Genomic DNA, 564,297 nt, shown 5'->3' on the forward strand with positions numbered 1-564,297 from the left:
TCAACCATCCAACCGTTGTACATCTGGCACACGCTAACACACCGAGATTTCGAGATTTTCCGGTGCCGTTTGCCAATGGTTGCCCGGCGCTTGGTGAGTTTTCCGGAGTGCAATGATATTTTCACACCTGCCAGGTGTCAGAGTACGGCCCCTTTGCTAGGTTTTGCTGGAGTGTGTATTAAAATTTCATCGCCTCGCCGTCAGACCACGAGGGAAGGTAACGTACTTGAAAGCGACGGAATGTGCATCCGAAGCAAGGCCGCATCGGTGCGGGTAGCAATTTCCACCAGTGGAGTAAAACTCCTACATTACAACCAATTTTGATGTGACCCAGTTCCTTCTTTTTTTTTCGTTTTAAGTTTAGTTCTTTTTGCAACGATTTGCGAGTGAATAGCAAACCCTGCAGAAAAGAACCGAATGTGCTTCTGCATTCCCGCTTGGTTCCGGGAGGTACCAAAGAAGGCAAGAGGTGTGCAAAAACTAAATCCACTCGACACAAATCAGGTGAAAAGGTTTTTCAACGACTCCCCGGGAACGTCATTTCGCTACTGAAGAAGGGGTTGTGAAAATGTTCCATAAAATGGGAAATTTATATTCATTATCATTCGTTTTTGGGTGCCGAAAGGGATAGAGGGGGACAAATGCCTTGCCCTTTTCCTGCCCAATGGGGTCGGCAACCCAAGGACTACCAATCGCTTTTCGACGTGCTTATTTCGTTTCCGGTTCACAAATTTTCGTACATTTCGCTTTCGTCGTCCGAGTTGATAATTTCGACATTCAACTGGTACGAGGTAGCGTTAAACACGAATGTTCCGATTTTCTTTCCATCCCATATTATTTTCACTCCCCTAATCTTCGACCCGGAACAGCCAAATCCTTTCCAGCCTTTTCCATGGGCCGAACAGTAGCGCCTACAATTAAATGGCCGTATTATTTCAGCAGAACGATTCGCCAACAATCGCTTTTCGTGCGCTTTTGTACTTTAATCACCTTTACTTTGCAGTTGAAAATCCATGGTAAAATGTACAAATCCAAGGAAAACTCAGTGTTACTATAAAGAGTGTGTAGATCAATACTGCTTTAGTGTTTTCATTAAACACAGCAATTCCAGGTGAAAGCAACGTGCATAGGGAAATGGATCCACTTCATCCGATACACGGCAAGTACCATTTCGAGTGCATTCGGAAATTGATCCGCCAACTTGAAACCACTGCCAGATGGCATCCGCACGTTGGTACGGAGCCCTTGTAGATCAATCTCATCGACTCCCTCCGGTGACTCGTATTCACACCAGATGGCCAAAGGGAGTTTCAGAATAGACCTGAGCTCTACCCTGTAGCTTACCGGGCCACTGTTTTGAAGTTCCGTCAACCTTTCCTCTCTTTTCATGTGCACTTAAGAGAACACCGCCTGTCCCTCGAGAGCAACTCAACGGAAAATACGACCTCATAGCCGCGACTTTTTTTCTTTTTAGCCCTGATTCTAACGGAATCGACCTAGTTTTGGAAACCATTTCGCGTCCAGATCGAATTTATGCGTAAGGAAACCCCGTATAGAAGATGTGTTCGTTGTAGTTGGCCCTGGGACCACTATTTAGTCTTCCTCCAATTAACAATCTTTCCACACAACCTACAAAGTCTTGCTAGTGAGCCGTGAGTTGAAAAGATTAGCCCATCGGATCCGCTCCAGTCCATCATCATCATCGTTATCATCGCATTCTTCATCGTCCATGCCAGGAGGAACAACTTTAATCAGACACTCGTTTGTAGAGCAATCATAAGAGCACGTCGTGAAGGAACCAGTCTCTATGGGAAACGTTTATGACCAGTTTTTGTTTTGCGTAACATGATTTTCGTTTAGAATGGTCGGAAATTGCGGAAGAATCTTTATGCGATTCCATCAAATCTATGCGCGTATCTACAAAACTATGTTTAGCCTGTTTAAATGAAACCGAGCTATATTTTTCAAGAACGTTTCCAATGTTTCATCCTGAGAGCATGCAGGCCTTGCATCAATCTGTTTTATTGGCCTGTTAGAGCCAACTCCGGTAGATTTCCACCACGCAACCGTGTCAAGGTTGTATCGGTATCGCTTCCAACCTTTCTCGCTCGAGTTCGGGAAGGACGCAACGCCTAATGAGCGGAAATAAACGGTTCCCGGTAAAAGGTTCAAGCACTTACCAACGGGTGTCCGCCCCTTGAAAGTTGCCCTTCCTCGGTGTGTTTGTGTTACAGGATTTCCGTGGTGTTGCTCTCCGGGCGCTCGTCTGGATTTCGTTACCAAGAAGACGACCACTTAAAGGTAATCCCTTCCGAAGCGCACCGAGACATCATTAATGTGACATTATCTTCGAAGAGCGGTACTTCGTATGATTCTAATCCTCCAAAGTCTTTCGAGGGTTCAACCATTCACGAAGGGAACGATGGAACGAGTGTTTAATGGTAAAACGTCTTCGAAAGAGTTGTGGCTACGAACGTCTCAGTCGTTCTTGGATGTGGTTTGATGAATGTCATTGCAAATAATACATCACAGGTATATGAGACTTGTTCCAACCTCTTCCGAGGAAGTGTCCTGTGAAGCCAATAGACAAACAAACGCCTCCGCATGCAAATCTTGTGGGAAAATACATTCCAGCACGAGTATCGAGCGGGGAGCTGTTTCTTCGTATCGAATCAATTTATGTCGCTTTCGATGGAACCTAGACGATGGGAAATAATATCAACCAGCTGAATAGACAACACTGTACGGTTGCAATCACATTGTACGCCTTGACATGTGCGACAGCGTCAATCTCCACCCATTCCTTGACGTCAAATTACACCAATCAACATGCCATTCAGTCGATTGGAACGCGCTGTTGTGTGTCCTTCGGTATCTTCTCTACTGAAAATACCTGGAACAGAGCTGGTTACGGTTTCTTAAAATCGGAAAATCTTTGTACACAAATAGAGCTCACGAGAAAGGAGGAGAACTCGAAAGCTGTGTCGGTTATCGGGGTCACATGGAATGTACTGACACCGTGCGGCTGCATCTCATATGCACTGCATGCATGAACGGATCTCAATTGGAAGGAAATTTGCAATCTTTCGAAACATCAACCAACCAGCCCTAACAAACTGCCCGACAGGTTTGGATAAATAGGCGAAAAGCGACCTGAGAGACACGAGCCCAATTCCCAACGGAGCGACAGATTTGTAGACCTCCGGAACTCCGGATTGTACCGAGCGGACCGGGTGGGTTGGCGAAGGTTGCACGTTTTGCATAATTCATTTTTCCCGCCATTAGGTACTGTACATGCCGTTCGAGTCGTTCATGGAATTTCGCTTCCTACATCCGCTCCCAAGGAGGTGATGCAACGGCGCACAGAGAAGAATCGGTGCACCAAGAAACTTTAAATTCCTGATGCACGAACATCTTGCTCAGCAGAAGTTGTATTTAATTTTCCCGAAAAATTTCACCCCCCGAGGGTCGCGGGGAAAGGTGGAACATGCTACAACACGCCAAACTTTGGATAAGTTCCCATTCCATGGGGGGAAAGTTTTCGCCGAGGAGAGGAGCACCTTTTCCACCTGAGAGTTGCTTTGGTTTGCCTGTCAATATTTATTATTCATGCGACACGCGAACAATGTGGATGCAAAGCAAAAGTCTTACATTCCTACCATAGTAGGCATGGCTTTATATTACTTACGAGAACTTTTCATTTAAGCCAGTATAAAAGCAGAGTTGAAAAAAAGTGTTGCAACATTGTTGAATAAAATTTAATACATTTTTTAAAGCAAATAATCAATTCGAATGGATTAAAATATTAAATTGTATGAATAATTTATTCTGCATCCTTTACTACCGATCCCGAATATTCGAGAGCTGCTCCCATTCAGCAACACCGATGCAGGCAAGCGGGAAATTCGCTCTTCCGTTTGCTCTCGAACACGCTTATTATCGGCCTCATCATCTAGCGTCATCAGCGTAACGGGTTTTCCGATGCAGTTTTCCCGTAGCCACAAGGCATCATCGCAAAATGTTCTAATCTCCCGCGCGAAAGTGAACGAGCGAGCCGAACCGAAAGTATTCTAAGCGTCCTGCGAAATGGATGCCATTTATGCTTTAACTTGGGAGAGTAAGTTTAGGCGGGGGTTGGAAGAAAAGTACATTTCCCAAAGCAAATACTTGCTCGAACGTATGCACCAGTTTATCCGCTCGAATTTTCCCCCTTATTAGCTCCGTTCACCCTCCTGTCGAACGTCAAAGCAAAGGGAAGTACCTTATTCGACCTGGAGGAGAGCCACTGAGGAATGCCAATATTTTCCACCCACGCCATCGCGAAAGGACACCAGCCGGGAGTTGGGGTAGAAATTATGTTGCGTCCTCAAAGTGCCACGCCGTTTTACCTTCGGAGTGGTATGGGGACAAAATAATATGATTTACGACGGGGAGGGACGAAAAAAAACGAGCCACCTTCGCGACGCTCGTTATGGAGCACTTGATCTTGGGCTGCTTTTCCGACCAACCCCGCCATGCATCACCGACCGTTGGGATAAATCATTTTTCACATTGCTGAGCTATCGTTGCTTATTTTCAACCCCACGCTAGTTTCATCTTTCGCGCCATAAGAAATCGTACCGATCCAGACGCTGGGGAGTATGATTTAGGAGGTATAAACCCTCCCCCCGCGTTCCAGCATCAACGTCTGGATTATTCATTAGCCCACCGTGGACTAAGTGGTGGCAATTTAGTAGCCAATTTGCGCCAACCAGGACGGCGCGCTTCGAAGGTGGTGGATAATAAACTCCGACGTCGATTACCTGCAGAAATCCTTGCAGCTGATCGATAAACAATAGCAAGATTGATGGCATATTTTCGCGAGAACGGATGATGGAAGAGGACTTACTGAGAGGCACCAGCAAGCATGCGAGACATGTTTCAAATTGATGAAGATAATTATAAACCGTTTTCGAAAAAAATCAATTCGATTTAATCAATTCGTCTTTAAAATTTCCCTTCACAAGATTGAACTTTTTAATACTTTAAAGCTTTACTCTTTTGTAGAACTTTTCGTACATAAATACGCATGTAAATGATCTCATAAAGACCGTTTCAACATTAAATAAGCGAACTTCTATTCCACCGCTCGCGCTTGCATCAAGCGAAATTAAATTGACTTTACCGCTGCCAATTTCCACTTATCGACCAATAAATGTCAACTTCATTGCCAGCTCACGGAACCTCATCGTGTTCGATCGTAAAAAGGCGCACCCTAAAATAACAACAAAGAAAAAACCCAACTTTCACCTGCAACACGTCTAGCGCTGTTCCCGGTTCGCACGACAATTTTACACATCCACACACACACAGACACCTAAACTTTTCACCGATTTTATCAGGGACGCCGAATCTCAACGTGAGGCCATTGCCACAAATCAATGAACGGCAAATCTTATTCAAAGTAGCAACAGATAAAATTCTCCACAGGCACACTCAGGATGGACCGAAAGAAGGGGGGAAAAAGGGAGCTGAGGTGTGGAAGGCGGTCGGAAATGGCTACCGTCGATCCCGGGCGTTCGGTCCCGTTCCCGCAAATAGGCGCACCGGCTTTCCACAATGGAGCTATCGGGAAACCCATCATCGTAACGCCATTAACGTAACGGTTTACCTTTCACGTTTATGCGCTTTCCCGCTTCGGAGGCTGAGCTAGGCGGTGGGCCGGGGCCTTTTTCCCCCCTTTCGAAAGCACCATCACTATGGGATCGAACATGGTACCGAAGTCTATCCATTAGGGCGACAACAAACGACAGGACGTAGTAGTGTTCGGTTCCTTCCCCCATGCGGAGGGGTTTTTCTGCTTTAAACGATGACGTCACCGACCGGTATTATGCCGGCAATACCGACGCCATCTACCCTCCGCCCTTTTTGGCCTACATTTGGCCTGCCTTCGGGCCGTCACAACAAGCGTCCGTCGCTGCACACGAACACGAGTGTGGAAAATCCTGCAAAGCACTTTGAAAACATTGCCCCACACTTTCGTATTGCATAACATTCACACGGGGAAAATCTGCTACAAGTTTGAAGCACATGCGCAGATGCTTCGGTTAGTCGAGTTTTCCGAGGACATGCTCCCGTTCGTAGCAGCTCTCCTTCCGAGCTACAGCGCCACTCGTCGAGAGGACGGAAAATTCCGACAGTTGCGAAGGAAACGATTTTTTTTTCTCGTTGGAATGAATTGAGCCAATCTGTTCCCCTCCTCGCCTTCGGAGGGGTTACTGATAAGAGCCGGATGAATTCCGTTAGCGCAGGACGAGCGTGAAAATCGGTTCACGCGGTTCGGGTCGCGCTCGGGCGCTCGGGTTTTGTGTCGGGACGAGGACACCAACAACCGTGGCGCAGTTTAGGGCCACTTTGGCCACGTTCGCGAACACTCCGGGCGGACCCTCAGTTTGCTGGTGGCCCGCGATGAAGTTGCACGTACTGCTTCTGCCGAGTGCGCGTCCCGTGGCCGTCGTTACCGCCGCCGTTGCCGTCGTTCGCCGTCGCCGTCGTAGTGATTGTCGCGCCGCGTTTTCCGCCCTAGCGGCAACAGCAGCAACAGCAGAAACCCGCCCGTTGCTCGCTCGCTACCGTTCGATCGATTTCGGGTCGGTGTCGTGAATTTCGGGAAGGTTCTCCACTGCAGCAGCATCTCTGCAGCACACATATCACACAGCAGCCGCACGGAAGCATATCAAAAGCGAGCGGAAACATATCGCAGCAGGCGCTGAGGAAGTGAGTGCTTGACGGACCGCAAAGCGAACGCCGAAGAATTTTAAACCAGATCCTCCCTATCGCTCCTTTCGGGGGGTCTATTTTCGTTCGCAAGGCCGTATGCTTTCGTGTTTCGTTACTCCAAACTTACGAAAGTCAATCATATCTGATCCACTTGACAACGCGTCTTCCAGCCTCCTTCGGTCGAGGTGGAAAACCAGCGCATCAAAGTGCTCTGGTGGTGCGAGTCAGTCTAGTTCGTTCGTGCACGTGCACTCCACCGGACGCGCGGACACATTTTCCCGGTGCCGGTTTCGTGAATCGATCCGTTTCGTTCAGGTGTTACTACATATTCGTGAACCTAAGTGCAAACATCAAAGCAAAGGTAAAACGGAAAGATACCTTTCTTTTCCCAAGGTGGAATGCCTTGTTGATCCTTGCTCGAGCAGGGAAATTTGTTCAAACACCCCGCGTGGTGTTGGGTGGAAAATAAAAACGACCAATGCAAGAAGGAAAAGCGCCCGCAGCACCTTGCCGCACCTGTCTGCCTTCGCGGTGGGACGAAAATAAACGAGGATTATATAATTACCATAATTGAATACAACACCACGCTCGTACCCTCAAGGCGTGTGTGTGTGTTTTGTGCGTGGGCGTGCGAAGAAAAGCAACATCCTCCCCTCGGAAGGGAGCCGCTTTTCCACGTGCCCGAGGGCGACCTACATGTGTACACGTGTCCCGCGAAAGTGATCGGACGTGTGAATGTGTGGTTTTGCAATTTCCTTTTTTACGAGCTGTGAAGGAATTTTTCGGTTCCGTCTGACCGGAAACGTGCCAGCTGACGCGGGCGCGTGTGTGTGTGAGTGTATTAGGTAGCTTGTCTCGTGGCGTATCGTGTCACCTTCACGCGCCAAAACGCCAACGTACACGTGTGTCTCTGACCGTGGGCCGATTTGGGAAAGCTGGCCTAGTGGAAAAACGAAACCACACGCGGGTCATTGCGGGTGCGGTTTGACGACCTCATTGTGGCCGCAGGCAAATCGCAAACGGAGCTCGGGAAACGGGAAACGACACGGCACCGAGGCGAACAAGAAAACCGAGAACCAAACGGGAAAACATAAAGAACAGGTCCTTCCCGCGAGCGAAGCACGACATTCCAAGCCGGTTTAGGGGCAAGTCGTTCGGCGGGAAAATACTGCCGCTAAGAGAGAAAAGCGACCGCCAGACGTCGCGAAGTGCGAAACGATGCTCGGTGATTTATGACTCGCCCGCTCGGTGTACGATTACGCCATTCCGAGTTTGCTGGGGAGTTTCCACGGGTTTCCTCTTTGCCTGCGTTTGAGCTTCGTCGACGCCCTTCGGAAAAGCAACTACCCTAAAAGGAAACCGGGTAGCTTACCGCCGTGCGTACGTCGGGATCGGGTTGCCTGCAGCAAATGTGTGATAAAACTTTGCCACGGTGAAGCACCGGGAAAACTTCAAACCGGAGCGGTTTTGAAATCGAAAACCGTGTCACAACCGTTTCGGGCGCTTTTCATCGGTTTTTCCTTCCTTCCAACGACCAGTCGCCACCAAAAATTAACGATCGATCGCTCGGCCGTATTTGCAAAAGACGCTCGTAATTTCGAAAAAGGGATCGCGAGAAACTTTTTTCCGAGTAGCTACCGGAAAAGCTACACATAACGTCGCGTCGTTCGGGTTTGTCGTGTTTGTGTGTGCGAGCGTGTGTTTTTTTTTGTATTTCGCGTGTGGCATAAATAAAATTACTGCAACCGTTTCGTTTAACGACTCACGAGCTTCTTTTTCTCTGACCTTTCCGTTTTTCGTAAAGAAACAACAGAAAATACGCAAACACGGGCATGCTCAAAGCAGGCCGGCAAAAAATCAATACGTTCTGTGATAGAAAACAAATTAGATGGAACGCTTTCGTGAAACGGAGCGATCGTTAGAAAGGAAAAGGAAAGGATCGAAGGATAAGCGTTACTTTTAATTGTTCTGCCCCGGGGCAGTGTCGTTGGTTATTGTTCGTTTGTTGGTCGTCACGGCGTCGCCGGGCGAGATAAAGAGTGTTTAGTGCGTGTTGTTTTTGGGAGGGAAAAACCGCGGAAAGAATACGCGCCCATCGTGTGACTAGCATTGCCTTTATTTCCTGCCACCCGGTTCGTTCTACAAAATATAGCCAGGGCTGCAAGAGTGTGTTATCTTAAGAGACCACTTTCGAGTTCTGGTGGAAAGATTGTGGCTCCTTGTGGAAAACACAACAAGGCACACGCCCTGCCGGCAAAACTGTCGTGTTTGGGTCGGTTCCATTTTTCTTTTCGGTGAAATAATAATTAAGTTATCAGAGCGGTTATACTCTCTTATCTCCCGTGCTTCCCCTTACCGAACGGGTCACGGAACACGCCAACAACACGGGAGCTGGTCGCGGGCAGGAAAGGGAGATAATTTATACCAATCCCTTCGCTCCGCGTGGCGGAAAACCCACCCCGCGTGGTGGAACCAACCATTAATTATATCGCTACCGGACGGACGGACGTAGAGTGTGAGTGTTCCGGAGGATAGTCGCGTGGAACATTTTCAAACCGCCAGCGAGGGGCCACCGGGGAAACTAGCGCTTCCCTTGTACGCCGGAAAACCGGCCACCCCAACCCAGGACGCCCCTCAGGTGGGAAATAGGGAAGCAGCTTTAACTTTATTGCCGCGCAGCATGAAAGCTCATCAAGTGACGATTGTTTACCGCTGATTTCCGGGCGAAAGTGCGAGTGTAATTCGGCTGGAAGGGAAAGGAAACTATCCTCGCCCCGATAGTTGTGAGTTTCCCACGGCCGGGTACGGCAACGTTCTGGTGTTTTGGCGCAATTGCGCTTCCGTGCCGAGTATCATTTTGCCCGGAGCTGAATGGTGTCCGCCGTAACACCAAACAAATAAACAAAGCTTTGGCACACGAGCAGTTTGGGGTTTGGTGAGAGGAAAAACTATCCGAATAAACTGAAAACTGAGGTAGGAAGAACAACAACCGTACCGCCCATCGGAAACGGTTCTTCTGCGGGAAAACACACATCAACACAGAGTATTTTCCGAGAGATTCTCGTAAACACGGCGTGTACGCACTATCGATTGAACACACAGAAGCACGTTCTGTGGGCTTTTCCCATCCCTGCACCGGTGCAACGGTATCCAAATAGGATAAATGGGTCAAAGAAAGGTGTATTAACGTGTTAATCAATTAATGCATTAATCACGGATTGAGTTTCCAGTCCGTGAGGAAAAAAGGATAGCATCAGGCGTTGTGTTTGCGAATCGTCATGAATGTGCCGGGTTTATGCGTGTGTCACTGAAGTGAAAAACAGCACATATGTTCCTCGTCGTGGAAGGAATCTAGCATGAAAAACCGGGGAGAATAAAGGAGCGCACTTTACGTGTTTCGCGTGTCCGGTTTTCCACGTGGCAAACCGTGTTTTTCGCGTCTCGTATGAAGCGGTGAAGTGACCCCATCTGTGGTGTAGCAGCTGATCGGAAGCATATCAAGAGAAAATATCACAATTTTCCTATCCATATCGGGCTCGGTGATTTTGTGCCACGGAGAAGAGCAAAGGAAAGCATATCCTGGAAAACATCCTATCCGGTCGGTGTAATTTTTGGTGTACGCACTTTTGTGTGTGTGTGTGTGTGTGTGGGCGACCTTTAGTAAGATTCCCCGAAACGTTCTTTGTCCGCAACAACTCCACCACCATCATCATCATCATTATCCTCATCAACGCCAGCATAATCTCGGATGGTCACCCCGGGTCGGCTTGAAAAGCGACTCCAAAAAGCAGCAGTTTTAAATCAACCGCACCGCAATCAGGAACGCCACGCGCCCCCGCCACCCACCCCTCCGCCATGGCGATGGTAGTTTCTGGGCGGGCGAAAGCCGTCATTGTGGCGTTCGTGTGCTTCTTCCTGCTCGGCATCGTCCTCGTGACCGGCTCGACCAAGGGCTGGTTCGTGCCGATGCGCTACAGCGAACGGGTGGCCGCCCGGGTTCAGGTAAGGCTCGGAAAAACCGCGCACCTTCACACAAACACACACACACACAGGCTCCAGCAGCAGCAGGTTTTGCCGGACGTCCGGATCGTCTCGTACAAACCGGGTCGGTGAGGAAGACCCAAATTAAAGCCCATCATGGGTGGGATGGATTTAATTAAAGTTCTTTTGATGTGGGCCCCCTTTCGCTCCGTTCGACTGGATGCGGTGGAAGCATTCCGTGCGCTCGGAGGCTCCCGTACAGCCCGTCGGTTAGCTTGGGACTTTCCCACTCGGGTGGAAAATGTCTCCGGGAAACCGGAATCCCGCTGGGAGGATGGGCTTCATCGACATCGTGTGTGCCTTTTGATTCCCGTTGAAGGTGTGTTCGAGTCAATGGTCGCTTTTCATTGTAGTCTTATGTAGGCAAATAAAATGCAATGCAAAGACATTCCAAACTACTCTTTTTCTGTTCGCTTTGATTTCGAAGATGCAAAAGAAAATGCATTCTTCAGGTAAAAGCTCAAAAACGTACGAATACCGGGGAACTATTTTTAAAAAGAAAACCCTTACTCTAGAGATCCAATAAACGGAAACATCAACACAATTTCCCTTTATTGTGAAATACATCCTTATGAAGAAATTTCCCAACGTGAAGGCGATGGGAATAAACTTCAATCAAATCTACCAGTGGTTTCGCTTACTTTCGCTGCACAAACGATCAACAAAGAGTCACCAGCGTCCTCAAAGTCCTTTTTCTCCATTTCCCTATGAGCAGGTCAAACGAGCGATTTTCCCCTCCCGGACCTAAGTTCTCAGAAATATCGGTATCATTAAATTGTTTCCGGTTAAACGTCCACCCATTGCCAACGTCGGCTCTCGCAACGACTATTATTCTTTCCCGGAAAACCGCAGTCAACCTCGGGGTTGATTTTCTACCTTTCCCCCCCCCCACTGATAATGGTTTTTCGCTTTGGTGGAATAATTTTACTACTTAGTTTAAAATCATTTTGTTCCAGAGAAAGGGGCTCGGCATTGGCGCAGAGTCTCTTTTGTTTTCACGAATATTTTGATCCCTCACTCGATACAAATTTGAAAGCACCATTTTTCCGTACCAAGCTTTCTGCTAAGTTCGTCAACATGGGGAAAATCCATGATAGGATTAATATCCCCAATAACTTAGTGAAGGAAACTAGGCAAAGTGAATTGAAAGCTTCCGGATCTAGGATTATATTATGGAAGTTATCTCGTTCGCACTATCGCCAACGTTGATGCGTTTTGCTGAGTTGACGAGGTCCTTCGAACGATCGTTAAATTCGATAAATCTCCAACGCAATAATTTACGATCAAACGCTTACCCTTTCGCAAAACCATCGACCGCGCGGACCGAGCTCTCGACGGCTAATCATTGCTAATTAACCCACTTCCGTCGGAGCCTCCCGAGTGGCTCCCGTAGGAAAGGGATATTTTTCTCGCCCTTGACGGAGCAGAGACTTATCATTCATCTCCTTTCCCCTTCCGAACCTCGTTCCGGGCTATAGAAGAAATGATGATTCATCGCTTGGGTCCCGGGTTTGCCGGTTATAAAGCAAACCCCGGCTCCGTTTGGGGTAGATGTAATTTAATTTATACCATAACAAAATTATCCTCTTATCTTTAATTCAAACACAAAAATCACCATCAAGGGCCAGCTGCTCCTGTGCGATGGCGGAAAGTCCCTAGCACCCGACCACCCCCAGGACGTTAACGAACGATTCCGGGATCTAGGCGGCAACGAACGTCAGCACAAAACTCGGTTCGCTTCGAAGCGCATGGTTAAACGATCCCGAGCCACAAGCACGACGAAGATACGGGTCCTGGTCAGCATCGGTCCGATCGGGCTGGAGCTCGAGATGAAGAAAAAGATGAAAGCCAACGCCAGGAACGCGCTGTAATTGAAGGGATTCTAATTTCAAAGAAATTCCTTCATCTTCTCGTCATTGCGTGGTGTTTTATTATATTTCTTTCTCTTCTCTGGAATGTCCCGCATCATAAGAGGATCAGCGGAATTCCTTGAGCGGGGAGTCATCGGGGAAAAGCGCATGATTAAACTACACTGGAAGTAACGGTACGAATCGTTCGCGTCATAAATTGCGCAGAAGTACTCGCGATGTACGTCGGGAAAACGATCACGTTTCCCAAAGAAAAATAAAAATGTTTCAAGTATACATTTACTTTCAAACATGGCACGGGTTGAAGGATTTCATTGGAGCACAAGAACGCTTCGAAACATGCCAGCATGGTTTAATATGAATGGATCCAGTTTCTGCAATCGGCAGTTTTCCACTGAAATGAGAAACAGGTTATTATGTTGGAATGCTTTTATGTTATAAAAAGTTGCTTGATTTTTTAAAAGTAAGTTTATCTGGAACAATATACTTCTAAAACAATATCCTAAAAGTGATCGAGAAGAGACAAAACATAAAATCCTTCCTAGGATTTTCAAACCCAGCTATAAAGTTCATTCACCCTGTACTGAGAACAATCTATCTTAGCGCACCGCATGAATCATCCGAGCGAACTCGAACATAAAAGATGAAATAAAACACATTTAAACACATGTTTTGCTGCCCAACCATCCGAATCGTTCAATTTGTCGATTAGCAATCGGGAAAGAGCACCGAGAAAATATCGATTAATTTTCCAACTCCAGCACTACGCTACTACGCTGGCCCTTCCGGCAATCGGGCAAGCTTTTACGCCGAGTGGAGTTGGAAATTGCTGTTGAATTCTTCATAACATGATGCTCGAGTTTTCCGGCACCGACGTCGGAGGAAGGAGGGGGAGTGAACCACAGACAGTCCAAAAAAAAGGCCCGGCACGTCGGACAATATAACAAACAAAAACCCCGAGAGCCAGTCAAGTGCACACACGCACGTTGTCAGTGGAAAAGCGCGGTCCGAACTGTACTCCGCGTGGAAATTGATTCGATGCGCACACACACGCAACACCCGAAACCGAGCACAGTGCATCTAAAAGTGTTCCCAAACTTGTTCGCTTTTCCGGCGTATCGGTTCTCTGAACCGGTGGTCGGCGAGTGCAGGGCGAGGTTCAATGCACCACCACTGACTTCCTGGGAAAGCGGTAGTTTATCGCCAAAAACCCAGAGACACAACCCACCGGAGCATCCTTTTGTGCCGGGCGCGGGATACTATTTTCGGCGTACTCGGACGGAAGGACAAACAACCCGATGCCGGTGCAAAAAGCCGTTTGCTGAATTACTCATCGGCCGGGGGAAAACTGTCCGGCCAGCCTTTTTGACTAAATGAAAGCACTTTTCGAAACGGACGGGACTCGTTGGCAAACTGTGTGGCCAACTGGTTCCGATGCGATCGAACCCGGGCTCGGCGGTGAAGTGGTTCTAATCTACTTAAATGGCCGCGTTTGGACTAAATGTCGAAGTCGGACTGAACGGTTTTCCGATTCGAATTGTGGAACTGTTTTCAATATGGTGGAGGATTAGCAAATAATCGCAATACTCTCCCGGAAAAGTAACAGTAAACTAACAGAAAAATGGCAGGGAAAACTGTGCTGCGTCACAAAATCCATCTTCTAGTTGCAACAGATTATTATCGCATTATTTTCAGGGATCAGGCCATCCTTTTGGGTTAGCGTTATTAATACCGTAAACGATTTTATGGATGAGGTTTCCCTTTTCCCGGAAAGGCCTTCTAACAACGGTTCTACCCAACCACAGCAGCGCATAATCAAATCCAGCAACACCGGACCGATATCTGCTGGCCTGAAGTAAATAAACGAAACGTCGGTAAGCCCACTCGTGGAAACTTTAAAGCAACCCAGCTTCCAGCGGGAAAAATGGCCTGCGGTCGAGTTCGTGCCAAGCCTACCCTTATGGCAGTGTTTTTGTGTGGAAAAGTTTTCTCTGCCTCTCTCTCTTTCTTTCGGTTCTTGGATTACCCTCCAGGGACCTCCTAACAGTGTTTCGTTTCGATCTTGAGGAATCTACCCCCCCTGGTGAAAGTATTCACCCAAAGTCGACACGAAAACTGAGAGACACCAGAGCAAAACCGCAGGAAAAGCGAGCCCTTTTTCTGCTCGATGGCCCAGTGTGGCTTCCACGTCCTCCGCGGATGAGTGTGGTGTCTCTTCGTGTGTGTGTGTGTGTAGTGGTTTTCCTCGGGTGACACAGAGGGTGCAAAACTTCCACAAAACGCCCGGATGGGGAAACAAAAATTCCTAAACATACCACCACACGCGTCTCGCTTTTTCGAGGAATTTGCTATCTTCCTGCGGGTTGGAAACTCCCCCCCCCCCCTTTTTCCACCGCAAACAGCACACCGTGACCTTGGGTCAGTTTCTGTTCCACTTCGTTCTTCATCACTTTAGCACGGTGAAGGTTAGCAGCGCTGACCGCTATTAGATTGCGGTTGCCAAACACCCGAACACCGGAGATCCACTCATTCCGAGAGGAAGATGAAAGACGAAGCATTTGAAATTGATTGTGCGAAGGACCACTACTCGGTGAAAGATGTTCACAGCTCGTCCGCTCGGGCAGCAGAAAACAGATGCTTGTACGAGGAGATCGAAGAAGGAAAAAAGGACCCGATCCGGAAGCGTAAACCGTGTTGATTGATGCGGAAAACGAGCGAAGGAAAGAATGGAAGGGAGATCGGTTTTAAAGCTGTTCCACTTGCTTTCAGTAACGGAAAAGCCATTCAAGTTCGTCGAAGCGAAAGATGCCGAATGGTTCATCAGTTCGTAAATTGGCAATGTGTGAGCATTAAGTGAACCGATCCATCTCTACACGCTAGAGCAGGCTAGAGCATCAATTTACAAATATTGGTGGTACCGATTCTTCCCGCGCAAAACAGGATACCGCTTTTTCCGAACAAAACATCTTGCACAGTATTGGTAATTTGCCACCAGTAAGCCCTCATCAGTCGGTTTATCAAGGGTGGAAAGTGAAAATCTAAATGTTTTCCTTTCGCCTGCGCGGTGCCACACACCGGAAATTGATTTACCTCCCGGACCTGCAAACCCAACGTTTACCCTCCGGCGTTGTCGAAGCCATTTCAGCCTGTTTTTACTACACGTTCAGCTTCGACCTGTCCTGGGAGGCGGTTGGCGATAACACCAACCAAAAAATGTGAGGAAACCACTTCGTTCACCGGGACGCAAACGTCTTCCATAAACTTGTGCTTCCTTCGGTCCGCTAGATTGCCCCCGAAAATCAAGTCGCTCTTGTCGAAACGCTGCTGGAGGAAAGCATAATGTAATCTCCACCAAATATTGACTTTCACCGCAAACGTATCCGGGCGCGCTCGATAATGGAGACCTGCCCGTGCTTTCCCGTGCCGAAAAGCTGATAAGATTGTGGAAATCATGTTTTCCTGTCCCCCCCTCCCAACTATGGAATCGCCGCTAAGCCGTTAGAGAATTTGTGTGCGTGGGTGGTTTGTTCCCCTCCTCCCACTCATCACGTCTGCCGTGAAAATAAGGTTGTTTTGATCATTTCCGTTTGTTCACGCTACGGTTGGCAGCGGAGATCACAGTAGGCGACAAAGTTTTGCATAAGTAGGGATTAGGACGAGGTTTTTGCTCCACGAAAATTTGATTTTTTATGGGATCGTAGGAAATTTTCGAACAATGAATAATGTAACATCTTTTTTGCAAAAATGTTCCCATTTACTAGGCGATCTAATATTTTCTTTTCCCATTTTGTTTACAATGTCATACTGAAACAGTTTGCAAAACGACCTTACAAACAGTCCTATGAAATCTTCTTGATCCTTGTTTTTTTTTATTAAAATGGGTTTATATTTTTTCTCGTCCATAATATACATCTCCATCACGGAGGAGAACAAAGAGTAATATTTTTGGTTGTCAATTTATATACGGTGGTCCATTCGGAAATCCATCACGAATCGATCGATCCCGAGCATCGGGGCAGAGTGCAGTTCAAACAACTCGATGTTTTCGGTGCAAAAGTTTAGAAAAAGGAAAACCATTTTCGCTCCACAACAGCAACTCGGGTTCGGCTGTGTGTACATTTATTACTCTCAAGCTCTTCAGCGCTTCGTTTTACCCTGTTTCGGTAGAGCCAGTTCCGTGTTGACCGACAAATTTGGCTTTCGCCTCGTGTTTACTACATTTTTCCTACCGCACATTTTTTTCGAACCCCCAACAGAAAGGAGTGAAATATTTGAGATCATATGAAAGAGAAAACCTATCTCATTATTCATTCGATGATGGCGATGATGCTGACGATGCTACCGGACTTTTTTTCCTTTCGGCCCGGGATTTGCTATCGGTTTGTTTTCGTCCTATTAGTTGCGCAAGCTGACTGAATTATTCAGCCGTTATTTGGCTGTGAATTTCACGTGAAAAATGGATTTCCAGCTGATAAATCTGATTGAGTGACGCTTTCTTGTCCGGGTTTTTGTTTGTTCGAATCGCGTTCAGCGAGCGGCGAGCAAAACCATTGCATTTTGCTACCAGCGTAAGCGTAAACCGTAGAAGGAAAGGCACGGGAAGTAAATAAAAATATAAACCGGGAACAAATGCTGTACTAAACGATTCACTTTCTGCTCCCGAAAGCGCGATTTCGGTCTTGGCCAGCTGATGGCAAACAGCACAAAAACCATGTTCGCAAAAAAACCTTCGACGAGTGGAACTGGCATTCATCTACTGTCCGAGGGCGTAAAAGTTTGTAAAAAAAAACAGTTAAATGGCCTTACTTTTGCTTGTCATTTTTAACTTTACTTGAATCTTAACATGAACCAATTATGATATCAATTCGATTACACCGGACCAATCTTCACACTTGCATGTTTTAATTTCATTTTTCACTTTACTAATAATAAATATTTGTTTAAAGCCACTTCTCCGCTGATTTTCCGAATAAAAACTATTTAAAACAGCACAGGCAACGAGCGGTGGTTTCATATGATTTATTAATGTTCATGACGCTTGTAAACTATTTATGGCGTCATAAACCTAAACAACGATCGACTAACGTTTTTTTATGTGCAAGGATTCCGCGAATTTTTAATGCGAACCCCGTGATGCATGCAAACTTTGTGACGCATTAATGCGCTTGACGTTTTACAGCACTTTCTAGTCCGTTTGTTTTTTTTCTGCTAAATTCCCATTGAACAATTTATTCACTTTACCCGGACGACGTAGGGCGGTGACGTTCATTAATTGAAAACGATTCTAAAACTAATTTTAACCAAAGCACGCCAAACGCGACGCACGTGAAGCGTTTGCAACAACCACCGCTAACCAAACGTAAATTTTCCGGAGCGCACACACGTTGTAGCAGCGTATAAAAAATGGAACCCAATTATTTATTCCCACCCATTTCCGGCACCGCAGGACACCCTTACCTTAGTGGGACCTTTTTTTCCTTTCCCCCCGCGCGCAAGTAAAATAGAGTTCGTGGAAAAAAAACATTACGTGCCCCATTCGACGAGTGACAAATAACGAAGTGTTTAATGGAATTCTTTACTCGAACATTAGTTGAAAAAATGGAGTTTTTCATTTGTTCCCCGCCTTCCTAACCCCCCACCAAAAAGGGAAATGAAAAACGGGCGTATGCTAATGCTTACCCGCTTGCGTGCTCGAGAAAACTGCATATCAAGCTGTTACGGCACAAGCCTTTTTCCCCCCCGGGGGTTTGCACGGATTTGGAAAGGAAGAAAGTCCCACGGGAGTACTAGTCACAGAAATAAAAGCCTTCTCACAACCAAAGGTTGTGCGTGGGAATGCCGACCGAGGGAAAAAGGTTACTTTCAATGCACGCCCCGCTAATGAGCTTGTGGATGTTACGATTGTTTTCTTACTTTCTTGGCCCCAGGGTTGTTGTTCTACCTTTAATTTGTGCCGCCGTCCGCTAATTGGCTGGTAAGGACGCCATTACAATGCGTAATCTGTGTGTAACTGGGTGTTAACTTCCCTGGTGGGACAATGCGCGTGTTTACTTTTACTTTCGTGTGATTTTTCTGTACGAATTCATGCGGATTTTCAAGCGTTTTCTTTTGCTGCTTGTGTTGCTTGGTTTCCGCATCCTTATCAACCTCTTCAAGCATAAAAGGAAAAGGATTCCATAATGGCTTGTTTTGGTCATCTGGTTGAGAAACAAAGCCGTCGGAATATTACAACCGAACTTGTAGTCGTATCGATCTTAGAATGGAAAACTGTAAAATAAACAAACAAACAAAATTGGAAAAAGAAATCTCACCCAACAAAGGTGTCCCATCAAATACTCCCTCGCAGGTAGATTGTGTTTTTGTCAACGGTCCGACCAAGGAAACGGCCATAAAAGACTCCTTCATTGGCTACCGATCGTACACCGACAACGATGACCGAGTGGCCTTTTCCTTTTTCAGCTTGGTAACAATTTACGATAATAAATAATTTTCCCCGACGCTGGTGCTTTTCCAGCGACTTACGCCATCTCACCAGTTGACACCACCCAATCCCCCGGGGTGTGAGATGGGGTGGGTAGCGTGGAGAGGGTGGCGAAAAAGGTAGTAAAAACACACCCATCATCAACACAGTTCCCATTTTTGCCAGTGCTCAAGTACTTTCGGGTGAATGTAAGAACTTTATGCCGAGAAACGACGACTTTCCCGTGTCGCGTCGTTTGGTCCCTGCCGGGAAAATCACAATCCCCCAGTCCAGCGGGCAAACGCTAACGAAGGGAAAAAAGCGGAGAGAAAGTAGACCGACGGTCGTAGTTACCCGCAATCGATGTCGTTTCACTCCTAATACTGCTGAAAATGATGCCATTTAAGCTGCTTTGGCGCAACCGACCAATCCCTGCCGAGCGCACCCGCTGTTGTAAGTGAAAATTATTATTTTAAAGCTTTGGTGATAAATTACGCCCGGGCCGTTTCTCGCACCCCCACACGCCCAGCGCGTGACGTCAACCACTGTGTTTGCTCTGTGCCGCCTTTTATGCTCCCGGTCTATTAGAGTGTTATCAATTCCGTGTCGTCATAAAGATCCCAGACGTTGAACAAACCACTCAAAACGCCGCCCAAATGGGAACGTCGAACCGAAATAAACTCCTCGCCAGCGATCGGGTTCGTCCCGATTCGGTTTTCGAGGATCTTGGATCCGCTCGCGCAACTTTGGGCATGAAAAATTGATGACGCCGGACAATGATTAAACGGTGAATTTTGAAGGAGCAACACATAATCACAAAACCGAAAAAGCCCCCAAGACGTTGGGCAGAATGACTGTCTTTGCGGGCCCTTGTTTCCTTTTCGTCTTTATTTAATCCCGCAGTCGAGGAGTTTGTGAGTGGAAGGAGGATTTCTTAAGGCTAAAAATGGCACCACGGTCAACGAGCGTATTTTCTTTGGCGAAAAACCACTCTCACGCTCCAGCCGCGATATCTTAGCTGTCGAATTTTCCTCATTACAATCTCATTCAGGAAACGATCGTTGACATTTTCCTCGTTCGTACCAACAAACCGTTTCGAAAACTGCCTCCATTTCCGGAGAACGGCCGTAATATTGGCTCCAACAATAGAACTTTGAACGGATGAAGAGGATTTTGACAAATGCTTCAGTCGCTTTGAATGAAAGTTATTGTCGTTGTTCGAGAGGAACACCCATTCTAGGAACTTCTTTTCGTCGATTACATTGGCGAACAGAGTGTCCACCGGGAAATTGCAAAGAAATTCTGGAGCTCTAAGCATTATTGAAGAAATAAATTCTGTACGCAGAGTGTTATTTAACCAGTTTTCCGTAACAGAAATCATGCAAAAGTATTGATATTTACGATTGATGCTAATAAAAATAAGCTAATGCTAATAAAATATAAGTAATCAGCCTTTCAATCCTAATTGAGAACCAATTTAATACTTACTCAATCATCTGAAGTATTTATAAACGGCCTCACATAATAAATGATTACTTGTGAAAGTGGTTATAACCACAGATTTCAAGCATAGATACTTTTGAAAATTTCACCTCATGACACGAAATGGTTTAAAAGACCTTGTTTTGTGCGAGTGCCACAATAATTTGTTTTCCTTTCGATTAACTTCGACTTTTCCTTTGATGTGTGTTGTTGTGTGAGCTCTAATCATTCTCTGATAGCAGGAAAAATGCTGTGACGAGCGGAAACGCTCATGGGTAAAGATTTGAGCGCCTCGCGAGACCCGGTCGTTGACAGACCGAGAACTTATACCCTGCGGGGTGGCATTATTATCTTCTGTGTAGTGCGCTTCCTTTTATCATCCGACGGCAACCGCTCCTCTTGCTTGCTTTCCTTTTCGAAAACTGAACCGTTTTCCAGTTGCGGCTCCATGAGATGCTTTTCACTGCCGGAGGAAAGCCATTCGGATGGTTTAGAAATACCCACCCTAGAGTGTTTTGTGACATCATCGTGCAGAACGACGGACGAACATTCAAATAACACACACACACAAAAAAACCCTGCTTGAATATGTCAGACAGAAAAGGGAAACATAACGGATGGCACCGTGTTGTGAAAGTCCCGGAAAAAGACTAGAAAGGGAAAGGAAGTTGAACGATCGCCTCCGAAAGCCCGGAAACAGGAAGGTGCAACTCAACAGACACACTCAAACAAAACTGTCACTTCAGAAGAGCCCGTACACGCGCAGGGTGATCGTTTTTCCTTTCCTGCCGTTCGCTCCCGGTCGACTTGACAGTTTCCATTCCATTTTCCAGCACCCTCCTCCGCCGAGGACATCCGTTTTCCTCTCAAAGGCCTTCAGTGTCCCTAACCGATGATTTTGACCCGAATTTTCTTTCATCTGTGCATCTTCAATTTGGGCCCCCGAAGCGAAGGCTCGTTTGCGTGTCTTCGAATGTACCTAGTAAGCTTTCGTTAAATATTTTACTTTGCTGGGGGGGGGAACGATGCAATCGCGACTACAAAGAAACGACTGAGAGAAGCATCCGCACCAGTTGCTTCACGGTTAGGGGGACGCGCACGAAGCAATCTGTTTCCCGACAGTGAACAAATAACGGTGTTTTCCGGTTCCGGAATGTTGCCTCCGCCATTTCCCGTACCAGCGGCACATCAAAATGCCTAGTGGTGGTGGTGGAACTGCTTCGAAGGTGTTTCGTGAAAGCTTTCCCGCGGTGCACTTGTTCAAAAAGCTTATTTGTAGCACGACCTGTTTCTTCATTTTGAACACTTATGCTCATGATGGTTGGGAAGGGGCACCGGAGTGGTCTAGGGTGCTAAACAACCGATGTACTTTTCATCGGAGGGTCTTAGACTTCCACTTATACTACTGACGTATGGCCAGAAGGAAGCACATTGGCATCGGAACCCTTCAATGCACAATCGTGATGACATGAAACCCGACAGAATGCAGAAAAAATAGGAAGGAAAATACATGTGTACAGATAAATTTACAGAGTTGTGTTTTTCTTTAAGCCTTTTTCGAAAGACAAACATAAACGAAGTATGGACGAATGGACACATATCACTATCGAGTGAATGATGAACATGTCATTGAAAGCGATAAAGTAAGAAAATAGCTTGATTGTGGTAAATTTTGAAAAATTATCATCACAGTCGCCTTTGCTAAATCGTTCGAGTGTGTGTATTTAATCCTCCTAATAAACTGCCATCCGTAAAGAAGGCCTAGGACAACGAATCGACCCGGGAAACATTGTTGCTACTTCATCCATCACACTTACCCTGTGACCCCTTCTGGCTTGCGTTGGAGGAAAATCGATCAACGTGAGAGAGAGAGAACACTAACCGCATCACACATGAAGAGTTTTGCATCCCTCACGGGGACGACTAATGCCAACCGCACGAACACCACTAATGCCTACTTTATCAGGAAAATCAGCCCGGTCCACCAACCCACGAGAGGGCGCCCTCTCGCGATGCTAAATCCTTTAAGAAAACTTCCTCCATCATCGGCCTGATCCGCTGTAGGCCACCAACGCCCCTCCGCGCCACACAGCCACATCATGCAAATTGCACATCATTTATTCAAACTTCGTGCCTACTACGACCCATGCTGGAAAGCTGGCGAGCAAACACGCAGCAAGTGAGTGTGAGTGAAATGGCGCAATGGAAAAGGCGAGCCTAGACTTGATCGTCTTATTTTGCATTCAATTTCACCCGGTGCAAATTATAAACGAAAGTTAAATTCCTCGCATTTCCATCCAGCCACTTGCGCGCACACACACACTCCCACACACACATAGCTCGTGCCAATCGTTGGTGGCCCATTTTTTTTTACGCCTGCCTTCCCATTGTGCAGAGCCCCGAAGAAAAGGAAATCCACCTCCTTATCCATTCACATCAATTTTCCATCACAGTTACGTTTCCTTTCTATTGTCATCCGTCCGCCCGTTTACCTTTTCGCATCTTCTCGCTCCCCAAAACTATCCAACTTCGCCGTCGGTTTCCACTTGATCCGGGAAGTGCTACGGATGGAGCCATTTTCCTTTTTTCATCTGATCCACGCGTGTTGCCAAAATCGAATGTTGATCCTACTTTTTCGATTTCTTTTTTCCCTTCTCTCTCTTTCTCTCTCCCTCTCTTCCAGCCAACCTTTATTTCCATGCCTATTCATGAACGTTCATTTCCCACCGGTGCGAATTTGAACGGATTTTTCTTTCTCCCCCCACCCATCGGCAAACGAATGTAGTGGTGTGGTAGCTGTGAGAAACCACAAATCTTTATCCATATTTTATCGATATTATGCGATACCTGCGAGCGTTGGGGCGGCTTACCTACGCCCACCACGCGGGGTTGGATCTTCTTTGCTCCATCGACAAAACTCACGCAAGACGTTGATGGCGTTCGAGGGCGGGCGCATTCGATGGGCGCCCTCCGGCAGCTTCCGGTCGTAATGTACCGCCCGAATGTTTCCGACAGGTGAGGTGACACAAATTGTTGTCCCGGTGGCGAAAATTCTGCCGCGTCAGCGTCAGCAAGCATCTTGTGCCGGGTGAACAGCCTGCTCCGGCCGGTGGCTCCTCGTTGCGTTTGGTGTAAGTTTTCCACGTTTATCTTCGCACGTCTTCCATCGATGGTTGGCCCGAAGCATTGCGAACCAAATGGCACATCCTTCGGAGCCATAAGAGTGCCGCAGTGAAAATGAGTTTTCCCGGCATCCCATCATTGCTTCTGAATATCGATCAAAACCGAGGATTTCCTTCAGGCCATGCAGTAAACGAGGGAAAGATGTCTGTAGGTGTTCGTATTGTTTTGTTTAACCTGCGCACCTCAACAGGAAGTGTGCCATTGTACCCTTTCTTATTTGTCTTGTTTGGTATTAACTTTTCCAACAATATTTTTTCTTCTTTTATTCAACAAATTTCAACTTTTGGGCTGACTTGTATATCGTTCATCTCTCCTGATACCCAAAAGAAATAAAAACATGCGTTTCAAAGAAGAAGCCCGGATGCTTTATTGCTCTTTCCTGCTTCAGCGTACTTTTCGCTAAACTTTTCTTCACTCAGTGAAGCTTCAGAAACTTTTCGGAAAATCTGCAAAGAAGATTAGACACAGCTCCGTCATTGCAAGCCGATTTTCCGTTGTGAATGCCGCCATTCGTGGGGGCTTTGATTCGCCGACATTTTGGGTTTTTTTAAATGTTACTTACATATCGTTTGTTATCGTTAGAAAAATAACTCGATCTTTTTGAAATTTAAGGATGCCATTTCTGATCTAAAAGAAAATATTTATTCTTTTTGAAAACAAGAGAAAATCTTGGGAGTAGACGATCGTTGTATCGCTCTTGCTTAACTAGGAACAGTTAATCTCTAAAGTAAGTTATTAGGTCAAGCCTCTTCCAACGGGAATTTTTAAAGCAGTCTGTACTCTATTGCCATATTTAAATGGTTTAATGTTTGCCTAGTAGTAGCCAAGTTGAGAGTTACTTGTTGCATGTTAAAAGTTCTAATGAATAACCTTACTGCCTAAAACTTCTTACATTTGCTAGCTCTGTTGATTCACAGTACACTTTTTTCAAGGGTCTATTTAAAATGGTTGAAATAAACAACTAGCCTTCAATTAAATCCATACAATTAGAACACAAGTATAAAGCTTGCAGCACAAAAAAATTCCCGCTTTGAATAGCAGCACTTGTCTAAAAATCCAACATTTTTTAAAGTTAGCTGAAAGTCAGAGATCTGACTAGTGGTCTCTCAAGTCAGCTAGATTCTCGAAAAGACCACGCCACGTCAGGAAGCTGCAAACCGCAGCATGTAGGTTCTAGCAATTTCACAGGACGACACGAATAATCACCATCAGCCGTGGGAAGCGAAAGAAAAGTGATTAAATTTAAAGCTTGTTCTCGCAAACTTCCACCTTAAGCTGGCGGCACCGAAAGGCTGTCCGGGAGGTGGTGATACAACATAACAACGAACAAAGCGGCAAAACTGATGGAAACTTTCCACGATGCGCAAAATTACTTCACGACGAAGGTACATTCAAGTGCGGCTGGAATTTTTGTTTCCTCCGTTCATCCCTGTACATCGCGCGGCACGATACAATGGAGAAGCTTCCGGAAAACACAACGCCTTTTCAGATCCACCCCAACACCGAACGGCGGATGTTGTTCTAGAGAAAAGATTTCCCGAAGTGTGGGTAAAAGCTTCTGCAGGTTGTGTGTCGTTGATTGTTGGCGTACGAAGAGCTGATAAATGTTGATAAACCCTTCGGAACCGTTGGGTTAGTAATCGTAACTCACGCGTTTCCGATGGGCAAGTACGTGTAAAGGTAGGAAAAAGATTCATCTACACCCTGAACCGATGTGTTCGTGTCGTTAGTTGTTTTCGCTAAACAAAGAAAACACTTGGTTGCCAAGATCAACATGTTGATACTTCACTTCGCTTATCCGCATCGTCGACGAGTCCACAACGCCCCGTTTAGCGGTCGTTTCCTGCGAACGACGGATATGGAAGCTTGGGGGGGGCAGTTTTCCATCCATTAAAGAAAGCTCAAAGTGGGTGTCAACAAGGCTTTTCTCCTGCAGTCCGTTTTCTTCGGCCCATCGTAAATGACTTTCTACACTATGTTGCAAAAGAGAGCAAAAACATTGTGAACAAAACATAAGCACGAAACGAAGAAGAGTATAGTATACTTTATTCAAGTTACCCACCAGGTTTACTTGCTTATTAGGTATACTTCAACTTTTCGATGAATTCTTTGAATCAACTGATACACTTCTGTTTAGAAGAACACGATCGTTCGTATCAGGCGTTTACCTCGTTAAACATACCTCAAAGGCACATGAGTTCAATTTACAAAGTACTTAATCATTGGAAGCCTTCAGGAAACTTTAAGAAAAAGATCCTACACAATGAATACACCCAGTAGCGGTATAATAATAGAGAAAAAAATAAACCACGATAGAACCATATGTACTGTGCTTATGCTATCGATATACCACCCTGCTAATGTTGGTGTTTCGCGGCCCCAAATGGGATTCTCATCCTTCTAAGCATCGATCGTCCCGCCCGCTTGCTGGGAAATTCAATAAAGAAAATATTTTGAAGAAAACGAACCCTTACCCCACGATCGTTTTTCTCGATTCTAGCAGTACAAACAAAGGCCGCCTCGTCAGCACATGGGGGTTTTTCCGTTCGAAAATATCTAACCCACACAACAACGCACATGTTGCCGCTGTGCAAAGGTGTGACGGCTACGAAGCAAACGGCCTTAACGAGCCCAAGCACCGGATGATGAGATAGCTTATCCTACTTTTTAGCTGATATTTTCTTACCACACGCTCAAAAGCACCAGGAGGTAAGTTTCGGCTGCAGGGGAAAAGCGGAAGCCAAGTGACGACTGGGGAAGTAAACTATTTATCAACTTTGTTCGTTGTTAGCTACGTTCGCAACAAGGAATCTATTATCCATTGGGGCCCTTGATAAACCTCTTGAAATGAGAGGAAACTCGTTCTAAATTGTTCTTCGTGTGGTTTTCATCCGATCCATATAATCCACTGCAAGGAAGCAGAATAATGAAGAAAGGTTTCATGAATTTCATTTTTCTATTTCAACCTACTTGTATCGTCAATAATCAGATGGTTGGATGGCTGGAGAATGTGTTAAGGAGTGTGTTTCATTTCTGATATGTTAATCGATCCTATTAAAACGTTCTCTGGAAGTTGTGTAGAAACCAATTTCCTTCGAATGAACATCCAACGAAAACATGACCTCACACGAGCATTAGAGTGAACTCCGAAGCCCTACAAACCCACTTTCCACCGCGGAGAAGCACAAACGTTTACTCCCACAAAAGTTCCACGTAATTTAGAAAATGGAAAGTGCATCGCATGTCCATCCTGACCCGTTCCAACACCCGTAAACTCCCGTTTGCGCTTCGTTCTAATCAGCGCGCCTTCGGGGCGGAAATTTAAAAAAGCACAATCATCCCCCTTCCAGCGAGGCGAACGTGTGGAAAATCCGCCGGCTAAGCAAATAGAACACTATCTATCAGGTAGCAATTTGCTACAAATTGTCTCACCACCCCCCATCGTCCCTTCGGTCCCCTCACACCGATGTTGGACCGTTGCCTCCTTGGGAGGCTAAAGGGAATTGGGCCAAGCAAATGGCAAGCAAACGTCGGTCAGGCGAACCCACCCCGATGGCAAACTTTGCTCACCTTGTTTAAATATTTGGCAGTGGCACGAACTCCGGATCGACGCCTTTCAGCTAGCCCCCCCTATTTTGAGGCCATTTTCTGGCCATAAAGAAATGGTTCGCCGGATTGTGGCATGCAAGTTCTCCCTCAGTTTCACGTCGAAACTGTACGACTAAGAAAAGTGAAGCAACAAAATTGACGGCCAGCATGAACCTCCACGCAAACTAATGCCCCTAAGTCTGATTTAAATTCACCTCTCTTAACCTTCCACCCTGCCGCCCCCCTACCCCGAGAAGGCTCCACCGAAGGATAATAGTTTATGAAACCGCATTTGCATCCTCGCCGGATCCGTCGGTTTTCCGTGGCGTCGTGCTCGAGCAGCTCGTTATCACTTTACCACGCGCGGCTGCGGGAACCACGACGGGAATCCGGGAGCGGTCGGTATCCGCTTGGAACCACCAATTACGCCTGCACCGTCTGCAAACCACCCAGCACCGCCGCCGCCTGATTGTTATGTGATCTGCATAATCTATTTTTAATATCTTCCGATGTTGTGCGCCTTTTTTGTTGCTGATGTCCGTTGAGCTTGAGTTTGAGTTGCTGGCGCGCCTTTGGGAGACCGTTCCGCGAAAAGTGGGGCGTTATTTCTCACTGAAAATAGAAGTGAGCGTTAAGGTCCGGCAAGATGGCCATCAAATTTCATCCTGCTGGTCTCCGGTTTTCAACTCTTAGTTGATGCACGTAGTGCACGAAAAATTAAGATACAAACGCTGAGCGAGTGAAACAAATCTTGTGAAGCAACTCGCACACAAACACATCACCCAAAAGACAACGCTGCACCATGGAGCTGGAGGTTGCAAATTTACATCTTGCCTGGTTGACTCTTCCGGCGAGCGAAAGAAAATTTCCCAACAGCTGCAGCCCGCGCGAAGAAGTAGCAAAAACGGAATCAACTTTTTGCCACTTGGAACCATCTGGAGAGCGTTCAAGTTTGTCTTTCCGTCGTGACAACCGGCGGACGCGTCCCGATTCAACAGCCGTGCTCGCTTGTGTACTACAGGCCAACGCGAAACGGTAACATTTTCGCGGGGTGAAATTTCGTGTCGGAAAATCCATTCGCAAACGATTAGCGCCAAGGCGTCGCCGGCCCCTCCCAGTGAGGAAAAGTAAACGCAATTAAAAACTGTAATAACGTTGTCTAGTTGACTTGCTCATTATGATTCCGTGGCTCCCCCAAAGACGTCGGCACTTTCGCTACTGAAATTGTCGTGCAAATTCTCAAATCTTTGCAATGTGCGGCAGCCTACTTGATGTGAATATTCAACTGAACCTTGCAAATTCGGGATCCAAGTCAGCTATGAGGGTGAGTCAATGTTTGAACACGCGACGGATAGTTTGAAGTGTAAAATAAATGAAAATTTAATTGCCACAGGAAATCCAATTTCATTACAAGATAGACAATTACCGATCGGGAACAATTTTAACGAAAGTGGAAATCTCTCAAGCATGGCTGACGATTAAATTTTCTATTACGATATAAAATACCTTTGCATCCTACATTTTGACGCAATCTGTGTTCACTTTCAACAAACATTCGCAATGGTTTATAGAGCAAAATCTTGTTCACAAAATCGTTCTTCAGACCATTCAGTTAACAGCTTTTACCTTATTGCAGCTAAAGTGCATAAAACCAATTATCTCATTCGCGTGAACCCGTTGTGAAAAGGAGTCCAGAAGGCATTTAAAAAAACCCTCCTTTCCATTGCTTCGACCAGGTCAAGCGAGTTAGCTTTCCTCAAAGCGAAAACATTAACTAGCCATCATCGGTACTGACACTGGTGAACGTTGGCACACTTCAGCCGGGCTGCTTTTGTGCTGCCTCGTTGGTTGTCTCTATCGGATGATTTTCACCCTGCGAGCCTCGGTTCAACCGCCAGAACGAGGCGGTTACCGAGCGAACTAACCATAAAAATGGATGCAACTGCAATGTAATCATGTTCGTCCCATCTTTCGCCGCTTTGTGTGAACCTTTTCCCCCATTGGCTTTGGGTGTTGCGCTTTTCCCACCCCCGGGGTGGCGTGGTGCACGCGGAAAACGGCCGGAACAGCCCTAATTGGTTTAGTTGTGCACACAATCTCTCCGGGGGAAAATGGTTGCAATGGTTCGCAACAAACATACAAAATGGTGCAGGCATAGCAAGATCATTTCTAAATAAATAGTACATTTGTAAAAAAAAAAAAAAAACGAAGGAAAGCATGTCGGGTTTTCCATCGACCGGAACTTTACTACCGCAGCTGATGGTGCTGTGTCGTGTGTTGGGATTTTTTGTTACCCTCCTTAAACACATAGTTCTATGAGGCAAAAGTAACGCATTCTGGCAAGCGTTACCGTAAAGCTTCCACGAAAGCTGTACCTTGCAAGAAGTGTCTTGCACCTTACGCAACAATCCTCTTCCCGTTTCGGCAGAAACTGCACCGAAGCAAAACAGTTGATCCTTCGAGTGGATCGGATCGGAAAATTGGACGTAAAAACTGTGTGCCTCCCAACCAGAAACAAATCTCGGCCATTCCAACAACACCCAGGGCAAGGGCACGTTGTGGTAGAAACGGCCAGATAAACCTCTGCGTCCACCCGTTTCTTCGTTACATGCCATAATTTATGACCACATCGTTGGGATAGTTGGGTTAGCTGTGTTTTTTTTTTAGCTCTACCTCGATCCTGTGCAGCTCGTAAACGTTTGGCAAGGATTGTGAAACGTAGGTTTTGGGCCCTAAACCCGGGGCCCGACCGGCAGCGCTGTAATAGAGAAACCAAATGCCACAACTAGCTGCTGTCCATTGGCTTTCCCCACGAAGATTTGGACCAAAAAAGGGGGAAAAGACAAACGCTGGCGTGTGAAAGAGGAAGCCGGATGAAATCGAGTGCCTGGCCGCAAATAAAAGTGCAATCGTCAGCCACAATTGGCGTTGGAAAAGCGCAGTTTCCCTCAAGCAACCGTACAGCGGGATGAATATTCTTTTTTTTTGGCCAATGTCCAGTGGTCATTTTTCTATTCCCCCATTCGATTCGCAGTCATCTTCAATATCCCGTCGCGCTTTCACGGTTTGCCGATATGGATGAAACCGACGCAAAATTGGTGCACACAAAATGGGAAACTGTTCTTTTGCCGCATCCCCGAACGGTTCGAGAGTGGAAAAGGTTTGCTTCTGCACGGAAACGGATTGACGATTGGCTCGTCTTTGCTAAGAAATAATGGAAAGGACTGGGCAAATGAAAAAAAAGGACAGCGAAGTAGTCTTTTCACCCAAAAAAAAGCATCACCATGTGTGAGATACGACGTTCATTTTTTACTTTCCTCATCCAGGGTAAAGCTGACGTCCTTTTTTTAAGGTCTTTCCCACAGCCTAGAACGGACTGTGGAAAATGTCACACACAAAAAAAATGAAACTCACGACCGTAGAATACCCAGCTGCCAATTTTCGCTCGGTTGCATTTTTGTTTCCTTGTCACCCCGCAGGGAAATGGTTGTTTGGAAGCCAATGAAAATTGACACGCCTGCCGGGAATATCCAGGGATCCTTTTTACCCATCCCTGGGTTGCTCTTTTCCGATCACGTCTGAAAGAACCGAACTAATACTGGGGTAAAAAAAAGGTCGTAGGAATGCTGAAGAAGTAAGTCTTTCACCCGGGCGATCCCGGGGATAACTGAATCGATCGGAAAGGTTTTCCTAAGCTTATGGTAAATGTCCAGTGGAAAAAAGGGAATGTATTTCATGCGATGGTTCTTTATTGAAATAATAAAGCACGTCAAGGGGTGGCATCTGCTTGATTTCATGCTACACGCTACTCTATAAAACAAAGAGAAGAGAACAGAAGACGAAGATCGTAAGTTGACCTTCTGTCTATAACTGGTTGAAATGATGAGAACGTTGTGATAATAAAAACACTGCGATACCAAACGGGTTTCAAAGTTCTAATAAACCACTACACTACATCCAGTACACAACGTACAATCATTGTAAATTACCTTTAATTTTCCAATGCCAATTACTCACTCACTTCCGCTCTCTTTAGAGCAACAGAAACCGAAAGCGAGAAACATTTGTTTTACTTTCACCCGATTGCTAAACGACCATCATTACCATACAAATGACAGCCGTTGTCTCGGAGCTCGAGCCCATCTGTTCTGGGAGCTGGTGGCCATTTAAATATTCATCCCTCGCCGCCACAAATGACAAAGCCGCCCGATGGCGAAGGCTAGCATTACAGGCGCTTCGGAAGGCCATTACCTGCGCATCTTACACCCATCGGAGCCATTTCCTTTTTTTTCCCCCCGCCACCTAAGGTTGATCGAAAACAGAGCGACACATTCGTCCACACAGACAACCGGCTCGAGAGCTGGTGACAAATGTGACGCCCCGGATACACGACCCGGTTCTGCCTTGAAAAATCGGAACCACGTTGACAAATGGCCGAGCATCCATTTCGGTGCCGTTTGTTGTCCGCCCGCCCGAAGGAAAAAGGGCTGGGGGGAAATCGGTTCCAACTAACCACGTTATCTTTCGTGACGGGCTCGGCTGCGATGGGCCAAACGGTTTGGTAAAAGCTCTTCCCCCCGTTACGGAAAAGGTCAAATAAATCGTGCACACCCTGCTGCGTGTCGGCGATACGTTTCGAGCGTTATCTCGAAATGATATTCGCTTTGCTTTCCATACATCACAATTAATTATGCTGCCACTCAAGTGGTTACAACGATGAACCGTGTGGTCAAAGAGCGAAAGGATTGCCTTTGATGGGGTCCTCGTTGGGGCCGTGCCTTTCGGAGCAAACCGTATAACGTCCACCACCACCGGTGTTCATTTCGCCGAAAGATGATTCCGATAAGCAGAAGTTCGAGCGGGTGCTTCCTCCAGTTTGTTCTATCATTTCGAATTTCCCATCCAAGCTCCCGACGGGGTTGTGGTTGATTTTCTAACGTGTTAGGCTTTCCTAGAACCCTTCTGTTTGTCGTTATGCCACAGGCTTTGATCAGAAATTGGTTCAAATTACATTTCCCCAAATCCAATTTCCTATTTCCGTGCGTTCATGGTATTTGGAACAGCGGTTCACTTTTATCGGAATCAAAAACAGTTTGAATGATCTGCGAATTTTGTTTATTGCTTTTCATTGATCAAGTGGGAAAGTAAACAATTCCTCATTTCGAAGAAATATAAAAGCTAATGATGTTTTTATGGACAGTTAGTAAAGGTGGCCGAACTCACCATTTCAACCGAAATAAAATGATATTCAATTAATAACGATGTAATGAGCAGAATAAACATTGATGTTTACCAACACTCCATTTTCAATCACATAGAATGCGCAATCTCTCGCTTAATTCGTACTTGTAAAGAATTCCTAAAGACAGACCACTTTGATCAACCGGATTTTCATTTCCTTCTCATTTCTTAATAGTTCCAAATGTTAGTTTTTCATTACCAAAGGAGCCTTGGAATGGGCGAACTTTGACCCTTCGTTTCGTTGTTGTTTATCCCCATTCCGTTCCATTCGTCTAGTTTCGATCCTGGCAACGATATCACTAAGTTCCTTCAACAATGCAATTTCTTTCAAGGATTATCTTGCATCCACCACCCACCCCCTGCGGGGAATGTTTTGAGGACAACCCCAAACTGGGGCGCTCGTAACTCCTCCACCCAACGCGGGATGCGCAGGAAGCAAAATAAAACACGATACAGACAAAAATAAAGAAACACATTGAAAGCTGTAGCTCAACACTCAGCGAAAAGCGGAATCTTTCCGCAGAAGGAGCACAGAAATTTCGGTTTTCCACCTACCAACGCCCCCTCGTGCCTCGTTTCCCTGCCTTCCGCGGCAAAGTGAAGCGATTTACAGTTGCCCATTAGTCTTCAACTTTATCTCGCACCCATTTCCGGTCGCTTTCCCGGTCCGCCCCACTCCCCCTTCGGTGCGCGATGCGCCGCATTCGAAATTGTACAATCAAAACACGAGAACCACTCATGAAACTTTGCCCGCTCGGTGTGGCTTCGGTGGCCTGTAAATGGTCCACGGATTGCCCTTTCGCCGGGCGACGGTCCCGCAAGGATCGGACGTGGATCGTAAGACTACTTTCTTAGCGCTGCCAGAGTAGGTCCCGTTCCTCCCTTCCCGGGGACGGTAACCGCAGCCCCGGAGCCGTAAACCTTCCCAGCTAGCTTCCGGTAAGCGAAACATCCCATTTGTGATATCTTGGAGCATCTTCGGAAGCATATATCTTTCCCACAGAGGGAGGGAATCGGGTGGGAAACCGGACCTGCCCAAGCCCTGACCTCATCCTCATGGTGGCGGTCGTCGACACACAACATTCCGATTATTGAAACAATTGGAAAGCGGTGTGCTCGGGCACCGGAAAAATGGGTGGCCAAGGGGGCTGCTGGCAAAGCTCAAATAACGATAAAACAACACTCAACAGTTTCTCGTGCCGAATGGCAGACGCACTCGGGTGTTCCCCGTGTCCCCGTCCAATTTTCGGAGCGACACTGAGCCGGGCGAACCCGAGGGAGTCTTTAAATATTCATTTTTTGATAGCTCCTTGTGCAACAAGGAAAAGGAAGAAACACAATGGAACTGAAGGAAAAGAAAATGTTCCACCCGCAGGGCGAAGACTTTTTGCATTCGTTTATGTTTTCCCTCGACCTAGTGCGTGTGTGTGTGTATTCTGTTTGCCTTCATGGAAGCCGTAGCCGTCTGTGTCTGTTGCCGTAGGCAATTCACGTCACCTTTTATTTCCTTAGGAGAGGAAATATTTACATGCTAGGGCATCCCCCCCGGATTCTCGTGATTCCCCTCGGTTTGTGTGACTCTGAGCTGATCAAGCGACGGGATGGAGACCACGAGAGGGAAAAATATTGTCAGACCATGTGTAAATATCAACAGTCGCCGCCAACCATACCTCGTTCGCTCGGCTAGAAAGTGAAGTTTTATTTCAATTTGCAACATCATGGCAGTTTGTTTATCTTCGCAAAAAGGAAGTTGGTATTTTGGAGGCATGAAAAGGATTCTTTTGAACACGGGGAAGGATGTGAACTGTCAGTTCTAACGTAAAACATATAACGATTTGGTTTACATGAAATAAAATTATTCAAAAGCAAGACCATAAAGACGTTTTACATGAAGAATGTTTAAATGTTTAAATGTGGTCTTTCAAAACCAAAAAGAAATCGAATGTTATTACATAAAAGTAGTTCTACTCCAACGCTTTCCCTGGAAAAAAGCTCCTCTGTAATGGACGCTCCATTGTTATTGCTCATGTTCCGGCAGCATAATGATATTTTATTAGTAAAACTACACCGTCCAGATTTACACGCTCGAGGAAACTTTTTCCGATCGAATCGCCCACCGTTAGTGACTTCTATCACCGACCACAACTACACCTATCACAGCCGTTAGTATGAATATTATCGTTATTACCATTGTCGGAACAAGGCGTCGGGAAGCGATATGATGTGGAATAATTTAATAAACTGTGCTCGATAGCATCCCTCCCATCGGGCCGGAAACCCGGAGCAACGGAACAACTGCTATCAGATGCTATCAGGCAGCGCTTGCTTCACTTCGTCCTTCCTTCACTTCGATGGCATCGAATGGCTTCACTCTGCCGACGGCGACGAGGGAAACCGTTCCGAGCACCGAAGGCGACGTTTTGCCGCACTATGTATAATATCCGGAACCACTGCGACATGCCACCGCGGGACGCCGATACCACATTTCATTCATCCTTGCCCGATTAAGCCCTCACCCCTCCCCCCTTTTGTACCGACGAATGGAAGAGTAGATCGCTTTTAGCCGCCGGTGCGAAAGGCACTTTCCTTGGGCCATCATTTGCATTGAATATATCAACGAATCCAGCTTCAGTGTTTGAAGAGCTTCGTCTCGTGCCAACCGGTGACACTGGTTGCAAAGGAAAGGTGCTCTCCTGAGCAGACGGTGAACCGAGGAGTAGGTGCGGTGCATTCAATTTACAACCATGAAAAACGACCGGCATCAGCCACACTAACGCGCACTACCGGCACTACGATGGCGCGACTATAGTCGATTAAGCGTTCTGCCGAAAATGATCTGCAAATGACTTTCCATTGCCCCCCACTTTTGCAGCTTAGTGCTGGGTAAATTATTCAAATAGTGCTCTAGGTGTTTCGGCATCATTTTTCTATTCCCTCCCCATTGGGGTTCGGTAAACGGCTTTAAGGTTTTCTGATAGCTGATCATTTCGAAATCCAATTCGATTACCCCGGAGGCTCATCAAACAGCCCATTAACGAGAAAGATAAATATCTGTCGTCGATATCAGAAGCTGTCGAGGAATAGAAAGGATTATCCGATAAGCGGAAGAGCTAATCTGTGCTAGTTTTGCCACATACTTTTTTGACGGTTTAATATTTTTCTAGTGTTTCAAATATGAATTTAAAGCAATATTTACGAAAAGAGCAACATTTCTCATCATTTCATGATCTTCCATTGGGTTGTTGAAAGAGAAACAGATATTTCGAACACATTTGGAAACATGAAATTAATTAAATGGAGGCGCCTGGTGGTTCACAAATTCAGCATTTGGAACTTTAAACTAACTACAGACCAGTCAGTTCAGAACTTTTGATTCCTTTGTTTTGAGCCGAATTTTACCACCCGAAACTTGTTACTCATGTTTCTCACAATTGAATGATTAATAATCACTCCAACAGCACTATTCTTCGTCGACTCCCTTTCAATCAATTATACTTTCCCCTAGAAAATCATGTCACCTCACTTACAAAACCGGGCAGCCTGTTTTGCCGAATGTTCGCATAAGTTTTTACCGTTCAAACCGATCGATGGACACATTCACATTTACATGAGACGCCTCAATCCGACGACCGAAGCCATGCGAAGCGATGATAAATGACGTGACGTGATTGGCGAACGGAAACGGATTTGGTTACAAAATTGACGGCACACGTAACGGAATCGAACGAGCAGGGACAGAATACGCTCGTGCTGGAAGCGGAGTGCCTTGTCGTGTTTTATAGCCTGTTAGTGCGATTGAAGTTTGATTTTGATTGGCATGCGCTCGTCGATGGACGGTGCGGATATATGGTTCGCGCGAAAACTATTGCAGCGCGCGGGAGGAATCGGGTTGTCTGCGAAAACTAATTTCCATTTGATGAAGAAAGATAAATGTTGACAATTGGAAAATGGGGAAAAAAATGTATCGAACATGGATTATGCATCAACTCGCCGGAAGATGATTTGTCTGCACTCCATCTATCTCCATCGAATTTTAGCTTGCTACCGAAAAAGTTCCAGTATTTTTAAAAAATAATTTGACCAAATCCCCTTTTGAAAGCATTTCACAATCCCTTATACTAAATGACCCACACAAAACTAGTTCGATTTTCAGCATTGTTTGTTTCTATTATGTCCGAAATGCACACACATTTTGGTGATTTCCTTCCGAACAATAAGCCCTTCCATAACAGTCGGAAAAGAGCAGAACAGTTTACGCCAGGTGATCCACAGATTAAGCCCATCGAAACTTCAAACGGCTTAGCTAACGAGTCACGTTCGAACACCCGACGACCATTTCCTCCAAAAGAGCTGCCACGCCAAACGGCCAGCGCGTTCAAAAGGAAGCGAACTCGGTACCGTTTGTTGATTACAAAAACCCAAGCTCGGTCCCCGGCACGCAGCACTATTTGCAGGCATTATCGTCGTCATTAACCTAATCCGAGGCCAGCAACAAGCCGACCACCGGGGGGGAGGGGCGGTTCCCGATCGTATCGGCAATTACCACACGGAGCACGAAAGAGAATTCGGTTCGGAACCCGGATACCGGAAGCCCGGAATCCCGGCCATACGTCGGACGCCGTTTTTGCCGGTTGGCGCCGTGGCGGGTCGCGGGTGGGCGGAAAACAAAATCTGGCCTACATCCGGGCGTACGGTACGGTAGAGGCCATTGTTTTGCACCTAAAATGGGCTTCATTGTACACTTCATCCCGCTTCCTTACCGGTTTAGGGAACCGGTTTTAGTCCAATTACATCACTTCGATGGCACGGGAGACAAGGCCCTACCGTCCTTCACAGGAGAGAGACACGACCCCACCTGGGCACACACTCACAAGCACACACTCAAACCAACCGGAACACCAATACCAATTGATAATGAACCAGAGGGTACAGTAATGCGAAGTGAACATTTCCCTTCGCTCGCATCCGGTCAGGATGCGGGACGATTGGGTGGAGCTAAATTAACCGAACGTATAATCCCATTTCCGGTGGCCCCTTTTAGCAGCTGCTGATTGTTTTCTATTCTTTTAGCTCGGGCGGCTGGGACAATAGGTGGAAACTACCGTCCAACGAGGGGGAGGGGGGTAGGTTTTTGATTACTAATTATTATTCATCGAGGCAGAACGATGCCAGCGTCGGACGCATGGACGTCGGAGGAAAAGATTCGGCGAGTCGTTCGAACGACTTCTCGAGCTAACTACCGAGCCCGGTTCCCGCACAATCAATGCCGCCCGAAAAAGGGTGGTTTCGGTGATTTCCGGTTCTACCTTTGTGGCCTAGAGCGTTTTACTTTTGTCTCTGAGCACTGTGGGAGTGTGAATGAGATTTTCAAAAAACGATTGGATGGCGTACGAGTTGGGCTCAATGATTCGAATGGGATTTCATCGATTTTTGTTTATCCCAGATTTTCCACTCATTATAACACGAGGTGGATGCAAGCATGATTGTCAAATATGTAATATTGCGGGGTTGTTGTAAATTAGCTATTCTTCATAATTCTGGAACAAAAACTTAACTAAGAATTACAAGTGAATATTTTGATCGATTGATTGATTGAAATTTTTTAACTAAAAAGTAGTGATGAGCGGGTCGAGCCGAACCTATCGGGTCGGAGCGATCCGTAAGCCCCCCGGAGCGGATCGGGTCGTATTCCCGATACCAACGACTCCGGGTCGACCTGTGGGTGCTGTCGCGATCTCCACGAAACATTTCTCTTTATATATATTTTAAATTACAAATTCGACTATTTTTCCTCTCTTAGCTTATTTTCTTTATACAATCTCCATTCACTCTCGTCAAAATCAATCACAAGACTGATGCTTCAATCCATTTCGTTTTCCAATGTTTACTTTGTCCCATCTTTTTCAATATGCAGATCAAAGACAATTAACAGACAGGTCGGGTCAAAGCTGTTTTTTGCTCCGCCATTGTTGTGACAGTTGGTTAAAAAAGTGTTTACAAAAAATTCCAGCTTACTTGTGGGAGATCTCCGCCAAAATCTTCGCGAAATAGGTAGTTGGTAATTCTAGATCACAGTATCCATGGTCTTGCGGATAGAAACTGCTCTTCTGTGTGAAATCATGGGATATAGATCCTTTTGCTCGCTGTGATTGCCGAAATTAAGTGTGTTGGTCTGCCTTATACCCAGTCTTCCTCCAGAACAAATTTCGAACGCCTCAACTCTTTTTTCTTTTGATGAAACATACCAAATTTGCTGTTTTACCCCACTTTCATCGCTGTTCGTGAGAAGTAAACAAAATTTTAACCAACTGTCAAAAATTTTCCCACGGTTTTCGGCTCGTTACATGGTATGCTGCGACCTGTCTGTTGATTGACTTTGATGCAGATCCTTCTCGGTTCAGTAGTAGGCCATCGCTCTTCCAATTTTCATTGCCAACTATCCAACGAATAATTTCATTTTTAATTTTTCGTTGCCTCGCATTCAAAAATCATTCGTTTATAATTTCGATTAATTCGTTCATTATTATTATTATTCTTTATATTCATCTAGCTCTGCTCAATCCCTACAGGTGCAGCTGTCCATGTGCGAGTTCGACCGGTTGGTTCGGGTCGAGCCGAACTCGTTGCACCTACGGGTCAGAATCGATTCTTCTAGGGACGGACTCGATTCCGGGTCGATCCGTTAAAAGAATCGTACGACTCATCACTACTAAAAAGCAATTCGAATTCATTTGATTCGATCAAAATAATTTTATGTGATCATGGTTACCAATTCAAAAGTCAAAAAACATATTCTGCGATCAAACGTAACGAACACAATGTTTTATCGAAGGCACATTTGTCCAAATCTCTCACGGCCGTCTTCGAGCAATATGCAAATAACGTTGTCCATACCTTCAGAGCGTGCATTCGCATTTCATATTCACCGCATGTCGGCTCTTGCCGAATGTTAAATTTTGGAAACTTTTATCATATTTGATTAGAAAGGCACGATTAAATCGATATTGGCTCCGCCATGGCCGTGGCCAGACAGCCAAAAGTTCGGCTCGGGCGTGACACTTGCCCGTTCGAGTTCGAATTTCCCGCTTCGATAGCCGGCGCAAACTATTGCATTCAAATTGTGTCCTTATCTCTATCAATTTTCCTATCAACGAAACATTTTTCGTGCCCCCTACGGGGCCACCGGCGGACAGCTGGAAAGAAGCAGACCGGAAAAGAAAACACCATCACCAAACGTTTTCCCCCCGAAATAATCTTCACAGCCTGGGCGAATAAAACATCGTTTTGCATAATAACGAGAGCTCATCAAATTCCTTCTGCACCCGAAGGTCAGCCTCCAAGGGAAGGAGGAGGAAGAGGAGGGGTAGTGGGGGGGGAAATAGGAGGAAAAGCGAGCATTCCGTCGGCGACAAAATATGCCCGGATCCCGTAAGCTGGTCGTTACCGCCGGCGGAAGTCGATTGGATACAAATTCCGGAACGTACGAGACCCGACCGAGGCCCGGGCCAGGTTAAAAAAAAGTTAACTTTCCAATGATTTTTCTTTGTCTCGGCTTTTTGCGACAAAAGGTTATCCTTCGGTGTTTTTTGTTTGTTCAACACGAGTGAGAAAATCGATGGCGAGGTGGAAGCGGAAAACAACCGACTCGCAGTCACAACTTATCGTGAACTTTTTCTCACTTTTTCTGCGCTTCGGAGAAAAGTGTCCCCTTTTTTCCCGCCCGACCTGAGACGCCCTACTTTCCTGCGCTGGCGCTGGAAGTTGAGTCGGCTTCGATTTTCGTTTTCCGCTCCGCTGGAAACCGGTAACCGTTCCGGTAACGTGCCTCGAAAGCTCATCGAAATGCGACACTTTTCCTTCGTGACAGTTTTGTCCCGGACGAAGGGCACACCAACGTTCGGGTGTGTTTGTGGCTTCGAAGAAGCGACTAGGTGAAGCAAGAAACGATCGAGAAAACTTACCCTAATGGCCCTCCGGCTCCAACGCCTCCATATGATCGCCATCAGCAGAGGATGTACCGAACGGGCGAAAGAAGAACCCTCCCAGAAATGGGTTAAAAATGTAATACCAACCAGCTTCACAAAGGAAGGCGGCACGGTACTCGATAGTCTTCATATGCTGTAATGTATCCGGTGACAGAAGCGTTTTCATGAACTGAAAGTCCTTACACACTCCCTTCCGCTGATGCCGTTGTCCTTCGACAACATTATGCTCGCAAGCTTGCCAAGAGAAAGCGGTTGGGTTTTTTGGAAGAAGTACTCCTTCTTCGTCACCGGCGGAAGACGTAAGGGCTCGAAATCGCATCGCATCAAAATGCATAACCGTACTCCGGGCGGGCCCCGGCTACTAACACAGATATACTTCTTCGAAAAGATTCTTTTTTCACTCTCGGAAGCGCATCTGCAGCTTTCTTCCGAAGTTTCTAATCCTCCAGGACAAACGACCGGGCAGAAGCAGGAGATATCAAGAGAGTGGCCAAGCGGAAAAAGAAAATACAACCGGAGCACTGAGTTTCCACTTGAAACTGGCGAAGAAGATAGTCATAAAAAATAAAAGAAAAATTTCAACGCCAAGAGCCTTTGAAAGAAGTACACGGGAAAGAAAAGAGACGACGACAGTAAAAAGTTTTTTCCAACAGACAGCGAAACTTTTGCGATCGAACACCAGCTGCAATCACCAGACACGGCCGGAGGGTGTCCGTGGGTGGAAAAGGACCGTCTGGAAAATAAATATTATCAGCCGATTGTTATTACTAGCATGATTGTGCCGTATTGCGCGCGGAACATAAAGCCTATTACTTTTTTCTTGCTTTACCGGTATTGATGGAAAAGTTTTTAAATTATCGATATTATTAAATGCTACCACGTACGCTTTGAATTTAAATTGCCACGAAATTGCCTTTCATTTTTAAAGGCAAAGGAATGAAGAAAGAGAACAATATTAATCAGGGTTTTGTGCCAAAAATACATTCCACATGTTGGAAAAAAATTGTAGAGTAGATTATAATTCGAAAAAAAAACATTGTATTTTTCTTTATAAGTACTTTTCATGTAAGCCAAGTAAAACATTATTTTCTAACTGCTGAATCATTTAGATTACCTTTAAGCCCAGCAAACAGCTAGGGTTTCCAACACTCGAAATGACACAACGTGGCCGTCGGTGGATTAAGAGAAACATTTTGCCAAGTCACAGTGTGCAGTCTTTCCCAGATGCGTTCCGAGTTCCCGAACCCGACGGGTTCATAATTCCACCATTCCGGTTGTTTACAAAGCACTCGAGCTGATGCCCGGATAGATGGACCATCCGCGCCGAGGGTCCATCCAACTCGTTGACCACCAGTCTGTTTCGGCCCGGCCCGGCTGAAGTGCGGCCCGGCTCCGGTAAATAAGTACGGTCGCGTCGACCGCCGGAGGCTTAAGATAAACTTTTCCGTCCCCTGGCGGTTGAAGTTCGTGCTATTTTCCTCCCCCATTTCCCAGCCCCACCCTTCGGGATGGGTTGGCAGGCGACCAAGGACGGCGTCCGAAAACTGTTCATGCGTACGTGACACGTGCCAGCCGATGACAAACAACCAGCTGTCCAACTTTGGAAGTCCTTTTTTGGATTTGGGGGGGCCATATGTGCGTACTCAGAGAGACGTTGGAGGGAGCGGGGGGAAGAGCGCTACCTGGGGTCGAAACTTTTTCAACCACTAATGGAGCGATGGTAGTGAAAGCTTGTTGAAAATATTGTCTCAGTGCTTTTCCAACTAAATTTGAGGACATGTTTTATCATATGGTTACTCAGAAGCCCTCATTCTAGCCATTTGAGAGTTAATTTAAAGAGCTCATCTGTTGCAGGTTTACTGCATTCGTGGAGAAAGTTAATTGTTCTTGATTCAATTCAACAAAATACCAAATTAATTTAGCAAACAAGCTGTCTTGAGTATCATCTTAAGCTTTAAAATTTAAACAAATTCTTAAAAACGGAAATAGTTTCCACCAAGACACAATACGTGTGTGTGTGAGTTTTTTTAGCACAAAAACGATGCCAGCCATAGTTTATCTTTCAATTTCCCCCCCCTGGAGACGATCGATTATTTTCAATTATCCGACAAACAGCGTCTCCGCCCGACCGGAAAGAAACGGAACAGACCCGTTTCAACAGCGCAAACCGCCACTTCAAGCGACGCACAACAACGCCGTCGGCTGTTTCGCTTTGCTGAAGAGAGTTTTCCTTTGGCCCTGTTTTTGTTTTTTTTTGCCAATCTCGTACACGCATTCAGTCACGATCGATTCACGTTGCGGCGCGCTAAGAAAAAGGCTTTCACTTCAACAACTATACACCTCCGGGGTCCCGTGCTCCCGAGACCGGGCATGGGAAACCAAGTGGAAAGTTCCCTCTCGCGCCGCCACCCCCCGTCCCTTGCCGAGGGGGAAAAGAGATTTATTGATTTCGCCGAGAAGCACGCGTTTGCTTTTCGCCCGGATTTACCAGGCCCCACCAAGGAAAAACGCCGGGTGCCGCCGGATCGGGCGTTCGGTATTCGCTTCCGCCGTCGGTTAAGAAATCAACGGCCTAGAATAAATCAATTCGCAGCCTACCCTTGCTGCGTATTAGACCGTCAACGGGTTTGGCCTCCGTGGAGCCCTCGGTGCGAACAGCAGTGGTCGGCAATCTGTTGCACAAAAAGCACAGTGTTGTTAACCTAACCAATAATATTTCTTTTCAAACACTAATCTATAACAACTAACTATTCAAACAGAGTAATCAGTGCTAATGGTCGGTTTCATACACGAAACCTTTATAGCCCGCTAGGTTGGCGACCACTGTCTTTCAGTGTGGGAAGGCTTCGGTCGGGATAGCCCTCATGCTTTAAAAGGAGTATCAAAGAATGGCCCAAGACCAAACCATCCTGCGTGAAACGGCGCCATGACCACGGACGTCTCTACCATGCCAATGCTCGTGCGTAATCTGATTTGGTAAATTGAAATGTACAAACATCCCAACCCGGGAGGGTCCGACAGCCATCGGACGTCGCTTGGCTTCTCTAATGGTCCACCGAGCAAGGCACCGAGCACCCGAGCGTATTTCTGCCGGACATTCCACGCGGAATGACTGAGTTTCGAAAGGCTGTGTCTCCTGACTCAGCCAGCTTCCAGCCCGTTTTCTTTCGCCTCTGGGCTCCTCCCGGACACGTCTCACCACACTCAATTGATGCCAACAGACCGTGGCGAAGTTGCAACTGCATCACCGCACCCCGCGTCGACTCCTCCCCCCTTCGATCAGCTGACAAACGTTCCATTACGGACGGTTCAGTGATGATAGTAAATTAATGCTAACGAGTACACACTCCCGAGGACGACCGATGGCGGTTGCATACATGTACCGACCATTTTCTCCGCGACGGTTCAGGCTCGGTTACGAAGTTGTATATTTACTTTCACCCACTTCCAGGGTGGACCGTGCCGCGAGAGGGATTTGTGTGCTGTACAAGGAATTACACAACCGACGGACGACGTCCACAAACAGTCTTGCTACTTGGCTTTACAGTTCCTCCCGACGTTCGTATGACTTATGGAAGACGATCGCAGAGGGGTTCGGTCACCGGGGGGGACGGGTTGGGAATGTGGAATGACTCTCGATCATAATCGCCCCACTCCGTGCCACGAAGGGGCAGCTACCCCTTGCCGAGATGGTTGATTATTTCGATTGAATATACCGGCTTATGTTTATAGAACTGCGTTTCCGAGAATTACCTCGAAGAAATGGGAGAAAGCCGGCCAGCACGAATGTTTCATTTGCCGGCGAGCAACGTTTTGAGAGGGCTCATATCAATCAGATAAAGTTGTTTGTTCGAGCAGGAAAGGAATGCGTCCAGCTGGTCGTTTTAATTGACATAAGGATCTGCATCGGAAGATGCGTACCGGCGTTGATTCAGGGGCGAGTTCAATTAAATTTATTTGAATTCAACAAGACTGTGGTGGATTCCATTTCGCACAGAATAATGACGCAATATAGGGTTATTGTACAATATTTGAAAAATATTGCCAGATGTCTGACCTAACTTACATCAACGCACCAACGGGAATTTTCAATTCCGAACCATGTTAAAATTGCTTTCAGTCAATTTTGTATGGCAAATGACCCACTTAGCATTTTCCAGGAAGTAAAAATGGATGGCACAAAGTTTATTTTGGATCACCATTTTACATACGATTCATCCATCAAACATATCGTGAAATATTGTTTATGCGGATATAACAACAAATCCAACCAGTAATCTGGACTTGTGTGCGCTAAGTGAATGCTGCAAATATAAGAGCAAAATTTCTCCAAATTTACACAATCTTTACGGTTTCGGAAAGTTATTACCCATTTCGACGCGAAATGCATTCATAAATCGACCGCTTCGTTCCTCCGATCGCAATGTCGTAAAACATTGATAGTTTTCGAAGACGTTGGCAAAGAAGAAAATATGAGTGCTCACAAAGAAGCGGTCCGCGAACCGGCCAACCGGATGGTTGTTGGTGATGGGCCGAGCAATGGTTTCTATTTATACACACGCACAGTTCACTTACATCTAACCCCTTGACGTCCTTCACACCCGACCCGATGCAAACAGAAAAAAAAAACCGGCCAGCGGACGTGGTCGCCGCGATGTCGAATGCAATCGAATTGATTATCCAAACGAACGTTTGTTTGCGGTCTTTTTCCCGTCCACATACACACACAAGCACCAACGCGGGAGTCATGGACAAGTCTTGAAGACGCAATGCCGGGAGCCAAACTCTCGGAGTGAGTCTTCGCCGACATGCCGCACCCTTGTTTGCCGAACGGGGGCAGCAAACGTTGGCAGCACTCTAATCAAAGCATAAACATATCTCCAGTGGAGCCACGCACTGTGACATGTGCCGTATGTTCGCAGCATCCCCCCCCCAGCCCACCTCCACCCGAGAGCATTCCCATCGGGTTCCCCGTCGTCAGGCGGACGCCATGTCGTGGGGTTAGACGGAACACGCTCGGATGCGGTCGGTCCGGAGTCTCGGGATCGGGCGTACACCTCAATGACCTCACTAAACCGGAGCACCCTCCTCCCCGGGGGGGCGGGTGGTGCCGGAATGCTAATGTCTTTCGGGCGGCTTTTCAATTGTTTTGAAAACTTGAAGTGGCCCCCCGATGGATTCGTTGGGGGAGAGGGGGGAGGGATGTTGAAAAGGGCGAGTGGTCATGACGTCGACGACGACATCAGGAAGCGTCCGATCGTTGCGAGCCGCGTACCGATCAGTTCGTGGCGGTCAACCAGTGCGGAAACACCCATCGGACTGCTCTCGTACCCGAGTTCGGGCGCTATTCTCCGTGGTCGTGAGGTCAGTCGATACGGTGTCCGGAGAAACAACAACAACGACGGCAACGACAACAGCAATTATTCTGCATCCCGAGCCTCCGAGTCTCGTGGTTTCCGTGGTTGGATTGAAAATTAATTTTCCGGCTTTTGTCCGGCCGGCCTGGCTGGCTGGCCACAACCGAACTGTCACAACTTCACTTTCCACGGTGGTTCATGTTGACTCGTGCGCGTGTGTGTGTGCGACTTCCGAAAAGTGCAGTGAGCGCAGCCCCGGTCGAATGATTTACTCGTCACATTAAGCAAATGTTTATCCACCCATTAAACGGACACAATTTCGCCGCCAGATTGTGACTCCCTCGTGACTCCCCCCCGTCCCGCCGCCGATTCGGCACCGTTGTGTGGCGAAATTAGTGTGACATTGTTTTCCAAGCGGCAAACCCGGCCGGAGCCGTTCGAAAATGCCTATCGCCAATTTGTGATCAAAATATGTGCCCGCGCGTTATCGCGTGTCCACATCCACTGGTTGCGCCATCAATCGATCACTTTTCGGACCGGTCATGAAGTGGGAAAAACCACCACCACCGTTGGGGATCGGAAGAAGATTATGAATGTTTTATTGTGTTCCCAAAAAAAAAAAAAACCGACGATGAGTGTTTGCGTGCCAAATGATATTCGTGGGCCACGTCCGTGAGGATTTCGGTGCCGGTTTGTGTGCGCTTGAAGGAAGGCTGTGTGGGATCAATTTGTCAAGCATGTGCGAAATCTGACAAATTACCCAAAGAACAAACTGAACGGTGAAACATGACCTAACATTTGCATACGGCGATGGAATGTGTTAATTTTCATCACGCAATAGTGTGATTTTGGGGCATAACAGAAAAATCATCGTTTACCTTGGTTTTTCTAGATTTCAGTTAAAACTTATCAACTGTAGATATAAATAAATGACAAAAGTTGCAAATTATGTCACAAAACAACAACCAACTGTAATCTAACAATAATTTCGTAGTGGTGAAAAAACTACACCAACTCGCCACGTCGATAGCAAGCGGAAAATCAACAAAGACATTGGCGTTGAATCATTTGACTATCACCATCATCGCGTTTCCCGTTGTCCTTGCTGAACCCATTGACTGTGAAAAGCAATTTATGTAGCTCCATTGGGGAGAGGAAAAACCCCTCGACCGCACACGAGGTCCGTGGAAAATATGTTCGAACACCAGCTATTCCGACGGGGTGCAACTGTTGTTATACGGCTGTCATTGGACGCCCCAAACGATTATGGGATAGGTAGTTTGCATTATTTTACACTTTTATCGTCGCTCGCTTCGGTGCAGTTGACATTTTGTGTCCGGTTCTCTCTCTCTTTTTTATTTTGTGTGCACCCGTTCCTTTTCGTTTCCTGACGAACACTCACCATGCGCTTTTATTATTTGGCTTTTGTGCACGTGTTTTCCCGCCTCATAATGTTTCCTACCGACGGCATCCTCCGTCCGGTTTGAACCACGGGAGGACACGACAGTCGGTGGTGATCTATCGAAAACTCCTCCCCGATATTGCAATCTAGCACCGGAGTCCCGGTCCCGGTTGTCGCAGTGCCATTGATGATGCGTTTTTCTATCTCTATCAGGGAATTTTTGTCCCCCCCTTTTTTTTTGTTGGATGGCGATGCTGGCTTCTAATTTAGCACACTACATCCGTTTCCGTTGTTCGCAGTAGGCTTTGCACAACCGAACAAAGGATGCAGCGCGAAGATAAAAACCAAACGAGCAAAACTAAAGAACGGTTCGCGCGCGATGATGAGTTTTTCTCCATTCACCGGAACCGGGTGTTGTGGCGTTAAAAGGGATTTCTGCATGCACGAGTTTTTCCATAGGCCGAGGTGCGAGAGAATAATATTAAAAGCAAGTGCCGACTATTATTCCGAGGCATCTATGGGTTTATAATGGTTTATGTTTGCGGGGTTTTTATTATCTTCCATGTGGATTTCATTTGTGTTGAATTTGAACGAAACTTTCGTGGTTGTGGGACAGGAAATATTTGCTTTCATTATTGGTTGCTGTTTTTACTTTTCGTTTCTTTTTCCACGCATTGGTAGATCTATCCAACGATTAAAATATTTACCAGTGATATTTTCATTCACAATAAACTGATCAACGTTTCAAATAGATCAATTTAAATTCAACAACACCTTCGCCTCATTATAATCCTGATTGATTGAAATGATAACCAAACATAATGTGGAAGTGATATTTATCAGGCGTAATGTCACCGCAAATGACAGACGTCATAAGGGAGTTAATGTTCTCGACATCCGTCGAACGGTGCGGTCAACCAGTGGAATTTACCCATTAGCCTAACCACCAGCACTAGCCCCGGTGCCGTACTTTGTACCAAAATTTAATTACCATCATCACTCCCGTCTGCATGGACTGTATTAATTAATCGAGTTCCGCTCACTCCGTTATCTTGCTCCCAACGGAGCAGCACTCAGCAGACTGGCTGGTCTGTCATGGATTATGTGCGTTGAATGTGGGCTACTGGTTCACTGGGGAACCGGATGACCTTCCGTCTAACAGGCACCTACTCGTCGGGTCCAAGTGGCCAACTGGCATTTCGTCCACGAACCTTGCCAATAAAGGTCGTTCAGGGAACGGAGTTCGTTAACTATCTTCTCCACATTCCAACTAGCTTCAGTAGCTGTGCAGATCTACAAAGGACTAGAAAAAGTGTCCAACGTGTGGAATAAAGTGAACAAAATATAAGAAAAATCAGCGAAGCAGAACGAGCCGCAACGGGAGCGGGTATCATCAGCAAAGCGTGGAATGACCAGACATATAGTTCCTCGACGTAGCGCCATATAGACGCCGTGTAATAAATGTCAAAATTAATTTTCATTTCCTTCATCATCCAGGGAACGTTTCTGTTCCTGAAGATCTACGGCTATCCGGAAATCGTGAAAACGCACTGTAACCGAACGTCGCAGTTAGTAAGTAATCATAATGAATAGCACGCAGAGAAAATGATGACGGAGGGAGGGAGGGCGTACGGGATCAGTATATTACCAAGAAATGTACCAGACTACGGCCAATGGAAGCCAATGAAATTCGGTCGACTTTGGCCGTAACTGGTGGAATGAAAGTAAGAATGGATTGAATGAATGAATGAGTGAGCGTACGACAATGATTGTAACAAGAGAAAGATTCACAATGCATCGGTTTTCACTTCGTTTCAAAGCATATTATCTGTACATTATTAGTGAAATAGTTATATTAGCAATACACAATTTTCTCACATCAAATTTTTATCATGCACCTCAACAATTCGAGCAAATTACCACTTACATTCCTGTTATAATTCATTACAGTAAAATGAAGTTCGTTCAAATCCACCGAAACCGCAACAATTAAAAGTATTGTTCATTAATGTTTTTGATATTTCCACTCCAACGTTCTCTCTAACTCGAATCAAGAGTTTTGCTAACATGACCTGTTTGTGATGAGGCAACATTTTCATTCTATTATCCGAAGATATCCTCTTCTTGCTTCATTTTTACCTCATTGTTGCCTTGAGGTGGATTACTTTAAGAAAAACTACACCACCTGTGAAAAAAAAGCAGCAGTTTAGACGAGATGAGTAGATAGAAGAGAGAAAAATGATCACAAACAAACACACAGACACAAACACAAATTCACATAGCTGTTGGATTACACTTCTCAGCAGGAAACCATTAGTCAACCTTATACCATGTTCACACCGAACCCTAATGTTTCTACTGACCGGAAGTGAATATGAGTTTTTAATTAAACTTTTAATTACTTTCGCAGCACCACAATATGCTGCACAGACGCAATATGCACTGAACAATATCAATTATGTCTTGGTTTAAAAATTGAGCACATGTATGCACATGTTTGCTTATTTTTTCCTGAAATTTCCCATAAAATTTAAAAAGGCGCTTTTGAAAACTAAATAAAATAATTTTGTGTTAAAGGTGTAGAAGCAAATGACCATGCTGTACCCTTCTTGCGAATAGAAACATTAAAGCTTTTTGATACGTTTTATTTCTTTCCATCTGTGTTCATACGAATATGGGTTCGGTGCTAATGTAAGAAGCACATAAAATGTAATAATAAATGATTGTCCTTTGCAACCGGTTAGCCAGTCCGGAAACGTTCGGCACTGTGTGGAAAAGCTGCTCACAAATTTTCGAATTTATGCTCCAGCCTTAGGGCATGTCTAAGAAATTGATTGGTACTCTTGAATATCTTCTACGCCTGCAGCAAGACATTTTTTCCACCATCTTTACAAAAACCATCAACCTGGAAGAGCCAATATAATATAGGAAAAATTTGTAGATTTAAATGTCGTTAGTTTCTCTTAGCTTCCATTATTCCAATGATCGGTAAAATAAATGTGAATTTAAGTTTTTATTTCGAAAACAAAGCCCTTTACATGAATATTGAACACAAAATGTGTAAAAAAAATCTAATTTTAAAGTCTAAATTGTAAGCTCATCTTAAGTACTTTGTCCAATTATGCATCAAATCTACATGTAGGTTTATCGTTTTTTCATTTCATATAGCTTTAGGGTTTGAGAGTGTTCGTTTCAATGATCTAAATGAACTGGAGACGTGGGCCGAGCAATGTGCCAAGTCTTTCTTGGTTTTAAAAAAATCCCATCAATCCTTGAATCCTTTTTGCCGCCTTTCGTGTCAGTGTGTTCCCACCTTGACTTGCTCATCAACTTCCATCTCCTGACAGCGGTGATGCGGAAAAATAATGAATTTATAATATGAACTCTACTTCCATTTCTCTTCGTATGCTGATCATGTTTTGCTTCGGCATCACAATGGAAATACCTGGAAAAGCGACGGAAAGGAAAAGGATCTTTTGGTTAGATAGAAAAAAATATTGCATACCCATACTGCTTGAAAACGTCACAAACGGTTCCGTCCCGCACCGGAAGGCGATAAGAGACCCGGGCACGAATGGGTAACAACTTTTTCCCCAATCCTTCACGAGCAATATCCGTGAGCGAGAAATAAAGTAAAAACCATTCCAAAGGCCCGTCGAAAAAAGAAAATTGTAGGCAAGTAAACAGAAGGGAAAAAGTAGAAAAATCTCTGCCACTCACCGACGCTTTTCAAACCGGTGTACAATTGAAACGAAGAACGTCTCTCCTGGCAACGGCGTAGAAGGCGAGGAAGCTCAGTTTCTATCGAGGGAAAATGCCGTCGTAGGCATCGAGCGGAGCGTTGTTTGAATAAAATATTTGTGCTCGTGTCACACCGACAAATATACACGTCCTATATTATTTAATTCTCCCCTGTCGCAGACTGATACCGGCCAGTGAGCCATGCCGAGGGCTGAGTGCCGTCTTGCATACGGAACGGCAATCTAATTTTGATCAAAATAATTCCACACTCAGCGGGTGAGGAAGAGTATTAGCAATGAATGCCAACACGAGGCGTCGTCGTGGACCTCGACGCCAAAGACGATGATGAATCAAAGACGGTCCTAACGGTCTTTATGAGTTCTGCCTTGCTACCATGGCCAGGAAGAAGACTACGAAACGGTGACGAATTGCACCAACTCCGTTCTGGCGTCATCGCACTTTTTTTCTTCTCTTATTTTTTCTCATGGAGACTCAATACTTCAACTTTCTTTACCAACGTCTCCGTCGTTTCCATCACACTTTTCGATTCAAATTCGTGAAGTGGTTTTTCCTGTACCGGTATAATTCTGCCACCAACCAACTACTACACCTCACTTTGCTACATCCTCCCCCTCTTCATTCCCACGAGCACGCAACGTTGAAATTGAAAATCGTGACGCAAGTGGATAAGACCGGGTACAAGCAACCTGCCTGTCGAACTGCTGGGTAGTATTTCAATAACTTGCGTCTACTTGTCAGATTAAGAGGCTGGAAGAAACGTGAAGGCTATTTGAAATATTTGTCCCACAAACGTCATTTGACTTCAAACATTCTCGAGTGGTTTCTCGACGAAGAGCATCATGCTTACAAAATGATTCTCAATTGAATCGTTTGTGGTTGAAATAAAACTGTCCTTCTTTATCTTCGCGATACCAAGGTTCACAATCTATGTTCACATGCTTTGTAACCTTAAAGAACAGGTCCGCATTGTGTTGAGCAGAAAGCATATAAGCGTTGGAAGTTATTTATATAATACACCTGACGACGAAAGCAAGATCTAAGCTCTAGCTGCTCGCAAAGGAGTATCGTATTGTTTTTCATGTAGAAAGTAGCAACGAAGGAAAACACCGCAAAGCGAATGTGGCAAATTAAAATATCTTTCACTTAGTTGTGCCCGATTCATTTTTAACTCAATATTTCATCTCGAAATTCCACCTCAAGCGGCAAATCACTGCCGGCAAAAGGAAGGCAGAAAGGACTTTCAACCAAAAATACATCGGCAAAAAAAAAGCTCTCTCACACACACATACGATCGAAAAGGCTCCCGCGAGACAGAGTGAAATTTATTGCCAATGATTTGTAATTCTCCGCCGTGCCTCTCTGTTTCGGTTGGTTCCGTTTTTGTTTTGTTTTTGTGCATTCCACCACCTCCAAGTCTTGTGCTCGAGAGTAGGCGGCTGGATTTTATATTTCCTCGTCCTTCCAAAGAAGTCTTTGCACTTTTTTTTTTGTATCTGGTTAACCTTTTCCTCGCCGTGGGAAAGCGCGGGGGAAAGGTGGTGCGTTCGGAGTGTGCGGGGAACTTTTATTCATGAGCTGAAACTTTCCACATGCGCTCATTTGTACGAAAATGATATATTCTCTCGGCGAGGGAAAACCGGTGGTGGTGGGGGGAAACCAGGTGAAGTCAAAATCATTCATCCATCCCCATCATCATTTGTATCCGTTTCCGGGCGCCGGATGTTGGTGCGGCAGCTGTCTACCGGTGCATGCATGTGTGTGTGTGTGCTCGTGCAAAAAGTGTCAGAAGCAAATCTCGACTGGTGCTTTTTCCTGCCCCCGGGAGTGATGAATCGGAAATGTTGTTGGAAATGAATTTTCTCTACCACCGCCAACCAACTCCCCCTTCGGCGCACACTCCCCTCTGGTGCGCCCGACCCTTTCAAAGCTTTCAGTGAGTTTGAAAGAGTGTGTATGTGTGTTGCCTTTACCGTATAATCATTTAGGCAACACATATTTAACTGCACCAAATCAGTCAGTGGCAGAGATTTTTCCGAACTCCAAACCATGCGGACTAACTTTTCTGGTCGACTGCAGGCACGGAGGGCAGTGGAAGGCAACCCGACAGCCTCCCCCCGGAAAGGTTACTATTTTTCATTTGCGATTTGATTTGCGATTGGCTGTTTTCCGTACAATCGCACTGGTCACGAAAAGTTGAACCATACCATCACCTTTCGGGACCGTCGAGCGAAAAGGAAAGCAAAGTTTTCTCCAACGAAAAGTTTGTCTTTCCTTCCATTCCGGCGTTTCGGCTCAACTCCCCCACTGGAAGCTGTCTTTGTGTGAGTGCGAGTGTGTTTTTCTTTTAATTTCCCGTATTTGTATTCCGCCTCCCCCGGCCAGTGTATTATTTAGTCAGGTCGTTTAGGGTTTATTCAAGCGATTTTATCAAAACATCATTATTCAATAGAAACTTTTCACCGGCTCGGCTCGACCTAACAGTTCTGTTGGGAAGCCGACTCTAACCGGGTGAACTTTTCCCACCGGGAGGAACTTTCGGTTCGCTAGCCGGAAATCTCTTTTTTTTTTTGCTGTCAAATCCTAATCGTCCCTCGTGCCTTCGAACATAGTTCATCTTGTGCAAGTGTGATAAACTTCTTTCCGATGACCTAGAGCCCATTAACCTTCTCCGGTGGCTCGGGTACTCCGCCCGAACTAGGCCACAAATTGATCCTGGCCATCGGGTTCTGGGGGGGGAGTCTATGGAGCGTATCGAAAATCCATCGGTTAAGGAAAATTGGCCCCTTCACCTGTCCCCCATCGGTATCGCTCCTCCCATGCTACTACGTCGAAAGGATAGGGAATATGTTATACCATTTTCATGTGCTTCACCTCGACACACCCCGGCGAAAGTCCATTACCATCCAACAGTAACTCAACGGACAACTTCAGTGCTCTTTGCAACTTGCACCTTTCGGCTACGATTATTCATCTGCCGTCCAATCTTTCATCCTTTCTGCCAGCGTGAGCACCTCATACGGCATAACGTACCACCCGCGCGTACGGCCATCTTGACGGTGTCTGGGAAATTTCGCTCCGGAAATAATCCTCCACGGTCGATCCGGAGCTCCAACCTTTTCACTACCCGCTGAAATATATCAAAAACCTCAATTTGATACCTTAAGTGAGTGCGGGGAAAGTGGAGTCCTAGAGGAAAGGGGGGACGAAGCATATCCGTAGAAACATCCGTAGTAGCAGTGGAGCGGCAGTTCTAATCTACTTGCACGTGCCATTTTTCCTGGCTGAGCTCACACACACACACTCGTTCAATATTTCCAATCCATTGAACGTAAGAGGTTTTTGCGAACATCGAGACAGTAAGATAAGCGAAAGGCGTATGCTGGCCACATTGCCAAACTGAACCTTTCTCGCCGGACGTTGCGTCGACGCACCTTCTTCCGAAAAGGTGCTCTGTCCTTTTGGAAGGAATCTTGTGCTCTTCTTCGTTTGCATTTATCATATCGCACATGCGTTTCTCGGATTTTGAACCCTTGTTGGGGATGCCGATGACCTACTAAGACCAGAAGACTGCAACCGAGAGTGCATTCCGCTTAATTGGCACATGCTGTGTCTGGCAATCTATGTAATTAATTAGAATCAAAGGGATAAAACCCTGTAAGCTCTTCATCAGGCAAAATGCAGAAGGCAGTATGCAGTTATGCGTTTTGTAAAAATAATCTCTTACCAAAAGGGATCATTGTAATGCTTTGGTATAAATTTCTCAATACAGCACAATGGTAGAGATTGTTTCCTTAAAAAAAACCGATGTCATAAAGTAGATCAGAATGTTTATTTCAATTGATTTACATATTGATTTCCGAAAAATGTGAGTGTTTTCATTTTCTAAATTGATTATATTTCCCATCTTCCATTGGCTTTAAATGTTGGTAGTCGATAGGCAAAATTGGTGTGAATGTGTTTCCGTGTGCATTGTTGATTTATTGTTTTTGTTACGTACTCCTTGTTTGATCCATCTACCACGTTTATTATTATTTTTTTTATTTCATTTAGGCGTCTTTTATTTCATCATATGCCTTTTATTTTATTTTTTATATTGCACTTTTTTCTTTTCTTTTTCGTTTATATTTTTGTTTTCTTTGTTGTTCGTCCCCCGTTTTAAATCTGAAGACTGAGGCCGAAACAGAACCAAGCTGGGCTGACGAAGAATTAAGCCTGGAGTATGTAAGTAGATCAAACGCAAGATCAACGTTACTTGAGCGTACCCCTCGCATGCATCCGTGCACCCTGGTCTATAATTCCTTCATTTTATCTTCCGTTCACTTCATGAACCTTCCTCCCCGTATGCATTTTGTAAATTCTGAAGAATGATCCAGACAATATGCCATTTGGAAAAAACTCAGCCGACTTTGGCTCCGGAATGCAGTTTGATGTAAGTAGAATAATAAGCAAGGAATGTGCAGTTCGTCCATCGATGTTAGGGGCTTTTTTAAGAATTCTCGTGCCACTGTTTTGTCTGCTTCTCATTGGAATCGTTCATTAAACTCATCTATGAAACTAATTTCAATTCATAAAAAAAAAACTTTTAATCGCTGAAGAATTAATTTCGATTTGGTGTAACATCAATCATTCATTCGAAATGGTGTAACATTATAATCGTATGGAAATCAATTGACATGTTTACCGTTCCCCATCACAAGCAAAGTTAATAAAGTATCATCCATAACTGTTCCTATACCAGCTAATTGAAATTAAACACCATTGCCTCCACTCGACGCGCCTAATTGCATCCGATTGTTCGCTGCATAAAAACGCATCGATACACTTGCACTCACACCCATCATGCATACGTGTCCACATCAAATAGAGCTGCAAGCACGAGTCATTATTATACAAACGTATCGTATCAAATTGGTCGACAAACACTCAATGTAAATCGACTCGTTGAAATGATTGACTCTAAACGGAACCGCTTTGCCAGCCTCAATGCTTGCGTAGCAAACAAAGCCCGGTTGGATATCTTTTCCCGCCATCCCATTCGGGGTCGCCTCTGTTTGAGGGTGCCAGAGCATCCATCTAACTCTCTACTATCATGCGAACTTTGCCACCTTTCTCTAACGCGCATTGTTGATGGTTTATTTAACACGTGGAATCGGCCGTGACATTTCATGATGATGTATATTCACTGTATTATCGTTTGCATAAAGCGAAGGTGGAAATCAGTGCGTCAGGTCGGAAATCAGTTTTTTACAATCATTAGCTGCTTAATTGGACTAGGAAAACAATGAAAGCAAAATCGGAATAGATTTTCCACGAATATGCTTATTGCCCTACATATTGATTTACGATCGTTTTGGCAAACAACACCATTCCTAACATTGAAAAGTGTTTATATTTTAAACCTTCTCTTGAATAACATTAGCGATTTCTGACCACCATGTTGCGATACGGGTGTACAAACTGTTCTTTCTAAGCAAATATTCCCAAATTGCTAGTTTTTTTTCCCCATTCAACAAACCATCCCTTCCCGAAAGCTCTCTCCGCTCACTTCCGAAATGAATTTTGATTGCGTTCCAGTAAAAGGCAAGTGTTTCTTTTGTCAAAACAGTGGGAGGCTTCGGTTTGATTGGTCTTTTCTGTCCCTTTTACTTCCTTATTTATGCTCCGTCCAGTTTCGCTTCTCGCCCCTCGAGCGTCATAGTTTGTTTTATTTGGACTGCCCTTTATTTAGGGCCGAGAAATGCCCATCCCTTTCCATCTCGGAAAGGGCCTCTGCCTGTGACCAGCGTGCACCGTGTACGGAAGCGTCCGTTAAACAGAGTGACCGCCACACACTCACAAGCATGGCCCCACTCGAAAGCATAGCAAAAGCCCGCGCCAGTTATGTTTGATCGCCGTGCCCGCGTCGATGGGTGAAGTTAATTAAATTTGTTTAGGACAGGAACGCCACCCTCCGGGGCGCTGGCCCAGTGTCGGGCCTCTTTTCTTTCGCCGAGCCGTACCTTTGCCGTACCTTGGCCCTCGGTCAGTCTTACGGTGTCTTGTTGCACAACTCCATGCGCCCCGGGTTTTATTGGGGCTCGTTTCGTTCGAGTTGTTTATTCCCCAAACCCCTGCACCGCGTGCCTATGCTGAGAAGGGTCCTTACACCGCAACCCCGGGGCCCATTGGTCATTGTTCGGAAAATGGGTAGTATAACGCCCGGGCTGCTCAGTTACGCCCGAAATAAACCTTGGCAAAGAGTGTGCGAGGAAAGCGAGCCCACGAGACAAAACAAGCAAGACGGAAACCCGCAACGTTTCGACCCGCATTGGAACGTAAATAAGGCCGAAAAATTAATAAAAGTAACTCCCTGTCGCCTTCGTAGCTCAACCAAAGTGTCCCTTTATCGTACGGGGGTGACCGGTCCTTCGGTTGAATTTGGCGTGAATTTCCCACCAAATTCTTGCTCACATTTTTTTTTTCCATATTCAATTTGATCTCAAAACAAAAACTATCCACGCCCAACCTGACCCACTATGCATAATATTCATCCTCAAGCCCTCGCCCCAAACCGGACGTTCTTCACCGTGTAAACAAACCGAAAGGAAAACCCAAAACAGAAAAATAAAAAAGGCCAACAACGCAAAAAACAGCTTAAGCACCTGTTTACGCACCAACTCCGGCTCGTCTTCTCGGCGGCGGAAGGCACGAAAGGAAAGCCATAAGAAATGCCGACTGCCGAAAGCATTCGGAATCCCACTCTCTTCACCTGCCCCCGCCATTCCACACAAAGGACGAACGGTGAAGAGGGCGATTTACGCCAACTGTCGCACGTCATCGACTTCTTTGGGGGCGAGCCCTGAAAATTGGCTTCCTCGGGGAATTCGGTGATAATTTGAATACAGAAATCGACCGAATGGAAATGCTTCCATCCACACAACGAGGCACCTTTAACGGTAGCTTCTTGTTCGCTCTGTACTATGTTTTCTTTCACTTATTTTATAGGTTTCTTGGAACGATATCCTTGTAGAGTCTGGAAGTAACGATGCGCAGTCATGCACACTTTTGGAGTTCATTACGGAAGAGACGATGGATTATTGCTGGTGAATTCCATCCATTCTATCGCTTGAAGTTATTTCCTGTTCCACCGTGCCGTTATAACGTTCCTTTGTCATCCGTCGGGTTAAATTCATCCCAAAAGGGATCCTTATGCCCTTAGAAACTCAAGTTTTAGATAAGCCAAAGTGAGGTAAAAGAAATATTTAAAACCCTTTCTAATTATTCCACAATATTAAAAAAAAACTATGTTCAATATTTAATTGAAACGAGAATGTTCAGCACTTGCCAAAGTTTTCCGATGGTGGAAAGCTTCAAAAGCCTCAAACCCCATTCTGAGCAAAACATGTTCAATTTAAAGATATTATAAAAAGCTTTTCAACCAGTTTGTAACAGTAAAAGTAAAGTAAAATAAAAATATGAACACTCGTACACAGACATCACACCACGGTACAAGACCCCAAAAATCCTTCAAATTAAGGGATGACATTTTTTCCGCGCCCCAAATCCCTCGTCATACCCAATTAGACGGTGGGTCCCATTAATCACGGGTGTCGGACGAACGAAATTCCTATAGATTTTCCGGTAAAGAGAAAGAAAAAAACATCGTAAAAACATTAACACAGGCGCCCAACGTCATGTAATGGGTAAAGCTGCGAAAAAAAAGGAAAATTAAACATAGCAAGAGTCGCTGGTAATAAAAAAAAAAAAACAATGAAAAACTCACTTCGCCGCACAGTGGGTCATAAAAGAGGGGAAAAAATTATCTCCAATTAAACAACCAGAAAAGGCTCATCGTCGGAAAGGCGACCGGATGGGCGACCACGAGTGCGCTTGGACCTGTTCGTCACGTCAGTAGTCGCCATACCGAAGTCCAGTTTCGTTGACGGCTTCCGGTTGCCGTGACCACACGGGAAAGTCATTAACTTTAACCCGTCTTCAAACCGTGGTTCGAATGAATAAACCCACTTAACTCATCAAACCCACCGTGCTTCCGTGACGAGGCCAAGAACCCATAGTGCACGGAAGACCCGTTCATTAAAGCCCCGTCTCCGTTTCGGTGCAATTTACCTAAAGATCGAGCGCTACCATGCAACGAACGAATTCCATAGCAGTTCTCCAAGGGGATCTCTACAACCTCCTTGCGGCGGTGCGCGCTCATGAAATGTTATGTAAACTGTAATTAATCCAGCAATGCCCTGATTCCGCCGCACCGGGGCCACACCACATTCCCGTTGATGGGATATTCCCAAAAAACCGCATACCTTGCGGAATACTTAACGGTGGCTTTAGCGTCCCGAAGAACAACAATGTCGGTGTACACTGCAACGCGATTGGCGCTAGCATTACGTTCCGGAACTTTCCAAGCCAGTCGGTATCGAGTGGAGCGTACATGTGAAAGCAAGGAACTTTTCTTCAAAATTGTCTTACCTTCATTAGCCTTCAGGTTAAGTGGAACTTCCCGTGTCCTCTTCCGCTTTTTGCTGGTTCCCATGTGTAGTCGGCCAGTTTACGAGCAACCTCCGGAAACGTGTTTGCTGCCGACGACTCCGTACGACTGCTGCTGCCGGTTGTGCCTTTTGCCCGGCGTAACGATGGCATGACGCAAAGAAGCTCAGACAGCGCCCATTTAAAGGATCCAATTTCCTCCCGTGATACGAAAACTCAAAAATTACCATCATTCGCACCACGCTCTCGCACAACACTCGGCTCGGCTGTTCGAGAACCTGCGACGTCCCAAATGATGCACGATATACGGCGAGGCCTGCCATTGCCAGCCGAACAACGGTTTCACTGCACGCAACTGCTCGATTTACGACTTGGGCAATAAAATTTATACCGTGAGCCAAGGTATTCATCCCGAGAGCGCCGGCATACGAGGGTAGACCCGGGTAGACAATTTCAGGACGACACGAGTCTTGTGTATGTGTGACCCTACACACCGGGGCCTACCAACCGAAGCGGCACGTTTACTAAACGAACCGACCGCGTACAACTTCCGGACACTTTTCTCGCACGTGATCGCACCAACCAGTACACTCCGGAGCGTCGCGGAACTCATCGCCCACGGAGCGGGACTTCTTTTATTGCGACGCACACCAGGGCGACATCCAGATATCAGCGCACAAACGAATCGTGTTACGCACGACGGCCCTCGATTTCCACCCTTTCAACGAACTGACGACTTGCGTATCATTGTCACGGCAACGGGCGTGGGTTTATCATTTTGCCTGCAAATGTGTGCAGATAGGCATGAAAAGAGTGTACTCGAATTAAATTTCTTACCGAACGCACCGTACGGCGGGGTTGCGTAAAAGCGTTTCACGGGAGTTTGTCAACGAAGAACGGCAAGAAGTTAGACGAGCCTCTCCCACGGTTCATCTCTACCTCCCGGATGAAGGCAGCAGGACTCGGTTGCCGCCGACCGCAGGCGGGTAAACACTAAGCTGACAGGTGCTGTCATGGGCACAACCCGGTGACACGTTGACACGTTTTCGGAAACCGTGACGCAACCGATACGCATTCCAGTGAAAAGTACCAACCAACCCGCGCGGGTCGGGTCGGTGCTATCGGCCTTCCGACATTTGAGGTTACGAATTTTGATTGCCATCACTCCCTCTCCGTCCGAGGTGGGAAGGTCCTGAGGGGTACATACACCATAATTCCATCAAAACAAACACACAAAACCTTCTTTGATCGAACCTATGCCTATGGGGGAGGCCAACACTCAAAGGAAGTAGGTTTTTCGACCGAAATTTCATTACCATCCAAAGGTTGCACGTGGGTTGGAAGGAACTGAATGAATACAGCGTTCATTAGCGCCTGTTTTAAAATAGACAGCTAGAGCGATGGCATTATTCGACTTTACAGGACTCACGATGGAAGATTTCAGCTGCAAAGCCTACTTGCTAATCTTATTAACGAGAAAACGCATCCTTCGGTTGGCACGATTACCCTCTTAAGGGAGACCCGGGGTTTTGTACACGATACATAATGGTGATGCTGTCATAAGGAAGCTGAAGTGTGGGAAAACCCATATTTCACAGGTTGAGCCGGTTTTAATGAACGAAAAACACCCGGATAAAAGACTCCATTCGTTTTTTAATCACGTTCTCATACGCGCTCGGGTGGGCTGGAACTTTTTAATTGCCAGTTTCAAGGATGCGTTGCCATTTACTACAGAAACGTATCACGACAAGATGTTTGACCTACAAACATTTCCACGGCTTACTGAGAGTAATTATGTCATCTTTTCAAATAACACCGTCGGTCAGGCCATTGGAAAGCAACACAGTTAACATGATATCAGAAACAGTGACTGTGGAATTAACAAATCTTAGAACAAACTAGATTCATATAACAAACTTTACGGGCACTTGGAATGCGAACTTAAGAATGCTACAGAACCCGCTACATCGCCCGCTTTGTCAAGTGGAATAGAGGACACCAAAATATACGACACCTTTTCGCCGTAGAGTAGAGTCCTTCTCATCCTTCAGTGTCCCACAAACGTTCCCCAAGAGCTGCCACCCATCGTTCTTTAGGAGTTTGTTAGCGACCGCTCCGCAAAATCTTAACCTCCATTCGCCAACGAGACGTAGACACATGTGCACGCGAGTAAGACAGCTAAATGATGCTGGTTAGAAGTGTTCTGCTTCGCGAATTAAGAAAATTTTTTTTAAACGCCCAACCATCGCGTGGAATGAAGCGTAAAAAAATAATGATGTCGACTGCAAGGAATGGTGAGCAGAAATATGCAGTGGTTTGGTGACACTTTACTTAGCCATTCAGGAAAGTCCTGGCGAGTCTTGGAAAATAAAAGACCCCCGGCTCCACTGTACCAGACACATACTCGCACCAACCACCACCACTGTGAGATGCGGTAGCACTCGGGTGGAATTAAATTAATAAGTTTATAGTCCCATGTGGCAGGCGAGTTTAATTAAGTTATTTCAACACACTTACGCCGCGCGTCGGCACCATCGGAGGATGGCATTAGGAGGCGTTAGCACAAGTGTTGACAACTTGCTCGGTAGCGACCTAGGCAGTGCGAGATCCTCGTAGTTTACCGACAATCGGGTCGGGGTCCGCCAAACCCTCGCGGGGAACATTTCCAAGAAAACTGGTGAGAAGGGTTATCTTCGGGACTGCGACCCAATGCGCAAGATGTTCACGTCCGTCCCCGGGTCCTTGGAATGAACGGTAGCGGTACCTCGATTTAATGTCCGAGTACCTAATCCCACCGGTTTGTGGTGTCCGGTTCGGGGATTGTCGAGTTCCGTCTGTGATTTGAGGTTCCCGGTATCTCGATCAAGGATAATTATATTTCGTCCAGCGACGTTTTAATCGCACGATGTCGCTTTCCCGTTGGTACCTCGAGAACCTTACCAGACCCCCAGACACCAAGCATCTTCAAGACTAAGAATAATTTCTGTTTCAACCGAAAGGATTTCCCCCGTGGAAGAACAAACCCTTTCCTTTTTACTTGCGTTTGGAAAACTGAGAAGCATAGTCCGTCCATTCCCAAACCTGGATGGTCGAAAGGCGATCAAACCCGCGAGTATCGCCCCGTCCTCCCGCACAACCTCGTCCCAGAAGATGCTTCTCCACGGCCACTCGCGTCGTCAATTTGCCGTCGAACTTTTAATTATTCTTTCGCAAATATTTGAACGACCATTTGCGAACGAACGGCGATGAGATTAAAAGCGATGACAATGGTTGACTTTTGCTTTCATCTTCGGTCGGCGTACATCGTTACGATTCTCCCGGGGCAACCAGCGAATGACTGCCGTTCCGGTTCCGGGAAGCCAAACTCGATGGTGGTCACCTTCCGCCTAACCGTGGAAACTCGTTCAAACACATTTCTTCCTTCATCGCGCTCCACGACCACTCGGTCATGACGGTTGGTGACGGTGGATGAAGATATTTTCAACTTTCCTCCCCCCGCCCTGTCCTGGCCATGGCCAATGATATTCCGCGCACGAAAGCACAATCCCGGCATCAGCAGTCTCGAGGCACACTGGTGGGGGTTTTAATTGCCAATTCTTCTTCCCAACGCTCGTCACCAATCCCCGACCCGAACTGAAGTATTATCCTCCGAACAACTCGCCAACGAACGACGGGATTTTAATTTGTTTCGGGAAATTTTTCGCCATCGCCAGGGCAGTTCTTATTGGTCTCGGATGGCTTTACTTTTCCTTCCCAAAAATTCATATATATTTGTTCTGGAGCTTAGCACTCATTTCTCTGTTTGGCTTATTTTTGTTTTCGTTCATCACTTCTCGTGCTTCGGCGGCGGCATTAAACGTATAATCCAATGGATTTGACCGTTGCGCAACGACTCAACGACACACACACCCGCACCCCGTAGGCCATCGTCGTTCGAATTCCAAGCCGATAAAAGCTAAACACGAAACGCCTGCAAAAATTGTCACGCGATGTCCCTGGTCACGAGAAAAACGCCGTGGCGATAGAATGTGACCAACTTGTACCGTTTCTCTTCGGTTTCGTTCGCTACTGTCGCACTTTTTTTTTCTTTTCAAGTTCAAAAAACTCGAACGAAAGGAATGCCGAAGCACACGCCACGGAGGACATCTTTGGGAAGCAGTTGGGGGAAAAAAATATCGAAAGAAGGAAAAGGCGGGCCAGCTTTTTCCGAAGCTATTTAAATTTATTGAAGCGTTAATGTTTCGCTTTTCATGTTCCATGTTGCGACACCGTTACAACCGGACCAGCCCGAGTTTCAGACTAACGGAACCGGGTGGATTGTATTATCTCCTGCTTCTTCCCTCCTGCCCGCCCTCTCCCGAAGACCCCACGGTTCGGCTTTAGGAGGTCTACGTAAATAGGCGAAAATAAACGCTGGCCTTCAAGCGAGGGCGCTTTCTGGCGACGAGAGGTTTAACATTCTTAAGACGCATTTCGCCTTTTTTACGTTATTTTGCTTGTTTTTGTCTTCTTCGCCGGCATCCTCTACACTGAACGTTAAATCATCCCTCATAGAAAGGGATTAGTATGCAATACCGGCCCTTCCGGGAAGGATAATTGGACAGCAGCAAACAAAAATAGAATGTTAGCGTTTTTCCCATCATTCGAATATTCGAAACGTGGAGAACAATTTATCGTTAGAATTTTATTACGTTCCTTAACGTTGTAAGAAATAGGAATTGAACATTTTTATTCACACCAAATTTTTCAGGCTAAGCTGAAAGGTCAAACGGCTGCTAAATTACTGAAAATTTGCATTTTAAATCTTCTACTGCACAAAAATGTTGATTAAGATGAATTTCTACGGTTTACAAGCTACTTTGTACCTCCCCGCGTATTAGGAAAAAAAACTCCTTTCCCAGAAAATGGCAATCAACTTCAAGCCAGTTCCGAGAAGTAAACTTTTGCTCTAATTTTCTTCTCTGAACGGTAATGATCGGAAAATCGCACGTGGAACTCCGGTCCAAACACTGCCAAAGCCAGAGTTGCGCGTCCCCGGGAATCAAACAGCAACAACCAATCAGCCAAAAATGGACTAATCAGCATAAATTAAGCGGAACGTGTGCCTCCCGTCCATCCGCACTTCAAATTGTTTATTCCCCAAACTCAAACCGTCTTTGATTTCTTCAACTCAAACACACACACACACACACAGCGAAAGCGTCGCACCACAAACAGCACAACTTTTTCGATTGAATGATTTCTCTGAAGAGTGTTCGCCGTACTAATCGCTTCTCCGTTTGAGAAATTCGCCCTCCTAACCGTCCCTTCCTTCACTTAACGCTCATCGGAACCATCATCATTATTGGACTAAAACCAATTAACTAACTTTTTGATGAAATAGGAAAAAAAATCCGCGCTCCTTTCGCTTCCATCAAAACGGATCACGGTTCGGTGGGTTTTTACGATGAAGTTTGTGGCGGAAGTGGATCGGGCTCGCTTTCGAACCGTGAACAATTAATATCATCGACTAATAACACTAATGCCAACCAATCAGCGCGCAAAAGGTAAACGGACAAAGGATTTTGTTTCAAATCAAACCTTGGGATTCGCTGTGAAGAACGTCGATCGACGCAAAAGCCTTTACCTGGTCCGCAAGAAAGGACAATCGTTTGCGGAAATGTAACACCCGAATAACACTCACAACCTTCACTCGGAGCCTTCTGAAAGGGCACGAGAGAAATTATCTGACACACAATCTTTACGATACAATTTTCAATGCTCTGTTTTGGTAACAATCTTCTTTCTTACTTTTCATTCTTTCAGGCAAGCGGAGAAGATCCCTTCGAGGAGCCACCTCCAATTTCGCCACCGCCACCAGAATATACAGGCTACAGGATAAAGGGTGACAAGGGTGAACGGGGAACGAAGGGTGAAAGTATACGGGGCCCACCGGGACCACCCGGTCCCCAAGGACCTCCGGGGCCACCCGGACCACCGGGTTCACCCGGTCCGAAGGGTGGCGGATACTTCGATGGCGATGGATCCGGCGATGAGCTGGTAAGTTTGCAGCGACGTGACTGACTTCAATGTTTCGGAATCGGAACTAATCGCGCGTCCAATCCTTCTCTTTACAATGGTGGTGGTGATCTTCTCTAACGCTTTTCACTCACGCTAACATGACAACAATCCGTCATCGTTCGTCATCGAACAGAAACGATTGTCTCAGGTAAGGGCTCTCACTAGCTTTTTCTGGAAAACGTTGCGTTAGGAAAACATGCACGAAATGGAGAGCAATCCTATTAACGTGAAATTTTCCCCCCTCTGTAGCTCTACGACACACTGCCAAACCGGAAACACGCGGGACAGTGCAGTTGCAACGCGACGCTCATCATCGAGGAGCTCAAAATGGACAGCACACTGCGGGAGTACCTCCGCGGCCCTCAGGGCATGCCCGGCAAGGAGGGAAAGACTGGCTCGCCCGGTCTGACGGTACGTTGACAAGCCTTCCGAATGAACATCTCCCTCCGGGCAGTAGCCTAATGGACAATTCTTTCGTTTTCCCTTCGCTTGCAGGGTGTCACTGGTCCGCAAGGCGAACGTGGTCCTTCCGGTCCCAAGGGGGACAAGGGAGACCGCGGTGACCAGGGCGCCGCCGGACCGGAGGGTCTCCAGGGAAGCAAGGGGGAACCGGGACTGGACGGTACCGCCGGTGTACCGGGCCCGCCAGGCCCTCCGGGACCCCCGGGCCTTCCCGAGAACTACGATGTAAGTATTCCATCGGCGAATGGCACAATTAACTAACCCATCGACTCAAATCTACTAATCCACCGATGGCTGGGTGAATACGCGACTCGCTCGCTCTAATCAGCCTCCCCTTTGCTAACCGACTTACCTTCATTTACAGCGAATCACTAACGCATGAGTTGTTTCTATCTTTTCTCTGTCTGTTTTTCTATCTACCAACTGTTTTCTTTCTGTTTCCGTTCGTTTTGTACCACCATAACCACTCTTTAACTTAACTATTTCTAGACTAATTGGAATCCGTCGCGGATGTTCAAGGTATAACCAGTGTGGGGTGTGTGGGTGTTCGTATGTTTACATGTTTGATTTTGTTTTGTTTCCCCCCAATTGCGTTGAAAAACCTCGCAAGTCACAGTTTGTGACAACCAACTCGCCCATAATTAAATATATTTCCCGATAGTTTCGCAAACGAAAGCTTTTCAGTAATCTATTAAACATCGCCTCTTTCAACACCTCCCAGGGGTAAGTGGGAGACCGTTTCCATCCCACCAGCAAAACCCTGCTGGTCCCAACACCGATATTGCCACCACGTCGACGGGTGGATCCCAACGGTGGCGCAAACTAACCCGTCGGAGAAGTTTTGCCGTAAACACCGGTAAAACCGGTCCCAAACTTTCCTCATCCTTCCCGCAGGGTGGTTGAGAACGCTGGCAAATGGAAAAATCTTGTGACTGGCAAATGCAAGCAGCTGCAGGGTTTTGCGTTGTTTCGCACAAAACGATAAAATTTAATTTGCGGTTCACGAAACAAACTAAAGAGCGCCCTGTTTTGTTCTGTGCTCGGTGAAACGTTCCCATACAGACAGACAAAAAGTGGCAAAACTGGAACGATTATTGTCTTTCAAGTCTACAAAAAAAGAGAAAGAAACAACACCACCTCAACTCTTTTGAAAAAGAACACGCCCGTTGTATGATGGAGAATGAAGCAAAACTATCACTCACCAACAAGCAGCACCAAAGTACGGGTTGAAACTGTTATCGTTTAAAAGCACTGAGTGCACAAAAAGTGTTCCACACATTGTACCTGCTCCTAAGGTTCACTCGACGTCAAAAAACGTATGCGGCAAACCAAGTGGAAAAGTTAAAATGGATCACGGAAAGCAGACAAAACCGACCGGAACTGAAGTATGACAAATCTAATTCCATTCAATTGCTACCATTTTATTTATTCAACACAACGCCGGTGAACCACGGAACTCCCAAGCCAAGGAGAGGGAATGGGGGCGGAAATGAAGCCACCTTGTATCACCTCAGGTAGTGGATAATGTTGGGTGAAGTATTCCAGGTGCTCGTGTGCACTATTGTCGACGAAATAGCGAGGAGCAGGAATGGCGGGAGGACGCACGGAATGGCCGGAGGAACGCCATTGTAATCTAAAGTTACAGAAATGACAACAGACACCCGGAGGGAGGTGATGCCCGGGTAGCAGAATAGTGGCAGAAGGCAATCAAAGCAACCCTGCCGGCAGCAGCATCCCGCCTGCTACAATAAAACATTATTTATGAGCGTGTGTGTGTAAGACGCCGTACATGCCGGAAGAGGTGACAAACAAACGGGGTACATGCCGACTTTGCCAGCGCGAAAAAGTCGCAAACGGCACCACGGCAACACTCACCTTGGAGCGCGCGTCGGTAAGCGTGTGTGTATTTGCGAAGGAAATACGGTACAATCAACAGAACAACGCTGTCGGCAATATCCTGCCGTATTGTTCTACACCGTCTGGGAAAATTGCGCGTCACCGCGTAACGCTTCACAGAAACAAGCTGGTGGAAAATCTCCTACAAATGGAATAGAGCGTCGAAACACACACAACGGACATTTTGATTTTTTTTTCCAATGGCTGTGATCTATTGCAAATGAAAACATGTTTGAAAAGAAAAGGAGACAACTTCTTCTCTAAGTTCTTGGACAAAATATGTTGTTTTTTGTACGATAATTTAAACTACCTACACTGTTCCTTTTTTCTTTTAATCAAACCAAAGTTCACTGTATTTCTGTGAAGGGTCAAAAGCTTTTCTTTTTCTCATCTACTCCACCATTCTCGGTAGGCAGAATAATTGCAGGAACATTAAAGAAATGAGGTTGAACTGATGCAAAGTTAAAACAACGTTTTTGACCTTTCCATCCCTTTGAACTATGTGGTATTCAGTTTATACTTCTCCTCAAACACATTCCATTTCTACGAAGCCTGAAAACCTTCTCTTTTGTTTGGCAGCTAGAATTTGTGTTTTAAGAGTTTAAAAGCGACTTTTCAAACCCCTGATGTGCCGGCGGAAGGGATGCGGCACAAACGGGAAACGGATCGTTCCTTTATTTCCTCCTTTTTGTTTTGGTTTCCTTTGGCGGTTTCTTGATCCGACTGCCATTTCTTTTAAAATTTCAATCAATAGTTTGCCCAGCATCTTACCGGAACGAACGCTTTTTTCTCCCTTTCTCTTTCTCTCGGTTCTTTCTTCTGCGCGTTGCAAAATCACACACAAACAAATTCCGCTGCAGGAGTCGATGCTTGGCTCGCCGATCCAGGGAATGCGCGGCGGATCGCCGGGACTGAAGGGCGAACCGGGCGACAAGGGCGAAATCGGATTCCCGGGCGAAAAGGGCGAGCACGGCACCAAAGGTGACCGCGGTGATCCGGGTCTGACAGGTGCCAAAGGCGAAAGGGTACGAAACGGAGCCAAGCGCGTCGCCGGCCGATAAGGCGACATGCAAATATCTGTTGTGTACTTGTTTTTTCTTTTCTCTGTTGCCTGGGGAGTGGTTTCTCGCTCCACCGCATTATCTTTTCAATGTTCCTTATTTTTGTTATCAATTTGTCCGTAGTGCCGGTGAAGCAAAGAGCACGCTAGTTTGTAGGAGTAGATGCTACGATAATTGATGGTTCTGTTGCTTTTCTGTTCTTCCCCAAAAAAAGAGCATCCTTACAACCACCGATCCCCCGGTTGGCAAAAGGGAACTCCCCAAAAAACCATTTCCATGTCCTCGGGGAAATATTACTGCTGTTTTGTGATGTTTCTTTCGGCGTTCCGTAGGGACTTCTCCCATTACATCTTTATTAGCTTACCGCTAGAAGTTGCAATAGCTATAGAAAAAGATCGAATGTTCTTTTTTCCAAACCTAAACTTTGCAGACGATGAGCCTTGTTCCAATTTCGCTCTCCATTTCTTCAATGTCATCCGATATCCCTTCGGTGGGACACGAACCATTGAGCGACAAGATAGAACGAATGGGAGAAAAAAAAACCCGGATGGCTAAAATATATGCGGAAAGAACATGGCGTACGATGTGACGCGAAAAAGTTTTGCTGCCAGTGCTTGTTTTGTTATTTTTAACGACGTTGTTTGCGTCAAGCTTTTTCACAAGAATAACCCATCGGGAACGTAAACTACGTGAAGGCATTTAGAAACGATGTGGCGCCTCTGTAGGATTTTTCGTCGTCGTCGAGCATCGTACGTTTCCCTCTGGACACTGTAAAGAGTTGAATATTAATGTGCAAAGTTATCTTATTACAAGTTATACAAAGCGTCTTTACTCTTTCGCTTTCTTTCTATTAGCTTGACTTTTTTCATGCAGTTATTTTTGAACAAAACTTTCAACTCCCTGCTTTAAACTGAATCAAAATGCAATGCAAAAAGAACCGGCCAATAACGATTTGTACTGTTTTACATTATTTTTATAATTTTTATAAGTTTTCGCATGTAATAAATGTAATGTAGGTAGCTTAATTTTAATAACATTTTCTAATACTACTCCAATGCATGCATTCTAAAAATAACTTCTATGCAAAAACTAACCGATTCTTGTTAATTCAGGGCCATCAAGGAACGCACGGGCAGCCAGGCCCGAAAGGACCGCCCGGCACACCGGGCATTCCGGGACTGCCCGGCCAAACGGGAGCTTCCGGCCCAAAGGGCGACAAGGGTAACACGGGAGACAGTGGCCCCCCGGGACCGCCCGGTCCACCCGGCATGGTGGTGCACTCGGAGGGCAAAAATGGAACGCAAGACTGCCAATGCCAGGCCGGTCCACCGGGGCCGCCCGGTGTCCGTGGTCCACCCGGCATCGACGGGGCACCAGGCTTGACGGGCGAAACGGGCCTTCCAGGACATCCGGGCCTGCCGGGCGACAAGGGTGAGCGGGGTGTGCCCGGTTCGAAGGGCGACAAGGGAGCGGAGTTCATCATCAACGAAAACGTGGCGTTCAACTCCTCGCGGGTAAGTTCCGAGAGCAAGTGGGTAAGTTTTTTTTTTTAACGGCCCATGTGTGAGTTCCGAAAATGGAGCCCAGCTGCATCTGCTTTTTTTTCCGGGTCCGGAGGAAAACTCGTGCGCTGTAAATCTGCACCAAACGATTCACCAAACTTCCGGTACAATGTTATTGGACAATTTATGTGACATCGTTCACATTCCCGAGGGTTTGGACAAAAGGGACGCTTTTGCGAGCAGCGACAGATATTCGTTTTCCCCCCCCCCTTCCAGCAACCGTACGTGAACACCGGAGTGGAAATGGAAAGGCGAAAGAAAAAAAAGCCCTAACCTGAAATAAACGTTCCAAGAACGTAGAAAACGCAGATGAAACAGAAACCGGCAGCGTTTCATGGTAGCGAAGAAGAAGGAAAAACTATCACAGCCAACCGTCTTTGGCCAGGCGATCCTTCCGGCCGAACCGCACAGCTGCACAAAACTCCAAATGATGTTGCACTTTCCGGCACACTGTCTAACATCCCGGTCTGACCCGGACCCCGAGCTGAAGGCCCTCTTTTCTGGGGAAAAACTAAAAGCAGGTTGCGTTTGCACTTTATTAGCTTCCTAACATTGTTTCCCTTCCGGGGGTAATGCCGGGCGTATGCTGCTCGGATGCACGATGCAAACCCGGTGCTCTCGTCCTGTGTGCTGTTGAAAGGGCTCCGAACAAGCCGGGAGCAGACAAAAAAAATTCTACGTGCCAGTCCGAAGAGATTGCAATACAGCTGCATGGGGTATGCATTCCAGCTGTACACATTTCCCCCCGTCGCTTTCCATTTTAAGCTTCACTTTTCCCAGAAGCAGATACTCTGCTCTGTAGGGGATGGGAATGAAATCTGTACGAGTTGTAAAAATATTTGCTAAACGAAGGATTACAACAAACTGTACACACTGCCCAGCGGAAGCGCAACATCGGCATGTAAGGTTGCTGCGAAAGGGATGTAAAATTATATGGCATCACAACATCAGGAATTATCCATGTAGAAGTAATGTGATCATAACATTTCCCTTTGCATTCTCGATTGATCCATGGCCTTTAAGCCATTAATTTAAACAAATTAATCCATTATGATGCATTGACTTTTCATTCCCTTCTTCTACGCCCACCTTCACAGGCCAACAAAGGAGACAAAGGAGATCGAGGACAGCGGGGGCGGCGTGGTAAAACAGGTCCACCCGGACCGATTGGGCCGCCGGGTAAATCGAACATGGGTGAAACGTGGCCGGTAAGTTTGGACAATCGTTGTCAAATCCCTTTCAGATCTCTTTCACCAAAACACAAAACGTAACTTGCATTGCAAGTCGGTAATGTAACTGTCCAAAAAGGGTAAAGTGCAAAGACCATACAGCAAAGTTCCCGACTTGCAAGAATTTATGAAAGTTTGCAATGTCCACGTTCGCTCATCCATGTCAATTTCTGCTCTTTACAGGGACGACCAGGCCCAAAAGGTGACCAAGGGCCGAAGGGAGAGAAAGGCGACAGTGCACCAATGCGTGGGGTAGGTACTGAAATGGGAAAGAGCGCGGTTGAAAAGATAATCCGTTATCCGAGAGATTAGCCTACGTATATTTCTGATAGACCGTTGAACGCAATGTTGGTTATTGTATGTTTGGCTAATCGTTCTAAGAACTACCTTCGTTTATGATGCGTTCTTTTCTTCAGTTCAGCTTTTGAGAAACCTAAATCACAATTGAATCTCATCAACATACAACCGAAAGTAATATATGCTTCTTTTAAAGTACTTAAAGTGCATAAAGCATCGGATGTCACTTCCGATAGAACTGGGAAATCAAGGTTCTTCTAGCTTCAAACCCACTTTTTAATTCTTTCCGTCCATCTAACTATGGCTCATAAAATAATCATCTGTCAGCAGCGGGTTATGCACTGCGTCCACTTGCACTCGCAATCAAACTGTAGCACGACCACTTTTGCCAGGACGCTGGCCACATAATAAAAGGCAATAGCACTGGCTTCTTAATTAATCATGACTTTCTAAATCCGACTGACCGCCTGAACGGGCGATGAAATTTTCAAGTGAAAGTTTATCGTCGAAAAGTAACTTTCGAGATGATCTTGGGCTTTTTGGTTTTTGGTTTGCCCTGTTCTACCGACGTACAGTGTGGCGTAAAGGATTGGCTTAGGAACAATTGAATTCGATTAAGATTTATTGGTGAATTTGCATAAATTAGTTAAGGAATAAATGAAAATATATCCAAAGTAAATGAATAATAGATTTTAAGCAAGTAATACTACGAGTTAAAAACATTTCATCAGTAATTTTCAAGTACTATTGTAAGATGAAATGGTAAGGCTGCTTCAAGTCATTGTCCACAAATCAACCAATCTTTTTTTTTGTGAAGTATCTTGAGAACATTTTTCCTTTGCCACTCTCCATGAACTGATTTTCCAAAACCCTTCAGTTGCTTCAAGTATCTTACATCAACACTTCCCTTAAGGCGCGATGGAGCAAGTGCTAAATCACAGGAAAACTTCTCGCTAACCCCCTTTCTCCCCCTGCCCCAGCGCTGCTTTGGATGGCGATAATTTTTCTTACCATTGGACGGTTTCCTACGGATTTGAAATGCTGTGCAGACTACGTTCTGCCCAAGGAATGGAACGCATTTTCTCCCCCGGCAACACCAGCACCATGCATTCATTCCATTCGAAAGCCAAACACCACCAACAAGCTGTGTCCCACTCCACTGTGTCTGCAGAAGAACGACACTATTGCGCTCGATAGCAAGCACGAAGAAGTTGTGGGGCGTTTTGGGAGAAAAAGAAAACTAAAATCCCTTGCCCAAATTTCTAGTGCACTCCCTCGCAGCGAACGGTTTAAAGCAAAGCGATGAACATTCCTGAAATCGCTCCCGTTTCTAGGTCATAAATTTCCCCGTCCTAAATGCCGGACTCGGCGGAGTCCTTCGGTTTGCTGCAAGGTTTCCACGATGCATTACCCTTGGCCGTCGCGTAACACCACGACCACGACGGCGGCGGCGACGAAGGGAATGATTATTTGAATTCGCTACTGGTTTCTCTTTGCACACTTCAGGACCTTTGCGTGTTTCGCTTTCGCCCCGCGTTTGTCCCACTCGCTGGCAATCCCTTTTTTGCCGCTAATTTCACCCTTTAAGAGCTCGAAACAAACCCTCGGTAAAATGTACAAAAGGCATCCATCTCACCCTCCACCGTCAGGGAAACTGGCCCAACCCAACAAATTTTGCAACATTTTCGCCAGACGAAGCTGAAACTGACGCTTGGCGTGGCTTTTTCGGTCGGGTTTCGTAAGTTTTGACACGGACGGGGAAGAAACTAGTCAGTTTGGCGTGCGGGCCTGCTGTGAACGGCCTCCCGCCGGTACCGCCACGTAGGTGTGTATGTGTGTATCTTTAGGTTGCATAATTCATGTTCTATTTAGCATTAAATTATCCCCCTGGCAATGGGGTAGGGCAGGCCGGGGCGGTAAGATTGGATAAATCTGTTCCACACCCGAGCACTTCATCGTCCGTAAATTTCACTTTCCAACTAGGCAGCGTTAGGTTATACTTTGGAAAATTCTGCAGGCAAAAAAGTACATTCATGAGATTGGTTCGTGGGGGCTCATTAAAATTGGATATCCAAGGTTCGATGTAAGGTACGCTGGGCAAAGTTATGAGAGTATACCTTAGGATACTTTGCATGAAATAAATCCCACTTTTTTATAAAGTTAGTAAAAGTAAAATCATAAAGAAGGTTTCGAGAGCCTTCAAAAAGACACTCGCCTGCCGACATTGTTTGCCATCCCGACTTTAATCTGAGGTTAAACAATTTTTCCAAGCTCCAAATGAACATCTTTCATCCATTTGTAATAAACTTAATTCCATAAAACACCAGGCGCCTCCACCAGCCACGTGAAACACCAGGCGCCTCCATCAGTCACGTGAAACACCAGGCGCCTCCATTATGTCTTGGCCTACTTTTCAAGTGAGCTTGTGTCAATTGATAAAAACCAGGGCATAAGAAAACCTCAGCAACCAACGAGTAGTGTTGTAGATTCTTTAAAATCCCTGCTGCAACTCACAGACACTGCAGTTCACGATTTCACGGTGTCCCTCAAACCTTAAGGGGAAGCTTTTCATTGGTACAATTTTACGTCCAGGTTCTTCGCCACTCGCTGGAGAAACCCCGCATTCAGGGTTCTTGTAGCGACTCGTCGTCAACAAACCCTTTTCCCACGCGTGAGCTGACGGAGAAGTTAATGCACTTGATAAATAATGTATCACATGAAATTGCGATCAACAAATTTTCGGTGGAAAGAAAACGCCTCCGTCCGCATGCAGTACACCCATTCGCCATCAAATGAGAAGTAGGTAAATGGTGCACCCCTTAAGAAGTACCCACCGAAGGCGGGACGGGCTTGAACTTCGTACTTCATCGACTCGAGTGGGCCACAAGCGTTGACGCAAGCGAAAGCCCTCGCTTGTAAACGCCCTTCGTTCGCCCGCACTTAGGGCTAGATTAACGCAGCAAATCTCATTCCACCTTGTTATCCCTATGTAGCGAGCAGATCCGAGTCGGGCCACAGTTTAGTGTTCAGGATTCGCTTTGATACACTCTCGCTTAAAAGGGAGACTTCCTTTAGCATGGATTACGGTTGCACCATGCCCTTTGAGATACGCTTACCCCGGAAGCAAACGGCGCCCGTGTCGTGTTGCCAGGAACTCCTGCAGGCAATGCCCGAGTGTCACTTCATTCGTAGTTGCCACTCTCAAGCACGCGACCCGGGAACTTCGTCTTCCGACACGAGCCAAGGCCAAAGGGCGTCAGTTCGGCATGTTTGGGGGAAGCAGGCCGGAGGGGGGTTGCGTATGGGTACAAGGGCACCCAACGTACGCCACGGCCACGCTATGAATAAACGAAGACTAACTTTTCCTCAGAAATGCACCGGGTAGCGGCGTACGACTGCCGACATGTGCCTTAGCGGATGATGATGTTTGTGTGATGAATGTGTGACACCTTCCCATCCAGTCCCACTCGGACGGTCGCATGTTGGGGGGGTTCTGTTAGGAGGGATTATAAACTTTCTTCACTCATGGCTGTATTGTCTTGTTTTACCACTTCCATGACCTCGCGCGCAACAGCTCAAGGGCGACAAAGGAGAGCGAGGCATCGACGGGCGCGACGGCCTTCCGGGACCGCCAGGGCTACCGGCTGCTTCGGGCGACGGTGGCGTACAGTACATCCCGGTGGTGGGTCCGCCGGGTCCGCCGGGACCTCCCGGACCGCCCGGACTGTCCATCGTCGGCGAGAAAGGTGAACCGGGATTAGATTCCCGCAGCCCATTCTACAGCGACTCGCAGCACGGATACTACGGACGGCCAGGTATGCAAAGAACCCGCTTTTCCAACCCGCCCACACATGTGTAAATGTACTCACAATAAAGCACCTGCAAATCCCACACTAACGAATTCTCTTTTTCTCTTCCCTGTCCCTTTTTCCATCGTCTTTTTCAAATGCACTGAACGAATATACAACGACGAAATTAACACCATCTCGTTAATGCCCGATGTTACTTAAACACACACACACATACTAATTGCCTCCTGCGCTTCACCCACGGACGTCATCACCTGCACCACAAAACGAACATCGTCCAAATGTAAATGAAAATAAAATACACTTGGAAAAAAAAATGCACACCCCCTTTTCATCGGACTATAAACGAACAACGTTTGAAATTATCGTTCCGGCAAAGGAGGTCGGTCCAGTTTGGACGAGCTGAAGGCACTGCGCGAGCTGAAACACCACAAGGACTACGAAGACAGTACACTCGGTAAATGAATCAATTCGATCTGGTATCGGGGGATTGGTTGAAGTCTTTTTTTCACCCCTGTCGTCACCCTGCTTGGCGTGAAATTGATTCACGTTTCAAAAGATATCCCATTTGAACAAATGTTTGGTTTTCATTTTCATTCCACAAGTGCGTTTCTGCCTTCTTCATATAGGTTGTTGAATAATAGCATACAGACAGGTCAACCAGTTTATTTTTGTTTGCCTTAAATATGTACAAATTTGAAATTTGATCCTTTTCGATGAACGAATTTTTCACAAAAAAGCAACTTTTTTACAATTTTCTAATACATTGCATTTCTTTCGCTACAAGAAGGGACCACATTTCCATCACATTTCAACCGAAACACGCATGACATGATCACGATTTTATGTTTCCCTCGAGCTACTTACTACAATCATCGTTCACCTCACGGGAATGCTCCGGGTGGCACTTAGCGGAAGAATTATCTCTACCACTTACCCGAAATCAATCTCTAAATGCGAACTGTTTATTCCCTGATCGCCCCCGAAGCGCCCCTCCATGTTTCATTGAACGATTTTGCGCGTTTCTTTTCTCCATTTCCCTCTCTCTGCAGGACCACCCGGACCACCCGGACCTCCAGGGCCGGCGGGGCGACCATTACACGATAGTGACGAAATTCCGAACAGCTTCGGGGCCAACGTTCGCATCGTACCCGGGGCCGTCACGTTCCAGAACTCGGAAACGATGAAGAAGGTAAGCAGAGAGCGCGTGGTGAAATGCTGGCAGCGATGCAGCTGGGCGAAAGATAATGCAAAAGGGGGTACGGCACAAGATACACGCAACGACGGACGGCTTCCGGATCAATTATTTATGGCGGTAGCTATTTTGCGATCTACATCCCTTCCCTTCCCGGGAGAGGCGACATTATCATTGAACCGGTTGAGTGCGGAGTTCAAGCGCATTTCGATGTCCCTTTTCTCGTGGCTCTTAGGGGTGGGGGGAGAAATGTGCCCGACAGGGTTCGACGTACTATGGCGCAGCTAGTAGTATTGCTTCCCTCGAGCATACGCAAATAGAGCTGATGAGTTTCCACCGTATCATCATCATCATCATCATCATCAACACAGGAGCTTTGTTGTCAATTCCATTTGAGAATGAGTTCTCATTCGAAGGCTAGCATTTCTTCGGTCGGCACACACACACTCCCGTTAGCTCCGTCGGTGATATACCATAAAAGAAGGATGGGCATCAAATTGTGCTATCACGTAAAGGCACGAGCTGTAAACGACTTGCTCGTCCCGTCCTCGGCATCGCGCCCCGTTATCGCTTCATTCTTGAGGATGTTAATCTCGCTGAGAGCCCCGTTTGGACTCGCCAACAAATCCTGGGCAAGTTCTTCCGTTGGCTAACTCGTGGTGGTTGTTTAACCAGCACAATATTGGAGTGCTGCACGCGGCGGCTTCTCGGACGAATTGAAGCATTTTAAAAGAGATGAGTGAAGCTTAGGTACGATTGAGATGGATTGGCCCGGTCGTTAGGGCTTCAGACGGAATAGATTCGTTTTGAACTTGACCAAGTGGGAACATCGTTTTGTTCGTCAAAACTCCAAGACAAAACCAAGACAAATGACAAGTTAATGGAGCAGATAACAGTTAGCTTGGAAGTGCTTTTTGTGATATGGCCCGAATTCACTGAACTGAGACCCGTCAAGCTTGTCTAGACGAACCCAATTTTTCGAGCTCCTGGATGTAAGTGTCATAAAAATGTATGAAATGTTAGCCTTAACCTCCGTTTTTTCCCTTGAACCGTTCGCCGTCAGTGCACCATCCACTTACCATTGAGACATTTCATTCCATCCTCAGTCCTTGGACTTACGGGTTTGACCTAAACTCGGTTCTCGTTACGTATGCACCAAAACGAACAAAACCCCACCAACGGCAGAAGAAACTTGTGCGCTCTTGAATCGTGGGAAACTGAGCAACGAGTCTTATACGATTTACTCTACTCGCTAAAGTAGCACACAGTTTTCTTTTTTTGGTAGATGTACTTACCTTATCATTTCGACATAAATAAACCTTGGCATGAATAATAAATTCTGCCACCGCCCACATGTTCGATTCTTTTCAATCATCGGAGGATAAAGGAGACATCGTGCAAGCCTTGGAGGAGGTTCCTTTTATCTCCATCGAGAGTAGATATGGTACAAAAATGGTTTGTACTTCTTATTTAACGCTCCAGTCGGACAAGATTATCTCAACCATTCAAGAGCTAGAAGTGTTCATCCGCAGGAAATATTCGTACATCATTGTTGTTCCCTTCTTGCCCAAGCAACTTCTTTTTTCGAGAACCTTCTTAGCGACGATCCCACTACCTTCCACTTTGTTTCACTCATTTCGCCCCTCGAAACGTACATCCCACACTCATTTGGCTTCGCATTTATTTCCTACAGATGACTGCTACCATTCCCGTCGGAACGCTCGCTTACATAATTGACGAGGAGGCACTCCTCGTACGAGTCAACAAGGGCTGGCAGTACATCGCGGTGAGTATTACGCGCTTCCATCGTCCCACACCACCTGTCCCGTATCCTTTTCCTCACCCTCGTCCTCGCGACTGTGACAATGTCTCGGCAAAGATCCGTCCGGCAGGATCTGTTCTCTTCCATCGACCTTGCCAAAATAAAGTGTACTCTTCTTGTTTGCTCCTCACTCACGTTGCTCACAAAAATCAATTGTCCTGTAGCTTGTGTCTTCAGCCCCGGCTTACTGTACCGTGTTGCCCCAATGGCCGTTGCCGTAATTCCACGCATTACGAGTCCGGTTACGAGCACCCGTAATGGTCGCCCTCTATTCGTGTGTCGCCCTCTCAAAGTGCCGAAAAGAAAGGGCCCATCCTCAGTCGTTCGGAGCTCATCTATTACGGTACGGTCAGCATCTTAAAAGCTTCGTACGGTAGTGAAATGTGGTACACATTACACCGGTTATTTGCTTGGATGTCCAAGATCGTCTCCATCGTACAAACCTCTTGACAATAGCTAGACAATCGGACGCATGTTTTCACGTGAATTGATTACCATAATCTACTAGTAGCAATGTAAAATACCAAAACCTCTCCGCTTACCAACATAACGCAGCGAATACTAGTTTGATACTTTGTTTACAACTATTTTCACATTAAAATTATGTGCATAAAGGCTTATCCTACCGACTTTACGTTAGAATAACTCGTGACTCCATCAACTCGTTTCATTTCATCACCACTAGCGGAGTCATTGTAGTGAAATGATGCAGCAAGTTTAGTAGTGTTCGAATAAATTTAAACCAGTCATATGTGAGTAACCGGTACAAAAAAATTATACTTTGTTCATCACATCCCAACGGATGCCACTTAGTGCAGAAATGTTAAAATAACAACAAGAAAAAAAAAACAGAGTAAACTGCAACGATATACATCATCGTCCTTCGAGGGCTATCGCGAGAGCGTGATTAAATTATTTTTTGCTCGCTTACCACCGCACACCGATGCTGCTACAAGCGTTGAGGTTTCCATGCGGTGCATGTTTTCATTTTATTAAAACTATTACTTTTTATACACGCCCGCCTGCCCGCCTACTTTGCTGTGTTTTTCACAAACCACCTTCCGGTGATTGGTTGTGGTGGTAAGCCCGAAGCGGGAGGGGTAGGGAATTCAATATTGACATAAACGAAAATGGGCAGTGCGAACGCAACAAAGTTTTCGCTGCAAAACCACAAACTGAATAATACCCCAACGAAACCATTTCATTTCGAACAAACGCACGGAACATCCCACCGAGTCAATTAAAAAACACTGCTCTGTAGTTTTAATAAATAACCAACCGACAACAATGCGTGTTTACCAAATGCACGCAAAATTATGACGAATATTGTAATGTTTTTCGTTTAACATATACTATCGATTGAGCAAAAGTTTACAATTCATTTTTCACGATCAGAATTTTAGTACAAACCCTTAATTTATTCTACTTTTGAAGCGACATTAACTTTCCCGTTCTGGTTATTAACGTCACTCGTTAGTCTTCAACGAATAGAGTATTTATCTGCCTTAGGACTAATTTTAGATGCATAAGCTCAAATGCCTGACGGTGTTGAATATCGGGGAACTTTATTGGCTGTCTTATTAAAACGGCGTCACCCAGCAAACACCATCAACTCTTCCTGTATAAAAGCCTCCGGTTGCCATGGCAGTCTGGCCCGGTGTTTGACGAGCGTGGATGAAAGGCACATTCGTTCGCTTCAGCATCCGTGCATAATGCCCGCGGGTGGGCTAATCTTTGCTGCACTACGCCGGAGACACTAATTAATAGTCTTCCCCGTGTCATCCATGGCACATTTGGCTGGCCGGCGCCCGACGCCCGCGCGTCCCACGGTAAGATTAATGGCCAGGCCTCGGATGAAGGATCACGCCGCCGGGCGGGTTCACCCGTTTCTCGCCGTAATGCACTTTCCCCATGGCGAGCGGAAAAGGCTACAGCTGGCTGTGCAGCGTTCCGTGTGGCAGCGAGAAAAACCGGCTTTGAATAAGCGGACCGATTGCGCACGATTTGGTGCTGTGAAAAGGAATTAGCTGCCAGCTTACAAGCATGTCCTAATTCTGCTGACTTCGTCGGTCAACGGACAACGACCGAGCGGCCGGGACATAAAGTTCCAATTTGTGCTCGTATGAATGTTTTCGTTGTGAAAAGCACCGACAAAACTCCGGAACGGCTTCAAACGGAGCTGTTTGCGTTCCGATTGCGAATGAACGAGCATGAAAATCCCATGCAAAATAAAACCGGTTTTTGTCTCCCTCTGAATGGTTGGCGATGAAAGCTTACATTAGAAAGGGGATAAAAAAAAAGGTTCGCCCACCATTGCAACGAGTAACAATGGGAAAGAGAAATATCTATTTGACCATCGTTCTGCTGTTACTTGAAAACGCTAAAACGAAAAGCGAACACCTGAACTGCTTTGTATTGTTTTTCTTTGAGGCGCACAAGGCTGGAAGATTGGAGAAAATAAACAGGAAATGTAGTTTCTTTTTCCTTGACAAAAGAAAGGCAACGCATAGGAAACTTCCAAAATTCCTTCAAACGCTTTTATTCGGCAGGTTTTTAATGCAATCCCCCTATGGAAAAATGCTTTTGATTCTTCAACTTCTCCTAAAGACCACCTTAGAGTACAACTGATACTTCTTTTCCCAATTAAAAGTAACGGGTTTTCTTACAAATTGACCGAATTTGTAATTCTGCCGTGAAAGAAACCAAATTTCAAGCTTATGCTAAACATTCGGTGATAGTAACTTCTTTTCAACAACAAAAAAATACCACTTTTGCAAAGCAAAAGGATAGAAACGAAACCCTCTGTTTACCGTAACCTAAGGTCGAGCAGCCGGCTCATTAAATGGCTCTCAAAAGCCAATTTCTTACTGCTTGCCATCGTTCTCACATGACCGTGGAGAAGGAGAAGGAAAAAACAACACGAGGCAACTGAACGAGCTCGTGCTGGAAAATCGGGAACAGTAAGGGAAACGGAAAAATTAAGGTCAATGCTAATACTTGGCAGGTCAAACAATTTGTTGCTCGTTTCAAGCGCGGTCGTTTCTTCTAGCATTGTGTGCGCAACGGAAACGTTAGCTTTCCTTTTCATTGCACTCCACTCGGGTGGGAAATTCGAATGAAATTGAATTCTTTGCTAGTGGAAGCGGACATAGAGAATTTGATGTGAAATAGGCAAATAAAAGAGGTTTTTTAAATAAATTTAATTGTTCTAGTAACTAAACAAATGCTGCTCATGAGGCCCTACGTACAATTAGTGTACAAATATTTGCTCTTTGGGATAATAATACATTTTATGTGTCAATTGCGAGCTGATTAACAGTCGATGATATCGATGGTAAACAATTCATGTATTTTTGAACAACACCTAGACCGTATAAGCTCACAAACAGTAATTCCGCCCAGCTCTCCCATCACTCGCTTATCGCTATTTCCGCCTCTAATCAACTCAATCAACTATTTGACCATTGACCAATCGGTATATCGACAAATATTTTACATAAATAAATAAACTGATTTGATTTGATTTCTGTCGATAGCTACCTCCAATATTTTCCTACAAGTTCCCACCTCTCCTTTTTTACCACCACTTGCATAGCCATGCCCGTTATTAATAAACAATTTCCACTCCATGTTGCAGCTGGGTACGTTGATGGAAATTTCGACGGCACCACCACCCACCACCACCAACCTGCCACCGCAGCGCTCCAATCTACAGTCGTCGAATCTCGTCAACAATCTACCCCAGCCAGTCGACGGTTCCGTGGTAAGTTTCGTCCTCTACATTTTCCGTGCTTTGTTTTCCGGCCAACAAATTCATAGTTTAGCAATCAACAAACAAACTACCATCCAGTTGAGCCAACATCAACTTGTCACAAACCATTCTTATGACTGACCAAATATGACTAATGTTGCTCCATCGACAAAACTACTAAAAACTACACTCTTCAGGCCAAAAGCGACACAAAAAACCGGCATGTGACAATAATATCCATCTGAAATGTGTTCTCCAACGGACATAAACAAACATTGAGACGGGGAAAATCTGGAGGAAAAAAAAAGATGAGCTACAATGCGACCGGAAAGCGAGATTCGAATTTCATTTCCGCTCCATCAGCGAACGTTCTACCGAACCAGATCGGAACGGACAGAGCTGTCCCGAGAGAGAGAGAGTGGATATCCCGTGCCCCGATGAGGACAGCCGGTTCTTTTTATCGTTCATTTTATATATATATGATTTTTTCTGATCCCTTTTTTCTGCATCCCTGCACGCAAGCTGGGAAATGTGCGAATGGGGAAAAAAAAGAGATTATACAGAAAAGAAAATCCAACCCTCATGCAAACAAAACAAATTTATGAAAACAAAACGTACCGGCACGGAACAAACTCCTGTTCAGCACATCCCGGAAGCGACCGGTTTCGTTCCGGCCGCTCAGTGAAGCGTTCGTCGGGAAATTTATTGTGCAATCGCTGTCATTGGGATTTATGTTCCATTTTTCTGGAATAATAATCCAATATTTATAATTTAAAGCAACTCTTCATTACCCCGGTTCGGGTGACTCTTGTACTGTGTTCTCTTTTATTTTCCAGCGGTCCCTTTGGCAAAAAACCTATGAGACACTCATTTGACCCCTGCAGTGTGTCACTTTGTTTGTTTTCATAAAAAAAACAACACAGCTCAAGAACAATTCGCCGAAAGTTGTTTTACGCAGACATTAATGGCACCAGTGTCCACAGGCGGTGGAAACAAGCAGTGGAGCACTAAAACTGAACCAGTGCGGACCAGTGCTTGGGTCACAAATGTATTCCTAGAAGTACACCCGGTCTCCCGATCCCGAGACTTAAGCTTCCCCATTTGTACTGTTTGTAAATAAAAATCTCATTCTTTTAGCTGAAACCCACCCTTCCGCAAAGTGAATGGTGCAGCTTTATGTTCCTGCTTTCCTCGAGCTTGGTTTGTCCGCGTTGAAACTGTATAGTTTATCTTTTCCTGCATCGGACCAGGGATGCTTGTGCGAATAATGTCACTTAGAAAAAGTACAATATCCTTGTACCAACGCGAAACAAACACAAAGACAAAAGACAATAACCCCGATGGGCTTTCCTTGCCGTGTTCCGAAACGAAAGCTACCGCCAGGGATAAGCTAGGATAAAATTTTCATATTTTCTTCCCTACCCAATTGCAACCGAATGCGGTGGTACTGGTCCGCATCTGACCGTTTCTTTTTCCGGAAAGATCGTCAATCCGGCGAACGGAGGATAAGGAACTCACTAGATGATCCTGCTTCTAAGACTCTGTTTAGTGTTTGTTTCCATTAGGTTAGAATGTTAAGTTGTGGAAAGCATTACCACTGAAACAGATAGAAAACAGACCCATTTCTTGGACCGACTTGTAAAATGAATCAAAATCCCTAGCGACTACCTAGTGACCATGAAATAGAAACTGTACTTGACCACTTGACGAACACAGAATTCTCTTCTATTGAGCCACTAATTTTCTCACTAATGTATCTTTCTTTCACACTTCCTGCCATCGATCGCTGCGCCTGGACAACAACTAACAAAACCCATCATATGCGCTAACATCGATCGCACCGGGAAATCGCATGTAACATAACGCCATGAAAAACACACAAATGGCTGCTGCTGTACAAAATCATAAAATAACACCCAACCCAACACGAACCCGCGCCAAACTTCTTCACGCAACGCAATACGATAACAATAAACTAACTGCATAAATGTGTACCGTGAAAAATAACAACGTCCCGCACACCATGGAACCATTTTGTTCGTTTGGCCCGTTCGCTCAGTTCACCGCGACGCCGGAGTATGAGTCGGTAAATATTTTGCTCCGATGATTCGTCCTTCCAGGGTTCCTGGCGCATTGCGCTGGGACGCTCCGTAGTATGCAACATTTTTATCCACCCCCCAGCTCCCCCTTTCTTTCTTTTGTTTTTCCCTTATTTCCCATTGTTTATTCGCTTCGATTGCCTTTTCCCTGCCACCCACCCAAAAGCTCCTCCCTGCTGAGTGTTATCCTCCCGGGGAACTTTTTTCTCAATTTCTTCGTCGATTTGTTCCCAATATTCTGCCGTGCGAAAGGCACCGCGCGAACTTTCCCTGCACCGTGTTTCGGCAGGATTTGCCAACTTCTTCGCTCGGTCCCGTCCCCCCGCTTCTCCTTGGTGGCTTTATTTATTTAAGTCACCGTTCCCGGCTGTATTGAACGCTTTACATGTACCGTGGCAGCGTCTGGGGAGGGCATGGCAATAATGGCATGCCCTCCGGTGGTCCCGATTATTGCTGCTCGCTTTTCGTTTGATTAGTTTGCACGGTTTTCGCTGTGATGTATGTTTTGTCTATCGATCGATTTGTATTTTGCCATTCAAGCAACGAGAAGATGTTCCAGATGCCAGTGAGAATGGAACTTTAGTTTTTTTTTCTTCTTCAAAAATGTACATTTAAAAATATTAAATTAAACTCTTATTAATGGAGGCGCATGGTACCTTGTACGCAAATTTATTCTTATTTATGTGTTATACATAACTTATGGGAAGTACGTTCGTTAAGAATTTTTACATTTTCCCACAATTTATATGGTCAAGAAATTTCATTTCCAGACCAGTTTTTCCTTCCTCTATCGTGAGGGAAATCGACCTCCGACGAGGGTTTTACATTATCCTCATCGGAATCGCTTTACCCGGAAGCTGCCACGCTGATGGTCTTTCTTCATACCGACTCTCCCTCATGTCGGTCGGTGCACTGTTGATTGCAAACAATGAACCTCGAAGCGGAGAGCTGCCTGGCGACGTTTAATGCGCCAACGTTCCATCCCCTCGAGCCAAACACTCGAAAGACAATCAGCGAGGGGGCAAAGATCAGGCCGGCACGGAGCTGAATATAAATCTTGCTTCCTGTTACGGGCAGGAAATGGTATCAGCTTGAGCGCGGCGTATAAGGGCCGGTTCGAGTGGAGAGAAACATTTATTACGATCGTAATTTATGATAATAATCGTAATTTTATAACCGAATTCGTGTACCATTTCGTATTTCTATGAGGCCTTGCACTTGCCGCGTAATGGCCTTCGTACCGTTTGGGGCACGTTTTTCTCGCTGAATAGAGAAACACACCCACAAGGGAGAGTGCAAAAAAATCCATTTGCCTTGAATAAAAAAATGTATATAATTTCAAGCAAGGCCAGACCAAACGCTGTCCGCTGACGGTGATGATGGGGCCGATTAAGCGATGATTTATTCTCTCCACCAGCGGCGGCGAGCGAGAGAACAAGTGAAGATGATTACTAGCCGCAGCGTTTAAGCACGCATCTGATTTCCAACATTACATTGTACGTGAGTAATGCGTTTATCGATTACTGTAATTATGCTACGCATTTCGTTTCCACCAAGTGCAGCGCCCTACGCTCTTGAGCGGAGCGTCCCATGTTGTTCATGATTCAACGATTACGGGATGAAATTGAAAACGAACAATGGAGAGATTCAATTTCACCATTCAACTTTCAAAAAACAACCCGGTGAAAGCACTTGTATCTCGATTGGTAACGTTCAATGAGCAGGGTAACACAAACTTGCCCCTTGAGCAAATACATTCGAGAACCGACGGGAACGGGATAATGCAAGGACATGTAGTTTTCATCAGTACTCAATTAAAATCGAAACCTCTTCTATCCATCAATCGCGATCGAGGGTGCTCGGTTTTCATTTCAGTTTAAACACACTGTTCAGCTTTCGATTAAAATTCAACCTTGCGAGACGTCACGCCCGACATTAAAGAAACTTATATAAAATGGGTTTTAAAAATTTACTTTTTAACTACAAAAAACTTCAGAGCTAGAAGCACGGCTTTGCTGAAATTGAATCTGGCCAATTACGGTTTCAAATGACTGCCCTTTCAATTTTAGCACCATCAAACCAACGTCCTTTCTTAAGTCGTTCTTAATGTTTTCTGGTCGTTACTTTAGCATGATGCGGAATGAAGATTGCGACGAACCCATTTTAATTTTCTTAAACAACCGAGCCTATTTTGTTTGCTTTAATAATAACATTCTTGAATAAGAAATGGAACGAATGTTAGGCAACACAGCTCTTTCGATGAGAATGAAACTAGTTTAGTCTACTGGTGTTTCTCGGTTCATATTCGTCTCTAGGACAAGTTTAATATCAAATAAGTTTCACAATTTGTAAAAGTATTTTGTATTTTTACTATTATCAACCATTACGCTTCAATTTATACTTCACTGACCTTTTTTGTGGCGAAGAGATGATCCTTCTACCATCTATGCGGAGCGCAGTAAAAAGGAGAAGATCGCTTAAACAATCGCCGAATCGATTGATTCGAAAAATGCTGATTGCTCCAATCCACCCGTGACGAGTCTGCCTATTTGACTACGTTCAAGAATCCGGCCTTTAAATGAAAAGCGTTGAGGGCCCGGGAGCTGTGACGGGAGGAAATGGCACTTTTTTTATATTTGAAAACCCATCTCACGCAGCGTTATTTTATCATCCAGCTCGAGAACTGAAGTGATGACAATTTTCTTGACGCTTCTTTTAAAGTCTTTATTTTTATGATAATTTGATTATTTCCTCCGCGTCCAGCGTCCGGCCGTCCTCGGGAAAATCTCAGACGTTTTTGTGGGGCTGCTTCCTGCAAACCAAACATTCGATGAAGAAAAGAAACCACCGTCTAAGGGCACTTTTCCTCCCCTAGGAAGTGGAGGAATGTGATTTCCTCATCAACAGCGGTACCATTTTCCATTCCAAGAGGGAATTTTATTCTCTTTTCCTATCGCTCTAAGCAACGAATGTCCAGCCACGGCATTTCTCATCGCGTTTTTTTTTCGTTCTTTCTTTCACTCTTCAATTTTCTTATTCGTCACGTGGCGAAGAAAGTTTCCTCATCCCTGCGCCTGCTTTAGTTCATAGCCTGCTTTATTTGTGTACCAGCTACTATGCAGCAATTCCTACGACTCATCGCTTTTCTGACTTAATTTTCTGGTCTTTCTAACGTTTTTTTCTATCTACTCTCTGTTTCTTCATTCTTGGAACGATTTTCAGCTGCGGATGGCCGCACTTAACGAACCGTACACGGGAGACATGCAGGGAATCCGCGGCGCTGACTTCGCGTGCTATCGCCAGGCCCGCCGTGCCGGTCTCCTGGGAACGTTTAGGGCTTTCCTATCGTCGAGGTAAGTACTTTTGTAGTTGTGTGTATGTATGTGTGTGTGTCCAGGTTTTTTTATCCCCCCACCGATCGGAGGTCACTCTGCGGAAGTGTTGCTCGACGCGCTCTCGGCAAATGTTTGGGTTTTTCATCGTCACAATTCGACCGTCAATCTGCTGGTTCTGCGTTGAGCCGGGTTTGGTCCCCGCAGAACCTTTAACTCAATCAACCAACAACGTTCCCGAGACCACCACCCCCCAGCCTACCTCGTAATCAACTTCCGGTGGCCGTTGGTTTTGCTTTCTGCCTTTTTTTCTTCCTCCGTCTTATTACCTTCCATCTTAAACATTAAATCACGTAAATCAAATAAAATTCGTACACCACCAAAATCGCGTGGGACGTGCGCAATTCTCGGAAAACGGCACCGTTTCGAGTGTTGGCTGTGGGTCGGCCCCCCCTGGTCATCCGGCGTCACCGTCTCCATACTATTTTTGGAGCTTTTTATAACCCTCAATCTTTTTTTTTGTTAAAATTATAGTGAAATGAAAAAGCCGATTCAAAGATAGGACTAAATTTATGCTTCAGGCAGAATCAAAATCCAGCCATCAAAAGTAACAAATATTTTCGACATTTTTCCAAATATGTAGCATACTTTTGAGTGGAAGTTAAACTATAAATAACGCATTCTTGAACCATCCTAGACATTTTTCATTCATAAAAGAATGTTCAAATTGGCGGAAAATAAAAATTATCTCTGATAGAAAGCCCACAGTAACTAAATTATTCTCAACTAGTACTGATTCGTTCATGGGAATCAACATTAAATTCTTCTAATTGCTATAAGTTGTAAGACATCACTCCGGGCACCTTACCAAGAGTATCATTTGGCTTTCGCTGGCCTCAAAATAGTTCGAAACATCATGAGAAGGAGAATATCTATGAACAGCTTCCGTCACTCTATAAACCGGGCTAATGGTGTAGTCTGCAGTAATTCGTAATCCTTCTCAAATTTACAACATGTTTGCCCGGGGGTTTGCCTTGTGCCCTCTCCTCTCGACCCCGGGTCGAGGAAGTGCTCAGACTCATTTTTCTAATTAAACAGCAAGCTTGTGTCGGGCGGGCGGATACTGGCTTAATGCGGCCAGAAGCACTCGGCAAGTGGATTAGCTGTCCAGTAAACTTTGCTCCTCCCCGCAGCCCAAATTACTCGCGTGGATGCAAACCACGGAAGACCCTGTTTCTCGATTTCCTTTTTTTATTTTTTGTTTTATCTGAACTCCAAGCCACAAGTGTGAGAATGGGGTTGCTTTCCGAGCAGAAGCTAATTAATCACTCGCCCGTGGTGAAAAGACAGCCGGGACAGCAACACAGTGGAAAAAAAACCCCCAGCTCGTCCGAAATGTCGGCTCCATCGCCCCCATATAATGTTCCATTTAATATTCAGCTCCCTTCAATTCAATTCCAGTGGGCAGCAAAAAAAAACGTTACGGAATCTGTGAAATTTAAATTAGATTTATTTCGAACGCATTTCACTGACGGTCGAAAACTTTCAAATGCCATTCATTCACACCAACTTCCCTCACCCTGGTTTTGCCACGTCCAACTTTCAGTGCAACAAAATGTTAATCACGAATTTGTGGCGATCCCTCGGATCGGTCCACAATCCATGGCCTCTCCTCGCCGCCAAGTTCCGCCGGAATATTGGCGATTGTAACGTGAAAATCCGCGCGAAAACGAATGTAAGGAAAGTTGGTATTCCGGCGTCGGTACGAAGCCGCGTAAAATGAGTTAAATTCCCATTTCAGCGCACGGTTCCGACCGAGTCGGTTCCGCACCGAAACACGAACACCCCACTCGGCGTACATGGAAAAGCGCTGGAAAACCCCAGACTGGTGAAAAAACAGATTTAAATACCGTACCACGCAAACGGTTCCCTCGTTCGGTTTCGCCCAAAAGTTGTTATTTCTGTGCGCGCAGCATACGTTTTACCAACGGATCAGCTTTTCTCACAACATTTTCCAACCGCGACCGGGGCGCAACACAACCGGGGTGGTAGTGGGAGATAATCCTCCCAAGTGAACGTCGCCGTGAACAGCTTCCCCGAGTTACCGAGCCGATGCTGTTTTTTCCCCGTGTGACAACATTTTGAATTTATAGACAAAACCACACCAAACTACCGAACCGAAGCTGCGTTTTCCTTGGAACATCGAGGCGTTTTTCAAACGGTGCTTCGGTGCCGGAGCCGGAAACGGTACATTCCGAATACGAACACGTCAAATGGGAACCCTTTTTTCACCGGAACCACCGGCAGTGCTTCTACCGGGAAACACACTTTTCCACATGCACACACACACGCAGCCGCTTTCCAGAAAATATGAACACAACGGGCGCGTAAAATCTGCCTAAAACGGTTAAGAAGTGAACGCACACCTTCCAAATGTCACAGCGGCGCGTTTCGAGTGCGTACGAAAATGGCTTCATTAACATTCGAGCAAGTCCCTTTGAGTTTCTGCCGGGTTTGGTGTCGTTTTTAGCCAGCACTGAATCATGAACACCACATCAAACAAAATATCAATGCGATCTCGATGCTGCCGGCGGAGGAAAATTGTTTAACGCCCGCACTGGCACACTCATTCATGGTATCGTATTCTTGGCCTGTTCGTTCACGTGTCGTTGCTTAAAAGCGTTTGCCGCAACATGCCTCAGCAATTACGGAATCTCTGTGGTAGAACGAATTTCACCAGAAGTCTTACCACTATAAAGAAAGTTTTGACAGTGTTTTTTTTTTGTAAATCGAAGAGATTGAATATGTATTGTAAATCTCACGGTTTCTATTTAATTAGGTTGTTTGTTTATTTTAAAAGGTTTAGTCACGTGAGAAAAACGAAAAACAAACGAAGAAAAATTATTGAGAACATTTTAATATTTTTCTGGTTTGTAATTTTTTTACACAAAAATTTGAGTTTTATTATAAAACCACATCAACTAGAGCTCATGTAAAAATTGAATGAACGTTAGATTTAATTTATTTTTAAAATGTCTCAAACTCAGCAAACCATGGCCTCCCAAAAACAATTCGGTAACATACTGCAAAAGGTTCCATCATGTCTTCATTGGGAGTTTTCCCCTCAAGGAGCAAGCCATTTTAAAGTGCTGTTCAAACTTACGGTGACACGTTTTTCTATTTCAAACTGCAAACATCCTGTTAGCACTCGATATACCTAAACCATCGTATCGCAATAAAGTAATCGACAAGTTTGTGGTCATTCCAAGAGAGTAATGATTATAAACCCAGCTTATACCATTAAAACCAATCGCCTATTCAGTCCATGTGTGGGGGAGAGGGAGTAGTCCGGAGCACTTCAATCTTAAACAGGCTGCCCAAAATGTAAAGGGTATGATTTCTCGATCCCGGAAAATGAAAGTGTTTGCGTACCGATGGGAAAACTTTACCCAAAAAAAAAAACAAAACCGAACACACGAGCCATTGTAAAATTACCACCGACCACTAACGCTGTGGGCTGCTAACGTGCCTCCCAATTCCGGTACGCATAGACAGCGTGATCAGCCAAAAATCGGCACCAACCCCCCAAAACCATCCACACTCGACACTCGACGTCAATCCAATTAGGATGCAGTTCCGGGGATCGAACATCGAAGCACTTAGTAGTGTCGGCTTTCGGGTTCGCCGCGATGACGTGGGAAAGAACGCCGCCCGGGAAAATGCGGCGAGTCACGGCTGGCTCGAAGACACCGCAGAGAAATCGATCGGTGGCCACGATCGTGTGACAGCACGTAAAAGAAAACTACGAAGAGAGTGGAACAAAATTAAACTAAACACCGTATCGCTACCGACCGGGCTGGACTTGCAATGGAGGTCGTTCTCGGTTGCATCCGATGGTGCACCGGTGCACTGTGTGTGCATTGTGGTCGTTTGGTGATGGGAGCACCAAGATGAAAATGCAAATGAGTTACCCCAAAGCGGTCGGCTGGTCAGGAAGGTTTGCCGAAGCCGATTTCCCCTGCTACGTTCGACGTTGGTTAGGATTGAAAAGTTTCCGCTAGAACGTGAACATTGCCTTCAATAATTTCATTTTTCTATTTTTTGTAAACAGATAATGTATAATATAATTGATAATTGTTTGAGCTACAATTACATTATAGCTTTTTTCAATCTTTCTGTTAGTTGTTTCAATTTAAAAAAATCTTTATAACATTCCATGACGTGCTAGTTTGAAATTATCAAGTTTTAAATTGCATCCAGATTTCCATATGAATTGTTTATACTTATCAATGGAGTTTCACTCGAGCATTTACCATCTCTCGCCTCCCACCAGATAGGCCATTCGATGTCCTTTGCTCTGACACTAAAAAGCACACTCCTTTTCCACCATCCACTCCCCATGGCGCAGGACACAAGTTTAGCGCGGGAAGCAAAAATTAAACTTGTGCATCACTCAGCCCCGGCCTACATGCATTTACCCATGTGAATGTACCGTTTCGCCAAGTCACCGGGCACCAGATTCGTCCCCGGGTCGGCCACCAGGTGTGCGGATTGCATGAAGTTACGACCGTAGCGTTTCGTCCCTCCCGATCGAAGGAAGGCGCGGAATAAAAATAGAACATTTCACTGTCGCTCCATCGCCACCGAATATAGGGCAGCCCTGGACGCGTTCCTTTTGCCGAAAGACCATGCTAACCATCCACTGTACCACGCCACGTATTCGTCCGTGAGGTATTCGGTTGCGCGGCAAAGAGGGTTCGATAAGGCCAGGAACACACACAGCTATTTCGAATGGCGAGCAGCAAAGTGAAGTTTCCCTTTTTTTTAGATATGTATGTTTTTCCTCCTCCGTTTTCCTCGACTCGTTTCGCTTCTAACTAAGTGGCAACTTTTCCGATAGAAAGCCCGGAGCTTACGCCAAATTCGGGAAGGTACCATGATAAGGCACCGGTACCGACAAAACTAGTCCGATTTTAATATTTCAGCAATGCATTTGAATCATTTCATTATTCATAGGAAAATGCAGGATAGGAAGGGAGGATCGGAAAGAATAAAAACAACCTAAGTAGAAGCGACGATCATGGTGTTAGTGATGGAAATTTTATTACTCAATTCTCACATTTGTCCTGACTGTATGTCTAACCACGTTCGCTCAAGTCGTTATTCGATCCTTGCCCCGAATGGAGGAAGGATTATATTTATGTTTCCTAATCCAAACAGCACACGACTGGCTGGCTCCGAAAACTTCATGCATCTTCCCGGCGAAAGGGGGAGACACATTCTGCTGCTAATTGGGAAACGTTGATGCGGCGTTAATCCTTCCGGTCCGGTGGAAATACCACGTAGAGCCTTTTCAAACCCGTTTCGCGCCAAATGGCATCATTTAAAACTGTGCAAAATTACTCATTCCGTTTCCAAACAACACCCGCAACGCATGAAAACTGAGATCGACAAGGCTAATTAAAATGATCGTAAAAATTGTACGCTTCCTAACTTTGGGGTTATTTTCTCGGAAAATCCCGGTGCCCGAAAGTTTCCCCTAGAAACAAGATCGGTGTGTTCCTCGTAGGTTAATGAAATGGTATACTGTATGGGCCTAATGAAGCAACTGTGTACCGTTTTATGACCTGCGAAAATCCCCCCGAGACCCGGCAAAAAGTTTCACCAAACCGTCGGAACCACTATCCATCACACGACATATCAAACATCAAAGTATATGAAGGCTCCCACTCGGTCGCTGCTGATGCTAATGCTATTATCAGTACCGAACATTTCATTACACACACACAAAACCATACAATATGAACTACAAACTTTGTTGTTTGCGGGACCTTTTCATTAATTCGAATTAATTTTCCTTTCCGCAGAATTCAAAACCTGGACTCGATCGTACGGTTAGCGGACCGCGAGCTGCCGGTCGTGAACACGCGGGGCGACGTCCTGTTCAACTCCTGGAGCAGCATCTTCGGCGGTCAGGGTGGTTTCTTCTCGCAAGCACCACGGATATACAGCTTCAGTGGGAAGAATGTGCTCACCGACATGGCCTGGTAAGTAGTCGGTAGTTTGATTTTACAAGCCACCTTTGATGTAACATATCAGAGTTAAGAGGTGACTTTGTTGTCATTAAATGAAATAATGAAAAACCATTAATATTTGTTTCGGAAACCTTGCACAGTTTTTTTATTTCTGCTACCATTATTTAGAAACATGAAATATTTTTTTCTGATAGGAGAAAAATAAAAAAAGATATTTTTCTAACCTACACTATAATATGGTAAAATAATAAAGATCAGTATAATAAACTAGTCCTCATCCAAAGGATCGGCAACAAACCCGGCTGTGAGTGTGGTCACATATTTTCGGGATTATTTTCCATGCTTTCGAGGACGGAGCCGAACACACTAATGTAGTTTGTTTGGCCCGGGCCCTGACCTGTTGGTGTAGGATACATTTTCCCCCCCGGTAATGTGACGCCAATGAACGAACGAACGAGCGAACGAACGGTCAACCACAAACATGTCACTTTGTCATCGGCTTAAGTCGAAGGCTGTTGGGCGTAATGGTCCCTCGGGAAGAAAATTAATGCTTACCTATTTTTTCTCCTTTCCGGGTCGGGTCTAACCATTGAAACTGGAACCTCTCTCGGAGAGATCTATATGTTTTTTTTTTTCGTACAAAAATCCCCCGACTCCTTCGGCCAATTCAGAAGCATTAGTAGCTGAGCATATTATAAGCGAACATGGATTAGTTTTTAACGTTCGGGTGAGGTTAAGAGTGAATATACGATTACGGTATAACGAGGCGTCCAACGCAATCAGAACCAGAGCGAGACGCTCATAGGGATCGAAAATATGTCCTACTGTCTGATTATCCTTTTACAGTTAATTAAATATCCTTAACCGGGTTTGCGCCATGTATTAGAAATTTATTGATTTGATAATGTTTCTTGTGCTACCCGCTAGCAGCAAAGACATTTATAGCCCAGCTAAATATCGGTTGAAAGGTGTGTATAAATCAGGAATCGGTTTCAGGTTTTGCCTACACCCAAACGACCTTTCGAACCCGAACAAATGCCAAGAACTCTTCACCTCTCTCGTGGGAGTTCGGGGGAAAGAAATGCGCCTCACGCAAACAGAATTCATGCTCATCAACGAGGAATAAATTCTGCCTTTTCTGTCGAACCTGCCGTGCGGAGGCATTATTCTTTTGTCTCCCCAGTGAATGCCTCCGGTTAAGCCGGCCTCCGGTTCGGTTCAATCAATTTCTAATTCCTGATTGGACTGCCGACGGTTGCTGTCGATTTCGCAACATTTACCTATCGGACACTCCAACACGCCAAAGCCCACCGGGAGGCTGCTACCCTCCTGCTGGACTTTTGGGCGATTTATAAATCAATATGATACCCTCGGGAACACCACCTCGGGTTCGGTGTGCATTATCGTTTGCGACCGTAAATGACTCTCATGATAATTCGCAATTTATCACATCAAAGCACATAATTTATTCGACTTGGCCCGATGTTTGCGATTCGGATGCAGATTGTGTATGCAAGAGAGATGTTTTGTATTTGGGAATGCGACAGGGGAAAGTGAAAAATAAATCCTTAAACACAGAAAACAACCCCCCTCTCTAGAACGTGCCAAAAACGACGGTTTCCTTTCGAGACGAATATGGCGTACTGTGGGAAAAGTATGTTGGAGCTGAAAGTCCTCGCACTTTCCACTCCGCCGTACTCAATCTCTGTCTGCTCGAGCACTCCAGACATCCTCCCAAGACCGGCGGCAGACGACGTACAATGACGCCGAAGGAAGCGGCACTTTAAACAAGCATAACCGGAAGCTTCTTGCAAAAATCCAATTAAACGTCTCCTCGAGAACGCTTTGGGCAATCGGATTCGGCAAACATTTCCATCCGTCCAATTTCAAACCAGATTGTATCAATCATAAGCCAAACGCTAGGCAGATGGAATGTCCTTTGAACGACGGGCCGAGCTCTACAAGACCTTTTTCCGGCGAAAAATAATGTACACAACAAAAAAAAACAACAGAGAGAGAGAAATATGTCAAATCAAATTTATCAATCAAACCACGGACTGACACGTAAATCCGCACAATGTCACCGGAGCGATCGCAGGGAAAGGGCGGAAAAGGCCCGTTCCCGGGGAAACTCGGTGACTTGTTGTGTTGTGGCAGGTTTATTTTCCCGCACAATATATCCCGTCAATCACGACGTCCATGGCGGTCGCAGCCGATGGATGGAGCGTTTTAGTCAATTTGCCTAGCACTCACTTGCCTTTCCACTTCTTGTGCTTCCTCGGTACTTTGTTTTTTTTTCATCTTGTGACCCTTTCGAGAATCCGTCACGGATTCTGAACCGTCGTTTCCAATGGATTAGCATCTACGCCAGGGTAAACGGTTTCGGGGGGGGGCCAGGGTTCGAATAATTCAAGAAAGTGATAGACCAATGCAACGTGACAGTTGTGGTCGATGTGATAAAGCTTATCGGTTGGGTACTTTAAAAGAAAAACTGAAACAAAGCTATCGTTAGCGATATTCCATGGGCTTTAATTTTGCACCACACGTCACTTTGTCATCCGTTTGGACGGCCGGGGGGCCCGTTGCGCTATTCCGAGCGGAAGGAAAACGGAAGGAAGCAGCAAATGTAACACCACCATGTGAGCGTCGTCGGTGCCCATAAATAAAGGATCAATATTTCGCTCCACTCAATTGGGGGGGGAGAGGAACCGGAAAGCTTGTTAAGAGCTTTAGCAGACAATATAATGAAAATGCAATAACCTCTCGCCACCCGCCAGCAGCCCCACCCTTGTGGGGGAAAGTTTCGCTTGCAAGAGCGCAAACATTTGCATTTCGGCCCGCTCGTTGTTATGTTTTCCACAGTTAAATCTCTGCCCCGCTTTGCGCGCTGAGTGAATTTCATCCCTCGTTACGGGACGGGAGGATCGTGGGAAGAAATTAATTTTCCATTAATAAACTTCCATCCCGGGTACATCGATCAAAAATTCGGTAATGGATTACTTTTCGTACCGGCGAACCGTTTTCACCGAATCAAAGTAGGCAAATCCCAACAGGCTCTTGTTGTTTCGCTCGCCTTGCGCTTGTGTCCACTTTAGCTTGGACTGTGGGGGGATCCTAATTGGCGATTGATTGTTCCACGAACGGGAAGGCCTGATTGGCCATGGTAGGGCCTACTTTATTGGTGATCCATATTTTTCAAGCATGTGTTACATGTAGATGCGGATATTTCGAAATTTATTGGTACTATAATTGGCGTTTTGGGGAAAAATTTACAACAAATTTGCTCACACTTTAATCTTTTAAAGTTAGCTATAAGTATCGAGCAGAAATTAGAAATTGGTTTTAATGAAAACAGAAAAGCAAACAAGTTCTCAATTTTTTAAATAAAATACCAAATGAATAACCCCGAAAGGGCAGCTACAGCTAATGGCGACCGCTGGCCTAATTACTTTTCCTGGAAGAATAACAGCTATGTTTACCATTCACATACACTTCAGCGTACATGAGTTACCGTGCGGTTTGCAAGGGCGCATAGAAGATACGCTTTTCCCATTCACAAAACCCCTTACAACCAGGAACCCCGCCTGAGTGAAACAACGCAGGTGACACACCAATAACCGACCACCACCATGAACCTACCAAGGAGCAAGCAACAGATACATGGGTGCTATTTTGGTCGAGTGTCCCCTCAGCGCGGGGACATAAATATTTACCAGCTCCTTTGCCGGAGATGACAAGATAGAAAAGTGGGGCCACTTCTTTCCCGGCCACTTTGCGCGCAAGTGACTCCCGGGGATGGTACTTCCACAAGAGAGTCGCCGGTGAACATGAAGATGAAACATGTTTTCATAGGTCGCGAAACCAGTGGCCAACCCCGGGGGAACCTGGCTGCGCGTGTCACGTTCGCGTGAGATTTTCTTGTTCCGGGAAATAACTTAATTAGGATTTGTGTGATGCGTTTCCCTTTCGCGGCATCTTGATTTGTTGCAATGGTGGAGGTTTTCGAAACTGTACTATCACTACAATATATTTTATTCATGCCCTACCTTACGTACGCTCTGCTCTCTCGTCCCGACAGGCCCCAGAAGCTGGTGTGGCACGGTTCCAGTGCGCTCGGTGAGCGTGCCATCGACACGTACTGCGACGCCTGGCATTCGCCGTCGCCGGACAAGGTCGGGCTGGCCAGTAGTTTACTCGGCAATAAACTACTCGACCAGGAACGGTACTCCTGTGATAATCGGTTCGTGGTACTCTGCGTCGAGGCGGTACCGCAGGACCGGAGGCGAAAGCGAAGGGACACCCGAAGGTAAGAACGCAGGGCCCAGTTGTCCACCGTTGGAATTAAAAATGGGTTCATCGCTGATAGCGTAGTGCGCTGGAAATGTGCTGAGCATTTTTAATTTTCCAACCTTGAACCACTTCTCATACATTCCCCACGAATATTTTTTCCCATCTCCCCCCCAGTAGCCAACAACAGTTTGCCAACGAGGAGCAGTACGCCCGGTATCTGCACAGTATCGACGCATTGTAAAGCACCAGGGTACGGTGAAGAAGGGCTAGGAATTAGACGTTTTCGAAATACTCAACCATGCAGTCACCATTGGTTACCGCGCCAAACGGAATGCCAGCAAAAATGATATACACTCACAGTGCACTAGATCATCATCTTCATCACCGTCGTCTTGAAGGGTGTACTAGATTTTAATGCCATTTGCGCGAACGCCATTTCGGGTGTTTGTGTGTGTGTATATGTGTGTGCACTCGGACATGTGTTCACTCGGTATTTACAATGCAAACAATACATAAGGAAATAAAAAAATAAAAGAAAGTCCCTAAAAAAGATAAGGAAAAAGCAAAAGAACAGAAAGGAAAATAAACCGCTAAAGGATTGTAATGCTGAAGAAAGTAAAAATGTATGTAGGTCGACTTAAAGGAGTTTGGACGAAGCGCGTCTTTGACACTGCAACTGATTTAAGAAATAATGATAATAAGTAATTTTACAAACAAACACATAGGATCCGACAGTTTGATTTATGTTATTTGAATATTGTGTTTACTTTCCTAATCTTCATTGCCATCGGTAACACTTGTATAATAGAACATGGTTTTGTGTGGTGGAGCAGTGTGAACATGCAGAAAAAAAGAGTAAAACATAAACACAAAAACACAAAAAGGTAGTTTTAAAACATATAAGTCAAGTACAACCAGGAGGACAGCAGAGCAGATGATTATAGCATGTAAGTGAGCAGCTAAAACGGGCTAGCAAAACACAAAGAAAAGGGGTAATGAGATTCAATTAATGCTTGCTACACAGTTGCCCAACCGTGTCAGCCTAAGCAAACGGCAATTTAAACGAGTACATATCCCGTACTACCAAAATCTCGTCATGTTGATAGTCAAATTATTGCAGCGATATTTGTTTCGTAGTCTTCACTATTTACCACGCACACCGAACGAGGAGAAGAAACAAATTTGGTGGCTGTCAGTTGTAATCCAGCGCTTCAAACCGAAGTGGCGAAACGTAGTCAATTTTAAGAAAACAAAACCCATTCGTTTCTTCCGCCATAGTTTATTTATTAGCTACTCTACTCTTCCACCGTTTGCAACATGTGTAACAGCCAAAACGAAAAACCGAAGAAAACTGCAATAGAAAGTTTATGAAAAGTCATGCAAAGTTGCGAACGCAACGAACAATAATAAAGTAAAACTGAACGGAGCAACTAGTTAAACGTGAAATGAAATGAAAAAAAAGCAAACCCGTGTTGTGAATAGTTTATGGCGCAAATCATGTAGAAAAGGTACATGTAAAATCTTTCGACAACAGCCCACTCCTGATGAGTGTCGAGCGGAAAACAAATAACTAAGAGTGTTTTAGATATGAATCAAACGTTTCATTGGCTAGCGTACACTTTGGTAACACAAAGTGGAGAAAAATAAACGTCTTACCTTCATTCAACAATTTTTACACTCCCACCAACTAAACTGATACCAACCATATCCTTCCTTCCTGGTAGAATGCCCCTGGTAGAATCTTGACAGTTTTCCATGTTCATTTGTTGTTTTCAATCCGGTCATTGTCTCGTTGAGCGTCCGTTTTGCAGAATTAAGCGTAAATAAATGCATTCAATGCGAGAATTAAAATACAACAATCTGTGTAATGTACATGCCGCGACGAATGGTGTTCTAGGTGGTAAGAAATGACCTAGCTACGTAAGACAAGGCCGATGCGTGGGGCGTTTCGAGGATAAGAAACCATTCAAAAATCCTTAGATGGTAAGCTATTTAACTTTTAAACGATAAACAAATTACAACAGAGATCGATTTTGTGCAAATTATCTAGCTAATGAGTTTAGTTATTGTTTTTCGTTTTTGTCTATATCGAGGTTAGCGTGTAAGACCTTTGAGCCACAAAATGGAACGACAAACAGATATTCAAGTGTAAGAAGCTGTTACAGTGCGCAAGAACGGAGAACTGACAATTGACTTGCTGTAATAAAAATAAAATCCAATTTAAAATGATGCTGCGTTTGTTTTCCTTGAAATTGTTGAGAACTGCATTGATCTGAAATGCTACACAACAAGGTGGTACGGTAAGAAGTTTACATTTTCTTTAAAACACATGTTTTAGCAGATTGAATCACTTCGATTAAACATCATTTGATAAGGATCAAACCGTTTCCCCGTAGAGTCTCTTTTCCACTTCTATCAACATCATTTTATTCGAGGGGTCACGGAACAAGAAGCACAAATTAACCTTTGTTGGAAAAAAGTTTGACTTACAAAAACATATCATTTGAGGAGGTTTATTTTCAAATCGGCCTGCGAACATTATCAACGAATTAGTTACTTCCGCCATGATTTCAAATTGTGACCAAGGTGGTTCTTCTTCTTCTTCTTTCGCTATGCGAGTCGGGGTATATCCTCCTACGCTAAGTCGAACGTTTGTTCCCTTACTCGTAATCAGAGGCGTACCGACTCTGTCCGAACTCCTATGAAGGGGCTCGTCCTTTAGGACCGGCTAATAATAGCCATATGTCCACCCGCCGGCCACGGGAGGGATAATTCCTTCCGTTGTCAGGACACAAGAACTCGTGGTCCGCTTGATTGACTCAAACAGAACGAGATGTGCGGCAGCTAGGATTTTTCTGACCTGAGCTCCAGCTCGGCGTGACCACGCGGTCGTGCCGTAACCTTACTTTTCCGCTAACCCTTTCAGGAACTGCACTGCTAACCTCCGCTCTGATTCACTGCCGAACTGAAACTGACCAAGGTGGTTGATGATTGTTTAACTAACCTTGGCCACAAGGAGCATTGTTTTGGTCTTTCTGGCAGCCCTGCTGTCAGTTTCGTTCTGTCACTTTTCTTGTCATTTGTCACTTTCACACTCATCCGAGTAACTTTTCCAAAATTTGTACATTTATTGATATTAATAGTATTTTCAGTAGTTATCAGTGAACAACACATCCGCACAATAGAAGACGCCTGTCCGGGTTACCCCGGTATGTTGTGCAGTAGTCGTCCAAACAGCTAGTGGCTAAGTTGGTGATTTTCGGCACCTGCTACTCGGAGTTGACTGTGTGTCTATCAGAGGAAAATACACCCCCTACGTGCCGTGGCGGATTAACTGGGGAGGCAACAAAATGTCTCTCGATGCCAGTGTGCTACCGTCGGAACTGCTGACCACGGCTGCCCCGCTGGTGGGACTATCCGGACTGGATGTGCAACGAAGCCCCATCCACAAGACGGTGTGGGATGCATTCAACAACGCCAAAAAACCGGACAGTGAATCCATCCAGTACAAGCTGCTTCCGGCGAACTACGAGTTTCCCGTTTCGAAACCGAAACACCAGTCCTACGAATGGTACTCGCCGAAGGGCATCCTTAAGCGCAACTGGATGCTGAAGCATCTGCACGTACTGCCAGCGGTTGTCGTCCTATTTCAGGATCTCGAATGGAATGACCCCAAGTGGACGGAAAAGCAACTGCAATGTGCTGCCACTATACAGGTGCTGAAAAACTCCCTCCAAGGACGCAACACCCGGATCGCCATCGCACTGCTGCAGCGAGGCAACCATCTGCTGCAGGGCGAGGACATGCTGGCCTCGGAGCGGGCGGCCCAACTGACCAGCAACTGTGACATCAACGCGAAAATGCTCTTCGTGCTTCCACACAACGACCACCTGATGGGACACATCTTCCGGCTGCAGTCGGCCTTTCTCGAGCTGGCCCAGTCCTACTACACGCAGATGATGAAACAGATCCGACTGCACCGGGATCAGCTGACTGATGCGCATACGATGCTTAAAATCCGCCACCAGTTTAAGCTGGGCTTCATCTCCGAGCTGAAGCTCGACCAGTCGAACGCCCTGCGTCACTATCGGCAAACGTACACCTTCCTGGACGACCTGCGGATCGTCGATACGAACTGCCTCGAGATAAAGACGATCGCCGGCTTCGTCAACTACAAGATGTGCAAGCTGTTCTTCCGCCTGAACGCACCGAAAGATTCGATCTCTCAGTTTAAGAACCACATCAACAAATACCGCACGCGAACCGGCTTCAAGGAGCTCCTGTTCGAGCACTACGCCTGGCTGAGCGTGCAGTACAGTGCCTTTGCGGAGCTTTTCTGTGACGCGGTCAAAAATGGGCTCGCCCCCCTGCAGACGCAACACCCGGGAATCTACTTCCACAAGGCGGCCGAATACATTGGGATGCGCAAGGAAGCCTTCCTGCAGTGCACCGCCCTCGGGGCGCCGGCTTCGGCCGAGCTGGGCGCGATCAGCAACTCCGCCCTGTACAGCGACTTTTTCGGCATCCGAGGTAGCGTGAAGACGGGCGAACCGGTGTCCGAACAGCAGGTCATCTGTCTGGTGCAGGAAAACGAAAAGTCCTACAACCACTCGGGGGAAATTATCGCACTCCTCGGGAAGGCGATGGCTCAGTTCAAGGTGTACCGGTGCCTCCGGTTTCGCAAGAAACTGGCAATCGACATGGCCGAAGAGTATCTGAAGAGCGGGGACCACTCGAAGGCCCTCACGCTCTACTCGCTCATGCTTACCGACTACCGGGTCGACAAGTGGTACACCCTGTTCACCCAGGTGCTACTGAAAACGCTCCACTCGGCGTACCTATCCGCATCGGTGCCGGATTTTGTAGCCTGCAGCGTCGAGGCGCTTTCACCCCGGATCGCCATGGAGAAGCAAGAGCGTATTTTAATTTTGGAAAACCTCTGGAAGGTGTTTCACGTAAGGCCGGCGTCGAACCGTGCGACGGTTTGCTCTTTTTTAATCTCCCCTTGTTCTGCTTCCCTCTCCAACCAGAATGTATCACCCGTCTCAAGCAGTCAAATTGCACCGGAACTGACCAACAACTGGCAAACGGCGCTCGCCTCTTTTAGCAACCCCGTCATCAAGCTGGACCTGGACCGGCTGAATGATCTTCTCGAGTGTCGTCTTACCTTCGAAAAGCGTCAGATTCGGAACGACGAAAAACTTCAACTCCAGCTGTACGTGCGCTCGCTAACCGAGGTGCCGCTAAAGTTGAAAAACTTCTCCATCCTTCTAACGGACCTAAAGTCGAGCAGCGTGCGCATTGCCGCCTCGCAGTACGGAGAATACGCGTCCGAGACGTCGGCGGGCGAGCTGAAACCGATCGAAGAGTTTATTCTCGAACCGGAAAAGTGCTACCGAATACTGTTCGTCGGTGATCGGTACCTGTTTACGGAAAGTGTGGACGTGCATATCTTCCGGCTGGAGCTGCAGATGGGCTCCGAGCGAACGTACGCAGTGCTGTCGGTGCGCGAAAAGTTGAATCCAAGCAAACCGTTCAAAACGTACAATCCTCATCGGGACTGCATGGAAAGCATTGCCATCATCAGCTCCTGCTATATCATTCCAACGTAGGTGTGGTGTTGTATAGCCTACTTATCCGATTTTTCATACCTCCTGTTTCGGTTTTCAACACACACAGATTCCATCTAGGGTCGCAAACGAAACCAACCAATCAACCGATGCTGACGAACGAGTTCTACCAGGTGACGACCAAAATATCCAACCACTCGGATCTCTGTCTGCAGAATGTTGGCGTGAACATAAGCGTCCCTCAGACGCTTCGAAACAATGGTAAGTGGGACATGTATAAAAGAAGACTAGCAAAAAAAAACCTTCATTTAAACCCCATTCAATCATTTTGCAGTTTTCGTGACGACCGATTTGAATGCGCCGTTGCAAAAAATTCATTCGCACGTCCAAATCGACATTGGCGAGCTACAGATGCAATCGTCCACCATGGTCTCGTACTATCTGACCAGCCTAGTGGCCGGTAATGTCGAGCTGCGGCAGAAAATGTACTATCAAATGGAAAACCTACACCAAAGCAAAACCGCACCGGGCGGTGGACCGGCTGTTGCCAACGGTGGTGGTGGTGCCGTTACCGTTGATTCACCCTCGACGCCAAACAGCGAAAAGGAAGACTTAGCGAGGCTGCTCGCGAACGAAAAGAACCTGCAGAAGTACGTGAATAACCACAACGTCAAGATAGAGTACCTACCCGACGGGCAGGTGCGGAAGATCAAGGAGGACACGGTGGTGGTACCGTGCGTAGAGGAGATTAAACTGACCGGACGGTTCTACACGCTCAGCCGGGACGCACTCGGGCAGGCGTACCGCAACGAGGACTTTTTGCTGCGGGTCAACGTGGAGGTAAAGTCGCCCGATCCGATCGATATACTCGAAACGCAGTTCATTAGTGTAAGTTGGAAACTTTCGCGTTACCTTGTGTTCGGTTTAACGCCATTAGAGATTTTTCCACAGGATCATAATATTATCGAAAAGCCGTACCAAGGGATTGGCGCAGCACGTGGAACTGGTATGCGTCCAGCAAGCCGCTTCGAAGAGTTGAAGCTACTGAGCGCCATCAACTGCACCCGGGACTGGGTGTCGCAGGCTGACTATCGTTCTGGCGACACGCGTCTCGTATTCAACCGCTCGCGTACTCCGGACCACGGCACGACAACGCTACCACCGCCGTCGCAATCATCGCCGGTCGATGAGCAGTACAACAAAAATCTACTCTCGAAACTCCCGACCAACGCGACGATAATCGGTAGCACTAGCGCACAACTAACCAACCAGATGAACGTAACTCACTCTACCCATAATCCTTCTCCATCTCCACCTCTCCCTCTCCAACCCTCCGCACATGCTGCCCTGGCTGACACGACGCTGGTCTCCTCCACGGACAACGACAACGACTCCGCAGGAAAGGGAAACAACGGCCCCAACATCATGACCACGTCGACGGGAAGCGTAGAAGAGTTTAAGGTAAAACCGCTACCCCTTGGTGACCACGGATCGCTGGCTGGAACGTCTACGAAAGCAGGTGCTGGTGGGCTTGGTGGGGCTGACCCTGCCGAGCTCGGGAAGACGGTCACGAAGAGTGTGTACACTCGGGCGATCGATTGCGTGCAACTCACCAACAACGAACGGAACGGGTTCATCAATGCGGGATACAATCGGGTCGATGCAGGTGCACCGCCGGGCCAAATGGCGTGGCCAATTTTTGGCCTCTACTGCGTTCGATGGTGCCGGTCTAGCACTCCACATGTGATCAACGAGTCAAAGTATATCATAAACGGTATTGGTAAGTTCTATTGTATTGTAAGGTGTTTCTACGATCATTCAACCTTTCGTTCACTTTCAGAGGTCATCGATCCACCGCTGAACCTTTACTGCTACCTGGACCAGCGTCTGTACGTCCGGCTTCCGATGACCCTGCGTATAACGCTGCGGAATCCAACGCGCCGAATTCTTCACCTGCAGGCAATATTGAACAGTTCGGAAAGTTTCATGTTTGCCGGCCATCGGCAGGTACGTACGCCGAGCGAAAGAAGAGTTCCAACGAGAAATGAGCAACAACCCACTTTCCCCTTTCTTCCCCTGTCCACATTGCAGTTGAATGTGACGATATTTTCATACTCCTCGTACGACATGCTGTTCAACCTGTGCCCACTGAAGGCAGGCTGGCAGATGCTGCCGGAGCTACAGCTAGAGTATCAAAACTTCCAGCCACCCGTCGTCCTACCTGCGTCGTCCTCGTCAACGCCGGCGGGTGCGACCACCACAACCTCCACAGCAAAAGTCTCGTCTAGTGAGGCACCGACGATCATCGTCGGTACCGGAGGCGATGTGATAGCGGACGGTATTGAAGGTCAACGGAAGGCGGAGCTGGCCTCGCTCGTTCAGCGGTGGATGCCGAAGATGGTATTTATTCATGTAAGTAATGCACGAAGACAACACGCCTCATGTCCGAACATGAACCCCGAATGTTTCCCCCCATTTCAGCCACCGACGAGGACACTGTGATCATCAATCGGGAAGAAACAGAAGGCAATCGACGCAGGCGTAGCGAAGAAAGAGAGCGATTCGATCACACCGTTGACACAATATTTACTTTCGGCGTGTTTCCATTCTTCTCGCAAAGGATGGACGTAGGGAGCGACACGTTCCGTTGTTTAGTGAATTCAATTTTATTAATTTCTCTTCAAGATACAAATAGTGAAAGTTCGAAAGTGCGGAAAAACAGTAAGGGAGCACACAAACTGCTCGACAATATCGGTGCAAGAAAGATTATTAGTAAATGGTTAATGGCCGAGGTAAGAAAGGATATGAAAATGGTTGGAGTATAGGCAAAAGAAATTAGTTTCGGAATGTATGCCTTTGGCCGCCGATTGATTAAAAGATATCCGGGTATAGCAATATTGCGTTCTGGGAGAAGCAAAAAAATGCAGTTTCGTTCTTCTATCATGTTTGACTCGAACGAATAAAGAATAATTAAATCAAAAACTAATCCATGTCAGCTGTAGACGCACGCCCAATGTCTTCTGTCCGTTTACAGCCGAGGGCTCATGAAATAATCGAGATTAGCGTAGTACGGATCATTCTCGGTGAACACTTGCGATAAATTGCGAGGCTGCCAAAGCATCCGCGTATCGGAAGCGCGTATCATTTGCCGTATTTTAGTGTAAAGGCTGTTCGGGTTGATACCAACTAGGCGCGCAAGCATCATAATATTGTAGTTCGTCATGTCGAACGAACCCACGGGACAGTGCTGAACACCGACGTTACAGAAAAAATGCCCTCGCTGTGTTTGAGAGGCGCTATCGACGGTGTTCGGAGCCTGCTTATTTGTCTTATGCGGAGCTATCTTCTGTTGCGTCCTTGGCTTCATTTCATTATGTTGCAAAACATATTCCTCTGTTCTCATTCTTTTTTCTTCGGCCAGAGTACGATGGGGATTGTGAAGTTGTAAAATTTCACCGTCATTCTCGGTAAACTCCACTTCGTTCAAATGATTGTTCGAAACGTTTTGCCTTTTCCTATTTGTCTCTTTCCTTACTTGGTAGCTGTTCGATCTATCGCGCTTAGTAGATAAATCCAAGCATCCGTCTAACAACATAGTTGGCATCGCTCTTTCAACATTCCGAACTTTTGGTTGTCCAGAAAGTTGCATAAAAGGTTCACAAAGTTTCTCAATTTCTATCGTGCCGACGGTGGGTTCCATAGCAGGCGCCGGTGGTTCAACATTACGTTTTTTTGGTAGTGCAGCAAAATGCAAAATAGGTTCGCAAAGTTTCTCAATTTCTATCGTGCTAACAGTGGGTTCTTCAGCAGGCACCGGTGGTTTATGTCTTTCAACCTTACGTTCCTTTGGTAATGCAGTAAGATGCATAACAGGTTCCATTTCTATAATGTTGATGATGGGTTCCAGTTGAGCAGATTCTGGTGGTACATGTCTTTCGACAATTGCTTTACTAGGTAATTGACTAAATAGAGCAGGAGGTTCACTACAAATCTCCATATCTATCGGGAGTGTATTGGGTTCCAAGCGATGACCATCTTCAACCACCTTAGGTGACATATTTATCATCGCAGTCGGTACCGGTGAACTATCCACGATCCTTGCCGTCGCTTGCTCGTAACTTGTGCGAAATCCTTCCAATACTTGCTCCAACATTTCCTCTTGTTGCGCTTCGATTGTCTCGCTAAACATGTAACGTTGGACAATATCCTTTTGTTTTTCGAACAAACTCACCGAAGGACAGTAGCCGATGGATTGTCCCTCGTCCTGCTGGGTAGTGAATTTGATAAACTCCTCCGCGCCTTCGGCAGGTTTAATCTGATCGGGACGCTTGCTACCACGTGGACTTTTCCACTCCCGCTGCATACACTGTGAAACGGTCGCATTGTTTTGCTGCCTCTTTTTGTTAATTTTTTTGCGCTTCGTACAGGCTATTTTCTCAGCCTTAGGTGGTTGCCCGTAAAATATTCTCCGTTTACGCACATTTTCACGCAGGTTGGGAATTTGCGATGATTCAATAATATCACCTTCGTCAGCCTCTAAAATAGTTATAACTATAATAGTTGCAATGTAATTCTATGTAAGAATTTTAACCGTACCTTCAATATCCATCGCTATTGTGCTCTCACGACGTGATCAATGGTAACTGATCGGCTTTGCAAGTGGAGTATAAAACCAATTCTTCAATCAATCATTCTTTTACTGTTTCCGAGGCAACGTGTGCTTTCTAGATTTCACTTGATCTCGTCCACAAATTGGGTTCAACAAAGGATGGATAATACTGATTTGAACTTTTAAAATCTTTTTACCGTAATTGGGTACTGAATTATCTATTATGTAAATGTATTATGTTCTCGTTGAAACAATTGTTCACGTTAACGTATCCAGAGTTACTCTACACGTGCATTGGAATTTTGATTACGACTTGACAGTTACAAATGCCATAGTGGCATATGTGGCAAAACAGACTAAACGAGGTTGCCCATGCAGGCTCGCGTGTTCATCTGTCAGAACTGACAAAACAAACGCAATGTTTGTATCCGCAACACTCGATTGAAAACATTAAAAATTGGAAGTGACTCATCCCTATCCTAGTGGTCAGAACATTTTATTTAATCATAAATTGGGACGTGCTAGTGTTTCCTCACTTTTCATACAGTCCATTTGATAGTTTAACAGTGAAACGAAGTTGTAACCTCGAAGCACCTTCAAAATAGGGAACGAAATGTCTTCGTCAGCGATGGAAAGCATCCTTTTCAAAGAAATATTGTTTATTCCAAATTGCTACTCCCAAACCAATTCAACTTAACATTTCGATTCTATTCTTCAGAGCTACTCACATGCATTACCAACCGTTATTTACCTTAACCTGGATGTTTCGCAGAGCATTTGTTTAACCTTAAATTTGCAGTGAAGGATCTTGAACGGAACGCGAAGAAATGCGAGAAGGAAGAGAAAGCTGAAATACTGAAGACGAAGAAGGCGATCCAGAAAGGCAACACGGAGGTCGCACGTATCCACGCAGAAAATGCAATCCGACAGAAGAGCCAATCGCTAAACTACCTCCGAATGAGCGCCCGTGTGGATGCGGTTGCGAGCCGGGTTCAGACCGCACTGACCACACGGAACGTGACCAACTCTATGGCGGGAGTGGTGAAAGCGATGGATGCCGCTATGAAGGGGATGAACCTGGAAAAGATCTCCGGTTTGATGGATAAGTTCGAGTCCCAGTTTGAGGATCTGGATGTGCAAAGCTCGTACATGGAGAATACCATGTCACAAACAACTACCACGGCGGTGCCTCAGAACGACGTAGAATTGCTCATGCAAAGAGTAGCGGATGAAGCTGGGTAAGGCCCTTATCAAACGAATACAGTATGGCAGTAATCACAACGATATAACTGTTTGTCTACAGACTCGAGTTAAACATGGAACTCCCATCCGGACCATCTACGATATCGGTCGGTGCATCGACGCAAGTCTCTACGGAACAGGATGAACTAACGGCACGCCTAGCTCGTCTTCGACAGGCAGAATAGGTCAACACCATTTGCCTCTTGTCAATATTCAATCAGTCCTTACTGTTATCGAGGCGAATCCGGATTATGCAGCTGTGGTGATCTGATTATTTCATCTCGAGATGTGCATTACCCTGCGTTTTTGCCCTCAAACGTGAATACCGAATTCTCCTAATTTGGCTTTCGTAAAATAATATATATTCCCAGTTCAACGCGATGAAATAGGGGTTTTTTTTATGATTTACGCCAGGTATGACCAACGCTTCGAGGAATAATAAAGTTGCTCGTTAATTTAAAGGACACCGTAGCTATTGACCTACACTTAAGACAAAAAGTTGAGAACTTCACCGATACCTATGGACTTGGTCATACTGAATCACGTTGAACGAAATATTACAAAATTACTTATTGCTGTTAATCACTCTTGAAGAGTCTTACGGGTTTGCAGTTACAGTCGGTTCAGTGAAAAAATAGATTACCTAAACAAAGACAACTCTTTGGACTGGAAACTGTACACACTGATGCTCCTAAACAAAGACAACGTTTCACAATTAAACGAACGATTTTGAACCGTCCCCAAAAACATTACCACGTGACTGAAGGAACGTGCAAATGTTGTATCAGACTTGCCTTTTCGGCAATATTGACGTCAAACTCAAAGTGTAAAAATCAAGCGCAAAATGTTCAACCTATCTATCGATCGACGAAAACTCCTCGCCACACAAAAACAAGTCCGCAATCTTTGCCAATTGTCTGTGCTTGAGGAAGTACTTCAGGTACTGCCTTTTTTCGGTTGAAGCAATAAGCTAAAGGAACGCGTTTCGTCCGCTTGCGATCGTCATGACGTCAAAGTAAGAGGTTTTTTACGAACGCATGCCGTGCTACACGCGCACTCGATCGTGTAATGATGAGCATATTTCAGAATCGATAGTTTAACATCCATTCAAGTCGGATGTTTTCTCCGTTTGATACTCGACACCGTGAAGGTTAAACGTAATTACCCGCGGGTGCCTGCTTCGCGGGTCAGCCTCGCGCTCGGACAGAGGATAATTGAACAACCGAGTGTAAAAAAAACCACCCAAACGAAACGTACTCTTTTTTCATGCAGACGATCACTGTTTATCTTTCCGATCGGTTGGGTCGTTGTATCGAATTTTTAAGGCTTATTTAGGTTATATAGTTAAAGGACACGTGTATTTCTTTCATTGCGTGCCACACAGACACATCTTCGCAGCGTGCATCGGTGATGTTTAATTTGAATCAGTTTATTTTGATACAAAATGAACAACTTTTCATGTAATGTATTTTCCTTTGTCTTGCACATCGTCATTCGGGTTAGAGTTGGTAGGGATTGTTTTGTTTGTTCTTGGTTTCTGCTATTTGCGTCTGATTGATTTAAAAGATATTGGTTTGATACGGTGTTCCTTTTCAAACTTCTTATTTATTCTTTTACTGAGCATAGAACGGATTAAGAATCAAAACTAAATGCATACCTCTCAAATGCTATTGGTTGCGTGTGTCTGTTGATCAACAAGGGTTCTTTATCATTCACTCTATTCCACCCTTAACTCTACATGGTATTTACTTATCATATATTTCTGTTGCGATTTGTTTGCTGGTTGGTTTTTTTTCTTGTATTTCTCATCCCTTTTTTTATTGAAAGATGAGCTGTTAACATTCATGTTGGTTTTGTGTTGTTTCATTTCTTCTTTTCCCAAATTTCATAAGTAAACTTTTACTTCAATTGAGTCCTAGTTTGTCTCTCGCACAACATATCGTTGTTGCATGTATCTGTGTTTTCGGATTGGTTTCCCCGTGTGGTTCAATGCAATATTAAACGCTTCTCGTTTTTCTCTACCAATCGGAGAAATATGAAAACGTGAATATTATGAAGAAAATAAAAATTTACTACCCATTATTACTTCCAGCAACCGATAAGATGGCGAACAAAAATGTATTTGATCACGAACTAAAGATCTATTACCCAACTCTTTCGAGAACTACATGGAGTAAAGTTTTGTCTGCGATTTTCAACATTCGTTTGCGCGAGTTATTAAGCGAGTCACAAGTTGAACACATTGCACATGCACTTCAAAGCCCATGATGGGAAGCATCTAAATATACAAGCATGTTTTTTGACGATGATGAAACACGTCTCTTTCTCGGTCCGTCGATACCTAACACTAAAGCATGGGGGGGGTTAGAGATTTTACAAGTCTGTACATTTCTTTTAGAGGATGCAAACTATCTAGAGTGGTTGTTGGAGCCGCAAAACCATATCCCAGGCTTTGGTAACATCTTAACGACTTTGGTAGCCCAAAGCAGCCAAATAAAAGTGATCACTTAGTCTTCACAATATTTTGTTGCTCGGAATGGTTACATTCGGAAGATCAAATTCAAATTCAAAGAATCAATATTCACACCATTTATAAAGCATAAAGAAAACTGCTTTTTTACGTTACGCCGAAGCAAAGCAATGGCCTGTGGTTTGTTTTCCAAATCATTTTTCAAATAATTTAATTTATCATTTAGCTTTTTCAACCATCTTTTCCTTTCTTCATGACCTCAATCCACCAGCATTCAATGGCATTCAAATGTGTTTTCAGTTGCACCCTCATACTGACACTGATCTTTCCATATCTCTCGTCAGTGAACGGTTGATTTTAGCAAGGGGGTTTGTTTTCGACTTTTATCTTTGTTATCTCGCACTATTGACTCGAACATTATGTACAATGGCTCACCGTAGCGGCAACAAATTAATGCAAGTTGAGCGAATGCACGGGGCATCCACACCCTCGCGACAGATAGAGCTGCATTAAATGCGATAGAACGGTCGGGAAACGGGAAATTATTATCGCAAGCCTATTTTACTGGGAAGGACCCTACACAGTTGCTTAATCCCTACAATGAACCAATATTCCCCTTGAGCAGCTGCAAATTTCCTTACTATTGCTGGATCGTTTGTTCTCCTTTCGATCATTTAGATTCACCACCGCAGACTATCAAACAAATGCAAAATATGATGTGGGTTTTCCCCTTGTTTTGACTTTTTGCACATTTTTATTTATACGGATATTTTGGAATCATTAAAAGTATCTAAGCACAGTACCATCGATAGGGGCCAAGCCCGGGAAATAAATAAGTTCAAATGCTTTACGCTCTTCACTTCAAGCACACGTAAGTTTTCTTGCAACCTAGAGAAAAAGTTATTTCGAAATTTGTTTTAAAAATCTGTTTTTGTCTTTTATGGTAAATCTCGATCATATCCCGTTGCGTTCTCAAACAAACAAAAACCGAATAAGAGTAGGAAGAATAACACAGTTTTGCGTCCCTTCCGAACACGAGAAACGAGAAATGTCAGGTGGTTTCACTCAGCGAATGCATCAACAAGTTTATTTATGCTCTCGTTGCGTTTATTTATTATAAATAAGTCGAAAACAGTCTTTGCGCAGATGTTCCGGTTATGTCTTAGCACCTTCACGCACTTCTAATCGTAGTTCTTTCATTAAATCTCTCTCTCCTTCCTTACTCTGCCTATTCCTCTTTGCATTCGGCCAAATCTCTTCCTAGTACCCACTACTAGGCGGTAATGGACAACACAAACCCTTGAAGAATCTGCCGCCCGCGTAAATCTTTCATAAAGCTCCTATACACAGAACAGGGCATTAACGGCGCAAAATCTCGTTTTCCTAGACATCGCATGAAGGAGTTACAACGTCACTTCACTATCGGTAAATTGCTTTCCTACCTCCTCCTCCTCCTCCTCCTTCCTGCCGATGCTTTCCCCGGCAGACCCGTTTTTATTACCTCCTTTCCTTTTCAACTGTGTTCGATGGAAATCTCGCCTCCTCCTTCCCTACTTAAAGATAGTTTATTTTCCGGACGAAAATCAAAAACCTTACAAATTCTTCATAGTTCAGCTTCGCTTTCACACCTCTGTACAAGTATTATTACTTTCACTATATATATATCTAACTCCCAGAAATGATACAACACAGAGAGAAGAAAAATGGAACAAAAGAAAAATATAAACAAATAAAAAGAAACAAAAAGAGTAGCAACTACCATAAGATGTACACTAACTTAAACAGTCCTTCCTTCCCCGATAGGTTGCCTTTCCCATTCCCACCCCATTCAAGTAACGTTTCACCACGGATGGGATGTTTTTTGTTTGCTTTTTAAGCCGAAGTAGTTGTCACTTAACTTTGCTGATGTCCAATAACATATCCCGTCCAGGATATTTTTGTTGCGTAAATGTGTCTATATGTGTGTCTGTGGGCCGTTGAATCCTTTGGCGGCCAAATATAGTAGCTGTCATTTTCTCCCTGGTACCCTCCGCAAGCCATTTTAATTTCCAAGAGAAACAAGCTGCACCAAAACTAAGCTTATATATAGCCACAATTACGGCACCCGAAGTGGCGATATTGCTTTTTTGCAGGTTTCCTTTGCCAAAAGGGGAGGATGGTTTTCTTTTTGGAATTAGCATCATTTTTGTTTATGTGCGATCTCAAATGACGGAGTCGTGCGCAGATGGTGGTGGTGGTAGTGGTGGTTGTACATTGTCGTGTTGGTGGACGTTCGTCATAGTTGGTGAAAGTTTAACCTGGATAACACCCGGCGGAATGGGGGGAGGGGTGGTGTCCCGGTGTCTTAATTATTAACCCTAGTATCCCGACCTTACGTTGAGCGAATTTATCATCTATGGAATTGTGCTCTAAGCGGTCATCGCCAACCGGGAGGATTTGAGGAAATGGTTGTAGTGGCCACGTAGATCCTCCCATCCCATAGCGGCCTCAACAACGCTACTTGAGTAGCAGTGGCAGAGATGAAAGGAATGGGGGAGACGACGCCACTAATTTGTCGCCCACACAAGCACCAGAGAATATGGTTGATCAGAGCTGCAGCGCGTGTGGCCAAACTTGGTTGATAAATATAAGATGAAGCAGAAGAGGCAGGGAGAAAAGGACGTCAAGCGCTGAATTGCCGCCGCTGATGGACCGCAGGGTGGTGCAGAAGATCGGGCCAAAACAGACCTCGGTGCGGCCGTTTACTGTGCCTTGATCTTGCTGGTCGCCTGGCCGGCCAGCAGCGCCTGCACGTCCGACTTGCCGTTGCTCGCGGAGGAGCTGATGTACTGGCCGCTGGTGGCGGTCGAGGACGCCGTCACCTGGATCGGTCGCTTGCCCTTGCGCGCGTTAGTCGAGAGGTAGGTTTTGTAGAAGAAGCGCGCGAACAGCACGAAGTAGCTGAAGTACATCGCGATCGAGAGCTTGATGTTCATCTCGGAGATGTTGCACGAGTTTTTGCCGGCCGTCTGCAGGAATCCGTGGGCCCAGATGTTGATCGCACAGCCGACCACCATCTGCGTCAGCTGCAGCGTCGTGATCAGCATGGCGATCGAGCGGGGCGGCTTGAAGTTGAGGGCGCGCAGCGCGTAGTACGAGTACATCACCGAGTGGACGCAGTAGTTCATCACGATGAACCACCGGGCCGAGGCGGTGTACTCCGTGTACGAGAACCACGAGTACATCAGCACCGTGATGTGGTGGTACCAGTGCAGGAAGATGAGCGGCTGTTTCCGCAGGACGATGAACACCGTGTCGCCCAGTTCCGGCAGCTTCGACAGGACGAACAACCATGTCCAGAAACCACTGACACGGTCGTGCTCGATGAAGCTGCAAGGCAAAAGCAAACAATTTTGGGGGAAAACGTTTTAGTCTATGTATCGTCTGTATAAATTGAAGCGAGGAAAAACCAACCAACGCAACTCTACGGGCCCCGTGTACAAACTATTGAAGTAAGGCGTCATAGGACTAACTAAAATACCGGCCCCGCTCAACACGGTGGCCATAAACATCACGCTGTGTTTTTCCAGCTGACCACGGCACCCAACGTTGTAATTAATTAACACATTCAGTAGCAGTTACTCTTATCCTTCACCCGGCGATTCTGGCACCGTATGGACAAAATTACTTTCCTTCGAACCAAAGTCATCTACATACGAATGACCCTACAACAGCTCCACGCACCAGTCCCTGTGTCTGGGGAGGACATACTACCCTACCAGACAGGATTAGTTGGTTAAACACAGCGACACTATCGCAAGACAGCGATATAAAAGGTTTACATAGAACTTGATTAATGCGAACGGAAAGCTTCGTTTGCCAACGGAATGACGTAGGATGCAACAAATGGCATGAGGATGCGAATGGTTTGTCTATGATGACTAGATTTGTCTTCCATTGCGTCACTGTCATGTACGAGTGGAAGAGGAGTTTACGTTTTTCTAACGTCATTTGATTGTGTTTGATTCTATTTCAAACTGCATGAAATCATCCTTTATTTCAAACCAAATCGCTGTACTAGCATCAAATTTGCAACAGTGCGAGTTCGTCAGGAAGTGCGCCAATAATCACGGCCACGTGCCACACCTTGTTCGGCAAAAGTGCACGCGAATGGAACATCAACATGCTGATAGAAAATTCCCTCCATTCACTGCACTTGCACTGGCAGAACACACAAGGTGGTTCCTCCTTATACCGCTGCTCCAGTACTAGTCGGACGGATCTTTCCAGCTCTGATCCATATTTGATGTTCACTCTGCCCGCCCAAACTAAACCGGCCACAGGAAGAAGGAAGTACACCAACAACAATGTCTGGCCACGAAAGGGAACGATGGGCGGGCAAGGCCGCACCTAACGATGGGCTAATTTATTCAACAGTTCATTAGGTTCAATAGACGCTTGATAGCTAATGGGTGGCCGATATTAGATCTGATGTAAAATGCAGCGACGGGATTTTCCGATCGGCCGACCATTACACGATGGCCAATGGTCCACCACCAACGCGCTCCCTGGGGCAGGGTGGTGTTCTGGTATCCGATTTTGCTGAGCTCATCCCGCGTCGCGTAAACGCTGATGTCAAGTTAACATCGCACATTGGATTCGACGCGTTACGTTTTTAATGTCATTCCGATTGCTCTCGTATCTATCGTGCAAAATAAATTCCAAAACACGATCCGGCATCATACACTGGCACGCATTGACGTCAGTTACGTGGCAAAGATGACGCGGTCAGTTGATGTTGTGGTGTCCAGGAGCGGCGAAAATGCAAACAAACGAGACGAACATCCCCGACACACTCTGTGCTTCCGAGAACGACATCCGAGTGGAGCGACGAAATGGTGTTATTTTTACATAAACTTGAACAAATATTGAAAACACTTCCACTAACGTTTGCCGAGTTACGGTTGAATGAGAGTCATAAATTGTTTGTCTTTTTCTTTTACAATAAAAAAATTGCCACTGTTAATCAAAGTTCAACAATGATGTAAACGGGCATTTCGCTAAGCGGGCGTAAGTAAAAGTACTTTAAGACGAAGATTATTTTGTGGCCAATGGTAATTATGGTTCCAAAAAGGTACAACTTTGCCAAGCTTTGTTGGGAGCGAACAAACCGCAACTAGAAGCTCAAAGCGTCCCCGAAAAATTGCAATCCCTTCTCGGCGAAAGCATCTCGGTTGAACCGGTGGCCACCCCCCCGGGACAACTGTTACATCAATGGAAGAGGGAAGAAAAAGGGCAGCGAAGAGAGTGAAAAAAAATCAATACCGCAAAGCTAAAATTAGTTCACCTTCCCGAACAATGTCCCGAGACCGGTTGTGGGGACACATTTTGAGAAACAAAAAACCAACAAAACGTAGGAGATATTAATGTTGCAAATGATAAATATTTGACTGCGGAATTGTTTCCACCCTATATCGTATGGGGTTTTCCTCCGCAAGTTCTACGTCTTCGTTTCATACCTTTTCGATCTTTTAGCAGATGAAATAAAGTTCTCACTCCACAGCTGAGCGACTGAAAACCGGTGACTTTCATCGTATCATTCCATGAATCTTTAACAATCCTACTTCAAAAAACCAGTTCTCTTAGTGCTTTTCCTTCCTGAATGTATGAAACACACGTCGCTAGATGAATCATTAGCTATCCTTTCTCTTTGCTTAAGACGATCGTGCGCAGGCAACTTTTCCCATTCCCTCCGGCAGGCAACTGACGTCCTTGAGAAGGGCGAAGACATCGGTGAGGGGGACAAAAAGTGAACTACAACCTCACGTTCGAGTTGCATTTTACACCACACAGTCGAGTGGCAGGTGAGCTGCTATTTCGACATGAACCGGGGAGAGCAAGCAGATCAATCCGAACCTTTATGGTCGTTGACCGGCGGCCGGCATGACACGACCTTCGAGAAAAAGGAAAACCCACCAACCAGCTGATCAAGAAGTTTGCCGGAGACGTTCCAAGAAAAGCGAACATAAATCATACACCGCAACCTATCTCAACTTTTCGACAACCGTCCGTAGGTCCGCAAGACCCTTCTTGAGACATTCTAAAAACCGGTTGCAGAAATGGTTCCGTCTAACCAAGCAAGCTGCACCAACTTAGCACCAGAAGCAAGCATGCCTACTAAGATCAGCTGGTGATGGTCACCCAAGACGAGGGCTCGCGCATTGCAACAGCTTCCTTCTTCCAGTCAGCATACGCTCTAATGTCGTTCGACGAATGTAGACCAAAAACAGTTGTGCCACACCGTGGTGGACCTTTCAAAGTTGCCAGAGTGTTGTAAAGCAACATGGCACCATACACCGTGTCGTCGTGGTGGTTAACGGGAGTTTGTTTTGCAAGAAGTTACCGATTGACTTAATTACCTTTGATTGAACATGCCTGAACACACACATGGTACACTGAAAAGGCAAATCTCTGAAAGAACGTGTGTAAGGTACATTACAATTGCCAGGAAAATGAAATTCGATTGAAAATTCAACTCCACACCTTCGATGCAATCCATTTTCTACAGCGAACAATAGGACGTTCCAGAAGAATCTCTAGACATTAACCCCACACTAGCGGAAGGAAACGTCGAGATTCGCTCGTAAACACGTCACAATAGCTAGCGAATCTTACATCTCGTGCTGGGAATGCGGGTTTTTCCATTCTTCTGCAAAAAACAAGTCGTTGAGAAGAGAGAGAGAGAGGGGGAGGAACTTCAAAGAAAGTGAGCGACTGTGCAAACACAATCTCGCGCCACGGCCTACTTAATGCAGTCTGCAGTCATGATTAATTTATATATCGATAATTAAATGCTAGTAACTCATTCCCGTGCGGATTGCTACGATGTTGGGTAGTGGATTGAGATCCCCATCCGGACGTTCACCGATCACTCGATGCGAACGTGGTGGAGGTTTATTTGCTTGATTCGCTGTTTCGAATTACATTTCGCTTTACAATGAAAGGCAAGTATATCGATCCCCGAAAATGGAATGAGAAAACTTGGACACAAAGAAATTTCAGCCGTTTGGTGTGCATCCGCATCAAAAATCAGGGGAAACACTCGTGAAACTCAGGTTGGTCAACTACTTATTACCCCCGGTGGGCACGGTTCGTGAGCAACGGGCACAAACGTTTGTCAAACGAGGATGTCAAACTAGCGGTACCAGAGAGCTCACTGGAGTGCGGATCGAAGGTCCTTTGCTGAATTTTTTTCCCTCCGTTGGCACGCGAATGGGGTCGCCAGACGCGGAAATTTAATTAGTGCACCTGGTGCACTGACCGGCCTTTGACCGACTAAGCGCATACAAGCGCCAGTCGACTGCCAGGCTGGGGCCACCACCTCTTTTTGCCTACCCTCCTCTTTAGGAAAGGCATCCACCGGAAAGGAGTATGTTAAACACCGACAATAAATGGAAAAGGGGATCGCATGACTCGCAACTTGGAGCACGCGAACCACTGTGAGATGCAGTTGTGATCGTGCAATGGGGGGATTGATCAAATTCCACCGTCCATATTTTGCATCATCCGTGTAACATTATGTGCAGTAGAACGAAGCGACTTCCCATCTTTAGATACTGAATCATGCCTAACGCCAACCTTACCTACTTGCTATGCGCAATAATATCTGATCGCCTTCAAATTTATGTTTATAACAATTGCGATATCAGTGTTCCCACGAAACCATTCGCACAACATTCCCGGTGGAGGTTTTAAAATTCACGATAACAAACACACGTGAACGGAAGCGAGGGTAAATAACAAAAGTAGCACGATTGAAAAAGAGGCATTACCCAAAAGTTGTCTCGTCTTTCGAAGATTCGAAGCCGAAAGATGAGAAAGCGTGAAATGGCAAGCCTTAGTGTATGTAACATACATTATGCAACGCATTTTTGGTCACGATCGGTCGCACTATGACACCAATACAATGATCGCCACGCGGTGATGATCGATCGAGGTGAAGTTCAGTAGAGATTGGACGCACAAAGAAAAACACCTTCTCCTGGGAACTCTGAAGTACGTGAACGTACACCACACCACCTTTAGTTAACCTTTGGAAATAGAGAAATTGTTTTAAAAACTTTACGTAGTAATAATTCCATTCTTCAGGAGTATCAACAACCCGTTTCCCGCCGCAGAATATTTGCGGAATGCAGTGCTTGTCGACCGTTCAATTTTGCAAAAACCACACACGGATGTATGCGAGTCACGCGCCCTGGTTCAAAGCATGCCAAAACGTTCCGGGATGGTTCGTTCAAGTTCAAGAAGTGCTTTCCCTTTCAGCCCTGATGAGGTAATCACGACGATCGATGCACGCACGATCGGCGGGACGCGAGAGGGAGAGAGCTCCGCTAGCATAAACAGGTTGTTCCCTGGGCCTTTGTTCGTGCGTATGTGTATTTCTGCAGGGAAACCGCCGTTGTTGTCGTTGAAAAAGGGGTTTTCGGGTGGCCCACAGGAAAACCAGGTCTCAGGCATAACGTAACATTGAGGATCGTCGCCGTGTTTGGCGTTGTTGTGGTGCTTGTTGTGTTTCTCTGTATTCATATCTCCTTGCTTTTGAGGTCACTGCGTAGTATTTAGTTTTCTTCACTTCACGAACATTCCACGCATTCGGAAGGCTTTCCCCCAAAAAGCGAGAAAGGTGGGACGGAATGCGTGCACTATTGACATTTGATCGCTCCCTCTTTGCTCGCGGAGGAGACGTTTCGCAAGTGCCGAAGAAGGAATTTCGACGTGGGCATTTGTGGGTTGAAAGTTTGACAACGATAGGGGTCGCGGTTGGTCAGGTTCCGGTTATGAGTTCCCGTTTGGTCCGCTTTTGCTGTGACATAACGCCGTAACGAATTAAGATGCGTTTCAGCCGAAAGAAGATCATCCACGAACCGAGTGATTACAACACACCAGTGAACCTGTTATCAAATCCGCCGTCGCTGTTGGTCTGTAATAACGACAAATTGTGACTAAAAACGATCGTAAAATGGTTCACCTCTTGGACCACAACGCCATTTTCTGTGGATTTCCCAAACACAGCAGACGTAACACGTTTGTTCGATATTGTTGTCTTTTAATCCTTCGGTTGCATTACACCATTCTGGGGCTGTAAAAGATGAGTCAATCGTTTGCAAACTGCAGCACACAAAAAAGGTGAACGGTTTTTCATCTGCTCTTCTCAACACTCACGCGATTCGTCGAAGATGATCATCTGGCCAAGTTTGGTAACATAACAACGCCATTTTTTGGCCGCCTGTTTTCATCGAAACGAACAATCAAACCGAAACCATCGGTGAACGGGTATATGTGAGGACATTTCGATGCTATTCTCAATTTGTGACTAATTCTCACTAATGTTTCCAACGGAGGGATCATTGGCATTAGTCATCGATCATGAGCAGAAAATAGTTTCACTTGCTGTAAAAAAAAGAAACCATGTATTATCACGCACCGAAGTCGTCATCTCAACAACGATTGAAAACGTGTCGTAAATAGTATTCCAATCTTCGCGATAAATTGAAAGGACTTCAAGTGTGACAAACAAACAAGACCATAAAATGATGCCATTACATTTTACCTGAAATCGCCATTCGTTACGCAACGTTATTAGCGAGTGTTGCATGATGCCACTATTATTTCACCCAGACATCACCCTCACAACAGGCGACCGTGAAACCACGGTGGAAAAGCGTCACAAAATGGCCTATTATTCATCGTTAGCTTGCAGTTAATTGATCGACGTATCCGATAATGGGCATTGGGAGAGACCGTTTTGCATACGGTTCCACCGCAAACGCTTTCCTCCCGCCAGAAACAATGAGACCGGCAGCTTCGATGTAGATGACATCATCATAATTAAATTCTCTGACCTAAGCTGGAAAGTATTCTATATTTGAGTTTCATTAAAATGCAGTTCAGATCCAAAATATAATCTTTCTGTGTCGGATGATCCATGGGTTATCGAAAATAGAAAAAAAAACAGTGCGACCATCTTCCGATGCTATGATTCGTCCCACAGTGATTGAAATGAAGAAGCTAGAAAACGCAATTTGCCAGAAAAGAAACCCACCAACAGCTAGTAACACGTTGATTCCTTATCGTGGATCTTCCCGAGGGTCAGAGTTGATTGTTCAGGGGAGCGAGAGAAATCCGGTTCTAGTCGGGTTCGCTTGCCACAATAACTGGCGAATCGGAGAAGCCTTCTTATCATTTTCCCGTGGTCCGGATTCACGGAACTCCGGCCTAGACGGTCAAGCATGAAATACATCATCCGACGCTTTCACTCACGGGGGGTATGAACCGGAGGTGTATCGTATGTTTTGACGATGTCTCGCCGGATAGGTCCTGACACCCCACCACACGACTCTCTGAGCGAGACCTTTCTTTTTTCCCTGCCTCTGATAACGGTACCAAAACTTCGACCGCCGGCCAGGGTCATCCGGCCAAGGTCAGACCGGCAATTTTTCTTCCCCAACAAAAGCCCTGTCTCGTCCCAAGGTTCTTCTCATCAGCTTCCGGTCTTCAAGTTCTAGCTCGGTTGGTGTTGCTTCCTTCCGTTGATACTTTTGCGACAAAACTCACCTAGGAATGCAGACGGAGTGGAAAAGCCCGTAGTGTCGCAGGACGTGGACCAGCTCGGGCGCTGTCCGGCAGGCACCCATTATGCTGAACATGGCTAGCAGTGTGTTCCATATCGCTAGCAGCCCTCGCAGTTCAAATCTGTGGATAGAGAAGTGTGGAAGAAAAAAGTATTAATACACTGAACATATTTCTTATAGGTAACTTCTTTGAAATATTCAAATTCTAGCACGGGCTAAAATAATTTCCCATTACAATTCCCCACTGTTGTTACTATGCGGCTCAAATGTTGTTTACCACAGAGTACTTATTTTTTTACCGGTTAGAGCAGTGACTAACAACCGATAACATAATCGGCAGGTGTTCCTTCCAACTTTGCAGTGGTGTTATCGATCCGACATTCAGACCGATTCGGAAATTATCAAGACCAAAAAGACTGTCTGCGGCCAAACCCGCCGAATCAACCCAGCATGAGATTACCACGAGCCTCACGCAGGAACCGGTTTCGGCTGATTTTAACGCTTCCCTTTCGAAAAGGAACTTCCCCCCCGGGACAATATCGATAAGCCGCAGACGAGGTGTTATTACAATTTTTCCCATCATATCATCTTATCTTCGAGCACACCTGAGGCGTGTGAATCAATCATTATTCGCGGGCCAGAAATCCCTTTCTCCCGGTTTTTCGGTTACCTTATCAGGCAGACGGAACCAAGGTTTCGTTATCGATGGCGATGGCGTGCACGGTGCACGAGTCCACGGTATTACAACCCCGAGAGCGTGATTCGATCGTGCCCGATAAATCCATCCGAATTCGCGGTGAAAGAACCAAGAGAAAGAGAGAGAGAGAGAGGGAGAGAGTTCCCCGGCAACACCCGGAATATTGGTAACAATAAAAAAAAAACAAGCTAGCGAAAAGAATATTGTCAGCGCGACGTATTATATCGTGACAACCGTCAAGGTCATAGAAATTAGTTAGCGCGTGCTAAAAGCGCATCGAAACGGGGACACTTTCCGCCGGGAACTTGGGATGATGGGAGAACAGGAAATGGAGAGTTAACAAGTATGGCACTAGTTTCATTCATATCAACGCTGCTGCTGCCATCAACATCATCATCATCATCGCCACCACCGTCGTCTATTTGATGACCTTCTTTCCCTTGCCAGCACCGGCGCCACCCGCCTCCAAGCTGGATTCCATTCATAAAATGCATGTCAAGTAAATACGCGGGAGGATCCTCCCGCTAGCCAACGTGGAGTCATATAACCGAGCTCCTCTTCTTCTGGAGGACTAGAGAAGAAAATCGTTCGAGTGTCGTTGAATGGTGTCCCAGGAGCAATGGAAGCAATAGAACCCACAAGAGCCACCTACTCGACCACGATCCTATTGGATCCAGACATACCGAACTACCGGCTCGAACGAAACCCGGTTGAAGCCAGATACAAGAACCGGTCTCGACTTCCTCGAAGGAGAACGTGGAACTTTCTTCTCGTGGCGGGGCGATAATTTTATTCTTTCTTCACCTTGATGGTTCCACGAAGATCCGGAAGGGTGGTGCTGGACGCGCACACACCCAGACACACCCACCACAGCCGGTTAATGCCAGTCAAAGGCGCGAGAGTATAGGTGTGTAACAAGAAGAAACGAAAAGACAACACTTGACCTTGGGGAGCTTGTTTGAATGGACCTCTATACTTTCTCCTGCCGCGGTCCGGCCTCTTTTCACCTCTCTCCCCGTTCACAAGCTATACAATACAATCTAGCGATAGCAGAGAAACGATACGACGTAAAGGTCACCACCAGCGAGTTCTTCTCTGCAGTTCCTTTCCCCAATAGTTTGCTTCGGCTGAACGACAAAATAACTAACCAATGTGTTTCATATCATTCATATTTACATGTCAAGATACAAGTTCACACAAAAGGGCATTAATAAAAGTATTTAATGGTGATTAGGTTTTTTTAATGTCCTATTTCAATACCGAACGTCAAGGACAGCCAGAAGGAGTAAACGCCTTGTTACATACGTTTAACCGTACTTAATGTGCCGCTTAACTATAAGGAAACCTTTTTCAAACTATTGTTAAACATGGCCATTACAATCCATGGATATACGTGATACAAACAAAACAATGGAGGACGACCTTAAGACTTACGATAGGACTAGATTCAAGCAGTTTCAACTAATATTTCTTCCTCCGTTGCACGAAGGTACACTTCAACCTCAAATCCGGCAGACGCTCGGCGTGTGCTTGAAAGGAAAAGACATTGCAACACTCCCCATGGTGTGGGTGTGACCTTCAAGACAAAATTCGCCTCCCAAGAAGCGGTTCATATCAGTCGCGGGGCCATCAGCAGACAGGCTTTACGGATATGGTTGGACGAGTCTCAGTGGATGTATCCGGTTTGGTATTTGTGGCAGATATTCTGCTGGATGTCCCGCGATGGTCGCCGCGTCCTAGCCCGCACCTATACTAAAATCGAATCGGGGAAATCGAACGGTTTCGCTTTGATCCTACGTAACTTCCAACGCGGAGGAGTTTATCTTTCCCAATTCGACAAAAAAAGTTATGGAAGAGGCTATCCCCCGAAAGGAGGACACACACCCTGACGACAATTTTCAGACGTGCAGCGTTATATAAAACCGACATTCCGGTGGGATCGCCCGAACCGATCCACGTTGAACATCGATGAATAAATAAATAAAAATACAAATCTCTACCAACATGACGGCGTTCACCAAAAAACCGGATATCGGGGCTAGTGTGTGGTGGTCGAACGTCCAGCTGAAGTTATCGGACCATCGGACTTCTCCCTCCCCGTCCCATGACCATTTCTTCCCTGGTCCGTTCCTCCCAGATAGGTTGGCTGGCTCGGGGAGAGATTGAAACACGTGTCTGCGCACGCCGCCATCGCCTCCAGCGTGAACTCACTCGAATTCCAAACCGCTCCTCGTCCTCGTGGCTGAGAAAAACTTTGGCCCACGGGGGGAAAACTGTCACGAATTTAAAGGGTGTTTTGGGAGAGAACGTTTGGCATTAGATTCCGAGGACAACACCACACGGTTTGGAGAGCCAAGAGAGTGCCAACCGAAATCGAGAAAATGTGGGAAGTGAAAAGCGCCAATCTCCTGCCCTCTTGGAACGAATCGATAGGAATGGAAAAGTGCGCGCGCACAACCCGGCATGCCATCGTACGACCGACGACGGCGAGACCGGCAGTCCATGACCTCTTATCCTCTCCTCTCTCCTGGAGGCTCTCCCCTCGCGTCACTCCATTTTCCGAGCCGTGTGTGTCTCGACCGTCTCCGGGTGTCGTTCTCCCTTTTTGCCACCGGCCAACGTTCTCGGAACACCTCGAAGTTCGCCTACCGGTACCTCTACACCGGGACCGATGACCATGAGAAAAGTATCCTGGACGCCGTATCAGACGTTTCCAATCTTGCCTCCGTTCTTCCGCAGGATACACGCGCGACTCCGGTACGCCCACAACAACGCCGTCGTCGGCCAGCGGAGAAAAACTAAACCGACAAGCTCCGGCGGGCGGATATTGGTGTTTGACATGAAGCCTCGGGGAGTTGTGTAACTTTCACGTAAAACTTTCCGCCGGCCCGGCGTTCTTGGGCGCGATGATGGGAGCAATGGTTGGAGGTGCTTACCGGGTTCCCGAGTTCATGGAAGGCCGGCTTGGGCGACATTACATTCAGAGAACATCATTTACATTCCAAGCGTTGGCGGCGGATGAACCAAGAAACGATGCCAAGTTGCTAGGGTCGTTTTAATTGAATTTTCAAAGTAATCCCTCTCTCGGTCTCGCGGTTTGGGAGGGGGGTCGGTCGGCCAACAACAAAATTGCCCAAAGACTGCGATTTGTGTTGGTGACATTTTTGTTTTGCCTTCCATCATGAATGTGTTGTAATCAAGAGAAATTAGATGGGGCTAATCGAATGACATAATTTCATTTAAGTTTGGAAATTGTTTACACTATACAAAGTTATTGTATTAACGTCTGAAATAAAAGCCTAACGATCATTTGATGAAAAATTTAATTTGCATACCCAGAAAAACAATACTATGCTGTATGAGATTATGTACATTCAACCTCATTTCTAGTTTCTTTGCCTTTACAATGTCTGTCTTTTGGTTCTCTGACGTTTCAGGTTATCTAGATTGTTATCAAGTATCACGCAAACCACTCCGTTTTATTTATTTACCCTCCTTGTGCTGTCTGAATTTCGACAAATCACCCATGACGAACATTTTTCGGCACATTCTCCTCCTCCTGTAATGGTCGAGAAAACGTTAATTGCTGCTTGCTTTTTTTTGTTCCTTTTTCCGAGCTTTTCGAGTAAACACGAAATTACCATATTCCATCATTTCCATACGCAAGTGACCAATTGACGGTAAAGGTCAGCGCGCGGCGATTTCTTCATCCAACGAACGTCACAGGGTGGGCACGCACTGGTTTGGATCGACGTCAACCATCGAACTCCAAGTCGAAACAAACGACGTTTGATAAAACCGGAGCGACGGTTGTACAAATGATTAATTAGCTAATGATCAACGATTTGCAAATTGATTCGAATCGAGTGGATGAGTTCGCGTACTTGTTGCAATGCACTCCGGATATGCAAAGGCTACCGTACACCTTCTTAAAGAAGGCCTTAAAAAAATGCAAACAAAAAACAGTAGAACCCATTAAAAAACGGTTGACCCCGAACCGGCACGACACCGCCAGCTAGGTTAACCGGCCCTTTGTATTCCTTCGTTCGTCGTGCCTAATCTTATTACCTCGACCGAACCATCTTGATTGGTATTGGCACGAAAGGTCGGCAGGCCGTGGTGGCGATGGACGCCCTCCTCCTCCGTGCGCCCCTGGCCGGACTAAGCAGGATCGAACTGATGCTTCCTTATCAGTTTCTTGCGTGCGCCTCCTCTCCCGAGGAACATCATTAGCATCCGGAAAGGAGACAACACAGCAACAGGTCGGGTCGGCGCACGGCCTGGAGGTGTAATCAGATTAGATGCGCTAATGAAAGCGAAACGACAACAAACCATCAACATCGTCCTAATCGAATCATCGAAGCGATGGCCGGGGAAAGGTGTGTTGTGAAACTCCCGATACGTCCCATCCCCCATCAGGAAGCATATTTCATTTCTTATCACCCGATCAGTAATGGAGGTGGTATCAACAACAAACGAAGGTCAGGGCAACATTTCTAAACACCAGCATCGAGCAAATCAATCCGCCGTTTTAATTGGATCGCCTTAGGATTGCACCGTTTGTCAAATGGTGGATGTTTTTAACTGGATCTCTTCCATTTTTCCTTATCATACCCTCGTTCTAATCGCTTCGATCATCGCCGACATCGCGGACACGACTCCGGAGATAATGAGTCGCGACGATCCACAGGTGTTGACCACAGTTTAATCGTTATCACCATCGAGGGTTTCATTACCACCCGGTTTGACGGTCGCGGGCCGTTTTTTGCCCTTTAAACGGTTCCGGTAATGGCAAAACCGATAAGCACATCATTTTCACATCCCAACGCCACGTGATAGCCGTCTGAGGGCGGGCTGATTGTCGAGACGGATCGTCGCATCTTTCGGGAAAAGTTTGGTCTCGTGGTATATACTTCTTTTCTCTCGGATGTAAACGGAATCCTCTGACGTGCGTTCACAAGGTACAGGAATCGTTGAGCAACTAAAATAACAAAGAAAACATCAGTAACATTTAAATGGTTCAGAAAACTGAAAAAGACCATTAGCGATCGAAGTTGGGGATGATCTTTCACCCGCTTTTCGCTGTCTGAGAGTGAATTATTTCCCCACCAAAGAGTGTGTTCTACGCTCCAAAACACGCTCCCAATCTATTGGCAAGCGTGTGTGTGACTTTTCCGATGTGGCAAGAAAACTTACGCCACACGCCGAATGGGATCGGCTACCGAGATGCAACGCGCGATGCGGCGACCCGGTCGGTCCGGTTGTTCCTTTTTCTTCTTTGGCCATGGCCACCGTTATTATCATCGACGACGCCAGAGGCAGCCTCTCTCGGACAACGACCCGGTCCGTATGCCCGCGTAACACCAGGGGGGTGGAGGGGGTGTGTTTCTGAGGCGTTCTTCTTCCTTGCACCCCCCCACGTCTTTCGGTGAACGTAATCCAAAGTGCGCTTGGTCAGGTCACAGAGTGCGCGCCTTGGCTTCCCCCTTACATTCGGAGCCGCAGCCGGAGCGCCGCTGTTGCGCCGCTTTTCTTGGCACTGCTGCGAAATTTGCAACCAAATTTGCAACCACCTTTCCATCAGGGTTTTCGCGCCCACGGGCGCCTTAGAGGAGCACCTGAAGAGCGGGGAGAGTGTGCGCGAGTTTGACGGTTTGCTTACGAAATGTTTGACACCGATCCGTTGGCGTCGCGGTTTAGAGCGGGGGGCCGGGGCGAGGGAAAGAGCGAGAGGGAAAGAGCAAAAGGGACACCAGCGAAAGCACGTTGTTGTGGTCGTTGTGCGGGGCTTTTGTAGTTCCCCATATGTTTCTTCGATTGCTTCGTGGTTTCGAACCGGCCGAACGGAGGAGGAGCGCAACAGTTTGAGCTTTCGTTGCACGAGACGATACAGTGTTGTTGACAAGAAAACGCGAAACTAACTCTCAGGGAAGTGTACTTACAACTTCCAAAACCAATTCGTAAACGACTTTTTCAAAGAACAAAAAAAGCATAATGCTTCCAAGGAGCGAAAACTGAAGTCATTCGAAAGCAAAGCAAAAACTCTTAAAAACTAGAGTTGTGTAATTCAGATTTAGATTCATGAGTCTGAATGATTCTTTGCGGTTTGGAGATTTATGAATCTTTCGATGAGAGATTCATGAATCATGGGATTCAGAAACATGTAACAGACGAAAAGTGATGAATCAGAAATGGGTTGAGGATCCCTTTTTTATCAACGCCAATGGAATAATCGTGGAGAATCGTGACACATCAATGAAAGATTCATGAAGATTCATTAAGATTTCGAAAGACTCGTTAAGGTTTGAAGGTTCGAATCCTTGAAGATTCATGAAGATTCATTAAGGTTTCGAAAGACTCATTAAGGTTTGAAGGTTCGAATCCTTAAAGATTCATGAATCCATCTGAATGAACCTTAGGTGAAAGATTCATATGAATGAATCTCGCCAAAAGATACATAAGGCACAACACTATTAACACGTTGACTGCCATGGCTATCATTTTTGATAGCCAGTGATGTTTCCTGGGGGGCCATGGCTATCATTTTTGATAGCCACCTACCATGATTTTTGAAGTACTATATCTTCTAAATGACAACTCTTACCTACAAATCCTTTGGTAGTTACATAGTTTCATCTCCTGTCTAGCTTAATTTGTGGTTGGTTTTACAATAACTGTGGTATGAAAAAAGTTACAAGCTGTTTTAGTGGAAGGTTTTTGTTTATTGAATCACATGTGAATCGCTTTGTCTCTTTCGCTAAATGTCGTTGCGTGTCTATTGGGTGAACGAGACGGATGCAGTCACGCTGCTAATACGTAAGCCGTTTATTGGAGAAATCTTGAGGCGCTATATATTTAATAATAACGCCAATAGAAATAAACAATAAGGTGTTAAAGGCAAAAAACCAGAAAAATATCAATTGCCGAGCTGTGTGTGTGCGCTTCGAGCACCTGTGCACTTCCCAGCAGGCCATGGCTATCAAAAATGATAGCCAGCGATATTGTATGAAGAAAAAGTTTGGCCTGCAGGGAAACATGACCAAAATAAGCGTGGCAGTCAACGTGTTAAAAAATGAATACCCACGGAAAATGATGTTAATCAAACAGATTACGCACGATCATCGACGTCGTCGGAAAGCAAAACAAGAAAAGGACACCGAAAAGCATAAGGAAACTCACACAAACAACCAACCGACCAGCCAGTTGGCCGATTCAGCCTCCCACCTTCGTCGTTTCACAGTCGCGCCATTGATTGGCCTGGATTGACATTTTTCCAGTTATGTCATCAGCGTCAACGCACGACGTACCGAACCCACTGTGCGTTCGGTTACATGTTCGCGATCGCGGCGCACATTCCCGCCCGGAGGGTGTGGATTCCCACAGCCATAGCTATTAAACTGGGCTTTCTGGTGAGGGAATCTACGATAACTCTCCCACTTGACCTACCTAACCGAATATTTTGGTGATAAGCATGTTTCCACATGGCTTTAATAGATTTTCGATATATCTGCAACTTTAAGCATTCAACCATTTTTTTTTTTTCTTTTATATCGCTCCTAGCGTTTTAGTATTTGCACGTTTATTAGGTAATATTAAAGGTGCTTTTCGTTTCTGAAAATATAGCTTTTACACATTTTCATTTGACTCCATTTGACCATTTTCAAATGGCGATGAAAATGAAAAGCTTTTCCTTCTTTCGGTTTTGGGTGTTTGAAATTAAATGAATGCGAATATTGCGCTCCAGTGCGTCGTGGCTTCCTCCCAACTCCCAAAGGCCGGCGGCGCCGGAGTGAGAAAACATATTCGATTACCTAACGATCGCAAACGATGGCGAAAACCGAAAGTAAGAAGCGAGGAGGGACGGGCGAGGGTTGTTGGCAGCTTGATCTACATTTTTTGGCCGATTGATCCGACGAAGACGCAGCTGCGGGAGCGTGATCCGAGCGGTTCACGCGAGCACAGACATTGGAGTGAAAGTTGTCTTTCGGAAAAAGGGGGGGGGGGATAAAAATCTTCGAGACACGAAAATCATCATCTCGGCTAGAGAAAGAGGGACAACAGAGGGGGTGCATTACTTTTCTGCCAAATTGACCCGCGGGCCCGAAGTGGAGTTACAATTTTATTAATTTATTAATGCTGCGCGCCTCCATTGGCTTTTTCTTAATGAAATGGCTTTATTTGTGGTCGTGGAAGTGTATGTGTTCACCTTCTTTTTTTTCCCCGTTCGAACACTCTCTTCCAAACTTGACTTTAACATTGTGTTTGTGATAAGCAAACGGGTGGTTCGCTTAACCGGCCACGAGAGACACGCTCCCGCACCCGAAAAGTTTTACATTGATTGATGCACATGGACTGGGGTTGTTACGTGCGCCCTCCCTCCCTCGCTCCCTCCACACCCCACCCCATTCTGACCACATTCCGTTGAAAGTTGAAATTGGAAAAACTTTCTGTTTGATAAACCAACCAACGTAACTGTGTCAAAACCATCGACCATTTGCGTTCGCTTGACCATGGGACCGATGGCGTTCGGGATGATGATGTTGATGAGCATACGTCGGGCGGTGGAGGGTGGTGGGTGGCACGGAATGCGTTTTCCTTTACACGTCCTTGACTTCGACACCGTGGAGGTGTGTCGACGGCCAGGCGCGCGCTTCCCAAAATGTGCTTTGCCAAAAATAAAACATGCAGTGCAGAAGAAGGGAGAAGAACAACATCGGGGTGGATCGCTGAAAGTGAATGGCCATTAACGGGATTCGCGCGCGAGCGAGAGTCTTTTTTGGCAGCGGGCGGTCGCGGCAGATGATGATGAGGCGGTTGGGTAATTATGTGTTCCCTTCGGCGTACGTGCAGCAACAAACAACAACGAAGCCCTGGACGACGACGACGAGGACGACAACAACATACACATACTAAAGACCCCCGGGTGGTTTATCACGTTTCCACCGATTCCACGGCTTCGATAGCACACGGCAAAGCATCAGCAAAGCTCCAATCTGAGTGAATATTTTATTCCCATCACCCAATTGACGGAATTAATTGGCTTTCGATAGCTAATACGATGGAAAAAAAATCGATAAGGTTTCCCCCCACCGAACGCTTTCGGTATGATACAGATTTGAATGTTAATTTTCGTGTCCCAATAGGAGAAGGAAACACAAAAAACGACTATTATACCGCATATTTTATACGACTTCGTTGGATGTTTACTAAATGTTTCGCAACATTATTTTAGTGAACAGCCTGATATACGGACGATTTGTTTTAGTGTTGAAGTGTTTGGTAAGAATAAAAACAAAAGCAAATTGGAGTCTCGATTTAGAGATCGTTAAAATGAAACTTTGCACCAGCGGACGCAAAGGCAAACATGGCCCTATCCTGCGGCACGGCCAAGCCTTCCTAATGGACCCCCCTCCTCCCCTCCGATCAGCAAACATCATTACGAAAAGCGTGGGTGAGTAAAAACCAACAGAAAATACCGCCCAAAATCCATCGATGGCGTCGGACGAGCGAGCGTAAATCAAACAAACCCAGCATTCGCACGGACGCGCTTTATATGCACGCTTGACATGGACTCCGTGTTCCCTCTTTCGGAATGTTTGTGTGTGTGTGGCAGGGCATGGCCGCGGCGTAGCGATGGAAGTGCGTTCCGCGGAATCGCGAAAGCTCATCATTATATTCTCTCGAAACCAGCGATGACGTATCCGGCTGTCGGCCACCATATTCAGTTAGTTGGACAGGGCAAACCGACTCCCAACCAGCAATCGAGCACTCGTTACATGATCAAACGTTCTACCCCAAACCTACGATCTTTTCACAGTTCTTTTCAGTTGTTTTTGGACTCCTTGAAGTGTTGTTTTAACAAACTAAAGGGTACGTTAAATTTGCGGATGAAAATTCAAAAGAAACACGGTAACGAGGTTTATTATAGTAGGAAAAGTGGTGAGACATCAAGGAACAGCTTTGATTCACTAAACTACAGCAAGTTTACAAGCTTCCAAGGAAGCTTAAAACTTATGTTGACCTTCACTGTTTTCAAGTTTTCCCTTTTCTATTTCATTCCATAATCACACCCAAACATTTTTAAGGACAAATTTTCAAACCATCGAAAGCGCTTGGTAATAATTAACTATTTTTACGACCACGACGACGACGATGACGACGAATCCGACTATGACACAACCGCAGTGGACCCGCCGAATGTCAATAGAAACAAAGTAAATAGATGCCGAAAAACCAATACTACCAAGCTTAAACCCCGGCCAAAAAGTCTGGAGGGAGGGTTGTACCTGTAAAACAGGAGGATGGGTATTATGTTTTATGTTGATACTCTATCGTGGATTTGTGCTTTTTTATAGAAAAAAAAATTAAGTCTTTTAATGCGGTACCGAAAAGCGAGCGAAGGCAGTAGAAAACCCTGCCAGCCCCATTGTGAGGCAGGAGAATGTTTAAACAGAGTTTGCACAAACCTCGACGAGAAAAAGGAGGGCCACTTTTGGTGCAATATACTTCGCAACTATGGCAACTTTGGCCCATACCGAGAGGCGGGCGCGAGAGGAGGGTGTTTCGAATTGGTTGAAATTTGTAAATTTAGTTTTTTTCTCTTTCACTTCAAAACTAACGAAATGTGGAAACATTTCGGCCTTTTCATTGAGTGCCGACGAAATCATCATGCTGGTCAGCGGCATATCACAATACCCTCGGCTCGCTATGCTATTGGTCAACGCTTTTTTCATATTGGTTAACTCAACGATTCGTATGTAGACGATTGATTTTTTTTTGTACGTAAAGAAGCATTTTGAAAGGGGTTTTTATTTCCACGCTGATTGAAAACCTAACCGAAAATTGATTATGCTGTCATAATGCAAGAAGAATCTGGTACTCAATGAAAAGTAATTCAACTTGGTGTATTTTTAACAATTTGCAACGCTTTGGTCTACAACGAACTGGTGCGACTGGTTTAACTTGATCGTCTCCCTGGCAACAGGAATTAGATCGATTGTACCGGTTTTATGATGTCATCGCCAGCGGAGACTCCCTCCCATCCCACCCTCCCGGAAAGAAACATGCATGAATCCCAAAGCGACGAACACGAACGTAGAGAGGAACAGAGGAAGGCATTTTACACCAAGTTCATCGTCCTGAATGTCCTCAACAGGTTTCAGATGTTTCGAATTAGCACTATTAGAACCTTCCGCCGGCAGCGGCCAGATCACAGGAGGTTCCTCACGGTCTAGACCTTCGGTTTCGCTCGAAAACCTACACCCAAGAACACCCATTTTTATTCGGAATTTATGATATAACCCTTCCACAACCGGACTCTCCTCACTAAACGGGGAAGAAGACAGGTTCAACGGTTTACAGCTGACCCTAAATCATCGCAAATTATCCCTACTTCAGACGTTGGTCCATTGGTGGATCGTCTATACTAACATCTTGAAGCGGAGGGTAGGATGTGTGAGGGATTTTAACAATATTAAAAAAAAAAGACGTAAACTTGAAAAATGTTTTGGAATTAGAATTTTCAATTCTCAAGCTTTGAACTCCAGCAGAAAATTGTTATTTCTGTTCGGAATAAATTAAAAACTCTCAAACTTCCAACCAACTGCAGGATCGACATGAAAAGACACATTCGCCAATGCTGGCGTCTCGTCGTGGTCGTTGTTGTAACCATTCTGTTCGTCATCGTCAATATTTGCCAGCCTCTAATCAAGCTGTTATTTGCCTAATCACACACTCATACGTTCGTGGCACACAAGACACTTCACCTCAAGCGCAACGCACCATATTGTCCTCTTCTCCCAATCACATCGACACAACCTTCCTTCCCGCATCGTTCTCCCGGCAGCATTTCGCGGAATTGTATTGCAAAAACGTTCCTGCGGCACTAGCTTTCCCTCCCCACGTCGACGACCCACATCGGGGCGAGCCTCTATGTCTTGACCTTCGCGGCATACGAAACCTTCTCCGTACTTCCATCTACCTTCCCGGGACGGGCTTCTCCCATTAAGGGCAATCATCTGTCATCATCGTAATCGACGGATTTGACGACTTGCCGGGTGAGCATTGGGTTTCGGTTTCGGCGGACGAGGCGAGAGGGCAAACATCCCCTTACTTAAAACAACCAACAAAGGGAGTCTCGTGTTAACCCTTCCTTCTTCCCGCGAGTCGTCTTCATTTAAGTTTCCATAAAACGTCGTAACGCAACCACGCGACAAATAATGTGCTTTCGGCGTTCGCGTGATCTTGTCGTCGTCGCACGGCGGAAGAAGACCTCCTCGTGACACGGACAGGGGGGGAAGAGATAAACAAACCGACGGTGGAGGTGTGCACAATATTATGCCAATATCTGTCATCGATTTCACCTCACTTTGCACGGCACGCCCTCAACGCCAGGTGGAGAAGATTATGTGACTACGGAAACAAACGCCCTCAGGCCAAAGTGTTTGACACAAGGCGCCCGTTTTGTTGCGTTTCTGGTTGGCAAACCTGCCACGACATTCCCGTTGATGTTGATGCCTTCCCTCGGACGATCTTAACATAAGAAAAACATAAATGTACACTTGGAATGGCAATAAACAGAGTGATGGAGAGCAGTGTAAAAATGGCATTTCCTACGGGACACAATACATTTACGTAACCACGCAGCTCGCATAACTACTCGGACCAAACACGACGAAGGCCAGGTGTTCCTCTTGTCCAAAAGTCCCTCAGGCTTCAACTAAAATATTTCCCCCCAAACTGGAAACCCCTCTCGCTGGAGTATGAGGACCCGACGCTGGAAACGGTATAAAGTCACGCAACGCACAACTCCCCCGCTCGGACCTCCCACACACACGTACCTCGGCCTTGGAGGAAGTACCACAACACAACCGATACAGCCCGGCGGAAATCAACAGCGTTTTCCGGCCGACGTCGCCATGTCGCCAACCTGGTTCACTTTTGACTACAGGACTCCGCTTCCTCGGACACTCAAATTAGAGGACCCAACCGGGAACCTAATGCATCAGGTGCAAGCAAAGTGTCGCGTGTGCTCGAGGGTTGCAGTTTTGCGTGCATCCAATTAACCAATCAATGCTGGAGGTTGGTTTATGAATAATCACAAGCTAGTGAGCCATCGTAAACGATGACGTTAATGCATGGGACGAATGGGAATTTGTGTGATTCATGCTGCCAACGCTCGATTTGATCACGTTTTAGTAACTACCTCGTTTTATATTTAATGGCATCAGAAAATTATGTTGCTAAACAGAATAATGGGAGGCAACAATTGAAAAGACAGGTGTGTGCGTATAAGTAAAATAAGCAAAGCAGAATCACGTATACCAGGTCTCGGAGGGTGTAAAACAGCTAGAACTAGAATTCAAGAAGTACCTCAATTTTTCATCAACTTGATTTTTAGGTATTATGTTAGAAATTTTTCTATCAAAATATTTTTTCCCCAATAAACTGTCCAAACATTTCCGTCTCTCTCTCTCTCACCCAATCACAAGGGAAAGAACGTCGGGCTATCAACGGATTGTTTATGGCGCCATCGGGACCACCGTTTCGTCTCGTGACAGTTCCGCATCAGGTCAGAAGGACCACGAGAACATGGCTAGCCAATTCCCGTGCGCTTAGTCACCGGCAACCCTAATGATATACACCGTAGAACGACACGTGCCCGACCGGCGACGACCCCCGAGGTGGCACCACCAGTTGACCGGCCAGGATCGCTCACCAACACACACACACACACACACCATCGGCGCCGTTTGGTTGCTCAACCTGTAGCTGGGCCGTTGTTCCTCGTCCTGGAAGGTGGCGGCGAACCGTTGGAACCGAAGGGTGAAATATACATAACATACACCGGAAGGAAAGGGCTATCGATTAATGCAGCGCCGACGAAAGCTCGGTGATGGGCTTGCGGCAGCAGACAGTAAGGAGGGAAGGAAGCAGTAGGCGTTGATTTAAAGCCGTCATCGCTTGGAGTTGTTCAGGAAAAAAGAATATTCCTGTATGAGGTTCATCGAAGGCGGTAAATTTCATCTAACCATCCTTCATTGATGGTGAAAGGAAAGTGTTCAACAATAGTACATTTTTTTTCAGATCTACACGAACATTCTCTACGAATTCAAAACAGTTCAAAATGAATGTAGAAATAAGAATTGAACGCAGTGTCTACTCAACTAGCGCATAATTACATAACTCGTTAAACACAAGCGCGCGCGCCACCCGAAGGCTTCTCAAAAGCTTCCGGAAATGGTCATGAGCATGACCGACCAATTTGGGTTAGACAGAAGCAATCTGTCACATCTCGGCGCTCTAATGAGATGGAAGCCAGCAAAAATGGCGCGCGCGCGCGCGAACCTTCCTCTGGTCCCTCTGGTTGCTCTGGTCGTGTAGTCGCCCGCAAATGAAATCATGCACAACACACAAATTATCATCTTGGACATCAAACGGAACGATGTTCCACCTTCCTTTTTTTTCAACAACAACAACACAGTCGGCGCATAAAACCCCCCGTTGCGTTCCGGTTCCACGCGGTGTGGAAAGCCAGAATGAAGGTATGTTAATAATCCCGCATTCTACAGCCCGACGTCATCGGAATGAAGGAGGGCGGACATGAATGGGAGGAGTGCCGTTGTCCACCGTCCGTTTCGACGATTTGGCCCCAACCGGTCCGCTTCCAGCAATCATCTCATCCAACAATTGCGAATCATCCGCATGGAGACAAACACACACACACTAAGCCATTGCTGCCGTGCGCTCATCCGGACCAGGACATCCCTCCCCCAAGGGACGGAGTCGACGGGAGGGGGTAGAGAGAGTGAAAGACTGGCACGGATGCGTTCGCATACGGATCGCTTTATTAGCACTATCTCTGGGATGTCCATCGGCCTGACAACCGGACCCCGGCATTCCGGGGCAGCAGCCGAATGGACGAAATGATTCAATTATGCTAACGCAACCATCCACCGCCATACCATCTCCTCAATCCTTATCGGGGTCGTGTTCGTAGGTATGAAATCTAATGTCACTGTTTGTAGCCAACGTTCTTCGGTTCATCCTTGCTGAACGAATCACCAATTAGAACTTCACCTAGAAAGTGGTGTCTTTTAATAACAGGCTAATGAACAAAAATGAATAACCTTTGTAATGACTAGTCTCGGGAAAACCCGTTCGTTCATCTAATCATGTTCGTTGATCGGATATTTAACGTCAGTTCAATTCGCATGGTTTGTTCTTACACAAAATTTATGTTCAGAACGGAACGGCTGGTATGAATTGTGTAACATGTGACGAGTAGGTTCCGAGTAGGCTGTGCGTTTCTTGACTGCGTTTCAAGGGGTTCAATTTTTGACCAACGCAGCAGGCTAGGTTTCGTTTTTCCGGTATCGTAGCTCTCTTGCGTTTGGATGGTGGCACGTCAAGCACGCGTTTTCCATTTTGATCTAAAATATATAAAACACAACGTAGCGATTAAAGGAAATAGGAGCGATAGTTTTGGGGCCGTTTCGAACAAAACAATTTATATGGGTTTTTTCAAACAACATACATATCGCCATATTGAAGTCCCGATCGTCAAAGAAGCATAAGGGATAACTTATTTTACTTGGCGAACAATATACATTGCTGGGAAAAAATAAAAACAAAAAGCGATAAGCTGATGACGACAGAGGTGATACCTTCTCTCGGCCGTGTGATATCTCTTTGCAACCACGCTACGCTTATCAGACATCTATAAACCTCCTCCAAACCTACAGAGAATTGACATTGAATCATCACAATCGGTTTAGACGGAGACGAAGAGCCCGTCCCCGAAAAAAATGGCGCCCTGATAAGCGTCCAGCTAAATTATTTCCGGGGAACGCGAGTGAAACATTCTCGGCCAACTCTTGCAGAATGCTCCAACCCAATGTTCCCGCCCCTGGCATCGTTTTGGGAAATCACGACCCGAATCCGTCGCATCGGAGACCGCATCATGTGCGCACCGGGGTAACAACACACACACACACACACACGGAGGAGGGTCGAACAAAGTGAAAAAGACTGTCAACACCGAACAACACGCTGTCATCGCGGTGTGTAATGCATAAATCGTGATTAGTGGCTTCCTTCGTGCCCCTTCCCTTCCCGTCTCCTTACTACTAAGTCCCGCAATGTTCGCCGGTACGAATCTGAGAGCCAGGGTTGGACCGGCAAATAATGCACACGAGATTACGACGGACTTTGTCGGAATGGGGATGGAAAGGGTGGGTAGCTCCACGCCCGGTTACAGGGATGAAGGGGGATAGCTACCACCCCACCCGTGGGTTGCCTTCGCTGTGGGCGTTTGCCGTGTCCCGTTGGTGTTGGTGAGGAACTTTTGCATAAACGTGGTGGATGAGTCAAGCTCGTGGCTTAAGTAAAACGTTCTGCTACTATCAATCGTAGCAATACTACTCCGTCATACAATTTCATCGAACTGAACTGGAAGAATCAGATAAATCAAGTGAAGAATTAGCACGTAATTAGTAACAATGTAGGTAATAGGTGCAGAATATTTTTCTAAATCATCTCAACAGCTGAGTACATAAACCAACGTACAAGTGAATGGAAAAGAACAGCACAAAACAAACATAATGAAATCACGCGGAATCGATCTCCGCCGAGCGTGACGCCATACTGCGAAGAAAATCTCAGACAAACCCAAAAGCGAGTGGACACTTGTGCAAAGATGATGTGCAGCACCTGTTTCAATAGACTTCCTTCTCCTCTACGTCACGATCGGGTGAGGATTGTGTCAATAAATCAAGCACAGCACACACGGGACGGTAGGACGCAAATTCGCGAACGCGACCTTAACACGGTAGGGTAAAGTCCGCAGAATCTTAAAATTTCCCAAGATGGGTAGCACAATGGAAAATCAAACATTTACCCAACGCATTTGGAGTGGAGAAAAAGTGGCGATCATGGCCATATAATGGCCAGGGGGAATTATTTACGAAAAAATGTTGCCCATGTCGATGTTGATTCTAGTGATTACCGATTTGAAAGGATTTTTCCCATCCGGTGTAAATTTGCATTACGCAAAGCAGGTGCGTACTCGGAAGTTCCCGGAGCGCGATCTTCGAGCTTTCTTCTCATCAAGTTTTCTTCGACTTGCACCTCCGCAAAAGACGTGCCTCGTACTGACGTCAGCAGAACACGCTTCGCTTCGTTCCGGTGAAGTGATCATGAACGCCAAAAACCGATCGACGTCGAAGTTCGTCAATGCGAAAGCATCGTTGAAGCACACCCAAGAGAGGTTGGAAGCTGTGTTTTCAAGACAAACTAAGCACCACACCCCGATGCCACCCCATGGTGCATTGATTTGCTGAAACTGAACACTTCTTTTTAGAGTGTTTGTTTTAATGACAGCAAATGAAGTTCACGGAAAGTCACGCCACTGATTTGTGCACGAAAAAAACGAGCAAACAAACCCCCAGATCAGGTTTAAGAGTTGCTGCCTGCTGAAAGTCGAACAACTAATGCCAAACAACAATGGCCGTCCTAATGAAATTACCGTCACCGTTCGATCGCGACACCGATCAATGCCAGTCTAACGGTGCTGCAAGACGTCTAAGATCATAAACACGCCGCAATAGGTAAGGATATGCAAGGACAGTGCGTTCTGGTCGAAGTGTTGTGGCGAAGCTTTTTTGCATCAATCTCCACAACCAAAATTTGGGCCCGGTTTCCACCTTTCCTCATCCCTCCACAGAACCGGACCCACGGGGTGGTGCGTTCGAGAATGGTCCACAATTAGTGTGGCGTCCTTTTCTTCCGCCGTTTCTCGACGCTCTTGAAATGCTCTCGGACGGCGTCACAACACGGCAAGTTCAAGATCGTTCGGTTCGATTTGCTACTCGACGCCAGGCGGCGGTTGGAGTGGAGAAGCGCTTAATGTTTTCTTTTTCATCGGTTGTTCCGCGTTCGGAGTAGAACAGAAGTGGATAAAAGCATTAAAAAAAACCCCAGACACAATAGGTAAACACGGTCATGATTTGACGTAAGTGTTTTTGCCAAAAAAAACACCTTCTCAAGAGCCAGTTTTTGTGTCGTGTGTCTAGCGAACACAAGGCGTTATTTCCGCTAAATTATAGACGCATCAAAAACCCACCCATTGGGCGCAGAAACCATCCCCCGGAACGGATGTGATGTGGGACAATTTTACGATCATTCTAACTTAGTTGTGTTCTCCACACACACACCCTTCTTAACGGGAACGTCCAGCACGAAAGGTGTGGAGTGTTTTCCGGGATGATAAATCCTCCCATCATTCGGTGGACGAAAGCTACGAAAACACATCCATCTCTCGTTGATGGATGCATAGGAAGCACCGTCAAGAAAAATAGTATATTTATCCATCGGCGACAGTCGTGTGCGACAAGAGGACGTGTTTTTTTCCACTACGAGAATGACTACGAATGCTTGGAACGTGCTTCGTGTTGCAAAGTATGCCTACAGCCAAACTGATGGTCAACATAACTGGGGGTTTTTCATCAAGAGTGGTAAAAACCAACAAACGACGTAAGTCAGTAGCCGGTAAATAGTTGAAGAGATTTTATAAACGTCAAAATTAAAGCATTTTTTCAAATATAGCTTAGATTCGTAAACAATTAAGTTGCGTTCGATGCTATTTTCCTGACATTATTGCCAAAATCACCACCGAGCATCAAATATCGTAAATCGGATAAATTGTGCGCCGAATAAGATCCCCTTGATCTTGTGATCATATTTCTTGAAATTTTTGCTCATTTTTTTCACATTCCTTCAAGTCTGGGATGCTGTTATAAGATATCGCCTTTGGCAAACAGAACACATGCGTCGTACGTCTCTGGTGCTGTCTCGATGCCAAAAGATCTCACACTTACCTTGGCCTATTTTGCATATAGTACTGGCCACCGAAGATCACCGCCATGTAGATGCCGCAGTAGTAGAACACGTAGGTCCAGTTCTTCACCATCCACACGCGCGTGTCCTGGTGGATGAACTCATTCTCGAAGTCGAAGATGTACGAGTAGTTGGGCGTGATTTCGACGTTCATCGTGAGGCCGGCGGTTTCTTCCGTACTTTGGGAGAATCGTCGACGTGCTGGGCTGGAGGTAGTGACGCGAAAACTGGGTAGTGGTCGCAGGTGGTCGGCTTGTGACCGGGGGCAAGGATGCTACCAGCAGCTGCAATCAAGGCTGATCACAGAGGGTTGGATTTCACTCCGAAGCACGATTTCACACTTGTTTCGTTTTAACAAATCTTCTTCCGCTACTCTCAAAGCACCATTTGCTGGAGGGATTGCAGCACACCAGACTATTTGCTTTTCTCCCGCACTGCCACGGCAAGAAACCCGTTCGCTTCCTGTGACACAAACCATTTAGGGGGGAAGAGGGGTTGTAAACTTATTAAAAATATACCGAACACTTTCAGCAGGTCCTTATCTTTTTTCTCCCCCGCGTGGAACATTCCCGTTTCCCTCTCCTTTTCTCCAAAGCTTACTTCGACCGCAAACCAAATAGCTAACTCATTTGGTTTCAAACAAGCATTTCACCGGTTTTCCCGTCTCCTTGGCCTACTAAGAAATCTCCAAAAGGACCAACAAGCAACGAAATTACCATCCTCAAAGCTAAACGCCATCCCATGGACCATAGTCATTAGAAAATCATTTTCACCTTTCTTCCGTTTGCCGTTCCGCAAGACGTATTTTCAAAATCACTTTTCAGCAATCACCGTTCTCCGAGAAAAAAAAACGGAAGGGATGGTTTATCGATCCAATCTCCTGCATTAAAAATAGTGCCTCGGTTGCCAAATAGGAAGGAATACAACACGGCCTAAAAAATTTCGACAAGATACCATTTATGAATGAAAAAAGAGGCGAAAGGACACGGAACCCGGAACGATTTGCGAGAAAAGAAGAGGGAATTGGTACACTTTCGAGGGACGACGAAAAAATTGCCTCCTCGTCTGCATGAATCCGGGACACAGAGTTTCGGGACGTTGCGCGAAAGGATACTATTTATCCTGTTTTTCCTCGGAGTGTCGGTGCAATGCAATGAGGAAAATCGAAATGTATTAGACCACAATTATCCAGTTATGTCACTAGTAAAACACAGTCACGAGCCTCACAACACACACTTAAAGCGAGGTACACATGTCCTGGCGAGGAACTGCCGTACAGACGAACTTCCGGTAAGTGGCAAAATGAGATGAGCCGGGGATGAGAAGATGAATCTACGAACGTTGAGGTGAGAGCAGCTGCATGTTTTATCCTCGGCGTTACGGAAAAGAAAAGTCAGAATTGACCGAAGGATAATGCAACACACAATTTAGTACACCGTCGTCGATTTTACATGGATGAACGGATGATGATACCTTTCCAACTCGCGCTGTTATCACTTTCCGTTCTCGAACAGCAAACCTCGGAGCACGGGAGAGCGAGAGCTCGAAAGGATGGTGGGAGGCGTTACACGACGTTGCGCGAAACGTGGTCCGATGCAGACTGATTGTTGTCCCGTCGTTTTATACATTCGCCTTTTGATATTTGTCTGCCTTAGGGTGGGTCGAGAGATCCGAACCTACCAAGTTCAAAGCAAGTAGGTTCACTGTGCGAAACCAGTCTACCTCGCATTTACCTGCACAATTTCTGCATTTGAAAAGATGATTTTCAATAAGGTTAACATTTGTAAGTTTTTCATTTTACTGTAAATTTATCACATAAAAACCAAACCAGCTTTTCTAAAGGAACTGGAACTATTCCTCCGGAACGGATAGTGTGCCGGTTAGCGGACCTACCGAGGTCCTCGAAACTGTTTCGTTTTTCTGCACCGATAATGGGGTGTAGCAAACGTAATCATAAACCAATATCTTTTCCCAGCAACCTTCGGCTTATCATTGCACAAACTGGTACATATAGAATCTCTGATAAATGTTCGTTCTATGGTCGACAAATGATAGTGCACTTGCCGCAGAGATATTGCAATCCAAAACACCCACTTCAACTTCCTAGTCTACCGGCGAAGTGGGCTTGTATAGACTTCAAGTGTGAAAAGATAAAATTATCGTTCCAAATGTCTTGAAGGAACCGCAATTATTGCACGAGTTCACACAGCCCGAATGTATAATGCACGTAATCAACCCAATTTTGTTGCAAGCTGAAGGTAGAAGATATAAACGGTAGAAACGCACTGCTTTTATGCTGGAAACGAATATGAAACTGAAATCGTTTCTGCAATCTTTCCCCGCTTGGAAACTAGCGGTTCTCAAAACGGTTTTCGGCTGCTCGGAATATGATATCACGCCGCGATGACGCTGGTTTTTCCCGTCTTTCCATGCTTCTTGGCTTCCCGCATTCCGTTCGTTTTCCTGCTAACTGCTCTCGTCTTCTATCTCTTCCCATTCCAGACACCACGCGCTCGATCCGTCACTCTTCCGCATTGGCCAGAGAATGCCGCCTGCACCAGCCGGCTCGCACTACTCACGTGCTAGGCGATTGTACGCGAGCGAGTGCGCGGATTCGAGTTTTAGTATGCGAAAACTGTGACTTCATTAGACATGAGCAAACATAACCGTCGCGGTTCCGTAAGATTTTCTCTTTGGAGAAAGCACACATACGGGCGCACGGCACGTACACCGTGCACTCACTTTCTAAGGTGTTTTTGTCATTTTTCCCGAGGCACCACGAGCACCATGTGCCGCACACCACACCCCCCTTCCGAACACACTACCTTTGAAATAACAGATTATAACTAACTGTTAGCACCTGTAAAACTACACACGCGAGTTGCGAAAAGTAACTGCAAAGATGACTTTGAACGGAGGATGCAATCGGCGCACAATTGACAACCAGATATAAAACCCGTTCAAAGCGGTAACTTCGGCTGCAGACCGGGACACAGGATTAAAATGCAATCGCGATTAAAACCGACCACCGAGAAGAGCAGGACGCGATACACTTTTTGCTGACCTACACACTGCTGGTGCGTAGAGTTGGAAGATTTCTGCTGGACCCAGTTCACAGCTGTCTAGTTCCTATTACAGGAATGATGTTCCCATCCGGAAAACCACATGAGTCCGACCCCGGAGCAAATTTAAAATCATTGGGAAACTCTTATTTCATGTAAATTTTGAGGAAAAATCAGACTTCTGCAACATGACAAAAGTAAGAAAATGAAATAGTTCGACTTGCTTGCAATTAGTATAATTTTATTAAAAACATATGTGATTATTTATTATTTAAAACATATTCTAACGATAGAGGTAAGATATTTTAACAACATTCAATAAATACACGCAGTATACTATTTAGATAGTCTTTGCAGATCTTGGCATTACAACACATCAACTTTGGACAGGTTTCTCGTCAGGATGATACTGTGCACGTCGCTAAAAACGGTTCGCACGTTTTGGGTGTCGGTGGCAACCGTATAGTGAAAGTAACAGGTACGCTTTCGTCCGATAAGGTGTGAGGTTCTTCTTGGTGGTTCGTTGGTAATATCCTGAGGGTAGGTAGGGGAAAAAATGATACCATTATAGCGAAAATTAAACAACCAATACAAAAATAATGGCACATTAATCGGTGTGATGCGATAATCGATGACAGTTAACAACACTATATTGCGTTATCAAACGGCGATGATGCGATGTGCGCCAAGTAGCAGATGTTATGGGCTAATCGTTCTGATAATAATGACGAAAAACAATTCCCATCCCCCTCATCATCACCAACATGAACTTACCACCATTTTGGACCTGATAAAAGATCGCGTGCGCACCAACTCATCGTACAGCTGATCCTTATCAGCGAACGCAACGTAATCGTCGTACTCGGGAAAGTAGGTCCTTATCGATTTCCCCGCCAGCAGTTTCTGCTCCAGCAAGTCCTGCTTGTTTAGAAACACAATCACACCGGTTTCGGCCAGAAAGCGATTGTGCCAAACCCCTCGGAACAGCTCGAACCCTTCCGAAAGGCGGTTCTGTTTCGGATCCTCGCGCAGCGTTTGATCGAAACCGGCGCAGGATATGAGGAACAGTACCGCGTGCACTCCTTCGAAGGCTTGCATCCATTTGCTCCGATGGTGACGCTGGCCGCCGACGTCGAACATGCGAAACTCCTGCACACCGCCACCCATCGAGTTGGCCATGCGCACATTGAACCGGGTCTCCTGAATACCGGTCGTCGTTTTGCGGCAGTTCAGAATGTCACTGTTCGTCGGAATGTACCCCGGCATTGAGATCTTTTCCACTCGATCCAAAAAACTGTACCATCGAAAGAGTTTCCCATATTAGTTTCGCAGTTGAGATACGAAAAAATTTCGAGGACTTACTATTTCACACTGTCTATCAGATGAAATTCATTCGAACGTTTGTAGCATCGTTTGACCCCCGTGTCGGACCAGAGTCGCCGGACGCACTGCACGTACTCTGTCGAGAGATTCCAGGGAGCTTGGGAGCCCATTCGCAGGATATACTCCGCACAGCGCTGGTTGGTGACGGAATCGAACTCGAGATCCAGTAAAACGACCTGCCGGACAAGCTCGTAAATCGACTCGTGTATGTTCTCATAGATGTCCGCCAGCTTCTCCAACCGTTCACTGAAAAACCAAGCACATAATTGTTGATTTCTAAATAAATGTGTCTATATAGACTATCTGGCAAAGAATAACACTTACTCAAAACTGTAGCTGTTTTGTATGTGTAAAATTTTCATCTGCTTGATGATGGTGGTTTTCCCGGATTCGCCGGCTCCTAGCAGCAGGATCTTTACCGGATCGCGGATCGACTTGCGCATCTGCACCATCTCCTTGGAGGACTGCTTTTTCCTTGCCTGCAGTTCGTGCGATGGCCGGCGGAAGCAGTCGATGAGCAGCATGATGGTGGGTGATCCCTCGAGGGTTGGCGTCCGGCACAGCCCTATCTCTCCTGTTCGATTCGGTTGTCGGCAACCGAATGAACACCAACGTCGCGGGCGAGCGTCTAAATAAAAATAGCAGAGGTGGAGTTTTAATTTGTGTAATTAACTTTTTCGACTACCATCGCGTTCAGCAAGCCCAGCCAGCCATGTCTTTTTTGGCGGTCGATCGTCAACGATTGGTTATCGGTTGGCACAGGGGCGCATCGATATCACCGCACCATATCATGGTCAGGCGATCTTTGCTCCTACACCCTGCTCTCCTCCCACCTACAGAGCAACTTCTTCTTCCACCCCCGCGAGGCGTGGGAGGAAGTGACATTATGGCTCAAATATTCATACTGGCGCGGCAGACATACCACATCCGACATACGTCGACAAACGTACGAGACAAGATATCGAGTACGATACCGTCTGTACTTTCCAACTATGAATGAAAGGATTTTCTATGTTTGTTCTGCAAACGACAAAGTTTATGGTACTGGCCGCGTGTGTCTAAAGTCGAGGGCGGGAGAGAGGGGGGTCCGTTAATTATGGCTGGAGTTTTATCGTTTGCACTACACTTCAGATCACGTGGAAGCATCGTGCCCATTCAAACAAAGTCTTTCTAATGAGAGTCCCATCATGCAAATGCGCTCTAAACCGCATATATAAAATAAAAATAATATTAAAATACCTAAGGATTTTCGTTTGTTATTCAAATTTGCAAAAATCTAAACCGAAGCTACCTGGTAAACATTTAGAAAGTCATTTTAGTTCGGAAGAGGAATTTATTTAGAGTGTATTGGCAACACGAGGAGTATCTAGCACCTACAACCTTAGGCAAAACCATTTGCCTGTACCATGATGTACCCTTTTCTACATCCTAATCTGTGCTACCGATGTCTGCGACGTCCCTTATCGATGCTAATTAAACACACCCGATGGGCAGCCAGTGCGAACACCAATTATATCTGCTGTTGAACAGATGTTAATTCCTGACCGCAAACCGACAGCGAAATGGTGAACTCGAACAAATATGTCTCGCACGTTTATCATAACCTCCGTAGAAAGGGGGGATTATATATGTATGTTTTTCTTGATTCTCTTCTCGCGGTAGCTTTTTCCACCACCTAGTCGGGTAGGGAAGGATGGTTTCGCTTCATTTTATCGAACCATTTCCGCCAGGAGTTATCATCGATCAAGTGGGGCAGCAATTTGCCTGCACTTACAAAAGGGAAACTTATCGGAAAACAACAACCAGTGGACAATACATCGACCGTAGAACCTGAGGCACTTTCGCTACAACGGTGGAGAGAAGGGGCCAGCCATTAAACAAACGTGTGACTACATTAAATCTACTTGTCGCACATTAAAAACATATATGGCGCCATTAAACTCGTGCGTGACGTCATGCGGAGGTTAAACATGTTCATTCATAAAACTTTATCCTCCGCAAAAACACTTGCCGGATGGGGTTAAAAACAACGAGCATACTGTTTTTTACATCAGGGCTTTTTTGAATCACCTTAATTCACCTAGATCTTTTTTTGAGTGGAACAGAAACGTGGCAGGGTTTTCATTGAGTGTAGCATGTCCGCTGAAAGCTAACCACCGTACAACGTGGCGTAAAATACGAATGAATTAATTTGATGATACCATGATGTATAAGGCCGTTGGGCAGGGGCTTGCTATCTGAGAAGATATCTCATTAATTGCTTTGAGGAAATGCTTGGAAAAACGATAAGAACCATATCGATTTCTAGGAAGTCCTTAAGCCACAGTACTTTGCTTAAGCCATAAGTTCAACATGACAACGAAGTTGTTGACGGGTCAACTGCCATTGAGAGGGGAACGGATCCTCTGCGATGATTCAAATGACCAAACATGATCAAAAGATTAGCATTATCAGTAAGTCATAGCAAAGAGTGTTTTTTCCCTCCTATTGCCGATGTTGTTTTTTAACAACAACGATGACTCGGGAAGGTAAAGGTGAATTTTAGTAGTATCACAATTTTTCATAACCCAAACAGGTTGTTGGAAACCCCAAAAACGATGATAAGTTTGTAGATAATTTACCTGTAAAAACTGGCCACTGCTTCGATGCTGATTTTCTCTCGTGCAACTCCTCCGTTGTTATCGGCAAAAAATGGCAGTTGATCGACAATCCAAACAGGTGCAAAATAAGGCACAATTTTATCTGCTCTCAATTCACGGATGCAATAAAGAATGCTCGTACCGGCACCGTTTTACACATCACGTATACACACCTTAGCCCCACGTTGGTTTCTTTCACTCTCATTTAACGAAGATTCAGCCACTGATAGGTACTATCAGTTGATGGAGGAGATGTTTTCCTTCTGTAATATCCGGGATGCACTTTATCCAAAAGATGAATAACAAAAAAAAATATGTTTGCACTTTGTACCCCCTCGTAAGGTCTCCTGAGTACAACCGTTTATGTGTGGCTTGTGTCGGCTCCGTGCCGTGACTGTTACTGCGTGAGCATCTGCCTGAAGTATTACACTATAAAGAAGGTACCAGCCCCCGCGGCCAATCGGACGCGAACGAAGGGAAAGTACACGTACCGGGGTGGCACTATCGGTATCATCCTACTTCATCGGTGATAGTAGTATCAGGTGCCATCGGCGGGGGTGATATGCTCACCAACACCACCCAACCGGACCGAGCCGGCCGTGGGCAACCCCCATGTGCGGGGGGTGAATGTACATGTTCTGGTAAGTCGATAATGTGACCCCCATCCTATATGGGCGAAAGGGGTTGTTTATGATTCTTTAAAGAAGAATGCAATTGCATTGTTGCATTCATACTTGCACATCCAAGCCAAATGCTTTACGTTAGACAGATGTCTGCTCGTGTATTCTTTTGCCTCGACAATTGGGGATTTACTATCGATAATACTATTAAACTGAAGATAAGTAAAAGAGGATCACGGAATCGTGAGCTCTATCTAATGGAGACCAGGAATCAATAGTGCGAAGTAAGCAACTGATTACAAGAGCGTATGGCATTGAAATATATTATTAAAAATCCCCTTCGTTTATCACTCGAACAGGTTGGATGGCATTTTTCGCGTGTTCTGCGTACTCATAAGCCATCTGAAAAATGTGGTTTTACATGTAACTTAATCCATCCACTTTGGGCGTCCACCACGGAGGTGGTCAACTTTTACCAACAAATATTTTCTTTAATTTACAATTGGCCCATTGGAGTACCGGGTATATATTATTTGAAAAGATGAAATGAAATAGTAAAACATATTGACCCGATAACACCATGTTATCAATCAAAACGCCGTAATTCAGCAATATCTAGACCACCGGTAAGTATACCTCAGGAACTGACCGATCGGCAGCTGGAGGGGAAGGTTACAATATTTGTGTACTTTGGCACTTGAATTAATTGTGCGGTCCAATATTGATACCGTCCGTCGATTTATCGATTTACCGTCCGCGTACCGTCGTTTACTCACGCTAGCAGGATGAACTCATTGCACGTATACTGTCTTCCGGGATAATGAACAGGATTTCAGATGCTACCTCTCCAACAAATAGGGTCGAGAGATGGTGACGCGTTCAATGTGATTACTTAACTGTTTCCTAATTGCTGAAGGGACATGGATTGATTATCTTCAATATACGGTCCTTTTCGGATCGAGTGGAAGTCGGAAAATTAAAAAATGTATATGTAATGTAATTTTACGTAATTTTTACTTTTATCCTCAGTGTAAGATAGTTGGTAATATTTTCTTATGGAACCGGGAAGATTCTTCCTTTAGCATGTTGATATCCACATAGCTCTTCCACCACAACACAGCGCCACAGAAGAAGGTACTATGAAAAAGTGGTACTATCTGCATATAACAGGCAAATTACTCTAAAACCGAATACTTTTAAGCCCTATCTTAGCCACTTGCCGGGAGCTCTGAATGTTACTGTTTTAGGTTTTAAAAATCCCTAGTCTTCCGTATTCTTTGCCACTTTGCCCACACCACTAATGAACGCCTTCACTTTAGAAGTGACCACTTTAGTTGCTCTTTTGCCGACTGTAGAACCTGCAAGAAGAGAAACATTTAATAAACAATTCCCTGTACTGAGTTTTAGAGATACCGATGGAGTGGGCGTGCATGTACGAAGTTCCGTGTTTTATAAATATTGCTTCATTATTTTCTTGTTCGTTTCTAAAGGCTCTGTGAGTTCCGTGTTAGTACTGAGTGCTATATACTGTGCCTGGGTAAGGAACGTGCAGGACCGCTACTACCAAAACAGTCCATGAATGGCATTAGTTACCTGTGCCACTGTTTGTTCGCCGATCGGAATATCGTCGTTTCGAAGATCTACCCGTTTCATCACGGACGCCGGATCTGCATCCAGGATAATGCTAAAATATTACCAAAAGAACACTATCAATTTAACTCATTCACGGGTCATCCGAGCCACGTACGTACCCTCCATCACAAATCTCATCGAAAGCCAGCATCACAATGTCTAGATTTTCCAGCACGGCTCGCTTTTCAAAGTTCTTTTTCAGTATCATCGTGATCGTGTCGTACAGGCAATTCAGCACGGATAGAAGGATCAGCTCGTTCTCGTGCGTACTACCCATCACGTAGAAAAACAAATCCACGTTGCTCTTGTACACGCAGGTTAATCCGTCTAACATGATGATCTCCGCGTCCGCACGGTGCGTTTTGCTAAACAGATTCTTCTCGTACGCCTTTTGCTCCTTGACGGTGGGAAATATGTTCTTATCGTAGTACTTGGCTAGTATTCGGTTACCATCGTAGTCCAGTATGCACATTCCCTTGATTGTGTACAGTGTTGGTTCCTGCTGACGCAAAGTAAACGATGACACACAAGAGTTAACACACAAAATAAGCTTGTAAAAAGAAAAGAACCGATATAACATACCATCAAAGAATCCATGACGGTTGCCTTCTGTTGCAGATTGCTTTAGTATATGATTATTTCAACTATACTTCGAGAAAATCTGTTAAAAACACGACAACAAACCGGACACAATTCCTTCGCCGCTGATGATGACCATTTGACGTGGATTTTGTTGACAGTTGTACAATAGAGTTGGACTCTGCGAGTCGAGATTCAGATGGTTCGAATACTCACTCCTCAAGGGAGCGAGTTGACTCAATCAGCGAATCACCGACTCATTCGCCGAAGCTCCTGGCACGTACTACGGTACTGAATGGTTCGGGGGTAATTTGAGAAAACAGCGTGAAAAACTAATTTGATCCTGCAATATCCATGTGTAACCGTAACTTCTAGCCTCAGGATGAGTAGAACAAATCATTGGTCATGAAGAGAATTTTTTTGATCACACTTATTTCCACTGTGACAGAAAATGGGTTTTTGGCACCCAATGGTAGCATTTTCCATATCCTTTCACGTCTGGTTTATTTCACGTATTGAAATTCGGATTTAGCGACTCGGATCGACGTCCGGATTTGATTCACAAGTTGTGATCTCCTACTGTGTAATAATGTCACAACAAAGCACACTTGCTCCAACGTCAGAAGTTGCAGCTAGCGTGTCCGGAAAAGTTGTCATTTGAAAACATCGTTGAATGGAAAATTTGAGTATGTTCGTAACTAACAGTGTAGGAACTTGTATTTTATTTAAGTGAAAATAGTTGAAATAATTTATTATGAAACGAAACTGAGTTTAAAACATAGGAAACGATACTCATCACCCAGACTATCTTTGATTTCTATTCAAACCACAACGTTTGCACGAAAAGCATACTGGAGGCCATATGGTCATCGGTTTACGGTCGGGCTCTTCCTGTGCGGCGGAATTCTGCTGGGCCGATGTGGCCTGTCCGGAACCGTAGAAATGATCCAGTGGTTCGTTCAAGTCAACGCGATGCACTGGTGGCATGGGAAGCGGGTTGCGGTGCGCGTAGTGTCCTGGTGCGGGTTGTGTACTCGGTGGAAACAGTGGAGTCGAGAGTCTCGGTGCGTACGAGTTGGTTGAGGGCAACGGGGGTACGTACGGCACAATATCACTATCTTCCTCCGTGCTTTCGAAAGATGCATTTTCGTCTAACTTGGGGGCGTACGTCGGAGCCGGTGTCGGAGATTTTCCTCCTCGGCATGCACACAATGGTGGAAATAGTTCGGGTTTCTCCGTCGTGTGACCTTTGCAACCACAGGATCCGGTAGATTTTGGATCACTCGATACCGTTCGTAGGTATACTGGTACCATCGCGGGTTTCTTAGATTCGAATCGACTGAATGCTCGTTCGTTCGTACCAACCCGCGGTTCAGGCAAAGGATAGTCGAAGTCCTCATCCGATTTCATTCCCTCCATGGATACCACCTCAAAGTCGATGTACTCGCCAGATAGTGGACGCCTTAGCAGCGGATTCCTTCGCGGACAGTCGCATTTTTGTATGCAACGGCCGTTATGTCGCACGAAACCATCTTTACAGACACAACTTGGATCCGGAATGCATGTCTTCGGAGGCGGTACACCCTTACAGTCCTGTTCGCAGGTTGCCTCACAGTATGGCCGACAGTAGGCAAGCTCCTCGTTTTGGCTGCACTTTTTCTGCATGGGCAGCACAGTTTTCGTTAGCGGCACAGGGCGGTACGAGTCATAAGATCCGTAAGATACGCTCGGCTTTTCTAGGAAAACCAAAGGAAGGTAAGGATTTGGCTATTAATCGACTTCACTATCGAATAATCCGTACTAACTTACGATTTTTCTGTACTGTAGGACACGCTTCCTTCCGAATGCAGGATCCCTTATGACGAACATATCCTTGCCGACAGACACAGGATGGTACGGAACCAGCATTCGGAGCCCTCCGGCAGATTGCATGAGAGCAGTCGTCAACACACGTCGGTTCACAGCACGGTTCCGCAGGTTTGAGTACCTCAAACGGGGAACACTTATCTTCCGTGAGTAAAAGACAAACGTACGGGTAAGTTTTCGGTGAAAACAAAAACACTGTGTAAAGTAAACTCACTCTTCTGCAGGTCTCCATAGTTGGCGATGGCGATAGTTGTCCCACTGGTGCTCAAAATTAGCGGCACAAACCAGCCACCGATGGCGAGAGCAAAGCCTGTCCAAAACTGCATCGTGTATCCAATGACGGAGCGGGGAGTTTTCGGTGACCCGGCTTCCAACGATTCCGGTGGTCCTATAGCTCGGGCCACCCGTCTGTCGGTACGCTTTATAAGCGGTATAAGCCACGCGTGTGACCACCTTTGCGGATAGCGATAGTGTCGATAGACGATAGAATTCCGTCACGTTTCGAGCACAACACACTTTCGGCCGATACAGCATCGTCCGAGCCCCCTAGTACTACCCTACCCAGCACGGTGATAGCTAGCCAAGGTTTTTACGGGTGATAAGTTCAAAATCCCAACCCCGGGAACTCGCCCAGGTTTGGCCGACCATCAGTTGTGCTATGCGTTTTTGTTTGATTTGTAAAAAAATGTCTCCATTTTTTAACGGCTTCATTGGAGGTAAAATGACTAATCGCGGCCAGCACACGTGTAGTAACGTGATCGTTGTACGTTGACTTTGTTATTAAAAACGTTTTCTGTGTATCCGCTTTCTCTAGTTGTAGAAGAAGGTGGATTTCAAAACACCCATGGGCAGTCAACAAACGGACCAAAAAATGAACTAGCTTACTAGGTATCAATGTGCCTGTTTCAACTAATTGAGTCACGATTCATTGTGGGATTGAAAAAATGCGAACAGTGTGGAATTGTTCAAAAAGCCAAACTCCAAGGCTCAGCAATTCTTTGAGTGTGGTGTATAAGAACTAAGTTCGAGTTCTTTATGACAAAAAATTGGTAACAAATTTTGTTAAATTGGGTAATGGAATATATTCCTATCGCAAATTTTATATTTTAAACGATATATTGTGGCTTGTAAACTATGTAGATTGAAGAATCGTTTGCAACATTTCACCATCTAGAAGGGCATTTCCATATTTTTTCTTATGTGACATCGATTAATAAGTTCTTTTAGAACCTGGCGTACATTGGTGACTCTATTATATGTAGGGTAAATTTTGTGATACGATGCTTAAGACATGTTTGTTCTGGATTTAGTACCCAGCATGGTTTAATGAAGGTATTTGATGCTGGAATATCTTAGTAGGACAAGGTTGAAATTTTTGTTTCATTTGATGCTTGCAGTTTATTTATTATTTAGACGCGCATATTTGGCTTAGTTGTAGTAATACGGATTACTTAACAACCGCCTCCTAGCAGGAGCACTTCACGGTTACAAGCGCACGATGCCGTTTTGGGAACGTACAGTCGGTAGCGGGAAGCAGACCGCGGGCAGGCCGATGGCTCGACACAGTGACCCTGGTAGCGCACAAGACCGGATCGGCACGCGCACGTTGGTTCCTCCACCAGAAGCAGGGGACAGGAAACGCCCGAGCAGTTGTTATCGCACGTCGGCTCGCAGCATTGCTTCGTGTAGACTAGCTCCTCACACGGGGCACAGGTCGCTGTGGAAGAGAGAGGGGAATCAGTTTAGCGTAGGGTAAAAATTCAGGAAGACTCTTGTTATTACGGGGCGCGGGTGTTTCACAGGGTGGCGTTGTGGTCTCGCAAGGTGGCGTAGTGGTCTCGCAGGGTGGCGTTGTGGTCTCACATGGCGCCGGAGTGGTTTCGCAGGGGACAGGATAGTAAGGCTGAGCAGGCCGGCCGCAGCTGCATGGAGATTGGGCACAACCGCATGACGGAACCGTAGGGTATTCGGGAGCCGTAGGATATTCGGGAGCCGTAGGGTATACGGGAGCGGGGGGGTATACGGGAGCCGGAGGATATACGGGAGCAGGGGGATATACACAGGGTGGCGTAGTAGTCTCGCAAGGGGCAGGGTAGTACGGAGCAGGAGTAGTTTCGCAGGGGGCAGGGTAGTACGGCTGAGGAGGTTTACCGCAGCTGCAAGGATATTGTCCACAGCCGCACGACGGCGATGGCGGGTATACGGGATCCGGCACAGGGTACGGCACCTCCACCGGGTATTCCGGTGCCGACGGATATGATGGATACTCCGGAGCAGACGGTTCAGCACACTGACAAGGTGTCTCCTCACATCGGTAGCATACGGGAGGAGCTGGGGTTTCGCACGGAGGTGTGGTCGTTTCGCATGGAGGAGTAGTAGTTTCACAAGGCGGGGGAGTGGTCGGACAACAGGATTGCGGTACACACTCTCCATTGAGGCGAACGTATCCGCTAGCGCACACGCAAGTCGGCTGGTACACTAGCAGCTTGTTACAGACAACATTCGAGCAATCACAGTCACAGGTTGGCTCGCAGCACGGCGGTGTTGGTTGCAGGACCTCATTGCCGGAACATTGAACTACGCATGGACAAAAGAGGAACTGTTGAGTATTTGAAACATTGCGAGATTACTCGGATCTACTTACAGTACTGCGGAGAAGCAGCCGTTACAGTTCCTGCAACGAGCAGGATCGTCAAAACGATCGCCGATTTCATGGTGGCTAGCGTTGTTCCTGTATTCCAAAAGGTCCTGCTAGTCAATGACAACTTGCATTGACTGCCTCCGAGCCGAATGATACTCACTGGTGGCGTCCACCAATAATTTATACCATTTCCCCGCTCACTACCGGGTTGCGGCGAAGGTTCTACCGGGTCCACCGATAACTCGCAGCGGAATGCCTGCACGATTCATCCGGCAGGGGACAAAAAACGGAGTCGACTGCTATCCACCAACCCGTGACACACCATCCGTAGGAGATCCCTCCTGCTCAACTGTCCACAGTTCGATCGTGCGCGTGAGGTAGATGGAATTGGTGGGACACACTTACCATGTTGCGGCACAATCGGAAAGTAGGTGTAAAAGCGCCGGTTCAACCACAGGCGACAGGTGCTTTTACACAAGTTTTTCCTCCGTTTATCAAACGACGATTGGCGTCGCGCTTTTCCTGGATAGTGTCCCGCATTCCTTGGCGCGTTTGCCGCAGACACGAGGAAATGGTATCGGGGAACGGTCCACCGCTTCAAAGGCCCTGAGGTATCAGTTTTGCCTACAGCTAACAAACAAGCGCCATTACTCAATGAATGTTGGGTACATTGTGAGGCGTTGAGAGGTTCATCCTGTTTTTTTTTTTGTGTCTGAGAAAGGCCAAGGAGTGGAAGGGAAAATAGGATACGGTAGCGTACGTGCTGGTTACGTGGTCAGGAATCAAAACATGTATTAAAACCGTACCAACCGTTAGGCAAGTCAATAAATGGAGTTGCAGATATTACAAAGTTCTACTGAATACGTTCTAGAAGGGGTATTTCTTTTAGAATAGAAACCTTTCCGTAAACCCGGTGTCAGTTTCTTTCCAAAAGGGGTGTAGTAAAGATTGGCTTTCCAAATAGGAATTTTCCATACCCCACTTTCAGATTCAATGTTGCCCACGAAGTGCTGAGACGTTATTCGCTTGAGTAAGTTATTCTTCCATATGCTTTCACAATGTTTTTATTTCATTTATTCATGTTTTTATTACAGCATTTGTATGGAGTTCTACGCCTTGAGAATATCTCCAATTCTCGCATGTTTCCAGACTCAAGGTTAAGCTGACAGGAGCTCAAGGTTAAGCTTCTTTCACTGCACAGAATACCCAAAGTGCATCCACGATATCGCCATTCTTAAGTACTAACGATGGCGCTAAGTTGTGACGTCTGCGACATCTCTTCGCCTCGATTTACCCTTGAAAAGCCAGGTTTTGCAGATGTTGACTGTTGTTCCCTTTAAGAAAACGTCTTGTTGAATAATAGCAAAAATGTATGTAAATGTATGATTCTTTTCAAATGAATGCTCTTTAAAGCATATAAGACAGTAATTCGACGATGGATTCGAATCCCAACCGAGACCGGACCCTCCCTTGCACGAAAGGAGCGACAGTTCACGCACACAAAGGGCACAACGGTACACAGTAAAGAAAAAGAAGGTAATTTTTAAAAATCCCAAATGTTCATGCTTTATTCCCTACCGGTACACTCTACATGGCCAGCATCAGATGCAAGTTAATATATTAAAATAAAATAGGTAACTCTAGGCGACACTCAACACCTCGCCGTTGCACTGCAAACATTGTGCGGCCAATGGAACGTAGAGACGATACCGGGAGGCGCTTCTCGGACAGGCGGACGGCTCAATGCAGTGGCCCTGGTAGCGCACGAGACCAGGCCGGCAGGCACACGTCGGTTCTTCCACCAGTATGAGAGGGCAGGCGGTGTCGGAACAATCGAAATCACAGGACGGTTCACAGCAGGGCTGCGTGAAGACTAGTTGTTCGCAGGCGGCGCACGTTGCTGCGAAGGACGAGATACCAACGTTAGTGAAATTAGTAATGTTCATAGCAACTTCTGATTGAGGTATAGCATAAAAGAATTTGGGATTACTTGGAGATGTTGGGCATGGGGTGGTGGTTGTCGTTGGGGGTGGTGTGGTGGTTGTCGTTGGACATAGTGTGGTCGTGGTTGTAGTTGTTGGACACGGTTTTGGGGTCGTGGTCTCACACGGCGTTGGTGGAGCTGTCGTTGGGCATGGTGTAGGATTGGTCCTTGGAGAGTACCGGTATGGAGGAATCGTTTGATACACAGGAGATGGTGGCGGAGGTACGTAGGACGGTGAAGAACAATTCAACGGGGGAGGCGTGTAACCGCAAGGTTTCGGGGTGTACATCGGACGAGGTTTTGTGGAATAAGGCGCCGTTGTAGTAGGACATGGTGGAGCACTCGTCGTCATCGGACAAGGCGTAGTGGTTGGACAGGGTGTCGGTGCAGGTGTCGTCGTAGCGGGCGTTGTTTCACAGGGCACAGTTGTTGTCTCACAAGGAGCTGGAGCCGGAGTAGTGGTTTCGCACGGAGTCGGTGTCTGGACCGCTGGGCAGCACGACTTCGGTATACAATTCCCTTCGTGACGCACGAAACCATCCAGACACACGCAGGTTGGTTGGTAAACTAACATTTTCGGACAAACCACCCGAGAACAATCGACTTCGCACGTCGCCTCGCAACATGGTGGCGTTGTGTGAAGTACTTCATACTCCGAGCAATCTGTCGAAGATTACACATCATCAATAAACTCGAATTTAATTCGAATCATTATCTAAATTACCAAACACTTACCACAGTCAACTGGATACATCATTGGAAAACTTACGGCAGCCACGGAGCTGGCAAAGGTTGCCGCCATGAAAAGTACCAATTCCCGCATTCTGGTAGACACACCTTTCGAAACCCTTAACCTTTTTACGAAATTTAGCACCCTTTCTTCTCTCTCTCCCTTGTATGACCTTGTGCTTTTACTAATTCGGCACTAAAAATGACACTCTTCTCCAACGTGTCTAACATTTTATACCTTTTTCTTCATACTGCAGCAGGAGATTAGGAGATTTAATTTATTTACTCTACCAAGCACGATCCTTTTGAACACAAAAGAATGAAAAAAGGAGAGGTTGAAGCACTCTATCACCCGCGCCGGCACTGATGGTTGCGTTTTTCGGGGGTCAAAAACTTGCATTGACACGCGATTAAGGTCACACCCGCTCGCAATATGACTGGTTCTGCAGAGGAATATGAGATAAAACGCTATCTTGGAACGCAACCACCATAACCGCTGTGATAAATGTAAAACAAGTGTCACAGAAAAGCCCTTTTTCATCAGCACCAAATGAATAAATTTGTAATTGAAATAACAAAACGACAGTGAAACGAAAACTTATTTTCATAAATAATAATAAGAAAGGTAATCATGTTTTTCCGTGTTTAGGCTATATTTTATACGTTTTCTGCTTTATTTCCCATTCAACATTTCGCACTCTCCATTGAACAACTATTAGTTTCGAACCATTTATTTTAAACTTCATCCGACTACTCAGAGAGGGTATTGATTGTTTGTGTATCGTAGTGTAAAGTTTCGTAGAGAAAGGACAGGTATTACCGCAACTCGGTTTGGTTGTTAACAATTTCGGACTAAAGCACATAATGGTAGGGCGGTTACGAGGCTCTATATACTAAGGCGCACAGTGGTGTTGATATTGATCTCCATCAGGGGAACACTAATTCCATGCTACAGTGTGCACTGGAAGCACTTTTCTACAGTTAAAAATGGTTCGGTTCGTTTTTTTTTTATTACCGTTCGCCTACTTTGCTTCCGTCCTCGGGGTTGGAAAAAGGGGTTATGGTTCTTCGCGTTATTTATGTATCTGTTTATTTTACTAACATATCTTGATTATTCGCTTAACGATAGTGTGTGTATACATTTGTTGTTTTTTTTTGTTAAACCTTTTTCATACCTATCCCACCTCCAAGCGGGGTTCGCTTTTGCCACAATTGATTGGTGTTTGACTATACAACGGCGAGAGGAAAAAAAAACTCAATAAACATTGATCTACTATTAGGCACGAATCGTTTATAGAAAAAAGGAGAATTTGCTCATATCTGACCATCGGTAAACACTCTAACTATACGGTAATGCACCACAGAACTCTCCATCGTAGGCATCTTGCTGTTACGCTACGTATAAAAAAAAATTGTGGTACTTTCTAAATACAAATATTACATTATTATCATCCACTGCATCCTCCGGGAGCAGATTTATGGATCTCCCCAACTTTTACACCATGCTTTCTGCTGTAATCGTTTTAAACTTGCATGCATTCGGACTATTACCTTCCATACAACGGGCTATTGTGTTACACACTATCCTCTACGATTATTGTTCGAAATTAGCACATTTTCATTGCAATTCGCGAGTCTGCGCGATAGCAGCACCTTGGCTATAAACTACTTTCCGCCGTTACGTATCCGCTACGTACATAAAAAGATTACGTATTTTCTACGTGGCAATGTGTTCCTTCCTTCGTTCCTACACTATCTGATATATTTTGTATCATTTCATCCCCCCAAGTTTGAAACCTCGAGCTGAGCAAACCCCGGGGGGTTGGTTCCATAGAGTTGGTAATAGTAATAGCAATAAAAAAAAAATATTATTAATAAAGGCAACTAAAAAAAGATAACAAAAAAGAAATTAAATTAAAATCAACTCCGACGCGCGCGCGTGTTGAGGGAAATAAGTATGGTGGATAAAGTGATCCATGTTTGAAACGAAAATCGTTTCGTTTTAGCACTCGATTTTACGGATATTGTAAATAACGCGAGACTTTGAATCATATTGTGAATTTTTGTGTAATAAGAGTTGCACTGTACTCAGTTGGTTACATTTATGCCTTCGCTTTTATGTAAGCACCTGAATCACGTACAGAATAGAATGGTACTGTAGAATTTTGCTAACGAATCGGATTTCGTTTTTGGATCCTTTCACTTCATAATGTGTTCGCAAATGTGATAGCAAAAATAAATGGATCGTAAGCGACTTCTCCTCCACCCGGGCAGGATTGATTGGCCCGGAATCATCTTCTACAAAACGCGGCGGTTCGAACCGGTGTTAATTTAGATTTTCATCAGCTCGACGTAGTTCGCTGGTAACATGCCGGTCAAACCGGTGCGCTCGACACGACCCGTCATCCAGCCGGCATCGATCGAATTGACCTCGATGATCAGATCGCCCTCACTGAAGCCGACCTCGTCACTATCCTGTGCCTCGTAGTCGTAGAGAGCCCGGTACACGCGCTACAAAGAGAATAAAGCGGAGGCGAAGGTATCAGTAATTGTTGGTTACAAGTTAATAATAAAGTTTAATATTAGTTAATTCAAATATCTTATTTAAACGATCTACACAAAATGTCACCCCCTTACAAATTATTTCTAGAGGATCAATTCATTTACACTTGCCCACCAAACCACATTAACACTAGCTTAGCACTGCACTAAAGAGTGACCAAAGAAAACTGAACCTTTCCTCAAGCTGCCATGACGTTATCGGTACAGCGGAACAAACTTGCGCATCGCAGTCCATATCGATGGCCAACGTGCCAACTTTGGGTTTTTGGCCTGAGCTGGAAAACAGTTTCGTGCCAACATATGTTTGTCTTATCTCATCGAGTTTGATTGCAACGCTGCAAACTAGGCTTGCAGATAGTATTTCCACCCCGAAAAAGAAAGTACAACGACACAACTTTCCGACAGGCACGCACCGGTTTACGTAGGTCGCAGCTGCGTGACACTGCCTCTTTCGGTATCCGACGACCCAACGTGCCAATTTGCCTAACAAGCGAACTCTCCTCGGCCGAAAAAAGAACGTTCTTGATAGGAACCACACGCATACACACGAACCTATGCGTGGCCACCGACGAGACTCTGGGAATGTTAAAAAACACTTTATACGCGCTTACGACAAGTTAGTTCCCATTTCACTTCCAATCGCGGGTCGGATCGTACAGGTACAGTACTTTAGCGGTGCCCATCTTTGGTCTCGTGCCCTATAAAACGTTACGTGTGCTCTGCTTGGCCAAACATAGTGGAACAGAGTGCGGTACCGATCGGTACCATCAACCATAAGTTGTGGAAGCAAAGAAGGATAGTTTTTATCCGTAGTGTATTGTGTTTTGCATGCACGATGAAGATCCCAACAAGTGTTGGGAAACGGAGCACCATGATGGTGGTGGTGCTACTGCTTGCGGTGTTGCTTCCGAGTTCCTTGGCGAGTCATTTCAATGATGATTTGGCTTCGTGTGGTTACGGTAGGAGTGTACCATCATCTGATTCGTATAATAAACATTTAAATAAACTTTTTTCCCATTCGATAGAGTTGGTATGCCCGCAGAATGAGCGACTTCAGGACACCATGCCCTGCTGTGAGCCGACCTGTACCAATGACTGTAGCAACGTCCGGTGCGCTGAGGTATACGTCCGACAGCCGACATGCGTCTGCGAGCCGGGTTACGTGCGCCATCAGGGTAAATGCATCCCCAAGTGCAACTGTCCTCCGCAACCAACAAGTCCTCGTAAGTTTATTCCCGCATGATGAACCAGAGGATGGATTTTTTTCTAACTTGTGCTGACAATCATGTGCCTATCTTGTTGAAGCATCCTGCGGTGAGAACGAAGAGCTGCTTCCATCACCACCTTGCTGCGAGCCGACCTGCACCGACGATTGTTCCGATTGCGACTGCCGTACGCGTTATGTCGACCAACCGACGTGCGTATGCAAGAAGGGCTTCCGGCGGCACAATGGCAAGTGTATCCGGGTCGACCAGTGTCCTTCGTGTGGCCCCTACGCGACACTCGCTCCCTGCGCTCCGTGCTGCGAACCGACGTGCGACAACGATTGCAGCAACGTGCTATGCATTGCCGCCTGCCAGGGAGATCCAGTGTGCGTGTGCCAGCAAGGGTACGTGAAGAACAATGGGACCTGCATTAAGCGGGAACTGTGTCCCCGCAGGACCTATGTGACGAAGCAATACTGTCGGTGTCGTGGAAAGAAAAAACCTGCCTCCGCTGTACAGGTGGTGTATCAGTATCCGGTCGCCCCGACGGCGGCACCACCGGCCACTCAGGGAGTGTGTAACTACTGCAAGCTGCCGGAACCGACCCCACCACCACCAGTGTACTGTCAACCACCGGCAACAGTAGCTCCTCCACCGCCACCGACGTACGTGGCTGTGCCCTATCCGCCAGTAACTTACGCACCACCGGTAACCTACGCTCCTCCACCGACCTGTGCACCACCAGCACCACCGCCGGTCTACCAAACCCCACCACCTCCAGTCTACCAAACACCACCCCCTTGCGGGTCTCCGACAGCAGCTCCCCCTTCGTATAACTACCAGACGCAACCCACACCATGCCCCTACGCACCGACAGCACCGAAACCGTACTACCAGCAGCCTCCGTCATCCCTGAGGGATCAACCGTACTACGCCATTCCGGCACTGCAGCAGTGCGCCTGTGCTACCGGTGTTCCGGCGGCCAGTTCACCCTGCACCGCTGGACTTGGACAACCGGTACGCCAGTACAACGTCCCGCCAATATCGTACCGAGTAAATACACCGGTTCCTTGCACGACAACCGTTGCCCCACCAAGCGCACCCTGCCCTTGCGCCCAACCGCAGCCGATCGTCTACAATCTTACCGCTCCCGTTCCCTACCAAACCGCTCCTGTTCCCTACCAAACCGCTCCCGTTCCCTACCAAACCGCTCCCTGTCCTTACGCTCAACAACAAGCCTATCCTGACCAACCGTACATGCCACAACCACCGACGACGGCCGCACCTCCACCGGTCGATGTGGCGTACATTGTTCTACCCAATGCAACAACCACGCAAGCACCGACCATGATGTGTTTCGGGGCGCTTTAACATCGCGGTGTGCCGTGCGTTTTTAAGTTAATCTAATGACCTAAGCAACTTATTTATATCGGGTGAATCACCCATCCCCATTCCTTTTTACAAAGCGAACGATTCGTGAATAAACTTGAACAAATTTTGAGCTGATTGCTGATTGCTTCGTGCTCCCTATTGAAAAAAATATGGAATCTTACCACTTTGCTCATCGATTTGCCGGTTGCGTTCGCAGCGGGAGCGGCGTACTGCTGCGGAGGCTGAATGTACTGAGGCTGCTGCTGCTGTTGCTGATGCGATTGCCGATGTTGTTGTTGTTGTTGCTGCTGCTGTTGCTGTTGATACAGTTGCTGTTGTTGTTGCTGCTGCTGGTAGAGGGCGGCCTGGGTTTGCTCCGCTACCGAGCCATAGTATCCATTAACCGGGTCGATGTCGTTCACAGAGCCAATTCGTCGGTTGTTGTTCGATGCCACTGCAAGTAGAAGGTAGCGGATGATTAGCACATTCGGGTGGGGGGGGGAAGAGATCAGACTCATTGCAATTGTCTGGTTCAATAAACGTTGGTTCCCATTTCGTCCAAGGTTTCAACAAGCAAAAGCAATTCGAAAGGTCAACTTAATAGTATAAAGCTGGTGAATTTACCTATCAGTAGAATTTTATATGTCACTGTCCGTTTTTATTGTTTCATAAATAAACGTACTACAACGTTTATTGCAACATTAGTGTCCAATGACAACCCAGTTTTAACGAAAAGAAAACATACATTCTTTCACACCAAATACCACCGAGCGATCCATCATTTACTTTGGTGGGAAAGAAGTTGCCAAGTGTGAGCAAAAACCCGTCATTGAGTGCCGATCACACACGTCATCTACCCAATGCGTGAGATCAGGGGTCAGCACACATTTCCTAAAAAGGGCCAGATGATTAAAGGCGATTTCTTCAAAGTAGTGCTGTTTTGAATGAAGTATCAACTTCCTAATAAGTAAAATTACATAAAAAGTGGTAAAAGATAAAATGTTTGACATTTTGTTGCAGTTATTGTTCGCGGAATTTTGATTTTTTTTTCAACATTTAACAGGAACACTTCGTTCAAAAATTTTAATCTCCATTTTTGGCAAGAAAACAAACCTGATGTCATGAAGAAATTTAATAAAAATTTAGATGAGGTTTTCGTATGAATCAATACAATTTTCTTACGGGCCGGACTTTGCCGACCCCTGTTCTAGACCATCCTGGTCAAACCGTCGGTTTGTTTGCTGGGGTCACAATGGTGTAACAAGTACAAACACGCTCCTGATGTGTGAACGGCACTTTTTGTTATTTACGAAATCATTCCGACCACCACCGGCATCCGGCACACATTTCCCGAGACCAAAAAATAGGTACCATCCATCAAGCCGCGAGTGTTATTTTTTCTCCGTGCGGTATAAAGTTGCCGAGTTGTGGAGCAACTGGGGAAGCAGCCAGCGTGAATATAAAAATCTCACGATGCCGTTGGGAACAAAATCCCCACAGCCAACCATCGACTGATACGGCGACGATAAGATAAGGATCGGTCGTTTGCTCGACAATGTCCGCCACTTTGAAGACGACCAACAGTATTGCAAAACAAATATACAAATTACACACCGGCAAACATCAACATTCCGGGTCCGGCGGCCGGGTGATCATGGCGAGAAAAAAGTAACCCAAAAGCGGCCGAACGTCGCATATAAACGATAAACCTGTAAACCAACGTCGTTTCCCGGGTGATGGAAGAGAAATACTGTGGCCCCAGGAAAAGGCAGCCGTATCAACACACCAAATGTGGCCGAATAAAACGGATCCACACACACACACCGCCAGACATACCTTCACGGATGCGAAATGACACATTCCATGTTGCAATCGTGCAGTGCATATAATTAAGATAAAACGGCTGAGCGGATGAAAGTAGCACTTTGCCAAAAAAAAAAAACCACCACAAAAACCGACGACCCGCCATGGGAAAAATGTGCAAAATGCAAACGACAATTATTTACAAATAAAAAAAAGCCAAACCGACTGGAATTTAAGAGAAAAACAAACCATCCATGGAAGTGAGAAACGTAAACCAAGAGATAGAGAGAACAACAACCATGATCCATAACTGAAAAAAAAACAATTCCCGTGTTCTTGCCCATAGATCGTGCAAAGTTGCGTGAGATGAATATATTTCGTTAAAATAACATTTGTTTTACTTTTTCTTGTTGAAATCCTTGACAATTCATCTCCGGTAATGTGGATGTTTCAAGGAGACAAACAAAATAAGCATTCGTTTACAATTTACAACAGCAACAGATGGCTTGTAATGCAAGACAAACGTAACGGTGGTAAAGCGCATCCCATCTCCATTGAACACACAAACATAAATAGAGTGCGATATAGACCAAAACACGAATACGACCTAGTTTAACCTGGCAACATCATCGGCGCTACTCTTCTAAATGTCAAGGGGGGTTTTGTTCTACTTGGCGATGCTTGGAGGTTCGTCTTATACTTACTGGTACCGGAGCTGTAGATCAGCGTGGCACTCTGGCGGTTCGGTTGCGGCACGTTCCGCGGCCCATCCGTGAGCGGATCGTAGTCAGCAATTTTCCCAATCCCGGCACCGGTTGCCGTGGCGGAACCTCCGCCGCCACCGCCACCGCCACCACCACCACCGTTCATGTTACCATTGTTGTATTGGTATAGGTGTTGCTGCTGCTGTTGCTGCTGAGCGTGCATTGCGGCGGCGGATCCGCCGTATTGGCTGTTGCTGCTGGAAGTGCTGTAGCGTTGTTGTGCTGATCCGTAAGGATCGACCATTCCAGCAGCTTGCTGCTGATGATGATGATGATTGTTTGCTTGTTGTGCGTGATGGAGATGTTGCTGATGGTGTTGTTGCTGCTGCTGCTGCTGCTGATGGTGGTGGTACTGTGAGCCGCCTGCAGCGCCAGCTGATCCGCCATTAGAGCGTTCCATCATGCCACCATTACCGTGAAGTTGTTGTTGCTGCTGATGATGATGATGCTGTTGTTGCTGCTGCTGCTGCTGCTGACTGTGATGATAGTGGTGGTTGTTGTTGCCCATGTGCGCAGCAGCGGCGGTGGTGCCGTTATTGTTCACCTGGTTGGCGTTCGGGTTCGGGCGGGCATAGTTATCGTAAGGGTCGTAGTACTTCTGCGTGGCTGCCCCTCCGCCTCCACCGCCGGACGGTGTGGCCGAATTTTGCAGCACCGAGTGGCGCACGTGTTCCACATTCCCACCGTTAGCGCTAGCACTGTGCTGGTGCTGGTAGGCCGCTGCCGCAGCAGCAGAGGAAGCCCCAGCCCCTGGGTAGCTTTGCTGCTGGTAGGACGCTCCAGAGGAGGCCTTGTTGTTGTTGTTGAGCTGCTGCTGCTGCTGCTGGTACTGCTGTTGCTGCTGCTGCAGTGATGCCTGGTAGTTGTTGGCCTGGTTGTGTTTGGTAATGTTGGCGGTCGAGATGATCTGAGCCTGCTGGGAGGTCGCGTTGTTCGTCGGCCCGATCGCCATTCCGCCGTTGTTGTTCACCTGCTGCACTGCTGCAGCCTGCGGTGCAACGACGGGCGGTGGCGGCGGGGGCTGATAGTGGGGTAACGATTCCGCAGCCAGCTGCTCCGAAAAGTACTCTGACTCTAGGTCGTTGTTATCTGTGTGCAGCGCGATTGCGGAGTTAAGCGGGATTGGATTAGGATCCGCACGGGGATTATTTTCCGGTGCGTTATCGGCATGTAAGCATTCGTGGGGCGCGTGCGTTCGGGTGTACATGGCGTGGCACATTGCGTTGTTCCGATCGCAAGGTGTAGTAGGTTCAGCAGCGCAAGATCATTCGTCAAAGGCGTGTGGGCGTGTGTGTGTGTGTTTTGCGTGAATCCAGCATGAGCATGATGTGAAATGATCGTTTGGATGATGTTCGCAGAACGCATATATAATCGAGCGGGGTGTTCAACACAACAACAACAACAACAACAACACAAACATGGTGTGAGGCGTATATGAAGACGAGCAGGGTGGTGGTGACACGAGCGAGCATGATGAAAGGAAAAGCAAAAGAAAAGCGCAATAAGTAAAATAAATAATTTGAGAAACAAAAAAAAAACAAAGGTTAGAGAGAGCATGTGGGAATCAGATGATTCATATACCGGCGTAAACATTAACAAACATACATCAACAATTCTACAGCGATTTGCGTGGAGAAGAGTAGATGAAAATACACACAATACCGTATTACTTGAAACGTTCCAGCACCAAAACACACTAGCTTTTTACAATAGAATCGACGAAAAATTAAAATGTTCGCTTAAAATTTGATGCTTTCTTATTGTGGGGTTGTCTCTAATTAAGGAAGACGAAAGTACTTACCAAGCCAAACGAAAACACAAAAAGGGACCATTAGATCCAAATGCAAATAACGAATATTTTCTAAATAAGAAAAGGTTCCCATAGGATGGTGGATCATTTTCCGGAGTTGATCGAGAGGTTCTGCCTAAGAAGATGAAAAAGATGCGTCGGCGCTTTCCCGAAATAATTTCAAAACAATAGCTTAAGGTCACATTCTTAAGCATGATTCTTTTCGCTTCTTGCCGAGGTAAAGACGTTTTATTATTTATGTTTTTCGACAGTAAATCATCTTCTCCACCGGCTGCGCTTCGCCCACTGTGGCTAAGTGAATTTTCTGGTGTGAAAATTCGACCTCTTGACGCTGAAGTGCGTGGGAAAATGGAATACGCGTAAGAAGCAAGGGATTCCCAAATGAATGATCTTTCTTTCCTTCCTTATGGCGACTGTCTTTTCCTCGTGCCACGTTGTACACTCTTTCCGGGGGCAAACAACAATTTATGGAATAAATTAAAGACAATTACCAAAAAAAAAGCCTACAGGTTGCACACGTCGCAGAAACCGGCAGCCGGTCATTGGCAGGCACTCCCACGCTACATTGAACGGGAAGCCCAAACACACACCACGTGTTTGGCAAGGTAGACTAAAACCAACCGGAATAAGATGTGACGAAACAATACATATTACCATCTTCAAATTCTGTCCTAATGATACGCCGCGTTCTTTTTTCTTCCGTTCTCTAATGCTACGCCTGACAAACGGCAGGTATGAACCAGGAACTATTGTACTTCGGAGGTCTTTTTTTTGGGTCTTTCCCACCCAAAGTCGCAAACAACCTTGGGGAAAAACAATCGCCACCAGCGTGCCGAACGTTGAGCCGGCTGAAAAACACTGCGGCCGGGGAAACAGCTAGTTGCAATTTGAAGAGTCAAATTTATGGCTACTCATAAAAATGCGTTTACTGTTCTGTCCCCTCCTGTGACTTCTTGCTTTCCGCTACACTCGAGGTATGCGCTTAACAAATGCCATCCACCCCGTTCGGGTGCTATGGCCAAATTGGCAAGATTCTGCTGGCCGATAGAGCCGAAAGCAAAGCCAAGAACAAGTTATTGAAAACTTTGCCAACAAACATAGCAACGTGCCTTCATTTCAAAATGTTTCGTTGCCAATGTTCCGGGTCACATTATTTGGCTTTATTTAACGTTCTTTTTACCCTGCGTTTACCGAAACTTTAACAAGCACAAAGTTGCCTTCTAATGCTAACATTTTAGGAGCGGGTGGGTGTGTGCAAAACTTTGCAGTGGTCATAAAGTACAATTAAACAGCCCCGGTACGAAACGTTCACAACTCACCTTGCGCCACACAGGTATAAAGGCAGCTTCTTTGACGCATGAACGAATAACCTTCCTGTCGCTTCAGTTCAGGCAAACAAGGAAGGCACGTTGAGTGCGGCACAAACTTTTTTCCGTTGCAAAAAAAAAAAGAACCAAAGCGGTTGAGCGAAGTTCAAACGCCAACAAACTCCAAGGGTCACCCAAAACACCGAAAAAGGTGATTGGGGTGCGGTTCCATTTCCGTGGCGTCGTTTCCGATGACTGCATTCGGCGAGAAACATCCCTCTGTTCCCCTAAGTGCAATGTGACAACATTGCTTGTGAATGCACTTTGCAGTTTCATCGTCTCCGCTTCATTTGTGTACCTCGCCGCTCCAGTGTTCAACGTACATGTTTTTCCGTGCACTCACACTCAAAGTAAACGAAAACTTGCAACCTGAAAGGGTGAGCAATCCGGAGGAAAAATTTGATGTTAAACCCCATACTGCGGGTGCCCAGTTGTCCTTTGCAGTTGTAAGTATTTTAGTGGAGCTGTTCCGGAGGTTTTCTTCTGGTAAAGAACAACTTTGTACGTCACCCTTTTCCAAATTCGACAATTGCCCACTTGACACTTGGGGAAGTCTAAATGGAAAGCGAATGCCTTAGAGCGTCGGTATTCCCAGTGGGAGAAATGAGAAAAAAGACAACATTAAAAGGAAAATCATCGAAGCGCATCGCGCCGACGGGGAAGGTTTGTCAAAGTCGGATGCCCTGCCATCTCGACGGTTTGGTTTCGAGACACACTCGAAGCCTGGAAGTCATCTCCACATAATACTTTCAACCGTTCCGACACGGTGGAAACCATGGGAAAATAAGCTGGATGCTAGCACGTTAGCGGCTGTACCGTTAGTGGCGTTGTGTCGTAACTTTTTCCGAACAATTAGGCTGGCTGCGTGCTAAGCTAACATAAACATCATACCAACGCTACCACAAATGATCGTTTTCGGATCAAGGTCGGAACGGGCGGCTAATGAGCGCATTTTCTTGCTTTATTAAATTAAAGCCGAATAACATTAAATTATCAAGTTTGGATGTTCAATCACACGCTGTAAATTCAAATGCCATGGCACAATAAAACCCATCTTCACAAATCATTCAGCGACCCGACGGAGCATAACAGTTTAATTCGACGCAAACAGAGAGAAAAAACCAGCTACGATAGTTTAGAAACATCCGCTGCCGGCATGTACGTTTCCATGTGTTTCAAAAAAAACGTTTTATTCAACATTTTGCTCGCCGATGTTTCAACTTCCCTTCACTACACAAAAAAACAAACTCCAAACCGTATCGCCGCAATGATATGTCCAATTTGTTCACAAAGCTATGTTTAGTAATCAGGCGGCGTTTGCGTTATTGTGACACCAAACAAAAATGACAGCAATACAACGTCTTTTTCTTCACTCGATAAACACAAGTCCATGTGAGAGAAAAAAAAAAATAAACACCAAAACGGATTGTGTTAGAAATCTTGAACAGCTGACCGTTTCTTGCCCATGGTCCAGCTTCATCAACCGTTGGTTTCGTGGTACAGCGCATGTTTACATCACTTCCGGTCGCAGGTTAAATTGTGTTACCATCGCATACATTAAACGGTTTATTTATGTCTCAGTTTCGTTGAAACATCCGCATTGGTGAGGCGTCTTGAAAGGCAAACACGTGCATACGGAATTAGTTCAGCTGATCCCGGAATTGTATTAAGGTCCGGATGTAATCTGAACACACATGTTTAAGGAAACGCATCTGGTCGCGGGGTGAAATTTTACTTTCATAGATTATCTAATAGCAAAACTGAAATTTTATGCTATTTCACGAAGTTTGACTTAGTTGACTGTTTAGAAAATTTGTTTTAATAGAACCTGGTCTACACCTCGGGCAATTGCTTATTTTTGACCACTTCAACAAATATGATTTCCTGTTGCTTTATTCTACCATTTTCCATTTACCTTATCGTATCTTAAAAACCTCCACCGAAACCAAAACGTAGCAAATCGTACAGAAAAAGAGACAACCCCAAACGAAAGCATCCATTTCATTAGCTAAAAAAATGTAATAAACGCGAAACATAATAAAATAGAAATCCTCCAGATACCCTTCAACAAAAGTCAAGATATCTAGACCATGTTCCTGCCGTTCAGGTGCCCGGCCGTTACTCACCTTTGCTGTCGATTATTTCCGTACACTCCCGCTGCCGCTCCATGGCCGCCTTCTTCTGCAGATCGCCATGGTACGCGACGTTAGAGATGTTTTTCGTGTTCTGCTTAATTCGCAACGTTTCCGGATCATCGGCGACCTTTTTTTCCGGTGGCAGAAGAGTGAAGATTTTCCCGTTGTTTTTGTTTTTGCGTCAACAGTGGCGGTGTCATCCCGAGGTTTGGTGCAACGAACGGAGAGTGAAAGGAAGAAACAAGAAAGAAAAATCAGTACACACGTGCCTAAAATGGTGGTGCGGGTGTCAAAATATTGGGCGAAAGAAAGGAAAAGTTGATCGCGAGCTCCGTGAGAAAGATCTGGAGAGTTTGGCACGAACTCCGTCCGGTTCGGTGGTCAAAAGCAGGCATGGGGAGGGGGGGGGGGGGGGGGGGGGGGTGGTAATGCGTGTGTGCTACATTGAATTAATTGAAGTGAGCAATCCCCGGTAAGCAGACAATCATGTCCTACATATCCGATCCGAGTGGGCCCCCGCGGGAGGAAAAGCGGGGGGGGGGAAGTGATAGGCCAACACCACGGTATTGATGTTGTTGATGAGGAGGATTTCTTTTCCTTGATTTTCTTCTTGATCACTTCCGTTGCCACAGGCATTCCCCCTCCCCCCGATGCACCCATCAACTATTTCGATACAACGGACGTTCGTGCCTCTTTTGGCAAGTTGAATCGAGAGTGAGTGCCCTGCCGAAAGTAATGGCTTGCAATTAAGGTGAAAAAACATGGCCATTATAGCACCCCGGACTGGAGGAGACTGGCCACCACTTCCCACAACAAGCGCAACAAAGCAACAAGTACGAGAAAGCTGCAGGTAAGAGATCGGATGTCTCAACGAAGGGGAAAGAACCGAGGGAGAAGTAAAAGTTGCATTTGCATGGCTTGGATTTTAAATTTCAAATCAATGGTAACGAGTACAAGGCAACGAATTGGCAGTGAAAGTAATTATACGCACAATATGCATTGATACTGTTCTGGAAAAGATGCTGCCGATGGAGAAAATACCAGATTTTTGGTTTTTCTTTTGTACATCGTCTATGAATCAAATACTTTGACGGGCGAATTTTTTAGTACAAATTTACAATGACGGTTATCGAAACTCAGGACATATTACTAAACAACGTACAGGAAAATAGAAAGTTAAATAAGAAAAGAAAATTGGGTCGCAAATAGAAACGGCCGATAAAAAATGAACAAAAGACTTGAGCTATCCATAAGCGACGAACCTCATCAAATACTGCGATCAATAATTAATTCTCACTGCTGTTAACACGAACGTTCTAATATCTTTGCAAAATAACGCTTGAGTATCGTTTGCAACGGTCGTTTGAATCTTACCTGCGTCACTTTTCCTTTCAGCTTCTCGAAGTCAGCGTGATATTTGACGTTCGATTGGATTTTGGTATTTTCGGCGATGCGCTTGAATTCCGGCGTTTCCGCGATCGTTGTAGCTTTGGCTTTAGGAATATGTCTGTAAAGGAGGAAGAAAATGGGAGAAAATGTAGGCTCACCGTTTGCTTATGCTGTATCAAATTGAGAGTTCAAAATGTCAAAATGTAATTAGAGTATAGCTTGTGCTTAATTTAAAGTGTTTTATACTTTTATGAATTAATCAAGCACGCAGACTCTGTTCACAATCCGCTCAATTGCCGAACGTGCATGGAATAACGATTATCAGGACGCACCTTAACCATTCACAAGCAAATCGCGTGCCACTGCAAGACATCCAAAGCCAAGCAAACTCGCACACCCGGCGAGGGGTAGAACCGACGACCAGAATCGGGTGCGTACAGACAACAAACAGATTGCACCGGCACGCAATCGGCCACGCATGTGTGCAAGCCTTCGCCTGCCTTTGATGCTTATAAGGCGGCGCGCAACATGCTGCCGGTGCCATATAAGTGCGTTTTTGGGGTGTACACACCGTTACACTCAGTGGGGCATGCAATCTCGATTAAGCAGCCTGTGCTTATTACATGGCTTAACTGGATGCATCTGTCGGGCAGAGGAATAACTTCTTCGAATCTTCGTCAGACGCGTTACCATATTTGGTCTTGGCTTCCTCCAGGGATCCAGAATCCAACGAGCTCCATGTTGGCCTTGGACGGAAGTTGAAGGGCACGCTTCAAGATTATTTTCCAAGTGTTGCCTAGTCTGAATTTAAGACGATTTCGAATTTCTAATTTATTGTAAATTATTTATTGCGATTGGGATGCTTGTGTCATGAAATAAAACCGCTATATATTTGTTTTTTCAACTCTTATAACAATTATATATATATATTTTTTTTTATGTGGCACGACATCCCCTAGTGGGACAAGGCCTCTCTCCGAAGAGAGTTTGTGTGACCGAAAGACGGTATATTATAGATCGGTTGTCAGCCGTTCCTAATACCGGAGGGTGCCAGACTCGAGATTCGATCCCACACCTGTGGTGTGGTGTTTCCTCGCGCTAATATAACAATTATAACAAATGCAAAATTTAACACCTAGTTCTGCATTAATATTTTTAACAGAAATTAGTAAAATATACATCATATATTCAAATAAATACTTTACATAGATGGCATACAAAAACCATATTATATTTTTTCTGGATGCAGAAAAGCATATTCTAATGTATTCCATGGCCATAAAACTGCAGTGTTCGCCCACATCCACAGTTGAGGACGGTGCACCAACGGCCACGGTTGATTGTTCGTTCGCCACTGAATGGAGCTCCATTCATCACGGGCATTCATCAAACTCATCCCGGCAATTGGTTGGGGGAGGGGTGGCGAGCGGGGTGGGGATTTGTGGGTGGCTGGATTAAATGTAGAGCAGTAGCAGCAGCAGCATATCTTTCACTTCCGCTCCAAATCGCTCGGACGCCTCCGCCCTAAAAAGTGTGCTGCTGCTGCTGCTGCAACAAAGTAAGTGCTTCGCGGAAACAGAGAAAATTTTCAGTCAACTGAATAAGCAAACTACCACCGACTGCCTAAAACGAATCCCGACGAGCGTCGCATTACAATTAAGAGATATGAGCGGATTTCCGGCGCTTGGAAAACGCCGGCCAGAATGGATGCGCGTCTGGATGTGTTATTCCTACGAGAAGGTGTGGGGAAGTAACACCTATTCCATGCATTCTGGTTTGAAGACATTCATTCAAGAATCAAACGTCGACGAGCAAGTGGGAGTGAAAACTGAAAAAGGAAAAATTAGCATAGCGTGCTTATGTGCGTTTCCGTGCGACTGAATTGTTTCCCATTTTTCACTCCTCGTCTGTTCGCAAACCCGAACCGGTGCGCGGATAGATAGATTCCGTTACAAGATTCTCGCTTTAATGTTTCTTTATTTTCCACTCATCCCGCACACGAACTTTTATCACAACAGAACAATCGGAAAATATGCAGACATTACAGAACGATCGCCCTTCAGTCCGGGGACACGGAGCTAACACGGCGGACGAATGCACTTTCATGTGCGGCATCATCATGCGATGTTTGCAGCTCGACGTTAAACGTTCCCAGTCGTCCCTTTTCCACCACACAAAACGCATCTATTTTTCATATTTTATCCGTCCCGCTTTTTCCCTCCGACCCGTCCACCCAATGTTCCATCCAGACGTGTGGGCCTGGGCTGGCCTGGGCGTTCGAAAATGTGTTCATTCATTCGCAAAACACACGCACTCGGGCACATATATATATAGCTACGGCCGGTTAGAACTTGCCGGGGATTTACTGATGCATGGAGCAGAGCCTACCGCATGCCATCCAGACACGCTTTGGAAGCGGTATCCAGACAGACAGACGACTCCGGCTCCGGAATGGAAAACCGTTCCAGACGCTCGCCAGAATCGTTAGCGAACGGAAACGGAGGGGTGCGATGATGGGGGAGGGGTCCGCACAGTTGTGGAGGCAAGAATCGCAAACACTGGAATAAAGTATTTGCATCAATTTATTGAATTAGTTTAATTAACTTATTATCCACGGTTAACTTATTATCCAAGTCCTGTCAAGAAACCTTTGTCGAGAGATGTCATTAAATTATCGACTTTTTTCGCAATAGATTACTCCCCGCTGTGACTCGATTAATCGCGCATCACTGTAGATAATGACAAATGTTCGTGGACGGCGAGGCAACCTAGGCGACCCGATCCAAATGAGAGCGCCGGAACGGAACACCCGATATGAACCGAGCATTTTCTTACTTTATTTTTTTGGTTTCATTCGACGAATTGAAATAAATTGAATAATGATGCAGCGGGCAGGTTTTTGTTTCACTTTCCTAATGGCACCACGGAGAGCACGCACCACTCATCGGGCTCATGATAAAACCCCATCGTGGACAAGACAACCTCCTAGTGCCAGAAGTGCATCGATTCGCTCGACGGGGGAAAGTGCGAGAAGACCATAAATTAAGCCAACGCAAAGATTCTGGCATGGGCATTATGAACGCATGTGAGTAAGTGAGCGGGGAACCCAACGTCTCGGTGTGGGCGTTGGAAAAAAGGAAATGCCATGGAGTGCGATAAATAATAAATGAAAGTAATGACAGGGCTTCCCCCAAAGGGTTGGCGAGATGGAAGTGAGCTGGAAGTGAAATAAAAGTAATACAAAAAAAACATAACGAAGGGAATAGCATGAAAATGATGAGGTTAAAACGGATGAACCATTTCAACACTGCGGGCCAGGTTTTGCCAGCGAAACATTTAGCGCAAATCAATTTTACGACCCCTTCATCACCATCACCATCATCATCATCATCATCTAGCTGAGCTCAATGTTCACTCATTCGCTTTGCAAACTACCTTGGGCTAACTGAGGCACGGTAGCCCGGTTTTCCGTCCGGGATAGTTTTAGGCCTACATTTTTGGAGCCCGCTTCGGACGATCGTGACGTGGTGGTTGATAACGGGATGCGAATGATGTTGAACCGTTCGTAAACCGCAAGATGCCCATCGACCGAAGGGTCCCGCCGAATGGAATGCACACGCGATGGTGGCGTAGGGCGTACTATGGTGGTAATGGTGGAAAATTAGGTGACCAACAGTTACAATCGGTCACTTCGCTTTCGAACGATCCCCCTCTCTTCCAGCAGTTTTGCCCTAGAAATTTAAAAGAAAAAGAGAACCAATTTTCTTTGTTTTCGAAAATGCCTAAAAACCGCAATGCATCAGTGGGTTTTTAGATCATCTCGAAGGGTTTTCCTTTACAAAATACATTTTACTAGAGTTTGGATACAAAACAAACCCTCCAATTTTGAAACTTTCTACATAAACAGAACCTTTTGCATTCTCTTTGTAGATAAAAATCAAGAAATAAACAACAAACTGGTGGGAAAAAATAGAGTCCACAATAGATTTTCTCATTCAGTCTCGGTTCCAACCGTTACACTTTCCTCCAGTTTTGGACCGGGGTCTTTCTTTCCCAGTGCACCACCGCAGAGTTGCCAGTAACAGTGACCCAGTAAACTATGACCTTTTGTCAATTATCAACATGCAATGGGTGTTTTCCGGCGTCGGCGGTTACCCCCACGACACAACGTTTGTCATCTTTTGCCGATCGAAGACCAACCATAGAGACACGAAAACGAAAAAGCTAAATAGAGTAAAAGCAAAGGTTTCACACAACCACGGAACTGAAGAGGAGGTGTGTTTGTCAAGGAACAATGTAGTTGAGAAAACCCCGTGTTGTAAAATTGTAAAAATAACAGAGCGTACGGAAGGCCAGTTATCAGCAGAAACCATCGGTGTTGGAAAACCCCTTGCCAATGCGCCAGTGTACGAGTCTTGCATACGATAGTATGGGAAGGTTGCGAAATCGATAGAACCGTCCTCTGGCCGTAGGATAAAAGTGAAACATGGCATCGAAAATCAACACTTGCATGCACGTGCCGTTCGGGAAAGTAGGACCTAAGGTAGGAACCCGGGCTAGAATAGGCACTAGTGTGACGATCGATAAACGGTACACGGCCATATAAGTGCATTACTTTGCAACGGAACTCCACTCCCTGCCCCACACCCCCCACACTCACAAACCGACCACAGGTGCGGATTGCAAATTGAACGAGCAAAACCGCACATCACGAGAATTCGTCGCTCAACGACGGACGGACGAAGGATGCCGGGACTGGGAAAGTGTGTCAAATGGGCAGCTAATCTAATGAAGAATAAAGCTTTGTGTGAGGCTAATCTAACCCAGGCTCGGGGGTATGGCCTCAAACGACCGTAGCCGCAGGCTGTAGTAGATGGTGTCTGCAGCGATAAATAATCGTGCCGCTCGATGTGTGTTGACCATTTTTGGGCAACATTTGCTTGTTTGTCCTTCGACTGGCCCAACAACAACCACTGGAGGTTTGGGTGATTTATCGCGCGTGACTGGTGTGTGCGTCTAACGGGGGATTAGGCAAAACAAATTGTCCAGCGGCAGCGAGATTGGAAATCGCTCAATTTGTACCGATAAATCATGCTCTCTATGAGGTTCTGGCACGTTTAAGTAAACCGTTTTATGTGTAGTTTATAGTGAGGACTTTTCCGTTACCTGCAATATTCATGCCCATGAAGTTATAGATCTGCAGTAATCGATGAAGCTAACCTCATTACGACAAAAGAGTTACGCAAACTGCGCCATCCAGTGCTTCTAAAGAAAAGTGACCTATATTTGGCTGTCAGAAGGTTTTCATGTCGCAGGAAACTTCAATTTCCTTGACGTTATATGTGATTTCTGAATAAAAGGTGTTTACAGTAAGAGCATCTCCAGGGCATTCGACCAAGTTCAGATGGATAGGATTCTGGTTCTGAATCGGTTCGAAATTAAAAAATTATCAATAAGTACTTGTTCGTAACAGAAGTAGTAAAAATAACCATAGATTGCTACATTAAAACCGAATGATGCACAATTCCAACGAAAACAAGAAAACCTAAATAACCGACCGTAATTAACATTCTTTTCTAACACCTCTTCCGCTCCACCAAACTTGTCGAATTTCTAACGCTCTCTTCTTCTAAGGCTTATGTTGGTAACGGCTCGCTGTTTTGGGTGGAAATATGGGAAAAGAAACCGTTGGAATGAGTAGCATTCCTTTCTGAGAGCTGTGTGTTTTAGTGAGGATGAGTGTTTTCGTGCCCTACAGACCGGTGAGCGCACTTCCATCGGTACACGATGGAAAACAAATGAAAAAAAACCCACCGGGAAACGGAGGAAAACTCTTTCCAATGTGCACACAAAACCACCACCACGAGATCGGGTTGCCGATAAAACAAATGATCGTGATCTAGCGGATACTTACTTCTCCCCCAGGAGGGTGTCTACACCAACAAGTACCGGGAGTTACTGCCTCACTTGGCCTCGCGCAGTTGCTCATCAGATCTCGTGGGGCTTTTATTTTTATCCATCTCAATCGGCAGTGGGTGTGGAAGAAGTAAGCAGCAGAGAATGTTTTCGTTCACGCTTTTCTTCCGACATTTCAACCACACAATCAGCTCCCAAACGAACCCTTTTATGGCATTCCGGTACGTTTCGGGGTGTTGTTAAGTCAGTCCGGTCCTGGCTTAGATCGGCCGCAAACACTGCCGTAACCTTAATAGCGATGGGTTCGAGAGGTAAGGAGAAATAAAAGTTTTCTCTGGTACTCGGTGGCGCACCGGCGCAAAGACACTCCACTTTTATGGTTGTTTATGCGTACTGCCATTAACACCAGCAGCAGCCGTCTAAAAACAACAAATTGGAACTACAACATACTTGCTGTGTACCTTATGGTGGGCTTCTCCGCATTGTGAACAAGATGTGTGAAACGTTTAAGTACCTTAGCTTATTCCGACATTCAGGTACATCAGGCGCGTCAGGTTTAAGTTTTAAGAGGACTCCTTCCGCTGTACAGTAGTCTCCCAGATAAAGCTACTCCCTTGCAACAGATGGAAACTTCTGCATAAATGGTTTTTCCGAGTCGCGTCCCGGGCCGGAAGAAGCAATTCTATATTTCACGCCTCGGTCAAAGTGCCACAATAGGTGCCTTTCATGCCCAGGTCTAATGAAGCGTTCATGGTGCGTACATCTGGTGGACTGACTTCCTGGTATTATACACCAACGCACCGTAGATTAGTCTAGCCATGGCCATGGGTCTTAGCTTCTCGTACACTCACCCGTCTAGAGCTATGTTCCTTACTGACTTTACTCCTGCTTCGGATGAACGTGACGAACACGAGGTTGAAGGGCTGATCCCACTCATCTTGACTCTCTTGCACTCAAACAAGGTGCCCGTCAGCACATAAATCTTCATGAATTTGTAAGAATTGCTGCTCCTCGGGCTGCTGCAGACCCAACAAACTGCGGACATTGAAAATTGTCGAAACACGCAAGGCAAGTGAGTGGTGTCGAGCGGATTCAGTTGGCAATTAGTTTTGTAGTCTTCCTACGACAGCGAACCCATCATCGCGGGCAGCTAAATTTGGATGTAATTAGATTCAATTAAAATTATTCTCCGCGATACGCCGTCCAGCACAGGCAGCAGTTTTCAGCTGGGGGGAGATCATTCCGATGGCCGATGGAGGTTATGCGATGCGACGACACGCGACACGGCCATCATCATCCGGGCGAACAGGCACTAAAACATGGCCCTGGTCTCTCTGTAAGACTCGTGCGCCGCACTGCCTGTCCCCGACGACGAGACGAGATCCAGTTTGACAAGTTCCAAAGACGCCCGCGGCGGGCGTGAAAAGTTCAATGGACCTGTGGCGTATGGGCGAGAAGCATTAGTCCGTAAAAATGCCATCAATTTAGGAAATTAAACGCATGTCACCACGATACTGCATACTAGTCGGCGAACTAAGAGGCCTCACGGACAGGAATCAAAAACCGGCATGTTGTAAGGTCAAGGGACCATCAACAATTGCAGGTCAACGCTGTTCGTCATTCGTGGTCATACCGATTGCCCATCTTTTCCCGACGCAATGCAGATGTTCTCCATACGATGGACATGGCCATCATTGAAAACCTACCATCAACCCATTACAACACCATGGATAAGATAACATGCCGGAACAACTATAACATTGCTGCACGCCGTGTGTGACAGTGGAAAGGAAAAGCCAGCATCCGCCGACCGAATCTAGCTTCCGAATAAGACCTTTGGCACGAGTCCAAATTGGGAGGGTCAAGTTGGCTGGTTCTTCTGCATTGTGCGAGTTAAGAACAAAAACACGAACGAACACGATGTAATGAAGGTATGTTAACGCAACGCTCTAGCTACCAGCATGGAAAGCCGAATGTAAGAAGAATGAAAATCAACATTGTATTGCAGTGATACAATGTCTGCAGCAGATTTAATCGCATGTATTTTGGCAAACCGTCTTAAACTTCAATTTTGCAGAACAAGTTTTATGGAAACTGTTTCTTGGCGGTTGCTTCCAACACAAAATAGCTCCTATTCCGTTCTCTGCTAATTTATCGAGTTACCGAATTTTGTCAATTTCCACCAGGACAGATTGTGAGAGTTAGGATCGATTTTCCGTCGCTTACCAATTACCCTGGAGGGAAATCGAAATTCTCCGAAAACCCGCAACGTTCATTACCGCCGCGCTTCAGACAGTCCGCAGAGTGCGAAGAGTCGGGTTTGCACATTCCCGTGGGGTCATTCGGTTTCGTTTCGCGACGCTGGAATCCCCGCCGCTACAGCATGATGCAGCCATGATTATTAAATCATCATGTACCTTCAGGAAGAGTGCATTGGATTTGCCCTGAGTTCCACAGTTCTGTCTCTGTATCTGTCTCTCTTTTGCTTGCGATTTAAAACATCCGATTTGTGGAGGTATTCGCGAGTGCTCAAACTAGTCAAGCCAAAGAAGCGTGGAGTACGGCACAGGCCAATGCATTGCCAGTCATTGCCATGGCAAAAGGCAACAGTGGCGTTGCATTGCTACCGGTGCAGGAAAGTGCATCGAACTTTGTGCCCTTGCGACGGAACTTCGTTCCCTTAGCACTTACCGGATATGCACGCGAGCGTCAAGAGGTCTGACGACGGTGGTCCTATCTGAGAGGGAGGTGGGTGGCGGGTGCATCTATCTTTCGCCAAAAAATCGTGCCCAAACATGGATTATGCTACTAAGCAGGAGAAGGCATAAACGAAACGGAATATTCTCCTTCTTTTTTTTTTGTTGAACGCCCCCTTTCGGTCGACGGAAAGCCGGCCAAATACGTTTTTACTCCCATTAGTGCTTGGAGCACTCCAGAAAATAGCAGACTGGCAGCGCGATAAATCGAGTGGGTTAAAAAGAAAGAGAGCTAGGACTGGACGGAGTGTGGCGGCTTTATTTATGGAAGTGAAACAGATTTCTGTTTATACTTAGCGGCCGGCTCGAAACTCCTGTCCTCACCTTTCCCTCCTCTCGACCAACCGAACGCAGCATGATGGAGATGAAAAACAGAAAACCCGCAACCAAAAACGGTGAGGGGGATTCGGGGCAAAACAAACACTCACTTTGCGGAAAAATTGCTCGTGCAGGCTGTGTTTTTCACAAATCTCACTAACTTTATCTCATTCTTGCCAATGGCGGCGCTTTTGTAAGAGTAAACAAATCTCACGCTGCCGGTGTGTGTACGCTGTTTGTAGCGAAATGCGTATGCTATCAAAAAATGATTGAGTAATCGAACAAATAAGGAAGTGAACAAACCAATCTATTTCAAGCCTAATGACGCACGCATGATCTCATCCCTGTAGTAGTCAACCAACTTTTAACAATAGTGTGAGGAAAACTATAAACAAGTCCCTACTTGCCTGCTTTTGTTAATTTTGTCTCAAATATTGACTCAGATTGACTCATCAAGCGTTCTTTCCACCCCCGTGGGTGCATAAATTAAAAACTTGAACACTTGCAACAGCTGACCCAATGCTTTATTCACAAGCCTGTGTGTTGGAGACAAGAGGCCTAGCCGTGCTGTTGTCCATCAGCTGTCACTCGACTGGGCAGTGTCGTCTTTGGCTCTATTGCTTACATTGTGCCTCCGCTTATCAGCTGTGAGTGAATCACTACGCGGTTACGTGGATGGAGCAAAAACACACCAGAAATCACGCGCCCCCCAACAATCTGGCTAATTGGCGAAACAATCGCCATTTTGTCACCTTCAAACAACACACCACCCCCGTTGCTGCTGCTTCTAAGCAATTCCGTGGAAATGGCCAGTTTTGAAAAATAAACCACTTACCACACCGATTGCTTCACACGCCGCAAATGGATCGTAAATGGATCCCTTGCGGTTGAGCCCAAGATGCACCCCATCATTCGATACGAGCAACCCCCCCGATGGATGTTTATTTGTTTGTTCGCCTCGGACCGCCGGGTTTGTCTGTGGCGCACGCGGGGTGGTGTTCCTTCGCGTTCGTGCCTTCGAAATGTCATAACCGAGTGCACATGAATATACGTACCAAACAAACACACCGCACACATCGCGCCGCGCGTTATGGAATCAATCAGCTAGGTCAGTTAAAAGTTCAGCCCGCTGATAAAAATAATGGGCGAGAAAAGCGGAGCGAAACCAGATAACACAAATAAACCATTTACCCCACAAATGTCTGATTGCTGAAACGTGTGCTGGACCGCGTCCGAGAAAACGGGCTCCGAACTCCTGATTAGAGTGGAGTGTGTGCCAGGCGGCATCGGACGTTGCAGAGGAATATTTTTGTAAACTGTCGTTGCCGCTGCGACAGTTGTTGACGAATTGAGCAGGATCTGACCATCAAGGGGAGACTCCATCAGACGCCGTGGGGAGTCGTCTCGCGTTCAATCTTCACCCGTGGAACACGTGTGTGGTCGAGCTATCAGCGATATCAGAGGATTGTAGATGTCTACAGACTAGTGTGTTTTGGACAAGTGGCCATCTTTGGAAATCAGAAACAAAAGTTAAACTTGACACGTATAGCAATTTCTCTAGCGGCATTTCAATCGCGTTTTGAAATTCAAAATTCAGATGTTGAACAAATTTATAAGAAATAACTAATTGTTGGAAACTGTTCCAACTCTGTGCAAATGGCAAAGAACACAAGAAATTTCATTAGGAACCGCTGTTGTGCGGAACCAAAAAATTAGTCTTTACTTCACCACTGATGCTTGCACAATCGCTCATGGCGCCCAAACGACCGACGAAGCCGATGCCAAGGGTCATCGATCCTCTCGATCAGCCGATCCGTCAGCTGATCGATGAAGTTCCCTTTTTCGCTTGTCACTTTCACCGGGAACTGTGTTTTGGCGGAATTGACAGCTGGCGTTAGAAGCAAAAGTGATTCTAACACTAATAATTGGATGATAAAGAAAATGATTAAAAAATATTCATTGACATAAATGTAATTGAAGCAGTAATGTAAAACAAAAAAACTGTGAAGAAAGCTGTTGAATATAAATCAGAACAAGACGATAAAAAAGGAAGAGTCTACTGCTAGCATGTTTAGATCAAAAAGACTCTTCTGTTGTTAATACAAAAATGAAATACAAGAAGCGAGTAGTACAGACCATTCAAATAATTGCACTCACACAGATACACTTCCTTTGGGTTGGGGCTCAATAATAAGGAAAGTTAGAGAGAAAATGGTGCAAAAAAGCGTCATCACCTATTTTGTACCAGCAGCAGCACACGTTTGTCGCTGAGATTCGTTCAATCATTTTAAACGACCCCCCTAAGTCTTTGGCCAAGATGGAGAGTAATTGAACACCCCAAGGAGGACTTTCTCTTTAATGATCGCACGATGGCAGTCCGAGGAGGAGTCTTGGGGGCATGTCGAGACCGGGGCCAGTTACACTTCCGCCGATCGAATGACGTTGGAGGATCACGTCTTCGGTGCCAACATGATTCCACCGAAATCATCAGTTCCCCCCACCGGTTGAGAACGTTGCATAAGCAATCACGAACGCACATCAATCCCCTATTCGCCGGAGGTTTCTTTCCGCCACCTGGGAAAATATTGCCCCAACATCTCCGCCACCCATTCGTAGAACAACATTTATCTTCACTCGCCTTCACCTTTTCCACCGAGTGAATGATACCGTTTCGGTACACAATGCGGGCCCCAGTGTCTGCCCCATCGTCAAACAGGACGCAGACGGTTCGCTTTCCGTGACGGGCGTGTGTGCAGCAATACAACGGTCGACCTGCCTTAACTAGGGAGCGGTTGCTGGCGTCTTCTGGCGTGCACAAACATTACAGCGACGCGTCCTTTCGCGTACGTACAGCTGCTGCTCCGGATTGTGTTTGCGCCCGTTGCGGTGGAAAGCGCCAGGAAATTCCAACCCCCCCGGGGCCATCGGAGCGAGAGTGTGTGCTAAAGTTCAACCGATTTTCTATTGCCTTTCTTCCCGTGGCGGGCGACCTTTTCGGGAAAGCGGCAAAACGGTAAATACGTGCACGTGCCGCGCGGCGCAATCTCGCTTCACTTTCGGTAAAATAGAAAATTGTTTTCACCGATCAATCGGAACCAAAAACCCCGAGCATGGGAGGGACGGTCGGTGGTGTCGGGAAAAGGAGCGAAAGAAGGTGAAAATTGATACCTTCTCCTCGGGAGACGGCACGATTTGCTCTGGGTGCAAGCCGGTGGGGTGGCAAGTTTAGTGCTGGCTTTTAACATTTGGAGTTGGTGGTCGAGTTCACTGGCGGAATGTCCGGCTTCTTTTGAATGTTGTTTTGTTTTCTCCTTTGGTACATTTGGTCTTCGACATGGTATTATCTAGTCGGTGATAATCTAATACTAAATAAATATCTATACATAATATTACATACTTTTATATCACTTCAATGCAATCCAATGAATCATAAGACGTATAAAAATAGTTCTCGAGTGGTGCAAACATTGTTTGCCAAGAAATAAACCGAACAAATAAAGACTACCATCGACCTACACGTGACGATAACGGGGGGGATCCATTTCCTGGGAGCACTAAAGGAGATTAAAAATGCTCCACTACTGTTGACAAGTCTTACCATCGACGACGAACGACTTAGGTGACATTTGGAAGTCGTGAGGGTCTTTGGAATGGGTAGCGAGAGATAATCTGAAAAATGAGCCATTTGACATTTGGTTTCCGTGGTGCGTAGAGAGGAACATTTAACCTTTCGATATTTGGACAGCTGGATCAATTGCGGTTATAATTGGATCACGTTGTGTCTGTCTTAATTTGTAATTGATGAATTGAGCATAAAGTAAGTGTGCCCCAAATCATCACCAGCGTGAAATGAGGCTCTGATTGTGTAAATATCACCAACGCATTATCCGTGAAGCCATGAACACACACAATATGCAGAGATAATCACAGACAATTAAAGTCAACCATTATGTAAAGCAAATAAAACGAAACGAGTGAACGCCTTAAATTAAACGCTGGTTGTAATTACGAGACGGGGAAAATTATCATCTGCTTAAGGTGATAAATTTTACCGACACATCGAGGTATTACTTTGGTCAAGAATGATACGGCGGCGAAAGGGGAAAATTACAATGTGGTAAGAATCTGCGGAGCTCCACCCGGTTCGGCTTCCATTTAAACTCGCCACAAGTAAACCGATCAACTTGGTCGCGCCGATCGTGACCTGAAACACCTCCGCGTAGAAGGCTCGGTTCATGTTGATGTTGGGCACCCGCCATTACTCCTGCGAGTTCCAGCTTTTGGACAACTTATCCACGAATTCGACAATTAGGGCACAGCTGGCGAAACACACGGGAACACTACTTCCGTGTATATTTGCTATCGAAGCAAACAGAAACACCACGTTGCGATGAGGAGCTATAATTTATCGCACACCCCCCTCTGGTGTACTGAGCGGTGACCTTTGCTGTTTTCCGACGCCAGCGTGTATCTGTACCATTAAGGACCGTTTATCAAACGGCCAGAGCCGTGGCCAAAGATTTAAACTCGCTAGGCGTCGACCTAAGTACTTGAGGCATCGATCGGTTTCCTAGGTTATTATGGCCGAGTGGCGGTAGCCGTTTACGATCTCATTAATATCCGCCCGGTAGACTAGAGGAAGTCGTCATGTTTGAGGGTCAGGTTCTGTCCGCAACTCCCGTGGGGCCAAGGTGAAAGACTTACTGAAAAGTGCTACTCTTTTTGCAGCTGTAAGTTTGTAAAATAATAACCATAAGCAAGATAGTAGACTTTATACAAAACATGTCCAAACAAACACCTACCTATGTTATCAAAATGAACTTATTTTAATGCTCGCTTAAATAAAACGCAAAAATAATAAAGAAGCCCCTGACCTACATATATGCGAACTAGCGGTATTTGCACCCGCAATTTTAACGGTGTATGTGAGGTGTGGAGTCAGATGGCATAACATTGCCACCGAATCAGTTTGGCCGACGAGGACAACCATGACATATTTGGGAGGTTTGCTACGCTGGCGTAAAGTCACAATGTCAAATTTGTCATAAAAAAAGTCAAGGGCTGCCAAAACTTTCACCAGAATGCGGTTTCTCAGGGACAAAAACAACTAAACAAAAACTAGTCCTTTTAACTAACACCAAGAGTACCAAGCATTCTTATGTATCTCTTCTGCATTCGCTCCCACGTTTTCCATTTCGTATGCAAATAAAGTCTTCGCATCCCTGGAACCCCCCTTCGACTTCATTTGGCTCGATGTTTTGACGTTCCACCGTCATCGGTTGCTATTCCAAGAAGGAGAGCAGAATGATCCCATCTCGCCCTTCGCGCATAAATCAGCCCATCGGCAACAGGATCACCACACAAGCGTTTTGCATTTCAAGTTGCATATTCCCTTCGCTGAACATCAACACGACCCTCATCATCGCCGTCATTGGGTTTATCCAAAGCGTCAACAAGGGTCGGGTCCAAGTTCTGCTTGAAAACAAAATAAAACGAATCATAAACGAACTGGTGTGCGATGAAGGCACGATCGGGCGACGTTATGGTTCGTTCCTAGTGGAAGTTTAACCAACCATTTTTACTTAAACGAATTGGAGGCGCTCAGATTGTGGCAGTGTCCAACTCCTCGTGTGCCGTGGTGTTCAACATCGGAAAATGGCTCATTGTAAGCCTACACCAGAGCAAACATAAAATGAAACAAGAGTACAAACTGACTCCACCGTGGAGACTGCACTCTACCGGTTCTGGTGGGATAATTCGGTCTCGATAGTCTGCCCTAGGGAGTACGCGACTTTACTTCGCCCGTCGGTATAACACTTTCAGCTTTGGGGGGATGGATATTCTTTGGAGGAATGCCACACCGTCACGGAACGACGATAAAAGTAGGCGCGCGCGCGCACGCTCGATATCGATAGCGCACACTTCGGTAAACGTTCTTCGTCGTCTTGTAAACTTCTTCTTCTGCCAGCCGTGGACATATTCCAGAGCTGAAACGCCTGAAGCTCACCGCCGGCCAGCGATTATTGCTGCCGGGCGGGCTGATCTCAGGTATCAGGTTTCATACTCACCGGGTCTCTGTCCCCCGATAGCGGCAAGATTAGCTAGAAGCAAAACGACCGCCCGACGTGAGTACCCCTTCCTCCTATCCTACCGTATGCTTTCTCACAAGCTCCCCGAAGCCTTGCGGACCACCGAGATATGAGGCAAGACGGATTACATTCTCAAGCACGATTTAATCTGCAGTAGACTCTCGCCCCAAAACCATGCAGCCCTTCGTAAGGCCGCTTGGAGGAGCTAGTCAAACTGGAGCAGTACCGAGGCTATAAATATAAGTCCATTCATTCTGGACTTCATAAGCGTAGTTCAGTATAGGTTTCGCAGAAACCAGAAACCTTCGCCGACAAACGCAACAGTGCTATATTAATCCAATTCTATACCGCTCCATGAAGCCGTAAGCATGGCCAGTTCCTAAAATAATGTTCTCCCGGCCCTTTTTGTAGCCTTGAACCGCGTGTCTAGGCGTTCTTCAATGCCCAAATAGCCAACCTCGCGATCGTCGCGCGCACTGACGTGTGTCCAAGCGTCTCATCGCCGCGCCATCGCCATCAAGAAACTCATACTGAGGGCGGATTTCCGCGCACACTAAAGGGACCCCTTTCTCATCGCTCCGGGTGAAGTCGCGTCCACGTCGTGACGAACCTCGTGTGACCCTAGACTCGATACTGGTCGTCCGCCACTCCGTCGGCCATTTTTGTTTATAAATAGAGGACTCGGCATGTGGGGGTCCCCGAAAAAACAGCAAACAAACAACAAACCCTGAAAAACGTGCAAAACCGATGACGGCCACTATTTGGCGCGCGGGGGAAGAAAGACGAGCCAACTCCCCACGCGGGCCCTCCTCCATTTGTACGTGGTCCACCACGCAAGGCACACCAAAGAGGAGGTGCATCAGCAATACCAGCAAGTCAAGGGCATAGTCTCCCCCAAGCGCCACAAGCGGGTGGGAAGGTGGACACCACTCCACACACACACGCACCGTCGTTTCCTCGCCCTCCTCCCCCAGCTACTAGGTGAAACAAAACAAAGGAAGGTCCGAAGAGCACGCAGCAATACTTACGCTTCACAGTAGGGCAGTTTGTTAAATCCTTTGTACGTCTTCATGTTCAACGTCATGCCACACTCGTGACATTTGAAGCACGTCTTATGCCAGGTCTGTGGAAGAGCAAATGAGACGGGAAAGAAGGATTCGGTTAGCAAGGAAGATTGAAAAACAAGCGATGACCTAATGTCTAAGACATTGTGAGTACACAAAGGTCGACTACGAAACCCTCCACTTACATATAATCCCCGTTTTTCTCACATTTTCCAGATCATTAAGACTTATTAAAAGACTTTTACTATACAGCTTGGTTTTGGGAAATTCAATAAATAAAAAATACGTTTACTGCCTTCTATTAAATAACATCTAAAGACCAACCCGAATTAATTTAGGTAAAATAAATAAACTCAGTCACAACAGTTAATCTTCCATAAGAAAGGCGTAAGGATTCGTCGGGTAGCTACCACCGGCGAAGCCGCTATCGTTCTTCGGGCAATGTTCACGGGGAATACAGCAGTTGTTGTGCATCACCAGCCCGTACTCGCAGACGCACGTCGGAGGTCCGGTGAACGATTCGGCGCACCGTACCACCCGGCAGTCCGTCTTGCAGGTGTCCACGCAGCACGGTCGGAACGGACGCAGTGTCGCTCCCGGAGGACACGTGGGCGGACAGGGCGTCGGAGGCGGTGGTGGTGGTGGCGTTGGGTAGCACGGTGGAGGCATAGTCGAGGGGGGGCACTTCGGGGGACACTCGGACGGCAGAATGCAGCGGCCATTGTGCAGCACGTAGCCTTCGTTGCAGACGCACGTCGGAGCTCCGGTGCAGGCGGCGATGCAGAAGATGCGGCTGCAGTCGTTGTCGCACGTCTTCTGGCAGCAGGGCGTACACGGGCTGTAGTGGGCGTTGGGGCCACAGAACTTTGGCGGTTCATCCGAGGGACATTCCTCCGGCGGCACGCAGCGTCCTCCGTGGCGGACAAACCCATCGGCGCAGGTGCAAACCGGAGGTCCAGTGGGGGGCTTCGCCGGGCAGAGGACGGCCGCACAGCGTTCGGTACAGGTCGGCTCGCAGCAGACGGGCGAAGGACGGGTTACCTCATTCGGTGGACATATCTCGAACGGGGACACGGTGGTCGTAGGTTCGTGGCGCGGTGGACAAGGGCGCACCGGCCGGTAGAGGTAGTTGGAACCGAGCGAGAAATTCTGCGACTGAGAAGTCATCGAATATGGGAAAGGTCCTTCCACGGGCCGAGGGTAGGAGGACGAGCATGGACGAGACGCGGGGAACCCTTCCAGCTTGCTTACGGCGTGAAACATTGGCGGACAGGGTGGCTTCGGTGGTTCGGTGCACGGAGCCGGACACTGGCACTTCTCAATGCAGTGACCATTGTGGCGCACGTATCCCGGCTTGCACACGCACGTCTCGACAGGGATGCCGGTCGGAGTCGGTACACAGTCGTTGTCACAGGTGGGCTCGCACACTGGAGGACACCAGAGAAGCACCTCGTTCGGTGGACAACACTCTACATGCGTCGGGAGAAGGAGAAATACAATGAGTACTACCGCTCATATGCACCTGCACAAGTACCTTGAAATCCTGGGACCAAGTACTTGTGATTCTGACTAACTCTTAACCGATCCTTACTTTGTCCATGATTGTTAAACGCCTTGGTAACCTGCGGCAGACTACAGCATACCACCAGCAGTGTCAGTCCGAGGACTAGGGAACGCTGTCGAGTGTGGCTGTCCATTGCGCAACGGAACTCGGAGAACTCTGACCGATGGCAAAGGAAAGACATTTCACTTTATACCCCAAAAGCCGGTGGCAACTCTTATTACTATCAGGTCATACGGAGCTGTCGTTACCTCACGCACCAACAACAGAGGTTGGTTTTGTGATACTTCCCAACATCCTGAAAGAAATGTAAGAGTACGTACAACACACCAGGCGTGTGCTCTCGCAAAACATTTCACTCGTCGCGGTGATAAGCGCGTGTCGGTGGTCACACAACTTCTTTAGACAGTTGAAGTTCGTGCCGGTTTGAAGCAACTACCTTCGGAAGCGACCACCACCGAATGCGTTGTTCGAGGCGGGTAACGGATCTATTATTTTCAAACAAAAAGCAGGCGCCATATACCGTGACTCCATGTTATGCCATCTGCGTGCTAGACCCCCCTTATGATAAGGTGTTAGTCCACCCATGTAGTAGCCTCAAATGTAGTTCCGCAGTGACTTCCGTTGCGTTTGGATCGCACTAAATTCAGGTGATTTACTAAACGTTTGTCTGCCTGAAGTTCAGGAAGAATGTCTAGCATAGATAAATTATTGTTCAAAGAAAATGTATAGTATAGTTATTGAAGTGTAGACGCCTAGGACTAAGCGAAAGTGTTTTGACCTCTCCTGTCAAATAGAATGACACACCCAAAACTTATTCAAGCCCTCAAGTCCAAAACTTATTCCAATATACGAAAAAACACCAAGATTTGAGCCAGATATACTAGTGCCACAAAAAATTCTTACCTGACAGGCCATACCGCTCCGTTATGATGGTTTCGTGTTATAAATTTATGTCAGGAATAGAAAACTAGATATTTTTTTAATTGGCATGTCTACCGGGTAAACAGGCCAGTTCCTCAAGATGTACACAATGCACTTGTTTAAGGTGCACAAACATGCGCTACAGAAATAGAAAGATATGTCAATCATTCTCTAATAAAAGCAGCGCCAGTTTTCTTTGCCCAAAAAATATTTCTGGATCATCCAAAATAGTTTTCATACGCTCCTCAGAGTGCGAAAACTTGTTCTACGAAACAACAAATGGAGTCAAAATGCGGTATACCACGTTTCTTTTTGTTTTTGTTCTAAATGTTCAGGGTCTCGGAAGGTTGAATGCTGGTTGTTTGTCCATATTAAATTGTAGTGATGATATTTGCAATACGCAATCAAAGTACGGCTTCATACCACAACGGGAATATAGAGAAAGCAAGTGCTTAACGATTACGTGAAACAAGCATGTACTCGATAAGTTTAGTATCAATTTCCAAACATCCATCACCGAGGATGATTGCCAACGATATGTCAAGTCGTCGAAGCCCCGTCATAAGTTCTTCCGGTCTTTTTAATTGAAAGTGAAAAAAGGGACTCATTGCCAAACCAAATCAGCTGATCGCAAAACCACTGTACAACCATACAGATATATCCGGTTGCTTTTACGGATGCCAAGTCCGTGTGAAATGGAAAGTGAAATACGAAACACAGCCAATGGATAGTATGATGTACGGCACAATTAAATGGAATTTTACACGTCGCTTCCGGTTCGAACAGCACGCACCAGCAACACTATCAGATATGGTCAGTCTGTAGCGGTGTTTGGAGTAGCGATGTTAACGTTGTTGATGTGTTTGATACCCGTTTACATAATTGGTAGTTGGGCCGAGGGGGATCGTGTCTAGGTAGAGGAGCGTTATCCAGAGAAGGAGAAGGTGTATCCTACAATCTACGATTGATATTGGGCATAAGCTTCACTTCGGAAATGTCACCATCAACTCACACAACCAACAAGTGAGATGGTTGGTTGAAAGAAGTTAATATCCAAAACAACACTGATTACGGAGTGTTTTTTGATAATTCAACGACGAACGAAAGTACTTCACGATATTGAAAAACTGCCTGAGATCTTCTGCTGAAGATGGTGGTGCCATTGCAACAGTTCAGCACTTTCACTACCCTATCGTACCTTCTACCGGCCTTGATGGTTCCAGAGTGATAGACGTCGCTCTCAGACCGTTTCAAATTCGTAACTCCATCGCTGGAGTGGCGTCTAAACAAGAGTCCCTCCTCTCTGTCGTTGTCGTGTCCGGTGGAGGTATTGTGCGGCGGGAGGAATTAGAAATCCGGAATGCGTCCCTCGTTGATGGATGGATGGTGCGCACAAAGCGTTATCCACTGGCGACGATCTCGCGGTTATGCTGCGAAGTTCAATCTCTTGCGCCAAACCACCAAGTGGCGCCACCATCGTCGGTTGTGGTTTAGGTCATGTTAGGTTTCACGACACCGAAAAGAGATGCTGCTAGGGCAAGAGTGGCGACAAATTGCTGGCCCATTCGGAAGGGCGAACGTCGAGTGATCAATACCAACGGCACGAAACTTGCCCCCCAAACCGGCGTAGGTCTTGGAGCGCCATCCAATCGAGCCCTAATGGGGGAAGGGAGAGTCTTCCGTATCCTCGCCGTCCGCTTGCCCAGCGAACTCAGTACGGAGGGAAAGTGAATTGAGCCGGTTTTCCGCCACCATCCGGACGGACGGACGGAGACATTGTCGACGCGGACAAAACGATCGCGTCTCCCTACTCCTCATCTCTTGCTTGAAAATGTCTTGACGATTAAAACATTCCTACCAGTCGAGACGCAAGGGTCATATTGCATCCGGGTGGATTATTACACGCGCTGGTTGGAGAGACCTGGCCCGTGTTCGTTCAACCTTATGGAGGGTCAATGGTGAAAGTGTACTGCCGCGCTGGTTGATTAAAGACAACACACACACACAAGCTTCTGACGACGGTCCATGATGTAACCGAGCTCGGAATGCAAATGAGATTGAATGTGAATTATTCAACGGTGGCCAACAATATTTCCTGACTTTTTTGTTATGGTGGTCTACCTAATAACACAGTTTGAATTTTACCTTGCTGAATCCAACATAGAAATCAGTTAGCAATATCTGCGCGAAATTAAAAATTGTCCAAACTATGTCATTGTGCTTCAGTTTTCTACCATGAAATTAAGATACGTTTTTAATTGTGAGAACCTTCCAAAATAAAACGACTGCTTCGCCATTGTGAAACTTTACCAACGGAGATCCGGGAGGCTCTCAAGTAGTGTATAATTAATGAACGACAACAATTAAAATACTATACCATCTTTGAACGGCAGACATTAGGGGAAAGAATGAGATTGAAATGGCAAGGAATTGCTTACTGACCGTAGAATTCTCATTAAGCCTGCAGCCTAGTTACCACATCCGCGAACGACAAATCCATGTCCATGTTGCTAAAGCGATTCTGCGGTGGGTTAATTAAGCCACACGGATATTGAATGAAACATCACCCAGCCAGCTCGGTAACCACACGCGGGCGGGAAATACGATCGCTTCCAGATGCTAGCGAGGTCTGGGGCTCAGTGAACTAAATAAACTAAAGGCTAACTGCGTTCTGTTCTACATACAAATGACCCTAAAGGGAGGCCTCTCTTTAGGTATTGTGAAATGTAAACGAGTTTCACCGCATTCGGCCAGTCCTGGGGGGGTTTGCAGTTCAAGTGCAGCAGCAGAACCGCGACGAATGTAACCGAACCGATCGATTGTTGTGGTCCGGGAGGAAAGTCCGGGACCGGCCATTACCGGCACGATCCCACACTTTTCCGAGCGCGCTCGGTTCCGGCCGAGCAGCCATGGAGAACATCAACCGGCGGCGTCAGAACATCGGAAGGGGCAAAACAAAACCTGCAATGTGGTCCATCATCCATCCCAGGGCGTTTCGTTCTTCAGCAGGGGAGACATTTTCGCTCCATTGCACACACCAAAAACCTTCGGGCAGGACTCGAGCAAAGCACTAACGAGATGATCGTGTGCGATTCGTGGAAGTACCACGAGACCACCAACACACCCGCACCGGGCTCCGGCAGCGAGGGCGTGTATACCGATGGTACCTAATGCGTGTTTTCGAATAGCTCGAAGCTCCACAAAAACCGGTCTCCAGGGAGGGTCGGGGGCAACATCAAGGGAGCTCCAAGATGGCAGCGGCACAGAAAAGTATTCGCGACGTCGGAAGGCCGCGCCGCGAACGAAGGAACAGCACCGATCTGCGATGTGTTGGTTGCTTTATTTTTTTGAACTGACGGTTGCCCCATACAGGTTAACCTTCCTCTGGATTTAACTGGAAGGCGGGGTGCGAGTGTCCATTTGAGATGACCTTGGTAAAACAGTCAAGAGTGTCGACGCTGTTTGCTTCAGTATACTACGAAGAGTATAGTATCTTTTATTCGTTTAACTCGATTACTAAAAGCTGATCAACTTATTGTGTTAAATAAATCTCATATACTCATCATAAAGCAACAATAAAATTGATGTCATCTAAGAAAAACATTGAATGCCATGCAGCTGTTTACACTGCACTGCTTATTAGAACAGACGTTTACATTAACAAACCTAAGCTAAACAAAGCTGACCACACACGCGCGTGTGTCTCCTCTCGTATCCACTCTAGAAATGCAAAGGAGTGCATTATGCATCGCATTGCTATTGCGTAAGTTGCTGGTTTAAAGTCGCGAGCTAGTTGTCCGAGTTTATTATGCATGTCAGTTCAATGTTTAGATTAGAAAAACATTGCCGTGCAGTACCCTCGTTTGTCTCTGCTTTAGTGCAGTTTCACTGGCGACTCTCTTTGTGTTTTCTCTGAGCGTTGTTAAAACAGGTTTCCGCAGAAAGGGTTCTGTGACACACATTACCAAAGGTGCAAAGACACTCCGAAGCATGCGGTATAATTATATGCCGGGATTCATGCAAAAATGAAACGCAAATATGAGGCGTAATCAATTTACAATCTTATGCCGCAACGCCTTAAATAGCACCTAAAGGGAAACCAGCAGTAATTGTCGCTTAGAATACATCTTAACATAATTATGGTCGGACTTTGGACGGACTCCCCCCTCTCCACTCCTATCGGATCATTTGCATTCGTCGTATATGGCGCCCTTATGCAACGCAAGAAAAATGGGACAGATATCCTCAACTCACACGTTGCCGTCAAGCAGGATCGACAAGATGCGTGCACAGCCCCTGCGATTCGAGCACGTCCACTCCAGCTCCAGCTCCGTAACCCGTTGAGCAGCTTTCAGTTTCATGACGATCTGGTTTGGCTTCAACTTTTCCATTTCGGTACGGCCGGCCAGGTCTGCACCAACGCGAACCATGGAACGATCTTTGAAAGACTATTTTCTCACCCTTGCCTTTACCTATTCATAAAAGGTTCATTGCACAAAAATAATAACATAACCAATTTTTAATGAAAAATATGATGTGTGTAAACTGAAAACGATATTTCCCGTTACATTCAAAATCAACAACAATAAATGACAAGCCTAGGTGTCCACCGATTTGACATGTTGCAACGATTAGGTTTTCGTTTATTGTCACGGCCCACAAACGTGACCGTTTTTTACGTTTCTCCATTCATCCGCCGTACCAGAGGTTGGTGGTTCGTTAGCCCCCACTATCGATCGACAATGGACAGAGGAATTTTAAAAATTCATCGATAAAAATTCCATCATGCCACTACTCTTCAACGTCGCGCCACTGTAACCTCCGTCGTCAACATCATCAACGTTGGACGTCAATGTCCACTACTATCAGACTGGAATGAGCGATGAAATGGTCGCTCGGTTTCAATTTCCTTGAGAGCTTAAATGCTGCGCAATTTCCGCACACATGCGTTGTTCGATCGATCGATCGATCGACGAGCATAGATTTGATAGATAAACAACTACACTGTGCCAATCGGTAAGTGGGACGGTCAAAAAAAGAACACTTGTCTGACTTTGCGATCAATTTTAGGGTACTTAGAATTGATAACAATCAATTTCGCTTATCACATATTCTTTGTCTATCTTTCTACGAAGCATGTGCAAAAAGAGAGAGTAAAAATCAGTCACCAAGCGGCGCAATGATCGAAAAAGTGCAAAAAGTCATAATTTTGCCAGCCAAACGTAAAGTTGGACACTTGCTTTTCAGGTTTAATACGTGGTTTGTTGAACTATTTCCAGAAGTTTTTGGTATTTAATGTTATTTCTGTTGTAGTCTATGACTGTATGTTGATGCTTGACAACAGTTTTTTTCTAACTTTATTGGACATTTCTGCTTAAATTTCTTCCGATTGCTGTTTTGTTACCAATTTATACTATACAGTGTTTGTAACATAGTATACTGTACAATTTTACTCAAATTGGCTATTGGATTTCATGCTGAAGACTCAGAAAGATTCTTCTGAACTTTGAGGCTGATTTAGAGTAGTAACTTATGTGTTATTCGTAGCTTATAGTGAGTATGGTTAACCTGGCGGAACTCTTAATCTTGGAATAGTCAAACTATATTTACAATATCTGTCATAATTTTCTTTATCATATGAACGTTGTGATGAGTACCTATCGTACTTTCAATAAAAACAAGTTTTTCAGTTCATTCTGATCACATAAACACCTACAACATTAACAAATGACCTCCAAGGAATAGAAGTTAAAACAACAATTTTTTTAAAACGCGTCAGCTCCGTTTTGCGTTCGAAAACTGCCTGCCTTTCTAACCTAAAGAGTATATGTTTGCTTCATATGTAAGTCATACTTACTGTGACGACAATTACCACATTAAATTAATGCATTTGAACGAGATAGGAAGAGTACCTTTCAACATAATCTAAAATCATCGTCTATATAAGGTTTTGAAAAGTAAAGGCGTTGTTTGCGGGTTCTGCAGTTTCTGGGTATGTTCTGGAAATAGTTTGGAACCTTCTAAATGCTTTCATTGTTTTATTAAATTCTTAAACATCTATAATAGAGGAAAAGTCTTCAATTCAGTTGGTTTTTTGATGAATCTCACATCGGTTTTTTGATAAAAGTTTATTGTAAGATGACCCATTTCAAGTTATATTTTTGTCAATATGGGCTTTTTTATCGATTGTTAGTGTATCGCAAATCAGGAACTTAGGTAAAATTGATGAAACTCGATAACTTTCGGCATTTTTAATCGATTTATATGATAAAAAAGATAATATTTCATTCCTTTCAGTGGTGTAACATATTTCAACCACAAAGTGTAAATAATTTATCAAAATTCATGTTTTGTGTACATATAACAATGGTTAAGTATATCATAAATCATTAGAAAATGATTTGACGTGCCTAAACTAGCTTGCACAACACTTAAGCCGCAGAAATTCTTGGTAATCCCAAGTGTCCAACTTTACGTTTGGCTGGCAAAATTATGACTTTTTGCACTTTTTCCATCATTGCGCCGCTTGGTGACTGATTTTTACTCTCTCTTTTTGCACATGCTTTGTAGAAAGATAGACAAAGAATATGTGATAAGCGAAATTCATTGTTATCAATTCTAAGTACCCTAAATTTGATCGCAAAGTCAGACAAGTGTTCTTTTTTTGACCGTCCCACTTACCGATTGGCACAGTGTATTTAAAGAAAACAAACCAGTAGAATACTAAAGTAATGTCTAAATATGAAATAAGATATAAATTATAGCACTGTTTTTTCGTGTTGGCAAACAAAATTCAATTTGTATTTTAAGTTTTACTAAAGATTGAAGCTGATACGAAGGATTTAAGTCAATCAAATCTTTCAACACATAACTAACAAATTGACTACGCTATTTATTATCCAATGAAACGCACAAAGCGCCATTCAAAACCATCCAGTAGGCCATAAAATGGCATATTGGTTGGATTCCCACCAATGCAAGCCCCTACATATTCGGGATTCACTCAAAGCTACAAAACAGCCAACATACAATGTTATCCGATGTCCCATACAAGCGCACCCTTAATTGGCAACAAAGTGCAGCTGCGTTCGGCTGCAACCCTCCTCGAATGCCGTTGCTGGGATGCTGCCAAACTCCCGACAACCCCGTAAAGGGGAAGGAAGAACCGTGACGTCCATACGCGATTAGATCAATGGGTACCACCATCACCACCACCACCACTACGACTCGCCATTTATCTCCACAGATGTATGCACCGCAACAATAACAACAGCAACATAAGCAGACAGCTGGAATTGCTGAAAATGGGCCGTCCGGCCATAACCACGCGGTGGACATGAGCTAATAGGACACACGAAACACAAACGCCACAAGGGGGAGAACCCGGACGCCTGGACCTGGAGGGAAGGGGAAGCGTGCTTGGAATGTTAACGGTGCCACCGACGAGACACGAACCTCATCACACGGTTCGCGTTCTGTCAGAGCTGCCTACTTCCATTCCGATGGCGCGGAATGGGCGCGAGTGGACAACAATGGCCGACAAAAGCGTTCGATCGATTGACCGCTAAAACGACGCAGTGAGATCATGGGGTGGTGGACTTGTTCCCGTGTTGGTTATGCCGGACACTGTGGACCAGCTGGAACCGAGTGAGTTACAGACGACTAATTTATGTACATTTCAAGGTGAATCGGACACACCGTATGCGTCGATGATCGGCAGAGAACCAATCTCAATCAATAGACTTGAAGATTGAAAAAGTAAACAAATGAAAACGGACCTGTGCACAGAAATCTGGGATATGTTAACTCTTTGCTCTCAAATCAGACCGATGAGTTCATCTTAATACTCTTCCTTGTATTATGTATGATTCATTCTGAAGTAAGGCGCATTCACAGTACTCAGTCGTGTTTAGAACTTTTTAAATGAACCACACGATCCCTGAAACGCCTCCGTCGCCAAGTTGTACTCGTATTGCATCAACTTCACATCACTTCCACGTGATCATGCGATCATATCCTCGAGCAATATCTCGTGTCTCGTTGGTGTTGGCCATTCCAGCACCCCTAGAAGAGGAATGACGTGATCAAACGTGATCGTTGGTTCGGGGTATATGAACACCAATCAAAAAACATTATACATGGCTGACGTCAACGTACCGTACCGGAGACGGTGGAATTTCTTGGGAGCTGGTGAAGCTGTAGGCAGTAGAGTACACACAACAGATGTGCGAGCAAAGTGAGCCACCCAAATTTGCACCGTTTTGAAGGTCGATTGAACCGAAATTGGCGTGGCAAATTTAAGCCGATCATCGTTCCCGATGCCTACCACATGGTTGCAGCATGATAGAAACCATCCCGGCCCCATGACAGACATAATCAAGCGTGAAGAATTGCCTCCGAGAACAGAAATATGTGCGCTTGGTTGAATTGAAAAGTGCTCTCCGGTGCTTGAGCACATCTGTTTCAAAAACAAAGATTATCATAAACCAATCATAATTTGGAATACTCCGAACGAGATGTAAACGGTTGTTGGGTTTGAAATTCTGACTATGACCAACGAAATGTGGGCCGATGAATTAAGACCGTAATCATTATTCTAGGGCCCCACCTCACCAGGGCAAATCAGGCCAGCCGGCTCCGGCTTCGGATGCTGATTTTATGACACACTGCAATGGCAGCCCCGTCAGCATCCGCAGCGCAAAACATACGCCAGAGCAGCAACTCAACTTCTCGCCCTCCGTAGGACAATTGCTGGAAATTGCTCATCCCGCCCCGCTGTTGATTGCATTTTATTGCTCAAAATGATGATGTTGGTTCGTAGAACCGGCCTCTGTGATTGGTTCTAGCAATGGTAGAGGAACTGAAAAAAAATGCACAGTTTACGATGAACAGCAGGCACACACAACCAAGCTCGACTGAAGATTCGCCCGTCGTTTAATCTCCATAGAAGGAAGTCTTAATTTGAGGCAATAAAGCCAAGTTTGTGCTAAAATTTATTACCCAAAATCGTTACCAAATCGGTATGAAGCGTTTTTACTTCGAACGAAACGATCGAAATTTCGGTCTTTTTAAAAAAAATATTCAAACGAACTGGATAAATTTTAATGAACAACTTCATGTAACTTTGTTCCAAATGTCAAAAATGTAGCCCAAAATCACCTTCAAATGAAAATTGGTTGCGTATAAAACGTGTACGGGGATCTAAAAATACAAGCTGAAACAACTCGACTAACATCATGGGAAATTCAATTTCCTTTACACCAACAAGCCCGTTCCAGATGCAACGAACAAGTGAGGCAATAAATTGATGCTGTTTCACACCAGAAGAACTAACTGTTGAGTTTTATGCATTCATAAATGATTTCCTCCCCCCACCCCATCTTATCCACCCCGTCCGACGTCATACTAACGTACGCAACTTAATGCCGCTACGCCACTGGCATGCTCCACGCTCTCGAGCAATCCCCCACAATAGGAAACATATGTTTTCATAATTGTTTAATTGCGCAAAACAGAAGAAAAAAAAACGGAAAAGGAACACATACCACACAACATGGGATGCTAAAGGGCCACTCGATCACGGTGTAACAGTAAGCCACCGCCACCATACACCGCTACACTGCTATCGGGTGGTAGTGGGAGTTCCCGCACTCCCACCAGGCAGTTCGGTGGAAAAAAGAGCATACGCATAAGAATGTGCTAAATTGAATTGGAAGGAAAAAAATCTCAAGGTATCGTAAAGGCGTCGGGTTTCCCTGCATTCCAGAGGCTTCCCCCACACACACCCTCCTTCCATGAAATGCATTTACGCAAATAAAACACTGTGGAAAAAAATGCCACATTCAGCGGTTTCCGCCAACGTGGTGCAACAATTGCGACCACGGGCAATAAGGGTGCTGCGTTTGGCATAACTGTTAGCAAAGGGTGGAACAACAACTCGACTCACTCCGGGTTCGAAGGTCGAATAATCAAATTCAAAACAAAAACATTTAAATTGGGTAATCACGTGGCGAAACGTGTTTTGCATGATCCGATTCAAAGTGGAATATTTCGAGATGTTACCAGAATCAAGCAAAGTTGATGTACATATTCCAGACGTGGACGGCGGTTTTTCTACCTTCGGACTATCAGGTTTTTCTTATCTTATCAGTACCACCACGTTACACGACCACAATAATGGCGTCTCGTCGTCAGGAAATCATTCATCCTCAAATCGTACGGTTTTTTGTGCTCCATTTGTTATATGACTGTCACATGACCGAACAAACGTACATATTTCTGCTCATGATGCTGAACGTTGTTTTATCTGCTGTCACAATAGACAAACCAATGTGCTCGTTACCTGGTAAGGTTACAAAGATTGAGCATCGATTTTTGTACATTATCGATAGATCCGCACTTCCGATCGAGCATCGGAAACTTATCTGGTCAAAGAAAAAGGTAGTTTTGGTTCTGTTTTGACACCTTAGTAAATCGTTTTCCGCAATCATTTGCACGCTCATCAGCTGATGACGTCACGCTCCGAATTAAAGTGAAAGGAAGATGTCGTCATTTCGCGGCCACCGAGTTCGCGGCTCTCCGTTAGTTGAAGCATTGAAATCGATCAGTTCAATTGGGAGTATATGGAGAGAATCTTCTTGTACTTCAAAATATAAATAAAAATAATATTGTATGAAGCTGCCTGCCACATCTTACAACCTTTAAAGGCCACGATCCATAAAAGTGAACGAAAGAAAAGAAGGTAAAACCCAACGGCGACTGCGATCCGCGAAGGTACGCGAGTGCCCAACACACGCACACCACGTTCCGCGAACAACACAAAACACCACGTTCAGAACAGGGAGGCGAAGATCGAGTGATCAAACGAACCCCATGCACACCCACTCTTCTTCCCGTGCAGGTAGGTAGGTAGGGCTCTTCCCATTGCGTTACGTCTCGATCCTCGTCTTCGTCCCAGCAGATTACTCCATACGACTCCATTTTGAGTCTCGCTAGGGTCTTGGAACGCGGTTAGATCGTTGATCGCGCAGCACTGTTAGTAATGCGTGATTCGTTTTCAATGACAGATCTTTACAGTTGTCTTAAAAATAGAAGATTCATACCTTATCCAAACATTTCAGCTCCTCGATGGGATAGACCACCTTCTGGCACCGGGCGCAGGATTTGTTCATTTTGACAGATGAGACGATCCTTTTTCTCCAATCGATGCGGCCGAACAAGGTCCTCTACGATGCTTTCTTTCAAAAATCTTCGCCGTATTCTGTGTCACGAAAGCACTTAGCCTTTGGCAGCTTTCTCGCTAGACCCCGGATGCAATTTTCCGGTGAGCTGTTGGATAAAGAAGGCAACGTTGAACGCACAAGCTCGGATCAATGACTGTCCCCCGCGAGACAGATTTGTTTGAGGCACAAACTATTGCACTGCGAGTGTACACGAAAAACCCTGCACCAAGCACAAGAGGAAACCTTTTTTTATTTCTTTTCAGGGCACTACAATATCTCCCACGAATCCGGGAATGGATTTTCCGAAATTTAGCCCTCTGGAGCCCACAACAACTTTCACCGGTAGCTGATAGCTTTTTGTAACCGCTACAGATCACCACGGGGAAAGAAACTCCTCACAAAGCAAGACACACTCTTCGGTTACCTCGGACACTTTTTACCGTGAAAATCGTGGTGGCGTGGTCACCGTGGAGGGCACTGAAAGAGATCGACGCGACACGATCGCTTGCGCCGTTCCGGTTACGACGACGATGGGCAGACACACCACACACAAACGCGCGCGCGCACGCACACACTCGTCTCCTCGATGCGCCTGTTTGCCTGATCTTTGTCGATCTTCTGAACTTTTGAGTGCGTTTAACGAAAAACACGCAAAAAATCACATTCGTTAGAATACCCGACAGCACTGGGCGCACTTGCTTTTTCTGCGAAAAACAAGGGACGTAGCAGAGCCTGCTGGACCAATGGAAGCAGTTTACCAACCGATGGAAAAACAGAACAACGGAAAAGTGAATCGACTACTACGGGCGTGCGAACGACGAGCAGCGTGCCTCCGACTTGTTCGATTGTTCAATCACTTCTGGCTACTTCAAGTTTGACCTGCCAGCAAGCTTATACCGTTCCGAGCAAAGGAATCGTTTGAACTACGCTTTCCGGAGTTATCCTGCATATAGTGTTGGCACATGGGGTGGTGAGCTAGCACACACCCAACTTAAAAATCATTGATGAACTTCCCAAACTAACGTGCCAGCTCAATAAAGTTTAAATACAGTAAACATACTGCCAGACTTCTTCGATGAACCATTTTTTCAATTCACGGTGCACAATTGAATGATTAAAACGTGTTAGCTCTGGAGCAGCTCACTGAAAAGAGCTACTTGGCACAACACTATCTGTATGTTGGAAAGTTCCGATACCGTAAATATGAAAACTTCGTTGCAATCGAAGTACCGGCATTTTGATCATTGCAATGTTACAATCGCAGCTAGCATGAAAAGCATTCTATTTAAAGATAGCAACAATAGATTTGAAATTAGAAATTGATCCGCATTTAAATTAATAGCATACCGATTGCATTTTCTTTCCGTCCTCCGAAAGTTGTTCTACCTTACTTTTCTCAATGGAAACTGGATACGTTGTACATCATCCTTGCGAGTTTCACTTGGCACCAATACACTGACAGGGGAAACCGAACAGGACGAAAAACACCAGGATCCTTACGCATACAGCACTCCACCGATACAGCCTGCGCATCGCACACAAACATACGACACCGTCGCACGAGAACTGTCTTGTGAGAAATTTTCAACGAAAAATGGCAGCGAACAGAACGGATTCGAAGCGCGTCGCGAGTGTTTAGGAAAGAAAATATCGCAATAAATCCGCATTGGATCCACGCAAAAAAGGTATTAATCGTTAGCGCAAAGTGGTGCCAGTGTACGTATCGTGAAGAATCACTTCTTCTCGTGTGGAAATTGTAAATATTGAGAATATGATAAAAAGGTGTGAACTCCACAGAAAAACCCTCCCTAAATTAGTACCAATGGGAAAAGTCGTTTGCTTAGTGGAAAACAGGATGGCAATGGCGTAATTCGGCCGAATAGTTCTACAAAAATAAAATATCAAACTATTTTCTACCTAGTATACTCTCTGAACCACATCTACCCTTTTTAAACGAGACGATTTTCATAGTGAGTTTCCCCAACCCTTCTCAACTCCTACACTCTGTTTTTCCTTCCGGTTGCTGGAGGAGGGGCTGGAAAAATCGATACACCGACGAGTACCGGCTACCAGTATCAGTTGAACGTTACACCATCACCATCGCGTTTGTCGGCTACAATCGGAAGTTAAAGTAGCCTCGGTATTTTTGACGAAAAGAAATCCACAAATCATATTTAAAAAAAAATGCGTTAATTTTGCCTAATCTCAGTGTTAAATTGTTATCCTACGCGTGAAACTTGAAATTAAGTGTCATTAATTATAATAGTGTGTTGAGTCTGGATGACGGAAATAGAATGATTAAATCATATTCCTTTCGCTTTGCATAATCGAATGACGTAGGCCAACTACAATATTTCCCTATGGTCTCGATAGCTGGCGACCGGAGAGCATTGCGTTGAATCGATTCTTCGCTAGACTGATCACATGTGCTAGACCGACCACGATGCCGTCTCGGGCGGTTGTAGTATTAGTCATAGTATAGTGTTTCTTTTTCTTATCCACTAGTTTGCGAAGGGCAGGGCGACATTTAGCCATCGTGAAGTTTTCTTCCGACGCGAGTGCACCGTTTTAGATACCGTACTACTACTATGTGCTCGCTGAAAGTGGTGAACGTGATGCGGTTTTCCAAGCGCTGTGGCATTTCCATGTGACGAGGTGATCGCAGTGATAGTACCAAATTTTCATCGCACCATGACGTTCTAAAAATCATTCAGAATTGATCCCAACAACTTAGTCTACCAAAAATATAGGAAAATGCAGACGATTCGCAAGAAGACCAGTCCATTGAAATGTGAGTATGATTCATAACGCTTATCTTGCTTTACTCTTACCATACTATGATAAAATTTACACCTATTTACTCATTTTTCTACCTTCTACATATTTGGAATAAATATTCAAAACTAGCATGATAATAAATAGCTATACGATTTCTGAAGAAACATTTAAATGCCCAAATGTTCACTACAAAAGCAACGCTTTTCGGATACAGCATAACAGGGTCTTTAATTTCATCAAAATCTTTTTAAAACCCGTTTGATAAACAAACCGTTGGAAGCTCAATTTAAAACCCTTGTGAAGTTATCCAGAACAACCGTACACAATTTCTGAACATGTTTACACAATATACGACACTTGGTTCGTTGCTGTTCTGATCACGTACAATAAATGATCATCTAGTAGGGATGGGGCAATTTGTTTGGAACCAGGAAAAACTCACAAGGAAATCCTCATAATTTTTTTTTATTTAAATGATGCAATGATAATGTTGTCCATTTTACATGTAAAACGATTAATTTATTAAGACACTTTACTTACCTTGTTGATTGTTAGATTGTAAAGGTTGCTTTTGAATCAGTTTGATGAACCTAAACAAATTTTTCAGCTGATAAAGGAATGCGAAACTTTAATTGCAAAATTCACAAAGATTCGATCGCAGAAGATTGTTCAATCAATTTCCGTGGGATCTTGAAAGAAATATTGGGATGATTGAATCTTGTTGAAAGATTCATAACACAACACTAATCAAATGGTATTCGACGAAAGTGGATTGTTGTTGTTGAGTCAGTCAACGTTCGACCGTCACAGGCGACGGCAGACCGCTGGTTTTGTTGCGGAAAGTTGGTAGCACAACGATTCAAAGTGCGGAACAAAGTGCGTGTTTAAATGCAGGCAATGATGAGTAATCGATCGTCATTGAAGGCTTTCGCACAGTAGGATAGCAGATACGAGGATGCCCATTCATTAATCGTGGAGGCTCTTACAATTGATCCTTCAAACGCTTAGTGTCACTGTGTATCCTCGAGGCGGTTGTCGCTATCCATCACGAGACCCGTGAGATTGTTGTAAAAACGGCTCCCGCTCAAGGGATTACCCTATCATTCCAGCCACCTGCCCGCCGGAGCCCCCGTGATAAGTGTAGTCAGTTATGTGCGTCTCAAGCGAATTCGTTTGTAAATTGCAAATTGCCTGGTCTACAGTTTGCGTTATCCGGTGTTAAGTTTTCATTGCTGGTGGCCGCCTGTGCGGCCTAGTTTTCGTAGGACTGTCGACAACGGCGGCGTATTTACACTTCGTTGACGTCGCGGTCGAGACAAGGTAGAATATTGGTGGCAAGGAAGTGTGCGTTTCTGTTTTACATCTGTTCGCTGCACAAGCTGACAGAAACGTAGTGTTGCATCCCTTGCACGGGTTGCCCCTGAAGATGGTCATTCGCTCGGTGGACGAGTTGAACAAACAGCAATCTGGGAGAACACAACAATCACGATTTACCTATAACCCCAGGCCAACGCTGGTGTAAACGGTTCCCCTTGGCAACGCTAGCTAGCATCGAGCAGTAGAAACATGAGAAATTCACCACGTTCGGCCGATCGAGGTATCCTGCGACGTAAGGATGTCCATTTCCAGGCTCTCCCTGTCAAACAATTTCTTTAAATCGGGTCTAATGTTATCCTTCACCGTTCTTTTATTTTCTTTCAGATCGAAACGAACCCGGGCGGTTCTTCGGCGATGGAGTGAGCTTCAAGGCGAAGCTCATCGGCATCCTGGAGGTCGGCGAGGCCCGAGGCGACCGGATGTGTCAGGAAGCGTTGCAGGTACGGATGAAAGTTTACACGCACCGTAAGGGAACAAAGGGCTATCCAGGTAGTGACGGGACGAGTGCATATCAAGCGGTAACCGCCCTCGATCGCTCGGTCCGGTGTGCTATTTATAGCACCACCATATACGCCATCGTAAACCGCCGCGAGATGTAGTATCATCCCGCACTACCCCGATTAAATAGACCTCCGTGTTTGCCACAAGAATGAAAAACTGCCGCAGTTTACAGCCTGATTTCGTCATCGTTGTCCGCGAAAAAACGGATCATTTACTAAAAACACTCTTCGACGCTGCCGCACACGTACACGCCGGTCCCTAGTCTCCAGTGGCAGTAAATTGGTTTCAATTTGAAAAAAAAAACAACGACGCGGCACAGGAGCAGCTCCCCGTTTTCCAGTGGATTAGAACAGTGGGGCCATATCATGTGTCAGTCTAGTTTGCTTGAAATACAAACAAAGTACCCCACACCGCAGCGTTTGTGCGCATCAATGACGACCAAGCTGCTTTAAATCATCTAGCCAAGTAACTAGACATTCGCGAATTGAAGAAGCAAATCTCATCTACCGCGAATGTTTGTGTTGAAGTTCTTCGCTTTAAAAGCGTAATCGCCATAGAGTATGTTGAATTGCGAAAGGGGATATAAAAAAAGCGCAAATCAACGCCAGAAAGCGGCGGCCTTCACAACGAAGCAGCGTTTCGAACCGAATGAAGCGAATTGTTGCACTGGCTACTGCGATCATTCGTTACGCATGATTAACCTAACCGACGAACGCCGTCCACGATTGCGAGCATTGTGACCGCGTTGTAACATACTGAACGCTATTTGTCTGTTTGTGATTGTTTTTTTTTCTCAAAATTCTTTACACCACAATGTCGGTAACATTGAATTGAATGTTTGATGCGGTGACCGTCTGTGCTGGGTGTTGTGAAGTAATTTGCTTTACAACAATACGAATTTCTACTCGCTTTTTTTTAAATTTTGTTTGCTTTTGACCCTGTTCCTGTCCAAGATTTGATTTATATCATCACGTGCTAAATATGATTCAACAAACCATGGTCACTATTGACTGAATTCTCCGTTTCTCATATTATTTGTTGTCTACAGGACCTGAAAATGGCAATCCGCGCCGCAGGAGAACACAAGCAGCGCATAACGATACATGTCACGATCGATGGACTACGGTTGAGAGATGAAAAAACAGGGGTAAGCGGAATAACTGTCCTCCAAAAAACGTTGGCATTAATGTTTTCTTTGATTTTACCTGCAGGATTCTCTCTACCACCATCCCGTGCACAAAATATCGTTCATCGCCCAGGACATGACGGATTCGCGTGCATTTGGCTATATTTTTGGTTCCCCCGACAGTGGGCATCGGTTTTTCGGTATCAAAACCGACAAAGCCGCCAGTCAGGTGGTGCTGGCAATGCGCGACCTATTTCAGGTTGTGTTCGAGCTGAAGAAGAAAGAGATTGAGCTGGCCCGGCAGCACATTCAGAGTAAGATAACGGCCCACGAACATCAGGCCGTATCGTCCGCGTCGTTAATGGCAAAAGGAGGCGGTTCGACGATGGACAGTGGCGGAGGCGCTAGCGGTAGCTATGGGAAAGGTCATGCTAGCGACACCGGCAGTTCGACCTTAGGATCGCTAGGCGCTGGAGCATCGTCCTTGGGGGCAGGCCCGAGCAGCTGCATCAAGATGGGAGTCGCAGGAAAGAGTGAAAAGTCGCCGGAATCTGTGGCGGATCTCGTCGACCTCGAGCAGGAGTTGAGCTGCATCCAGCGAGGCATCACGCAAATGGAACGCATCACGCCAAGCGAAGGACCAGGCAAAAGTGTGTTGGATGACGATCCATTTGGCGATTCATTTGCCAACATACCTCCGGTGAGATTGCATTCGAATATTGCAATTTTTATATCGATTTATACTTTTATAACCCGGATTCGTTCCTTCTAGTCATACAATCTTCTACCACCACCCGAATCCAGCAAGCGCCATCAGAAACAGATCAATCGTTCGACAGAAAACCTACCAACAACTGAAGCAAACCCCGTCGTTTCGTCCACGCCACCGCCGATGGCAGCTCCACCAGTTCCAGCTCCTACTCCCACCAACAGCACCACCAATAACAACGTCGCTGCCGCCTCGACCAACAGCGCCAACACTTCTGCCACCGGTTCTTCTGGAGGCGGCACAGGATTGCAAAATCATTCGAATAGCACAACCAGTAACAACCACCAAGCCTCCAATCTCCCAGCCAGCAGCACGATGAGCAATAGTAACTCAACGCAGAATGATGATTGGTTAAACTCGCCACCAAACACGTCTCGTTTCGATCCCGATCCTGTGCGATACTCCGATGAACCAAAGATTGTAGAAGAGGGAGGAAAGGTGCGTTTGATTTTCGTTTCGTTCATCTTGTACTCTAGTTGCCCTGTAATGATTTCCATCTTATCTTTTGTAGGTCCCTCAAGCATCAACCGCAGCACAACCGTCTTCGTATACTGACGTCTTCACCGACCTGGATCCGCTCGGCACTGGCAAGATAAAGCCGTACATCGACAAAAAATACTTTTTCCAGGAGCTCAAGAATCCACCAAAAAAGGTACTGAAGGATCTGTCCGGTAAGGACAGCACGTTCAATGCAAACTTTGCATCCGATCAGGAGCAATCGTCGCCCAACCTTTTGCAGCAACAACAGCAGCTGCAGCAGCAACAGCAGCAGCAACAACAGCAACAGGCGGGAGCATCGCTGAACACGAGTAACATCTCAACGTTGGCCAGCGGAAGTGGCGATCTGTTTAAGGCCAGCTTTGAAGAGTCACAATCAAAGTCCCAGTCGAAATGCGCCTCCGAATCGACAGGAGCGGATAGTGAGGGTCTGAGGAGTGGTTCCGGAAACGGCGGAATACCGCTGATGGAATCCAAGCCAATTGATCCGTTCATGGAGGATGAAGATTTCTCCAAACTACAGCTGGATCCGTTCGAGGTGCACTTTTCGCGCAATGCTTCCCCACGAAACGCTGGTGTGCTGGAAGGAAAACCTTCCGATTCCGACGAACCTTCCGGAGGCCATAGGACGTATTCGGATGGAAAAGATGGCTCAGTGTACAATGGGCCGCTGCAGGTAAATCTTCCCCCGGAATCGTGGGCCAGCTACATCAGCCAGAAGCGTCTCGAGCGGCAATCGTCGGAAGTGAATGCCGCGGGTTCCGGGCAGAGCACTCTCCCCGGTCACCGGAACCGTCCGGCGACTAGTAGCGTGTTCAAGCAGAACACGGTCGATGTGATCTCTAGTATAAGCTCCAGCTCGAAAAAGATGAAGCCAAACTTGTTTGGGCAGAAGTTCTCGAAGCGCGATTCAAACAGCATAAACATGCGCCGGCTGCAGGAGAGCGATTCGTTGAGTGAAACGGAAACGGCCCCGGAGCCACCTCCGCGACCCGATTCCGGTTCGCACATTGAACCGCCACCGTTGCCACCAAAAAAGCAGTTCGCCGACATCGTCATACGGCCGTCACCACGCGCATCCCTTGCCAGTGCGGGTAGCGGGTCATCCGCAGGCAGTCACGGACCACGCGAACGCTACGACTATGTTGGCTCTAAGTACGACAGCAATCGCTCACCGTCGGGTGCATCGTCGGGAACTGCACCTGGCACCGACGCTCCTCCGTTGCCATTGCCATCGCGTAAAGTCGGCCGTACCGCAGGTGAAACGGTTGGGCCGGGGCGTCCGCAGAAGAAATCTAACGACGAAGACGACTACCTGACGCCGATCGGAAAGGCAGACATTCCAACACTTCTGCCACCACCGCAGCGTAAAGATGCCTCGAAGACGAACCGCTCGACGAGCCGCAAGCAATCGGAGACGGATCCGCGCAACCTGGACGAACCAACGCCACCACCGACGTCCAAGTCGCCGCTCGGACACGGCCAGCACCAGCATGCCACGTCCGCGTTTCTGCCCGACATTACGCTCAGTCAATTACTCACACTCGGTATCGATGAGTTGGCGGCAAAGCTGGCCGTGCCCGTGTCCAAGCTGAGTACCATGACACTCGTCGAGCTGACCACGTACCTGTCGGAGTTTATCGAAAACAGCAAGTACCCTTCGGCGCCTCCCTCCGCGGCTGCCATTCCGCCACCGTCGGCTGCCCCTTCGTGGGCCACTAGCAGCAGTATCAGTCAGGATAATACCGCAGGACTAGACGGGGGAAGCATCAGTGAATCGCCCGTCTTTAAGGTCAGCTTTGACGACTCGAACGAAGTAGCAACGTTTGTGGCCAAGTTTGACGACAACTTCGGTGAGGAAGAACGTGCGCGCAGTGGTTCGGGATTTGGTTCCGGCGGAGGTAGTGGTGGTGGATCGACGTTTGTGGCCAACTTCGATAATCTCAATCTACAACCGGATGTTCACGGTGGGCGCAGCATGGCAGCTTCGAATGCACCCCCGGCCGACAAATACGCTGTATTCCGAGAGATAATCGAGCAAGAGATAGGTCCCACTGCTGCGGATGCCACCAGCGACGGGTTCGCCGTGGAGCAACCGGAGCAACGAACCGTCGGATTGAACGACCTCGCAGCATCGTTGGACTTACAGCAGGAGGTTGCATCGGAGATGAGTCGTCTATCGCCGGCATTCGCTAGCGGGGAACCGGGTGGACTCGGTGGAACTTCTCCCTTACCGCAGGGAGCCAACTCGTTTGCGAGCTCGCTGAACTCCGTGCCAATCACGAAGCCAATCGACACGAAGATAACGGAGGTGATTTCACAGGCAAAGGATCGGTACGCCGCCCTGAGGGATATCATTCTCGTGGAGGATCTGTTTGAGAAGCCAGCGCAGCCGCCTGCAGCCGCACCGATAGCGCGCATGGAGTCGTCCTCGTTCGAAGAGCGCGACCTCGATGATGACGCAAAGTTCGAGGCCAATTTCGACGACATGGTTATGCCACAGCACGATAGTAACCAGTCACCCGAGATCAACGTTTCCGATGCGGATTTCATCGATGAGGATACGATGCTACCAACGCGAACGTCCGCTGATATGCTTTCCGCCAACGTCGGTTCGATGCGCAACACGGCAACACCGCGCGAAGATCTCGAGATCGACGAGCTAATGCAGAAAGCGGTCTCGAATTTGTCACTGCACAGTACCGATCAGCTATCACCTGGTCCGAACGCTACGACTCCAGGACCTATGCAGGGTGGTGGTTTGGCGGTGAAAGGTAGTCCGCTGCTACAGCACAGTTCCACTTCACCTTACCGGCCACCAACGTCCACTTCCACCACACTCCTGAACGACATGGTTGCTCCGAAGAGCAAATCGCCCTCGCTTGGCAGCAGCACCGTGCAGTACGATACACTTTCGCTCGGAGGAAAAGGAGGTCTGAGCGACATGAGCACTTCGCCGATCCCGCTCGTACAAACGAACAAGCTCGGCTCGAGTATGGCGCGCAGCCCAATTCTGAAGCCATCTCCGATGTCCCGCGGGCACCACCAGGACCAGGACGGTATGAAGAGTTTGAAGGGAAAGAAACCGACACCAGCACCACGTGGTCAAACTTCGTCCAGCGAGAAGCGATCATCTGGTTCGATGAGTGACGGTGATGGCGAAACTTCACCCGAGGGCGACAACAACGAGGGTAAGTGTTCCTACGCACAGTATCGAACTTGTTAGAAGGACGACTCCTTACCTACTTGTACTTTGCAGGTGGCAAATCTTCCAGAATGACTCCGACCAATGCCAGCGAATCATGGGCCGTGTTCGATCAACCGGAACCACCGCAGCACGGTTTGAAGAGGCAGGATCTTCGCCATGAATTACGTCATGACGGTGGAAGAAGTATGTGTCAAACGGGAAGGTTGTCTTGTGTGCATCTGTGACATCAACTCAAAAAACTGGTTGTGGTTTCTTTATTCTTTTAGGAAGCGATAAGAATGGTCCCGATTCACCGTGCTCATCAGATCCGAAAGACGAATGGACCAAGACGGACCTGCGTGAATATGGCCGACGATGGCCAACGAAGGGTCACACTTCGTCGTCTTCCCGTGATGTCAGTCCATGGGACGAGGAAGGGCCGGACTATCGCAAACCGCGCTCTGGAATGCACAGCGGTGGTGATGGGGTGGCACCGTCGATGCGTCATCATCATCCGACGTCGGGTGAGCGTTATCATCATCCACGAATGCCACCCCGGCGGATCAACTCGAACGACGAGGACTATGACGATGAGTGCGTAAAGGATCGTGGCCAGCAGCGTCGTCGCATGATGAAGGGTGGCGTCGGATCGCGTAGTCGGGACAATTTCGAGGACGAACACTGGTACCACGAACACCACGGACCCGCGTGGTCCTCCCCGACGGAAGATGAGGAAACGCGCATGCCGCCGGGCGGCCAGGGACGTTCGTTCGATCGTAACGTGTACGAACGTAGCACTTACGGGCCACCGTATGAAAAACGCGAACCGAAGAGTTTGCCACCACCGGCGGGTTACGATCGGCGGGAGTATAAGGCCGGCTACGACAAACGCAAGTACTACCGGGAGCGAGAACCGTCGCGCGGTGGCAGTGGCGGTGGTAGATCGAGCTACGATTACGATCCGTACGGTGGCGACGGAGGCTACGGTAGGCGATCTGACTACGATGATGGTGGCGGTGGCGGTGGCGGTGGTGGTGGTTACGAGCGTCCAAGCCGTGATTCACGTGCCGCCCGGGAGTACTTCTATGAGCGCGAGCGGAAAAGCTTCGACCGGGAAAGCAACGAATCGTATGATAGTCGCGAACGGCGCAGCTTCGGTGGCAGCGGTGACCTGTACGGGAGTCTTGATAGTCGGGCGGAGTATCGCGAGCGCGACCGTTATCTGTCGCTGGATAAGAGTCGCTCGTTGCGCCGAGGGATGCGAAACGCGGGGAGTGCCCGGCTCGATCAGGACCTGGATCAGGACTCGGAGGGTGATCTGATGGGTGGAATGGGGGGCGGTGGTAGGTCGGGTGGTGGCGGTGTGAACAGTTTGCACCGCTCTAGTCAAAACATCGGCCGAAGCAGCAAGCAGACTCAGCAGCAGCAGCAGCAACAATCGCAAATGATGCTTGACGATGATGTGTGGGGCTTTACGAAGGGAGGAGCACCGGTAGGGGGCGGTGGCACGATGCCGTGGAAGCGACCCTCTAGTGCGACCGAGCAAGAGGGACGTCGATACAACGAAGGCCGTCGCGGGGTATGCGCCACCGGTGGAGGAGCAGGCGCGTCGGGTGGTATGCACGCCGCAGTCGGTTCCGACGGAGAAAAGGATCGGCGGTTCCGTAAGAAGAGCCGGTCGCGCGGTGAACGGAAGGACATGGAGATGCGCTCAAATTACGCCACCATGCGCTACCCGTTGCGGTCAAAGGAGGACTACTTCGATTTCGATGCGGTGGAAGGAGGAGGAGGAGGAGGAGGTCGTGGCGGTGGCACCGGAAGTGCCGGTATCGGGGTGGACGATGATGACGACGAAGAAGAGGAGGATGACGTCCGACCGGTATCTGGTGGGAAGATGTTGATGGACGACGGGTTGGACGACAGTCCGGCATACTATGGTCGACGTGGTCCGGGTGTTGGCGGTACCGGGGCGGGATACTATAGTAAATCCATAACGCCGCGACAGGAAGGACGTAGCCTGAATGACGCATTGATCGCACAGGAAGCGAAAAAGATGTCGCGCTATGAGTACGAAGAGGAGGCCATTCGCCGCATGAAGAAAAGCAATAGTCGCGACCTGTACTTCGAGGGTGGTGCACCCGGGTATGCCAGCGTGACCCCGCCAAAGAGTGCAGCTCAAAAGCATCATCAGCAACACCCAAGCGGCACCGGACCACGGATGGACTTTGAATTCGATGAGTTCGCAGGCTCCCCAGGAGGTGGTGGGGGTGTTGTTGGAATGGCCCCACCATCGGCACTCGCTGGAGATGGCTTTGAAAGCGATTTCAATTCTCCCCCGGGTGGTGGAGTAGGAGGTCGGGAGGCCACTACTGGTGGGGGCCGGGAAGGACAGAAATCGTATCGCTTCTCTAGTGACTTTTCGAGTGATAAAGAACGCGCGGGTCACTACGGACATGAGTCTTCAGCGGGTGGCTACCATCGACAGCAGCACTTCAAGCACAACCACCCCGATCCGGGTGATTATCCGACTCATCACTCACAGTCACTGCAGCAGCAGCAGCAGCTGTCGGCCACATCGACACCGCCGCTGCCCTCTTCGGGCCACCAACACCATCCGCCACATCAGCGTGAGCAGCAGTCCAGCGGATCAAAGCTGCGCTTCAACGAGAATGTCACCGTATCCAAGTTTGACGCCGAGGCGACCACAATGTTCGAGGATGATTTCACCGGACGTTCTGACGCTGAGCAGGATCCCGATGAGCAGCAGCAGCAGCAGTCACATGGTGGCGGATGGTCCGCAGCAAACCTCACCCAACGTACCAGCCCTGGTCCGGCGGCAAGCAATAATGGCAGCAACAAAAAGATATTAAAAACCTCTAGTCATCAGCAGGCAGCGGGACAGCAACAGCAGCAGCAGCAGCAGCAGCATCTTCAATACCAGGATAACATACGCAAATCGGACAGTATTAACATTTTCGCCAAAAAGGTCGACGACCCGTTCGAGGACGATGATTTCTTCGCCACCGGAGGCAACAGCAACGGAGGGGGAGGCGGGGGCCGGGGTGACCCGTTCGGGGGCGCATCGACCGTAGGGCACGCGGATAGAGGCGGTGGTGGTCCCCCCGTGAGCAATATCGCCGCTGGCACCAACACGACCGCCTCTTCCGGTTGGGACAAAAACTTTGCCAACTTTGACGACAACATCTGATTACTCGGTAGCCTGATGATCGACAGCAACTTCCTCAGTCGCCAGCTGAGCCGAAGTTTGAGTGCCCGGCAGCAGTACCAGTACTGCTGCCAACAGGACGAACATCAGCGCTACTCACTGGCCAAGGACATTCGGAAGCTGTACATGCGCATCAAGCACTGCAACCGGTACCAGGTGTTTGTCTAGGCAGGGATCGTCGTCACGTAAAGGGAATTTTGGGTTGCCCGTGCCCGATCATTTCGCCATTGCTTTTGTTGATTGTACATTTTTATTTATATTCATCGATGATGATACTACCAGCTAACACATTCTTCTCAGCCTGATGAGCTTTAATCATGTTTACGATCACTTCATCAGCACGCACGAGCCAGAATCGCAAAAGCAAAAGGTCCTACTGACTGGTTCAGTAGACAACAGAAGGAAGGGGGACGTATGAGAGGTTGAGATTTGGTACGTTATAAGTAGATTTACTAGTGTGATGCTGGCTTGTGCGCTCGTTCACACATATTCATATCAATTATCAACCTTACAAGCTAACGCTTCTGATTAGTTAAATTATTGTTTTTACCTTGGTGACCATGGAGGCGATTGCAAGGGAACTTTATTAGTAAATAATATACTGAAAAACACTAGTAGATATTATTATTATTAACACTTCATACTCTGGGAACGATCAAAGCAAAGATGTTGCCGCTGCTGTTGCCGCCAGCGATAGGGACAGGGTGAGACTGGGGTGACACCGATACAGGGCCATGTAAAGCGCCAGAAAACCAAACCAAACGCGGTATTCAAAAAGTACTTTGTGTCTGTTTAGCTCTCCACGTTTTCCACCTCAATATTTAGATGTAGTGCAAAACTAAAAAAAAAAAACAAAATTTTACCCCTTTTCCAAGCATTAACTTTTGGACGACGGGCACAAGGTGTGCTGGACAACAAAAGTGATTGTATTACCGCAACCAAATGGGAGGGCTCCTTTCCATCCGATTAAACTTCTCCCTTCCACCTAACACACTAACCGGTTACGGCATAAGGTACGCAAAAGTGAGAGGCGATATTACAGCAGAAATTACGGTATTACTACAGACAACCTGAAGTTAGTATTTTTATTTTGATATAACAATCGCATTAAAATTCCTACTCCTTAAACACACACTTACTCACCACCAACCTAAACTCGCGAGCACCACGTGGCTAGGACACAACTATTGCGCAATATTAGTCGTTAATTATGTCAGCAGAGCGTTTTTACAATTCTGAAAATTGCAGCATGAGAGACGTGATAAAAACGTAGCAGCACTGTCGAACCAAGTTGTTCCCCTTTTTGACTGACCCCTTGGCCCCCGGGGGATGTTTGGGGAAAATTAAAATCAAACACCCTGATAGTCGTTTCTCTCACCCTTTTACCTTGCGTGAAATGGACCCCATTCCCGGTCCGTTTCGGTGCAATTGTTCTTGTTCCATTGACTTCCCTTGTGTTTCGATTGGGCTGTTGAAAGGTTAGTTCTCGAATCGAGTGATGAGGGCAGATGAAATGGCGGTTTGGTGCGTTAGGTTAGCAATTTGTTGAATGTAATGTAATGTAACTCTCAATCGCGTACGCAGCCATGAAGTATTTCATTGCTTCACTATCAGTAGCTTCATTTGTAATAATTATTAGGTACCAGAGTGTGATTCGAAACGTAAAAACAAAAGTTTAGATTAATGTGATTCCCTTGCTGCTAAAATGAACCGAGTGCTGGTAAAGAGAGTACGTCAGAAGAAAGCAGAACAGCAGGTTGTAGGTATTTAAAATAATTTAAACCGAATCATGGGACTTTGCTAATGCCAGTGGAAGAGTGGAAGCCCTAATTCGATGATAGGTAAACGTGTGCAGCTGAAAAGTACGCTTTTGTGTAGAACTGTGTTGTGCTTATGATATTTTCGTTTTGTAAAATATTTGACGAAAAAAACGTAGAAGAGCCAAGACCGGCTTTTTAAACATTCTCAATCTCTACTTCTTGATATTCTGAAAATCTTGGCCGTGTTGTTGCTATCGAAAAAGATTGATGTGTGGTCATGAGCTGTACTTATGCCGCGCAGATAACGTCCCCATTATATTTAAACCAACCGAACAGCTTTCCCACGAATTAACTGACAACACCAGAACATCTACAGAAATCGTATCACAAATAAGATTTGCTAGTGTAACATATAGATGAGATGTTGCTCTCAAACGGACGGAAAAAATTGGATCAAATAAACGAGAAACAAAATTCATAGAGAACAAGAACAAACTGAAAGGAAAAGCATAGAACTAATCAGGTAAAGTTACAAACAACTAATCCAACAGTATGGAAACAGCAACTGGCTGAATGGAAAGATATGCAATTGTTGATATTAAACCCCAAAGTCCCAAGTGAAAAAGAAGCGAAGGAAAAGAAACTATCAGTAAATAAAATTCAAATTAGAAGATTTCGTGTAGTCTTGACTATTTTTACTTCGTTTGTTTTCTTCTGAAACTCAGTCAGGCAGCAATTGTAGATGTTTTTTCTCTTGGATACTATAGTGCAGACATTGTTGCATGTTTCAAAACTCTGACGAACGAAAAACTAGAAAGCAGCAAGTGACCGAAAACGGAACCGAAATTATGAATTCAGTGCTCTGACGATTTCTAACGTCGAGAGAAAGAATTACAGCATGATTTAGTAACAAGGAAAAGTAAAAGGTTGGGTACGTCGAACGAATGAAGTAAAGTGCACGACACATGCGCAAACACATCGAGCAAAGACAAGGAAGTATGTGACGAAAGGTGGATAAACAATGGTTACAAAAATACAAAGCAACTACTAAGAAGTAAAAATATATATCATTGAAAATTTCAAACAAAAGTATCACTTAAAAATGGCGCTTCCGGCGTTGAGTGTGATGGATTTCAGTTAAAGCAACGCATAAGATAAACAGTTATTTATTGATCAGCTCATAGTGGAACTGCTGTGTGAGTATATTATAGCATAAGAGTATTCTAAAAAAGGGGACAGTCTCTAGGTGTAAAATGCAAGATTCCCACAACCAAACAAACTAGGACGATGCCAGGATACGCAATTTAATCATTGCTCCATTAAACGTTCAGCGCCTTGACGCTTTCCCTCCACAGTCGTTCGGACGTTTCTTCGTCGAACTTCATCTTGGATTTTGTTTGCTCCAGGTTTGTAACAAAGTAGCCAGTGACGGGATTCTTTTCCTCCGTGTTCACATTATCCGTGGCGCAGTGAATGATGTTTTGTGCACCCTGGAAGTCGCAAGAAGGAAAAATCGAATTGGTAAGTCGGGTTCAAGCAAATGTATGGTTTAAATAGTCGATTATTACCTGTCGGGCGGAGCGTAAGAACAACAGCACTACTGGTGAAAACAGGACGTAATGGTACCACTTGGGATTGTAATCGCGGAAAAAGTCCGTGTGGCACAGGCCCGGACACAGCACGTGCACATTGTAGCCCTGTTTGTATAGCTCGCGGGCGTAGTAGAAGTTCATCAGCTTGGAGTTGTTGTACAGGTTGTTAAAGCGATCGCGTGGCCCACGCTCGACCCATTTGCCCAGATTGTCGAAGTCGATCCGAGCCTTCTCGTGCATCTTTGACGAAACGACAACAATCCGGGCGGCGTTTGCACGGATGTTGTCCTTCAGCAGATCCACCAGCAGAAAGTGCCCGAGATGGTTCACTCCGAAGTGCACCTCGTAGTTTTCCTGCGTGTACTGGGGCGTCTGGATCGCGAGGCCGGCGTTGTTGATGAGGCAATCGAAGGACGGGAAGCGACTCTTGATCGCTTCACTGAACTGACGCACCGACGCGAACGAAGCCAAATCGAGCTCGAGCGGTACCAGCTCACCCTCCTGCGTGTGCTGCCGGATGCGCCGGATTGCTTCTCCGGCCCGGTCCATGCTGCGGCAACCCATAATGACCGTGGCCTGGCGGGCCGCAAGTGCTTGGGCCGTTTCGAAACCCAAGCCTGTGTTCGCGCCGGTTATGATGAAAACCTTACCGCGAAGGGGTGCATTGTTGCGCACCCAGCCCCATTTCCACTCGCGCAGTTTTCGGATGATGTACAGACTGGCGCCTACTCCGACCGGCACCAGAAGGTAGAGCAATGAGGCGGACATGCTGTTGTTATGTTGTTCTACGGGAGATGAACCATAGGAGAAATTAAGAACGGTTGTAGACTACTTACAACAAAATACATAAAAGTTGTAATTAAACCAAATTTGTAATATCCCTCTTTAAAGCAACTCTCCTTACGGGGATAGCTGCTTTTCTTTTGAAATGGTGTTCCGCTGATGTTTAACTTTTTTTAAATGACTATAATAAGATGAATGATCCAATACTTTCTTTAATTATAATATTTATTACAATGCTCTTTTGCTTTAAAAAATCTTACGGCTCTAGTTGAGTATGATAGAAAACTGGCAACAATTGTGGAAAAATAATCCATGGTCCCAATACCGGGCCTGGATAGCGTTACATGTTGCCGTGTCCTACTGTCTAGTTCGTTTTTTTCGTCTCGCCCTTTCCATCATCGTTCGTTTCCTCCTCCGGCTTTTGGTCATCGTCGTCCTTTGCGTCCTCGTATCCGCGTACCGCGTACAGGAAAATGATCACGTTCACGACCAGCACGGCGGCCACGACGGAACCGCAAGTGTTGGGAAATCCATCGATGTGCAAGTAGTGCGTCATGCCATACCGCGTGCCGTAGAAGGCTACAAAAGGTAACGTGAACATGGCGACACTGTAGAGCAGCAGCCAGGCCGCGGCGGTTGACCCACGCCGTTGGGCAACCGGATCGTCGTCTTGCGGTGCTGCTGTTATCTCTTCCATTGAGTGTTGAGGTATTTTGACCAGCTACCCAGGGAAACCAACCACCATTTACTCCGAGACACACTGTTTTCCGCACTGTAGGACGATATGTTACAATGTACATTCGAGAATCGTGCATTAATACGCTGCTGTACACCCGAGGGAAGGTTTAAACTTTTCAATAGTATAAGCAAGAAACACACATCGTCTTTAACCAACATCTTAAAGTATAGGAGAAAGTTTAGCTCCAAAAACGTAACAACAACCACCGAGTGTTAAATATTGTAATAGTTTTTTAAAAGAATGTTACCAAGGGTTAGGAAATTGAAAACTGTTCAAAATTGACCATGCTTTCCAAACGAATCCCGAATACAAATCCACAACCGTATGCCGTGCCATCACCATCGAAAGAACACGTTCGCTACTGTGTAAGATTGTTAGAGAGTCTGTTTGGGTCGCTGCCTCGATCATTCCAACGATGGGCTCTTGTCATTTTCCTTTTGGGGCGTTTTCGATGGCTCGTACACTTTCATTCCATAACCGGATAGATGTTTCCTCGTCGAAGTGAAACTTGGAGCGGCGCATCTTTACGTTCGACACGAAGAATCCACGGACCGGATTGCGGTCCGGCGTGGTCTCACTTTCCGTCGCGGCAAAAATGATATTCTGGGCGCCCTGGGAAGGAAGGGGGGAGGGATGGTATATCAGTAGGTACCTCCTCCATGACACTTGCCGATTCCTGGGCTGCGTACCTGTTCCGCGGACCGAAGTAGCAGCCAAACAATCGGGGAAAATACCAGATAGTGGTACCATTTGGGTTCGTAGTGACGGAAGAAGTCCGTGTGGCACAGGCCTGGACACAGCACGTGTACGTTGAACCCGCGCTTGTACAGCTCCCGGGCGTAGTAGAAATTCATCAGCTTGGAGTTGTTATAGAGCCGGTTCAACCGACTTTCGTACTCCACCCAGCGGCCCAGGTTCGCGAAGTCTATTTCCGCTTCGATCTCGTGCATCCGGGAAGACACGACGACGACGCGCGTTCGTTCCGCCAACAATCGCTCCTTCAGCAGATCAACCAGAAGAAACTGTCCGAGATGGTTCACGCCAAAGTGAACTTCGTAGTTTTCCTGCGTATACTCCGGCACGCGGACTGCCAGCCCGGCATTGTTAACCAAACAGTACAGCGAGGGGATGGTGCGGTTTACCTCGCTAGCAAACTGCCTGATTGATCGGAACGAGCCAAGATCGAGCTCCATCGGAAGGAGTGCTCCGGCGCCTTCGCATACTTCCGAGCGAATTTGTGCGATCGCTGCATTGGCTTTGGCCATGTTCCGACACGCCATCACGACGGTCGCCTCTCGACGGACGAGCGCTTTCGTGGCTTCGTAGCCCAGCCCGGTATTGGCCCCGGTGATAATGAACGTTTTCCCCTGGAGGGAAAAGTTCGACTTCACCCAGCCCCATTTGCGCAGTTTGTACAGACGTAGGAGAACGATCGAGCCGAGGAGACCAGTGGCAGCTGCAGTACCGGCGGTGGACAATGTTACCTCCAATGGGATGAGAGGCATTACCGGTTGGAGGGCGTTTGGTTTCGGTTGGGTTTTCGTGCTTGGTTCGTTGGCTGTGTGGGGGAAGAATAAGATTCACAAGAAAGATGTTTCCTTCTCTCTATCTTAACACTTAACACTCGGTTTTTTTAGGTTATCGATTAAGGTGTTATTATAGATTTTTTTATTTAATCCTCTGTTCATCCTTTTGCTAATTTGAGCTTATTATTATATTACGCACGGCCCGGTCAAAGCTTTGCGACGTCAATGGTTCACCGGGCGTATAGAAAGGATTGCACACGGCATCCGTGTAGAGATTGTGCAGATTGCGGAACATCGCACGCACCTCATTCTCCCGGAAGGACGTATTGCTAGCGTCGATCACGATCAGAAACTTGATCTTGGTGTTCGTCACGTAACCGTAGATCTTGTGCTGTTCGGTCGAAATAAGCGACCCAAGGTACAGCTCGCGACCGTCGGCCGTCGGTTTCTGGTTTGTGGCGCACCGCTCGTCGATCACGTCCAGCGAAGCGTGGACCTGGTACTGCAGCGCGATCTCCTTATCCACGTTCGCCGTCGCGATGTACAGCGGTGCATTGTCCTTGCCGACGATCGCCACACAAGCGCACATCTAAGGGCGACGATGGGCCCAAGAAGGAAAGGTTGCCACCCGAGACGTTCGCAACGCGCCAAGCAGAAAGAGAAGGAAAAATTTACTCCATAGTTTAATCATCGAAATTGGAAATGAATATCGTTTTCCGAAGCAATAGGCATAAACTAAAGTAACACAATGTGATGAAAGTAGGATGGAAATGATGTAGACAAAAAAGAGGCACGGCAAGGGGGTGCAGCCCTCATCATGGTTCGTTGCTTTTGACTACGTGGAAGGTACCGTCCGTTTAGCAATTTCTCTCTTTGATGCAAAATAGTCAACTTTCCCAATCGCATAATCGAATCGTGGATGTATGCTAATTTGCTCCATTTTGTACCCATTTCTCGATAAGTTGTTCACACTCAAAAGGTCAACAACCACAAGTGACGCCCCAAAAGTGTCGGGAATGCGTGAGCCAAACAACAAAAAATCGTTTAAATCTACTTAAAACCTTATTCAGTTTTGAGATTCTACGCACCTTCTATGTTTGTTGATGATTTTCCAGAAAGGTAGAGTGTGATTTGTGGTTTCTGAACACTTTTTAACCTGGTAATACTCCACAGAATGATGCTGCTCCGTGAATGCTGCTTGATCACGCACCTTTGTTTACGTTTTGAGTTTTGAGTAGTGTTGGCACAATCGGGGTCGGAACATTCGAAGAATCGCTCCATAGGATTGGATCCCATTTGGCGAATTCGGATCAGATTTGATTGGCTTGGGTTTTTAATCATTTTTGATTTTTTTGAGAATCGGGTTGCTTGAATTTACTGAGAAGAAAATTGTCGAAAATCATACAAAGAATTCAACAAATGATAAAAAATAAACGGCAAGGATTTGATTTTCCCACCACTAGTTTTGAGGCACTGCCGGCAGATCAACTGTGGCAATGTTTCTATTTTGTGAGTATCAACAAAACTTATTTGAACGAACGGGTAAATGGTTTTGAAAGTAGAGAATATACAAACTTTTTATCTTTTAGCTGGTTCTCGCACCTATTTTATTTTAATCTTTACGAAAATGATCTTTGACAAACGTTTCGCCTACCAATATCGGAAAGACTAAGCTGGCTTCCGCGTACACTTTCACCGGAGTAGCATCCTTTTTGATTTTACCCCAAGAAACGGCCTCGTCCGGTCGTGCACCGCTATCACTGCCATCGTACTCGGAGGCAGTGTTGATGAAGACCGAAAAATCCGCACCATTACGCATCAGATTTGCGTTGCAAATGTGATGCTTTATGACCCCTCCGCCGACGATGATAATCCCCGAATTGACCGCCTTTACGGCCATCGTGTTCAGCCGTCGCAAATCCGATACAATGTCTACCACCAGCCCAGGGTTGCGGAAGGAATGAAAGTACATCATATCGCCGAGACTTCCATCGGTAAGGGCTGGACTGAATACTGGTATGCGATTTTTGGCCGCCCAGTAGTAAATGGACGATTCATCCTCGATTCTTTCACCCAACCTAGCGATCACTTTGGATGGCGTCCACAGCGTACCTTTGCTTTTTTGCTCCTCCAACATTTCATCAAGGAGTGGTGTCACCCAGTTTTCGAACTTGCAGTAGTTATCGTTTGGTACCAGTAAATTTCCTATTCGATTGATGCCGCGTTCGCGTAGTTCTCTTCCATCCAGTTCGAATGATCCCAAGTACGTTGGTGCTAGACATTTTATCAAATCCTCCTCGACTCCGCCCGCAGTCGTGACAATGCAATCGATCAGCCGGTGTTGTGCTAAAAAGCGAATCGTTTCTCGCACCCCCGCCGATACCATGTTTGAGGTATAGCCGAGAAAAATGGTACAGCTCGATCGTCGCCGTATAAACTCATCTTCTTCGTAAGCGTCCAGTTTATCTTCTGGAAGCGGTATCCGACGAGCTGCAATCTAAAATATTATGGTTGTACGTTGATTGCCACATTCTATCAACCGGCTGAATTCACATACCATCTTATTCACTTCCTCTATTGCTTTCCCCAGGTTCGTTGCCTGGAATCCGCTTCTCACGTACGTGCTAAACAGTTTCTCATAGTTGTATCCATCGTTCCAATCGTAGCCACGAATCGTCGGTGTGTCCTGCGGCAAAGTTGTACTCTCCTGGAGTACTGCTTCCTTTGCTACAGCAGGTTCTGCAGATGGATCCATAGTTTTTAAACGTTAGCACACACTACCGGTATGAATTGCACAAGATTCATGCGTGTTTTGTTTACCATGCTCTGCTCAAGCTGTCAAACGTCAAATTGGATGTTGCATCGGTCTCTCACAAGCTGTCAAAGTCAGCTGTTCAAGCGACCCGTCTCCCCCTTCCCCTTCCTAACATCTACTCGAGAAGCATGTGCGAGCACGAGCTGCCATCTTCAGTTTAGTTTTTACCGTCCATCGCAGAACAGCGTGTGACGCGATCGTATCGGGCATCGAGTGCGGGTTTCAAAGTAGTATTCGCGGTTCGTTTCGGTTCGGTGTGTGTAGTTCAACTAGTTTTCCCCCCAACGCTACTATAAGTGGCCCCTCAACTATTTGCCCTGTAACATGCTGCAGTAGAAGCAACTACGAATCACCATCGACTCCTCCACAAAAAGGTAAACAAAAGAGTAACCGTGACTCATTCGGGGGATCATGGAATGCCACTATCAAATCATGCGGTTATCGCGGATTTGCAGTAGAGAAAAGATCTGCTTCGAGGAACTGGTAGTTGCCGGACTGTGAATGCTGTAAATCCTACCCGTACACCGTGAGACGGTTCATCAACTCGGCGAAACTCGGCGAAAGACATGGAAGTCAAGAGAACCTTTGGCTCGGCACATTTCGTGGTAACCACATATTCCAAACTATTTATCACTTGCGAACCCTTTCCATGTCGACGCAGCAATCACGGACGGTTGCTAAGGTACAGACCAAAGGGGTCGTTTTGTTGTTAATGCAGTAAATTGCTGATAAAACGCTCTTTTCTCACTGCCAACACGAGCAATCGGACCGTACACGATGGCAGAAACGTCCTGGGCAGAGTGGGGGAGTAGAAGAATTTGGAAGAAAATTTGTCCGTCAATGCACCAACCACCCACAGCGCTGCCCCCCCCCCCCCCCCCCCCCCCCCCCCCCGGTCGGTAATGCACCACCATGCAGCGCGTGTGTGCGCTGAAGTTGCACGTGTCGGAGAAGGCTGCGACGCGCATCATACTGCAGTACATAATGGAGTCGCGAGGCCGGACGTAGACGGCGGCCCGCTATTGACGGTCACTTGTGGGGCAAGGCCATGTGCTCCAATACACTGACGGCCAGTCTCATCAGGGCCACCCTTGTGTGTCAATCCCGGACTCCCCCAACGAAAACTTAACCGTCCACGACATACCGAGCGCGGGAGGCTCGTGCATATGACGTGCAAACTGCCTTCACGTTGGTGGCGGAAGGAACGAACGCCATGGCGACCGATGAGGGCACACAACGCTGAAAATGGCACGGAATTGAATAATGGCGCGTATTTGCGGGAAAACACGCTCGTCGGCTCGTCCAATTATACACATCCCATCATGCCTGCGCCAGAGCCGTTGCCAGCTTGGAAGTGCGGGGCGAAGAGGCACATTTTACCCCCCTATTAAACCGTGAATACTGGTGGTCTGAAGTCGCGAACATCCCCCCGATCTGGGCGGGTGGCTGCATGATGCAGTACCGTAGGTCGAGTTTACCAATCCGCGCTGCTTTCGATCGCTCGTACCATTTCGCGTCCCCCTTGCTCAAAGTATTATTTATACCAGGCTCTATTGATCGTAAAACGATTCACCAACGGCTCCAAGGAGATTGCTTTGAGCATTTATGCTACGTTGGCCCGTGTTCCACCAACTGCGGTAGGTGTTCTTGAACTTTGGCGGCCTTGAGAAACGCACGTTGCCGTTGCAATAATTCTACCGTCCTGCGCTCCAATACAATAACGTGGAGTATTTCTTGGGGCTAAGGTTTCGCTGTCTGAGGACGCCGTTTTTTTTTATTATTTGTATACATGGGGTTTTCGTTCGGTTGGGACGAAACCACCATCGAATGTAATTCATTGCAGCGTCGTAAACAACATAACAAGCGGACAACGATTGCTTTATGTTTCTGGGCAACCGTGCACAGGGTCCTCTACTTCCGGGCATGAGCATTTCGGTAATTATCATCGCTGGTTAATGATACAGTTTATTTCAATTCCGATGATCAAACAAAGAGTTAAATGCTCTCCACAAAAGTCCAAAGTGATATTTATAAAGAGTTGTTGGAAAAGAAGGATAAATAGAACTACAATCATTAAGTCACACTATTTATCAAATCTCAGCATTCGTTTAGCAAAAGTCTGTGTTATCTCGGCGGTTAATAGGGACAATTATGATCGAAGGGTTGGGTTTGAACTGCTTGTGCAAGCAACTTTTTTCGAAAGCAATTCGTGCCACGTGTCGAAAGGGTGCCAACTGAGTGGACTCCCAAAATCTAGCGTCCCATTGAAAGTGTTAACTCACTTATGCAACCACCATCAAATCCAAACAAAGAAGATAAAAGAAAACCGGAGGTGGAGAAAAGCAAGAGTAGTGCAAATAGGACGCCATACCTTGCTATAATCAATCGCTGTACTATTGGAAGGAGGGAGAAGAAGTGTGTATGTTGTCCCCAAAACTATCCAGGTTCATTCGAACATTGCTAATATCTCGTTTTAGTTCATTGGTGGATGATTTTTCCATCTCTATTCTATTGAAACTCAACTTTCAAATATCGACCCTTAACCCGACCGCATAAAAACTCGCACAAAATGCACGCACGCCCGGGCACGTTTTAAACTTTCTATTTACCCTCCCCTCCGGGTTCGTTCCGGCATTGTGGTGGCCAAGGGGATGCATGTGCCGATAGACTCCCGCCGCCGCCACGCCGCGGGACCAAACGTTTTATTGCATAACCAATGTTGACCCATTGCGCGTTGATGAACCTTGGGGGCTCGTTGAATGGAGACATGCCATGCGACACATGTGGAATAAGGCCACATACCCAAACACTCCGGCATTTTTTGTTTTTTTTTTTTTGGGACTTAGCGTCGCTTCCCCAAGCCGGCCACCTAAAGGGGCATACTTTTTGGGATTAAAAACCTTGATCACAGCACACTTATTTGCACATGCGCGCATGCTGGGATTTATTTATCCTTTCCAACGGATGGCACGCATGTGGATTAATTAAACGATTTAAATTCGCGTCCCTCAGCGAACGACAAAGGTAAACATTATTAAAGCCAGTCCTTTATGCTCCTCGACGAATCTTCGGCTTTAAGTTATTCTTTCTATCGCGGTTCGATTTTGTGCGGAGATCCTACGACCGCTTTTAGCATAATTAAAGCATGAGCTGAGGCAAATTTTATTGCCCACCGGTGGCGGAAATTTGACGGCCTCGACAATCGCCTTCGAGAGAGCTTCAGGCCGTCAGGTCGAGCGCCATCCCACACGAGCATAAGAGGACAGCATAGCCAAAAAAGAAGAGACAAAAAAGATTGCGAGAGGGAAGAAGGGGTTCCGTTCCATGAAACGGATGGCCCCACGGTATGGGGAGGGGGGGGGGGGGATGCTGTAATTTTTCTCTTTTTTTCCTTTTTTGTTGTTGGCAATACAGTTTTGTACACACGATACCGATGCGATGAGTTGTTTTTTTAACCTTCTTTTTTGTCGTCCCCACGTCTCTTTTCCCTCCCCGCAGTTCGCGTCAGTAAACGGGTGGACGGTGCACTTCGAAACCTCGCCGCTGGTCGTCACCGAAAAGTGGCCGAATCGTGCCCAGGCAGTCCCATTCGCGGTCAGACATTCGCACCGTTTGGAAGTGCAAGAAGCAGCAGCAGAGGCTAAGCTGAAGTCGAGCATCGAGTACCACTGAGTTCCACGGTTCGTCATAAGACGTTCTTTCAATCGAGTGCTTCATTCTCTCCCGGGGGTGTTTCCGGTTTCCAGCGGGAGCAGCGAGTCGAGGCAGCACGTGATCTGAGGAAAAATAAGCGACTATTCGCAAGGCAGTTCCCAGCGACGATTATGGGATTCGTGCTCATATCCGGCAGGTGTGTGAAAAGTGTAAAGTCTTGGTGAAAAATATAAAACAACACAATCCTAAAGCTGCTCCACAAATCTTGCAAGGTTTGGTAGGAAAAGTGACACTTTGGGGGCGAAAGTTTGTGACAGAAGTGAACACGTGTTCGGTAACACCCTAGCAACCGTTGGGAGAAAAGGAAGATCTCTCAGCCTTCTGCGGTAGCAACCGAAGTGAAGCAAGCACAGAAAGCATGGTAATTTCAAAAATATGCTGCATTGGCGCCGGCTACGTCGGAGGGCCCACGTGCAGCGTAATGGCCCTCAAGTGTCCGGACATTAAGATAACAGTCGTCGATCGCAGCACCGAGCGGATAGCCCAGTGGAACTCGGCTAAACTGCCAATCTATGAGGTAAGTGTTCAAAGGGTTAGCGTTTGTGTTTAAGGATAAGAAGAGGCTTCATTTGATCTACTCCTTGTATCGACGGTGCTTAAAAAGTAACTTTAAAGAATGCCAGTTTATTTAAAAATAGCCCAACACAGTGTAGTGACTTGTAAGATTTTTAAATCCAACATGCCAATATACCGATGCCTTAACAGCGGTTCCTAGTGTGACGCGCTTACGGAACACAACAGAAAAATAAAACCCCCAACGACGACGCATGTGTGACTTAAGTATGTCGGTTAAGGTCTTCCTCGCTAGCACATCTGATGTAACCTCAGAAGCACGTTTGTCGCGACTTGCCGTTATTTTTCGAACCGGGCCTTCTTCTCACCATCTTTTGTGTTTCGCGGCGGTCCAGCTGTAAAAACAATACAAGCTGGCAGCGGGAGAGAAAAAAAAGTTCAAATCGGCAAGAAGATGAACCCTCCTTTTCGGGTTGGACTGTCGGCGTGGCCGCCGCAGAACCGGTTTGAGATAACCAGGACCGGAGAAGGCCATCGATGGCTCCGGTTTGCAATGAATAAGTTAAACCTTCCAATGTCGCGTTGGCCGTGGTTTGATAGTGGAGATGAATGCAGAAAATGTGTGTAGGCTGAGGTCGAACCGTAGTTTATGAATTTCTGCCAAAAATCCGCTCCAAAAATGCGTCGAAGTAATATACATTGTTTCAATTTCCTAATCCTTCAATCAATTTGATAGTCTTAGAAAGTTTTTCGCTGCTCGCCCTTAAATTATGTTTTATCGAATTGGGTTTTATTTTTGTCAACAGAAGTTCATTGCTTTCCTGTTACGGAAGCAGTTATCTTACAGACCACTTGCGTGGTAAGATTATCAATTGAACAGTAGCGGCCTTATCTAGATTGGCGCTTGAGCCACCTAGATTTCCTGGGAATGGAATGAAAAATAAACGAAAATAACTCTAGGTTTTCTTGACATGTTCAATTGCATTAGATTTATTTGATTTGTTGTAGTGATTGTTTTTCCCGATCCATTCCACTCGAAAGCCACTTCAGTGGAATGTCCTCCTCACATGCCCTAGCACTTAATATTTTCGTTTATCTCGCCGTCTCAGTCAACATAACTTGGGTGCATATTGCATCCCTGGAACTTCAGTAGATGTTTTAGAACAAGAGGCACGATGCTGTGTTTTTTTTTCCGTGACGTACGTTTTCTTATCCGGGATAGGAAAAGGCCGGCCTAAAGTCATGAGCAAGTAGCGTCGCCAAAATGTATGAAGCAAATGGTCCATGGGCTGCGCGTTTACGAGACGGCCTTTATCTCGATTCAGAAGCAAATAGGCTGGAAATACGTGTTAGGCGGCGGCGGATACGATCTTATCGCTTCCGGATGAAAGCCTCGTGATGTTTTTTCTCTGTGGCGTGTCACAAAAGCAAAGGAAATAACATGGGCTCGGTTGAATATAATTTTGGAAATGGATAATGATCCTTATGATAGGAAAGGATGTTTATCCGGGGATGTTTTTAAGTAACATCTTTGGTGATCCGGGATTTTTTTTTAAATTTTTTTGGTTGAATTCTTGGTTTTCCTTTTCGCTTACGACCAGGCAATTCTACAAACCAGACTTAATCTTTCTTCTAGGAATTCATCCGATACAAAGCGGGAGTTAGGCCTGGGTTATGATGGCGCCATCTCGGTGGTACGTCTGCGAACCGCGAGCGGTTTCGTCCCTCGTACGCTTTAGACAGTAAACTCAGATCAACGAGCATTTTTCGGTTTGCTAATTTACGTTTAATGTCACATATTTATGACCGCTTGCTTTTGCAGAACCTTTCCCTTGCAGCAATTAAGCTTGTTCTTCGTCGAACAAGGCATGGTTTCCCTAAAAGGACAACGCACACTTGATGCTTCCAGAATGTTGATTCGCAACCTACTTTCTCATTCGGCGCTTCATCTTATCCTTCGGTTCTTATCGTTTCCTCCTTTTCCACTCCCATGTTGGCGACGTGTGTGCATGCACACCAGAGAATGCATCCCCCCGGTACGATTCGGGAACGTAATGGACGACAAATGTGTGTTCCAGTTCTCCGACCTCAGGCGATGGTCAGCATAATTTGTGTGCATCGTAGCACAGAAACACACACAGGCGAAAAAATAGTTTTCGTGTCGGAGTCGAGCCATGACCACGTGGCAGGCTTATGTTGTTTTCGTTTGAATTAAATTCCAAAACCGGGGCCGATGCTATTTGCGCGAGCGCGGCATTTTCGTTTGAAGTGCTGGATGTTGTAGGATTTGTAATTAAAATTAAGAGATAAATCAAACATGCACCGCCAACGTACGCACGCGTATGCGATGTTTAAATTTAAGATCCGCCCTGCGGCTACGTGACCGTTATAGTTTCGTGTCCATTGCGACAACCGTATGGGGAATCGTGGAGTGAGCTAATTTTAGCACCAAACAGGGGACCCGTTTTCAATGGGCTGGTTTTTGACTGTTATCTTCCATACGCCGAAAAATGCATCCCCCGAGGGCATCTGGGTATCTGGCCGTGGCGGGAATGGAACGGCAATGGTCTATGTGCAAAGGTGGGTGAACACTAACCAAAGTTTGTACTTGCCGTAAAGAAGTGGCTCAAGTTGAAACCCTCAAAAATCTAACAACCTTGAGTCTGTAGTGTACATAACAATATCGCAATAAGTAGGCTAAGTAAAATATTATAAATCAACGCAAGCTGTGCATCAGTATAGAAAGTGGAAAACGCCAGCTTGCAAGGAAGCGCAATCTTGGCTTACAACTAGGAAGTATTTCAATAAATATAGAACCTGCTATAAGCCTTATGGGGTGAAAAGGGTAAAATGTCTTCATACTATCACCTTTTGCTTTTTAATCGCCATCGTTTAAGTGCCAAACGTTGGACAAATCATCTACATAAATCGTCAGCTTCACCGGACGTCTGGCTGTCTTGGTCGAAAGGGGAAAAATCCGAACGCAAATCTTTGCTCATTTCGTTAGCTAGCGGATGTTACCTCACCATCGTCGCGGGTTAAAATTAGTTCGATCCAAATTTGCATCCCTTGCGATTGGGGGGCTTTAAAACTTTTCCATTTTCGAGCGACGATCATGCAGATTACTCGATTATCTCGCCCTTGGCTGGCTGATCGCCCTCTCACGGAATGAGCTGCAAAGTGTGTCAAATGGAGCTATGGAGACGGTGATGAAACTCTGACCACTACGTGCTGGAGAGTTTAGCATGGGACGTAAAACCGATTTGTTGATAATGGACAAATAAAACATGGGAAAAGAGAATATGATAAATATCAGCAAATCAAACAATCAGAATCATGAGCACAAGGGAAAAACCACTTTCCAGGGGTTTCTACAAATTAAGTGGAAAAACAAACTTGAAAACATGCAAACAATGCTATTAACTTTCGACACCTCTTTGTTGGAATAGGGATGCTTCGTACAATTTGGGACAGAAATTGATTTCAATTTCAAGTTACAATTGTATAATTGATTAATGAGAAGGTAACTTGTTGGTGATATATTTTTTTATGTTTTAGAAATGCATGGATGCGCTTATTTCCCGACCACCCAACATTTTACTCCACGCTCACATTCCAGAATCCAACGGAGCGTCTGGCCAATGTTGATCTTTCCCCTTTCAAAGATCGTAAAGATCGACGAGTTTGGCGAGCTGAGGGTGCAATAAAACTGAATTCTTTTCTCATTCCAAATTCGTTTGCTTCTCGCTAAAAATACCCACAAGAAAGAAGATTCACAGTTACAGCTGGAATTACCGAACGTGACGAATAATAAGTACGCCGGCGAGCACCACTTACAGTTCGTGGTTCCCGGAGTTGAACATAAAAGAAAAAAAGCTTATAAACCTGATCGAGATTATACGATCTTCGGAGGTTCGATGTCGACGCGGGTGTGTGAGAATGGTGACGATGGAGCATATTCCCCGGACGAATGCTAATCGTGTGTCTCACAGTCACATTTCGCATGCCACGCAGGGCCACGTCACACGTTAAAGTTACGTACAAAGCCATGCCACCATGCTAGGCATCTTAGGCGCTTCTTCTTCTAGCGTCATCGTCGATCACTTTGGAAGAATCGCGCCTGAATCTCATACCCGGCGGATGATTCATTGCGATCGGAGATGACGGAGATTGGGTGGCATTTTTACTGCTTCCCTTCCTTTGCTCTCCAAGCAGGTTAACATTTATTGATTAATTATCGTAGTACCTAAGGTTCAAATCCTTGGTGCATAGTTATGTTCCCGTGATCGGATGCAGTCGTAACCTTGTAAACTTCCCTTCACCTTAGAAGAAAATGGAAACGGAAACTTCTACATAACATGATGAGAAGGTTAAAATTAAAGTATTAGATCCATCAACATCCACAAGAGTTAAGACAGATTTGAAGAATTCACGAAAATTGTTTGCAAAAATACCTTATTCATTTGAATTAAATTTTAATATTTATTTTAAAACATAGTCAGTAATATGGTGAACAGATTTCCCTCCTAACGGTTTCTCTTCTCTCTTCCATCTTCCCTCTTCCCTCCCCCGCCTGGACAGCCCGGACTGGACGAGGTAGTCCGACAGTGCCGCAACCGGAATCTCTTCTTTTCCACCGACATTGAGACCGCGATCCAGGAGGCGGAGCTCATCTTCATCTCGGTAAATACGCCAACGAAAACCTACGGCAATGGGCGTGGGCGAGCGGCGGACCTCAAGTTCGTGGAAGGATGCGCCCGGATGATCGCCGAGATGTCGCAAAACAGCAAGATCGTGGTGGAGAAGAGTACGGTGCCGGTGCGGGCCGCCGAGAGCATCATGCATATCCTGAAGGCGAACCACAAACCGGGCGTAAAGTATGACATCCTGTCGAACCCGGAGTTCCTGGCGGAGGGTACGGCCGTGGAGGATCTGCTCAAGCCGGACCGGGTGCTGATCGGTGGTGAGCAGACGCCCGAAGGTCAGGCGGCGATCGAGAAGCTGTGCTGGGTGTACGAACACTGGATCCCGAAGTGCAACATCATCACGACCAACACGTGGAGCTCGGAACTGTCGAAGCTGGCGGCGAATGCGTTCCTCGCCCAGCGCATCTCGTCGATCAACTCGCTGTCGGCGGTGTGCGAAGCGACCGGGGCGGACGTGTCGGAGGTGGCCCGGGCGGTCGGGCTTGATTCGCGCATCGGCCCCAAGTTCCTGCAGGCGTCGGTCGGCTTCGGGGGCAGTTGCTTCCAGAAGGACATCCTCAACCTGGTGTACATCTGCGAGGGGCTCAATCTGCCGGAGGTGGCCGCCTACTGGCAGCAGGTGATCGACATGAACGACTACCAGAAGACGCGCTTCTCGCAGAAGATCATCGAGTGTCTGTTCAACACCGTCACCGATAAGCGCATCTCGATCCTTGGCTTCGCATTTAAGAAGAACACGGGAGACACACGCGAAACGCCCGCGATCGCCGTCTGCAAGACGCTGCTGGACGAGGGCGCCCAGCTCAACATCTACGACCCGAAGGTGGAACCGGAGCAGATCATGGCCGATCTGACGCACCCGAAGGTGACCGACAGCCCGGAGTACGTGAAGCGTGCCGTGCAGATCTTCGCCGACCCGTACGATGCCGTCCGGGGAACGCACGCCCTCGTCGTCTGCACCGAATGGGATGAGTTTGTCGTATGTCATCGCCGACGTCACCAACGTTTCCAAGCGCCCTGTTCCGTCTCCTCGTCCTGTTCCTCGTCCTGCTCCTCGTCCTCGTCCGATGGCGATGGCCAGCAGGAGGACTCGCCCGAACAGCGCGGAACTAATCGGGGGCTCTCCCCCTTTGTTGTCCCTTTTGTTGTCTTCCCACAGAGTCTCGACTACGAGCGCATCTACGCCTCGATGATGAAGCCAGCGTACATCTTCGACGGGCGCAAGATTCTACCCCACGAGCGCCTCCAGCAGATCGGTTTCCACGTGCAAACGATCGGCAAGCGATTGCTGGGGGCCGCCGCCCAGTCGCGCTCCACCGTCCCGCCCTCCCATCCCATCCCGAACGGACACTGCGCACCGCTAGCCAACGGGGCCGGTGCGCAAGCCTAGTAGCTCTGCTGCCTCGTAGATAGTACCGCTAGTGACATCGCTTCGCCAGTAGACTATGGGGAGGAGGAGGAGGGGGAGGACGGTGGTGCAACTGCATTTAATTTCCGCCGTGACCTACAGCACCACAGCCGCAAAAACAGCAAGGATGACGATGACGACGACTCACGTGACCGCTACCGGTTGCCACTCGATGGAATTGGCCAGCGGTTGTACAATGATGCGGCCGGCTGGTGGCAGTGCTTCGTCCGGATGGATTGTACCGGGACGCTCAAACCATCGGACGAAACCGATGGACGCACGAGAACGCAAACACATCCGGTGGCCGGTCAGCAGCGACGACGCTCGGTTGAAATCTATCGTGCCCGCCATGTCGGTGGCAACTATGCGCAGCCAAATTCATCCTCATCACCGACACCACCGGCACCACCGCCACCACCGGCACCACCGCCAACGCCGCACCGGTTGCAGATCGGATGTCGGATCGTGCGCACCGTACGCAACAGTGTGCTGAGTGACGCCATCCTCGGTGGAACGCCAACCATCGAGAGCATCCTGCATCTGAGCCCGCGTCGTGTGGCCAGCCCCGCGGGAGGTGACTCGAGCACGGAGCTAACGTCCGGTGACGACAATATTACGATACCTCCGGAAGATAGAAAGTATTACTACTGATGCGCGGATGCGCCGAACGGCACGCTTAACGCTCGCTATAAACTCATGTGCATGTACTCTCATTTCTACGAAGCTGCTTCCTCCTCTTCTCCTCGACTTTTATGCGCTCCTTTATCTCTATCTCCCCATGGGACAAATGTCGATCAAGCGTTGTCCACATCACTACACACGGGCATAACAGCGAATCGAATCTTCTATGCTCAAACCCACCCTTTCCTTCTCTATATCTGCTACCCTCTGCAACGACCATCCTTCCTCATTCTCGTCCACTTTCCCCATAATTAGAGTTAGTGTAAACCACACCGTCGGCAATAGGACCGATAGTATTCACGACATCATCACATGTTCTGTTCGGTCGGTGTAAAGAAAAGATGGGACATTATTAGTATTTTGTACGATAAGAGCGCACGCCACAGCCAGCCGATGGACTTAGATAGGGCCCTAGGGGGTGGACGGAGGTGGACCCTACCGAAGGCAACTGTAACATTTAGCTTGGAAGTACCACGAAATATAGTCTTTACTTTCAATGGGTAGCCCCGCAAAGGAGACCGGTACAAAACGGGTTCCTCGAGCGTTGATTGTTCCACTCTTTTTTTAATAATGATTATAAAGTAAATAAAAGTAAGAATGCATATCGTTGCACGTGCTGGGAACGGAACAAATGGCGGCATACAACGTGTGGCGCATGCAGTGCGATAAGAAGCCGCACTCCGATTAGCTGTAAGATGAAATTACGACACCGAAAAGCGAACAAAATATCTCTTATACGAAACATAAATGAAAAAAAAACAACCTTAAATAAATGACTCAACATTAGACCACGCGAATGCCACACCCCCTGGGCACGAGAAGCGGAGGGTTTGGATGTGCGGATAACATTTTCTGTGGTTCGAGTAGGAAATAAGCAGCAAAGATTTCTATCGTTCGATGGAAATCGCGAAGGAAAACAAAAATAAACAAGCAAGAGTGGGATGCTTTTGGAGGTTTTTTTTCCCTTGGCTAATGGGTTCTTCGAGTAAGGATCATTTAATTTTCGGTATCATTGCACGACGCGCATTATTTGTTTGTGTGTCGCACCAGTTTAGTATTACAACATTGATATTTTTTAGTTTTTTCAATTATGAATAAATATGTGTATCTTTTTATACTCTACTCAATTTGTATAGACCCAGTTAACTCCAGTTATCCTGAATAAGATTAACGGAAATGTTTAAAATCGCCTCATTTCTCACGCTCAGTTTCATTTTATCTCACCCTCACTGCTCACTGATCTCACGTGCTCTCACTTACTGTCAACCTGACTAGTGGTGGGGAAACTCGAATCTTTCCATTCAAATCCGAATCCCAATCCGTCATATCATGCGTGCTTACCAAACTTATATCATTTGGTAAAAGAGTAAATGAGGCCCCGGGCTAGATTCTCCTCTTCCTACTGGTTCACATTAAGCGCCTGAAGCTATGCAAAGCGCGACGCATGCATACTTTTCAAATATTTGATCGCTAACGGTTCGCTTAAAAGAACATAACGGTTCAAACTAATCACGCAGTGGAGGTTGAATGCGGGTTAATATACTTTTACATGTTAAGTTACTGTAAGTTACTAGTAACTAAACTATACCACACATGATGGACAGCATGAAACAATGAGTTTAGCCGAAGAAATGATTTGGAAACGGCGGCGCGCCCGCAGCGAGCGAAGCGAGCGGACTGCGCTAGGTCTACTGAAAAAGAGAGTTTGTTATAGTTTTGAGAAATAAGGGGGGCCCGTGGGCCCCCCTCATACCGCACCCCCTAGGTTGATTGCGTAGCAGAAATTAACGGTACACGCTACGATTCAAATACTCGTAGGTTGAATTTAACGAATTAATGTATCACCAATTGCATACATTCAGTTTAAACATCCACAAGAGGTGTAGCCACGATCGAAAACATGGCGGCCGGGGCCTCATTTACTCTTTTACCATCATTTGTTAAAGTAACAATTAGACAAACAATGGTTGAATTGATCCAAAGGCTAAATCGATTTTGTGAATAGTCCCCAGGACCATCCCAGGATCCTGTTATCGTAACCCGCTCCCAGGGGGAGCTGTTTCATTTCAGCTCCCATCAGAGATGGGATTCGAATCTTTGGAATCCGTCAAGGGATCGAATCATCAGGTCTTCCAAATCCCTATTTTGATAACACTACAAAACAGTGTTGTTTGTTGTTCGTTCCCGGTTTGCCGGATTGTTGTGCAATATATGGGTAAAAGAATCGAGTGGTTAGTATCGAAAGAACTATGTTAAAAGTTCTCCACATCGTACCGTCGTGGATCGGTGGAATCAGAGTCAATGGAGGTTTAACCGGGCAACACAAACGGTGTACGCTTCTATGGTCACCCATACGCACCATACACACTCGAACGAAGCCACGAATTTCGCCACCGCCAAAAATCCGACCGTCTCAGACGGACCAGAGTAAAGGTGTCACTCCGTTCGGATGGGGATTGCTAGTGAGTATCACGATTGGTGGCCAATGGGATTTGGGGCTCGTTACATTTCATTGAAGTTTCGTTTCCTTCCATATCCAGCTCATCCCAGCGACCACGTTCGGTCTCGGCTGTTGGCAGGTGTATCGAAAGCAATGGAAGGAAGACCTCATCCGGGAGCTGGAACGTAAAATCCACATGGACCCGGTGCCCATCCCAGAGAAGTGAGAATCATTGGGGGGCTATTTAAAAATCGTCACTGATGGCACGTTGCTCCCCTCTTTTTAAGCCTTTCCGAACTAAATGCCATGGAGTACGAAACGGTCAAGGTACGCGGGGAGTTTCTGCACGATCAGGAGCTGCATTTGGGCCCGAGGGCTTGTATAGTACACGGCGATAGCCATACGACCGGAGGACTCTTTTCACAGCGGGAAGCCTCCATCGGTTTTCTGGTGATAACACCGTTTAAGCTGGAGGGACGGGAGTAAGTTATCTAAGGAACATGAGAACGATCCAGGTAGTGTATTTAAAACTGTTAATTTTTGTTTAATTTTTCTCGTAGTGATAAAATTCTCGTCAATCGTGGTTGGGTTCCGAAACGGTTGCTCGATCCGGCCACACGTCCGGAAGGCCAGGTCAAAGGGACGGTAGAGCTGGAGGGTGTAGTAAGGGTGCAGGAAAATCGTCCTCAGTTCACCCCGCAGCAACGAGGAGCCATCTTCATGTACCGGGATGTGGACAAGATGGCCAGCCTGTGTGGCACCGAGCCGTACTACATCGACGCAAAAGCGTCCTCGACCGTGCCAATGGGACCGGTTGGTGGACAGACTCGTGTCACGCTGCGCAACGAACACCTGTCGTACATCGTCACGTGGTTCAGCTTGTCCGGGTTTACCACGTGGCTTTGGTTTCGCCAGGTTGTGCGTGGCAAATCGTTCTGATTTAGGCCAGTGAAAATCAACACCCAACTTGTAAGTTCTGATTGTTTTACGTTGTCTGATAATAAAATAGATACTATATGATATTATTCAATTGAAATTGCAGGGTTCTTCAACTGGACTTGTGTTTGATTTAAAGGTTTCGGATGGGGGAAATATAAGGCGAAACCCTGTTACACTTATTTATCCTTTTGCTTCTTTCTTGTGTCCATTGTATTTTTTATTTTTTAATATGCAACATGTTTATTGCATTAGTCCTTAACGCCTCGGGGGTAATTAATTCCTTCCTTAACTGTCGCTCACACGATAAAACATCCGTCTAACATGCGCCCACCAATCCGATGTCCAATCATTCCCTTGTACGGTTTATTTTGCTCGATAATATTTCGTCGTCCCAAGAACGACGGCACAGCAAATGGATGTTACGTTACTGGATTTAAATTTACTTTTCTGTTCGTCCACCGCACTTATACTAATTACAACGCTAGGATAGCTGTGAACTTAATTAGCATTTTAACTTACTAGTTATCCTTCCCGCTTGACTCTCTATAGGCGCAGTCTAAATAAATGAAAATTACAAAGTTTTCACTTTATTGTACAACTGTATCAATCTTGGGTGTCTGTATGCATGTGCTGATTAAAAGAAAAATTGTATCAGTGGCAGCATTGTTCCAAGGAATTTAAAACAGAACGATCCTACTTTTTTATTCTCCCAATAATGCTGCACCACAACAAACAGAAGATAGTTTTTAGCTTCGTTTCAGATCCACCTTTAATTTAAACCGGTACTAGCGCTCCTAAACTCGTTTCAATCTAGAACACAAACAGTGGCGATCTTATATTTGGTTTTTACTCGTTACCCTTCCTCCTCCGTCTGGGTTCGGCCTAAAGCTCTAAAATGTTGTAAGAACGTGTCCTTCGGGTTCTTTCTGTAAATGAAATAGGAAGCCGGGCATGTCGTTCCATGTGTTTCGTCAGTTGTATGCACGAATTGCTTACTTAGCTTGATATCGAAATTGTCTCTTATAAACTGAACAATGTAGGTACCTATTTACATTACAATACACACACTTTTTTTCTTGCCCTTCAATCATGGCGCTTTCAATGTAGGTCGTCGTCGGTCGGCCCCCGCAGTCCACACAAACTTAACATATAAAAAAATCAACTAAATTCGATTCATTCAAGAAAAAATCAACTTTCACTAAACGTGTGTGTGCTTGGTTTTTCGATTGATACTTTTATTGACTTTTGCACAATGATGTTTTATTTTGTTTTTCAGACCATTCAAGTTTTATATAAAACATGCCCTAACTGCTGGTTGCTTTTATTATTACGGCTTTTGTCTTGTTAAAAATAAAATAGTGGCGTTTTAACCATCTATTATTCAAATAATAAGTTTAAGTTCTTCGGGTACTCTTCACAACACAAACATAAGAAAAACAAAGGTCCGCACTGCCATGTAATATGAGCTCAAAGTGGGTTACTAGATGATATGAGCCTTTTCCTATCCCTTTCAGCGAAAACAGATGCAAATTCAGTATATGTTGTGTGCATGCAAGTGTGTGTGTGTGATTGGACTATGTGCCCTTACCATCCTATCCCATGTTTATGCTTCTATTCCAAAATAGGAGTCAGCAAAAAACAAAACTTGAATACAAATTTAGGGAAAAGAACGCTATGTGTAAAATCTAAATTGTGTATGCGGAGGTTGGTTTTTTAAAAACTGCAACACTTGTTACCAATCTACAGAAAAAAAACCTTATCGATCTATCATCTCACTTCCGCTTTCTTCATACATTCCTAACTGCTTGCCTAAAAACTAGATATTTTAATTAACTTCTTTCTGTTTCCTTTTCCGTTCTCTTCCACATCCGCACACACACACGCTTACACACATGATCATCATCTCTTATTAAAGCTAATAATTTGTTGGTTTATATAGTTGGTTGTGTGTGTGTGCGTGCGCGTGTGTGTGTCAGCAGTACATTGTCAGGGGGATTCGTCAAACAAAAGTAGGCTCTGACATTACATCGTTGTCTTCTCATGATAAACCAAACGTTGGAGGTTAGTGTGTATTTCTAGTGAAGTAATAGTTACAAACTTTGCTCGCCCCCTTCCCGAGTTAATTAGAATATACTAAAATAAACCTATCTTATGCGCCAATCTCTTTAGCTTCCATGTTTGTTTCTTTTTTTTTTGTCGTTTTCCGCTCCGTTACTGAATCTACGATTAATCCCATTGTGTGTTTCGAGTTTTAACTGCGGAGCGATACGATAAAAATACATCAACACACACACGACGTTCACAATCGGCCACTGCCGAAACGCGCACACAAAATGGTTGTAAAATTAAATAATTCCCTTTTTAGACCGGCAATTCATTGGCTCACTACGAAAACGATCTGAACCGATCCTGCGGGACTACCGGGGCCTCCTAAAAAGATCTACTTTTCTGTGTCAACAGCAGTCATGCACAGGTTTTTTGCTACGGGGGTCATGAATTCGAATGAGAACAGTTGACCGTTTTCGGAAACCCGAAATCATAAGTAAATCATTATTCAAAACACTTCTGTCCGTGTGTGTGTGTGTGTGTGTGTGTGTGTGTGTGTTTGATGTACGGGTATATCGTGTGCTTGGTGCGATAAGAATACCATCTCCTTTCCTCAATTTTGATAGGCGTTCATAAAGCCTAGTGTTCCTAGTTAGGCAAACGAACGAAACATATAAATGTATGCAAGTGTGTGTTCTCCTTCATGCCATTTTTTACATGCCCGAAGAATGTTTTGAGTCTGCAAACGTTCTCTTTTCTGTAACTCTATAACCTCTAGGATTTCTAAGTGTTATCTCTCTCCCTCCTCTCGCTCTACTTGCAACCAGTTATTCTTAAAAGTAGGAAAAATTTATGCCATATTTACAGATGCCTATATCTCTATTCGTCTTTCAGCTTCCTTTTACTTGTTTCCTGTGTATCTCTTGCCTCTCTGTGTTCTCCTTAAAAAAACATAAATCTTACATAAACGTTCCTATACACTGCGGCACATTTACCGTTTACCTAGACCCCCTCAATTTATACTGAAGTGCCTGGTGGTGGTAGTAGTCAGAAAATAGAAGGAAAGGACAAATCTTTCATGAATGGATATTTTTGGGAGCAAAACTGTTAAGCGTATTTCCTTCATTTTTTCTGCTCTCCGTGCGTCGCTTATCGGTAGATGTGATCTGCAGTTCGAGGGCGAGTTTCTGCATCTGAGAGTTGGTTTAATTACGTACCTAAAACCGGGGGTAAATGTTTTATACTTGTAGTTGGATATACTACTAACTTTGCTCAGTACTAACTTACCTGCTGTTGCTTGATAACAATTTGTGGTTGAATCAGTTCGTCAAAGTTGAACATCTGATCCTCGGCCGATTCGGTCGAGGTAACGTTTGTTGCCGAAGCCGCTGCCGTCGATGAGCTCGTGGTGATCGTCGTACCGTTCGGGCTGCCGGAGTACGTGGTCACTACAACCGTCGAGCCGTCGGCACCATTGGTCGTCGTGACCACCGTGTGACCGCTGCCGCTACCGTCAGAGCCATCGTCCACACCGGTTGGCCCGTTTTCGTCATCGTGTTGCTGGTGATGGTCCTTGTCCGTGTGCTCATCATGTTCCTTCTGCTGCAGAATGATCTGACCCCCTTCAGTTAGAATGGCGTTGTGGTGTTGCTGCTGATGTTCGACCGACCCATCCACTATATGTTGCTGATGGTGATGGTGCTCGTCCACTGACTCTCCTCCGGCCACTTCCGCCTGCTGTAGGTGTAGCTGCAATTGCTGCTCGCTACCCTCGGCCATCGAAACCGTCAAGTGACCCTCCTGGTCGACCTCGCCGGACGTGGTGAACGCGACCGACACCGGGATCTGCAGCCCATCTTCGGTCGTGATATGAGTGCCCTCGGCATTCAGCTCGCCCTCCTGCGGCTGCTGGATGACGATGTTACCGTCCGCGTTCAGCAGCGAGGCGTCGATCAACTGCTCTTGACCGTCCGCACCCTGCACCAAGATCATCTGATTCTGGCCGTCACCACTGATCATCTGGAGCGTTTCGCCCTCCCCCAAGCCCTCGCCGCCCTGCATCACCACGCCGACACTCTGAAGCAGTTGCTGGATGTGCTCGCTGTCGGTGCCTTGCACCAGAATCTGGTTGCCCTCCGCATCTGTCGTTAGGATGTGGTTGTCCAGCTGCAGCAGCTGGCCGTTCTCGTTGAGGATAAACTTGATCTGCTGCCCTTCGCCACCTTGCATGTCGTCCAGCTCCATCGGAACGTTCTCGGTGTTGGAATTTTGGCTGTTCTGTGACTGTTCACCGTCGTCGTCTAAACTTGGCATGCTGACCGGCATGTGCTGCTGTTGCTGGTGCTGTTCTTTCTCCTGCTGTTGTTGTTGTTCATCGCCCTGATCGAGCGTTGGCATGTCGATGCCAACTGATTGTTGCTCCTAAAAAAAAGAAAGAAATACATAAACACAATTACATTTTGCAACAACAATCCAAACAGTCCGCAACAATGGATGCCGACAGGTGACTAAGAAGGAAGTTCAAACTACGATTTACGTCCGTCATTCAGTTATTAGGTGACGGGAATATTCTGATTTGAATTTAATGTTCGATATGAAACCATTTTCATAAGATGATACTGGTTTGTCACAAACTCGAATGAGTAAGTAGCACGCACTGAAGAAATATCGTTGCGGTAAGGAAAATCAAAGCATCCAACAAGACTACGTTAACGCAAAGGAAAGCAAAGCCTACTGGGGTCCATACCTGCTGTTGCACAAAGGTTGTCGATCCGTCGTCCTGCTGAGGCAGCGTAATGTTGAACGTAATATTTCCGGTCGTGCCATCCTGGCTCGTGATAACCATACTGCCGCCCTCTGCCACCGATGCGTTGGTGGTCGTAACGGTTGTCCCGGACGGCTCCGATACCTTCGGATCGGAGTGCATCCGTTCAAAGATACTTTCCAGGTCACCGTCAGAAATGGTGTTATCGGACGTGTTTTGACCCTGGGTCGACGACGTGGCAGTGTTGGTGGAGGTGACCAGAATCTTACCGCTCAAACCTCCGCTGCCACTGTCGGTGGTCGCCCCGGTGAGGTTGCCACCACTACCGCTTCCTGCCGCCATCGACTTCCGACTGGAGGCGGGTGAGGTCGTGTTGTTGGTGGCAGCGAGTTGTTGCTGCTGCTGTTGCTGTTGTGTCAATCCGGTGGAAACGATGGCTGGTGCGCTAGTCACGCCAGTGCCGCCACCGGCGCCACCCTGTACGTGGGTTTTAATGTGCTGCGTGTACAGCTTTTCGCTCAGGAACGTGAGCGAGCAGGACTCGCAGGTGTGGAACTGTATTTTTGCGTTCATAGAATCACCCCCCACCATCGAGTCCCGGAGTGCCTCGTTAATCGATTCCTGCAGCAGTTTCTGTGTCGAGGAGTCCGCCATTTCTAGCTTCTGTTGTTGCTGTTGCTGCTGTTGTTGCTGCTGCTGGGTGGTCGTCTGCACTTGAATGACGTGCTGTTGTTGCTTGCTCGAACCATTCGCATCCTTCTTCATTTCGTGCTGCTCGAGATGGGCCATCAACAGCTCGCGCTTGTTGAACGTCACATTGCAGATGCCACACTTGAAGTAGTCGGGCTGATGTTGCTTGGCGTGCAGCGACGCCTGTTCGCGGGTTTCGAAGCGCTGCAAGCACACACGGCACTTGAACGGTTTCAGCTTGGTGCTGGTACCGCCGGCGGCACTTGCCCCGGCAACATGCTTCCGTACATGCTCGTTGTACTGTTGCTTATCGGTCGTCTTGAAGGTACACTGTTTGCATTGGATGAGTAACTGGGTAGTAGCGCCCACACCCTGCAGCTCCTGTGCCCCACCAGCGCCGGTGGTCACGACGATCGTTTTTTGCACCGGCGATCCCCCTTGTTGTTGCTGCTGCTGCGATGTTTGGCCGAACGGGTGCTCTTGCAGATTGTGCTGCTTGAGAAGGGCGATCGAGGAGAATACCATTTTGCATATCTTACACCGGAAGTTCGACGAGCTATTGACGGTAACGGGCGTAGTAGACCCCGCCGCAGTGGAGCCACTGACATTGGCGGTCGCATTTGTCTGAGCGGTACTGGCTGCCCGCGGCGGGCAGTTTTCATAATGTGGTTGGAACAGAGCCAGATCGGTCGTCTTGAACCCACATGGCATGCACTTGTACAGCTTGGAGGCCTTCCGCTGGACTACACCCCCGGCGTTCGTTGGTGCTGCCGTTACCGGCGTTGTGTTGCCTTGCGCGTTTATTGTAACCGATGCCGTGCCACCGTTATTCGTCGTAACAACGATGTGCTTCTGCTGAGTCTGCTGAGAGCCACTATTCGTTTGACCTCCGCCGCTTGCCTTCTCGAACATGCTCGTCAGTTGCGCCTCCACGTCGGCGCTTGTATTTAACTCCGATCCAGACTCTCCCTCGGACGCATTCAGGGCTACTTCGATCGATTGCTGCTGTTGACCGACCGTTTTTATGCTATACGTTACGCCACCGGTCGTACTGCCACTGCCAGCCGTGCTGACGTGCGAGAGTTTCTGCATCTTTGCTGGCGGTGATCCACCGACCTGCTCCGCATCCTCCGGGATGTTGTTCTTTTTGTGGATGAATCCGAGTAGCGTACTACGCAAAGTATCCATCTCCGATTCGAGCTTGTCGAGCTGGTTCAGTATCATGATGCAGCGTCGGCAGATAACGTCCTCCGTCGACAGCACGACCGAGTAGCTCGGGCCGATCACCTTCGCCAGCTTTGCCACGTACTCCGTCTGCGTGGTCGAGGTGGACGCTTCCGACATGATCGTCGGGTTGGCACCCGGATTATCGCCACAAATGTAGCACTTTTGCTGCCGTGCGAAGCTGTTCGTGCTGGTGGTGGTGATCGATACACTGGTCGGCTGGGCCAGCACTGGCTTCTTCTGCACGACGCGCTGCTGGCCGTGCATGATGCCGGTTACGCTGACGGTCCCACTCTGCAGAAGGCTGTTGATTTTTTTCACCGCGTTTAACTGCATGGTGGACTGTTGTTGCTGTTGCTGGGCCGTCGTGGTCGTGAATATCTGCCCGGGAGAAAGAACAATCAAAAGCACGATAAGCTTGTGTTTGGAAACATATTTTCGGAGGGAATTTCGTGGTACCGTTGGTGACGATTACAAAGTAGGTTCTCATATGGCACCATTTTAAAAAACACAGCCTACTTTCCCCAACCACACAGTAGTAACAAAAGTCAACCATTTCGAACTATATTAAGGTCGTGACAAGACTAGCGGGTAGATTTCATATCAGCAAAGAGCGAAGGCATTCATCCCATTCGTTGACTGTGATTCGTCACTGTGAAACATGTGATGTCAGCGAATCCAACAAAATCTAGAAACCGGTTTTGCAGTCACTTGGTTTTCGTTCTTTCGTTTGCCGTTTTTCTAAGCAGTGATTAGGAGTCAATAGGGGGGGTGAATGTTTCTGCGCCCTTTTGAACTTTGACGTGCTTCAACATGAGAGCGCGACCTCTTGAAGAGCACCAACTTTCTCAATTTTATTACAAGAACATCGTTTACATCGAACAATGGTTTACTTTTGCTTGTTTCATATCGTGTTCAAATAACAACGCTAGGTTATATTCATCGCAATGCAATGGTTTTAACCAAGCGGTCGATCGAAGTAATGCAATTGCTCTCAACCTACTTGAGCTGTTAACGAAAGCTATCGGCTGTTAGAAATGTGAGAAGGAACAATAATACACGATCATTCTTAGACGAAAAACGTATCGAAAGAAAATAACTAATCATATTTCGTTTACAGCTTTTATCGTTAAAGTAAATGAAAAAGTGTTCTTACCTTCCGGCCTTGCGGTAGTTGCTGTTGTATTATTTTCTTCTGCATGTTTGCAACTTGGTGTAATGGGGGTCTGTTGACGAAATATCCTTGTGTTTCTTTTCGCGCGCTTGGGTCGCTTTTTCTGCTGGCAACTAATTAATAGCAGATGAGGAAAGATGAGCCAAGGATGTTGCTGCTACCGTAAGTTCAGTCCAGTATATCTGCTGGTGTTGCACTCGCCGACGTCGACGCCGTCTGGATACTCCGGCTTCCACTGGTTTTGATCCGTAACCGTACGACTGGATTGATACAGCGACTTCTAGCGGCATCGATGAGAGGATGAAGATGAAAAGTGCGGCCAACAACGTTCGGCGATCCGACGGGGATGTTTTGTGTAGGTAGTTGAAGTCGATAGTAAGAGATCGTCTTCACCGGTAGAGTAAGGTCGAGAGTAGGAAAACAACGCGAACTTTAGGATGCTATTTGAAATGTTTCATTCATCATTTCAATTTTTGCTCCTTATTTACATAAAAATCTATTCACTCAGTAACGAATGAGCTTGGAATAGGACGTCGAATTATTTGCACTGGGTCACTTGCTGATAAACGGATTACACACGAGCTGAAAAAACACAGAGCGTCAAAACAATTGGATCAAAATTAGGTGTAAGTTTACTAAATACTAATTCCAAAGTATTTCATAGTAATGTTCTAAAGATAATTGAGATAGTTAAATTGATAAAAAAAACAACACAAACAAGGGACGCGCGTGGCTTCGGGTAAAACAGCTGCAGCCAATTTCTATCATATTCGATCGTATATCGAGTCGAAAACGTTTAAGTTCGCCAATACTAACGTTCCACTTGCGCGTTTTGAGTTATAAAATCATTCCTATTTGCAATGAATACTTGTTTTTTATATTCTTCTGTTAGCTTGCCGGTATAAACCTTTCCAGTTTCAAGAAGCTTGAGCAAATGGTAGCGCTCGGTACCAAAAAAAAAAACCAGATTCCTCACACTAACACATCTACACATTTTGTTGTCGTACACGAACTATTCCACAAACACATTCGTGGACTTCGCCCGGCGAAATTTGCCTTTTCGCCGCGCGGCGAGATTCTTCACTTTTCTTCCTTTTTTTGCTTTCAATTCTCCCGCTTTTTCCCTTCTTCCTCTCAACGGCGCCAAGCGTCCGGACCGCTTTTTGAGCGAATGCAATGTACGAGAACTATGCTTCCACAGGATACGCTTTCTTTTTTAATTGCACTTCTATCTGGATACGACGATCAAGTGGGCGTACTGGTCAGCGCCCACAAAGGGGCTTGGAATGTTTGTCTTCGCATACAAAGGAAAAACGAAATAAACGTCAAACGAATATGCTGCTCGGGGGGTCGCAAGATATAATTTTTCCACATCAGAGAAACGGTTTAGGCCGCTGGCTTAATCGACAATCGACGGATTGTCCAACGAGGGCCCCCAATCGTACCACTACACAGCTCTTGAGATGATGAAACTTGGCTGTACACACATGCACGCTGCCGGAGCAAACGAACTTGTCCGCCCTGCACGACGCTTTTTATCTGCTGCAAATTCTTAGCGGCTCTTTCCTGTTGCAGCATTTGCCGCCGGTTGGCCACTTAACCAATAATGCTGCAACGGACTACAATGCGCTTCGTGGAGAAGACTTCTGAACACTAAGAACCGCAGTAGGCACTGCAATGATGCGATACACCACGCAAAAGAAAGGGCAACTAACCCGCCGTGTGTGTGCGCGCCTGCCGAGCGACTGTCGGCAAGGATCCGCAAGATGCCGCCGACCACTTCCCGAGCAAATACCGCGGACGGTAACTGGATGTTCCGATGCGGTTCCTCAGGACCGCTAACCTTCGAGAAGATCGCTGACGCGTGATGCCGCGTCAATACGCTCCAAACGACAGAAGTCAAATTGTCAAAACTTCAACATTCGCTTGCCGCAGAGACACTTCAGAATCGATTTTTGAGTGCACAACATCAAAAATTCAACATGGCGCCCGAGACGCTTGTGAATCTCGCTTTGATAGACGTTTGGCACATTCGACGAACGGGCGAACTCTGCTGCCAGTGTTACCAACTGCAACGCGTGGAACGTTGATTTGTGGGAAAAACCAAGGTACGTAGAGTTTGTGACAAAAACTAAAGGTAAGGTCAACCTTACCTACTGCTCACAATCAGCTGCTTTGCGATCGCGCGGGTCACTTTCGGCTAGTGATGTGCCTAATGAATCTTTAGGTGAGATTCATTCGTATGAATCTTTCACCTGAGATTCATTCAGATTGATTCATGAATCTTTTGAGATTCAATTCTTCAAAAGTTGATGAATCTTACGGAACCATAATGAATCTTTATGACCCTCTCTCCACCCATTGTGTGGTCTTTACTGCTCTGTTCTTTCAACATTCATGAATCTTTGGGATTCATGAATCTCTCATAAAAAGACTCATAAATTTCTAAAATGATGTCAAGAATAATTCAGATTCATGAATCTCTAAAATGATGCCCAAAATAACTCAGATTCATGAATCTGAATCGGAATTGCACAACTCTACTTTCGGTGGTTGCTATGGTTTCGCAGAAAATAAACAATCCTGTCAATGGCGTTTGTTTTGCAGGTGCTTTGGCGATAAAACGGAATAAAACGTAGATTATCGGTGAATAAAGGATGCGGGCGATACCAAAATGGGTTGAGAAGATTCACGACTCCACCGAGAAAAGTGATGTTGCTAGGTAAGCACATTTGAAAACCTACTTGTGCCAGTAGTAACATTGCCGTCTGTTCATCGTTTTCAGCATTCACTCGATTTGCTACCATCCGGAAGGTCTGCAGCTGATTGTCGGTGCAGGTGATAAGGTACTCGTATATGATCCGATCGATGGCAACCTGATAAACTCGCTCAAGGGTCACAAGGACACCGTGTATTGTGTGGCGTACGCGAAGGATGGCAAAAAGTTTGCATCCGGAAGTGCCGATAAAACGGTTATCATATGGACCCAAAAGCTGGAAGGATTGCTGAAGTACTCGTAAGTAAGCGGAAAACATTTCTTTCGATCCCATGGTACAGATTCATTTTCATCCCACTCCAGGCATAACGATTCTATCCAATGTTTGGCGTTCAACCCAATCTCGCACCAGTTGGCCTCGTGTGCCGTATCGGATTTTTCTTTCTGGTCACCCGAGCAAAAGGCGGTGCAGAAGTACAAGTCCGTCGCCCGCATTAACGCGTGCGCCTGGACGAACGATGGGCAGTACATCGCGCTCGGGTTGGCAAATGGAACGATCTCGATACGCAACAAGGCCGGCGAGGAGAAGATTAAAATCGACCGCCCGGGCGGTGTGAACAGTCCGGTGTTCGGGTTGGCCTGGAACCCGCCGGCCACGTCGGGCTCGTCGGACATTCTGTGCGTGATCGACTGGAGCCAGATGCTGTCGTTCTACTCGCTCGGCGGTCAGATGATTGGGAAGGAACGAAACTTTGGATTCGATCCGCTCTGTCTCACGTTCTTCCCGAACGGCGAGTTTCTTATTGTGGCTGGCTGCAATAAAACCCTGCAATTGTTCACTCGAGATGGAATCCGCCTGGGAATGCTCGGCGAGCAGCACGATTCGTGGATATGGGCCTCGGCTGTGCATCCGGCGGGGAATTGTGTGGTACGCATTGTGCATGTATTGTTGGGTGCTATCTTTTACGAATGTTTTATTTCCCTTTTACAGGTTGTCGGCTGCCAAGACGGTACACTGGGATGTTACAACCTTGCTTTTAACACCGTCCACGCGCTCTACCGCGAGCGTTATGCCTTCCGAGAGAACATGTGCGACGTTATTATTCAGCACCTCGTGTCCGGCCAGAAGGTCCGCATCAAATGTCGCGATCTGGTGCACAAGATCGCTATCTATCGCAACCGGCTAGCGGTGCAGCTTCCGGAGCGAGTCGTCCTGTACGAACTTAGCTCGGCCGAAAACCAACCGATGCACTACAAGGTGAAGGAGAAGATTGCCAAAAAGTTTGACTGTAGCTTGCTGGTCGTGTGCGCCCAACATCTCGTTCTGTGTCAGGAGAAGAAGCTACAGAGTCTGGACTTTAACGGCACCATGCAGCGTGAGTGGATGATGGACAGCTTCATCCGGTACATAAAAGTTACGGGTGGTCCGGCCGGTCGTGAGGGCCTTCTGCTTGGACTGAAAAGTGGGCAAGTGTGGCGTATTTTCCTCGACAATTCACTGCCAATTTTGGTGACAACGGTCTTGTCATCGGTGCGCTGCCTCGATTTGAACGCTTCCCGTACGAAGCTGGCCGTGGTGGACGATGCCGGGAGGCTTGTGGTACGTGATCTTATCAACGATACGATGCTGTATCAGGATGCAAGCGTAAATTCGGTCGCCTGGAACACACACCTCGAGTCGATGCTGTGCTATTCGCACACGACCGGTGGGTTGAGCGTTCGTGTTGGATCCCTTCCTCCCCGAAGTCCTCAAACGATGCTGGGAGTTGTAGTTGGATTGTGTGGGGCAACCGCTTTTTGCCTCCGAGGAAACGTGATGAGCAACGTGCCACTTGCACTCGGTGCAACCATGTGGCAGTTTGTAGAAGCGGGACTTTTTGAGTAAGAAACATTTCTAATCCGGTGCCCAACATGAGTTGCTTGAAATGATAACCTTTTTCTCGATTGCAGGGACGCTTATCAGGTGGCATGTTTGGGTGTACCAATGTCTGACTGGGAAGGGCTTGCCCAAGCCGCTCTCGATGCGCTCAACTACCAGGTCGCCCGTGATGCTTATGTAAAGGTGCGAAATCTACCATGGCTGGAGCTGATCAGCGATTTGCGGGAGCGCCAAAAACGTGGTGATACGTCCAAAGAAGTCCTACTTGCCGATACGTATGCGTTTACGGGCAAGTTTAAGGAAGCTGCCCGTTTGTATCAGAAATCAGGCAACAACAGCAAAGCCTTGGCGATGTACAGCGATCTGCGTATGTTCGATCTGGCGCAGGAGTTCCTCAAGGAAGGTAGCGCCGCTGATCGCAAGGAGCTTATCCGACGTCGTGCAGAGTGGGCTTGTTCGGTGCATGAACCACGAGCTGCCGCTGAGCTGCTACTTTCCGCCGGGGAATCGGAGCGTGCGATTGAGATCGTGGCCGAGCAAGGTTGGGCGGACGTGCTGCTCGATATCGGCCGTCGGTTGGCAGCTTCCGAACGTACGCCTCTCGAACTAATCGCAGGCCATCTACGGCGCCTCAAAGCACTACCGTTAGCAGCAGAAATCTATCGTAAGCTTGGCGAGGAAGAACAGGTTGTTCAGCTGCATGTGGAAGCGCGCGACTGGCCGGAAGCGTTTCGTTTGGCGGAGCATTTACCGAAGGTGCTCCCATCAATACATTTCCAGCACGCCCACTGGCTGGCCGAGTCGGATCAGTTTATCTCAGCCCACGAGGCGTTCATACTCGCGGGAAAACCGCACGAAGCGACAAAACTGCTGCGAAACCTGGTGGAATGTGCCGTTTCGGAGGAACGATACCTTGACGCCGGGTACTACACGTGGTTGAGGGCGAAGCAAGCTTTGAAACTGCTCGCAGACGGGGCGAACATGGAGACGCACGATACGTCAGTTACAGAGTATCGATCACTGCTGAAGCTTTCCTCGATCTATTACGCGTACAATACGATCAACTCGTACCTGAAGGAACCGTTTACGAGCAGCCCGCCGTTGACACTGTTCAACACAAGCCGGTTTGTTGTCAATCAGATCAATGGGACAATCCCACCGAAAGGAATCAGTTTGTTGTAAGTAAAGGTGGTTTGAAACAGGCCATTTTAGAGTTTACCGGGATCTGTATCTTTTTCTTTTTCTAGTGCCGTTTACTACACCCTTTCCAAGCAAGCAAAGGTACTCGGCGCTAACAAGCTCCATCTGCAAGTCAACAACAAATTGCAATCGTTGAAGGTACCGACCGGTATCCAGGAACAGGTGGACATCAGCTACATCACAAGCCGTGCATGTCCGGGTGGTTTCAATGACCCGGAAGAGCTTCTGCCCATGTGCTACAAATGCTCCAACTATAGCCCACATCTGCACGGCAATCGATGTCCCAATTGCCAGCAGGAGTACGTCTTCTCGTACGTATCGTTCGAGATTCTCCCACTGGCAGAGTTTATGCCGGAGAATGGAATAACCGAACAGGATGCGGAGAGACTTCTGCTGGCCCCGCCTAAGAGTACTAACTATGGTCAACAGGATCAATTTATACAGGAGGTAATATACCCTTATAATAGCGTAAATGTTCCGCTTTTCATCTTATGTGTTTTGCGTTTCATTCCAGGATATAATCGATACATACCCATCGACGCTCGATCGCGAAGCACTGCGAGCGATCGATCCGCGGGAAGTTATCATCGTACGAGGACCAGCACCCCTAGCGACGCGCTATTACCGCAACCTTCTGCCCGAGCTACAGATTACCGTGTGCTCCGAATGCAACCAGGTATTTCACTCTGAGGACTTTGAACTACAGTTTTTGCAGAAGGGCCACTGTCCTTTCTGTCGCACTTCGGACGAGAGTCTTATGAACTAAGTGTGATCTCGTACACCAAGGAAACCATTCCGTCCAGTGTGGATATACGTTAGATTTAATCAAGTGCACTTATAATGTTAGATGTGCGTGAATCGTCGCACAAGCTTTATGGGTTTGAGTGAAACCCAACCTGTTTTCATCATTCCAGTTTTACATTTCACATAAAGAACGGTACAAAGATGTTTTAATTTAAAATATTTATTGATTGACTCACGCCTATATTCATAACTCATGCCTTACTGAAAGATTAGGTTTTATTCCGTCCGAAACCTTCAAGAAGCAAATTCCTCTGATGTTAAATAAAAATATTAGTATAATTTTCATAAGCCTTTGATTTTTTTTTATAATTTCTCATTATTCTCTCGTTAGAAGAATTACTTAAATGAATAAAAAATTGTTAAAAAACTAAAAAAAAACTGGAACTCGTTTCTGATTTGCATCATTCGGCACGTCTAATCCTGCGGAGTGGCATTCCTTTTGATCTCAATCATTGCGGCAAAACAGTAATCCTCGTTCTTTTTCAACAAACGTATTGGTAAATTGGATTATTTCATGCCCAGCGTTTGGTCTCTGGGAACAACAGGGAAATTCATACAGAACAGTGAATGTGGGTGTGTGTGCAGTGAATTTTGTAAATTTACCCCTAATTACGCTTCCGTACCGGAAGGCAGGCCACGCCAGAGCAAGTGAGGCGGGAATACCGACCGAACCAGTGTTTTTGCTCTCGATAAATGATACCCGGGCTCGATGATCAAACAATACGATAAATGGTATGAAAATTTGTATTTCTCATTTAACGTGTCAGTGTGGTATATGTTTTTTTCCCCACCCGTATCCAGGGAAACGCTACTGAAACTCTTCCGGAAGAGCAGATGTGGGTTGGATGATAAAATACATACCTCCAAGCGATTAGAAAGATCCATTTCGCCCTCTCCACAGAAAGTGTGAAGCTCGAGGTGTTGATGGGGAAAATTTGTTCCAACAGCTGAGAACTTACCCTTTGTTCAAACTCGGCCAGGATGTGCTTGAGGCTTTCTCCGATTGACGTGAAGAGTTCGTGCCTAAGAGGGTGTAGATTTCTTCTGTGTGGGTTTGCGCTGGTGCCATTAAAGCAAAGAGAATCCTTCGAAAATAAATATGTGCACACTTTGTACATTGATCTCGTAGCCGGTAAGACAAAGATTTCTTCGAAGTATGATGCAGATCAACTTATCTTTATGTTTTATCATTTAAGACGGTTGTCTTTTTATGCAAAAATTGTTTGTAAAATCTAACTTGAAACGGTTCAGTTACTTAACACATTTTCGTTTCATAATTCATTTTTAGGAATTTTTATTTATTTTTAGAAAATTCTTCTTAAGTAGTTTGTAAAAATCCGTTGATGCCTGGGCACTCATAACGATGCAAATGATTACCCTGGAGAAGTATTTCATCAATTCAAATTGCCCACACTTACGCATGATTATCATCAATTTCAATATGATGCCGGCAAAGTGATGATTGCCGCAGCGAACGAACCCAAAATCACACCTCTTTATCCATTTTGCATACCTGCGGCAAACATACATGATTGCAACATAGTGCCGATCGATTTTAACCCACCTCACTCTGCTATGATGCCACCGTAACAATGGTAGGACGAGTATTCGAGTATAAATTCCCACAACAACCAGCTCGTACAACCGGGATATACAAAGTTGGGCTGCAAAATGGATAGGAAATATTTCACACCACGGGACCCTTTTCCCCATAACTGTGCTGGGGCCGGGGAAATGGCCAGCCAGCAACAAACTTTCACATAAAATCGTAACAAATCGTCCGAAATCCGTCGGCCGGATATGGATAAAATATTTATTCCGGTCGATTAACCAGCACATCGCTTTCGTTTTACTGGAGTGAGGCTGGAGGGAACTTTTCAACTGAAGTGGAAAAACTTTCCAAGTTTCCCACTAGCTTGGGTGGGAGAAGGGCGACGCGATGGGGACGATTGGCATATCGATGGAATATCAATTCGATTGAAATCGGAGGGTGCCAATCGTTTTTCCGAATGAATGAACTACTACGATTTGATGTGGGCGATATGTTTTCGATAATTTTACGCTTTGCAATTTGACATTTCTATTCTATGCATATTTAATAAACATTTAATGTAAATATGTTGAAGGTCATTGAAAGAGCAGAATCCGTTTTGGAGTAAATCAGGACTCCAATTGAAACGAGAATATGTTTTACTGTGATTAATGTTCTCAACGATTTCTCTACATTATGTCGCGATTGACCCACAATGCCATTGATGTGTACGTGAACTCCCTAAGAGAAAGTAATAAAAAAGCCACAACGGGAACTCATAGGATCATCATTTAGCAATCGTCATGTATTTTTATTTCGTGTTGTATCTACTTGCACTCGTATTCTTTCCTTCCATAATAAAATGCTCATATCCTCGAGCGCGGCACGTGGCGTTCCGCAGGACGACAAGGCATGGAGGTAAGGTGCCATTGTTTACACCACGTGCCACGTGTCGCTTGTTCAACGCCAACACCCGGGGAATCCTGCGGGGCTGATAATAGGCAGTCCATTAAATAAGTACTACTGTAATAAAACTAGAACTCTTCGAAGGGAGACACCGGGGGAAGGCCCGGATGCGCCAGGATAATTGTTCCGAAATGTCTTCCGCCGGAGGCGTGCATCATGTCGGCCCCGCCGGATAAGTCGCTACATTTTTTTAACCGCTTCTACAGAACAATGTTCCCGGCGACCGCGAGATTTACTATCGCTTTAATCCGGGATTACGGACGCACCAAAAATATACCCGAAGTCGTTGAGATTTTCCACGTCAACAACGAGCCCTGTTCTCACCATTGTGTGTTTGTTGCTTTGGCACGGTGTGGTTAGGCAATTCTGCCCCTTGAACACTCGTTGGGAAAAGTAAGGACCTTGCCGGAGGACATTTAAATCGAGCATTGTTTGCCGCTGAAGAATAACCGGCGCTTGTGAGAACATCGTCACAGAAAATGTTACACGAGGATATGTGTTTTGTACAATCGAGCCGCCAATCCATTGTTTCGCCACTTTTTCGCAAGTCAAGTGTCTAGAAAGGATACACTTTGGGAGGAGTTCAGTTCCCACGACATTGGAAAAGCGTTAAGCCATGGGTTTTGTTGCTTCTTTTCGAGGATTTAATGTGGACATAAAAAGTCAATAGTGTTTTCGAAAGGTTTTAAAATATGTGTCTATTTGAAGTATAGTGGGAGGTCAATTATTCGAGGTCCACCCGGGATGATCAACGTTCTACTGTATGTGAAATCTTTTCTAGTTGAAATTAGAGAACCAAAACATGCCAATATTGTTCAACAGACACAAATATTATGTACAATGCATTCAGATTATTGTACTTCAACGATTGGTTAAAACAAAATCATTATTTAATCCTAATCCTCTTCTAATCTCTAAACCAAATTCAAATTACAATCTTGAATAAACGACATGAACACATGTTAATTAAAGCGACCTTCGTGTATCTAGGATAGAATTGACTGTATTCACACAGTACCTAAAGTTTAGGTAAACAAACCAAATGCTCTTCTTTTAAGACATAAAACACGAGCTTGGTGACACAGAATGCCGACAGAAATGCGAACATGTGTAATGCATTCACTGAATTGTAAACTAAACAAGACGTTCAGCCATCCGGGACACAGGGTTGGTGAGTTGTGACCGAAATGCATGTCGGGACTGTCGGGAGAAGGGTAGAAAAATCGTCCTTGCCAATGTGACGTTGTCGGCAAACCGCCAGGATCAAGCCCCCGACGTCGCGGTATCGTTCGCGTGCGTAATATTGTAATTTGATTTCCCATTCATCCTTGCTTCAAACGGTTGCCCGTGTGATGGCACAATCACGCCACTGATGACGATGCCCGGGAGATCCTTCCGTGCGGGGAGGAATCATGGACGGTGGAATCGAAGGTGGCCACCCTCCGAGCGGGGAATGGTTGAATCAATTCGTCATTTCGTCACTTTTTCGTCATGTCAAACAGGAGCCGGGTTTCGGTGCGAGTGTGATTCCGCCGTGAAACAGAGGGTGGACGGTGAATTATTCGTCGACGTCCGGACACGCCGAGATAATCGGATTTGTGCGGGGTGTGGTGCGGTTGTTACACGGTTGGTTGCATCCCCCACTCCCGGGACAAAGAAGGATACATGGGGCACCGACGGTGGTATTGAATACAGATAAACTTCACAAATCAGCAAGGATGGTGGTGCGTTTGATGTGTTGGTTGTGTTTTGGAGGAAACAACGGGCACGTATGGCATGCATAAGGTACCCTCTTTTTGGAACCCGATGAAAAAGGACGTGCTCTTCATGAAAGCAGGTGACCTACTGCTTCAAGGCTTCAATCTTTCACACAAAGCAGAAAAGATAACTTTGTTTACGACATTGACAAGATTGCTGAAAGAAAGATCGACGATGGAAAAGTCGGATACTTGGAAAACTTTTCCCAGAACATCTTTTATGCGTAAGTAAACGTATACAATTTGTTCTGATTGGCGCCACACGACCCTGATGAACTTTTGTGAGAAATGTTTTCGTCATTCGGTGGCCTTGTCCCATACGTTTTCGATCGATACGAAACAGAACAAGTGTATGATATAAGTAAGAAGTTTACTAATGGCGTTTTCTATACCAGAGTCATAAAAATACTCGAATAATTTTCACAACTTATCTAAACAAATTGGTAGCTTTAATTCAGCCATCGCAAGTTAGTAAATTTGTGTTTCTTAAATGATTCTAAATCAAGGCACACTGCTCTGTCATTCCTTAACAACATTATTATTTTGTTTTCCCTCGTGAAAAAGACGGTCGGAGTGTTTCCTCTCGAGTGAGTCTTCCGGTGGATTAATCCCAGCGGGTAGTCAGCCAACCGAACAGAACAGACCCGGAACCGGGTCCGAAGGCGGATGTTGTTCCTGTATTTTCTGATGAAGCAATCGCCCAATTTGATTCAATTTAAACAAAATCTTTTGTTCACCATTTTCGCTCGCCAATCGTTGCCCAAGCGAAGAAACGCGGGCTCCACGGCGGGCACGGAATCTATACAGATGCCAAGGGAATGTACTATTTGCTCGAAGGACTCTTTCGTATCTCTTTTTCCTAGCTGGAAACCTGTCTTTGTTTGCGATGGCCCTAGAGATAAATAAAAAAAAAACGGTTCGGTAAAACTCCGTGAGGAATCGAAAGGACGTTTCGAGTTTACTTTCCACGCCCCCCGACAAATCCACCCACGGTTTTCTTTTCGTTTGCCACGGTTGCGCAATGAATATTTATAAGGAAAAATCTGTTCTCGGCTCCGGATTCCAATGGCGGCCGTCCGTGGAGGTTCGCATACAGCAACCGGTAATTTGGGAAGATACTACATTTCACTACCCAACCGGGAGGGTTTCCTTCCGAAAGAAGGAAAGAAAGTTCCGGATGTTACTGGCGCTGGGGGGAAAATGGAGAGAAAGCGAGCAGTTCGTGGTATGAATTTTTTATTGTTTTCAGATTCGGTGGGGAGACTGAAAAGAATTGTTATTCAATATACTAGTCGGTCGGGTAATCTACTTGGTTATACTATAACAGTTGGTTGTTTTGTTACAATCGGATAGCAATGGAAACAAAACAAATGTGTTGTTGAATAAATAGTAACGCAGAATATTCTACGATGTTTGTTGTTAAGAACATTTATTTCTGTTATTTACTATATGTTGATAATTGAATCTATCACTAAACAAGTTTTATAAAACATATATAAACTTCCTTTTTCTCACCTCAATTGAAAGGGTTTGGTTCACCATCGATAACAGATTGTCCTTGCAACAAACCACCCACATCCGGGGTAGAGAAAAATAGTTCAAAACGTGAACCCTCATGGACGTTGGTTCGTTCTGACAACTTTTAAACGCTTTACGAGGGAGAGCCTAAACCACCACCGTAACATATGGAATCAAAAGGACCCGAAAGGCTTCCGTATTGGAAAAAGGCTGCCAAGAAACTATCGACCCGTTGCCTCGGTACGAAATCTAATCATGATACGTCGATGTAATTGAATCAATCACAATCGACAATCGTCGGATGGGCAGCGATGCCGAAATGTGTGGTCGCCCTGACGCTGATGTTTGTAATTATTGTGACAGTTTAATGAGCAGGCGGTTACGTTCCCAGCCTCCGCCAAGGGGCCACAGATAGGGCCGTTTGCTACCGGAGCCAAAAAGTCCGGGTTGGGCTTTGACCGAACCGGTAATTATTTCGGAATCAAAAGGCCAACATTCAGAGCCATCGTTTCGCTTTGGATGGAAAAAAGGGGAAAAATGTTGCCACGTTTATCACTTTACTTGTCACAACAGTTGCTAATTCGTATGGTTATGCTGCATGCCTCGCTTTTCCTTCTCTCTGGCCCTGTGTCAGGGAAGTGTGTGCATCCCAATAATAAAAAGGGTGCTTTTTATGTACGCTGAACCGCGGCCTTTACCGACAGATTTTTCCGTTTCGGACGTTGTGTTGGGTGGATTTTGGGAAGCGTTGGGTTTTGTTACCGAGACTAGATGCAAGGCGGTGGCAATTATTAGATTAAACCAAGATGAACGATAAATATTTGAGTTGATTGAGTGATTTGAATATGGGAAGGAATAGTCGCAACCCTTGTCGTGAAATTTAAATATTAACTGTCTTCTTGCTTGAACGATTTAAACTTAACAATTATAATGTTTGAACTATATTACACCACCGATACTTAGTAAAACTTATGCAACTATAAACAATAAGTGATAAGAGAAAGTCAATCACAGGAAAATTTGCAAACAATAAATACACTCCTACTTCCCGTATTTTCCCAATCAAATCGTCATTCCTTGATGGACAGTTTAGTGTTCCGATAGAACCCAAACCAATGTTCGAACCTAATCCTCTTGCCCCACAGAAATGAACAACGCTGGTAAAGATTCGTATGTACCGGTTTATTTTTTACCAATCATATTGCTCATCAAAAGACAAAAAAGTTCAAAGTGCAATCGGAACGCGAAATCGTGCGCACGTGCGTGCATCGGGAATGGCATCGCAGTGGTGCAAATTGATTGTATGCACAACCACGATGCATCGCTGCCTTCGGTGCAATCAAACACGCATAATCAACGCGGCGGGAAGGCCGTTACAATGGCCGCACGGTTCCTACGTTTGGCGAACGCATCACAGGGTGTCGGTTCGTGCGTTGCATTTCAATCAGAAATGGTTGTGCAAGCGTTGAACGGAGAATTGGAGTAGTTTTTCGATCGGTAAGGTACCTGGTAGAATTGGGGAAATTTTAGAATGGAATGGATATCGATTTATTGAGACGCTTCTTTCGAGTACGCACTGGAGGACTCCTATAATGTTGGCAACTTATGGAGTGGTGTGTTTGTAAAGCAACTGATCGAAAGAAATGAGTTTAAGTGAATTGCGTTTGTTGATTTCCAATATTTGTGATTATTGTTTTTTGTAGAGCAATTTATAACACATGGAAATGAGACAACAAATTTGAATGCTTTCTATTTTTTGTTTTCATCTTGGATGAAATGGTTGTGTTTAGATCATTGGAAAACTTCCTTTCGCTCAGAGGAAGTCATAAAGATCCCTTGCTAACGACGGCAAGTAGATGCACAAATTATTACCAAAGGTTCCTTTCAATTTGTTCACTCGGGTATATTATAAACCGTTTATATTTTACGTTTATCTATTCGGAACTAGTCGATTGTCCCACCGATTGCCATAAGTTTGTGCAACGTATTGATAGGTGTGAACAAACACCTACGGGTAGCGCATTGTGATCAACACCCACATCGTCTCCGATCGACCGATCGCATAGGGAAAAGAACTGTAATGGTTGTTCGTACATCTTTTGCTGAATGCAGCCTGGCATGGCCTGCTATGGCAATGTAACCGATACTTCATTGGAACGGTTGGAAACGGGGGAATGGGCCAGCGGTTTTGCGGATTGACGGGCCACCGGATTGAACCTCGAGCCTCGGTCGGGAAATGTGAAACCAAAACGGAACTGTCCCCCGGAACGGTGCGTCGGCAATGCAGCCGGCCGTATGTAATAACCGATCAAAAGGGTTTAACATATGTACACACATAAAATCCCATGTTTACAGGTTGATTTACCGATTATTGTTATTATTTAAAGCCGCTCCTGCTTACTGGTGTAATTCTTTCGGATCGTCGATTTTTCACTTCCCTTCTCCTCACCTTCAGCACTAAGTTGCTGAGGGGTGTGGGTTCGCGGGGAACTGAATTTGTTGCGCCAACGATCTTTTCTCGCTTTCCTTCAGCCTCCAACGCAATCGATTCGATTCGGTTCGCGTCGAAGTGAAGAGAATCCGGATTTTAGCGCGCAACAGTACAGTGTGTGGCGAAATTTATAAAACTTAGATAAGCTATAATATTTCACTTGTATAAATGAACATATAAACCAAGAGACTTACGAACAATCAACAATTTTATTTTTCAACTAAAGTTTTCAACTTTATTATAGAAATTTCACTTTAGGGTTCAACATAAAAATGGAAAATTTGAAAGAAAAACTAACTCACAAAAATTTGCAACTCCAGTTAAGGGATGAACAATTATTTCACAATGTTCCTACATTCCTTGTGACTCTAGGCAACTACTTTGGGTTGCTGATAGCTACATTTTTGATCTTCGCAACTTCTCCCCGGATCGATCGAGTGAGTTCTGTTCTCCTTCCGACCACCGAACGCCACAGAACGTGGCGCATCTCGTCTGGTGGATTATTTGCTGCCCGTTGTCCTTCCGAACTTTGCCGACGTAAAATAAACCCCGACGATGATGTTCCCCGATGGAGGGATGCACATAGCGCGGGCCAGGAATGACTTTTGCCACCCTTTTAACCTCCCGCATGTACACCATCTCCCTTCCTTTCCCAACTACTTCACACCAGCCCATTCGCGCGGACGGGCGCACAATGCAAATATGAGGAAATTTATGATTGTTATTTATTAATAAACATAATTTACGATTTTCATTGCTCGTCGCCGGGCGTGTGTGTCGTCGCGCGCGGTCTTTGCAGCTCTGAAGTCGTGTCGGCCGCCGTGCCGGTTGTTCGGTTTATTTTTCGCCCTCGTGACCAGTTGGCCAGCATGGAAGGAAGATGATGGCGGTGTGATTCCTGCTACCAAAGGTGTACAGTGCCAAGTGCACTTTACAGAAGGTGTACCAAATAGTCACAGCGTTTATATATTTTTTTGGGAATATTTATAAGTTTAAAAATAGATTGAGCAAGAAAATTATGAAACTTGATATCATGTTTGGGTGTGGTGTTGTATGATATACAGGATGGGAGTAACTAAGAGATAGAATTTTCAACATTTATGATTATAGTTTAAAGTGAAGTTCAACACTGAAGGTGTTCGTAGGCTGTCAGGTAGGTCTCGAGCATCATCTCGAAATATGGTTTAAATTCCCACTTACTTTAAGTACCAAATAAGTTTTGTAGAAGCTCGCTTCACACTCAGCAAGGAAGAATAAGTTCACCAGAGACGATCGGCGTTGAAATTGATGATTTACGTACCATTGAATCGACGCAATCCTCGACAGGGCAGCTTACCCTTGGTCACTCCTGTTCGAGAGTACGTGCGCCCAATGAAAACCAAAACGCCGACAGCGACGGCGTCCGTTGCACCTCGGGTCGGCCATTTTGCATGGTCAATAAATTAGGGAGGCTTCCTTGCTGCCCGGAATGCCTTCGGTTGTTGATAACAATTGTGTCGGCGTTGCGTTCGCAGTCGGACAACAAATCGCACCCATCGTCTGCGTCATAATTTGTGCGCTTTAAGTGCTGCGATTGCTGTGATCCGTAGAAAATCGGAAAGGATTTTAAAGCATAAAGAAGAGAGCACACGTCACATTTTCCGTTGGCCACACGAGAAGATGATGCTTGCGAGCTGGGGTTTTTTTGAGCTGGCTACCAGCAGACAGCGATACAGTCGAGAGGTCTTGGCTTCTTGCTTTGAGGACAGGATTAACCGGTAAGGATTGACTTCCGATGGCGTTTTGTTACCGGGGCTTGATTTTACTATTTTTCTGTTTCGTAAGGACTCACGCAGTCGTCAAAGGACTTTTGCGTATTTTTTCAAACAGGTTCAGAAATGATATTCAAATGTTGCGAAGGGGTTTTTCTTTTTGCCAAATCGCGTTTGCTTTCGCTGGGGGAAGTTTATTGTGTAGCATATTTTTGAGGAGGAATCTTGAAGGAAGTAACAACCTGGACGGTTGTCTGGAGGAGAATAAGGGATTCAATTGGGCATATTGACGATTGATTTCGAGCAGATGCTTGAACGCTTTTTTGTGAAGTAGTCGTAGTTTAACCAAAATCCCCCTTGTGTGAAGTCCTAGCCTTGTAGTGAGTCATTTCACACTCGTCTAAGTAGAAAGTATCAATTCTAAGCATTCCACTTGGATGCTTGACTATGTATTTCAACGTGCAATTTCTCCTTTCGTTACGAACTTCTCTTCTGATGAATTAGTGGTCGTTAACACCTAACCCACATCAATGTTGACCAAGGAATCGGCCAACAGAGAAAACATATTTGTTCTCTCGAAGTGTTTGGAGCGGGTCTACTGCAAGACTGTCCATTGCCAGACGCTTTTGCTCCACATTCATGCTCGCGCTCGTGATTAATACGGGTGACCATTTGTCACGCAGTGCAACCAAATGTGAGTGAAATGCAATCGATCTCAATCTGGACGTCTTTTTTCGAGGAGGTGGGCTTGGAAAGTATGTACTCGGTTGTCTTGGGGGAGTTTTAAGCTCTAGATGAAGTTGGATGTGAGTGTTTAACAACTTATTTCCCAAATAGTGTCATTAACATTGATGTTTATAACTTCCGTAACGGTTCAGTTTAAATGATTGCAATGCTTGTGTGGAAGAAGGTGATCCTAACGAATATTTTTATTTTAACGACTCACCGATCTTCAAACTACATACAGGGTTCGCTCGTTGGGCAATTAACCTTAAAAAAACCAAAAAATCTCGATAAATGATTTACATTGATTGAGCTTCCTTCATCCCAAAAAAGTACAAGCCAAAGGAAGTTCGTAAATATCACCGAAAGTTCTCACGCCATGTCCTCCAACGCCCAACACCGTTACAATGCAGTGAAATGGGATGAAATATGATGGACTCGGCTGTCCATTAAACATATTACCAACCCCGAGAGAACTGGAGTGCCCCAAAACAAGCGAACGGTCGTTTCCCGAAACCCGGCGATCGATCAGTTAAGTCGTAAGTTTTATCAGCATCCGGTCGTCGCCGTCCACTCCGGCCGCGTCGTATGCCGTTTCATTGCGATTGATTATAATATTTGATTCACGTTTACTGCTCCCCGGGCCTGACCCGGGACGGGAAGAATGATAATGATAATAAAAAAACATCTTACAAATGACCTGTCGCCCGTGTCAGCGCGGGGCGCGAATTGCGTCGATCGGGCGATATTGTCGATTTTTCCATCTAAATCAATTCGATCCACCACCTCCGAGGTTGGTAGGTGGGTGGGTGGGTGGGTGAGTTTATAAGGCCCAAAGCTCCAGACACGAGACCGAATAATCTGCTAGCCGAGCTGCGAGCTGGAGTGGAAAAACACATTTCATATTCTATAGGAGTTTTTGGCTCCGCGGGCATTCACGCTAGATTATAAATTAGCGCTATTAATGTCCGTAGCAAATCAAAGAAACAAACATTAGCCAAATAGAAAGACCAAGGTGGACATAGGAAGAACCGGGGCTGGTGGTGCTGCGAATTGACTGCGGAGAACAGGGAAAAAAAGGTGAGGACATTAAAAAGAGAGAAATAATAACAAATGACAACAAGGAATAAAGTGAACATGGAAAATAAAATGAAAAGTCAGATAGGTTTATGGGAGGCGTAAAATAGAAATGAACAACAGAAAAAATTAATCGACGACGAGCAGGACAACGGTGGAATATAAACACACACACACGTACAATGCCCCGAAACTCATAAGGAAAATGTCCAGCGACTTGTGCCACAACCTGGAGCGATATCTTTATTATTGCTGCTCGTAACATAACCGTAAATGTTTCTTCCAAAACGACTCAGGCGTCCCTTTCCACCTGTGCTCATCCTCCTCCAAGGATGGGATGGGACTTCTACTAGCACTTTGACGACTCTTTCGCTGCTTTTCGTCGCGTTTTGTCTACTCTAATCCTCTCTATTTCAGAAATCGGGAAACAAAAAACCACTGGTAAGTGTTTAAATGTTGTAGGAGCCGGTGGATTACAAGTCTAGGATTTTGTTTCCACCACCTTCCTAAAGGGGTTAGGGAGCGCGGCACGGCAGCACCACCGGGCTATCAGTTTTATTGACACCTCAACATAAAACAGTCCCTCCATCCCGCTGCGGGACGGGCCGTTTCGTTGGATTTGTGCCACCCAATGGTGAAGGTGGCGTCAAACGGTCGTCAAATTGGGCACCTTCCCTTTGTTACCTTATGTTGGTTTTCTCTCCCTCCTCATCTCTGCGCCGTGATTCAGCTGTCTTCGGGCCGTCGTCAGCTGTATGCGGGTTGTAAAAGTGATGTCCACTTCTGGAATGAGGCTGCCACGGGGTAGCAGGTTGATGTTTTCCGCAGCCCTCCGAACAGTTCGACCTCCGAAACGATTAGTCGGAGCGCTTCACTTGTATAATCGATTGTTAATAGGATTTATTGATGGACGAAAGCTCAAGGATGACGGATCCACTCGGAGATTGGCTTCTCCTATCTCACCTAAGTAACGGCGACAGGCTGACCAGAGCTTGAAGCCCGAAAACCGTGGGATTTTGAAGTTCCATCCGATGGTAGGGTTTTGGAATGATGTAAGAATGTACAGTCGTTATTACTCCTAGAGCTCAGCTCTTATCGAGCTACAGCCGATCTCGCAATAAACAAGATGTTAGAACGATGTTTGAAGTTGTCGTTCGATTTTTAAATGCGAGGCCATTATTTATGGTAATCGGAGGATCGGGAGGAGCTTCGAGTGGTTGGATGGCATCGCGCGTTTGGTCTTTCGATTATCGAAAAGGATCTTAATGGGTTTAGGTAAGGAGTTGAGGACATCGGGAAAATAGGAAAATATGTTTGACTTTTAACAAAGTTAATGGTTAAGATAAATTATTCAAGTTCTTTCGAGATTTCGCATGGAATGAACACACGTCAACAGTATGCAAAATTATAGTCCAATGTTTGAATAAATTGAACGAACGATGCCTCGAGTTCTGCTTGCACGCTCACGCTGTAATTATCCTTATTACGGCTCAACAAAAATTCCCAAAGCTTGCTACCTTCCGCCGTGATTTGATGCTGTGTAACTATTTTGACAGTAAGCAAATTGAATTACACTCCCGGCCCTTCGACATCGACGGCGCATCCGGCGAACAGTCGGTGAGGGACTTGATTTTGTAACGCAATATTCGCATAAAGCATTTTCCGTTTTCCCTCACCTTTGAAGCCGCCGTCGTAGCCGGGTGGTGGAAGGGTGCAAAATAAATATAACTAATTACCCACGCCCGGAAACGTGCATCGCCACGTGTCACGTGCATTGAAGGTGTGCGTAGGTGCGAAGGAAGGGTCACATTGAATGGTTACACGCGCTGACAGGAATTAGTTGCTCAAATAGTGATTTAATTTCGTCTGTCACGAGCCACCGAGCAATGGTTTTTCGTTGAATGATGATTACTTGATTTTAGTGAAAGCATACAAAATTGGGTAAATTATTGCTCTCCTCGTAAAGATTCTCATAATAGACACAATAATGTCACTTATCAAGCTCAAGAACTCTTCTTGGTAAGGAAAGTGTACTTTTCGCAAAGAACTCTTCAGAAGATATGATCCAGTGTTTATGCATACGAAACGTTTCCCAATCTCAACAGGTATTCAAAATACGAAGAAAATGATTATTTATAAAATCACGCTGTACAACTTTCAAGTCGACTGAATAAGACACTGCCCCAGAACTGGTGGAAGGTGCTGAAAATTCGGCAAGTTTTCACTTGAAACGCAAATGCAAAGCAGAACAGCGCGAACAAACTGTTTTCAGAAGAGAGAGCGGGAAAGTGCTAAAAATCTACCGTCACGACCGTGTCTGCATTAAAGTTCTTAAATTTGATAAGCAGATTTCAAACGATTCGCTAAAGAGCCGCCCGTAGTACGATCATTATATATTCCCTTCTGGTAATTGGATTGAATTTTCCCGTTTTCGTCTCCCGGGGATCGCGATTCATTGAAGCACCCCTCTACATGGGGTAGAACACGAAACACACCGTCCGTCACCGAAGGTGCAACATTCAACATCCGAGCTCGGGTAAAACATACCAAATTTTTGTCTTTCCCCTCTGCGTTGTTCCGGAATCCAGTCGGTGTGATGAACTTTCGGTAGCAGGAAGCGGAAGTTCCCCGAAACGGGAGCGTTGGCAAACAAATGAAAGTCTACGGTGAACGTAGGACAGGACAGAACGAGAACGTTGCCCGCACACATACACCGTAGATAAACTGGTGGCTAAATACGTCGCTCTGCCCGCAGGATGTTGATTACGGCCGGCGAGAATGGTGCTGCGAATCCTTGGCAGGAAAAATCCGAACGGCCGTTAGAACGTGCGGCTGGTGGAAACATGCGCCGTGGAAAGTGAGGAAGCGTCAACCAGACGAAAGGAAATCCCGTGTGAGGAGCTCGAAGTCACGCCTACTTTTCAGTGCTGTCACAGCATATTTACCGATGCTTGTATGCTCGACATCCCTTCCAACCATGCGGTTATGTACAAGCAGCACTCACGTTGGTCACGCCGGTCACTCACAGCATCTCTGCGCGGCGTGCGCGTAGGAAAATACAAAATGAACGGCAACCGTGGCCAGTTCGCTTCGAGAGTCGCTTTATGAATGGACGCGTGCTTTTGTTTGCCGCCGCTGTAGCCGAGCTTTGTTTTGTTTATCTTCCCGATCGATACGATCTTCACGCGTTGCGTCTGCGGGTCGTCGATCGCGCGATCGCGAATGGTCGAGAGAGAGAGAGAGAGAGAGAGCGAGATAGTGCTCGCCGAATCGGTGCGAAAAGAGGGAAGCTGTGCGAGTTGTTGTGCTTTCCGCGAGCGAGATGACGGTATGGGTTAGGCTGTGCCGGGGCAAGTGGAGACCAGTTCCGGTGTCAAGCGAGCCAGGTGTGTGCCGCTAGTTCACGGGAGCGCGTCGGTACGGTTGGATCTGCGCTCGGGTTGCTCGCCGGTTGTTTTTCCCGCGTCGCTCGTGACGAAACAACGGAGTGTGTCAAACGAAACGATGACATAAATTAAAACTGGCGGGAATTTTTCTGCGGCCTTCACGTTCCAGTTGTGTGTAGATAAGATGTGCTGGAGTAAGTGTTTCTGTTAGTGCACAAGAGTCTAATAACATCGTTGCATAAAAGTGTGATGAATAAAAAGTACACAAAGTAAGTGCACGGTGAGTGAACAAGAATAACAAACAAGCAAACAACAAAAAAAGGAAACAGTAAAGTGTCGTCTAGAAACGAACACCGACGATTTGACGCCGGGTGCCGGCTCTGTCAGCTGACCGGAGCAGGCTTAAACCCTTCAGCGGAAAACCCCCATTCGGGCCGACAGACAGACGGGCGGACGACAGGACCGTCCCCGTTAAGCCGGGCCTGGACCCAGAAACGCCGATCATGATGGACATCAAACTGGAACACCTCAAGGTAAGATGTGACCCCCGCGGCCGACGGGGGTGGTGGGATATAAAATATTCCGAGCCGATCAAAACACTGTCAAAAAAGGGCAAACCGACCTGTCAAACGTGATCGTCGCGAGCTGGCGGGTCGTGTGGCCAGTGACATGAAGGAATAAGCAAGGACACACTGCCGGGAGACGGTTTGGGGTTTGGAGACCCGTTGAATGGATTCCCTTTTCCGAACCGCGCCGTGGTATGAGTTTCTGTCACGTTCGGTCACGTTCTTCGGAGCGCGTTCTTCGGCGGACAAAGTTTGTGTTATTTTTTCCCCTTTCGTACCCGTGTCTCCACGATTCTTCATCTGTCAAAGACGACGGAGGGAAATGGACGGGTTCATGACTTTTCGTTTCCTTATTCTTCCCCGATGGGTCGAGTGATACTTCCGAAGAGAATTGATAATCGATTATTATACCGAGGTTGGAGGCAGCTTAACGGAATTGTGTACGCTTTTTTATGGCAAGCTAAAGTTTTTTATTTCACTTTTGATAAATGAAAAATAGTTTCTTTTCGAGCACGGCACGCCGCATGGAATCATCCAAGCCTCTTAGAGAGTCCCATACACTTGCTGCCCTTGAGCAATACTGAATTTACCCACTTTCGTCTTAATCGTCAGCTTTGGGGGGATTCGATCGGGCGCAGTTTATTTTTATACCGCAAGTCATCCGCAGTATGAAACGTCACGATCTCGCAGGGACACCACAGATGGGCCGATTTGAAGATCATTCGGATTATGCCGCTGTGTGCGGGGAGAAGATGGTTTTGCTCCGGGGTCTTTTTTCTTCACAAAACACCGACGGCACGGACCTCACAAAGCTCGCCGCTCGGTGTGACTTTAAACGGCGCGAGAGGCCGCGAGCTGCGAGATAAAATCAAATTAAAATATGAAATAATGGAAATGAGCATGATGCTGCTCGATTGCGCTGTGTGGCCTCGCGGTGGGAAGCAGCGGATGATATTGCAGACACTTGTGTTGGGGTTTCACCGCTTTGAGCAGCTCATACGACTGCTTTCTGAGTCGCAGATTTATGTCTAGATCTATTGAGAACTAAATATTTCTTTACGTTTCAGAATAAACATGTCGCAGTCTTTAACAGCGTTCGATAAACCCCATAAAAAACAGACCTGTTTAGAGCTAGCGAGTTGAGCGCAAAATGCCACCCGGAAACGATTCTTCGGCGAACATTCCTGGCATAACTCCACGGCAGATATCCGTAAGGGCAAAACCCCGAAATCTGAGCGCATCATCGGTTTTTCACCGAGCCCTTATCGAACCGATCGATCGAAATCCGATGGAGCGATCCTGCCCAGCTGGGTGGTAAAGTGGAATCTCCCGCAATGTGCCCCGATGGGTGTGAGGGTTTGTTTGAAATGTTTTCGAAGAGCGTGTCGAATCGATTTCGCTTTCGAATGTTTCCGCCACTCTACCGCCCGCAGGACGTAACAACTGTTGTTGTGCAAAGATGCGGGGGGGGGGGAAAAAATGCCAAACACTATGGAATGCGCTGTCGTGGTTTAAACAGACCTCCAAAGGCACAAAGGCTTCAAAAAACAAATTTCTTAAACATGAAAAGCAAAGAGCAACATCAAACAAGTTATGGTCATTCTACTCTATAAAAAGTGCTCTTCTTTTCAATTTCCGCGAGATGTATGACGTGTTTCCTTCAGAAAATAGATACTTTCTGCGGGATAAAACGTTCAATTCTAATACCTCAATACGATGTGCTTTCGATTTATTATCGATGCTTGCGTGGCGTGAGCACGAGCTAACGTAATTGAATGGTTGAAATTTGTAGACATAAATTGAAAAGCCTTTCTTTCCTTTGCACAAAACGCAAAGAAATACTCCAAGTAGGTCAAGCTTGTGAGACATTTTCGTAGAGATGTCATACTTCTTTTCTGGGGTATGAATTTAAACAATTTCTCTAGTTCTTGAAAACTAAATACTATGAATTAAATCAAATGAAAAGTGTACCAGTTGAAAATGCCTAGAAAAGGTTAGGTGTATTGAAATTGAACTATCACAATGATGATTCATCCTCCGATGACTTCCTTTACGTCATGTGGAGTGTGGCGAGTCGTCAGTCAAGATCACACATTATCGATCGATCCCGAGTTCACCTTCGTCAGGGTTGGGATGGATTTTACGAGCGTCGAGCGCCGGGGGGGAGGCAGGATGTCGACCGCGTCAGGAGTAATCTCTGGCTCATTTCGGGCGTGTAATTTGATAGTGAGCCGTGCAGCATAAAACGGTGTCCTCCGGATTTTCCAGCGGCCCGAGAACTCACTGTTGTTGTATGGTAATTTTGTGGCTACCTCGTCGTTTATGCTACCTTGCGGTTTCGATGACACCCAAAACCTGTGTCGTCGAAACCGAAAACAGCGCTGAAAGCGGGGAAGAAATTCTAAACACCATCGGCTCCCGTCGGCGTTCGTCGAATTGAACCCGCTGGGAAAGCGTTAAGTTTAGCTTTTTTTTCCTTCTCTTTCGTTTCGAGCTCCATTCCTTTGAAGTTCAGGACCGAGCTTACATGTCGAAGACACCCTACGATGGGTGCCGCCTCGCTAAAACATCGACCCGGGGACGCCAAAAGCCACACACTGGGTGATATAATTTACATTTTATACATATTTATGCAAATCTGCGCAGAAACTTCAACCCCTTGCAAGCATCGATGTTCCGCCTGTTACCACATTGGGTTTGTCCGGTTTCTTTTCATCTTCCACCTGGTATCATTGGTATTCGACTTTGGATATCTAAGCGCTTGGTCTTCGTCATCGTCTTTCCTCATATGTGGTCCATCTGGCGCCCGACTTCAGATGCATCCGTTGCAGCGCATTCATATGATCAGTTTTGTGCACTAATTTGCGGCATGAAATGTTCTTCTTTAAGAAACGGCACGTTCGGTAAAGAGATTTTGTTGTTTTTCTTTTTTGGGATAGGAAATTTTCATGCCAAAGCATGTAAAGTGTTCCATTTTACGATCGGTACATGATCGGTGACACGGTTTGTCGTCCGAATGGGAGTTTATGGTGGTCCTATGGGACTTTTCTTTAGTTGATTTTTAATGTAAAAAAACACAACCTCAAACTTGTGGTCAGTCAGCCTCTTTTTTCCTTCTTTGGGCGTTATCTGGAAGCAGTGGCATATCAAGCTGCAAGCTCCCAGAAGCTGTAACCAATCCCGGAGACGTCCCTCGTAGGGTATAGTGTTTCATCTTGCGGCGCCTCCTTGGATGTGAAGAGGTCGATCCACTCGAAGGCATCACCCGAAAGCCCGAAAACAAACTACGAACGGTGCGGGGTGTGCGTCTTCGAACACGTACCATGAAATCGGGGGAAACTTGAAACTTCGTTGCCTCTACCCCAACGGGGCGAAACGTCGAAGTGGCCGAAGTGGCCACGCTTAGCCTCGCCCAACCCAACGTCCTCCTCCGACCACTTGAGCCGGCACTGCCGCGTCTTTGCGTGGAGTGCTTTTGCTCGGTTTTGGTGGAAAACAAACTCGCTGTAACCGATCCGGGCCACTCCGGACGATGGACGAGGGGTCGGTCTCTTGAGCTTCCAGCGACTTTCGGGGCAGCTTACCATTCCGGTGCGCATTCGGGAGGCCATCGCCAGTCGGAGGCACTTGCAACTGTGTGCTGTGTTCGAAACGGACGGCGATGGTGGCAGCTTCTCCCTTCGTTCGAGCGAATCGAGCGAATGAAGATGTTCACGACGGGGTGTGATCGGTGCTGCGAACCGTCTAATGTTGCCGACACGCCACGACATGGAGTGGGTGCACTTGAGTGAGCTTAAGATATTGTCGAGCGCGTTCGCACCTACTTGAGGGCCCAACATGCAAACTAACTACTCCTTTTAGTTTCGTTTCGTCGACGCCAAACGAAAGTCACTCCAAAAAAAGCTCCTCCTCATCTCGAAAGGCCGAAGTTGACGAGGGCATTCATCGTTTGGGCTGTTCAACTTTGGCATCGTCGGAAGGGTTTTTTTTTGTGTATGTCCGCGTTAGTGTTGAGGGCCGGCACTTTTCCTGTTTGAAATGTTGGCCATCGTAGAGTACTGTTGATATTATTTGAACAACAAAAATGTAACCATTCACGAGCTTTTAAATAATGCTTATTCGTTCTTCTAACATTTTCTGTATATTTAAGTTGTCTTTTGAGAAAAGCGTGTGTTGTTTCAGTTGTTCCTCCATGATATTTGTTTTTTTTCTCTAAATAATATTGTGATTAAGACATTTGAGCCATTGTATCCTCCAACACTTTTACTTTTGTTTTCCAGAAAATTATTTCACGCTTGCTTTAATCTGTAAAACAAGGAAACATACGAACGAATTTTCATTCCACAATCTAATCCACATAAACCAAAAACAATCTCGGTTTCCCTGATCATTTCGGCCGGAGAACGTCGTAGTGTTTAAAAATTGATCGTGTCCAATCGCTTTACCGTCTCAATCGAGAGTCCATAAGCTCAACCAATCGGTTTCGATCTATCTGCATTTGTTGCTTAAGACTTTGTTTCGCGTAATCTCCCTGCGGGACCGAGTGAAAAGTTGACTTCGGACGCAAGAAAACCGACCATCGATCATTGGACGTAATTCGGCGCTCGCGAACCTCGGGTGGGGATCTGTCTTTTCCTCTTTGGAATCTTTGAACGAGAGAAGAAAACACATCCTCGCCGCGTCGATGGCACATGTTTTACCGCGTGGAATTGAGCGTGGCTGTACTTCACACACGATTATGGTATGAAATTTGGGATTACTGCATGAGAAATCGGAAAAAATGATGATCGCACCGCCACGCAAATCCACACTCCACCACCAACAACATTCACGGCCAAAGCTTGTGGAAGGGACGGAAAAAGAGACACTAGCTACAGGTGTAACCGGTGGAAGTAGAAGAAAGGCCAGTAGAAAGACCGCCACAAACGGGAGAAGAAAAACAAAAGGCTCGGAAAAACAGCATCGCCGTACATAAATTATTAATGACCCAGGGCTAATGTTGAAATATTTTCTATGAAATTTTAATGCCTTCTCAATCACGTCCCAAAGCTAGCCCCTCGGCGAAAGGGAGCCCGAGGGGAGTGGGGCGGGCGGAACGGTGGTCCCCGCGTGAATGGTTAATCGACACGGATTAGTTTCGAAGCTTTTTTTTGCCCTCTACCGCTCAATCTCGGCCGGGTATGTCTATTGAGCCGCGTTTCTTCAGGTCGTTGAAGAACAGGCTTGTGCTTTTCTTAACTCACCGCAAACAGGGCTTAGCTGGAATGCGCGTTGTTTTAGGTGAAGATGAAGGTTAACGTAAGGCCAACGATGGAACGTTGGTCCAAGCGCTGCGCACGTTTCATTGGCGCCATATGTTTGCTCTCGTCTCCAACTGCTGGAATGAGTCGGTAGGGCGTGAGGAAAGAGTCCAACTCCGGAAAGCTGCCAGCCGGTTATCGGGGGAAAACTTTACGAAAACCGTAACGCCCCGGGGTCTCCAGAAGCCGACTCTGGCCACGGGTCATTCTATTTGTTGTACGTTCATAAGCTCACTCCGCAGGACACTCTTGACATCGTTCAATTGGCTGTAAGGAAGAGCCAAGGAGAAAATGAGAAAAAAGGACATGCTTCTGTACTCGACAACGGGCAAAGTTTTTAACAGCTGCTCGGAAACGGACTCTACACGATTGCGAGCCAATCGCTTCGACAGCCGGGGTGCAGATTTTCACAACTAATTTTCCAACCATCATAAGCTGCCCCTAAGCAAACGTTCCATAAATAACCGAAAATGGACGCCAAAAACAAAGACCACAGGAAAAGGTAAAGGACAGAAGAAAAAAACAACAGCAATAAAGGACGTGTGTCACCCCCCGAAACACCTGGGATAATAATTGTGTGTGTGTGAGAGAGCATTTCCCAGACACCCTGCCGAGAGGAACAGACTAACAGTTATCAAACCGATAAAACCGAACAGCTCGCACAGGATGATGCACCCAATTAATGGACTCGAAAGGACGATCGGCTGTTTAGAGGACGATTTTGGGCTTGAGCTCGAGTCGCAGCGGGAAACGTTTGAAGTCGTTTGGTGATTTTTTTTTATTTCTTGAAGGTTTAGATTGATGCGTAACTTATGATTCTCGATTCTGGGGATTTTAGGTTACATAAATCGCCACTTACAAATATGAACGTGTGCAAATAGTGTGCCTATTTTAATAGAGAGAAAACTAATTGAAGGATAAGAGTGGGGATCATTTGTTCTACAGAATTCGTTTGGTTAAACGTACTTCTTTAATAAACTGTCCAGATATCCTGTAAAATATGACTGCATTTTAATATCGTTAAATAGAATCGAATGAACGCGAAAAATTCCTAGAACTTTCACATGTAAAACAACAATTGCCCATCTAAACCGTGTTCGAATGGGAGGATGATGCTGGAAAGCCTAATCCTCCCATTCGAAACCCAGAATTCCACTCTGCATTCACTTTCCAGCTTTAACAACTTGGTTGTCACTCGCTAACTGTTTCCCATCCCATCCACTCGACGGCTTACAGAGCTTTCAATGTATCGCTCTCGGAAAATGATGTTTCTTCCTTATCCTCCAGACAGACCGAGATTTTATACCGTTTGACTTTGGCATTGCAACAGTTCGGGTCACATATTGGGAAAGTAAAACCCACACGAAAAATCCCACTTGTTGCCCCGTGCACTTCGCTTCGCCATCTTTCCGACACAACGCCATTCCCTTTTCCCAACCGATCGCTACATTTCCCCCTCCAAGGGACACTCACTTCTTGCTAATGATGTGTGTGCGCAGAAGCGCAAAAGGATAATCTCCTTTGGCGGGATTAAGATTAATGTCTAGCCTGACTTTGCGCATTAACATAAGCATAAGCTTGACGATAATCATTGTTGTTGTTGATGTTGTTGTTCGTACTATTATTACCAGGTCCCTCGTGTCCTCCCGCAACGGGGTTTGCCCGCAACAGACTGTGCCGAGATTTTGAAAGCCTTTCCAGCGTCCTCTCGCTCGCGGCAAGTTCGTTCTGGTCCGGCGTGAGAGTGTTTGCGGTTCAATGAAGCCATTCACAAAACTAAACCTATATTGTACCGTTTGGGTGGCGTCGGTAAAACCCCGAAGCGCAGATGCGATACTTTCTTGTGCTCTGCGATCTTGATCCGGGGAGTGGTTTAACGGTGTGAGTTATGAACGATTGACTTTGATGGATAGTTAGCTAAAGCAGGTAAGGGAATGCATCCAACAATCCTTCGACATAAAGTGGAAATGTTCCAACAGCAAATGTTTTTGTAGTTCGTATTCAGCTACAATCAAAGTAGATTTAGTTTAAAATGAGTAAAACATTCAACCAGAAGCTACTTTGTAAAAAAACAAATCTATGTCAATTAAGAAGACACTTGAAAAAATTTACATCAATAATAAGCATGCAAAAGCTAAATAGAGACATAAACCTCGACCTGTCATTTCTGCATCTGAAAGAGAACGCTTCTTTCAGATGCAAATGCTTCTTGTGTGATGCTATGAATAATTTACGAACCATAATGCATTCCAATCATCCTCGGAATCGAACTATATCTCGTCTGGTCGTAGTGTATCTCGTTTTTCCTACCTCTGCCTGGCCAAGGCAAATCCTAACCATCCTCCTAACACTCCTAACTTTAATCGAGCGGGCGTCACATGCGCACCGCATTGGAACGACAACTTTAAATTAAGTGACAATGCGTTCGACTGACGTTTAGTCGATGTTAAACTATCTTCCACTTCCAGCACCCCAGCACCTGGCCCTGTCAGCTCCCCGGCCGGCCACGATCAAGTTGTAATGGTTGGGCGCGTGTTGTTGGAGTGGTGTGGTACGCGTCTGCAAAAGCAACGGTGTTCTGTCACCTTCTGCCCACCACATATGTGGAACGTTTGACGCAGCTTCCTTCCAACCACGTACCAGGTTTTAGTTGACGGCGAGAAGGAGCAAGACGGAGGGTAATGGGACGATTGGGGGAAAGAAAAGCGCTGGAATCCGCTCCGGAGGCAGACACCGTTGTCAATAATAAGATTTTAATCGGATTACACGTTTTAAAAACCATGGGTTTCACTTTTTTGCCCTTCTCCATCGCCTAGGCCGGTTCGAGCCGTCCCCATGCCGTCCCTACCTGTTTCGAGCCGCGCTTTCCCGCTCCTTTCCACCATGTGTGACGTTTCATCCGAACGTAGGCTAAACGCTTGTTGAGATGCACAGGGTGTGGAAGCGGTTCTGGGTGCGGACACATGCTCGGAGGCTGGCGGGTGGTTGACATCATACTTAAACTATTATTGTCGGGCACATCGGGGTCCCCGAAGCTGATCGATGCCTAGGCTTCTGGAAACTGGCGGCCAGATGAGAACCTAGAGAAGGATCTCGAGAATGTTGATGAATCGATCCTTTTTTTTGCTTTGTAACCTTTGACAATTGTTGAGTGGACGGATGTCGCTCGGATGGCTTAAGCCGATCCTGTGCAAAGTTTAGCTGAAGTCAGCTAGAAAGGTAAACATATCGCACATCCGGCTTTAAGGAGTTTATTGCACATTCTAGGAATACAAGTTTTATAGCCAGGTACTTCAAGAATCGGTAAGATAAGTAGATAAAACTACTATATGGCTATTAAGATTCAATTCATCCAAACGTCACAAGTTGATCGATAAAAATACCGCTCTTTTTTCTAGTAGGTTTCATTAAGGATATCATATTTGCAATGATACTCAAAAAAGGATGTGATTGACATCGCATAAGCAACCCATAAGATTAACGATTCTGTATACAACATCAAGACAAGATGCGTCTGTTGAAATAAAAAAAAAACCCAAACTCACATCAACCTTTGGCGATCGTCCAACAAAAGATAAATCCTTGCAAATACTCTTTTCAGACGCAAAATTTGCTGACCAATCCCGGCTTAACCGGGGTCCCCGGCAGATTATCTCGACCTCACCTCGCTTCGCTTAAAATACCATCCGCTGGGGAGGGCTTTTTTTTACATTCGCAAATTTTAGCACTTCAACCGCTTTCTCGGATCAAAGTTCAAGTACATTTGATTCCTCGAAAAGGTTGTTACCTTTTGCTTTCCTGCGCACTGCTCCTCACTCAGGTGCGACCAGGTGTGAGCGGAGATGCACATGCAATAATGCAACCCGCCAAAGCCTCCCAACGGGACGCCAACAGTGAATGGTGCTGAAAATAACACCTCGAAAACGTACAAGAATAACAAAAAAAAATACAGCGACACAGGCAAGTGTTCGATCTACGGCTTTATTCCATCGACTGGCAGGAAGACTTATGCAAAAGCTTGCCGTTTCCTCGTCCCATTACTCGAAACGGAACTGGTAAACTCGGAGTTTCTGCATCAGCTCTTCCGCTAACCTTTCGGAGGTCATCATTCTCTCGAAAACACGGTAAAGGACCCCTTAGGGGGGGGACAAGGCAAGTGTTACGCTGCCCGGCAGCATTTGGGACGCGCGCTCGTGGATTTGATTTATGGCGAGAGCATGCCAAAAAATTTCATTCCTTCCTAAGCGGTTCCTAAGCGGACAACGTTTTCCTTTCTCTTTCTTCTCCCCCCCCTCGGTATCCCATACTTGTAAATCACCTCTTCAGTAATGGCCCTCGGTGGTCGAGAAAAGACACACCGGACAGCACGAGGAAGAGAGAACGCATATACTAAGCCAAAAATAAACCGGCATCGGGACAACCGCAACCGATATGAGAAATTCATTCCAATAAATATAATTCATAAATCCCGAAAAAAAGGGCGGTAAAACGGTTTCGGGGTCTAGCTCGGTTTGGGGTCGTCGTGTATATGAAACCTGTTCACTCACAGGGTTTTTGTTTCTCACCACCAGCAGATGGTCTTAACAGTGGGCCTTCGCTTGACCATTCGACAGATTGTTTGGTACGTTCTCAGGTGAGTCGAGGTGTGTATTAAAAAAGAAAAACCTTTGCTCAGTTGATAGCAGGACAAACATGTATGAAGGCTCGAGGCACGAATATCTTGAACTGGTGAAGGAGTTGTTAATACCACTTTGTGCCACCATTCATCTCTCTTCCTTGTAGGACGCGTTCATTGTTTGTAGTCCAAGGAAAGTAGAAATTCTTCATTATGCCTACTAAACGACGTAGTTTTCCATCAAAAACACACCCGGACCAGTACCCACAGTTGGCCACATACGTGTGCTTTCCCGACGATACTTTAAACAAAAACTACATTGAAACAACCTGCCCCCAAAACCCGATTCTAAGTCAGGAAAGATTAAGCACCGACGCACGGGATGACCTCAGACTTTGCTTATTATTTACGATCAGTTGAACCCTTTTCTACACCGTTCCCCGCCGCTCCGAGTATGCGGGACAAGGCTACTTTAAATACATCATCATAAAACCATGCCGCTGGGACCGATGAGGTGGTGTGCGCCGAGCATTATTTTATTGGACTCGGGTTTCGTGGGTAATTTATGACTTCATTTCTGGAATTCGGTCTCCGGGAGGATTCTCGACGTGGTTTTCTCGTTAGGGTTCAAATCCTTCGATCCGTTTCTCCGTAAAATCTGTGCACGGTTAGATGGTTGGGCAAAACAAGCTTTACGGGTATAGGTTTAGATCCATGTCTGGTGATCTTTTTATCGCCATGATTTTGGGATAGGACAGACATCCTTTCGAATGTGGTTAATGTGAACAGATCACCCTCGGATGCACCGGAGAATGCAAAACCATATACAGACGGTTCTCGTTGGCAAGATTAAAATCTATCCTAAAACATGCTATCCGTCGACAAACCGATCCATCCTTTGGCTAACCTTCGATGTACCCGGTTTAATGGCATGGCGGCTCGGACTTTATATCCCAGAGATTAACTCATAAATTTTGGCGAATGCATTATGCTCGATTTTCGCTCACCGTTTTTTGCGGGTGGCATCCATGCCGATATGCCAATACGTTACCGAATTTTATGACATGTCTGGTCGCAGGCAAAATCGAAAACCTCGCCAAGGTTTCCGAAGATCTCATTACGATACAAAATGCCCAAAGTATTATTAGAATTTAATCTTCTTAGGTGGTGGGCAAGCGGTGGCGTGAAAAGCGGCGTTCGCTTTCCATTAATGCTTTCCGAGAAAATAAAACCCAATACGATTTCGTTCTGATCGATTTATAACACCACCGGCCACTGATCCACTGGTTGTAAAACGTTATGTCTCAGACAGAATCGGAAGGCGAAGCCGTTTTTCTAATCCCGATCGATCGTCTTCTTCGCAGCAACTTGTAACAGCAAATGTATTCCCCATGGATCTATTTCAAAGACCTTCCGGATCGGAGCGATAAAGCACTGACAAATGCAATCGCCCGCAATTCGTCGGATATGACTCTGCTTGGAATATGAGCCCTAGGTTTTACAAGCCTTGTAAAAGCGATCGGCTACTGGGTTTTTATGTTGGCCTACTTTACAGCGGTATTAACGAACGTGGGTAAATTTTACCAGACTCGGGAGATTTCGGATCGATATCGGAACTGAACCGCCGGAGCGATTCCAATCGATTCTGATCGGCGGGGTTTAAGGAAGCAGTGGCTCGGACATGGAAACCGACCGTCCGATGCAGGTTTTAAGCTTGGTCGTAAATCAGTAAAATCATAAATTTATCAAAACCTAACGTCGGGACCGAACGTCGAACCCGTTTCCGAGGTCCCGATCGATCGCCACACCATTGAGATGCTAATATGGATGGATTTATCACCGAGAACAGTACTGGGGTTGGTGATGCAGAGCATAGTCGAACCGGTTCCGAGCCACGTTCCCAGGCCGGGCGTCCGGGCCAAGGTTAGCGAAATAGGATTATCCTAGTCGGGGCCCGGCAAGGAAGCGATCTTTTTCGATCGACAGATCGATCGTTGTGGTGTTCGCTGGGACGATGGGGTTCGATTTGGCGATTGTTTAGCCTGCGCTGGGAAGATCCGTGACCCTCTCCGATGAGCGCCTCAAAGAGGAGTCAGCTGCGCAAATGGGTATCGTTTCTCATGTTCGCACTTTGCGACGCGCCGTAACCCGAAAGTCCGAAACGTTGCACGGATATTAATATTTCCTAAAGTGCCATCCTTTCCACTGCCGCGTCGCCCAGGTATTCGTCGCCGAGAGTTGGCAACTTTTACGCCGCCGTGCATGCGTCTCGGCCCCCGGAGGCCCCGGAGGCCCCGTCGGGAGGCATCGATCGATTTGAATAATATTTCCCGTGAAAAAAATTATGAAACCGATTATCATTCTGATCGTTTTTATATATTATTGGACCTTATCTTTTGCGACCCGTGCCGACCCAGTGCCGCGCCAATGTGAGCTCACAGACAAGACCGGACCGGCCGGAGTGAGGCATCGAAGTCACCGCCAGTCAGTCGTCAGAGGCTTCCTTACCGAATGTTGAAAGCTCCGGACCGAGCACGGGAGAGACTCGGGAGGATGCGACGATTTGACCACGGTTGGTCCACTGTTTAAGGCCTGGAAGAGGTTGCCGCACGCCGCCATTGGGGCCCGTTGCAATGGGACCTGCTGGACGAGTTCTTTCATGCCGATATGCTCATCGGCGCACTTTTACGGCGTGCGCTACAAAACGGATGATTCGGCACAGTGGGCGATTACGAACTCGGGAATGGGAATTCAATAATTTTCTTAACCCATAATTATTTGTAGGCAGATATTTTTCAATGCGATAAAAAAATATTTTTTATAAGGTAGACATCTCTAAATTGGAGGATTCAAAAAAAAAAGTACCATGATTGTTACAAATACAGTGAACGAAAATATTTAATGTGTAAACAATCGATCCCACTGTTTCTGTTCGGTTTTCCCACTCACCATAAACATTACACTCTGACGGACGCCAACGGAATCGCTCGATCAAAATCCCATCGTGCGCCCTACACCCCTTCCCTCGCCTTCCTCATTTCCATCTCGCAGGCAGAACAGAACGCGAACTCCATCGCTCGCGGCAGACGACGGGCGAGATATTATCTAAATTTATCGGTAATCGTCACAATAACTTGCCCCGATGGTTCATAACTGTCACGGGACAAGGTGTAGAAAGCCGACCGGTAAATAAACGCGGTCGGGGGTCCGTTCGGACCGATCCGACCCCGTCCGTCGTCCGCTTGGCCGGGACAGATTGGTAACGTTATTAAAACATAAACGGTCACTGCCGGCGTGTCGTCTCCATTACCGGAGCCGGGCTCGACTCGCACTCGGTAAGCCCTCCTGCTCGGCCGGAGTCCGGTTTTCGTTCGATCGATCCCCGATCGACGTTCGACCAGAGCCGTTCCGATTGTCTCACGGCGGGCCACGATCCGGCCTGCAAAGGGTAAAAAAGCACGAGTCGACACCCGAAAAGCGAAAGATAAAATAAAACAAATGGACTTATGCGCCCTTTGAATGTTTTCGGTGGTCCCTCGGTTAAGGGTAAAGGGGTTTGCCTGCGCACTTGCGTGGCGAAGCTGGCCACAGATAAAGAAAACTAAAACAGCGCCCCAACACCGAATGATGTGATTATTTTCCAAATTCAAATCGATTTCTACCGTGTGCCACGTGACGCGAGGTTGAGAAAACGGATAAGAAAGTCGTCCAAGTCTCTGTTAGGCCCTCTGTTGGGCGGTGCTTGAAAGCGGCTCCTTCGAATGCAGCGAGAGATTGGAAATTGTGGAAATTATGACAAATGACACACGTATTTGTATCAATCAGAGTGCGATTTATCGCACAAAGACTCCTCGTCTCGGCAAGGGAGAGAAGGAAGAAAACCGTGATCGTGTTTTCGAAGAAAAGTTTCGCGCCCGATAAACCGTTTCCCATCGATTGAGATTTTCGTATCGTTTTCTGGTTTGTTTATTTCATTTTTTTTTATGATCCAACCGCTCAGCAGGTTGGCTGCGTTTGGATATGTTACCGTCGTCGATCGCGGGGTTTCAAGCAGTCGGGCCTTCAACAGGTTGGTTGGTTCGGCTTTTACGCCGAACTGTTTTGTGTTCCAAATTCTACTTCAACCGACCCGCAGAGTTCAGCATTTGGGATCTCCGTTTGACAAATGGCCTTGACGTAGCCATTAACCGGATAAGGGACATCGACGATTGCATCGACGTGGCGAGGTTTCGGGGTGTCCGGGAGGGGCACCAAGTTTACGACCGAACGAACGATGATGAAGAAGTTGCGGCGAGAGATAAACAATAACCGATATCTTCTACGCCAGGACGAGTGAAATAGTTCTCATATGTCTGAAGATGATGTCACTTCACACGAAGAAATAAAATTCAAAAAACTTGTTGCCTTCTCCTAAATTATAATTTAACCCAATGTTTCACGCCACTTTTCACTTTCTCTGACCTATCGTAAAGTTCATTAAAAGTAAGACATTTGAATGTACTTCTCTCAACTGGCTTCCTAATCCTCTGATCGATAGTTGTGTTTTTAAATCACGAAACGTAACGATGCTTCGAACCACGATTTGCGATTCGTTTCGGCCCAAGGCGAGTCTCACTTTTCAGGGTTGATTGATGGATGCGCAGGGGACGGACCGTGCTAGAAAATGGGTTTAGAAATTACTTAATAACCTGAAGGCTGCACACCTTTGCCGTGCCAAGGTTTTACTTTTTCCTCCCGATCCTCTAACGTTCGGCAACAACAGCGTACAGTACGAAGCAGTATGGCGTGTTTTCACTTGTCTAATGTGTTGTGGATCTTTTTTTTTTTTTGTTTGCTGCTCGTGTGTGCTGAAGCCCCCTATTTGGAGCCGCGCAAAATAATGTTAAATGTCGGTAGCTGCTCGAGACCAAAACGAGCGCTACAAACAAAGCCAAAAGGGGAGAACGGTTCGGAGAAGCAGAGGGATTCTTCAAAGGAGGAGTTCGCTTCTGTCGAAATTTTCTTTCGGTAGCAAGGCCAGCTGGCCGGGTCTTAAGATCTGTACCGCCATCGAATGCGCTGCGCGCACAGGCTCGATTAGTGGTAATTAAGTAAATCTTACGCACTGTTTTAGGCGTATCTTGTGTTGCGTTTTTTCGATGCCTTTTTTTCCTTGTTCGCAAGTGTGAATTTTACCCTCCGTGGCGCCATTTGGCTTCCGTTTCGAGGGGATGCAGCCAGCAAGAAAATCGAAACCGTAACTCGGAGCATCATTAGCTGTTGGGGAGTACGTAACGCTTTTCGCAAGGGCAGCGACTTGTGACTTCTGGTGATAGTATGATGTGTGTGTGTGAGTGTACACCATTATCTTATGCCTTCAAGCCCATTAAGCTCGGCCCCAAGTGGCGCCCGACAGGCGCAAACGGTTGATCGGTAATCGATTCGATGATACGCACCGGGGCACCCGGAGTAGCTCATAGGAAAGAAAAACAGACCTCAACGGGGTGTCAAGCGAGAAGCGTTTCTCTCCACACACGATTAAGCCCCGGCCTCGGATCGAAGTGTGGATGTAAGCAATGTTTCTATTTCTACGTGGTGAATGTCGAGCTCTTACCGGGAAACCATAAATCAATTTTTAGTGACATCCACCGGAAAGGTTTACAATCGTTAAGACATGTCTGTTTTCTGAGGAGAGGTTGTGTTTTGATTATCAAACTGCACTGACGTCAGCGCGATTGATGAGTAGTTTTATCTTCTACTTGCAAAAAGTTGCAAATCAACATTCGAACGATGCGAGTCGTTATCAAATATTTTCAAAAAAAAAAAATCCATGCCATAGTGATTGAAAAATTTGTTGCAAAACTGTACAAATGTGTCAATTAGTGATATAAATTTTCTAACCATCCGTTGATCAATCATAATATGCTAGCGGACATGAAAGATGTTCAAGACTCGGTGTTTCTTTTTCTCGTTTTATATGGCGAAGAGAAAAGCGCAAGACAATCAATTTGCCCGATCGGGTGAAACAATAATTTAAGACACTTCGGTGGCTCGAGTGACATCGATTCGTTTAATCCCATGTTTGCCTTTCTACCGTTTTTTTTACCGCTGGGACTACTCTGCAGCCCCTCTTCCACCCATGGCACATCGATTTTGGATGTTACTGATGACACCTGATCGATTAGAGAAAGGAGAAGTCCGTCCGGCCCTCCCGCCGGGCCGGGCGAAGCCTCGCGTCATCCGCGTCACCCGGCGCCCGTCCAACGTTCGTCACTCAATGAATCACAGGCGGTCCACACAACAGCATCGGAGGAGTCGCGCCAGGACCCGCGAACGATGGCAAAATCTACGGCTGAACCGCGCGGCGTGAACGTAACAAGTACGACGACAGTTTTATTGCTCCCTGTCGCTGAGATTTATCTGATTACATTAGTGACGATTTTTTTCTTCTCCCTGTTGTTCTGTCTGTTGCTAAGTTTTGTCTTTTCTGGTGCTCCGTCTGTGGTCAACGTAGTTCCTGGCTTTTTTTTCCTCAGCGAGTCGGTGGATACTCTCGTCTGGTACGGCTTGGAAGAAACTTTCTGCGGTTGGTCCCCACGAAGTGGTTTCGGATGCCACCCGCTTCTTTTTCGTTTAATAGCTGTTACTTCCCGACGAACACGATACCATGCGCGAAGAGCTCCCCATTTCGGTGACAGTGGAATTATAGGACAACCGAAGAGAAGTAAAAGAAAAAAAGGTCAACGGTGGCCAAAATCTTCCGCTCCATTCCCGGGAGAACCACTAAACCTGTCCGACATGTCAATAAAAACCGTTTCCCGAACGATAGGAGATTATTTTCTGCCTCTTTCGCTTCCTGATGGATTTTCTAACACAGTCATCAAGTGGGGAAAAGTTCGCTTATCGTGATATTTGCGTGGTCAGCAAAAGCGGAAATTGGCATTGGTAGTTTTTGTTTGGAGGTGTCGCGATTAGAGATAGCAACAGCTGCCACTTGGTTCGGTTGGTAAACTCATAGCATGTAAGGAAATTATTGCTGAAATTTTTCATCGCACCTTTCACTTTTTTACTAATTGGTGCATGCGTTAAACTTTCTTTTCAACGAATCTGAGGTCTGTTAAGAATGGTGGTAAAAACCTAAAGAAATGCTTTAACTTGTCCATCAATTTTGGAGCCACTTTCTGGAATATCATGCAAACATTATTCAATTTATCTAAAGATAGTTACATCACGAACACATTAAAACAATACCGGTAATATTTCCTATAACTCAAGGGCGCGTTTTCTCTCCCTTCCCCCAAAAGACCAACCAGCGAATGTTTGAAGCGTAGCATATGGTAGCCTAACATTGTCATAATGGAACCGTTTCACTTCCTAAACCAACAAACAAGGGTCGTGCGCGCGCCCTTACGGAAATGGTGGCCGGTTGGTGGGTATGAAAAGCCGAACCGGCAGCCCTCGAACCGCATCCAAATGGTCGCATCCCGAAACCCGCAACGTGTCGTGTTCGGTTTGTTTCCAATACGAAAATAATAAATAATAAATTTGTTCCCGAACGACCCGGGATTGTCTTCCGCCTAACGGTCAAATCACGGTCGTTGTGGTAAGTGAAAATGGGAAAAATCGTCCCCTCTTTCTCGAGGTGGTGTCTCATGCACGCAGCTGCTAATGTGCGTATGACAGTGCGATTTTTTCCTTTTCCCCGGGGGAAGAGGGACGTACGATGTCCTTGGCGGCGAAACAAAACAATTACAAATGATGATACATCACCCCTCCGCCGTGGTGGACGTGGACCTTCGTTCCGTTCGGATCGTTTATGGTTGCCAAATATGAGGGCCCTTCAGACGATTCCATCACGATCGAAAAGTCAACCGCTCGACAGTGAAAAGCGTCCAGAAGCTCGCCTTTGGCACCCCTTGTCGAGTGTGGCGTGTTTATTAACTGATGCGGCGTGAAAAATAACGCCATTTCTGGGAAGTGGTCCAATCGCCCGTTTGATCCTTCTCATCCTGTTGCTTTTAAAAGGGTCTTTTGGCAACGGGAATCGGTGTAGAGTGTTGGGCTAGGTTTGAGGTTATCTATTGCATTTTTTCACCATCATTTTGTCATCTTTGGAACCCAATCATTGGCTACTGGTGCGAAAGCAAAAGGACCGAAGACGTTTCCGTTTCGAATAAACCCGATCGAGCAAGAACGAGCGATTGTTTGAATTGAAACCCGGACGTGGCTTTATCTTCCGCATCGTTTTTAAACGAGGAAAACATATAGAGCTTGCATGTAAGGAGCCAAGAACGCGGGACAACACGGGAGACAATCGTTCGATCGATGACTATCGTTAAATGGCACTTTTTCCCTCCGACGATTGATCGATCCTCGCAATAGTTGGCCAATATTTTTCTCGCCCGCCCGGGCACAATGGCACTGCTAATTTTCGGTTCCATCCTTCTCGTTTTCACCTTTATCTTCCGAGTTTTATGAAATCAAAAATTTGTTTTCATTTTCACATCGTTTCGTGTTCTTTTTTTTGTTGTTCTTTGCTTGCAGACTGAACTGCGGATATGCACCGCCTGCGGAGAACCGATCGCCGATAAGTACCTCTTCGATATCGACGGCTGCGCCTGGCACGGATCCTGCCTGCGGTGCTCCGTCTGCCTGACGCTGCTCGAGCGGCAACCCTCGTGCTACTTCCGCGACCGGCAAGTCTACTGCCGGACGGACTACGCCAAGTAAGTGGGAAAATTGGAAACTTCATTGGGCTGTCGCTCAGATAAATCAAAGACCAAACGGGATGGGTTTACGTCGGGGGCTCAGCAGGAGCGCCCCATGAGGAAGTGGTTCCTTGCCAAGAGGACACATAAAACTAAAAAAGAAAATAGATAAATCGTTAACAAATTCAGCTAGAAGGTTGTCTATTTGGTTGGTTTTTTACTCTGACAAGTAATCATTTGAATATACAAGAGAAGGTTCATATATTTCCATCAGACTTCTTTCCGGGTGTTTTCCAATGCCAGCATTAGTTCTAAATTATTATCGTTCGCCAGAAATTATGTCATCGATTATCCAAGCATATTTCATTCGTTCGTCTAAACCGTTTTTGCAACGGTTCGCCCCGTCTATCCTGCAGGCCGACCAGGAGCTCCACAACGCTAGCCCGATCGCCTAACATCCTAATAGATCGACGTGATTTATGTACTACACCGTCCGGGGATGACGGCTCCGTCGTGCTTGGCGAGCGTAAAGTCTTGTTTACATATAATTAAGATTTAACCCGTTGAGAATTAAAATATTACACCCTGGCCTTGTGTGCTTGGGTTGCATTTCGCGGCAGGCCCAGCTGGAGAGGCTGGGAACAATCGTGATCGTCGTGCACGGGGAGGCAAGAAGACATAAAAAAGAATGATACATCAGCCAAACAAGACACCTGAAGAAAGCGAGTGCGATCTTGGGGCGGTCGGGATGGTATTAGAGATACATTAATAATCATAAAAAAGATCGATGCCACGCCGAGGGACCTGTCAATCATTCCGAAATCCGGCAGTTCCCCGACTCCGGCACACACGTGCGCCTGTGTGATGTAGGATGATCATATTTCACATGCCTGTTGGGGGGGAGGGAGAGGAAAGGAAACATCCCCCCCTCCCCCCAAGGGGAGAAGCGAGCGATACGGATTCCGAGTGGCCACTCGGTGCTCGCCGACCGGCACTTTGGCCAAAAGTGAGATATTTCTATCAATAACTCAACCATCACGCACAATACGCTCACCTCCGCGAGCCGGGGGCAGCGATTTCCGTTTGGCACTCCGTCCGAGGGTCGAACGGTAAAGAAATCGACCACAATGCACAAACCAACCGCGTTCGAAAAAAAAAATAGACCCGAAGTAAAACCCAAAATAAATAACAAACCTCTTCCCGCGGCCAAACAAACACCGGCGAAAGAAAAGGGAATGCTTATGCTGAGCACCGAATGGTGATTTTGAGCCTCCCGCGATCCCGATCGGTTTCGAGCTCGGATCGGGAATGGTTGGTCAGTTCAAATGTGTGTGTGTTTATGTGTTTGTGCCGTATTGGAGAACATTTGCGATGGAACCGGCATCGAAGACCCACCGGAGAAGAAATTAATCATTTTCCCTCCGCTTATAAAGTGAAATAATTTATTGATATTTCTCTACCACGGAGCACCCCCGACCGTCCTCCCTCCTCCAGCCTTCGCTTCATTGGGAACGGGGACTACCATCGAAGGGGTGTTCATATTTTTTTTTTTTTTTTCATTTGGGAAAAATGATCCCAGGATCAAGCAAACCCATAAGTCGGTCGAGCGCGGGGAAAAAAAAGACATAAATAAATGGACAGTAAAACCGCACGAACCGTACACCGTATCCGTATCGGAATGTGTTCGATCTTTTGCCGGCCTCCTGCAACAAGTTGCTTCCTTTTCGGCCGTTCGGATCTCAACGGAGATTTCAGTTTGAAAAAATGTGTAAAAAAGGCTCGATATCGGTGCGAACGGGCTAGGTTCGTTTTCGACAGTCGATCGAAGGCAGTAACAACGCAACGCAACGAAAGACTTGGGCGAGTGTAGAAGCTACGAACCTCCCATGCCTAGGGCAAGGAGGATTATTAATCTTACCGCTTTCTGCCAAACGCTTTCTCACTCTCGCTCTCTTCATCCTCCTTCCTTGGCGTCTTGGTGGTTGACTCCGTTCCCGTTGTTGCGGAGTGGGTGACCGCGTCCACGTCCTCCGGGGCGGCTCTGCCCTCTGCTCTCAACAGTAACAGCGCCATTGTCGCGCTGGCGAGTTTGTACTTTTATTTATAGAGACGGGCTCCTTTTCTAGCGCACCGGCCTCCTGCGATCGATTTGTCGAGTCGTCTTACCCAGCATCCCCCTCCGCGTGTGTGTGTGAATAAAATCTTTGTTTTGATTTCGCTCACCCCGCGCTTGACGTTTATTCGTGAGCACTGTTTGATGTATATTTATGTTTGTATCGGCCTGGCCCGGGCGGTGCACACAATCGATAAATAGAGTTTTCCTTCGGCCCGAGACGCACGCGGAGCTGAGCCGATGAAATACGGATTGACAGGCAAAAGGGCTTTCGTCATTGTTGATGTTGTTAATGTTGATGTTACACAGTCAGTCGGTTGGCTGAATAGGCCGAATCGAGAGCTCTTTGGAGCAGAACTCTGCGGCGGGAGGTTCAAGGATGCAACGTGTTGCTCACATCCTTTGATGTATTTACACGTTGCAAGAGACATTGCGCGTATTTAAATTTGTTTTCCAATTTTTATTCTTGAAATTTCGATTTGAATAATTTAAATGAAGCGTTTAAATCTTTTATTTATTAAAATTAACCTAAAATCCATTTTGTTAACAGCAAGTGATGAATTCAAATTTGACATTTTTTTCTGACAAACATCCTTCACACCTTTGATTGAACTGAAACATTATATAACACTTACTAAAATAATCTTAAAATGTAGAAAATTGCATTACTTCATAATAATCTTCTTTGGAGTCGCTGCGTTATGAGTGTTGCTGACCGAGTCCATGGTCTGAGTTCTCAAGAATGTAACCACGGCCAACAGTACAAGCAAAATAAACACGCGGAAGACGAAAACGAAACACGGACACACTTCAGTCACACTCGGCGTGGCATGACTTGTTTTGACAGCGATTTATTTATGGGCCGAATGGAATTATTATATCACGACACTTTATCTGACGGCGCAAGACCCCGCCGCGGTCTGGCCGTTCGCTAAACGGCGCGAGCCTACGAAGGTTGAACGTTCCAGAACCGGACGCTGCGCAGCCGCGCGAGGTGTCATTCGGTAGGAGCTGTCGGATTAGAGCGTGGTGGCAAGATTGGGGCAGGTTCTCGAGACGCACCCTGAGGATCTCGAGACCGCTGGTAGGACACCGAGATCGGAATTGCGATGTCATCTGACGCGTGTCAAACTTCGGGACAGCCGCAGGAGATGGGTGTTACAGATTCCGAGATCGCGCTTAGCCGCGTCTCTAAAACCCAGCCCAGGTTCGGTCGAGCACTCCAACTGTTCCGGCGCCAATGCTTAACTCAGTGCGAGGTAAAATCTCAATCCTCGTTCCTTCCGACCTGACGGAAACTGTGCTTGAGACGTGTCGTGCGGACAAGGGAAAGCCCTCAACAGCGAAAGAATGGAGTCGGAAACACTTCACGTCTTCCTCGTTCGATGCCTGATAATCGATCGAACCGTGAAGAGATGCTCACGGGCTGGTTCTGGTCATCGGTTACACGTTAAACGCACAAACGAGCGTACACACACACACACACACACATACCGGCTGTCGATCGAGTCCGCCGGCCGGAAAACCGGAATCACGTCGAGCGCATTATCATTTTTATCAATTGGCATATTTATCAATTGGAGCAAAGGGACATTAATAAAACAACGTTCCTACGGCTTCGGGAAAATGGCGAAGAAAAGGCTGGAGGTGATGCGACAATAAAAAAATAAATCCATCAATCTTCGCCCATGGAAACGGCACGGTGCGAAATAAATATTTATAATGTGCGTGCTCGCTCAAATCTGACATTCGAGGGAAAAATAAGGGAACTAAAGTAAAAACGATAGTGAAGAGGGCAAGAAGGATGAACTGTTAAAGGGGCAAGATCTGATTCGGGTTGAACGTCGTTGTGAACGACCGATCGGTTACGATACTGGATGGCTGGGGCGAGGCAAAGGTTCTTCGTCCCAGATGCGACACGAAGTGGTGCACTAACCTAAATGCTCATATCGCAACGGTAATTAAACAAGACATATCGCGCCTTGTTCATCTGCTCACGGTGTGTTGTTCTCGCGTGCTCCTTCCTCGTGGGGACATTTTTGTACATGATTGTTTATTGCATGCTATGTTTTTTTTTGTTACATTAAACTTGTACACTGTTTAATGTTTTTGCATAATTTTCCTTGTTTTCTCCTTTTTTTCAAGATGTTTTCATCCACTTTGTCCTTTATCACATATTTTCTAATGCTTATTTGTTTGCTTGCTGTTACTTACTTCTTTAGTATACTTTTAACTTGTTTTTCTATGCTGATATTGTGTAGTATATCGCTACTTCAAATGAAGGCTTCTAGTTATTTAAAAATATGAAGCTCATACTGTTATAAACTGTGCAGCATAGTGTTCTTGGGAGCTTCCTGGCGTGGGGGAACTTACAATCAAATATCTCTGATCTGTAAGCAAAAAAGAAAAAAAAAAGGAAAGAACACTGGTATTGCATGTGTTCTTCGGCAGTAGATTAGAATCACCGTGGCCATACCATCAAGTACATCGTCTCCATTGAACGTACTTCATCCGATTATCGGTTTCGTCGAGAAAGATGGCGAGTGCGCATCGAATACGGATGCACATTCGTTAGAGCGCATATAGCGTTTAAAGTAGCCTCGCCTGTTATCCTTTGCCTTCGCAGATGATGACGATGGAGGGACGGCGTCTCCGACACCGCTACCGCCCCGTGCGATGTTGTTCGTACTCGTTTGCGCTGATGTTATGTTTTGATGGCGACTCCTTTTTGACCAGCTGGAAACCTATCGCCCTTTGTGTATCACTGTGCTGCGGTTTGTGCAGTTGCTGTCTCTGCGGTTTGTGACGGCGGTTTTTGTGTCGCTTTGGTTGTTTTTTTTTTGCTTCTTTATGTTCTTCTCACTTTGAAAACTTTAAATTTTGTGTTTTTATACTCCATCGGGCGGGGTGGAGGGACGCTGGTTGTGCAGGATGTTGCCGGAGCGGTTGTTGCTGTCAGTGGTGCTGCTGATGCTGCTGTTGTTGTTGTTTTACAACGCACCGAACGCCGGGTCGCGCCATCGTCGACCAGGTTGACTGATGCATACGGTGTGATAAATGTGTTTGGTGTTGCTACAAACGAGTTTATGATTTATCGCTCTCCGGTCAGTCTTCACACAGCATCACAAGCATATCGTGCTCCCGACGACCTTCCCCCGTTCGCTTTTCTTCCTTTCGTTTCCATTCCTTTCCCTGTTATCTTCTCGATATCTACCAGTCGCCAATGGGAAAGACCGTTGGCTTCCGATTCCTGCCTTCCGATTCCCTAGGTTCGTACGGATGGTGGAGATTACAGCAACAAGAAAACAGGACAAATGTCTTATCGGCAAGAAACCATAGCAAAACCAGACCCACGGCACGGCACGAGACGCACTAAGGCGCGCAATGATATAATTGTTTTTCGATTGCTCCGCTTGCACGTTCGCTTCCGAGTGGTCGGTGCGTTCTTCACATAATTTAATTTTTAATTGGTATTGATTATTAATCACAGCAAAAGGGGTGGTTTATGCCCCTCTCGGGACGCCCTTTTGCCTGCCAACATTATTAACCTGTGTTGCTCGTATATCTTTACACAACATGACGTCGGAATGTCGGGTTCGAAGTGGTGTTGGTTTGCGCCCGGTGACATTTAGCGATTATCTTGGGATCGTCGATTTTAGTAGTTTGGAAGATTAAGTACCTGTTACTTCTTGAGCAGAATTACTTTTTTAATATTTGGTTTTCCGTCAGAGTACCTCACAAGAAAACATACAGAATCTCAGGAAGAACGTGTACTCACCTTGCTACAATCTTGCAATCCCGTTCTAAATGGCAGTATCGCTGCAGATCGGACGTCATATCAAACTCCACAGGATCGCCACAATCGTGCCCGAAAGGAGTGCCACCTTGACAGGGCTATCGCGGTAGCCGTCTGTCGTCGTCGCGTCTTGAGAGACGGGATCGCATTTCGCTCCCCTGGCCAACCCACTCCAATACGTGTCCGTCAGTGTGACCGCCGTCGTCGGTTACCGTTGGCGACCAGCGCCTTTTAATTTTCCTTATTGCGGGGCGAACAAAAACCCAAGGAGAATGTCCCCATGTCACGGGCCTGCGCACAGTTGTGTTTGGCGTTCAATAATTCGATCTCGATGTAATATGCAAATATCCGCACCAAAGGGCACCAGTTGCTGGGCAGCAGCCTACAGCTTTTTCTGGGAAGTTTTTGTAATGTTTTGCCCGCCGGGTTTTACTGTTCCACGTTTGTCGATGCTGCGTTTGTTTTCGATCCGTTTGACTGCTGGGTGTGATGTCCACCACAAGGTGTTGCTCCCGGTGCGGTGTTTTAGGGACTGGACTTGTGCTGAAACAATATGAAAATAAAGAAAGAAAAAAATCTGTAGAAAAACATGACAACACACATAAGCAAACACAAGAACGGAGGAGACGAAGGTTGATAATGGGTGGGAAGAAAAAGGTGTCGCACGACCACACCAGTACACCAAGCGAAAGTCAGTGGGGTTTGCGAGCAGGCAGGTTCAATTAAAATTAAATAAATAACCCCACCATCCGAATAAATAAGTGAATGAATAAACTGACGGCGCGCGTTGCTCAAGGGTTCTTCCAGGTGACCCTCGCGCGAGCAGGGACGTGGGGGGGCATAGGTGAAGGATTTTACTGACGCTGAATGGACGGGCGTTGGGACTCGCGGAGTCGAAGTAAATGTAGCAGCATGTAGCCGAGCGTCAGAAACAGAAAAGGAAGTCGCAGCGGGAGCGATTTCAGCTTTTGTTTTACATTTTTCAAGCTACTTCTTCCTCCGAGTGGAAACAAATCGGGCAGAAAGGAAACACTACCAAACCATGCAAGGAACGGTAATTAAATTGGGCATCCCGTTGCGCTCTCCTTCCTGCGTTTGCTTCTTTGTAGGAGTAAGAGTCTTTCCAAACGATCGTTACATGCTTTGTAGAGGATCTTTTTATGGATTTTACACGGGATGAAAAAGCCATTCTTTTATGCCGATTGTCTCTAGATCCTTTTTCGATTCGATTCCGATGGTACAAATTGCTTTCAAAGATGAGCACAATCATATCGAATAAGTAATTAAAAATATTTTCGAACTAGAAATTAGACTAACATAAACCCACCTTCCTGACATTGCTCATGTTTGTCGCTTTCAACAGAACATTCGGTGCCAAATGCTCCAAGTGCTGCCGTACGATAGCGGCTTCCGACTGGGTACGAAAAGCTCGCGATCTCGTGTTCCACCTGGCGTGCTTCTCCTGCGACACCTGCGGCCGGCAACTCTCGACCGGGGAACAGTTTGCGCTGATCGATGACAAGGTGATGTGCAAGATCCATTACATGGACACCGTCGACGATGGATCGAACTCGAGCGATGGTAAGCTGCGGATAGCGGGAATCTCGAAGGATACCTTCCTAACAAACTGCACTATTTCTTCAACACTTTCCCTCCAGATGGTTGCAGTAGCGATGGGTACAACAAGAACAAATCGAAGCGCGTCCGGACAACTTTTACCGAGGAGCAGCTACAAGTGTTGCAGGCCAACTTCCAGATCGACAGCAATCCGGACGGTCAGGACTTGGAGCGGATAGCACAGTTGACAGGGTTGAGCAAGCGGGTGACACAAGTCTGGTTCCAAAACTCTCGCGCACGTCAGAAGAAACATACACACGGTGAGTAACATCAAGTCACCTTCTTTTTATGCTTTTCTTACAGAGTTTGTTCTTCTTTCTCGCATCTCCTATATTTCTTTAGTTCCCCGCGATCACAATCCGAATTTATTCAACGCGCTGCGGCAAGATATGAACAATAACAGCAGTGGACAGACGAGCCTCGGCGATCATGATCAAGGGCCTGGAATGGGGAAGCATCCCGGAACAATGTTTAATTCTCACGGTAAGTGCAATACTAAACCATCTGCTGTGCAAAAATAAATAAGGTCTATTAAAGAACTAAATTTCAAATGCAAATGATTTTTCCCTTCCAACCACAGTGAACCTCATCAATCTGATGGTGTAACACATGGGAATGCAATCATTGTTGCATACCCCCTCTGGTAGTTGCAAAATGGATGATTGCTGAGAGACGACGAAGAAGATCTGGCCCAGAACATGGGCGAACAAGTAAATTCGAAGCAAAGGGAACGCAAAGCGTTTGAGCTTCGAGCTTGAGCAGGAAAAATCTACCAAAGAAACTCATTGCTGGATCGCTCCGTTACTGATATCGACGGGAATCTAACTACACATTTCACAACAATATCATTTAGCCTACAATTTGGTGTTATCCGAATTACGAAGAACGTTAGAAGTGGAGGTTAAACAAACGTCATCTAAAATCAGTGAGCGGAGGCAACCAGTTGCATGCATTTATCTAGTGAAATTTTTACTGTAAATAAATTATTATCGTACATGTTTAAGATAAATGCAATTGAAATTAAATAAATCATATAACAAAACGAATCCTTAACGCATGGCGTTGGTTTTGGAGTTTTTTTTACTACTACTTCTTTAAAAAATATCATTACTACACTTATCCCAAAAATTGTCCGAACGATTGCCTCTTCTAGAAAGAACACTTTCTCCCTTTTTAATGTTTTATCACCCACTAGCAAAACGATGAAGTATAAACATTTGTGACGCTTAAAACATGGCATAATGCTGCGCGCCCGGTCGAATGACAGATGTATTATCGCCTAATGATACAGCGACACGGTCCTGGAAACTCGACCGAAACGCGTGATCCGATTACGCCCAGGATAATGGGATTATCGCTCGGAATCCCTTCGAGGGCGACCGACAGACTTTGCACCAGCGGAAAAACTCACCATCGTGGTTGTCCGTAACGAAGAGTGGGACAGAGAAACTTCCAAAAACTCGTAGCATGTCCTTTTCAGGCTTGCCTTCCTGAGCTGGAGCAGTTTTCTTGCTTGAGGTTAAAAGTTTTTCTCATCCGTTCAATTTGTATTCATCACTGTCCACGATCGAATCGAGTAACATCGGGAAAGGGAGTGGAGTTCTAGCATAAACCTCGAAAGAATGATGTTTATTTATTTGTTTGCAGCTTCGTTTGTTTGAATACATCGAATCTGTAGCGAACCTAAAGCAAATAGGGCTGTGTAAAGATTGACCGAAGGGGATCGAAAGGGAATTACGTGCCCATTGGTGCAGAATGAGGTTTTAACAAATATTGAACAGGTTTTGTTTTTCGCACTGTTGGTCCATGAAAGAAAAGTGAACTCCTTTTTTTGATAAGAAACATTTTTATTATGTTCAATTGGTAAGTTTTTCAGTGTTCTTTCATACCGAGGTTAAAATATTTTACACAACGTTAAGTCCCATCTTTTTGATGACAAAGTTTCCGGCCAACATTTGATCCTTTTCCTCTGGGACCGTTTGAGCAATGCGAAACCCAGCGTCGATGGAGCGATTTATATTCGTCTAATTTAATTACGCACAATTTGGCCCCTTTTCCCTCCTGAACCCTAAGCGGAAAGAGCTGCGAAGTAAATCGGAACAAACCGAACTCCGAACGCCGGAGGTGGTGTTTAATCCGTCCAATGCGGGCCACCGGGTGGCTGTTTTCTCGTCCCTAGCAGGGGTGAAAAATCACCCGCAACAATCCACACTCCATGAAGACGACACCAGCGTTGGGAGGGTTGCGAATCGACCGTGCGGAGCCAAAGTCCCGGGAGGGTTGAGGAGCTGGAGCTGAGCTTCCTCCGTTCTTTGTTGTAAATGCAGTTATTAGTGACGTCTAACGCCTACAATTTGTGGCACAGGAAACAATCAAACACCGGTTCCGGTCGGATGAAGGACGGCCTGATTTTACGCTTCGTTCGTGGTTCCTGGCGAGCGTTTCTGCGGGAGATCTCCGGGAAAGCGGACCCGGAGGATTCACCTGAGGCAATGAATCGCTGCGAGGATGAAACTGATCACTTATTTGCCAATTGTTCCGACGGCGCCCCCTGTCCCGGGTTGGGTGAGTTTTACAAGCACTTTTCCCAGGGGTCGGTGAAAAGCGATAGACACATTTGTTTGTTCAACTGTAGGCAAACGCAGATACAACTGATTCGTTCGAACTAAAGGAAAAGTACACAAAGTAGGCCGGAAAAAGGCCCATTAGCACCCGTTCGAACAAGCGATTAGTAAAGGCTCGTACTTTAAGTGAGTGTGATAATTGTAATCACCAAAGCCTGAGCGAGAAGGAATGAACGGGAAAAAAATATGATTGAAAATGCTTTGCCGACGCCCTACTGCGCCCGGCTGATTTTAGGTCCGAACAAAACTTTCAATCGTTTTCACCGGAGGGAAATTTTCGACCCGATGCATCTGTGGTCATTAGTAACTTTCAACTGCCTAAACGATTCGGGAAACTAATCAGACCGTTTATCAATCTGTGGGAATTTCCCGGCCGAGGGTTAACGAGTGCTATGAACTAATTTTTAATTGTTACGCTGTACAATAGGTAACATTTCAAAAGTATTAAATAGATGGTTAATACAAGTAATAGAAAGCGTTTTTTTTGTAATAAATAATATGTAAATCGGCGATTATAAGATTATACGAATATAAATCAATTATAAATTGGATCTCGTACAATTTTCGGAAGAAAAACACGTTGATGTTATAATATCTCACAAACATAAACTAGTTCATTCTTCAACAGAGGTTTCCTCTACTCAAACTCATTTGAAAACGATGGGTTTTTCGTTTCATTTTGGTAAAACGAAAACACAGTGCCAGCAACAAACGTGGAACGAATCGATCAATGCTTTCCTTCTGTGCCAAACATTCCGAAGTAAACAACACCATTTGCAAATTGTTAGCGTTCTCTTCCGGAAGCCGACCGTGAGGAGGAAACCAAATTAACTTTTTACCGAGAACAAGGAGAGCAGCTTCACTGTCAATTTTGATCCGCCATGCCGAAAAGAAGGACAAAAAAGTGGGTTGAAGTTGGGACCCGGAACGTTTTTTGGGCATATTTATCCGTTGTCTGCATATTTTCGGCTACTTGAATGGGAACAGAATTCTCGGGATGGGACAGAACTTTGTCGTTGTTCGAAAACTAAAGGGAACTTTTGGAGGTAAGAAAAAAAAAACCAGCATCTACTCTAATGCAAACAGCTCCGATACGAAAAGGTGTAGTCGGTAGAAAAGGTGTCACTCCGGTCGTTTGTCTCCATTACCGTCCGTGGTGCGCCGGTCCGATGTCCGCAAAAGGGACGACTCACTCGTCAAGCTGTCAAACGGTAGCGACTTTAAAGGTGTTGGACGTTGAGGAAGAGAATGACATTCGAGTGTGACATCCATTGATCTGGCTGCCGGTGTGTCCCCGTGCCGTACCAGGTGGACTGGCTCCGGGGCCGTTTTGCTTTTTTTTTTTGTTTTCCCGGCCCACCGTCGTCGCCGTTGTTGCCGTCGTCGTTGTTCATTCAAGTACAGTCTCGTCTAAATTCATGACCGTATCTCGAGCGGTCCGGAAGCGGGCTAACCCTGGACGCCGGTGGTAGGCCCGCTCTCCATCGATTTGGAATCCCTCAAGAATTGGGTTTTGCATTGCGCCCGCCGTGATATTCGTCACACGCTAACTTTGGTGGCTGAAACTGCCACCGGGGATGGCACATTGTCCCGGGCTCGTTGCCAGCGGGAAGGAGCGATTTGCATCTGAATGGGGCACAATTATGCAACAACGTGCACCGGGGACGGTGTCACTGAGGACGTGCCGTTGACACTGGAGGCCATGCTACCCTTTGGAGCAGTCGAAAGTACTTGAGGAAGTCATCGGGTTGCTTGGGACATGCTTTATTGCGTCTGCATTTTCCAAAGTGATTCTCGAAAGGTTGCGCTCCAGATTAACATGAACTAGAATTCAACTGAAATTCGCAAAGACACGCTTTACACATCCGAATAACTTCCACAAATTATACTAAAGGAGAAAGTTTCTTTAAAGTTACAGCATTCAGTTGTTGGCAGAACCACAGAACCACTCTAGAACTAAACCACACTCGAGAAGTCACATCATAGCGTACTTCACGGTTCTCCACAACCTGTAAGGCAGGTACCACGCTCGGAAGTACATCCCTACTCGCAGTATTCCATCGGAAACTGAGGCCACTTGTGTGAAAACCGGAAAGGAACAACGAAAGGGTGCCCCAAACTAGCGGAACCGACCAAAAGCAAGCGAAAAGGGCGCATGAAATCGAAGGGGCGTGTTATGTTGTTGCGTTGTTTGAACAACCGATCATCCCTAGACGCCGTCTACATCCGAAAACCCCCAGGTTTCCTGGGGTTTAAAAGGCCGTCGAGGGGTTGCCGGCTAAAGCCTGTACATAACAACGTGAAGAGTGAGTTCTGCCGCTGAGTGTGTTCTAGTCTCGTTTGCCAACCCGGGGCGGGTGATGGTTGTCGAATAGCTGAAGGATGTGGAAAGGGCTCGGTAGAGAATAGAGATAGAAAGAACTAGACAGAGATCGACGGATAGCTATGTATAGATGGAAGTGGTGCACGAGCAAAGGAGAGCCATGGTTGTTGAGGAAGGAGAGAGAAGCCAGAGACCGCCGTCATCATCGTCATCGGCAACATCTTCAGCTACGCATTCATCGATGCTTAGCGCTTGGGCTGGGGAGGTGAGTCGGATGGCAGATGGGCAAGGGAATACGGTCCGCCGTAGGAAACCTCGCCGACAAACGGCTGATCTTTTTCTAGGCGTTTGATGCTGCCGGAGTGGACCAACTGGCTCAGTTGGAGTTTGGCCTGCGACGGCGATTGACGTGTCGGATTTCTGCTGTTTGTTTGTTCGGGAGTCGATTCCGGTTCGCAGAGGGCGCAGACGAGCAAGTTTCGGAAACTACAAGGTCGTTTGTGGGGATGTTGTGTGCTAGTTGCTGAGTGGTTCAAAGGCATAACGTATAAGAAACGACGTTAAGATAAAAAGTGATTCTGATTGTTTGTGATTCATGTTCGTTAATTGTTTGTCAAATTCATAAAACGAAACAACTGGTGCCTGTGAAAATTATTGTGCAATGAACACTTACGGACTTTGAATCAGTGAAAGATAATTCTAAGAGTGCACGAGAAACTTATATCCTTAAGGAATACTGCTCCATCTATTCTGTGGTTTTATCAACATTTGTACGCTTGCACAACTATTGCGTAAAAGCAAAAATATGAAGGTAGGCAACCTACTGGTATAAGAAAAAAAGAACTACGATAAATTTGTTCGCTTTAACTAAAATCTATAGTTCATATAATATTGAACTGGGTATTGGATACAGATAACACGTTTCTGAAATGTGTTCACGATAACACAATCTCAATATAATAGATTTTTGATTTTAAAAAATCCTACTCCAATTTAAAGTCAGGAAAAATTGGTTAAACTTCTATAATCAATATTCTAAGAGCAATACAGTTCTTATCATATCGTGTAATTATTGAAATCCATTCAAACTGTTCGGTGAATCCGATTTGGATTCAAGCCACCAGAAAGCAAGCATTGTGTTTGTGTAATATAAAAAGTTATCAGTTTAAGAATCCAGTTTAATTTCGGTTCAGTTGAAACGCAGTTCTATGATAGGATTATCCACAGAAAGTGATATACCCGATGGTGAAAATCTAATTTTCCTTCTGTTTTATCCGAACAGACGGAATTCAAAACATGCGGTGGCTGCACCGAACAAATTACCGACCGCTATATCTTCGAGGTGAACGGAGGTACCTGGCATGGGTCCTGCCTTCGGTGCAGCGTTTGCTTCTGTCCGCTGGATCGTCAAGCGTCCTGTTTCTTACGCGACGGTGACGTCTACTGCAAAGCGGACTATGTGAAGTAAGTGTGAAGAATTGACCGATGACCAACCAATGGGTTGCTTAGTAACCATCCGAATCGTATGATTTCGCCATCGTTAAGGAAATTCAAAACCAGCTGTGCCAAATGTGCCCGCTCCATTTCGGCCACCGATTGGGTCCGGCGGGCGCGGGAGCACGTGTTCCATCTGGCGTGTTTCGCGTGCGACTCTTGCGGTCGCCAGCTCTCGACCGGCGAGCAGTTCGCGATCTGCGAGGATCGAGTCCTGTGCAAGACGCACTACATGGAGCTGATCGACGATGGGACGGCGTCGAGCGAAGATGGCTGCGATGCGGATGGGAATGGCGGCGGTGGGAAAAACAAATCGAAACGCATCCGGACGACATTCACCGAGGAGCAGATCCACATTCTACAGGCCAACTTCCAGGTGGATAGCAACCCGGACGGCCAGGACCTGGAGCGGATAGCACTGGCGACGGGATTGAGCAAACGGGTGACGCAAGTCTGGTTCCAGAATTCACGCGCACGCCAGAAGAAACATGTCCACGGTGAGTTACGCTTTGAAAGACCACCAACCAGTTCTTCGGAGTATTTGTTACTCACTGTAATCTCTTGTATTGGATATCTTTAGTTCCTCGAGCCCAAGATCTTTTCAACGGAATGCGCCAGGACCTTAACAATAACAACAACAACAGCTGCAGCAGTAGCAACAGCAACGATGGCTCCGTCCCTATGCACCACCTCGGATCGCACGGACCAGAAGACTGCGTCCTGGGCAAGCCTTCCATCTTTAACTCGCACGGCTTCCTCAATCTCGTGGTGTGACGCGACTGGCCGCCTACACACCATCGCTGGATGGATGCCTATGATCATCAGTGCCATTGACCTACCCGATGAGGAGGATATCTACTTCGCAGGAGGCGGCAGGAGTGAATCCCAGGTCTACCTTAATCGAATGTCCTCTACGGGTAACGGAAGGATCGTTCCGTCTCCGACGGATCCCAGAGAATGGACGTGCACTCCGTGGCATGAGTTTCAACTCCATGGACGCACCGTGACTCACAGAAGCTTCTACGTACGTTCTCTGGATGGAGTCAGTGCAAGTCTTTCACCCATTCTCAAATCGGACACGACGTGGAAGTGAAGAATTTTGTGTTACATAGTGAAAATCAGTACGAAATTGATTCACGCAATACAATATACAGTACTCTTGAAAGTACCTGTGTTTGTGTTCTTAGTTTATGATTCATCCGAAATTGAAAAAGTTGGCTTACTAGATGATGTTAAGGTTGGCAGAACAATGAGTCCAGGATCGTTTTGGTTGAGGTTGGTGTTTTCAGAATCTTGGTTGGTTCGGGTTTACCATCATCTAATTCTGTGGTCGATTGAGGTGATTCAGAAGAAAGGGCCAAAATAATTAGAAACAATAATGAAGGAGAACCATCACAAATTATGCACCGAGTTTGTTAAACATGTTGACATTCTTTATAATACTTTGTGTCTATATTTATTTGTAACCTTTTTTGGGCAATCGAAATCAACGTTTGGGCGTGCATCAAATCACTTCATCATTTCTGGCACCCAACATCAGCTCCACCGCGTTCGATACTTCGATAACAAATTTCCGATTTTAATTGAAACGTCAAACGGCGGTGGTTAAGATGCAAGAGTAATGTTGCCATAAACCCGCCGATTGGCCCGGCCCATTCGGTGCACCGGTGGATCGACAACGTGAAACATTATTCATATGAAAACGAAAAAGAAAGAAAGAAAGTGATCTTCCCCCCAAAAGCTCTCACGCGAAACAAAGCGAAAAACAGCGTAACGACGGACGGTAAAACAAATACAGAAATTAATTTCACAATTTATGCCCGCGTGCTACAGCTTCATCCTGGACCCCGGTTCGGTGGCCGATTTTTCTTCCACCACCACCACCATCCGGAGGGCTTTTCCGGGTGCAATAAGTTAAGGGTTCCGAAGTCAATTACTCCGCCTCCATGCCGGACCCAAACCCGGGAGTCCCAGCTCACAATCCCGAGTCCCGATGATCGAGGAAGTGAAAATAATTGAAAGCTTCTGGCTAGTAGCCCGTACAGGGTATTATGCGCCAGGATGGGACTTCAAATGTTGCCCTCTTCTCCTCCCACTTTTTTTTATCATTGTGTCCCTGGCAAGCGCGATTCTGGTGGAGTTTGGCTGCGATAACGGCTTCTTCCTTCGGGGCGGAAATTGTGTTCGTGCGGCCGCGTCCAGCAAACGCGTCGAGGGTTTTCCCCATTAACGGTGATAAATGTGTCGCTGGGTGCCCTGGGCTTATCGTGAAATTGGCTCCGGATACCATCGCCACCGAGCGGATCGATTGAATTGGGCTGACTTATGCTACTGGCCTGCGGGTAAACGCTGTTCGGTGGCGATCGATTCCGAAATTGGTAGCACGGAAATCGAGTGCCATTAATAACGGCCGAAAACAAATGGCGACTCGGTGCATGCTTCACCAGCGGCAAACTTTCACACATTGCGCGAGCGGAATTGCAGTTTACTGTTTGTGTTTGCCCGTTGCTTTTGTGCAACTCTTTTGAGCTTTTTTCCGATCATTCCACAAGAGTTGGTAATCAGAACAATTGATCAAACATTAATATTCATACTTTGTCTCAGAATTGAAGGAAGAAGAATCTAGACACGATTTGAAACTCTTGAATTAATAAGCCAAATGCTACACTCGTGTAAAACAACATCGCAACATTTTGTAAAGCAGCTTCTTCAACCCTCCGACATCATACGAAATCATCCAAGGCTGAGCAAGTGAAACAAATTATACAAAGAAAATAAAACGCATGAACAAAAGCCGGAGATTTGATCTTGCAGTAGCTCAGCAAGAAATGATGGTGTGATTATTTCCCTTTCCCATCGCTATTTTCCGGCTGGCAGCCTGTTTTTATCACCTCTCATATCGCTGCATTTATGGATCTTAAATGTCCGTACGGAGATTTACACCGTATTTGCAGTGTGCAATTGGTTTTGCTGCGGAATTTATGATGCGCCAAGACGAAGGGCCCCTTCAGGGGGGGATGCTGCTAAAACAAAAGCTGCTCCGAAAGAACTCGCACGAAGGGCGGCAAAAAGAACCAAAGCAGGAGGGACCAATATGAAGTGAAAAAGGGACTTCCAAAGATACGCATCATAAACATGGACGAGGAAAAATCCGATACCCCCGAAGCCAACGCTGCCCCTTTCGGTTGTAAATAAGAGATTTTATTTTCATTTCCTTCGCGCGCCGATCGAGAAATCGAAAAAAAAACGTGTGGTGTGCCGTTCGGTCGGATCTGTCCGCTGGGCAGTTAACATTTCATTTTGATCCTCACAGCGACCGCTGGTCGACTATGTCCACTGCCGGTACACCGCGACCCCTGCTTCCCTGCTCGCGTCACGTCGAGAACCGTCTGTTCCAACATTTGAGTTTCAATAACTAATTGAAACATATCTCTCTCTCCCTGCCGTTGGTTAGTCTTCAAATTAAAATGCCTCGTACCGATCGTAAATCGATCAGCCAATCGATCGACTTTGGTCGCCCGCACACACACACACACACACGAGGGGTATGTTCCGAAGCCGGACAGGTTGCATTTGACTGCGGTCACCATCCAGATTGCATCGCGTGCAACTCCTGGGCTTTACTTTGTATGTTTTGTTCAGCAAATAGCATTGCTGCACCAACTGATGTTTTCCCCTGCGCATATATTTGTTTATTCCTCTTTCAGTTTCTTCACAGAAGTGCCGGACGTAAATTAAGACAGAAAATTGGACCGTTCTGCCATTGAGTTTTTCTCTCCCAACATTTGTTAGCTTAATGGCGTTTGTTAGCTTGGGTTCTGGCGGTACGGTTCGCCTTCTGCCACTTCTTGGCCGGAAAGGGTTGCATCCATTCACCTTGCCGCATGAAAGAACACGGTGCGGTGAGCGGCTGCAGAAGTGCAGAAGCCCAAAACAATTATTGGATTGAAATATTCTCGCAATTACGAAATCGATCCTCCCTCTGAGAGTTGGTTGATGAAAGCTGTTGCTATTTGTGCAGTCTAAATGTATTTCTGTTTCGTTTTTTTTTATGTCCGATCGATACGATACATACAACAAATGTATCTGAACGCATTGCTGATAGAATTTAGTTTGAGCGATGTCATGTTTCACTATCTGAAGCTTTTTAACAACATTTACGTTGAACTTAACTTTAAAAACACAACAAATCCATGGGGTAAGTAGATTAAAGAAACTATCGTTAGGTAACATAATAATTCACTTTTCACTCAAGTTTACAATGCCATAAGAGAAGTCTATATTTCTTACTAAACCAGGAAATGCAGCTTCAGTTGTCAACGGAAATCAAACACCGCCTACTCACAAGGCTCAAGTTCACTGGGCTATCGATCGCACACAACTGACTGTCGAATCTACTGCTGGCGAACCCTTTCTCGCCAGGTCACCGAAATCCGCAGGTTGTTTTTATTGCGTGACATGAAGGATGGCGATGGGTTGACCGATGTCTCAAAAGAGCAAACAACGGTCTGCCCGCGAGAAGGCGCTGCAAACCGCACGAAATAAACCATAACCAGCGCCAGCCGTCGTACGAAAAACATGACCCCCTCGGCACGTACCTGAAACGCCGGGTTGTGCGTAAACATCTCGGCGCAACGGTTTACCAGGGGACAGTACTTGTTCCGAGCCAGATATTGCGAGTAACGGGTAGTTTGGGGTGTGGTGGTGCCGTGTCCTGGCAGCGGACGGAGCGATTATAAAATGTTGCCGACGCCGGAACAGGCAGTACACTTTGCTTCCGCTTTTCATTGACATCGGTGGCGTGCCTGGCTTCCCGTGCCATCCTAGAAAACCTCTCGCCTGTTGTGTGTATCAGTTTAGTTGCCAAAAAGTTCCCAATCTCAAAGCGATGGCGTCTTCGATTCAGCAGCTGATCGTGGTGGTGGCAGCACTCATATTTGTCTGCGCGGCGAACGGTCTGGAGTCGTACTTCGAGACGGAAAACTCGGACTCGCACGAGTGCAGCCTGGGCGAAGACAACCGGCTTCCGTATCCGTACGCCATGCACGGCAAGCCTCCACAGCTCGGCGAGTGCGCCGACTGCGGGTTCGTGATCGTCGAGAAGCGCCACCATTACTGCATCCCGGGCAAGAGCGTCATCAAGGTGCTGCGCCGCAAGCCGACCTGCAACTGCAAGCAAGCCTTAACCGGACGCCGTGACGGGTCTTTCTACGGCGCGGAAAGCCAGATCGTACCGAACTACGTGGTGTCGTCGGGTGGCTCGCAAGGACCATCGCCCGTTGCTGAATCGATGGCTCCGTCCGAACAGGTGTCCCGCATGCTGCGCACCCTCATCAGTGACCGGGGCAACTACGGTGCGGAGTCGGATAAGACCGCGACACCCCAGTACCGGACGCTGGACTCGAGCAGCGCAACGAGGACCTATAACTAAGAGGAGACATCACTCATCCCATGGAGGTTAGGGAGGCTTCCGGAGGCGATCGTGTACATACAGTGAACAATGGCATTTGGGGGATTTTTTGTTACTTGCGCCGTTGAAGACTGGTTACGATAGGATAGGAATTTTTGTTATGCAATAAACACTACCGCAATGCTTATGTGGCAAGAGCGGAATTCATTTTGGAAATGAAGAACTATTTATTTATACCGTAAAGCTATATGAATAGAATTTCTGTTGAACTGGAACCTCAGCATATGAATGATAAAAATGATGGAAAGGTTTGAGGAAATTCTATTTCTCAAGTTTCTGAATCAGTAACCGTAAGCAATGAGTTAAATAAACCAACGAGCATCTTCAATAGTAAAATCAGTATTTTTCTTAAAATTGGATTTAAATGACATAATGTTGTTGAAGTGTTAGCCAATGAAGACAAGATGACGTAAAGAAAATATTCACAACAATTACACAACATTTTAGCCTGATTTGTTACCATTTTTGGGTTTTTTGCTAACTACCAAAATCTTAGAGCAGGATTTAACAAAGTAGTTAGTGATAACCAAAATGATTTAAGTAAAGCTTTCATTTTATACCCAACACGTGGAATGGTAAGTATTCCATATTTTACGCATAACTCCGAGTAAAGTGAAACGTAGCTCTACAAATACAAAATGAATGCTCTTCAATCGTATGATTCATGCAAATAAATGCTAAAAATTCCATCATGTCACACGTGCTTATGCGAAAATTTTATCTTATGACGTCTCGCTTCCGTTTCGTAATCGTTTCGAGCACGTTCGCACATTATCAAACGCAACGTGCCTGAAGGTGCCTCACTCGCAATAAACACATTCCTTATGTTTCAAGGTATTTTAAAACAAAAGAAAGTTATGTTTAGGCTTGTTACATTTGAGGTGAAAACGGAGCGTAATAATGATACGGGAGAAATGTGTTACTGTTCATCTCCACATAGGAAACTCCTGTCAAAGTTGTATGCGTTTCCTGAGTGCGCTAGGTGGACACGTTTAATCCTAAAAAACGAGTTTATCAGTTTGTCAGGGGAGAGTGCGCTATGTGGAGATGAACAGTTATGCTGTATTATAGGCATTTGTTTATAAATGATGCGGAAGACCAAACCACCAGAGTTTCAATATAGATTTAAAAATTTATTAAAATGTCTACAATAAATAAATTAGGTTGAACGTAATCAGAACACTTCTAACAGACTACGAGTGCCCTCTCGGAAACGGCACCTAGTAGGAAGTGTTGTAGTAGGGTCGGTGCGACTCTTCACACCCGCAACCCTTCTTCGGTGGCTTCGGGTAGCTTGAGGGCGCCGTAGGTGCTGGCTCGTGGTATGCTGGCTTCGGATAGTTCGGGGCGTTATACGACAGAGAGGGATAGCGGGGAGTGTACGGGGCGTAGGTGGCCGTCGGGTGGTACGGAGTTGGGCGATGGGTTGGCGGGTGGGTGTACGAGGGAGCGGCAGTGGTGTAGGGGGCATGAGTGGTGGTGTAGTAGCGGGGTGACTCGGTGGGGTGGTTGCAGGGTTCCTTAGGGGTGTTGTACGGGACGTGCGGGTAGGACTCCTGAGGAGGGTTGTACGCCTTGGTCGGAGGGGTGTAGGGTTTGGGAGGAGTGGGGTAGTGCTCCTGGGGTGGGGTGTAGTTGTCCTTGGGAGGAGTGTAGGGCTTTTTCGGCTCATGGCAAGGCTTCTTCGGAGGAGAGTACGGTTTGTGGGGCACCTCGTAGCTCTCGGACGATTTGTAGACGGGTTTGTGTACCTCGCAGGAACTCTTCGGGACGTACGGCTTCATCGGGGGTTCGTAGGACTCCTTCACTTTGTCGCATGGCTTCGGGGTGGGTTCGTACACCTTCTTCGGCGGCTCGTATTCAGTCTTCGGTGGAGTGTACTCTCCGCTGTATTCCATGGGCTTTTTGGCACATGCACAAGGTTTTCGCGGGTACTCGCAGGGCTTCTGGTGGGCCGGGACATACTTCGATGGCTCGTGTTCGGCCGGCTTATCCACAAGCGAGTAGACGATCTGCTGGAGCAGATTCTTGGACAGCTTCAGTGGAGCTTCCGGAGGCAGCTGGACACAGATGGAGACCGGCAGTAGCCTACCGTGGCTGTCATAACACTGACGGACCTGCTCGTAGTGATCGACGGCCTTGTACTGCTCCTCGCTGCTCTCGCCCGACGAGTTCTCCTTCTCGGCGCACTTGCTGGCAGGGTAGATGCCAACGCGAGCCTTCTCTGCGCGGGCCACATACGACTTTGGCGCAGGGTACACCGTCGGATACGGAAGTGGGGGAAGTGAGTCATAGTTATCCTTCTTGGCACACAATGCACCGTACATCGGGGCTTGGCTGGCGTTGGTGCAGCTCACCCACAGGCAAACAAGTGCCACAGAGGTGGCCAGACTAGCGCTCAACTTCATGATGCGTCTCGTTGGTCTCGTGCTCTTGTAGCTTACAAAAGAGATGAAGCCTGTCAAACACCTTATTCGTCAGCGACCTACGCGGTTCGTGGAATGCCGGCGAAGAATGTCTGCAAAACCGCAAACCTAACACACCGGGAGAGACAACACTGTTGAATGAAGGCGAGTTGAATGTTGAGTACGATTATTGCACTAATGACCGGTGGTTTATATAGTGCTAAAGGCCTACGCGATGCGACCCTGCGCCCGGCTCGGCGTTTCTTTACCCGGTCGACGCACGTGCCCGAGCAAAAAGAGTCCGCTCAAACCGAGGCACTGCACCCGGCCGTAGATAATGTGGATAAGGGGAAGCAGTAGCACATTGGGCACTTCACTTTCTCCAGCAAATGACTGAACAAAGTTACTGGCCAAAGAATGCTCTTCTGCATTCTTGTGCAGTAACTACTACGTAATAATGTAAGGCCTTTTTTAATAAAGTTTGTGAGTGTTTTTGAACGCATTTATTTTTATTTAAGATGCTTGTTAGTGTGAAAAAAAAAAACTGGAAAACCATCCAAAAATACACTAAACGGTAATATCACAAAATCATCTGAATATTAAACCGGTAATGTGCTTGCAATGGTCGAAATCTAATTTATCAAACAAAGTAAATGCTAGAAATGGCAGGTGTCAGAAATAAGTACCATGAAATGAGAGTTCTACTTTTAACAATCAGAGCAACATTTTGTTGCTCAATATAATAAAAAAGAAATACATTCTTGAGTAAAAATTAAACTTGATTATATTTATCATTCTATGTGCATCCAGGATGTAGTTTGTTCTGGATTCAATACCATGGCATTGATTAAAGAATCTTCATTCATACATGAAATTCTTCCTGCATTCGTGCTATTATGTATGCTTTGGTTCTTTAGCCTTAATTCTCCTATACAATAAAAACTCTAACCATGGTTAGTCACTATAGGAACGTGACTGTGAGAAAATAATAGTTGGTAATTTGGTTTTTTCAGAACTTTTCAGTTCGAAGTACTCGCTGATTAAGTGTGTTACTGTTACAACTGCTTTCATAGTTTTTACTTAGAATGTATCATTTGAAAGGGTCAAAGAGGAATGCAATACACAAAAACGGCAAAAATTCGACTGAAGGAAAATGCCTACTTTTAGCTGGAGGTCGAACTATAATTGTAGAGTTTTTGTAGTACTAGCAAAACAAAATCGATAGTTCTCATATAAAATACATGCCTTATAGATCTCTGTTTGTAAAAAGGTTTGAAGATGCTTTTAAAACAGCTTAGGTGTTGATACAGACACATTTTTCATTACATAACCGGTCTTTAACCAGTCCAAAGCGTAAGACAAACATGCACCACGTGAAAGTAAAACATTTCGTTTCATAAGTTATTCTCGGGACCGTCTGAACCATCGCCTGTAACGTATCGTCGCATCGTTTACGTTCAGCAACGGATTGTTATTTAAATGCGGTAACACGGCAGTCAGATAGACGAGGCCACCCTAACGCCCCGAAACACACTTATGCAGTATTATCCGGAGCTACAAGCCACAGTGGACAGCGTACACCTAGAAGCGTTTTCGGTGCGTACCAGTCCAACTGACCGCTCGGGTTTCTTGTGGCTCGCAAATGGTGGAGATAAAAAAAACTGGTCCGTCACGTACGATTTGACACCAAAGCAGGCGGTGTGTGACATTGACAGCGTACAAAACGCTTATATCGGTCAGTGAAGGCATCTTTTTTGCTTCATCCCGAACTAGAACTTACGGTAGAACTAGTATCTATTATTAAATTTCTTTGCCTCTTTTGATGAGGAAATTAATGAAAAAACCAAAAGCACCGGTGGTCAAACCGGTGAACAACACGTTCCCAACATGGTTAACCGGAACTGGCGGAATTTTTGCTTACTGAAAAAGGAACAAGAAATGGCCTACTTCATGCGGACCGATTACGCGTGCACTTCCGAGCGCCTTTCCGGAGTTTGGTTGCTTATCGTTATAGCGCCCTGAAGGGTTGAAAGGGTGAGCCCAGTGAACTTGATAAGTGCCTGATAGTATTTTATCGGTATTTTGATCCTACGAATCGAAGGCTTGAACAACATAAGTTGACTTTTATAATTTCGACAGATCTTAGCATTAGCATGATAAAGGAACCAACATGGTTCTACAGACCAGCTTGCATTCAATCATCTGAGAAAAGCCAATATTATACTAGAAAAATATTCCGATATAACCACCAACACCGATGGAGGTCTTAACAGTAAAGACACTGCAATCAGGTCAATTTTCTCCCCTCTAAGTTACAAGCCGGCGGTCCGCAGAATCAATGACATCAAACACCCCCGGTCTACAGGCGCAACCAACTCGTGCTAGGGAGTTTCTTCAAGAGCGATAAAAATGGGAAAATATGATGCTCCCCGACAAGGCCCCCTTCACTTCTTCTGATCTTGGGTCGATCTTTAGCGGCACGTTAAAATGTTGTGCGTCGAGAGCCATGCCCGCTATTCCTGGTCGGTGGGATCTCTTCATCATGGCGGTGAAGGTTTCGTCTGCGTCCCTTTTTCCTGTTCTTCCTCTTGCGCACAAAGGAACACGCTGGGAGTTCCAGATGTGCTGTGGATACCGGAGGTTGCTGGACAAAGTGAGTCTCGGGGGCAAAGGACATTTCGAACTCGGAGGAATCTCTCTCTCTCTATGACGTGTATATTTGGTTCTGCGCCGGGTTGGTGGAAATGTAATGATACTCCGTTTTTCTTTAGCTCAGGGGAACCAAAACGGGGATGGAGTATTGAATTAAATTGTTTACTCACGCTAAGGTGCAACAAAACGGCACAGGGTGTGATGATGGATTTTGGGACGATTAATCATTCAATTGCAGGCGAAACCGGCCGACGGATGGGGACGGCGGATGATGGTCAACGAGGATGTGCTTAATGTGTTTCGATTTTTCATCCGGATTCCTTTCCCAATTTTCAAGAAGAGCCCACAACTACGTGTTGAGGAGATGTTGCACTCCACATTAAAAAGATGAATGTGCAGCACAGTGTGGTTTTAAGTACATAGAAAATAGCAAACCAAAAACCGTACTATCGTCAAAATTATTTTTTATTGGAAACTTGGTTTGCATCAAACACGAAATAATCTTTAATTGGGGACCAAAACGCTTAAAAAATGCCCCAAACGGTAGCTGAATGAATGCGCCAAGAGGTTTAACATGTTTCCAGTCCACCAACTGATAAACAGGCCCACTCTCAAACGTTGACCGGGTGATTTATCGAGCCCGTCACACGCCTCTTCACCGATCACGTGCACAAAATGCGGTAACATAACTCCTCCGAGTCCCGGTTTTAATCTTCTCCCTCTGTCTTTCTCTCTCTCTCTCACGCCCTGCCTTTTTATATTTACTGTTGCGCTTTTGTTTTTCGTTGCAGCAACTTTCAACAACTACTCGGACGATCGCGACGCGTTGTCGCGTGTACCCGATTTAAATGACCGTTTCGAAACGGTGCTGGAAAATGATGTTCATTTTGAAACCCATCCCCTTCTTGGGGGGTTTGCTCAGCGGAAGTGAGCGGAGCAGGGGGGTTGAAGCAACCCCCGGTTCGAGCATGCGATGTCAGAGGCTCGCTGAGCTTCTCAGCAAGCGTCTCAGGTGTCAACAGTAGTTCGACAAGTTTATGCAAATTCTGGCAATTTTTCATAACCTCATATTCTTGCGCGAGGTTGAGGTTGCGGTCACTCGTGCACCTTCCAAAACCCGTTCCCTTGTGCGTGTGGCTCGGTTCTCGGGTGGAAGGTAATGGTCGGGAAGAACGTAAACAATATTTTGGAATCTTTTTTTTTCCCCCCCCGTTCGCGCCGTTGGATTGGATTGTTATTTTTAATTTGACAAATGATTAATTTCCGACACGCCGGCCAAGTGTCGCGCGATGTTGTGAATATAATTAAAAAATAATTTCCATTCCCTGGCGACGCGCCATTGACCCACGCGGACAGGTTTTACCATATCTCGGCAGGGTGCTTTTCTTTTAGTTAGTAAGCATAAAAAAAAGGGTTAGGTCCAGAAGAGAGCAGAAATAAAATTATATCCGCCAGCCGCGTTAATCGGAGATGATCGGCAGCAACTTGTCATCACCTGAGCGAGCTCGATCACTCACTGCACTTCGTCACCCGAAGCAATTTTTCTTTTCCCACGGCTCACCGTTTGACTTAAGTGAAAATTGGGAAGACTGAACATGCCCTTGGATTCCGGTGGACACCTTGGGAAGAGAGGGGAAGAAACACCTTGCGGGTAAATATTTGTGTTTCAAAATTGAACGAAAGCATCCTCCTCATCGCCCTCTGAGTTGTCCGGAAATACCGGGTTGCATTTGTCAAGAGAAGAGGGCCCCTGTTTCGAGTACGGCTCAGCTGGTAAAGCGCTTCTTTGTACGAAGGTAAAGTGGAAAAATACTAAACCATCGAAGCGGATCGGTCCTCTGCCGCCTGACCTGTGAACCTTCCGAACTTTTGCGGGCCATCCTGAAAAAGGCTGGTGTTATTTTTCCTAAACCCTTCAGGTCGGAGCGTTTTACGGATGACCACCGCTACGTCAACACCCATCGATGATGCCTTTTTCATTTCCCTCCGCACGGAATAATTGTATCGATAAATATCACCACTTCCTCGCTGCGACCGGCGTTGAAGTCTTTTGATCGCGGGTCTCCCGAAACTTTTGGAAGCCAAAACTAAAAAGACGTATAGGTTACGTCTCGATCCTTCCCTCTTTGATCGGGCAGCGAGTTTCGGTCACCTGCGGCATCTCATAACACATCACATAAATTCCTCCCGTAGCGGACTGGCTTGTCCACTGGATCAACATTGGGCCGGAGTGTTTTAATGAGTCATGACGCGGCGGAATGCCTCAATCGTGCGGCGGGTTCGAGACCGGCACAAGTACGAAAAAAAAGGAGGAAACATACGGCAATGGTTAGTTTAAGCTGTTATTTTGGGGGCTTAAGCGAGCCTTTCTGTGCTTATTTATATACACCCCTTGGCTGCTTACAATGATAACCTGCGCGATGCAATGAGGAGAGGCTTTTTTCTTCTCTGTCGTCTTCGCCGCAATGTTTTGTTTGTTTTCAGCTTCTTCGGCATGTAACATGCGTAAATTTGGAGGTAAACTGTTTGATGTGTACTCGTTTTTGTCATAGAGTTTTTACTCCAACGGCGTAGTAAAATTGGTGCTTAAAATTTGGATGCTGTTAGCAAAGAACTCGTTTTCAAAAACAGCATTAGAAGCAACAGAATGTTTTGTCTTTAGGAAAAATCATGTTTTCGACCCAAGAATGCAATAAGCAAAGATTAAAATTTACATTGAATTGTTTATATTTGCAAGCACATAAAAATAAAAAAACGTATTTATTTTGATTTCAACTTTGTGTATTGTGTATTTCAACTTATTTGTACCGATTACGGATTAGAAATAGAGCCGTCAGTGTTCAGGTGAGCTATACGACCAGCTGAACTTTTCGCTGTACGTCGTGACCTGTTGGATCAGAATCGTCCGAGTCGCGACCGAAAGACGCCGCACGCCACGATGATCCCTACCAACGCCACCGGGCGCCATATCGAATCGATGATAAGTGAGCCTGGAAAATAGGCTTTTCTATTTTATCTCTGTCCCGCACCTTCAATCGTTCATCCTCTTACCACCCCTGTTTATGCACCGTCGGTTCGAGACCGCTTGTGGTGCGCCAAACTAGGTGCGATTCTGTGCCGTTCCCAGCGCCGACGCACTGGAACACCAAACAAACACTCCGGGAGAGAAATATGAAACCATTCGGGGGGGACCGCACGATGCCTGGAGCTGGACCCTGCATAAGTCTTCTACTCCCGCTAAGCCATGAAAATTCCTCCCACCTCCCTGGAGCACGTCAGGGACGAAATAGCGAAACCGGGAAGCCCTCGGTTTTTCGAAACACTGACAAATTGTTTCCCCAAAATCGGCGACACACGCCGCCCGACGTTGGCCCCACGGGATACCCGAGGCCACGAGTATCCCGCACCATGCTCACGCGGGTTGTGAACAAATTACTCAACGGCCTAGCTACAACACGAGCCCCTCGGGATCGGACGATCCTTTTCGAGCCGGGCTTCCTCTAACAACACGGTTTCGACCCTCCGTTTCAAGTAAAAATATAGAAGGATGCGGGGGGAAGGGGTTACAAACGGGTGAACGAAACGAATCCCAGAGGATCGCGGATGAAGGGCGAAGCACGGCGCACGGACTTCTCGCGCCACGTTTACGATGGTAATTAATTTGATAAATTAATATGTTAATGGTGCCCGAGCAGTACAAATAGGTCCGAACGATTGCCGAGCTCATTTCTCATCGACTTTTCCCGGTCTTCACTTCCCCAACCACTTCTGGGACCCCACCATTTCCCGCAGCATCACCGCCGATCAGTGGAATCAGAATCCAAGTTTTCACGATCGTCACACGGAAATCACGATCACGACCTGTTTTCAGCTTCGCTCTCTTTCTTGCTCTAGCTTACACACGAAGGCGACGCGTAGCACAGCCAGGCTTCCAGTCTGCAGGGCGCTGCGATGCTGCGGGACCGCCAACCAGAACGAAAGCCTTCGATCCCCCACCGGTGCCAAGCGACGAACCCCGCTTGTGACGATCTCCCGCCGGGAAGGTAACGATTTTGGAAGATTTATCGATCGAAAACGGAGCCAAAAAATAGTTTGGCGTCGGGAAACCGGAGACACAGAGGAAGTAAAGGAAGCTCTCCACACGGGTTTCGAACGATTGGATCTAGATCAGAATAGCGCTAGGCGCTCGGAACGATCAACCCCCGGGAAGAGGATCCCTGAAGCGGGGCTGCACCAGTAGTGTCAATTAGCGTACTCGGGTAGAACAATTGTCCACCGTGGAGGAGCCCGTGTGTTTTTCCCACCGTAAAATGGTGCATTTTATTGCGGCGCTTCGACCAATGTCGCCTTTCTAGGCGTTCGGGTCTAGGCCTTGGAGCCGCCGGGAGCTCCTAGGAGTCGCACTAGGATGCGGATTATGATCGGCGCGTTGACTAATTGCTGTTTACTGCCATTTTTTACTACCGACAGCACTTTCGGGTGATTACTACAAAATTCGGGTCGGATCGGTCTCCCCCCCGGGGGAATGGGGATGGCTCGAACAGCCGAATCCATGGGAAATTTTTCCGGGGCCAAGAATGTGGAATGTGGACATCATGATGGACGTGGAAATAAAAAAATTGTTCAGAAAAGAAACTCCAAAACCACTGCGATAGAACAAGAGCCAAAAACGGTTCGTTTTTTGTGGGGAAATAGTTTCCTAGTTCCGTACACTGCCTCGCTTCCTTCCACGGGCTCGATTCGCTTTTCCAACAGGTGCCACCGGTGCCGGCCTCCGGCCATGAGCGATTGATTGACCAACGCCGATAGGGAGATAATTTATTGAACGAAATGTGCGTTCCCCGCTTTAGTTTACGAGGTTTTCCTAACATTTTTCCCAGCGGAGCATTACAACTTGCTCATCTTTGCCTTTTGTGGCTGTGTTGGCCACATTAAAACCTCCTTGTTTATGACGCTGAGAAGGTTGTTTGTTTAATTTTCCGCATGCCGGATGTCGGTACACACCGCCGGGCGTAAAATCGAACGGCCAACGGAGCCGGCGCAGTTCGACAACAGGTGGTTTGACAGGATGCGGACAGCTACGGAACCCGGGGCCGGCATTAGAGACGCGGGCCACTTTAACGCGCCTCGATGAAGATATCGACCGATCTTGATAAAGGTGTTTAATTTTTCTGTTTATTTCGAGCGCAGCAAAGTGAGCAATGAAATCGATCTGCCTGAGAGTTTTCTTTACACAACCATCCTTGATCGAGTATCATAATCGGACAAATTGTTACGATGCTTTTTGTTGCTTTTGATTTTGCAACTAGTGAGTAGAGAAAAAGAATGCGTCTCTATATGATAAGAATTTCTTTAGCGTTATAGAATGAAAAATCGCGCACGCTAAATTTGGAAAAATTTAAATGCTTTTCAGTATATTCTTTTGTATTCATTGTGACGATCATAACTTTAACAAGATGACAAAGAATTTAATAATGTTCTATTAAGTATCCTTAAGCTACTATTCAATCAAACGATATCCAATATACATCAGCGCATATTCCAACTTGTCTTCTTGCGGTGTTTTTAACTCTGATCTTTTCTTGTCCTATCATTCCGCAAATCCCATGACGAAGCCTTCGGTTGAAAAATGCACACGTTTGGCGTGAAACTGAAACCGATTGCCTACGAGCGGCCATTAACCACCACCATTAGCACCTTTTCTTCCCGCGTCGGAGGGTCGCGCCGAAAACGAATACATCCACCATTAATCCAACCCGCGCTTGGAAGGCAGGTTTGCGCAAACCGAATGGAATTGGATTTTTGCCGGCCGAAGCACCCGGCGGGTTTCGTTGAAGTGCGCTGTGTTTTTCACTTCCCTGCGCATTGCATCAACACCCGTGTCCGTCCCGTGTGGGATGATGTTGGCTGGCTGGCTGGTAGGTGTGACCCGGGCGGGTTACGTGGTGAAATATGAATTCATTTTTCAGCGAAATGGAAGTGGGAAAAATGTATTTACATTCAGATGCAGCCAAAGGTGTCTACCGCCCGTCGCACGGCGGCTCGTTACCGCACGTTTGTTTCCTTTGCGTGGTCGCATATTTCGCGCGATCGCAACCAATCCAGAAGCCAATCGATTCGATTACCGATCGATTTCATCCCACCTTTCCCCCCCCCCCCCCCCCCCCCTCCCTTGAGTTGTGCAATGTTCTGCAGTTTAACAGGGTAGCAAAAAAAGAAGGGAATGAGAAAAAAGGATCCTCCAAATGCAAACCATCTCGGTTGGGTATCGAGCACGAATGGCGATCGGGCAAAAACAGTATCCCGCCGTTTTCGAATCATCGTTACACATCGCTCATCGCTCACCGGACGGAAGCCACCACACCTCGATTGCAACTGCAACACCGATGCAGCACCGATGCAGAAGCAACCCTCCGGGTGGGGTAGGACCCATACCGGGTTTGTGTTAATAATAAAATAAATTTTAGCACATTGCAAATTATCATTTGACAGCTCGGTTACCGGTTGGCCGGCGTGGTCGAGTAAGGTGAGAGGTGCGAGAGGTAGGGCTTGAAGGCTGACTTTGGAAAAATCCGATCCGCAAAGGTGCGCGATTTATGGGATTCAATTTTGACCCCGGCGAGGCCGGACAGATCTTGCTGAGTGTCATTGCTTGCTTTTCTATTTCCTTTTCATGGTCTTGGGCACACCAAGCGCTATTTTCCATCAATTTCCACCACTTCAACAACGAGCTGTAGTCCCTACTTCCAAGCGTGATCGTAGAGAAGTGGGCAAGCAAAGCGCAAAACCAACCATCATTTGAAAACGTCGTTTGACGTTTGATGAGGTCCAACCGTTTGCGACGAAGGGCGAGACATTGGTTTGCCTCCCATCCCCTTTCGAATATACTCGTGGACGACTATTAATTTCCGCACAATTGCTCGACTCAAATCGATTACAAATTTATTTACACGCACCACGGGCGTCCACCGCGGGTGCGGCTTCACTCGACTGGAGATTAATAGCGAAAGAACCAGGAAGACCGAGGGCTGCATGCCATTCCCCCCCATGGTCCGGGGTGGGGGGAGCGAACTGATCGATTTGACCCACCCTGCAGCAATAGGGGCTTTCGGTGTGGGACCTTCCCCCCTCCACACCCCCACCAAGCCCAGTGATCGACCCCTTCCGACGCGCAATGGGGGAGATAGTTGCACCCAGCGGAGTGACGACGATCGACGACCCGGGCGTCCATTTGGCGTCTAGGGGAGGATCAGGGCTTAGCGACCCGTCTGCCAAAACACCGATTGGAGGCTTATTGATTGACCAGTGCAGACGTTTACCTCCAGCGTGAGGCAGGCAGTAGAAAACACTTGACTTCATCCTTTCTGCCCGAAACGGGAATCGTATTGAAACCTACACTTTTCTTCGCTGGTTGGCCGAGCGTAGGCTCTAGAGAATGCACCCCTAGCGCCACCACATGCTGGCACGCTGAGAAGCGATTGTCTACAGACTCTTTTCATGTCTGTTGTCTAGTTTTCTGGTTGAAGAATTTGAATAAACGTTGATGGAATAGCTCGAAGGTGGTATTTGCTTTGGTAATGGATCGTTAATGGGAGATATTGAAATTAATGAAAATCGAGCTCAATCGAGTCAAACAATTGTTGAAACTACTACTTGGAATATTTGAAACAAAATATCACAAACGAAACAAACCTACCGAAAAACAAATTAAGCTCTATCATAAAGGGAAAAATATAACTTTTTTCACAATTCTGATCGAGATTATAATGATGGCTTGAAGCTAAACTTTGAACGAACACGTTCACTTGAGTTAAAAGAACCAACGTACCATAAATGTCACAACATATCAACCGAAACTGTTGAAGGGCTCCCCTTCGAGCGAATCAACGGTTGGCACACGTTACATTCAGCGATCGAAATGGCTCCCACAAGAAAAGGATAACAAAGAAGCAAACTCCCTCTTTTACAACGTAAATTCCGTCAGACTCCACCGAGTGGTCGACGTGACTGACAGGACTCGTAAAATGTAATCAGCAAACCGAGAGCGGACGAATGCGCGCGCGATCCGAATTGAAACAAACGTTCGGTTGGATTGTTAAGCAAAGTAAATAAAACCACACACACACACAAACACACATGAGTGGAGAGGAAAGTGCCTGTAACGGGGTGGTCAGCGCGTTTTCGATAATAATTTCTTAATTGAGAAATAGTTTTTATTTCATTTTTCCCCGTTTTGCAGCTCCGAGCGTGGTGGGGTCTTGAAGAAAACGGCGCCCATGCTCGTAGGTTTGGGCTTTGTGGGTTTATTAGAACAATAAAATTTCATCAGGCCGTACTCGTGCCTAGCCTTTATGTGCAGGGAAACCCCGAAGGGAAAAAAAAGGGAAAACACACATTCACTGAAATGGATAAGCGATCAGCGAGCAAAAATTGAAATGTTGGACAAAGTTGATGGTTTGTCGCGTTTTTCGTTCGACGATTGCCATCTGTCTCGGTAACGACCACGGCCTCTGGTGGGTTGAGAAGCTAGTGGCGGACAACGGTTGATTTATGAGACAGCCCATCGATAGGCACCTATCAACAATCAACAGCTTTGCCCAGGGTGGAAAGTACCTGTCGGTTCGGCAACGCCTTGTGATGTTAGTGCAAACATTGCAACAATCTTCAACAAATAGCGTCCAATGACGATAATTTAAACTTGGGTTAAAAACTACAAGACTCGGTTATAGTTTAAAACAAATTCAACTTTTCCGACGAATGTTACCCTTGGAAAAACAGCTTGATGCTTGAGCTTGAGCAAAATGATGAATACATGTAGATTGCGATGGAAATTTCTTCCTTATTTTTCCTGCCACATTAAAGGTTTCCGCAAGTACTACGTAAGCAAAAGCATCCTTTTTAAAACCCGCCATTCGATGCTGCCGTGGGGTAGTGCTAGAAGAGTGGCTTATGTGAGTGAATTTGTTTCGCCTCTCTCACTCTTTCTCACCCTTATGAGAGGCGGAGTCAGCGCACCGTCATTCGCCATCTCTTTTTCTCCGTTCGGTAGTGGTTCTTTTCTCGCACACCGCGTAAGGCTCTCAGCCAATCGGAAGCTTTTCGTAACGTGGGTGCTTATTTAACAGAGTTTTCCCTGAGTTCCTGAGTGATGAGGAATTCAATGAACAAAATTGCCGGTAAAAAGGGAATAAAATCTCAGTTTTGGAAAAACAAACAAAGTGCAACAGCCCCAAAAGAAAATTTACGGGTTATTTATGATTAATAAAACCACTCAAAATAAAAACAAATACGAATAACAAATTAATCTTATAAGATTAGTAAACTACTTTAAATGATGTACATTATAGCTTGAGTATTTTACGGATTATAAACATGCCAAAAGAAAATGCATCATTTCTAGACCTTTATATACTAATGGAAAATTGTAACCGTTAAAAGCGACAAAACGCGCGCTAAAACAGCTGATCGGTTTGTTTTGCAGCACACACGAGCATCTCGAACGACGTGCATGCATACAGACGACACATTAAGATGGATACATTCAAGTCCCACGAGTAACGGACGAACGAATGAAACGGCGAGAAGAAAAACAACCTTCCAAACCGCTCGAAGGCCGTCAATGTTTAAACTGGTATATAAAGCGAGAAAGAGAAGCGCACAGCGCACAAAGAGAAAGGTGCTGGCAACGGGTCGAGAAGATGCTGGGCAGAAAGACGGAAGGACGAATGTAAAAATAGCGCCAAGAAGCTGGACGGATCGCGAGATTCCAGTCCCGAGCGAATAACGGTCGCGATTAGACGTGCGCATATTTCCCACGGCGCGGTTTCGTTGTGGTGGTGGTACGAGAGTGTGCGCCCTTTTTCTCGATAATCGAAAATCGATCGCGATCGTGTTGTGCGTTATATCCGCTACTACTGTTACCTGCGCCGTCGTGGGGTTGCTTTCTAGGATCTGCTATGCGTGATCGACGAAAGAAATTGAGTTTGACAGTCTAAGAAACGACAATATTTTGATCATTGCTTGTTTCCTTCATCCAGATCAAAGTTGTTAAATAAAAAAAATAATAAAAATATGGAAAACAAAAGTTGAGAAGAAATATCTGACACCGTTAAGTTGATAAATTGTTCAGTTAAATTAAATTAAATCTTTCGGTTGTAAAACTTCATAGTATAACTGGTTGTTTTTTACCTTGGTAACTCAATGACCTTTAAATATTAAGTGATTCAAGTACCACGTGACCAGGAAAGCGGTAAAGATTAGATGCTCGTTGAAACTCCTGATGTTTTATGGTGAGAAATGTATAAAGCACACGACTACGTTTCTTCAAGCGAGTGCACAAAAGATAGCAGCATGACGAGTCCATCGTGCAACGGTTCCCGGAGGTTGTAATTGTTACTAAACTCGGGAAAACCAAAGCCAACGATAATAAAGTCTATCGGTGTATATAATGAAGGTAAGTTGCTTTTTTCGACCCAATTCATTCCGAACTTGAACTTGAATCACATGAATCTGAGAAAACGAAAGAGTCGATTTGCCGTCGGCATTTTATTTTCATAACTATATAATATTTTGCAGAGCTTTAACGTAAAAATGCTTTTTCGTACTTTAATACTAGTATTTCGATATCAACATTAAACTGCACTTGGAATCGAGATTTACAAAATCAATTAACTGAAATTCGAGTAGAAAGCTATAATCGGTCGAATCATAATTAGCCAGGATTTCAAAAAGCAAATCTGGTACTTTTCCATTATCCTTGAATGAAAAATTCTCCTTGTGTACCATCATACCATTTCGATATCTGTAAGCGGCCCATTAAACTTGCATTTATCTTCTTGTGCGTCGATGAGCAGGACTCGTTTTTTTTTGTTATACCTTTCGTTCCCCAATGTTGTACGAATCCTTGCGGGATTAAAATAAAATCCCGATCGTCGGTGCACGCGTGCACACTTGTTCGCGAGACGAACCGGTTTGAGATTGATAAATAAAGTATAAATTACCGTTCGGGTGCATACCCGTACCCGCCAGCACGAACAGGATTCCGGTCGAGTGGGAAAGAGGGACGTCGTGTGGACGAAGAAATTAATCGTTTTAGTTTTTTTCATTTCCGCCATCGGCGATTGAAACCGAATCGATTTTTGATATCGGACATCCTCCGGCCACAGTTTGTCCGTACTGATCGACCAAATCGAGAAAGGGTAACGAGAGATTAATAACCCTCCTGAAAGGCTAGCAAAGATGGAGGGCAAGCAGCAGAGAGCTAAACATCAGAAAAATGGCCAGCAAGGACTAGTGGCCGGTGGGAAGCTGGGTGTCTCCCGCGGCGAGCGTCAAATTCCCACCTGGGCCAGGGTGTCGTCATCTCGGCAAAGGTTTTGGTGCGACAAAAAATGATGGTGGCACTCAGCCACCCTTGCACGATTTATGTATTTTCTCTCCCGGACTCTTAGGCGGCAAGCGCGAGGCCTTTCTGTTGGGTTGGAATTTTGGCAACTCTTTTCCGCCCGAATCCGTCCCCGAATGCCATAATGCAAATTTATGGCGACCGCACGGTGCCGGGTGTTGAATTAGAAAAATCACCCAGCGGTGCGCGTTTTTGGGGTCGAATCCATTGCATCCTCTCTTTAATCGGTCGGATGGATGCTAAGCTAAATCCTTTTCGGACCACTGTCCCAAGAAAGACGGAAAGGAAAGACGAAACGTAAAGGAAGCCAGCTGGAATTCACGAACCTGCGACCCTGTTCACGCGCAAGGCGCAAAGGACACACAAAAGGTGGACCTTTTCGTTCGCAAAATGCACAATTTAACCCCATCATTAGTCATGCGGCGCGACGGCAAATTCTTCCCCTGTGTTTGCGTATGTATATGTGAAGTCGGCTGTGCCCCTTTCGGCAGAGGAAGGACATTCTTCTGCAAATCTTGTTAAGTTGTTTTGAATGGAGTGAAAATTGTTTATGTGCCATTTTAAAGCGTCCCAGTGGGTGTTAACTCTGGCAAGGTTAACTCTTGTTTTTTTTAAACCTGACTTTTAAATAATGAAAGATGCTCTTTTCTTTTGCAATGTTTCATTTTTTGTACAAATCAACCTAAAATTCGATATTTTAACTCCACAATTTTGTTTAGACTTAATGTAAACGAGGCTTCGAATTTGTGTTGTTGAAATTCGCAGATAAAATAGATATAATATAATATGTATTCCGGATTTAATTTGCAACATCTGAGCTTAGTTTGATCAGAATAGTAACTAGGGGGATTCAGCAATCAAACGAGGTTTGCAGAAGAAACTTGAAATTATTGTCTATTCAATCGAAATAATCCACTTACCAAGGGTAACGTGAATGGACATCTTTTCATCGTAATCACTACATTTTAAAGGATATTCTTCTCCTTCAACAAGTCTCGTTTCCAAACGAATCCTCCAGATGCTCCAAGGGTTGAGAAGCGAGCGTCTGGCGACGTCTTGCACACATCAGCATGTTCAACGCGCCATTGATCTTGACCGCACATTCAAAATAAAAAGCAAACCATTCCAAAGTAACGAAGGCCACCAACGGCGAGTAAAGTTGAAGCTACCTTCAACCACGTTTCACACAGGTGACATTTGGAGAGCCTATGGTGCCTCCTTTAATTTTCTCTGAAGGAAAAGGAATTACCTGGGATGTGGAAAAACCCTTTTAAAGTATGCCGGAACTATCGACCGCGTCGTGGTGTGTAGACGCACCACCACACCAAGCTGTGGCCTTCACGCGCGGGCTAAGTGGAGAAGCTTAACGCGAAGATAAATGTGTGATTTGTGTCATTGCGTGTGATAAATATTGTCCACGTAAATGCGTAACGCGCGCCCAATCCGCACAAGGCTCGGCATGATTTACGGCACACCCGATTGGAAAAATCGCCCACCGTTCCCTTTTACCTCCCCCACCGGACAGGAAAAATCGAATAAACCATCCCTGCTGCCAAATGAGCGTCATAAGCCGTCGAAAAGAATTAATCAAACACTCTCCGCCGCAGCCTCTCGAGCCTGAACCAAATCCGCCCGTAAATCAACCATTGCGATCGATAAAACCAAATTTACGAGCGCTATGGATCTGGATCATGATCGTGCGTTTCGTTTCTTCCCCCACATTGTTGTGCTCCAAGGATGAAGTATTCCGAATTGGGCTGCGAAAGATCGAAATTAATCGGAGGAGACCATGAAACTGTCCAGAAAATTTTCTCTCGCCGAGGCAAGGATACTTTAACAACATTTTGGCGCTTCTATTAACCTCGGGGAAGGAGAACACTTTTGGTCAACCACCGAAAACCAAAAAGCAGAGCGCTCGCGCCGAAGATCAATTCATAAATTTACATAAACGACAAATAAACGCCGGTTATTAAGGTCCACTGGTTTGTACGGCAAGGTAAGCTTAGCATAGAAAAAAGGAGAGAGAACCCATTCCATCCCTTTGCTTACAGTTAGTTAGCTTGGAAGGCGAGGAAGAAAAGATCAGGTGTATTTCTTTCGCTTTTCCCTCGAGACTCCAACCTAAACCGACCTTTTTCCTGTCAACTTCATCCAGCTTCATCCGCCCAACCGTCATCGAATCCATCGTGGGCTCGAAGGAATTAAATCTCGACGATCCCGGTCGGCAAGTGGACAAGAGAAAAAAAAAGTGTGTCATAAAAATATTAAAATATTACACATTTCGACTGCAATTAATGCTCGGGATAGGGAGGCCCACCGCAGGGACCCGCCGAAAGGGGGTCGACTTTTCAATCTCCCCATCGGCTCCCACGGCGACATCGGATTTGGACACGACGCCCGAAAGGATCTCCCGTTGGGTTTAAATTGTGCCTACGAATGGGCCTCGGTACGGCCGTGTGGATCTCGAGCTTTTCGGGACGGAAAAACAATAGGGCCGATCGATAAAATCATTTAACACGATCAACACTGGGCGTGCTGACGTTTTGTGTACCCGGTGCCGCCGATTCTGTTTCGGTCGATTTATTCCCAGTTAAAGGCATGTCCGTTTCGGGAAAATTACACATTTATATTCTACTTTATTGTCAAACCGACGTGAAACCGCAGACGTGAGCTTGTGAATATTCTATTCGACGCTGGAGAGCTTGCGACATCTTAATGTACGACGTTCCGGTCGTCCGTGTGTCTATTATCAGTTTTAATGTCTTCATCTGTTTGCTGAAATATGTTTCGTTTGAGGCAAATCAAAATAAATTAAAAATGATGTTTCGACTTTGTACGGAACATAATAACCGTTGCCCAATTCATAAGATTGGCATTTCAAATTCGTGATGGCGTGACAACAAAATAAAATCTAGAAAATGATATTTCTATCACACAAGAAAACGATTTGAATGAATAACACAATGTACGTTTTCGGATCGTAACATTCGAACAAATCAAAAGAAGAAAATGCTAACATTATTTTGCATAAAGAAATCCATTGGTTCCTTTGATCGTTCCAATGTTTGCTCTTCTTGCAACAAAAGCATGCATCGTTTCCTTAACTCAATACTAAACTCAATTTTCTCAAACAAAAGGGGTGAAGACAAGCAACGAACGTATCCAAAACCCGCTGCGTGTGTTCCGTATCTGATGGACGGGTACCTTCGCACCGGCTCTATGCTTCGTGCTGTAGCACACGTGATTTCCTCTTATCATCGGCATGTTTCCGATATGAGATGCTGTTACGCTTCGACAACATGCCCCGCCCGGCCACCCTCGGCTTCCATCTGGTAAGGAGCTAAACCGAGGGGGGGTTTCCTCGTTGGCGTCCGTTTACATTCCGCTGCGTGGAACTGGGGTAGTTGTTTGGTGGTCGGCGTTCATCCTTTCCCACCCTTTCAGCATGCGCTGCGCGCTGATTGATGATCGTCGGTGGTGTTTCGTGGGAGCCAGGTAAATAAACCACCCGGACCCCGTGCGCGTTCAACGTCAAACCTTTCACTTGGAAGGAAGGAAGGAAAAAAAAGGGGGAACCGAACGCTTAACGCTCGTGCACGACAGATGCGCGATGTTATGCGGGTTTTCCATCTGTTTGGAGTGGTGTTTTCATTCCTCGCAGCTTTTCCTGCCGCCCAAAATGCCAATCCAGTGATGATACCTGAAATCGGGCGGTTCCGATAAAGATCCGCCGAAAGGTACCTCCAAGTGGCTGAAGTGGAAGCTTTTTTCCGGGGATGAATGGGGATGCGTAGAGGGAGCGGAAAATATGTTGTAAGAAATTGTTGGTACGTGTCCGCTCGACGGTAGGCTCGTGCTGCTTCGTGAGACTTTGGAATACCTCCTTCCCGAGCGTAACTGGTTTAGAATGTGATCGAGAGGGTGTTAGAAATGTGATGAATCACCAAAATGGTGTCTAGTGTTTGGGTTGGCAAACATTTTCACGCCAAAAATAATATTGTCATGTTTGACCGTCACGTCTATAGGACGATCATGTGCAGATTTCGGCTAGGAAGGAAGCAAAATTGACTCTTTTATATTTACTACACGCCCAGGGTCGTGTTTTGTGGATCATAAAACCGGGCGTTTTCCAAGAGCCTTAAAATGTTCAGAATAAATCCTCCCCCCCATTGGAAGTTCTGTTCCGTTGGTCTTCACCATGGCTTCTGGTCTTAGGTGTTGGGAAGCAAGAAGTGAGCATGTCAAGATGGCCCGTAGGAAGTTAAGCCTCAAACTGGGCAGCCAACAGGGAAGAGGGCAAAGCCTTCCAACGGTGCGTGTCCGGCGATCGTAAAAGTTTTCGACCCAACACCACAACGCGCCGGATATCGCCATAAAGTAGCTGGCTTTATGTGTCGGCACTTCCTTCGGGCTGGCTTTCGCCCGGAAATAGATCGTTCATCATTAGTCCACACTCGCATTATGACATTAAAAGGCGCTCCTTCGACTGGACACACAGAGCCGTGCAACCTGACCACTTGGTGGTGGCGTTAGAAGTGGAATGAATTACGTACCGTTTACATTACGCACCAGGCTCCACAAAAGTGTCCGTCAGCAGGTTTTATGGCAATTTCCTACCGTCCAGCAGCGAATACTCAAGAAGGTTCTAAATATGGATTTACCTTGGGGTCATTTTTGGTGCTTGCAGCTAGACGCCATATTGTCAAATATTTCCTGCGGACGCTCGTTCGCCGTGACCCAAAACACGCCACTCGTGACTCAAACGTACAAGGAAGTTTCCCGGGCCATGGTCTCGCGTTAGATGCTGGTACGGGTTTTCCCATGCTAATCGGACGAGCCACTCTTTCACACGCTTCTTCAATGCTGGTGAATAATGATGGGAAAACGGAAAGATCTATTTGTTTTTTTATTAAAAGGGAAAAAGTATAAGATTTTGAAGCAGCTTGCTTAGTGAAGTTGTACGTCTAGAGTATAGGGAATTTAGAATGATAAAACATTTCATGTGTAGACTGAACTTCCCATGTATTTTTATTAGGGGTTCCAGTTATCGAGAAGTAGTTTTCAATACAAAAATCGAGTTGGAGAACTAAATCTTTAGCAGAATTTTTAATCTTCCGAGAGGATAAAGGAGGAAGAACACGAACGACGCAGCCAAGCACATGGAAAACATATTAAATTAGCATAAAAAATCGTTCGATATTATTTTTATTGTCATCGACCGACCAACTGGCCAAAGCTGCAGGGAACGGATCTCCGAAAGCAGCTTCCACCCCCACCGTCGCCCCTTCCCTTCATCTTCGTAGCTTCCGTGAACGATCGTGAAGAATGTCGTAGCAACGGGTCAAACCAGCGAGCACTAGTAGAACGATGAAAGAAGAAGCATATTCACAAAAAAAGCTTCGAAAACCTACCGTCAACCTTCCCGAAAAGAAAGAACTGACGGCCCGTTCGAAGTGTCTTAGGCCCCCGATGCGACACAAAACCCGCTGTCCGCGGTGGGTGAAAAATGATCGTACTTTAGCCATGTCGTACTTCTGGTGTTTACCGACCGATACCGTCTCGTTGCCGGTGCCGGGCGGCCTTCGATGGCTTTGATGACAGGAAGAAGTGCTCAAACTGCAAGCGGCCGAAAGGGGTTCCTGAGCCGACCCGACCGACGTAAGACAGGTTGAGTCCATCGCCGAACCGTGGCGGTCGAAGATGAAAGCAGCCAAGCAGTTGTAATAATCGACCAAAAGTCAATCTTGGCTCATAAAATAAAACATATTTATGCAGATAAGATTATCTTGGCTGTACGCACAAAGGAAGGAGTAGAATACAAAAAACAAAACTCGAAAAAAAAACCAACGTAGAGTGAGGGAAACAAAGCGATGGGATAAAAAGATGCAGCCGCAACACGATACGCGACCAATAATGCCCGAAAACGAAAATGGGGGGACTTAACGGAACGGACTTCTCGCACTCGGCCGAGCTTTTTTCTTTGACGTGTCGAGGATCATTTGTACAATTTATCTGCCTGCGCCTCCCCCACCCTTCGTCTAGCCCAGCCCGCCATGGGGCGCTCCCGTGGAAGCACCCTGCCGTGGATCATGGTTCGAGAAAGTGATATCTAAATTGTTTGCTCACGATGCTCGAGGATGTTCACATGTTGGACACGAGATTTCCGTTTTTCGGTTTTCGATTTGATTCACCCGGTTTTATCACGCACAGAGTGTGGAGAGAATGAAGTCGGTGTTGTTGGAGCGTGGCGGGAGAAGCAGTGGAAAGATACGATCGTATCACTAGTGCGACACGCGAGTGTTGAAAGGTTGCTGAAGATTGTTTTGGAAAATGTTTGCACTTTGACAGCAGATCTGACGGACGATAGTTGATGATTTGTGAATCGTTGGTATTTGGTTTGTTTGGATTGTCCTGTTATAGGTTAAAAGAGCGATACTTTTAATAAGATTAAATAATAAATATAATAACAAAATGTATAAATAACAAATTTTATACATTTTGGCGAATTCGAAATTAACAATATTTCAAATAAGTTGTATAAGTAACATAAATTGTATAAGTAGCATTAAACATATTTTGCACTCTCTGGGTCAATCAGTTTTATATTTACACAATCTGGAGCAATACGTAACAAGTGTGGGTAATTAAAGACCACTTTCCGCTCCGGGTCGGCTCTTTCAGTTGATAAGAGCTTCCCGAAACTGATTACATCGCCAACAACACTAGAAGGGTAGTTCTAGCAGCGGTGCTATGAATTGTTGCTGACCCGGACAAATTTGTACAACTGTGCCAAAACGTGGGCTGGGCTGAAGAGCCCGTTTTGTGGCGCGTGTGTGTTTGAAACAGGCGGGTTTATTTTTAGCTGGCGCGACGCTCCGCACTGTGTGGGACGGTACCGAGACGTTCCGTTTGGCTTCGATGGTTTGTGCTCGGCGGACAGTTTCTCGTTTTTTCTCTACCGACACTGCAGGCAAACGCAACGACACGCAGGAAACGCGCTGAGATTGTGTCATTTTTGTGCTATGACCGCTACATGGGTAGATACAAGGGGATATAGCTCAGTGGTAGAGCATTCGACTGCAGATCGAGAGGTCCCCGGTTCAAACCCGGGTGTCCCCTCAACAGAAAATGATGAAAATTCACTTGCTCACTGGGCAAAAGGGGTTTCATCATACTTTTTTAACTAGTAAGAACATCCTCTTATTAGTCCTTCCGAAATACTAATGTCGTAGGTTCATATACATTTTAAAAATACTAGCAAAAAGATTTTTATAAGTACATGTATAATAGAATCTCTTTCTAATATCAGAAACGATCTCACAAGAGCTATTTCTATAATTTTGGTACCACATTCTCGAGAAGTCTCTAGGAATGCTGGTTTTTTTTCAGTTCAACGACCAAACATACCCCGAAACCCTGTGGCACAACGCGCTGCCACCCGTATCGATTCAGCCCGATCTTGGCCAATTCCTCGAAAACGCTACCCAATCGATCGTGATCGCACTTGGTCAGTGGTAAAAAAACGACCCGATCAGGTCAGAAGTTCCGTTCGCTATTCCTTCCCCGTTTTTTTAAAAGATATTTCTAGTTCGATTTCTACGAATAGACACTACTATTGCTACTGCGTCCTCTCGGACGGTTGGCTTTGGTGGCTGCTCCCTTACGACTGCTTTATGATACCCCACGAGCGCTTCTGTTCGCGATCATTTGTTTCTAATGGAGGTTTTCTTTCGCCAGGCAGCATCTTCCTGTTGTGCCGGACACTCTTACTCGTTGGGGTTTCGAGTGCAAGTCCACTCATCCATCGTCAGCTAGATGATGGCGTTTTTCTTATTTTGCGAGCTCGTTCGTTATCTGCCACCAAGAATCGTGTCTTTCGGTGCGCCCGGTAGGGTCGAAGATCGTCCCGGTTCGATGCGAAGAAGACGAGACATTAATTAAGTGATTTGTTTCAATGGCCTTTTGTACCGCGTGGCCTTTCCGGGGGCCGTCGCGTTCGAGTGTGGAGGTCCTCCCGAGCATCCGAAAGTGATGGTCGTGATTTCACGGCTCCATTCTTTTTCTCCAGACGCCTTATAGAGACGCAACCGGGTCGGGTTTGTAACTACAACGCCCTGAGTACTTGATGCTATTCTCGCGCTTCAAATCCTTTTGGCTAGCTCCCAATCCAACGTAAAAAGACAGGGCCCCAGCTCCATCTAACCTTCGTCCGCTTCCCCTTTGGCTAATGATGATCGTTTTTCAATCGATCTCTTAAGACCTTACAATGTACCGCCTTTCGTCGAGCAGTTGCCTTCCAGGTGCGATTAGTTCCGGAAGCTTTTCACCAGCCACGATCAAGACGTAGGACATTGGTGCACCTCGCCTCATTGATACTTTCTTCATTATTCGAGGCACATTTCCACGAGGCAGCAATAACACGCCGAAGGAAACCCTACGAAGAACCATTCCAGGGTGGACGCGGTGGAGCGCGTCAAGTGAAAGATCATCAAGTCTACAACTGCCAGTTGGGGCGTCGCGAACTACCGTGGAGCAATTTTGTTTGATTATGATTATTATTTTATTAAACCCGTTCAACCCGGTCAACGGAACGAATGCGCCGACCATACAGGATAGAGACATCAGCCTAACCTAGGGCTTCCGGAACGCCGACGTGTCAAAAGCCGCAACCGGTGCGATGCTCCGGTAGGTTACAATTACAAATTGTCGACGGTTCCGTCTCCTGCGCAGGCTGTGGGAAATATCCGCACTGCTCGGTACAATCTTTCGGCTGGGGTTGCGAACTGGCGGAACTTGGAAGCTGCCAGCCACAAGAGTTAACGCGCAGGAAAGCAGACATTAGAGACCGGGAACGTGAGCTCTCCGGAATGATCGATCATCCGTCAGGCGTACGTCGTTCGAGGAGTGTCCCCTGACATGCCCGGATCGGGCTGAAAAGCCAGATCGATCGATTTTGAACAGCGAGTGCGGCTTTTGGAGAGCAAAAACCCGGGTGACTTCAAGACGAAACAAAAATCAGACCAAATAAAATCAGCCCAGAAATGGTAGCACGGTAGCGGAAGATTATGTCAATCCGGCGTGCTGCTGCTTTCTCGCTGTCAGATCGTCCGGTTTGATTTGCAAAATATTGGCAACTGGTGTGCGATGTCCTGGAGTTTGAAACTGCGTGTTGTAGAGGTACGAAGGATCTCCTAAGGGGCCGGGCAGTAGCTCACGCTCGAATCGTATATAAGGATCGCAAACGGGAGAAATCGGAGTGTGTAAGCTGGTCGTATCCGAATGGTGTACAAATGGTCGTACCCTTCAAGACGTACCATTGATGGAGACGATAATCGATTCCAAAACTGGGCAACGATTCGTTACACTTCAGTCGCCCTCCGTTTCGAACCGAACGTGTTCACTCTTTGATCTCCGCTAATCGGTTATGGATGGAATATGATGTATTTTTTTTTTACTTCTTTCTCAAGTACGACTGAAAACCTTCCATGCTCCCGTAACACCTTTTCATAAACATTTTCTTTTCCGACACACAGGCCAGAGTGAACCACTGTGGAGATATGTTTTTTTTTTTTTTTGTATAATGCCTGCCGAAAAACACCCGATTTTCAAATCTGTATCTGTTTCTCTTTTTCGTTTCGTCGTTTTTTGTGGCTTCTTTGCCCTAATCGATCGTCGTGCCCGATGATCAGTCGATGGCCACCGTCTTAACCTTCGCGCGGGCATAATTTCGGTGCGTATCGAAGTAAGCTGTGTACGTCCATAGATCGAGTTTTTCGTCATTTGTTTCCACTCGCCGGTCGGTACGGTCAATTTGGCGCCCCCGATAAGACACGGCTGCTCCGGGAGGTGGTGCTAGCAGGAGCTGATCGTCGTGGCGGTTAGGCAAGGCGAAGAAAAAGACTGATCGCGGCCGACCGTAGTAACGCACAAAAGTAATTTAATAATCATCAATCAATCATTCGTAATGCCTGACATGGGCGAGACTTTTTTGTGCGTGGCTTCCAAGGAAAATGCTACTGCTTGCATATTGGCATGGTACACACTTTAGGTTGCCCTAGGTCTACTACTGGGGTGTTCTGGTACAGTTTTCGGGACACTTTTTCTATTCCCAGCCGACAATCCAGCCCTTTGATGGATGAACAGTTGCCAGGCGTAAAGTGTGAAGCTGAAGTTTGAATGATGTGTCTGACTAAAAACTTTTTTCAACGATTGTTTTACATAAGATTGCACTCAGTTTTGCAGCAAAATCTTTGGCACTTATACATTTTAATTTTATTTAGAATGGACGAAAAAAGGTTTTTATGTCTTCCTTTCGGATATATATTTTTCTCAATGATGTACTGTTTTATTTAACTTTGCCACTCTTCAACATACTTCCAAGGAGCTAAACTAAAGCATGTTCCCTCAAATTAACAACAGTCGTCTTTCCTCCAACGTTGAAACACTAACCGGAAGCACCAAAATGCACATCGTGATTTCGCTAATGTTGCTCTACGGTACACGAACGCCCTAGCCATCATGTAGCCAGTTGTGTTAAACCATCGCATCCAAAGACGTTCTGGCGACCCCGGCCACCGAAGTGCCGAGCTGCACCGACACAACACAGAGCCAGATTCGACCCAGTCGCAGGAGGGCAGCAATAACATGCACAACGTTTTTCTTGCTGGCTGCCACCGAATGGATGTGTGGTTTTGGATGTGCATTTAAAATGCAGTTTTATAAGACGATCGTTTTCTTGCTCCGCGGCGGCAGCGCTCGGGCGAGAGAACAGGCTCCACAGAAAGAGGGGGATAAAAAAGGCAACAGTAATTAAACGGGAATGTCCGAATGGAACGGTGGAGACCAACGACGCACATCCCGAAACCTGTTCCACCTGAAACGGAGCCCCTGTCGGTTCGGTTTCCATTCTGATGGTCGCGCGCGTTGGCGGCCACGGCTTGACAAGCCTTAGACGCCCGGAGGCTCCAATTGGGGGGACTATGGATGCCGTTTTCCGCCGTTGAAGCAAAAGAAGCAAAAAAAAAAAGCTTAAGCCCGATGCGGTGTGTTTTATGCATATTATGCAAAAATTCTTTATTTTCCGTTGTCAAAAGTCGATAATTCTTTCGATTAATTAGTGGCATCCCCTGTCCACACCGTGCATCGACTGCCCTCCAGAACTCGAGCTTTATGCGATTGTTGACCGTTTTTCTCTCCGTTTTTTTTTATTTATTTTGTTTTATTGCATGGTTCTGATGTGTGTCTGTGTGCCCTACTGGAAGGATCTTCGTACAACACCACCCCCATTATTTGGTGTTGTTATTTTGTTTTCCTTTTTCCTCGCGTTTTTCGATTGAAGTTTGAAGCTTGCTGCACCGGATGCTGGGGTTGTTAAAAGTGACAGCTGAAGCCAATAGCGGGGTAGGATGCCAATCGGCTCGTCGAGACGGCAAAGCCGAGCCGTGTGGGCGTGCGTGGCTTGCGAAAGGGCAGTCAAACCGCGCGCAAATCAAACACTTTAGCACCCAGTTGCTAACCTTGTGCCCGAACGCAGCGATCTTCCGCCGACCGGGGACTTACTGCGGGGCCAATTTTACGCTCCGGTAGCAGCCACTTGTTCTTCATTAGATTGAATTGGTGTGTTTGTTTTTTTTTTGTTTTGCGTCCAGCTACCGATATTTTATGTATTTTTAAACGATGTGCCACCGTGCGATGTTTGATGGGAATGTTACGCGCCGTCCGAAAGGCACACCATAATTAGCCGGCCCCGGGCGAAAGGTGCGCGAATGGCCGCATCATCGACGAAACACTCGCTGCGGAAGATACGCTCGTGTATCATTAGGAAAAGCGCCATCATGCACAGAAACAAAAACCCACCTTCCCTCCCTCTGGCTCCGGACGGCGGCGACGGACAGCTTCTCGATTACGCAAATGAGCTTCGGCAAATGCTGCCCGAGAATCGGCCAACTGCTGAGAGATGGATCCCGGGCACTCTTTCTCGATCGTAACTTTTTTACAACTTTTTAATGTGCCTCCCCGCGGTAAGTGGTGACTGTCCCCGGGTGCCTTGGCGATGGAACGTTACTCGCATCCGTTTTGTCGTAGTGTGAATATGTTATATTTCTAATTAATTTGAGGATCCAAATATGGTGGCGAGTAATTAAACGAAGCTGTATTTGCCGGAAACGAATTTCATGCTCGACAGAAACACCACCCATTTGCTTGTCCTTTGTTGTCCAGAGAAATTGGAGGAATAAAAACGGGTCACATACATTGGATGGGTCTGCGTCGTAGACAACCCTTTACGGTATCCCGAAAACCGTCACTCAAACTGACCTGATTCTGGATTGCACTTGCGTTGCTCCAATATCTGCCCTCGTTATCGTTATCCGCTTGGCGAATCGCAACCAAGCCAAAATTAATTACGCTTATCGAACGGCTCTCACTGATGAACGATAGGGACTGTATCGTGGTCCTGAATCAACATAAATAAATCATAATATCGCAATTTGTAACCCGCTTTTGATGACGTTTTTGTTTTAAAAATAACTGACCTGTTATTTTTGGAGGATGGCCTCTTTTAAGTCGACGACAATGAATCGATACTTTTCGCACAAGACAAGAAAGCTATACCAGAGTTTGGGAGCAAATCAGAGTACCTGTTATCATGGCACACTTTAACTGGGATTGGTAGAAGATAAACTTCTACGAGGGGAGTGTATCGTACACCTCCGAATATAAATATCCTCTTGTGACTTTGAAAAATACATCACAGTCTTCAAGAAAGCGTTCCTCAAGCAAGTAATAATGCAAACTAAGCACTTAACCTTCTTTTCCCTCGTGCTCGGTGTAGCCCTAGGTAAGGCATATTCCTCCTTAGCGATATGATCCTTCGTGAAGTACAAATCATCACAATTTCATTCTTCTCGTAGCCATACCAGCACCAACCGAACTCCTGAACAGTAAGGACCGCAGGATTGTCAACGGTACCGATGCGTCCATCTTAGATTTTCCCTTTGTGATATCTCTTCGTGGTGGAACCGGAAGCCACTCTTGTGGAGGAAGTATCTTGTCCGAACTATGGATACTAACGGCCGCTCACTGCGTTGGAGCCACCACTGTCTTTATGCAGACGGTTCAAGTGGGGCGCACTGACCTATCTGTGAAAGTGGACGAATCAGTCTACAGCATCGAACAATCCATTCCTCATCCCGAATACGATTCCCGCAACAGTTACATCAACGATATTGCTCTGTTGAAGCTAGCAAGGCCCCTAACGTTTAGTGATCGTGTCTATCCGGTCCAATTACCCAAAGATATGTTCGAAGTCGAGGATGATCTAAATAATCTGGAAGTAACGCTGATCGGTTGGGGACTGTATGCTACCGGTGGAGTGGCTCCTACCACGCTCCAGCGCGTCGATTATTACGTCGTTCCGAATGAGGTGTGCGATGCGATCCACTCGAGCACAATCTATCCGTCACAGATTTGTGCCGCCTATCCTGAAGGTGGCAAGGGACAGTGCAGTGTAAGTCTCGCGCATGCGAAACGTACTTAAAGACGAATTATCTTATACATGGGATTTTTTTTTCCGCAGGGTGACTCTGGAGGTCCGCTGGTACATAACGGAGTTCAGGTGGGCATCGTTTCTTGGAGTGTCAAACCATGTGCAGTTGCGCCATATCCTGGCGTCCTGACTAAGGTTTCGCACCACTTGGATTTCATACGAGAACACACAAGTATTCTGCAGTAGCATATAAACTGTTTAATTTACCCTGTTGGAATAAAACTAGCACTGATGTAAGCTAAACTATTGAGCGATGAAGGTACGATCATGTTCTTCTTTTTTCTGGTCCGGCTTAGACTTTAGTAAATGCAAAGTTTGCTTATGTTTAACCCATCTGGATTCTAAAAGGATCCACGAATAATGATCCTTTCATCTCAGAACATACTGGACCTTATTTGCCCTTTCGTTAATGCATCCCCATGATATTCCAAAACCGTCACTCAAATTGCCATGAATCCGGATTGGCGGTGTGTTGTTTGAACAGCTGACCGTGTTATCATCATCCGTCTAACGAATCGCAGCCATATCACAAATAATAATGCTTATCGAACGACCCTCAACAGAGAATGATCGGAACTGTATCGGGGATCGAATCAACATATAAAGATCATACGTTCGCAAATGGTATGCCGCCTCTGATAACAGTCTCATCCTTATTAGCTGACCGAAGATGACTTTTTACAATCGATGATGACAAGAGATTTTTGCCAGACAACACAATACATACAGAGTTTGAGGAATATAAAAATGTCTGATTTGCAGCTGGCAAACCAGAGTACCTGTTATCATAGCACACTTGAATTGGGATTGGTAGAAGATAAGTTTCTAAGAAGGGAGCGTATTGTCAACGTCCGAGTATAAATATCTTCCTGAAACGGTGGAAAAGACAACACAGTCTTCATCAAAACGTTCTTCAAGCTAGTAAGCATGCAAACCAAACACTTTACAGTACTTGTTGTCATGCTTGGTGTAGCTCTAGGTGAGACATATTCCGGCATAGCAGCAATAGGATCATTGGTGAAGTGTAGATTAGCGGGATTTTATTCTACTCGTAGCCATACCTGAAAAGTTCCTTGACAATAAGGACCGCAGGATCGTCAACGGTACCGAAACGTCAATTCTGGATTTTCCCTTTATGATATCCCTTCGTGGTGGAACTGGACGCCACTCTTGTGGAGGAAGTATTCTGTCCGAGCTATGGATTTTAACAGCTGGTCACTGTGTTTCATCGGTCACAGTCGCGAAGGAGACGGTTCAAGTGGGACGCACTGAGTTATCTCTGAATGTAGACGAATCAGTGTACAGCATCGAGCAAGTCATTCGTCATCCAGGGTACGATTCCAGCAACAGCTTCATCAACGATATCGCTCTTTTGAAGCTAGCAAGACCCCTAACGTTTAGTGATCGTGTCTATCCGGTCCGATTACCCAAAGATATGTTCGAAGTCGAGAACGATCTGAATGATCTCGAAGTGACGCTGATCGGTTGGGGTGTAAATGCTACCGGTGGAGTGGCTCCGACCACGCTTCAGCGCGTCGAATATTACGTTGTTCCAAACGACGAGTGCCAAGCGATCCATTCGAGCACAATCCATCCGTCACAAATTTGTGCCGCCTATCCTGGAGGCGGCAAAGGACAGTGCGGTGTAAGTCTGTCGCTTGCGAAATGTACCTACAGACCTTATCTTACATTTGCATTTTCCGCAGGGAGATTCTGGAGGTCCGTTGCTACATCACGGAGTTCAGGTGGGCATCGTTTCATGGAGTGTCAGACCATGTGGTGCTGCACCATATCCTGGCGTTCTGACAAAGGTATCGCACCACTTGGATTTCATACGAGAACACACAAGTATTCTGCAGTAACATATAAAAAGGTTTAATTCATCCCGATAGAATAAAACTAGCGCTTAAGCAAGTTAAACTATTGGGTAATGAAGGTACAATTATGAACTGAAATAACGAAAATAAATAATCACGAACAAGTTCTAATAACGATCTCTTTATCTCAAAACAAACTGGATCGCTATTTAACACAGATCCGTTGTATATAACCATGACAAATTTATTACATCGAGAGAGATTAAGAAGAACCTTATTTACCCTTTCGTATCCTAAAACTGTCACTCAAATTGTCATGAATCCGGATTGGTCTTGTGTAGTTCAAGCAGCTGACCTTGTTATCATTAGGCGTCTGGCGAATCGCAGCCATATCACACAAAACGCTTATCAAACGACCCTTACCCATCAATGATAGGACTTGTATAGGGGATCGAAAGATCGTAAGTTCGCAATTTGTATGCCGCCTCTGATTACGGTTTCTTCTTCAATAACTGACCAAAGATGACCTAATTATAATCGATGATGATACGAGACTTTTGCCGGGCAACATAATCAAACAAAGTTTATAGAAAATAAGGGTGACTGATTTGCAGCACGAGACAAAAACCAGTTTTTGTTATCATGGCACACTTTCACTGAGATTGGTAGAAGATGACCTTCTCTACTTCCGATAAGTTCACTTCCGAATATAAATATCTTTCTGAAGCGATGGAAAAGACAAAACAGTCTTCAGCACAGCGTTCTTCAAACAAGTTATGATGAAAGCAAGCAGGTGTTTGCACTTTTCGCTTTTTGCTATTGCAGTCAGTGCAGCTCTCGGTAAGATATATTTCATTGCAGTGGTAGGATCATTGCTGTAGAGAAGATCACCAGGAGTACATTCTTCTCGTAGCCATACCAGCACCAACAGGACTCTTCGACAATAAAGACCGCAGGATCGTCAACGGTACCGATGCGTCCATCCTAGATTTTCCCTTTATGATATCCCTTCGTGGTAGAACCGGACGCCACTCTTGTGGAGGAAGTATCCTGTCCGAGCTATGGATACTTACGGCTGGTCACTGTGTTTCATCGGTCACAGTCGCGCAGGAGACGGTTCAAGTGGGACGCACTGAGGTTTCTTTGGATGTGGACGAATCAGTGTACAGCATCGAGGAAGTCATTCGTCATCCTGGATACGATTCCAGCAACAGTTTCATCAACGATATCGCTCTGTTGAAGCTAGCAAGGTGCCTAACGTTTAGTGATCGTGTCTATCCGGTTCGGTTACCTCGCTATATGTTTGAAGTCGAGGACGATCCAAATGATCTCGAAGTGACTCTGATTGGTTGGGGATTAAATGCTACCGGTGGAGTAGCTCCCACCACGCTCCAGCGTATCGAATATTACGTCATTCCGAATGAGGAGTGCAACGCGATCCATTCGAGCACAATCCATCCGTCACAAATTTGTGCCGCCTATCCTGGAGGCGGCAAAGGACAGTGCGGTGTAAGTCTGTCGCTTGCGAAATGTACCTACAGACCTTACATTTTGTTTTTTTCCGCAGGGAGATTCTGGGGGTCCACTGCTACATCACGGAGTTCAGGTGGGCATCGTTTCTTGGAGTGTCAGACCGTGTGGTGCTGCACCATATCCTGGCGTCCTGACAAAAGTTTCGCACCACTTGGACTTTATTCGAGAACACACTCGTATTCTGCACTAGCATAGTATCATTTTAACTAAATCGTATTGCAATAAAACTGACCCTCAAACAAATTTATCTATTGAGTAATGAATCTACGATTTTGTACTAATAAAGGTCTATGGAACTGTCAACCTATACTAGAAGTTCTTATGGTTCTTAGTTGTTTACCTAGATCCTAAGACTATTAAGATGGAATGCTTCCGAGTCCTGTTGGTTTTTCTTTTTTTTGATTCGCTTACAGTTTAGTGCGCCGTCATGGTTATACCGGTTTGCTATCGATCCTCTTTAACAGGTGCAAAGTCTGTTAACTTGGAGTATCTTTTGACATCTGGTATTGCTTTCGAATGATTAACGATTTGTCTCAGCACAGTCTTGGTCGAAATTCAACATCCAGCTATTGTATATGACCTCAATAAGTTTATTATTTGGAGATAAATTTGCTACATCCCTATTTTGTCCATTCTTAAGCTTCACACTCTCGAATACAAATGGGCAACCATCCGTCCCGATACCATAACCGTTACGCGTTAAAGTTGTGTTTACTCTACCACACAAAGACCACTAGGCCGAATAGGTCAATCGATCCCACACAATAGCCCACAAAACGGTGGACCTATCAAGGACTATCAAGGTCCTGTTGGAATCGTTCTATCACCCGGGTCCGATCGCCACCGACTTCATGATCGGGCAGCCTGCGGGTCTGGCCTGGATTCGCTGGAGAACGGCTGCCAGTATTGGCACACGCCCGTTCCGAACAGCTGTAAGGGCCATCATAAATCTTTCCGGCGGGGTCCCAAAATCCGAAGTCGTCAGGAAGAGTCGGAACACTTTCATCTGCCTACCCATTGAAGCCCAGGGTCCGAGAGTCCCTGTTATTGTCGTTCCTTGCCTTTTTGGCTTTTGTGTCGTGTAACCGTGTATGTAACCTTCGTGCGAGAGGAGTCCTAGTGCCATTGTCCGCCAGGCGCACTCTGCGGCTTGTTGACTGGTTTCGCCAGGTTAGAAGTATCCTTCTCCTTCACAACCGTCTATTGCTTTTGTTATATCTTCCTCTCACTCGACAAGCGTTAACAGGATTTGTATTGCAAGGCCCCCTTCGATGGTATGCTTCCAACAGCCCTCTGAACCACTGTAACCACCTCAATTCACACTCGGAACAAACTAGATAGGTGTGCCTTTACTAAAGCACACATACACACACACAAACACATCGGCGGTACCGGCGCATCATTCATCATCGTGGGGTGTGCAGAAATTGAAGCACCACTTCACGCAGCAGGGATCCCAGCATTTGTGGGACTCGAAGTCAAGCTCTCGTTGTGAATCCCAGAATCGAGGGATCTACAGCGAATTTGATGTATTTTCTTCGTCGTACCAGTGCAGCCGCTTCCCATTATTCGTTTCTCGTTTGTGGCTATCCTTATCCTTTCCTCCCGGGGGTCGGGGTTTTGTTGCCGGAAAGGCAGCGTACATGCGTAAATAATGTAATTGAGTGTGTCGCCTCAAGTGGGTCCTAGGCGCGTAAAAGTGCACACCTTTTATATACTCTGCGCCCATTGTCCTTGCGGTGTCCTTTCCCCTTGCACGGTTCATTCATTGGCAATTTTTCAAATGAATAGGATAATGTATATTTACCTTGATTTACCATTGGAGTACCAGTTTCCGACTAACCGAGCGGATGTTTTTTCCTCTTCTTTTATCGTTAACAGAAAGAGCTTCGTTCCTGCACGGCCTGCGGTGAGCCAATATCGGACAAGTTCCTGCTGGATGTCGGCGGCTGCTCGTGGCATTCCGCTTGCTTACGCTGCTGCATCTGCCACACGCCTCTCGACCATCAACCGTCCTGTTTTCTGCGGGAGCGACAAATCTACTGCAAGGCAGACTACACCAAGTAAGGCACACCAAGTGGTGAGGAAGTCTTCCAGAAAATCACCATTCCTAGGAAAAACTTATCCAACAGTGATTTGTTACAAACTTTTTCCCAAGACTTAAGGTCTACTTTATCGAAGGTTAAAGCCTGCGACCGGCTCGTGCCTTCATTAATTTAACGACGATTAGTGATCATGGAAATGAAAAGCAAAACCTCAACACAAGCGTGTTGATTCGGGGGTGATTCCAAAATATTCACCTTCCCTCGCTGACCGACACAAAAAATATCATAAGTTTTCAACCACGTACCACCCCCAACCTATGGCGCGGAATGTAAACAGTAATACTACATTCTAATAAATAAACATTTCCCACCGGGTGCTAAGCAAATGAAAACATGGGTGAGAAAATAATGTATGCAACATCCTCCTCGCGGAAGGTTAGCTTTTCCGTCCCTTTTCCGAGGGCAGTGGCGGACCCCCGGTTGGGAAAGCTTGAAGGCTTTTTCATGCTCAGTTAACTCCCATTAGCTATTCTAATGTAGGCAGGGAATAAATTGTCGACCCTGTTTGACAAATCTACATCCCTGTCCGTCCGGTAGAAACGGAGCGGAAGAACCTGTGTTTTCCCTGCAACACGTTGGTTTGGGGTGCGGGTAGATTTACTCTGATTCTGATGGAAATATGCCTAGTAGTAGCTAACGTTGGACTGGAGCCATTCAACATTTCTTTGGAGACTTTGGCACAGTTAATGTCTTGTCAAATTTTCCCAGACTCCAATCAGGCAGGTTGTGAAAGAATGAAGTTGGGTCCATTTAAATTTAAATCAATAATTGAGCAACATCTTTCACACCCATGCTTAGAACTTTTCTCGTTAGTAAAACATGCTTTTGTTCGCAACTAAGAGGTTTGCCAAAAATTGTTCTGCAACATTTTAAAATAACTCAACTTCACAAGAGAATTTCGACGCCAATACAATTTTTGGTAAAACACAACGAGAGCATAGAAATCGGCGTTTCAATTTTTACGAGTTCCACTCACGTATCGATTCATTGAAGAATCGGTGGAATTTCGGGGAAAGTTTCCTCAATGACAAATGTGGACAAAAATATACAGCAAAAAACCTGTGAACAGCCACAGACAGCCTCCTTCGATCTGTATTCCGGTTGCTTATCGAAAAGAACATAAATAACATTCTCACCATCATACTCTGACTTGTGCCGTACCGAATGAAAGAGGAACTTGCCCGACGGATCCTGTCGGACTGGAGGGCTGGATCGGTTCAGCTCCCACAACGACACTTTTGCGCCGATCCGAAACCGACTCGTGTGTACGCCCGTGTGTTTCCATGTTTCCCCCAGCTACCCCGGTCTCCACCGCCAAAGGGTGGTTGGCACTTTAATTGCTGCATTTGTTTTGCGAATCCTTCGCCCATGTTGTGCGCGTTCCGTGCAACGATTGAAGCTGACCGTGGCCCGGCCCGAGATCACGGCGCGTTGTGCTTAATCAATGCAGTACGCCAAACGCCAAGGCACCCGTTCAAACATGTTTGCCACCATGCCTTCCACCGTCCACCGACGGCGAGGAAATGGAGAGAAAATAATAAATATCGACATATTTTTTCACGCGCTTCAAGAACGTTTAACATGCAGTACGCATGTAGTACGCGAGTCGGGGAAACGGGTTGCTTCTGTGTGCGGACGCAACGGCTGGGACCGTGTGGCAAGTTTGTGTCGATTCACTTGCCGGATTTTCCGGTTCGGGTTACACACAAAGTCCGGACAGCAAACTCGCAACCGTCTTCGGCTGGGGTGTTGCATTACCGATTCCATTCTTGGACTGTGCGAGCTTTCCTAAACAATGGGCTTGCTTCTGGTGAAACACCAGAAGCTTTTGCTCGGCGGCGCGGGGACGTTCGGCGAAGGCTAATTCCAGAGGCAATAAAATTCATTATCGCCCGTAGCCGTTTCGGGCTGGGTGCGCCTGCGTTAGGCACCTTCACCGAGTCCATCTTCCCAGCTTCATTCAGAAGTGTTCCCATCGCGGCTTGCACTGATTTTTCCCGAAAAGCCCCGCACCTCGAGAACGCGCAGCAGAACGGAGGCGTGCAGTGCAGGACGGCAGAATCCCAAAACCGGACTGCGTGTGCACCGGCCACGCTGGGACATTCCTGCGAAGGGAATCATCGCCCGGGCTGGCTTGCATCGCAATGAAGCAAGACCAACGAACCGGGGCGGAAGCCCGGGAAAATGTGGTTTTGTAGCAATTAAAGGCGAACAGCGCGCCCCACAGTCCGGGTGCTGGACCGACGGGATCCTCCAGTGTTCGTCGAACCTGAATGTCTGAGCGAACTTCTGTGCGAAAACGATTCCCCGGGTGAACAGCGGGAGACAACCCCGCAGCAGCAGGACAACCCTGGGAGCAAATTATGCACATAATCTGGAAAATATCTCGAAATTTATCATTCCCGTCCGCCCCGCGCCCGGTGTGTGGCTTCCGTTGTGTTTTGCCGCGAAGTCGCCGAAGCTGGACCCCGGGAGTTTCTCGAACCGAAGTCCATCGAATCGAATCGTGCAGCGATCTGCAGTTGCATCTATCTGAAGATCATCGGTTTCCGAAGACTCACGCCGCGATACGCGATCGAGCCGCAAAACGGTAGCCGATGGTCAAGGTACACCTCTGTATTTCACCCGCTCTCCGCCAGGGTTTCCCCCTTTCCTTTCCCCGCCTTTCCGTTAGCAGCACATCGCGTGCAATGTTGTGCATTTAACGCGCTTTTGCCAACGCGCGACGAATGCGCATTCGCGCAATCAATAAAGATGTGCAATCGGCCGTTACGATAAAGTAATCTTACCGGAACGCAACCTACCGGATCTGGATCTGCTTGAGTGTGGTATGGTGTTTTTACACCGGCCCATCTTTTGCACCATGCACGCCACCAAGTGTGATAACATAGACAAGGAAATAGACGTTACTTCAAATGGTTTTTATTTTCAGAGTTCACTGTTGTGCACACGACTTGTAACTGCATCACATGCAGTGTGCAATGATAATGTTGTTGATGATTGAGAAGGCATCAGATACTTATTTGCCTAATAGCAACCCTTTGAGAGTGTTTGACCACGAAAAATAGAAACCTGTATCATTTCGTTGCGTCTACCATACAGTGTTTATTCGATTACAACCTACTGGGGTTTAAAATCCGTTTATTACATAATTCATGAAAACAAGTTTCCAACAGATTCTATCGATAGGTTCCCCTGTCACACAAATTATAATATCAACTCGAACTGCTTTTATAAACGGTTAGCAATACCATAAAGATTTTGACGAGAAAAATCAATTTAAACTTTGGAAAAAATACTCAATATTTTGGAGATTCAATACCATGCATAAAACAAATGTATCATGTTTTAAGTACGAAGCGCAAAAGTTTAACAGACTGTAATTGATTTAACTTCTCAAAATGCATGCATACCACTTCATTTTATTTATTTTTGAATTAAAAAAAAAGTATAAATTATGCTGGGTGTATATTTAAAACCCATTTGCATTCCAACGTATCCGAAAGATGGAAAAACAACATGTGTGGGTGAAAGGAAAAAACATTATTCTCGTTTTTTTTTCTTTCTTGTAAATTCATCAAACCCGAAAAATCATTCGTGCTTTAAGCCTTCGTTGTATTTATTTAATCGAAATCAACCAATATGTCTTTTGTTTCATTTTATTCTGGTACTTTTCGGTTTTTCTCGAACGTACATCAGAACTTCAGTGAGCACAGATTAAGGGGTTTAAAAAAGAGGGAATAAAATACGTGGCGCAAAACGGGAGCCAATCGAAATTCGCAAACATGGAAAGTGCATAAAAATAAACATTAATTTTAATGTCCAGTCCACCGTTCTGTTGCTCGGGGGTGCTGAAGTTGAAGTGTGTGTGAGTGTCGAGTAGGACATACGCACGTTCAAACTCATCCACGAATGTATCCTTCAAGCCCGGGCATCGTGTTTGAGAACATTTCTTTTTTAATGCCACCTTTTCCGTCTCCTGGCTGGTCAGAATAAATGTGTCCTGGTTTGAACAAATGGTTGATATAACTTTTCCTGACTGGTGTTGACAGTGTCCAATGTTTGCTTTGGGTGTAGATGCCTGCTTTCGCGTGTAAGTTATTTGGGAACTGCCCACCCCACCCCGGAACGGTCAAACAACGTTCGAAAAGAAGCGCATTTAAATTTGTCCCGTGCCCAACGTCTTGTTAGCAAGAATGTTTTCTTGAAACAGTAGTTTTTCTTCCGAATGCGCAAGCCTCGTTTACGTTTAAAAAAAACGAACCAGCGGACGAAGACGAGCCAAAACAAAATGCATCTCCAACTTCTCCAGGAGCGATGATGACAGTCATGCAAATGAGGTGAAAATTTACCATCAACAAAGTGATATTGTGCACGCGACCACCACGCGGTGGCAACCCGGGCCAATGTGTCCTGGCCGATGCTATCGGCTGCATAATTAATGGCTGTCATAATATGGAACAACACAATGGGCAAATTGAGGCCCAGCGAGAGCCACCGCGAGTCGCAACACTTCCGTTCCGTGCTACAGTGATCTTCGCACGAGATGCTACACTGCGCCAACGGGTTACTAAAAACAATTGAGGTTTTAGGCGTTGGGGCATGAATTTTAACGATTCATGTCTGCATGCAACGCAAAAAAGGATTGTGTTGATTGTGAAACAGTTGGCTGGTACAAAAATTGCTACGTACTGTAGTCACCCAGTATGGGGTTTTGCTCATTTGTTGTGGCTGTTGCCCCTCTACAAGCTGAGATTGTTTCGCTTAATGATGATCTCCCAGCTCGAGGGTTGCCAGCCTCCCCCATCCATACCGTGGCATTAAGCATTCGCTCATTTCTTGTCGCTTCTTTCTTGCAGGACATTCGGCACGAAGTGCGTTCGGTGTAGCCGCACGATCAGCGCCACCGATTGGGTCCGACGGGCCCGGGATCTTATCTTCCATCTTGCCTGCTTCGCCTGTGATAGCTGTGGGCGCCAGTTGTCCACCGGAGAACAATTCGCCCTCGTAGACGATAAAGTGCTGTGCAAGACACACTACTCCGAGATGTTTGACTGCGGTACCTCGAGCGACGGTAAGAGATTGCACTGACAGTAGGCCTTGGCAAATATGTGATCAAGTGATTTCTCACACATCTAACATTTCGTGTACTTTCTCTTTCTTTCTCGTTACAAGATGGTTGTGAGGCGGATGGATATCAGAAAAATAACAAAACAAAACGCGTCCGGACGACCTTCACCGAAGAGCAGCTGCAGATCTTGCAGGCCAACTTCAACATCGACAGCAACCCGGACGGACAAGATCTGGAGCGGATAGCATCGGTGACTGGCCTCAGTAAGCGGGTGACGCAAGTCTGGTTCCAGAACTCCCGCGCACGCCAGAAAAAACACGTCCAAGGTACATACATCGGATCCTCAGCGTGTTCTTCAAAAGCTGAATGAGATAAAAGACTAAAATAAAATTGGTTTCCTACAATTGCAGTTCCTAGAGAGGGTGAACTGAACCCTTTCGCCAGGCACATCAACCTGCAGCTTTCGTACACCTTCCAGCAGTCGAACGTGCTGCACAGTTCAATGCATTTCGGTGCTGGTGGGGGCCTCAGCAATGGGTTGCCCTTCGGCGGTGGTAGCTTCAACGGTAGTCATCAACACGCTAGCAATAATAATAACAATAGTAGTAGCATCAACAACAATCACTCATCGAAGTCATCCGCCTACAGTGCACAAGGTAAAAAAACCCACAAATTACAAAGTATCTCAGAACGTCTATAACCGTCACATGTCCTGTTATAGATTCCTCCCTAGATGAACTCTCGGAGGACTCCGCCATACACTGTATGCAAAGTGAAGCCTAGCGCGACGCCTCATCGCAAAACTGGAACCACAACATACGAGTCTTTCCTCAAATGAACCCGTCGCCACCCGTTTTATTATTATTAAAATTATTGTTGAACAGTATTAACTTATTCGTACTACTAATATGAAAAAATAGCGTGTACTACCAGAGCATGGGTTAAGGGAAGGGGTGGGGTTTGTTTTCGTTTAAAAATATTATCGTAAGAGATTTTCCATTTTCGGCTGCGTACTGCATCAGGTTTCAGTGAGTGTATTACATTATGGTCGACCCCTTCGAATAGCCTGTGGCCTTACGACGTCGTAAGTAGTTCGTTTCAAACGTAAAATGAAGGAGAAATAAAGAATGTATTTATTTAACACGTACATTCAATAACGTTTTGTAATTAACTTATCCAAAACGAAAGAAATAAACCATGGAGTTCGTAGAACACGTAAGGATGCAACACCTTTAGCAGGAAGAAACAAACTTCCGGACCTTGTGAGAAGGTACCGTAGAATGGTGTTCTCTGCTAATCACGCTATGTTCCCTTGTTGAATGCATCAGAGTTCCACCAATGGTATAAAAGCGAACTGAAGCCAGATTTTACTAAGCATTCCAACCAGTTCAATTGAGGTGAACGCAACAATATCCTTTATCCAGCATGGACTCCGTACGCCAAGAAAAATTTGAACGTTACAACTTTGACGAGCCTGCTACGGACGTCTATAATACAGAGCAGATGGCCATCCTAGGCATGGGGTTGCCGCCACCGGAGTTGTTGAAGTACTGTTCTCCGATAATGGAACTGGCGACTGCACACCGTATGGTGAGTAAATTTCAGCCACTTTTGAACGTTTTTAGAACGTTAGTAAATTTACGAAAAAATATGTCAAATATTTGTTATAAATGTTATATGTTATAAATAGTAGCATCAAGTACTTTTTTTGTTTTTTACTACACTATTTTAATTCTTCTATGAAAATCTCCTGCACCCCACGTTCCCCTACACTGTTGTTATCTCGCAACGTAGAAGCGCACGTCATGCGTAATGATGTGTAAACAAAGCAGCCCAGTCTTAGCGAACTCTTTTCGTTGTGTCTAGCAAAAATTCCCTGCCAGTGACCGGAAGTGATTATTGCTCAAGCCCGGACTTGAAATCAACTACTCGGAAGTTATTCGGTTCAGTAGTTGGTAGAGCTTGGTAGTGTTTTGTTTCCGCAACATTGCGATATGGAAAACGTTCGGAAAGAAGTGCCGATGAACCACCTGTTCGATGGAAGCGATCTGAATGTGTACGATCACAAGATCGCCAACCTGTCGGCCGGCGCTCCTGGGCCGGATCTGTTAGAGGAGAGTGCGAAATATATCTGTTTGGCCACCGAAAAACGGGTGGTAAGTAGAATATCCGGTGAATCTTCCAAATTTGATGAGTTGTAGAATCAACTGCATTATCAGGGTAGAGCGAGCAATGAGATAAGGGCCATCATAATCATGACCCGAAAGTATTTGCTAAAATGTATGAAAGATCGCTAGATTCTCCATTAAAATTCATTCAATACATTATCATACATTACTTTTTTAATTATAGTTTATTTCTCGTACTCAAACTTTGTGCCTACATTATACAAAAGCAGTGAATCTTAACCAATCTAACGACGGTAACGGTAGCGTTTGAAGTGGAACCACAATTGGAAAATGTTGTTCTGGAACTGGCATCGAAAACCACGTTTGTAGCTAAATTCCCACTCGCGATTAACGATCTTGAAGGCAATGTCCTCATACGGTGGTCCGGCATGAAAGCGAAGCGTCGCAAAGTCCCCATTGTCCGAGCAGGGCGTGAGGAAGTACTGTGGTGTTGTGTTCTTGTTGATCAGATCCGGATAAAAGATGTTGAACTTGTAGCCTTGCACAATCTTCGGCGGTGGATTGTCCATATCGTAGTGCGTTTGGTTGTACTTGTTCCACTCGAATCCGGTGTGTACTCGGTTGAAGTAACGGGGCTTCCGGGGACGGTATTTATCGGACCATAGGTACACCTGCGAGTCCACCCGTGTCTCGACGGAAAATTCTGCCTCGTCGTGGTCCATGCCTCGACGTGCTTCCTTCCGGAGCAGCATTTCTTCGCGCGAGTACAACTCTTCCTCCTGGTTGATTCCGAGCACTTTCTGGCGCAGTGTGTCTAAAATTTCTTCGTCTTTCTCCTCGGTAATGATTTCGATACCGTGCTCTATGTCAGCTGCCTGGAGGTACTTCGGTTCGTAACCCCCCTTCTTGTACGCCTCGAAACACTCATCGAGCAGATCCGTCTCGTGGTTGTCGCTAGCCTTAGAGGGCACTTCCGATTCCGATTGTGCTGCAGCGCTATCCATCGATGATTCGTCTGCCTGTTCCGCAGTCTTCGAACCCATTCCCGAGGGACCCGCTTCTTCGTCGTCCGTTTGTTCTTCCTTTTTGATTTGAATTTCTTGTTCCTTTTTGAGCAGCTCCAGCTTGCTGCGGAGATTGTCCTGGTGCCGATCGCGCAGTCTTGCCCGGGCCATATGTGCCTTAAGCTGCGACAGAAGACTCTCCCAGTATCCTATATCTAGTCCATCCTGCTGGCTGTTGATCTTGTCCTCGATTTTCTTCTTCAAATCTTCCAACTGCTGGGCTGTTTTGCCTCGGAAAATCTCCGTCACGTCCTTGGCCACACTCTGGTGGATGCCCTCTCGTCGACCGGTCGCAATCCGTTGCTTTTCTGCCTCCACCTTGCGCAGCTTGTGGATCTCGTCGTCTACGATAATTGTCAGATCGGTCCAGAAGTCTAGATTCTTGCCCTTTTCAAGCTCGTTGTATACCTTGATATCGACGAGCAAATCCTCCAGATCATCCAAACCCAGCCCGTTCAGATAGGTGTACGGCTCGTGCATTTGCATCTCGATCGATTCCTCCAGATTCTGCTCGGAGATGTATTGCGCCAGCAGATCGATCGGCTTGGCGCGCCCATCCTGAATGCGGATTTTGCTACGCAGCTTGGCCTGTTCAAGGTGGAAAGATTCTTCCTGCCGTTGCCATTCATCGAACTGGGCCGCTTCTTTCGAGCGCTGCATCAAGTACATATCGTCTTCGCGCTGCTGCTGTTGATGTTCTCGCTCCAGGCGACGCTTTTTGATCTTCTCCAGTTCGATAACATTCTCAAGCTGCGTCTTTCGATTCAATGCTTCCAGCTCCCGCCGTGAGATATCTTTCAAGCCTTGTTTTTCGAGCTTTTTCTTCCATACGAACGGGGCTGCCTTTTCTCCGTGATCGCCCCACATCGTGATAAGAAGAAAGAAGTCCTTTCAACACGAAAATAAACTATTTTTCGTTAAAAAACACGTATTTCTAAAGCACAGAAAATTTTACTAACTTTTTTTAACAACACAAGATGTTTGTTTTGACAGGTTGAGATGGCACCTAGTGATGGCAGAGTCGCGATTCGGAAGCCTCAAAGATTCAATCCCTTGACGGCAGTTTCAGTTCGGCAGTGAATCAGAGCGGAGGTTAGCAGTGCAGTTCCTGAAAGGGTTAGCGGAAAAGTAAGGTTACGGCACGACCGCGTGGTCACGCCGAGCTGGAGCTCAGGTCAGAAAAATCCTAGCTGCCGCACATCTCGTTCTGTTTGAGTCAATCAAGCGGACCACGAGTTCTTGTGTCCTGACAACGGAAGGAATTATCCCTCCCGTGGCCGGCGGGTGGACATATGGCTATTATTAGCCGGTCCTAAAGGACGAGCCCCTTCATAGGAGTTCGGACAGAGTCGGTACGCCTCTGATTACGAGTAAGGGAACAAACGTTCGACTTAGCGTAGGAGGATATACCCCGACTCGCATAGCGAAAGAAAGAAGAAAGAAGATCCCTTGACGGATTCAAAAGGATTAGATCCCATTTGACCTATTCGAATCACATTTGAATGGTCAAAATCAAACGAGCTTGGCCAATTTAAGCAAGAGACCCCAAACGAAAGGTCCTTTGAAGACACACAACTTTATACAGCAAAGATTCTTCCGTAAATCTTGTTTTATGAAAAACGTATTTGAAAGGGAAATAATAGTTACTAGGTTTGACATCCAGAGGGCGCTTACAGTGTTTTTTTAAAACGTCTGTTTAATGTATTAAAAAATTAATGTTGCCTGATTGTTATTATCATCGATGGTTAATACTAATTCCTTGTACATAATAATTACCATGGTTTTGCAGAAATATGAAGCAGAAAATAAATCATTCCTCTTCCAATATGGACCTACTATTGGCACGACGGAATTTCGCGAAAACCTTGCATCTTTCCTCACCGAGGGCTACCGCAGTGAGGTCAACAAGTGAGTAATGCTATCTCTCCCAGCGTATCAACGTTTTCCGTCAGGTGCTTTAAAATTGATCGATAATCTATCAGGTCCGATCTGGTTCAAACCAGTGGAGCTACGAGCGGGCTTCACCTGATACTGTCGACGCTGGTCGATCTGGCAGGGGTAATATTCGTCGACGAGTACACGTACATGATTGCTCTCGAAACCATATCACAGTTTAACACAATGAAAATAGTTCCTGGTGAGTACAATCTTATCGTTCGCATCAGCACCCAACCATGCGTGAAATACTAGTCAAATCGTAATTTTATTTGTCCTTCTGGAGATTAGTGCCCCTCGAAGAGGACGGTCCCAATGTGGGCACCCTGAAGGGCTTGATCGAGCAGCACCGCTACGAAGCGAAAGGGAAACTATTCTGGGGTGTTTATTACACTATGCCGACCTTCCACAATCCAACGGGAATTGTTTTTTCTGAGGGTAAGTAGATCGATTGAAGGGTGGTGCGCGGGCTGTTTAGACCGGTTCTGTAGCATACCCCGATTGCTGATAAGTTGCCTGATATGCGATGGTTTCCTATTTTGGCAACGTTTACTTCTTCCGGTGTACAGACAAGTGTCATCAGCTGATAAAACTCGCCCGCGAAAGCGATATCTTGATTGCGTGCGACGATGTGTACAATTTATTGCACTACGGTGATCCTGATGGCGCACCACCGAAGCGTTTGTTTGCCTACGATATCGCTGACCTGGGAGTGGTGGAGGGCTGGCGTGGAAATGTCATATCGAACGGATCCTTCTCGAAGATCCTTTCGCCCGGCATACGGCTCGGTTGGATGGAGTGCCCTCCGCGATGTGTAGAAGCCTTCCGTAATAGGTAGGAAGATCTCGATGTCTCGAAATATTTTGAACACAAAGTAAAACACATATTCCGTGTCTACACACAGCGGAGTTCTGAAAAGCGGTGGCGCGGCCAATAACTACACCGGAGGAATCGTCAGCACCCTCATCCAGATGGGTTTGGCCCGACGGCAGGTGCAACTGTACAGCAGCAACTACTCAGCACGGCTACAGGCAATGCTGGAAACGCTTGAGACCCACCTTCCCAAGGAGTGCAGCTTCAGTAGACCCCAGGGAGGATACTTCGTATGGATACGCTTTCCCGAGCACATCGACTGTGTGGCGCTAAACCAATACAGCATAGAAAAGCATCGAGTGGCTGGGGTTCCCGGGCCAAGATTTTCCTATTCCGGTGAGGCGCGCAATTTCATTCGTTTCACATTCGCCTTCCATGCTCCAGATTATCTGCGACGCAGTGTGGCGTCCTTCTGCGCAGCGGCAAGGGACTTTATGGCCAAAACCGGCCCAGCTTAACCACCTCGTGTCTATGTATATTGACGGCCCAAAGCACCAGTTGCAAAGGCAATAAAAACACTGTTCCAAACACTCAACTCACATCATACAATTTGGCATAATGTATGCTCCTTAATCAAATGCCGGGTAACCGCAATGCAAACAATTGATACGACCCATCAACAAGGAGCCCAGAAGACTCATATCACATTGCACATCCGTCGTCTAGCTTTATCGTTTTATTTGAATAATTGCTCGCAAACTTTATGGCGTGCAGCCGCCCTTCTCAACGATGCTTGCCGCCCTAACACTGTCTCACGTGTTTCGTGCACGCATGCACGATGAAAAACAAGTGCCACGAAGTGTCTTGTCAATATTCGCACACGCAGAGCTTGCGGAACTCGGGTGGGCGGTTTGAGTGGAGGTGGAGCAGCACAACTAACCGTCAGTGCATTTTGAGTGCATAACTTAAATAAGTTTGTGTTTACTACATGGCGGTAGGGCACAGATATAGATGGAAGGGCCACTCAGGGGGATATCCCGAATGAGACGGCCGCTGTACATGAGTTTGTAACTGATGTTCGAGTGCGCCAAATAAATGCAATAACTGCTTTTCTTCTGGTTTTGATTACTGGGTCATCAAGAACAAAATTCGTCATCGCTAGAATTCAATTCGTTAAAATGTTAGTGCCTAAAACCCACCGTCACGAATGATGATGGATCACCATCAATTATCTTTATCTTCTTGTTTTACCTATTAAGTGTCTTGATGTATGATGCTGGTTTTGGACTTCTTTTCTGTCGCTAAAACATGTCAATTTTCATCAGCCTTGTCGTCAGCCACTGCTGTAGAAAGTGAGATATGGCCAGCTGATTTTTGTTTTATTTTTGGGACCGCACGTCTTCATCAATTGCGGGCGATATCTTGTAAGAACGCGTCACGGTTGGGGGAAACCGTTTTCTAGTTTTTCTCCGCGCCTGTTGTGTACCGCCAAAAACCGGATTTTCGATTTGCATGAACGGCCATGCTCCCTGTTTACCCAAGGCAGCACAGTAAACTTCAATCGATTGTCCAAATAATCTCTACCCTCGCTTCTGTGAAAAAATGCACGCAAACACTCATCGATATTTTTTCGCGTACATTAACATCTGTGGTAGTTTTCGGCCTTGCATACGCGCGGATACTTGACGGACCATTTGCGCATATATGCCGGGTATTTCGCAATCCTCCCAATAGGTCCCGTCAGCAGACGAACGCCGACGATTCCCTGGCCAGAAAAGGAAATCGTATATCGGCCCCTATCTTATCACCACCCCGAGAGTGGCGGAGTGTAGGTGCATAGCGTTCGATAAGCGCGCAGTTTCTCTCTGGCGGAGTTGATCTAACAGTAGCCGAAGCGCCCAACACCAACTGTCGGAAATTGTTCCCGTGATCTATTCCTTTGTGGAGGAATGGTCTCCTTCCACTTCCTTTTTTTTAAGTCAGTGGTCGGTGAACTTTTCTAGAAATAATCAATTTTTTACTAAAAGTGGAAGGTTTTTCCTGAAATGGCCTAAGTTATTGAGAAATTATTTAGCTTATGTTGCATCTATCGTTGCAATGATGTTGTTAATCGCCATAGGAACCATCCCTAGTCGCTTTAGCTCTTTTAATCTTTTTCCAAGTCATAGAAGCCTGTCTTGCAAGCCCTTTGAAAAATGCAATTAAACCTGATTCATAATTTTAACTATTTAATTTTTCAACTTGAGATAATACGGTTTCGAAATAAAAGATTCCACAGCCGACCAGTGGCTTTTGGGGACTGTGTTCTTTGTTCCGAAGGGAAAAAGTATCTCGACTGACGGACAAAATGCGCGGCCCGCGGCATCTCCGCGCACCGGCCATTCGGAGAGTCGGTGATCGGTGGTGTTTGTGCGGCTTTTTGAACTGTTTGTTTTGGGATTTTGGCAGCATCGCACAACTACGCCTCGCGTACCATCACACCCTTGTTGCGGGAATGGACGGGACGGGTGGTGGTGGTGGTGGTCCGGACAAACTTAATCACCCCCTGCACGCGGAGGAAGCGGCACTGGTGGTGTGGCCAACGTTTGGGGGGGAAGAAATCACATTCGTTCGCGACTCGTTCGCGCGAACTCGACGCGACTCTCGCCGTCAGTTAGTCGCTCGGTAAACTCGTGTCGCAGCGGATCACATCGCTGAATAAAAGAGCTCGCGGCCTACTTTGCGCGGACGCAAACCCACATACACACAAACCACACTTTGGTGGAAACAAATTGAGGATTTCAAATTTGCGCTCGCGCATATCGTATTCGCAGTGTTACCATCTGTTGGTTTGTTTGGAAAAGGCCTGATTTAAATCTCGCAGCACAAAGAAATCTTTGCTTCGATTCAGTGGAAAACGATCGATCGTGTCTGGGACGTCGTGTGGGGACAAACGGGTATAAATATAAGCAAGCACAAGGCAAAAATTGCCAGTGAATGTGACGCAAGTCAAAGGTTAACCGTCGTGTCCGGTGTTCGTATATGGGAAATGGTTGGCACCAACCGTCGTCGTGTGCGCGACGAAAAAAGGTGATAAGCCGTGCACTGGTAGGGACTGTTTCAACGGCGGTCTGTGCTCTGAAGTCCTCGCGTCGAACCACCCCTTGGGGTCGATAAGGCAAAACCGTGCCGTACTGGATAGGTGTAGGACAGAAAAACATGTGAAACGTTCGCTGAATCGCTGCCAAGCTGGATAACACGTCACTGCACACATTTGTCTACCGAAGCCAGCAGGACCGGAGTGGAATTTTCAATTGATTGATTTGTCCAAGAGTTGCATTCGGTGTCGGGTTTTGCAACTACTGATAGTGCGGTGTACTATCTTAATAGTGCCACGCGAAAAGCGCCATCGATCCAAGGGGCCGTTTCAGCAAGATCGTCCTCCCGATCGCCCGGAGTGGAAGATAGCAGCAGTGTGTCGACTGTGTTCGACGCGAAGAGTGTATTCGTACCGCGAATCCCACCGCATCCGGGAGCAGGGACACAATCACTTGCCCAACATCACCATCGCACACCTGTACGGGCACGGACGTCGTCGTCGTCGTCGTCGTTCGTCGTTGCCGCCGCCCTAAGAAGGTCCAGCAGTTCAAGCGTGCCCAGCATCAGACGCAGTGCTGTTGCGCAGTTGTTTGTCTTCCTTTGCTCAACCCGATCTCTCAGCGGAACCGCAAGCACGGTTGCGCGACACAATACAACACACCATCATTAGCGCGACGATCGATCATTAGCGGTGGTGTGAGTTGTCTAACAGCGGGAGGAACACCAGCACGCGCTATTGAAAATCCCTGATATAAAGGCAGCAGACGGCGATCGGTCAAATTTGCAACCGTGTCCGTGACCGCTGACGTCACGGTCCGCGGTTTGTCCGCATCGATCGAGCCAGAAGCAGGGATCGAAACGGGGGAAAACAAGAAGTATCCAACAACACAAGATCGCGGAAGAACGCCCTGAAAGATCACGGGAGGTGGTCTGAACACAATTGAAAGCGCTTATTTGGAGGGCTGCAAAAAATACTGAAGAGCGACAATTTTTCTCTCCAAAAATAGGTATGTAAGGGTAGGGAGGTAATGTCCGTGCTAAATTAAACCGTCTTACCAGAATTTCAGGCACAAACAGACACACGCCACGGAACCGTGCCATTGAAGCACGCAAAGCGTTGAGAGGAAGTTAATGTTAGTGGCGGGCTTGTCGCGGATGTAATTATTGTACTTTTTGTGTTTGTCCCTTGCGAGGAAGATAATCGAGCAAAGATTGAAGACTTCAAGAAAACAGTTTTAAGATCTCAGATGGGACGTCCAAAAAAGAACTACCTTTACGAAGGCTTCATTCATTGAAGGCTTATGCTATGCAAGAGATATAGTTATCTGTTACATCAATTTTATGAAAAAAATTGAATTGAAGAAGCTTGAAAAACAAACACCCCAGTTCACACACACGTGCTTAGAAATATTTTTTGCCCACCTCAAATCTGATATGCGGCCCTAATTCCGTTTTAATGCTCTGATGGATCTTGTTTCCAAGGCTCCCTTTTACCATATCTTGCCTGCCCGGAGCCAGATAAGGCTGTATGCATGTTGCGCCCGGTACTGGTAAAGTTAAAGAATAACGAACCTTACCAAAAAGACAGAGAGGACGCGGGCAACCGGTTGGTGCGATTAGGGAAATCTTATCACATCTTCCCCATGTACGCCTCCTGTGTTGATCGTTGTAAGCAGATAAAATGTTTTTTTTCGAATGAGGAGGATTAATTTAAATCATTCATCAAGCTGCAGGCGTCGTCGTTAGTACGATTAGTTAATCCACATAAGAGGTACACGCAGTATTACCTCATGCCATAAATAGTTCAATTTACTTGCTTATCGTTCAGGTCTCACTGAGGCTGGTTTTCCGACAAGTGGTACATAAAGTTCAATATGGTTTAAAATATAATAAAATGAATTTTATTCAAGACGGCGCTTTGTCCTGCAAAATCTTGAGCCTTGTTGTGTTTTAAATCAATGGCTTCATGTCAACCCCTAAAGGCATTTTTTGGACTAAGGAATAAATCGTTAAATATTTCTAATAGTTACAAAATAGTGCACCTTGCTTATTCCAACATTCCCGTCATTCCAGTGCATATTTTTTCTGTATGAAAATAAAGAAGAACCGAATGAAGGTACGAGAATACAAAAGACGCGAAAAAATCATTTTGATTGAAGTTTTCTAATGACATGATTTTTTCCCTATTTTATGTCCCACTGTTTTTTTTTACTGGGTAGCAAACTTCCGTTTCCTCCGTGGAGGGTGTGTGGGGAGCTAACAACTACCCTCGATCGAATACATGGGGATTTGCACGATCGCGAGACATACGAGTCGAATAGCTAGTTCGCGTGGTTGGTGATAAATGATGATGAGCGTACGCCTCCACAAAAACTATAATCTTTGCTCTTAGCAATGCGCCAGCCAATGTACTAACAAAAACATGAGTACACATTTCCTTGTGGCCACTATATTCTGAGCGATTTTTTTTTTATGATCTCACTCATTTCCGCAGCCCAATTATGGAGTAAAATTGCGGCGGACGCTTGGCACTACCACGTGACACCTAAACGAGCGTTAATCGATGTTTACAAACAGCAATTCCACTACGCGTGCGAATGCGCCGGTCTTATATGCTTTGTACTGCCTACTTGGGGTCGTCTTCCGGTGGCCTATAGTAGCCAACAGAGGCGACATCCAATGATTGTAAGGAAGAGCCTGTGTCGTGTAAAAGAGTTGTGTCACTTTTTTACTTCCAAACAATCTGTGCATACAGAAGGAAATTGGAACGGCTTAGGTTGATGGATGGAGGAAAGATTTATTTAAAAAGTTAAAGTTTCAAATCACCCTTAAACCATCGCCGTCTACGCGCTCCCCTGTAAGATATCTTATCAGCCAAAGGCTATTTCAGTCAGGTGCCAGATTGCAGCAGAATTCAATTTCGCTTTTGTGGATTGTATCGTCCACGCTTACCCCTATAGGCATAGGTATCCCTCCTCGAGCACGATTCCCCTCTTCAGGAGGAAATTGGTCAGAGTTCTAAGGAATCTAATAAAATATCCCCATAAAATATCAATAAAACGAGTACACGTAGGGCAGTTTCCATTGCGCATCATTGCCGTAGAGAATCGTTCCATTGGCAAGGCCACGGACGGCATCGATGCACGTTGCTGGAACGCGCTGGAGGTTCAAAGGGTCAACCAGCGGGAACCCCAATCTCCCCCACACCTTTGCCTAGCCGGACAGCACATGCTGATTAGGCCGGCCAGTGTAAAGCAAATGAAGACGGGCAGCCGTCTTGGCCGGTTTCAAAGTTCGCCACAAAAGAGCATCCATCTTGACGCGACACGAGGTGCCATGAGGGAACCATAAGGAAGCGACGGTATCTTTCGCGATCGCAGACTCCTCCCGCAGGGGGGAATTGTATATTTGCTACTTTTCGCCCACCTCCCAGCACGCCCTGCCGTCCCGCCCAGTGAGTCGGAAGGCAAAGAAATTGATGGAAATTTATTGGATTGTTTTTGTGCACTCTGAAAACGACACATCCAACGTCACACGAACCCCGACGTCCGAACGCGGTGGCAAAACCGTTCCAACAGTTCGTTGCGGTAATTGACGCCATTTGCATAATTTACCGGCGGAGAATTTCGGCGCATTGGTAATGAGCTGGCCGGAGCTGACCAGAGTCAGGACGCGAAAAGGGGATGCTCGATAGTTTTATATGGCATTTCGGGATTCGGGCGAATCAGTTTATCCGTTTATTTTAATAGGTTCATCATTTGGGATGATTATGATGACTGATTTTCTATCTAGAAAATGTTATACATGCACTAAAAATTCAAGAGGAATGGACACTAAAACATCCCGAAAAATCAATTTCCTAATACTAAGCGGCAAGCGTAAAGCATTAAACAATTGCGATTAATTAAAACGAGCAAAACATATGTGCATATAAGGAAAACTCCTCCTGGTGTTCTGATATTCAGCCGTCGCTTTGCACAGTGCCGGCACTTGGCTACCGGACCGTTATCAGGCAGCTCAACTGAACCTGGCGAACCGTGGGCTAATGTTTGATAATCGAAAACCATTTTAAGTGCCGCACCTGAAGAAAAGCGTTGGCATGTGGATTGATTTATTGACCATTGTTTAAAGCTTTAACAAGCCAGCATGATTTACGATCCCGGAAAAACAAATTAAGTTATATCCAAATGGTGGTAAAATTGGGTACAATTTTAAACATTTTCAGTACAATCAACATAAAATAAAGACGGTGAAAAAGTGGTTTCCTGTACTTACCATATTATTTCTACCCTTCCCCTTGCAGCACCATGTTGAACCGCGAAACTGGCGAGATGGAGTACGACACGGTCGGCGGGTACGACCGGGAGCGTATCTATCTGGACAAGGAGACGGGTGAGGTGAGCAGCTACCCAGCGGAACCGACCATCTTGAGCCACCGGCGGCGGAGCAAGTTCCTAGTACCGAAGCAGTACCTCCGCAACCAGTCGGGTATCGTCGCGCGGCGGCCTGCATCCGCGACGATCGGTTGTGCGGCCGCGATCACCAACGCGTGCAAGCAAAAGATGATTCCGATGACGAAGGAGGTACCTGTCAAATGATACTCCATACTCTACTCTCGCTAGGCTTTATAGACAGACTCCACACGACGCGGGAATGTATGTACTCAAGTGTACCGTATTGCTACGCCAGGAAGCGGAAGAGGTATAGAACGCCGAACGTGTCCCATTTGTCTTGTGTAGTAGCCAATAGACGAGGAGGAGGAGGAGAAGGAAAAGGACAAGCATGAGAACGATTGAATGGTGTTAATGTGAGTGTGTGTGTGTGCTTGCTTGTTGATGGATGGCGCGAGGATTAAAGATCAAGTTAACCACTAAACCGACTAAAACCCGATCATTAGTTAGCTAGAACAAGAACCACTAAAAGTTACCCCATGCCCAAAAGCACCTCGAACACAACGAAACGCACTATAACCACGTTGTTACTATCCCTTCCCGTGTTTCCTTTCCAGGAGATCACTGTTGGCTATAACAGTGCCGCTCATCTGCTCTACCTGCTACCGTTGCTGTTCATGACGCCCAAGCTGTTCGCGCTCGTGATTTCCTTCGTCGAGATGATCCTACACGTTTGGGCGCACCGGAAAACCGGAACCAACGGCAACCCGTCCGTCTACTACCGCAGCCCGATGCACGTGGTGACGCGGAACTTCTGCGAGATCTGCCGCCATGAGCGGCTGATGGGGCGAGTCGGCAAGCTGCAGGACGTACGGATGAAGCAGATGCAGAACTACTTCCGGAAGGTCACCCGCAACATTGCCTGATGAGGATGATGATGATGATGATGATAATGATGATGGGAGAGGCCATTACTTCATATCTTCTACTATTACCGGTCTTTTCCTGGAAGCCCTTCTGCCTATGTTAGAACGTGGGTTTTTCGGGTGGGTTGACCCATAATGTGAAAATAAGAAGTTTTTTGTTTTATTTTTTTATTTTTTTATTTAAACCGCGGAATAAATGCTGTAGTTTTGTGTAGGAAACTTACTTACTTATGAGGCGCCTGACGAAGCTCTATCCGAAACCGGTCACCGTTGCTCGCCACATTGGTCCTATTCCCTATTCCGGCTTTGCTAGCGGCTTCGTCTGCGCCATCCTTCCACCTCAATTCTTTGTATGTAGGAGAATTCTTCGCAAAACATTCGATCACGCCAAGTAATGTACGATTTATTTTATTGAATAAAGCAATCGATGTAACCACGGCATGATGTTTCCCGAGTTCTTTTAAGATAAGCTCTCTCGATAACGCTACTCGAGATTCATGAAAGGTAGATTTAAGCCCAGCCTAGCTACCAAAAAGAAAAACGATCACTTTGTTTGCTAAACTGAGCATGTTCTTGTCCTTTCCCACATATGGCCTTGTACTACTTACATTAATCAATTTTGTCTTGTAGCATGTTAGTAGTGTAATAGTCTCCTATTTCCTCACTCTCGTCCTCAACATCCTGTTCTTCGTCAATGTACTGCTCCACCTCACCATATCCCTCCTCCATTTCACCCTCATATGCATCAAACAACAGCGACTCACGAAGGCTTACCGTGGCCGTTTGAATGTTGATGAGCAGCTTTTGTGGCGACAGTTTCTTCACCGAAATGTGTTCCCTTCCCATGTGGGAGGTGAGCAAGGCGGTTGACGCGAATGACATATTACACAGTCCACACGTGGGCTGCAAATCGTTGTTGGTGTGATGTGTCTCGAGGTGCGCCAGCCAGGTGCTCTTTCGGGAGAACGACTTAACACACCGTGAGCACTCATACGACACCTTGGTTTCCGTATCACACTCCATCAGGACGTCTTGCAGGGCATCCCACGGTACGGTTACGCCGTGCTTGGTATACATATGCTTGTTAAGGTTGGAACGTTGCGAGAACTTGGTGCTGCACTTCCCACACTTGAATCGCTTCTCGTGCGTATGCGTTGGTAGATGCTTTTCCAGCTGGCTCCGGTACGCGAAATTGCGCGGACAGTACCGACAGGAGTATATCTTCGGGTGCATCTTACGCTTGTGTTTGCGGAGAAGCTTTACGTATCGGAACCGCTGCTTGCATACCGTGCACTCCCAGCGGCCATCCGAATGCAGCGTTTCGTTTTCGTTCTCTTCCTGCTTGTCGTCGAAGATCTGCACCTCGTTAGTTTCGGCAAACCTTTCCAGAGTCTCCTGCATCGAGATGTCTTTGTCTTTATGGTCCTGGCGGAGATGGATGTACAACGAGGTCACGTTCATGAAGCGCGATTCACAGATCACACATTCGAAGGGAAATTTTTTCCGATGACTGTTGAGATGTTTCTCAAATTCGCTCTGGCGGTAACACTTTCTGCCGCATGCCTCGCAGGTAAACTTTGGCTCGGGACGCTCTCCTGTGTGCCGGCGCATGTGAATTTTTAGGTTAATTTTTTGCCCAAAACTAGACGCATTCATTTACATAAAAGAAAAAGAAAAACAAGTGAATAGGTAACGTTTGTGTCAGGTTTGCTTCAACGCTAAAATGTACTTACCTTCTCCCACATTGATCACATTTGAATGGCTTCGCCTTGGTGTGAGTGACCACATGCTTCTTCATTTGGCTCGGATATTGGAATCTTTTTCCACAAAAATCGCAACAATAGCGCTAATCGTGATTAAACGGGAAGGAAGAAATGGCAAACATTAATGTCCTCTTTATAATGAAGGATTAAACATGCGCACCGCACATTCGTTCTGAACCTTACTTCGATTTTTTCATTTGAGACCTTCGCAGGAAAGACTCTTCCAATCAAGGACACACCATCAAGCGCTTCAATCACATCCTCCTCCTCTGAACAGTGTGAGGATGTGACATCATCAACCAAATGATCAGCGAAATATTCTTGTAAGTCCTCGTCCAGTAGCTCTTCACGACTGGGACTGTCCTGATCGGATTCGTTTTCCTCGAGCTGATCGGCATCAAAATTGACGGGTTGGGAGAACTTTCCTTCTTCGGCGAGTTCATCGACAAGATTTCCGTCGCCTCCAATTTGTTCTAACGACGCGTGTAATTCTTCTTTGAGGACCATGCTTTCCGAAATATCACACGACGTTTGTTCATCATTTGTGAAAGGATAATTTACATTGCGGATTAATTCTTCAGAAGATACCAGCTCGTCATCCTTCGCCACAGGCTCGTCGTTGGTTTCCGACGTGGCATCCTCATCCAGTTGGTAAAAATAGTACTTCCCATTCTCATATTTGATTCCAATCTCCTCTAGGTCGTCTTCAATATCATTATCCTGATCTGAAGTTTCATCAATGTTCGGTGCAACATTGTCCTCACTGGCGAGAATATCTGATACGTCATGCCCAATCGGGGAAGATGTGTCGGTATCATCGTATAGTACATAACTATTTGGCCTGACTTGATTGACCAAGGGTAAGAGATCTGGGTATTTCGGCAAAATCGTAGGAATTGCTTCTGGCAGAAGGTACCGATAGCCGTAAAGCGGATGCTTTCCGAAACAATCTTCACTGAAGTGGCAGCTGCATACTTTCATTTCTCCAGCTAGCAGCGCTGCTACCAAGGCAGGATCAGTGATGCTCAACATGGTGATCCATTGTTCCTGTGCCTGCCATTCCTCGGGAAACCTAACGAATGTTGAGAATCGGTTAGAAACAATAAACACACATGTTTTGTTGTGCAAAAACGCTCGAAGCTCATACCTGACAAAGAACGCAGACGTGGAACTGACAACATTATCATCCGTATCACAACCGGGTACGGCACACTTCATTGTTACATTTATACGTTATTCGTACGTACAAAAGAAGGACGACGAATAATTAACTAACTTTTGTATTATTTGGCGGAAACTAACTGCAATCCCGGGAATAATAATAACATTCTGATCCAAACACACAAGCAAATGCACACGCAGGTGGTTCAAGTGTCAATGTTGTGACGTTTCTAATGATAATAATGCAAGAAAGGTATCCGAGGTGCAGTCGGAATCCGAGTTTTGTTAAACAAAAACTTCTTAAAACATTAAATAACCAAATGAAAAGACATAAAAAAAGATTATAATACTCCCGGGCTAGCTTTTCATACAATAAAGTAAGGTTGCAGCTTGCCGTAACTTTTTTGACATACCATTTCATAAGTCACCTTGGTTTCAATGTTTAACTGCTATATTAACCCTGGTTGTGTTCTAAAAACTAACGTACTAAATTGACTCTTGTTCAAAAAAACATTTTCAAAAAAAATAATCACTTCTTATCTTAGTTACATTAACTATCAAAGCCATCGTTAAGATGAAGATAGAAAAAAAGATGATGAAGAGGTGTATGATATTACGACACATCCATTTTCTCATACACGAAAGAGATGTTTTTCTAACGGGGAAAAGATATCATGCGGAATACTGTTTGAGGCACCTACCGGAAGAGGAAGCCAATCCGGTTCCGAGCACATGCCGGCACTTTCTCGATACGAGTTGCATTTGTAGCAGACATTGCACACTGTCTCAACCGCACAAGCTCTACACAAACGGCCTAGCCGGTTAACCGGTATCCGCTCTCTAGGGGGGAAGATACGCTAGTCAGACAGAAAAGGTGTACCACATCTTAAATAAACTTGGAATACCTGGCGCTTATCGTGCAATGTTATCGTATCTCACAGTTACGCCATTGGTACCGTCAACTAAAAGATAACGTAAACTTTGTAGATTTGGTAAAGAAAGCATCTTCGTGCGTAGGTATTAAAAGAGAAAAAAACTAATTCAGTATGTCTCAAACGTTGGCGACGAGTTTGTTCTATTGACTTAATTAAATTTAAAATGTACAGACAAAAAGCAATCAGGACAGAAAATGAAGCAGTCTGATGAGTGCAGGTTTCGTTTCATCCCCTGACAGTGAGATAAACGATGCTTGACGAATTACACGACAACAGTGCATATCAAACGATCGATCGATGCGACACCCGTGATAAGCGAACGTATCACGCGTTCGATTCCGTTTTCAAGGGGCAAACAGAAGCTGGTAAAAAATCAGGTAGATGATGTTGATAACATGAAAAGAAAACGTTATAGTACATCATTGGGAAAGATACACCATTGGCATGGTGTTGACTAGATCGTGCATGAGGCATGCATTTTATTCATTTTTTATAATGCCAACGGTTTTCGATTCAAATCGACACACCACACGCGATCGAACCATGATTTGAATAGTACAACTTGCGCACTTCCGGACACTCCACAGAGATCAACCGTTTAATGACCTGCTTGGCCCGCGAGGGAGGGGACAAACAATTTGTACTCGGCTTGCAGCCCTATGAGTAGGATATACTGTTCCAGGGGTCGTTAATGTTTCATTTTACCTGAATTACACCATACCATACACCATACCAATTATGGTTCAGGGAACTGAACAAACTTACTAATTTTAGCAATCTACATTGCATTCAGTTTTTGATCAAGTATCATTCACCACATCCCAGCTTAAGGTAAAAAGCGTGGTTGTTCGAAATTTATCGACCCCTGGAATCCATTTCTTACCGTCTACACAACCGTTGCCTTTAGCGGCGGGCATGAATTCCTTTTTTGGACTACGATTTATGAAAAATCTACCTTCTGTATCCAAAGCCAACACTACTACTTGCCGCCGCAACTTTAGCGTCTCAGTTTGAGAAACCCCTCGAACCGCGTACGCGCCATCAATCATGATTGAGCACGGGACGACACTGACCTCGGTACGATGTCAGGCCGTCGATTTGACGCATGTCCGCCGGACTAAGGTATCGAACGGTGGGGCGGTGAGAAAAACGGTTCTAAGCAACCGTGGTGCCTCGTAGTTTTGTGGGTCCACCACGAACCGCATTTATGAGGAGGAATGGAAAAAAAGAGGTATATATTTTCGCATCAACAAATCACATGTGCCACCACTTGAAATATGTGTGCGCTAGGAAGTACTGAGCGAAACACAAGTGTGTAAATGGGGTTAGGCGGGCTGGAGCAATGCAAACATCCAGGTATCTCGACTATCTCACCAACTGGCGCTGATACGCGAACCGTGATGACAAATCGCGTCGAGCGCGCTGGCCCTCGGGAGGGGTTTTAGTCCGTCGGTAGCGGTTGATAAGTGCAGAGTGGTCTTCCGTGGCGCTCGTCGAAAGTTGCATGTTGTGAGACTGTGTGTGCTACTCTTTTTTTGTTCTCTTTTTGTTTTGGCTTTCTCGCGATATCGACACTCGGGATGATCGGTGATCGCGGATCCGCGGAATGTAACGTGTGAAGTGATCGGTACGCTACGTCCAAAATCGCCTTTCGACTCAAAACTGCACCGTTGGAGCATGTAACGACACACTCACACGTGTTGGTGAAACGTGTGTACGGGCAAAGTGTCGTGACATTGAAGCTCATCCCCCGCGCGTACCAAGGGCCTTCTCTGCTGGGGCGTGTGCACTTACGACTTTTCCCTTCTCGACGCTCGACTGACCGCGAGGTTTATCTAAAAAAAAATAAATAGAAAAACCCTCACAGTAAACACATACGCACACACCATTACGGGAGATAGACGCGGCGCACTCGAAGCAATTGGAGCTGGAAATACAAACCGCTGGACGATCGGCGTGAACAATTCCCTGCGCACTGTGAAAGTGTAAGAGGGTAAAATAAAACATAAAAATAACAAAACACACAACGAGTCCCCCCTGCCACCTGCTCAAATCTAATCAGCCGAAGCGGGCGAAAGGCGCGCGATAGTGGCGCACGGGGTCGCGGTGTTTTATTGTTTTACTCACGGATCCGCGCGACAATCGGGCTTGGCGTAATTTCGGCCACCACCACCACATCTGGCTCGCAGCCAGATAGACGTCCTGCGCCATTGTACGGTTTGGTCAGAGAATGTGGAATCGCGCCCGGGAACGGTTCGCGCTGCCTGTGTTGTGTGTTCTTGCCGCGAGCGATTTCCAGTCCAGTGACGCAACAGTGGCCGAAGCGAGGTGCTAGGTGCCTACGGTGCGTGAAAAAGAAATCAACAAATACGAACCACGATCGAACCGCATTTAGGGTGGATGTTTTAATAGCGAAAATTGATTAAACAACGAAAAGGTTATTACAATCGTGCCGTGTGAGTGTTCTGAACGAAGTTCCTACAACCAAACGAAGCCGACCGGGGCAACCGGGATCCACACAAGATGGGCTTTAACTGTACGCTGTGTGGGCTCGGTCCACGGATGACCGTGTTCGTAATAGGGACCATTACGCTGGTAAGTACGATCTTGCGGCTGCAGGAAATTCCACCATACCATTCATGGCGTTATTTCTGCAAGGACAGAAAAGAAATTGGGATGACAACCCTTCTTCACCCCACCATAAAACCGACAATCTGCTGGCCCGGATGTGATCGCCGCGATGGAGCTTATCATATCGTTTCGTATCGTTTGTGTTTTACGTTTAACAGGATGACGAACTTTTTGGAGCTCTTTTAGGGACAACAATGGGGTGGAAATATGATCCAATGGAGGGGTGCAATTGATTATCCATTCCGGTGATAACGATTATGGATAGGATGATTCAACCACGGTCGAAGAAACAAAGAGCGAAATTTTAAGGGTATTTCATTCCATACTTGAATCAGTGTAATCAGCAATACTCAACATGAATTAAGCCATATTTTTAATTAAAGTAAAACATAAAACACCACTTACTAAATGCGAACAATTCCGATTGATACAAATCATGTAAATGATTGAGCAATTTGATCTGAACTTATACATCCAACATCTTCCCGCACCGCGTTCCGTCGCAAACAACTCAACAACGTGATAAACTGTCATTATTTATGATGTGACCTGTTAAGCTCGACAGGCTTCACATATGCATGTGAATGATTCACTGTATTACTTTTAAATAAGCGCTGATAAAAAAACACATACGGCTTCCCAGATCTGTCCAGAGTGATATGGATACCTGTTCCCGAGCGGAATGATTCATGCTTTCGCCTGCTGTCAAAGACCCATCCGTTAAGCCTTATCAACAATCCGGTCTAATCTTTCATTCATTGTTTTCGATGTTATCTAGATACATTTCGTAAGTTTTTATTTTTGGTTTTTCTTTTGCACTCGATGGCAGCATTTGGCTGGTGGCTAAGCCGGGTTGATGCGAAGAATGTTAGCTAATGGTTTTTTTTTTCACTTTTCGCAAGACATGGTTTTGCCCCCGAAAAGGATTAGTTTTTTTACACCAGTCATCTGATCCAAGAATAATGGTTTTGGGCCATGGAAACTACGGAAATTCCAATTACGCATACGGTTCAAAATACACACACGGTTGCGAAGGCTGGAAGGGTTCTGAGTATGACGTTTTTTGATAAAAATGTCGGCAAACAAAAATGTGTCAAGCATGTTATATGTATATTTGGGAACCAAATTAAACATCTGGTAAAATGTAAAAACGTACTTTTGCCGCCCACCGAATACGAGACGCTCCCTTATGTCTCAGTTTAGGATCTATATACCACTAAATGTACCATGTAATTACAATCAAAAGCCATCCCCAAGGTCCAGCCAAGGTCGCACGAAACTCAATCCTTTTTACATCATAATAAAAATTCTTTTATGCCGAGCCAGTCACACGCTATCCAAGGAATGGTGGAAGATGTGCATTGGACAGAAGATACAGAAAATAAAAACCAAAATTGCTTGTGCTCGTTAGCTGCTGCTGCGAAGGAGTTATCATAAATGTTGGGCCGCATTAGCCCAACGTCACGTGGTGGGCCCAAAGTTTGTGGTTTACAAACCGTCAACCCCTGGCTCCGGGTGTCCGGTAGCGGGATGGGGTGTGGTCAGGTTGTTTACAGCCGCGCGAGGGGTCACTCTTTTTGAACTATCACGCAAAACACAACGCAACGCAACCATCCGCGCACATCTGTGCACGTTTATGATAGGGACGAGTGTGCCGCTACTGGACCGCTGCTGTAGTTTAAATTTAGTGGCGGGAGGGCAGGGTGGACAAGTGGGGAAGATAAATTGTAACACTAATTATATAAAACAGTTTTCGTTACAGAGCATTCCTTCAGTATAAAAAAATGCAAAACATATGATTAGTGCTTCAGTAAATGATTCCAGTATAATTTAAAAAAAGAAATCCACAATCAACGAACTTTTTTCATTAACTTTTTATCCTCTCACTTGTTGTGTCCTACTGGAATGCAAGTTTTGGCGGTTTTTTACTTTAAGCCAAACAACAGTGAAGAGAAAAATAAAAGCATAAACTGAGCTCCATTGAGGCATGCCCACCGGGTGTTGGAATTGTATCACGTATGTCTTTGACGCAGGCAACTAAACCGATGACATCAGTTGACTGGAAGATCCCCGGAACACGTTGACTGACCTTGGGTTTTTGAACTTTCAAGCCGTGGTAGAATTATACGACTTAGCAAAACACCGGACATATAACTGATTGCTGAATTATTTTCGTTAGGTTAAATCTAATGTCCACACTGTTTTTGATTTCATTTCTACAGGTATTCTCGGTGCTAATGGCAGGATTAGCAACGACTGCAATAGTGACGTACAACTGCGAAATCGACATGACGCAGTCCAAAGAAACATACGGCCTATACCTATACTACTTCCGATGTAAGTAGAGCTAGTAGCCGGTTTTGCTAGCGTATAGTTTTGAATGCCATAATATTGATCGATTTGTTTGTCCCGTATAGCGAAAGAGTGTGGCCCGATCAATCTCCGGTACTTGGGGATTAATATAAACCAAACGATAAACTTGGGCGAACCAGACGTTACTTCAGCGGTGGAACGGACCTACGTGTTTGCCATTGTCGCGGCGGCTCTGCACGGTGCCCTCGCTGTAACGACCGTTTTACTATTTGGTAAGTTTTTAAAATACAACCTCGGCGGAAGAAGTACCATGACTTATCTTTATTACTTTCTATTACAGGCACAATGTGTGTCTCGTGTTTGGGACGAGGCTGTGTGGTGATGGGATTTTATCCCTGGATTCTGGCCATGTTTCTCGTGCTGGCGCTCGATGTCGTCGGCTTTGTGGTGTATTTGATCGATTTCATCAACGTCATGGTAAGTCGGAGTTGCTCGTTTCGTTTATAGCTATTCCAACCGGTTGATCATTACTCTCCTTTGTAGGATGTGGAAGGCGTAATTGAGCTTCTAGAATTTAACAATACACCCCTAGTACGCGCAGCACTTGAAAGTATAGACGACATCTACCTGGTAGCACCATCGCTCTTCATGTGGCTCGCGTTCAGCAAGGGGGTGCTGTTTTGGTTTATGTTTGTAATCTTCCTGGCGGTGGTCCTAAGCCTCGCGATGCAACTATGGAAGGAAAATAAACCGGCACCGGCATACAGCAGCCAGACGATGCAGCCACGTCAGGTGCTGCATGCGACGAGTCCACCAGAAGATCATGGAGAACCTCATCCGAACGCCTCGCGCTATTTCGACCAAGCACCACAACAACAGATGCAACCATTCCCGAACGCCCCACCGCACCAGCAGCACCAGCAAAGGATCTATCCGGCCATACCCCCACCGCATCAACTACACCTACCCCACTCCGAGGCAAACGTGCGGCGTACGGTCGAGCCGTTGAACGATGCCCGAGATGATGGCGAGCGAGAAGCCAGTCCACCGTATCAGCCTCCGAGTGACCAGTTGGATCCCCCGAACGCCGTCCCACTACACGTGAAGCAAAAGGTGGATCCATACACCGACAAGCGCTTCTCGTATCTGCCCGGCCAACCGGCACCATTCTCCTACCTTGCCGGTCCTCCACCCGGAAACAGCCCGCGGAGCTCAGTGAACGCACCACCGGAAGTGCGCAACCAGCTACCGTGGTCATACTTCCCCGCTGCCGACGAGATGAAGAATGCCAACAAGCGACTAACGTCCACCTTGACGGAGGAGAAGGAGTTCGGTGCCGAGGAAAAGCATTCACTGACGACGGGCAAGATGTCCGGATTCCCGGACGATCGGTCCAGTGTCACCACGGACGAAGGAAGTAAGTACACAAAAAGCTCCAGGTTGTTTTTCCTCACCCATGCTCACACTTGAGTTCCGTTTTTTCCCTTCCACAGAATGGAGCGGCCCGGAGTATAAATACTAGTCAAACTAGTGAGCGACCACTCACAAAAAACCAACAGAGGCTTGTGTTGTAAATAGTACTTAATTTTATCATTTCCTTCCACTCTCGACGACACTCGGGTGCACGACAGACCGGAGCTGAATCGCACTGCACCGAAGAAGCGCATACAAAGTTTTTTAATATTATTGCAAATATATATACGTCCTGTGAATGTATGCTTCGTGCTGAATCATTCCAGTATTCCGGAAGCCTACAAGAGCACGAAAATGTATGGGTGTTGTGTGAAGTGAAACTTATCGAAACAAAAATAAAAAAAAATAACCCGTAAACATCGAAAGTATCGCAGCTTACGATGACGATCATAATAAATACATATCATAATTACGAACATAATTCTTCCGTCTGTAAGACTAACCATATTGGGAGGCCGTTAATAAAAAGAAAATATTTTGTTTAAGAACAGAACGGAACACCAAATTTTATCTACAAATTAACAATGCATGCTTTTATGCAACCGTAAATCGATTCTACTCTTGATGGGCAATATTTTGAATATTTTCTGAGCACGTTTTGAATATTTTCTGCGGGTCGGTAGACGGTGTATGACAATTGCATAAGTTGCCGGGGTAAAAGCATTTGAATTTAACGGTTGGGTTTTCCTCGCGTTTGCGACAGAGTCAAAGGAATGATGAAGCCGGTTAGCGATTAAGATTAGGATGACAGTGATAGCAACTAAAAACGATCGATCATGATGTTTCGAAATTGCACTGTTCATAGATCATGTTACATACTGTTTTAAAGATAACGTTTGCTACGGTTTACTACAATATATCAGAACTGAGATAAGCTTCAGAACTGAGATAACTTTCTTCCGGTGCGTCCATTATGTTGGCGCAATTTTTCTCGAAATTCAATATTTTAGAAATACGCCAAAGTTTCAGAAACAAAATTATAACTTGTCCTTTAAAGGTGGCCCCACTCCATCTGGATAAACCAATTGTTTGAATGAAAAAAACTTGTTGTTCTTATTTCTTTACACCAAGCAAACGGAACACCTCATCGATATCATGGTGTGAAAAGTCACTCACCGTACGTTATCGATAAATTTCTGGAAGAACCACGCGCGCGCTTCAATGGGTATATCAATAATCGATGCGCGCAGTGAATTCCACTCTTTCAGAGTAGCGGAGTTGCGGATCCGTGGTTCTCCCGCGTGTTCGTCGTTTCTCGTGGCGTTGAGTTCCCTTATCTTATGTATCGATGTACACTGTCACGGTGCCCCGTCAAAGATAAGGGAGTTTCTGGCTGGTGGCTGGCTTTCGATCAACAAATATTAACCCACCAGTCCGTTTGACCAGTCGATGGGCAAGTGTGTCGGTCACGAGTCGCCATCACAGCGGTTCTCGGTGCGCGAAGGAAACGCTCTTCTAGCAACACCTCGGGTGCGTAGTTCGAAGATGTGAAACACGCCGAGTGATAGGTGTCCGTTTGAACAAGAACAAAGTACGAAGTAGTGATAGTTTAATTTGAAACCGACGAACCCTTTAAGGGCTTCGAAGAAGAGTGCACCACGTCAAAGGGAAACATGTCATTCCCAACGTACAGTGTGTTCCGGCCGTTCGCCATATTCGCAGGAGTGTTTAGCATAGTAAGTTAGCGCTACAAAATAGCAGTGATCGTCGCAAGGGGAAACACCATTTCACATCATAATTTAATATCTTTGTCCCTCATAAGTTTCAATCCCTGATATGGATCGGCTTTGCAATTACCGGTATCGTCGCCTACTACTGCGAAATCGACTTTTCCGGTCAAACGGAAACGATGGGATCGCTACTGACTTTAACGTTCTTCAACGTCTACTTCAGGGGTGAGTAACACATGTACGACACGAAATTGGCCTGACGAATCGGAGTAGAACCGACTGGTTGCGGGTGGTATGATGAATCGCTCCAAAGCAAGAAAATTTGTCCTCCTGTTATCTAAATGAGTAGATACGAAGAACGAAAAAAACGAACAACAAAAAATACAACTGGCACACGATGAACTTCTTAGATCGTACCGTCCATAACATAAATCGTCGTGTACTTCCTAGTTTGACATAAATTCTCTTCTGACTAATTCGGGTGTCGCCTGTTTTACTTCTTTTTTTTTCGTTTTTTAACCAAGTACGATAGCGTACCCACAGTGATAAGAACTAATCTTACAATTAATCCGAAACTGGGAATGATAAAACGGTGGTGACAAAGCCAGATTTATCACTTCCCACATAAAGCCTACGCGAGACGATGGAATGTTGGTGTTGCAACGTTTGAGTTGTCCTCTGCCAAAACTGTGGCAGGAAACTATATCTTTTGGAATTTTACGATATCTATACGGCGTACGATAAATGAAGCTTCAATTGTAGCGGCAGTTTAATCCAGTTCCCTTAGTGGTTCTTGAAATGTTTTCAAGTACCAACGGCCACCATAGCAGTTGAACAACTAATTAACCCTCTTATGTCGGTAATCCTCACTATGCTTTCGTATGTCAACACACCTTTCAGGTACTTGCGTGCAGGCGAACATCCCGGAGATAGATATGTCGCTCGTTAATCCATTGAACTTAATGCCGGCCGGTGATGTGCACGCGTTCGTGTGGGTCTATCTTATAATGCATCTGTTTTGGGGCATCAGCTCGCTAACGCTACTCACAAGTAAGGGTCGATTTGCGAAGTCGAGAATGTCAAGTTTATAGTTTAATGTACGACAACTCATTTTGCAGATGCACGCCAAAAGTATGTGAGATATATAAACATTTTCGTGTACATCTGGATAATCATAACCATGATCATCAGTGTGCTGGATCTCGCCCTGGGCATTCTGTTTGCCATAGACTATGACACCTTGGTGGTAAGGCGCCTGCTGAAGATCAATTGCAAAAGAATATGCTTTAGTACTTAGCTTCTTTTTCCCCATTGCAGCACGTTTTATATGAGTATCCATTAGGACCAGAGTCGCTATTGGCGCCGGTACAGGTGCTTGCCACCGCAGTGCACGTTGCCGGCATAATGATGGTGATGGCGTTCAGAGGATGGATATTCTGGATCGTCAATGTGTCGCTCGCGATCTTCATGTTTACTCAGACGTTCAAGATATACGATTACAATCAGATGCGTCGTAAGGTAAGCTGCTGCAGCTGGCCGGTTCGCCACGGCGATATATGACCATGCAAGATAGCGCAACGATTCCGATAAAGCATCAAAGCCTTCTTCCGCGGGGAATACTTTTGTTATCGGTGATCAATCATTTTGGCAGACGTCGTTACAAAAGTCTTATGTTCTATCGTTCTTTTCTCGGCAGACAAATGGCGCTTCGAATGGAGGGTACGTCCCGGAGGGTGATGGAATGCGACGGGCACCAATTGATGCTTATAATATGAGGTATGTTTGGAAAAGCAAAGTATGTATATATTTATTTGATTCCTTACCTGTTTCCATCCTTCAATCGATAGCCAACAGCAACCAAGGGCCCAAACGTTTGTGCAAGCACCAGTGGCACCATCGGAGTATCGTCGGCCATTGGAGCGTATTAGCGAACGCCCGATGGAGCTTGAGTCACCAGTGTCCACCCAACCCGAGTGGAGTCAACAGCAGCAGCAGCAGCAACGCACGTTCGAACCAAAGCCTATCGTAATCGTCAACCGGACACTCGAGCCGCTGGCAAGCTCGCAACCCATTGAACCTGCTATTGAGGAACGGCCAGACAACCGGCCGATACCGCCACCACCTCCACCAAAGAACTTCATGAACACCGTCGTACGGCGAGATGCAGCGGCGGCGAAAGTAGCACGGGAGCTCAACTACCGCAACAGCTTCAACGTCACCAACCATGGCCTCAATTCGGTGAACCTGCGTCCTACTGGGCTGAATCTTACCAACCCGGGACCTCCGACCAACGATACGGACCTGCCCACACCAAACTACAGTCCGCCGATGCCTCGAGTCAATCCGTTCGAAAACCGTCCACCACTGCGATCGGTACTCCGGAATTCTCGATTCCAGTAGTGCGTCCTGGGGTAGTGACTTCGTCAGCAAATCATGCACATTTTTAGACGTTAGGCTAAACAATATATCGTGAATAAAGCAGCGCGCTTAGAGAACACTGTTGGTTTCAGAGAACTTATTATACCACTCCATTCCCACAGGCGGTACTATAAACATTCACTAAGAGGGTTATCGGCAAATTATTAGCACATGGGCCGAATGGAGCGCAAGGTTAGCACTACAATGTGCTCAGTTCAAGGTTCAATGTCTGTCAATGAATAGGATGCTGAGCATTTGCGCGTCGCGGGAGATCAACCGAGTTGTGTTTGTTAGCGATAAGGATTAAATCCTTTTGTTGCGACTGAAGAGCAGATTTAAGTACTGACCGAAGTCTTGCGTAACACTAGCAACTCATAAACAACCGCCATACTTGTAGAATCTGAACAACCAAATAACTTCTTCATCCATTCTTGTTAATTCTATACAAATGCGAGATTACACACGTTTTTAGTAACTCGGTTTTTTCAAAACATATTCACGACGGAATATTTATCAACAAACATTTTTGGCAGCTCTCAAAATAGCTATCTTCATCGACCTGCTACGATATACACTCGTTGGTTTAGTACAGCGGTCGGCAAAGCGGTCGATATAAAGCACGAAATTGCAAAAAAAAGAATGCACTATGAGAGCACAAACAATCCTACATGGGTTTAAATGGAATTTCTCTCTATTATTGTGCAACAAACGAGGTATTCTGCTATTCAACTATTTGATCGAAAATCTGTTAAAATGGAGTGATGAAGTTGAGTTTGCCGAACCCTGCATTAGCCGGTGTCGAGTGTTTTGACAACAGTCCAGAACCAGCTGTTGTGCCCGAACACTTTCGTCGTTTGATAAGATCGCAAAATGGTCTAGCCAGCAAGAAAATAATCACAGCAACACATACCGCAAGTTTCTATAAACGGTCACCGTCCGGAGGCCATTCGTGAGTGAAAACCATCATCACTAGAGTACGGAAACTTTGCGTAAAACGCTGATAAGCCGCAAGCACCGGGGTCAATTCGTCCACGCGCTAATCGGATCCGTTCATCGACAAACAATCCAGAAGCGACTCGAGAAGCCCGGCGGGTCAAACACTGCCATTCTTCACAGCGGTGCGCCAGTGCGCTTCCCGGGTTTGTTCCGTTCGGTTCGGTAGAGTAAAATCTGTCTTTTCGGCAAGATGGTGTTATGTCACTTTCGTGCGACAGTGCAGTTAGCCAAATTTGTTGCCTCGACCGCACCGGTAAATGCGTTCAAGTGCCGTCTCTTTAGTGCCAGCAGTGTGGCATTGAAAGGTAAATCAATGATCTTCGTAAACGATACTTGCAGAACTGAGAAATATTGAAAAACTGTACAAAGGCATCCATGCAACGTGCGCGCGGGAAGTGCGGGGCCTCCCCCATTCCTCCCCCCCACAAGTAGATTCAAAACAAACGGATGACACGGTGTCGAAGAGCATGGTACATTTCAAATTCACCGTTATTTATGGTTTAAAGTAATATTGTTTCATTCAGAAGCAACGTGTTAGAAATTAGTTTTCTGTACAGAAAGTTGACTTATCTCTATTTGTTGTATGTGCTTGGTCACGGAAATGACCTTCAGTTAGAGTAAAATGCGTAGCTACTAGATCATTAAGTAAAACCACATGGTCGATGGTGTCGGCTACAGATTACACGATCCGGTCAAAATATTTCGTCAGCCTCACTCGTACACGACCTGTTGACAAAAGAACGCGTGATTGGTATTGTAATCTAGGAAATGGTATTCGGCTCAGGGAAGGCAGTAAAAACTCCCCGTACAAGACTCAACCCAAACGCGCTGCTGCTGTTGCCATCATGTCCGCGGGTCACACCGATAAGCAACCGTTTGCTGACCGAAACGCGATTCACCATGCCACATAGCTAACGATTGGGTCGTTCGCCAAGATCCTGTTGTACTGAATGGAGTGTATGTTTCATCCTCAGATCGTCTGTTCACGGATAAGCATGAATGGGTGTCAGTGGAGGGAGAGGTGGGCACGGTTGGCATTTCGAACTTTGCACAGGTAATTATCGGAGAAAACGGGCCGCAATTAGGGATAATACGTAGTGTTTTACTGTATTCAAATAATGGTTTTTGGTCTGTTTGTCTTCGTGCAGGAAGCACTAGGTGATGTGGTGTTCGCACAGTTGCCCGATCCCGGAACTAAATTATCACAGAAGGATGAGTGCGGTGCACTGGAGAGCGTAAAGGCGGCCAGCGAAATCTACTCGCCTGTGTCTGGTGAGGTGACAGCCAAAAACGGAGCTGTTGAGGAGACGCCTGGTCTGGTGAACTCATCTTGTTATGAAAATGGTATAGCTGGCTAATCTGCGCGAATATATACAGCCCGATTCTTATACTAATGCTCTTCTTGTCACAGGTTGGCTGTTCAAGCTGAAGCTTACAAAGCCGGACGAGCTGGACAAACTGATGAATGAAGAACAGTATGCTGAATTTTTGAAAACAGCTGCCCACTAACAAACAGCAAGTTTAGCTCGAGCGCTTCCGGTTCGCCAGCTCCGTTGCCGCCTATTGTTACCTACTGTTAAGTCCTACCGTAATGCCAATGAATAGCGAGTGTTTGATTTGGAGAATAAATGAAACAGCCCGTGTGAATATAAATTGAGCATTCATAGTTTTCTTGTCAAGTGCTTAGACTAAAGGGATACGAAATGTTTATGATTCCGACCATTGCCTACATCATGTATTTCAGTTTCATCTTTCAGTATTCAACACTCAGCTTCTTGCACGGACAGTCCGGCTTGACCACTCCAACCTCCTCGGTTTGGTACAATCGGCAGCTGCTGCAGTCCCCGTATGGGTATCCAAAGTACGGATGACCGTCATGTTGTTCTGGGTAGTTGTAGTTATACATATAATAACGCACAGGATCTACCCGCTTCAGCGGATAATCCCAGTAGGTGTCCAAGTAGCAATGGTTGCGGGTCTCAGGATACTTTCTGGGCTGAGGTCCTGATAAGGGAGAAGGAGAAGAAACCATATCAATCTAGCTTCACACGATCAATCCAAATCGACGTTAACCTACTGCAAAGCGCCATGGCGATGCAGCCGATGAGCAGGATGAATACAATCGATGTCCTCATGTTTCGGTTTGAATGTTGTCCAGTTGTGTATTGCCCGTTGACTGACTAAAGAACTGACTGCTACATTGAGCACCACGAGTTGGCTTATATACACACGATACAATTTAGCAGCTTTGACAATTTTTGAACTAGCGAAATGTTTTGGATGGATCTGAACTGCCACAAGCGCTTGAGAGCACGTTCCATAGATAAATGTTAAACGCCACGCAATGCGGACGTTCAGTTGGTGGCAATCGAAAAAATGGTTTTTTAACCTGCATGTTTCGTCTGCTGCATGTATCATTGTTAGTTCCGCATTTAGTTTTTAAAACGTATTTTGTACGTTTGTCGTAAAGTTGTATTTTAGTATTTGTTCCGTGTGAAGGGTCTTGTGTAAGGAAAGGAATTTGAAATGTTTATTGTTGTAAAGGACAATGGATTTCTTAGGCAGCCGTGTTACACATGAGCGCTGAAGCTCCCCGTTAACATGGGTCTAAATTCCATCCGAGTCAGGACCGTTACCACATTTTATTTAATTTATTTATCTTATTGTATTTTTCCTTTGTTAACGGACAAGCACAATTCTATTAAATTAATTAAAGTTTGATAAAGTCCTGGTTTCTTTCGTTTGTTCTAGGTGGGATTTAAATGAAATTGCAACATCATCAAATTCAAATTTAATAACGTGCGTCTATGGTTTTTAACTATTTATTATTAGAGCAAACGCATTATCTTTATTTTATACATTTCATAAATAGGCTGGATGTTCATGCACAGTGGCAAACACTGACGAAGAATGTTAGTATTTTTTATTCCTACTCCTCATATGAACGTCGATTATAGCCACGCGCTGATTGTTGGCATACTCGAGACATGCTGCTACGGCTAGGTTAAGGTAAAAAAAAACGAACTGTAAGGGTGCACGCATGACGCCGTTGAACTAGGCGAGAGCCAGGTTTTCTATTTGTAAACACATTTTGCACGAGCAAAGTTAAGTTCGGATAGTTTTTGTTGGTTATAGGCGGTCAGGTATTGGTTTTAACACGGTGTTGAAATTGTTCTTTTATTACAAGGTATCTATCCGATTTTCCTCTAGTAGTAATAATGCTCCAAATAGACTGGCAGTGGGCTGTAATCTACCAGGGTCTTAGTGGGGCTGGAGCATCCACATCTGCAGTTGCCAAAGTATTTGTACAGAGGACACATGCGTACATAATAGTTGTTGGAAGCGTAGGAGTCCTTGTGACAGTAGAAAGGATGCTCGAATTCAGGATCGACGTCAAACGTGTGTCGATTGAGGCTTGCTGGAAATAATACGAATATGCCGCAATAACAATTAAACGAAATAGTACTCGTATACCCAATTTGTAGAGCTCACCTGGTTGAACACACCCCAAACAGAATAGAAAAAGCACGATGGAAATTATTGTCTTCATAGTGGGAAGCATTGAATCGGCTCCAGCTATACGATATTCAATGTAGTTTTCGACTGTCCCGTGTATTGTCTGCAACCTGCTTTTAAATAAATGAAGCTCAGTTATTTTGGCTATAATATTTCCGTTTTCGTTGCAGAGGCACGTTTCACAACAACACTTGTGTTTGTTATTCTATTTATTACAACCAAGCAAAACGAAATTTTACACTCAAGTCTGTAACACGAGTAAATCTAAGAAATATGAACCCAACTGGTTTGTGGTGAATAACATTTTTTTTTATTCCTTGGCAACTCCAATGTTGACAACAGAACCGGAAATCTGTTTTCTTGTTTTTAATTTGAGGTATTCTTTTGTGGTTCATATTTGTTATACATAATAGTAATATTCATGAATTCATATATAAAACAAGTACACTAGAATTTAAATGTTCATTGTTATGCATTGCATTGAGCCTTTATCGGTTTATTGAAAATCGTTTAACAAATTCCAATTGATCAGGTTAGAAATGTACAGGGACGACATTTCTGCAGGACGAACAAGAGCCACAACCTCCGCACTTTGGGACATGAACCCCCCGGCAGGAAGAACAGGATCCACAGCCACCGCAAGGGGCACGGCCATAAGGATAGACCGGACCGACGTACGGTGCGCCATGTGGGTAAACATCATTATGCAGCCCGCAGAATGGACGAGCTTCTGGGTAGCTCAACACACCGGAGTAGTCGTAGGATGGATAGGTACGAACGCAGCCTGAAACAAGAACCAATCGACAAGTTAGAAGGCTTACTTAGGTGAGCTGAATTAACAAACTATGAACACCTACCGGACTGGACCATGGCGACGCAGGCGATGAACATGGCAAAGGCAACGATCGACTTCATGGTTGTAGAGATGTTGAAACGGTTGTTGTAGCTCGTGGGTTTCTGTTGCTCTGCAGAAGCTTGACTATAAGTTGAATTGAATCAGAGCAGCTTTTATATGAAATCTTTGACAGAATATAGAATAATGGAGATGAAAAGTTTTTTGCATCATTGAACCAAAGGCACGTTCGATAATTGTGTGTCGTGTCGTTGATTCTTTGTAGCATTGTTATGTTTCTACACGTGTAGGATTTTTTTAAATATATACCCTCAAATAGAATAAGTGATCTCCGCATATTGTTACAATGTATCTATAAGCATCTTGCACAAACAATTTAAAAGATTTATTGCTCTTCACTAATAACATACAATTAGAGAGCTTTGCTTAATTTTAAATATTCATCTATGAGTATATAGTACAAATGAATTAAATTATTGCATCTCAGTAGTACATCAAAATACTATCTAGCTTCTAAGCATAAAATAGAAGCTTTAAATCTAACTTATACTTTCATGTTCATTTATTTTTCTACATTATTGTTTCTTTTATCTTCAGCATGACTATGTTAAAACAGGAACTGTTAAACTTTGTTCTTTATATTTATAATCTTCGTGTAATATTAAACGAGCTCTTTGCCTTTACAGGCTATTTATTACACGACACGTGCTCGTTTTATTAAATCGATGTTTATTTGCTTAGAAATTTGCTGGGGGTTTAGAAAAACGAGCAAAACTGAGCAATTCAACATGAAAACATTTTTGGTAATTATGAAAAACATAAAAACATAAAAAAACACGAATTATCAAATTAAAACTATCGAGTACCAGAAGTATTTAAACTCTCAAATATCATTTGAGAGGCATTTCGAAAATTATTCTTTAATAATCAAACTGCTATTTGATATACGAATAGCTGTAATGAAAAAACAATCAAGACATGTATATATTTTGTTTCTGAAGCATTCTATTTGATCGATTTCTATACGGTACAAAATCTTCATAAGTGGTGAAAAATGGGTAAATAAAAATAAACAGTTGAGTTTTTGTGGTTGCAGCTTAAGTCATTTACATTTTATTTCATTTCTCGGGTCAGTTTTGGAATTTCATTTCAGGCACGTTTCAAAGCTAGAGTTGCTTCAGTAGAGATGGTTGTAAACTACCGGGTGAACGTTCTTGCAAGCCGAGCAGGAACCACATCCACCGCAGCTCGGAACAGCATGGCTGCGACAGGATGAGCAGGTACCGCATCCGCCACAGCCATGTTTGACAACGGGCTCGTAAACGCCCCGGCAGGACGAGCAGGTTCCACATCCACCGCAGCCATGCTCGTAGACGCCTCGGCAGGACGAGCAGGTTCCACATCCACCGCAACCATGCTCATAGACACCCTTGCATGCCGAGCAGGTTCCTCCGCATCCACAGCTGGCGCTGCGAATGTACGGGAGCTTGGTCTTGGAGGCATCGCTTGCTAGGCCGTTGTATACGTAAGGATCTCTGTAGTGCAATGCCCCCAATCCATGGTGCACAAAGTCTATTAGAAAAAGAATTGCAATTAGTGTTTGGTTGAATACTTATGTTACAGCTGGGTAAGGACTGCTTGCCTACTTACTTGATTGGACCAGGGTGGTGCAGGCGATGCAAAGGGCCAAAGCAATGAACGATTTCATGGTTTAACAGTTTTGTTGCTACTTGACTTATTGTCTGTTGCTGTTGGGATGATTGACTGAAGAATCCATTTCACGCATGGTGCTTTTATACTGCCCCACGGGAAATTGTTTTGAATATAACAAATAATGCGTTAGATGCGCTCAAGCACGTTCAATCCAAGCACGAAAAAAGTACGTAAAGTCAATGATAGCTTCAATTACAATTTATAAAATAAATAGATTTTTTTTATGCGTATCCACATAGTGTATGCTACATGTAGTTTTTAAATGCATCAACTAATCACGTAGTGTTCAACGAACAACAAAGGAGGAATAACAGTTCAATGTGGGAGAGGCTTTAGAGTAGTTTTCTTATTTTTTTAAATATTCTAAGTCACTCTTATTATGGCAAGAGTAAAATGTGAATACCCTATACCGTTAGCATTCGTAGTTCACTATTCCGTTATCTGAAATTTTCACAAAGATTATTTTAAATCACCTTATTTAAATATATCATTTGATAAACTTACAGCATAGAAACCACAATGGCCAACGATCTGCTCATACTATCCATATAGTCCATATTATTATAAAATATATAATGTATATATAATTATATATAAAATATATAATAATAAGAGTCGTAATAAAATAAGTTATATTTTATTTAACGCAACCATTCTTTATTCATGTGCACTTTTGTGTACAATTCATAATCAATTCAATATGTCTATAAAATTGTTCGTTATCGGTAACCTACCTATCACTCTTATAGACCCATATGATCCACAACGCGTTGTTTTGTTTTGTATTGTCCAATAACCATAAAAACTGTTGGGTTATTAAATCAAGGAACGATGCCTTAATTTATAATCACCATTGGACAATAACGATAATAACGATTTCAATAACGATTTTCTTCTGATTATCTAGATCTAGATCTATTCTTTTATCTCTTATCATTATCTTCCAATTTGTTTCAAAATTTGCTTTAGTTTTGACCTTCTTTGGTGTTGTACTTAAATATGTACTCATGAACTTATGAAACGAGAAAAGGAAACATATTTTTCTGTGATGTGACAATTTGCTTTTGTTTCGTTTTATTTATTGTTGCGTTTTGGTTATCATTACGGAGACTATTTTTGAAGACAGCTTACAGGCACGGTCCATGCTGCCGGTAGGGGCAAGGGTACAGCTCACTGCTCTTGGTTGGGCAGGGTGGAGTATAGTAGACAGGCTCATGATGGCAAGGTTCGTTGTGTGCAACCACTTCATAGTGGGCCGGGTAGTGGAGGTAATTGCTGCGCATATAACCAGGCTTGTGGTAACTGCAGGCCGATGTAAGACATCCTGTTTGCAATAGTGTAACGAAAATATTAGTGTGTCACATATTTGCCGCTGCATGATTTCCACTTACCAGAGTAGACTTGAGTAGCGCAAGCGACGAGCAAAACGAATGCCAACAGCGACTTCATGGTGTTGTTGATACGTGTAGTTATTTTTCCGATCGTAATGAATTCGTTGAGTACGGGCTGAGCGCTTCGAATGATGCTAACTACTGCTGCTCATGGACCTTTTATAGCGTAAATCGCATCTGTATTCGGTGTGTGTATTTTTTCTGGCATATTGGCACGTGTGCCAGATAGCGGGTCATTGGAAAACGTTAAAAACAATAGCGCACAAAAAGGAGTTCTGTCTTTAGTGCAAAAGTCTGGAAGTATGCTGCGCCTTTGTCTTGCAGTGACCGCACGTGTAGTCAAACAATACTTCATTTTGAATAGCAACATGTGGTTTACAAAAGAGCTTTTCAAAAATAAAGAGGATAAATTGAAATTAGAGTTTTGGTTATGCTGTTATGTTTCATAAGTTGGGAACCTAGGAAACCGCACCAAAGACCCTATAGAAACACTAGTCGCGAGTGGTTAGCCAGTCGTAATGAGTTTTGGTTATGCTGTTATGTTTCATAAGTTGGGAACCTAGGAAACCGCACCAAAGACCCTATAGAAACACTAGTCGCGAGTGGTTAGCCAGTCGTTATGCAGTAGTTTTTGAAAAAAAAAAGTAAATGTCATACCAACTAGTTACATTTCTTGAGTTTTATTTGGGTACGCTGTATACATTTGTCTTGGAACACTGAACTTCATAAGAAATCATTGAAGAACTATGTTAATTATATGCTGGTCCTGTTTGTTGAAAGACAAAAAAATCCATGCTTAAAGTCATTCCTCCAGCGATCTAGAATTTTCATACCATCAGCTGTACGTGCCCATCGCGTTTCATGAAATTGTCTACACGTGAGATCTAACACGAGGTAAATAACCGATGGTATGAACAAAGTGTTGGTAAACTAACAGCTCTGCAGCATTGGTATAAAATAAATTGGCAAATCTTACACCACTCAGTCAACAACTTACAAACAAACCACATCAATCGATCCTCTGCACAACCATGAAGTCGATCATTGCTTTTGCTCTTCTCGTAGTGTGTCTCGCCCAGATTGCACACTGTAAGTACCACAGAAGAATCCTTTCGAAATATTGTCAAGCTCTATTTAAATGTTTCTCTTTAGCAACCTATTCGCCTTGCGCCAAGAAGTTCTTCTACACCAGCGACTACCCGGTGCGCCATGAAGGATATCCTGTCGACGTGGTGAACCACGTAGGATATTATCCATATCCTTATGCTGGGCATCAAAGCTGCAAATGCTCAAAGTGCTATCCTTCTCTCTATACTCAACAGTACAGGGATTGCAAATCATACTTCTGAATGAGTAAATTATCGACGAGCGAAAAACAAATATGTGGCTAATAAAATGAAAAGGTACAGATGCCTTAAATCGTTAATTTCATGAATCAATCATTTATTCAAGACACTTTATGCTGCTTCCATAGTTAATAATGATGAATGCATTTAAATTTGCAACCACAGTCTGGAACGCATCCTTTGCATGAATCGTACTTGAAACCGATCGGACAGCTAACACACGAGGTACAACGAATAGGAGTCGCATATCGGACTCGATACACCAGGACCGGCTTCAAGCAGGACGAGCAAGACATCATCTTAGGACAACATGCTCCTGCAAAGAAGGACATATGTTATTACATATAATCGACGCCTCAAACGACATATTGCTTACCAGAGGAAAGATGGGCTACGGTAATAATCAGCATTAAAGAAACGAAGAGGGACTTCATTTTCACTAAATTTGGGGTGGTTTTGATATCAGAATGAAACTACACCTGAGAATGATTCTGGAAGAAACCGATCATGCTTTTATACTACCTTCCAACTCTTGCGAAAATGCTTTAGAAGCACGTTTCGATCGATTATGTTTACATCTTTTAGGTTATCATAGAGTATCATGCGAGTTTTCAAACATCATGATTACATTCGACAACACGTGGAGACAGCACGTGGATTTTTTCAACGCATTCTAATCAAACCCAAGATTCAAACCGTACCAACACCTTGTGATTGAAATATGATTTTGTCACAAATTACAGAATAGGAAACAAAACGTCTCTGTTTGATGTTCTGTAAACCATTCTTGTTATATTTTATTATATGCGCCATATAGATGTCCTTTTAGCCTTAGCAATATTTCGGTTCATGCGGTTTTTCTTCGCAACTACGAGCACAAAAGTAACCATTCCAAGCGTATCCTTCAGGGCATTCCTCCACCTCTACATCAACGCAGCTGGGCTCCGTGGTAGTCGGCTCGCATTCGTGGTACTCCGGCACTTCATGATAGTTGCAGGGCGGTTCGGTCGTTGTTGGTACACATTTTCGGCACTTGGGCTCTGGCGGACAAGGCTCCTCCTTGACACAACTAGGCTTGGGAGTGGTAGTCGCACATTTCTTGCACGATGGAACTCCACAATTCCTCGGACATGCTCCAAGGGTAGCTGAAACCAAGGAAGGAACTGTTATTTTCCGACGAGCTGCACACTTTATATTAGAATACTACCTGTTGTAATCGCAGCAATAAGCAGGAAACAGAAGACGTATTTCATCTTGAGGGAAGTATCGTCCTTGGCAGATTGAACTCTATGATTGAGTTAGGGATCGCCGATCGTCGTTTATATACAGCATCCTCTTGTCCATGATTCATTGTTAACCACCATAGAACATTCATTCACTGCGATACACGTGATTGTATCTTGACATCATTAAAGAACACTTGAGGTCACCAAGATATACAATAACGCTCGCAGTATATGTCGGCATCTTTAATCCTCCTTCATTGTTTACATGTAAATTTAGCTACAAGATTTAACTCAACAATGCGTTCATCTTAATTTGTAACACACTTTAATAGACACCTCCACGAGTCTCCGCGCTTCGCTTGATCGGAAATCAGGTTGTTTAGAAACTTCGTGGCTATGGTTAACTGTTGAAGACGTAGGCTTCATTGATCCGTACGTGCTTCTGATGCGTTTATGTTGCATAAAGAGTATATGAGGTATATAAGTCTTACTGGATTCTACCCAGATTCAGTCCTTGCTTCGATAACATACCGATAGTCAATCAACCCTCTCAAACTCATTCAACATGAAATACTTCTTCGGAATTCTTCTGCTGGTGGTCGCCGTGGCTCAGCTTTCCTCAGGTTAGCAGTTGGTAGCTGTTTTATGGGTTGTGTTCTTGATTAACCATAACCTTTTCTCTCCATTACATATACAGGAGCGTGCTATCCAATGACCTCGCCTTGCTCGTCCTGCGCAAGGCCAGTTCTGCTGCGCCATGTTCAATACTCCGCTCCAGTGAGATGCAGCTCGTGCGTTAGCTGTCCTATGGGCTACAAGTACGATGGATGCAAGGGATGCGTTCCAGATTGCGCTTGCAATGTTGAGCTCGTCGCTCGTTACTGATAACCATGCAGAAGTTGATTCAAGAAAGCAAAAAATGAATAAATGACAATTTGCTAATCATGGAAATTCTTATTTTTATCAGTTTTTAAGAATGACTCCTATTCCGATTAATATGATATTATTATTTACCTATTTTCCTTTTATCCCGGTTGATTGTATATATTTCAAATGCTTTTTCTTTGCACGAAAAAGGTTCAATACCACTTGTAAAACTATATGTACAATCGAGGCAGAGGTTGAAAACAAAAAGAAATGCATTGAACAGTGAGTTCTGTGCATAAATGATCACAATTTCTTTCAATTCATTTTGGTTTTTGATGAGAAAATCCCGGTAGTATAAAACAAAAATGAAATAGGAATGATTCCATATGGGTAAAGTTGTGTACGCCTTTAGATAAAATCATCAGTATTTTATAACATGGCTCATCATCTAGGCTAATAAAAATCTAGAGCATAACGGTAACAAGTAGTAAAATAGAAAAAGGTTGGTTATAAACAGTTATGCCATCGACAAATTTGAATCGACATGACGATATATCATCAAAAATAATCGCTCTGCTAAGCTTTTTTTCAAAACGATTTATAGGCATACGACGTAGGTAAAATACACGTGAATAAGTGTATCGATGGAATATAAAAATATAGACGACTTGCCTTGCAAGACATTAAACAATGACCTCTATGTTATTGACAATATACAACTTAGTGTTACAAAATTTCTAGCAAAAAAGGTCGTTTGTAAAAAACATTTATCTTAACGCTGAACGTGACCACACACATAGTAATCAGAATATGTTTTGCACACGTCAATCGATAGAACATAATGCGGACCGATCTGATGGAACGAAATCTTCTTTCTTGGTATAAATACAGTCGAGAAACATATCCAACTTCATTCAACAACGTTCCAAGCTTGATCAAAGATCACATCAATCGATCCTCTGCACAACCATGAAGTCGATCATTGCTTTCGCTCTTCTCGCAGTGTGTCTCGCCCAAATTGCACACTGTAAGTACCACAGAAGAATCCTTTCGAAATATTGTCAAGCTCTATTTAAATGTTTCTCTTTAGCGGCCTATTCGCCTTGCGCCAAGAAGTTCTTCTACACCAGCGACTACCCGGTGCGCCATGAGGGATACCCTGTCGACGTGGTGAACCACGTAGGATATTATCCATATCCTTATGCTGGGCATCAAAGCTGCAAGTGCTCAAAGTGCTATCCCTCTCTCTATACTCAACAGTACAGGGATTGCAAATCATACTTCTGAATGAGTGAACGCTCGATGTGAAAGTGCAATTACAATAAAATGGAAAAATCTCAAATAATACGATTTGTGTTGTAATAATGACCGTTTTGGGTCATAACTGCCTATCAAGAGATCAGGGTCCGTTCTCAAGTTGGGTCCGAACCAAAATTGTGCCTTGCGAATACTTTGGCGAAATTCATTTAAAAGAATCTTTCAATCCTTATAGATTTGACACTCAAAACAGTAATGAATCTTTCTATGATGCATCTTAGTGAATCTTAACAATTTTCCATCCGGAGTATCCACTTGACTGTTGGTGTACATGGGAGTTTATGTAAAGAACATGTTAACTTTTTATGATTAAAATTAAATGGACCAAGTTTTGGAGCATGATCAATATGTCACTAACTGAAAAGAATTCCTAAATTAACTACATAAATTTATCGATTTGAGTTATCAAACATTTCTAACAAACGTATTTGTATCAGACGAGAAATTTTAAATCAGAAACGTTCTTACCATTGACTTTTTTTTCAGGGAGCACCCTCTATTATTCTAAATAACATTTACAAGTGCAAATTAGCTGATCGTTACGAACGTTGTACAAGTTCGTAGTTATACCGTGGAAGCTGGTTTTGTATGCTGTTTCATTTCAAAAGTAATTGTTGTGTGTTAAAATTAATTATATGTATATCAAATGACGAAAAATGTTTCTGTTTCGTGGCAATTCGATTCTTGACTTCACCAAATCAAAATAATGAAATATGATCAATTGAACAAGTTTTTATAATGCAAATGCATACGAGCTGCTGCTTGATGATTTTATTTCATTTCATTGTTCGATATTTCCACGGTTCCAACACCTTCAGCGTTTCAATAACGAGCGACGAGCTCAACATTGCAAGCGCAATCTGGAACGCATCCCTTGCATCCATCGTACTTGTAGCCCATAGGACAGCTAACGCACGAGCTGCATCTCACCGGAGCGGAGTATTGAACATGGCGCAGCAAAACTGGCCTCGCGCAGGACGAGCAAGGCGAGGTCATTGGATAGCACGCTCCTGTGAACGAAATGAAGGGAAAATGGGTTACGGTTAATCAAGAACTCAAACCATAAAACAGCTACCAACTGCTAACCTGAGGAAAGCTGAGCCACGGCGACCACCAGCAGAAGAATTCCGAAGAAGTATTTCATGTTGAATGAGCTTGAGAGGGTTGATTGACTATCGGTATGTTATCGAAGCAAGGACTGAATCTGGGTAGAATCCAGTAAGACTTATATACCTCATATACTCTTTATGCAACATAAACGCATCAGAAGCACGTACGGATCAATGAAGCCTACGTCTTCAACAATTATCCATAGCCACGAAGTTTCTAAACAACCTGATTTCCGATCAAGCGAAGCGCGGAGACACGTGGAGGTGTCTATTAAAGTGTGTTACAAATTAAGATGAACGCATTGTTGAGTTAAATCTTGTAGCTAAATTTACATGTAAACAATGAAGGAGGATTAAAGATGCCGACATATACTGCGAGCGTTATTGTATATCTTGGTGACCTCAAGTGTTCTTTAATGATGTCAAGATACAATCACGTGTATCGCAGTGAATGAATGTTCTATGGTGGTTAACAATGAATCATGGACAGGAGGATGCTGTATATAAACGACGATCGGCGATCCCTAACTCAATCATAGAGTTCAATCTGCCAAGGACGATACTTCCTTCAAGATGAAATACGTCTTCTGTTTCCTGCTTATTGCTGCGATTACAACAGGTAGTATTCTAATATAAAGTGTGCAGTTTGTCGGAAAATAACAGTTCCTTTCATGGTTTCAGCTACCCTTGGAGCATGTCCGAGGAATTGTGGAGTTCCATCGTGCAAGAAATGTGCGACTACTACTCCCAAGCCTAGCTGTGTCAAGGAGGAGCCTTGTCCGCCCGAGCCCAAGTGCCGGAAGTGTGTACCAACAACGACCGAACCGCCCTGCAACTATCATGAAGTTCCGGAGTACCACGAATGCGAGCCGACTACCACGGAGCCCAGCTGCGTTGATGTAGAGGTGGAGGAATGCCCTGAAGGATACGCTTGGAATGGTTACTTCTGTGCTCGTAGTTGTGAAGAAAAACCGCATGAACCGAAATATTGCTAAGGCTAAAAGGACATCTATATGGCGCATATAATAAAATATAACAAGAATGGTTTACAGAACATCAAACAGAGACGTTTTGTTTCCTATTCTGTAATTTGTGACAAAATCATATTTGAATCACAAGGTTTTGGTACGGTTTGAATCTTGGGTTTGATTAGAATGCGTTGAAAAAATCCACGTGCTGTCTCCACGTGTTGTCGAATGAAATCATGATGTTTGAAAACTCGCATGATACTCTATGATAATCTAAAAGATGTAAACATAATCGATCGAAACGTGCTTCTAAAGCATTTTCGCAAGAGTTGGAAGGTAGTATAAAAGCATGATCGGCTTCTTCCAGAATCATTCTCAGGTGTAGTTTCACTCTGATATCAAAACCACCCCAAATTTAGTGAAAATGAAATCCCTCTTCGTTTCTTTACTGCTGATTATTACCGTAGCCCATCTTTCCTCTGGTAAGCAATATGTCGTTTGAGGCGTCGAATATATGTAAAAACATATGTCCTTCTTTGCAGGAGCTTGTTGTCCTAAGATGATGTCTTGCTCGTCCTGCTTGAAGCCGGTCCTGGTGTATCGAGTCCGATATGCGACTCCTATTCGTTGTACCTCGTGTGTTAGCTGTCCGATCGGTTTCAAGTACGATTCATGCAAAGGATGCGTTCCAGACTGTGGTTGCAAATTTAAATGCATTCATCATTATTAACTATGGAAGCAGCATCAAGTGTCTTGAATAAATGATTGATTCATGAAATTAACGATTTAAGGCATCTGTACCATTTCATTTTATTAGTCTCAAATTTGTTTTCCGCTCGTCGATAATTTACTCATTCAGAAGTATGATTTGCAATCCCTGTACTGTTGAGTGTAGAGAGAAGGATAGCACTTTGAGCACTTGCAGCTTTGATGCCCAGCATAAGGATACGGATAATATCCTACGTGGTTCACCACGTCGACAGGATATCCCTCATGGCGCACCGGGTAGTCGCTGGTGTAGAAGAACTTCTTGGCGCAAGGCGAATAGGTCGCTAAAGAGAAACATTTAAATAGAGCTTGACAATATTTCGAAAGGATTCTTCTGTGGTACTTACAGTGTGCAATCTGGGCGAGACACACTACGAGAAGAGCGAAAGCAATGATCGACTTCATGGTTGTGCAGAGGATCGATTGATGTGGTTTGATGTTTTATCAAGCTTGGGTCGTTGTTGACTGATGTTGGACTGATGTTTCTCGACTGTATTTATACCAAGAAAGAAGATTTCGTTCCATCAGATCGGTCCGCATTATGTTCTACCGATTCACGTTTGCAAAACATATTCTGATTACTATGTGTGGTCACGTTCAGTGCTAAGATAAATGTTTTTTACAAACGATCTGTCTTGCTAGTAAATTTGTAATACTAAGTTGTACATTAACAATAACATAGAGGTCATTGTTTCATGTCTTGCAAGACAAGTCGTCTATGTTTTTCTATTCTATCGATACACTTATTCACGTGTATTTTACCTACGTCGTGTGCCTATAAATCGTTTTGAAAAAAAGCTTAGAAGAGCGAATATTTTTGAGAATTTATCGTCATGTCGATTCAAATTTGTCGATGGCATAACTGTTTATAATCAACCTTTTTCTATTTTATTACTAGTTACCGTTATGCTCTAGATTTTTATTAGCCTAGAAGATGAGCCATGTTATAGAATACTGCTGATTTTATCTAAAGGCGTATACAACTTTACCCATATGGAATCATTCCTATTTCAGTTTTGTTTTATACTACCGGGATTTTCTCATCAAAAACCAAAATGAGTTGAAAGAAATTGTGATCGTTTATGCACAGAACTCACTGTTCAATGCATTTCTTTTTGTTTAGAACCTCTGCCTCGATTGTACATATAATTTTACAAATAGTGATGTTGAACCTTTTTCGTGCAAAGAAAAAGCATTTGAAATATATACAATCAACTGGGATAAAAGGAAAATAGGTAAATGATAATATCATATTAATCGGAATTGGAGTCATTCTTCAAAATTGATAAAAACAAGGATTTCCATGATTAGCAAATTGTCATTTATTCATTTTTTGCTTTCTTGAATCAACTTCTGCATGGTTATCAGTAACGAGCGACGAGCTCAACATTGCAAGCGCAATCTGGAACGCATCCCTTGCATCCATCGTACTTGTAGCCCATAGGACAGCTAACGCACGAGCTGCATCTCACTGGAGCGGAGTATTGAACATGGCGCAGCAGAACTGGCCTCGCGCAGGACGAGCAAGGCGAGGTCATTGGATAGCACGCTCCTGTGAACGAAATGAAGGGAAAATGGGTTACGGTTAATCAAGAACTCAAACCATAAAATAATTACAAACTAACCTGAGGAAAGCTGAGCCACGGCGACCACCAGCAGAAGAATTCCGAAGAAGTATTTCATGTTGAATGAGTTTGAGAGGGTTGATTGACTATCGGTATGTTATCGAAGCAAGGACTGAATCTGGGTAGAATCCAGTAAGACTTATATACCTCCTATACTCTTTGTGCAACAAGTTCTTGCATAATGGCATCGAAAGCACGTATCGATCGATTATGTTTGCAGACATTAGCCCACAAGAAATCCATGTACGCAATCCAATGAGCCTCATGTCATAATCATTCTTTCTGGTTTGACACGTGCTCTTGCCGTACACGCGAAGCACTGAAAACTACAAATCAGTAATCCTCTGAAACAAATGTGTCTGATAATAGACTTTTTAGCTAAGGTTTAAAATGGTTATTAATAATAATAATTAATGGAAATATTAGGGATACTTTTGTTACCTATGAAACTTTTCAGCTTCGAATAAACTAAAAATTTAAACAATAAGACTAAAAAAAAAAATTGTTGCCCCAAGTTTTGCCTCCAATTTTTCCAACAAATCAAAATTTACAAAATTTTGTTTATTTTAAACAATTTAATTTTTTATTTCAATTAACTTACGGAATGACATAAACTGAAATTTTATTATTTAGAGATTGGAGTATTTTTAAACTAGATTGACTGTGTGACGAAAAACACTATATTTTCATTAGGTTGACTTCATAAACTTCATTTTATTGATACCATCTACGTTAGGCGCAACAGCATGGCAGATCAACTTTAATCTGAGTCGCGTAGTCTTGCAGGCAGACCGCTCCGTTCCATGTGAATCCTTGCGGGCACTGAAACTCCTTACGAGGCAGCACACAAGGACAAGATGGCTTAAGGTCACAGGACACCGTTTTACATTTTGTCTGGCACACGACGCACGGACAAGTACCTCCCTCGTTGCTAGAAGCACCACTCAACATAACGATGAGAAGGATCACTCCAAAACCGATGGCGAGCTTCATTACAATTTTCCTGCTGTTTACTCTTGATTGGATTACTCGAAGGTTTAGTTCTTACTGCGGTATCCAGCGGTGTTCCACCTATATAACTACTGACGAGGGTGAATTGGAAAACTTCCCGCCGGTCTTTGAAATGAAACGAACAGTTGGTCGAAGACGTGCCTCACGCATAAATAAGTTAGTAATATTCTTATCTATAACGCCCAAATGGTTAAAGTGTGCAACGTTTCAGATACATTCGGCCAAGCTACATGTTTTCGAAGGCCTTAACAAAGGGAATTACAAGAAATACATTATTATGAAGGATTTTTCTTTATTGTTTTAGCTTGATTCGTCTTTAATGTCCACCACATCCACACTCAGGAACACATTTTTCGCCGTCCCATTTGTGTCCCGGAGCACAAGTGTGCTCACGTGGTTTCCTGCAAGAATCGTCCCCTTCACTGCAACTTCCACCTTCAGTATAATGGAAAGCTGTAGAGGAAATCAAAGTTAACAAAAATTTTTAACTACAAAACGGCTGTGTTTCTCACCCATAGTCATCTGCGCCAGTGCAGCCAACACCACAACTACCAACCAGATCAGCTTCATTTTATTGATGGTATCTGCTTTGCGTTCAACAGTAAATTGTGCAACCTGTAGATGGTCTGTTGCCTTATATATGATGCTACATAAAGGATAATCATTCGTTGGGCATTTGCACCACGTCACGTAGATTGTCTCTAAAAACGTGTCTGAGATTCAATTTAAAAAAAAAACCTATAAGATATACAAAGTACGAGTAACCAGAGGCATGTGGCTATGCATTGAGCAATGTTGATGATAACACCAGAATGTATAGACCAGTCATATGTTTGCTGGAAGGTATTTTTATTTACAGATCATCTTTTTGTTTTTTTTTTGTCATATTGTATGTAAAAAGCGTTTTAATTCTCAAAGCGAGACACAATGCGCTTCGTATCAACTGCAAGTTTAATTTGAATTGAACGAGCATGCAGCGCCATCTATTAACATAATTTCTAATCTCCTTATGTGCTTTAAATTAAACTGTTAAAAGGAAAATCTGTCTATGTTCTAGATCTATAGCCTTTATGATCTCCTATACTCGTTAATTAAACTATCATCGTTCTGTTTCTCATGTAAACTAAGTCTTTCCTGTTCCTTTCCCACTCTGTGTATAAATATGTCCTTTATACATTTATTCCAAAACTTCAATTCCAAAGCTACTAATGAATTTCAAACCCTGATTTTGAGGCTGAATCAACAAACAAAACAAACGCTTATAATCTTCGTCAGTTAGCATAGCAACAATCTGCTTGAGGAAAGGAATATCTTGATAGAACTTTTTTTACACCTGATTACTGCAACGCAAATCGTGACCGGCCGATCAGGTGCGTGGCGCATGTTAAAGGACACACCTCTCATGCTCGCCAACAGACCAGCTGTAGTTCAGACGGAGTACTGATAGTGGCGGTATGTCCTTACTGAATCATGGCGGTGTTTCGTGTCGCACTGATGGTTGCTAGCATGACCTCCAAAATTGATTAGCAATGTCGAAAGCGCTCCCTGATAACGGACATTAAAGTCAGTGAAGTGTTGCATTTGTGCCCAAGAGCATCACTTTACGGCCACCATATCAGCGCTAGGTGATACGGAGTAAGCATGGAAGAGGGTGGGCGGCGCTACTGCCGTAGCTACGTTCCATGTGACGTCATCGTTACGTCACAGGGGCTCGTTTCATCCGGCCAATGCAAGCAATCTGCCTCGCAAGTCTGACGAAATTCGCGGGAAAACACGCGGAATGAGCCAGACATCGTTTGGTTTTTCGTTCTTTCTTTCTCTCCACCGAATCACACTCGATCGCCCATTGGTGTAGCGAGGATCGAACGATGCTGTCACGCCGCGTACATTCTCCGCCGGTCGGCAGAGCACGCTGTCGGCGCGATCGTTAGAAGCAAACGAGGGACTTCTTTTCCCTTATGTGGCGCGTCTTTGGAGAGCAACGAGCTCCTCGGAGGGATTGTTCCAAGCATACAGCAGCGTTTGCGTCCCATGCTGTGCGATTAAAGTTCAGCCGTTGGGCGTGTGGTGCTTCGGAAAAGATTACGCGAATGCACTTCGATCGACCATCGAATGTCAAGGGTGTCTGGCCGGCCGGCATATGATCTGAGGGCTACCTTTAGACATCTGCTGATCCATTACACATTTTCGTTCGAATTTACGATGCCAAAAAGGTACTCCAAATTGGATCATGAAATCTATGAAAAATATCAAACACTTTGTTCCCATTACTACTGACTTTCTGATAATGTTAAGATTCTTATGGTCCAACAGAAATTATATGTTAATATCTTTAATTAAATGGGGTTAAATTGTACGTGATTCTAGTCACACGCCGCTGCAACTACGCAATGGGCTGTGCTGTGGTTAGAACGCATACAAGATTGTCAACAGCTCAAAGTTCAACGTGAAAGATGACGAAAACCTTAAGGCGATGCACTTCCCATCATTTCCAAATATACAATTTCTTATCAACCCTCGCGACTCTACCCTTTTGAGTGATGAAACCACCAAATAGGACAATAGGTGTTTCACTTTGGAGTAATCATCGCTGCCGCGAACTTTATCGCACGATCAACGGTCAACGGGGTGAGACTTTCAAGGTAAAATATTGCACCAAATATGCTGCTTGCTGACAACAGGCCCACTTTCGCGTTCGTAAATTAAGCAAAAACGCGACAACATCGACAAAGGCACACTTCCGCAAGCGTGTTGTGGAAAGTTGAGGTCAGGTGTGCGATACCACCGACACACCGGCGACGATGCAACTTGACCGAATTTTGACGAAATCGGAGTCCGTGGACATAGGGTTTAGTGTGACCGAAGGCCGTTGCCCCACAGAGTTATCAGGACGGATGAGTAATGGGTAGGCTTTGGTTGTGATACTGACACAAGAAGAAAATACCAGTAAAAACGCTATCTTACAATGTTTAGAGAAATGAGAATGTTTCCCCAAAAATATGACTGTAATGATTCACAAATTGCGTGAGTTTAAAAAACATATGTTCAGCTGATACAAAGCTCTAGTTGGGTCACTGTCGATTGGTTTCCAAACTACCAAAAATTATAATTTAAATCAAAACGAATCCTTGAAGAAATCTAAACAAATCTTTGCAAATAAGGACATCTCACCTGTTGCATGCGATAACATGGTTCTTGTTTTTGCTTCTTCTCTAACTAATTCACTACTGCATTAACTATAATTAGCGTTCTTGTTCCCTGCCAAAATTATGCTATGAAAAATATTAAAAAAAAAAATCACGAGTCCTTTCTTAAGAAAAGAGAGAGAGAGAGAGAGAGAGAGAGAGAGAGAGAGAGAAAGAGAGCGAGAACATTGCATACATGAGAGAAACAATGAAGAAAAGTGAGAGAGCATGCCTGGTACGTTTTTGCTATCAGACGCAAAGACTGGCGCAAGAAGAAACCGAGGAGGATGGGTCGCGCCACGCGGACGTTCGAAGAACACGCGATAGTCGATTTTTAGGAAGAAACGGCACCGAAGTGCGTGCGGAAGTGCAGAGGCCAGACGCGCGCGGTTGCCATCCGCCGTATAACGACTTGCGCTCGGTGCTGGGGAATACTCAGTCGTACGATACAGCCCGAGCGATTAGGTTCGAATTGCGGTCGAAAATCCTGAAACGGAACCGGACGGAAATAAAAGGTTAATACCGTGGTGACTAAAACCGTCCACCGGTCTTTCAAGTGCTTGGTGGCGTGTTGTAAAATTGTAATTGTTTGACTCACTTTTGCGTGTGCGCGCGGAGGGGTATCGTGCGGGGTGAAGTAGCACGCGGCACTTCTGCGTAACAAGCGAGCGAGAAAGAGAGCCAGAGAGCTAGGTCGGCGCTAGTAGTAAAAAAGGAACAAGTGTGTACGATACTCGTACAAAACAACAACAACTCGGCCAGTGACAGATATCATATGCGCGTTACGGTGCTCGGTTCACCAACCAAACACCGCAAGCAAGAGTAGGCGCGGAGTGTTTGTTGTGCTTTTTCGCGGAACCCGCGAGCGCAAGAGGTGGAAAATTCTCTTCAAGCAAACGTTCGCGATTTTGCAATAGCGCCCGTCTCAGTGCCGATCGATCGCTTGACGAGTGAGAAGGTTGCCTTCCAGGACACGCGAAACCCCAGTGCACTTATGAGTGAACCAACAACGAAAACAACCCATCAACATCGTTTTCATCCAGCGTCCGAGCGAGCGTTGAACAGTGGAGAAAATTGGTAGTGACAAGAGTGGCAATCCGTTTTCCCAGTGGAGAAAAAAAAAACAAACCCCATTGACACAGAACACCTAACGCATATCAGTAGTGATAAGTAGTGAACGCAAACGGTGTCCAGAATGCCCTCGGAACAGCAGGTTTTCAATCCGCATCCGGATGTCGCCAGCAAGGCGTACATCAACAGCGTGCAGCAGTACCGAGACTTCTACCAGCAGTCGCTGGACAATCCCGCCCAGTTCTGGGCGAACGTGGCCAAGCAGTTCCACTGGGAGACGCCGTACGATCCGAAGAACTTCTTCTCGTACAACTTCGACATCTCCGAGGGGCCCATCTTCGTCAAGTGGATGGAGGGTGCATCGACGAACATTTGCTACAATCTGCTCGATCGAAACGTGAAGAATGGCCTCGGCGATACAGTGGCCTACTACTGGTAAGCATGGCGGCATTCCCCGAATTTTCATTCTTTCCCGTAGGTCCTTGCTTTAGCAGCAGCCTTCTATCGGGAATATTATGTAACGCAAAATAACTTCCGTAGTCCTGCAAACACGATTTACATCGAGAGCGAGAAGGCCAACGAGTAAGGGGATTTTTTATGAAAGAGAGCGCATACGCAAGGAGCATCCTGCTTTGTTTCGCCTGGCACCTCTGATGGAGAAGCCTGGTGGCAGGATGCGCCGTTTGGAACGGTGCACAGTACCAGCTGAGAGCGCGGAACTTTATGGAAGGTCGCAGAAGGGCTTCGGCGGGAATTGCGGTAGGCCAAACGCAGTTCAGGGCGAGGGCTTACGTCAATTTGATTCATTGATTTTTTCCTTCGTTCCTCCTGGCTCTGTTTTTAGGGGGTAATCTATACAAACACACACACTGCGGCTTACGTAGTTTCTAAGCTCATTCAGCAGCTTTTTTTGGACGCAATAGGTGGTCCAAACAAATCGTCCGAGTCATGCAATACTCCGAGGGGTACTTGCGTAGGTTTCGGATTTGGGGTTTCCACCCTCCTCGCAGCTACCATCCGCCAATACCTGCGCAATCTTTGCTTCCGTTGTAAGGAACCTGAGGGTAGTCTTCGGTTGTGGACCCACTTACAGGAAAATTCAACCACCAGCTATCGGTGCTGCACCTTTTATGTGTGTGTAAGCAAATGAATAATTGAAGGTGCGAGGTGTTAATTCAGGTCGATTTAATTCGCTCTCCTCCACACCACCGCTCCCGGTGGGGGTTAAGTCTCCATTGCCGCGGTCCACCGAACTCCAGCGGAGGTTGGCATTCGCAACCCCCAGGACGCACAACGAAAGGTTCAACCAAGAGTCTTACTTTCAGCGGCTGGTGACCGTTGAAGTTTCTGTCGACCAAACAGCGGACAGCTAGTTGTGTTCACGACCGATGGTCCGATTATTCTGGAACAGTAACAAGCGGTTGTGTATCATATGGCAATGGATCAAATTTCGGCACGAGACCAAAGAAAAGGAAATCAGAAGAGAATGTATCCAGAGCTGCAGGGGGAATTGTTGAAGGTCGTGGTTTAAAATAGAACGTACCCCACAATTTTTCGCCATGAGTTTCGCAAGGCGTGGAGGTCGTTCGACACAGGGGGAACACCTGCATCTTACGGGACATACAACAATCGAATGTAGTGCTTCACTTCCGGCTGCATGTGAAGTCGAAGCTTGGAAAAAAAGGAATGTCCGTAAAGCCGCGATTCCACGGGGCGGCCAATGCCGAGCGTGCAAATGTTAAACGGAATCATTCTAGCGAGAACATGTGCGAAACATATCAACAGGTTGACGGTACAAGGTTGCTTAACATTGACCCTTACCGGCGGCACGACTGGCAGTGGCTGATTTATTCATTTCGATAATCAACTAATAGGAAGGTTCCTTTTATAAGGGATCACCGGCAACTCTAGTTAATTGGAATGCAATGTGCGCACGGTCAATCGCTCCCTGGTCCCAGCCTGAAACGCAGCTATGAGAATATCCAACGGTTGTAGAGGAAATATTTTCACGTTAATCGATATTTTCAATTGCGTCTTGCTCAAACGTGAGGGTAAAATCTGCAAATGTCTTATCAGCGTTAGCAGTTAGTACCATCTGCCATTCGAAATTCTCCATCCCATCCTCAGTTCGCTCAACCCCTAGCGCCTTATTGTTCGGTCATTAATGGGGTGTTTTTCGCCCCGTCGCAAGCAACCGATCGACATTGAAGTGTGTATTTGTTTACATTTCGTCATCGAATGGCTTTCGCGTGTTCCGGACTTTTGCGAAGATAAAAAAAATGAATTCGTGCCTCTGCTGAAGGAAAAAAATCGATCGTTTTACGTCATCAATCGCTGGTGCGAAGTGCTTCGGGATGGTTGGTAAATATATCGTGTGTCGCAAATCTGTTTAGAATACACCGGATGATTGAATTAGGCAAGAAACGGGTTTTTTTTTCTGTTGGAAACTTATTGTTTCAGCATTGTCACTTCAGCAGCACCTGGCCGTTTCCAGTCGGCTGAGAGCATTACTTGAGAGAACTTTGGAAGAAAAAAAACTCAAGGCCAAGACCGCATTGAAGCATCTTTCCGTGCCTGAGTAGCATTTCGTAGTGGCTCCGAAGTGGCCTATCATACGCCACCCCCTCCTAGGAAGCGACGCCACTGTCCGCTGTGAACTTAGAGGCACAAAGTCTCAGAACACGAAAAACAAGTGACCGACCACACGTGACGGGAAATGTTGCTGCAATGATAATGGCCGTTCTTTGATGGCGCCGGGCACTCAAACCAAGATGCATATGCCACATCTTCCGGTTAATGGAGTGGCAAGTAACTAACTTGGAACCCTTAGTTTTCAGTCTTACTTTATTTTATACTGCATTTAGTATGAAAAGGAACATAAAAGTACCGAAGGAAAATAGCATAAGGTTATTTTGAGCAACGCAACGTTTCGTTTAAGTGGTTTATTCTTTGCTAATTACTATTCAGGAAGAATTACACTAGCGCTGTTAAACATTTTGCTTCGTTTACGATGTATAAAACGTGTTTTTGTTATTTGTGAGAGAAGGAAGGTATCTAAACACAAACGCTAAAAAAATCATCCTCCAGCCGGCGGAATTAGCACGCGGGTGGACAAAATGGTTTGTTTTAATGGAGACTTCGTCAAATCCAAAGCGTGTCCAACGTGCCTACCTTGGCTTCGCATGAGCGATGAAACGTGATTACGTGATACTGGCCAATTTGTGCGATGTTTGTATCATTTTCTTTCTTTTTTTTGCGGGACTTCTCTATGTTATCTGTCTATTATCTTTTAATTGTAAAATCATACGACATGAAATCAGGGCTTCCGCAGCCAATTGGCTTCCACACTGAGTGCAAGAGAACTTACAAAACCTTTGTATTTCAGATCGAACACAAGATTAGAGTTAAAAGCGATGGCGTTTCGAAGATAATTTCAAAACACTGTTCAAGAATTTAAAATGTACCACGAGCGGGTCGCGAATTATTTATTTTTTTTTTTACGTCATAAATTTGTCCCTGTTTGGTTGCGTCAGTGTGTTGTATCATTCATGAATTTTATATCAACCTGTAAAACTTTCGCGTTGACGTCAAACCCTGCCAAACAACCCCGACAGTTCTTCAGAAATGACAGAAAATTACATCACGAGATGGAGCTCCATCAGCAAACCTCAAAGACAGCTCTGATTGATTGTTTGACGTTTAAAGTCTAACTAACTTTTAAACAACGGTCGAGTGAAAGTTATCACACTCCGACACTCCACGGCCAAGGTTAAAACCGTGGCATAAAAACCGGGTGACTTTCGGGACGCGTCCTGTTCCGTCAGCCCGATGGATTATAGAAACCACAAGGAGCGAGATAAGGATAAGGTGGGGTGTAAGGACCGGTTCAACCAGGTTCAAGGAAGCCACAACACCCGATCGGGATTTACGCGGTGGTTGATTAACCTTTTTTTTTATTCCTTTCTTCTACGTCACCCAGGGAAGGCAATCACCCGGACGACTACAGTCGGCTGACCTACCGAAAGCTACTGGAGGAGGTATGCCGCTTTTCGAACGTGCTGAAGGCGCACGGTGTGCAGAAGGGCGACCGGGTTTCGATCTACATGCCGATGACCATGGAACTCCCGGTTGCAATGCTGGCGTGTGCAAGAATCGGAGCCGTCCATTCGATTGTGGTAAGAATGGACACAACACCACTCGGTTAATGTATTCTGAACTGAGCTCGACGAAAGAATACCACCGTGTGTTTGTGTGGCCACTGCTTTCGTCATCCAACTGCCAACATACTAAATGGTCGTACCAATTTTTTTCTTTTCTTTGCTCCCTCACTTGTAGTTCGCCGGTTTTTCGTCCGATTCGCTGGCGGAACGTATGCACGACTGTCAGGCGAAGGTGCTGATCACCGCCGATGGGGCCTGGCGTGGTGAGAAAATTTTGCATTTAAAAGAAATCTGTGATACGGCGATGGACAAGGCGGAGGAGCTGGGCCACCACGTGGAGACCTGCATCGTGGTGTCACATATCAACCGCGTCACACCGGGCAACGTCGGTTGGGATGGTTCGTTCGATGTACGTAGAACGCTGGATCTTTTGTTTTTTCATTCGCATATCTTACTGACCTCGGATTTGTTCCTTCGCTTCTTTACAGACTCCTTGGAGGGATGGCCGCGATTTCTGGTGGCACCAGGAGATGGAGGAAGCCGAACCGTCCTGCTATCCGGAGTGGATGGCGGCCGAGGACCCCCTGTTCATGCTGTACACCAGTGGTTCGACGGGAAAACCGAAGGGAGTGCTGCACACGACCGCCGGCTACCTGCTGTACGCCGCCACCACGTTCAAGATCGTGTTCGACTACAAGCCGCACGATATCTACTGGTGCACGGCCGATATCGGTTGGATCACCGGCCATACGTACGTTTTGTACGGACCGCTAGCGAACGGTGCCACGTCGGTAATGTTCGAGGGCACCCCGTTCTTCCCGGAGAACGATCGCTACTGGGAGATCATCGATAAGTACAAGGTATCGCAGTTCTACACCGCACCGACGGCCATCCGTTCGTTGATGAAGTTTGGCGATGAACCCGTACTGAAGCATGATCTTTCAACACTGAGGTAGGCAACTGATCATGACAATTGACGTAAGAATATGTTTTGAATTTGAATATGCTTTGTCCTCTGTTAGGGTACTCGGTAGCGTAGGAGAACCCATCAACCCCGAAGCATGGCTCTGGTATTACCGTGTGATCGGTAAAGAGCGTTGTTCGATTGTGGATACCTTCTGGCAGACGGAGACTGGTGGCCATGTGATCACTCCGCTTCCGGGAGCAACACCAATGAAACCAGGCTCAGCAGTATGTACAATGACGTTGGGTTGTGCCAAAATCGAAACGCATATAGCTCATAACATTTTCGCATATAACTCATCTTTTCGGTACAGTCATTCCCCTTCTTCGGCGTGAAACCAACACTGCTCGATGAAAGCGGCACCGAGATTAAAGGCGAGGGCGAAGGCTACTTGGTGTTCTCCCAGCCATGGCCAGGAATGATGCGTACGTTGTTTAACAACCATCCTCGCTACGAATCTACCTATTTCTCGAAGTTTAACGGCTACTACTGCACAGGCGATGGTGAGTTGTTGGCCATCCATGTAGGAGAATATTGTACTAATCGTTTACGCCTTTCAATACACAGGTGCTCGCCGTGATGCCGATGGATATTACTGGGTGACCGGACGTGTGGACGATATGTTGAACGTATCGGGCCATCTGATGTCCACCTCGGAGGTGGAATCGGTTCTCACCGAACACTCGCGCGTTTCGGAGGCGGCCGTCGTCTCCCGGCCACACCCGGTCAAGGGTGAATGTTTGTACTGCTTCATCACGCCAAACCAAAACGAAACATTCGACAAGACGCTGATCAACGAGCTGAAGGTGCTGGTCCGGGAGCGTATCGGGCCATTCGCGCAACCGGATGTCATCCAGCACGCCCCAGGTCTGCCGAAGACACGCTCGGGAAAAATCATGCGACGAGTGTTGCGCAAGGTTGCAATCAATGACCGGGATGTGGGCGATACATCGACGCTGGCGGATGAAAACATTATCGAGCAACTGTTTGCCAACCGACCCGTCAACTAAAGACTTTCGCCAAGGCAAGCTTGACCCAAGCAAATTGCTGCAAATGTCTATAGGTTGATTTCCATTTCCACTGATACGCACGGTAGAAGATCGTGCGCGCCGCGCTTGAGGTACAATTGAGTAATGATTATATTTCAGCGGCCCGTCTCATTAAGGATACCATCTAAATGAAACCATTAAAAAAAATACCCTACACTAATGCTGGACATCGGGGAACAGACGCAGGCGCTATTGTTTGCTTCAGTACGCTGGACATTCATTGTTGTAAGAACGATCGATTTGCTAGGACACCACCGGTACGCGAACAACATCATGGCTTGCCAGGGAATGGTATCCAAAAGTGGATACTGGATCCAGGTACTAGATTTAGTAAGGCCACAGGAAGAAGGGCACAGGCAATGCGTTCGCTAAAATGAGAAGAAGCAGGGCAGCTTATATGAATATTACCACTCCCGGGAAAAAAGTTAATCTGAATGGATGAATGATACTATAAGTAGATGTTATTGCATTCTAAGAAATTTAAGGCTAATTGTTTTAGTATTAAACAATACAATGCTAGTGCAGGAGCAAGGGAATGCGGGATGCGTTCTTCGTCCTCCCGAGTGTTTGAAATCTCAAGGGCTTAAGAGAAATCTACAAACTGATTCCATGCGTGTGATGCAAGTGATAGGGCCGTGTGTGGAAGGAATCAGGTCAACCTTGGACTCACAGACACACCAGGGACTTCGCATGGCGAAAGGACAAATGTTTAGTGAAATTGAACGATCGAAAACACACTCACATCGCACATACCCACATACATTATCAGAGGGTTCTGCTGTAGCGTTTGCTTTATCCTCTCCATCTCTCCTTCTCTCTCGGTGAGAAACATCCTTTTATTTTATCACAGTGATAACGCACGCACAGTCCCTACAAACACAAACTACTAGTGAATGCAGTGAAACACCGATATTTTACGTTTTATTTGTTACTACACTTTAATCCTCTCTTTATAAGTTTTATCACAAATAAACTCTCACAAAGCTTAAAACTAGGCACCATAATACACCAATCGTTATCCATTACTCATTTCACACTCCACCAAACTAAGCCGCAGATCGATGACACCAGTCCACAAAACAAGAGAACTTCTCACTTAAGTTGCCGAAAAGATCGAACGCAACATGCTGGGGATTCCCACTTTTAGCGCCTAGCTCTCAGTAAAAACCGCCCAAATTGAAAACATATCATTTTCTGCCGATGTTGGGAGCATATTTGTAGGAATAATCAATTCGATATGCTATACTTATTATCGATTAGCGTTTATCAAATGTTACAATCCTAGTGCAAATGTTTCGGGGGTTTGCAAACCTCACACTCTGTGTTGTTATTTGGCCGAGGTGGGAAGCGAAAATGAGGGGTTTTCTAGCGCGGGAAACCTTCGGACCGATGGTTTCCAATTTGCACATTCTGTTAGCCCTTGCCTTTGTGGCAATTTGCTATCATTTTCCTATCATTACCCGAACGAAACATATCATGTAGCGTGCCTGCAGAAAAAAAAACAAGCGAATCGGTGGAAGAGTGCGTGCGCCAAACACACGCACATTCCCACTGTCCCCCGGTTGCGGTTACTATTTTTAATCGTTTATATTTGACAAAGTTTTGCGGCAGGATCGTGGATGTTGGAGTGACACATATGTTTAAAGCATCATTTCCGGCGCCTCCCGGTCCTCCATCATTTTAACCGTTTGTAAAACTGTGTCGGTACGCATGTATCTATTCACTGTTGTTCGTTTCGTGAGTCTATACACAACTTGGAAAAGTAGAGCTTAATCCAAGTAAAGCATGATTGGAAAAGTAAAACGTAAAAACCATGTACTGATGAAATGATACTGGAAAACATAAACTAAACTACTGAAATATATACATCCATATGCAATGAAAATGGTTACTTCATATTGTTTGTTATTGGGACTTTAAAATGTAATCTATTGGACCAACAAATTATAGGAATCATAGACCGTGAGGTGGTTCCACTTGCTCAAATCGACCAAAAGTTTCTTATTTAAATTTGAATATGTTGAATGCACGTGGTCGCTTTGTTCGTTATCAAAATGATGTTGTCCTAATGGTGTACAATGGGAACGCATTTCATTATATGGTTTAAGTTGTATTTTCACGTAAAAAATCTTTTGTCCTTCTTGTTTTCTCTATAACTTCATTAAATTTAAACGAGACGAAAATATTAACGAATAAATACCAAGTTTCGAATGCAGGGCTGCCTTTCAGGTTGTCAAATCCCACAAATTTTAATACAGACTCAACCTACTTGCAATGCCTTGGTTTCAACCATAGGTTATTTAGTACGGTTATCTCAAAAGGGATTTGGCGGCATTTTACTTAAGAAAGTCTGTTGTAATCAATAAGGATCATCAGTTGTATTACTTATATGTTGTATTAACTTGGGAACAGACCTTCTTTACCATTCAAAATTATACATCTCAACGACTGTTCGTGAAGTTTAAACGACGGTAACTGTACTGTCAAATTTGTTTGGACGATGAGACCAGAGTTTAGATAAACTATGGTTTCACTCGGTGTTGTTATTTGTAATCGCGAAGAACAGAAACAGTATCAATTTATGTTTTGAAGCGTAAACACTGAAGTACTTGGTAGAATTGTTCAAATTAGATCGTGAATTACGCATATAGTACTAAACATTTTGTAAAACCCACATTCATCATAAGCATGAATCTCGACGAGTGCTTCGAACATGTTTTGGCACTGGTTGAAAGTGCCGGGCAAGTAAGTTTTTACAAAACATTAAAATGTACAGATTACAAGTCACGCTTAGGGAATAGTTTTCCCTCCGACGGTTAAGCAACACGTATCGATTTTCACTTAAACGTGTCTTCCATTGTAGGTGATTGCCGCCAGAAACTCCCAGCGGAAAACGGTGGTGCAAAAATCAAGCAACATCGATTTATTGACGGAAACCGACCAGCAAGTGGAGCGCATGTTGATGGACGGTATCTCCTCCAAATACCCTGATCATAGGTAAAGAAAACGTGGTGTCTTATCATTGCGTTAGCATTCACCTTACGTTCCCCCAATACTACCAGGTTTATTGGGGAGGAAGAGACAAGCGAGGGCAAGAAAGCCGAGCTAACCGAAGCCCCAACCTGGATCATAGATCCCGTGGACGGCACGATGAACTTTGTGCACAGTTTCCCCCATTCTTGCATTTCCATCGCGTTGCTTGTCGACCGTGTGGCCGAGATTGCCATAATTTATAATCCCATCCTTAACCAGAAGTTTACGGCACGCCGTGGTAAGGGTGCGTTTTTGAACGGAAACCGGATTAGCGTGTCGGGAGAAACGTCCCTCGAGGGTGCCCTTGTTACGACGGAGTTCGGAACGAGCCGGGACGAAGAAAAAACTAAGGTCGTGTTGGAAAACATCGGCAAATTGGTGCGAAAAGTTCATGGGTAAGTTTGCTCTGCCGTGGTCTGGGTCCACTTTTGAGCCTTATTATGATCACCTTTGTTCGTTTAGAATGCGTAGCCTCGGTTCAGCCGCTCTCAACATGGCCATGGTGGCGCTAGGTGGAGCCGATTTCAATTACGAATTTGGAATTCACGCCTGGGACATTGCGGCTGGCGACTTGCTGGTCCGTGAGGCAGGTGGAGTGTGCCTCGATCCGGCCGGTGGTCCGTTGGATTTAATGTCCCGTCGGGTGCTGTGTGCTAGTTCGCAAGCACTAGCCGACCAGGTGGTCCTCGAGCTGACGCAGTTCTATCCAGAACCAAGGGATTAAAACATAACTAAGGCTATCGGAGAACGCTGTTTGAATCGTCGATGGAGCAGACGGTTTAATGTACTTACCCCATATATGTACCCCTGACAAATTATTGGCTCTAAAGTCCAAGAGTTTGTCAAAAACTATATACCGAAAGTAATAAACGTTGTTGAATGTTGTGTTATTATCATAAAGTAAAAACCACAGCTGCGTTTAACTTTCTTATGTCTAAAACATATCCGTTTTTTTGTTTATTTTACCAGACAGCATACCCTGTATGAAGTGTATCAATCGTGCTTCGTACTGTTACTCAAAGAATGGCCATCGATAATTCCTTCCCCACTGCTTTCTTTCGTTTCCGCTGTTTTCAGAAAGTTGGTTTGGTGTTATCCAACCAAAATTAATTCCTAAGGCGAATAGACAAACGAAAAACGAAAACTAACAAAAACAAAAGTCGCCTACAATCGCCCTTACCATTCATTTCCAAAGCACAGAGGCCGGTAGAATTTCGTTTTATACTCGCACACACAGTCGAATTGGCTAGTTAAGGTATCTCTAAATCGCTAATCAAAGGCAGCAACAAGTGGCATAACAAAATATATTAATTTATGTATTCAAGAGCTAATATAGAGTCTATGTCGTAGTCTCATTTCGTTTTCCCACGGGGAGTCTCTTTAGCTGCGGGTGCGTATATATTAGCTTCCCAAGACCTAGCGCCAGTCCACTTCCTGCATTCCAGAGAGTACCGGAAGAAATAACAATATCGATAAATAGAGCTGGAACATTCCGTTCCGTCCGTGCGATGCAATATAAAATATATATAGATGTATAAAAAAATCTATCTCTTTAAAATATCCTTTACAACCTAGGCTACTCAATAACACGCATTGAATGCGGTATGTTTGTGTAATCGTTTTCCTGCTAAATTAAAATAAAACTCGCCTGCTAAGACATGCTCGCCTGCTAAGACGAGGCTGCCCGTGGCTAAACGGTAAAAATCGATATGCTCGAAAAACGGATGCGTTAATCGTCGGAGCCGTGGAGCTCTGGTTTCATCACATAAACGCGCCTTGTTACAGGTTGTTTTCCAACTTCGGCCTTCGGCTAGCACAATTAAAATTATCAATATACCCCGCGCGGAATGGCGAAAACTTTGCACCCCATTTTTTTTCCCCCGTTTTCCCACCGGTCGTCTGCGGTAAAGGCCAGATTCTCGGCTCTCGAACGATAGAAGAAGTAGAGATGCGCTTAAAATTAATCATCGTAAAAGTTACAGCACCAGTTTGTTCACTTAAGTTTAAAAGTCTCAATTTGCCTAGTATCTCAAAATCCGCCTCCCGCCCCCTACTCTGGTTTTGCTTCATTGCTAAGGTATTTGTAATTAATGATTGTAAGATTTCTCTACATCGGCCCCCTCATGGAGGAAGGGCCGACACATTGCTCTAGGTTGGTTGATGTATATATATCTATATATATATATAAGTTGTATTGGGATTTGACTAACTTCTAATGCAAATAACACGACACGATCCTGGTGTTCTACAACTACTTTTGCTGGTTCATCTAAGGTCCATCTAAAGTGGGTCGCTCCTAGCGCTAGCTCATAACCACATCGAGATGATAAGACGAAAAAACACGTGGATACGTTAGAAAAAGCAGCACAGTGTTCAGCATCAAGAGATGTACTCAATTCTTGGCTACATTAAGTCTTCACGGTTCTGGTGTGTATGTTATTATTTGTCGCGTTTGTGGTGGCGCTTGACATTGACTTATCAAAGACCAAATCACAGGCACACAGCCTCCTCCTGCTCTACCGAATTGAACCGGGTCTGCTTCCCGTACCACACGAAACAGATATTGCTCTTCTCGTTACTGATAAGCCGAATGGCGCTGGGAATGGCCGTTATCTAGCCGGAACCGTCGGCTTATGTGGGGTTAGTGGTGAAACAACTCGCATGGATAGTCATGATATGTCAATAGTGTATAGCTGATGTGTATGATTTAATAGTCAATATGTTCCGTTCCGCTCACTTGCGGCCACGGCCGATTGCTTCCGTTCGATACTAACGATATATCTAAGATGTAATATGCCTCTTTAAGGCTATCCACACACACACACACACACCGTCGGGTTAAAATTTCACTCGTTTCCACTGGGATTGTACCACGTCCGGATTGGTTAAGCGCGTTCACTAACAAGCGGTATCTGCGGGGTTACGCATCGAATGAATTTGGCAAATTCCGGGACTCTACTGCAAATCCTCCTCGCACTTCGGCACGTCGAATATTTCCGCAAACAGTGGCGGCAACCGGATGGTGCTCCAGTTCTTGCGGAACCACTCCAGGTGGGCCGAATGCTTCTCGCCGAGCATACGCAGCTCGTGCACCTTAGCCTCGAGGGCGGGCATAATCTGCAGCGCACCGATGCCGATGCTGTTGGCCCGCGATCGCGTGATTTGTACTCGTAGTGCCTCCGCGATGCACTCGCGCGTCTTCAGGATCACCTTCGTCTCGACCAGGCCGGGCCGGTCGGAGAGCAGGATGAGGGCCGAGTAGAGCCCGATCTCGGTGTCGCTCAGGCAGCAGCTGTTGAGGCCGCTGGTAAAGTTGAACAGCGCGTTGGTGTATTCCGGCTGGATTGGTAAGAGAAAGTAGTATGATCATCTTCATTAATCCTTTTTTTTTAAGGTGTAAACTGATTATTTATACTCATTGGTTAATGCAAGAACTGATTTGTAATTGTAAATTAATCAGGATTTTTCAAAAATACCTTATCAAAATTTAACTGTTATCGATATGAGATATTTTAAACTATTTATTGATTATGTTAAATGATATTACTTTAGCAAAACAAGTGTTCAAAACTGTTACCAAAGGAGATAAAACAGGGAACATTTTAAGCCTACTTGGTTCTCTACGGTACAAAATAATACATCACAGTAGGCTAATCTTCCACACAGTTACTCACATCATAGATCACTTCCAGCTGCTGGCGTGTGATGTAGACACCGTCGTCGAACGTCAGCGTGGACTCGTTGGTGGAGCGGGCCACGTGCGCCAGCCAGACCTCGAAGAAGCCCAGCTTGATCAGTATCAGCTGGTCGTCCTGCAGGAACTCGCCGAACCCGGGCACCCGCTTGGCGAACTCGACGATCCGCTGCACGGCCGGCGTCATCCGCATCGCGTACTGCTGCCACAGCCAGGTGCGCTGGTCCTCGAGGGTCTCGAGGGGCTGCAGCAGGAACTGCTGCGGAAGGAAGAGTACAAGGAAGCGGAGAATCGCGAAGTGAGCGGTAGTACTTTCTTCTTCTCAAACCTAAAAAAAACCACTGACGGCGACTTACGTTGTGCTTTTCGCTGTAGTTCAGCAGCGATATTCGGCTGAGCTCCTTCACCAGGTCGCTCGTGTAGGTGCAGTGGCCTCGGTGCGCTTGCGCAATGCACTGGATGATGTCGTACACGGACAGTTCTGGCGGGGTGAAAGTCAGCGAGTCGGGCAGGATCGTCGGTCCGGCCGGGTTCGTGGGGTTGCCGGCGGTGGTCGTGCTGATCTCGGTGCAGTTTGTCATGGACATGGCATTTGGTGTACTGTGGTGGTTATGGTTGATAGTTGCGTTGCTGTTGTTGTTGTTGGTGCTGCTGGTGGAAGAGGAGGTGGTGGTGGTGGCGATGTTGACTCCGATCGCCGTTCCACTCGCGCCCGTCGCACTCCCATGCAGCTGCAGCGCCACCGAAGGCGACGTGGTCGAGTTGACGCACACGTTCATGCTTTCCTCGTTGCAGCTTCCGGCTTCACGGGACTTTTTCGGCACTCGTCCATACCGTACGGCTGTGAAAAGGATAGAAACAATGCATTTAAAAAGAGTTTGATTTAAGAAAATTGTTCTTCGAATCGAAAGGATCAAAAGAAACAGTATTTTTTCTTATTTCTTCCTTATGTAATATATGAAAAACGCTGCCCTTTTTCCCAAGCAACAGTACCTTAACGTTAACAAATCGTCGGGACGTATCGTAACACCCGCACCGGAAGGGTGCATAAACATAAGTGCATATGCACTCCGGTCCGTGCCCAATCGATTATGCACCTCTCCGATGGCTTGCAGTGTTTTTCCTCTCTCGGTTCGGAGGGAAACGCGACGGAGGGAAACTCAATTTCACTTCTTTCGGCCCTCTAGAAGGTGTTTAGCGAGCGGGGTTTTTTTTTCGTAGAAAAGGCTCGCGATAGGAAAGTAAGCAAATGTCAAAATGCTGTAGAAAATGCAGATAACTGCAAGGAACTGGCGCGGTGTGTTGGAGATGCAAAAAGGCCATTTCCGCATCTATTCGACCGTTCGTTGCTTCGAGTGGCTGGAAACGGTGGATCCATCGATCGTGTGTTTGAACTTTTCCTTTTCGGTGTAGGAAAAAAGGGAGGACTAGCTAGGAGAGAGGGTTTATTTGGAAAAAAGGAGTGTGCATATATGAAGTGGTTGCGCTTTCGGAGTGAATAATGCAAACTCAAACGGACGGACGAGTTCGCAAATCGGAACGCAGATGCTGGGCCACGCCTAGGTTTTCTATAAAAAATAAAAGGTTTGGTGATTGCAAATTTAAGACTCCAACGCTTTTTGCAGTGCTTTTCAAACGAGTTTAGACAACTCTCAAGTTCATATTGTACAAAACTTCAACAATAAATGAATTGGGATCTATCAGAATATGATATATGAAGTTAAATAGTCGCGCATCAAATAGAAACGGCTTTGTTTTGTTATATAAATGCTGACAATTATTAATGCGGTTTCTACGTCTTCAAAACCACACGGAAAAATACGAAACAATGATTCATGAATCCTTTCCTTCGCAAAACAAAGTGGAACGATACTGTGGAGACGTGTTTTGCCAAACTCGTTGGGGAACTTTTAAAGTTCAGTTGACCTTTTGACAGTTCGATGCCCTGCTGGGTATGCCCTAGGAAAAGCTTGGGCCCTACAGGGCGCCATAAGGAAAGGGTTTTTGGCGAGGCACTATTGGGGGGTTGTTTTTTCTTTGTTTTACCCCATTCTGTCGTCCCACAACGTCCAACGGGGAAATGTGTCACAACAGTGCAGGTGAGTTCAAAGAACTCCCCAGCAAAAAGAAAAAGGGAGCGGAAGAATAGTGTGGTACAGGGGAATGACATAAATTGCGGAAAGAAATGGCAAACATACGTCGCGGTGCTAACGAACTTCGGTGCAACTCGCGGGAGTTGGTTGAGCATAACCACCACCCGTGAGGCTTTATGAAAATTATGCTGCGATAAATTGTCCACCCGTCCCCCATTCCCCTGCCCCCCGCCAACCGACGGGGTTCTTTATCACGTGCTTACTTTTTTCGTGTTTAGCTTTTCTTTTCGCTTTCTTGTTGGCCCAACATACACGGATACATTACGCGTTTGGAAATGTGAGCTAGTCGTTCTTTTGGTCACCCCGAGCACGTGGTTAAGGAAAACGCAACAAACGAGAGCTAGCGACGGTTGCACACGTCCAGCTCCTGGTTACGTTAGGGAAATGACGATTTTCCTTTATACTTGCTCTGCTTGCCATTTTGTTGATTGATTGTTATGCTCACGCGATCCGGTTATCGTTACAAAACACCTGGGTAGTAGATTGTGTTCCATTTTAAGTTACAAATCCACGCTCTTTTGTTTTGCAATTAATTGGCCATACTATCAGTTTCATTAACGATTTAAATTTAATTTTCCCCAATTGTTTTTAGTTTAAAAATAGTTTTCCCCATTGTTCAAAAATGGGTACTTTAATTTATTAAGTCTAAGAATAATTCATAATTCATTATGCTTAATAAAATCACTAAACATTCGGAAAAGAGGATTTGGAACAACGATACACATTTTAAAATGTCACATATTCAAATGATTGTTTTCATAGATGGAACGGAATCGTTATTACTCGTTAAACTTTGCTGCACATCACACTGCATCTTGAGCACATAACAAATCTTTGATACAATTTTAGGCACTAAACAGTTATTGTTTAAGTTTTTATTCAACTAGTACAACACTTCACTTTCACTGTTAAAATTTAGCAAACATCGATTGCACTGGAAAACTCCCGAAAATAAACTCAACCTTGCGCAACCATCGGGCTGCAACTGTTCAATGCAAATTGCACGCTTGCCTCGCCACGACTGAAGCGCCGATCGTGGGCCGGCTGGCATCGGTCCGGGCTGGATTTTTCCACGCCACGCCACGCTTTTCCCCGACCGATCCCGACGATCGCGTTGTTGACGACCGCACGCCTCCGGATCGGTGGTCCGACACGCCAAAAAACCTGCCCGCGTTCCAGCGCGGGGGGAACCATAAGAACATGCACCAGCCTTCCGTTCCCAACTCCCCACCTCCCCCCTCCTCGCCAACCGTTTTCACCATTTCGCTATCAAAACTGCAAGTGCGCAAGTGGGAATGTGGTGAAACAGAAAACCCACCGAAACCGGTGAGCAAAAATACAATCCGGAAAAGCGCACGTTTCCCTTTCCAATGTGCAAACCGCGCTATCACGACACTATCACTTTCCTTCCGCCTTTCGTCGGCTTTATGCGCACACACACAAACACACACATGCAACTAAATGCAGTTGCATTTACACCGCCCCGGTAGGAAGGGAGGAGAAGGCTTGATGCACTTGAATGCACCATTCCCCTTCCACGCGACGGTTGCTTGGGGGGGGCGGGGGGACCGAGGTAAAGACCGTGCGGAATCATGTCCTACAGTTGCGGAAGACACTTCCGGAAGCGATTATGTGCGGCACCGAAAACGGAACTGCAACGGTTTCCATCTCTCTCTCTCTCTCGCTTGCTTTCTTCGCTCATTACTCTTTCCCCTTGGCTACTATGTTTGTGTATGTGGTTGCATGTTTTCTCTGTGATGCAGCTGATGCAGCTTCCGAAGGGCCACGCCGGTTTCACCTACCCCCTTGGCTTGGAAAAGCTCCTCCCGAGTGTATGAACGACTTCTTGGGCGAGTGAATGGTAACTGTTTGGCGGTGGAATCGCAATCGCACGACAATGCATTCGAACGAAGGTGCCGGCTGCACCCTCGGGGAGGGAGCAGGGGGAGGAAGGTGCGAGGGAAAAACTTTCTCTCTCCCCGATTACGGAAATTCGAACTCGGGCAAAATATGACCGGTAAACAAAACAGGCATTGCAAGGGGGAGTGCGAAAGAGCGAAGATAAACAGAACAACTAGCTTGCATCGGTGCAATTGCAAGGGACATAAAGGAAAGAAAAGGTAAGCGGATTTTCTCCCCCTTCATCCATTGCACTTCCCCGCCATCCATTTTGTCCTCCCGGCTTTGAAGCGCCGAGTGCAGTTTTTCCCTTTGGAGCAGCACCCCAAAAGCCACGCTGCCGCCGCCGGGAAGGGAAGAAAATCCCACAAGAGTTCGCGCTCACACACAGACACACACACGCGCGTGTACCTCTTCCACGAGCCTGTATGACGACACCTCGTTGGTCACGGGTGGAAAAGTGTGCAATTGCACTTCGTGTGGCAGTGAAATCTTTCGCTCTCGCAATGAGCTGCGAGATCCGGATGATGCAGCAGCTGCACAGCAAAAGTGCATCACTGCCGGGGTTTTGGACCGCCATCTCCTTCTTGCAGACACTTTCATTCACGAGGGCCCTGTTGCTTTTACCACTCCAACCGACAACGGTAACGGTAAATTAACAAAAAGAAAGAAAAAATACTTCTTGAACCCGTGGCCCTTAAAGCCCTCCGTTCGATGCTTCCTGTTTCTGTCTCGCTTCTTTTTTCTCTTTCTCCTGAGCGGGTGGATGCAATGGAAAAGCTCCGGTGCATAAGGGCATTTTGCACGCCACTCCCAGGAACCGGTCCACGCCACCTCCCCCCGGGAAGGGGGGGGGGGGGGGTGTGGAAGTGTAAACTCTCGTTTAACCGTTTGTAATGAGTTGTTTGATATTTGTTTGGGTGGTGTTTTGCACCATTCCGTTTTCGCCCACCCCCGGGTATCGTTCGCCGTCTCCAGTGGAGGGTGGCAAAGATGATGAAAAAAAAACAAACTACCCCCCCCTCACCCCATCGCAGTGTTGGATAGTTAGTCACGTGTAGTGAGCTTTGCGTATCACCTGGCTAAGGGTAAAGGGTTTATTTGTATGTTGCACATTTTATCAATCTGCATAATGACAAACGTTTTCAACTTTTACGCTCTACGGCCCTCCGGTGGGGACATTCATTACCAAGATGTGTCACGCAAATAGGCAAGAGAAAGCCATCATGTCCTGGTTGGCTGGCACAGGAGAACTATTGTATTTCTGTCCGTTACTTAGATTGGATATGGGGAATTGGACATTATTTTCGATTCATTTTTATGTTCCGTGACATTAAATAAAATATTTTAATTTACGAAACGAACGTTAGAAGATTAAAAGGAAATTATTTTCATTTAAAAATAAAAAAGATTTTTCATGGAGATTAAGTTGTAAAATATTCCTTTGTGTTTCGATGTTTGTATATTTTTGTTTTACATGAAACAGTTTTGAAAGGAATGAAGGAGATGCCTTGAAGAAAAATCTTAAAAATTTTGGTAAGAAAAATTACTTAGAAAAACACTATGTTTGTTACACAATTGATCTGGCTTTTGATTTGTTCCGAAAAAGAAAAAAAATAGATTAATTCCATAAAAATGGATTCATAAAACACTGACATAAGGCATGGGAAAAAAACAAAAATCCTACGAGCCATAATAACCTTAGAACCTCCAAACAGAACTGGTCCAAATCGTGCTCGACATGCAAACCAATAAGAGGTACATAGTTGCTTTTCGTTTATCTGGCAGGAAACCCGGAACCCGGAAATCGGTATGATTCACAAAGGGCTCAAAAAACCGAGCCCCTTCATTATGGAGCTCCAGGTCGAAGCACCAAACGCGAAAAGTTCGCGAAAAAGGTAACGGGCTGATGAAAAACGTATAACAAACTCGACCTGGTGCAGCTTGCAGTTAAGTTGCATCGTAATGATACTCCGCCTTGTTGTGGGTTTTCTTCTTGTGGCTCCACAAGACGTGCCTCCTCCCACCGCACGGAAGCAGAAGGAAATGGGAAAAACGTAACGGCACTCGACGGCAGTCCTAAGCCGCCGTCCGTCTCGAAAAGATTATCTTAAGCTTCCCCCCCGAGAGGAGAGAGGGCATTCGCCTTTTGGGGCAGAAAAAGTGCCGCTGCATGCGATGCCTACCGTCCGGATGCAGCATTGCACCGAACCGAACTGCAGTTTTGCATTCCCTCACTCCTTTCCTTTCAGGTTCCAGGTTCGCCCATAACCACCTTCGACATCTTTGGCGGCTTAGGGTTAGTAAGCATGGCATAAGAAGCAGCTCGACTGGACAAGAGGGAAACTTTTCCTTCGATCGGTTGTCAGCCGTCGGTGGGTGGGTGGGTTGAGGAAAGAAAAGCCTCCTTCGCAAGGGGCGTGAAAATGGAAAGTTCCCTAACTCGAGGGAGGATTTGTAAACAGGCTCCAGCCGATGGCGCACCAATGGTTTCCGGTTTTTCGGGTTGTCTTTTGCCGGATTGTGAGCGTTCCACCGCTCAGTCTACAACGTTGCATAATAAAATGCCCGGTTTTATTCGAGCCGCCAGCTGTGGATTTAATCACCGACCGCTCGGGAGAACGTGACTGAGACGGAGCTGGAACTAATGAAACACTGGCGGGGAAGAACACTTACAGTCCCGGCTCATGCCCACCGAGAGACACTTCTTGAAGCGGCAGTACTGGCACCGGTTCCGATTGAGCCGGATCACCAGACACTTGCCGTCGCGCAGACACCGGTACTCGATCTGCTTCTGGATGCTGCGCCGGAAGAAGCCCTTGCAGCCCTCGCACGAGGTGACGCCGTAATGGTAGCCGGACGCCTTGTCGCCGCACACCTTGCAGGCGACGAACGTTTTGGTGGTGCTGGTCGTCGTCGAGCTGGCGTCCGAACCGGCGCACTGTTGATCTGCAAAAAAAGGTGGATAAGTTGAATCTGTTGAACTATCGATTATAACTTCAACAATCTAGTAGTCTGTAGTTATCTAGTAGACTGTGATGAAGATGCAGCAAGGATTATTTTTAATCGGTCTGTTGGTCTCGTCTGTAGTCTGTTAGTCTAGTTAGTCTAGTCTATGGTCTGTTCTGTACGTGGAATAAAAGAGGAGTGTAATAAGCGACCTATATAACCAATAGAATCTGAAGTTTGTATACTTGAATTTACGCTTAAGCTGGCTGTAGACGTCACATATTAATCTGTGCAGATCTTTGACGTCTACAGATTTCCTTTGTTCTCTCGTACCCATCGTCTGTCAAACATCCCTCCAGATATCCCGAATATCTCGAGGGATGTTGGAAATAGCTAAGGAAAGGCTGTAGACGTCAATCATCTGTGCAGATTAATATGTAACGTCTACGGCTTGCTTAACGCATGTTATTTTGAAATAGCTCATCAATTGTTGTCTCTAAAGCATGTGGTATTGACATAGCTCATCGACTGTTTTCTCTAACTCATCTCATTTCGTCCCAAGTAACATTTCCAAGACCTATTAGACTTCAACAAGTTTTATCAATGTTTTAACATGGGTGTACCAAGTCCAATTGGTTTTATAGAGGTTTCTCAGCAAGCAAAATAGTTTTAATAATTTTGACATCCTTAAAACCTTTTAAGGATAGCTATAAAACCGCTCATTAAGTCTAAAATATTAGTAGACTTGAAGAGTCTGTAAATACGCTGTTAAGTCCTTCTTAAAACCTTCTCTTAAAACCAATCAGTGATTTTAGGTCTAGAAAAGGTTTTAAGGGATGGTTTTGACAACGTTCTGTAGAGTGGGCCCTCTTACACTTAAAACGGGTTTATGAAGGTTTTATCACAGCCTTTAAGACAAAGTGTCTTTGTATTTTTTTAATACACTTTGATATTCAAGGGAATGCTCCCACTTCAAGCTTTGATGTAAATTCAAATCGAATTACGTTACGCTTCGGTCGAACCATCCAAGCCCTAGGCAACATCCGAAGGACTTGCCCGAGTCCTTTCGGTGTCCTGCAGTACCTTTCCGACGACTACGAATTCAGAAAACTTGTTTGTTTAGAATGCAATTGCATATTCATCCGCAAACCCCGCGGACAGATGAAAATTTCATGCCGGCGAACGCCATTTTCACTCCCTAACGCATCTCGGAACTACGCTTCGCCGAGGAGAGGATGCACGGCACGGTTTGAATAAATTGCCTCCAGAAATTCGGTGCGTAACGCCGCTGGCTCGGCTGCGGGAGCGAGGGTATGTGTCCATCTAACGAGCAGCGAGGGATAGGTTAGTGATGCATACGGTTTGTGCATCTTCATCATAGGTCAATGTTACGTGAACGCGCTTTGCATATGCAGAGTGGAGCGCGCCTTTTCTGCGGTCACGATCGTCTCGATCAGGCCAGCAGCAATGCCAATGCGGACGAGTTCCAGCGCTTCCGATTCTAAAAATGGTTGACATAAAGTGGATCCAAGAGAGGAATTTTTCTTAAACGGAATCGTGTACGATTTGAATAAATCTTTCCGCGCGATAGGATTTAAAAACCATTTGCATTACCTCTTTTAAATAACTTTCCGTGGTTCGATGGCACATTCTTTGTTGCAAATTGTTTACTAAAATTTTATTTTTCAACTGTGTACTAACTCCATTGTAAAATAGTTCCAAAGCAGGTCAAACCACGAAAAGTTGTTTATGATTGCCTTGTTGCATCATGCACAATGACAAAGTTATGCAACGCCAACAAACAAACAGTGCAGCGCGAGAGAAGAAAGAAAGAAAGGAAGGGAAAAAAACAAACGATCACAGCAAGCAGTGCGATTGCTTCCTTCAACTTCCTCGGAGCTTTTACCTTTTCCCAACGGTAGATTTGAAATTGAACGTAGCATGAATAACGCCATCGGCGGAACGTGCGTTCGGTGCGCGCATAGTCCGTGCGCTGTTTATGTGACCGTTGACCACCCGTTTCCTTGTGTTCCTTTTTTCTCTCCCACTCTACCTCAGCCCCCTCCCCCATAGCCCCACCGATTACAATTGCAAATATTTCGATTTAAAAAACCATTGATCCACACACGATACGCGATGGAGGATGGCCGTTAGCGAGGTGATACTATGCTGCCACCAAACGGGTGAAGGGGGGGAAGGTTTACGCGCGTTCCTAACTTCTTGTTGTTCCCTTCCTGATTCACACACACACACACACACACACACATGCCCATACTTTGCGGTGATGATTTTAGCCCCAACGGTCGGCGGGGCGCAAGCAAAGAATTGGCGAATTCGAGCACCATAAACGGGCCGAAAACGGTGGAACGGAAGGGTGGACTCAAGACGCTGCGCCCCCGATAAGGGGGGATGGTGGAGGAAAGTTCGTTGAACTTGATCTGCCCGTTTTTTGTTTTGCTACACGTTCGCGAACCATTTACGTGCATCGGCTTTAGGGCTTGGGTGGGAACGGGTGGGGTGGTGAGGGTTCGCGTGCGGCCTGATTCTTTCTTCTTTCGCGTTCTTTTCGCGAGGACGGAAAAAGGTGGAGGGGGGAAAATCGTCGAAGGGAAAAAGTTCTCTATGCCACTGCACGCTGCTGGCTCGGCGCGACGTCTTTCGTGTTTCTTTGCAGCGAATCCAGCTTTCCTGCACGCCGCTTTCCGTCCGAATCGGGTCCATTTTATACTGCGTACCGACGCGTCCAAAGCACTCGATGCTGCTCCTCATCGATCGTTCTCGTACGACATACACCGACACACACACACACACATTTAACAGCGATGGAAATCTCTTTCTTCCTTCTGGAGCTTGGCTTTGGGGGGAAAAAGGAGTGGCGGGGTTGGCCAAGGAAAATGCTCGTGTAACTGTACCGTACAACCGAAGGCTCCACCGAAACACTCGACAAATTTGCTCCGTTGCCTCATTGGGGGGGGAGCTTAAGCCGTGGTTCGAATTCGATTCGAAAGGAGACCGAAACTCCTTAACCTGCATCGGTGCATCGGATGCAGCGTTGTTGCATTGCTGGGCCTGGGGTTGTGTAACACGCAAGCAAGTTGCACTTGCCTGTGGACTCGTTAGTGTTGAAGTTCGGAAGACAGATGAAAGCTACCAACAGAGTGTTTTTCTTTTGCCTCAAAATCTTCAATTATTTCTGAGGGAAATAAAATTGGAAAAATGTTCCTCAAAAGTTTTGCTCGCTTAAATATATATAATGTATTCGTAGATAATTTAAAAGAAGTCAATCCCAAACCATCTTCAGCATAATTCGGCACACGTCTGCCCCTTCGACAGGCGACCTCTCCACGAGGAAACGGAGGCACCGGAATGAGGTGTTAGATTACACTTATTAATAAACTCATAAATTTATAACGGTACCTCGTTCTCCTAAATGTAGCAATCGGCGGGCAGCTCCGAGCTAAAAAGGAAGAAAATCGATTTGAAAAATAAAAAAACAACTCGAAATCGAGCGATCTTCTTCCATCCACGTCCAGAAATGGCCGGTTGTGCAAAGAAAACATGGACGAGCTCCTAGATATTCATCATCATCATCATCCGCACGATCTCCTCCACCAGAAGAAGAAGCAGAACTTTGCGCCCTCCACCCTTCGACACGCGAGAAGACGCTCCAAATCCCCCACCGCCACACGATCCGCCCGAAAAGGCTAATGACGGAGCGTCGCGCGGAAGAACGCAATCGTTGTGCGGATGAGCAGAGACGGCATGAAATGGGCATGAAATAAAATCAAACACAGCACACAGCCCCCGGGGGCCCTGAAAGCTCCCTCGGGCCACGTTAGATTTGGCACAACTCTAACGGCTCGCCCAACAATCGGGAGGAAGATGTGCGACCCCTCGGGGTGTATGTTTACGCCACACACGGGCGAAGGTGAAACATTGTTTGCTGAAGTAGTCCTGTCCTCCATCCAGCCAGCTTTCGCCAACGCGCGCGCGCCAAAGATCCGTCTAAGATAACGCACCGCTTGTCTTTTAATTGCACTCGTTGAAGTCGTCGCTTCGATGGCGTCTATCGAGAATCAAATCGATTGTTATTGCTTCCTTCGCTAACGAAACATACAAAAGCTGAACGCCAACAGGCTCGTCGTGTTCGAGCAACCCGCAATCCTCCCAGGATCGCGGGATGATGAATCGGTCTCCTTCGCATTCGTTCACGGAACGATGGTTGTGTCTTTGCAAAATAATGAAAGAAAGGAAACCCGAGGCAACAACATCAGCACCCGCGGATCTAACCAATCTTCCACGCGCTCCATGTCCCCCCCTAAGGGTTTAAAAACATAGGCTTCTTGAGGGGAATAGAGCGTATCTATTCCTCCTTCCTTCCTGCCAAGACCACACTCACGCTTGGAATTGGGCTCACCGAAAGCTCACTGACTCCCAGGTCCTCCAGGGGTCCTATCCCGTTACGTTAGATCGCGATCGCGAGCACATCGATCAGCGAAGCCCCCGCGTTGGTGTGCGACCATACGTGTGTGTGTGTGTGTGTGTGTATTTTTGTAACTGATGGATCCAATCGCGCGATATCATCGTGTTCCAATCAGCACAAGTCATAATTAATGAGCTATGCTCATGTACGAATTCTGTGCCAGTGGAAAGCGGAGGATCCCATCGGCAGTTCCTCCCGCCCTTGGAGTCCCGTCCCGTCCCGTCGTTTGCAGTAGTCTGCTTTGGTCTTCTATTCCTCGTTCGCTTCCATTTTTCTACTGCGCCCCCCCTTTCTTGTCACTATCTTGGGCTGTTGGCCCTGAATCGGGTAGCTGCTCCCAGCTACAGCTTCGAAAAGCACTTCGAATTATTGCCATTTGAGCAACCCAGATTACCTAATGGCGTACGCCTGGTAACGCTGCGAACCTTAAAACACACGCTCGACACGATCGAAAGAAGAAAACCAAACCCCCCGGGAGAGAGCAAGAGTGTCAGGAAACCGTTTGAAACCCCCCTGATGAACTCCGGGGCAATCCGGTTGGGAGGAAGTGGTCAACAACTCTAGGCATCGAAGAACACCAAACTCAGGAGTAAAACGACTGCACAATTTCGTGACTCTGACCGCCAAATTTCGTATGCACCACACCGATGCTGCACGTGAATTAGCATCGGTTAGTAGCGAATGTCGAGGGCAACATTACCTCAGCCTGGCCCTCGGAACATGGAACATTCCCCCCCGCCCCATTCTGGTGACGAATGCACCCCAAATTGAGTGTGCAAATCTGGGATCCGAATTTCATTACGAGGTTCCTCCCGGCCGGATGGGGGGTTTGTATACTGGGCTTGTGTAGTCCCACTCCTACCACTCCTATCCGGTCGTGGTCAAAGTACCATAAACCATTCTTGCGGGATAAATTTCGGGAGCAGCATACGCGATTGGGTATGTGCATAAATTTTCCCGACGCTCGATTCTCCGAGTTCCGAATTTCAATTCCGAGCCGGTGGTCGAAATTGGTCGCTCCCACTATTCCCAAATTCTTGAACTTTTCCGTTCGATTCCGTGGTGCAACGGGGGAGGAAGGTGGTGGAAAGAGAATGTGGATCAAGAGGCGAGAAAGAGGCGAAGTTCAACCGTTCGGTTTTGCGACGTGCCCTTACGACGTCCGATCGGCTTCCGGTGGTCAGGATTTAAAGTTCAACGGATTCATCTTGAGTACGTTTTGGTGCTAGGAGATTAACCTGGTTCTTGTCTGCTTATGGAAATATTACAACATTTTCCGGCTTTTTATTCCAAAGTCCCATCAAAACACTAACAAGTACCATGTTTTATCTGACAAGTTGCGCACTGTAATGGCAAAAACGCGTCATTGATGGCATTTCGCTTGACGATTTGACAGCTCTCAAACCTTGATTTTGGTCTTCGCCGCCTACTGGACGCAAATCGACAGCGAGACGAAAAATGCTAGATATTGAAATTGGCTTTGTGGAACGGTAATGTTACCATGCCAAAGATGATGCGTTGTTGCCATTATACAACGCAACTTGTCAGATGAAACCTGGTACTTGTTAGTGTTTTGATGGGACTTTGGAATAAAAAGCCGGGAAATGCTGTATAGTTGAGGCAAACAATTCATCAAGCACTAACGATAGGAGAAGAAATGAGCAATTAATGCCCGTTACCTAATTCCTATTTTCTATCTTTGTTCAATGAAAGATTAGAAATCTCCTTCGGAAAATAGCGGATATAAACCTCATGTAGCCTAAGAGCATTCTTTATCGCTAGATATCTTCTGAAAAGACCTTACCTCCTCGTCCTCCCGTGCAGGACCTTGCCACACCAGCGTCGTAATTCGTGGACGTTACACTCGCCTTCTCCAGGTTCGCCTGAGCCGTGGAAGAGATCAGCATGGAACAACTCGCGGAACCGACGGAGGAATTGCTTCCATTCACCAATCGCTGACTTGTGGACACCATAGTCGCCCCGGGCCGCGGACTTGGCGGAGTGTCCCGGGCGGTCGACTCACTCGACTCGTGATCACTGAATCCGCTCTGCGTGTTCGAGTCTTCGGGCGTATCGAAAAAGTGCAAATTAAACTCGGACCCCGTATCGAAGCTGACCTCCGCGAGGTCCTCGTCGATCTTGGCCAGACTCGGGCTCAGCCCGGTAGTACCGGACGCATCGAGCGCGTAGATATCCATCCCGGCCGCTCACTGTCGACCCCGGGAACCACCAACCGCCAAACGCCGTCCCGAGGGCTCGCGGGACTGCGCGGTTGCCAAATAATAAACTAACGGCGTAACTAGTAAACTTGGGGCACTTGGAATCATGGCACTTGGGTTTGCTTATGAGGGGGGGGGGCCTTCCTTGATCTTCCTACCACAATATCAACAACAACAACAGAAACCTAAAGCATGGCATGGTGAAATCACTCGAACGGCACACACGGCACACAGGACCATAGACCAACGGCGGAAAAGCGTCCTCCTACTACCAAACACGGAAACGCGACACCGCGAAGCACCCGTACTCGGCCAGAGAGAACTACGCTGCCTCGACGTCGTCGGCGCACCGCCTATCCATTCTGGCGAGAATCTTAACGCAAACTGAAACGGTGGAAGGAAAGTAAACACCGCTTAATCCAGTCGCGAGCCCCGCGGACCCGCCTGGGTTGCCGGGTTGGCCGCCGCTACGTTTACTACCGTTCGTTCGTTTCTTCGCGCGCACGGACTTGAACCTTTCCCTCCACGGGGCAAACACATACGCGCGCGCGCGCGCGGGGAAGGCGTCTTAGACGGGGGTACCTTGCGAGGTTAAGAACGTAAAAAAACAGGCAACCACCGAAGCACCGGTCGAAAGAACGAGAGACGAATAAAAAAGGTGAATCGAGGGAAAGAAAGAAAGACTTCAGCCCGGACGCGTGTGTGTGTGGTTGGGTCTTGTGGTGGACCTAACAACCGAGCCAACCGACTCTGGCCACCGTCACATCCAACGGGAATCTGCACAGCGCACGGAAGCGGCGCGATCTTGGGCCTGTCCAGAATGGATGCAAAGTTCTTCTCGGGAACGTTCCCATCATCTTGAGAGAAATGTCCCTCCCCTCTCCCTCCCTCCCTCCCACGTCTCCAGAAAGTCCTGTTACGAAAATGTGCATAAATATGCAAAATTTGGATAGCAAGGAAGAAAGATCGAGGCAGCTACCGCACGGTAAACAGTTTCTTGAATACTAGATCTGTGGATCGTTTATGGTCAATATCTAGGAAATTTTTACAAAAAATTTTAAAACTTCATTTTAATTTTGTTTTTAATCTAGGGTACTTCAATTACCAAAAATATTATTAAGAATTGCTTGTTGGGACAAAATTACTTGGGCTGAAAACGTAACGTAAATAAACGCTTTTCTAAAAGTAGTACAAAAGCAACACAAAATGAAACACCTAGCCCTTCATACGAACAGGAATAAGAATAGCAAACCTGAGCAGAAAAGGCCCGTAAGGTCAATTGTCGAATGTTGCGGATTTGGTCGGGAAAGTAGATCAGTTACGGTACCGCCGGTTTGCCGTGGCGCGGAGTTCTCACGAGCCGTGTTGAACTGTGCCGGTCGGCGGCGTTCAAGTTCAATGTTGCACCGCGGGGAGGAGGATGCAATCGGATGCACATCGCAAAAACCGAGCCGCCGGAGAGCCACCAGCATCCGAAAAGCTTCGCAACTGCACGCACTAAGAACGAATCGTAAAGAAGGGAAGATAAACGGAACGGAACGAAACGAAATGAAGGAGCGTTTGCATGGGGGGCATGTGCATTGTGTTCCGTCCTTTTTCTTTCTGCTTAAAGTTCTTCGGAGGAACGGGATCGGGTTGGACAGGTTGGTGGAGACGGTGGAAGGTGCATTCACTTCTGCATTGCTTCTCCTGGTTGGTTTCCCGCTCGCACAGCTGTGATCGCGGTCATCGAACGTGCGGATTTGCGCGGATAAGAAGAAGCTTAAGGAAGGCTAGGTTTAAGGGGAGGGACGAACGGAACCCCCACCCCCCCCGGGGTTGGTGGAGCGAATTCCGCGAATGTGTATCGCCCCCGGGGTGAGCATAAAATAAAATCCTGGAAAAACGATTTCGGAGCCCGACTTCGGAGGCCGAAGGCGTAGGGGGCATCTTGGGGGTGGTGTCTTGGGTGTTTTTTTTTCGCGATCTCTGCCTGCCAGCTTGCGTAACGCCTCAGGTCGGTGGTGCTTAAAGTCCAACGCGGGGTGATGCTGATAAAAGCGTGTACGCGCGTTACGACCGCAAAACAGAGGGCTTTCTTCTTAATCTTCTCGCGATCTGCTGGATGCTGGGGAGATCACTCCGCAGGAGTGGAAGGAGAGCGAGAGGGAGGAAAAGCAGATAAACGAGAATGACGACGATGACAAAACGACCCGTTGGGATGATGGGGCCAAAACTAGGAATGGGCACGGAATGGAACAACATAAACGCCGATGCTTACAAATGGGTACGCAAACAGACGGAGGAGAGGAGAAAAAGAAAGCAACAAAAACATAACGCATTCGATGCGAGCATTAAAAAAAAGGCCCAGGGAAGAACATGCTCATGTTTGGTGCGATAGAAAGAGATTGGGAAAAATAGGGAACGACAGAACAAGAGGGAAACAACAACAACAACAGCATCAACAGCAAACACAACGGAGGGACCTGGTACACCCTGTGCAGCCCCCTCCCGGAGAGGTCACTGACCAGGTTGGTGCGTGTGTGTGTGTTTGAGAATGATTTGGTTTTTCTCCTCCACCGAATGGTTTGGTTGTGTGTTGTTTTGGTGTGTTTTGTTGTTGTTATGCTTCCTCGATGGAAAAAGTGCATCCTTTTTTTTGCGTGCAATTAAGCTTCAACTTCTCTTGTGCAGAGAATGTCAGAATTCGGTTGGCAAAAACGGTAAGGTCATTTATGATGTGATTTTAATTCGTCATCGTACTTCTCAAATGGCTAATAAAAAATTTGCTTTCCACGCACGAATTGCTTAAACTATTTGAAAATAGGCCACTTTTATGCCTATCACGACGAACATCTTGTTCCCTTGTTTTTCATATCCCTCCCGAGCGTGAAGAATATCGTTGAACCTGCAAATGGTCTTGTCATGCCAAATATCTAAGCTTACATTTTTTCTAGCTTAAGGTTCTCTGTGACGGAACTGTTTTTCTACCTTTTCCTTCACCCATTTGCAGAACGATCATTCCAATGATCAGCCTCCCGAAAGACGTCAATTTTACCGAGTCGAAGCCAAATTTCGCCATTAATTTCCTCCCCCCGTCATCATGCCCCCACCCCAAGGCGTTCCGCTAGTTTCGAACCCGAGGGGGCAGAAAAAGCTCGCAAACATTGTTACATAATCATTTTCATCTTTCGCATAAATAGAATCAACAAACGAGCTCCGTTGCCTGCTTCGTTCGATTGTTGTAGACTACTTTGTTTTCCTCCTTTGTTGCCAATAATGAAAAGAGCTTTTCATAAAAGGGTTGAACGTGTAGAAAATCGTTCTTGGATGATCTTTACTTCCTTTCCGTTCGGTCTTTTACCCGCTCCCCACCACCACCAAAAGGCAATTCTTCAGCTTTCGTTCAAATTATTCTCCTTCATTGACCGGCGGCACGCGCAAGGAAAATGGGAGAAGGAATTTTCCAAGATATTAATCACTTAATTTTATTTATTCCCTCTCCATCGCTTGCGCTATCTTTTTTCCCCCTTTTTTTCTTCTCCATTTGATACACTTATTCGGTGTTAATTATCGTGAGATGATCGTTTAAAAACGGTGGCTCTTTAATGTTCCTCGTAACATGCCCTATTTGTAGAGCTTTTCCGTAAACAAGCTTAGTCATATAAAATTAGACACGGTAAGGTACGCGCTGCGTATGCTGATAAGAATGCACATATCAAATTGCGTGCGAAACTCGTGGGAAAACCGACCGTCGGCCATTGACCCCGCGCAATCGCACCAACCACCCCCCAGCACCCTTTCTGTTAAGAACGTCTTAGAACGTTGCGTTCCGTCCTATGCGTGAGTACACGCGAACGCGAAGGTTTAGGTGCGGGGTGTACGGGGACGTGGCTGGGGTAAGGTGCCAAAGGTGGCGTAGGGCTGTATAACGATCGCCTTCTTCTGCTCCGTGTGCCCGTGCGTAATGAGGCTTAACGCGCCGAGGGTGAATGAACTGCGTGTTCTTCGAAGACGTCGTCGTCGTCGTCGTCGTCGTCGTCGCTGTCCTCCTTCTTTCCACCCGCGTCTGTGCTCTTGGTGCTTTCTTTCTGAACCTCTTTCTTTCGGGGGGGCCTGTGTTATCTTCGTTACCCCTTTGGGGGATTGTTCTGCTTTTTGCCTCCCTTTCTTTTGGGTCGTTTTTTGGCGGACGAGGTTTTTCGCCGTTTTCCCCCCGGGCGCCGTTCTGCGGCCCTTTGCGCTTCGTTTCGATACGTGCTGTTTCCCGCTTTTTGTTCGTTTTGTTTTGTTTTGCTCGATCTTTCTTTATTTATTGTTCTCCACCGTTTAATCGCTTCTTTGCACCTTTCTCCACGCGCTGCAGGCGAGTTTGGTTGTGGAGTGTTTTTTTTCTCGATCACGATCACCCGTTTGGGGGAAGAGTGTGCAGAAGGCGGGTGTATTTAAAATTTGAAAAAGGGCATTTTCGACATCTTGATAACGCACTCGTTGGTCGATCTTCGGAAATCGAGAACGCGATTAAGCAATGACACGGAGTGGGTGGAGAATGATGGAGGGATTGGAGTATTTGATGTGTTGAAGATCAAGACACTGAATTGTTTTTATTTTCATTTTGCCTACACACAAAGCAAAGCAGAAAAAGAAAAACAGCCCCGGTAAAGCGGTAAAGAGAACACGGTGACGACGACAAAATGAGGCGCAGAATGAGGGCACCAGCAGCAAACGACGCTTAAGTGGTGGATAAGGTGTCTTTAATTATGCAATGCTGATTCTATTATGGGGTGAATTTATGTTTATCTCCTGCTAGCCTCTTTTTCGTTTTCTTTGGCACGATTCAAAGCACGTAAATAAACGGTATATTAGTGTGCTGGGTGTGTAAATGTTTTTCGTCCTGTAGTTGAGCCACCGTCAAGTTTTAACTATTTGTCTACTATTTAACGATAAGCCTCCGAATTTTTGCATTATATATTTGCATCAGAGGGTGGAAAACGACGCAATATCAACAAAATATAATTCTTTTGAAAGAATTTAAGAAAGAGTAAAAGTAAATTTAGCACCTCTCGTACCAAAAATGAAAATGTCCCAGTTTTAGTATACGCTTACCATCATTTTTGAGATCATCCAGACTCGACAGCGACGACTCGGTGGTGGTGTGCACACACATCGGAGACGGAACCGTGTCCTCCGGTGAACCGAGGCTGCATGTTGAGGACACTTCGCCGATTCGCACGATGCCGGAGCTGCTGCACTCGCCGGCAGTAGGCCCAACACCCGAGTTAAAGGCGCCTCCACCGGAACCGGTTACATGCGGCGTCGTTGTCGACGAAGCAACTGGCGAGCTGCGGCGGTGGGCGAGAGGACAGGCATAGGGCAATTAGTGCGGTGTGCTAATTTGGACCTGAAAGGAATGGCCGGAAAAGTTCACCGGCCAACAAAGCCTACAACCGCCGAGTGTCAAAAGTGAGAACAGAACGGAGGTCCCTGTTTCGCCGATCCTTTTTCCTGCTGCATCGAAGTAAACCTGTCGTGCTCTTGGACTTTTTCTCTCCAAGAGCATTTTCTTCGCCGTCTCTCTTTTCCTTCCGCTTTTTCACGCCTTCCTTTCCCTATCCCATGCCTTTTCTCCCTCTAACACACACTCTCGCACCCCACTCGCTCTCGGGCGGCTGGGAACAGAAACAAAGAAATCGTTGACCTATTTTCCGCTGATCAAAACCAGTGCAAACGGGAAATGACTTTTAACTCGTGGAAAATGGGGTCAGCAGTGGCGTGCAGGCGTGGGGTGGTGCACCAGCCCGGGGGCAGCTAAAATTATCAGCCAACGTACTTCCGTACCTTTCCGAGCTGTTTGAGTTGCTGGAGTATGGCGAAGGCTCCATGTAGATCGACCCGGCGCGAACGTGCGGCTGCGGCGTTAGTAGAATCCAAAATCAACCCTTAGAACGATCGTGACACCCGGCACAGCTCTCACATTTTCACACACTATCGAACCGCTGGTCACGGGATGCACTTCCGGGTCTCGCGGGTCAGAGTTGCTCCCACGCGAGGCTTTACTGGCCAACGTGGACGCCTACGAAACTTTACTACACTATTATCTAATCACATCGAAATCTGGAATCATACACCGTGCCAGGGAAGTTCACTGGCATCTCTCCCGCAACGCTTCGGTGATTCAGAGAAGCCTTACGAATGCAAGTTACTTGCAGTAAGCTCCGGGTGCAACAGAACACGACAGTTCGCGAGCATCGCCTCTGCTCGGCCAGGACTGCTTACTGAGCTGGCCATCACTTGACATCCTTTTCCGCGACGCCACAGCACCGCGAAACACACACACTAACGTAGCACCAAGAGTCCCCCCCTTTCCCCACTACACACACACATACTCACGTAGAGGTGCGTGCGAAAAAGGCTTACCGGCGAGCTAAAGACCCAGACTGCACCTTCTGCACGCGAGCGCCCCGTGTGAACTGTGAACTTGTTGTGCTATGCTATTCCCTTTCCGCATCGAAGTGAACATAGCGTGCATCCTAGCAGGCCGGGTACGAATTTCCCGTTCTCCTATGCTTTACGTGGTGCATCTCACCAGCCGGCTGGCCCGGTCCAGGCGATTGGGCTGCTTCACCTCTTTCGCCCAGCGAGGCCCAAAAGGAAGTGCATCGAAATGGCACGATGCTCGATCTCAATCTCTCTCTGCACACCAACATGCAACCCCCCAATCCCCGTGTGCGTGTTTTGTTTTGCTTCCATTCGTACACCGACAGCAGATGTTCGTCCTTATTTGATGTCTCTCCACCTCAGTGCTCTATCTCGTAACATTGTATCCTGGTTGGATCGGTTGCTCCTTCAGCATATAAGGCTCGCTCACGAGGGCATGCAGTGAAAGCGGTGAGAAATCGACGCGAAAATGAAACGGAAACAGAACACGACAGAGAAGGAAGGATCAACAGCGCGGCGTGAGTTGACTGCAGTTCGGTGCACCTAGCAGGAAGTGCACAGCGAATGTTACTGCAGGTCATGGACACACTGCCTTACTTTGCACACACACACACACATTGGTGCCTGTATTGGGATAGAAGAGAGCGAGAAAAGTAGAGATAGAGTGAGATGAGAAAGAAAATTGGGACTATTTGGGAAAGAAAAATACAATCACAATTATTTTGGACTTACATGAAGACCCGCACTGTGAAAATAGAAATAAAATAAAAATATTTCGGACTCCAAGCATTTAAAAACAACCCAAACCGAAAGTTCGTTAATAAGATTGATTGTATTATTCGAATACATAAACTATGCTAAATAACTACAACAGACAGTTACGGTTTTAGTTTGAGAGGTTTAACGCGTCGACAAAAAGGTAGGATTTAAAATAAACAGGACATTATGGTTTGAAAATATTTTGCTAGTTTCAACGAACACTTTGTTGCAAATAAGTGATTATCGGTTTTGTCAATTGTTTAATGTAATACTTTTCCACGGAGTCTACCACTAGTTTCGTATATAAAAAAAGATAATTAACATTGAAAACGAAACGACACAAACAGTTAAAAAACACAAATTGATCGATGGATACCAGTGGGTTTAGTACTTAAGTGTTGGTCGCATATTGCATGCACGGAAAGTGGTCAGTATAGAAATAAATAATTTTCGGAAGCTGGTTCTGCGTTCGCTTCCGGTAAGGCACTGCTCAGAAATCCGCATACAACGACAGATAAGGCACCATTATTGGCAATCGAGAAGGCATTGTACTAGCGTTTCATCTTGTCCAAGATCGGGATGATCATATCGAACGTCGGACGTTTTCCAGGATCTTCGTTCATGCAAATTTTGATAAGCTTCGATAGATGAGGCGACGTGCCCGGCGGGATCGTGACCCGAAGACCCTCCAGTGCAATACGCATGCCCGCCTCCATCGGTGTGAGGTCGGCGAACGGGACCTCGCGCGTTGCCAGCTCCCAGATGCAAATGGCGAAGCTCCACATGTCGCAGGCTTCCCAGTTGCGATCGCTTCGCTTCTTCAGCAACGTCTCCGGGCTCATCCATGCAGGTTGATACACTCGTCCACGCTCCTGGAAGGAGAACTTAGCGTCTGCCATGTTGATGCGGGCCGTCAAATCGTCGTCAATCTGCAAATGGTAAGAAGTTATTACTAATCGCAGCGAAGGAAAAGTCGCATTCTAGCTCACCATCACGTGGAAACTGCTCAAGTGATACTCCGGGATAATCCGTTCCAGTGAGTGTAAGTACGCCATACCGCGGGCAATGTCCAGTGCGAAGCGAACGGCCTGGGCCGTATCGACCACAATTCCCGCCGTCCCGTGCAGTAGATCGTACAGTGAACCTCGTGGCATATATTGGCTGATGACGATTAGATTCGAAGGAGCATTGCATGCACCCAGCACGGGTAGAATGTTCGGATGGGAAAAGATGCGTAGTTTCGGAAACTCTTCGTTAAAATCACGTGCCACACGCGCGGTACACTCGCGAATGTTCAGTATCTTCGCGATGATTTCGTTGTTCTGCCAACGGCCTCGCCAGGTTTCGCCACCGGGTGTTATTGCTACCTTGTTGTGCAGCGTCAGCTCCTGGATGTTGATACCTTTGAAGCGTGACAGGGTGGCATCACGCGAACGTGTCTTCATTCCGGACCAGCTCTGATCCTTGAAGCTGATCTTCTTAAGCTCCTGTCCACTTTCCACCGCAAGATTGTGTAAGCTGTCGGATGAAATGAAATTGAAAAAGAATTAGATTCGCATATTCATGCTGAATAAGGCTACTTTTTTTGATCGTTACCGCGTTGCTAGTACCGCCTTAGCCTTATCCAGCGGCGTATCTCCATCCTTGTTGGCCAACGAAATCAAGGCACCATTATTGACCAGTTCCTCGGCGATGGCCTGATATCCCCAAAAGCACGCATAATGCAACGGCGTGTTTCCATGTTCGTTCGCTGCATTTACATCCGAGCGGTGACGAACGAGCTAAGGATACAATTACACCAGGTAACTTTTCAACTACTTATTAACGTTATTTAGTTTCGCTCACCATCTGCACGATGTCCACATGTCCGTGGGCAGCCGCCAAATGCAGCGGTATATCGTCTCCCATGTTCGTAGCGTTGACACGTGCACCACGATGCAGCAACATTTCAACCAGCTTCGTGTGCCCTTCTTTGGCACACCAATGCAACGGACTGAAGCCATGATCATCACTGGAAAAAAATGGAAAAGTTGGTCAGTTTGGAGCTAACGAATTAAAGATAGAAATAGATTTTTTTTATTTCATTTTTTGGTGGTTTAAATCGATCGATGCACTTTTGAGGTGTGTACATTCATTTCCCTGGATGAACATAAACAGTTTGTGCAGCAGATGTTCATTTCATTCATACATCCAATGTAAACATTGCATGACGTCACGTTCGGTGCAGCATCGGAACAGTAGTTATTTAACATGTGTTTTTAATTCCATGTTTTTGGCCTTGTTTTTGCACAATACACCGCTCAAACTTCGACCAGTTCAAGTTGAAATGAGATTTTGTATCGATTTTCTTCTTCTGGGAATTTCTTCCGTTTATGGTCGTGCAAACGAATGACAGCTGGTCCAAGTATGGGGTCTTTTCTTTTCTCGATGCTTACCCAAGATTCATATCATGTTCCGTGTCGTCCAGCCACAGGCGAACCTGGATGGAGTTTCCCTCTCGGCACCAGTGGAATATATCCTCCATCGTTTGCGGTCGTTGAATCAGGAAAACCTTGGTTCAAAAGGGTACGCGATATCGTTGGGCGATCCACTCCCACACAACAGTGCTTAGCTGAGGGCAGTCTTATTTTCCGATATATTCTACTGAGAACTGCACAAACCCACTGAACTACAACGTTGTTTCAATCTTTGCACTGCCCGAAAGGATTAGGAAGTTTTAAATGAAAGCAAATTTTGTTTTATTGGCACATAATTTACGATTTAAATCTCACTTGTGTGGAGAAACCTATCGCGCGATCGTTTTATTTTTGACAAATGACTCAAGTGTAGAATGAACACCGTTTTTCAAAGACGTAGAGTTCATTCTTGGAATTCATTCGCAAGGGATTTTGCAATAATTTTCGAAAACACTCGCTTGGATGACAAATGCGTAATGTAAATGAAGAAAGTATTTTTTTTTACAAAGTTGTTTTTATTACAAAGACCTTTCATTTAAGGGGCTAATCGTGGAAATCGGTTGAAAGAATAAAAAATTATTAACAAATTTGCAAATTTTTGCTCTCCAGACATGACGTCATCGATGGAAACTGTCAAAACAACAGCCTTCGTCGGGATTCCTCAAAAAGCCTTCACGTCATTCGTGAAAAAGATGTCGGAGCAAGTAGAACTGGCGGGTTTACCTCCCGGGTGGGATTGCAAATATGATTCCAGAACGGGACGCTAGTAAGTATATTTAGTGTTTTTTGAGGAATGCGCATGTGACTTGAACGAAATATCTAACGTGCTTGGGTGGGCAAACGTTTTCGGGACGTAAATATGAGGGCAAAAGTCGTGAAAATTCCGTATCCTTTAATCCTTGTGCGTGAGCGTGTGCGTGTGTGTTAGTGTGTGGGGCGTATTGCATAACCTAGCGCGTATATCCTTGCCTTATCTGTGCCATTTCCGCCAGCTTCTACGTGAATCTCTTCACCAAAACAACGCAATGGGAAGATCCACGCGCCAGGATTCGCCAGTTGCAAACTGGAGCACCCACGCACCTGTCCAACGACAGCATTGCCATGCAGGTGAGTGGAGAATGTGTGTCACATCGCTCAACAATCCTTGACGAAGCCGAAGTAATGCTCGAGGCGTAGAAGGACACTTGTTTGTGTGTTCCACCCCTCGTGCTCAAGTGCACCGGGCGCGGTGTGTCGTTTGGTTAATGAGGCAAACGGCCTGAACACTTGTTTGTTGTAGATATCATGTTACAACTTTCATCGTCCTTCTTTCCAGTCGGTTTATCCTTCTTCTCTATGTAATCGATCCTTGAACTTATTCTAAGCCTTTCTCTCTGTTTCTTTCTACCGCTATGTTCGATACCTGTGTATGTGCAAACCTGTGTACCCGTATCTTCATGTAAAAATTGTAAACCCACAACCTCTTATCATCGCTCGGAAATGGGAAAATTGGTCAAACCACTCGTATTGGCGGTGTTGCAAAAACAAACTGTTGTCGTGTAGCCTGTGCATGGTTCTCCCTATCATGTCTACCCTACAAGTAACTCGTTCTATCCAGCCCAGGCCGCTTTCCAGAATCCACCCTCCGGTGTACCTAGCCTTAATGCTAGCCCCAACCTAGCCCAAAGATTGCAACAACAACACCAGCAGCAGCAACAACAGATCGTAAGTACTGTGCGTTTCCATACATCCTTTCACATCCTTTCGAGCAACCCCTCTTGCCGCTACCAATATACCAACGTACACTTTAAAAATAATCCAACGCACACTTTGTCCCATCGTCTACCCACCGCGCGGTCGGCGGATGTGGGTTTTAGCGGGTTAATTAAATTAACTCTTACCCTGTGTATTTGATTTCCGCGCAGGAAATGGCTCCGATAGTGCGATCCAGCCCCCGGATGGGACTCGGGCGTCAGGGCATGGTGGAAACGACGTTCTCAACGAACGTGCCCGCAGCGGAGACGGATCTGACGGTGGCTAAAATAAACTCCATGTTTCCCACCGTCCCGGAAGTTCACATCCGGATGCTGCTGAAAAAGTGAGTATCCTTCCTCGGGCGAATGATAGGCGTTTTCTGTTGATACACACATCGCTTAATGAAAGACTCAACTGGCCTTGGCAAACTATTTTAGGGCGCCGTATTCCAAACAAGGTCAAAGGATTGCAAAATTACGATCCAGGTTTTATTGTTTGTTTTTGTTGGACTAATTTATGATACAAAAACATTAGGATATGTTATTCTGGCTTTAGTAAACAAATATTTTCTTACTTAATGTATTAACAAACACATTTGCTTAACGCTTCATTCAATGAAACACGTACTCACGCTTTACTTGTGATGTAAAACGAAGAAATGCACACCACACTTATGCAAGTGTGCCGTAGGCAAAGTACAATTTTCTCAACACTCTATTTCATGTTCGCAATGCGCTGTCGTATCTCCTTTTCTTTTTTGTTTGCCTACTGTTGACACAAACATAAAAATCTATGCCACCTTTGATAACGAAAAGGTTACATACTTCAGCGCTATCAACTTTGACTCCTGGGGGGGCTAAAAAACAACATGGGCCGTGTTTTGATCTGCTGTATGATGCTTTGCTGCTTCGCGCAGATGACACCGCTTGTTTGGCTTCTCTTTATCCTTTTCATCTGCGTCCCATGGTCGGTATCCTCAATGCCTATGGCAAGCTTCTTGTGTGTCGCAATTTGCTATCCTCACTTCCATGGAATGACCGGAGGAAACACGTGGACGGTCGATAGGAGGTAAAAATAGATACTTTCCGTTACCGACGTGAGACTTGGTGACAGAAGAATCTTTCATCCGTTGGAAAAAGTGAAAGATTGAATACTTTTGACCCAGTAAAGGAAGGTCCTTGCATCTAAATTCAATGGATGTTTTATTAGACTAAAAACATTGAACGCACTCCGCACTTCTTATGGCGCAATAACGGCACCTGTTAGTGTTTGTAGTCGAACTTTTTCCTGTTTTTTGTTTGACCCAATGTCATCGTTTGACCACACGAAAAACGGTTCGTTTTAATTTGCACGCTCTCTAACTCTTCTTCTATCGTTGGAATCGTTTTCTATCCTTTAACGTCCGTTCGCAACAACCCTTCCTTCGTGTGCCGGCTTCGTGTTTCTATGTTTTTCGAAAACAAAAAAAAAATACCAAACCATCACTCGGACTGACCAGGTACTACAATCGGGAAGCGGTCGTAATTAGTGCGCTTCAGGTTGAGAAGCATCCCCTGACGACGCCCGGGCCGTACTCAACACCACCGCTCGGTCACCGACCGTTCCACAACACGGCCATGGGTGTGGTGTCCGCCTTCCAAATGACGCCGGTCCTCAGTGGACGCAGCGAAATGTCCAGCTCACGCACAGGCAGCCCGGTACCACGACCGGCCAGTGGAGCCAGCGGAAGCTACTACGGAGGCTACGGGTCGCCCCGGAACGGGCCGATGGATGGGACCGGTTATCGCAGCTCGCCGAAGCCACACTCCTCGCCGAAGATGAAGCTGAGGTTTCGAAGCTTTAAAATCACGCTAGATGTTTTTCCCCCCGTTTCACTGTTTGTTTTGTGTTTTAGGTAGTTTTTAGAGAATCTTTGTGTTGGCTTCGAATTAAAGCACTTTTAAATGTTATGCTTTCTAGAGGATTATATTTCTGTTTCGCTCATGCTAATGTGTTGCGTTTTGAATTATTATGTTCCATATACATACGTTGTTCTAATGGTTGCATTTACTTTCCTTACTGAGGAAGCAACACATTTTCTTTGTTTTGCAAAATTTTCAGCGGCTCCAAATTCCGTTCCTAGGTGCATGAAACATTTTTTTTGAATAGAAACAATTGTTACACATTTATTTCTTCCATTTACAACCCCACGTTTCCAGTAGAACCCGGAAGAATGTATCGTCCCAGGATACATCTTCCGGGATACATCTTGTTAATGCGCCCAATATTCTAATCTTCTCTCGTACGCTTCCAGGTACATGAAGAGCATTTTCCCGAAGGCGGAGGAAACACTCATCCTGGATGTGCTGGCCAATGCGGACAACAACGTACAGTCCGCTTCGCAGGCGCTGCTGAAGATGGGCTACGACAAACGCGAGCAGCCCGTTCCACAGCGCAATGCATCTCGTAAGGGTACAGGCGGATCGCAGGGTGCCGACGATGGCATACCGGAGGAACCGAAAACACCAACCCCGAAGTTGAAGTCTCCGGAGGAGAAGAAGAAAAGTAATTTGCTGCGGTTGGCTTTAACAAAGGAAGTGTTTGATTAACCTTACCTTTCCTTGTCCACACATTTTTAGTTAAAACTCGCCTGCAGGTGAAGTACAAGGACACACCGGAGAAAGTGATCATGATGGCGCTGGAGAGCGTCGACTATTCGGAGGAACGGGCCAAGAAGATACTGAACATCGTCATCCAAGAGGATCGGGACAAGAAAAAGAGCGTCAAGATCGAGGCCCCGCACAAGTCGGACGAGGACAAGGAGAACGCCCGTACGGGAAGTGCCGGGCCGAGGTAGGTTGAGATAGAAAAAACGACAAACGCAATCTTTCTCTCGAAGGCCATGCAAGGAACCCCCAAGGAAGCATAGAGAATCGTTTTAATTGTTTGTAGCTGTGACCGGAAGTAGCGATAATCGCTGATGCTATCAAGTAGACTCCTCTAACTTCCCTTTGAAGATTCAACCCCATCAGGACGCAGTGGAAAACCCCATCTAGGGTGTGTGTGTGTCTGTGTGAATGTTTGCGTGCGTCACCATAGCGCTGTAAACAGCTATCTCTATCCTAGCTCCTCTTTGCCCCGCTTCCAAGGCACTTGCGTACTCTTGTATCGTGCTGTATTATCGTTTATCGTTTGCCTAATCGATAGATTTTCATGTACATGACGTCGATGTGAGCCGTTCCTCCCTTTGCCATGCCCATCTGCATTTGCATGAATCTCATGTGCTTTCATGCGACGCGGTAGTGTCCCATGCTACCCATGTTTCTTGGAAATTGGAGCAAAAATTGGTTTCCTCACGAAGGTGGAAAATATTGTTTTAATAATAGCGGAACAGCAGGAAACAAAAAAATCAAATGTTACATAGTTAATCATACATCCGGCTATTGGATTCGATGCCAAACAAGATATTCTCTTTATCTATTTCTCTTTCTCTATCTTTCTCTCTTCATTCTCGTTCTCGTATTTTCCTTTTCTTTTCATTCATCTTGAAAACAATTGGCATACGAACAAAAAAATGTGCCTTTGAAAAATGAAAACCATCAACAACAAATCTTGATCTCTCGTTGTCTCGGTGGAACACGTTTGCATTTAATTTCTAATTTGGTTTTTCTGATCTTTTAATTTACTTTCTTCGTGGTAATCCACCACGGATTCTTGGTTCCCTTATGTGTGATGGCCGCACTTTCACACAAAATGGCTTTACACCATGCCGTGTTTGTCGTGTGTGTGCGTGTGTGTTTGTATGTTCGGTATTTGCGGTACTTAGTCGAAGCAATAGCACCACATCATCACAACCCCGCACGCCACTGGTAAAGCGTGCGCCGACCGGTGCCCTGGCCGAAGATGGTATCACTTCCCCACCGGTGACAACGTCCGGCGGCATCCAGTCGCCATCCGGTGCAGCTGCTACAGTGGTCGATGGGAAGACCACCGAGCCGGAATTCAGCAGCAGCAGCAGTGGCAACGAGAGCAGCCTCGCTGTGGGCGATTCGTCCCCCGAGTCGCCGCCGGAGCGACAACACCACGATGCGGCGTTCCGGGCGTGCGGTCGCGCCCCAAACGTGACCGGCGCCAAGCAGAGCTTCCGTCCGAAAGCCAAAACCGATCACGCAAAGTATGACCACTTTCTTCTTTCGATTGTGTGTGGGTTTCGAACGCACGATGTTTGTGTTTTGTTCTCCTTTTCTCTTGTCTTTTAACTAATTCCACCCAAAAGTTTTTCTCTCCGATCAACCGCTGTGTGACCTTTCTATGTGTGTATTAACGTTGCTATATGGTTGTTTAGTTTGTTGTTGATTGTTTCCTGATCCGATGGCGGCGGCCGACCTATTCCCGTGGGGGAGAGGATGTTGATTGATTGATGTTAACCAATTACTTACACACGTTGCCCCTTCTTTTTATTATACCTGCTATCCATCCTAATTGATTGGAATTACTTTTTTTTAAATCAAACTTTTAACAACAGTTCATTTCATTTCACATTCCAATCACATCAATCGATGGGGCCTAAAATCACCAGGGGATAACGTCCCTTATCGCAGGTCCCCCTCCTTTTGGTCGATAAGCCAAGTAATCACTAACTCCCTTTTATCACAACTGTCCATCTTAACCACTCACAATGCATGTGTTTCTCTAGGTGTTAACGTCGCCTTGCCCTGTGTCTGAGCACTGGCTATTTATTTTGATTATTTTGAGTGAGTCAATGTGTAGTGTGAGAAAAATACCTTTTTTTTTGTAAGAGCACTATTAATTAATAATCACATCAATTTATCGTTGAGATTTTTTTGCACAGTTCACGTCACCGCATCCAGTTTACGTCGAAAGGGACGGACCCTATTTGCTCTCTAGTAGAACACGGTTCCTGCTTGCATTGTGTGTATGAACTTCTTTGCCACGCAGGCCTATAGATCGGTTGCATGGAAAGGACATTCACCAGGGTTGTAGTAAGGAATGCTTGCATAATGTTGTACTAACTTTCGCAGAGGAATCATAATTCATCCAATGCTCGTTTGATTCCGTCCGTACTACCGTGCCGCCTCATGTACCATTCCATGCTTCATCACATGTCTCTCTCTCTCTTCTCTCTCCCTCTATCTCTCTCTCTCTCTATATTTGATTTTACTTTCGCTATCCTTGCATTACATTTTTTGGTGTTCGTCCCATGCGGTGTAATGTTTAGGTATTCTATTTTTAGAAGTTCCTCCTCGGAAGACGAATCCTGCGAGCAGGCGGCGGCAGCCAAAATGGACGGAAAGTCGTCCCAGCTAGCGACCCGCATTCCGACGAAGGGTCCTAACGTAAAGCTCTTCAAAGGACCGAACGACGATTTGCTTCTGTGAGTGCATGCACCGAGGGAAGCACAGGTTACACGTGTTAAATAACACATGCTGTTTTCCACTCAAATTTTTGCAGTGCCGACTATGTCACATGGAACGGTGCGAATCCGGATCTGGCGAAGGGTAGCCAGAAGGTATCCGGAGGTCCCGACCGCTCCATTCGCATCGAGCGCGCGTACCAGGCGCACGGACCGAATGGCGATCTTTGCAAGGGTCCGGTCGGATCGCTCGCGAAGGGCAGCATGTACGGCCAGATGATGAAGGATGTAAAGTGTAACTAGTCGTCAGAATCGTAAGATGTCCTCGCGAGTACATCCATACGTTTTGTGTGTGTATCTGTGTGTGTGACTAAGTGAAACCGGTGCCAGCGAGGATATCTTTGCGTAAAATTGATATTCCCCCTTAAAATCCATCCAAATTTCGTGATGTTTTCGAAGATTGTAGGACGTGACGATGAAGTCTATACGTGTGTTTATGAAAAAATTAGGGATTGTGCCATCTAAATTAAAATCCTTTTTGTCTGAAATTGCGATTGCCAATGTATTAACCTGAATCTCGTTTGATGATTTTAGTTCAATTCATCACGTGCCATTTTGGTTTTGTTTATGTGACTAATCAAGTTTTTATCTACATCACAATGATATTGATTTCTCAGTAAAGTTTTATAAAAATTCACACTACTTTGAAATGGTTTTCTATACAATAATTCGTTATTACTGCTATGACCTACGATCTGATATTAGGAGAGAGTTTGCCGTACAAACGTTGTTTAAAAACACGACATTCGCATGACACTATGTTTCTGTCAATGATAAATGATACAAAATGCAACACATTCAATCTCGAGACGGAACGTGGATGCTGCCAGTCAGCGGACACATCAAACAATAGTTTTCTAAGAAAAAGGCTTCACATTCCCTCCCGCACGTGCTGTAATGAAAACTTAAATTCAATTACACTACACATCTAAATACATATAATATAGCTATATAGCCAAACTGGAGCCAAAAAAAACCGGTCTACACTACCGTAGTTGCACTATAAAGAAGGAGACAAGAAATTACTCGCACTTGTTATTGCAAAGTATAATCTATCGATGCTGGTAGCGTTACAATATTTTTCTAGCAGTTTAACACAAACAGAACATAAGATAAGACAACAGAGCCGTGCAAAATCAAACAGTAAAATAGTTAAATCATATGTATCTGGTTGAAAGTCGTTCTATAGTTGATAGATGTTCGTACTCAATTTTTCAACTCCTTCATCAAAACTATTCCACAGATGGACAATCGAGTCGTTGTCCAAGCGTAAAAGCAGTTACAGTCACCCGCATCTTTCACTTTCGTACGGTCCTGCGGTAGTACGTTACTTGTGCCTACAATTGCCTATCATATTTATGACACACTAAAAACACAAAAGATAAATTAGCATCCACAGTCCAGGTGTCACGTGTAGGCATGGCAAGTGTAGGCATGGCGTTCAAAAGATGTAAAGGTATTTATCGTTGAAAACATTTGTAACAGGTTCAAATACTTATGAATAGTGATGCGTTCGCTAGCCTTGCAGGCGTGATTATTATGGGGTTGCCCTTTTTGTACTAACCTTAGCCCGGCGGAGCATCATTGGAGCTAGATTTCGAATGTTTTATACCAAAGAATCGGTACAAAGACATTCTGTAGCACTTACGTTTACATCGAGAGCATCTTCATTTTGCTATTAGGACTACGGAATAGTGGTGGTGGATAGGTTCGCAACATTTAAGTTCGATCTATATTTTGATACATATGCAGTCTTATAGCGAGCAGATGATTACGAGATGCAGTAAAGAATACCTTTCCTTTTCATATGCCAACATATAAAAATAATACGGTCGAAGTTTGAAAAACAAGATGTACCTTACGATGAAGCAACTGCAAATCATACGTCCTTTTCAATGCATTCCGCATGACCATGATTGATAAAATGATAAAAACTGTTCAATTTACTCTTCTTCCCGTGTTTGATGTGTATATTCTGTAGAAATCGTGAAGACCCACATGACCCCAGGGTTTGGATATACTTAACGGTGAACAATAAACTAACACTTTACGACCATCTCGAGTATTACTATTTTTCCTTTGATTTTTACATTTATTCTTAAACACAACATACAGCGCGGGAACCACCTTAAACTTCGTTCTCGTTTAGCAGCATATTTGGAATTCCGTTGATGATCGGAAAAACTCGCCCAGTCTCCGGACATTCGAGGCTACCTTCAATGACATCAACCTCGAGCAGTACGTGGTGTAGCTTTTGCAAGGTTTCGGCATCGTTCTGGATGTCTGCCGGCATGGTCTGAGGGATTTCGGAACCAATCTGGAAAGGATAATCACTATCATGATCTATGCTTTGCAAAAACCCTTTGGGGATATCTTACATTGGTCGCTGCAGCACATATAGCATTCCATTCCAATCGGGGCAACATTCGGGTGATGAATTCCGAATTAAAATCCGTGTGTACGACTTTTGTCTCCACAATCTGCAAGTGGATAACAGGCTTGTTGTCTTAAGTGTCGTGTGTTGTTTGCTATCGGTTCTATTTCCTTAAAACTTACGCTCAGCTTCAATGGATAACCCACTTGAACACCGCGAATACACTTTGAAGTGAGGAAATTGTACGTTAATAGTTTCATTTTGTAGCTTTTAGAAGAGTGCCGGAATGAAGAAAATGTGCATCTATTGAAAACTGACAAACATGCGATCGAGGAATGTTTGTAAACATTTGTAGACAGAACGAAACTGACAGCAGGGTTGCCAGAAAGATAGAAACATTTAACGTATTTTTATAAAATAATAACTAAAAATAAGTTAATAATTTTTAATTTTTTTTATAACTTGAACAAAAGGTATTTTAAATACACACAACTTCGTTCAACAAATATTCCTTGTTTTGGTAAAAGAGTAAATGAATCTATGCCCGGGCCTCATTTCCCCATATTTTCGCTATTAATTATATTAAATGTGATATCTTTTGAAATCGGCATGGATCGGTTATTCTTGTTTACTTTATTTTAGAATTGCTTTTGTAGAACGATTTGATTATTTCTATCTAAAATGCATTGAATGAAGGGCAACGTGAACCAAAAATCGGCCGTATAACAAAATTGATATGTTTGGAGAGAAAAGGTGGTCTCGACAGATATAAATGCCACGTGGTTTAGACAACCACGATCGGTTTCACTCCCAGGCGTTCGGAAAGCTCGGTACAAGTCTTGATTTGGTTTACATGGTAAGCGAGACCGCCCTCACTGTCGACCATTTTCATATGGTTGCGCTCCGGATCACCAGCGACTAGGACGGGATGGCTCGGATCAGTCTGTAACGGAGGGGTCAGATTAGGGAAAATACCTAACACGTATGAACACAGCACGGACTCACCATCGGCATATTGCGAAGGATGCCATTCATATCGGACAGCCGGTCCTCGAAGCCTGGCGCAAAACAGCCAGGATTGATGGCAACAAAGCACTGGCCCAAGTCGGCCTCCGAGTCGGCACCGGCATGCGTCCACTTGCGAATTTTCGTTGCATAGTTTGCACCGGCCAGCACGCCGCAGAACATCTCCACCATGGCGCCGAGTCCGTAGCCCTTGTATCCGGATGTGAGTTCGGTGCCACCAAGAGGCATCAGGCAGGCGGTATCGAAAGCAACGCTGGCATCCGTGGTAGGATGACCGTCCGGACCTTGAGCCCAGCCGACTGGAATCGGTTCGTTCTTGCGACGTTGCATCTCAATCTGTTAAACCATTGGAAAAGTTAACTTTAATTTAATCAGTTTCGATTGTTGTACGGAATGTTTGTTCATACCTTTCCCACAGCCACTGCAGTAGTGGCCATATCCAACACGAAACCATCACCATCCTTTCCTGGAGCCCCGACCGAAATCGGGTTGGTGCCGAGGGCGGCCTCCTTGCTTCTAGTTGGGCTCGCCAGTGGAGAGGTATTCGTCATCGACATTCCAATGCAACCAGCATTCATGGCACGCATAGTGTACCATCCAGCAATACCATAATGATTTGAACCTACCATGATAGATAAATAAATTTAATAAAAGTTAATTGTCCCTTACGGACACGATTGAATTCGATATACTTACGCTTCGCGCAAACCCATCCCACACCGACTTCCTTCGCTTTCTTGATCGCCAGATCCATGCAGAAGTTTCCGACTACCGCCCCAAGCCCATTGTTACCGTCGACCCAGGCAGTGGCGGGTGTCTCCTTGAGGATCGTTGGTTCCGCTGCACCATCGCACGCGTTTTTGGCCAGATCATTGATGTACATCTCCAGCCGGTTCATACCGTGACTGAAGTGACCACGATAATCGGCCTCCGTCAGAAGATCCGCCTGCTGCTTAGCGTGGGCCAATGGGGTCTTGGCTTTGACTAGACAGTCTACCATGAAGCGTCTGGCTTCTTCCACTGCAACCAGACCTTGCTTGGCCGCTGTGGAACTCATCGTACGTTGTTGTGTGTGGTAGAGGGAACCTTAAAGAAAAAGGTGATATGTTTCTTAGCATTTTAACTTGTTTCTGGGAAAGATTTTTCTTCGTCGTGCTATCTGATACAGTTTTAAAGGTCTCAAAGTCTCGCCAAATCAATTACTTCAACATTTCGGACTCCTCAAAAATCGAAATTCTTCACGATTGTTACCAACCGCTTCAAACCGATAAGAATGAACAGTGCAATAACCTTTTTTTAGGTGTCTTGGGTATTTGTTTGGGCCATTGGCGGATTTATGTCCCTGTTTGGTTATCTCCTGAAAAGGTGGAGTCATGCTTCGCTTGTCTCTTCGTCGTCTACAGAGACATATTTTAGTAACGATGTCGGTAAAATAATAGCAAGATTTTTCGAATGCACTTCCAATGCTCAGAAGCACTTCTGTTATCAGCTGTTTCGATATCTCCTGATTCGCCGTTGACACACATTTGTTTGCGCGCGATTAAAGTGGCGGTCCACAAACATGAAATGCTCACACGTGTTCTGGGCGTCGACGACAGCTTATTATCACTTCTGAAAATGTTGGTTTTGGCTTAGTGAAAGGGTATTTCGTATATTTCCAAAACCGGTCGTTGACCTTGCGATCACTTTTCCTCCAGCTTGCCGTTAGACCCAGCGATGTATGAATTCTTGGATTCCACTTATTTCTTCAATAACTAACAAATCAAACAAATAGCAGCATCCGGTTACCCGCATTAACTTACCAACGTTTGCTGATCTCCGATGGCGATTGTTCTCTTCAAGGGCACGTTCCAATGGCCGGACTACGATGTTACTCGACTGACGACCACCGTGAATCTGCGCCAAGAGCACGCATCGCGCCCTAGCCATCGTTTGCGTCGTTATCGTTGCCGCGCCTTCGTACATGGATGTGGAAGTTCGGACACCCGATGCTCTTGGTGTAGGTACCAGAGCCAGCCGTACGCTTTTGGCGGTTCCGCGCAAGAAGCTCACGATGGACGCGCTCATCTTAGGGCCACAAAGGGTCCAATGAATGTGAATGTATTACGCTTCCGAAAAAAAAGAGTATGATGAGCAACGCGTAGAGAGTACTGGAAAAGAGAGAAGCGAATTCTTCAAGGGCTAAGGGGTTTTATGATCACGAAGGAAACTGGTTAATACTTCAAGGTTACCCTGACGAGGGAACCGTCTTCAGGAATGGGAAGAAAATTCAAGGCGTTAAAGTAATACCAAAAATATTAAAACAACGAGATATGCGCTTCATCAATATGTATTTTAAAGAAACTGAATAAACTTATACCGTACAAGCGAAAATTAAAATTATTCGAAAAGAAGCAAATTCTTTATAGTTCAGATTTGATACATTCAAATTATTGTAATAATATAATTAAAAAAATAGTAAAAATGTCGAAAGTGTTGTTTTGATTCCGTTGCCTTACAAATTTCCTCAAAGGTTAGTAATAAAGTACATTCGGGAAATATTCCCTGCGTAAACGAATACAACGTTAGGTAAAAAATCCATTATAGAGCATTGATAGAGAATCTCATGGGCGGATTGTTTTGTTTTGAATTCGATTCCTGCCCATATGCAGATGCAACAGTGCCAATACACAATTGCATCGTTCACAACGACATCCGTCGCTTCCCATAGTAACCACCACTGCCGAAGATGCAATTGCACATTGCACACACGGTGAATGCATTCGTTTACTCCAATTCCCCTCCCCTGTGTCTGCACATCAAACGAACGAGTTTCTACACTAATGAAAGGCCTGTCGTCGTCCACTAATGACACCAGCGATAACAAGCTTTACGTAATGGTTGCTGCCACCTCCTTCCACTAACCTTCCTAGTATGCGTGGCGCCACAGCCGCGATATATGATTTTTGTTGGCACGCCACGAGGCCACACCGGACAGAAAGACACGACCGAGCGTATCTTCCGCTGGGAACCGACTGGTTTACGAACGCCAGACACGACCTGAACTTGCTCTGGCTGTCACCGCAAGGTTATCCGAATAAGTTTTTAGTAGCTTACTAAATATAACTTTTATATCGCTCGTTCTGCATCCGATACAAGCGCTTGGGTGTATGTGATGTGGATGCTTTCTCAAAACAACGCGATTCGCTTTCACCACACCCGTGATGGTTTGTTGATTGTTCTAGCCTGGCGCATGAACCGTTGAATCCACTACTTGGTCGAACTATGAATGAAATTTTACTACGTCTACTAGTGCGCCGGCGCCGCACAGTGTGTGTCTAATGGCAAAAGAACAGTTGGTACGCTACCAAGTAACAGTACTGAATTACTGAACACTCGCATTTATCTTTCTATGCTGAAGAATAGGTTTTCGGTGACTTTCGGAAGTGGAGCAATTACATGTGAAGATTTTATAACATGGGTTGCATTTGGTCTAATAAACTACCTAACTCATTTCGAAGGTGCTCGGGTATACAGGTTGGGAAAATGACTGGCAAAGAAAAATCAAGAAAAAGAAAATCAATCGGTGATGGCACTAATAGTGTTTCATTACTTTTTCACACTTACCCTGAATTTGAACGACCATATTTCCGCGACGGTTGGTGTTGGGGATTGGCATGCCTTGACCTTTAATCAGCACAGCATTATACTGCTGGCCGGGCACTAAGGTGTTGTCCGCTATCGGTTTCATGATTATGACCAACGTTTTTCCGTCAATGGTTTGAATAGGTAACGGGCCGCCAAGAAGTGCCAGTTTCAACGAAACTGACCGTGAGATAATTAAATCATGGCCAGATGTACGAAAAGTGAAATGCGGCAGCTGGAAGACCACGAACAAGCTGTCTCTAGCCGTGTCGTCCACGATGTCACCCACGCCGGTCTTTATCAGATGGGTCCCGTGAAGCGTACCCGGTGGGATATTCACCTCAGTACACCAATCCTTAACGCACGAGATGATGGAACCGTTCTGAACGATGTTTCGGTTGTAGTGGACTATTTTTTTCGTACCATAGAACAGTTCTTCCAGCGTCACCATCACGGTATGCAAAACGTGAGGTGGCTCATAGTTGTTCATTGTCTCAATTGGTTCAGTTTTGGGAATGATTGTCTTTGATAAAAGCGACTCTTTGTTCGCAAGAAAGTTCCTGTAAAACATAAATATAAAGTTGGTGTCGAATTTGTACATTGTACAGCGAATACTCACGAGTAAATCTTCATGCAGTCCCCGGAGAAAGTGTAAGCCGATGTTTGCCATCCTGACAGACAAACACCGGTTTGCAAACCATGCATACCATACAAGTCGAAAATGTAACGCAACGTGGAGTCAGCTGCAAATAACATAGAGATATGATCAGAAATGGTTGGTTTATGCAACACGCTGATCTGGCAAACTTACACAGCACCTCGTACGCTTCGTTCAGCGCCTGCCAGTATTCGGATTGCGACAGCGTTTTGATCGGCAGCTCGTTTGGATCATAGCTGCCTTGCTCCGGATGACACTTTTTTGATAAGAAGTCATAACTGCAACGAAACGTGGATAATGGCTCGATGTTTGACTTCATACATGTTTCATTTCCCACAAAATCTTAGGTTCGCCATATACTTACGCATTGTGTACCTCGGATGGAATCGCTTGTCGCTCAATGCCCATGATAGCATACAAATTTATATCCTTTGAATCTAGTTCTTGGCGAATGGAATCCATTTTCACTTTATAAATTTTCACTGTTACAAAACAGGAAACACAAATATGTTAACTGTGTTTACTTCGATTGCCGATCACAACACGCAATAAACTAATGTTCTCCGCAAGTAAAGGCACACTTCGTGGTTAGGTGCTATAATGTTTTCTTGGAAAACGGTTAGAGACGAAATTTTTATGGTTCACAGTGGGTAGGATCGTTCAAGATCGAGGAGAAATTTGTATGTTTCTAGAAACATTTGAAAAATAACAAGGCCGTTTAAATCAGTTGTCAAAAATTTATTTATTGAACTTGTCAATTAACTAGATTTTGATTGAATATTTGTTGTTAAGATTCTGTTAACCCCCATACCCTACACATTTTGGAATTTTGGTTGATTTGAACTTGTTTCATGTTTTATCAGTGGTGGTATTGTTTGTCTGTTCGTAACTTGCGTTTGTGGATTTCACATTATATTCCTTTTTTCTGCTTCATTTTCCAGCATTATGTTTCACTGAAAAGATCGTACCAAAGATCTCTGATTTTCATTCAGTATTTCCTTTCCTGCTAACAAATTCAACAAACCTCTTAAGACGATCCACTTTCCGTTCGTTTGCTTGACTACAGTTTGTGAGACGTTAAAAAGTAAACAGTAAAATGAACCATATTTTTCACGACATTCCTTTCAGGCGTTCGTATCGCAATTATCCTAAGGAGACGTACGGGTACCACCGGGAAGGTTGAACGTTGAGTGTTTAGCATGTATCACATAGAAAAATGTTTTTATTTATGTCTCTGAATTGGAATGCCTGTTCTTCTAATGAATCTGGATGTTCCTTTGTTCGATACCCTTTTGCACACAACATTACACTATCAATTTACAAAGATTTAAAATTTGTTTTATAAATGTAGCATTATCGGATACGGTTTCCGTTTTGTTGGTTTAAATTTGTTTTATAGTATTGATCGTAAATTCATCGTTTAGACAAATGTTGGCCATCAGTTTCCTTCGTTTCCGTTGTCTACGCTAATGTTTTTAATGTTTTAAATTTTTGTTAATGTATTTTTTTGTTTCTTTTTAGGTATTCGTATATGCTCATTGATCGTACTCAAACAGTGGGGTTTTTTCGGGTTCAGCATTTTGATTTTTATCCCCGTTTTTCACCGTTTGTGTGTATCTATAAAATAGCTAATACCTTTTACCTATGTAAGAATGCTACAGATCACTTCCTTTTCAGAATTCTAAATAACTCTTTCACTCGACCGAAACCTTTACAACACTAGATGCATCCATTCCGTATCATTTCTTGTTCATACCTAGCTTCTTTCGTCTTCGAATGAGATTCCTTAACGCTCAGTACAGGTAAACTTCTGTCGGCCAAATTTACTCCAAATATGGTTTTTTGGTTGTGTGTTGAAATTTTTTCATCGATATTGAAACGTGTTAAAATCAGTTTATGTAGACAAACCAGTCTCGATAATGTTGTAGATTTTGTTTGCCCACACCTGAACAAACCACTGAACGGAAGAACGTTCCAATGAACGGAAGTGAACGGTTTTTTTTGTGGAAAAAATGGAACTTTCTGTCAAGAAGATGGAATACTCTACTCAGTGTATAAAACACTACTCAACTAAACTTAATTGTCCTACCAACTAAAACTATGCCTGCACCACTTTGATTTGATTTTACTTTATTTTTGTAGACGTAAGTTGACTTGTCGTTAAGGCACCATTTAGTTTTTCATTTGTCGTGAATTCGGTTGGGTGTTTGAAATTGGTTTTTCCTGCTCATGCCCAGCTACTTTTTTTTGCTTTATTCTTATGTCGTGTTTAGCTTCTCACCATCGAGGCTCAGCCGAGATGCAGGAATTATTAATTAAAACCGTTTCCTTGCGTTTTCCTTCCATGTGTCATACATCCTTTGCACCACCGATCATCGAAGACATTTAAATAACCTATCGACAAAGGGGGGCGTTTGAGTGGACACAGCTATGAACAGCACTAATGTAATTGGCAAATGGGTCATGTTTAGATTTCCTCTCCGAATGACGCGCAAGTATAGCCTTGATCGATCGTTGTGCTTTTTAAAAGAAGGAAAATATGATTCAGTGGTGGTGGATCAAAACTGCCGTCACCTGATTGGTGTTGGTAATGAACCATAGATTCGATACATTGAGAGGACTCCAATTGGTAATGATACTATTTTTATAGCTACAGCTGGTTGAGATTCGCTTATTAGCTCGGATATTGTTTCATTGGACACTGGATATTTTTCAACTGGAATTTTACTGTCTCCATATTAAAATACCTCTTCCCTTGCGCGTGGTTTCGTATTTACAAACGATAAACGATGTCTTATAGTAATTGTTTCACGTATGATTTAACTAACTTTGGCTTTCATCATTTCACTCTGTAGTTTCATTTTAAAAATTGTGTTTAATCATCCATACTTTTAACTTGTTAATAATTAACCCATTCTTCTCTTGAACCTGTTCAGCCACCTTTCCACGGTTGCCTTTGGCAATGTGTGTGTGCTTGATTAGGTCTGGTTTCGGGAGGAAATGGAAATGTTTTCCGTGGTGGCCTGGAACCGATCGTGTTCGTTCAGTTCACAAACTCGCTACACGTCATCTCGCTAAAGTAGTTGCCCAAAGGCGAGTCTACGGCATGGTCGGAGTAGGACGATGACTCGTAGAATGCCGGATGGAAGGAGGTCCCGATCTGCAGATTGTATCCGGTACCGGGCCCCTCGTACGGCTCGCCCGGTCCCCTCGGGCCCGCACGTGTCGGATCCCAAGGCTGTGGACTGAGCGTATCAACGTCGGATTCGTACGCACTGAGGGCCTCCATAGCAAGAAGCTGCTGCTGCTGTCGATGCCTTCCGAGGCCGTGCTGGGTCGGATGTGGACTCTGCTGGTCCTGGTGGTGCTCCTCCTCTTGATGGTGCATAGGATGATGCTGCGAGGGGCTGTGGTCTGCTGGCGACGGGCTGCTGTTGAAGAACACCTCGGAAAACTTTCCAATCTCTGTCGAGCCGAACGCTTGCTGGAAGCCGGGAAGTGGCGTAACATTCTGTAAAGTAAAGTTTCTTCGTATTAAAACCCGTTGATTTGAAATCGCTGGAAGTGTTGGCCACTCCATACCTTATTTTCCACCGGAGGCGTCGATGTAATAGCTCCGTTCGGTGTCGGTTTATCTTTACCTTCCGACGCCGCTCTCGTTTCCTTGGCTGACTGTTTGCCGTTGGCCGTTTGCTTTTTCGTGCGCCTACCGGAACTGACGGCTCCCCGAGGGCTGGTGGATGCCGTGGACGAGGGGGAGTCTAGTTCGTTGTTTTCCTGCAAGACATGTCGATTTTAAACACAATTTTTAAAACACCATTTAGCGCGTTGATTATCAATATTTTTGAAATATTATTTCTACAAACCTTTTTTCCGTTGTTAGGATCTTTTGTCCTAGAGCCGTTTGCGCTAGATTGCTTGCGCATTCGCGTTGGAAACTGATCACCTTCCGGCCAACAGAGATTCTAAAATGAAGGAAAAAGTGTGTGACATCAAAAATTAAAATTTTCAAAACATATAAAAATAATTCAACAATGTAAAAAATGTAAACCCTTCTACGAGCAAGAAGCAACCCAGTATGTTTTCCAAGATAATTTTTCCACACACTCATACAAGCTCTCAGCTTAGCCTGCGAGGACCAACACAGGCAAGCAGAGCAACAAGTGTTTTTTCTGAAACGCACAGCCAATGCAAACTTGCCACAGGGTTTTGTATACAAACAAAACAGATGGGTGCCAGGAAAGGAAAACTGTATGGGGCAGGAAAATGTATCATTCGAGAGAGCAATGCAAACGCCATGGAAAGTGATCACCATCGGGTGCCTGTCGTTTTTTTCGGTCGAGGTCGGAAAATGAGCATAATCTTTGTTACGCTCTCTCGCATGTTTGCCTTTCTCTTCGTGACGCTCGTTTTCCATATTCCTATTTCAGTTTATTTATTTTTCTGCCATTTCCGCGAACTCTCCCACCTTGCGCTCCTCTCTCCACCATCTTTCAGCTGGTTATGTTCCTTCTCCGGTCAGTAACGTGTCCTTAGCATAGTTTTCGTTGCGTTTAAAATATTTCATTGATAACGTTATTTTAAGTTGTAGTAGCCTTAATATTTGTTTTACATCAAACAACGTTTCATCCAAAAATGAGATAAAAGAAAGTTAATGGTACTGAACTGGTACTGGTATCAGACAATTCTAGGCTTTGTTTGGAAAATAATGAATATTGGAATGTAGGTGGAACATAATTAAATCGTAAACATACCCTTCAAATAGTAAAACAAGTCTTTTCCAAAACTTAATTCCAGATCAATACAACAGTTCTTTGAAGCATTCACTCGTATTTGGTGCGTCTCCGGGAATATGCTCTTTGCCAGTAGCAACGAACAATCGTCCGCCCACGAGCACCAGCGATCGATCGAAGCCCTTCCAAACAAATGTAGAGATGACATTTCACATCTCCACCCAGCGAGCCACACTTGGAGGACTCATAAGATCCTGGTTCGCAGGCGTTTCGCGAAATACAGTCGCTAGAATGTCGGCGAAGCGGCCAATGCACTGCACGGATGCGAAAGGCGCGAGTGTTCGTGTTCGCTGGGCTAGCGTTGGGTGGTGATGGAGCCAGGTCGGACCATTTCGGAAAACCGACGCCCGCAGTCTGCTCAATCGATCGAGCCGTGGTGCAGCGAAAGGCCGCATCGAACGGGATCGGCGGATCCCGCGGCGCTGGTCGAGCTGGAAAGTGTGCCGGATTGGAAGGTGCTTACTGTCACCGACGTGGGGGGGTGCTGCCCTGTTTTTTTTCCATTCACTCCCCTTTGCTCCAGCCCCTGCGATCCGGGCTTGCACGCCTTGAAAAATGGAAAAGTCAAAAAAAGAAATACAAAAACGGCTCACATAGGCCAGGCGTTTCGCGATGGATTCGCACGGTCCAGTCTTTGGTCCGCAGTCGGGGATGGTCGCACACTCTCCACTCGAACGGCGTCAGCGTTCCGCCAACCCACGGAATGTCCTTTTTCCCGAGCGCGCGGGAGGCATGGTTGGCCCATTTTTACTGCGCAGGATCGATACATGATTCGGATCCTGCTGGCGATACCGTGTGCTTGTGTCTGTGTGCTTCGGTGGAGAGTGGGCGAGTGGCGGTGGTTCACTTCACTTTTCCTCGAAAGGCGGGAAACATGGTAAAGGATTTGTTCGCTTTCTTCCACCGGCGGCGGCGGCGGCGGCGGCAATGTGCGTCTATGTAAAGCACATTGTAGTGTTCGTGCCAACGACGTAGCCCCCGCGTTGTCATGGAAGCTTCGGCCGGCATTGTTTTAACATTGAAACCGTCTTTCAACGCGCTCCCTCCACCTCAAAAGACTGTGGAAGGGTGGACCACCGGCCCCAAATGGTTGCGGTACATAAGGAATGCACTTCCGGCCACTCCATGTGGGGCTGGTGGGATGGCACATACCTGCACATCGACATCGAATCGAGTATAAACCACATACAGTGATAGAAACTGTCCACGCTTCTTTCCTCCCAAACTCCATTGCTCTGTTTAAAGTAGCGATGGAAGGAGTCGTTCCGTCGCGAAACGAGTTCGTGTTCTCCGCGCGCCTTCAACGCCAATGTTGTGCGAATTCCACTGTGGCTCGATTGTCGGTATGGGTGTGCACATAGGTTTTCTTTTTTTTCCGTCATACGATTCGTCCCGTTTCCCCTTTCTTCCCGCCCTTGACGGCTCATTTATTCGGCGGAAATCCTTGAGGTAAAGTTTAGGGAGCGTTTAATCGATCATATGCTGCTGTTGGCGACTATCGATGAACGACAACTCCGGGCGCAACATTAATCGACCCGAGCGGCGGGCCGGTAGACGATGTCTGGGATGGGCTGGAACTGGCGTCGATCGACAAGCATGCGAAATTTGATTGATTTAGCATTTTGGTTTTTGGGAGCGCTTCAGTATCACAAGTGTTTGAGAAACTGTGTCGAAACTGAATTTTGTTCTTTTGCTTTTTAATTAAGTACATTCTTAACTTTTTGAATCAATTTGGACGTTCTTATATAGTTTGTTTTTAATTCCTCTGTACAAGCAGTTCAACTTACCCAAACAAAGATTGTAAGGAAAAAGTGAACTACTGTATCTCACTTCCATGTGAAAAAATGGTTCACTTTATATTTCTTGTAGTAAATTTCAAATTATCTGGCAATCTCTCTTTCAATGCAATACACTCTGGACTCGAAATGATGGAAATATATCGATATTTGGCCGGGACACCGACCTTCTCTAGAGCATTTATTTTACAAAAGAAGAACGTGCCACCGGGCAGAACGTTGTAGGAAAAGAACAAAAAAAAAAAAATGGTAAAAACTCTAGAGAAAATGCAGAAAAATTGCATCCCTTCTTATTTACGTACGTCGCATATACTTACCGTAAGTGCATCCAGTGATTTTATCCTCTCCGACGCTGGACCACTCCGGCTCACCCCGTTCGAGGCGCTCGGGCTACTGTTTCGGCTTGGGCGGCCACTTCCCCCACCACCGTCGCCACTGCCTGGTGCTCCTCCTGCTCCGTACGTCCGTTGCAACTTGCGTTCCTTGGGCTTTCGCATCCGGGTGTCCTTTGGGTCGAGCGGAAACTCTCCTGCGATTGCCGGCATTTCGTGTGTGATGCGTGAGAGAAAAAAAGCAAGGGAGCAAAAAGAGTTACATTAGCAATAGGGAAAAGAAAACAAAGGGGTGGCGTATGGCGAGCCTTTTGGGAACGGGCAAGGCCGGGACTGTGGGGCGAGTACGGCGTTGGTGTGTTTAGTCAGTACATAAGGCAACCTTCACTCATTCCTTTTTTGCGTTCTCTGTGAACTCCAAGGAGATCTTCAGCCTCAGATCGGATACGCGTCCTTTCTGTATTTTAGGTACATAAAATGTGTCTTTTCATGGTTAAAAATCATGCTACCAAACCTTATCCAGTTTAGCGTCAACAAGAAATAAAGTATAGCTATAGCTAAAAGATCAGCGAACATGACCGCTTTACTAGAAGATCACTACCTAACTCCAGAAGTCTAGGTTACATGTCAAAAATCAATATGTGTTGCAAACGCGAAATCGATCAGGACTCCTGGCAGTAGTAAAAACCCCTTGCCCGGGAAGCGACTGCCAGGTAAATCATAATCTAATTGTCCATGTCCGGCTAACATTGTACCGTGCCGTACGGCTTCATACCCCATACGCTTTAGAGTCGGCGAGTGTTTTGGGAAAAAAGGCGAAAAACAAATTGAATAATACCTCAAATTCTAGCACAAACATATCCGACTTTTCATCGGTACCGCCTGGCGTTTTTGGTTTCACTGTGTTGGCGTTGCTGTGTTGCCTATTGATTTTTTCCGGAAAATGAACCTCCCTCAGCGGTACCTAGCTGCTCGCTGGCCAACACAAAGTAGGTGCTTCCTCGCTGCAGCAGGTACAGAAGGCACTGTCATTACCGCCGCTGGCTGTCAGTGGCGTAGAATGGAACTGCAAAACAAAAACAGGCCCCCATCCTGCCGGGGGAAGGACATCCGCGAAGTTGGGGATCCCATGGTACGCCCGGGGTTCGCTTCGCCTGGTGCGGATCCTGGTGCAATGGTAGTGTGAGTTCCGTTGTAAGTATGGATTGGATTCGCGTGTTGGAATGTGGGCGAGCAGGGCCTGTTCTCTATGCACGCGTTAGTTTGTTTTCCTGTTTTTTTTTTGGCCCACCCAACCCATGCGTTCCCCAAAAGGTGCCCACATCCAGCGGAAACTACTACATAGACCTGCCGCCTTGTCAAGCCTCTCTTACACAGGGGATCATTTATTCACGCGCCTTCTCATAGTCACACATAGTCGCACATTCGATCGCCACCCGTTGTTCCAGCGGTGCTGTGTGCTTATTTACTACCCTTCGCATTGTTTTCTTTTTTTTTCGGCGGAATGGGAGTAATGCTATCGATTTTGTGATAGCACACCATATCCAACACAGCCGTATTCACCTCCCAAGCGGCCCCAACATGGATGGCGTCTCGTGGGGGGGTGAAGCTGTCAAACGAGCGAAATGTTTCTCGCTCACCCCATTTCGAAGGCACATTGGTTTCGCTTCCCTCACGAATACATGCAGCACAAGGAGAAAAAGCACTTCACATAACGGAATGGCAAAGTTCCTGTCGAGTTGATCCTAGTAGTCGCGCCGGTTGTCAACGGTTACCATGATAACGCACGGTAAACTGTTCAGCTCCTCTCCCTTTCTACCAGGATGAGACTGTGGCGTTGTGGTCTATATACTTATGTTTCGTCTAGGTATGTGTGTGAGAGAATGAGGTTTTCCACGCGCGCGCTCGGCTGTAATAAAAAGTTCTCGAAACGAGAACCGAACTCCCGGGTTCGGCTGTCGCTGTGGTGTGTACACATACCTGTTGCGTTGCTGAGCATGGGCGGCTGAGATGGTGGTGCGGGCGTCCCAGAGGATGGACGATGCTCACCGCTACCGTCGTCCGTGCATGGTGCTCCACCATCCGAGGACGGCCCGAGAGGATGCTGTGAAGGACTGTCTTCCGAGGCAGAGTAGGACGATGGTAGCGTGTAATCCGTAGGACTCGGTGAGTACCCGTTGGGAGCATTAAACACCGAAGCGGAGGATGGACTGTCACCACTTTGACTGGTCGATACACCATTGGTGCTCTCGACTCCAGCAATTCCTCGTTCGTGCTGGCTCCCGGGGAAGTTCTGATGGACCGGATAAGGTTGCTGCTGATGGTGCTGAGATTTCGCTCCGATGGAGGGATGTTCCGGAGTAGCCCCGTTACGATGGTACGGTGGCAGGCTGCCGTAGCTAGCGAAGCTCGAATACTGAGGCTGATGGTGAAGCGGATCCCGGCTATGCTGGGCGTGATAGTACGACTCCCGCCCGAAAGGATGCCCCAGCGGGGATGAAGAAGGATAGTGGCGGGCACCGTACGGCAGGTATCCGGATCCGGATGATGTTCCGCCACCGTAAGCCGAGGGTCCACCGGATCGAGCGTATGGTGACTGTGACTGGTGGTAATAGTGTCCACCACCATACCCTCCATACTCCCGGTAGGCCGGTGACGGATAGTTACCGTAGTAACCGGACGGATAGGCCGACGCCGCTGGATGGTGATACCCACCACCGCCACCGCCACCACCTCCTCCACCGCCATAGTATTTGTCGTACCCATCGTAGCCTCCCGATGCGCCACCGTATCCCAACGCCATCGACCGATAGTCCCCTGAGGCACCGTACCGGGCGGAACCGGGCATACCGGGGCCGGCCAAAGGGTACGAGGACGCACTGCGCAGCATGTTCGGCGAGTACGGGTAGCAGAAGTTACTGTTCATCGAGTGGTGCCTGTAGTCCATGTAGCTGCTGCTGCTACAGCAATCCATGATCTTCCCGACGACGATCGAACAACAATGTCACAGCCGGTGGCGCAATTTCACCCCACCCCCTACTCGCGTTGACACTGACGATGACGTAGGTTGCTTTCCTCCACCACCGAGTGGAGGCTATTCTTATACGCTTCCACTAAACCAATTATGAACTATTTTTGGAATCGATGACAGCTTGGAACGTACGCGAAACATGGCGCCTTCTGGGGTTGGGATCGTTCTTTCTAAGGGTGCAGGATGGCCGATAGTGCGCCGTGATAATGGAATACCATCTTTCGGTATCCGATGTCCCGAAGAGGAAGCGCAGGATGCGCGTGCGGTTCTACTTTTTCAATCACATCGCCACACTATTTGAAACCCTTTTGCTCATCGCACGGCATTTTCTTCACAACACACCCTTTTTTTTATTGCGTTTTCATAATTTCTTAAAAGTTACTCAAACACTCACTTTCACTTTTCTATTTTACTTTTTCCTTATTAACACACTATGAAACTTTGCTGCATTCCTTTACTTGTCAACTTGTGTGAAACTAATGCATTTAACTGTTGGATTATTGTTATGTGATAAAAAGTTATTTAACGTAGCAAACAATATGTAATCTCTGTTTTCATTGTTCAGTGATTACAGTTTTCATAAAGTTTCACCGAACATGAGAAAAAAGGGGCACCTTTGGTAAGCCCATACAAGCTTCGTTTCGTCCTTATCAAGGACAATGTATGAACTGAACGGATTTAGATATGCATTGACAATTTTATTTGGTATGAACTGACACTTTTCTAGGTTTTTCACTTTATACTAACTTGTAAGATTACATGCCAAAAACTTCATTATAAACACATTTTCAATTTTTAACCTGCACTCACGACCCCTGTTACTGACAGAACTGGCACAAAAAGGGATGCTCGCTGGGAAACCGATTTGAACCTCCGATTTTCCTTGCGTCGTGTCGAGCTTCGTGGTCGCAAACGCGAACACCGAACTGACCTTCCCATCGATGGAGACGCCTAGTTTCGTGTTCGGCTGCCGAAAACTTTTCCCGTACGCCGGAGCTGCACCCACACTTAGGCACACTTACATGTAAGCGCCAGGCTCTCCGATCGGATGTTATGGCATGCTGCTCACGCAAACCACATCGGCACGTTTTCCCGATGATGGGGGAAAAAAATGGAAACAAAGGTGAGTTGCGAGCGGGATGCAAAAAAAGGGTTTCCGGCTCAATCCCGTTGACGACGACGCCTCCCTTTTGCAGGACGGCTCTCCACCCCGGGAGCAACAACCCCCTTCCCTGGGAGAGTTTCACCCCTCTAAAGGGGAAAAGTTTATCGATTATGGGAAAGTTATTATGTGCAGCGCTTACTCACACACGGCTGCCTATGCGTTTTTTTCCCCATTCATAATTTGCGAACTAATTCGATGTCAAAGCAATGAGCAGGACAAACAAGGAAGGTCGGATTTGTTGAAGGAGTTGTGTTGTTTCTTTTTAAAGTGCCATCGAGCCCAAGTGTGTGACGCATATGGCTTGATTTTGAGGGATTTCTTGTGAATATCAGTGACAGAATACTTCAAATTCTAAACGAGTATGTTTCACAAAGGAATAGTGGAACTTTTCTCACCCCTTGGGTGTCGAAATTTGATAGAAGCTCTGTATTATTTTTTCCTATTTTGATAATAGAATCAGTGAAGCTTGTAATAAGAGAAAGCGCGCTCGCGAGAGAACGCTATGCGAGCAAGGGAGACCGAAGCTCATAAGAGCGAGTGCGAGCACATCCGGACTTTCCCACTGGCGGACGCTGATAAGGCTAAAAATCAATTTTCTTCCAAAAGATTTTCCACGCTTCCGCCCAGGTTTCGGTTGCTTGTCCTGGGCCGCGGTGGCGGCGGCGCGCTCGCGCCTGTGTGAGTGTGTGTCTGCCTTCGCTTGGTCGGAAAATGCTTGCCTGGCGGAGGAAAAATGCGCACCACGAATCGATGTGAAAGCCTTCCTTAGCGTGGTTACTTGCCCTGTTTTTCCGCCTAGTGCAAATGGATTCGCCAGTTGCATTTTTCTCCCCCTTTAGCGAATGTGTGCTTTTTTCTTTTGGCCGGGTTTAGTTCGACCATACTCTACCAACTAACACTTGATCAATACTTTGGGGAGTTAGTACTTTCAACGGAACGGTAGGATTTTCCCGCCGTTGTATGAAGGACTATTTTCGAAAGGTAATACGATGTTTCGTAGGTTAGGTTGTTCCATTTATCGAAGAGCTCTTCGAAGATCATATTTTAACACAGGAATATCGTTCACCTTTCTTTGGGGCACAGTTCACCGTAATATTTTACTTTTTAGTTTCAAACTTGTGTCGTGTATGGCTTTTACCAAAATTCGTCTATGATTCGAACCTCGCTTCCGACGCATTCGCGTATTCTAGCTTCCACTTTGGTTGTTACCACCGTTGGTGGACACACATTCGCGTCGGTTATCGCGCAAGAACCAGAACTGACTGACTGGCTGTCGGCCGCCTTTTGCCGTGCGAACTGCACGAAAACAACGGCAGCCTCGTCTCGGAAGTACGCTTTCGGGCGGAAATGGCAACGTGTGCCTGTGTACGTTCGACTCGATGACTCGAGTCTTGTGAGCGCGAGAGCGTTCGACCAACCAGGGATTTTCGCGTTGGCGCGCGGTTTTGCTCGCGCAGAAGAAGTGTGCGTTTCGTATGGGGAAAACCCCGACGTCCGAGTGTCGAGAACTTCTCCCCGTGAGGTGTTGCGGGGTGCATCGCAGCCGGCCGTCTGCCTAGCATCGTAGGCGGTTAGAAGCGCACTTTCGGAGTTCAAGTCCTTCCTGTATCGCTATGTCTGTATGCGTAGGAGAGTGCAGTGAGATGTGATCGAGATAGAAATGGGATTTGAATCTGGGCTGATCGGATGCGAAATGATTAAACTCTTTTGAAAGTTTCACAACTCGTCCGGATGGACATTAAAATGATAACTTTATGGTGGTTGGAAAGAGAAGCAGTAAACATAAGATAGAAGAACATATTATGAGTTGGCTCTCTACAGATTAATGGTCGAAATAATCCAGTTTCTTGATCGAATCATATGATCGTATAAATACAATAAAACAAGACATAAAATTTCAGAAAATGAATCAACGAGTAGCTGTGAATCTTCTAGAAAAGTTAGACACTTAAATAAAAGTTTTTACTAACTCCTTAAATGCTGCCAAAAACCCTGTTAAATGATTTTTACTATCAGGCTTAATTCCTTTGCTTTATCTCCACAATTTTATTTGAAAACTCCAATTGTCCTTTAGCATCATTTACTTCGTGGTTAGGTTTTGATCTCCCGTCTATTCCTTCATCCCTTGCTGTCTCTGCTGAACTGTATATCGCATTACATTAGCTTACAGCCACCGGAAAAACAGCAATCTGTCACCGCCGCTTCGCGGTGTAAGGTTTCTCTGGCTCCACGTTGCGGCCCCCGGTTTGCCACATTGCGGTCAAATCGCTATCAATCGATTGCAATATGTGTGTGTGTTGTTATTTTGTTTTTCTGACAAAGGGTGCGCCAAGGGGACGGAAATCAGTTTCCAATCAACTCATCCCTCGAGCAATGAAAGTAAATTAATCAATGTCCTATCCACCAGGGACACATGGTCCCCGGGAAAGTGACCGGGAAATCCCTAGCCCCCCTGTATATCTTTTTCCCTTTCTGTGTGTTTTTGTTTTCTGTACGATGTTGCCCTTTCTTGGGCTAAGCTAGCCCAAATCGAAAAGAAAATGCGCCGGAATCTAATGGACGGAGTCCGGTAGGTTTTTTTTAAATGGTGCCGGATCTTTGTTAGCTTGTGTGAACAATGTTTCCTTCCTCGCTTCTGCTCGGACATGGAAGCCCACTTTGGCAAGCAATGCTCTTTTCGTCAGATTCTGTTCAAACACACAAACGCACGCGCTTATATTCCGCACGCCCCGGGATATTCCGATGTACCGATTCTCCATACACACAGTGTTGGCGCCTTTTCAACGAGGAAAATAGTCTGATGGGAGTGGGAAACAGTCATGTTACGATCCTCGCGTGCCGCATTTTCGTTCACCGAAGGCGTTTGCAATGGCGCCGACTTGGAGAGTTTGCTTAGTGCTTGAAACAAAATGGATGTTTTATTTGTTCTTTAAGCATAAACTGTTGTTTCTTCTGATTCGATATATTTAGTAGACACATTAGAAAGTATTATTTAATTAAAATATCAAAATTATTATCTCAGTCTTATTTATGTTATTGTTTACCCCAGAGTTGATTTGAAGTTCTGGTTCTCAAACGTTACTGGATTTTGGTTGGTGTGTAATGCTCGTAGTAATTTGTAAAAGAATAAACTGCAGGAAAACTTTAAGTTTTGTGCACAATTCAAACATGTCAGCGTAGATTAAATCGATACAGGGTTTTTTGAGATCAATTATTGCTTCAATTGTGATCATAGGTGATTGTGGCGCACATCAGTCTCGTCAGTTTGTGTCCTTACGGTGCAATTAATTATTTTCTCCATCCGTTGCTGCTGGCGGTTGGTGTCCCGGGGGATGCGTCCTCGCGGAAAAGCCATATTTTTGAATGTTTTTTTTTGCTTTATACTTCCATTGGGAGTTTGGGTGAGGTATGTACTATTTTGAGTAAGGAAAATTCAAATAAAAGAAAATGTCAACCACATACTGCTCTGTAGGAGAGTTTGGATGGGCTAAAATAGAAAGTGTGTAAGAGATAGGGACACATAAATGGAAGGAAAAATCGTGCGGGGAAAAATATCGTGAAACCATCCAACACATAATCATGTGCGTACACATTTGATGTGCCGTTCACATTGCCCTGTGTGAGCCTTTCTACCACTGCCCAGGGAAGCTCGTTCATCGATCGTTTTCTGCCACTTTTCCGATGGCCGGAAAACGACATGACATCGGGCAAGGAGGAGATGTTTGTGTGTATGTATGAGTGTGCGAGGCATTCCATCACTCTGCGGTCGGATATTGCACACAGGTGGCGAACAACGACGGCAGACTCGACCACGACCACGTCGGGTGCGAAGTTGGGCGTCTCTGCCGAAATTTTCCTCCCCCTGGCGGCCAGCCAGCAACCAGTTGCGAAGCGTCGAGCCGTGGAAACGGGGAACATTCGGAAGGAAAATGCCAAACAGGAGCGTGTTTGTGGCGGGGACAGCGATTCGCGGCGATGATGACGGTGGCTGTTGTCGATCCGATGGTGCCAAATACATTAACTATCAGCGTACTCTCCTCGTCGAGGTCCTATACTGTGGTCCGGAATAGAGAGAGAATGACAAGAAAGATAGCGTGAGAGTCCTTTATGACTGTGGGCATACATTACGGTCGCCGTGGAGGATTGGGTGTAGCGAAAGTATATCGATTTATTATGGCACACCATGTCCTACCGTCGGCCCAGTACTGTTTCCTACGGCGGGAAAGTTGTTACAGTATTGCACAGAGAGGCATGTAAGGAGAGTGGTGGTAGTATACGATTTCTACAGACACGTGGGACGCAACAAAAAAGACTGCCGTTGTCGTCGGTTCAGTATACAAGGATAAAAAAAACTGCCCAAAGCAGTCGGTTGGGGTTTGAGGTAGAGTTGTTGGGAATTGCTGGATGATAGCTATGATAGCGGTAGATTCAACATGAACGGGTTAAACATTCATTCATACCAATTCCACGTTGCGATAAGGCAAATTACAGTTTTTCATAGAGGCATCTAAGAGCATCAAGAGATTTTACACGAATAATTGTAAATATAACATCATATTTTAGGAATGTAATAGTGGCTTTGTTTTGAGTCATAATATATAAATCCATAAGAAATCGTGTTTCTTTTCAACAATGTTTCTTTTACTTGTGGTGAAATTTGCACCTACAATTCATTTTTTTTCATACTAAAAAAATGATTATATTCCTGATGTAATTTTCAATACAATACAATGAGCCTGTGTTTACTTCATAGTTTACCTATTTCACAATTATAAAACCATAGTAACATTAAGAAGTACTCAATAAGTTTAACGGCAATTGTTTGAAAATTACCGGAAAGGATCTTTGTTTTTCAACTCTGTCATTTTGACATTTCATTCGATCAGCTGTTTGCTCGGCGGTTGACAGATTCCATTGCGCCGACAAAACAATAACAAACCAACTTGACCCAAGTGTTTTGCGATTACTATCAGTTCTTTGTGCTTGCAACGCAATTTTCTGCTTCAATTGTCCCTCGGGACGATTGGTGGCTAGTGATGTTCGATTTGTTTGGCTTCATACGGGAACTTATCAGCAGCATGTTAGCGATCTTTTCGTTCGGTAGGAAGAAAATTTCCAACTCGCTCAGCGTGTACGTGAAGACTAACACGGGGAACACTCTGGCTGTCGACTTGGAGCCGCATATGGACATCAAAGATGTAAAGGAAATGGTGGCACCGAAGCTTGGTCTCGAACCGCAAGAGCTAAAGATAATTTTTGCTGGCCGCGAATTGTCTGATTCAACGACCATCAGTGTGAGTGAATGATGTACAGTGTCGCATTACGTCACGTATTTTCATTTGTTTCTATTTATCTACCACCTGTAGGAATGCGACCTCGGTCAGCAATCAATAATACATGTTGTTAAAACAAGGCAACAGCAACCGCAGAAGAAAACGTCGAAACAAGCCTTTAACGAGACGATTTCGGAAGATGCAGCAGCTGAAGAACATGCTTCCAAACCGCTGTCGGAGACGATGGTCGAGCTTACGGAGGTGGATGAACGGAACACCGGATCACCGCGGCCTAGTGATGACCCTACCATGCGTAGAAAGGCTCACTTTTTCGTTTACTGTTCGCAGTGTGAGAAGGTTTGCACGGGAAAGCTGAGGGTACGTTGCGGAATTTGCAGTAGCGGGGCGTTTACTGTCCACCGGGATCCAACCTGTTGGGATGATGTGCTGAAACGGAAGCGTATTACCGGACATTGTGAAAATTTCGAAGTTCCCTGTGTGGTAAGTGTTTATAAACAGTTTTACGTTTCGTTTTTAGCGATCTTTAACTAAACTGGCTTCTTTCCGTCTGCAGGAAAACAACGAAGGTGAGCCTCCATTTACGGAATTTTACTTCAAATGTGCGGAACATTCTTCCGGGGGAGAGAAAGACTTCGCTGCGCCATTAAACCTCATAAAAACCAATCACAAAAACATCCCCTGTATCGCGTGTACCGATGTGAGGTAAAACTCGGAGCAATCCAAAGTGGTGTACATTTTAAAAGGATTTATCATTTACACTATACCCTACAGTGAAACCATTCTAGTCTTCCCGTGTGAAGCTGGCCACGTAACTTGCCTGGATTGCTTCCGCCAGTACTGTGTGACGCGTTTGCTCGAACGGCAATTCGTTGAACATCCGACCGGAGGGTACACGCTTCGCTGTCCGGCTGGTTGCGAGAATTCCTTCATCGAGGACGTGCATCACTTCAAGCTGCTTAGCAAAGATCAGTACGATCGCTATCAACGCTTTGCAACCGAAGAGTTTGTGCTGAAGAACGGGGGAGTTTTGTGCCCGCAGCCCGGATGCGGTATGGGGCTGCTGGTTGATCCCGAATGCCGTCGGATTCAGTGCCAGAGTGGTTGTGGTGTAAGTATTACGTACAATTGGAAAAAAGCTTTTTGTTAGATAACCAAATGTGGTTCTTCGTTTTCCGTTTTAGTACGTGTTCTGTCGAAGTTGCTTGCAAGGGTACCACCTGGGAGAGTGTTTGGAAACGCCAACGCAGCTCAACGCCGGTGGTGAGCATGGATATGCGATCGATCTGGCCCGCGCCTCGGAAGCTCGCTGGGACGAGGCGACGAAGATTGCGATCAAGGTAACGACCAAACCGTGCCCCCAGTGTCGCACGGCAACGGAACGAGATGGGGGCTGCATGCACATGGTATGCACTCGTTCGGGCTGTGGTTTCGAGTGGTGCTGGGTCTGTCAGACGCCCTGGACAAGAGATTGCATGGCGGCCCATTGGTTCGGTTGATTGCATTCGCTAACTCCGTACGTTAATAGCAATTTAGCTTCGATGATCTTTTTACAGAAACTGAAGTGATTACAGGTGTTTTCCTTGTTGATAGGAATATACCATACTTGTTATAAAAAAAAACCGTTAATAGTAGTTCAACATGGTTTCATTCCCTTTATTTATCACCATATGTGAATACAATTATGTATAGGATTTACCATTTCCATTTCATAGCACGGGAATTTCAGGACACATTGTCGTTCATATCACTTCCCATGAACGCATTGCCACTTCGGAATGCAGGCACCCTGTGGTTTTTCGCGAATGTATCCCGGTAAGCAAAAACAACCCGGAATGCACTCTAGTGTGCAGGCCTCGAATGGGTAACTATTGCAGTCGGCTTCGCAGGCGGTACCACAGTTGAAGTATTGCTCGTTAGGACCACACGAAGCTGGAGCTATGACCGAGTCAAAAGAAACTCAATTCTATAGATATCCTATGGAAGGGTAGTTTCTTTCATAGATTGTGGGCCAGCTTACCACTGAAAACAGACTTTACGTTCACTGTTAGAACGATTGTTGAGATTAGTGCTATGACGATTTTCATCGCTATTTTATTTTTCACAGAAAGTTATTCAAGTGGTTCCTGGTTCGACACTTGATTGCAACTAACTGATATGGTAAGTAGGTAAAACAATCGTAAAAGTGTATTCTTACAAACCCCCTAAGTAATTTGGCTCGCCAGGTGTTGGTAATTGTACGGTCGATTAAGGATTTGTAAACACGCGTTTTTAAGGTTCTGCGTTGGCATTGTAACTAATGGAAATATTTTGAAATAAGCAAAACTGGAACTTTGTTCCATACTCTCCTGTAACATATGTTCTCTGTAACTGTAACTGTAACTGTACCCTGCAGATAAATAATCGGTGTGGGGAATTTAACATATTATTACACAATACCAATGACGAAAGTATGCTAATGATGAAAACTCGTTCATACTTCATGCTAATATTGCCATTTTTGATCGATTCCATTTGGAATTTGTAAGTGGTGACATTATTTTTAAAATATAAATTTCATACATCGATTGGTAAATGATAGTCTCAGTGTAATTGAATGAAGCGCTGATTTCTTTATTCAACGAGGAACATTTACCTCCGACCCAAAGTGATTGAAGTCTTCTGTATCGTGTTGTGCTATCCAAGCAGATTCGTTGCAAAACTATCGTAATGGTTGATTTGAGACATTTTAATCACCATTTTAGTTATGCACTTTATTAGCACATTGATTCCAGGACACATGGACCATGTTCGTCTGTGCGAATGTAACCTGGCAAACAGTAGCATCCTGTACAACACTCCTCCATTGTGCAAACTGTATCCCTCGGAGCCTTCGAACAGGTTGCTTCACAGCCTGTGCCACAGGTGGAGAATTCTTCATGCGGTCCGCACATTTCTGGCGTTATGGGGACCGTAGGACACACTGGAAAAGTAAGTCACCCCAGTTGTAGGTATTATAAGACTTAGTATTTTCGGCGCTTGGGTGTACATACCAGAGAAAACTGATGGAACAATCATCGCCAGGACGATGGTTGCTACTAGCGCGGACACGATTTTCATTCCGGTGAACTTTTGTCGAACGTTGAATGGATTGCTGTTGTTGATTCGGCTGATCGCTTCTAACTGAGTTTAACGTATTTTCCACGAGTTTATTTAAAGCTTCGCAGTTAATTCGACACATTTTCACGGTTGTTTCAATATTTAGATACAATTTGTTTCAAACGTAAACCATGTTCAAGATGTTGTTATTGTTTCCCTCCGGGCATGAAATATTCTTTACATTGAAATATTCAATTCAAATGAAATTCATTCTCAAGCACACAGTCATTGGATAATCTTTCGGCCTAACGAACTAACAATAGCAGTAGATTGCAAAATACTCAAACAACTTGCAAATTGAGTTAGTCATTGATCAACGGTAAAGAAAATGCTTAGTTTAAACTATAATATTGGAATAATTATACGTGGGGGGACCCAAAAGTAACGGGAATCGGGCTGTAGGGAGACGAGGGGGAAAAGGGGATCGGGTTCAATATTTTTTTTTAAAAGCTTAACATGTTCTTGATCAGTATGCAAAGTTTAGTTTCTGTAAGTGCATCCGCTAGTCTTTGAGAATTTTTTCAGTATAACGGTTTTAGTGTTTTCGGCGATTTTGTGAGATGGCCAAGTGAAACCTCGTTCTGGGCTCCCCACAGCTTCAAAAGCGGACGAAAATGTTTTAAAAATCAACAATCTTGTTCAGCATTTGTTTATCCAGGATGGAGGATAAACTAAAAAATCCACCAGGCAGATTTGAAGATTTTGAGGGAAAACAGCTGGACGAAAACGACGAATCCGTGGCGAGACTGGTTCTTCCACGGAACTGAGACCACGACAACGCACCTGCCCACAAAGCGCTGTCCGTGAGGCAGTTTTTGACCGAAAATGGCATGATGCCGATTTTTCCATCCTGGAAGAACACATTCTGAACAAGGTTGTTCATTCTTGAAACATTTTTGTCCGGTTTTGAAGCTGTGGGGAGCCCAGAACGAGGTTTCACTTGGCCATCTCACAAAATCGCCGAAAACACTAAAACCGTTATACTGAAAAAATTCTCAAAGACTAGCGGATGCACTTACAGAAACTAAACTTTGCATACTGATCAAGAACATGTTAAGCTTTAAAACAAAAATATTGAACCCGATCCCCTTTTCCCCCTCGTCTCCCTACAACCCGATTCCCGTTACTTTTGGGTCCTCCCACGTAATAATCTTTTATTTAATTCTTTATCAAACGCACGTTATCAGTAACTCAGCACTGGGATTTCGGGATGCAGGCACCTTTGTCCTGTTCTCGAACGTATCCCGGTTTGCAAAAGCATCCAAAAACGCATTGCATCGTGCAGGGTTGGAATGGTGGAGTCGAACAGGTGTCTTCACAGGCCGTACCGCAATAGGAGTACTCCTCGTTGGGATCGCACTCATTTGGGGGTGGTTGGACGTAAGGAGAAGCTATAGATAGAATCATTTTATAACCATCTATAGAACAGGTTTGTTCTATCCATGCTACTTACCACCGAAAACGGTCTTCATAACCATCATTAGCAAAAAGGTAGAGATGAGAACTTGCACGATCTTCATCTCTGGTGGGATTATCAGCTTCTCAAGAAATGATCGAATACTTGTTATGTTTGATGCGATTGTTGTAGCTGTGGCCGTTCACCGCTTACAGACAAAGTGATACTAACGCGGGCACAATTTCTATTCTAGTGATTTTTAGTCGGACGTTGATGGATTGCGGTTGTTGATTCGGTTGATTGCTTCTAACTGAGTTTAACGTATTTTCCAATAGTTTGTTCATTTAAAGCCTCGTAGTTAATTCGAAACAATTTCATGGCCGTTTCAATATTGAAAACATACAATTTGTTTCAAACGTAAGCCATGTTCAAGATGTTGTTGTTACACCCCGGGCATGGAGTCTTTACATTGAAATATTTAATTCAAATGAAATTCATTCTCAAGTACACAGTCATTGGATAATATTTAGCCTAACGATCTAACGATAGCAGTAGATTGCAAAATTTAGATCAAATCAAGAATTAACAAAAGGCTTAGTTTAAACAATACTATTGTATTGATTATAATAATCTTTTATTTATTTCTTCATCAAACCGATATTCCAATTTATATGTATCGGCTAGAGCTCTTGCTCAGTAACAAGGAGGGCACTTGCATTTCGGGATGCAGGCACCTTTTTCGTGTTCTCGAACGTATCCCGGTTTGCAGAAGCACCCCTGAACGCATTGCAACGTGCAGGCTTGGGTTGGTGGAGTCGAACAGGTCTCCTCACAGGCCGTACCGCATTCGGAGTACTCCTCGTTGGGACCGCACACATTTGGGGGTGGTAGAACGTATGGACAAGCTAGAAATAGAATCATTTTATAACTATCCACAATTCAGTTAGTTGTTCGCTCCATTCATGCAACTTACCACCGAAAACGGTCTTCATCACCATCATCAGCACGATGGTAGAGATGAGAACTTGCACGATCTTCATCTTCGGTAGGATTGTCAGCTTCTCAAGAAATGATAAAGTTCTTGTTATGTTTGATGCGTTTGTTGTAGCTGTGGCCGTTCACCGCTTACTGATAAAGTGATGTTAGAAATCAGTCATTTTATAAGAGCACGGCGTTGGTGTCTATTCTTTGTTTATCCAACTATAAGATATTTCACACGTTCATTGTTGCGTTGAGCATTTCTTTGGCGTTGAGTCACCTTGATTGTCTTTATTTATGAGAGACATAAATGAAAAAAGCAACGCTTTACTACATGTTTTATAAGAAAGGTCATGCAAATTCCTGTGAAGTGGATGTAACCTTATGTGGTTTGCACATTGTAATTGTAATGAATAACTATTTAGAAATGTGGAAGCTTAAGATCTCTCATCCCTACAATATGAAGTGATCGAAACTTTGGTCCATCCTACCGTCTTAAAAAGGAAGGAAATAAATTGTTGCAAAAAGTTATATTGTTAAAAGTACTTTAGGAACTTGATAAATTAAATCTTCTTTGCAGAAGTGTCGTAACGAACGACTTCGGTCATGCCTGTCCGCTAAGGGTTTACTAGACTTTTCCCTTTGTGTAGGTGGATAGTCAAGCCCCCACAAGGAAGGATTTACTAGGTTGTGGTGGACTCTCTTATAAGGTTTTGGTAAATTAAATATCGATTATGAATCCATATGCATGGTCTGTTTATGTAAATGATGAAACTGGTAAAGTTAAAAAAAATCGTAGGGCCTGGGTCAATAATTTAGGCGAGACTGTTATGTTACATGTTTAAGTCAGCAGATTTGTTGTATATGTACTGAAAGAAGTGGAATTGTGATACGTGTAGTAACATAATTCTATTAGCATTGCAAAATGAACAACAAATTGATTGAAATTGATTGTTATAAAATCGATCGCAATTCAGTTCTTATGTGATATTTGGAGATCATAATCTCAGTTAACAAGAATTCATTTTGTAATTAACTATTTTCATTATTATTTCATTTATGAGCGTTTATTTATTATTATCATCATTTTGCGCGGGTGTACAAAAAATCCGGGTGTTTAAAAACACTTATGCGGCAGTTGCAAACTGGCATCAATAGGAGCAAGGCTTTGGACAGTTACATTTGAGAATGCATTCACCTTCGTGCAGCACATATCCTTCTTTGCAAAAGCATCCGACCACGCACTGCTTAGTGCAAGCTCTATTCTGAGTAGTGCAAGTGTCAGGGCAGGCAGTTCCACAGGTTTTGAATTCTTCATTCACTCCGCAAACTGGCGGTTCCGGCGGAGGACAAGCTGTGAATTCAAACGGAATTGTTAAACGTGCAGTTTGGAAATCATACAAAAGATATCTAAGCAAACCTGCAAAGATGTACGACGTAGCCATCAATAATACAAGCATAGCCGCCATAGTGATTTCCCGGATGTTCTTCATCTTTGTTCAAAGGCTGGCAAAGGTGACCTATGGAGTACGAGCTAGTTAATCGGTCTCAAAACGCAAGTTTCGCATCTTATATATGAGTCGAAAGCGGCTCGTCGCTTTGTTTTGCTAACATACGCTCAGGGAGGCCATCGTTATACGCATGCTGCAAGAATGTCTGCTTCGTTGCCGTACACGTGATTTCTGTGCGTAACGTAACGATGCAACTTTGTCATAGGGTGACTAATTGCAAACACACATTCAGTAACGTTGATAGTGCATTCACTCTGCTTTAAACTTTTTACAAAACTTACCGCTTATAGAAGCACTATAGTGCTATCCGTTTTCTTTCATTCTCCGAGCGAGATTTTTCTTTCCTTCAATGAAAACCCACTTAGACAGGTATGTTTTCTTAACGACTTCAGAACATGTTTTTTGTGTGAGTGTTGTTTTCAATATTCTGCTGTTGGTTTTACGTTTTCTTGCTTTGTTGATTTTTCTTGTTAGGTTCTGTTTCAACTTCGTGATCTAGTTGTCACTCGTTAGTTGCAGCATTTTTAGGCTGATGCTGCCGCTTTCACAAGTGTGTGTGTGTGTATGCATTTGGGTGTGTGTGTGTGTATGTTGTGTGTACAATATCTTTATTTGAATACTTAGACATTTCCAAAGGAGTACAAAAACCAACTGAAGAACCTTAAGAAACTGTTCGTGCGAGCAGCGATTGCAGCTTCTCATTGGATGCCGTTCATCCTTCTGTCCTTCTATTTTCAACTAGAACTTCGGCTTATTCTGCCCTCTTCGGCCCTAGCCTTCAAACCAGCTCAGAGGTGTCCAGTTTCTGGATTTCCGTTTCCTCCATTGGGTCGTTTGAGTTTCGTAATGCTTCGATTGTTTCTATTTCCCACCTTCTCCTGTTTGAATCATTTTCTTTTTCCTTTGGCTGACTAACTACGAACCCGACGTTGATCGTTCGCCGTGGGTCCGACGCTTAATGTTAATGTGTGTGTGTGTGTGTGTGTTTGTGTTTGGGGGTAAAATGAGTACTAGTTAGTTTTAAGTATATTAACGTTAATGTCGTCAACAAAAGTTCGGACAGAAAAAGGAAGTATACAAAGAACGCTCACGGATTTCACTTTTCTCACTTGCTAGGTGCATTTACTATAGCTTTTTTTTTTGTATCTGTCCTCGTCTTTTTGCTTCTTAATTTGTTGTCTTTTGCACGTCTTAGGAATCGCTTGTATTCCTCCATCGTAACGATTACTCTGGGCTGCAGTGTAGGTGCAGTTTGGCGATGTGAGGATAGGGTTCTATCTGCCCTCGTCACTGGGACAGAGTCATTTGATTTTCTAACTTCTCTTATCAATAATTGGCACAGGGTTCAATATTTGTTTTGTAGGTCGTTTTGTTTCTATTTTTCTGTTTAAATTTTACTCAATAAAGAATCGGATTAGGCGTGTGTGTGTGTGTGGTAAGTAAGAGAAAGATAACGTGGAAGATAGAGAGAGAGAGAGAGAGCGAGATAGATAGATAGATTAGGATAGTTTGTCCCAGGGACCCAACAAATGATCGTCTGATCTGCATTTCATTTTGCTTTTTCATTTTCAATTTCTGATAAGTTGCATCATTCGGTAGGGAGTAAAAAGCAACCATTGCTTAAATCTCCAAGCAACCATTGCTTAAAGAGCATCTGTTGCTCTGCTTCTTTCGATTTCGATCGATTAGTTGGGATTGACATGGTGTTTTGTTTTTATCTTTTAATTAGGGGCAATAAAGGATAAGGGGAAAAACTGAACAACAAACATTCGTGCGATTGCCGATTGGGTTATGATTGACGCACATGGGGCAAGCAGCCCCTAAATCCATACCATAACGCTATCCTTGAAATGGATTGTGGAATTCCGGTTCCGAACCGCACAATAAAACATGTGCTGCCACGTGCTCTCTTAGGGGGTAATTGTATTTCTTTATTTGTGTAGTTCTTGGCCTGCCTCGTTGATTGATTATTAACTAATATATTTCTATATAAACTGTCAACATTTTTATTTGTTGGTTGTTGCTCGGGGTTTCTTCTTGCATTGTGGTATGCGTATGTGTGTGCTTTTTGGTGTAACTGATGTAGTTCCGAATGTGTTGCGTAGGTTCTTGTTGAAGAATGTACTAATTGATAAAAATAACTATTCGATCTTGTTGGGTAAATTCTTACCCAAATTTTTCCCCAGTGTCTCATGAATCGGATCAACTATCAACGATGAACCTATGAAATCATTATCAACATATTGAAAGTGAGAAGTGGTTGCCCTATGGAAGGAGTATGAATAGCACTCATTGATCTCACGAATTGATTGTTGAACATAGAAAAATATATCATAATTTCGCACAGTGGAAGTGGATCGAATCTATTCGTTATGCTCTGCCTTAAACGTACCAGTGCGTGTTTATTTATTTACTTTTTGTTCACTAACGTGTCAATGTTTGTGTTTAATAACTCGTTCTACTCTTTTTGCCGTTACGTGTACGATGGTTGTGTGATTTTGGAATGTGTAGTAATCATAATAATCGTTAGTATTTAGTAGTTTAGTAGTGTTAGTAATTTTGTATAGATTTTCTTATATTTGCTGTATGCTGCTGCATGCGGGTTTTCCTTGTCGTTATCCGTGCGCGTCTTCGGCGTAATGTCTCCTCGCGCGCGCGCTTGCTTGTTGTTCCGGCCCATGCACGGTTTGCAGTAGTGGTTGTTGTGTTCATTTTCCTCTTAAACGGTAATTTTTTGCGCTATTTTTTATTAGTTTTTGTTTGTTATAAAATTCAATTCCCTTTTCCATCGTAAATGTAGATTTTGTGAGTGAGCTTATTAACTTCTACTATAACGTTTGCATTGCACGTGTGTTTGCGTGTGTTTTTGTCTTTTTCTGCAACCTTTTCTACAAGTTTCCTCCCCCGCTTGTGGGATGTGGTTATTTTGTCGTTTTAATTTTTTTTTGTTTTTTTCTTTTTCCTGTTCAGTTCGTTTGTTTTATGTCCTGTGGATGTTCTAATGCGGTTTACGAATGCTCTCCCTATCGTAGTCTCCAGTTGACTGTCGAGTGTTAGAAATGAAACACCAGTGCAAGAACAGCGACAGTAACAATCTGTTTGGTTAGGATTGTTTCTTCTTACCAGGACGAAGAAGGCCGTCCTGAACGACAAAAAAAAAACATGTTAAAAACGTGTGCCTTCTATTCGTGTATGCTGCTGCCTGGGGAAGTGAAGGAGGGCGAGAGGGATCCATTCTTGCAATCCAGGGTGAAGGTTGTGACCTGAATATGAGTATAGCGTGTATAAGAATCGATTTTCTAGGTTCTTCGGCCCTTGTAAATTGCATTATCCGGAGATCCGCTCTCTGCGCAGTAGTCTTAAGTATCTTACTTGGTTAGGTCTCGATTTTCTCTCTTTTCGCTTCAAACCGACACCCACATTGCATTCGTTCGATTATACAGTTTGATATTTAAACGCTATGCATTGGTTAGGATTAAAAATGATCAAAAATGTAAAACAAACTCTAAACAATCTCGTCATACCTTCAACACCATTTTTTTCTCGTTCTCCTTATTCGTTAGTTTAAATCTCTGCCCATCATTCGCCCGGTACTTGGAGCGTTGACTCAAAAAGTTATACTTTGGGCTTGCTAGAGCATCGAATTAATGGGTTTTATATTGGAAGTTTTCTGCCTTCGAAACTTACTGTCTGTTCATTGTGATGATTTTCATTTGCGTTCTTCATTTTCCGTTCGAGTGGATTCATCCCACTTGCCGTGATCTACGTCTTTTTCACCTCCTAGGGTCTTACGTACGTCCATCATATTGAATTCTTTTTCTATGGTTCTAGGTTAAACACGTTTCGAAGACGTTTCATTCAATTGCCACTAATACAAACATCGTTACATTTTTCTTTTCACTTATTCTTAAATTGTTTCTACCTTCGCCACATTACGCGGGTTTTGTTTGCACCCGGCATGGCTGCACTCTGAGCCGCGCTGCTGTTCTATTCTGTTTATACCAGTCAAAACAGTTTAGCGATTTCTTGTCCTTTTTTTGTCAATACTTTTATTATTTTTAACTGTGAAAATCGATTAATTCTCCTAATGTTTTCTTTATCTGATATCGCTTGAACAGTGAAATCAATATCATTCGATAACTTCGACGACGCACGGCCCATGACCGACGTCTAGAGAAGGTGTAGAGCTTGTGGAAACGGGATGTACTACGAGCGGGATCCGGATGCCTGATGGGAGCGTGTTTAAGTTTGTGAGTCTGTCTGTCTATGGTCGGGAAAAACTATGAGTGAGGGCTATAGCTGAGAAGATGAGATACGCAAAGGACACGAGTTTGCTTGGGGGAAACAACAACGGGTGACGTATTTGTTACAGTTGTGAGTGATGCCTACTTTGTTTCTCGACCTTATTAGACCTTCAGTTTCTCATTCTCAGCTGCCTTGCATATAGTGGAATTATTAGAAAAATCCTGTACCAATTGTATGATTCCGTTTGTTTTCCCTCTGTTTTTTTTTTCATAGAATAACTGTCTGCACGTAGTTTGGGGCTAATAACTATCGCCTTCGTAACCTTAAGAGTTTGTATTCGGGGTTTTGTTAAATAATTATCTACCGTTAGGCAAACCTTGATTTGTTTCCTGTGCAGCATCGAGACCTGAACAACCCCACGGTGCGTAACGGTGATTCCGTGTCATTCAGAGCGCGCATTATCCACGGTAGTGCAGGGAGACTAGAGTTTTCTTCTAATTTCATGCTACATGTATGACACCTGCAACGTGGAGTACTTAAAAATGCCTACGTGCTTGTAGTAAGGTGTATCCTTCACAAATCCTACCATGTGTTAGGCATTGTTCTGTGTACATGGCAACACTTCATCTCGATGTGTCCCGTGCCCACTCTCTATTGCTCTAGCTAACACCGTTCGAACCGCGACTGCCTCCTCAGTGCCTCAGGGGACTCGGAATAATTGAGTCGATTGTGCCCGAAACGGGCAGTAATAGTTGAAATATTATTGGTTTGGATTGTTTGTTCGTTTGTTGTTTGCTTGCTTGCTTGCTTTTTTGCTCTACGGTATCGGGTTTCAGAAAGGTTTTAGGATGATAACGAGAAAAGTTATTTACTTTCATCTTTACGCGATGTCGACGGGGCGTCACTTAAACTAATCATGTCTCTAGGCTTCCACACCGGGGATCCTACAATTAAAAAAGAAAAACAAATGGCCAGATTTAATGAAATTGTTCGAATGGTAGTGTTTTATTAGTTTTTGGTTTATTAGTTTTGGTTATCAAATCATTTTGGCTTTCGCTTCTTTTGATACACTTTGGTTTTTGGTTTGATTTAGTGTTTTGAAATTTGAATGCATCCAATTTCAGCTAACTTAACTTAAAACCTAGAGAAGAATAGTTTGGGAAGGGGAAGGAAGACCGGATTTAAAGGGAATATATTGGGAATCGTATTGGTTTTTTTTTCTCTCTCTAAAGTTATGAATTGCAAAAGAAAAACAACTGGGATCGAGGATCATAGTTAAATGAGTGTAGAATAGAAAATATTCAACAAAATTGGTTAAGGTAGGTAAGAAAGAAGGAAAAACTTAAAATAATCTTACATTCAGTCATGTAAAATACTAATACTGATGAAGACAGAGCTAGAGTGAGAGAAAGAGAAAGTTGATAGAGGTAGATTGAGAGAAGTAAGAACAGTGGGAAAATTGTCACTAAAAAAACAACGGACAACAAACATAGGCTACTAGACGACCGGAGTGGTACGGTGGGCAACAAAGTTGAAGAAACAATTTCTCACCTTCAGCAGCTTTGGTATTGCTTTGGCTTTGCTCGGTGGCTTGCTAAACAGTGACTTTTGTACACAGTTTTGCTGCTGGGGGAAGTTTTGATACATGTGGTCTATTTGCTAAGCTTGGTGTGAAATTTCAAAAGATGTACTTTACTCGTTTCAACAAGAACTTTTACGTTTACGCTACACTATTTACTAAGTGGGTCATATTTGGTAGGGGACTATGGGGGGATGGTCCGTAGGCAGTGCACGAATTTCGGAGCCACTACTCTAGTACGCTAAGGCCGCATAATCGAAATTGGGATTGTTCGACACTTTACGGTTATTAAACTAGGTGCTGCATTTGGTTTGAAACGAGCTCAACAACGAACATCGTTGATGAAAGACACATCAAAACGAGATAGAAATTAAATTCTTGTATCTAGATCTAGAAGGGAATAATAAAAAATTTACCACGGATTAAAATTGCATTAAAAACAAGAAACAACATCAATGTAAATCGGATAACAAAAGTGATCGAGTAAGTGGGGAAGGATGCAGGAAATGGATAACGTTAGGCAATTACAACGTCGCAAATGGAAGGTCGGAAAAGGATGTAAGCAACAACAGCAGATACTCAAATAGTTTTGGTGGTGTGTTAACCATCGGACACTTTCGTCATCGTGCGAGAATCCTCGTGCTCGTTGTCCCGTCTGTATCCTTAATTTCGGGCAGGTTTTCATCTACTATCGTTTCGACTAACATTGGGGTAGCACATATACCAACACAGCGCAGGGGTTGAGTAGTTGAAAAGAGTGTAACTAAAGGTGTGTCTGTGTTAGCTGTAGCAACAAATTCTACAATGTTGTTTGGGCGCTATTGCTTTCAGTTTCAGCCACGTTCAGTTCTACTGACACCACCTTCACCAAGCTGTCGGAAGGGAGCTGCATTCCTGTAAAATGCTACTGCTAAACCTAAGCTAACACGAGGATTGTGGCGGCAGGCAGGCGGGCGATCGGGGGTGTATTCTACGGCAAATACAGTCGTTCGGTTTCACGGCAGCATGAGATTCGCTCAAAGCTGCGTAAGGCTGGACATCATCGTCAGGTTGTCGTGAGTTTCGCTATTCAGTTGTTGCAGTCTCTGGTTTGCGGTTCTTCTAACGCGGCGTTTATGTGTGTACGAGTGTGTATACGTCTAACCGGAGGTTGTAGCTGGGAATGTTTGGAGTGGTTTTATGACTTTCATACCCGACCGTGTCTTTTGTCAATTTTTCGCTTGTGTGTGGATGAGTGTGTACATTTTAAAGTGATGTAAAAGCAGTTTACGTACATCATAATAATTATCCTTTAAAACCGAGCGATCAATTTAAAACATACTGAAGTTGACATTAGTTTAATTTCCCTAAGCCTTAGTGCAGTCCATTCCACTAAAACAATCCCAACGGACAATAATTAACAACCCTTTCCATTATTTGACTACTGAAAGAGCGCAAAAATAGTGCTGCGGAAATATGAAAATCTGTTTCGCCTCTAAATAAATATCTCCCGAGCCTGTGCCCCAGCAGAGCAAGGGCCCGGTTCATCCTTTTTCTTACACAACTTAATTCGTTTCGTGCCTTAGTAGTCCCTTCGCTTGGGCAACGAATAAGAAATAAAATTCCTTCTTTTGCTAGTTAATTCCTTTACTTTGAACTTTTGTTCACATTGCCTTGTAAAACTCTAACTAACGTTGCATTGCTTGTGCCAACCTATGTTTCTCACATCCCCTCCCATTTTCTCCTCCTCCTCCCGAACAAGCGATAAAAGATGCATCTGTAGAAAAATAGTACTCTCGTGAGCTACATTTTGATTAGAGAAGAGGTTCTTTTTTCGTTAAAATCGTCAAACGAGTTCGTGTTCGTGTGCGTGTGTGGATGTGTGGGTGAGTGAATATATATATTTTTTTCAATAGTAAAATCTTTGCGTAAAGTACAATGCGAAAGAGTGTTTTTTTCCACTGATAACAGCAAACGTAGCATAGATCAATGAAAACGTTATTCTATCTAAAGTGATTTATCCCGAACCGTGTCGTTCGTACGTAATTTTATAAAAAGTTTCCGCTCCGAGATTACTCATAATATCATTGGGTATCCGGCTACAACTGACCGAAAACAAAAGTGTATTAAGTATATCAAAACATGCTCCGTTTTGTTTCGTAAGGTACAGTACTCAAGAGATAGATATAGACGGCCGGTTTTTGGCGTGTTTTGGGCATACTAAAACGTATTATAACCGATTTGCGGCACGATGGTTTGCAATAAGTAACGAGCCATTAGAACAAGACTCCACTTTCCGTGTGGGCGAGCAACGAAATGCAGCCCTTTGGTAAAGAATGGAACGAGTTCTCTGGCACTGAGCAGCAATAACAAGTGTCCTGTACTCGATTGTCGATTCAACAACAACCTGTCGGCCCGCTTTCGCGTCGCGGGTAACATCAATAACGTTGGCTAAATGTATTAATGATTATTTTGTGTGGTATAAAGTAAAACGTATTCGTGCGAAATCGCAACGCACCGGCGAATTGACTAAACTAAATACAATCCCTTCGTACCGTAAGTTTTGGATAACGTTTCTCCGAAAAAACGTCCGAAAGTCGTCGTGTATTGGCGAGAGTAGGAATACGTTGGATTTAATGTATGTTTACACCTTTACCTCGATTCGATTGGACTATATTAAAATCGTTTATCATATCAATACCGGTAATCAATATGTGAATGGTATCTCCGCCCTGACTTATAAGATAATTGGCACAAAATCACAACTTTTGCATATACACATTCTCGCCTCGATCAAAAAACACTCGGCGCCATTGCGGGGAGGTTCGTTCGTGGGAGGGGCGGGCGCGAAGGTGCGTTTTTTGGGTATTGTTTTTCGTTAAGTATATGCCTGCCCTAGTGTAATTATGCTGCATGGTTATTGGTCTAAATTGAAGTACCTTTTCCCATTACCTTTGTTTATAATTTCCTAGCTTTAATTATTTCTAAATGTATCGATGCTTGACCCAAAAACCGGGCTCTCGAAGGATTTATATGGGCGCCTAGGCGAGTCGTGAATGGGGGGTGGATATGAGCTGAAGAGGAAAAGGGAAGGACAGGACAGGAGATCGTAATGCACCTCACGTAATCACTTAAGGTTGCGAAGGTATAAACGCACCTGTACGTCAACGATTACTTCGATTAGTATATTCAATTCTGTTGGCTAATATTGTTCCTAAATTGTTTGGTTTTTTTTTTCTAATCCTAATTCTGCTATTCTTTTCTTCCTACGTTTTAATGCACGCTCACACACACACACAAACTCACAGATGCTGTGTGAATGTACTAAGGGTAATGTTTGTAATGGTTCATCTATTTAGTTATCCTGTATATACTGCCTGGTGTCTAGCTGTCCTTGATTATTACTTTGGTTAACACGGGTTTGCTTTGTATTTTGTTGTTTGCGAGTATGATGTATGTTAATACGTATACGTCGTTTATATTTGTATAAATGTATTACTTTTTATTTATTTATTTTTATCATTACTGTACGTTATGGCTCCCTTATGTTGATGCTATGTTTTGTTAAGAGTGTAACGTTTGTGTGTCTAAACGGTAAACGGTAGTTCACTGTGGCCTCGAGGGACTGGAAGGTGTTGGATTAGGTGATGGAAAATAAAAATAAAAAAACAAAACAAAAACATAGGAAAAGCACATGCTTTGCTTGCACCTGCAAAAAGCACAGCCACCAATGTATGGAAAACTGGACGCTAGTTGGAAAACCAATGCGGTGACGGTGCAACCATAATTGAATTCCGGCGCCCGAGCAATTTTGCACGCCGTAATACGGCAAGCCCAGTGCAACAAGACATCCCATTTCCATTCCAAGGTCTCGGGCACCGAACAGGGCGATCCCCGTTGCGGCCTGCTGGTAATTTAATTTCGAAAACGTATTACCCGCTCTTGGGGATTGTGGTTTTTCTAGCGTGTCTCGGTTGTGTTTGGCAGTGGCAGAACTCGGTCAGGTGCAGGGAAACTGTATAACAAATTGTCCCTTAGCACGAAACGCGCGCTGACGAGGTTCAAGGAATTTACTTGTTGCACGTCTCCGCACAACCAATGCCAACCATCGTCAGTTTTGCGTTGGGTATCCGGAATATCTTAATTTTGGTGCAGGAAAGCAACAAGCGGAAGGGCGATTTAGCAAGTTTGACTATTTCCGGAAGTGCTAGTGTCGATTAACTAACAAAAAACTTCCATTGTATACTTTAAATAAGGATTTGGGGAGGGAAAATGTGAAGAAAAGCGCTGCTTCTTCGCTGAAATCAGACCGAATCCGTGTTCCGAAATGTTCGCCTTTATGATATCCACTGTGACTGAGGAACGAAGAACTGTGTTGTGTGCTTGTTTGTGGTAGGAGTAGTTGGATCTAGGTTTTGTCTCACTCTACATATGCCGTCCGCGAGGATGGCCAGCTTTGGCTATATAGTTATGTATGTCCCAGGCTATCATTAACATGTAGTTGATTATTGTAGTATAGTATCTCTCCTATAGTGGTTTGATTTGCTGCTGCTACAGGTAAGCGCCTTTTGATTCGGGGTTTTCGCTCACTCGTCCTGTTTGCTGTTTTGATTAGATTTAGTTTTGATTTTACTGCTACGAAGCCATCCGTCGGGCGGAAGTGGGTATTAGAGGGAGGGGGGTTTTCCCCGCAGTTGATAAGGATTTCTGCTGTGTTTCCTGTGTTTTCCATTTTTTTTTTGTGGTTTTGCGGATCTGTGTGACTTTGCGTGCGTGGTGTGCTGCTGTCATCTACTCATTATAGGAATGTATCGAAAATGTCGAACGTATACGGCAGTTGCATAGTGGTTAGTGTAGTGATCATCGTAAGTTTATCGTCTTCCCTCCCGTTATGTCTTGTATATCATCTTTGGTTCTAGCAGGTTGTGGTGCGATCTGTTCAGCTTATACGTGGATTTCGTCGTGATCGAAGGATGGCGACTTATCGAAGCTCGCCTGATGGAACAGCTTGGCCCGGGACGACTTTTTCCGTGCACGACTTTGCCGTGCGCGGGCCTTTTGCGATGGAGGCTTCATGTCCTGCATGATGCACTCCATGCAAGAGGCGTGCGTCTGGGACTGATATTGGTGTTGCTGTTGCTGATGGAGGTGATGTTGCTGTTGCTGCTGCTGTTGCTGTTGTTGCTGCTGTTGCTGGTAGGCCCGTCGGTCGTGCTCGATGCGAGCGTAGTGTAGGTTCGGGTTTTGGTCGTAGTCCAGGAACGAGGAGCTGTCGATGGAGCGAGATGAAGTGAGCCGATACTGACGCTGGGGTGAGGCGCCACGGCTGTAACTCTTCGGTATCGGAATGGGACCACGGGGACGCTCATAGTGCCGTTCGGGGGAGGGAGCCCGGCTGTAGAAGCGTTGCGGGGATACGCCTCCACCTCGCTGTTGATAATGAGGATGGTGGTGGGGGTGATCTTTGGGCGGCGAATAGTGGCGACTACCGCGACGCTGCGGTGAGAGGCCGCGAGGGTAGTTGGATCGGGTTGGTGAAGCACCTCGACTACTGTAGCTAGGCTGGGGGGATAGTCCGCGGCCATAGCTGTGCGGGGAACTTCCCCGGTAGTATCCGCCACCGCCTCGGCCGTCACGCATCGGTGAGGGTCCACGACTCGGGTGAGCGGATCGTTGCGGGGAAGGACCCCGGCTAGTGTAGGGTCCCCGCTGAGGGGATGGCCCGCGACTGAACGAACTCTGCGGGGAGATGCCCTTAAAGGAGGACTGGGGCGAAAGGGAAAGGCCGCGGGTTAGGGAGGTCTGTGGAGAAAGGCCGCGTGCATAGCAGCGGCTTGGTGACACATCCCGGCTGTATGCGTTGAGCGTTGGCGAACTTGAGCGGCTATACGACTTACGATACTCGCTTGGAGACCTCTCTGAAGAGATGCTATAGCGCTTTCGACCGTTGCTTCCCTCCACCGACGATGCATCGAAGCTTGTGTTTGGTGAGTAGCCGCAGGACGACTCATAGCCTTCGACCGAGCGCATCCGTTCGGCACTGCCAACCGAGGCACTTCTTTTAGCACGCCGAACCTTCTCCTCCCTGGTTGTGTTCTGATAGATGTGCGGGTAGTCCTTCTCCACGCCGAGGTACTCGCTCGATAGCGATAGATAGCAGCGGTTACTACCGGTCGCCGCCTGATACTGTTCGTAATCTGACGATAGATTCGCATCCGTCCGCGAGGCCGTGCTATCAGAGCTCTCGGAAGGTTTGCTACCGGTTACCATGGCCGGGCTGGAGGATCGCTTCAGAATACCCCCAACAACGCCTCCTCCGTTGGAAAGTTTCTTCTTCAGGATGCCACCTTCGGTGGCTTTTTTGATTCCTGCTGTAGTCGCGTTAGCATTGGCGCTTGGGCTCGAGGCACGTCTCGCCCTATCCGGACTCTTTTCGATGCGCACGTGCCGCTCAATGTCGATGCTGTTCCGTGGCGACTTGATCTTGATGATCCGAATCGGGCTTTTTTCTCTCTCCACCGATTTGGTGCGCTTGGGAGATTTGGATTTTTCGATCTTCGGACTAAGCGTGCCCTCGGGCGAGGAAGTCGCTGAGGAAGCGCTGAGCCGCGACGGGCCACCGTCTGCCACCACCGTCGAGGACGCTCCCATCGCCGTGGAAGACTTTTCCACCGGCGGTTCCGACGAGCAGCTATCATCACTCTTGCCGGACCCAGAACTGGAAGACTGCTCGAAGCCGGACGCTTGGCCGGGCGACATTTCGGCGGATTCGGTAGATGATTTCATGGACTCGGGAACATGCGCTTGAGACACCTTACGGGGGGACTGGGAATGGGTAGCTTGGGGAGCTGAGATCGGAAGTGAATTCTGCGTTTGAGTATGTGACTGACTGAGGGTGTGATCGGAGGTGTTAGCGGGAGGTGAACGTGTCAGTGGCGGTGAGGTGACTATCGGTGTGACACTGCCAGCGAGGGACGCTACTACCACGGTACTACCGGTGCCCTGCTGTACGGTCTGCTCGCTCTCTAGGTGCTTCTCCTTCAGGTTCTCCATGTACTCTACTATGTCGGTCTCTATTAGACTGTCGAGATTGAGATTCTTCAGGTGCTTGTCCATCGCGCTGTCCCCTGCACTATCGCCTGCTTGCTTCGGTCGCTGTTGTTGCTCGGGAGTCACGCCCTTGCTCGCGTCAAACATCTCTACTACACTCTTATCGCTACTAGGAGAAACTCGCTTACCTAGATCTTTCATCAGCACCGGATGGTAGGTGGCCGGCGGATGGGACGACTGTATCAAACGTGCCTGGCTACCGGTGCTGCCCACGGAGAGTGTAGAAGTGGTGCTATAGTGGTCGTGATAACCGAGTGAAAAGAAAGCGAAAACAGAATGCAAGTGGTGTGTTAGATTAACGTAACATATTTACGCTAGTTGTCATTGAACACTTGGTGCACTTGGTGCCGGAGACTAAGCCTGGCGTAGCTTACCTCAGCGTTAGATGGTTCGGCGTTTTGCCCAGAGATGACTTTGGCTTCACAGTGCCCTGTTGGGAATCATCCTCCCCCTCGGACTTGGTACCCGGGTCCGGTTTTTCCTGTTCGCGTTCACTCATGTTCCGTCGGCAAGCGGCAACTTGCTCTGTAGGTCATAGGAGTAAGGAAGAGTTTCGCATAAGTTGAATAGTACAATTTTCTGCACGGTCAAAAAGGGGTCCTACCTCCAACGTCGCCAACTGTCTTGCTGCGCATCCGGAACTGGCCACTGTACTGCGGAACCGGTGGGTCGTCCGCTTCCTGACTGCCCGAGGTCGTGTTATCGTAGTCGATGTTACCGGACGAGTGGCGCTGGTTGATCTTCGATTTCTTCGGCTTTCCGAGAGTCTGAGAACCTTGCATAATTTGTGGCTGCGGCAATCAAAAGGAAGGAAGGAAAAATAAACCCCAAACCGGGCGGAAGGGAAACAACAACACAATGCGGATGTTAGCGATAAAAACTTCATCTTCACAGCGGGCGTGTGCTTCAACATCTACGAACCTGCTGCTTCGGTCGTTCGAGAGTTTGCGAATTTCCGGACGAATTTCCGACGCCCGTCATCGAGTTCGTGCTGCCACCCATGCTCTTCAGCGACGGTATCGACATGTTGCGAACGCTTTCACGTATGATCTGCCGGATTGTCTTGAGGAACGCATTGCGGAACTCGGCGGTGCTGCGAAGGAAGCGGGTCAGGAAGTGGAAAGTGTAAGCGAAAGGGTTCGACAGAGCATAAATGAATTCCGCAGCAATGGCGAAAGTCAAACAAAGCGTCGAAGCGTAAGCATGTTCATCTTCGTTCCCGGAAGTTTACGTAGTGACAGTTACAAGCTTTCCCTGTTCCGGGCGAAGGATGCATTTTTATTTCCTCTCAATCCGGTTTCCAACTTGTGGGAAAACATACCATCCAAGAAAAACAGTGCACTGGCGCAGAACCAGTGTGTTCCAATTTAATTTTCCATCCAGTTCCCAGAGCAATCGAGTAAGTTCGAGCGCTTTCTTTCGGCGTCCTTCTCTTTTATCAATTCATTGAACGGAACATTTTCTCAACAACCTTGCACACGAAACACAACTTGTTTTCTTCAGTCACCGAATCGATGGCTGTAATGTGAACTTTCGTAAGCATTCCTACCATCCACCCAACCGCTCAATAATCCTCTGGCTTAGCGCAAATGCAATAAGACCGAGTTTGGCGAGGTTCAATCCGGAAAATAGTGATTGCTCGTGATGCGGTTCGTGTTTTCGATAAAGACCTTTGTTGGTCGGGGGACTGGGAGTGGGTAAATGTGCAGGAAGTAAGATAGTGTTTTTTCCATAAAGAAACTACCAGCGAAAGTACGCCGGAAGACTGGGGCGGAGATTTCTGTTTTCTTTCGAAATCTGTTCGAGAGCCCGGGAAGGATGCATACGAAAAACATGTTCTTTTATCTCGCCGCGCTGCAACGTAATCCGATTTAAATTAATAGATTTCTGTTATTCGCTACGGTTGGTTCGTTCCGGACACAGTTTGTGGAACACATGTATAACATGCTTATCGGCAAGGAAACGGAAACTCTCTCCTGCTGGGATATGCAGTGTTACCTTGTATCCCCCATCATAACTGGGACAGTTTGTGCAAAACTGTTCTGACGACTATAGCTTAAGTGGTTGATCCACCGGATGGAAAACATTGGAAATTGGATTTTACCTCCCAGCAGCAGTATGATGGTATACGAAACTTACCTGTTCGACAGTACGTACACCTTCTCCGATCTTCGTTGTAGTTGCGACCTGAGGTGGATAAGCTCCCAGAGGAAGTGCGAGTCCATGTCCTTGGCGGAGGAAGCCCTTACTTGTACTTCGGTGACCGGAATCAGCACCTGATAGCGGATAATCTCCACCTCGTTGGTGGCGTTCTTGCTCGAGACACCCTGTGGAAAGAACGCGAGGAAAGGAAAACAGGTTCACGTACAAGGAAACAGAGGTGAAACAGTGAAAGGAAGGGAAATTGTATTTTTTGGCGCCACCACTCACCATCAGCTTCTTCTTTTGACGCAAACGCTCCTTGCACAGGAAAACGACGGCCGATTTGAACACGAAGCACATGGCGTGGAGCTCCAAGCCCTTCTTGATCTTGCCGAGGAAGTCGGAAATGTTGAGCCACTCAACGCCACCATAGTACAGCAGATCACCTAGGTCGTTTGGTGGGTAAGAGAGGGCACAATTGTAGATCCGTTATAGCGTTACAGGAAGTAGTGTTCGGAACGAGAGGAAGTAATTGAACCGAGGGTAAACAAAAAACAAAACGGCTAGGAAAACGGGGGACTGTTGGCGTCCATACTACCAGGGCTGAGGTCGATCGGTTGCTTGCAGGACTTCTGGTGCTGGCGGAAGAGATGATCGAAGATCGCCCCGTACTCTTCGTGGATGCGCTGCATCTCGTTGATGTGCTCGGCCACCTTCTCCATGCCCTTGAGCGCCTCGACCAGGTGCAGATGTTCGGCCGCATTCGGGTCGGTGAGATTGCGCAACTGCTGCAGCAGCAACGGGTACTTCAGGATGCGCTGGATCGGTTTGATGAGGAACGACTCCAGGGTGCTGCTGTGCTGCTGCTTTGGATTCCGAGCGGCCAGGAACTCCTGCAACGCTTGATTGCCTTCATCTGTGTGCAAAGAAATTGTGGATGAGCGCCACTGTGGAAAGCTGTCAGAATAAGACGTTTGGTGGGACCGATGCTTACTTGGATGAAGCACTTTCTGTGCCTTGCTGTGGCTGGCGCAGAAGGACGAGTACAGTTTGAAGTGGTTGACGTAGTACAAAAATGCAGACCCGATGGCAAAAAGAACGTTCTGGAAGAATTTCAAATCGAACGCTGGTAAGTTCAAGTTCAGCGAATTAGTGCACCAAAATCCGTACCTTGAACTGGCTAGGATGCTCCAACTGATGGAAGTCCGGTTCCAGATCGAGCGCCTCCTCGAGGTTGTTCAAGAACTGACGCTGGAAAGTGACGATCTCCTGTATGTTGCCGAACAGGGCGGTGATTTCGGCGTTTGAGAGGAACGTTTCTCGCTTCAGGGGCTCCAGGTAGTACTCGAGAAGATTGTTCAAGTGCTGCCGGGAAGGATACCGTGAGGCAGTTGATGGACGAGAAGAACTACAAGAATTTTCAATCCACACTTACCTTCACGTACGACTTCTCCGTGTCGACCAGCTCGAGGATGACCTTGCGTAGCTTTTCGGCGTCGGTCAGCTGACGCGACGGGGTCAGCATAACGTTCGACATCGACGACGCGACCGAACCGGTCGGACTCGACTTGCGCGTCTCCTGCGGCGAGCGACAGAAGCCGGTGACCTGCTCGGCGGACTTGAGTAGATTCTCGATCTCGAAGCTGCTCGTGCGCGACGACGGCTTCGAGCGGTCCATCGCGGACAGGTGCGGATCGTTGGAGGACGGGGCCGGCGAGCTCTCGACTTCCGGCGAGTACACCTCCTTGCCTGCAATACACGAACGTCCTTCATTTGACCGAAGAACAGCGAGTGGGTAGGTGATTCGGGTGAAAATGCCATAGCACTACGTTGCACAACAACTACAGATAAGCAAAACAACCACTCGACCCGACACGCACGTTTTCCTGTGGCCCCAGCCAAGCGGAAAACCCCCCACCAGCCCCTCTCCCATTAGGGAAAGAAAGAAGCCATTTGCAGGGTTCGCAAAGGGAAACTATCGACCTAGTGATACTTACGCCAGCCCGGTGCAGGAACGATTAGGCCCGAGATCATCTCCTCGCTGATAACTGGTGGGTCCGACGGTGGTGGCGGACACACGAGTGACTCGATGATGTCGTCGGTGGAGCGCATAATGCCAACGAGATCCGGTGGCTCCGTGCGGGAGGATCTGCAGGGAGGCGTGGAAGGGATGGTCCGGAATGAATACCAGCACGCAACGCTTGTGGACAACGTTCGCAACTTACCTCATCATCATGCATAAGGCTTGCTCTTCCTGAAGCACACTTTCCAAGTACATCATGTCCAGGTCGGAAACGATTGCACCGTTTATCACAATTATTTCATCACCTTTAATGACACCTACGAAACCGATGGGTGAGATAAGACAGGGTGATCCACTTCCAGCCGACCGATTCTTACCGTTTTGCATGGCGACGCTCTTGTCCTCGACGCGGCTCACGTAGCAGCACAGCTCGTCCTGCCGGTCGGCGTTTTCGATGAGTTCCGCCTCGACCGAGAAGCCCCACATCTGCTCGAGCGTCGTTCGTTGTAGTTCTACTTGATATAAAATTTTCGCGCACACTTCGACCACCTCGTGGGTGTGTAGCTGCATGGGGGGGAAAAAACAAACAAGCACACGATGAAGCCAGTTGTCACGTGCTGTCCACACCCCCCCCCCCCCTCCCTCCCCTCGCGCTACTTACATATGTCTCAATCAAATCGTTTCTGTGAGGAACAAAGTAGTTGTGGTCTTCCATGTCGCGGCGCTTCTTCACCCGCACGAAGTGCTCCATCGGGTTCAGGTTCTTGCGGCTGCAGGCGCTGGCCAGGAACTCCTCGACCGACATGCCCTCGCGCAGGTACACCGTGGCGAACGTGTTCTCCGGCAGTGCGACCTTGTAGCTCTTCTCCGGCTCGTCGCGCGAGTTGATCTGCATCGAGCGCCGGCTGGAGCCGCTGTTCGAGCGCGACAGGATGGGCGGACGGCGCTTGGTCGCGCCCCGGCCCGCCAGCAGGTTATTCAGCAGCGACGGCGAGCGGGCGCAGATGAACGCGTGGAACGAGGAAACCGTAAAGACGCCGAGCTTGTTCAGCGTGTTCTTGGTGGGGCGCGACACGTGCGTCAGTAGGGACTGGTTGGAAGAGACGAAGAATGGAATGTCCAATCCAGTCCGCATTACGGGTGCAGCACCTAGGTACTTACCTTCGGATTCGGAAGCTCTCCGTTCTGCAGCGAGGCCATGTAGCAGCGCAAGCGGAACTGCTCGCAGTGCAGCCGCTCCAGGTTCTCTTCCCACTGCAAGATCTGCTGTTGGATCTGGTGGCGCGTGTCTCCGTCAGTGACGACACTCTGCTGCAGATCGGCCATGTGCTTCAGCTTGTGATCCTGTATCAAATGCGCAGAAAAATCGACACCAGTTTAATGCAATGACGTAGAGTGGCTTGTTAGGTTCTTAGGTCTTCTAGTAGTTAGGTTCCAATTACGGGATTGCTTTGTAATTCGGAACCTAAAACAGGAAGATAGTCTAGTCTTTTGGGGTCATTGAAAGGACAAAATAATTGATGAGGGAAACCATACCGATTCTATTGCTTTCTCCAGCCGAAAGATTTCCTCCTGCAGCAGGTGCAGCGTGCCGGTCTTGCCACGATGGCGGGCGAACGCGGCCGCGCACGCACTGTGTATGCTGTTGACCCAGTTCTCCAGCTCGACCTGGCACGGCGCCTGGAACAGGTACGCGTCACCGAACGCCGTGCTGAGGCAGAAGATGTAGTCGCGCTTCGGGTGCTCCGGGATCGGCTGCATGATCGCACCGTCGACGATGATCAGATGCTTCGGGGCGGCCTCGACCGAGCGGCCCTCGCGCGAGTCGCACGGATAGAACAGCAGGGTCGTCCCCTTCAGGCAGACCCAGTAGCCCTTCCAGCCGCGCTTGCGGGCCAGCTCGATCTGGTGCTTCTTGCGCAGCAGCCACTTCTTCACCGACAGGAAGCTGCAAAACCACCGGGGCGGAAAACCGGGTTCGGTTCAGAAAACGAAAAAGTCCTCGTTGGAAAGGAAAGGCGTCCCGGCCTCGAGGTACTTACCCGGCCTTCCGGACGGCTCCGGTGCAGTTGAAGGACGCCGCCGCCGTACCTGTTGCTTTCGCTTTGTACGGTGACGCCATCACACTCTCCCCGTCGTCCTCATCCGAGACGGCCGTCGTCAGGCTCATGCGATCATCATCGGATATCTGGAAGAAGAATGCAAATCCGGAAGCGGCAAGCGTTAGTAATGTCAGTCAGAGAGGCAACATATAACATAATCAACTGTTCCAAAACTGTACATTCGAAAAGCAACCTTCTTTCCAACGATTTTCGAACCACGAAGTATACGACCAATTGTTGCCACAATTCCTGGGACACTCCTTTGAAATGTCAACCAGGGTGAGAGTAAACATTAGCATAAACGCTTCGCCTCCCGGGCGTCGGGTTGACCTTTTGATTAGCGTACGGTGTCGCGATACGGCCCCACATTCTGTTATGCAACAAAGTGTCCACAGTTGAACTGTGTCCAGTCAACGGTGCTAAATATGGGTGGAGTCCTTCGTGGCGTGGCTTGTGAAATCGCACGGAAACCATGTAACATGCGAGAACCTGGGAAAGCGCATCCAACCGGTTGCATTTCGAGGCGGATAATTCGATGCGTTTGTGTGTGTGTGTGTGCAGCAAACGCGCTGTAGAAAATGATTACCAGTTTTGTCGACTGATTAAGCACGTAACTCCCAGCCCAGGATGTGAACGTTTAATTAAAAGCCATAGCCAAGTTTTTTGCTCCTCCCGAGAGGGGGGCTTCTTGCGGATGAGTTAGTTTTAAATTAAATGGCAAACTAATTTGCGTCCACCACTGCGTTACAATTCCTACAACGTAACCATGCGCTAGCCGGGTGGGGTAACTCAATATTGTGCGTTTTGCAATGGTGAGTTATTAATGTGAACATGGTGATTGCTTTACTGTTGCACCTCCCCAATTTTTTTTTTCGATTGGGAACAATTAAGCGTTGTTTGGTTAAAATTGAAGCGAGGATATTATGTTGATGAATATTTTTCCCTGTAGTTTTTTAGGTATTTTATTTGTATTTCAATTGACCTAGAAGTAAGCTTACAATACTGAAATTTTAATAATATTTCAACCCTAAATTAAGTTGATGTCCTCACAAGACATGAAAGCTCCAATAGTTTCATCGCTGAAAGGAAAACATTAGCACTATTCGATTAATTATTATTTTTTTTTTTTCAGAAGGGGCGGCCTGGCCGTATTGCTTTAATTAGTTGTGAAAAGATCTTTTTTGCATCGATCGTGATTCCGGATTAACATGAAATTGCCATCAATCTGGCAACAGATGAAACACGAATGTGGCAAAAGGTCAAGTTGCATATTATTGCATTGAACCATCCGGATCCCGTGTGATGAAAACTACATCGAGTGGAAACAAAACGCAGAGAGTGGACGCTTACGAAAAATCTCATAAAGCACAAGTATATTTCAGTTTCGATCGCATGTTTCCCGGAGTCTATATGCGGGTACGGGAACGAGTTTTTTTTCGATTGAGAAGTAATATAGAGCGATTATGATAAAGTGTCAGTTGTCCCCCAGCCACCTTGCAAAACATTCTTCTTGTAGCATAATGCTACACGTGTTGTTTGTTTCTTGGCGACGACGACGATGACAACGGGTGGACAGGTTTGGTTTTGGCAAATACTGGTCCGGGATTGCATCTGCTCCCGTGATGTGATTTATGACGCGATTTGCGTTCACGTGGTGCATGTCCGCACGGCCGGAAAACTCATCACATTGCGCCAGCTCGGTTGGCTCGTCGTCCGACCGGTTGTGTCAGCAAGAGCTCGGAGCTTTCCCATCGGTAAACATACCGTCCAGAAACCGGGCCCTGCCCGTCGAGCCCACGCCCAACCGACTCGATGATCCGATGCAATGTGAAATGCATCCCCCGCTTGGTAATGGATCAGGAAAAAGGAGACGCGATTTGTAGAGTGTTGCGAAGCTGTGTAAACAAGATAATAGTTCACCATCTTTTGCACGGTTGCCTTCGCCGTCGTCGCTGTCGTCGTCGGAAGGCACGATGCATGACGATGCTAGCAAAATCCTTTCACCTGTGCCGCACGTCGTCCTGCTTGTTTCGATGACAACTATGATGATGATGTTAATGACGATTGCTGCGAGCAAAGCAAAGCTCGGGAGCGAGCAAGAGCGAAGCGGCGGAGGAAAGAGATTGCGAGTGGATTGTTGTTGACAACCCGATGGCCACAATGGTGAGGGTACCGTGTCGTTGCGAAGGAAAAACCAACTCCCCCCATTCCTCCAATCTTTCCCCCGGCATCTCAACGGCGGGACGGGGGCTCAGCAGCATAGGCGTTCGGCCATGCGTGCCCGAGACCGTTGTTTTCCCGACCGACTAGCAACGGTCGCATTAGTTTTCTGCCCTCGTCATCAGCATCCCCTTGTCGAGGGTGCTTTCTGCGACGAGCGAAAAACGCAAGCAAGGAAAAACAAACCTGAAAACTGCACAGCCGGTGTTATGCAAGTGGTAGAATTTCCCGTCATAAATTTTCACTTCACGTTGACGCTGTGGATGCTGGCACGGTAGGCAGAAGTAACTTTCCCGGAACCGAAATGCTTCGTTGGTTGGGAGCAAAGTTTCACTGCAAGCGTCATCGCTTTTCCCGGGGACCATTAAGTGGCACGAGCAAAACGTACGAATGGGATGAATCTTCTGCATGAACCCCGAATGGAAAACTCGTTCGATTTGGGTGTTTATTTTTCTTCCGAAAATATTTGGAAAAACTCAATCAGGTTTCAATGAGTAAAAGTATTAAGTTTTCAAAATAGTTCCGAAAAAACATACATCGTAAATGAACCTTTGATTGGATTGTTTTTCGGGTTTACAAATTCACACATTCAAGAACGACCTACTGAGCTTAGAAAAACACAAAAGGAAAATTGGTTTCAAGGAGAAAACTATTCTCCTAAAGGGCAACAGGGTTGTGGGTTTTATATGAACATATTTTCCAGTGTCGAATAGAAAATAGAACTCTTCTGCGGTGAAAAAAATGTATTGTTCTTGAGCATTTCCCGGAAGTAGGGTCTTCTGGAAGTTGTTTCCCACTCTGGTAAGGTTCGACAATATAGTAGTATAGGCGGATAGAAAGGGCTGGAATAACGTACGAAAGGTATGATATACACTTTTAAAACATATAAAGAAAAACTGGGAGAGGCATAAAAAAATCCTTGCTGTAAAGTGAAACAGTGAAACGAACATCTCGTTAGGGTTGCATTTTTCTCCGTTTCTGTTCGAGCATGGTTGTGCAACATTCTTACGATTTTTTTACGGGATTTTTCTTTAATTAGCATCGTGGCACCGAGTGCTCCAACCGGTACGGTCGTTCTGCACCGGAAGTGGTAGCAATTGCACCGACCTACACTGTTCCAGTTTCGATTCGCCCCTAGAATGAGGGGGACGCTTCCGACAAACATTAGCATAACTGCGAGTGTTGAGGCGCGCAGCGGTTGTTTGAACGATAAACACAATAATGGATGGTGTTTGTCGTACGGTGCAGATTCAGCTCGTATTGTTTGGCGAGGTTTGCACATTGCTACCCTGCTTGCCCGGCATTCAGATATGCACGCTGCACACTTTTATTTATGTTATGCAACCGATCATTTGGCTACATTTCCTCCAACGGTCATCAATTTATATTTTCCTTGTCATGTAATCGTTCTTATGATACGAAACCAGACTTAGAGCAGACAAACTCTGGTTTGGCAGCACGAACGGGAGGTTGTCCTTTGGTGTACAGAACTGTGGGGATTATTTCTTATAACTCCACTTATTTCTAAATCTTGTGGTAGTAGGTCAACTTCTTAGTAATCATTGCCAGCATGAGAGCTTTTCGTTTAGGAGCAGAAATCTTCCTATATTTATATTTTCTATGGCACTGGAACATCGGTTGTTCAGTTCGGTTTCATGTTTAACACACGGTTCTCAGAACCTCTGTATGCAAACTCTTAATTCCAGCATGTTGTGTGTGAAATACGTGTATCCAGCATTTTGAAATAAGAAATTCTTTTCTCTTCTTTGTTTTTTCTATGACAGAACAACTTTTTTCTATGATAGAACAACCTATTCGATAACAACTATATTCCTGTAACAAGGAATTTACAGCAATCTGAACCCAAGGAGTCATGAAGCAACGATGCAGATTCTTGAAAACAGCACAGACTAGCATAGCCAAATTCAGAAATAGGCTGAAGAAATTTGTTTCTCGAATTCCGCTATCAATCAGATGAAACAAATGAGTGAAGTAGTCCTATCCTAGAATTATGATTTGTTTTTTCTGTTGTTGAACTTTTTCAAACTATTGAACCAAATATCGTTATCAATCTCCTTGAGAAACAGGTTGAAGAGGTTTGCTTCCCGAAATTCGCAATCAATCAGATTAAACAAATGAGTCAAGTAGTTCTATTCTGGAATTTTGCATTGTATTTTTCTGCTGTTGAACTTTCTCGAACTATTGAGCCAAATATCTTCTTCAATCTCCTTGAGCTCATAGAGCAGCTTGGAGTCCCAAATCACAGATACGGGGTTATAGCTGACAATGAGTGACAGATCGTATGGCTGAACTGATGATGCACCCATTTTTTTTCCTATGACTCATTTGCTACGAGCGTTATAACTGTTGCTTCCTATTCATTCCAGTTTATATGGAGGGTGAAAAACGGCGCAAGAAAACGGAATCCGCTCAAATGGTGACACTTTAGCTGAATCACATAACGGCCATCATTTATGGTTCGTTTTTGGCGGGAATCCTGAGGCGGGGGAATGCTCGATGACAGGAACGCTCGTCTACGTACTATGACCAAACACACACCGGAGCGGAAGGTGAGAACGATCATCAATCTACATTTTTCTGACATTACCCTATTTGCAGACCATGTTTTCCCCCGGTGAGCTTTCGTTTCTTTACTTTGTATTTTACTCTGGCGGTTTGATTTCACGCTCGTTTGAATGCACATCACCGGTGACTTGTTCTTCGCTTAGTGGATTTGATTCGAGATTGATGGAACATTTCAGCTTTACGGCAGCACAATATCGCAGGCTGCCGAGTACGAGTGGATTTTACTCCTTAAACTTTCCCCGGGCGGAGTTAGCGAAGTGCTTGCAAACGGAAGCGCTAGAAAACGTAGTGGATTGTGTTTCGTGCTCGCAGTTCACTGCAAGTCGGGCCAGGAAGCCAATAGGAGTATACGTCCTTCGCGGAACCATCGCGGAGGGCATCGCCAACCGGTGGCAGAATGTTCCGAGTGGGGAAAAATGTACCAATTTCATTTTTCGCCCATTATTTTTATCCCCCCAAACCGATCGCTTGCTCATGAAGTGTGCACACTTCACGCTGGATGATGTCATATCGAGCGCGCGCGCTGGCGTTCAATTTTTATTATCTCCGTCTGTTGCCATTCTGTGCGCATTCGAGCGAAATGGTTCCCGGGAAAAGCCACCCTTTTTGGCGGGATGAGGAGGAGGAGGGTGCGAGCAAGTGGAATGGAAACGTCGTTACTCATTCTCTGACGTATTTGGAGCCGAATGATTGGTGCCCTCCGGAGTATCGCCGCCCCATCCGGTACCCCCCCCCCCCCCCCCCCCCTATTTTCCCACTCGTGTTTCACTCCCGAGCACCTTATCGCCACGGACATGTGTCGGAAAATGGGCGGGCGAGCTGGGGCAAGAAAATATGTGTCCCGTCACAACCGTTCTTCCAGGAATGATACTTCTCGCTTCTTCTGCTATCTATCTGTCTTTTGTGGATTCAGTTCAGAGTCCGTGCTTTTTTTTTTTTTTTGCAACACGACACGAGTCCATACGGGTTTGTGCATCGCATCATCCGTATCCCGCTTTTCCGTCAGGTTTCTCGTTCCCGGGAGGGAGCGAACCATTTCCGTTCGACCGGGTAATTCGTCGCGCAAAGGAAAAGACCGGACTAGCCAGCCAGAGCGGACTCGGCGAACGTCCTGCCGGGTGATAGAAATGTCGGGAACAATCCATGCCATTGCAAATTGCAACTATTGGCAACCTGGATTGGAAACCCCTTTCCCGGGTTGCGAAAAATGCGCACAAGTTTGGAGAATTCGGCAAGTGGAAGAAGGGGCTTTCTGAACGGGTAGACACTGTGAAAGGTGGAGTCATCCACACACACACACAACCGCCCGGGATACGGGCGAAGATGCCTGGGAATCCTGGTCGCCACGGTGCGCGGGTAAGGAAGGAGACCGAATTAATTCCACGTGTTTGAGTTTTTCCGGCTCACCTGGCGCGATGATTGTAAATTGTGTTATTGATGCGCCTCGACAACGATGGCGTGCAGCGTCTTTGAGGGTGGCATTCCTGGACCTTCGCCAAAGTCGGGCGCTGTCCGTCCGGTTTAAAATTAGCTCAATACGTCCATTTGCCGCCGGTGGAAACGGACCTTCCGGGAAAAGCAAGGGTTACGTAATGGAGCCCTGGAATACAGCGTTGGGAGTACGGTTTCCGTCTCGGCCCTTCAAACTCACTGCTAATTATAGTAGTGAAATGTAAGTGCAACTTGAGCTCGATGCGAGCACATTTTCCGCCCAGTTTTCTCATAGGGTGAAACGCAATCCTGGGGATGGGAGAAGGAGTATTATATTTATTTGCCACACGATGCAAAACCCGAACCTCCAAGCAAGAACAACTTTGTTACTTCACTTTTTCCCTTTAGAGCTTCCTTTCTAAAAAAATACACCCACAATTTTCATCAAACCAACGCACGGTGGAGATTTCCGATTTTCCTTGTGCAAATAAAATTGCATGTAACGGTAAACTATCCCCTTCCTCACGTGTTGTCACCACTCTTAGAAAAAAACGCATCAAACATAGTAAACTTTCCGTCGGGAAATTAAAACATGCTCGCAATGAGTTGCAGACTCGGCGATTGGCGCAAGAAATGCAAATAACGACAGCAATACAAGGTTCAGATGAAACATGGTATCCGAAAACCGGCCCCGGACACCTGTCTGGCATCCGCCGCTTGCACCGTCAGGCCGTTCATTATTAAAACATCAAAGGTTCATGCTCCGTTTTCCGCCGTTGGTTTTTTGTTTTTTAGGTTCAGCTTTTTTTTGTAGTTGCAAAACTGAAATGAGACATATTTGAACCCCCAAGTGTGGGAGATGGGAGTTTCGAGGGGAGGGGGACTCCAGCCAAAGTGAAGCGAAAGCGAGAGTACTAGAGCGAGCCGCGTTCCGCGCGGCGGCGTACAGGAAACGGAAAAACGGGTCCGGAGGATGTTGGTGTGTACCATTTCTGTGCCTTTCTCGAGTACCGACTTCCGGGTCCGGGGCGAAACTCTTTGCCTACCCGTTTGCGAACACAACGAAAAGAGCAGAGCAGGGGTTCGACAACAGGTCTTCGTTTTATTTTTGCACCGATGCACGAACGTCACACACCGGACCGGGCGCTGACTCCTTGGCATCCCATCCTCCCGTGGGCTGGATGTGCTGGAGTGGTGCGATGTGTGTCAAGTAAGACAAATATTTATAGCCTGAGAGCACACGGTTCGGCTGGCGAAAGGATCTCTTAAACAGGAATTGAATATAATATGATGTTTGTGTCATCCTTCCGAGCCGTCCTTTTCCTCCCTTTTTTGTACCACGCCCATAGGCCGTGTATGCAAATGTACCAACACATTAATGCTCGTACATCTCGTGTATCTCCGGAGCGGAAATTTCATCCGCCTTCTGGTGCGGTTCCTTCATCCTTCACGAAGATAAGGTCGATTCGTTTCAACGGTGGCAGAAGAAAAAAAACCAGGTGACTTTCCAACACTAACGAAGCGTTGCGTTTCTATAATTTCCCCCACCCACCCTGCTTCCTAGACCAGTTCACATCACGAAGGGGCGCGTGGGGTTTACTTGCTGACATCTTCGGATGGACGCACACAAGGTGGCACGGTTCTCCCAGGGATCACCTTTTTCTAACCCTCCCCCGACTGAGATGACATTGCCGCCCGGATATGTCCGGGCTGGTGTGCAAACAGGTCGCCCCAAACAAGCAGGACGGTTCACAGCCTGGGAACTGCGTGGGAGGAGGAAGTTGTTGTAATAATAAACGGATGGCAAAAAGAAGAAGTGAAACTAACGTCACGTCATTCCTTCGCATCGCAATCGGTGTCTGTTTCGGTGTCTCGGGAAGCTGTCGAGCCTTTTGAAGCTCGTATCGAGAACCGGACCAGGAGCTTCCCGGGGCTGAGGTGGTGGTAGAGCACTAGTTTTGTCAATCACAGCTCTATGCTTGGTCCGCCTCAATGAAGCATGATTGTAGTGCCGAAGCCCAGAGTCGACAAACATATGAACACGCACCCTCCAGAGACGATTACATTTTGTGTAATATTTCTCGGAGGGAATATGGATTCCGGATAGTACGCATCTGTGTTTGATCGTTCCGAAGTGTTTGCACAGTGTTTCCAGTGTTGTGGAATATTATTGTGTGCACACGCCTCGAAAGGAAAACCCAACGGACTGGTTCGGGGGGCGAGTGCGAGACGTTCTTCCAGGAAAGAAAGCGATGAAATCGTTCCAAAGGTGATTGATATTCATTCTCCCGCATGCAAATGGATTAACATGTTGGTGTGCGCTTGTGGGTTTTGTTGGCTGGAAAAAGGATAAATATTTACCATCGATTGCTATGCGCTTGAATGATAGCACAGCATGTTAGCAACATCCTTTAGCAAAACGGCTCACTAAGCTAAGCTTCTGAATCTTGTTTCATACATTTTTAGTAGGTACATTGGATATGCTATGCTATTATTTGATATACTATGCAAACATGCTCGATAGTTAAATCTTCCCAAACAATATTTAACATAGTTACAGGGTTTCGATCCGTATAATGCAATGTTACAATAGGTAGGGAGAACATTTTAAACGCACGAGGAGTTATTTTGAACCGGTTGACAGAACTTTGCAATCATATAGGGGAATGTGTCAGACAGCTAGGGGAATCGTGCAAACCCACCGGGGAGCTTTGCAACCGGTTAGGGGAGCAAGCTGTCAACATCACACAAGTCCTCGTTTGTTGTAATTTGTTTGTTTACTTTGATCCACCCCTGTACGTTCGTCTATTAATTTAGTTAAAATTTTTGCATCAACTAGTTTACATTCGTTGGTTAAGCAACGAATTTAGTACGATAAACGTGGAGAACCCCACATCGAATATCACACTTTGGCTTGCCACTTTGCGTTTAATTATCTAAAGTTATATAATTTCTTTGGCATAAAAACGATTAGTTTTGTGAAGTTAGCAGCTCGCTTCCCCAACCGGTTGCAAAGTTCCCCGGTGGATTTGCACGATTCCCTAGCTGTCTGACACATTCCCCTATATGATTGCAAAGTTCTCTCAACCGATTGAAAATATCCCCTATGCTTTTGAAATATTCTCTCTACCTATTGACACATTCCATTATATGGATCAAAACCCTGTAAACATTTCAAAACAAGACATTAAGCAGGTAATATAACATTCATTATTGTTAGCCTGTTCTCTAATTTTAATCCAGTGACGTAAAGAGTCAAATTCATATAAAAATAAGATAAGATAAGGGGGTATGAATATGTTTGCTACATTTGGTACGACACTCCCTTCCAAACCAAACACGAGTTTGCTTTAATCAAAAAACAATTTTGGAAATTTTTGAAACACGTTTAATCCCCAAATAATCCACTTGTTAGGGACTCAAAATAAGATATGAATGTAAAATACAAATCCAAGCATAAGTTACTTGCTAGGTGTGTGTATAGGACAACACCTACGACGAGAAATGTTTTCGAACTTCGACCCCGGTCCAGTCGCCTTCGGGCGGTTGGGCATCCCATTCGCCGGATTAAAATGCATTACCAGTAGATTATCCTTGCAAATCACCACTTTCTGTGGGTGCACGCCCTTATTACTTCTCCCCCCCCCCCCCCCTCCCCCCTCTCCTACAGGAACGGGGCTGGCCGTTGAGTCTGATTTAGTGCATTTGGCGATTGTGTCGAATCGATGCAGCACACTAGAATGGATCCCTCGAGTGATGATTTTCCTCAGCTAGGACGCTTCCCAACGGTAGGGCTTCACCGGGCCAAGGGAAGCAGTACCAAAGTGTGAGGGGGTGTGGGTAAATGGTACCCAAAACGATCAGCTTTTCCTTGGTTTGACTTCGGGTTCGGGCCAAAGTTTCCGATATGTACGTAGTTGCGGGGCCCGGAAAAATGCTCCCGTCGAACGTTCGGGCCAGGCCGCAGGTGTCGAGTTTCGGGTGCCATGAAGCAAAGTTTCATTAACGCTCAATCGACTATGGACTTCTGCCTCACCCACCTTCGGCAACTCACCCCCAAGCGAAGCGATGTGTGGGCGAAACTTTTCCAAACCGTAAATCATGTGCCAAGCCTCGGAGCTCGCACGTTCACGGTGTGAAGGTTTTTGCAGAGGGCGGACCCGATCCACCCGATGATCAACTTCGATCGATCACGACCGAATGACTTGCGCCGGCACCCATTCGAACTGTCAGCACGTTCTGCTCACACATTTGGCCCATTTTCTTTCCACTATGTAACACACACACGCTTCGATGCTCATTTCGGGCCAGGAGTTTCGTTGCACGGAACGAGCAACTTTGCTGGTCGCTTCGGGGGGAAAACTCCATGGCCAACGGTTTCAATGATTATGGATAATGTTGGAGCAGTGTTGGAGCAAATTACCATTAAATATCTATTAACCGGACGTTAACTTCTGCTGGAAGGGCGTCGGTGCTGCTTTTGTGTGGCCCCAAAATGGTTCCTCAAAAAAAAACTTTATTTCTCGACGTTTGAACCCCATTTTCCTCGCCAGGCTCCGAAAGGTGTGAAATGTTATGGTGGGTTTGGCTTCGAAGCGGAGAAAGTAAACAGGTCTGAGTCTGGGGTGAAGAAAAAGTAACATAAAAGATGATGACATCCTCGCAACGCTGGGTAGGATAAAGGAGGTGAGCAGACAGATCCTTGGCTTTCGAGGGTAAAGTTTGGGAAAGGCTGCACGTTTTTTTTGGCTTCTGTGGTTTTTTTTGACACCTTCACCACCACCACCACCACCCAGTCGGTGGTTTATCATCCGGATTAGGATCCACGGCGTTGGCCGAAGAAGAAAAACAACCCTTTCAGCTCGCAAAACGAACTTTCTTCTGCGTGTGTACCTTTCAAACCTTGCAAGAAGCCCCAGCGTCTAGCCGCAGGGTGTGTGTATATGTATGCTGCCCGGTGTTGGCTGCTGGCTTTCCACGAAACGTTCTAATTACTTAGTCAAAGCTTTGGGGCTCACCTCGTCTGGGGGCATGATTTAATTACACCCGGAGAGCCCGGGCTTTTCCCGAAATGGCAGCCAAAGGGCGGCGGCCTCGTCGGCCTCCTTCGGGTGTTGAAGCGTATAGTGTTACAGTGTGTTTCGCCGTGTAGCTCACACCATTACTGCTGGCATTACAGCTTCCTACTTCCATAGTGGAGGTCCCGCTTTTTCCGGTTCACCCCCGGAAGAAAGGTTCGCTTCCGTTGATGCTATCTCGTTCCACTGATGAAGAAATGCTGAAAGTGCTGATGGTGATGTGATGGGACGAGGTTTTTCCTACTTCCGCACATACCCCCATACAAACGCACACACCTTTATGTGGCCTCGTGCTCGTGGGGTAAATCCCACACAGGAACGTACCCGAACGATTTGTAGCAGACGATCCAAGCGCTCGACAAAAATGGAAATGAAGGAGCGTTTTGTTTTATTTAGATGTGTATGAGTGAGTGTGTGTGTGTGCGCTAAACTTTCCCGCCAGATGAGACCTTTTGCGTGCGGCTCCTTTGGGATGGTTTTCTATACAGGTTGCCGCTTTTTTCGCTGAGGTACATCCCAACAAGAGTTTTTTTTTCTCCCCCGTTTGGGACTTTTTCCCCCCACGCCCTCCGCCCATCCGCCAACGACGAGATAATGGGCAGAGGGACGATAATTTATCCACGAGCGCATGGGCGAAAAATAACTCAAACGAGCTGATTTTCACGCTAATATAATATTTCATGAATATTTATCCGCTTACCGGGGAGTGATTCGTTTTTGTTTCCATCAGGTTAAGCATGGGACAGGGGGGTAGAAATGTCCTGCCGAGGGGTATGGAATCTAGGATCCCAAAACAAAAAAAATGCGGCCACTTAGTAGAAGAAGATTAGAAAGAAAAAAGTATGCAAACTCGCCACGACGGAGTGAAGGATTTATAGCACCGAAAGAGTGAAAGTAAAAAAAACCAAATCGCTCACACAAAACACATCGAGACAAAAAAAGGCAATGCGCACACACGTACGCAATCGTGTCACATGACTGAGAATCAAAAAGCTAGCACGCTGGTGGTGGGTGAATACAATCGGACCGTGGAAAAGCGTCACGATAGGGTTGAAATCCGATCCTGGCAACGCCATCTTGGCTCTATTCCGTGCATGTTGCGGTAAGGGGGCATTAGAGAGTCAGTGAGGTTTTGCTTTTTCGTTTTTTTTCCTCGCTTTGGTTTGCTCCACTTTCACCTCACAAACCAGTTGAAAACCCCCTCGGCGGAAACTGTGGGTGGGTGGCGAATTGTACCGGGGTTTTCGTGACACACCTTGGTTGACAAAGGCGACTGGCAACATCCGGCAGGTCCACCCTTTAGATGCGCCCGGCAATGGCGTGACAAACTCTTCCACACCTAAAGGACACGCTGTTTCTCTTCGCTTCTGGTGGGCCACAGAAAAGCACAAAGCACGCAAAAAAAAAGAAAAACACGAAGGAGTAATAATAAAGGAAAAACAAGCGACGAACCCTTGGGTTGCAATCTGGATGGTAGCGGCGCGGCCAACCTCAGCGAGGGAAAACAAATGCTGACCGACAGAGAGGGGGGGCAGCGAACAACCCGAGCGAGGAACAGGTCAAGCAAGGATGGAAACAACTCGACCGAAGGAGTTGGGTTGCAGCAGATGGCTGAAGGCGGCGGAACAAATGGCCACGAGATGGCCCGGGGATGCGGGATGGTAATTTCATCCCTCTCTTCATCGCCGTCGTTCTCCGCCGGCGCCCTTACCCAACAACAAAAACGCAGCAACGAACAAGGTGGAAAACTGTGTGAACGTATCCTTGTGCCGCCGACAAGTGTTCTTTAAAGGTACTTGCTCTTGTTTCTCGATTACTTCCCTCCGCATTGCTTTACCCACCTCATGCTGTTCTTTTCTTTTGGTTTCGCCTTTGCTTTTTTTCTTTTTTGCTGCCCTGAGTGTGCATTTCGAGTGCGTCCGTCCAGCCCCTGGCACAACTTTTTTTGCGCCCTCTTGTTTTCCACACAGTTTTTTGGGTTTTTCCACTGTGCACACCATCTTTGCGCTGTTGCTATTTGCGTTGTTGCGATCCCGAGACCCCGGCGGGAGGACGTTGCTTGTGAACCTCCGGTTGGTACTCTATGCCACTACCTCCACCACCACCAACACTCCACCCCCCGGGGGCCAGCCCTGGCCGTTTCTTTCCGGTGTATAATGATATTGTTGTCTTCCTGTGCCACGTTCTGCGCCCTTATCTGCGTCTGCGCCCCGCGTAATCATCATTATCGTGAGCGGAATTTTAATTTTCCCCCACCCCCCCCAGCCGTCGCGCGGTAGGGAAGGGGGTAGGGCGCAAATGGGGTCAAAGAACAAAAGACGATGGTGTGAACTTTGTGTGCGAACGCGACGGACGTTCTTCTCCTTTCATATTTCGTATGGCTCAATTATACCTGATTATGGGGTCACGGTGGCGTTTAGTTTCCCTCCCCCCCCGCCGGGAAAAGGGGTTTTCTGGATGATCGAGCTTCATCCGCAGCAAAAACCTCCGTTTGGGGGCGTACTGTGTCATAGTTTGCGAATCATAACGGGCACCTTATCTTCAAACCGCCGATAAATCTCTTCATCGTTCGTACGACTTGAAGAACGCTGTTGAGGTGATTGTTGTGCGGAAAATCTGTTACATTACTGCATCCTCCCTTCGAACGCAGGTTGCACGTGACGTTTTCCTCGGCTTCAATGGCAATTGAAATAGCGATTTTTTTTTGTATCACTTCAACAATGGCTCGTTAATTCTCTCGAGAGTGAAAATCGCTTTCAATCGACTAACGAGAAGACAATGAGAAACATTTAAGAGTGTGAGTATACTTTTCAAAATAAAAATACAAATACGCACTATTGCAGTAGAGTGGAACTGGGAGTTTTCCAAACATTTTACCAAGCAGTTGAATGATGGCTTCCAGATTATCAATATTTAATTAATTCTTTAGGCGAGTTGATGATGACCTTACGTTCTCCAAACCGACACCGTACGGAAGGTTGTTTAAATATATCCACATGTAAACCCGAAATGATATCCTATCATGCCATTTAAAGCTTCTTAAAGTTATTTGCCTGTCGTTGGCCATCTTAAAGTCCTTCTTCCCTACCTTCGCCACAATTGCAATTTGTTGAAGTGGCGTTGCAAAACCCAGTAAGAATCGCTTGCCACACGCACAAAGTGTTCACGATTCGTTGCGCACGAGGGGCAAATAATTATAACCCAATTACTCTCGACTGATTACTAAGTGGCCGGGGGGGGGAACAAGTGAACGGTGTCCGGCCGGCTCGGTCAGGTTGCAGAATCAACGTATCTAAGTACCGGTTGGAAAATGATGCACGCAAACAGGAGCACGAAAGAGTGAGAGAGAGAATGTGTGTGTGAAAAAAACGACTCATTCTGGACAGCACCGTTCTGGAGGGGCATTTATAAACATTGTTCCCTCGGTTGCTCGGAAAACTCCATCGGTTTCGGAAGCTGGGCAAGTGTTCAACCGCTTGTGCGAGACGCACGGCTCAAGCAAGAAGCGGGAGCATAATTAAATGCTGTTTGAAAATCAGTCGTCAACGGCGCTTGCAAATCAAACATTGTACGGAATGTCAGGCAAGCAGGACGGACCCCCGATGGCCGGCGGTTTCCGTACTCAATTAGGAGCTCGGGCCCGTGTCTGGGCCGCAACACTCTTCGAAACATGCGCAAATGTCAAAGGTATCATTACGAGATCAAGTTATGTGTCTGCCTCTACCGGCAGCGTTTCAGAGCGAAATCTGGGGCCTCATTTGACCCGGCAGGGGGCGGGGGTGAAGGATGATCGATGGTACGGGCCACTGTGCTTGGACGGTGCTATAATCAAGCAACAAATATCCGAGTGATATGATACTGAAGCATCAAACGGCTCACTTCTCGCACGAGCCGAAGCCCTGAAGGAGTCGAATGCGCCGTAGCTTCGTTCTTTTGAAGTCCGTCCGGAATCGGGTGGACTAACTTCCTCTGACAGCGGTGCTCGAAAAAACAGCACTACTATGTCCTACGTCCTACGGAGTATGCAATGCCTCATAGGCAATATGATACCGGTATTCCTTCACATCGCCAAGGGCTTCCCGATTGTGTTTCCACCTGTATTTTTCATTGTTTGTGGAACTCCTTCATAAAAGCAGTGGCCATGCCACACGTAGTTAACATGTGGTAATTTTACTCCTGATGACTATAAAGTGCGAAATTATGAAAACATGAATGATGGTCTCAACGAAAATAAAAGGGAGAGTTGTCGGCTTTAATTTGTTTCGACATATAACCCTACAGCTAAAATACTAGATGCTAAAATTGTGAACATATCTGTAGGACAAACAGGACCCATAAACAGTAGCTAGGCACCGGCTTTGTGCTACGATATTGCTGATGATTGACCATTGATTAGAATGAAACTTAACGAACGTTTGATTGCACACAGTATCGAAGGGTTGTCTCCCTTCGCCGGGGGCCGTTGCCTTCCTCCGTCGGGTAATTAATCGCACCATCCTTGTTTGTTGCTACTGAAGGCTTGGCTTAGCTACGTTCGGAGCTGACGGCGAGAGCAATAATCATGGCGATAAGGACATTGATAACGACCCCCCAGTCGAGTATGTCCGGCATTTCTGTCAGGAGGATATCGTTTGAAGTTTACGCATCGCGTAGGAAACGGCTCGGCTCATCAATCTCCCGGTTAAATCCCGGGACCGGGCAATTGTTGCCCGTTCAAATCCTGGTACACGAGTACTGATCCCCGCCGAGGTTTGAAGGAAGGATGGGATTGCTTTTGATTTACTTTCAAAGCGGTGCGCGGATTTTCCGAGGAAGTTGTCGTGAAATAATCATCGCAATAAATGTGCCCATCAACTGAGCCATCACACGAAGACGAAGGGACGGATGGCGCAGGATTCGGAATGGCCAATAAATGCCACCCCGATAAGGGCTTATCCGGGGGATCACTCGGAGTGTTGGCCACATCAAGCCCCCGGCGGGCCGGTTTGCGGCAAGGGAAGACAACATAATACAGATAAATAAAATAAAACGGGCCCGGGATTAAGAATGGCAAGGAATAAAAGTAAAGTAGACTCAGCAAAAGTGCCCACTTTCGGCCGCAGTGTAAGGGGTTTTTGCCGCGGCTAAACCGATTTCATAAATAATTTCAATTCCCACTCTCCGGGAGCCAGCTCCAAGATGGCGGCCGCTCCCGGGAAAGTCTTCCGAAAGGTCCCTAGAAAGGGTGCCGCGGGCGAAAAGGTGCAATGCGAAAAGTCCATCGCTAAGCACATTTTGCGGTTGCTTGGCCAACAAATAGGAAAAAAAAGCAACCGGTTTCGGTACGGTGTTCCGTACGGTTGGAAAACGGTAAAGGGAGGAGGTGGAAATGTGTCTCGTCGGGGGGAGGGGGGGCGATTTGTATGCGACGCACGACGACGGGAAAAGGGGGAGGCAAAAATCCAACGGAACCCATTCGGGTGGAATAAATGGTGCGCGCTACCGTGTAATAATTTTGCACCAACGAGCAGCCCCCCCCCACTGATGAAGCTGGCATTTTCAGGACGCATTTTCCTCGCTCGATTTGTTCACCGACTGTTTTTTTTTTCTTTCGCCCATTTTCGATCAAAACCCTCCAACGTCCGAGCAGCCGCGCTAGCTGGCGAGCGTAAATTTTCGCCAAAGAATGGTGCTTTGGTGCGTTCCATGGAAATATCATTTTCCCCCCAGCTGAAGGGGGTGGTAAGGTTGGTGGGTGGCCTATTGAGCTTTCCACCAGCCCATCATATACCGGGTCGGAAAATTGCCGCTCGTTGTCGGTTCGGCGCAGGGCACTTTGAAGCCGTGTCCAATTTTGGACACATTTTAATACAAACCACGCCATCGGTTTCGATTGAAAAAAGATGAAAGAAAAATTATAAATTAACATCGGATGTCGTTAATGCAGCATGGAGCGCGTACTTTAGGGCCGGTTTTCACCACCACCCATCCGGTCGGGCGTCTGCTAGGGAAAAATTATCAAACGGATATGGAATCATGTCGCCGAACAATTCAATGGAAATCGTATTACTATTTTCTCTGTGGGCCCTTTGGCAACGGTCGCTTCCCGTTCTATCACTTCCCCCCTCCCTCTCACTATTGTGTAAAAATTTCAATTTTCAACCAACAGTCCAAGGGAAGACGACGCGCGTGAACCCACGTGTCCACGTTGGAAAGGTCTTCGAAGGTGGGGAAGGCAAAGAAAACGGGATGGCGGCTGGGTCACCGAGAGAGGGTGTTTCGAGTGGCGGGGTGAAAGTGTCTTCTTCAGTCGTCCCTCGGATCCCCCACCCCCTCCTAGACCGAAGCGGAAGTAAGTGCCCTCTTCCCCCCTTTTTTTGCGCAACATAAAAGAGATCAAGTGGCCTTCAAAGCCGTCGCGAGAGCCGAGTGCGATAAGCAAATGAGATCTTTGCTCTAGGCGGTGGTACAGAAAAAAATCGTTCGAAATTGTCGCGCCCGACGAACTAAATGAGAATGAGAACTTCCTCCTCGTCGGAAGGGGCTCGGTGGAAATCGAAATAAATTGATATTTGCTAGCGAGAAGCGGTTCCCGGGTGCTTTTTGAACCACTTCACGCGCGCCGCCGGTGGGGAAGGGCGATGTAGCGGGGCGTGAAGTTAAGCGTTTTCGCCAGGAAAAGTTCATCCCACTGTTACAGCGGCAGCAGCCACTCGAGAGCCGCGGCGTTTGTAACAACCGGGAAAAAGTTGCTGATTTTCATTCCGGTTTTTTTGGAAAGCTTCTTCTTAAGTTTCGTGTTTCGTTCGCGTTCGCGTTGTGAAAAAGTCAGCCCACGCTTCATGGTGGTGACGACAAGTAACTCATCGCCATCGGTGCGGGGGAGGCAGGGCGGAAAATTCGGCGGAAATTGTGGCCCCCGCCGTGTTAAGCAACAATCAGCCAATGTTGGCCTCCTTTACGGGCGCAAAACTTGAACTAGGAGCCGCCACCATAAATCGTAAATTTCATTCCCATTAAAACCGCACCGCCACACGCATGCATGCACTCACACATACACACCCACACACACGTGGATGTACAAGTGGTAACAAGTCAAGTAGAAGTCAATGGCAGAAGCTGCCTGTTTCGCAACGCGAAAATGAGTCTGAGGTTTTCGATGTGCGCCGAAATGATTTTCGGGAAAGTTTTAACGATGCGTAAAATCAAAAATAGCACTCACAAAACCCCACCTCGAAGCAGTGGCGGGGGGTTGGGACGGTGCTGCGGAAGGTGCCGAAAGTCGCCGCCCTTCCGTGTACCATAAAGGGCGCAACCCGCATTCCCGGATGTGTTCGGTTCGGTGCCATTATTGGATTTAATGTGTGAAGAGCATCTATAAAGCTTTACAACTTCCGTCGGGGCGCGTCTTGATCAAAGATGATGGCGCGGCCGCACGCACGTGTGTGTGTGTGTGTGTGTGTGTGTGTGTGTGTGTGTGTGTGTGTGTGTGTACTGGCGTGTGGGTTGATTTTCCGGCTCGGGAAAGTAATAATGTGAAACGTGAACTGGATGCGCGGTGCGGGATTATCAATTACATCGTCGAGGGTTTTGCTTGCGGGTGGTTCCCGTTTTTCCGACGGCCCTTCGTGTCATGTCGTTCGAGCTCGAATCGTTAAAATGAGTTTGGGCGCACATAAAAGCTCTCGGCAATGCGTCAAATTGAATTCGAATGATTTGAACAAAAGCAGCTTGATGAAAATAAAAAAAAACAGAAGCAAACGGGCAACCCTTAGCGCGCCCACCCTTAGCGTTGGGCACGTGTTGCACGTGTCCGGGGGGGTTTATGGACGTTTGCTTTATTCACACGACAACAAAAAGACGCAAACACCCAGCAATCCCTTGCTTTGTCGGAGCACAAAGTTTCGCATATAATTCTCTCCGGCGAACTTTGGGAAAAATTACCCTTGTGCGTTAGAGAAACAAACGAAGCGCACGCGAGGAACGGGCATAATTGCAAAGGGACATGAAACAATCCGGTAGCGAGTTGATAAGCACTCGACGTTTGCTGCGTCGGACGAAAATTCGTCAAATTAAAACTTTCCCTCCATTCACGGCGGGGTGCTTTAACTTTTTTTCCTACGATCCTAGAAAGCGAAAGCTTTGTTGTTAGAGTGTAGAACTTTTTTTTTTATTTAGTCGCCCCACTTGACTTCTTTTTCCCGCTATCGTTCGTGCAGGCACGCGGGGGTTTATCACGGTGGGAAAGTCTGCAGGTTCAAAGGAAATGTGTTCGTTCTTTATCGTTTCCGTTTGGGGTTTCGAAATAAGTTTCAGCGCCATCTCATCATCGAAGAGGGCCGCCGAAGTTTCTAACTGCCCCGAGGGGGTGGGCAAGATGGCGTCGTCTAAGGGCAGCCGTTCGGTTGAATCGACTTAATGGAAAACATCCTCCCAAACATTGACGCTGCTTTCGTTCGTAGGCAACGTCTTATTTGGGCCTTTCCGAAGGAAAGTGTTTAGGGCTCAAACATTAAGTCAAAACATAGGAAAGCATCACCACCCTGATTGGACCTTGGTGGGTGGGTGGGCGGCAGGGATCTCTCACATTTCCTTTCCGTCGGCTGTGTGTGTGTGTGTTTTGTTTCGGACGCATCAGTGTGGTATAAAAGAAAGGAAAAATTGGCTCATCGTGAAATCGAACCCGCCCGGGAAAGACCGTTGGTGTCGTTGTTGTTCTTGCGGCTTACCGAATCCGACCTCAGTCCGACGGTGTCCTTCCGGAGCGCTTTCCTAATTATACAGAAGACGAAGAAGCCAACACTCTCCAGGCTCACACGCATCTCGAAGGTTGCGCTAGGATGGGTTATAGAAAGAAACGACCCAATGCCAACCGAATGGATTCGCTGGAGATCATGCGGGACCACAATCTGCCGAGATTTGGCAACAATACTGACGTTGGGGTTTTGAGAATGGAATAGCTTTTTGTAAATAATATGTATGGAAGGAGAATGCTAATTCACATACATTGTTAGTTTTCCTCCAAACAAGCCCATCTGCTTTGATGTTATGCTTAACACCTTTATGAACACGTTGACTGCCAAGCGTTTTTAGCACACTGTTTTAGTACCATCTTTTTTAATAAAATTGGCTGATAACATTTATTAAACCGGCGGTTTTTGAAGGCTTTACAAAGACTTAGGTTTCCAAAGAATTGATACTAAATATTACTTTAATTTTTTATGTTGCATGTTCAATTATTTATGGGCCAAAAACTATTTAGAACTAATGACAGCTGGCTATCAAAAATGATACCCATGGCATGCAACGTGTTAAGTTGTTTTCCATCGATCGAAGATGGATCAATACATTATCAAATTTGATGTAAAAATCAAATTCCAACAATATCGTAAACGTTTGTAACGAAGGGTTTTGTTAAAAATGCAAAGATTAAACCTTGCTGATACGTTTTCTTTTCTGGTTTCATTTTTAAAAGGCCTTTTTTCGCTATCAACGGTAGAAAAATCTGATGCCAATAGCAATCAATGGTAAACCCTGCTACCCCCATTGGCCGCTCGTGCGACTCTTTGAAGAGTAGAGAAAAAAAAAAAACTCCCGAATCCATCACTTGCAGACACGCTGGGAATGAAAGGTGACGAAGTTTGGCTGAAGTTGATGCTCGCTGCTTCCGCGGGCTGACAGTGACGTACTGCCAGTGACATAACCGCAATGGGACAAGCTTTTCCCACCAAGACCTTCCTGGTTCCCGGATTCGATGTATCATTTAGGAAGCGAAGGGAGTCGAACCAGGGAAATAGAAAAAAGGATCTACCGAAGGCCAGTCGGAAAAATGCGATTAAGGAGCGTTAACACGATATATTTCCTAGCCTTCATTCACCATCTCTCTACTTTCGAGTTGCGGATCCCCGGTTTCCCCGATATCGGGAAAAGGGGGAAAGCGTAGGTAAGATATCCCCCCCCCCCCCCCCCCCCCGGACCCGTGTCACTCAAAACCGAGTTCACTTTTCGCCCGTTCAGGGTGCCGAAGTTCGTTTGAAAGTATTCCTTCGGGTCGGGACGAAAGGAACACACGCAAGCTAAATCCGTCTCGGAAGGAAGGATTTATACTCCGAGTTGCTGAGCTGTTATTGAGCACGGTCTGACAGCGGTTGTGGGTAAAAAAAGAATGTCATTTAGGAGTAAGTGAAATGATCCCCACGACCACCACCACCGACGACGACAGTTGATGGCATATCGATATGCGAACCAGGTTACCCCAGGTTCGCCGCCTCCAGCGGGGCTCCAGCGAGATTGCAGATGGCAATCAAATTGAACTGACGAAAACCATCAGCTCACCAGGTCGCCACATTCCTGCACGGTGCGACCACCGGCGCTGAAAGCTCCCCTTCCGGGTGTGATTATTACGATGCTGGAATCAAATTTCGATCGCCATTTGGGCGCTCCCACGAAAAACCGACGGCGTCGTTCGAATCGAATCCGCAGAGCCAACTTTGCTGGCTGGTGGACGCCTTTCCACCATTTTTTCCCAGGCTCCAGTGGACTGCGCCGCCCGGCGTAATTGTATTACGGGGGGGTTTTTAGGATACACTCGGGATGGAAGGTAGGCTACGTTACCTTATCGAATCTGTAAATCTAATTATCAAGTGTACCGAGGGTGGTACCGTTTTGTGCCAACACATACCTGCCGAACGAGAAGGAAAAGAGAAAGAAAGGGAAAGAGAAAAGAGAAGATGTAATTAGAAAGTGGTCGCAATCACATTTAGGCGAATGGGCGATAATTTGCGAGAAATGATGTTCGAAACCGTTCAATAGTAACGAAACCGTTGCCGGTAACAGATAAATAGAGAGAAAGAGAGTGAAATAACCAAATAGACATGAACAGCATTGAATTGGCAAAGGTCTCGGACAGTTCCAGAAAGAAGTTACGGCAATCAATTGATGTTTAAAACCGATGAAGGGACGAGTCTCAGATGATTGTGTAGTAAAACATTTGATTACAGCTCATCTGAGCTTCAGATAGGACGATGCTTGATTAAGATTTTCATTTATAATGCAATAAAATGAATTCCGCAAAAATCCGGTTGAAACTCTTCAATCATGCACTCCACTTTCCCTTTGATGGTGCATTCGAGATAAATTGTTTCAGCAAAGCTTTGTAAGCAAAGGCTCCGAACAAAACTGTACCGTTCCGAACAAGCCGTGCGCCGCTCATTAGAAATTACTCTAACATGTTCGACAGATGTTTGATCGTAAAGACCATCAAAATTCCAATCGGAAATGTAATCAGCTACCATTTCGGGGCTACAGGGCCTCCATAATTTTTACGATTGCCTCCCGAGCAGCTGCACGACCTCTCTCCCTCTCTTTCTCTCTCGGCACTCGGCAACGCTTTTCGCTCGAGATGGAAAATACATCGCATCCGTGTCGCAAATAGCTTTTGCGCTTTCCGAGCCCTATGGTAAGCGAGGGTGGTTGCGGGCTGGCAGAAATCAACATATCAACCCTACCACGCCGTCCTACAACCTACGTGGGGATGGGTGCGCAGTGTGCCACACCAATCCCGAAACTCATTTGAATTTCGAATTACAATTAGACACCGAACCGAACGGGGCGTTTTTGGTGGATCTCAAAGGGGACGGAAGAGGGAGGAGTGCCAGCCCAAAGTGAAAGCCAAACGAATGAAACGAAGCGTACGCCCGTACCTGAGGCCCGGCTCGGCTGCCTATCTCGCTCCGGAAGTTGCTACATTTGTTGGCAAATCGTTGTAAAATCGTTCCACCCGTCAGGAGGCGAAAGACAAGTCAGCAAGTTCTGTTTGGGCACGTGGTGGAGGAGCGGGCTGTGCGGATCGTCGTTGTGGTGCACACCGGACAAATGCAAATGATGGTACAACTGCACCATCTACTGGAGGAGTGAGAGGCGCCGTCGGTGGGACAGTGTCCGAAAGATATGCGGGAAAACGATGGCACACGGAAAAGTCAGCATCCAAACGCATCCACTGCAACAAGAGTTTTCCCTCCTGCTGGGATCGAAAACAGTTTGTCCAAAAAAGTGAAGAGAGAGAGGGAGAGCGGGGGGACGGACACGGGTAGGGTGAGAAAAAGTGTCGAGAATAATGTGTACACTATGTGAACACGGCGCGGCTCGTATACAATGTTCGCTCGCTTCGCCAGTGACCCCCTGCAAGGGTGCAGTGATGCAACTCTTATCGCTGCACTGGCAGGTGGGCAGGACGGGAGGTGGGTACGGGACCTACGTCATCCCGATGACGATGATTCGCAGTGCGCGCGCGCCAGCGCTTTCCACGTACAGCTTCGGAGCACGTTCGGAGCCGTGCGAGATGACGTCATGCTGGCAACCGGGCGTCACGTTGCTCACGACTATTAACGCGTGCTCCAAGCAACCACAACGACACCTAGGGGGTTGTTTGGACGTACACTGTCGAGCCCACCCGAGGGGGGGGTGAGAACAGGATGTCGCAATTTTGGAAACGATTTGGCATCGCAACCATAACCTGCTGACCACTTCTGTGTACCTTGCGGGCGGTGATTTGCAGGTGATGTCTGTGGTGAGGCCGTTCAACGACAGCACACCTCCGGCGCGAGGTCATTTCAAACCAATTGACGCATTTATGTTTCACGCAATGTGTGCGGGGTTTGATGTAGTGGAAGAATAATCGTCCAGCTCCAACCGGTTAGTCAAATGGGAGCAATTTACTAGAACTTAAAATACTGCCTGATGGTACAACATTAGTTGAAATGAATATGGTGAGAACAACGACTTCAGAAGATCGAATACAAATCCTCAATATAGTCCTGTTGACATTCATCGATCTAAGTAGACCATGCAAATAAGGACTAACAGCAAAGTGAATCTTTAAAGTGACACCATCGAAGTAACCTTATTTTTCCACACAAGAGTCGTACCATTTCGAGGTGTGTGTAAGTAGATCGCATTTATACAACAAAGAAAAACCCCAGCACTTGAACGGGATTCAAAACTGGATCAGTCTTGAGATCCGGTCCTAGGTCGGTTCGCCAGGCGCGCATAAAGACGACGAATATCACGGCGTTCACAAACACAGCCGAGAGTTGCTTCGGGCAACGGTTGGATGAGTGGTTTCAGTGTACACCGCTCGACACATGCACGTACAACACCACACATCCTTCAAGCGAATGAAGCTGCTGGCTCCCAGCAGAACACCGATCCCAGCGGAAGTTCAAGGAAAAGTGGAAGGAAAGACTCGAAAAACATAACCCATCCTGGCGGGGCAACAGGGAGAGGAGAAAAAGTAAGAGAGAGAGCAAGGGTTTTTCCAGGTCGCCGGAGCGTAATTAGCTTCCGGCAAAGTGGAAATGAAAGCTGGAACAGGAGGAGAGGGCAGAACGCTACATCGTCTACCGCCAGCGCGCGCGAGGGTGACATTGGCGTGGAGGATTGGCGTACGTTACACCAAGGTCAACCGGGATACAACGGGAAGTGGGTAATTTTCGTGCGATTAGGGCAAATTAGGCTATTTTTAAACCCATCCCCGATGCGGCATCCTTTAGCGTCAGCGGGAAGAAAATGAGACATTTCGTATGGAAAACCCAGCGGGGGGGTGGTGGATGCCGTAGGATGTAATCATGTCTCGTTTGGTGAATCGAACGGCTTTCCCTGAAGCTGGGAGGTAAACATCTATCCATTGCAGGATAGGATATATGCACCATAGTCGAGCTGTATTCTAATGTTCCTGGAAGAAACCCTCGGGACATATCCCGGACATGTTTTGCGAATCGATCGAAAGCAATACAAAAATAACATCTCAACCTCAGAGATTGATCAAAGGATGGTAGTTCTCGTATTTCTACTCCTTCCAGCAAACGGATACACATCATCAAGTAACATAATAGTTCCACCGGGTGGATTCAGTTACGGCGGAAGTACTCCAGGCTAGTCCCAACCCCGACATCAGCTGTGTGACCTCCGATGAAGTGAGAACATATCATATAGACTACCTTTCGGAGGAACCGCTCGTTGCAATCCTTGGCGGTCCCACGCCAGTGTCGGTGGCGGTACCGGGAGTTGCCCAGCTTCGACGAACCCTTCAGCTCGGCCGCCTCGTTCACGATGCGTCGGATGGTTTGGAAGCGCGCTCGGTTACAGCGATGCATCGGCTTGAGGATGGCACCGCGCTCCGGTTCCGACTCGGGGCCGGATTTGTTCGGATCATCCTCGTCGTCGACCCAGGCACTCAGCACACCCTCGACGAAGTTGTACAGCATCTGAATGTTCGGCTGGAGCGGCGCCGACCCGGAAGGTGTCTCCTGCAGCGGTTGTATCAGCTTGCGGTTCTGACACACCTCGCGCAGCAGATTCTCGCCGAAGTGCACGGTCTTGTGGCGTCGGCGGCGCGAGTTGAGTGACGCGGCGGACTGGGACTTGGTCAGCTTGGAGCCCCCGTTCGAGCCGGACCCGGAAGCCGACGCCGACCGCTTCTTGGACGATTTGAACGACGAGCGATGGGGGAGCGATCCGCGTCCTTCGTCGCGTGACATTCGCGACCCGGCGCTGCGTCCCTGGCGGTGCGTGTAGCTCTCGGCGTTCCGTGGCAGTGAGTTGCTCTTGGCCTGGAGCGTCGTCGGGGGACCTCCGGAGGCCTGACAGCGCGCGTCCGTGCAGCGTGGCAGCGAGTTGCACTTGTTGTTGCACTCGTAGCACATCGGACCGCACTTGGGAGTGGCGCGCGGTAGCACGCGGGGCAATGAGGCACACCGGGGTGTGTCGTAGTACCCGACGGTGGTGCCGGCGATGGCGTTGGCGTTGACGTTGACGTTGGCGGTGACTGTGGATGGCGCCGTGGTCGTCACCGCTCCGAACAGGTAGCAATTGGGGTCGTCACACAACGACATCACCGAGCAGCTCGGATCGGCACAGCGCGTCAGCGAGGCACTTCGTTCGGCCGAGCGGGACTGTGTCCCGGCTCTGGACCCATGGCCATGACCCGGAGCGTGGCCCTTCGCTCCACTTGCGCCGCCCGCCGTGTGCGGATAGCCAGCGGTGGACTTCTGGAACTGGTTGATGTCACCGACCGTGGCCGAACGCTGCGTTCGGTGGCGTCGGGAGCGCTCTTTCCGCGTGGCGGCGGGCTTGACGGCAGGCACCTGAGGCACGAAAGTCGATGTCGACGGTTGCTGTCCCAGCAGCTGCTGGGGCGGGGGATACTGGAAGTGCTGCATTGGCGGCGGCAGTCCCGACTGCTGCTGTTGCTGCAGCTGCTGGAAAGGGATCTGTGGCAGTGAGTGCTGTCGGCCGGTGGACACCGCCGGCGGAGGAGCTGGCGGCATGTGGGACTGATCCCGGTCGCGGGAGTGATAGCGGAAGGTGCGTTCCGGCTTCTGAGGCGCAAGACTGCGGGACTGCGAGTGTACGGGCAGGTCGGACTGTGACGACGTAACCACCTCGCTGGCCGAGTGACGCAGCTTGCGCTCTCTATGACTATGTCCACTGTGCTCGCCCGTGCGCCCGGAGTGCTCCTTCCGCCGGATGTCGGTACAGCTCGACTGGGTGGGATCGAACGTGTGCTTCTTCAGCTGTCGCAGCGGATACTGGATCCAGTCGGTTGGCGCGGTCGGTTGCTTGCGGAAAAACTCCTCGTTCGGCCCGAGGGAGTGGCGCTTGAGAAGCTTCGCCACCGTCGTGGACGTCGTACCTCGGGATGCGACGGCCGCTCCCGGATCGTACTGATGAAGCGTGATTTCCTCCTTGTCCTTGCACTTTTTCGTCGGTGCGGCCGTTTCCTCGTTCACCTTGCTGAAGATCTGCTGCTTCTTCAACCACTCCAGGATGTCGTCGCGTGTGAGAGCGATCTCAGGCGGTGGAGCTCCCGCCTGTTGTTGTTTTTGTTGCTGCTGCTGTTGCTGTTGTTGTTGTTGCCGACTGACTGGGATTTCCGAAGCCAGTCCTCCCGAAAACTGGCGCTGCAGCTGCGGTTTCTGTACGAGCTGCTGAAGTAGCTGTAGTTCCTGCTCCTTTTCGTAGCGAAGCTGGGCGTCTTTGGCCTTCTGCAGGAACTCGACGCTCTTCATCAGTGGCAGGTTCAGTAGCCATTCGGAGATATCTGACTTCAGCAGCTGCAGGTCGCTCGGTCCAGACGAATGCCTCTGATGGCCAGCGCCACCTTCCTTCCCGTACTCCTCCTCATCGCGTCGGGCCGTACTGGCGTCCACCGAGCGAGAAGAGTGTCGCTGCTTGAGGTTCCTATCGAAGAACTCCGTCTTCGCGATGGTACCGGTAGCGGTGGAGTTGGGATAGGTGGTGTTGGCCACCCCTGCACCCACCGCAGATGGTAGCATCGGTTCCGACTTTGGTTTCGAGCCGAGGTGTCCATTGGCCAGCAGGGGCTGATGCGGCCGATTGATGTTCCGTGCGTTCGTCTTGTCGGTCGAGGTGGACTTCTCGATCTCGTACTTGTACTGCTTCAGCTGCTCGATCCACTTGATGTCGGCATTGATCTGCTGCAGAAAGCGTATCAGCTCCTCGTTCGTGAGCTCCTGGCCTTGGCGTGGAGGTCCGGAGCCAGTGGCCGGGTGACCGGACGACGTCGACGCTCCGGTTCCGAACGCGAGCGATTGGGAGGAATGCTGCTGTTGGAGAGGTTGGTGTTGCCGGTGGGTAGCGGACGTCTTCAGTATGCCCTGAGCCGGCGCGCCAGTTCCTACCGCATTAAGCGCACTGGTCGAGGACGACTGAGCGTTCGAGTGGGCGAGGGACTGCTTTTGCTGCGAAGCGGCGAGTGCCTTAAGGTCCTGCAGCTTGTACTGCGTGTTGCAGCGGCAGACCGGGGTGCGCCCTGTTCCACCGGCTCCACTGCCTCCTCCCCCTCCTCCTCCTCCGGCTCCGCCTCCTCCATCGTCACCTATGGCGGACTTCTTGGCCGAAGCCGTCGTCGTCACGTGACTCCGGCCGGGCGCTACGGGGGTAATCTGTACGATCACGCAGCAACAGTGTAGTAGGAGGGTGTTGGGCGACTTGCCAGGGGTTTGTGGTTGCTGTTGCTGCTGCTGCTGATGCTGATGCGGCTGGACACTATCGACCGTCGGCACGCCACCGCCACCACCGTTGCAAACGGTGGTCGTATCCTGTGCGGAAGATACCGGCTGCTGTTGCTGCTGATCCGTGGAGGAGTATTGCTGTAACGCTGCCAGAATGAGCAACGGTTCGGTGCGTACGGGGGTGTGATAGCTTTGAGCAACGTGCCACGAAGGTGCGGTCCGTGCGGCCCTAGACGAGGTGTTGCAGGCGCGCCTGGTACGGGGAACTCGGCCGCCCGGGTGCGTTTGGGATGACGCAAGTGTACGAGCTGAGGGTGATGCGAGCGTTCGGGAGTTGGCAGCGTTGCACTACTGCCGCTCATGTCATAGCACACTTTTGTTAACTGGTTCGAACAACTTCCGTTTGCACTACGAACGATCGCGTCGTACCGTACCGTACCAACTCCACTGCAACGCGAACGTGCATCAACTGTAAACCATCACTCGACAACAAAGACCACGAACTTTAACATACACCTTATGAACGCTCTTCAGTATCTTCTGCGACAGACTCTGGCCAAGAATTCTTCCACAGAGAGGCCTAAATTTTAAAAACACACACACTCACTATCAGAACCAGGTGTCTTGGATGCAGGAGGCATAAGTCAAGACAATAGAAGGGATACTCCTCACTCAAGGTTCGTGAAGACAGGTTGGTCATAGGCGACCATGATCAAACACTGACGTTGTTGGAATATCATGATAACCATGTGCAGTGTTGTTTCCCGCGTTTCTACTGTAGTTTGTGTGAGTTCCCGCGTTGTCCACAATCGTTAGCAGGCTGCGCAGGTATGTTTCGTATGCTAAATGGTGTTATCTGGTGCGTTTCGATTTACGCCTAGCCTTCAGGCACTTGAGGCCGTTTCACTTCCGCCGACTTGGGCAAGAAGCAAGGCCACTCTCCTAGAGGTGGTTCATTCGATGCGAATGATACTGCAACACCTTGTTTGTCTTATCCTTCCAACTACGGACTTCGCATACGTTTACGTTGCTGGTGACGTTGTCGACGTCATCGCACACGGCGCTCCGAACGTACCCCCTGGAGTGGATCAGCACAGGAAAATGGCAGCAGGAGCAGCAGCACTCGTCTAGGTGCTACTAGCAACCGCAGCATCATCAGAACGCTAACCGCGAACAGCCATCCTGTGCTGTCATTTTTCACACAAACACACACACAAGTACCCAAACCTTGGCTCGTCCGCGTCCAGTCAAGGTGTCATCGTCGTCGGGGAAAGCGACACCTTTGCCCCGGAAGTTATCCTACTAATTGGTGTCGCACTGAGCGTACAATTATGTAAACCGATTACGGCACGCCTAAGATGCAAACAACCGCGTGCCACTTTTGAACGCAGTGATAGGGCTGGAGGAAAAAAAAACCCCGCACACATACATACACACACACACACACAGTCGCACAGTCACTCACACAAACGCGACATGGAGAGGGCTTGGCAGATTTGAAAACACGGAGCGCGCGGGCCGTGGCCGTGTGACGTGCAGATCGGATCGGGTTTCGGAAGTCTTGTTGTCGAATGGCCCACCGTACAGGCGTTCCCGGTCTCTGCGTCCTTTTGGGATAAGTGTCCAGGGGACCGTGCGGAGTGCGAAACGATTGAAAACACCCTACGTGGGCACGGGGACAGATCGATTTCGTAGCTGAGGTGGTTCCCGCGTTGCAGAATTGAGCTTCGACGCGCAAAAACGAGACACGTCGTCGTACTATAAAGCTTCGGTGTTAACTAAGTCCACACGGCCTTTCGTTTCGGTCGTATGCACGAGGAGTTTCACAACACGTCTAACGGAAAGCAGGACATTCGCTCTACCTTCAAGGACTCGCGTGCGACCACAGCAGCTTTGCCAAAACAGGGCAATCAACGTACATTCCGAGCACCGTTTCACCTTTGCACGCGCACTCGGCACAACGTCGCACGGCCGACTGACGGCTCGGTGACGGAAAGGAAAGCACACGGTGCACGGAGAGCAAAGAGGCTGCCCAAGCTAAGGAGCGCCAGCAGCAGCAGCAGCAGCAGGCACACGTCTGTCCTTCCGCTCGCCAGGTTGTGCCGTGCCCGACTCCTGCCCACCCGTGGATCCTTCTCCTCGCACCAGGCACAGCGTTTTTCTTTCACCTTGTGCAAAACGCACGATGGAAAACCATCGAATGGGATGGTGACTTGCAAGAACGGTTAGTCACAGCCACGGTTTTCACCCAACAATCACTCTTGTGTGCCTGTGGGTGCGTGTGTGTGCGCACGGTCGTTTTTTTTTTCAAATGTGTTTCCGTCAGGTTCCTTTCCACACGCGCACGGGAACCGTGGAACCTGTATCCGCGCACGGGCTCGTATAGTTACCGCAGGAGGACCGCGAATCAACTAAACTTTTGAAAAAGGTGGTTTTTGGAGAAGTCGACTCATGGTTATGATGACATGACGCCCTTATTCACTGGAAAAAGGGGCGCTCTCCGGTTTTCTCCCGCCTGCTCACTGTATCTCTCTTGCTCTTGCACTCTCTTTTCTTTATAGGACAGCTGTCCACTTGTACTCTCCGCAGGCAGCCAGGTTGGTCGTTTTGTTTACCACAAGAGCGTTACACACGTTATCTGTCTCTCGTGCGGTGGTTTCAAATTGAAAGCTGTGTCTCTCCTCTCCGGGAGCTTTTCCTTGCGGTGAGAGATTCCCGAGCCTAACAAGGATCGCTACGAAACATTTAAGGTCCGCCCCAAACCACTTCTTTGTGGACCTTCCAGATCGGGTTTCCATCGTCATACGCGCGCGAAACATTCCGAATGATGCTGCACTCTCGCATGCTCTCGACTCTCCAAGCCGTTCAAGGTTGCCAGCTCGGAGAGAGCGGCTCCCTGCAGGAGTGGACAATGCCTGTCTTGCCCTCCCTTCCTGGAGGGAAAACTGCCGTCAGCAGTCCTTGACATCACTCTTTCACGTTTGAGAGGATGTACAATTTTTCCTAGATCTCGAACTTTGCCCATGTAGAGTGTGAGAGTAATGGCCTCGGCCAAACGGTGGGCCAAAGAGCGCCATCGGAGAGCGAATAGGGATGCGAAAGTAATAAGGGAAAAGGGCTCGATGGAAAACATATTGTAATCGTTCGATCTTATCTCGCGGGCCGTCTCTACATACATCTTGAACCGACCAGACCCGAGATCTGCGACAAGATGTGATGAGGGGTCAAAGCCCCATCCTCCGGGGAGGGGTAGGAGGTGATGATTTAAAGATTGTTTGAAAATAGCAAGTAGCAGCTATTTTTATCATATCAAGTTTACTTGCAACCGATTCTCAGAAGCGGACAACCGGAAGGTGTATCCGGGGAAATAGTTTCGGCAAAGGAAAACATAACAATGAAGACGGTCGCTACTGCGCAAAAGCTCACCTTTTGCACAAACGGTCAATTTCAACATCGCTTCTCATCGCTGGGGGTGAGTATGCTCATCTTCGTTTTACTTTTCCCTTTTTAATTTGTTTGCCTTCCGTTCGGAGAGCCTCGGATGCAGCAGCAAACCGATTCAAGGGAGAAATCACAGATTTTACTCCTGAAATTACGCGACCGGAAAAGAATAAGAACACACAAAAAACCCTTCAGTGTCCTTCGAAGAGAATGTTCGGATGGAGTCGTTAGCCGACGTTTCTTATTCACTCCTATAAAAAGGAAAAGCATTGCAATATGTTTGGTGTTAATGTTTTGTTTTTGTTTCCAATGGCACATCAAAAAACAAAATCACCCATAACTCAATCATGGTATCATAGTGCATAGAGCACATCATACAAATACATACATAAATAGAGTATGTAAAACGTATAGAAAAGGCTCTTTTTCATTTCAAATTTTTTTCGGCGCGTTTTTGGATTTCTTCTATTGAAAGACTGGGCGCCTCCATTGTAAGATGCTTTTAATTGCATATCATATAAAACCTCGGTTAGCTATTTTAAATCAATATTAACACTCTTAACAGTTAGCAAATGGTTCAATTTTGTCATCTGTCGCGTATTTTCATGTTGGTAGAATATCTATTTCAACTAATCCTTATTTTCGTTCACCCCTTATAAACGACCAGGCGTCTCCATCGCTTTAAAGTAAAAATGGGTCTGAATAATAAACGTTGTAAATGGTGTTTTTTTGTATGAAAATTTAACATTTTAACACACAACTTTGTTTCATCACTTTTTAAATGATAAATAACATGCATATCACTCATGGATTTCAAACGCTTTGAAAGCCGCGTATGACATTGGAAATGATTGCAAACTAATTTATTTCTCACACAGTTTGATATGTACCTTTCCGAAACTACGTATCCCAACGTATACTTGCTATGCAAGAAACGTTTTCCCCATTTTATAAATAACAAAGCCACCTCCAATTTGATGGATTTGAACGGCACGTACGTCCCATTGCTTCGCATGCTGGCGCATGTGGTGTCGTTGACTTCGGGCAACGTTTAACCGTGATGGGGCCAACGCATTCCAGCAGAGGCCACACTGAGATTCATCTCGAATCCGCTCACGTGCCTGTGCAGGTGTGCGTTGGCCGGATACGGTGTGCTAAAAGGGAGAGCGGGAGAGTAAGAAAGGGAAAGTGTGTGTGTGTGTGTGTATGTGCGCCTGTGTGAAGTTGAATCATTATGCCACAAACAAAGCACACATATCGCAAGAGAGCTTCCCGATAAACACAGGGCAAGATGCAACATGGCTTCGGCGGTGAGTTTGATCGGTAGAAAAATCACGTGGTCCACGTGTGTATTGGTCATTGGTGACTGGATGGGCATTGAGTTAGTGCTTGTGTGTGCGTGCTTGTGTCGATATCTGTGTGTCCGTTTGCGTGGGAAACCGATTCGGGTAATCGTGCGGGATCCCTTGTGTCAAAGCTTTATTTCATCTCGATTTCCCCTCGAGTGATTTTCTCTGTACCCGTCCCCATTGCCGCGCACTTTCCACGAACGTGAGTGGCTTGCAAAAGACATCGTTTTACCTCAGTGTTATGAGCGAACACAAATTATTTTCCCAATAATGAAACTACTTATGACGAACGGAGGAAAGCTCCAAGTGTGGATGAAATAGAATTGATTTACTTTGTTCGGGTTCCTTCCGGAGCTGCGATGGCTGCGAGCGGTGGTTCCGGTGTCCCCGAACCGATGGAATCCGGGACCGTTGCAAGAGGTCGCTGACCTGAGTGCGTCCTCAGCGCTACGATCGTTGCCTCAGGCGGGAAAAGCTGGTGAACTGTTTCATTGCGAACGCCAAAATGTCAAATCGATTTCCGCCTTGCAGGCGCTACCGAGCGAAACGCTGGCTTTTAGGTCACGCACGAATCACCCACGGCGAGGATAAAAATGGACGATTTGCGAAACGACTCACGCACTGGCAGTAAATGTGGGACACGGAGCAGTGCCGTTACACTCTCCACAACACTGTCTCACAGTTTGTAGTTGACAATCACCGAGCGTACTCACTGGGATTTAGCACCACAAACTATTACCGGAAGCTGCTGCAGCTTTTCGCAGCCCTTTGTTTGGTGTGACACTTTTCGGCACGGAAAACGGCCCCTCGGAACGGTTTTGGGGTCCGGATGCTGGTGGACGAACTGACGTGGAAGCACGGCCACCGCCACCGCCACACGGAAATGCGTTTTTCGTTCGTGTCACACGGCCCACGGTCCTCTCCAAGTAGGCGCACGAGTCCGTCACCGACCCGATTCGCTCTGCTCGTGCCGCTCTCGCACACTGTTGCTCACAGGAGTTTTCCCACGCACACAGCGATCGAAGCGCACCCGCGCTCATTACGTATCCAGGCACACAAACACACACGCACACTAAGGAAGACTACATATTGGTGGGTGTATGTGTGCGCGGGGTTCGTATGCATGCTGAAATTCGAATGGGCCACCTTTTGTTTGTTTTCCTCGCAGACGGACGCCACTCAACTGACAGCGATAAGAGACAGTTCGAACGGTGGAAAACGATGGGGTTTTTTTAACGGACACGCACACAACTTTAAATGGAGTTCACAAAAAAAAAAAAAAATAGGTGACAAACGGTTCCTAGCACGCGTCCGTGATTTAACGACCTACATTTGTGGGGTCACTGAAGCGAACCGTTCGGCTTGAGAGTGATGAGGTTTCGGAAAACGGGCAAATTAGCCACAGCGACACCACGAGCCCTAATTGAATAGTTTCCGCCGTGAGCGATGATTTATGATTGGACTGACTGTCCTTCAGCTCGACGCTGCCGAGGTCCAGGCAGCATGTCACGTCGGCCGCGACCGAGTGTGGCAGTCGAGGCCTTTCGGCCTACCCGAGGCTTCCGATCGATTGTGGTCGATATTTGCCGCTTCTAGAACACCGCAAGCGAAAGGGAACGGTGGTGCTGGTGACAGTTACAAGCCCTACTGAGAATGGGGCAGGGGAAGGTAATGCCAGAGAACGAAACCAAACAAAAATAGAAACCGACCACAAAGGAGCATCGACTGTCCGCAGTCCGACTGGCTGGGAAAAAGGACACACTCCATTCGGAGGTTCTATATTTAAACAGACCACACCATTGGCGCAAGTGACATCGTTCTGGTGACTTTCCCAGGCACCGGCACCGTAAATGTCAGTGTGTGTATATGTGTGTGTGAGGGTGGATGAGTGGGCGGTTGGAGTCCCATAAATGTTTCCAGCCTGCTCGAGATTGGTCTAATGGGCCTTCGGAGCCTGGAACTTCAACTTTCGTAATAACATCCTTCTTATAATCTTTTTGCACCCGAACTAATGACAGAAAGGGAGGTAGAAAAAGGTGAGCTAAAGGATAGAAAATGTTGCAGGACAAATGTAAAGAGAAGATTGTGAAAGGAAATTTCTTTTACAGCGCCTTTTTGAGTTTGTTTTTCTTGCCTGTTTTCATCTGTTTAATGTAAATGATTATTCCATTCAGCAACGCGGGTTCGATTATTTTGCAGCTTATTCTAAGAATAGTTTCATCAGTTGAGACAGTAGAAAACAATGGCAAAAGAATAGTTCATCTTTAATCATAGATTTTATAAGCAAGTTGTATTGTTCTGCTTCCTAACTTTTGTTATAAATAGTTTTTGTTTCTCATTCTCTTTCCTTACTTCATCTTGTTTTATTTGAATCCATTCATTTACTCTTTTTTCTTATTATTTTCCATTCCTACATAACCTCGATCTATTGTTGGAATTTATTAATGGGTCATGCATACGCACACAAGCGAAACACAGCGCGCACTCACCTTTGGGGCTCGATCAGGATACATTCTCATAAACATTTTGATGAATATAAATTTGAAATAGAGTTGAGTTGATTGCACTCTTTCTCTTCTTAAGTACGCTTCTCTTTAACACACTACCCTATGTTCGTTTCGTAGTTTTGTATAGATATTCGCTCCACGTCAGATTGCGCTATCCGGATGTTGCGCCCTGTGATTGATCTGCAACGGTTGCTAGGTTACATTCTACCTCCCCTCGTTACCCTTTGACGTACACACCATTGAACGGAAGGCCGTCGCCATGGACTATATTTGAATTTCCATTCCGGGAACTAGGTCCGTTTATGTGTTATTAGCGCGTTGTGCAATACGTTCATCATTGAATGCATGCAACAAACTCGTGGCGTTCACGTGACGTGAGCTTCAGTGACAATTTAGACCACCTGTTTTTCTATAGCATCACTTTTAATGGAGCTGTTCTTTCCCATTGTTTCGCGTTGACTGTGACAGCTACTTGATACTCGATGTCAGCTGTCAAGCAAACCCATTTTCCCCTGCACATGACGTAGGGGAAAAGTGCTATGAAAGGGTGCAAAGCAAATGCAAATGCGTCACGTTGCATAAAAATGCCACCATACCTTTCCATATATTATGTAAATGAGTTACAGTTTGAAGGCATGCAGGATCAACATAAATTGTAAAAACTGGGTGACTCCAGGCGTCAGTGAGCAAACAGAAGAAAACAAAACTCGCTCGGGTTTGATTAGCTCAACCTGCACTATGATTCCGTCTGCATCCCATCTGTCCCTTGTTTTGGCATTACAACGCCGCCTGGTTTCCATTTGCATCGGTTCGATTTCGGTTGTGAAAATCGGAAAAGCCACAGCCCATCGGGAAAAAAAAACCATAGCTGGATTGAGATCCATAAGCCACACAGGAGGAAAAACAATAAATCCCAAACAGCTCGCAGCCGAACTCGCACCCGGTTTGTGTTCGTCAAATGTCAATACCTATTTGTTCCGAATCCGTTGCCTTTGTGTCCGACAGTGTTTCTACAGCCGGTGTGGGGGAATGAATCCAGAAACCGATTTTTTTCAAATGTATGCAACTGTGTGGCTTTCATTTCTATATTCCCGTTTGGCTCTCGGGTGCCAATGTAAATGGACAAATAAAGCGAACGCGTGTGGGGTAGGCAGAGAAAAACAAACATGATCGTACAATCACAGCGCTGCAAGCACAATATTGCTGTTGATTGTATGATGAAAAGTGCACCAAAAAAAAAAAAGACCGACACCACAATGAAAAATCGCTTGCAATACAGCGAGCTGCTGTCGAGTGCAGCGACATTGCACTCACTTGCTAAATTAGTTCCTGGGTGTGCGTTTTTCTTTTTTGAACTTTTTTTAGCCTGCCAAATTACTTTGTGGCCCCGCGAGTGTTTGGCTGGGAAGGCAATTGTTTGGCGTTTCTAATTTCACCACCACAAACGCAGCTACGGGGTTCCATGACATCCTGAGCCCTTCAGCGAGTTTAGCCCCACTCCATGCTGAAGTGGACGACTAAAAGCGGTTTGGAATAGTTGAAAAAAAAAAGAAAAACAAACAAACACGCACAAATTCTGTTGGCTATTGAAGCATAAATCACCGATCCCAAATGGATTTGTGGTCTATGCAGTGCAGCACCGCCCGGTAGATCCAATAAAATCCCCACCATCACAATGCCACTGGTGATTAATCCTCAAAAACAACCAGCCAAAGGATTTAATAAAAAAAAACCCAGCACATGTTGAAGCGGTTTGAAGGTAAATTTGAAAAGATATTCATTCCAATCGCGAGCCAGAATGATGATGCTGGGCGGGTGTTGATACGCGTTTCACTTTGCTTTCATTCATGAGTGGAAATTAAACAAACAGCACCGAGTGAACGAGACTTTGATAGAGTGGGGAGTTCTTTTGGCTTAATTTTGGAATAATAAACCTTTACCCTGTTCCGTTTCCGACACTCAATTAACGTGCAATCCGATCTCATTTCATCGTACTCCAGGTGGTTTCCGCCTTTCTCCTTCTCTCCTACGCGATTAGTGTTGGTTCTTTGCTAATGATTGGACGCTGCAGCGTCAATTTTGTACTCCTTTCATCAGATTTCCAAACCCCATTCCCTCGATCGGATGTTAGCTGTGCGGTTGTTTCATCGGAACCTTTCTCGCTCCGTTTCGGGCGGCCTGGCGGTATGTTGTCGGCGAGTTAAAGGATTATAAATTAATTATTTTAAAATCAACTTCAACCGACCGCAAGTCCGTCCCTGTCGGGCCGCTTCTTTTATCTCCGTCTAGCAGGAAGAGATCTCTCCGGTTTTCTCTCTTTCTCCTCGTCATTACTATCTATTTCCAATGGTTCCACCCGTCTTCACCCGAGTGTGGTACACTTCCGAAAACAATTTGATCTGTTGTAGCTTCCCCCCAACGCTTTCCATTCGCGGAAAAGTGAAACGCTTCCCCCCCTCAAGGGAGGGGATGATTACGCAACGCGGATACGCACGAATCGATAACTCTATCTATAGCTCTGGGTCGGGCACGAGCGGACGGATATCGCGTTCCGGAACCGCAGCCAGCTGTATCCGCTTGTAAGGGTTCCTCGCGGGTTGTTCGCACCGCAGGCTCCTTGCCCCCAACAGTGGTATCTTCTGCCACGCGACGTGAGTTGCTTGAAAATTCGAGGAAAATTTCCCTAACTTCATTCCGCGCGCCGCAACGGAAGCAAAGTGTGCTGCGGGTGGTGGGGAAATGAGAGGGGGGGGGGGGGGGGAGATCCTACAACGGGTTACAAAAGAAATATCGTCATCATCGATGTTGTTGGCTTCCGTCTCGCAGCACCCGCCACAATCCTGCCAACGATCCAACCCCGTTTCCGTTGGCTTGTTGTCGAAGGCTGATTTATGTACATATTTATTTCCGCCGGGATGAAGCAGGCAGGCCGCGAGGCGTCCCCTCGTGGATCCTGGCAAGATTGGGACCCACCCCCCCCGACCACGAACTATGATTATTTGTTCACCCGCTGGGTGAAAATTCGTACCACAGTCAACCCAGTTGCTCCCGAGCGCTCGTCGTTACGGTTCCGGAGCTGCAGATGTCGGGGACGATAAATAGATGTAGATTTATATACAACGACCTCCCAATCATTGCTGTCTACCCTGAAGTAGAAGTCGAGAAAGAAAAAGAAGCTAGATCCACTCTCCCCACAGCATCGCGCTTCCAAACGACCGGGAGTCGATGTTGACATTTGTCAAAGTGGATTTCATCGACGAGCGAAAAATTGGAGCCCGCTGGAAGGATGTTCGATGTGATACGCTCCGGTTGACGAACGAACGAACGGACGGCGTTAGCTTTTGGAGTACGGCGAACTGTGACCAACGCTGTCCACCGGTTTTCCGCACCCGTCGAAGGGTGGAGCGGAGTTTTTTCTTTTTCCTGGAAAACCATCATCACTCCTCCGGGGGAAGGTTGGATTCGGATTTTGATCGTTCACTCGCCGGTGCAGATTAATGGAGTTCGAGTGGGATGGGAAGAGAGGGAACGGGCTTTCCGAAGAACTTACGGAGTTCCGGGGTCCGATCCGATCCGGCTTGACGTAAATAAACAACAGCACTTTGCGAGCCGTGTTTTACATGCCGATTGATGGGAAAGTTATCCTTCCGTTACGGAAAGGGGAAACATTCGACAATAAGTAACACAAACCGAACCGTTAGACATATGGAGACTCACGATCTGAATTGAATTATTTTTGGGCTGGATTTAATAGACAAATAATAGCTCTATATTCCAACTCATTATCCTATTTTGTTTTGTTTTAGATTCTACATTTATCTCTCTTATGTTTACTCCCACGTAGATTAGGTTTAAGTGTTCTTGAATGTTTCTATTATTTATCATTTCACATACCCACACACACACAAACACTCCCCCCAACTTGTGCTCAGGTTTTGTCTATCCGTTTAGCAAACATCGTAAACATTGGATGTGTGGATTCGCGCAAAGTGTTTTGTCCCTTTCCCTTGCCATGTTCTAGGACCGACTTTATCCATGGTTTCGTTTTTCCACTTTCCCACCGAATTCCCCGTCATTGCCCGCCGTCCCGTGCCGTCATCAATCTTCGTCCGCACCGCCAGGTTTTCTCCTTGCTCTTGAGTTAAAGCAAAAAAGAAAAAAAAAGAAAAAATAAGAACAAAAGAAAAGAAAACGTTCCTCTCCGGCTTGAGAAGCCCGCTGGAAAGCGTTTTTTCCCCCCCACCCCATGTCCATAATACGCTCCATTAGTATGCTCGTGTTCATTTGCTCGTTTCCATACATCCTGCCGAAAACTCCGCCCTGAAGTTGTGTTTCGGTGAAGGCAAATAACTCCACGAAATGATCTCGTTTTCCCCTCTCCCGCCCGCTCATGGTCCCGCTGCCGCTCGTGACGGTGGAAAATTACTAGCAAGCTCACGGCTGCAGCAAGCTCGGAGGGGCGCAGCAATGTGCTCACGTTTTGCTGCTGCGGGCAAACCCGTGGCGAAATGGAAATCCACCCCATTCCAGCCGTTTGTTTGATGCAAGATGTGGAAAATAAGTGGGGAAGAAAAGAAAGTAACCACGTGATTCGGTTGTATCGGTAGGAAAAACCGCCGCGTGTGGAGGTCCTTGAAGCAAACCAGCTGGTGGGCGAGGAAAAGGAATGTGTAGGGAATAAAAATAGAACAAGAGTGAGCGAAAAAACAATGAGGGCGAAAACGGAGGAACTGAGGAACGCAAATCATCCATAGAGCCGGGCCACCGATTCGCGGAACGAACAAATGGCACAAGACAATTTTGACACAAAAGGAAATGATTGTTTTCTGCCGTTCCAGTTCGTTAGGCTTTTCCCGCTTGCGGCGCTCGCCCCGGCCAGAGGAAATCGATGCGGACCTTGAGCAAATCCTTAGCGCATTTCCTTGTTTACTTCAGTTTACTCTCTATTTGCTTTCGCTCCACTTTGCGGATCAGCTCGTTTGTTTGTTTGTTTTTTCATTGTTTTGATTTATTTTCGTCCTCCTGTCCTCGGTTGAGTGAAACGACCTTGGTGTAGTTTCCATGTGACGACTGGGAAAATTAATGAAAACGTTTCGAAACCGCACCCTGATTTCGCGTGCCATTTGCGTGCTGAGGATCGGGCGAAAGTTAATAAACGTTGATGAGGCAAATAAAAAGCTCAATCAATACCGATCCAACACACAACACACATCGTACGGAACAAGGAGGTTAAGAGTGCGTCAAGAGTGTGCGAAGAATCTGCGTGGGAAATTTCCCTGATGTCCATCCGTGACGGCAAGAGAAAGTTTTCCCTCCCGGTGTGCTGATTATTAAAATGGATGGTGCAGCCATTTGATGTGGGAAAGGGGAAATCGTACCACAAGAAAACTACTTCCGGAAAGGTTTGGGCCACTCGGTACGTTTCTCTATCACTCTATTAGCTGCCCCTTTCTTTTTTTATTGCCTGTTCTTAATCGGCAGAGTAGATAAACTTCCCGATAAATCCTCCCCGTAACGACGACCGGCCCTCTCCGGGGGGATGAAAGCGGGAAAATCAAACATTCCGAGAACTTTGATCCTACCGTGCCATTGGGGTTTATGAGAGGGTAAAGCAAAACAATATGTGGGACAAAGGCGGCGGCAGAGCGCAAAACTGTAGTTCGTTAAATCAATTAGGATTCAACCCAGGACTGGCGACCGCACATACACATTTACACGCACACAAATATGTATATAAACACCCGACAAACAGACGTTCTGATGAAGCCGGAATTGCGATAAGTGGATAGAACGGAGGGCCCGGAAGGTGACCGGAACGGCGAGATGAGCCAAAAATAAGAAGAATAAACACTCCGCCGTTTCGTCTCCCAACAACCCCCAGCTGGCCAGATCAGATAGGCAACGATCCCGGGGGTTTTGTGGGGCGCGTGATCGGAAAAATAACGAAAACGCTCGTGCGAAATTCATCCGGACGGAAAAATAAGGACGAACAACAATGATTGCCGGAACAAAACATGCTTAAGCAAATAAAGCGCCCCTCTCTTATCGTCCCCGCCCGTTCCCCCCCCCCCCTTCCCCCCAAGCCAACGACCAAAAGACTCCGCCCGCACAATCCTTCCCCCGCAGCCCATCGACGCAATCACAACGACATTGAGCACTCCATTCGGGATGACGTAAGTTCAGTTATAAAACTTAATTTGATCCCATCGTTCGGTTTGAGGATTGAAGTACATGCACACACACACACACACAGATCCACACAGACAGACATGGACCATGGACGATTGCCCATAAAGCACGGCCCCGGAAAAGGCCGGAAGGCGCACGCTGGGAATGTTGGGACAACGAACCGTCACCGCAGGGTCAGGTGCCAAAGTAAATATTTTCACTCGATAACTCTCGCACGGTCTCGAATGGGACCGCTTTCCGCCCAATTCAGAGTGTTTCTCTTTTTTTTTTGTGCTGTTGTTGTTCCTTTCTTTTTCAAGGCCATGGATAAAGACTTCCCTAAGGGGAAAGGCTGGGGCGAATCCGATTGAAATCGTAAAAGGTTATCCACAAACCGCCCCCATTGTGGAGGGTGGGGCGTGGAAAGCATTCATCCCGCTTTTTGGTCCACCTTTGCCCGGATGCGTGTGAGCCGACCGATCGAGGAAGAATGCAAATAAAACAAACCGTGAAGGGAAAAGGAATCCAACACCGCTCCCAATGGCACGCGGTACGCGGGGGTTTTTCCGTTTCGGAAAATCGGTTAACGAATTTGTGTCCCGTTCGTTACGTTACCGACCGATCGAATCGTTTTCCATCTTCCCACAGAACCTCCTTCGCCCCACGTAACGCACCTTTCCCTCCCCCCGTAGTGAAATCCACCGTACCATACACGCATTGTCGGGTGGCCCTATTTTCCATTTGTTCCGAGTCCTCGACTTACTTTGAATGCCACGGAGTGGATCGTCTGTTGTGCGGCTGCCGGAAAGAATCCCACCGAAAGAAGACTCACACACACACACACACACCATTTGTCTTGCAAATCCATCCAGTGACACCCACGCCGACCGAAGGTGATGGTAGCTTTTTTTTTTGTTGTGTGAAAAGCATGTTTTTCGGGTTTTGGGGAGTGGGGGGCGCAGGGCCTTGACAAAGTAAGCTCGAGGAAAAATGTCCTCCCCGGGGCTGCGCCGGCATCCGACGCCCGCCGATACGACAGATGTTACCAATTCCCAGCCGATAGATAATCAATTCGGATATTCATTAACCGGTTCCATTCCTTTCGAGGATGGCGAGGCGTGGGTTGCGGAGCGATAAAATGGTTATAGAATTTGAAAAATTCATCCTTTTTGTGGGACATGAACCGATAAATATTATTGTTTTGCGAGTTTGTAACAGCAAACAGAATCAATCGATTGAATGGAATACAAAAAGGTTGATTGTTCACGTTTGAAAAAAGAGTGGAATAGATATTTTGTATACAAGATGTATTAAACCGAAGTATTTATGCTTAAACCAACACATTATCACAAATATTATCACTTGTCTTTCAGTTGATTGTTGATCAAGATTGATTTTACCATATTTTTGTTTAGCCATAAACTGATTTTAATTTCACAACATACAAAACAAGTTAATAGAGAATAAAATACTAGTGTAACTTTCCCCTAGAACAAACAACAACTTTTACAAGCATTTCGTTTTGATTCCGTAAATTATTGGAAAAGTTCATGATAAATTCCAAAGAAGATAAGTAAATCAATATTATCCACGCCTTATTTGAACGAAAGAATTCAGTTCAACATGTTCAGTGTGATTTCCCAACCCCAAACACCCAAAAGCGAAGCTACAAGTGAAACGTATTACTGAAATGATAACGCTCTCTCTCTCTCTCCCTCTGCGAGCTCCGTTCCACTTCAACACTTGCATCCACACTTCTCACCCTCACCTCTCGTCGGGACAAATGCCAGGAGTTAAAAAAAGCACCAACCAGTCTACATCTTCATTAGCGACGAGAGGATATCGTTAACTTTAATTTTCCGGCTTTGTCTTAAGCAGCCCGGCAATTTCACCCCGAAAGTGTCGAAGGCCATTCGACACGCCACGGCAGGCGTAAACACGTGGGAGGGGGTGGGGAGGGAGAGAAAGTACTGGAATAAAACAAAATACTACTCCCAACAACTTTTGATAGCAAAAGGAAGCAATGAAGATAATTTGAATGGGGACGGACCCAACACGCGGTAATTGGAATCAGAAGTGAGTGGCAAAAGCAAAAAAAAACATACCCACACACAAACACACACACACACACCCACACGGGTAGGAAGGAAAAACGACGTGACGTGGGCGAGAAAAACAACGAGCGGGTCCTGTCAGGGTCGCTTCGACACCGGCTTCGGCTTCTGGTTGCGTGTTATCCGTCACGGAGACTACGGTACCCCCGGTGGCCTCACACATCTCACCTCGACCCCGCCGCCCACCGAAGCGGAGCAACAGGAGCTGTCGGATCAGTAGCGGCTCGAGAAGAACAAACACAACAAGTCAATTTTAATTATCCAGCGTATAAAAAGCCACTCCAAGCTGAAGGTTCTCCGGTTCGCGCAAATGGTTTTCGGGACCTGAAGTTTTTTTATTTCCCGCTCTCCCGTGGTCAGGGGGGGGGGGGGGGGGGGGATTTTTCCCAAGTGGATGGGAAAGAAAAGCTTCCAGCAGTAGGTAAACAATGGCGGACGTATCGGTGCATGACACACGATTTCCACGAGCCGTTTAGATCCGTCCGTCGTCTCGAGCCCGGACGATGGATAAGCATTGCGTCATATTTTATTAAGCCCTGACTGGATGTAATTATCCTCGCATTGCTTGTTTTTTTTTCGCGGACACAGCATTCCAAGCGCTTCATGATGGCTACAAAAATGCCATCGTATGGGTGCGGATGCCTCACGGACCGAATGAACCACATTAAGTGTCACACTGGAAAAGCATGGTTTTGCTGTTTGGCGACTATGCTACATCGGTGCGATTAAATTCTTCAACATTAACCTTATTTTCTGCCGATTGATTCCCCCCCCCCCCCCCCACCCCGCCCCTGGAGTAACACTGTTTTGATCCATTTGCAAAGGAAACTCACCCCCGCCGGAGGGTGGGAAAAATTGATTTTTATTTCTTTCATCGTAATGAAAAATAGATTAAAAAACCCCGTCCGTTTCGGGCGATCGTTCGATTTTGTCTTCCATTTTGCCGAGTGCGACCACGAGCGGGGCGTGCTTTTCTGGCGAGGGGAAATTAAATTTCAAAATTAGCCATAAATTAAAGTCAGTGTCCGTAAACAATTCTGCTACGTTCGGACGGCGGGTCCCCTGCGGGTCGGGAAAGGTTATGGAGAGGGAAAAGCCCCTTTTCATCTGATTGCGTTCGCGTGCACCACCTTCGTCTTCGGCGTTTTATGATTAAAATCGAACCGTTTTATGCAACAGATTGGTTTTCACTCTCCACTTGTGAAGAGAAAGAAGGTAAAGAAATAACTCCGTTAGAAGCTGCGTGAAAAAGCTTCAATAAATAGTATCTGCCTGTTGAAAATGTTAAAGCGCGCCCCTTGGAGGGGGCCCGTTTATTTTAAATACACAATTTTCTTCAACCCTCCAACTGAACATCCTGAATCACGTGCAAATAACATTCATTACGATTCCTGCGCCAATTATATTTCTCGCAAACCATTTGCTCGGCGAGTCGCATGTGGTAAACCATTTTCCAATTTGCGATACGTGTTATTTTAATGCCCGTTTTTTTGCCACTCTCTTTCCCACTTGCGAGTGTGCGTTTCGGGATACGCCTCATAACCATAAATTATTTTAACGCACTTTTCCCGCCTTCCCTCCCTCGCCAGTAGTTTGCAGTAACAAACGACGCCTTCATATCAAACGAGCCCAACCGGCTCATTAATCAAGCGGACTTTGCCTATAAAATCATTAAAACAGCCACAAACTTTCGCCACACTAATTTTCTGCCCTGACCACGAGTCACGGGTCGGGTGGGTGGGAAGTGTATTACTGAGTGTTTTTCTTTTTTTCATTTTTTCCCCTTGTTTTGTTTTGGTCGCACTTGCGGTGTATATCGAATTTGGTTTGGACGGAACGAGCGGAAGAGGCTCCATTTACATTACCAGCGGGCGGAAGCACAATTTCCACGAGCAATGGCCGACGGTGGTCGGTGTCGAATTTTCCCTCGCCAAGGCGTTTTGAAACGGGCGGTTTTCTAACAAGATTTCGGGTCCTTGACATTTCTCCCTCCCCCCGAAGGGGCCATATTCTTCTTCTGATACTTCGGTTATCTAATAGGTGCCGGATCTTCCCAAACGCGCGCCAGAATGCAGACACCATTTCGGTACCATTTTTATTCTCCGCCATTTATTCGGTGCCATTTTTTCCTCCTCCTGCTGTTGTTTGTTTCACTTTTCTTCTCGTCCACTTTGTCCAATTGGTGGATCAGTTCGCTCGAGGCGCGGGATGTTCTACATTTTCCGTGCCAAAAGAGCCACAGACGAACATTATGTCACAACCCCCCCCCGGGGGGGAGTGAAACCCAAACGACACCGGTAATGCCCGTTGGGGTTGGCCCTTATTTACTGCCTATTTTTCCGCCCCGTGATTTTCTGCGTGCTGTTTTGTTTTTTCTCCATTTTGTCGAACGTCATCTCTTTCGTACCGCACCATTTAGTGGCATTCCGACAAAACCACCCGGACGTAGAGTCCGAGTCCGCTGAAGCTCGGACGAGATGGTGGGAAAAGCGGTGCAGAACATGGCCTTGCAGTGGGACTAATATTTATCCCCGCTTTCCACACACCGCGACCGGAAGTTTAGCTCGTTGTGCTTCGTTCTAGCTGCCATCCCTCGGGGTTGATTCTTCGACCTCGCTGAATGACGGCTTCCGCCAGGCCATTGAGTTGACCAAGAACTCAACGAAGCTTTTCCGTCCGGACGGAAGCCGGGTCTTTCCACGACGAAACCGTTGCGCCCATCGATGATGGAATACAGCTGGGCAGGCAATTATAACTTTAACACGCAGTTGTAAACACATCTGAAAGTCGAAACTCAATTACCGGCACTGCACTTTTGCCGTTTTTCGTCCAGTTTGTTTTCTACTTCAAACCCCCGGCAGAACGAATCAATTCCGGCGCTCACACACAGCCACATGCCGGCTTTTCATCCCGGAAGGAATGGTGTATTATTTCCCAGCACTCCCAAGCACCATCAATCAGCAGAAGAAATTAGAAATGATTGCTCCGGCGAGCTGGTAGAGCTTCCCGGGATGGAAAAGTTGTAACTGGCCCCTCGGCAAAGGACCGTTTGGGATGGAAGCTGGAGTGGAGTTGAAGTTTTTTCCACGGGTTTCTGCGCACGGGTGGGTTGAACATGTGTCTCCGATATGCTGGATGTGAATGAAGCTGTTCCGGGACGACGACTGCAAAGTAGATGAAGAGCCTTGACGGTTCAGCGAGTCGGTAAGTTGTTTGTTCGAAGATGGATGATTTTGAGCTTGAGTGAAACCAAGCCAATACCGCTGAAGCACTTGGACCATTACAGTCATGATTGGTCTTTGGAAGAGTTGTTTTCAGTTAGGTCGGTTGCAAAGTAAAGGCAAAACTCTTACATGCTTATCGACAAATGATTGTATGACATTTTTTAGGCAGATTGCTTAAACACTTCATTGCTTCCACACCAATACCAAGAGTTATTCGAGTGTAATCCAAAAACCTCCTATAGTAGTTTCCTCTCACCATCTCACGGAAACGTCTTCACTAAAGACTTGTCCTGCTTCTACGACCTCTTCTACGCTCCAAAACCCATTTTCACGGATATGGTCCTTAGTCCTTGAGCAACAGAGAAGATCCGGTCGCTGCCACTTACTTTGAACACGTTTTGATTCCGTTTACCGTACCACGCGCGAACGGGTTTTGCACCACAGACAACCACAGTGAAGGAGCAAAAAAATTGGACTGGAAAATCGCTTCACCGAAGCCAACCTACCGTTATCCTTGTTTGCCGATGGATCCACTTTTGCCCGACCCTGTAAAAACCCGTGCGGTTTATCCCGTCGCGCTGCACGGAGCGGCAACCGGAAGTGCCCAGGTACTCTTGCAGGTGTACGTGAGGAAATGCTCCGGAGTGTGTCTTTCTGCCGGCGCCAGTGCGGGCTTATATCTGTTTTCCCCACAAAAGAATCCCGACTAAGAATTCACACAGAACCATTCGGAAACATGCATATTCTCTTTACGGTGTACGTACATTAATGGCACTGAAGGGTGAGGGTGGCGAAGGGTGTGGTAAAAAGGGGTCCTTCTCGTACTCCCTCGTATCCTTGAGAACAAAACTGAGTGACACTGAACAAAAAAAAAAAAAAAAACATCATTCGAAACTTTCCATCATTTAAACCACAAAAGTCTTCTCCTCCCCATCGCCCAGATTCAATCCCGGGATGGTGAAGAGAAGAATCACAAAAATCCTCATAGTTGTCACAGATTCCAAGCGTGTCCTTTCTTGTGGCTTGCCGCCGCCGCCGCCATCCCGTTTCGCTCCCCTGCCGTAGAAAGTAATAAAAGTCTTGTCTTTTGCCTCCCCAAGCGCTGGAGAGTGATGGTTGAAGAACTGATGTGACAAGGCTTCACTCAACACACTCATGTGCTACCCAAACCCCTCGGCAAGCGTTACTTACGAGACGGAGTAGCAAACATTGGGAAAACTATGTGGCATGTTATTTTTATTCGCAGGAATAGTGGAATGACCCTAGAAGCAGGGGGATATTGGATAATAACTGAACGGATCATGAAAGTGACAGAAAAAAAAAAGCTTTGTCAACGTCAGCGTTTGGTGAAGTGAAATTATTGCCGTAAGAAAATTTTCCCTCGTTTTTCGTTCGACTGCAAACTAGTTAGACTTCCATTTATGAACGAAGGAAAAGTATCGGGGATATATTGATTTATATTTGTCACTTCTTTGCCACCATTTGCGGAGATCAATCCCGGGGATGGTCTGGGCATGAAATTTGAAAATAATGTTTTGAAACATACCTGAAGCCGCAAAGTGTCGGTGTACTATGAATGTTGAGCATTCCACCGGCAGGTGATCCGATGGAAGGCAAGTTTAACATTCCTCCCCATACCAATATTGACCAAACAAATTATGTTGTTCGCACAAAATTTAAATTCTCAATCATGCCCGGCCCCCCCCCCACCCCCCCCCCGGGACTACCGGCAGCATACCGTTGATGAGCATTTTTCTGGCTTTAACGCTGCCATGGATCTACCGACACATAATGAGGTCACAGTTTTACTGACATTTCCACAGGGTGTTCTCTCCCACCCCACACGCTCCTAGCAAGGGGTGACGTAATGGGGGAGGAATCTGTAGGGTTTATTTGCAGTTTTTGTTACTCACTAGCGCTCAAACCGGTTCCTGCAATGGCGCTTGTGGTGAAACATCGACACACCGTTGGGATTAAATTTCTGCAGAAAAGTGCTCCCACCCCAGCCATTTTCCTCTTGACAACCCGAACCAAGGCACTGGCACTGAGCGGGAGGAAAGTTTTTCCCTTTATTAATTATGTTACATTTCATGAAAATTATTGTAATTAGATTACTTTTTACAGCTCGTTTTCCGATCGCCCTGCCCTGTTAGGCATAAGCAGCGGCATGCAAGCAGGAGACGATCAAGGCAGATGGCTGGAAAAGTTTACCCGGGCAAAAGTTATCCCGGATGCTGTCGAACCCCTCGGAGTGACGGTGAGGTGCTGGTGGAGGAGAAGCGGGGATGGGATGGGATGGGAAGTTTGGGAAACATGGCTGACGCTTACGCAAACTATTTTTGACATGAATATTGCGAGAGCAATAATTGCGGATTGTTTGATCGTATACGACAGTGATGTGATTAACAATTTCCGTAACGTAATGCCGGTTTTGTGTGGATTGAATATGTTTAATTAATTAAATAACTTGCCAAGCTTTTTCTTTGTTCTTGTTTGTAACTGCCAGTATTTATTTATGAAGTTTCAATTCTTTCATCGGAGGTAGTTTTTAATGTCCTGTTAAAATATTGTGAAAAATATAGGTATTGAAGCAATTAAGAAATTATCAATCAACCATTTTACAGACAAGTCCTATTTATAATCCCTAACGAGCATCGACGTAACCTGGTTTTCCTTGAAATGAGTCTTTTTTAATTTGATCCCTCCTTGTCGCTAGCGATGGAAGGAGCTCGTTTCGTAATTTAGAAATAGTCAACTACAAAAGAAACCGATAATCCTTATCAAGGGGTTTTCCGCTCAAATCTGTCAACCAAAGGGCGACCGGTACTTCAGAATGTCAACCGCAGAGCAAAGCCCTACAGGATATGGAGGGGAAGGGGGAATACCCTAGAAGGGTTTCCGTTCCATCGCTTCGTTGCCATTTTGCCCGACCGCTTGCGAAATAGCAAGGCGTGGAAGAAGAAAGCTTCTTTACCTTCCGATCCGAACAACAAGCGCTCACAATCTTCCGGTAAGCCTTCCCCATCCCACTCCTTTCACGGGTCGATAAATAAGTGAATCGATCGCGTGATGGGGCTTGGCGGCATCTACCGAACGGAACGACCGCTGGAAAACAGAACTTGTTGCAAAATAGTTTAACGAACGGCTATTCAGCAGCTAAGCGCTTCGTTCGTGTATGCCGTTCGAGGTTTGAAAGTTTTCCCACAGCGCTACGAAACCTGGTTCTGCTCGTGCAAAGGAATGTGATACGGATTCACAAAGTTAATCATGCCATGTGCGAGCTAACGTAATCCCCAGTGTGTTCAGCGAGGAGAAGGTCGAGTGGAGGAGGATGTAACGTTACTCGGAATGTTGGAACCAAGCTGGAGAAATTAACAGATGTCGACGGCACTAACCTCCACGACCAGGTGAAGGACCAACCCCATATCCCGATGGAAAGCGACAGGCAGCAGGCAACCCGTGTCCGACACATCGGCAATCAATGAGGGCGGGCAGCCTGATGAGAGCGTAATTTCCACACTGAATACCAACCTTGATTCAACTTCGCGACTCCTTTGAATAGGAAGCAATTGCATTCCGGAGCGCAGTAGCAAGAGGCCTTTGCAGATGTTTGATAATTCTGTGTTGAGTAATTGAAATTCGTCCGTGATGGGATTGATCGAACGTTCGTCGTTATATATGCGAAGCCATGCGCCACGTCGATCCAAAGGGAACGTAATATGTGTAAATGATTCGTTGACTGCAGCAATGGGCTAACAGAGTTACCAGAATATAATATTCGTGTGACTCATTTTACAAATCCAAGGTGTTGTAATCTCGTTTAAGATAATCCCAAATCGTTCAAGTGAAGATTGCATTTAATGTAGTTTATCAATATGGTTTTCCCGTGATTAATTGCCCGAAATTCCGACTGGAAACTCAGCTCATCATAACAAGGAAGTTATGTCCGACGAGAAAGCTAGTTCGTAGACTTGGGTTGCTTGATTAAAAATGTACAGAACTCTTTTGGTGTGAAATCAATTATTGAAGTTCCTCCATAACAAGACTGAAAATTTTTGTTCATCAAGCATTTTGTGAAATGTAGTTCGGTGTTCAATTTATCCGTTGTTGTCCTAGCAAAGTGCAATAATGGTGATTTTCACTCCAACAATGGGTCGTTAATATCACTTAATCAACAAACAAATATGACTTGGATAAAATTGGAGTTTTCCACTGTAAATAATTAAGCTAGATTTTGTTGTGAAACACATTTTTCGGATAAAAGTAATAGAGGAGGAATCAAATCGTTGAAGTTGAATGCAGACAAATTGAGGAAAAGAACATTCACCTACCTCAGAGGAAGTCAAGTAGCAGAGACGCGAGTCGGTGCTGTCGATCGATGCTTGCTGCACGATGCCGTAGCGAGGCTCCCGATCGCTCATGTAGTCCGAGCGAAGGCTATCTTGTCGATCGAAGACTCCACTGTAGGATGAAGTAGAATAAAACGTGCTTTATTAACCGGGAGAAGCTCAAAGGATTTGTGGAAAAACCTACCGCTGTTCGAAAGAGTCTGCCCGGTTGCTCTTGTAGCCGGAATCGTTCAGGCTCGAGTCCTGGCGCAGTGACGGCAGTGAGTCCCATGGGGAGCGCTTATGGCCACCACCGCCACCGCCTCCACCACCAGCACCACCGGCCGTGCTCTGAGAAGACACCAGTCCCGGACCGGAGCCGGACCCGAACGTCGAGCTACCGGAGCGCCATCCATCCGAGTGCCGGAACCACTGAGCCCTGGCCGACTCGCCGATGCACGAGGCGCAGCGTGGCGTAGTCGAGTAGCTGTAGGATGTGGAAAAAGGAACACCCATTAGGCATCTGGTCATTCACGCGTGATTTCGAACATCCTCACTTACTTCGAGTTGTGGTCACTCAGATAACCCCGGTCGCGATCTCGGTCACGTTCCCGTTCGCGTATCAGCTCGTTCCGGTCGCTGTAGTATCCGTCGCGCTCTCGGTCCCGCTCCCGAACCGGCACCGGACGCTCGGTTCCACCCAGACGGTGCGGTAACGGCAGTGTCGACGATTTGGCACTCGCTACAGAAACACCCGAGAGGAGGTTGAGAAAGAAACACATGAATCACGCCACCTGGCAACACACATTGTCGTGCGTCACAGCGCACGCTTCATCAAATTAATTTTCCCATGGGGTGGGAAAATCAACAACAGCCCACCTGAACCACGCTGCCTTGTAAAACCATTTTCACAACCCCCATTTTTGCACCCCCCGGGAAGGGCGTACTAATTCATCGAATTACCTTTTCTTCCACGAAATCAGGTTTCCATCGGCATCAGGCATCATCAAAAAACGGCAACCCAACTGAGAGGGCAGCAACAAAATGTCAACCCCTACGCTCGGCGAACACCGGCACAATCAAATTTAATCAATTATTTAAAATTGGAGAATGTGTATGTGTCTTCAGGACATGTTTGTGTGCGCCGTGTTTGTTCCTGAGGCGGTTATTAAATTGTTTCATTACGCCTCGGTAGTGACGAGACATTGTTAATCCTTTTGATGCTCTGTAATGGTATTTCGTACGCCTACAATTTAAAGGGTACGGTCTGCAATCACCTTGTTGAAGGTTGTTTTGCGTTAATTTAGCGGAAAGGAATCGGTTTATCATAAATTGGTCAAAGCTGAACCATTTAAAATTGGTTTATCAAAATCAATTTATGATTCCTTAGAAGAAGTGTACACAATCGAGTTTAATGAAATGGTTCAATGATATCATTTGCTTATTCTTTACTTAAAAGTAGCAGAAGAAGTATTTTTCGAGAAAATAGGCAGAACTAATACTTTTCCTTACCATACAAAATCTAGAGAATTTTCTGTAATTTTCTGGGGGTTTTTATTTGCTCTATCATCAATTAAGACATTGGCAAGCGTTAAGCTACTGTGAACTTCTGGAAGCCTGGCTTGACTTTAACATATACCATCTTATCAACGCAAGCAATAAGAAGTTCAACTCACCACGTCTCATCGGATATGGGCTACGCTGGTTGGATCCCGGCAGGCTTTCTGCCAGCTCGAGATTCTCCATGCTCTGCGACAGCAGCGCCTCGAACGTGTGCAAGCTGTAGGACTCCGCGTCCATGCCCTTCGCCAGCGTGTTACGCAGATGCATCTCGTACTCCAGCAGCAAGCGTGATGTTGGTGAACCCGGTGTAGGCGTCACATTCGGGGGATTCTAAAATGGTTGACCGTTAGATGTGAGAAAATGGCTCACAACTCCGTCCAAAATGGTTACCTGGTGGTGATGCGAGTGACGACCACTCTGCCTTCCGTACGGTGGCTGATCCTGATCCGAGTTACCGTTGCTGGAGCTGGGCGTGGTAGCGTAGCACTGATTGTCGAACATCACGTTATCCGATGGCGGCGAGCCTTCCACGCAGCTGCGCTCCCGCTCGAGCTCCAGATAAAGCCCACGTCCACCGTGTTGGTGACCTCTGCCTATTTCGTGCGACGATCTGCAAGAAGAAAGAACCACGTCCCACGTTAGTTACCGCAGGAGTAGGACACTTTTCCAATCCCGAAATCGGAACCATGCCCACCTTGAGCCCGAGAACCGGGAGCTTTGGCTGGCGTTACGTGAGATGGTGCCATTGTTGTTCATCATGTGCGCATTGTGAATAGCGTGCTGGTGCGTATGCGGCGTATTGGTGGCAGAGTTGTAGTAGTTGTACCGGCGGCGGCCCATCTCCGGAGATGTCACGGGACTCTCGGCACTCGGCATCGGCTTCAGCATACGTTTCATTGTAGACGTGTCTGTAGAAATGTAAACACCAACCAATGTTTATGAAATGCAGTTCATGATTTTATCGAGCAATAGACATATGGAGCAATGTCGAGCGTCTACACTAACCAACATTCATATCTTCCGTGCTCTTCGACTTATTGCGCCTGGCCGTGTTGTTGTTGATGATGTTGTGATGCATCTCATGTTGGTCACGGGGCTACAAACCGAAGAGAGATAAAGTGTTAGTCAGTTCCAGCAATCTCCGCGATCCATTGGACGTTAGCCGTCCGTACCATCTCCTCGTTGAAGTCCTTCGTTCTGGTGCCAGTTCCGGTGGAGGTGGTCTTGGTAGAACGCTCCGGTTGCTGCAGCGTACCGCCGGCCTGAGTACCTTCCGATTTGGAGGTCTCTTCTGGGCGCTGCTGGCCCATACTGGGGCCGCCCGACTCCTCCTGACCGATCTGCGATCCAACGTGGTTCTGGGTAACGGTGGCCGCCGTTCCCGTGCCGACGTTAGTCATCGTGCTCGTTTCTTGGGATTTCGTCTGTCTGTGGCCAGTTTCTGGAAGGAAGAAGTTCAATGGAGTGATTAATACAAGCGTTCCCTTTCTTCGTAGACCATTCCTCACCTTGAGTGTTGATCGTATTTCCCTGAGTATTGTTTGCTCCAACATTGTCGTACAGTGAGGTGCTGGAAGTGGCCGTCGCAATCTTTTCGCTACGCAGCGCTTCCGTCTCCGTGGCCCGGTTCGTGGCCCTCGGCAGCGTTGAAGAGCCTAGGCGGAAAACAATGAGAAAGAAAGGGGGGGATTTTCTTGCCATACCAGACGAAACTTGCAGCGGCGTTCAACGGCGGAGGGAGGCCTTCTCACGTACGTACCTCGGTACCGTGGATCCTGGGCCCGGATGCGCGCATACTGCTCGGCCGTCATGCAGGTGCACTGCGGCTCCCGGGCGCGCGACGGACTCGCCGGTGTGCTGAGCGGTTTCCTCTTCGTCTTAACCTTGCCCTTCCCAGGTGGATCAAGTTTTAGTGAATAGCTTGAGGAGGCCTTTCGTGAAAATTTGAAAGAAGGCGACTGTAAAACGTCGCACTATTATTAGGGTGATGAATGGCTTGGTGTGGGGAAAGCACGAACGGATGGGCTGGCGGGGTGCTGGTGGGGTGCGGTGGGCACCCCGAAGGCACCCGGCGGGTGCTGGTGAAAGGACACGGTTGGTGAGCGAGGGCTCGGAACGGGAAGCGTGGGATTGTGATGTGAGGTGTGAGTGGAGCTTGTGACGGTGAGGACCCGCTGTTTGCAGTTTGGTGTTAAAAGAGTTCTGCACGAACGTGTCGATGGAGGTGGTGGTAGCTACTAGCTAGTGGTTTGTTAGTTTTCGTTTAAAGCCAGTTGTGGCACGTGGGCAACGTGTGGCCACCCGCCTCCGTGGATTTGATTCGAACGAGCAGCGGGTTTTTGCTTTATTTAAGGTTGGATGTTAGCTGGACAAGTTCGTTTAGCGGATGCTGGGATGCTCATAACTCACAAATAATAGTGCAACATTTTATTAGCAGCATAGTTTAGAGATAGAAGGGTAGCAGAAGATGGTAGTATAGATGTTGTTTGGAAGAATCAGGATAGTCGGTGAAAGTAGACAGCGACAATCAGTAGAGAGACACACAGATGCTGTACACAGATGGGTTTTGAAGATCGCACGTCCGACTATGGTGCAGGGGAACCAGAGTGGTTCTAGCGACGGACGGCTTTGAGAGGCTCGGACATTCAAATATTCAAGCAGAATGCGACCCGCACATAGAGACACCGATCATACACAGAGCCACGACAGAGAGAGAGAGAAACAGCGAAATAGTAGAAGTAGTGGAAGTAGTAGCAGTAGAAGTAGAAGTAGAAGTAGTAGCAGCAGCAGCGGCAGAAGAAGAAGAAGCTGACGAGACGTTAGCTATACTTACACAGCATTCACGGAACTGCTTTGCATCGATCGGTGATGTAAAGTTCAGACCCCAGGTGTCGTTCGTCATCGGGTCTTTCCAGTAGATGAAGCATTCCGAGGCCTGTCCGATGCGAGTACCTGAAAAAAGGGCGAAATGGCAGGTGAGTTCCTGTGCCGGTCAACGTTCCGCGTGGTGTTTTGAAGTCTTACCGGGCTGCACTAGTCGTACGTCGAGGATCTTGTCGACCTGGCTGTTGTACGCGGTGATGTGGAATATGCATTCGGGCGAGTCCTGGATGCAGGTGATGTTCACCGGGACCAGATCCTCGGACACCTGCTGCCATTTGACCGTGCCGGCACCGCTAGCCGAAACGTGGAACACTTCCGCCCACAACCTGAAAGGGTTTGGGAGGGAGCAAACAAGGTTCATTAAACAGCGGTCACGTTTTATTCCGAGTTTATCTTCCACCCCAGGGGTGGGTGCTATGAAACCGGCAACCCGTGATACCGTCGAGGGAATCGACCGTTGCATAACGCGCTCAACTTACCTCAGGAGATGGCCGTCCCGGCGTCGGGATGCTTGCCAAGGAGAATCTTCATAACGGTACGCTTTCCGCATAAGCGGCGCACACGAGCAGCTTAGTTTATTACCCATGGCGCAGCTTGGGCACCCAGCCTGTCCTCCTGTCCAGGTGCGAAAGCAACGCATTGCGTAGGAGAGCAAAAAGGGAAGGGTACGTTGTGGTTAGAATGGGGCGAGAGCGTAGGCGTTATGGCGCAGTGGAGCTCGTCCCAAGGGGGACTACTGTGCTGCCACGGTTGTTGTTCCGAGTCGTTACCTGAGGTTCCTTGCTGTCACCACATCCCACTGACATCGGCCCGTGAAAGAGCTTGGCCTCGGTTCAACGACTGGGACCGCTGATTGTGTCGGTGGCTGTAGTGACGGCTGCCACGCTGTAGAGAAACAAAGGTTCGGGAATGGAAGAGAAGGTGCAGCACGTGCAGCGTTAGTCTTTCTCTACGGCCTACAGGATACGGTTTCTTCAGCACACTAAACGTGAATGTGACGGTTTCGGTGGGAAGGTTACCCTTTGGTGCAGTTGTAGTTGGGGATCGGTGATGGTGGTGGTGGTGGTGGTGGGTAATTAACTTACATCTGTGGATTTCTACGGCGGAAAGGTAGCGAGGTAATATCCCATTCAATGTATGCCATAAAGAATACCTTACACGAAGCGCTTCGTACGGTCATAGGAAAGGATGCAACTACGGAAGCCTGGCTCACTTGACTTTTGTGGCCGTGTGTCGCTACATCGGCACGTGCGAGGATGTTGGTGGCACCGCCGTGCCGGAACCCGTTTCAGTCACACCCGGGGAACCGGAGTCGGCTCGGTTTGACCTAAATTTATATTTAATACCACACACGCTCATCATTGAGCTGCCATCGACAGGAAACGTCGCGCGTGAGATTAGGCAAGGAACCATCCAACCCTCCAAGGGGCCACTCTTTTTCTCTCTTTCTCTCTTTCCCTCTCTCGCTCTCTCTCTGGTTTATCCTTGTTCTCACTCGTTCCCTTTCTAAGGAACCGGATTCTGCAGCTGAACGGAAAGTGTAGCAGCATTCTTGTTGGCATACTTTGAATGGGAGGAAGTTTTTAATCGAAAACTCTTGATGTCGGAGAGGACGGAATGGATTTTATTGATGGAATATCTTATAAACAAAGTGCATGCTTATGAACGGGCCGGGGGGTTGGTTTGCGTTTTCTTTTGATGAGAAGGATTGGGCGAAGGGCGATTGGTTGGAAACGAGTGGGCTCTTTTAGAGATCGGAAAGTTTATTTTATCGAACACAGATTTAATTCATTATTTTACTGCATAGCTAATTGAGATATGACTTAAGGTTTCAACCACTACGATGATGGCAACACATTCCGGTTTTACGTCTGTACAATCGATATGAGAATGATGGGTTGCTCGAGAGATGATGGCGTACTGCTAAGAGGGCAGATGTGTTGTGTGTTGTTTGCGTTTGCCTTTTGGTTCGATCGCTGAGATTGGAACTATTTACATGAGAACGAAACCATACTTCAATACCGCTACCAAAACTACGATCGTAAGCCGATTCTGATGTTTGTCTCAAGTTCAAAAATGCACATCAATCGCCACCGAAGGCGCTGAAAAAGCGAAATGTTACCGAAGCAGCATATGTGTGAGTGCCACCGTTTAAATGCACTGACGCTCGGGGATAGCGTTGCTCGAGCGCAGCAAAATGAGTAAAACAAAGTTGGCGAACACTGGAATGCATATTACATGGCGAGGCGAGGCTTTAAAGAAGTGATAGAAACTTGTACGAAATACTACAAAAATATAGCACGCCAGCATTGACTGTTCTACACGCTACTATCCAGAACGGAACATGGTTTTTACGGAAAAAAAACTTCTGATATACACAAACACACACACACACACATATCGCATCGAAAAAAAAAACAAACTTTTGTACACTAGAGCAAATGAAAAATGGAAAAGAAAGCTATAAGAACCTGGGCCGCAGAGTACTGGCAGAGTGGTGACTTTATTTACCAAAGCTCATTCTCACACGTTTGCATCATTCTCATAGTGATAGTGTTACTCTTTTTTTTTTGTTATTGTGTTTTTTACACCCTTTCTTCACTCTTAGCGCTTTCGGCGAACCTCGTAAGTTGTTGCATACACTTTAGATTAGGTTTGGAAGTGTTGTCGTTGGTTTGTTTAATCGGTTTTTATTAATTTTGGTTGGTACTTTGTAGTTTCGAGAAGGATTTAATGCACTGGAAGCACGTTTTGCTCTGGGAGGTCAGATAAGTCGATTTATCTGTTCATTTATTGCTGCTTTCCAATGGTGAGTTAAGAACAACAATAGGGGAGGATTCAACGAACAAAAACGGTTTGCATTAAAAAATGTTGTCGTGTGTTGGTTTTAAGTTGTGGTTCACTTTGCGTGGTTTTGTGAAAGAAAAAAACCCCATAAAAAGAGGAAAACAGAAGAGAAAAATGGATCATTGTGACGAATATTAAAGAAGAAAACAAGAAAATTCAAAGGTGGATGCTACGTGCGTCCTGAAATGGTGTCGTGGAAAACATACCTCGAAGTGGCCCCAGCCATCGGCGTTCATCTTCGCAGCCTCTACGCTACCTTTGGCTCCCATTTTCTATGTTTTGTTTTGCTTTGCTCCTCTTTATCTTCCTCTTCTATTGCTTAATCCCGTGCTCTAGAGAACGTTCGCTACGGTTCTCTAAGCGGGATTTCTTCGTTCCGGTTTTGGCACCGTTTGCTTACTGGCCAGCAAAATGGTCTCGAGCTCGTTCGAGTTCGATTTGTTTTTCACTGTTTTACTTTTCTGTGATGGGGTTGCTTTATGTAACTTTTATTTTCCAGCCAAAGTTTCCAGTTGGCATTCAGTATAAAAAGTTCACTAAATCATGTTATATACAGTGTGGTACGAAATACGGGCTCCGTTGTGTTTTTGTAAAATTTTAGCACTTTGCAATCACTCTCTCTCTCTCTTCCTCTCTTTCGCTCCTCTCACTCTCACTCTATGAAATTTCTCTTTTCTCGCGCTTGATCTATCTGTGTGTTGGAAAGATGTTGTCAATTCGAAAAAGGAAAACAATTGAAAAATTAAGAGGAAGAAAGCTATGCGTCAAACACACCCATCGTCTTAGAAAACGTAACGTTTTGCGGAAAACCCGGGCACTACAGGACAACATTTGATGTGAATGGTAAAAAGAACAAAGTTGAAAGTGGCAAACATGATTGCAGCTCTGATGCACCGTCATTGGTTGTCTCGGTGTGAATGGGTTTCTGTATAGTTTCTGTGTCATGTATTTTAAAGGGGGCTCCCTCATGCTTCGTATTCCCACTTTAGCACCGAACCAACCGAGCAAATCAACACCTGACGATGGAATTCTTAGCAGACTAGAGGAACCCTTGCGCGACAGTAATGCCTAATTTCACCAACATGTAATTAACACCAACCACACAGCGAAAAGCACACAAAATAAGACTTTTTCTTCAATTTATCTCGCACAAAAAAGGTAACACACTTCAACTGAAAGGACTCTCGCATTCAACTTCCTATCGATCGATGAGCGTGAGAAACTCGCGTGATTCAAACTCGTCTCACCCTCATTTCGCAGCATCTCAAGCTCATGCAGACACACTCACACCCGGTGTGTCACACCTCACGCTGATTTGTCTCATTCGAATCCACGCACCAGCTCACGCTCACTCATCGTTCGCGAGCGAGTGATACAGAATATGGACTGTTGTGATCCGAATGTCTTCGCGTCCCAATTCACCCAAACTTTGGTCACTAATCGATTTTCGCTCGAACCACCCTTCGAGCAGGGGCGAGGTGCGCATCCGTGCGAGGGATACCAGGGCTCCGCTCGAAAACTCCAGCGCAAGAAATCAATCGTTCGGGTGGATCTAAATGCAGTCTTATTCAAATCTGTTCGAACGATGGTTCACTATGCTGGTTGCAGGACATTCTAGATGACCAGCGAGAACGATGGAGGCTGCAAATCACCGTAACCTAGTTCCCACTGACGAGGCTGACCACAGAAACACACGGGCACCCCACGCAAATCCCCAAATCCTCAAATAGGCCCCCACTGGCACTGGGAAGGAAAATCCACTCCGCTGCAAAACGAAACCCCAACCGATACGGTTACGGAATTTTCCACAATCACACACTGGATCGTTGGTTTTTCTAGCAGATTCGCACCGATTTCGCTTCAAACCGTCGACGACCGTCGGACGAGGAAAAGCCCAGCTTTTCTGTCAATGCTCACGCTCGCACTGCTGCTACACGTCATACTTTCCGGGAGCGGACGAAAATTTGTCTGAACGCATAACCATTGCCTACAAACACGACGACCCGCGCCCCGACGACGTTGATGGGGCGAGCCACATTCACACCACGTCGGCATGTGTTGGTGGGCGTTTGGGCTGGTGTGTTCTACTCGCGCTCCCAAATCCTTACCGGATGCTGCGCTGTCCAATGGAGCACAAAACGCACGCAAACGCACACTTAGACACGCTCCGTGTGCTAGTTAGGCTGGAGTAACGGTCCCCGGTGTTGGTGGTAGTAGCAGTAGTAGCAACCACGACCCCATCTTCCAGCGTGCGCATCGACACACTACGTACGTTCATCTCACCGTGTCCTCGGTGATTGTGTGCGTGCGTGAGAAAGGATACTTTTCCCTTGGGATGCTTTCTCGTTCATCCTTCTCGTTCACAAATGAGATGAGCTGCTATATCTCACCCTTTTCGGAGAAGTAATCTCATTATAGTGAGCAAAGCGTCTTATACATTAGGAGCAGTGACCGCACTAGGAAGGGTAATGTGTATGCATGTGTATGTGCCCCTCATGCACATGTTCAGCGAGTGAGAGTGAGTTCGCGCCCGTACTCATCCTCACTTGGTCGTCCTTAATCCAGCGGATGCTGTAGAGCGCAAGGACTCTAGAAACTCACTCGCTCACTCACGATTCTCATTCGTTCGACCAACACCACGACATCCTACATTCAACCCCTAACACAGGCGGTGGAGGGTTGCTATGGTGTCACGCAAAAGGACACGCCGAGCTCAATTGTAGCCGACAACGTTCTCTCACACGCTCTCCACCATTCTGTTGGTCCGCGGGATTTAGGCTTTCAAAGCCCCAAGTTCTCTCATTTTATTTCGCGGAAATGGGCCACCGGAGAATGCACGGAATGTGAGCATTATGGACTCAATGCTCGCCCATTTTCTCATTCGTTGGACGTGATGCCGTACAACCCTGCAGTAAACAAAAATTTCATTCACGAATTCCCTGAACGGTGACGACTGCTGAAGCCGCTCGCTACGACAGGCGAGTAAACACGAGAATGCGAAAAAGTAGCAATGAAGATAACAATTTCAACAACAGCATACAAGGGTCAATATGCCATATTGGGTATGCACGTTCAGATGTGCTTTTCAAAATCAAAAATCCAAAAACAGAGTTCATAAATTGATAATAATTTATAGATAAGTATACACTTTTGGGAGCTGTGTGTTTGATCACATGAATACAAAAATACACGGAACAACATACCGTGAATGGTTATGACTCGTAAGGACAGGGATCTCCCGATACTTAAGCACACATCTGTCCAACACAACACATTAAAACAACAGTTAACTACTCTGTGTTCCATTACAGCCGGCAGGAGCTCGAGGCGTACGATAATAATAACATTATCATGCAGAAAGAAAACTTGAGCTGACTAGCGGTACATGGGTTGCCCCCCAATCATCTTCCTCACCGCAATAACCACTCACCATCCGGACCGATGGATTGCTCTGACTTTCGCATCAACCTAATTGGGGTAATTGATATTGTGCAAGTTTGATCGGCCTTTGAGCTTGGGCCATGTTGTTTCCTTGGGCAGCGCTGGGAAACGCTTCACCGTACGACCTTCGATGCCGTTGAGCCGCCTCCGACATCCCGGGAACATGTGTCGAAAGGTGAGAAAATGATGATGCCACCGACACGAAGAACGTTGTTAATTGTATTAGGCGGCGTGAACTTGGTAAAGGGGACGAAACAGCCGGCGCGACTCATGCAGGAGTGCGAGTGTCTGAGAATGGACACGACGGGAGAGGAAAGAGTTGGAGAAGAACAATTGCGAAACTTGTTCCTGGCAAAGTCAAATCAGGTCGATCCATTGTTTCAATATTAAATTGCGCATAAAAGTTAATTTGCGGATTGAAAAGAAGTACAACTGTTGAACGAAAGTTTTCCTCACAATGCCACAATGGAGCATTCATTTAGTTTGCTCCATCGAGGAATATAATCACGGTGGTTTTCGTGTTGGCCAAACGTCACTTTCTGTTTGGTGTAAACGAGTGATTTAAGTAACATATTCTTTGGTGTTTTTATGCCACCTTCCATTTATGTCCTATTGCGGCTTTTTCATGCCCGTAAAACCATACCACGGGAAGGACATACATATATATTCCTCGTGCAAACTAACGAAACAAAATACATCACCAGTACGAATGGCTGCCTCCGCCACAATAAAGTAATAAATGCCCAAGACAACCACCCCGAACTCCAACGCTGTGGGAACTTGTTGAAGGAAACATTGCAGCAACAATCGAACCCCAAACAAGTTTGTATCATTTGCTCGTGCCAGTGTTGTAAATGTCCCCGACAGCAAATCAAAAACAACTCCATTACTTAGCCGAGTCCGGCCTTTATGGCCTATTTTATTGCACCGCCCTGCACTGTAGCGAATGCGATCCGGTGTGCGTGAGCCGTAGTGTAGGTGTAAAAACATTACAAAACACGTCCTGCGTGAGTCACGTCGGGCCGGGAGAAGGGAGAACCGGAAAGTCGTGGGGGGGAGGGTGGAAAAACTTCAACGAAGGAGTCCAACGAACGATGCCAATCAAAATGGGGGACTAGTAAATATGTATCCACCACCCAGCGAACAGTTCCATCAAACCGACCGCCAGCTCATTTCGGGTCTCTTAAGCACCGAGAGCTTTACGACCGTCGTGATGATTATCTCGTAAAGGTCCCCGTATCCGTTTGATTATTAATATGCATGCTCATGGTGGCGGAGCTGGTCGGTTGCTGCCGGTCGCAGGCCGTATTGTTCGCTGAGAAAATCTTGAGCAAATGCTTGCTCGGCCAAAACCCGCACAACAATGTCCACTTGCCAACGAACGCCGGCCTTCGTCCTTCGGACTCAACGAATCTGTCGAGTCCTCTTCAAGTTTAAGTTGGAAGCGTTGCAGTAAGGACCCTGGACGGCGGCCGTTCGGGCCCTCTCGGCACGAGCCTTCTGCACAGAGTTTCCCATATTGCAGACAACTCTAACGACATTTTGAATAGAGTTGCTTGATGAGTAGAACTTTCACGCGGTGGAGCATTTTCATCGAAAAAAAACGGAAACTAACAACACAAAAACGGATTCTCGCCAACAATCTTACCAATAAGGTGAGAAGAATACAAAAGAAATCAAATGCGTAACTATTTCACAGTGAAACCATCCGCTTTTTGAGATCGAAATCTTTTGATGCAAATTATGCTGAACGAATAGGATAAAATAAAACTTCTCAACGTTCATAATCTTATGCGCGTATGTCTTACATTCTAATACAGTTGGTAACGATGAATTAAAAGAATCACTTTACGACACTTACAACAACGCTAACGCAAGGCCAATGTTACACACAATGCTACGATCTAACGATGTACAGCGTGCGCTATTCCTTATTCATAACATCCAGACTATAGATGACACATGAAAATGGTGCGATACGATACAAATGAATTCAATGAATCAATTAAGAAATGTACATCTCTTTATACAAGTTTGCTTGATAAGAAATCCGTGTTAAAGTAAACCCTTTTCGTGTCACACAATTTTAGCGATTACGAACGTGACACGCCCCTGCGCTTGCAATCACATCAGTGTAAAGTTAATTTAAATCAAGCACACAATCACGCACATACACACAGGCAGAGTGCACATTCCATTGACGAAAAGGACACATTAAGATTGTTACACGTGGCTGCCGCTATGTAACCTTCCTTGCCGTTACAACAGTATCAAACACTATGTGTCCGGCGATGGACGAATGGAAGCGAAAGTGAGACTGTACTGAAAATGTTTCCGTCGGAAAATTGAATGCAAAAATAACTCAAACAATCTTCATTCAATTACCATCCACTGGATTACCACTCTGGTAGCAGAGCTTTGCTGTTGGTTTAAGACCAGTCTCGAATTAATTTATCTTTTTTTTTTTCGAATTATAATAGTAACCGGTCACATAAATGCACTCACTCACGGTTCACAGTGTTTAAGTTATCAGTTCCTAGTCGAGATGGTACACAAACATGGCAAACACACATTCGCAAAACAGGCGATGGCAATGACGGTCGATGTTGATGAGAGTGATGTCGGTGAGGATGTTGATGATGCGTCGCAGAGTTCATGACAGACACATACACCGAGCAGCGCGAAACAGCAATTAAAGGACCAAAACAGGCGAAGACACGAAGGAGGTAGCAGTAGTATAAGTAGTAGTAGTAGTAGTAGTAGTAGTAGTAGTAGTAGTAGCAGTAGTAAATATCAGTTGTTGTGGAAGTGGTTGCAGTAAAGAAAAGATAGAAAACAAGAAAAAGAAATTAACAACCAGCATGAAACACGTATAAAATACGAACATATTCACAAACAAGATTCAAAAGCAAAGTTTAACTATTAAACGGTATCACAAAAGTACCAATATGCTATTATAAAATCCTTCAAAACAAAGTGAACAATTCTCCATTCCCATGAGCCGACAAAATTTGGCAAGTAATATGAAATTTTAAGCATATGACAACATAAAAATACATCCATGAGAGCTGAGTTGTTTTTTGAATGATCTTTCCGTTATACCAAAAAATATATCTACGAAACAAACAACAATCGATCGTTCGAACATGAAGCGAACGAACGAACGGAAGGGGGCGAATGGGCAACGTTGTTGTTGCGACCTGCAAGTAGTGACCTGTAACCGTTCGGGTTAGTGTGTATGATGATGCTACACGGTAGCGATGCGAAAACCGGGCGAACACTTACAGGCTCAAGGTGTATACAGGAGTTGAACAAAACAGAACATGACGATCTATTACTGCAACAGCATCTCATGAATTGGCGGGTATGGCTGCAAAGATAAGAAGCAAATCGCTACTGAGTATGCTATATGAAAATATGTCGATGTTATTATTTCAATTCGATAGGAAACGTTGAACCTGTGACGATTCTTTGAAGGGAATGTTCCAACGATATCCGATTTTAAAAAAATGTAAAGTAAGTTGCTTACATATTGATCACGGTTTGGGAACTCAACTTTTCGATGGGTTTAAAAGTCTGGAGCGATGGATTTGAATGTCAGGCCCAATCATACATCATGGTTATGTGCTCGCGATGGAAAAAGAATGAGCATGGAATGCTGGATCCGGGGATTAGTAGCACCGAACGACGGTACGTCGGATGCTTCTTGTCATTCGCCAACGTGTTCAAATCAGCGTCCAAAATGGCACACACACAAACACATGCGGACACATATCCACGGGGTACGGCAGCTACTGATGAGATTACCCTAACGAACTCCCGAATCTCGTTTGGGGGGCCTCCTTTTATCTTGCCAGCGGAAGCCACCGTATCTACAGCATATGAGGGCGTGATTTTTGAAATCCAAACCGTGCCGACACAAATCCACTTCGGGTCCACTCTTCATGCACATTTATTGCATAAGCTTTGCCAGCATCCGACGGCGGGCAGCCAATCTGGCGACGTTCGGTTCGTTCTCTCGACCTACATTTGGCAGGCAAACCTCTCGCGTCCTCTTCCTCTCGCCCGACCTTGAGCATAATTGAAATGCCGATGAGTTTACTTCCACCCCGGGGGAGGCGGGAGAAAAGAATGAAAGAAACCCCCCACTCCCTGCCCGGTGCATGCGGAAGACAGTTTGCCAAGAAACGGGCCCCAAACCCCCGAGAACCGAAAAGACGTCGTCCTGGCCGAGGCACTTTCCTACGGTACCCGATTTTGCAGTGACACGAGCAAAATAAGCAGCTTGACGTGATGGCCCCGAAACGGCTGCAGCCTTCTTTATTTTTTCCTTTTCCAAACACCGGCCCGGAACGGCCCGAGTCAACAACCCACCGTGGCACGGGTTTGTTGAAGGCGCGATAGTCATTTAAGCAAGCCGTGCCTTTGCCATTCTTCTTCCTTCAAACGGGTGTCCTTTCAATTTTTGCATCGCTTTCGAGAAAGAAACGCGAAGGGAAAGGCGTGTAGGAAAAGCGACACTCGGAGGGAGGTGGCGGTGTTCCTCGGCGAGGAAATGACTCGGAAGGATCGGCTCACAAAGGCTCGGTCACACACACACACAGGCACGGCAGCGCCATCTGGCGGGACATGGGCTTCCCATTAACCTCTCAACTCCAATTGACTCGTTGACGATCGCTGAGTCAAACGGGAGGGAGGGGGTGAAATTGGTGGGGGCGGGAAAGAGGGCGTTAGGTGTGGCCTCCATGGTGATGTTGTTTTTATGCCCGCTTCCATTATCTTGCTTTCTTTCTTTGCTGGCCGTGCCCAACAATGGAGTGTCCCAGTTGCCCGTGGAACCGCACCCGCTCGGAACGGGGGTTGGACTTTTCCGTGTGCTCCAGTCGCTTGCCAGAAGGAGCAAGCCATCGGACGACAGGACGACGCCAGTCGGACGTCGGCGCTGACAAATGAATGCATCCAGGGCGCACGTTGCCTGTTGCCCGATTCGCAGTTGCATCGGTGCGCGGAAATTGTTTCACAAAACGCCGACGACGAGCCTCATCCATTTCGCGTCCGGAAAGTGGCATTTTACTAGAGGAAGCAAACACACACACACGGTCTGGAACAGGTAAATGGAACGACGTCCCATAGCCGGTGGGCACGTTCCGTTGCAGCCTAACATCGCCGGATGTATGTTGACCCTCCGGTCGGGGAGACCTTAGCGAGACCAACGTAGTATCCACTTGTGGAACGTAAATTCTAATCAGAGTCGTACCGAGATTCCCGCACCCCTTGCTCCACCGGTCAACGCCACCATGAGCCCCAGACGAACGAACCGATGCAGTCATCGGTGCGTGTCCTTTTGATGAGCTTGGGTGGTGTTTGTGGGTGTATTAGTGGATGATTAACGATACGTCGTTGCCTCCATGGGCATGGGGACAGACGGAAAGATAGACAGCCAGACAGGCGACTCCGGAGTCCATTGTAGCAGCGGACAGGTGATGAATGTTTCGATAGCCAGTCGAGCGTGAGAAAGTGCTATAGACTTTGCGTCTTTTTTTCAATGTTCGTTTGTAATGTTCACATTAATGGGTAACATCAATGAAACTTTGTAATATTTGCAGCATCTATCGGATATCGTAGTAGGAATCATAACACACAGTTTATAATTGTGCTTCATATGCATTGCTTTTATCCTAGCTAAAGTTCAGATTAAAACGTTCCCTAAGTTATCAACAAAACTGATCCACTAACCTTTTTGATTAACCCTTTAAGGACCATAAGCTATTAAAGACTAAAATTGGCAATACAACACAATATTTTGCCTATTTGGTATGTAAAATAAGAGAATATCACCAGAAAAACCTAGCTGTCTCCTTAGGTTTTTTTAATAATTTCATGGGAATTATTTTTCCCTATGAACCATAAAAGTAAAAAATGAAGAGTTTAGTGATGATATCGAATTTTCTTTCCAATACAAATTACATGTTATAAAATTCTAGAAAAAGATCTTAGCCATTTCTATAAAAACATAATAAATTCATCAAGTCTAATAGACTTTCCAAATACTAAGTTGTAGTTGTTGGTTGAACGCACGAATGGTTTGGTTTTGAAGCAATTAATTTTGATAGTTCTTTTTTGTTTATTCGTTCAGAAAGACAATTGAGGCCTTTGACATAATGTTTTCTTTGATGTTTCGTTTCAAAAGTATCGTTTTGATAATAGTTGAACAAACAGTAACGAGTTTTGTAGGTGGGAAAAAATATTTCCCTTGGTCGTGAAAGATCACAAGACTATTCGAATAAATGTTAGAAACTACAATGTGTTATCTTGTGGCCTTTCGATGAAAATGGACGAGAAAATAAAAAGAAATCATACAAAGCAAGAAAACGTATAAAAATGAGTGTATTATAGGATTTAACAAATACTATCGGGTAGTGAAAAGAATGTCAAAATAATTTCCATAACTCTCAGTGTTTTGAAACTAAAATAGATTGTATTTCATTCAGAAACTCTCACTATTTCAGTTTAAATATCAGCTGACACATTCAACTTGAGTAATGTTAATTACATTTTAAACAGTTATGAAGCTTCAGTTTTGGATTTCCTAAAAAATCTAGCAAAGACTCAAGTTAACCTAAACAATTAGCAAATTTGTGTGGAGCAGTACTACTAGCAATCACATTTCTTTTCGTCTTCCATGAACAATAAGTTGACATGAAATGTTTCCGTTTTCGTTTTTGCAAGACATGTTTCGTCTGCTGTAAGATAATTTCCATTATAGGCTACTTTCGTTCCGTCGCAAAGGCAAGTTACGCGTAAGTCTATGCCGCTCCGATCACTCTCGGGATTGGAATTTCCTCTTCGCCCTGTTTTAT

At 46.1% G+C, this 564,297-nt stretch overlaps 47 protein-coding genes and 1 non-coding gene across 66 annotated transcripts; 23 read left to right on the forward strand and 25 right to left on the reverse strand.

The window, feature by feature from the left end:
• The first annotated feature begins 10,614 nt into the window (after positions 1 to 10,614).
• LOC131266723 (collagen alpha-1(XV) chain-like) lies at positions 10,615 to 100,731 on the forward strand. The gene is made up of 5 exons (XM_058269336.1): positions 10,615 to 10,761; positions 88,078 to 88,208; positions 94,055 to 94,234; positions 98,301 to 98,528; positions 98,687 to 100,731. The coding sequence occupies exons 1-5, from the start codon at positions 10,615 to 10,617 to the stop codon at positions 98,751 to 98,753; spliced, it is 753 nt and encodes a 250-aa protein (XP_058125319.1). The 3' UTR covers positions 98,754 to 100,731.
• Positions 100,732 to 101,862: 1,131 nt separating this feature from the next.
• LOC131262187 (trafficking protein particle complex subunit 11) lies at positions 101,863 to 107,054 on the forward strand. 2 transcript variants are annotated; one of them, XM_058264135.1, is made up of 9 exons: positions 101,863 to 103,467; positions 103,543 to 104,120; positions 104,192 to 104,343; positions 104,417 to 104,970; positions 105,034 to 105,325; positions 105,482 to 105,862; positions 105,923 to 106,089; positions 106,174 to 106,494; positions 106,564 to 107,054. In XM_058264135.1, exons 1-9 carry the CDS (start codon positions 101,863 to 101,865, stop codon positions 106,582 to 106,584), a joined length of 4,071 nt encoding a protein of 1,356 aa, XP_058120118.1. In that variant the 3' UTR covers positions 106,585 to 107,054. The 2 variants fall into 2 exon arrangements, with proteins under 2 accessions (XP_058120118.1, XP_058120116.1); XM_058264133.1 differs by having other exon boundaries at positions 105,034 to 105,862.
• A 56-nt stretch (positions 107,055 to 107,110) lies between these two features.
• On the reverse strand, positions 107,111 to 108,691 carry LOC131265294 (uncharacterized). The gene is made up of 3 exons (XM_058267555.1): positions 108,679 to 108,691; positions 107,876 to 108,618; positions 107,111 to 107,362 (listed from the first exon to the last, which is right to left on the reverse strand). The coding sequence occupies exons 1-3, from the start codon at positions 108,689 to 108,691 to the stop codon at positions 107,111 to 107,113; spliced, it is 1,008 nt and encodes a 335-aa protein (XP_058123538.1).
• Positions 108,692 to 109,113: 422 nt separating this feature from the next.
• On the forward strand, positions 109,114 to 110,397 carry LOC131262995 (charged multivesicular body protein 1B2). Its single transcript, XM_058265111.1, has 3 exons — positions 109,114 to 109,326; positions 109,464 to 109,929; positions 109,995 to 110,397. Exons 1-3 carry the CDS (start codon positions 109,305 to 109,307, stop codon positions 110,116 to 110,118), a joined length of 612 nt encoding a protein of 203 aa, XP_058121094.1. The 5' UTR covers positions 109,114 to 109,304; the 3' UTR covers positions 110,119 to 110,397.
• Positions 110,398 to 113,904: 3,507 nt separating this feature from the next.
• Positions 113,905 to 145,647, reverse strand: LOC131267270 (elongation of very long chain fatty acids protein 6). 4 transcript variants are annotated; one of them, XM_058270102.1, is made up of 4 exons: positions 145,465 to 145,647; positions 142,586 to 143,066; positions 122,997 to 123,134; positions 113,905 to 115,772 (listed from the first exon to the last, which is right to left on the reverse strand). In XM_058270102.1, the coding sequence occupies exons 2-4, from the start codon at positions 142,756 to 142,758 to the stop codon at positions 115,145 to 115,147; spliced, it is 939 nt and encodes a 312-aa protein (XP_058126085.1). In that variant the 5' UTR covers positions 142,759 to 143,066; positions 145,465 to 145,647; the 3' UTR covers positions 113,905 to 115,144. The 4 variants fall into 4 exon arrangements, with proteins under 4 accessions (XP_058126085.1, XP_058126087.1, XP_058126084.1 ...); XM_058270104.1 differs by having other exon boundaries at positions 145,456 to 145,647; XM_058270101.1 differs by having other exon boundaries at positions 145,430 to 145,647.
• A 350-nt stretch (positions 145,648 to 145,997) lies between these two features.
• Positions 145,998 to 147,573, reverse strand: LOC131265550 (guanine nucleotide-binding protein G(f) subunit alpha). The gene is made up of 4 exons (XM_058267833.1): positions 147,374 to 147,573; positions 147,029 to 147,295; positions 146,441 to 146,960; positions 145,998 to 146,200 (listed from the first exon to the last, which is right to left on the reverse strand). The coding sequence occupies exons 1-4, from the start codon at positions 147,571 to 147,573 to the stop codon at positions 146,033 to 146,035; spliced, it is 1,155 nt and encodes a 384-aa protein (XP_058123816.1). The 3' UTR covers positions 145,998 to 146,032.
• A 3,708-nt stretch (positions 147,574 to 151,281) lies between these two features.
• LOC131262909 (coatomer subunit zeta-1) lies at positions 151,282 to 152,658 on the reverse strand. Of its 3 annotated transcripts, none has more exons than XM_058265006.1 (4): positions 152,523 to 152,658; positions 152,060 to 152,439; positions 151,902 to 151,992; positions 151,282 to 151,666 (listed from the first exon to the last, which is right to left on the reverse strand). In XM_058265006.1, exons 1-4 carry the CDS (start codon positions 152,535 to 152,537, stop codon positions 151,619 to 151,621), a joined length of 534 nt encoding a protein of 177 aa, XP_058120989.1. In that variant the 5' UTR covers positions 152,538 to 152,658; the 3' UTR covers positions 151,282 to 151,618. The 3 variants fall into 3 exon arrangements, with proteins under 3 accessions (XP_058120989.1, XP_058120988.1, XP_058120990.1); XM_058265005.1 differs by having other exon boundaries at positions 152,060 to 152,442; XM_058265007.1 differs by lacking the exon at positions 151,282 to 151,666 and having other exon boundaries at positions 151,673 to 151,992; positions 152,060 to 152,442.
• A 665-nt stretch (positions 152,659 to 153,323) lies between these two features.
• LOC131265295 (uncharacterized) lies at positions 153,324 to 154,617 on the reverse strand. The gene is made up of 2 exons (XM_058267556.1): positions 154,342 to 154,617; positions 153,324 to 154,250 (listed from the first exon to the last, which is right to left on the reverse strand). Exons 1-2 carry the CDS (start codon positions 154,615 to 154,617, stop codon positions 153,324 to 153,326), a joined length of 1,203 nt encoding a protein of 400 aa, XP_058123539.1.
• Positions 154,618 to 155,807: 1,190 nt separating this feature from the next.
• LOC131265296 (salivary glue protein Sgs-4-like) lies at positions 155,808 to 157,099 on the reverse strand. The gene is made up of 5 exons (XM_058267557.1): positions 157,030 to 157,099; positions 156,758 to 156,962; positions 156,485 to 156,592; positions 156,168 to 156,307; positions 155,808 to 156,102 (listed from the first exon to the last, which is right to left on the reverse strand). Exons 1-5 carry the CDS (start codon positions 157,097 to 157,099, stop codon positions 155,837 to 155,839), a joined length of 789 nt encoding a protein of 262 aa, XP_058123540.1. The 3' UTR covers positions 155,808 to 155,836.
• Positions 157,100 to 158,666: 1,567 nt separating this feature from the next.
• Positions 158,667 to 159,833, reverse strand: LOC131265297 (mucin-2-like). Its single transcript, XM_058267558.1, has 3 exons — positions 159,746 to 159,833; positions 159,017 to 159,673; positions 158,667 to 158,926 (listed from the first exon to the last, which is right to left on the reverse strand). The coding sequence occupies exons 1-3, from the start codon at positions 159,831 to 159,833 to the stop codon at positions 158,667 to 158,669; spliced, it is 1,005 nt and encodes a 334-aa protein (XP_058123541.1).
• A 994-nt stretch (positions 159,834 to 160,827) lies between these two features.
• LOC131261917 (LIM and SH3 domain protein Lasp) lies at positions 160,828 to 204,846 on the reverse strand. Of its 5 annotated transcripts, none has more exons than XM_058263774.1 (8): positions 204,758 to 204,846; positions 203,876 to 204,618; positions 190,253 to 190,347; positions 174,131 to 174,263; positions 172,748 to 172,883; positions 167,385 to 168,533; positions 165,060 to 165,331; positions 160,828 to 162,250 (listed from the first exon to the last, which is right to left on the reverse strand). In XM_058263774.1, exons 2-8 carry the CDS (start codon positions 203,942 to 203,944, stop codon positions 162,071 to 162,073), a joined length of 2,034 nt encoding a protein of 677 aa, XP_058119757.1. In that variant the 5' UTR covers positions 203,945 to 204,618; positions 204,758 to 204,846; the 3' UTR covers positions 160,828 to 162,070. The 5 variants fall into 5 exon arrangements, with proteins under 5 accessions (XP_058119757.1, XP_058119759.1, XP_058119758.1 ...); XM_058263776.1 differs by having other exon boundaries at positions 203,876 to 204,101; positions 204,758 to 204,830; XM_058263775.1 differs by having other exon boundaries at positions 203,876 to 204,101; positions 204,420 to 204,827.
• A 3,353-nt stretch (positions 204,847 to 208,199) lies between these two features.
• LOC131262798 (protein disabled) lies at positions 208,200 to 220,256 on the forward strand. Its single transcript, XM_058264873.1, has 8 exons — positions 208,200 to 208,382; positions 208,475 to 208,590; positions 209,700 to 209,798; positions 209,863 to 210,477; positions 210,550 to 210,984; positions 211,058 to 214,235; positions 214,304 to 214,435; positions 214,519 to 220,256. Exons 1-8 carry the CDS (start codon positions 208,340 to 208,342, stop codon positions 217,437 to 217,439), a joined length of 7,539 nt encoding a protein of 2,512 aa, XP_058120856.1. The 5' UTR covers positions 208,200 to 208,339; the 3' UTR covers positions 217,440 to 220,256.
• Positions 220,257 to 220,349: 93 nt separating this feature from the next.
• On the reverse strand, positions 220,350 to 225,072 carry LOC131267193 (trafficking protein particle complex subunit 2-like protein). 2 transcript variants are annotated; one of them, XM_058269991.1, is made up of 3 exons: positions 224,946 to 225,070; positions 220,786 to 221,594; positions 220,350 to 220,707 (listed from the first exon to the last, which is right to left on the reverse strand). In XM_058269991.1, the coding sequence occupies exons 2-3, from the start codon at positions 221,575 to 221,577 to the stop codon at positions 220,537 to 220,539; spliced, it is 963 nt and encodes a 320-aa protein (XP_058125974.1). In that variant the 5' UTR covers positions 221,578 to 221,594; positions 224,946 to 225,070; the 3' UTR covers positions 220,350 to 220,536. The 2 variants fall into 2 exon arrangements, with proteins under 2 accessions (XP_058125974.1, XP_058125975.1); XM_058269992.1 differs by lacking the exons at positions 220,350 to 220,707; positions 220,786 to 221,594 and adding an exon at positions 223,980 to 224,446 and having other exon boundaries at positions 224,946 to 225,072.
• LOC131265298 (uncharacterized) lies at positions 221,957 to 222,289 on the reverse strand. Its single transcript, XM_058267559.1, has one exon. It carries the CDS (start codon positions 222,287 to 222,289, stop codon positions 221,957 to 221,959), a length of 333 nt encoding a protein of 110 aa, XP_058123542.1.
• Positions 222,376 to 223,857, reverse strand: LOC131267192 (retinol dehydrogenase 13-like). The gene is made up of 2 exons (XM_058269990.1): positions 223,021 to 223,857; positions 222,376 to 222,943 (listed from the first exon to the last, which is right to left on the reverse strand). The coding sequence occupies exons 1-2, from the start codon at positions 223,834 to 223,836 to the stop codon at positions 222,758 to 222,760; spliced, it is 1,002 nt and encodes a 333-aa protein (XP_058125973.1). The 5' UTR covers positions 223,837 to 223,857; the 3' UTR covers positions 222,376 to 222,757.
• A 380-nt stretch (positions 225,073 to 225,452) lies between the features above and the next one.
• Positions 225,453 to 226,655, reverse strand: LOC131263451 (probable deoxyhypusine synthase). Its single transcript, XM_058265651.1, has 2 exons — positions 226,415 to 226,655; positions 225,453 to 226,354 (listed from the first exon to the last, which is right to left on the reverse strand). The coding sequence occupies exons 1-2, from the start codon at positions 226,610 to 226,612 to the stop codon at positions 225,470 to 225,472; spliced, it is 1,083 nt and encodes a 360-aa protein (XP_058121634.1). The 5' UTR covers positions 226,613 to 226,655; the 3' UTR covers positions 225,453 to 225,469.
• Positions 226,656 to 230,441: 3,786 nt separating this feature from the next.
• Positions 230,442 to 246,682, forward strand: LOC131266220 (UDP-glucose 6-dehydrogenase). 3 transcript variants are annotated; one of them, XM_058268630.1, is made up of 4 exons: positions 230,442 to 230,903; positions 235,481 to 236,584; positions 236,765 to 236,894; positions 245,968 to 246,682. In XM_058268630.1, the coding sequence occupies exons 1-4, from the start codon at positions 230,745 to 230,747 to the stop codon at positions 246,000 to 246,002; spliced, it is 1,428 nt and encodes a 475-aa protein (XP_058124613.1). In that variant the 5' UTR covers positions 230,442 to 230,744; the 3' UTR covers positions 246,003 to 246,682. The 3 variants fall into 3 exon arrangements, with proteins under 3 accessions (XP_058124613.1, XP_058124611.1, XP_058124610.1); XM_058268628.1 differs by lacking the exon at positions 245,968 to 246,682 and having other exon boundaries at positions 236,765 to 237,027; XM_058268627.1 differs by lacking the exon at positions 245,968 to 246,682 and having other exon boundaries at positions 235,481 to 237,027.
• On the forward strand, positions 239,854 to 241,421 carry LOC131266221 (SURF1-like protein). Of its 2 annotated transcripts, XM_058268632.1 has the most exons (5): positions 239,854 to 240,156; positions 240,235 to 240,356; positions 240,422 to 240,616; positions 240,695 to 241,103; positions 241,177 to 241,421. In XM_058268632.1, exons 1-4 carry the CDS (start codon positions 239,944 to 239,946, stop codon positions 241,071 to 241,073), a joined length of 909 nt encoding a protein of 302 aa, XP_058124615.1. In that variant the 5' UTR covers positions 239,854 to 239,943; the 3' UTR covers positions 241,074 to 241,103; positions 241,177 to 241,421. The 2 variants fall into 2 exon arrangements, with proteins under 2 accessions (XP_058124615.1, XP_058124614.1); XM_058268631.1 differs by lacking the exon at positions 241,177 to 241,421 and having other exon boundaries at positions 240,695 to 241,150.
• Positions 243,180 to 250,976, reverse strand: LOC131266218 (uncharacterized). Of its 3 annotated transcripts, none has more exons than XM_058268624.1 (5): positions 250,687 to 250,976; positions 248,954 to 249,553; positions 245,866 to 248,178; positions 244,407 to 245,540; positions 243,180 to 244,336 (listed from the first exon to the last, which is right to left on the reverse strand). In XM_058268624.1, the coding sequence occupies exons 2-5, from the start codon at positions 248,996 to 248,998 to the stop codon at positions 244,325 to 244,327; spliced, it is 3,504 nt and encodes a 1,167-aa protein (XP_058124607.1). In that variant the 5' UTR covers positions 248,999 to 249,553; positions 250,687 to 250,976; the 3' UTR covers positions 243,180 to 244,324. The 3 variants fall into 3 exon arrangements, with proteins under 3 accessions (XP_058124607.1, XP_058124608.1, XP_058124609.1); XM_058268625.1 differs by having other exon boundaries at positions 250,459 to 250,698; XM_058268626.1 differs by having other exon boundaries at positions 250,417 to 250,698.
• A 576-nt stretch (positions 250,977 to 251,552) lies between these two features.
• On the forward strand, positions 251,553 to 255,807 carry LOC131262976 (intraflagellar transport protein 122 homolog). The gene is made up of 7 exons (XM_058265086.1): positions 251,553 to 251,693; positions 251,757 to 251,987; positions 252,051 to 252,615; positions 252,679 to 253,568; positions 253,638 to 254,744; positions 254,814 to 255,213; positions 255,281 to 255,807. The coding sequence occupies exons 1-7, from the start codon at positions 251,629 to 251,631 to the stop codon at positions 255,530 to 255,532; spliced, it is 3,510 nt and encodes a 1,169-aa protein (XP_058121069.1). The 5' UTR covers positions 251,553 to 251,628; the 3' UTR covers positions 255,533 to 255,807.
• A 15,469-nt stretch (positions 255,808 to 271,276) lies between these two features.
• LOC131265299 (LIM/homeobox protein Awh-like) lies at positions 271,277 to 298,070 on the forward strand. The gene is made up of 6 exons (XM_058267560.1): positions 271,277 to 271,303; positions 289,775 to 289,956; positions 297,211 to 297,428; positions 297,506 to 297,724; positions 297,807 to 297,947; positions 298,045 to 298,070. Exons 1-6 carry the CDS (start codon positions 271,277 to 271,279, stop codon positions 298,068 to 298,070), a joined length of 813 nt encoding a protein of 270 aa, XP_058123543.1.
• Positions 298,071 to 303,083: 5,013 nt separating this feature from the next.
• LOC131263775 (LIM/homeobox protein Awh-like) lies at positions 303,084 to 304,679 on the forward strand. Its single transcript, XM_058266028.1, has 4 exons — positions 303,084 to 303,222; positions 303,694 to 303,875; positions 303,957 to 304,402; positions 304,486 to 304,679. Exons 1-4 carry the CDS (start codon positions 303,217 to 303,219, stop codon positions 304,677 to 304,679), a joined length of 828 nt encoding a protein of 275 aa, XP_058122011.1. The 5' UTR covers positions 303,084 to 303,216.
• Positions 304,680 to 310,595: 5,916 nt separating this feature from the next.
• LOC131265300 (uncharacterized) lies at positions 310,596 to 311,783 on the reverse strand. Its single transcript, XM_058267561.1, has one exon. The coding sequence runs from the start codon at positions 311,781 to 311,783 to the stop codon at positions 310,596 to 310,598; it is 1,188 nt and encodes a 395-aa protein (XP_058123544.1).
• A 21,100-nt stretch (positions 311,784 to 332,883) lies between these two features.
• Positions 332,884 to 332,955, forward strand: Trnac-gca (transfer RNA cysteine (anticodon GCA)). The gene has a single exon. It is a non-coding gene; the product is annotated as a tRNA-Cys (tRNA).
• A 5,667-nt stretch (positions 332,956 to 338,622) lies between these two features.
• Positions 338,623 to 339,568, forward strand: LOC131265302 (chymotrypsin-1-like). Its single transcript, XM_058267562.1, has 3 exons — positions 338,623 to 338,674; positions 338,748 to 339,343; positions 339,413 to 339,568. The coding sequence occupies exons 1-3, from the start codon at positions 338,623 to 338,625 to the stop codon at positions 339,566 to 339,568; spliced, it is 804 nt and encodes a 267-aa protein (XP_058123545.1).
• Positions 339,569 to 340,309: 741 nt separating this feature from the next.
• LOC131265303 (trypsin-1-like) lies at positions 340,310 to 341,244 on the forward strand. Its single transcript, XM_058267563.1, has 3 exons — positions 340,310 to 340,361; positions 340,438 to 341,027; positions 341,089 to 341,244. Exons 1-3 carry the CDS (start codon positions 340,310 to 340,312, stop codon positions 341,242 to 341,244), a joined length of 798 nt encoding a protein of 265 aa, XP_058123546.1.
• Positions 341,245 to 341,978: 734 nt separating this feature from the next.
• LOC131265304 (chymotrypsin-2-like) lies at positions 341,979 to 342,922 on the forward strand. The gene is made up of 3 exons (XM_058267564.1): positions 341,979 to 342,039; positions 342,113 to 342,708; positions 342,767 to 342,922. Exons 1-3 carry the CDS (start codon positions 341,979 to 341,981, stop codon positions 342,920 to 342,922), a joined length of 813 nt encoding a protein of 270 aa, XP_058123547.1.
• A 1,685-nt stretch (positions 342,923 to 344,607) lies between these two features.
• Positions 344,608 to 350,691, forward strand: LOC131266540 (LIM/homeobox protein Awh-like; the record flags this gene model as incomplete). Its single annotated transcript, XM_058269102.1, is given in 5 exon segments — positions 344,608 to 344,795; positions 349,697 to 349,911; positions 350,013 to 350,234; positions 350,319 to 350,564; positions 350,630 to 350,691. Coding segments are annotated over 5 exon segments (933 nt in total), but the record flags the coding sequence as incomplete, so codon positions are not given.
• A 1,113-nt stretch (positions 350,692 to 351,804) lies between these two features.
• LOC131266538 (2-aminoadipate transaminase) lies at positions 351,805 to 356,441 on the forward strand. The gene is made up of 6 exons (XM_058269101.1): positions 351,805 to 352,064; positions 354,891 to 355,009; positions 355,084 to 355,238; positions 355,328 to 355,474; positions 355,606 to 355,870; positions 355,941 to 356,441. The coding sequence occupies exons 1-6, from the start codon at positions 351,903 to 351,905 to the stop codon at positions 356,365 to 356,367; spliced, it is 1,275 nt and encodes a 424-aa protein (XP_058125084.1). The 5' UTR covers positions 351,805 to 351,902; the 3' UTR covers positions 356,368 to 356,441.
• LOC131266537 (splicing factor Cactin) lies at positions 352,255 to 354,055 on the reverse strand. Its single transcript, XM_058269100.1, has one exon. It carries the CDS (start codon positions 353,966 to 353,968, stop codon positions 352,322 to 352,324), a length of 1,647 nt encoding a protein of 548 aa, XP_058125083.1. The 5' UTR covers positions 353,969 to 354,055; the 3' UTR covers positions 352,255 to 352,321.
• Positions 356,442 to 359,649: 3,208 nt separating the features above from the next.
• On the forward strand, positions 359,650 to 364,683 carry LOC131267589 (uncharacterized). The gene is made up of 3 exons (XM_058270501.1): positions 359,650 to 359,934; positions 363,231 to 363,510; positions 363,936 to 364,683. Exons 2-3 carry the CDS (start codon positions 363,235 to 363,237, stop codon positions 364,242 to 364,244), a joined length of 585 nt encoding a protein of 194 aa, XP_058126484.1. The 5' UTR covers positions 359,650 to 359,934; positions 363,231 to 363,234; the 3' UTR covers positions 364,245 to 364,683.
• LOC131267588 (zinc finger protein 436-like) lies at positions 364,637 to 367,322 on the reverse strand. Its single transcript, XM_058270500.1, has 5 exons — positions 367,155 to 367,322; positions 366,191 to 367,079; positions 365,978 to 366,090; positions 364,853 to 365,886; positions 364,637 to 364,765 (listed from the first exon to the last, which is right to left on the reverse strand). Exons 1-4 carry the CDS (start codon positions 367,223 to 367,225, stop codon positions 364,854 to 364,856), a joined length of 2,106 nt encoding a protein of 701 aa, XP_058126483.1. The 5' UTR covers positions 367,226 to 367,322; the 3' UTR covers positions 364,637 to 364,765; position 364,853.
• Positions 367,323 to 370,494: 3,172 nt separating this feature from the next.
• LOC131263946 (uncharacterized) lies at positions 370,495 to 374,891 on the forward strand. The gene is made up of 6 exons (XM_058266232.1): positions 370,495 to 370,698; positions 372,957 to 373,071; positions 373,152 to 373,319; positions 373,388 to 373,524; positions 373,591 to 374,464; positions 374,541 to 374,891. Exons 1-6 carry the CDS (start codon positions 370,627 to 370,629, stop codon positions 374,567 to 374,569), a joined length of 1,395 nt encoding a protein of 464 aa, XP_058122215.1. The 5' UTR covers positions 370,495 to 370,626; the 3' UTR covers positions 374,570 to 374,891.
• Positions 374,892 to 376,133: 1,242 nt separating this feature from the next.
• On the forward strand, positions 376,134 to 378,638 carry LOC131265633 (uncharacterized). The gene is made up of 7 exons (XM_058267918.1): positions 376,134 to 376,196; positions 376,283 to 376,415; positions 377,091 to 377,240; positions 377,309 to 377,436; positions 377,508 to 377,708; positions 377,887 to 377,966; positions 378,038 to 378,638. Exons 1-7 carry the CDS (start codon positions 376,134 to 376,136, stop codon positions 378,588 to 378,590), a joined length of 1,308 nt encoding a protein of 435 aa, XP_058123901.1. The 3' UTR covers positions 378,591 to 378,638.
• A 784-nt stretch (positions 378,639 to 379,422) lies between these two features.
• Positions 379,423 to 381,256, forward strand: LOC131263193 (glycine cleavage system H protein, mitochondrial). Its single transcript, XM_058265359.1, has 4 exons — positions 379,423 to 379,909; positions 380,579 to 380,658; positions 380,753 to 380,948; positions 381,016 to 381,256. The coding sequence occupies exons 1-4, from the start codon at positions 379,795 to 379,797 to the stop codon at positions 381,111 to 381,113; spliced, it is 489 nt and encodes a 162-aa protein (XP_058121342.1). The 5' UTR covers positions 379,423 to 379,794; the 3' UTR covers positions 381,114 to 381,256.
• Positions 381,257 to 401,580: 20,324 nt separating this feature from the next.
• LOC131267702 (acetyl-coenzyme A synthetase) lies at positions 401,581 to 409,617 on the forward strand. Of its 2 annotated transcripts, none has more exons than XM_058270640.1 (7): positions 401,581 to 402,005; positions 405,550 to 405,745; positions 405,906 to 406,139; positions 406,219 to 406,682; positions 406,753 to 406,921; positions 407,008 to 407,197; positions 407,262 to 409,617. In XM_058270640.1, exons 1-7 carry the CDS (start codon positions 401,695 to 401,697, stop codon positions 407,702 to 407,704), a joined length of 2,007 nt encoding a protein of 668 aa, XP_058126623.1. In that variant the 5' UTR covers positions 401,581 to 401,694; the 3' UTR covers positions 407,705 to 409,617. The 2 variants fall into 2 exon arrangements, with proteins under 2 accessions (XP_058126623.1, XP_058126624.1); XM_058270641.1 differs by having other exon boundaries at positions 405,906 to 406,125; positions 406,217 to 406,682.
• Positions 409,618 to 410,305: 688 nt separating this feature from the next.
• On the forward strand, positions 410,306 to 411,676 carry LOC131266592 (inositol monophosphatase 1-like). Its single transcript, XM_058269170.1, has 4 exons — positions 410,306 to 410,488; positions 410,607 to 410,740; positions 410,806 to 411,171; positions 411,239 to 411,676. The coding sequence occupies exons 1-4, from the start codon at positions 410,432 to 410,434 to the stop codon at positions 411,498 to 411,500; spliced, it is 819 nt and encodes a 272-aa protein (XP_058125153.1). The 5' UTR covers positions 410,306 to 410,431; the 3' UTR covers positions 411,501 to 411,676.
• Positions 411,677 to 413,184: 1,508 nt separating this feature from the next.
• Positions 413,185 to 428,152, reverse strand: LOC131266591 (ecdysone-induced protein 78C). The gene is made up of 5 exons (XM_058269169.1): positions 427,759 to 428,152; positions 421,199 to 421,471; positions 414,827 to 415,311; positions 414,451 to 414,726; positions 413,185 to 414,115 (listed from the first exon to the last, which is right to left on the reverse strand). Exons 1-5 carry the CDS (start codon positions 428,150 to 428,152, stop codon positions 413,732 to 413,734), a joined length of 1,812 nt encoding a protein of 603 aa, XP_058125152.1. The 3' UTR covers positions 413,185 to 413,731.
• Positions 428,153 to 435,411: 7,259 nt separating this feature from the next.
• LOC131262724 (integrin-linked protein kinase) lies at positions 435,412 to 437,976 on the reverse strand. Its single transcript, XM_058264787.1, has 5 exons — positions 437,785 to 437,976; positions 437,195 to 437,360; positions 436,946 to 437,130; positions 436,339 to 436,867; positions 435,412 to 436,278 (listed from the first exon to the last, which is right to left on the reverse strand). The coding sequence occupies exons 1-5, from the start codon at positions 437,871 to 437,873 to the stop codon at positions 435,901 to 435,903; spliced, it is 1,347 nt and encodes a 448-aa protein (XP_058120770.1). The 5' UTR covers positions 437,874 to 437,976; the 3' UTR covers positions 435,412 to 435,900.
• Positions 437,977 to 438,492: 516 nt separating this feature from the next.
• LOC131263095 (muscle M-line assembly protein unc-89) lies at positions 438,493 to 446,114 on the forward strand. Of its 2 annotated transcripts, XM_058265245.1 has the most exons (10): positions 438,498 to 438,571; positions 438,798 to 438,912; positions 439,348 to 439,509; positions 439,710 to 439,882; positions 441,038 to 441,367; positions 441,833 to 442,083; positions 442,158 to 442,371; positions 443,345 to 443,692; positions 444,758 to 444,913; positions 444,991 to 446,114. In XM_058265245.1, exons 1-10 carry the CDS (start codon positions 438,498 to 438,500, stop codon positions 445,193 to 445,195), a joined length of 2,028 nt encoding a protein of 675 aa, XP_058121228.1. In that variant the 3' UTR covers positions 445,196 to 446,114. The 2 variants fall into 2 exon arrangements, with proteins under 2 accessions (XP_058121229.1, XP_058121228.1); XM_058265246.1 differs by lacking the exon at positions 441,038 to 441,367 and having other exon boundaries at positions 438,493 to 438,571; positions 439,403 to 439,509.
• A 921-nt stretch (positions 446,115 to 447,035) lies between these two features.
• On the reverse strand, positions 447,036 to 447,645 carry LOC131263096 (multifunctional methyltransferase subunit TRM112-like protein). The gene is made up of 3 exons (XM_058265247.1): positions 447,509 to 447,645; positions 447,331 to 447,432; positions 447,036 to 447,269 (listed from the first exon to the last, which is right to left on the reverse strand). Exons 1-3 carry the CDS (start codon positions 447,584 to 447,586, stop codon positions 447,081 to 447,083), a joined length of 369 nt encoding a protein of 122 aa, XP_058121230.1. The 5' UTR covers positions 447,587 to 447,645; the 3' UTR covers positions 447,036 to 447,080.
• A 406-nt stretch (positions 447,646 to 448,051) lies between these two features.
• Positions 448,052 to 450,384, reverse strand: LOC131263549 (uncharacterized oxidoreductase YjmC). The gene is made up of 5 exons (XM_058265762.1): positions 450,155 to 450,384; positions 449,049 to 449,438; positions 448,760 to 448,974; positions 448,332 to 448,688; positions 448,052 to 448,269 (listed from the first exon to the last, which is right to left on the reverse strand). Exons 1-5 carry the CDS (start codon positions 450,315 to 450,317, stop codon positions 448,111 to 448,113), a joined length of 1,284 nt encoding a protein of 427 aa, XP_058121745.1. The 5' UTR covers positions 450,318 to 450,384; the 3' UTR covers positions 448,052 to 448,110.
• Positions 450,385 to 451,733: 1,349 nt separating this feature from the next.
• Positions 451,734 to 453,042, reverse strand: LOC131265305 (dnaJ homolog subfamily B member 5). The gene is made up of 5 exons (XM_058267566.1): positions 452,999 to 453,042; positions 452,788 to 452,912; positions 452,596 to 452,719; positions 451,959 to 452,536; positions 451,734 to 451,768 (listed from the first exon to the last, which is right to left on the reverse strand). The coding sequence occupies exons 1-5, from the start codon at positions 453,040 to 453,042 to the stop codon at positions 451,734 to 451,736; spliced, it is 906 nt and encodes a 301-aa protein (XP_058123549.1).
• Positions 453,043 to 455,677: 2,635 nt separating this feature from the next.
• On the reverse strand, positions 455,678 to 462,529 carry LOC131265306 (AT-rich interactive domain-containing protein 1A-like). Its single transcript, XM_058267567.1, has 5 exons — positions 461,536 to 462,529; positions 459,541 to 459,752; positions 456,501 to 456,599; positions 456,217 to 456,411; positions 455,678 to 456,145 (listed from the first exon to the last, which is right to left on the reverse strand). Exons 1-5 carry the CDS (start codon positions 462,527 to 462,529, stop codon positions 455,678 to 455,680), a joined length of 1,968 nt encoding a protein of 655 aa, XP_058123550.1.
• Positions 462,530 to 468,707: 6,178 nt separating this feature from the next.
• On the forward strand, positions 468,708 to 470,656 carry LOC131263249 (E3 ubiquitin-protein ligase parkin). Its single transcript, XM_058265416.1, has 5 exons — positions 468,708 to 469,045; positions 469,118 to 469,525; positions 469,599 to 469,747; positions 469,817 to 470,153; positions 470,227 to 470,656. Exons 1-5 carry the CDS (start codon positions 468,788 to 468,790, stop codon positions 470,539 to 470,541), a joined length of 1,467 nt encoding a protein of 488 aa, XP_058121399.1. The 5' UTR covers positions 468,708 to 468,787; the 3' UTR covers positions 470,542 to 470,656.
• A 3,613-nt stretch (positions 470,657 to 474,269) lies between these two features.
• Positions 474,270 to 474,616, reverse strand: LOC131265307 (chymotrypsin-elastase inhibitor ixodidin-like). Its single transcript, XM_058267568.1, has 2 exons — positions 474,550 to 474,616; positions 474,270 to 474,481 (listed from the first exon to the last, which is right to left on the reverse strand). Exons 1-2 carry the CDS (start codon positions 474,614 to 474,616, stop codon positions 474,270 to 474,272), a joined length of 279 nt encoding a protein of 92 aa, XP_058123551.1.
• A 6,558-nt stretch (positions 474,617 to 481,174) lies between these two features.
• Positions 481,175 to 551,735, reverse strand: LOC131266814 (protein still life, isoform SIF type 1). The gene is made up of 31 exons (XM_058269461.1): positions 551,629 to 551,735; positions 551,291 to 551,475; positions 551,100 to 551,218; positions 550,026 to 550,224; positions 549,775 to 549,921; positions 549,439 to 549,707; positions 549,272 to 549,362; positions 548,961 to 549,174; positions 548,657 to 548,876; positions 548,380 to 548,596; positions 547,265 to 547,445; positions 546,909 to 547,190; positions 546,707 to 546,836; positions 495,186 to 495,331; positions 494,680 to 495,091; positions 494,305 to 494,487; positions 493,805 to 494,233; positions 493,521 to 493,707; positions 493,346 to 493,460; positions 493,118 to 493,269; positions 492,556 to 492,869; positions 492,291 to 492,485; positions 492,115 to 492,223; positions 491,719 to 492,036; positions 491,409 to 491,566; positions 491,118 to 491,305; positions 489,900 to 490,071; positions 489,583 to 489,769; positions 489,353 to 489,503; positions 489,107 to 489,210; positions 481,175 to 481,254 (listed from the first exon to the last, which is right to left on the reverse strand). The coding sequence occupies exons 1-31, from the start codon at positions 551,733 to 551,735 to the stop codon at positions 481,175 to 481,177; spliced, it is 5,961 nt and encodes a 1,986-aa protein (XP_058125444.1).
• Positions 551,736 to 551,935: 200 nt separating this feature from the next.
• LOC131266156 (uncharacterized) lies at positions 551,936 to 554,265 on the reverse strand. Its single transcript, XM_058268522.1, has 2 exons — positions 554,203 to 554,265; positions 551,936 to 552,034 (listed from the first exon to the last, which is right to left on the reverse strand). The coding sequence occupies exons 1-2, from the start codon at positions 554,263 to 554,265 to the stop codon at positions 551,936 to 551,938; spliced, it is 162 nt and encodes a 53-aa protein (XP_058124505.1).
• Positions 554,266 to 564,297: the final 10,032 nt, after the last annotated feature.

The sequence above is a fragment of the Anopheles coustani genome, chromosome 2, assembly GCF_943734705.1.
Source record: "Anopheles coustani chromosome 2, idAnoCousDA_361_x.2, whole genome shotgun sequence".
NCBI classification, from domain to species: Eukaryota; Metazoa; Arthropoda; class Insecta; order Diptera; family Culicidae; genus Anopheles; species Anopheles coustani.

Bases quoted from the DNA above. Each gene is read 5' to 3' on its own strand.
- LOC131262995 (XM_058265111.1), top strand. From the start codon at position 109,305: ATGTCTTCGTCAGCGATGGAAA. The intron at 109,327-109,463 runs GCATCCTTTTCA...GATGTTTCGCAG, and splicing joins GTCTTCGTCAGCGATGGAAA to AGCATTTGTTTAACCTTAAA. The intron at 109,930-109,994 runs GTAAGGCCCTTA...GTTTGTCTACAG, and splicing joins AGAGTAGCGGATGAAGCTGG to ACTCGAGTTAAACATGGAAC.
- LOC131265295 (XM_058267556.1), bottom strand. From the start codon at position 154,617: ATGGAGACCTGCAGAAGAGTGAGTTTACTTTACACAGTGTTTTTGTTT. The intron at 154,251-154,341 runs GTACAGAAAAAT...TTCCTAGAAAAG, and splicing joins GGAAGGAAGCGTGTCCTACA to CCGAGCGTATCTTACGGATC.
- LOC131266814 (XM_058269461.1), bottom strand. From the start codon at position 551,735: ATGGGTAATAAACTAAGCTGCTCGTGTGCGCCGCTTATGCGGAAAGCG. The intron at 549,922-550,025 runs GTACGTACGTGA...TTTTCCGCCTAG, and splicing joins CCAGGATCCACGGTACCGAG to GCTCTTCAACGCTGCCGAGG. The intron at 549,708-549,774 runs GTGAGGAATGGT...TCTTCCTTCCAG, and splicing joins AAATACGATCAACACTCAAG to AAACTGGCCACAGACAGACG.
- LOC131265298 (XM_058267559.1), bottom strand. From the start codon at position 222,289: ATGGAAGAGATAACAGCAGCACCGCAAGACGACGATCCGGTTGCCCAA.
- LOC131265306 (XM_058267567.1), bottom strand. From the start codon at position 462,529: ATGGATTGCTGTAGCAGCAGCAGCTACATGGACTACAGGCACCACTCG. The intron at 456,600-459,540 runs GTAAGTATATGC...CCTTCATTTTAG, and splicing joins AATCACTGGATGCACTTACG to AATCTCTGTTGGCCGGAAGG. The intron at 456,412-456,500 runs GTTTGTAGAAAT...CATGTCTTGCAG, and splicing joins ATCCTAACAACGGAAAAAAG to GAAAACAACGAACTAGACTC.
- LOC131262909 (XM_058265005.1), bottom strand. The intron at 151,993-152,059 runs GTACGTACGTGG...GTAATATTTTAG, and splicing joins GATGAGATTTGTGATGGAGG to CATTATCCTGGATGCAGATC. The intron at 151,667-151,901 runs GTAACTAATGCC...CTCTTCTTGCAG, and splicing joins GCGAACAAACAGTGGCACAG to GTTCTACAGTCGGCAAAAGA.
- LOC131266537 (XM_058269100.1), bottom strand. From the start codon at position 353,968: ATGTGGGGCGATCACGGAGAAAAGGCAGCCCCGTTCGTATGGAAGAAA.
- LOC131263775 (XM_058266028.1), top strand. The intron at 303,876-303,956 runs GTAAGTGTGAAG...GCCATCGTTAAG, and splicing joins TGCAAAGCGGACTATGTGAA to GAAATTCAAAACCAGCTGTG. The intron at 304,403-304,485 runs GTGAGTTACGCT...GGATATCTTTAG, and splicing joins CCAGAAGAAACATGTCCACG to TTCCTCGAGCCCAAGATCTT.
- LOC131266220 (XM_058268627.1), top strand. From the start codon at position 230,745: ATGGTAATTTCAAAAATATGCTGCATTGGCGCCGGCTACGTCGGAGGG. The intron at 230,904-235,480 runs GTAAGTGTTCAA...CCGCCTGGACAG, and splicing joins CTAAACTGCCAATCTATGAG to CCCGGACTGGACGAGGTAGT.
- LOC131265633 (XM_058267918.1), top strand. From the start codon at position 376,134: ATGTCATTCCCAACGTACAGTGTGTTCCGGCCGTTCGCCATATTCGCA. The intron at 376,416-377,090 runs GTGAGTAACACA...CACACCTTTCAG, and splicing joins CTTCAACGTCTACTTCAGGG to GTACTTGCGTGCAGGCGAAC. The intron at 377,437-377,507 runs GTAAGGCGCCTG...TCCCCATTGCAG, and splicing joins TAGACTATGACACCTTGGTG to CACGTTTTATATGAGTATCC.
- LOC131266591 (XM_058269169.1), bottom strand. From the start codon at position 428,152: ATGGATATCTACGCGCTCGATGCGTCCGGTACTACCGGGCTGAGCCCG. The intron at 421,472-427,758 runs GTAAGGTCTTTT...CTTTTTTTGCAG, and splicing joins CTGCACGGGAGGACGAGGAG to ATCAACAGTGCGCCGGTTCG. The intron at 414,116-414,450 runs GTGAGTAACTGT...TTACCAATCCAG, and splicing joins AGCTGGAAGTGATCTATGAT to CCGGAATACACCAACGCGCT.
- LOC131263249 (XM_058265416.1), top strand. From the start codon at position 468,788: ATGTTCGATTTGTTTGGCTTCATACGGGAACTTATCAGCAGCATGTTA. The intron at 469,526-469,598 runs GTAAGTGTTTAT...TTCCGTCTGCAG, and splicing joins ATTTCGAAGTTCCCTGTGTG to GAAAACAACGAAGGTGAGCC. The intron at 470,154-470,226 runs GTAAGTATTACG...TTTCCGTTTTAG, and splicing joins AGTGCCAGAGTGGTTGTGGT to TACGTGTTCTGTCGAAGTTG.
- LOC131267192 (XM_058269990.1), bottom strand. From the start codon at position 223,836: ATGCCTCTCATCCCATTGGAGGTAACATTGTCCACCGCCGGTACTGCA. The intron at 222,944-223,020 runs GTACGCAGCCCA...CTTCCTTCCCAG, and splicing joins TACTTCGGTCCGCGGAACAG to GGCGCCCAGAATATCATTTT.
- LOC131265300 (XM_058267561.1), bottom strand. From the start codon at position 311,783: ATGAAGTTGAGCGCTAGTCTGGCCACCTCTGTGGCACTTGTTTGCCTG.
- LOC131261917 (XM_058263774.1), bottom strand. From the start codon at position 203,944: ATGAACAAATCCTGCGCCCGGTGCCAGAAGGTGGTCTATCCCATCGAG. The intron at 168,534-172,747 runs GTGAGTAACGGC...CGCTGCACACAG, and splicing joins GGAAATAATCGACAGCAAAG to ATAACAACGACCTAGAGTCA. The intron at 165,332-167,384 runs GTAAGTATAAGA...TTCTACTTGCAG, and splicing joins GATCTACAGCTCCGGTACCA to TGGCATCGAACAACAACCGA.
- LOC131263096 (XM_058265247.1), bottom strand. From the start codon at position 447,586: ATGAAACTATTAACGTACAATTTCCTCACTTCAAAGTGTATTCGCGGT. The intron at 447,433-447,508 runs GTAAGTTTTAAG...ATCCACTTGCAG, and splicing joins GTTATCCATTGAAGCTGAGC to ATTGTGGAGACAAAAGTCGT. The intron at 447,270-447,330 runs GTAAGATATCCC...TATCCTTTCCAG, and splicing joins TATGTGCTGCAGCGACCAAT to ATTGGTTCCGAAATCCCTCA.
- LOC131265303 (XM_058267563.1), top strand. From the start codon at position 340,310: ATGCAAACCAAACACTTTACAGTACTTGTTGTCATGCTTGGTGTAGCT. The intron at 340,362-340,437 runs GTGAGACATATT...TTCTACTCGTAG, and splicing joins CATGCTTGGTGTAGCTCTAG to CCATACCTGAAAAGTTCCTT. The intron at 341,028-341,088 runs GTAAGTCTGTCG...CATTTTCCGCAG, and splicing joins GCGGCAAAGGACAGTGCGGT to GGAGATTCTGGAGGTCCGTT.
- LOC131265294 (XM_058267555.1), bottom strand. The intron at 107,363-107,875 runs GTTAGCACGATA...TCTCAAACACAG, and splicing joins TGCCTGCTGAAGAACCCACT to CGAGGGCATTTTTTCTGTAA.
- LOC131262724 (XM_058264787.1), bottom strand. From the start codon at position 437,873: ATGGAGGATATATTCCACTGGTGCCGAGAGGGAAACTCCATCCAGGTT. The intron at 437,361-437,784 runs GTAAGCATCGAG...ATTTTTTTCCAG, and splicing joins GAACATGATATGAATCTTGG to TGATGATCATGGCTTCAGTC. The intron at 436,279-436,338 runs GTGAGCTAGAAT...TACCATTTGCAG, and splicing joins TGAGCAGTTTCCACGTGATG to ATTGACGACGATTTGACGGC.
- LOC131265297 (XM_058267558.1), bottom strand. From the start codon at position 159,833: ATGCGGGAATTGGTACTTTTCATGGCGGCAACCTTTGCCAGCTCCGTG. The intron at 159,674-159,745 runs GTAAGTGTTTGG...AATCTTCGACAG, and splicing joins GATGTATCCAGTTGACTGTG to ATTGCTCGGAGTATGAAGTA. The intron at 158,927-159,016 runs GTAATCCCAAAT...CGTCCTTCGCAG, and splicing joins CCCATGCCCAACATCTCCAA to CAACGTGCGCCGCCTGCGAA.
- LOC131262187 (XM_058264133.1), top strand. From the start codon at position 101,863: ATGTCTCTCGATGCCAGTGTGCTACCGTCGGAACTGCTGACCACGGCT. The intron at 104,971-105,033 runs GTAAGTTGGAAA...ATTTTTCCACAG, and splicing joins TCGAAACGCAGTTCATTAGT to GATCATAATATTATCGAAAA. The intron at 106,495-106,563 runs GTAAGTAATGCA...CCCCCATTTCAG, and splicing joins CGAAGATGGTATTTATTCAT to CCACCGACGAGGACACTGTG.
- LOC131263451 (XM_058265651.1), bottom strand. From the start codon at position 226,612: ATGGATCCATCTGCAGAACCTGCTGTAGCAAAGGAAGCAGTACTCCAG. The intron at 226,355-226,414 runs GTATGTGAATTC...ATAATATTTTAG, and splicing joins TAGAGGAAGTGAATAAGATG to ATTGCAGCTCGTCGGATACC.
- LOC131263095 (XM_058265245.1), top strand. From the start codon at position 438,498: ATGTCGGAGCAAGTAGAACTGGCGGGTTTACCTCCCGGGTGGGATTGC. The intron at 442,372-443,344 runs GTAGGTTGAGAT...TGCGGTACTTAG, and splicing joins ACGGGAAGTGCCGGGCCGAG to TCGAAGCAATAGCACCACAT. The intron at 444,914-444,990 runs GTGAGTGCATGC...AAATTTTTGCAG, and splicing joins CCGAACGACGATTTGCTTCT to TGCCGACTATGTCACATGGA.
- LOC131266592 (XM_058269170.1), top strand. From the start codon at position 410,432: ATGAATCTCGACGAGTGCTTCGAACATGTTTTGGCACTGGTTGAAAGT. The intron at 410,489-410,606 runs GTAAGTTTTTAC...CTTCCATTGTAG, and splicing joins TGGTTGAAAGTGCCGGGCAA to GTGATTGCCGCCAGAAACTC. The intron at 411,172-411,238 runs GTAAGTTTGCTC...TTGTTCGTTTAG, and splicing joins TTGGTGCGAAAAGTTCATGG to AATGCGTAGCCTCGGTTCAG.
- LOC131265307 (XM_058267568.1), bottom strand. From the start codon at position 474,616: ATGAAGATCGTGCAAGTTCTCATCTCTACCATCGTGCTGATGATGGTG. The intron at 474,482-474,549 runs GTAAGTTGCATG...TTCTATTTCTAG, and splicing joins GATGAAGACCGTTTTCGGTG to CTTGTCCATACGTTCTACCA.
- LOC131267270 (XM_058270102.1), bottom strand. From the start codon at position 142,758: ATGAACGTCGAAATCACGCCCAACTACTCGTACATCTTCGACTTCGAG. The intron at 123,135-142,585 runs GTAAGTGTGAGA...CTCTATCCACAG, and splicing joins TATATGCAAAATAGGCCAAG to ATTTGAACTGCGAGGGCTGC. The intron at 115,773-122,996 runs GTGAGTTTTGTC...TTTGCCTTGCAG, and splicing joins CACTCCGTCTGCATTCCTAG to CTTCATCGAGCACGACCGTG.
- LOC131262976 (XM_058265086.1), top strand. From the start codon at position 251,629: ATGCGGGCGATACCAAAATGGGTTGAGAAGATTCACGACTCCACCGAG. The intron at 251,988-252,050 runs GTAAGTAAGCGG...ATCCCACTCCAG, and splicing joins GAAGGATTGCTGAAGTACTC to GCATAACGATTCTATCCAAT. The intron at 255,214-255,280 runs GTAATATACCCT...GTTTCATTCCAG, and splicing joins AGGATCAATTTATACAGGAG to GATATAATCGATACATACCC.
- LOC131262798 (XM_058264873.1), top strand. From the start codon at position 208,340: ATGAGAAATTCACCACGTTCGGCCGATCGAGGTATCCTGCGAC. The intron at 210,478-210,549 runs GTGAGATTGCAT...CGTTCCTTCTAG, and splicing joins CATTTGCCAACATACCTCCG to TCATACAATCTTCTACCACC. The intron at 210,985-211,057 runs GTGCGTTTGATT...TATCTTTTGTAG, and splicing joins TTGTAGAAGAGGGAGGAAAG to GTCCCTCAAGCATCAACCGC.
- LOC131265299 (XM_058267560.1), top strand. From the start codon at position 271,277: ATGGACATCAAACTGGAACACCTCAAG. The intron at 271,304-289,774 runs GTAAGATGTGAC...CTTTGCTTGCAG, and splicing joins TCAAACTGGAACACCTCAAG to ACTGAACTGCGGATATGCAC. The intron at 297,725-297,806 runs GTGAGTAACATC...ATATTTCTTTAG, and splicing joins TCAGAAGAAACATACACACG to TTCCCCGCGATCACAATCCG.
- LOC131265296 (XM_058267557.1), bottom strand. From the start codon at position 157,099: ATGAAATCGGCGATCGTTTTGACGATCCTGCTCGTTGCAGGAACTGTA. The intron at 156,963-157,029 runs GTAAGTAGATCC...GTCCATGCGTAG, and splicing joins GGCTGCTTCTCCGCAGTACT to TTCAATGTTCCGGCAATGAG. The intron at 156,308-156,484 runs GTACTACCCTGC...ATCTCCATGCAG, and splicing joins TGCGAAACTACTCCTGCTCC to CTGCGGCCGGCCTGCTCAGC.
- LOC131263946 (XM_058266232.1), top strand. From the start codon at position 370,627: ATGGGCTTTAACTGTACGCTGTGTGGGCTCGGTCCACGGATGACCGTG. The intron at 370,699-372,956 runs GTAAGTACGATC...TCATTTCTACAG, and splicing joins TAATAGGGACCATTACGCTG to GTATTCTCGGTGCTAATGGC. The intron at 373,525-373,590 runs GTAAGTCGGAGT...TCTCCTTTGTAG, and splicing joins TCGATTTCATCAACGTCATG to GATGTGGAAGGCGTAATTGA.
- LOC131266538 (XM_058269101.1), top strand. From the start codon at position 351,903: ATGGAAAACGTTCGGAAAGAAGTGCCGATGAACCACCTGTTCGATGGA. The intron at 355,010-355,083 runs GTGAGTAATGCT...ATAATCTATCAG, and splicing joins TACCGCAGTGAGGTCAACAA to GTCCGATCTGGTTCAAACCA. The intron at 355,239-355,327 runs GTGAGTACAATC...TCTGGAGATTAG, and splicing joins CACAATGAAAATAGTTCCTG to TGCCCCTCGAAGAGGACGGT.
- LOC131267588 (XM_058270500.1), bottom strand. From the start codon at position 367,225: ATGAAGTGTGCCGTACCCGGTTGTGATACGGATGATAATGTTGTCAGT. The intron at 366,091-366,190 runs GTAAGGTTCAGA...AATCACGATTAG, and splicing joins TCTCAAATGAAAAAATCGAA to CGCTATTGTTGCGATTTTTG. The intron at 365,887-365,977 runs GTAAGTACATTT...GAATGCGTCTAG, and splicing joins TGTGATCAATGTGGGAGAAG to TTTTGGGCAAAAAATTAACC.
- LOC131266723 (XM_058269336.1), top strand. From the start codon at position 10,615: ATGGCGATGGTAGTTTCTGGGCGGGCGAAAGCCGTCATTGTGGCGTTC. The intron at 94,235-98,300 runs GTAAGTAGTCGG...TCGTCCCGACAG, and splicing joins GTGCTCACCGACATGGCCTG to GCCCCAGAAGCTGGTGTGGC. The intron at 98,529-98,686 runs GTAAGAACGCAG...TCTCCCCCCCAG, and splicing joins AAGCGAAGGGACACCCGAAG to TAGCCAACAACAGTTTGCCA.
- LOC131267193 (XM_058269991.1), bottom strand. From the start codon at position 221,577: ATGTCCGCCTCATTGCTCTACCTTCTGGTGCCGGTCGGAGTAGGCGCC. The intron at 220,708-220,785 runs GTAATAATCGAC...TGCGACTTCCAG, and splicing joins TCTTACGCTCCGCCCGACAG to GGTGCACAAAACATCATTCA.
- LOC131263549 (XM_058265762.1), bottom strand. From the start codon at position 450,317: ATGTACGAAGGCGCGGCAACGATAACGACGCAAACGATGGCTAGGGCG. The intron at 449,439-450,154 runs GTAAGTTAATGC...TTTTTCTTTAAG, and splicing joins TCGGAGATCAGCAAACGTTG to GTTCCCTCTACCACACACAA. The intron at 448,270-448,331 runs GTGAGTCCGTGC...CCTCCGTTACAG, and splicing joins TCCTTCGCAATATGCCGATG to ACTGATCCGAGCCATCCCGT.
- LOC131266218 (XM_058268624.1), bottom strand. From the start codon at position 248,998: ATGCAGAAGAAAATAATACAACAGCAACTACCGCAAGGCCGGAAG. The intron at 248,179-248,953 runs GTAAGAACACTT...TCTCCCGGGCAG, and splicing joins AACTACCGCAAGGCCGGAAG to ATATTCACGACCACGACGGC. The intron at 245,541-245,865 runs GTATGGACCCCA...TCTTTTTTTTAG, and splicing joins CAACCTTTGTGCAACAGCAG to GAGCAACAATCAGTTGGCAT.
- LOC131263193 (XM_058265359.1), top strand. From the start codon at position 379,795: ATGGTGTTATGTCACTTTCGTGCGACAGTGCAGTTAGCCAAATTTGTT. The intron at 379,910-380,578 runs GTAAATCAATGA...TTTCATCCTCAG, and splicing joins CAGCAGTGTGGCATTGAAAG to ATCGTCTGTTCACGGATAAG. The intron at 380,659-380,752 runs GTAATTATCGGA...GTCTTCGTGCAG, and splicing joins GCATTTCGAACTTTGCACAG to GAAGCACTAGGTGATGTGGT.
- LOC131265304 (XM_058267564.1), top strand. From the start codon at position 341,979: ATGAAAGCAAGCAGGTGTTTGCACTTTTCGCTTTTTGCTATTGCAGTC. The intron at 342,040-342,112 runs GTAAGATATATT...TTCTTCTCGTAG, and splicing joins TGCAGTCAGTGCAGCTCTCG to CCATACCAGCACCAACAGGA. The intron at 342,709-342,766 runs GTAAGTCTGTCG...TTTTTTCCGCAG, and splicing joins GCGGCAAAGGACAGTGCGGT to GGAGATTCTGGGGGTCCACT.
- LOC131265302 (XM_058267562.1), top strand. From the start codon at position 338,623: ATGCAAACTAAGCACTTAACCTTCTTTTCCCTCGTGCTCGGTGTAGCC. The intron at 338,675-338,747 runs GTAAGGCATATT...TTCTTCTCGTAG, and splicing joins CGTGCTCGGTGTAGCCCTAG to CCATACCAGCACCAACCGAA. The intron at 339,344-339,412 runs GTAAGTCTCGCG...TTTTTTCCGCAG, and splicing joins GTGGCAAGGGACAGTGCAGT to GGTGACTCTGGAGGTCCGCT.
- LOC131266156 (XM_058268522.1), bottom strand. From the start codon at position 554,265: ATGGGAGCCAAAGGTAGCGTAGAGGCTGCGAAGATGAACGCCGATGGC. The intron at 552,035-554,202 runs GTATGTTTTCCA...GTTTCTCTACAG, and splicing joins ATGGCTGGGGCCACTTCGAG to CGTGGCAGCCGTCACTACAG.
- LOC131267702 (XM_058270640.1), top strand. From the start codon at position 401,695: ATGCCCTCGGAACAGCAGGTTTTCAATCCGCATCCGGATGTCGCCAGC. The intron at 406,683-406,752 runs GTAGGCAACTGA...GTCCTCTGTTAG, and splicing joins CATGATCTTTCAACACTGAG to GGTACTCGGTAGCGTAGGAG. The intron at 406,922-407,007 runs GTATGTACAATG...TTTTCGGTACAG, and splicing joins CAATGAAACCAGGCTCAGCA to TCATTCCCCTTCTTCGGCGT.
- LOC131267589 (XM_058270501.1), top strand. From the start codon at position 363,235: ATGTTGAACCGCGAAACTGGCGAGATGGAGTACGACACGGTCGGCGGG. The intron at 363,511-363,935 runs GTACCTGTCAAA...TTTCCTTTCCAG, and splicing joins TGATTCCGATGACGAAGGAG to GAGATCACTGTTGGCTATAA.
- LOC131265550 (XM_058267833.1), bottom strand. From the start codon at position 147,573: ATGCTGCTCATCGACTGCTTCCGCCGGCCATCGCACGAACTGCAGGCA. The intron at 147,296-147,373 runs GTAAGTGTTATT...TTGGTTTTTCAG, and splicing joins CAAAACAGCTACAGTTTTGA to TGAACGGTTGGAGAAGCTGG. The intron at 146,961-147,028 runs GTAAGTCCTCGA...TCGATGGTACAG, and splicing joins CTGATAGACAGTGTGAAATA to TTTTTTGGATCGAGTGGAAA.
- LOC131265305 (XM_058267566.1), bottom strand. From the start codon at position 453,042: ATGGGCATTGAGCGACAAGCGATTCCATCCGAGGTACACAATGC. The intron at 452,913-452,998 runs GTAAGTATATGG...GTTTCGTTGCAG, and splicing joins CCATCCGAGGTACACAATGC to TTATGACTTCTTATCAAAAA. The intron at 452,720-452,787 runs GTAAGTTTGCCA...TGTTATTTGCAG, and splicing joins CGAAGCGTACGAGGTGCTGT to CTGACTCCACGTTGCGTTAC.
- LOC131266221 (XM_058268632.1), top strand. From the start codon at position 239,944: ATGTTAAAAGTTCTCCACATCGTACCGTCGTGGATCGGTGGAATCAGA. The intron at 240,357-240,421 runs GTGAGAATCATT...CCTCTTTTTAAG, and splicing joins CCGGTGCCCATCCCAGAGAA to CCTTTCCGAACTAAATGCCA. The intron at 240,617-240,694 runs GTAAGTTATCTA...TTTTTCTCGTAG, and splicing joins TTTAAGCTGGAGGGACGGGA to TGATAAAATTCTCGTCAATC.